The sequence below is a fragment of the Calypte anna genome, chromosome 21 (assembly GCF_003957555.1).
Source record: "Calypte anna isolate BGI_N300 chromosome 21, bCalAnn1_v1.p, whole genome shotgun sequence".
Taxonomy (NCBI): Eukaryota; Metazoa; Chordata; class Aves; order Apodiformes; family Trochilidae; genus Calypte; species Calypte anna.
The window spans coordinates 4,428,417-4,986,024 of record NC_044266.1 but is presented as its reverse complement, the minus strand read 5'-3'; the positions used below and the strand labels follow the sequence as shown (position 1 = coordinate 4,986,024).

The following is a 557,608-nucleotide window of genomic DNA, read 5'->3' as shown; positions in this document are numbered from 1 at the left end:
AAAAAAAAAAAAAAGCAGATATTGCCTTTATTGTAAAGTTTGGGGTTTGGTTTGGATTTCCCCAGAAATAGATGCAGGTACTGCCTTTATTGCTAAATATTTTCCCCTAAGAGAAAATCAATGCAGATATTGCCTTCCTTGCAAAGTTTTTCCCAATAAGTGCAGATATTATCCTTATTGCTAAATATTTCCCCCACCTTAAAAAGAGAAAAAAAAAAACCCAAACCAACCCCAAGCTGCCTTAACTGCAAATTGGTATTTTAATAGGGTTTTTAATTGAATTTATTGATTTATTTTCCCACAAGAAATAAAGGCAGAAGAGGATTATTCCCACGAAATGGACACAATTCCTTTATTTTGTTCTCCAAGACAAGAAAAAAAAAGCAGGAATCTCCAGAGCAAAGGATTTTTTCCCCCCACACCTAAGGGCAGACACTGCCTTTACTGCTGAGAGGTTTTGCCCAGGGAACCTGCATCCCCCCCTTCATGCAAAGAGATTTTTGTGGGAGCAAAGAAAGCTCCTTGCAAAGCAAGTTTTGGAGAAAAGGGAAGACACTCCCTGTCCCGAGATGTTCTCTGCAGAAGAGAAGATGTGCTTGCTGGGGTACAGAGTGCAGGGTCCTGCACTTTGGACACAACAACCCCAAGCAGCACTACAGGCTGGGGACAGAGTGGCAGAAAGGGAGCTGGGAGTCTGGATTGCCAGGAAGGTGACCATGAGCCAGCAGTGTGCCCAGGTGGCCAAGAAGGCCAATGGCATCCTGGGCTGGCTCAGGAACAGCGTGGCCAGCAGGTCCAGGGAAGGGATTCTGCCCCTGTGCTCAGCCCTGGTGAGGCCACAGCTTGAGTCCTGTGTCCAGTTCTGGGCCCCTCAGCCCCTCAGGAAGGAGCTTGAGGTGCTGGAGCAGGTCCAGAGAAGAGCAAGGAGGCTGTGAAGGGATCCAGCAGAATTGCTGTGAGGAGAGGCTGAGGGAGCTGGGGGTGTTGAGGCTGGAGAAGAGGAGGCTCAGGGGAGACCTCATCACTCTCTACAACTCCCTGAAAGGAGGTTGGAGCCAGGGGGGGGTTGGGCTCTTTTCCCAGGCAACTCTCAGCAAGACAAGAGGGCAGGGTCTCAAGTTGTGCCAGGGGAGGTTTAGGTTGGAGATGAGAAAGAATTTCTTTCTGGAGAGGGTGATCAGGCATTGGAATGGGCTGCCCAGGGAAGTAGTGGATTCTCCGTGTCTGGAGAGATTTCCAAAGAGCCTGGATGTGGCACTGAGTGCCATGGGCTGGGAACCACGGGGGGGAGTGGATCAAGGGTTGGACTTGATGATCTCTGAGGTCCCTTCCAACCCAGCCAATTCTATGATTCTATTTTGGTTTGCCAGGTGCAGATTTATTACGAAGTGAAATCTGCAGGAGGGGAAGGGATTTGCAGCTGCCTGAACCTTCCCAGCAGCTGCAGTGCTGGCACCCTGGGACAGGATGTATCTGTAGTACCTGATGCATTTGTGGTACTTAAACAATCATTTTCAATACCTGGTGCATCTGTAGCACTTAAATAATTTTCAGAACTTGATGCATTTCTAGTACTTTAATAGTTTTCAATACCTGATGCATTTGCAGAACCTGGTGCATTTGTAGTACTTGATGCATTTGCAATACCTGGTGCATTTGCAGGGTTTTGATGCCATTGCAATGTTTGCACCTGCAGCTCATGGTGCCATTGCATTTGCTGCTGCAGGGGTGACACAGGGTTGCAGCAGTGATGGCTTTGCCTCTGCTGATGCATCTGCAGCAGGGGGTACCCTGCAGTGCGTTCTGCACCTGCAGCTTCCAATGCACCCGCAGTTTGCTGCCTCTTCTGTTTGCAGCAGGAGCTGGGGGGGAAACTGGGGAGGAAACTGGGGAGGAAACTGGGGAGGCTCCTGCACTGGGAATTTGTGCTGCAGGAACAGCCAGGGACAGTTCCCTGGGTTGCAATTCCCCTCCTCGAGCCGATTTTCCCCTCCAAATTCCGGGTATTTTAGGGTTTTGCACCTTTTCATCCCAATTCAAAGCAGGAGGAAGGGGGTTGATTGGTTTCATTGGATGTTTTCCACCTTAGGGTAGGAAAGAGAAGGATTGAAAAATGCTGGAACCCCAGTGGTTGTCCCTAAAACTGTTGTGGGGGTTGTTTTTTTCCCTAAAAAAGAGGGGTTTGTCCCTAAAACTGTAAAATTTTTCACCCCACAAGGCCAGCTGGCTTCTGCTGGGTGGCTGGGAAGGTTTGGAGGTGGTTGCTTCAGGCCGTGGGTTCAACTGGTTTTTCCTGGGTGAAGGGAAAAACTGGTTTGAGCTGTTGGTTCCCAAGAACCTCACCTGGGATAACCCAAGCAGATCCCAACCCGAGCAGATCCCAGCCCTGGGCTTTGCAACCCCCCCTCTCCCTTTGTGCTATTTGGGAAATTCTCAGGAACAATTAAAAAAAAAAAAAGGGAGGAGGAGGAGGGAATTTGCAGCAAAAGGCTCTGCAAAGGAGAGGGTGGCTCTGGGTGCAGGGTGCCTTGCACCTAATGCATGCAATACCTGGTGCATTTGTAGTATTTAACATTTAATTTTCAGTACTTGGTACATTTGCAGTACTTAAATGTAAAAAACTTAAATGTAAGAAACTTAAATGTAAAAAACCCAACCCAGGTGGTGCATGGCCAGGGGGGGTTGCTGCAAGAAATGCAAAGTCCCTTTTTGTGCCCCTCTTGCAGCAGGAATTTTGCAGCGAGTTGCTGCTCTTCCAGGAGGGGATTTATCCTGATGGGTTAAAAAAAAAAAAATAAATATATATATATATATATATCGATTTTTTTCTGAGTGTTCAGTGGGAGTGCAGGGTGCATGCCTTGCAGGTTGCATCCCTGCTGCATGTGTGGTTTTGGCCCTCTGCAGGAGCTAAAAACCAGGGTGCATGCCTTGCAACCTCACATCTTCATGTGTTGCAAGGTTGCACCCTTGATGCAGGCAACTTTGTGGCCCTCAGAAGGAGCTAAAAAACTGCATGCATGCCTTGCAACCTTGGTTCTGCATGCATCTGCAGGCTGGGATCTGTGCTTGGTGTGGGATTGTGCACTTCTGGATGAGATAAAGATGTGGATGGGTGGATGGATGGATGGATGGATGGATGGGTGGATGGGTGGATGGATGGCTTGCAAGGTGGCATCCTTGCTGCAGGTGGGATTGGGGCCCTCTGAAGGAGCTCTAAAACCAGGGCTGCATGACTTGCAGCCCTGCATCTGCATGTGGTTCAACCACATCTAAAAAAAAAGAAAAGAATGCATGTAGTGCAACCTGACACCTGCAGGTGTTGCAACTTGCATCCTCTTTGCATGCAGCTTTGGGCACCTCTGAAGAAGGTAAAAATGGGTCTGTGCCTTCCCAGCTGCATCCTGCTGCCTGTGGGTTTGGGGCCTTCTGAAGGAGCTAAAACCAGGGATGGCAGCCCTGAAGCTGCAGCTTTGGGCAGCTCTGAAAGAGAGAAAAACGTGATGGAAGGGCCCCCCCTTTTTGGGGGAAGCTGTGCATCTCCGAGGGGGTTTGGGTTCATAGAATCATAGAATTAGCCGGGTTGGAAGGGACCTCAGAGATCATCTAGTCCAACCCTTGACCCACCGGAGCAGTTGCTAGACCATGGCACTGAGTGCCACATCCAGTCTTTTTTAAAATGTCTCCAGGGATGGAGAATCTACCACCTCACCGGGCAGTCCATTCCATAGCCTGATCACCCTCTCCGTGAAGAAATTCTTTCTAATATCTAACCTAAACCTCCCCTGGCACAACTTAAGACTGTGTCCTCTTGTCTTGTTGAAGGTCGTCTGTGAAAAGAGTCCAGTTCCCACCTCGCTACAGCCTCCTTTCAGGGAGTTGTAGACAGCAATGAGGTCTCCCCTGAGCCTCCTCTTCTTCAGGCTGAACAGCCCCAGCTCTCTCAGCCTCTCCTCATAGGGCCTGTGCTCGAGTCCCTTCACCAGCCTGGTTGCCCTCCTTTGGACCTGTTCCAGGACCTCTACATCCTTCTTAAACTGAGGGGCCCAGAACTGGACACAGTACTCGAGGTGTGGCCTCACCAGCGCTGAGTACAGGGGAAGAATCACTTCCCTGGACCTGCTGGTGACGCTGTTTCTGATACCAGGCCAGGATGCCATTGGCCTTCTTGGCCACCTGGGCACACTGCTGGCTCATGTTCAGCTTCCTGTCAATCCAGACTCCCAGGTCCCTTTCTGCCTGGCTGCTCTCCAGCCACTCTGTGCCCAGCCTGTAGCGCTGCATGGGGTTGTTGTGGCCAAAGTGCAGGACCCGGCACTTGGGGAGCAAAATCCCAACCCAGCTGCTCCCACTCTTTCCCGGGGAGGGGTGTGAGGTGTGGGGGGTGTCCTACAATTCCCTGACCCCATCTGGGGACATCCCCCCAAATCCCCTCACACCTCCGGAGGAAATTAGGCCACCTCAGGGGGTCCCCAAGGTGCCCCGCACCTCTCTGCCCCTCCCCAAACCCGGGAAGGAGCTGGGAATTGCCCGAAAATGAGGAAATCGCCATCAAAAGCCGGCCCCGGCCCCTCCCCAGCTCAGCACCGCGGGCCCGGGGGCGGCTTCGGGCTTTGGGTGAGGATTGAAATGCCAAATATTTGACATTCTTTAAAAAAAACTTCGGTGCCCGCCCCCCAAAAGAGGTTCCCGGGGTTCCGCGGGGCGCGGAAAATTCCATGGGGGGTGCGGAAGGGTGCGGGGGGGCCCGGGCTTGGGGTTTGGAGGTTCCCCCTTTTCCCCCGCAAGGCTGGGGCAGGATGAGGCCAGAGGGACCCGGGGCTCATTGCCTGGGGGGAGAGGTGCTGGGTGCCCCCTTCTCCCCGGGATACTTGTGGGTGCCCCCCAGGCTTTTTGGGGGCCACCCCCCGGCACGAAGCACCCCGGGTGTCTTTATGTAGGTGCCCCCCAGGCAGCACCCTGGGGGCTTTTAGGGGAGTCCCCGACCCTGCACCCCCACCTCGGACTTATTTGTCCCCCACCCCGGAGGTTTTTGGGGTTCCCCCGCCCTACACCCTGATTTTTGGGGTGCCCCCTCCTTTGCACCCCGGAATATTTTGGGTTATTTTTTGTTAATATTTCAGGTATTTTGCCCTCTCCACTGCTGCACCCTGGAGGTTTTGGGGTGCTCCCCACGCACCCTCATTTTTGGGGGTCCCCCTATATAGCACCACAGCGGTTTGGGGGTGAATAAACCCCTTGGCTGGAGTGTCTGGGGTGGTTTTATTTTATTTTATTTTATTTTATTTTATTTTATTTTTTATTTTTATTTTATTTATTTTATTTTTATTTTATTTTATTTTATTTTATTTTATTTTATTTTATTTTATATTTTATTTTATTTTATTTATATTTTATTTATATTTTATTTTATTTTTGTTTTATTTTATATTTTATTTTATTTTATTTTATTTTATTTTATTTTATTTTATTTTATATTTTATTTTTATTTATTTTATTTATTTTATTTTATTTTATTTTATTTTATTTTATTTTATTTTATTTTATTCTGTTGGAGGAGCTGGAAAAGGGAATTTAACCCTTGAGGGTTTCCCAGCCAGGCAGCTGGAGGCAGCCAGACCCCCCAAAATTTATATTTAATTTATTATTTTATAAGTTAAAACTCTATTTTCAGTTATTTCCAGTTCTAATTCATATCTATTTTTCTCTCAGTTCTATTTTTACACCATATTATAATTCATGGATTACTTTTTATTCAGCAGAATTTTTGCCTCATTTTTATCTCACCTGATTTTTCCTCATTGTTCTTTTTCACTGATTTCTCTTTTTAACTTGCCTCTATTTTTAACTTCATTCTAACTCGGTTTTATTTTTAATATATTTATTTTTGAGACCTTATTTCAGCTCCCAGCACCCAAGGGTGGCCCAGCCCTGCCTGACACCAGCACCCAACCCCCTGAGTCACCAAATCTCCCTCCTATTTTTTGCTGGGTGCAGCCTGATTTTTTTTTTTTATTTTCCCAAAATGTGATTTATTTTTTTTTTTCCCCCAAATGTGGTTTTTCTTCCCCCCATCACCTGGTGGGTTTTCTTTTTTTCCCTTCCAAAATGCAATTTACTACCCCTCCAAATGGGGTTTTTTGTCCCCAAATGTTATTAAAAAAAAAAAGAAATTATTCTCTTCCTCAAATCTGACACTTTTCCCCTCAAATATGCTTCTTTTCCAAAGAAAGTTTTGTTTTTTTTTTCCCCATTTGTTTTTCCCCAAATCTGATTTCTTTACTCCAAAATATATTGGGGGTTTTTTTGTTGGTTTTTTTGGTTTGTTTTGGGGTTTTTTTCTATGTTTATCTTGTTTTTTTGTTGTTTTTTTTTCCCCCAAATACCATTTCCCCCCTAAATTTTCCTTATTTCAATTAATAACTGACATCAGGGGGGGCTCTTTGCTCCCTCCTCTCTTTGCCAAGTTGCTTTTTGGGGCTGCAACACCTTTTTTCCCCTCCTCCAAGCCCAGATCTGGGACCTCCTCCCCAGGACATGGTGGCAAAGGCTTGAAATTCAACCTTAAAAAAAAAAAAAACCCACTTTAATTTCCAAAATCCATTTCATTTCAACCCTTACCCCTGGGATACTTCTCCATCCCCCCCAATCCCAAGGCTCCAACCCTCTTCCCATTTGCTCAGTGGATTTTTAATTTTATTTTTTTTTTTTTTTTGCTGTTACCCCTGGGAAAAAAAGTGATTTTTTTGGGGGGTGTTTTGGACTGATTTTTTTTTTTTTTCCCAGCTGCCTGGGAGTCACCCGAAAGCCACAGTCATAATTTAATTTTAATTATTTATATTTTTTCAGTTGTTTTGCCAGGCTTGTTGGGCTGGTTTTCAGGTGGAATCAACTCAGCAGGTGTTGGATTTGTTTGCCAGGGGTGGTTTCCAGCAGGGCTGGGCAGCAAGAACCGGGGTGTGCCGGCAGGTAACGTCCTGACAGCAGCCAAAAAACTCCTTCCCAGCAAGAAAAACAACCCCAAAACTCCCATGGAATAGGTAAGAGGGGGGCAGGAGGTTTCATTTAAATCATTTCACCAAATGATCCTCGCCCTGACTGAAATCCCTGTTGTTTTTTAGGCTGTATTTGGTGTTTTTAAGTTGTTTTTTTTTTTTTTTTAAGGAGCTGTGAAGGAAACATAAGAGGGGAATAAGGTTAAATGGGGATGTAGAGATGTGTTTTGGTGGCTTGGGTGTAAGATATCCTGGAAAAAAAAACCCTTTTTGCTTGGGAATTTGGGTTTGTACTCTGGTTTTTGGGGGGGGATTTGGGGTTTGAAAAGCTGGAATGGGGAAGTGGGACACCTTGAAGTGGGGATGAAGAAATGCCTTTTGGTGGCTTAGGTATAAAATATCCTGGAGAAAATCCTTTTTTCTGGGAATTTGGAAAGTTCCCTCCTGTTTTGTTTTTTTTTTTCCATGGCTTCTGGGCTGTTGGGTTTTAATCCTGAGTTGCCGGTGGGGAGAGGGTTAAGTGGTGGCTTTGGCAGACAGGGGGTTAAAAAAAAAAAAAAAAAAAAAAAAGAAAATGAGGAGGAGGCTAAACCCTGCTGGGAGTTGGTGGGTTTATTTCTTTGGACTGGGAATATCAGGGATGTAAATCAATTTGGGAAGAAGAAGAAGAGGAGGGGGGGGAGATGCTGCCCCAACTCCCGGCATCCCTCGCTGCAGGCGCTGGACCGCGGCTCCATCCGGCTGCCAGCCCTTGGCTCCCGGGATCTTAGGCTGGTTGGGTGACAACTGGGACACCCCCGTGGCCACCTCGTTTATCTGAGGGACATTGATTGGGATTTTTTCCCCTTGGCTTGGCCTTGGGATTGGTTTTGTTTGGCCCCCCCCCCCCCCTCCTCGCCGGGGGCCTGGGCGGCCGATGAGGACACAAAGCCGGAGGAGACGCGGCCTTCCCAGGTCAGCAAAACCCCATCTCCCCTCCCTCCCTGGGCCAGAAAGCCTTTAAAACAATAGAGAAATCCCTTAAAACAATAGAGAGATCCTTAAAACAATAGAGAGATCCCTAGGAAAATATAGATTTCATGTATATCTGTAGCATATCCCAACCTCTCCAAGGGGAGCAGCTCGCCCTTCTCCCTGGTGCCGTCAGCTCTCGGGGCTTTCCATGTGGACAGAAATTTATTTATTCTTTCTTTATTTCATGGCTTGGAACTCCAGAAGCAGCAGCAGCGAGGGGGAGGAGGTGGGTTTTGGGGGCATCAAGCTGAACCCCCACCTTTTTCTAGCCTTTTTCACCCCGTTTTTCACACAAAGTCTCAGCCGCTTGCAAATCCCTCCCGGCTTTTCCCAGCTGGGGGCTGCAGCACCTGCAAGAAATTGGGATTTTAGGGAGGGGTGGGAGCTTCCTCTGGGGTAATTTTAGCAAAGGAAGGGAATTTTCCCCAGTTTTAGGGATTTTTTATTATTTTTTTTTTGGAATAGAGGGTGTGGGGTTGCATTGCTGCCAAGGGTTGCAAAGGGGCTGAGGTTGCTGCAATATTATTCCCTCTCCCCCCTTTTCATTTGCATCAGTTTATTTAATTAAAAAAAAACACCCAACAAACTATTAAATGTCTTTTATCCAGGTGCTGGGTTGCAAGGATCAGGTTTTGCCCTAAGCTAGCAGCAAACCCCAGTGATTTATTGTGTTTGCAGAGTGGAAAAACTCTGTATTTTCTGGGATGCTTGGAAAAAGGGGGGGGAAATTAAGAATATTGGGAGGGGGAGCTCAGGTTCAGCTGTGTCACCACCTGAGGCTGAATTTGGGATGGTTTTCAGCCCACATAAAGAGACTGCAGAGCATAAGCAGGAGGAAAAATCACTTGCTAAGGGGGGGAGAGGTTTTAATGTGGAGTTTGGCAAAAAGCAAAACCCCAAATGGTTGGGAGTTTTGAGCTGGGAATATTAATAGAGGGGGAAAAAAACCTCATTTTTTTATTTTTGTTTTTTTTTCTTGTTGTTTCTGATTAAAATTCTCCTTTCTAACTCCTGGCTGGGGTAGTTCTGCAGTGGGGGAACTTTGCAAAGATGGAGATTGGGATAAGTATTGAAACAGGAGGTTTTTTGACCAAAAAAAGGGTTTTTTTCCTTGCTTTTTGGGTCTGTTTGCAAGAAATCTTTGCAACCCAGGCTCTAGTTTTAATGAAAGTGCTGGAATTCTGATCTTTTCCCCTATTTTTTCCCTTCCCCCCCTGCATTTCCACTTCTGGCCTCACAAGCTGGACAAGGGATGGATTTTTTTCCAGTTCGTCAGTGATGTTGAAAAGGAAAATAAAAAGGAAAACAAAGGCACTTTTCCAGTTTTTAGCAGGAAGATTTGCAGGATAGTTTTCCAGAAAAACCATTTCAAGGTGCAAGATGGAAACAGCATCTTCAGGAAGAGCTTTTCCCATCAGATGATGCCATTTGGCAAGAATTTTCTTAAAATATAATCACTAAATTGTCATAAATCTTGAGTTTTCATGGGATTTTGGGGGCTTCTTTTGGCTTTTTTTCCTGGGGAAATAACTTTAAATTTTTTTCTATTTTTTGGGGGGAAAAAAAAAATCCATCTTTTGGCTTTTTATTAGAGGGAACTCTCCCTCTTTTTCCTATAATTTCATTCCCATTCCTCACCAAACCTCCTCTTCTTGCCACCTCCTGACCTCCAAATCCCCAATTTGGGGGAATTTAGGAGCCATGGGTATGTTTTTCACCTCCAAAGCCCTTCCTCCAACACTAACACCTTCAAACTACCCCAATTAATTCCTTGGAAAACTTGGAAATAAAGCACTCAGCCCTGAAAGCACCAATAACACCATGCCCAGGCCCAATTAGAGCTGAAAAAAACACCTTTTTTTTATTTATTTTTATTTTTTACTTTAAAAATTACTATTATAAAGTGGGAACTGGGGGAGGAAATAGCCCATTTTTGCTTTGGGAATTGCATCCATCTCGTGTGCTGGAAATAATTCAAATTAATATTTCTGGGGGAGTTTTGCTTTGTTTAAATTCTATTTTTATGGCTTTTTTTAAATTCTTTTTTTTTTTGGCTGAAGTGTTGGTGGAAAGTTCTCCAGGTGGTAGAATAATCCTTGAAAACCTGGTTGGGAAATATGGAGGAATTCATGAGGGATCAGAGGGGCTTCTTGGGAAGCAAAAGCTGATTTTTTATTTCTTATTTCTCCCCTGATAAAAAGCCCCAGGTTATTTATAGGGAGGGATGAAGGTGCTGGCTGCACCCCTGCTGTGATGTTATGTTGTAGGGTTGCTTTTTTGGGGTTTTTTTTGAATGGAAAAAGCTGATATTTAAGCAAAAAGCAGGGGTTGGTGGGATGGGAGGTGTGGGATGTTGTCCCCACCACTTGGGCCCCCTCGCTGCCTGCTGGGGGCTAAAAATAAATAAACCCAAATAGTTGCCAGCTCGCCAGGGCTGGTGGAGCAGCTGGTCCTGCTCTTCTTCTGCCTTTATTTAGCTCCAGTTTGTCCTCCCCACCCCGGGCTGGGAGGGAGGAGAAGCTGAGATGCTGCTGGGTGTGGGGTGAGGACGTGGGTGCAGATCCTGGTGTCCGGGGGTGCTGTGGGATCATCCCCGGAGCTGGGATCTGGGGAGGCTGCACCCCAAATCCTGGGGTCAGTTCTGAGACCCTCAGGAGCAGAAGGAGATGGAGGGGCTGGAGAGTGTCCAGAGAAGGGAATGGAGCTGGGGAAGGGGATGCAGAGCATGGAAAAGGGTCTGGAGAAGATGGAGAAAGGGCTGGAGAAGTTGAGCAACCTTGTGGCTTGAGGCTGAGAAGTGTCCCTGGCCATGGTGGGGAGGTTGGAATGAATGATCCCTGAGGTCCCTTCCAACCTCAGGCATTCTGTGACAAAGTCTGGAGAGCACGGAGAAGGGGCTGGAGAACCTCAAATCCTGGGGTCAGTTCTGGGCCACAAGGAGACTGAGGGGATGGAGAGTGTCCAGAGAAGGGAATGGAGCTGGGGAAGGGGCTGGGGAGCATGGAGAAGGGGCTAGAGAACATGGAGAAGGTTTGGAGAACATGGAGAAAGTTCTGGAGCACAAGGAGAAGGTCTGGGGAGGAAGGAGGAGGGGCTGGAGACCATGGGGAAGGTTCTGGAGAGCATGGAGAAGGGTCTGGAGAACCTCAAATCCTGGGGTCAGTTCTGGGCCCCTCAGGAGCAGAAGGAGATTGAGGGGCTGGAGAGTGTCCAGAGAAGGGAATGGAGCTGGGGAAAGGGCTGGGGAGCAAGGAGAAGGGTCTGGAGAAGTTGTGAGGAGCATCTGAGGGCCCTGTGGGTGCTGATCCTGGAGCAGAGGAGGCTGAGGGGAGACCTTGTGGCTCTCTGCAACCCCCTGAGAGGAGGTTGGAGCCAGGGGGGGTCGGGCTCTGCTCCCCAGGAACAAGGGATGGGACAAGAGGAACTTTTGGCACAACTCAAGTTGTGCCAGGGGAGGTTTAGGTTGGAGCTGGGGAAGAATTTCTGCCTGGAAAGGGTTGTCAGGGCCTGGCCCAGGCTGCCCAGGGCAGGGCTGGAGTCCCCATCATCCCTGGAGGGGTTTCAGAGCCCCAGAGATGTGGGGATGAGGGACATGTGGGGTTTTTTTGGACTTGGTCTTTGAGGTCATGTTCAACCTTAACAATTCAGTGGTTCCCTGATCCCCTGCTCCTGGTTGTTGGTGCTGGGGATCCACACTTCAGTTCCTATTTCCCAGGATGCCATTTGCATCCCAAGAACCTTCCTGGATGGTTTTACATCCCCAGCCCCTCCCTGGATTTCACTCCCTATCTGCTCCAGCTGCCTCTGGCACCTCATTCCCACCACCTTTGCCTCCATCCCATGGGATGCATTTTCCCACCTGGCTGCTCCTTCCCTCCCCAACCTCCCAGACATCAGTTTAGCTGTGATAAATTCTGCAAAACAATTGGATTTATCTGAATTTGGCAAGACTCAGTTTAAGGTCAGGGGGGGTTGTTCTGGGGAGCTGGGAGTATTCCTGGGCTGTCGACGTGCTCCAAGCTGGGAAAATAACAACCCCTGGGATAAATGGGGCTGGTGGGAGCTTATGTCAACTGTCAAAATGGGAAGTGACCTTCTCCTGCACCCTGCATGGGATGAAATCAGCCTCCTCCCACTCCCCTCTCCCAGTGCAGAAGCTGTTGTGGTACTGGGACAGTGAAGCAAACCAGTAAGCAAACTGGTTTCTGGATTAAACCCATCAGCAGCTTTGCTGAGCTTTGTGTTCTTTTGGTTTTTTTTTTTTAACTTGCTTTGATTTTATTATTCTTTTTTTTTTTTAAATAATTTTTATTTTTGGAAACTTTTTTTTTTTAAGGGTGAATTCATTGGGGATCTATGGGGGGTTTTTTGGGGGTTTTTTTTTTGTGTTTTTTTGGAGGCTTCCAGGGATTTCTGGCTGGGTTGGCATCACCTCCATAGGGAGCAAACCTGGAGCTGTAAAAAAGATAAGGGAGAGAGGAGGGAATCAGCTCCTCCCGTGCTGATGGGAAGCAGATAAATGACATCTGAGAGCAGCCTGGGACAGCAAAAGTGTCCAAGGAGGGAAAAAAAAAAATAAATCAGTGTCTCTGAGTCCTTCTTCCCATTCAGTCCCTGCTCCTGTGCTTCTGAGGCAAGGGGCACATCACAGAAGGGGCTGGAAGAGGATCTGAGGAGGGGAAAAAGTGTTGAGTTTTCTTTTTTTCAGTCTGGGAAAGGGTTTAGCTATGGGTGCTTTGGTGAGCTGGGGGTGCTGAGCCCTTTGCAGCTTGTGCAGGTGGGTTGCAAGGGGCTGGTTGCTCTTTTTCCAGGGGTAAAGGGAAACCTGGGAGGTGATCCCAAGCCTCAGCTTCCTCCTGCTGTGCTCTGGACCTTTATGTCTTTTTATCTGCATATAGTTATATAATTCATGTGTGTATTTCTATATTAATATGTTTATATCCTTATTTACTTCTATTCTTAGATGCTTATTTTTATCTTTCAATGTTATTCTTTTTCTTTTTATTTTTATATACATAGTCATTATTTTTCTATTTATTTCTATTTATTTATTTCTATTTATTTATTTCTATTTATTTCTATTTATTTATTTCTATTTATTTCTAGTTATTTATTTCTATTTATTTATATTTATTTCTGTTTATTTCTATTTATTTATTTCTATTTATTTCTATTTATTTATTTCTATTTATTTCTATTTATTTATTTCTATTTATTTATTTCTATTTACTTATATTTATTTCTGTTTATTTCTATTTATTTATTTCTATTTATTTCTATTTATTTCTGTTTATTTCTATTTATTTCTATTTATTTATTTCTATTTATTTATTTCTATTTATTTCTATTTATTTCTATTTATTTGTTTCTATTTATTTCTATTTATTTCTATTTATTTATTTCTATTTATTTCTATTTATTTCTATTTATTTCTATTTATTTCTATTTATATATCTGGCCCTGGACCTCTCTGCCTTGATGCAAACCCCCACGAAGCAATTGGCACTGCAGCTCTGAGGGGTTTTTGGGGGGAATAAACAGATCCTTTATTTTTGGGATCATTCTCTGCATTTCAGAGCATCATCCCAACTTTGGACATCCCACTCTCCTCCTCCCAGGAGGAACTAAAGGTCCAGGTGAGGGAAAACCAGTTGCAGGGGGGGCTTTGGAGCAGGGTGGTGGCACCCACGATGCTTCCAGTGGGACCAAATCCGTGGCTTTTGGCCCCCATTTTACTCTTTGAAGCCTTTCAGGTGTCATTTTTCCCCATCCCTCAGCATTTAGGGGGGGTCCCTGCTCCATCCTTGTCCTTTTTTTGCTCCTGGTGACCTTTCAGGGCATCATCTTGGGGTGGCTCTGGTTACCAGAGCAGAGGAGCCATCGATCTGCAGGAGGATGTTGGGATGCTCAGAGTTGGATTTGTTCTGCAAGATTTCTCCTGAATGGGAGGAATTTGCCCTACACAGAATCCAACCTCTCCTGCAGGGAATCATTTTTTTACCCTACATGGAATGAAGCAGCCCAGCACAGGATAAATTTGCCCTGCATGGGATGAATTTTTGCCCTGAACAGGGGAAATTTTGACCTTCCAGGGAATGAATTTACCCAGCACGAGTTAAATCCTGGCCCTGCATGAGATAACTTTGCCCAGCATGGGATTTTGGCCCTGAACAGGATAAATTCTGGCCCTGAACAGGATAAATTTGCCCTGAACAGGATAAACTTGCCCTGAACAGGATAAACTTGCCCTGAACAGGATACATTTTTGCCCTGCATGGGAGATATTTGCCCTTTATGGAAGGAATTTTCCCAGCACGGGGTAAATCTTTGCCCTGCATGGGGTCACTTTTTGCCCAGCATGGGATAAATTTGCCCTGCCTGGGGTGATTTAACCATTCCTGAGCTGGTTTGCCTTTCCCCAAGTGGATTTGTGGGGCAAACTGGGACCTGGGAGCAGCTTCTGCTTCTTCCCAAGGTTTTGCAGCAGCTGGAGCTGGATCCAGCAGGATGGGGGTGGGGGGGGAGTTGGGGGTCTCCTCCCTGGTGCCTCCTCTCCAAGGGATGGATCAGGGGGGGATCTCTTAACCCATTTCTCCTTCTCTCCTGCAGGAAAGCCTCAGGGAAGGGCCCGGGTGAAGCCTCTGCCCCCCCTGTGCCATGGCTTCCTCTGAGCTGCCCCCCCAGCCTGCAGTAGGTACTGTCAGCCTGATGGAGCTGGGGGGGTGGGAAGGTTTTTTTTTGGAGGGGGGAGATGGGCAGGGACACCCAGGCTTGGGCAGAAAGGGGGGTGCAAGACTTGGGGGTGTCCTGCAAGTCACCACTGGTCAGAAAAATATGAACCCCCCCTGCATTCCCCCCTCCTGCATTTCCCCTCCCTGCATTCCCCCCCCCCTGCGTCTCCCCCCCCTTTGCATCTCCTCCCCCCTTGCATCTCCCCCCCCTTTTGCATCTCCCCCCCCCCCTTTGCATCTCCCCCCCCTTGCATCTCCCCCTCCCTTTGCATCTCCCCCCCCTTGCATCTCCCCCCCTTGCATCTCCCCCTCCTTTGCATCTCCCCCCCCTTTGCATCTCCCCCCCTTGCATCTCCCCCCCCTTTTGCATCTCCCCCCCCCTTTTGCATCTCCCCCCCCTTTTGCATCTCCCCCCCTTTTGCATCTCCCCCCCCTTTGCATCCCCTGCCCCCCTTTGCATCCCCTGCCCCCCTTTGCATCCCTCCCTCCCCTTTGCATCCCCCCCCTTTGTATCTCCCCCCCTCGCATCTCCCCCCCCCCCAAATCCCCCCTGGATCCCCCCACCTCTGGATTCCCAATCCCCTGGATCCCCTCCCTACATCTCCCCCTCTGCATCCTCCCCCCCCATTTTTGCATTCCCCCCTCTCTGCCCAGGGTGGGGGTGTTGGGGGGTGACCCCCAGTGAGCTCCTTCCTCTGCCAGGTGCCCCGGAGCCCCCCAGCCCCCTGCCCCGGGGAGTGCAGGACTTGGCTGAAGCCTTCGCCTTCCCAGACAGCGAAGAGGAGGATGAGGAGGAAGAGGAAGAAGATTCTGTGGCTGAGACCCTGCTGCAGGCCCCCCCTCGCAGGAGACGTGCTGCCAGCTCTGCCCTGGGTGAGGGGGTCCCCAGTGTCCCCACCCTGTCCCCAGTGTCCCCACCCTGTCCCTTTGGTGCCATCACCTTTCTCTTATCTCTCCCCCGCAACAGATGGGATGGTGCCAGACACCCAGGAAGGGTATGTGGGGATTTTTTTTTGGGGGGGGGATGGTTTGATTTTTTTTTTTTGGGGGGGAGGGTGAGTGCCTCGAAGTGTTTTGTGTCCCTGTGTCCCCGTGTCCCCTCCCCAGCCTGCTGCCCTGCCTCAGTTTCCCCAAATTCTCCCCATCGCTTGTAAAAGGGAGCTGCGAGTAGGGGGCTTGGGGGGCACCCTGGGGATCTGGGGGGGCTTTGGGGTGTCATGGGGAGGGGGGATGTGGGTAGCAAGATGCTGAGGGCTTCCTCCAGCCCCCCCTCACTCTGAGACAGGAGTTTCAGGGGGGTTGGGGTTCATCTCAGACACAGATTTTGGGTATTTGCACCCAATCTGGGGGGGATTTGCACCCAATCTGGGGGGGGGGGGGTTTGCACCCAATCCCAGGGGAGGGGATTGTCACCCCAGTCCAGGGGGATTTTCACCCCAATCCTGGGGGATTTTCACCCCCTTTCCCACAGGCTGCCAGTGGGGGTCAGCAATGGGGTCCCTGATGGAGCCCCCCCAGGTGGTGCTCAGACCTGGAAGAGGAAAAGCAGCCGCCGAGGTGGGTTCAGATGTTGGGGAAAAAAACCCCAAATTCCAAAGCTTTGGGAAGGATTTCCTCATCTTCAGGTGCAGAACTGAGTCCCCAGAAATGTTTTTTTTTTGTGCCTCCCCCCCATAGGTGAACGCTTTGAGTTCCCAGCTGTGGAGGATGATGTGATCTATGATGATGTCCCCTGTGAAGCCCTGGATGCTGAGCAGGATGGTAGGGACAGACCCTTGCCCCCACCTTCAAAAAATTAATTATTCATTCCCCAGGGACCCTGAGCCCATTTTCCAGCCAGGGAAACTGAGGCACATGCCAGGTCCTTGGAGAACCTTTGGGATTTGGGAGGGTTGAAGGGGGAGATGTTCCCAGAAGGGCTGAAGGATGCTGTAGGAGCTCCTCTGGGGCCTTGGGGAAGGGAAATTTCCTTTCTGGAAGGGGTAATTTCCTTTTTAGAAAGGGGAAATCTCCTTTCTGGAAGGACAGGGAGATGCTTTGTGCTCGGCAGGCCCAGGGCAGGAGCAGAACCTGATCTATGAGGAGGTGCAGCCCGGGCAGGGGCCCCGGGGCAGTGAGGATTTGGGTTGGAGCTCCAGTGAGTTTGAGAGCTACAGTGAGGATTCTGGTGAGGAAACCAAGGCAGAAGCTGAGCCAGCCAAGCTCCGGGCATCCTTCCAGCCCAAGGTAACCTCGACATTGATTTATATGAAATTATTATTATTATTTTCCTTTTTTTTTTTCCCCCCTGGGTTTGCTTGGATAAAGGCACCAGAGCCTCAAGCTCCTGCAGACAGCGAAGCAGAGGACACCACACTTCCTGGGGTCACCCCAAACTTTGGGGATTTAATTTCTTTCTTTTTTTTTTTTCATTCCTTCCCCTTTTTAAAATATTTTTCCCCTTTTCCTTTTGCCATCAGCACTGCTGGAGCATGGCTGCTGCTTTTCCTTGTGCTTCCTCCCATCCCTACTCGAGCTAAAGCAGATTTTGGGAAGATCCTGCTTGGACCCTGCTGCTTTTGGGATGGTTTCTCCTCTTTATTTTTTTTTTATTTTATTTTTTTTTTGGAGGGGGTTGTGGGGGTGTGCTGCTTATGTGGATCTCACTTCTCTGCCTTCTCTGCCTTCCTCTGCCTTCTCCTCCTGCCTGGTTTGCTTGGGGCTCAGCTTTCTCCAGACCTGAATAGACTAAAGGAGAGATATGCCAGGACCAAGAGGGACATCCTGGCTTTAAGAGTTGGGGGGAGAGACATGCAGGAGCTGAAGCAGAAGTACGATTGGAAGGTACTGTCCCTCCTTTGTCCCTTGTCCCTTAAAATTCCCAAGGGAGGGCAAACAAAACAAAACAAACCTGAAAAACACCACCAACAAAAAAACCACACAAGAAACCCAACCCTCTTGAGGTTTTTCCAGCCTGAATTCATCCCATTTCATCCCCCAGAAGAGAAAAGTGGAGTTAAGCACCTCATGCCCAGCGTGTCTTGCAGCTCCCAGTCCTCCAGCTGCCCAAACCAGTTGCTTTTGGGTGGTGGTTTGTTGGTTTGGGTTTTTTATTTGGATGAAGCCAGGTCACCCGTGGGATAGCTGGATCTGAGAAGGTTTTTTTCCACCCCGAGGTGGAGATCAATCAGGTGGGGAAGGAGATTTTTTTTGTTTTTAATTATTTTTATTCTTTCTGGGGGGTGTGGGAAGTGTAGAAACTTAAAGCAAAGCTTTTCCCAGCCCTGACCCATCCAGCCTGGGGGCTTCTGCCTGGGTTGTGTTGAGAAGGTGACACTGGTGTCACTTCAGGGTGTGGAAATGCCACCACCCTCCATCTTTTGCTCTCTGGCACATCAAATCCTGGCCAGGAGGAGGGGACAGATGTGCTGGCACCTCTTGTCCCCCCTTCCTCCTCTTTGCTTTTGCTGCATGTCCCTGCTTTGCCTGTGCCTGCTTCCCCCTCTGTGTCCCTACAGAGCAGCAGTGACCCTGGAGCATCCTCCTGCCTCGGCCACCTTCCTTCTTGTCCCCATCGGGGCTGGGGGGGGACATGGGGACACTGCTGGGAAGGGATGTCCCCAAGGGGAAGGGCCCACTGCATCTGGATCCCAAATGTGTGTGCTGGGGGGATGTCCTCAAGAGGGTGGCAGTGTTGTGAATGGACCCAAAATGAGGGGTGGTACCCAAAAGATGTCCCCAGGGAGGTGGCACTGCTGTAGATGGACCCAAAACGGGAGATGCTGCTCAGGGAGATGTCCCCAAGGGGGTGGCACTGTTGCAGATGGACCCAAAATGAGGGGTAGCACCCAAAAGATGACCCCAAGGGGGTGGCACTGCTGTAGATGGACCCAAAATGGGAGATGATGCTCAGGGAGATGTCCCCAAGGGGGTGGCATCGTGGCATCTGGACCCAAAATGAGGGATGGTGCTCAGATGGGTGTTCCCAAGGGGGTGGCACAGTTTTATATGGGCTTAAAATGGGGGATGGTGCTCAGGGGGGATGTCCCCAGAGCAGTGGCAGTGTTGTATATGAAGCCAAACTGTAGGATGATGCCCTGAGGGGATGTCCCCAAGGGAGTGGCATTGTTGTAGGTGGACCCAAAATGAGGGATAAGGCTCAGAGCTGTCCCCAAGGGGGTGGCAATGCTGTAGATGAAATCATAATGGGGATGATGCTCCAAGGGGATGTCCCCAAAGGGATGGCACTGCTGTATGTGGACCCAAAATGGGGGGCTCAGAGGGGACATCCCCAAGGGGAGGTATCGTTGCATTCAGAGCCCAAATGGGGGGCCATGGCTGGAGATGTCCCCAAGGGGTTGGCACTGTTGTATCTGGATGTGAAATGGGGACTGATGCTCAGAGGTGTCCCCAGGGGGTGCCATCACTGGGGTCACTCACTGGGGTCCTGGTGCTACCTCGAGCCTCCTGGTCCCTCTCACCCCCCTGCCCAGATGACCCAACTGATGAAAGCTGCCAAAAGTGGCACCAAGGATGGTTTGGAGAAGACCAAGATTGCTGTGATGAGGAAGGTGACCTTCCTGCACCGGAAAGAGGCACCAGGTAAGTGAGGAAACCTTCTCTGCTTTAGAGAGCTGGAAAAAAAAGCCTTTTTGAGGGTATTTTGAAGAAAAAAATAGCTAAGAATCCTTCTGGCTTCCAGCTTTTCCTTTTTGCTGCCTTATTTGCTGCATTTTAAACTCTTACTTGATTTCTTTTCCCCCTCCCCTCCTCTTTACAAGCTCATTGCTTTAGCACCCACCTCCTTGGGGGAGCCAGGACATTGCCCCCACCCCACGCCAGCACCCGTGGGTGCTTCCCTGCCTTGGATCTGCCCTGAAAAATGGCTTAGTTTGCTTTTTTTTTTTTTTTTTTTTTTATTTGGTGGGGGAGGGGTGTGTGTATATGTTTTTCCCTAACCCTCTGGCTGTCACCCAGGGGATGGGGAGCAGAGGAGGAGGAGGAGGGAGGTGGAAAAGCAGCCGCCCGCCCGGCGGAGCTCAAGGGTCTCCCTGGAGCAGCACGGGGGAGGTAGGATCCCAATGGGGGCTCCCAGGGGGGCTTCCCGGGGGGATCCAGCTGTGTGTGTCCCAACCTTGCTGCATGGCCTTCAGGTGCCTTCACCTAAGTGTGTCTGGGGGGGTTTAAATGCTTCTGGGGTGCCTGAGGGCAATGAGGGGGGGGGGAGCTGGAGGACATCCTTAGGGTGCTGGAGGGCATCTCAGAGGTGCTGGAGGACATCCAAGGGTGCTCCAGGGCATGCCTTGGGTGACTGGGAACAGCCAAGAGTCTTGGAGGGCATCCCCTGGTTGCTGGAGGGTGTCTTGGGTGCTTGAAAACATCCAGGAGTGCTGCAGGGCATCCCTTGGTTGCTGCAGAGCAGCCCTGGAGTATGGAGAGGTCACCCCTAGGGTGCTGGAGGGGATCCCCAAAGTGATGGAGAGCATCCCCCAAGTGCTTGAGGACATCCCTTGGGTGCTGGGGGGCATCCCTGGGGTGCTGCAGAGGACTTCAGGGTGCTGGAGGTCATCCCCAAGGTGCTGCAGAGAATCCTCAGGGTGCTTCAGGGGGTCCTCAGTGTGCTGGAGGACATCCTTGGGGTGCTGCAGAGCATCCCATCCCCAGGCTATGGGGTTGGGGAGAGGAAATCATCAGAGCTGAGAGTCGAGGGCACCCATCCATCCCTCTGTCCCTCTGTCCCTCCATCCCTCCATCCCTCCCTCCACCCACCCCTCCACCCACCCCTCCACCCACCCCTCCACCCACCCCCCACCCACCTCTCCACCCACCCCTCCATCCATCCCTCCATCCTCCCTGCCAAAATTAGGGAAGGAAAAGGTCACCCTGGCCACCAGTGCCCTCCCCTCCAGTCCTCCCCGTCCTGAGCTATTTATAGGTGGCAGGGATGGGGTTGGGGTGGCTGTGGCAGGGCCATGTGGAAGAAGCAGCCACCCCTGCTTGGGGACATTGCTTTCTCTCCTTCACCCTCCTCCTCCTCAGCTGCTTCAGCCTCGGGTAAGGGCTGCTGGGGAGGGGTGGTGGCCTCTCTCTTGCTGCCTTCGTTTTCTTCTGCCTGCTGCTTTTGGCTTCTTCCACTCCCCCTTCGCTTTCCCTGGGGGTGACAATGAGGGCTGTTTCCTGGCTTGTTGGGGACAAGGGGTTTGGGTCCCCACTTGCAGCTTGACTCATACTGGTGGCCGGTGACGGTGCCCAGAGCTTGGGGACAGAGATGAGGTGCTGGAATCCAGCTCCAGACCCAACCACATCCCAAGCCCAGCAGCTTGGGGGAGAGAGGGGGGGCTGCAGGATCTTCTCGAGACCCCGGAAAACTCTAAAATTGGGGTTTTTTGGCATTTGGGTGTGGTTTTATCTGTTTCCCCCTGCAGGGGACTCGGAGGAGGAGGACACGGGGTTCCTGGAGGTCACAGTCTCTGATATGAAGCACCCACCACCAGAGCTGGGCCCCATGCCTGAGGGGCTGAGCCCACAGCAGGTGGGTTTGGGGGGTTCTGAGGGGAGGCTTGGGGGGGCTCAGGGGGGGTTTGGAGGGGTCGGTGGTGCAGGGCTTCCCCTTGGTCCCATGGCTGAGCAAAGGAGGAAGAGAGGAGTCAGCAGGAGCTGTGCCTGCCATGTCAGCACTTCTGCTGCCTGCCTCCCCCCTCCCTCCCCCCCCTCATAATCACATTTTTTGGGGTGTGGGGGGCTCGAGGCCCCTGGCTGAGCCCGGGTGTGGTTGCAGGTGGTCCGACGGCACATCCTGGGGTCCATCGTGCAGAGCGAGCGGAGCTACGTGGAGTCCTTGAAACGCATCCTGCAGGTGGGGGCTGGGGGTGCCCCAGGGGGGTTGTGTTGTTTGTGTCCCAGTCTGGATGATAAGAAGGACATAATAGGTCCAGAGGAAGCCACAAAGATGGGGCTTGGATCCAGGGGCTGGAGCAGCTCCGCAAGGAGAGGCTGAGGAGCTGGGAGTGTTCAGCCTGGAGAAGGAAAAGCTCCATGGGAACCTTAGAGCTGCCCCCCAATCCCTGAAGGGAACCCCCAGGAAGGCTGCAGAGGGACTTTTCATGAGTGTCCAGTGATAGGAGAAGGGGAAATGGTTTGAAACTGAGGGAGAAGAGGCTCAGACTGGATCTTAGGAAGAAGTTCTCCAGTAGGAGGGTGCTGAGACTCTGGCACAGATTGCCCAGAGAAGCTGTGGCTGCCCCCTCCCTGGAGGTGTTCAGGGCCAGGTTGGATGAGGCTTGGAGCAGGTGGATGAGAGGTGGGAGTGGGTGATCTTTTAAGGTCTCTTCCAACCTAATCCATTCTGTGATCCATCTCCTGTAGGATTACAGGAACCCACTGCTGGAGATGGAGCCCAAGGTGCTGAGTGCTCGGAAGTGCCAGGTGGTGTTTTTCCGCCTGAAGGAGATCCTGCAGTGCCACTCCATGTTCCAGATCGCCCTCGCCTCCCGCGTGGCCGAGTGGGACACAGCTGAGAAGATTGGGGACCTCTTTGTGGCTTCAGTAAGGAGACAAAGTCATTGGTGGCTACCAACCTTCCCCTTGGGACCCATCACAGCAAGGGAGGTGCTGCAGCCCTACCTTGGGGGGTACCACCACCATCCTCAAGCCTGACTCCATAAACACCCCATCCATGAGCAGCATCCCCAGGGCTTTGTGAACCCCATTTGTGGCTCCTCTGCTCTCTTCCCAGTTCTCCAAGTCAATGGTGCTGGATGTCTACAGTGACTATGTCAACAACTTCACCACTGCCATGTCCCTCATCAAGAAGGCTTGTCTCACCAAACCTGCCTTCCTCGACTTCCTCAAGGTCAGCAGGACGCAGAGGTTGGTGCCTAGTGCTGCAGGTCACCATTATGGCTGAAAACTGATTTGTTTCCCCCCCACCCCCACCCTGCAGAAGAGGCAGATGGCCAGCGCCGACCGGGTGACGCTCTACGGGCTGATGGTGAAGCCCATCCAGAGGTTCCCCCAGTTCATCCTCCTCCTGCAGGTATGGGTGAGGGGTGCCTGGGGCAGCTTTTTGGTTGCAGCTTTGAGGACCATCTCAATGTGTATCTGCCAGGCTTCTGGTTTTGGAGGTGCTGAAAGCAGATGGTGTCCCCCATTCTCTCCTTGCTCCAGGACATGTTGAAAAACACCCCCAAGGGCCATGCTGACCGCCTGTCCCTCCAGTTGGCCCTCACTGAGCTGGAGACCTTGGCAGAGAAGCTCAACGAGCAGAAGCGTTTGGCCGACCAAGTGGCTGAAATCCAACAGCTCTGCAAGAGCATCAGTGACCGCAGCAGCCTCAACAAAGTGGGTCCTGCAGCCTCACCTCCTCCTCCTCCTCCTGGTGGTTGAGTTTTTGGAGCTGGTGGTTGGGTTTTTGGAGCTGGTGGTTGGGTTTTTGGAGCTGGTGATGGAATGTTTTGGAGCTGGTGGTTGGGTTTAGGAGCTGGTGGTTGGGTTTAGGAGCTGGTGGTTGGGTTTTTGGAGCTGGTGGTTGAGTTTTTGGAGCTGATGATTTGGTGTAGGAGCTGGTGGTTGGGTTTTTGGAGCTGGTGATTGAATTTTTTGGAGCTGGTGGTTGAAGTTTTGGAGCTCATGGTTGAGTTTAGGAGCTGGTGGTTGAATGTTTTGGAGCTGGTGGTTGAGTTTTTGGAGCTGGTGATTTGGTGTAGGAGCTGGTGGTTGGGTTTAGGAGCTGGTGGATAAATTTTTTGGAGCTGGTGGTTGAGTTTTTGGAGCTGGTGGTTGAGCTTCCCATCTTCAACCTACCTCTCCACACTGGGGCTTTTAGGATGCCAAGGTCCCTGTTTTGTTCTGCAAAGATATTGAGCAAAAACAAATCTTGAGGCTGCCTTGAGGAAATTCCCCTCCAAGGGAGAAGCAGCTGTTTTGTCTCATCTGCCTGATTTTGCAACCACTGGTAGATAAAAAAAAAACCCAACCAAACCCTAAGTGCAGCTCTTGCGACACATCCTGGGCTGGGGACAGCTGTGGTGGCAAAAACCACAGCAGGACACTCACCAGCTCAGCCCTGGGCTCAGGATTTAGGATGAGGGGATGAAGAAAGACCCAAAAAGGAGTCACAAAAAAGCCCACATTGGTTTTTTAGGCCTCTGCTGCCTTGGTGGTGGGACCTAGAGGGTGCAAAGGGGTTTGTATGGAGCACGTTGCACGTTGAGCATCCCTGGGGCCGTGCATGGTCCACAGAGGTCTGTCCTTCATGGAGGATGGAGGACAACCCTTGCAATAAGGGAAAATCAACCCAAATTTTGGGGCCAGGAGGGTTGCAAGAGCCCCAGGCTGAGCCCCTCCTCCTGCTCCATCACCTCCTCAGCTGCTGAGCTCGGGGCAGCGGCAGCTCCTGCTCTGCGAGACGCTGACAGAGACAGTGTATGGTGACAGGGGACAACTCATCAAGTCCAAGGAACGGAAGGTTTTCCTGCTCAACGACATGCTGGTCTGTGCCAACATCAACTTCAAGTACGTGCGATGGCTCCCACACCCCAAAAATCCCTTTGCAAAGCCCTGGTGTAGTGACCTTCCCCCTTCCCCACCTCCATCTGGGATTTGGTGAGGTTTGGTAGCTTGACTCCGAGAGCTTTTGAACCAACAGAACCTGGGTTGGGAGGGGGAACCCACCTGGTTTGAGTTTGCTTTGCCCCCCCCCTGGGTGGGTGGCTGGCTCTGTGCAAAGCCTCCATGCCCTGGTGCTGTGAGGTCCTGGAGCTGGTGTGGGGTCCAGGAACCTGTTGAGACCTCAGGGCTTGGTGGAGGTTGATGCTAGAAAGGCAGAAATCCTCCTCGAGCTCCCCATAATACCTCTTCATTCATCCTTCTTCCCCCTCTTCCAGGCCAGTGGACTTAGGGTAGGTGCTGGGTGTGGTCTGCTGTGGTTGGGTGCCCCATGTTTGGGGGTGCAAGCATGCAGGGGTGCATGGTGTGGAATTGCCAGATGTGGTTTCCAGGGGCTGGCAGAGCGAGCCACGGCTCCTGCTGATTCCTTTACAGCAATTTTTATTTCTTTTCTTGCATTCCCCCCATCCCCCTGGCAGAGGCCAGCTGGAAATTAGCAGCCTGGTGCCCCTTGGTCCCAAATACGTCGTGAAGTGGAGCACGGCCCTCCCACAGGTGCAGGTGGTGGAAGTGGGGCAGGAGAGTGGTGCCTATGACAAGGACAACATCATCATCCACAACGCCGGGGCCAAGAAGCACCCGCCAGCTGGGCAGGCTTCACACAGTGAGCAGCCATCTCCTGAGAAGGGGCTGGGGGCTGGGGACTGGTTTCCATGGGCTGGGGACTGGTTTCCATAGGCTGGGATGCAACATCCTCCATGGCCCTTGTTTCTCTTTATTCCCCCCAAGATAAAGTCTACCTGGGGCCACCGCGGCTCTTCCAGGAGCTGCAGGACCTGCAGAAGGACCTGGCAGTGGTGGAGCAGATCACCCTACTCATCAGCACCTTGCATGGCACTTACCAGGTACCCACATCTCAAAGCATGGTCAGACTCAGGGTTTGGGTAGAACCAAGCTTGAGTGCTTTGCCATAACTGTGGGGTTCTCTGCCATCCCCTCATCCTCCTTCTCCTGAGCCCTAGGGATGAAATTTGGGGATGATTCAGACATCTTTTGGAGGCACTTTGCCCATTTCTGACTTTTCTCCCAGAACCTGAACATGACAGTGGCCCAGGACTGGTGCTTGGCCCTGCAGAGGATGATGAAGGTGAAGGAGGAGGAGATCCACTCCGCCAACAAGTGCCGCCTCCGTCTCCTGCTGCCCGGGAAGCCGGATAAGTGAGTTTGCAGAACATGGCTGGGCTCTTCCCACCTTGGGTAGGAGAAAGGAGGAGGCTGAAATTGGACCTGGGGATGCTTTCCTTCCCTAGATCTGGCCGCCCCATCAGTGTCATGGTAGTTTTCATCACCCCAAACCCCCTGAGCAAGATCTCCTGGGTCAACCGCCTGCACTTGGCCAAGATAGGGCTACGTGAGTACCTCTGGTGCCTTGCTTGGCATCCCCTTTGCTTTTGGGAAGTCAGATTTGGGAGCAGGGGTGGGGAGCTGAATTGTCCAACGTGAAGTGGAGTGAGAGAAAAAATGTGGAGGAAGGAGATGGAGAACATTTAGGGGGATTGCATGGTGGGAATTGGGAATTCTGCCTCCAAATGCTTTGTGTTTTGCTGCTCTTGGGTGGCATCTCCAGGTCAGGATGGGTTTTTGTTGGCTTTCATGCCAGTGGTGTTGGGGCTGACCTGTTTTCCATGAAAAAAGCAAGAGAGGAGCCACTCCTCTGTCCCTGTTCCTAAATAACTCCAGAAAAAACCCAACAAAAAAAGAAATTTAATGGAAGAAAACCAAAATGAAAAATTATTTGGAATCCTGTTTGACTCTTTGGATCCCCCCAGGCTGGAACTCTGATTCTCTTGGTTTTAACAGTTTATGTGTTTATTTAATCTGGGTTGCCTGGGGAATAATTCTGGCTCCACAAGGTAGAAATGGAGACACATGAAAGCCTCACCTGAAGAAGCACAGGAGGCTCTGTTTTTTCCTTGCTTTATCTATACATTGTTTGGGTTTGGGTTTTTTTTGGCTGCTGCTGGAGGTGGTTTCTTGGCTGTGCAAAAGTTGGGAGGCAAGAGATGTACCCCTGATCCACAGATCATGGTGGTTTGGGGTTAAAGATGAGGGCCCTGCATCTCAACAGTCCAAATTTGGGGGTCCTATCAGGGAAGGGGGGGTCCTGACCACCCTTGATCTCTGCTTGCTACAGGGGAAGAGAACCAGCCAGGCTGGCTCTGTCCTGATGAGGACAAGAAGAGCAAAGCTCCTTTCTGGTGCCCCATCCTCTCCTGCCACATGCCTGCCTTCTCCTCCAAAGCCCTGGATCTGCAGGTAAGAAGGATGGCCAACCTCTTCTCCAACCCCTTCCCCTTTACATCCATGTTTTGGGGGGAATAAAGGCAGAAACCCCACCAGGCTTGGGCTGGCTGGGTCGGCCAAGTTGCAAAGGCAGCAATTGGTGTAGTCCCACCTGGAAAACTGAAAATACGAGCTGGGCTTTGGCTGGATCCCAAGCTTTGGGGCACGCAGGGATAACCTGCACCCACTGGAGTCATCTGGGGGTGTTATGGCCTCCTCACCTCCTGCTCTCTCCTGCAGCTGGGTGCTGCTGTGCACAACCCCGTGCAGTCCTCACTCTTGGGCTTCTCCGCCGTCAGCACCTCCCTGCCGCAAGGCTACCTCTGGGTGAGTGAGACAGCCCCAAAACAGGGTGAAAAACCCCGGCTTTGGGTCATGGTGGTTGCAAAACCTTTCTTTAGCATTCAGGGCTGATGGTGAGACCCGTTTTTGGCTCTCTGCAGGTTGGGGGAGGCCAGGAAGGCGCAGGGGGGCAAGTAGAGATTTTCTCCCTCAACCGCGCCGTGCCGCGGACGGTCAAATCCTTCCCGGTGGCTTCCCCGGTGCTGTGCATGGAATATATCCCTGAGGGAGAACCACCTGAGTCCCAGCTGAGCACGGAGCAGCCCCCAGCATCCCCACATCCCACCGTGTGCTTGGGATTGCAGGATGGCAGGTGAGTCCACATCTTCTGATGCAGGGTTTGGGCCACATCACCTCCTGGACAATTGGTTGCCCTCAGGGAGCTGCTGGATCTGCTCCCAGGGATCTGATTTCTCCAGGGAAAGTTTATTTGTAGGGGGGTTGGAGGGTGTGGGTCACCCACTGTTGGCAACATGAGAAATGGATGAGATCAAGGTGACTCAATCAAGCAGGAGGTGGTTTCCAAAAGTGATGTTAGACAAGGTGTGATTTAAGAAAAAAAAAGACATCAGGACACAGGTTTTAAAAGTGATAAAGAAATGGGCTTATAAAATGTCAAAAAAAATTCAGAAGTCATATTAAGTGAATGCATAGAGTCACTAAGGTTGGAGAAGACCTCTAAGATCAAGTCCAACCATCAACCCAACCCGACCATGCCCCCTAAACCAAGTCCCTAAGTGCCACATCTGTGTGGGTTTTGGATCCCTGCAGGGATGGCAACTCCACCACCACCACCCTGGGCAGCTTGGTCCAGCTCTTGACCAGTCTTTCCATGAATGATTTGTTGCTGATATTCAATCTAAGCCTCTCTTAGTGCAACTTGAGGCCATGACAAACATAAACCACCCAAAACCATCTTCTAAAAGCAATGCTAAACAAATGCATTTCCAACCCACCCAAACCCCAGTTTTTAGAGGTGATGTTCAGGACTGCAGCGAGCTGCTCAGGATACATTCGATGGAGCCACCTTTATCTCCTTGTTAATTTTTCATCTCATTTGAGAACATTTGGTTGGTGGCCACCATCACTGAGTGGTGGCCACTTCTCCCTTTCCCCTCCCTGCAATCCCTGGCACTGAACTCTCAGGATCTGGTGTCATCTCCTGCATCTCTCCCTCCTTCCCCAGCATCTTGGTCTATGGCAGTGTGGACACAGGGACCCAGTGTTTGCTGACCTGCAAAAGCCCAGCCCTGCAGCCTGTCCTCTGCCTGAAGCACACCTCTGAGTTCCTCTTTGCAGGGCTGCAGGATGGGACCGTGGCTGCCTACCCCAGGAGCAATGGTGAGGACACTACTTGGGGTTGGTTTCTATTTCTTTTTCTGCTGGGTCACCCTAAAAACCACAGAGCAGGAGGTTCTTCTCACCAGCAGGATGTGCTTGCTGCTGAAATGGTGATAAAGCTCCATTTTTTTCCCCCAGTATTTCCTCCTCCTCTTTGCATCTTGGAGGGAAAATGAAATTTTATGTTCCCAGGATGAATGCAAGAGGCTGGGAGGGGGAAAAAAGAGATGGAAAATCATTCTGGGAAGGCAAAGGGCTTGTTTGAGGGTTGTTGCTCTCAAGGGGATGCAGGAAGACTCTGAGATTCCAACAATTCCATCTTTTTGGAGCAGATTCCCCTCCCAAGCCCATCCAAGCAAGAGTTCTCTCCTTTTGAAGCTGAATTTTGGATTGATTTTCCCTGCCTCCAGCTCAGGCTGTTAAATACCTTTGCTTCATCACTAGAGGGTAGGAAAGAGCCTCAGATCAGATGTTGCAGTGGCCTAATTTTGGACAAACCCCTTCTTTTTGCTCTGAGAGAACTTGAGCAGCACCCAATTCACCCCAGAGCCAATAAACCCAATTAAATTGCATTTTTGGAGGATGCTGGAGGTCCCCTGTTCCACCTCGTAGTGACCATGGAAATCAAGAAGGGGCTTGAAATGAAATGGGGTTGGATAAAAGCTGGTGGAAGGCAGCAGGGGGAGGGTTTTAATCTTCTCCCCATCTCTTTTAGTATGTTTTGGTCATGAAAATCTTGAGAGCTTGATTTTTAATGGGAAAAATAAGGAATTGTTGAAAGGCAAAAAACCTGCTGATGGGAACAGAGGTCCCAGGGTCTGAAAGGTTCTTTTATCCCTTGGATTTTTGGGTTTTATTTATTTAAAAAAAAAAAAAAAATCTTAAAAATAAGATAAGGGCAGCAATTACCTCTTGAAGCTGCTCCTGGTAGGGAATTCATCCCCATCCAGATTGGATGCTGCTCCTGGAGATGCTCCAGGTTGGTACCGGATGAGTCTGCTCTGGAGTGTTGCTTCAAGAGCAAATAAATGTGAAACAACCCAAGAAAAAAAAAAAGGAATATTTGGCTTTTGCAGTGAGGAACCTGCCCGGGTGCTGCAGCTGGGTGGTTGGTTGCTGCTCAAAAGCTTTTTGCAGGGGACAAAAGGGCTTTTTTTGGGGGGAATGGGGGTGTCACAGTTGTTTGGGTGACCTCTCCCCCCCACCCCCCCCAAGTTCTCGTGGCACGGAGATGGAAGCATCAGAGGGGACCTGAGGAGTTTGCAGCTGAGCTCTGCAGTCACTGGGGGTGGGTTCAGCTGCATCAAAAGATGCTTTTTTCTTTTTGCTGAGTATCTTGGGTGAAAGTTTCCCCCCAGGGCAAAGCTGGAACCCGTTCTGGGGTCCCCAGCAGCAGAGGGACATGGAGCTGTTGGAACCAGTCCAGAGGAGGCCCTGGAGCTGCTGGGAGGGCTGGAGCAGCTCTGCTCTGGAGCCAGGCTGAGAGAGTTGGGGGTGTTGAGGCTGGAGAAGAGAAGGCTGCAATGGGGAGACCTTAGAGCACCTTCCAGTGCCTGAAGGGGCTCCAGGAAAGCTGGGGAGGGACTGGGGACAAGGGCAGGGAGGGATGGGATGAGGGGGAATGGCTTGGAACTGGGAGAGAGAGGGGAGATTGAGGTTGGAGATGGGGCAGAAATTGTTTGGGGTGAGGGTGCTGAGCCCCTGGCCCAGGTTTCCCAGAGAAGCTGTGGCTGCCCCATCCCTGGCAGTGCTGAAGGTTGGATGGGGCTTGGAGCACCCTGGGCTGGTGGGAGGTGTCCCTGAGCATGGCAGGGGTGGCACTGGGGGGCTTTAAGGTCCCTTCACCCCCAAACCTCTTTTTGATTCCATGATTCTCACCCTCTTTCTCCCTCCTCCAGGGGGGCTGTGGGACCCCCAGGTCCATCCCACCCGCCTGGCCGTGGGCACCAGCCCCATCCGAGCCCTCCTGACCCTGGATGAGACCCTCTGGGCCAGCTGTGCCAACCAGGTCACTGTCCTGGATGCCACCACCCTCCGCACCCAGGTAGGGATCAGCCCCAGGGACCCTGCACCCACCCAGGGTTGGGACACACACACACGATGGTGGCTCTGGTTGGGTTAAGGTGACACCAATTTTTAAGCCCCACAGGATGTCTGCAGGCCCAACCCAGGGTTGTTTTTTTTTTTTCTGCTGCTTTTCCATCACTTTTGGGGTCCCTTTTTGCATTGGGTCACCAGGAGGGAGGGCGCTGAGCCATCTCCTGCAGCTGCATAAAACAAGAAATGCTGAATAGTCCTTTTTTTAATGAAAAAAAAAATAATAAATAATAAAAAAACCCTTTCTCCCACCTTTAATTTTCACATTTAGAGCCCAAACTTAGTTTGCATGTATTAAGTGTTGTAAATCCAGGCTGGCAGCAGCAGGGATGAATAATGCATTGGGGACTGGGTTCCTTTGCTGCCTCTGATTTTATTTATGACAGGAGCAGGGTGGGAATAATTTTTTTTCACAGGAGGCAAAAGTGATGGGGAGGGCAAAAAAAAAAAAAAAAAAATCAGAAGGAGGATGCTGGAGATGGGCAGAAATGGGTTTGGCTTAGATGGGTGATCTGGAATAAACCAATTGGGGATAAATCCAGCATGGGAGTAAATCCCATGGGAGGATGGCTGGAACAAGGGAGGAGTGATAAAAAATGGGTGTTTGTCCCCATTTTGTGCATTGTTTTTCTGAGGGGGGTGCTGTGTGCTGTGCTCACTGTTAAGAGAGATAAATACCTGCTTGTTTTATGGATATATATACACAAATATATTAAAAAATATAGATATATTAAAAATGTATGTAGAGAGAAAAATATAAATCACAGAATCACAGAATCACAGAATCCTTGGGGTTGGAAGGGACCTCGAAAGATCATCTAGTCCAACCCCCCCTGCCCAGAGCAGGGCACCTAGAGCACTTCGCATAGGAACAGTGTCCAGGGGGGTTTGAATGTCTCCAGTGAAGGAGACTCCACGACCCCCCTGGGCAGCTCTGTTCCAGGGCTCTGTCACCCTTACAGGAAAAAATGTTTCCAGATATTCAACTTGAACCTCCTGTGCTCCAATTTACACCCATTACCCCTTGTCCTATCACTGGTCACCACTGAGAAGAGCCTAACTCCATCTCCCTGACACTCACCCCTACATATTTGAACACATTGATGAGGTCACCCCTCAGTCTCCTTTTCTCCAAACTAAAGAGACCCAGCTCCCTCAGCCTTTCCTCATAAGGGAGATGTTCCACTCCCTTCATCATCTTAGTAGCTCTGCGCTGGACTCTTTCAAGCACTTCCCTGTCCTTCTTGAACTGAGGGGCCCAGAACTGGACACAATACTCCAGGTGTGGCCTCACCAATGCAGAATAGAGGGGGAGGAGAACCTCTCTTGACCTACTAACCACACCCTTTCTAATGCACCCCAGGATGCCATTGGCCTTCTTGGCCACAAGGGCACATTGCTGGCTCGTGGTCATCCTCTTGTCTACCAGGACCCCAATAAAATACCTGCTCATCTTTTTTACCTATATGTAAAAATATATAAAATACTTGCTCATCTTTTTAATATATCTGTATAAATATGTATAAACTATTTATATATAAAATATATGTCTAAATATATAATAAAAGTATATAATACATAAAATATATTTTATAAATATATATATTTCTATATAGAAATACCTACTCACTTTATATATATAAAAAAATATATCTTTTTTATATATAAAAGCAAATTTTGAAAGCTTTTTTAGTTTTAAAGCTGCAAGAGCTGAAGGTGAAGGGGCTGCAGGCAGGTTTCTTCCCCAGGGATTTAACCCTTTGGAGCTAATCCAGGTTTTCCTTTTGGGATCTCTGCAGCAGGGGGAGGTTTTTTGATGGCAAAAAAAAGGTTTTTTACTTGAAATTTGCATTCAGGACCAAATGGGGAAATGCTCTGCTGGGGAACTGGGGGGACAGAAGGAAACTTTTGATGCCCAAAGAGCTCTTGCAGGGAGGGGGAGTTTTTGCTGCTGGGTTTCGGGGTAGGGGAGGTGCTGAAAAGTCTCCCCCCCCTTCTTGGGATGGGTTTGCAGCTGCATCTGGTCTGGGGAATGAGGTTTTTTTAAAAAAAGCTCTGAAATGTTGCATTATCATCCAAAAAACCCCAAGGAGGTGTTGCTGAGGGGTTTGTTTCACCAAGCCAGAAGAGGAAAGAGCCCTTGAGGTCCCTCTAGGCTTTGCAGCTCCTGGAGAAGCCCCGGAGCCAGCAGCAGTTTTGGGGAGCAATCCTTTGATTTCCTTTGATTGTTTTTTTGTGTTTTTTTTTTTCCCCTCCTCAAACAGCAAACCTTTGAGGCCCACCCAGAGGTGGGAGCCAGTGTCACCCACATGATCAAGGCAGGCAGTGGGGTCTGGATGGCCTTTGCCTCGGGCTCCTCCATCCGCCTCTTCCACACGGAGACCCTGGAGCACCTGCAGGAGATCAACATTGCCACCAAGACCACCTTTGTCCTGCCAGGTCAGCTCCCCTCCTCCCCCCCTGCCTCTTACATTGCCAGAAGAGGGTGCTGGGGCATCACCCCCCCACCCAGGGGTGCTGCTTGGCTTTGTGGCTGTGCTGATGTGCAGAGTTGGGCTGGTTCAGGGGGCCAGGGTTGGGGTCTGGTGGCATTTTGCACCTCTCTGTGCATCTTTGCACCCACGTGAGCATCCCTGCACCTGATCTCTGCATCCATCTTTGCACCTCTGCTCTGGTGCATGCCCCTTATCTCTGCACTGCACCCCTGTGCATGCACCTGCTGCATCCCTGCATCCATCTTTGCACCCGTGCATGCACCCACATCCCATCCCTGCACCTCTGTGCCCCCTGTGCTCCCACAGCTGCATGCATTCAAGCACCTCATCCTTGCAGCCTTCTCTGCACCTATGTGCATCCCCAGCCTGTCCTCCAGCTTTGGTCTGGCCTGCAGCCTTGCAGCCTTGCAGCCCACCCTTGTGTGCAATCCCTGCAGCCCACCCTTGCATCAGTGCATGCATCAGGAGGACAGAGGAACAATGGCACAGGGTGCCTGGGGGGGGGGGGCTGAGGCCTCATCCCTGGAGATGTTCAAGGTTGAGGCTTGAGGAGGCTCTGAGCACCCTGATCTGGGTGAGGGTGTCCCTGGGGTTGGGCTGGGTGACCTTTGGAGGTCACTTCCAACCCAAATCATTCTATGATTCTGATTCTAAGTTACTGAGGGGACGAGGTTTAGATGGGAGCTGGGGAACAATTTCTCCCTGGAAAGGGCTGCTCAAGGCAGGGCTGGAGTCCCCATCATCCCTGGAGGGGTTTCAGAGCCCCAGAGATGTGGGGATGAGGGACATGGGGGTGTTGGGTTCATGCTTGGACTTGGTGATCACAGAATCATGGAATGGGTTGGGTTGGAAGGGACCTTAAAGCCCATCCAGTTCCAACCCCCATCCAGGGGCAGGGACACCTCCCACTACATCAGGTTGCTCGAGGCCCCTGATCTGTTGATCTTGGAGGTCTTTTCTAACCTTAAGGATTCCATGATCCATGCATTCCATGATCTTCCCACATGTATGTGCAGCCCTGCACTCATCCTTCCACCCCTGCCCCTTGCACCCTTTTCCTTCCCCTCCAGCCCCCTCTCCCCTCCACCCCCACCCATCCAGCTCTCCTCCAAGATTGTCTCCCCGCTCGTTCCAGCTCATGACATAATTATCTAATTAGCTACAAGCACCATCCTCATGTAAGTGACTTTTTTTAGGTTTGTTTTTTTTTTTATTATTTTTTTTAGGGCACATTAAAATATTTATCGCTTCCTTTGCTTCCTGGGTGAGTGAGCTCTGGGCATTAATGTGGTTTGGAACTGGCTCTTCCTCATCCCTTTTAACTTGACAGCTCATTAATAAAGTCCTCTCACAGATACCAGAGCTGCAGCTCCACGGATGGAGCCCCTGAGCTGTCCCGACCAGAAGATGTTCATTTGCTGTTAGAGACCTCACTTTTCCTTGCTTTTCTTCTTCACCACCCCCACCTCTTCTATTTATTGATTTATATTGTTTGCTCCTGGTTTTATTGATTTATTTATTTATATTGTTGTCCCCTTCTCATCTCTCTTCCCTTTCCTTTTCCCTTTCCTTCACCCCCTTTTTCCCTCCCCCTTTTCCCCTCCCCCCTTTTCCCCTCCCTTTCCCTTCCCTTTCCCCCTCTCCTCTCCCCCTTCCTTTCCCCCTCTCCTCTCCCTCCTTCCTTTCCCCCCTTCCTTTCCCCCCTTCCTTTCCCCCCCTGCTTCCCCCCCTTCTTTCCCCCCCTCCTTTCCCCTCCTCCTCTCCCCCTCTCCTTTCCCCTCTCCTTTCCCCCCCCCCTTTCCCCCCCCCTTTCCCCCCCCCCTTTCCCCCCCCCCCTTTTCCCCCCCCCCTTTCCCCCTTCCTTTTCCCCCCCTTCTTTCCCCCCCTTCCTTTTCCCCCCCTTCTTTCCCCCCCTTCTTTCCCCCTCCTTTGCCCCCCCCTTCTTTCCCCCCCTGCTCTCCCACCTCTCCTTTTCCCCCCTCTCCTTTTCCCCCCTCTCCTTTCCCCCCTCTCCTTTTCCCTCCTCCTTTTCCCCCCGCCTTTTCCCCCCCCGCCTTTTCCCCCCCCGCCTTTCCCCCCTCCTTTTCCCCCCTCCCTTTTCTCCTCCCCCCTTTTCCCCCCTTCCTTCTCCCCCCTTCCCTTTCTCTTATTTATTTATACAATTTTTCCTCCCCCTATTTCCTGATGTTTGTTTTTTCCCCCAGCTCCAGTTCTCTCTCTGCCATCACCACCTTTCTGCAGAGCTGCTGCTTGGACCTCCGGGGTGCCCTCCCCATGCAACCCCCCTGGCTTGTGCCCGTGTTAATTACCTCCCAAACTGCTGCTAAATCATCTTTTTACCCTTTCTTCTCCCCACCTTTTTATTTACAGGTCAGAAACACGTGCGGGTCACCAGCCTCCTCATCTGCCAGGGCTCCCTCTGGGTGGGCACCGACCTGGGCATCATCGTTCTGCTGCCTGTGCCACGCCTGGAGGGCATCCCCAAAATCACCGGTGAGCCTCCCTAAAAAAATGGGGGTACAATCTTCTAGTTGGGCTCATTTTCAGCCTAAAAACCTCTTTTTATTATTCCTCCCCCTTTTGTTTTCTTATTTTGGCAGGAAAAGGCATGGTGTCCCTCAACGGGCACGGTGGCCCCGTGGAGTTTTTAGCGGTGGCGCTGAGCACCCTGGCACCCGATGTCCTAAAGGGCGACCAGGATGAGGAAGAGGAGGGTGAAGAAGAGAAACCCCCCGACCTGGTGGAAAACCCCCCACCTCGAGAAATGAGAAAAAAAGGGATTTTATTGCAATACCGACTCCGTTCCACCTCTCACCTCCCTGGGCAGCTGCTGTCGGTGCGCGAAGCGCCGGCGGGCGCGGTGCCGGCCCACACCGAAGAAGATGGCTCCATCTACGAGATGGCCGACGACCCCGACGTGTGGGTCCGGAGTCGTCCTTGCAGCCGGGACACGCCCCGCAAGGAGATCTCCTCGGTGGCCATCGTTTCAGGGGGACGGGGCTACCGAAACTTCAACTCGGAGTCGCCGCGCCGGGGCGATGCCGACAGCACCCTCCTCATCTGGCAGGTCCCACTGATGCTATAGCACCTACCTCAACACAAAGCCACCCAAAAGCTACCAGGGGTGGTCCTGCCCGGGGTGCATCACCCTTTATTATTCTTTTTAAGGTGGATAAAACTGAAAAACGGGCTTTTTTTTTTTTTTTTTCCCCCTCCCGCCGCTGTGGGGACAGGGGGTTTTGTTTTTATCTGCAACCTCCCTGCTGGCTTTGGAGGTGCTGAAGGTGTCGTGTGTGTCTGCGTGTGAATATCTATATATATATATAAATAGAAATATATATATATATAAATATGATGTATATTATTACCTGTATAAAGGAATCTGTATATATTGGGGCACTTGGAGGGGCAGAATCAGCGGCTCAGCGGGCGCCAGCTGCGCCAAAATGGGTTTTTTGTTGTTGTTGTTGTTGTTGCAATAGCCAATTTATTTTATTTTATTTTTTTCGACTGTGAATTTGAGGATATTTGGTACACAAAAAAAAAAAAAAAAAAAGAAAAAGAAAAAAAAAAAATCCCCTGGTTTGGGGAGCTGAGTATGAGGAAAGGAAATTTGGGGAGCATGGAAATAAATCCTAGAGGAATCGCTGTGTTTCCTTGCAGTGGTTTGTCAGCTGGTTTAGTTTTGGGTGGAGATGGTTTCTTGGCTTCAGTGGTGGCATCCCAAAGGGTTAATGAGCCCCCTTGGAGCCTCAGAAATCAATAGGAAGCCTTGAAATGTCTGTATTTTCCCCAGAAAGCTGGTTGGGAAGGAGGGGCAGGAGGTTGTACCCCTTCCCCTGCATCCCTGGTACCTTGAGCTCTCTCCAGCCACGGTGAAAAAAACCCAGGATCACAGGAGGTGGAAACTTGTCTGAAGACTAAATCAATTTCTAACGTGCTCCTCTAACTGCCAGCAATTTGAGTCACTTTTGGAGCATTACAGGGATCAGATTGATGTTCCTGACCACTCGACCTCAAAATGGGACGGCGTGGAGCTGCCAGGGAGCAGAGCTGATTCACCTCCTACCCTTGCTGGATATTTTTCTAATTAGCCTTCAAATGTGCTTGGAGTTTTTCTTTTCTTTGGCCTGAAAAATACATTTTTCTGATTGAATTTTTCTCCCTGTGGCACAGCAGGGAGGAGGGTGGTGAAGCCACTGATCCAGCTGTGGGGCACACCAAAGGACCAGCACCATTCCCAGCATGGATGGGAAGGGGTCAAGGAGCTTCTGGTTTTTTCCACCCATTTTTTTTCCTCTTTTCCTTTGCAGTTTCTCCAAGGACATCACCCTGTGATGGGGCAAGGGCAGGGAGTTCCCACTCTCTGTGATTGCTAAAAAATATGTATATAATTTCTTGCAAAATGGCAAAAATAATGCCAACCATGGAGTCTGCCCTTTATTTAGTCAAGGGGATGTTAAACCCCATTTTGGGGACTCCCAGCTATGTCCTGGTGGGCTTGCTGTCCACCTGAGCTACAATTTTAACTGAAATACCCCCAAAAAAGGATGCTGCACCCAGGTGTGCTGCTGCTTTTGAAGCCTGGAGATGTTTGACCCTGCTGGGGTCCCACCTTGGATGTTTTTCTCCTTGTCCTAAAGGAGTGGCCTTCAGCTAATGAGGAGGATTGTGCCCCCCAAAGGAGAAGAGAACCCTTAGAGCTCATTGCTGCCACCTTAATGAGCTTCATTATTAACCCAAGCACGTTCTGACCCCAATCCCACCTCATCTGGGGCCACCTTCTCCCCAACTTGGGTAACAAATCTTCTCCGTGAGGCATTTAATGACATTTACTGCCACTATTTCTATGCTGATATCCTTTGGAAGATGCTTTTTGCAAGATTTGAGCCTTGAGCCTGCTCCCCCTCATCCAAGCAGGGCCTGGGTGCCCTCCACCAAGACTCATCTTCCCAAGGTGATGATCATTATATTATGATGATCAGTATTATTTTATTTTTTCCCTTTTTTCTTCTTGATATTCCCTGTATCCATCCCTTCCTCCAGCCTCATCCAAAATGAAGCTGTGTCCTTCACCAAGACTCATCTTCTCAAGCTTCTTTTCTTCTTCTTTCTGCATATTCCTTTTTCCTTCTTCCTTCTTTATTCTTTCTCCTTCCTCCTCCCTCCTTCCTTCTTCTTCTCATTATAACTCTTACACCTTTATTTATTATTTCCCTTTTTAATTCTTGATATCCCCTGTACCCATCCCCTCCTCATTCTCTCCTTGGTGGCTCTGTGCCAGGGCAGCAGGGACCTCATTGCTGGCAGTGTTTTCCCTGACCTGAAGCAGAAGGTTCCCCTCAACCTCTGCACTAACATAAATTAATTTATAAAACCAATTTTTTTTCTGGTTTGGGAAAGGTTTTGGGTTTGGTTTTTTTTTTTTTCTCTGAAAGATGTTGCCTGGGGGAGGCTGTAAGGGGCTGGGGGCCTCCCCCCTGGCTTTGGGAAGCTTGTGGGGGGAGGGGTTTAGGCTTCAAATGGAGAATTTTGATCCCTTGAAGGGTTAGAAATGGGTGGGAAGGATGTTTTCATTCTTTCAGATGTCTTCAAAGGAGGAACTGGCTCATGAGCCTTGTCCCAGGGGCTTGCATCATGCCAGGAGCAGCTCACATGGTTACATCCTTGCAGATGCTTCAGCAACTTTCTGGTCCACAGAAGATGGGAAGAGACATTTGCTGAGCCAGCATGGCCCAAACCAGGTGTGGCCAATGGGGATCTCCATCCATGATGCTTTGAATCCCTGAGGATTTAGGAGCCTCTCCCCCATCAGTCTCCTTGCCCATCCATAGGCAGTTGGAGTTCTCTTTCCCCACCTTCCTCCTCCATTCCTTCAGTTGATCCAAGCCCTATCAGGACCCTGGTGGTCAAAAGCCTTCAGTTCCACCCACGTTGCAAAGAAGATGGAAGGTGATGGCTTCAGGAGGGACTGTCCAGGAAAAGCTCCTCCTGGCCAGGGCATTAAGGCTGAAGGTCAAAGGATGGATTAGGGATGCCCATTCCTGGAGCATGACATGGTGTGTGAGTGGGCTGAGGGTCATGGATGTGCTGTGGTCCAGATCTTGTGGTGGGATTGGGGCTGAACCAGCATGGCTGGAGGCCCTTGGGATCAGCCTGGGCTGGGGGAGGAGGTGGGAAGACCTCAGTGGGGTCTCCTGGATCCTCTGATGTGAGGAGGGCAGGGCCCCAGGGTGGGTTGTGTTGGTATGTCTCAAAAGTGCCACCATGGCATCTCCCAGGGATGCTGCAGGGCTGTGGCTCAGTGGTGGCATCTCCCAGGGATGCTGTGTTGCTGTGTCCCACAGGGGATGGAGATGCTGGGCTGGAACTGATGGGATCTCTGTGGCTTTTTCCTTCATCCTAAAGTTCATGTCCCCCAGCAGGGCAGCAGCATGGCCAGGGCAGCTCTGGCCTTCTAGCAGAGGGTGCCTGGGTCCCCACCTGGCTGGGTGATGGGATGACTGAGCTGCTCACAGCCACGGGGGGAGAAATTTCCTTTCTCCCCAAAATATTTTGGTGTGGAAAGGAAATCTGAGAGGTTTCTAGGGGGAGGGGGTGGTTTGTGGTCCAAATGTGGGGGTTGCAGAACTGCAGAGAAGCTCCTGCTCCTTCCCCAGGAGATGCACTCAAAGCTTTCCTCCTTGTCCATCATTCTCCTGTGTCACCTTTAAGGCAGCTGGTCTGATTCCTCCTGGATTCCCCCTCCCTTTTCTCCTTGCAAGCTGCAAGAAGAAAAAAATAGAAATAAATGAATAATAATCATCATCATCACCATCATCATCATAACAAGCAGCGTGGGGAGCCCGGTGGAAAGGAGCAAAGAAATTGCTTTGAGCTGCAGAGGCAGGAGCACTCTGAAGATGGGCTTGCTGGAGGTTTGGGATGAGAGCTCTGCCTTGAAAGGAGCAATTAAAAGAGGGAAGCAATTAAATTGCCCGGAGGAAAGGGGAGGGAGGGTTGGGGGGGACCCACTGGGTGCTGCCAGGCTTCTTGCTCTTGCATTGAAGAACACTCAGCTGATGTTTGTGTTTGCACTGGGGGGTTGCTGTGTACATCCAGAGATGGAAAAATAGACATATTTCTAGGTATTTCTGTATAGATGCACAAAATAGATGCCTGTAAGAGATATCCACATAGAAAAAAGATGTTTCTATTTTTTTATACATATATATCCAGGTGGGAAGGGGAACAACACCTTTCCAGGGTGATGTTAAAGTCTTTCTGGAGGTGTTTGGGTATCAGGACCCATGGAAGTGTGGCAGCCAGAGGGCTTTCAGCCTGGAAATTTTTCCAAGTGGCTGCCAGGAAGGATGAAATCAAAGCTTGGCTTCAAAAGAAATTCCTGATGAAACACAACCAGCTTCCACCCCTCTCTGAAAATGTTTTTCTTGCAGTGGGAAATGGCCCTCAGGTCCTGTTTCTCCTTGAGCACCCATTGGAGGGGGGGAAATTCCCCCTTGCTGGGCACAGGAGGAATTTTGGGGTTCAAATCCTTGCTTGAAATGAAAATATTTTCTCCTTACATCTATATTCTTCTTCTTATTCTTCCATGCCCCCTCCCCAGGCTATTGAGCAGGAGAGGCTCCACTGTTCCCCATCCCTTTGTTTCCAGGGGGTTGCAGCCCCATCTCTTGATTTCCAAGAGTCTCTTTGCACTAATTAGACCTTAATTACAGGAGGGGGCTTTCATTCAATCCCTCACCCTGCTTGGGGCAGGGAGCCTTGAGCTGGTATCTACCCATCTATAATTCTAGATATGAAAAACCCCTTCCATTTGGGATATATTCCTCCAAAACTCCCCAACTTTAGTGCAAATCCTGCAGGATCCATCCCTTAAACCCTCTCCTTGGGCCAAGCTCTGTGGTGATGGAAGCTCCAACCTGGTTTTTGGGTAAGGATGTGGTCACATCCTTACTCCCTGCAGGGAAGGAGGGGGATTTGGAGGGCTTGACATGGGGATTAAAAAAAAAAAACCAACAAACCCAACATATTTGAGGAGTGGTTCCATGTGTAAAGCAGTGCTAGGAAGGCTTATGCAGCACTACCTCCTTCTTTGTAGAGAAAATTAAATTTCTCTTGTGGCCATAATGCAGAAATAAATGGGTTGCTGGCTGTCACTGCCTGGCAGAAATGCTCAGAGATGAGTTGAAATGGGGAAAAAAAAGAAAAAAAAAGAAAAATCCCCTTTTTATTTCTTCTTTTTCATGGAACAGGAGCTCTGCTGAGCGGGAAGAAATTGTCTTTTCCCTCCCCTCTCCCTCCTCCTCAATCTCCTAACAGCAGGAAAGTTCCAGCCTCCTTCATTTCCACCCTTGCCCAGCTCCTTTGGGGGTCACAGCCCTGAGCCCCCCCCTTCACCCTGTGCTGCTCTTCACCCCCTTTGGTGCCTTCCCCATAACTCAAATGGCAACGATTCTCCCAATAAAATTTCCATCTGTTGAGGACTTTCTGGGAGTTATTACCAGCAATAAAGCTCCTACAAGGTGAGTGATGTTTCTGAGGGGTAAGTACCTCCATTACAAGCTAAAAAAAAAAAAAAAAAAAAGACTTTTAAATAAGGTTACAGGCTTCTGGATCAGCCAGAAAAATCTGATTTTTGGACCGTCTGGAAGGGACATCCTTTGAATTCTAGGAAATAATCTCACTAGGAATAACTTTTCCTGCCAAGGAATTAATTCCTGAGGAGGTTTTAGAGAAGGTTTACGTGCTGGGATGCTGCCACCAGCATCCCTTCATCCTTGAATTCTGGTTTCCCTTCTCCACCCTGCAGGAGATCAGGAGATGGTGTCATCCCTTTCCTTCCCTCAACAGGTTGGAACCTTCCAGGGTTGGATGTGCAAATCCTCATCCTTCTTTTTAATGGAAGCAGAAGGTGAAGGGCTGGGACATAACCTCCTGCTTCATAAAACCTGGGATGGGAAGCTTGTTTTTTTTTTTTCCCCCAACTTCTTCTTGCTCCAAACCAACTGGTAGCAAAATATGAGAGTTTGGGAGACCTTAGAGCACCTTCCAGTGCCTGAAGGGGCTCCAGGAAAGCTGGGGAGGGACTTGGGACAAGGGCCTGGAGGGATGGGATGAGGGGGAATGGCTTGGAACTGGGAGAGAGAGGGGAGATTGAGGTTGGAGATGGGGCAGAAATTGTTTGGGGTGAGGGTGCTGAGCCCCTGGCCCAGGTTTCCCAGAGAAGCTGTGGCTGCCCCATCCCTGGCAGTGCTGAAGGTTGGATGGGGCTTGGAGCACCCTGGGCTGGTGGGAGGTGTCCCTGAGCATGGCAGTGGGATTGGAACTGGGTGATATTTAAGGTTTCATCCAACCCAAACCATCCTTTGGTGTGAGGGTGCTGAGCAATTTTGGAGAGTAAGGAGGAATTAAAGGGGGAGCAAGGAATAACTTCTGGGGGTAAGGAGCAATTTAGGGGGTAAAGATATTTGTTGGGGGATAAAGAATTTAGGGAGGGTAAGGAGCAGTTTAGGAGGCAAAGGAATTTTGGGGGTGAGAAGTCTGGGGGGGGGCAGAAGGTGTTTGTGGGGGTAGGGAGAAATTTGGGGGGGGACAGGAGGAATTTAGGGGGACAAGGAGCAATTTAGGGAGGCAAGGAACAAAAGCAGTGTCTGGTTTGTAGGGAGCCAGGAGCTGGGGAGGGAAGGGGAAGGGATTTTGCTCCAATGGCTGGGTGTCACCTGTCCCCGTGTCCCCTGAGCACCAACCCCCCCTTTGCAAAGGGTCAGCCAGGAGCTTTGCTCCCTGGTTTTGTAGCTCTGGTTGTATTTTGTGCCCAGGGGGAGGTGTAAAGCAAGGCCAAGTGCAGCTTGCCCGGGTGCCCGTGTTCCCCTCCATCCCTGAGCAGCCGCCGGCATCGCCCGGAGCCACCGCACGGAATTTCTGATGTGAAACATCCCTGGTGGCATCTTTGTCTGCAACAAGCAGGGGAGTTACTGACCTGCTGGGCTTAGCTTGAAGTATCAAAGCCCAGCGACGGAGAGAAACCATCTCCATCCTGGGAGGGAGGATGAAAAAACCCTCTAGAAAGTGATGTTCATCAAGGTTTCCTCCGGGCTCTGCCCTTGAGGAGCTGATGAGGGAGAAATTTCAAATTGAGGAGCAGAGCAGAGGAAAGAACCTCTTGTGAAGCTCAAAACACAGCTCGGGTTCAGGCTTTGCAAAGCTGCTGTGTGGTTCCACTGCAAGAGCATCAAGGATGGGAGGCACGGACACTAAATCCTGATTTTTTTTTGCCCTATTTTTTCCATCCTTGCAGCACAGAGGATAAGTACCAAGTGCTAATGGCCCCTGCAGGGTAATACAAAGTGAGTGCTGCTGGAGCAGGGGCCCAGACCTGACCTCTGCACCCAGCTGTCTCCTGGCCATGAAAGAACAACCTCAGCACAACCTCAGCTGGAGCCTCTGGTTTCATCATTCCCCATTAACTGCTTTTTAAGAGCTACCTGACCACCAATAATAACCCCTCTCCAGCTGTTGTGCCTTCAGTTTGTCTTCATTTAATTAAATGTAGGAATGGGTGCAGAGCAGAGGGGGAAATGAGTGCCCATCCTCCTCCTTGCTTGGTTTGCTCCTCTGGTTCTCATGCCCAAGGTAAGGTGGGGTTTAAGAAGTGGCTCCAAGGGAGGGATGGAGATGGTGGTGGAAAGGATGAGGCTTTTATTGGGGTGCTTTGACCCCCTCAAGCATTTTTATTGGGGTACTGCTCCTCAAAGCCAGGGGAAGCCAAGCTCCAAGGCTCTGCTTTTGCTCTTGGCTGGGTGCTGGAGCTTGGAACCACTCACCTTGAGTTGGGTGGAAGGGAAGCAAAACACTTGAGAGATGTCAAAACATGGGCTGTTCAAAAGTAATTTGCTAAACTAACAATTTGGGCTGTAAGAAGAGCTGTGATTGCCCTCTTCAGAGAGCTTGGATGGGTTTGTTTTTCCTCCTGGCTCAGCACCCTCTGGGCAGGATTTTGGTTTCCATCTCCTTCTCCTCTTCTGCAACTGGGAAGGGATTGGGGGGAAGGGACCCCAATTTCTTCCCTTTTTATCCAGGAGATAAATCTGCCCCAACCTCCAGGATGCTGGGGGGGTATTTTTCACCCTGCTTTTAGGGATGCTGCACTGCTGGCTGATGCCTCTCACAGCACTGAGCAGCTGCTCATTGCATCACTGGTGACCCCAACCCCTAAATTATCCTAAAAAAAGATTTTCCTTCTCCTGGGCTTGCTTCTAACCCTCTGGCTGGCTGAGTGAGAGACTTGTAGCTGAGTATTTAACTCCTGGGCAGCTCTGCCTTTCCTTTCCAGGGTCTAAGTTCGGGTGGGTGGGTTAATTTCAGGGCACCCTTTGCTCCCAGCTGGAGCTAGATTCCGGGGGCTGGTTGTTGAGGATGCCATTGAAGAAGGACCCATCTTCTGAGGGGCCCAGCCTGCTGCTCTCAGGTGCCATTAAATGGCACTTAAAAGCTTTTAAGGTTTCACCTGAGCAGGGCTCAGCTGCTCCTTTGCCTGCTGGAGCTGAGGGGGAGAGCTGTATCCCTCCAGGCAACGTCACGGGGGGGTTCCTGAGGACCAGAGGAGGTCCCAGCTAAAAATACTGCAGCCTAAGTTGGATGAAAAGGTTGATTTCTCCTGAGCAGTTGTTCTGACCCCTCCTGTGTGAGGAGGGGGCTGGAGGATGCTGTGGGCACCTCCCGTGGTCTCATCCCAGGCTCTTTGTAGTGGAGATTCAGGGGTGCTGAGCAGAGACAAGTCCTGTCCTGCTCCTGGTTGCATTTTTGGGGGATGTCCTTTGCTGTGCAAACCCCTTTCTGCTTCCCCCCCCCCACCTTTTCTGGGGGGCACATGGGAAAGGGCAAGTTGGACCTGAGCAGCTTCGTGTCCTGTATCAGCAGGAGCTGGAGCTGCTGGGAAGAGTTTCCCCTTCCTGGGGTGGGATGTTGGGCAGCTGCCTTCATCAGGAATCATTGTCTGCAGGAGTTGGACCTCCTGGTGCTATTTCTGGTGGTTGGGCTCTGCCAGCAGAGGCTGCCAAGAGAAGTTGGGTGAGCTGAGAAGTGGCTGCTGCCTCTGGGGAGCTTTGCTACAGGCAGAGCTTTTCCCTTCTGCTCTGGGGAGACCCCCCCTGGGGTTATGAGTCCAGTTCTGGGGTTCCCATCAGCAGAGGAGGCCCTGGAGCTGCTGTGAGGGATGGAGCAGCTCTGGAGCCAGGCTGAGAGAGTTGGGGGTGTTGAGGCTGGAGAAGAGAAGGCTGCAATGGGGAGACCTTAGAGCACCTTTCGGTGCCTGAAGGGGCTCCAGGAAAGCTGGGGAGGGACTTGGGACTGGGTGAGGTCCTCTGATGAGGACATAAGATAGAAACTCAAGAACTGATTAAGCCTAATCACATTTTCTTAATGTGCTAGGCTCCAGGTGTGCAGCTGAGTGCTTACCAAAGCTTCTCCAGGACATTACTGGGCTCTTAACAAGAGTCAATCAGTGGCTATTGCTCCTCGGGTTGGGCTCAGCTGTCCCCAGGGAATGGGGTGGCAGTGGTGGTGGCTTTGCCCTTGCCCGGTGGCACCAATGGAAGGGGCTGCAGAGCTCTGGGGGAGGCAGGGGGAATGGTCCTTATGTGAGAGGCTGGGCTGGGGGAGGTTCAGCATGAGAGGCTGAGCCCTTTGGGTGGGGATTTGGGGGTCCTGGTCTGGGTGTCTGTAAAACCTCCTTGTGGGCTTGGTGAGCAAGGGGGAAAAAAGTACTCTGGCAGAAGGAAGGCTTAAACACTCTTCATGTCAGAGCTTTTCTTTCTGAAGTTCTTGTCAGAAATGACAATTTTCAGGTTGTTAACAACCCCCCCCCCCCTCTTCTTTCCCCTGACAAACCCCAATCTGTCACTGGCTGAGTCCTTCCCGGTGACAGAGCTGCCTGGAGCAGAGATGCTGCTGGGGAATTTTACTGGGGGATAAGAGGGTGAGGGAGGGACAAAAAACCCAAACCCCAGGAAAGGATGGAGAGCGGGGGGTGAGGACACATCCAGGATGAGTTTGGGTGGAGCTGAAGCCTCGGGAAGGTCAAATCCTGCTCGAGGTGGGGGAGAGGAGGAACAGCACCAGGAGGAGGAATTTTCCCCCTTTTCCAAGCACCAGGAGGAGGAATTTTCCCCCTTTTCCTCCCAAAATATGTGTATGCTGAAGGGTCTCACTGCACACAAAAGCCTGGGAAGAGTGGATGCATCCAGTCCCCCTGTTTAACTGGTGTATAATGGTTTTGGGGGCTATGGGTGGGTAGAAGCCACCTCCAAACCTGGCTATGGGTTTTGGGATCCAACCTCAGCACAACTGGCTTGCTAGGAAAGGCTCTCCTGCCCCAAAATACCTCTCTGAAAAGGGACTCCAGATGGGGTCTTGGTGCAGCTCTGTGGGGCAGGACACAGCCCCATGGGCTGCAGAAGTGTGGATAGTGCTGTCCCAGCCCTTGGCCTTTGAGGGGGACCATGATGGTGTGGTGCCAAATGGCTGCTTTGGTCTTTGGGGGCCTATTTTTATCTCACTTCTTAAGCTCAAGGGCTGTGGAATAAGATATTATTGAATTTACTCCCCCCCAGGGCTGGTTTCTTTCCATCTTTATTTCCCTGTTGCTCTGATCTCCCTTGAAACCAGCTTTAAGGCTGGTGCCTGTCCCAGCTTAGCCCCTCACAAAGGCTTCTCCCTCCCCTAGTCCCCTTTTTGACAAGCCTTTCAAGCCACGAAGCAGCTCTTCTCCTCTCCTTTCCATAAATAATGAGATTAGTTCCAGCCAGTTTCATGTTCTCCACACTGGTTTTGGAGGGACTGGTTCTCTCTGATGACAGCTTGGTGTTCCTCCTCCTCCTCTCCCTGGTTTTGGGCTCCTTCATAGCTTTGGGAGTTAATCAGGGAGCAGGAGAGTGGGAGATGATGGTGGGGAAGCACAGGGCTGGGATTTGAGGGAGTTTGGGGGTTGTTTGTGCAAAAAGCTCTGGCAGCACTGGTGGGGAATGCTGGAGTGACAGCCATGCCATGGGGCAAAGCCAACCCATAATGATGGTGACCCCATGGCAAGCCCATAATGATGCTGAGGTCAACCCCCTGCTGCAGCAAAACCTCACTCCAGGTCTCGGAGATGTTGGGTCAATGACCCAATGCCCATAATGATGCTCATCTCCTCCCAATCCTATAATGCCCCCAGCCACCCCATCCTGGTTCAGGACCATGCACTGCAGCCACCCAACAGCCAGGATGACGTCTCACCCCCCCTTGACCTTCAGGATGCCCAAGTCCCCCTTCAGCCTCCTCCTTCCCTTGTGCACTGATTCTGACCTCCAAGCTCTCACTCATCATAGAATCATAGAATAATTTGGGTTGGAAGGGGCCTCTAGAGGTCATTAAGGCTTGAGCCTGGGCTAGTTCTCAGCACCCAGCACCCAAGATGTGGCCACTGACAATGCTGGGGCCAAAGCCCACATGAGCATCAAGCCATTAGCCTCATTTGACTAACAAGGAGCTGTGATGTTTTATGCATGGTACCTAATTTTACCCTCGCAATCTCCTGCTATATTTAACATCATTAATCATTGATTCCCATGGGGCTGGAACCCTGATTAGTGTCAGATGGATTATGGGAGGAAAGGGATTGAAAAGGAAAAAAAAACCCCAAAAAACTCTTTTCCCCTGGAGGAGCTGGTTCATCAGAGTTGAGCTGCTTGGTCTTGGCTTGGTTGAGTCTATGGGGCTGGAAGAGATTGGTCCTTTGCTGGGGTTTTTTGTTGCTATTTTAGGGCAAGGATGGAGACTTACAAGGGCTGTGAGACCCTTTCCTCCTCTCCAGTCCCCACTCTGCTCTCATGAGCTGTGCTGACGTGGTAGGGCTGTCAAGTGCTTCATTTTTCAGGGCTCATTTTATTGGGGCTGGGAAGGGTTTGTTGAGTCCTTCCCAGACTGGAATGATTCATTCCCCAGGGCTGAGAGGCCCTGCTTGGCTTGACATCCATCAAATCATCATCTGGATGCCAAGGGAGGGATGATCCATCAGTCCCCACCACCACCAGTGTCAAAACACTCCCGGGTGCAATGGGGTTAAGGGAAGGTGTAATTAAGGCTCAAGTCCTCCTTGCAAAGCTGGGGCCAGGCCAGCTGCTGTCTCAGAATCCCAGAATGGTTGAAAAGGACCTTAAAGCTCATCCAGTTCCAACCCCCTGCATGGCCAGGGATACCTCCTTGCTGCCAGGCTGCTCCAAGCCCCATCCAACCTGACCTTGAAGGCTTCCAGGTATGGGGCTTCCACAACTTCCCTGGACAACCTGTGCCAGTGTCACCACCTCAAGAATTTCCTCCTAATCTCTAAATCTCCCCTTTTCCAGTTTAAAGGAAAACTTTCCAGTTTAAAGTTTCCAGTTTACCCCTTTCACTGCAAGCCCTTGTAAAGAGCTCAATTCCCAGCTTTCCTGCATGTCCTCTTCAGTTACTGGGAAGCCCCTGCTATGTCCCCATGGACTCTTTTTCAGGCTGAACAACCCCAACTCCTTTAGCCTCTCTTCAGAAGGGAGCAGCCCCTGAAGCCCCAGCTTCCTGCAGCCCTCCCCAAGCCCCCAGACCCTTCCCTCATTCACTGGGAGCCCCAACACTTGGAGCCACAAGTTTTTGTAGGGTTGGTGGGGTGCCCAAGGGGGTGCCATGCAGATGTTGCTCCAACACCTGAGCTGAAGTGGATGGAAAAGCTCCTCAGGGTCCAGTGGTTTCAGTAAATGACACTAATTATGGTGAGCCTCTTTCTCCTGGTGTTAATTGCCAAGATGGGGGGGGATGCTGGGCAGGTTTTGGGGGGCAGCCAGCTACTGCAGGCTGGTCTCTAACCTGCTGCCATCTCCTCCAGGAGAGCTCTGCCAAAACTGTCCTTGAGATCAAGAAACAGTTTGCCAAGTGGGATATTGGGTTGTTGGGAAGCAGGTCCAGTCCACCAAATCTCATTTTTTCTCCCCCTGCTCACAGAGATGGAGACTTGGCTGGTGTCCCCCAGCCTCTCCCAGCTTGCAGGGACACCAAACTTCTGCTTTTCCACCTTCCCACTTGGTTTGAGAGGTTTTTTCCCCTTGCTCAGCTCCATCCCCTGCTCTTTCCATGGAGGCAGCTCTCCCCTCTCCCACTCACCCTTTTGTTTTATTTCCCTGAGCTCTCCAAAACCCACCTGCAGGGGAGGTGAAGAAGCAGCAGTCAGGTGCTTTACATCTCCCATTGCTCCAGGGCTGGCAAGTGAAACAAATGACAGAGGTTTCTAGATTTTATTTATTTATTTTTAATTTTTTTTAACACCTCCACTTTGCACAGGAGCCTCTCAGCTGCCAGCCAGGCAGATGCCAGCAGCTACTGATGGCTGCCAAAGGCACAGGGAGCTGCTGGCTCCTGCCTCATCAAAGCAGGAACAGGTATTTTTAGCAAAGACATCGTCAGGAGAGCAGGAGACGTGCCTGTCTCCTCCCTCCCCAGGCTCTTTTTTGCCAGGGATGGTCAGGAATCAAACCTTTAACAGTTAAAAAAGAAAAAAAAAAATCAACTTTTTTTTTTTTCTTGAGGTTTTACCAGCACCAGCCAGGAAAATGCAACTTTGCAGCTATGGGTGAGGGAGGATGAAGATGCTTTTGGAACCTCCAACAAGGATTTTGTGGAGCACTGACTCTTCTGGGGGTAGCAAAGCCCCCCCCTCCTTTGCTCACAATGTGTGTCCAGCGGTGGGCGTCACCTCCTCACCCCAAAATTACAGCTTCTGTCCCCATTTTGTTCACCCCATGGTGGTATTGCTTTTTGGGGTTCATCCCTATGGGTTTGTGGATCTGGGCTGCTGTGCCATGGAGGGGATCATCACCCAGGGCTCTGCAGGAGAAGGGGGAGATGGTGCAGCAAGGTCCTATCCCCCCCTGGGGGCTGCTTTGGGTATTTCTCACTAACCTGCCCCAAATGGGAGTCTTGTAGGTCTGAGAATCCTCCTCCTGGGCTGGGAGGACATTGGGACCTTGGGTGACATTAGGACCTGAGGGGACACTCGGACCTGGGGGGGTCTGAGCATCCAAGTCCTGGGCTGAAGGGACATTGGGACCTGAGGGGACACTGGGATCTGGGGGGTCTGAGCATCCATGTCCTGGGCTGAGGGGACACTGGGGGGATGTTGGGACCTGAAGCTGCAGAGCTTTTCTCCAAGACAGGAAACAAAACCAGAAGAAAAGACAGAGAGGTAAAAAACCCCTTGCCAAGCAGCACGCTGCAGCCGTGTCCTCCCAATGCACAGATGGTGCAATTAGAGGGCAAATCCTTTGCTGCAGATGATGCCACTCCAAGCAAGCAAACAATTCCACGGGGGGTCCTTCCCCTGGTTTCAAAAGCTGCCAGCAGTGTGTTCTTGGGATATTGAAGTATTTCAGAGGGGTCTGAGAACGGAGGGGAACACGGGGACCAGCTCCCCCCACCCCCAGGAGGCTCAGCAGAGCATCACTCCCTGGAGAACAGAGCTGAACCCCAGGGAGATCATTTCAGGAGGCCAAAAATCCCAGGGAAAAAAGGAATATCCAGGAATATCCAGGTTTGTCAGACCCAGCCCAACGGGGATTTGGGCTTTAGGGGTTGGGTGGTGCAGCCCAAACTCCCTCCTCATCATCCTTCATCTCCTTGGGTCGCTAGTTCAGGCTCTGGAGACCAAAAAACCCAATTTCCCAATGCTATAAATGAAGTGCTTCCTATATGAGAGTTTAATTAGGATGTTATAGGGCAGTTACTGGGCATTAGGATTTTTTTTTTCTTTCTTTCTTAAGATAATTATTAATATCTCATTAAACAATGAGTTAACGCCAACAATTAAAATTAATTACATTTCTCCAAGTTAATTAAATTATTCTTCTAACAGGGAGACAACTGAGTTCCACCATAAAATCTAATATCTCTCATGGGAGGCACAAATAATGTGTCCTCAGCAGGAGGAGGGGCAGAGCTCCCAAGTTTTGTGTCACTTGGTTCCCTTCCCTGCTCATCCCTGTCCCTCCTTCCAGCATCTTGCTTGGATATAGTGATATTTTTTATTTCTTTCATGACAAGGTTAAAACCTGGTGCCTTGGCTGGCTTCCTCTCCAGAAAAAGAGCTTTTATTTAAAATAAATGATGGGGTTTATTGGCTGGAGGCAGGTCTTGAAGCAGAGGACAGGGGACATACCCAAGGTCACCTGGGACAGAACCTCAAGCCCTGGGAGCACATTTCCAGCTCTGCAAACCCCCAACCAGATTTCCAAAGGCTCCAAATCCCCCTTTCCCTGTGCAAACAGCTGCCTGGCAGCCTCATGCCAGGATCAGGCCATTTGACCTTCCTTGTTCTCTCCTGTAATAACTGTTATCCTCCATAATCGCTCGGAAATAACTCGGGGGCATTATGCACCTTCTTGCAATCTTCCCCCCATTTATCCCAGGCTGCCATAGCCAGGCCAGGCAGGGATGGGCTGTAATGGCTTTATATGATTTTTATGTATTTATTTGATTCTTTTGTATCTTTTTTTTTCTGTTCTTTTCTCTCTTTTTTTATTGGTTTTTTTTTTTAAAGAGGGATTAACCCTTCGGGGTTTTCAAAAGTAAAATTGAGACTTTGCCCCTCATGAGCTGGCAGGTCCTTTGCAAAGCAAAATAAAATAACCTTTTGTTACTATGCCTTTCCCACTCTCCCTCCTCTTCTGAGGAAATTGGTAACCAAGAACTTAGCAGGGAAAGAGAAAAGCTGCAAGTAACAGGGAAAACCAATTTTTTTCCCCTCTTGAAGTCTGTAATCTGGAGCAATGCAAAGTCCAGCTGGGTGGGTGGCAGCAGTGGGATGAAATAAGCCAATTTTGGGGGGTGTGTTTAGCATCTAGGGGATATCCCAGCCTCCAAACAACCTGGTTTTACCTCCTCTGAGCTTCTCCCATTGCCAGCTTGATCCCCCTGCCCTGGATTTATTTCCTCTGAGGACTTTTCTGCCCAACAACCTCTTTTAAATTATATTTACACCATTCTTCCCACTACTCAGACAAGGATAGAAAAATCCCCCCCCCCCTGTGTCAGTGCCCAAAAGATAATAAATCCCCCCAAATCCCACTCCAAGCACCCGAGCAGCGATACTGCTGTGATTAGCAAGGACTAAAGGCTGGAATTTGGGCAGGATCCAACCTTTCTGCAGCTGCTGAGAGATGAAATAAAGGTTGTGGGTGGCAGATCCCGTGTCCAGGTGACAGCCTGGCTCTTGTTTTACAGCCTGACCTCCCTTTTCCCAAGGCAGCGGTGTCACCCAGGCAGTGACACGAGTCGGAGGCAGCCTGGAGAAATGAAAATCAGGTTAAAAAAAAAAAAAAAAAGTAATTAGAAAAAAAAATTAATTAAAATTCTCTATTAATAAAGCTCTGGGGGTGGCCTGGGCTCTGCTAAAACCTTGTCTTTATTTCAGCCAAATGGTGCAATAGGTGTGTGAGTGTATATATATATATATATGTATATGGTATATTTTGCTTTACAAAAGGCTTAAAGCACAAGGAGCAGAACGTATTTATTGCAACAAAATTCTCTAGTTTTGCTTCTCCTCTTTATAACACAGATTTTTCTAACACTGGGACATTTCTAACACTGAGGTGTTGATAATACTGATATGAAATGATTTATATCGTACGTATGACATAAAAAACATGTATAATATCATTTAGCCCTTGCAGAGCTGCACCTCCCACCCGGAATATCCTTCTCCCCCCTCCAGCTTTTTAAAAGTAACCAACTTCAGCTTTTTAAAAACGCAGTAAGGGAGAAGTTTTGCAGCAGGGAAGGAGCAGGAGGGGCCCAGGGACCATCTTGGGTTGGATCTGAAGGGATCCCCGGCTCCCAGCCCCTGCCCAAGGCTCGGCAGCTGTGGGAAGTTGGATGCGTATTCAGAAAGGGGAAATGAAACCGCAAAATAGATGAAAAAGGGACCCGCAGAGCAGAGGATGAAATGAGATAGAAATGCCAGAGGAAAGACGCGAGGTCAGTGAGGAAGGAAGGGGGAAAGCCCGAGCAGAGGTTTCCCTCCCTCAGCCCCCGGTGAGATGGCGGCTGTGCCCCTGCAGCCATGGAGGAGCGCGGGGGAGCAGTCCCTGAAGGGAGAATGTGGATTTGTAGCCCCTGAAGTGTCTCGGATGAGCAGAGGTGAAGCTGCAGCCATTGCAGGATCACCGAGAGGGGCAGAGGTGGCTCTGCAGCCATGGAGGAGCCCGTGGCTGCTCTGAAGGTTCCTGAGGGACTGCACCCCATGGGAGGGACTCATGGCGGTTCCTGAAGGATTCCCCCATCAGAGGGACTTCCCCCGGGGGAAGGAGGTGAGGAGTCCTTCCTGAGGAGGAAGAGAGGGGGAAGGAGGTGAGGAGTTCCCCCCTTGGGGCTGGAGGAGAGGAAAAAACTCCATGTGGGGAAGCGGCCCTGAACCCCCCTTGTGTCCCCTGTGCCCTGAGGGAGGCGGCAGGGAAGCAATCCAGGAGCGGGTAGAGGGGGAGGTGTTAAGATCTGGCCATGGTTCCTCTTTTCTCCTTATAGGTTAAATTAGTTGCTTTTTCTTCCTAAAATGAACCTTGGGTTTTGGGTGGATTTCCCTGTCCCACAGTGGGGTGGGTGAGCTGGTACCATCCTGACTGGGTTCAGCTGCTGGGTTTAACCTCGGCAGGAGCTGGAAATCCTCCCCCAAGGGACATTGACAAAAGGAAGGGGTTGCTTCTGCTAAGGTGCAGTGGCTTTTTGCAGGTTTTTTTCTTTATTTTTTTTGCACTGTCCCCTTAATTTTTTGCAGCCAGTTCTGTGGAGGCAGGAGGTGATGTGCTGCAGGTGGGGTCATCACCTCCAGGCTTATAAGGAACAGGGGGAGTTCTGGGCTGCATGGCTGGGTTGGGCTTGCTGTTGTTGGCCCTTTTTCTTTTTCCCTTAAAATTAAGGAAAAATAGTTTAACCCAAATCTAATTCTCAGCAGTTTGCTTCGCCTGGTTGTGGGCTGGTGGCTGGAGGAGCTGGAGATGGTTTGGAGAAGAAAAGCTGGGACTTCTCTTGGAGCTCTTCATCTCCTGCATGGATAGCTGAAGGATGCAAGGTGTGTTCCTCATCTGATTTAAATGCAGGCTTTTTTTAGAAGTGGTGATTTTTTGGAAGGAGTTTTTCTATGATGTCTGTTGGTTTGCACTTTGTAGGGTTGTTTTTGCAGGAGGTGGCCTTCAGAAAGAGCTTTTTTTTTTTTAGACCTTATCTTCTGGGCTTTCATTGCTGTGATGGGGTTTGTACTGGTGGTGTATCCCACCAAGGAGGATTTGCTTCATCTGCTGGAGCTGCTTCCTAAATCCCAGCCTGGTCCAGAGCTTTTCCCAGCTTCTGGAATCTACCTTCTGTGGTGCCCAGGATGGGAGGGGACATGTCCCTCAAGGCCTGCTTTATGTCCAAACCTGCTTTTTGAGGTCCTCTTTATGACACCCATGTCCTGGTTTTTGGTCTGTGCTCTACTTTACCCTTCCTCTGGCCCAGGAAGCAGTTCAATTAGCAGGCCCTATAATTAGGGCATTTATCTGGAGGGGTGGGAAATGCTTCTTGGTGTCTGTTCTAAGGATGAATCATGTCCCAGAACTGTGTGTTCCTTTGATTTCACCCTCCCATACACCTATTGTGCTGTGTTGCACCACACAGACATATGCAAAAAAAACAATTTTGGGGGAAGAAAATTAAAACTGACCCTTCTTGCCTCATTTCCATCACTTTGAACATGCATGAAACTGGCTCTGGGTGGAGGCCAGTGAAACAAAAATTATTTTTTCTTAATGCTCCCCCCAGGGTGAGGAAATAGATTCCCTTCAACCTCCAATTTTTAAAGATAAAAACCTGACTCAGGCTGCAGAGGAAGGGAAAAAATGCTGCATTTTCTGCAAATAGAGATCCTTCCTAAATGCAAAACATCCCTGGGAAGGGAGGGGTGGGGAGCAGTCAAGCCACTTAGAGCTGTGGCTAAAAGCTTAATTTGTTTTGCTAATGGAGGTTGCAGGGAAATGGAAAACAAAGTGATGGTGTGGGTTTGCTGAGGGAAAGTCACAGGGCTTTGATAAATGGGGAAAAAAAAGTAATTAATGGGCTGGTTTGGAGGGATTTGTAAGGTGGCTGTCAGGTGTGATGGGCTTGGTAAGGATTTGAGTGAAATCAAGCTGGGTTTGGGTCTAAAATGGCTGCAAAGTGGTCTGTTGACTGGCACAATGCTGGTGGGGAGCTGGGTATACTGGGGACCTGCCCCCAGAGGTGTCTAAATTCCAGAGCCTGGCTTTGGGGTGGTATCTTGAGAGAACATCTTGGGTTTTTCTGAAAGAATAACCACCCTTTTTTGATGTTGTCCATGCATCCTTCATTGACCTCCCACTCCAGCTTCTCCCAGTTTGGCTTCTTGGTGCAATTCGCCTCCTTCCAAGCCTCGAGAGCAGATGAGATGGGGTTTTCCACATCTTTTTTCCACTTTTCCCACACTCAGGTTTCCCAGCTCCTAGGCAGGATATTTGCCTCCCCCTGGGGTGCTGCAGACCCCAAATTTGAGCTGAGCAGAGAGGGGGGTGATTTGATTGCTTTGTGCCCAAAGCATCTCCCAACCTATTCCACATTGTCAAGCTGCTTTTTCAAATCTTTTTTTTTTTTTTCCTCACTTTTATTTCCTTGCACCAACCCACAGGGCTGGGAGATGCTGGGAACTGATGACAAAATTACTCCCCGACCCATTTCCATCCCATTTATACCCTCAGAGCTTTGCTTTTCTTCTCTTCTCTTTCATTTTCCCTGAACACTGTGTACTTTGCTGGCTGCTGGATCAGCACAGGTATATATAGACCCAGGTAGAGTTAATTTATAGACAACCTTTCCCATCTCCCCCTTGACCATGAACGTTTCTATTGGTGCTCCCTTCCTCATGCCACAGAACTCACAATCCTCTATTATTGTCTGTTTTGTGGTTTTTTTTTCCACCCCCTACCTTTAATTTAAATATTTGATCCTAATGTCCTCAGTTTCTGGGTTGTTTCACTCCAAGTGTTCCTGGGCGATGGCAGGAAATAAATGCAAGGACCAAGCTTTTAAAAGGGAGGGGAAGGAAAAAGAAGCATAAATTCATTAAATTAAATTTCCAACTGATAATGAAAATGTATTTACATGGGTAGAAAGTGCAGACAAGGAAAAGGAGACTTTTAAATATGGAAATGGCTTTATCTAGCATTTTTTGTGTGTGATGGGGATTGCTGTAGACCAAGCCTTTGCTGGTCTTGCTTTTGTCTTCAGGATTTGGGACAAGCTGGAGATTTCCATGCAGCTCCACCTCACCCCAAAGCCCATGGGATTCCCCTGGTGCTCTGCAGAAGGAATAAAGAAATAAAGGGGCTTTGAGAGGACTTGAACCAAGAGGTGGACACCATGGCTTGGTCCATCTGGCTGGAGAAGTTGGGGTGAGGAGCTCAGGAAGGGTTTTTCTTGGCTTTGGCTCTGAGAGCTGGGGATACCTTTGTTTTGTTTTGTTTTGGTTTTGGTTTTTTTGTCCTACACCTCCAATATCTCTTTGGGAAACCAGAGTGAATCCTAAGCCAGGGGTCACCAGCTCGGACACAGGCAGTGCTGGCCCTGGCAAACTCCAGCCAGGATTCTGGGCATGCTGAAGAGCTGCTTTACCTAATCTGGTTAGAGGGGAAAGAGCTAAATGGTCCCTTTGGCCGCCCCGTTTCACGCTGTAAAGGGTTTAGCAGCTTGGTGGGAATTAGCTGGGCTGGGAGATAAGGAGGAGGAATCCTGGTGTGTGGAGGGTCTCCCCATTTATCTCTGGGCTCGGGCACGTTTGGGTTGAATTCCCCAGAGTTTTCTGTGCACTCACAAGAGGGAGAACTTGGCGTTTCTCTTCCCAAAGAGCTGTTCATGGGTTGATGAGACGCCGGGAGCCTTAAACCCACAGTAATCAGGAGACCTGTCAAACAGCACATTAAAATAAGTAATTACAAGCGTGGAGGGTTCCCAATTCTGCTCAAATTTTAGCTTAACACAGTTTTTCATACCAAAAAAAAAAAAAAAAAAAAAAAAAAAGATTAAGTAGATTGTGACTGGCTTCAGTTGTAGCCTGGCTTATACCTGGGTGCTACAAGAACTGATGTTTTCCATCCCTGTCCCTCCATCCTCAGGGGTGAGAAGCCCGGGGACATGGTCAGGAAAAGAAAAATAGTTTTGGGGGATGTTTTTTTCATCCATAGTTTCTTTTTTTTCAGGAGGAAAATAAGTTGGTTTGGGGGTGTTTTTTTCATCCATAGGTTATTTTTCCAGTCTCTGTGGTCACAAGAAGTTTGACTGTGGAGCCCAGTGAGCCCACGATACAAAAGAAAATAATAATAATCCTCAAATATAATCTCACAAGTGGCTTATATTTTTATAAAGACCTTTTTGATCTGGAAGACCGAAGAACAGCTTAAATTTTGTCAGTGGTTTTGGATGAACCTTTTCTATTTACTTTTTTTCTTTCCTGCCTTTGTGGAGGTAGGGGAAGGTGATTGAGTGACGGCAGCGTCGCTTTGAAGACGTTCCGGAGTGATTGCAGGAGGGTTTTTTATGTTCTGAAATTGTCAAAATGGAGCAGCTTTGTAGTTGCAAATGATTTGCTTTGGAAAACGAAGCCAGTGATGGAAGGAAATTGAAATGGGGAGTGAGGAGAAACAAGGCAGCGAGCTGGCGTGCCTTGAAGCAATGAAGATCCATCACCCACTGTGGGCCTTTCATGTGAGTCTGGGTTTACCTGCTGGCTCAGGAGCAACCTCCTGGACTCTTCTTGGGGTGCTTCAGGTACCAATAGAGTTTTCATGACCCCTCCCAAAACCTGATGTGGCTTGTCTGTGACCTTTTGGTGGTCAATGTCCTGGTGAGGCTGCAGGGAGCTGCTGGTTGTGCACCCAACCCAGTTATGTCTCAGTTTGGAGGCATTTCTGCTCATGTTAAGGAGTAGCCATGCATGTGCCTCCTCCACAAAAATTTTGCTCTCAAAACTTTTTCACCCTCCTTTTCTTTTTCCCCCCCAGCAGAAAGTGGTTTGCTATTGCTGAGAGAGCAGAAATTTGGTTTATGGTAACAGAGGCACCAAAAAAGGTGCAGTTGGGCAACGCAGTGATCCACCAGCTCCTGGTTGGCCCCACAAACCAAAAAAGCTTTGTGCAACCAAGCTCAAGAGCACTGATTTAGCAATAAACCTTGCAAAGGCTCCTGGGTGACCTTGCTTGTCTCCTCCTCCTGTTCAGCCTCTTATTTGGCACCTGGGAAAGAAAATCCTTTGTAATTTTGGGATAAACCCAGCAATGAGGTTGGGAGGCTTCGGAGGGACCCGACTCCCACCTTGGATGTTTGGGGGATGTGCTGCAGACCCCACCTCTGGCGTGGAGGTCACTGATAGCACTTTATATGCAACCTTCCTCATTGCATATGCTGAAGAAATTGGGGAAAATAAATTAAAATGAACCTGGGAGGCTCTCCACAGGAGCAGTATGAGGTGAAGCCCTGTTCCAGGATGTTTTTCTCCTTTCCCAAGTGTGTGGGATTTGCATGGCTGTTTGCTTTACCTGCTCTGCAGCATGTGGGTGGAAATGGCTTTGGGGAGAGGGAATATTTGGGGTAAAATGTTGTGTTTTGGGGGAATAATTACACAGCATGGGGCTTGTGCTGGCTGGGGTTCTGCCCCATCGTGCTGCTCTCCTCTCTGCTGGATCGCTTGTGTCTGGTTTGTTGGTTGTTGGTGTTTTTTGGTTTGTTTTTTTTCTCAAACTACCCCATGCTGCATCTTAAACTCATAATCCTACAAAAAACACGAGTGATTTCCTTGAGGGAAGGGAAATCTTCACTCATCACGGAGCATTGCAGCCAGGCACAAACATACACCTCTGGGGATCAGTGTGCCTGTTTCCCCCAGCCAAAAGCTGCTTAATTATATAAACATATTTATTTATCATGATTTATTTTTTTCCTTTTTTTCCCCCCCTCTTTTTTTGGCAACCAAGTTACTTTCCAAACATTTTACCAACCTGCTGCCGGATCCTGTGGGATCCCCTCCACATCTGTGCTGGCGACGTGGCGGCGCTCACCGCCTCGGTTCTTCCTGCCACTTGCAGGCTGCCTTCTGCATGTCCCCGAGTTGTCCCCAAGCTGATTTTAAGGTGTTGTGACAGGTCAAGGACTGGATCCAGGCGCGTTCATACGGGGGCAGCAGATGCTGGGGAAGTCACAGCGTGTTAAGGCTGCGATGGGGGCATCGTGGTGACGCAGCGAAGATGCCACCCCGGAGAGTCACCGGGGAGTAGAGGTGATTAAGGGTGTTCTACACCATGAGCATCCCTGATGGCCACGTGCCAGGAAATCCCTGGAAGGAACGGATCCTTGGAGCTCTGGGAGATAGGATGCTGTGGGAGGAGGATGAGCTTTGCCTGTGTCTAGGTACCTGTGGTTAAGGTCACAGCACAAGAGCAAGTTTTGCACCTTCTTGTAAGGACCAGGAGGAAGAAATAAGTCTCTAAAGACTGTTATCTTGGGGGGGCTGTTATCTTGGACTCACTTTTTTTTCCTTTCCTTTCTTGTCACTGTTTTTCCCTCTTGGCTATTATGAGTGTGAGGCAAGACAAGAATATCAAAAAGACATTTGGGGTGGGGAAGGTGAGGTCCACCTTGGCTTTCTCTTTCACTTGGATGCCAGGCTGGTCAAAAAAGTCAATGTAGGAAAGGCTCACTCCCTTTACTGCTTCCCAAGTGCCTGGATCCTGCTGGCATCTTTATGAGGAACAACTCAACTGAAAGGAAGCAAAATCTTGAACTTGGATTCAAAGCAGCAACCAAGCTCTGCTGGTGGCAGGCTTGGAACTGCTCACTTCTGTTGCAGCATCGGGGTTTGTCTTGGAAGCTTTCCTTGCCAAAAAAATCCCAGGATTACTAGAAACCTCAAGCAGGATGGCTCATGTTCTTTCCAGCTCCTTCACATGACGATGGGATCTCATCCAGGGTCCTGTTGTGAGCTTTGCTGGTTGGGTTTGGGGCTCTTGTGGAGCCAGGTGAGCTCCATAGCTGGCAGAGAGAAGGATCTGAGAAGGAGATGGCACACGGCTGTGCTCCAGCTCAACCAACGTGCCAAAACCCTCATTAAAATTGCATGAGCTTGGCATATAAAAATAAAATGTGTATAAATATGGAAGTTGGACAAAGATGTGGGTTCTACCCCCCTGAAATATAATCAAGTCCTTCCTTCTAAGGAAGAGCATCTATATCTATGGGAAGATGCTTAGCCATGGCAAAAGGCTCCGTTCAGGGGGGTGGTGAGGGAAGAAAAAAAGCCTCCAGAACCTGGAAAATTGGGACTGAACCCCACCTTTTTTTTTTTTGGCTCTGCATGCTGCCTTTGCTAGATGAGGTTAAAGCAGCCCAGCAGCTCCCAGCTTGGAGGATCTGAGGGTTTGGGGTTGAAAAGACAAAGGCTTTTCATTTCGCAGAGGTGTGCAGGGGAAGCAGGAGTCCATAATGGGGTTAATGACTCCGCTGCTGCTTCCCCTGGAGCTGGCAATAACCTGATAAATTGCTGAGTACACTCAAGCTCTTCAGCCCACTCCCTGCTCAGGTTATTTCCTGCCGGGTGGAGACCTCCAAGTAGGTCATTACTGCCTAATTACTGCCTAAATGCTCTCATTTGTCCTCTCCTTGTCAGCCCAGCACTGCCCGTGCCACCAGCGCTGGTGGAGATCCCTCCTGGCCTCATCCTTTCCTGGCCAACAGGAACCAGGGAAAGGAAAATAAAAGCAAATTGTTTTGTTAGATTTTTTTTTCCTAGTTTACAAACAGAATTAATTCCTTCCCAGCACACTGGAGGTTTTTCTTTCTGGCACAAGGCAGGAAGGAGCACGACACCTCCTGTGCACTTGCAGCGAGCCTTGTCCCATCTTCTTGCTCCTCTTGCTTGGGTGCTCTCCCAGCCAGAACTGCTGCTAGCTCTAGGAATATTTTTCCCAAGTTTCATGTTATTGGGGTGGATCATCAAGCCTTGGGGTAATTTAGATAATTTTACTATTTTTTTTCCACTCTTTTTACTGATGTTTTTCTTCACATAACACTCACAGCCCAGCTTGTTGTCACTGGGTGACAAGTTGCTGAAAGCTGCTCTGAGAAGAGGGCGAGGAGATGGAATTGTGCAGGAAAAAAAAAAAGCAAAAAGGGGAGAGGCAGGAAGGGAGAGGAGGTCATGGAAGGAATAACAAGACGTTGAGATGCCACTTTGCTGCCAGCACTCTCCCTGATTATCAGATTGCAGCTCTGTGGAGCTGGAGTGAGCATCATCTCCCTCCTCCTCCTTCAGCCATGTGATTCATCCCCTCCTCCATTTCTGGCAGCTTTTCCTGGTTTTTTTTAAATACATATTTATATTTTTAATATATATTTTCATACAGCTTAAGTATATATTTACATGGAAATTTGTGGGTTTTATATAACCAGCCACACTTCTATTTCTTTTTCTCTATAAAAGCAAGAGCCATCTCGGTGCCAGCTGCATCTGTGCAAGATGGGGATGAGGAACAAGGGACGTGGGGCTGGGTTGGGCTTTCCCCCACATCAAACCTCTAGCACAAAGATCTCCAGGAAGGCTGCTGGTGGCAAAATAGTAGACAAGACAGATCTTTTCCTCCAAATAATACTTTTTTTTTCCCAATGGAGAGGGTAAGGGCTTTGCAGGCTGAGTTAATGAGGTTTTTTTTAATTAATAATACAATTTTAAGCTGAAGCTTGGCTGTGATAAATGGTTTTCAGGGCTCAGATTTCCATCCGTGGAGCAAAGTGTGTGGAGTGTCACAGTTGGATCCAGGGGCTTATTTTTTGTGTCTTTCCCTTGGGAATCAGGCTGTGTCCATGCCCTGGGTCTAACCCTTCTCAGGCTCCTTTGGCTGGGACTGGGGAGCTCTTGGCTCCCCAGAACCCAAGCACTGGTACCCCTCAGTTTGCCAGCAAGAAGCCAAATCCAGAAATTCCACCCTCCAGTTCTGTGGCTCAGTGCATGGGGGTTTCTCAGCACAGATGAGAAATGACCCAGAGAGATGCAAACATCTTTTTAAAGTTTGTTTTGGCTGGGAATCTTTTTTTTTTTATTATTTTCTTGTCATTTTTTTTCACCTTTTCCTTCTTACCTTGCACTTCCCCCAAGCTGGTGCTGCAGCAGCACCTGTCTCTGGGATTATTTTTACCTCTTTTTGGCATCACTGTCTCCTCCCGCACAAACCCAGCTCCTATAAATAACTCCAACCCACACTGGTGCTGCCTCCCCCTCCTTCCCATCACTCCATCTTCCTTTCTCCTTGCCTTGCCTCTCCCTTTGCCTGTGGGGAGGAGACACTTTAAGAGCCTGGAGTGGGGGCTTTTATTGAAACCTCTCCATAGGGCATCTAAGGCATTTGGGGGCTATTGTGGAATTGGATTAAATTCAGAATAACCCCCCTGATTTTCTACCAACCCTCCCAAAATGACCCCATATCTGGGTTTGACTTCACTTCCTGTCTCCCCTTAAGATTTCCACCCCTCCATCCATGTCATTTCCTGGGGTTTTTTTACCCCCAGACCCTCTAAAAGTGAGTTTTTTCCTAGGGGAATGTTTGTAATCCTGTTTTTAATGTATGGTAGAGATTTGGGGGAGGGGGGAGCAGTAATAATTGCACCTGGATTATGACAGAGTCCCTTGGGAATTATCCATTTGTATAAATAATTGCTGGGTCTGGATGAGCACAGAAAGCTTGAAGAAGTCAAAACTACCCTGGTGGAAAGGGTGTTAATTTTTGGACCCCTTGGGAAAAGCCTAAAATGAATCTGGGGCTGGGGCAGAGGAAACTTTGCACCCTCTGCAAGGAAAAATCCATCTGAGAAGGCACCTGAACCCCAGGGGGGTTGCCTGGATGGCTGATTGGGCTTTTAGTTTGGCTTTTTCCAAAGGGAAATTTGCTGGGGATGGGGGTGGGGGTAATGAAATGCTGCTCACGTGCCCTAATGAAGTGCAGAAAAGACTCCAGCACTGGGCTGGAGGCAAATTAGATCTGGATTATTGGAGCAATGAGAATTGAATGATCTGAGATGGTATCGGAGGGGGAGAGAACTTCTTGCAGCACTGTGGATTTAATTACCTGAAAGAAAAGAAAAAGGTTTAAATGACCCCCCCATAACCCAGATTTGAGGAGGATGGCAGGGGAGGCACTGATGTCCATGGAGGTGATGCTGGGAGAGCAGGAATGCAGCAGCTGAGACATGTAGAAGGGGCTCCTGGGGTATCTCCATCTCTTCCTGGGGTGGATCACCCCAAATTTGTTGGTTGAGGAACTTTTTTTTTTTTTTTCTCTCCAATTCCTGTCTGGCTTTGGCTCCTTGGTCCTTTCCAAGAGTTCTTTGGGCATCTTTGCATCCCATTGAGTGGCCCAGAAGCCAGGTGGTTGGGAAACCCACTGCAGAGAGGTGCTCCTTGAGTTTTGAAATTAAAAAAAAATTTAAAATTTTAAAATAAAATAAAATAAAAAATCCTCTTCCATCAAATGTGCACCCACGGTGGCTCCTGGCACACAGGGGTGCTTGGGGCAAGCAGGACCCTGGTGGCTTCCTCCCCATTTTCCCTTGCATGAGAATCCTCAGGGCAGGTGGGCACATGGGAACATCCTCCCCCTGCCTGAGAGGGGAGGTCGTGGGGGCTCATTTCAGAGCAGAGAACAAACAGATTTAATTAAACATAACCTTCCCTCTAGCAAGAAAAGGAACCACCCTCTCCTCACGGAACAATTAGTATTTACAGCCCCCCCCCATCCTTTGCTCTGCTTGTCTTTTAATACCTTTCCTTTATTATCCCTGTCTGAGAGCAGGCACTGTTTGATTTCCATAAATTAGCATACGAAACCTGGCTGGAGAGGGGGGGGGGGAAGGAGGAGAAGAAGGTAAAAAAGGTGGAAAAAATGATATTTTTTTAGCAATGAACTCACTACAGAGGAAGACACAACAACACTCCCTGGATGGAGGAGGGAGGTGGAAGGAGGAGGTGGGAAATGATGTGTTGGTTTGTTTCTTGTTTTCTTTTTTCTTTTTTTATTTTTATTTTTTTTTATTTATTTTTTGTATTATTTTTTAAAGTTCACCCTGTCTCTGGTGTTTCTCAGCAGATAAAAGCTTCCACTGGGCTGGGCAGGGAGCCAAAATCCCTGTTTATCTGCACACAAATACAAAATATGATCTGCACGACAGCTGCTAATTCATTTAGTTTAGTTTTTCTGTTTGGGTTGGTTCTTTTTTGGGGTTTTCTTCCCCCCCCCCATCCCTCATGGGGAGGATCCACCACTCTCCAGCTTTTCCACCCAATGTCATCTCAATGCTCCTGGGTGTGAGGAAAACTCTGGTTATCCCCAAGGATGGGATGCAACCTAACCTGGGGCTCTGGAGGCTTGTTTGGCTTCCAGACTGGTTTGTACTGGGGTTTTAGTGAAATCCCATCATGGGAGCATCTCCCAGCTGGAGAGGAGGATGAGGACCACAATGGCCCCATCTCCAATGTGCCTTTGGGTGGTGTGAGCTGGGTGTGCAGTGAACAAAAAGAACTCAGTGTCCAAGTTTGGATGGGTGGGGAAGGCTGAATACTCAACCTGCTCAGTTCAGACCCTAAAAAAATGGCATTTAGGAGGGGTGGGAAGGTCACCTGGGAGACCTCCTGGTGAATTGCTGGTGCAGCCACCAAGAGCTGAATGGCTGAGGGTTTTTTTGGGTACTTTTCCTCCTGATGCTGGTTCCTAGGGGCTAAGAGCTGGGAGAGAGGACTTGGTGTTAGGGAGCTGTGGGGATGAAGCTTCTCCCCATCCCTTGGGGCTTCTCTTTTGGTGGGGTGACCCAGAGAGCTCCTCTGAAACCCCAGCCCCATGGAGAGGTTTCCCCAAACACCTCCTGTTTGGCCTGGCAGAAAGAAGAGCAGCTTGGAGGCTTTTCCATCCATGAGGAGAAGATTGTCCCTCCGGCCAACTCATTGCCAAAACCCAGATGGATTTGGGGCAGAGATGGACAGGGAGCACTTTTTGGGGGGGTTTGCCCTGAAGGAGCCATTTCCCTGCTGACCCAGCCTCAGAGTGGGGTTATTAGTTCCCTTTATCAAAAATAACCACTTTGCAGGTGGGAAGTATTATCTGCAGCTGTTCAATCAACTGTCCTGATTCTGTAGGTCTGACTGATGGCTGTGTGGAGGTGACATCCCATCTGCTCCCAGTATTTTTGGGGAAAAAGAAAGGTAAAGAGGATATTTTTATATTTTTGCAGCAGATTCTGACGACTCCAGTCACAAAACTCCCGGGGCTGTTGCTCAGCTCCTGTCCCTACAGTGCCAAAATGAAATCTGGCAGGTGATTTCTGGGAAGTCCTGGTTTTTTAGTGTATTTCAGACTATTTGGAGGATGGGGAATGGGCTGAAACGTGGAATGGGGTTTGAGGAGTTGTTAGAGGAGCACCAGGACTCCAACTGCTCTCCCCAAAGAGGAAGAAATTCCCAGGAATCCAATTTCCCCACCATATCTAAAAGAGGTTTTTAGTTCAAATCTCATGGAGAATTTTTTTTTCCCCTTTTTTAAAGCTGAGTTTAAGTTAAGCTTAAGTTTCTTTTTCCCTCTGGGAATGCAGTCCTCAGAGAGAAAGGAAGAAAGAAAACAAGATTTTTAGAGAGGCCTCCACCAGGGTCCCCTGAGCACACACCACCCTAATACAAAGAAGAGCAACCCATGGGGAGAAAAAAAAAAGAGAAAATCATCATTTGCAGCCAGGAGAGAGAAAAACAAGGGGTGAGGAGCTGGAAGCTGGAAAATGCCTTCTTTATTTTTTTTTTTTTTGCATATCACTGTACTCAGCAACCCTAAAACTACCCCATTGCCCCCTCCCCAGTTTGTGGGATGCTGGGTTATCCCTGGCCTTGCCCTCTCTGTTTTGCTTTTGGCCCCTGTCTTTTGATTTCTGAATGAATAAATATGTGTAGATATTAAAGGTAAGTACAGAAATATATTTAAAAAAAGGACTATGCAAAAAAGAAATAAAATGCATGTAGAAAATAAATACATAAACAGAAATAAACATAGAAAAAATCTATAAAGGTATAAAATATCTGTAGGTAAAGGTGTAAAATATGTGACTAGTGGAGTCCCTCAGGGGTCGGTACTGGGACCGGTGTTGTTCAATATCTTCATCAACGACTTGGATGAGGGTATAGAATGTACCCTCAGCAAGTTTGCTGATGACACTAAGCTGGGAGGAGTGGCTGACACACCAGAAGGCTGTGCTGCCATTCAGAGAGACTTAGACAGGCTGGAGAGTTGGGCAGGGAGAAACATGATGAAATTCAACAAGGGGAAGTGTAGAGTTTTGCATTTGGGGAAGAACAACACGATGGCCCAGTATAGGTTGGGGGCTGACCTGCTGGAGAGCAGTGGAGGTGAAAGAGACCTGGGGGTCCTGGTAGACAAGAGGATGACCATGAGCCAGCAATGTGCCTTGTGGCCAAGAAGGCCAATGGCATCCTGGGGTGCATTAGAAAGGGGGTGGTTAGTAGGTCAAGAGAGGTTCTCCTCCCCCTCTATTCTGCATTGGTGAGGCCGCACCTGGAGTATTGTGTCCAGTTCTGGGCCCCTCAGTTCAAGAAGGACAGGGAAGTGCTTGAAAGAGTCCAGCGCAGAGCTACTAAGATGATGAAGGGAGTGGAACATCTCCCTTATGAGGAAAGGCTGAGGGAGCTGGGTCTCTTTAGTCTGGAGAAAAGGAGACTGAGGGGTGACCTCATCAATGTGTTCAAATATGTAAGGGGTGAGTGTCAGGGAGATGGAGTTAGGCTCTTCTCAGTGGTGACCAGTGATAGGACAAGGGGTAATGGGTGTAAATTGGAGCACAGGAGGTTCAAGTTGAATATCTGGAAACATTTTTTTCCTGTAAGGGTGACAGAGCCCTGGAACAGGCTGCCCAGAGGGGTCGTGGAGTCTCCTTCACTGGAGACATTCAAAACCCCCCTGGACACGTTCCTATGCGAAGTGCTCTAGGTGACCCTGCTCTGGCAGGGGGGGTTGGACAAGATGATCTTTTGAGGTCCCTTCCAACCCCTAGGATTCTGTGATTCTATGATAAGATACATAAAAATTAAAATATATAGAAATGAATATAAAAATGAGTATACATCAACCAAAATTCATAAAAATAAACCTATCTACATATATATCCCCACCCCACCCCACATGTACCTCCAGTTCTCCATCCCTCTCCTTTTTTTTTTTTTTATTTTTCTTAAAGCAAGTTGATTTTTTTCACTTGCTAATCCTTTGACTGTCTCCTCTCTTCCCCTCACAAATCCCTGCAGCTGTTAGGACTTCAAATCCTTCAGCCATCAAGAGAAGCAAGAAAAAAAAAAAAGGGGGGGAGAAAAAAAGCAGAAAGGGTGGGGGAATAAAAGAGCACAAAAGCACCAGAGCCTGGAGAAAGGCCCTGATGATGCAGTTGATGCATAAACCAGGGAAAATATCTGGCACTCATCGTATCATTAATCTGTCTAAAGTGGCTTTGATCTCTTCTGCTTTAATTAACTTATAATTATAATGTGATTATGTTGTTTTTTGGTGGGGATGAAGTGGTTTTTGCAGCAGGGGTGGGCTCTGTGCTTTGCTGGCCCCATGGGATGGCCCTCAGTGCTCAGGTCCCTTAGGCCCGGGGTGTGGGGGGGGATAAAATTAATTTATTTTGAGCATCCCTTGGGGCCCTGAGCTCCAAAATACCCTTCTGAAAAAGTCATTTAGCAGGAAAAAATTAATAAACCCACTGGTGGCAATTTGAGTTTTGGGGTCATCCAGTTCAGCACCTGGCAGCAGGAAGGGTCTCTCTGGTGTCTCCCATCCCCAGTTTGAATTTGGGATTTTTGGCTTGATTTTGGCAGTGATGAAGCAATTTGGGAATTGACCAGATTCCTAAAACAAGAAGAGGGGGAAGAAATTGGGGTGAGGTGCATTGGGCTGACCCCAAATCTCTGCTCCATGCTTTTGGGGACTTCTGCCATGAGTACCCCTTGAGAGGAAGGACAGGCATGGGGATGGGGATGGGGATAGGGACCTGGTGGTGCTCATCACTGCTTTGGTAGAGGTTTTCAACTTTATTTTGGGGTCTTTTTTGTCTCCTTTCACATTTCTCCAACGTTTGATTGCTTTATAAGCCCGAGGCTGGATATTTGGCTTTTCCAAGTGGGTCACCTGTGCTCTGCAAATTGGTTTCCTTCTGGAAGAATTGCTGGGGATTGTAGGGTCAGAAGTGCAAAAATAACCCCAAACCTTCCTTTGGGCAGGTGCTGAGAGGTGTGTTTGCCTGGGAAGGGGAGGGAAGTGGGATAAAAGTGGGATAATGCCAGCTGAGACCCCCTTGGATAATACATACCCCTTCCCCCCCTCCCCAATTGCTGTCGAGTGGCTGCTTTGCACCAAAAAAAAAAAAAAAAGGGATTTGTGCAATGTGGAGGACAAAAAAATCCAATTTAAGTTGGGTTTGGGTCTTGCTCATCTTCCACAAGGGCTCTGCACGTCTCTCCAGCCACCCCCAAATCCTTGAAGCACTGGGGGCTGCTCCTCTGCCTCCTTTCTGCTTCTTGGTTGCTGTTTTTTTTATTTTTTTTCTGCTGTGTGAGTGGTTTCTGCAGCCAAATTACAAATGAAGGTGGGGAGGTTGGGGTAGCTGCTATCAGAGCACTGTGTGCATCTGCAGTTCCTGGTGCTGGTCCCTGGGCAGGAAAATCAGGGGCTTTAGTGGACACTGATGAGTTTTGGGTGGTTTTGTGGGTGGAGCTGTAAGGGGAAAGGACAAATGCATCCCTCCAAAACCCAATGGAATAACCAAGAATTAAAAGCAGGATGATTTCCTTGGAAGCTTTTGGAGCCAAGAGCTGGGGAGGATGGTTACTGAAGGGCTACACCACTGGCAGGCTCCTCCTGGGTCACCTGAATCCATCACTTTGTGTAATCCTTATTCTTCTCTTAAGAAAAAAATAAATGGTAACTCGTGGGTTGCTCCAGGTGCCCCTTTTGGATGTGCCTGAGGGTGGTGGTGGCAGCGAGAGGAGGCAGTTGGGATGGGGTAGGAGAGGAAAAGTGGGATCTGGGTGATGGTCTGGATGTGCAAGAGAAATAAAATGAGATCTGGGTGATGGTTTGTATAGATTAGGAGAGGAAAAGTGAGATTTGGGTGATGGTTTGGATGAGCAGAGGAAGAAAAGTTTGGGCTGTTTGAAGCTGTTTTCATTGATTAAAGCATCATGGCCTGAGACTGGGCTGACCCAAGCCCTTGGCTTCTCTGACCCCCCTGGGATGGGCCATTTGTCTGTCTGCAGCACAGCAGCCTCTGGAGAAGGAGAGAGGTGGAAGTGGCTCCAACTTTCCTGCCCAGCTCAGAAATTCAATTAAAATGAAACGTTTATTGATTTTGCAATCAAGGTTTCAGGACTCTTCTGCTGAGATAATCAGCCCCGTGGGAAAGCTGGGGTTATGTGGCTGCTGCAAAAGGCAGCTGAGCATTTCCACTGGGTTCCTGGAATTCTTCAAGGGGAGGAACGTGGCCAAGAATCATAGAATCATAGAATTGGCTGGGTTGGAAGGGAGCTCGGAGCTCATCAAGTCCAACCCTTGCTCCACTCCCCCCGTGGTTCCCAGCCCATGGCACTCAGTGCCACATCCAGGCTCTTTGGAAATCTCTCCAGACACGGAGAATCCACTACTTCCCTGGGCAGCCCATTCCAATGCCTGATCACCCTCTCCAGAAAGAAATTCTTTCTCATCTCCAACCTAAACCTCCCCTGGCACAACTTGAGACCCTGCCCTCTTGTCTTGCTGAGAGTTGCCTGGGAAAAGAGCCCAACCCTCCCCTGGCTCCAACCTCCTTTCAGGGAGTTGCAGAGAGTGATGAGGTCTCCCCTGAGCCTCCTCTTCTCCAGCCTCAACACCCCCAGCTCCCTCAGCCCTTCCTCACAGCAATTCTGCTGGATCCCTTCACAGCTTCCTTGCTCTTCTCTGGACCTGCTCCAGCACCTCAAGCTCCTTCCTGAGCTGAGGGGCCCAGAACTGGACACACCTCTTGGCATCTCCTGGGGATGTTTGGTGGTGGTGATGCTTTGGGGCCATAGAAAATGGAGAGGGTCCCCTCCCACAAGGGTCTCTGGGGTGTGCCAGTGTCCTGTCCCCAAACTCCAGGTCATGGAGCAGCCCAAGTTCAAAGCTTGGGGAGCTGGAGGTTGTCTGGGGGGCTCCATGGACCTGCTCCAATTTTGCTCACTGGAGCTGGGGAGGTGCTGGGGTTGTCCCCCAGCAGAGATGTCCAAGGCTGTGACATAGTGGGGACCATGTCCAGGGCTGTGACATCCTGCCAGAAGATGCTCATGGAGAAGGTTGTGATGAAGATCTGACAGGCTGGGAAACAGACACCTGCCAGGAGGAGAAATACCACATTTCACCCCAAAATTGCATTGCTTGGTGGCAGCTGTAGAGTGACACAGGTGAGACCAAAACTGAAGGGACCGAGGTTGTCCCCATCCCTGGGGCCACCTACAGGTGCTGTGGGAGTGTCCTTTTTATCCAAAACATCACTTGGGTGCTGGGATAGGTTAGGAATATCACTTGCAAAATTCAAGAGCTGGTTCCTAAAGATGGATTTGGGTCCCCAGGCAACTGCTGTGGAACTCAGGCTTGGTGAGAGGGCCAGGTGGAGGTGGCAGAGGGTTGGTGCATCCCACAGGAGATACCCTGATTGAGTTACAATCCATCAAACAAAATCCCAACACCTGGCAGAAATCCTGCTGGATTCTCCAGGATCCTGTTTGGGAGCAGAGAGGTCCAGAGAGAACAGAAATGTTTTGTGTCATCTCTTTTTTTAAACTTTTTTTTTTTTTAATTAAAACTGAAAGACTTGTTTCCTCCACTTTGAAGTATTTGGCTTTCCATCTGGGTTTGAAATACAGGAGCTGATGTTTCAGAAGAGCCTTAGTTGAGGAGTTTTCCTCTGGAGAGATGGGGAAATCTGGATTTTTTTTTTTTAAATTTGCTTTCATTTTCCTTGGAGAACAGTAGAAAAAAATCTAAATTTCATCTTCTGTTTCTCAGCTTGGAGGTTATCTGCTCAGAGGTGTAGCTGATAATAAACCAGGGTTTCTTCATGCAGGACATTTCTACCAAGATCACCCTGCAAGGGCAAAGTGGAAAAAAATCCTCCCTGGAAAAAAAAATCAACCAGCTCTTGAGCTCTTTTCCCATCAGCCCTAATATGAGAGGAATTCCCTTTTTTTTTTGCTTGTTTTCTTTTGCCTTTATTCAGGGAGCAGCTCCCAAGAGGGTCTGCAACATCAGGACCAACTTCAGCTCCCCTGTTGGCATCCCAAATCCTGAGGAAATCCACACAGAAAATTCTGGTCTGAGGTTTCCCTCCAGGGAAATAGTAACAAATCTCATTTTTATCCCATCAAATAGTGACAAATATAATTTTTATCCCATCAAATTGTGCCATATTTCATTTTTATCCCATCAAATTGTGCCATATTTCATTTTTTCCCATCAAACTCACCCCAAAAAGCCAAAATATCTCAATGAGGGTTGGGGCACGTTGGGATTTTGGGTCAAACCAAAGAAGGAAGGTGTTGCCATATCCTGCCTGGCTGCTCCCTCCTGGCTGCTCCTGAATCCCAGCTCATTCCTTGGTGTCTTATTCATCATGATTAAGCCTTAAAATTGGCCCAAGACAGGGAAAAAGGCACCGATTAGCAGCTTTATTCCAGCAATCTGTCTTCCTTTCAAGGCCTGGGCTCACCAGAGAGGGACCAGCAGCAAATGAAAAAAAAAAAAAAGAAAGACTTAAACGTCCCCAAATGACTTCCCAAATGTTTAACTAAGAATTCCATCAGTCTTTTCCCTTTTTGACCAGGCTGGAAAAGAGATGATTTACAGCTCTTTGCTGCCTCAGTCTCACCCTGGTGAGTTCAGGGAGGGAGGAAGAGGAGCACAAGAGGGGTGGTGAAGGCTGAGGCTTGAGAGTTCAAATTAAAAAAAAAAAATAAAATCAGAATATTATTTTTTTTAACCCTTGGTATTTAAAAGTTCAGGTTGAAAAATAGGAAGTGGGGAAGGGGAAAGATGGGGAGGGGGGTGTGAAATGCTTTGAGTGAAGCCATCATTTTTATAAAGCTTTCAGTATTCAGCCTTTGTACAGATTATATATATATATTTATATTTATATATTTCCTCCCTGCTCTGGGGTGGAAGCATTTATCTGGGCCCCTCAGTTTAAGAAGGATGTAGAGGTCCTGGAACAGGTCCAAAGGAGGGCAACCAGGCTGGTGAAGGGACTCGAGCACAGGCCCTATGAGGAGAGGCTGAGAGAGCTGGGGCTGTTCAGCCTGAAGAAGAGGAGGCTCAGGGGAGACCTCATTGCTGTCTACAACTACCTGAAAGGAGGCTGTAGCGAGGTGGGAACTGGACTCTTTTCACAGATGACCTTCAACAAGACAAGAGGACACAGTCTTAAGTTGTGCCAGGGGAGGTTTAGGTTAGATATTAGAAAGAATTTCTTCACGGAGAGGGTGATCAGGCTATGGAATGGACTGCCCGGTGAGGTGGTAGATTCTCCGTCCCTGGAGACATTTAAAAAAAGACTGGATGTGGCACTCAGTGCCATGGTCTAGCAACTGCTCCGGTGGGTCAAGGGTTGGACTAGATGATCTCTGAGGTCCCTTCCAACCCGGCTAATTCTATGATTCTATGATTCTATGATTCTATGATCAATATGCTGAGGAAAATTTGTTCCATCAGATCCCAACCTCCCAGGGCTGGGCTTTAGGATCATAGAATCATAGAATTGGCTGGGTTGGAAGGGAGCTCAGAGCTCATCAAGTCCAACCCTTGCTCCACTCCCCCCGTGGTTCCCAGCCCATGGCACTCAGTGCCACATCCAGGCTCTTTGGAAATCTCTCCAGACACGGAGAATCCACTACTTCCCTGGGCAGCCCATTCCAATGTCTGATCACCCTCTCCAGAAAGAAATTCTTTCTCATCTCCAACCTAAACCTCCCCTGGCACAACTTGAGACCCTGCCCTCTTGTCTTGCTGAGAGTTGCCTGGGAAAAGAGCCCAACCCCCCCCTGGCTCCAACCTCCTTTCAGGGAGTTGCAGAGAGTGATGAGGTCTCCCCTGAGCCTCCTCTTCTCCAGCCTCAACACCCCCAGCTCCCTCAGCCTCTCTGAAGCCAGCAGGATTCTGTGACATGGGGATGCATTTATCCCCAAATTTGGCTTAAATGTAACATTAACACCACCCAGTTAGTTTCTCTCTGTCACTAAATGGTTTGTAACCCCCACTCCCCTGTTTTTTTTGTTTTACATTATCCCATTAAAGACAAGGTTGAATCTCTATTACCTGGGCTGGCTGTCCTTGAGCCCCTTCCTTGCCTTTATAGAATCATAGAATCATAGAATTAGCCGGGTTGGAAGGGACCTCAGAGATCATCTAGTCCAACCCTTGACCCACCGGAGCAGTTGCTAGACCATGGCACTGAGTGCCACATCCAGTCTTTTTTTAAATGTCTCCAGGGACGGAGAATCTACCACCTCACCGGGCAGTCCATTCCATAGCCTGATCACCCTCTCCGTGAAGAAATTCTTTCTAATATCTAACCTAAACCTCCCCTGGCACAACTTAAGACTGTGTCCTCTTGTCTTGTTGAAGGTCGTCTGTGAAAAGAGTCCAGTTCCCACCTCGCTACAGCCTCCTTTCAGGGAGTTGTAGACAGCAATGAGGTCTCCCCTGAGCCTCCTCTTCTCCAGGCTGAACAGCCCCAGCTCTCTCAGCCTCTCCTCATAGGGCCTGTGCTCGAGTCCCTTCACCAGCCTGGTTGCCCTCCTTTGGACCTGTTCCAGGACCTCTACATCCTTCTTAAACTGAGGGGCCCAGAACTGGACACAGGACTCGAGGTGTGGCCTCACCAGCGCTGAGTACAGGGGAAGAATCACCTCCCTGGACCTGCTGGTGACGCTGTTTCTGATACAGGCCAGGATGCCATTGGCCTTCTTGGCCACCTGGGCACACTGCTGGCTCATGTTCAGTTTCTTGTCAATACAGACTCCCAACTAATTTGAGTGGGGGGGAGGGGGATGGGCTGTGTGCTACTGTTAATTTGAGGCCACCTTTGCTAGGAGCTTCTCCCTCTTTTGATGAACCTGAGCAAAGCTGTGAGAGGTGTTCTGCTGACTCCACATCCTCAGCACCTCTGCTTTGGGCTCTCAGGGTTTCCAGGGTTCTTTTTTTTTTATTTTTTATTTTATTTCTTGGTGTCACCCCCTTGGGCAGTGGTGATGCTCTGCCAGGGGTGAAGGGCAGGGATGAAGAGCCAGAGGGGAGAGAGCTGCAGGGAACAGGATGGTTCTGAAGCATGGAGAAATTGTAGGACTCCCCTGGGAGGCTGAGTTGGTGATGGGGAGGTGAGGGATGGAGGGGCCCTGATCCCAAATTGATCCCAAATGGAGCCTGCTGCCTGTCCTGTACCCCAACACTGCCTGTCCTGTCCTGTACCCCAACACTGCTGCCTGTCCTGTACCCCAACACTGCCTGTCCTGTCCTGTCCTGTACCCCAACACTGCTGCCTGTCCTGCCTGTTGTGGGTACCCAACCCCAATTCCCTCTACCTCCGTGCTCTCATGCCATTTAAAAGGCATTTCTTCTTATTTCAGAGGTTTCCTGCACCCAGATGGGTCTTTTCTTTTTTTCTTCTCCTTTGTGTTGGAACACCTGAACCCCACATTTATTTCAATATTTTCCCTCCTGATGGATCCCACTGGTGTGTCCTCAGCTGAGGGGAGCCCTGGAGATGTGGTGCTGGCACAACAGTTGGATTTGATGACCTTAAAGGTCTTTTCCCACTAAAATGAATCCTGATTCCTGGTGCAGGAAAGCCCAGCTGGGAGCAGGGCTGTGAAGGATGGAGCTGGAGAAAGGATGGAGTTGAAGGAGCACAGAGGAGGAGGAATTGGGGTAAGAAAAGGTCAAACCCATCAGTGTGAAAACCCTTCTGGGTGGGTCCCTCTGCAGGGGCTGCAGGTTGGAGGGGTCACCCTTGAGGGGTCACCTTGGGAGGTCACCCTTGGGGGGTCACCCTTGCAAACCCCATTTTTCTCAGGAACAACCCCACCCCCCCCAGCTTTCCCCTTGCCCCCTGCACAGCTTCTGCTGCCAGCGTGAGGCTGAGGAGCAGAGCGAGGGGCTGAAGGTGGAGGGAGTTTGAGTCCCAGGGGAATGGGGGGAGGTGGTGGTGGGGTGTGTGTGGGGGGAGAGCAGCTAAATCTGGCTGCTGGGTGAGTCATGGCACCAGGGATTTGCTCAGGCACCCTGGAGGAGTTTGCTGGCTCCTGGTGAGCAAAGCTTCAGAGGAGAAGAAAGGAGCTGCTGAGCTCTGAATCCAAACTGATTTGCAGAAGGATGGATTTGCCCTGGCCCCACATCCAACCTGCCTGGCTTGGGGGAGGGGGAGTTTATTTCCTTTTAAAAAAATATTATTTATTTAATTATTTAAAGTAATTTTTTTAGATCATTTTTACTTTATTGTGAAGTTTCTCAGAGCTGGAAACAAGACCTGAAATAAGCTGTGATCCATTGTTTGCAGAGGTAACAGAGGAGATGTAACCCACAGGAAAGCTGGGGAGGGACTTGGGACAAGGGCCTGGAGGGATAAGATGAGGAGGAATGGCTTGGAACTGGGAGAGAGAGGGGAGATTGAGGTTGGAGATGGGGAAGAAATTGTTTGGGGTGAGGGTGCTGAGCCCCTGGCCCAGGTTTCCCAGAGAAGCTGTGGCTGCCCCATCCCTGGCAGTGTTGAAGGTTGGATGGGGCTTGGAGCACCCTGGGCTGGTGGGAGGTGTCCCTGAGCATGGCAGGGGTGGCTTTAAGGTCCCTGCAACCCATTCCCTGATCCTATGATGCAACCACAACCTCCAGCATCAGCCCAGAGCACCCAAGCAGCAGCTGAGGTCCCATCTGGTGGCTCTGGGCCCTCTCTTGTTCCAACGTGAAGCATCTCAGCCGGGCAAGAGGGAGAACTGCCAGGTTTGCTGCCTCACTCCCAGGGGGAATAGGATTGAAGGGAGATGCAGGGAGTTTTTGCCAGATCTTTGCTTGTTCTTGGCAATGCCATCATCCAGCTCTGCCCTCTCCCTGGGGAGGAAAGGAGAAGTTCAACAAGAAGGGAAACTGGCGGCTTTTGTACCCGGCCCTTTCTTTTCTTGGCTGCCGGAGGATTTACCAATTAAGTGGTTGTTTAGGACTCTAAACCTCCTAATCAGATCTGCCAGAGGCCTTGATGAGAGCTTTTCAATTCCCTTCCTCTTTGCTTTATTTATTTTTATTCTTTTAAATTTTTTTGGCATGTTTTAAAGGTTCATTAAAGCTCCACAAAGGAAGGCAGAGATTTTCTCAAGCCACGTTCCTCTCCCCAGAATAATTGCCCTGGTGGCTCTTGCCCAGTGTTTGCCACCACCACTTGCTCTTCTGCCCACTGCCATGCTGGTAGGAGCTGGGAATGGGATGCTTTTCCCTGGGAAGTGTTTTACTCTTCCCTTCCTCATTTCCCCCTTTTGTATTTTGTGTCTTTTTCCTCCTTTTCTTTCTACAAAGGCCGTGGCAAGCCCTGAGGAAAAGGGAGCATGTTGGGTCAGCTCCATGCTTGGCCTCCATATTCCTTCTGGGCTTTTTGCTGTTCTCATTCCAGCTCTTGCTGTTTCCAGCCTTGGAAACTAAACCTCTCCCCGAAGAGCATGAGTCCTTCAAGGGGAGCAGATGGCTGATGAGGAGGAAAGTCGTGGGCAGGAGGATGCAGATGACATTTGGATGTCTTTGCAAGATTCCTCTTGTCAGGGCCATGCTGGGGGAGAAATGCATCACCCAGCTTGGCTTCTTGCAGGTTCTGTCCCTCAGTCCCTCAGGTTTGGGGTATTTCAGGAAGATTTTCTGCTTTTGCAACACTTTTAATATCTCCCCACAAACATAATATTAAAGCTCCTCCCAGAGCATTTTGGAACATCCCCCAGACTTTTCAGGAGATGCTGCTCCAAACCAGACCTCTTCCATATCCCCTCCATGGGCACCTTTGAGATGAGATCTTCTCCATTGACAAACCTGCAGATTTTCAGGCTGTCAGAATTTCTCCTGGGACTGAAATTCCATGTTTTGCTCAGCTGCAATTACTGGGATCACCACACGCCACTTGTGCCACCCGAGCGTGTGGGAGATTTCAGGAAAACCACAATTTCCAGTGGGGGTTTTATCTTTCAGAAGTGGGGGCTTTATCTTTCAGAAGTTGGGGTTTATTTGCAGCAGAACAGGAGCTGCCTAAAAGAAACTCTTGCTTCCCAGCCCACTGCCCAGCACATTTGATGTTTAATGTTGAAGAAAAAAGGGGGAGAGAGAAAAATCCCGATCATAATTTATGCAAAAAAATAAAATACTGGGGAGTTTCTCAAAGCTACTTATCAGCTGCCAAACTTCAGCAGCTCTCTTCAACACTGCAAAACTCTGCTCTCAGCTGAGCCTACTGCACATTTAATTCTCTGTGCAGCCATCTCCTTCACGTTGCCAGGCGGCTTAAGATGCTTTAATGTGCGCGGGGAAGCTGGGGGGGACACGTGGAATTAAGTCTTGCAGAACACCCTTCAACAGCAGAGATCAAAGCAATTTGCAGCAGAAATGTGCATCATTATCTCGACTTTACAGGGAAACTGAGGCTTAAAGAGGGGAAATCTCCCAGCAGACAAAGGCTTGGAGGCAGGGAGGGGTGGAAAGAGGATTCCCAAATCCTCCTCCTGCTGACGAGGCGAAAGCGCGGAGCGCTGACACTGCCGGGGAAGGTGGTTGGGAGCCTGCAAAGGATGAAGGCTCCAAAAAGGGAATAACAGGGTTTGAAAGAAGAAATGCATTGAGATGCAAACAGATTCTCCCCCCAAAAATGACAGCTTGAAAGATTTGCTGTGTGGGAAGCTATCTGAAGGAGAAAACTCAGTATTTGAATGCGCTGATCCTGTCCTGTGTGACCAAACCCTGTCCTTGCTTTTCATGCTGTGAGTTGGGGTGACCCAACCTGTTTGCTGTCCATAGCTTCTACCTCACCCCCAAACTCCTTGCTCCCTTGATATAGCACTCCATAGACCATGTCTCTGAGATGACATGGGAATTCAGGATGCACCCACATGTTGGCTTCATGCCTCTCCATGACCATGTTGGCCGTGTAAGTGTCCCCCAGAATCCCATTTCTTGTCCTTCTGTGATGGTGATTTCTTCCAGAAAATATTTCTTGTTCTCAGTCCTTGTTTAGCAGAGCTGGAGGATGCTCCACACACCCGCCCAAGGCTCTTTGTTTCCAAAAGCCCTCAAGATAGTACCCAGGCTTTCTTTGCCATAATTAAATTTTGCTTCGCAACCACCAAAGAAAAAAAAAACCTCTCCTGACAACTGGTGAAAAATAATTAGCAGCACATTGTGTCATTAAACACCAGACTTTAATTAAATTGCATAGAGATAACTTTCTTTAACAACTGGAAGTCTGGAGCCTCCAGACAGCCAAGGACTTGGCAAAATGGAGTAAAAGGGCCCATAAAATAGACTTGAGTCAAGGCCTTTCCTCTGGCTGCTGAAGCACCTGCCTAAGTGGGGCATCACATTGAATCTGCCACCTGAAAAGACCCTATTAGCTTTTTTTTCTTCTCTGTTTTTCATCTTTTTGGAGCTCATGGGTGTCTGTTGGGGTTGGGTTTCATCCTGGGAGAAGCTGCTGCTCTTCTGTTGATCTCCTCGTGTTTGGCAAATTCTTTTTTCACCTTTGTGCCTTGGGAAAAGAGGTTTCCCTCTGGAATTTGGTGTGACAGCAACTCCATGGAGGTCACCCAAGCAATTTGTCAGTGTCCCATACTCATCCAAATGGTGCCTTTAGTGGGCTGACTCCAGAGAGAGCTTCTAGGCCACCCTGTCCTGTTGTTTGCCCCTGTCCTGGAGCTTCTCTGGAGGGGTGGGGAACCTTGAACCATTTTCAAGGTTGCTTTGGGTCTCCAAGCTGATTGCAAGGTGTGCATTTGCTTTCCTACAGCTCTCTGCTTGGTGTCTGCAAGCTGTTTGCACTGCTCGTGGACTTCTTGAGGTGTTGGTGCAAGTTTAGTGGGTAAAAAGGCAGCAGTTGCACCAGTAGTGAGGGAGAGAAGGTGCTCCTGGGTTTGCACTCACTTTTTGAGCTGAAATGTGTTTCTGTTTTCCTACTCTCATTCCTTGCCCTAAATACCACTGCAGTCCCTCCCCAGCCCAGCCAGTGGTTTTCTGCTGACTTCTCCCACCACGGGTGCAGAAGCAGAAAGCTCCTCCTATGAAAATTCCCTGACTGCTTTCTCACACCTCTCTGCCAGCCCTGGAAAAAGAGTTTTGTCCAGAGGAGAAACCCCCCCAGCTGCACCCTCACTCCAACATGGAGCCCAAACACAAAGGGGCAGCTCCTTCCCTGGCCTTTACCCACCCGTCTTCCCCTGGCAGTGTTACACCAGGCACTTTCATGCAAATACCAAAGGTTTTGGGTTTGATTTGATTTTTTTTTTTCCCTCCTTTAAAATAAAGTAAAATCATTAAAATTCAACTGCTGCTCTCTCACTCTTTGCTCTGTCTTTCATCCTCACCTCTTCCAGCTGGAGTAACATTCTTCCCCCCTTACATCCTTAGCTGGAATTCCTCCTGGGAGAAGATTTATGCTGAAAGGATCTTGTTGCTGATTTACAGGAGCAGAAAGGAGCCAGGTCAGACGTTACAGGTGACTCTTTGCTCACCATCATGTTGCAGCATCCCTGAAAGCTGCTCCTCTGTGAGCAGATGTCGTGCCAAATCTCCAAAGAGCTCATAAAGAGAGGAAGCAAAAGGCAAGCGAGATGTCTCCTCACTGAAAGGGACATTTCTACAAATTCCTCCAGGTGTTTTTCCTCCTTGTAAAACTCCCCAGTACAGACCAAGGTTGGGTCTCTAAAGGAAACAGTCACATGTTGGGCAGGATTGTGGATGTGCCCAGAATTGAGCATGATGCTCGTAGAGGAGGGCAAGGTCTCCTCTAAAAAGCTGGTTAAAAAAAACCCTGAAAAAGCAAAATTCTCTCTCCCAGCTCAAGGCAAAGGTTTGCAAAGTGAGGGGCTCTCATCCCCTCCTGGCTTTTTTCCCCCTCCCTGTGTGAGCTGGGTCATGATCTTTCCCTTTTACCTCCTCAATGCTTTGATTTATTATTGCTGGGTTTGCTCAAAAGCACCAAGGAACCTGGGGCTCTGGCTCCCATTTCCCCAGGGCCAGCAGAGAAGTGAAAGCTCCACACAGCACAAAAAATTATTTTTCATATGTTTTTAAACCATTTTTGTGAAACATAACTTTCTTTGCTTTTTTTGTTTGTGGGTTTTCTTTTTTTTCCTTTTGCTCTGCAAAATAACTTCTTGTTCCTCTGGTTGGTGGGGCAGGAGATGTACAGGACCTGGCTGCTCCTCTGAATCATAGAATCACAGAATTAGCCGGGTTGGAAGGGACCTCAGAGATCATCTAGTCCAACCCTTGACCCACCGGAGCAGTTGCTAGACCATGGCACTGAGTGCCACATCCAGTCTTTTTTTAAATGTCTCCAGGGACGGAGAATCTACCACCTCACCGGGCAGTCCATTCCATAGCCTAATCACCCTCTCCGTGAAGAAATTCTTTCTAATATCTAACCTAAACCTCCCCTGGCACAACTTAAGACTGTGTCCTCTTGTCTTGTTGAAGGTCGTCTGTGAAAAGAGTCCAGTTCCCACCTGGCTACAGCCTCCTTTCAGGGAGTTGTAGGCAGCAATGAGGTCTCCCCTGAGCCTCCTCTTCTCCAGGCTGAACAGCCCCAGCTCTCTCAGCCTCTCCTCATAGGGCCTGTGCTCGAGTCCCTTCACCAGCCTGGTTGCCCTCCTTTGGACCTGTTCCAGGACCTCTACATCCTTCTTAAACTGAGGGGCCCAGAACTGGACACAGGACTCGAGGTGTGGCCTCACCAGCGCTGAGTACAGGGGCAGAATCACCTCCCTGGACCTGCTGGCCACGCTATTTCTGATACAGGCCAGGATGCCATTGGCCTTCTTGGCCACCTGGGCACACTGCTGGCTCATGTTCAGTTTCTTGTCGATGCAGACACCCAGGTCCCTTTCTGCCTGGCTGCTCCTCTGCATCATTTCAGTTCAGCTCCAGACATTTTTACTTACAATATTTGGCTGCCAGCACCACAGCTTGTTCTGATGCTGAGCTGTGCATCCAATCGACCAGACATTTGTCTTGCCAGTGCCAGTGTTTCTCTCTTCAAAGGTCCAGCTCATTTTTTAAGGTCATTTTTAGGCTACTCACCCCATGGGATGCAAAATTCTCCCAAATTGCTTCTGGCTTCCATGCACGGATGTGTTTCCAGCCCCATGGAAAGTGTTGCTGCCTTCTTGATTTTCTAGATTTTGGGGTTGTTTGGTTTTTTATTGTGTGCTCCCAAGGCTGGGTGAAAGGATTTTCTCCCACCCTTTGCCCAAACCTAATGATTCAGAGGGCAGAAATACTGAGTGTGGTAACTGGCTTCAGCATCCTAGGGGATAACCCTGGAAATTGAGGGTCTGGCTTCAAATCTCTGTTCTTATCCCTACCCTTGGTGACAAATTCCCTTGGCTTTGGGAGTTTTGGGGGGGAAATTAGGGGGAAAACCCACAAAAATAAGGGAAAACTCCAGCATACTCAGGAGTGTGGAATGATAAGGCACCTATGTGCATTTGCAGGCCTGTGTTTGGAGGTTTGCTCAGTGTTGTATTTATCTTTGGGGAAAATAAGAATTTATTCCTTGGGGGAAGCATTTCTAGAGTCTGCCTGGCTTGGAAAATACTGTCTCTGAAGAGTGATTGTGGAGACTGGACTTCTCCAAGAGGAGAGCCTGGTGGGAAGGGTATTACAGGCTGGGGAAATGCAGGAGAAAGATGAGAAATGAGGTGGTCTGGGAAGAGCAGTCAGGGCCTGAAAAATGCTGCAAAAAAACCCAAGGGGGAAAATTTTTCTTGATAAGAGGGAAATCTCAGGAGTCTGATCCATAATAAGACTGTGCTGTGGCTGCAGCTGCTTTTTTATCCAGTTCTGCTGGGTGAGTGCTGAATTGGGATTGGGTTTGCAATGAGGAAGTCTCCACAATTCCCTTCCTCTTTCTGGGTTGTTTGGGGTTTTTTTTTCTGTGTGTGTGTGTTGCTTTTTTGCTTTTTGCATGTTTATGATCATGTCAGCTGCATCTTTTCCCCCTCTCCCCATCCCAACTTCAGCTCTGGTTTGTTCTGCCCATCTCCAGGTCCTTGGTGGTGGAGGGATTTAATGCTTAAGCACAGCCTATCGGAGCTCCTCACCTGCCCGAGGAGATGTGGGGAGTGATTTGCATATTTATTAAATATCTTTTTGGAGGATACACAAACCACATTGCTGCAGCTCACTCCTGATGCTGGGAGGTGAAGGGGGTGGGGAGGGGGGGGGGAGGAAACCTGCTGCAGAAGAGCAGGTTAAAAAAAAAAAAAAATTCAAGGTAAAATCAGCAGGGGTGATTCCAGGAGTCAGGATCTTGTTTGGGGTTTTTTTCCCCTCTTATTTCCCCCCTTTTTGCTAAACCTCCAGCAGCAAAACCATCCTGATGCTTCCAAAGGGTGGTCTGGAATTGGTGTTGGTGGTGAAGAAAGCACTCAGGGGGGTTAAAGCTCAAAGGGCTCTTGTTGGGCTAGAAATATCTTGTTTAATGTGAGCTTCATGGAGGAGGAGAGCATGGGTGGGGATGGGTGCTCTCAGAGCTGGAGCTCCATGGATTCTTGATGCCCACCACTTGGATGCTTTGCAGGATGCAGACAGAGGTGATGGGCAGTCCCTGGGCTGTTGTTTTGGGTTTTTTTCCTATATTGGTCAGCAATTCCTATATTCTGTACAGCACTGAGTCCTCTTGGGCTCGCCCCAAAAGAACTTTATTCTTATTTTAATTTTTGCTTCAATCCCAGTGAGCAACCAACTCTCCTGGTGCAGACCCAAAGCAGGGCTGTTGGGCAGCTTGTTTTAACCCATTTTCCCTAAGAGAACCCATCCTGTGCAACTGCTTCTGCTCCCTCCTTGTGCCAAAACCCTGAAATTTGGGACTGATTTGGTCAGTCATCCCAAAACCTCCATTCTGAGGCTTTTGAGCCAAAAAGCATCTTCTGCACTGGGAGGGCTGTGCACTGAAGTGATGCTGCAAGCCCTATCCTGGGCTTATCTTGCTTGCCTGGCTGTGGAGGAATTGACCTAAATGTCTTCAATTTGGGTCAAAATCAAGTTCTTTATGCTCGCAGTAGCATTCTGACCCAGCTGCTGGGAGATCTTGCATAATTCACCTTTCTTCCAAGGCAGAAAGCAACCAAGTTGCTGCTGAGGGGGGATGAAGGGAAAAAAAGCAAATCCCATTTACACCTTTGGGAAGGAGCCTTGAACATGGGAAAATAAATGGAAAACTTGGTTGAAAAGTTCCCAAATTTCACCTGTTTGCATTGATGTGTGCTGCCTGGTGCCTGCATTTTGTGGTGGGTGTTGGCAGTGCTCAGAGCTGGCATCCAGAGCAGAAAACATGTGCTTTTTTTAGGGATGGATGGATGTTCCCTGCTCCACGAAACATCTTACGTGCCCAAGGTGATACAGAGACTGTAAAAGCTCCCCTGACAATAAGTAAAAAATTTATTGTGGCTTCAAAGCCAGGGATTTATGGGCTGGGGAGGTAAAGCTGTGTGAAAGCAAAGTGGATGCTGGAAGTGAGGGAGGAGGAGGAGGAGGAGGAAGGTCTTGGGGATGCAGCTGGTGTTGGTCTGTTGGTAGAGAGGGTGGCTTGGAGCAAAGGTTAAAGAACCCAAGAGTGGTTTGGGTGTGAAGGGACCTTAATGTGAAGGGACCTACCTGATGTGTAGGATTTTCAATGTTTTATTGGGGAAAAAAAGCAGTTCTTTCCCCCGGCACAGCTCAGGCTGGGTGTGAGAGGGGCAATCCCTCTGGGCTCTGGATGCCGGGAGAGAAACAAACTTCATTTTAGGGGACATGGAGTGAATTTGGGAGGCAGAGATGAGATGTGAGAGGAGCTGACAGCTGTGAGAGGCCGGGGTGATGCAGGAGTGTCAGCAGTTGGGTGCTGCACCCCACGGCACCTCTCTTTAAGCAGATGTCAGCTCCTGTTTGCTCCCGTGGAGCCGGGTGATGAGGAGCATCAAAAAAAGCCTCTCACCCCTGTGCCAGCAGGGATTGCCCCCAGCTGAGCTCCTCTGCTCTTGGAAACCCCTCTGCCAAGGGTGTGGAGCTGGATTTTCCAGGCTAAAAGGAGAGGAGGGAGGTGGGAGGCAGCCCCCCCCCCCTGCTCCTAGACGGGTGAGGGCTGGGGGGAAGTGTCTGATCACGTTTGGCTGCATCCTGCTCAGCCCAACCTTGGCTTTCCCCAAGGTTTAGGGCATTTGTGGAGGAGCTGGGGTCGGGTGGGGATACAGGCAGGGTGGGAAGGGCTCCCACATGCCTCCTCCATCCCCGTTTGGGGAGCAACCACCTGGGATATGACCCCCTTATAGGGTCTGACAACCCCCTGGGGTATGGCCATCACGCAGCCCAGCTACTGGGTGACTTTTCCACGCAAAAATAGATATATTGTCAACATCCTAGAAATGCCCAGTCTGTGTAGGATACACCCTGGCTCAGCCCCTGAAATACCCATGAGGTTGAGGATGGTGGAGGAAGGCAAAAAAGGTGAAAAAAAGACCCCACAGCCTTTTGCAAGCGAGCGATACCGATGGGCATGGGCAAACAGAGCAGAGCTCCCCATGAGCAGGATGGCAGAGGGGCTGGGACATGCTGGCAACAGCACGGGGAGAAAGGGTCTATAAAATGTTTGAAAGAATTCCTAGGAAAGTGGAGGGTGTAATGGGAACTCAGTCTGTGCTCCCCAAGTCACCGGGCGAGCGGCCCCATGTGCAGCAAAGCCACCAGGGCAGAGCTGCTCCCAAAATAGGTTGTAGCAAAATAGATTGAAATCCTGATGGTTTATGGCCATGTGCAGCAGCTCAGAGCTGCTCTGGGGCTTCCCTCTGCTTTTAAAGGGTGGTTGTCCCTCTGTCCATGGGTCTGTCTGGCTGCTGGGGTTGGCACTGCATTGCACAGGTTGGGTTTGAGGCACCAGAGATGCTGCTGCAGATTCTGCCCCGCTGTGTGGAGCAGCTCCTGGTTCTGCCTTTGCACTGAAGATTTCACCCCCTCCAAGTGGCCCTGACTCTTAAGCCAAGGAGATTCCTGGGTTTTTAACAGCTGCCAAGTGCCAGCTCTGCAGAACCAGGCAGGGGCTTTGCAGATGTTTGGGACCAACCACCCCTTCTCCTTGTGATCCCAAAGGATGCTGAATCCATCCACTGGTCCCCAGCCTCCCCAGCCCAGCACTTCAGTCCCTTCTCTCCAAGCAGAGATCAAGCCCATGGGGTCTATCCGAGGGCAGCTTGCTCTCCTGGAGCCCTCAGGGCACACTGAGGAGAAATTTGGTATTATTCCCAGCCTCCAAATTAGAGATCTCCATTTACATCCCAAATCCACCTTCCTCAGCAGTGTGGGAACTTCGAGGCTCAGCTGCTTGGCTCCACTTTCTCAATGATCTCTCATCGTGCCTTGTCACAACTGGGAAATATTATTTACCCTTTCCCCCTTTTTTTCTGGGTTCTTCCATGCCAAAGCCACCATCAGACTCAAACAGGATGTCCCCAGGCACTCCTAACTCAGCCAACCCCCCCCGAGAGGCCGTAGGTAGCTCCGACTCAGTGCCAGCTCCATCCTTTACCCTCTCAATTACATGGTAATGCATGTTAAAAATTACAAATTTATTTATAGCCTCTATTTTTTTATTTTTTTTTTTTCAGCCTCCCTCCCCAACTCCACAATTTTTTACAGCTCATCCACCATAACAAATCCAACTTCATAAAGCCCTGGCGAGGGTTATTATCGCCGTATGAAAATACCAGGAGCAGCAGATCTGTATTCCCAGGCCTGGCATTTGTCTCCCTGAATGCTTAACATGGTCTCGGTCGACACTTCAGATTTGTTCCAGTTGCTAAAGACAGTGACAAGCCCAGCTCGGGGGGGGGTGGGAAGTTATTCCCTCCCTCTCCTCACTCCTGGCTCGGACATTGCTGCTGAGCCCCCGTTATTTGTTCACCAGGGGAGTTCTGATGCATCCCCCCCTCTTATATTTGTTGTTAAGGGGATGCTTCTTGCAAACTCCCCATTATTTCATCATCTTTTTGCAGGGGGGATGCTCCTTGCTCCCCCATATTATTTGCTGGGAGGGGGTGCTCTTTGCAACCCCCCCCATTATCTGTTCACCAAAGTGATGCTCCACTGCAGACTCCCCATGATTTGTTTGCTGGAGGGATGCTCCTTGCAACCTTCCTATTATTTGTTTCCTGGGAGGGGGTGCTCTTTGCAACCCCCCTATTATTTGTTTGCTGAGGGGGTGTTCCTTGCAACCCTCTTATTATTTGTTTGTTGGGAGGGGGTGCTCCTTGCTCCCCCATATTATTTGGTTCCTGGGGGGGTGCTCCTTGCAAACTCCTCATTATTTGTCCACCAAAGTGAACACTGCAGACTCCCCATGATATGTTTGCTGGGAGGGGGTCCTTCCTTGTGACCCCCCCCTGTTATTTGCACCCCCAAGATGCTGCTGCATTGAAGACCCCTCATTATTTGTTCAAGGTTTGCTCTGCTGCAAACCCTTGGTTATTTGTTTGCTGGGGGGGGTGTTTCAGAGCAACCCCCCCAGTGTTTGTTCACCAGGGGATGCTCCATTGCAGACCCCCCTTTATTTGCTCACCAAGGTGATGCAACTTTGCAAGCCCCACGGAATTTGTTCCATGGGGGGATGCTCTGGTTCAAAGCCCCCTTTATTCTGTCCAAGGAAGGGTGCTGTGCTGCAATCCCCTTAGGATTTGTTTGCTGGGAAGGTTCTCAGTTGCAACCCTCCTGTTATTTGCTCACCAGGGTGATGCTCCTTTGCAACCCCCTCAGTATTTACCCAAGGAGGGCTGCTCCACTGCAAACTGTGTGTTTGTTCAGTGAAGGATGCTCTGTTGCAAACCCTCCAGTGTCTGTTTGCTGTGGGGGGTTCTCCACTGCACCCTCCCTATTGTTGGTTCATACAGGAGGTGCTTCCTTCCAATCCCATGATTTGTTCAAGGGGAGATGCTCTGCTCAGACTCCATGTTATTTGGTCAAGGATTGTTGTGAACTCCCCCAGTATTTATTTTTTTTTCTGGGGTGTTCTCCATTGCAACCCTCCAGTTATTTGCTCACCAAGGTGATGTTGCTTTGCAAACTCACCTGCACTTGTTCAAGGAAAGATGCTCCAGTGCAGACTCCTCATTTTTTTGCTGGGGGGATGTTTCTCCGTGCAACCCCCCATTATTTGGTTGCTGGGAGGCACTTCACTGCTATTTGCTCACTGAGGTGATGCACTTTTACAACCCCCCAGGTTTTATTTCAGCAGAGGAGGCTCTGTTGCAGCCCCCCTGTTATGGGAACAAGGGGAGGGATGCTCCTTGCAAACCCTTTTGTTTGTTTGCTCCTTTGCAAACCCCCATTATCCATAATTTGCTGAAGGAAGGCAGCAGGGATTGGCAGAAAAAGATCCCAGAATTGTTGCTTTATTATTTTTTAACCCATTTTCCCAGACTGAGTGACTCTCATTGTACATCAGGAGGTTTGCTGGTGGTGAGGTTTTGGTTTGTTTTTTTTTTTGAACTGGGATTACTGGGGGAGGAAAAGGAGTGGTTTTGTCACCCCATCTTGTTTGGGGTGGCAACAAGTTTGGTGGAGATGAATATAATCCCCACCTAAGCAAACTAAACCAAGTTGTGAGGCTGCTCCTGGGCAGGTTTTGGGGCTGTTTCACCCACCTCAGCATTGAGTTAGTGTAAAAACGGGGTTGGGGGGCAGGCTGGAGGATGGTGTTTTCCATCCCCTCTGCAAGATGTGGGGATGGAGGTGGGAAAAAAGCCTCAGTGAGGGTGCCTGTGACTTTTAATCTTATTTATATCCACCCCGTGGCTGGCATCAGCCTATTTATACAGCTGCAAAGACGTCCTCTCCAACGTCTTAAATGTATATATATCTGTGCATCTGCACTTTTATATTTATATAGCTCCTGGGAGGATTCATTTAGCCAAGGGTGATGCTTCCTGGAGGTGTTTGGAGAGGATTTAGGGTTGGGGGTTGATCGAGGTGCTTTGGGGATGAGCATCCTGTTAAAAAAAGCCAAATATTTCCAATGGTCTTCAAGCATTTTTCTTACTCTCTGCCCAGCCTGGAGGTGCTACAAGAGCATGGGGAACACTGGGTAAATAAAACCAGTAAATAACTGGGGGGCTTGATTTGGGGGAAAAAAAAAAAATTGGGGGTTATTCTGGGGTGAGAAGAAAATATTGAGGTTTCTGGCAAATCATGGGGTTGGGGGGGGAAGGGGAGCAGATGAGATGTTTCCATTTTTTGGTGTGTTTTGGTGTTGCTTTGTGCTGTTTGGGGTTTTTTAAGCAGCAGCAAAGGGATTTCTGGAACAAAATGTTCTTTTCAGCTGAAAAACTGAAACCCTCCATTTGCAAGGAAGGGAGCAAGAGGCCACACTAATCCTTTCCAAAGACTCCCAATTTTCCCCAAACATGACATTCGAGGCCAAAAACCTTCCCTGGGTGACTTCCACCATAAAATACTGCAATGTTTAAAAGAAAATAATAACAGACCCGGGGTTTTTTGCCTCCTCTGGACCTTAATTTTGGTGGAAAACAGCAAATCCAGCCTGAATATTGACTCTCAGGCTGGGGGGAAGGACAGGGCTGAATATTTGGGGAGTTATACACTGAATTTGGGTCATCTAGAAGGGATTTATTTAGCTGTAGGACCCCATGTGCTGCACAGATGACTGCAAGGACTTTTCAGATGCATTCGGCACCGGCGTGGATTTATAATTATTATTATCAATAATCACAGAATAATTCTGGCCCCAAGCACCAGCCCGGGGGATTAAGCAGTGATGGTAAAGCAGAAGCAAGAGGCTGACTTGAATAATATCTTAATTTGGAGAGATTTGGGGGGGGTAAAAGCACATTTCTGCACACTGGGGCTGGGGGTCATAGAATCATAGAATTAGCCGGGTTGGAAGGGACCTCAGAGATCATCTAGTCCAACCCTTGACCCACCGGAGCAGTTGCTAGACCATGGCACTGAGTGCCACATCCAGTCTTTTTTTAAATGTCTCCAGGGACAGAGAATCTACCACCTCACCGGGCAGTCCATTCCATAGCCTGATCACCCTCTCCGTGAAGAAATTCTTTCTAATATCTAACCTAGACCTCCCCTGGCACAACTTAAGACTGTGTCCTCTTGTCTTGTTGAAGGTCGTCTGTGAAAAGAGTCCAGTTCCCACCTCGCTACAGCCTCCTTTCAGGGAGTTGTAGACAGCAATGAGGTCTCCCCTGAGCCTCCTCTTCTTCAGGCTGAACACCCCCAGCTCCCTCAGCCTCTCCTCATAGGGCCTGTGCTCGAGTCCCTTCACCAGCCTGGTTGCCCTCCTTTGGACCTGTTCCAGGACCTCTACATCCTTCTTAAACTGAGGGGCCCAGAACTGGACACAGGACTCGAGGTGTGGCCTCACCAGCGCTGAGTACAGGGGCAGAATCACCTCCCTGGACCTGCTGGCCACGCTGTTTCTGATCCAGGCCAGGATGCCATTGGCCTTCTTGGCCACCTGGGCACACTGCTGGCTCATGTTCAGTTTCTTGTCAATGTAGACTCCCAGGTCCCTTTCTGCCTGGCTGGGGTCTGAGCTTTGCTCCTGTACTTTGGTGTCGATGTCGGGGAAAATTCATTCTGGTTCCTGAATCGTGGTGTGCCAAGGAAAAGCCCTTTGCTAAGGGGGCTTTTTTAGCTCCTTGTGGTTTTCTGGGCTTGTCAAGGGAGGTGAAAAGCAGAGGGGAAGGGGAAAAAAAAGTCATTTTAATTCCCTCCTGCATCAGATTCTTCCCGTTACCTGGCTGGAGCGAGGGCGTTCAGCTCTCAATGAGATGCTAAAAATAAATGCAATGAGATTTATTTTTTGTTTGTTTTTCAAGCAAGGAAAAGGCGTTTTAGCTCCAGCTGCTTTGCTAAGAAAAACTTTTGGCAAAAATACCCGGAAAAAAAAAATTAAAAAGCTGCATGTTTTTGGCAAGGCTGTGGTTTCGTTTTAGAAAGGGGCTTTTTAGGGTTGAAAAGTGGATTTTGTGGGTGGGAAAAAGGGTGGCTTGGGGACTAGGAAAATGATTTGGGTTAAATGTGGCATGTTGGGTCAGGATGAGGATGGATTTGAGCTTCTTGACTGATGATATTTCTATTTTGGATGGAAAACTGCTTGTGAGGAGCAAAAGGGATTATTCCAAGGCACCTGTGACTTGGTTTAATTTTGCTCCAGGGCTCAAGCCATGGAGGGATGAGCTGGGATTTGGGAGCCCCATGGTTGGGTGTGGTTTTCCGTGGGGTAATTAGCACTAATGGGGACAATATGGAGATAATTACCCCTTCCCTGGGGCTTTGATAAAGGGAAAAAAGATGGGGAAAGGAAAGGTTTTGCCTTCCAGGTAACAGGAGGGAAATTCCTCCCCTCCTTCCTTCCCAGGAAGGGCAGTGGGATGCAGCCCAGCCCGGTGCTGGGATGAGGATGCTTTTGGGGTGAATTCATGGCATTTTAGCTCAGAAGCAAAGAGGATTTTGCAGAAGAAGGAGCAGAGCTGAGCACTCTCCATATCCCCATCAATTCAGATTTCAGCTCCAGGCATTTTCCCAGCACCAGGAACCAGGGAGTTTTCCCACCTAGGGGGGAAGCTGGGATTATTCCAGGTTTGCCAGGGAGACTTTTTCCATCCCAGTTTGAGATTCTCTCCATTTTGGGAGGCTCTCAGCTCCCAGTGAAGGGCAGGGGGGAGCCACGTGCTGCTTTTTTGCCTGGTTCCTCGTTAATCTTGATTAGGGAGCCCTGGTGCCCCGGTTAATTTTCTTGTAGATGCTTATCAGTCATGTAGCTGGGACACTCTCAAAAGCTAATGAGGAATCGTGGCCTCCCCACGTTATTACTCAGCTAATTAGTACAGGAGCTGCTTCTGGAAAGGTCGGGAGAAAAGAGCTGAAAGATTTTGCCTTTTTGGAGCCTTTTTTGGTGCCCAATCGGGGTCACCCAGGACAGACAGAGGAGATTTGCCCACAATACCTTGCCCTGGATTTAAGCTGTTCCCAAAGGATGTCATGGGTGAGGTTTTGGGACCTAGTTTTCCACACTGGATCATGAAGATGGGAAGGACGGGGCTGGAGGACAACGGCTCCATCCCAGAATAGTGATTTCTTGATTTATTTTTAGGGTGTGATGCCTGGAGGAAGCGATTTGGCTTTTTGCAGTGGATGAGGGCTGCAGGAAAACTTTTATACATTAAAAAAAAAAATAAAAAAAAAAGGAATAACCCTCATCACAGTCCAGAGGGTTGTGTTTGGCCAGGGCAGGAGCATCATTCCTTGTTGGCTCAGCTCCTCTCATGCCTTTCCAGGGGACCAAAGCCTCTGGGGTTGTCAGCTGAGTAGTTTTAACCAGCTGCTGTATTCACACAAAATTAAAACCCAAGCGAAAGGCAGCCCAGGCAGACACCCAGAGCAAAGTGCAACACTTTTATCCACCAATTTACAGCACTTACTGTCGCCTCCGATGTCCTGGGATCCAGCTGATGGCCCCTGTGCTTCTCTCTGGGTTTCCCTCAGCTCCCAGATGAAATCATAGAGGCTGCCAAAGATGCTTTGCCGTGGGGAAACAAGTCCTGCTCTAAATGTTTTGGGATATTTAGTTTATGCTTCTCTCCCTGGGTCAGTGCTTTTTGCTCTGAGGGAAGGTTCCTGCAGCCAAAAGGCAGAGCTGGGGTTGCCAGGGACTAAATTTCAGCTTGAAAAGAGGGGTGGTTGTGGTGTTTTTTGAGGTTGGCTCTTTTTAAGTATTATTTTAATTTTGGTTTTTGCAAGGGGATGTCTGGGAGTGCAGCTCTGAAACCTCCCCTTCCTCTGCCTTTCTCACTGCTCAGCTTAAAGTCTTTGTCTCCTGACACCTCTCCCTGACAGGTTATTGAATCCAAGGTGGGAAAAATTGCTCCATGCACCTTGGGGGGAAAATTTCCTTGGGATTGGAGTGAAAAGAGGGAATGGGGAGGGATGGAGCCAGGGGGTGAGGGCTCAGCACAGCAAGAAGAGGGAAAAAAACCATCTTGGGTTTGGGTTGAGCTCAGGAGTTTAAACCCAGATTTAAAACAAGAGCAGGACTTGGCCTGGCTGAGCTTGGGTTTATCTTTTAGGGTTTGCTGGGCTCTGGGAGCAGTGTTTTTCCTGCCAAGGGGAGGGAAGGAAAGGTGATGTCTCCCCAGGGGGGTTGTTCTATCAAACCCAGGAGCAAATAACCCAAGATTTGATTTCCAGACATTTCTGTGCATGAACCAACTGGGGCTGAGAGGCAGAGGGAGGAAGGGAGAGGAAATCCAGCTCACTCCAAGGAATTTCAGCAACTAATTGATTTTATTTTGGGTTTTTTGGTGCTGATCTCTGCCGAGCCTGCTTGCTTTCAGGGTGGTTGTTTCAGAAATGAGCCCTAACCCACCAGTTTGCATCCAACTGGTGTCACTGGTGGTGCTGCTTAGCACTGGGGCTGCTCCCCATGCCAGGGAAACCTTTTGCCTTGGCTATAAACCCCAAAGGTGGATGCTGAGGGCCTTTCTTTTCCATGAGCTGGCTTTGTGCTGCTGGGAATGGGAGATGTTGGTGGGGTTTGGGGGCTGATCTGGGCTTGAGGGTTGGAAAAAAAAGTGTTGAGGAGACAGGGTGGTCAGCCAGGACTGGGAAAAAAAACCCAAAAGCAAGAGAAAAAAAAAAAAAGATTTTGCAAAGAAAAGAGGTGTGGTTGTGGGAAATGCTTCTAATGAGGAACAGGGATGGGAAGAGGCCTCCAGCCCTGAGGAAAAACTTCTTCCAGCCCTCTAATCTCTCTCTGTCAGCCCCTGGGCACCCCATCCCCACCTGGGCACTCTGGAAAGAATTCTGGCCTCTTCCCCTCTGGCTGGGAATGAATTAAATGCAGGCAGATGGAGGAGAACAAAATCCTCTCTAAGCAGAGCCAGGGAGAGAAGGGTATCCCTGGACAGTGGGGGTTTGGGGAGTCCCTCAGGCTGTGCCTGTGCCTGCCCCCCACATCCCTGCCTGCCCCCCACATCCCTGCCTGCATCCCTTCCCTTTCTGCACCCCATATCCCTTCCTGCCCCCCACATCCCTTACTGAATCCTGCACCCCCACATCCCTGCCTACCCCCTACATCCCTGCCTGCATCCCACATCCCTGCCTGCATCCCTCCCCTTCCTGCCCCCCACATCCCTGCCTGCCCCCCACATCCCTGCCTGCACCCCGCATCCCTGCCTGCCTCCCACATCCCTTCCTGCATCCCACATCCTTGCCTGCATCCTGCCCCCTTGCCTGCCCCCCGCATCCCTTCCCGCATCCCTGCCAGCCTCCTGCCCCCTCTATACCGCTTCACCCCCATACACCTCACTACCCCCTCTCCCCGGCCCCTGCCCCCCGTTCTCCACCCCCCATCCTCCCTCCCCTTCCTCCCGCAGCCCCCCCCTTCCCCTCCAGCACCTCCCCGGGGCCGGGCCGGGGCGGGCTCAGCTGCCGGGGGGGGGTGAGGGGTGGGCGGCCGCCAGCTCCGCTCCCTTCCCGCTGCAATAAATCGGCTTAGGGCGGCAGCTCGGGCAGGAGCTGGGGCGGGGGGGGGACACACGGAGCCGGGCTGAGCCCCTCACCGTGATGCCCCCCCCGGGTAGGGGGCTGGGGGGGCGGTGAGACCACCCCCCCATGGGGCTGTGTCCCCCCCCCGCCGGCATCATGCGGACCATGAACCCCCTGCCCCTCTGGGTGCTGCTCTGGGACCTCCTCCATCTGGCGCTGGGTGAGTGGCACAAAGCCCCCCCGGGGACAAGGGACACACACCCCCAGGGGGACAAGGGACCGTCCCCCAGAACAGAGGACATACCCCCCCCCCAATGGGCGCTGAAATAACGGGGTGCTCATCTGCACCCCGGGGAACACGCAGAGGTTTTGGGTTTTGAAACCCCCCCGGACCTCCCCGGGGCTCGGGGAGGTGATGGGGGGGGGGCAGGCACCCTGTTTGGGGCACCCACGGACGGGACCCTGGGCTTGGAGCCCGGTGTTTGGTACTGGAGTTCCCCCCGCGCCCCTGCTTCAGACCCGTTCGTGGCGTGGGGTCCCCCCTCATCCTCACCAACGAACTGGGTTTGGACTCGTTAATGGGGGGGGACGGGCTGGTAAAGGATCTGTTAATTGGGGAGTAATTAATTGGGGAGCAGTTAGTAGGGTGGACCTAATGGGGCATCTGCTGTGGGGATGGGAATTGGGGGACAGGGTGAGAAGATGGGGGGGGGGGTGTGTGCTCATCTGCCCCCCCTGAGCCAGCATCACCTGGGGGGGGACACTCGTGTCCCCCTTCCCTGCCAGTCTGTACCCAGGTTTTGCCTGTGTGTGTCCCCCCCCGGCTCCGCTCGCTCCATTTGGGGGGGGGGGGGCTCTGTGCTCTGGGGACCCTCCTGAGTGTTTTTGGGGGGGTCACAGCCCCCAGGGGCACCCCAGCCCACTCTCCTTCTTTTGGGTGCCTCAAACCCTCCAGATGGGAAAAGGGAAGCCCCCCCAAATCCCCACCATAATTACGGGGGGGTTGCAGCCCCCCAGCTCTCCTATGACCACCTTGCCTCCCTGCAAGGTTTTGGGGTCCCCCCCCCACAGAGGGGACTCCCAGGAGATGGAAAGGAACGGGGCAGGAAACTTTCCCCTTCCCTGCATCCCGGTGGCTGAGGGGGGAGCCACACAATTTCATTTCCTCTGCATTTGGATGCAATCTCCCCCCTTTTTTTTTTTTTTTAATTAATTTTATTTTTCCCCTTTCCTTCCCCCCCAAACCCCCCCCCAAATCTCAAGTGGTCGCTTTTTGACTCTCCCCAGCCAGACCTTGGCTGCTCCTTGCTTTGCTGAGCGACGTCTGATGGAGCTTGTTCAGTACCTCCTTTTTTTTTTTTTTTTCATAAATCATTATTTATTTAACTATTATTATTATTATTATTATTTATCATGTAGTTCCCCCCCCCCAGCCCACCCTCGGGGGAGCCTCCATCAGCTGCTGCAGGGTGCAGGGAGGGGGAGCAGCGGCCGCCGCGCTCTGCGGGGTTTGAGCTCCTGACACAAAGGAACTGATTCTTCCTTTTAGCATCATCTCAAAAAAAAAAAAAAAAAAATAAAATCACCCCTCCCAGGAGCAGGGATGGGATGAGGTGTAATGCAGAGCCTGCTTTCCTTTTGGCTTCTCCAAAGAGGAGCCCTGGAGCAGCTCCCTCATCCCTCTCTGCCATCCCCTCCGTGGGATTCAGCTCCTGCCGGGCTGCGGCTGCTCCGAGCATCCCACTGCTCCAGAACCAAACCACATCCCAGCCTGCTTCCCCCCTGGATCTCCTCCCCACTGCAATTTTCAGGTCATGGGTGGATAATTTTCAAGGACTGACACATTCCCTCAGCAGAAACTGGCACGCAGATTATGTTTTCCTCTCTTTTTTCCTGATTTTTATCCTCACGATTGCTCTCCTGCTGCTGATTTAGGAGAGTGGGCGAACTGCTACGGGCAAACCTGGGTTTGAAATATGTATTTTTGGGGAGGGGGGAAGAGGTAAAAGTTATTTTACGATTGGTCTCAAGGAAGCTGTGGTCCTGGGGAGGTTTGTAGGGAGGAGGATCCCGGTGCTTTGGGGGCAGATCGGGTGGGTTTGGACACCCACGAGTCAGGTTTTGGCTCTTAACACCGTGCTGGGACTTTGCTGCTCTCCCATCTCTTGCTTTAAGCACCTCTCAGCCCTTGGCAGAGAAACCCTGTCCCAAAAAGCCACTTTGCTCTCTCCTTTTTTCAGCAAACAGCTAAAAAATAATTGCAAAAAAAACCCCCAAAACTTCTGGCTTTGGGGGTGGAATTGCCCCTCTGTGTGCTCAGGAGGCTGCAGAGGCTGAGTCCTGCTCCCGGAACGTGGTGGGCAGATGGCTTTTCCGTGGCTGATGGCACTTTGGCTGGAGCTGCCAAGGGGGTGGTGGTGAGGGGGGGATCTGTCTGTCCTCCCCCATCCCAGACTCAGCAGGATCCAGACACATTTCTTGGGAAGATGTCGAGAAAGAGGGCTTGTTCCCACCACACCAACTCCTCTTTATGTGCCCTTGGAGTTGGCTCTATGTCCTCAAAGCTGTTTTAGGATTGGGTTTTTTTCTGGGGGGGGGGGGTGGAATCTTCCTTATTTTTATTGTCACCTCACACGGTGCTGGCTCAGTGGGCAGCTGCCCCGGCCAGGAGGAGCAACAAGGTCCTGATTTCCTGATTCCAGCACTGGAGGAGAATGTGGGGGGATCCATCAGAAGCCCTTTCCATCCCACAAAGCATCTTCACCTTTCTGGGAGCTTTTTTGGGGCTTTCCATCCACCTCTTCCCAATGAACCCCTCTTTTATTTCCCTCCTCGCTGTGCCGTAGGTCAGGTGGATCCTTCCCGCTGCCTCCTGCATCCTTTTGGGAAGTGTCACCCCTTGTAATCCAGCTTTTTCCTTCTAACGAGCTTCATCATCTCATTTCTTGGCCAGAAAAAGCTGCCTGGGGCAAGGCTAAGTGGGTTATGGAACCATCAAGATGAAAAAACAAAAACCCAAAACAGGGCACGGGGAGGAGGCGAGCGGCTGGAGGATGGAGCAGGGTTTGGAGCATGGATAAGGATGGAGATGGAGCCCCAGGGTCCCCCCTTCTTTCTCCCCTCTGGTTTTGGGAAGCTGGGAAGCCTCAGCTGGGAGCCAGGTGATGGTTTTTTTTTCTTGGCACAGCCAAAATCTGGGGCAGGCTGGCACTCAGATTGGTGCTTGGAATGGGTTCCTGTCCAAGCTTTGGGGGGGGTTGTTTCTCTGGCCGTGTAAAATGAGAGCTGAGCTGTGCAGACACACAAGGGGGGGGTTCAAGATGTTGAGTTTGGATCCCGGTGAGGTGCTTATCCACTCCTTATCTCAGCAGTTTGCCTCCAGTGCTGGGGGAAAAAGGGAAAAATCCAAGTGTAAGTTGTGATTTGAAGCCACTCACGGGGTTTCTGGGCTTTGCCTCAAAAAATATCAGGATATCCTCTTCTCCAAGCCATCAAACAGCTTGGAAAAAAAAAAAAATCCCTTGACACTTTCTTATCAGCAAGCTGAATTTCTTCCCACTCTTCATTCTCAGGGACTTCCCCAAGGCTTTTCCTTTCTTTTTTTGCCCCCCTTGCACGCAACTCTCCTCCTTGCAAGCCTGGATAAAGCTGGTTTTTCTCCTTCTCGGAGGAAAATAAGGACGTGTGGCTTTATCCAGCGTGATGGGAGCCACCTGCTTGTGTCTCTGCTGAGCTCTCCTAAAAAAGAGAGGTGGTTTTTCTTTTTTTTTGGTGGGAGTTTGCATTCTGGGGAGGGACAAGGGGAAAGGAGGAGCATCCTCTGTGCCACGTGGGAGCAAAACCTGCTCTAATTCACCTGGAAAACCAGCCCACGCTCCCTCCATCCTTTTCTACTCCTGCTTTTTCCCTGACAAATCTTGCATTCAGCTCAGGGTAGTCTCTCTCTCTCTCTCTCTCTTTTTTTTTTTTAATAATCCTTTCCTACTATTTCTGTGAATTCTGCCTATCCCCAAAGCCTGCCCTCTGCTCCCCGGGTAAATCCAGGCCACGAAGCCCCTTCTGAAAATCCTCCCTCCCTGGTGTTAATTGTCCTTCTCCAATTAGCCCAATTTTTCCCTCTTCCCACCAGCTGTGGGTTTTGCAGTGGTTTAGAGCTGACACTTTGAATCCAGAGCTCTTCAAAGGAGCCTGAAGGCACTCGAGGATCTTTCCCTCGCCTTGAACCTTTCCCAACAAATCAGCAGCTTTTGGGATGTGAAGATACTTCAGGCTTCCTCTCCCCCAGGGAAACTCCTTCTGAGTTAAATCCTGCTGGTTCCTGAGCATTCCTGAAGCTCCCCTCAACTGTCAAAGCTCAGTTTTAGGGCATTTCCCCCCCAAAAAAAGAAATACCCTTGTTGCAACAGGTATCCCTTGGGATGGATAGCGACTCCCCCCCTCAAAAAAACCCCAGGCCTTTGTGGTGGGGTTGGGGATGTGGCTCCTCTCTGCTCCTGGGGTTGCTTTTGGGAGCCTTGAGCTGCACTCAGAGGGCCACGTGCTGTGTGGGAAGTGCCACATGCTGGGTGCTGGGTGCTGCATGCAGGGTGCTGCGTGCTGCATGCCACATGCAGGTGTGTGCTGACTGCAAGGTGCTACTGCTGGGCAGTCACAGCATGGGGTGGGTTGGAAGGGACCTTCATACATGGGTGCTGCATTCAGTGACCCAGGTGCTGGGTGCCATGTGCTAAATGCAGGGTGCTCCATGCTATGTCATGAGTTGGGTTGGGAGGGACAAAATGCATGTAAAATGCAGACTGCTCCATGCAGCAAGCTGTGTGCTCAGTGCAAGGTGCCAGATGCAGGGTGCTGCATGCCAGATGCAGGGTGCTGCATGCTGTAGCACAGAACCACAGCATGATTTGGGTTGGAAGGGACCTTAATCCACACTGAATGCCACTCTGGGCTGCAGGCAAGGGGCTGCCCCATGCACCCAGTCTGCCCCATGCTAAATGCAAAGTGCCTGCTCTGCATGCTCTGTGTTAAATGCAAGGTGCTGCAGGCTCTCTGCTGCATGCTGGGTGCAGTGTGCTGCATGCCAGGGGCTAAATCCCAGATGCCACATGCTGGGTGCTGTAGGATGGGTGCTAACTGCAGGGTGCTGCATGCTGGGTGCTGTCCCCATCCCAGCCCTCCTCCTACCTGTCCTGGGGCAAGGGCTGCCCTGGTGTTGCTTCCAGGTTCCAGCACCAGCAAAAAGCAGCTCAGCTCCTGCTCCCAAGGGGTTTTGTTTTCTGGAGCATCCAGATGTGACCTTCCTCATGTTCTCACCAGCCTCCTCTTCTCCTGGAGATGTTTCCAGGCTTCACGTGCCCCGCCTGTCTTTTTGTCCATGGTTGTCAGTGCAGAAATGGGTGTTTCTGTCAGGAAATCCTTGTCTGGGAACGCTTGACTGGCTCTTGCCTTGCTCCTTTCACCGAGTGCTTGATGATCTGTGGATGAAAAGCTCTCCCTGCTTTGGTAAGAGCAGGTTTCACCTAATCCAGATCTGCTGGGGAATGAGGGGGGCAGGGATCCTGCTAAGGGTCCTGCAGGAGGGAGGAGAGGAAAAACCTTCCAGGGAGGTGGGGTGGAGCTGGAACATCACCCTGGGCAAGTGCAGGTGGCCAGGATGGGGATGGAGCTGAGTCCTCCCCCTGGCAGGGATGGAGGTGACCAGGACCTGCCTGGGACCATGCTCAGGGAGAAGGAAGAATCCCATCCCTGGCACCCACTGGTGCTGGGATTTCCTTGGTGCTCGGGGTTATTTTTAAGAGCAAACCTTGCTGCTAAGCCAGGCTCTGCTCAGCCATCCCCAAAGAGCATCAGCACCCCCCAGGTCCCTCTTTTTGGAGAGAGGAGGTGCAAACTCTCCCTTTGCAAACTTCCTGGCTGGTGGATGCTGCAGGGAGGAGCAGAGCAGGGATGCAGCAGCTGAGGGGCTGCTTTGTCCCCGTGCCAAGCTGCTCTCTTTGCCCTTTTGTTTGCTTTCTGCTGCACTCAGAGTACTGATGGGTTTGGTTTTAACTGCTGCCTGGTGCTCCCATTATCTCTCCCCCAGCATTATCTCCATCCCACTTTTTCCCTTTTGCCTTCTGAAAATAAACCCTCAATCACCGGGCTTGTTTTCCAGCCTTTGGGGACTGGGTTTTCTGGCCAGTGCCAAGGGGAGGTGGGCTTAGAGCAAAGTATGGGAACAACAACCCACTGCTGGGTTCTCCCCATGGAGTTTATAGGTAAAATTCAATTTGTTGGGTTCTCTAGAACCATTTGGACCAAGGGAAGGTCCTGAGCATCCTGACAGCCCCAGCAGTTTGGAACAGGGAAGAAGAGGTTTCCATGGCTGAATTGAAAGCAGGTTGCACATGGTGGCTGCCCCATCCCTGGCAGTGCTGAAGGTTGGATGGGGCTTGGAGCACCCTGGGCTGTGGGAGGTGTCCCTGACCATGGCAAGGGGGTTGGAACTGGGTGGGCTTCAGGGTCCTTTCCATCCCAATACCATTCTATGATGAATCCACAGCAGAACTTTGCCTGGTGGAGACCACCCAGGGTGGAATTTGGGCTGCTGGCTTCTTGACTCCAAGAAGATTTGGGGAACATCAGGAAAGAACACGTTTCCCAGCAGAGGGATGTCCCAGCCTGATGGAAGGGGGCTGTGGAGGTGGAAATGAAGCATCTTTGAGTTCTTCCCAACTTCCAGACCACAAACTTTGTCTTTTCTGGTGCTGGGAGCAGTGTCTCCATCCAGAAAACCCTTCTTGGCTGGACCACTGGGTGTCTCAAAGGCATTGCAAAAGGGAGCAGGGGTGGCAGGGATTTAGTTCCTCTCCTGCCCAAACCTGGGGATAATTTCCAATTTATATAATGCCTTCAACAATTTCCTTTGGAGAGAAGGGCAAAGGGGATTAGCAGTGGTTGTTGAAGCCCTGCTCCACCTCCTGTGCTCACAGATAAATCTTTGATGCTGCATCCTAGCTGACCAGGAGAGGGAAAACAGGAGCTGGAGACCCCTCTGCTGGGATTCTTCTGCTTTGCAAATGTATTTACCCCCATTTATTTCCATGCAGGGGGATCTGTAGTGATGAGAATGGGCTGGAGCAAGGCAGAGGTGCTCTGTGATGGGGGTTTGGTTCTCCTGTGGTGGAGCAAAGTGTTGGGTGGGATGCAGGGTGATGGTGAAGGACACTTGGATTCATTCCTAGGTGGAATACCATCCATGGAAAGGCCTTTTTGGAGATGGGTTTCACAGAGAAGCCTGGACTTGTTGGTAGCAATGATGCTTTTGATGTGGCTGGGGTGGAGAAGGAGGTTTGGATGGCCAAGTGTTTCAGGTTTCCATCCCAGCTTTGCATCTTTGGAGAACAGGATTCAAAGTGGCTTTAAGTCAGTCTTAGGAAGATTTTCAGCCTGAATTCAGGTAATCCTGTGAAGTACCATGATACCTCTTCTGCTCCATCAAGCATCTTCCTGCCATTTTGAAGCCCAGAAAAGCCCAGTTCTCTCCAGATTTACCTTCTGAGAAAAGCTGGGAGAAGATGGGCACCACGTGCACAGGCTTTGCCATCCCACCCCCGTGCTTCACTTGCAGCTCTGAGAGCCTCCCACGAGCCAGGGGTTGAATTTGGCTGGGTTTCTTCCTTCTTTTCTCCTCAAGATATAGCTGCCAAGTTGTACTGCAGAAGAATGTGGTGAGTCACAGTGGGGTGGGAGGATTTGGACAGTTTTGCCTTGCCTGGTACCCCAGAATATATCCACAGAGTTCTGGGGAGAGGGGGTTTCTCCAGGAGGGATGAGTAACAAACCAGATCTGCTGATGGAGCAGCACCATATGATGGGGAGATGTTGTTCCAGAAATACTTAAAAGATGCATCACCAGGAGGAGCAGGGTTTGGGTGATGACCCTGCTCCAGGTAGAGGAGAAAAAACCTCCAGTGCTTCATCCCCACTCCAGCCAGCTTCCCCTGTGCACCCATGAGTTGGTTCTTTTTAGGTTAAACTCGTGTCTGATTGGGTTATTACATCTGTTCTGTTTGTTTGCTTGTTGTTTTTTTGCTTCTCTGCTTTGTGAGCAGTTGATGTGTGCAGAGTTGGAGGTCGTTGGGTGCCCTCCTGATGGGGAGGGAATTTCTGCCTCCATCCTTGCAGCAGCACAGAGCCCTGTGCCCAGATAAACCCTTCTGCTCCTCAAAATATCTCTGTTTTTTTCGAGCAGGGAGCCACATCTGGGCGACTTCCTGGTGGGCAATGAGTTGGAAAGGGGGAAGAATTGGATGTCAGGGCTGCTGGAGCCTCTGGGCTTGTTTGTAGGGACCATTCTCCTCCTCCTCCTTCTCCTGACCTGCTAAGAGCTTCCCACTGCCAGGAACCAACCCGGTTCTTTCCAACTGAAAGGGCTTTATTTAAACAATGTTATCTCGCTGGCAAAGGGAGAGAGAGCATCTTGAATGGTTATATTTAGTGCTGGGTGGAGGACAAAGCAGATGCAGAGAGATTTTGAACGTGGGAATGTTAATCATTTATGCCACACTGCCTCCGAGATGGGGAGATGTTTCTGTATTTCTATACGTGTGTATAGATATATATATGCAACACACATGTGCTCAGACACCCCTGTACTCACTGAGGATGAGGATGGGAGCTGGAAAATCCCTCCTTGCTTTGCATTTTGACTTTTTTTGCCCATCCTGGCTCTGGGGATCCCCTCCCCAACACCAGCAGCAGGAGGGATGTGCTGTGGGGGGGTGCACAGCCCCCTCCTCTGCTGCCTCTTTCTCCTCTCCCCCCCACCAAAAGGAACAAAATAATTAAAAAATGGGATGAGAATGGGAAGGAGAGGACTTCGGGCTTGCAGAAGGGGTTTTTCACAAGCCCAGCAGTGCTCTCCCTGCCAGTGAGCAGGGAGAGAAACCTCCCCCATTACCCAGCTTCTCCAGCCCAGCCTCACGGGAGCACTGAATTAAAGGAAATATTTTATGATCCTACGCTTCGTTATGTTTTATTAAAAGCAGAGCATCAGCTTCCCCTGCCACATTCATCAGATCAGAGGCTCTGCTGGGTTGTGGGTTTTGGTTTGGGTTTTTTTTTTGCCTTTTCCCCACTCCCTCCCTGCCTCCCGAGCTCTCGCTGCTGTTGTGCCCAAAGCATCCCTCTCCTTGGGTTGGCTGGTCCAGGGTCTCTTGGCAGAGGAGGAAAATAGGAAATGGGGTAAAAAAAAAAAAAAATACAGCTTGGTGGTTTGTTTCAGGGTGCTCCAGGTCCAAATGGGTCTGGGAGGTGTGAAGCTGTGCTGTGGAAATAGGTGATGGAGGCAGGGAAGTGGAGTCCTGGGGAGATATCACCCCATGGGGGCATTTGAGTCCTGGATGGAGCTGAGCCCAACCCTGTGAAAAGTCTCCCCTCATTTTCCACCTTTGCTCCAGCCCAGGGTGATAAAACCCAGGGTGGGAGGACCTCCAAGGTGTCATCATTTTGGGGGAAACCCCCCAAAAATGCCAGCATCCCCCCTGAAGAGGTGAAGTAAGCAGAAGGGTTGGGAATTTGCTCTATCGGCTTTCAGGATCAGCAGTGAAAACCAGCCAGATATGGATAGCCAGGCAGATCTGGAAGCACTTGGGAGATAAAAAGGTATTAATTAGCAGTTATTTCTCAATGGTGCAGAGATGGGCAGGGATTAAGGTACCAGCCATGTGCATCCTCTTGGTGAGAGCTTTGAGGGGATGGTAAATCAGCCTTATGAATCAGTGCTGGAAGAGGGAGATATGTTTTAATCTTATTAACAGGGCAGCATTACCCAGGGAGCAAAGGGATTATTAAACACGGAGCGTAAATGAGGAAGAGGAGGGGAGCTCTGAATTAGCCGTTCTGCTTGGGAGAGCAGGTGGAGAAAAGGTAACCTGTCCCACCAGCCCCTCCAGCCCTCTGTGCTTCCATCTATTCCTTCCTTTATCCCTCTATCCCTCCTTCTCTTCCATCATCCCTCCATCCCTTCCACCACCCTCTGTTCTTCCATCTATGTCTTCACCCCTCTCTTTATCCCTTGCTCACTTCCATCCATCTCATCATCCCTCTGTTCTTCCATCTATGCCTTCACCCCTCTCTTTCTGCCTTCCTCACTTCCATCATCCCTCCATCCATTCCATCATCCCTCTGTTCTTCCATCTATGCCTTCCTCCATCCCTCCATCTCTCTCTCTATCCTCTATGTCTCTTTTATCTGTTCTTCCATCCACCCCCTCCTTCTGTTCTCCATCCTCCCCTCTATTTCCTCAGCCATCCCTTCCTCCATCCCTCCCTCTCTCACTCCTTCTATCCCTCTCCCCATCCCTCTGGCCCTCCCTCTATCCCATACCCCACCAGTAGAAGCCCTCAGCTGCCTCCAGAGCAGTCCTGGGGAGGGTTCCCAGCCTTGGAGGACAGGACCAGGGGGGCTTTGGTTTCCTCTTAGCACTCAGCTCAGCAAAGGATGGTGCTGAGTGGCTGCCCCAGGCTCCCTTGAAGTCATTTTTGGGCTAAAAAGCTGATTTGTTTAATTGAGGAAAGGAAAATCTGGGGCAGAGGGGGGGGGTGGCGTTCTCAAAGCTGGTGCAGGATGGGGTTGGGGGGAGCATCTCCCACCAGCTGCACCCCAAGCTCCCCAAATCCATTGGCTTTTGCCCATGGGATGGGAACAATGTTGGGGTGTGATGGGTTTAGAGAAATCTGCCTTAAAGATCTTGGGGGGGGGTGTGCTCCAACAGCTGTGCTGCAGGCACTCAGCCCCTATTTGCATATTTGCATACATGCAAATGAAGAGCATGATCTCCATTTTTAAAAATGGGGCATCTGAGACCTTGGTTGACCCGGGCACATTTTGGGCTTTATTTTTGGGCTTTATTTTGGCCCTGGCAGCTGCTTGCACAGCTGGGGTGAGGCCAAGAGGTGTCATGCAAACCACTGCTCCAAGGCAGGGATTCCACTGGGATTTGGGGGAAATTCAGCTCTGCCTGACTCAGTTTCCCTCCTCTCCTGGGCTTGGACATCATTTAGGACTCTGAAAACCCCAAAAAAGCACCGAGGATGGTCAAATCCTTAAACAACTTCTAAAGGGGGATAAGGGAAGAAGTCTGATGAGCCATGTAATGATGACAAACCTCCTCCCCTTCCAAAAGAAAACAAAACCCCAAACCCAGTGACCCACAGCAGGTCACGGCCACCAATCTGGGCAGCTCTAACCAGCACCGGATGCTTCAGTGCTGCTCTTCAAGCATTAAATTTAAAGGCAGTATCAGGAGGGTGAAGAGATGCAGTCATAAAATATACTTCCCTCCCCCCCAACATCATTAGGAGGTGGAGGCTTGGGGCTTTACAGCAGTGTAGGGGGAAGAGAAATTATAAATAAAACTTTAGTGTGCTGGAATAAATGCTGCTAAAGATACTTCACGTCGGCGGGAGAGGAATATTCCATCTGTGATTTATGGATGTGGCTTCCCAGGCTGTGCAGGTTAGGGAGGGGGTGCTGGGAGCAGCTAATAAAACACAATATATCCAAAAAGATTCATCAGTACAGGCAGCACATCCCTGCTGGGGTAGTGGGATGGTGAAACCCCTCCTCTGCTTCTTGGTTTGCTCTTTTTTATTATTTATTCTGGGGGGTGTTGTGTGGGATTTGGGATTGGGTGGGTGTTTCCCAAGGGTCTTTCTTCATGGGTGTAGGGAAATGGTCATCTAGGGATAACCTCAGACTTCAGCCATGGCAGGGGGTGTGTAAAATCACCCAAATGGAAGATATTTCCCAGTCATCCCAGAAAGGTACCCTCCAAAATCCTACTGCTCCCAGTTGTCCGGTTCCTGTTGCTTCCCCCTAAACCTCCTTTTTCTCACATTTTCCCCTGAATTTTCCACCACCTTTTTTTTTTGCAGTTGTTTGGTTTGGCTTCAGCTATGCCTTGTGTCTCTTGGGGTGGGCAGGATGAGGCCCTTGGCTTCATGACTTCAGGATTTACACCTCCCACCTTGGGTCTCTGAGTTTCTCCTCTGGGAAATCACCTGATTTTTAAGCTGATGGATCCATCAGGCATCTAAATAACGCTTCCAAGGTCATCCTGGGTGTTTGTAGCAGGCCACGGGCTGGCTCCAGCTGAAAGCCCTGCTTGATTGGCCTCACAGCCTCCTTCTTTTTACTGGAATGAATGATTTCCTGAGGATTTTGGTCAAACGCCTCGACGGAGCTGTAGTACAAGCACTGAGTTAGTGCTGCGAGTCAGAGGAGCTGAGTTAGGCAGAGGCTCCCTCATCTTGTGCTCCAGTGAGCTGGAAAAGCCATCCCGAGGAGCCCGGGCTTCAGAAAAGGCACAAGAAGGATGTGCAGGTGGGGTTTGTTTCAGTCCCAGCCCTGGAGCTGATGGGGATGGCTCCATCCCCTGGGATCTGTTTGTTGGGACACGGCGGAGCTGTGATGCTCCCAGCTCTGAGCTGCAACCTGGAGAGGGGCAGAGCTGGGGCTGGAGGAGCTGCTAAAGGGGAAGGTGGGAATGTGGGAATTGTTGTATTGATCTGGTTGGAAAAGCCCTCTAAGGTCATTGAGTTCCCCCAGCACCTCCCAGCCCACCCCTGCTCCATGTCCCTCATCCCCAGATCTCTGGGGCTCTGAAACCCCTCCAGGGATGATGGGGACTCCAGCCCTGCCCTGGGCAGCCTGGGCCAGGCCCTGACAACCCTTTCCAGGGAGAAATTCTTCCCCAGCTCCAACCTAAACCTCCCCTGGCACAACTTGAGTTGTGCCAAAAGTTCCTCTTGTCCCATCCCTTGTTCCTTGGGAGCAGAGCCCGACCCCCCCTGGCTCCAACCTCCTCTCAGGGGGTTGCAGAGAGCCAGAAGGTCTCCCCTCAGCCTCCTCTGCTCCAGGATCAGCACCCACAGGGCCCTCAGATGCTCCTCACAGCTTCTCCAGACCCTTCTCCATGTTCTCCAGCCCCTTCCCCAGCTCCATTCCCTTCTCTGGACACTCTCCATCCCCTCAATCTCCTTCTGGCCCAGAACTGACCCCAGGATTTGAGGTTCTCCAGCCCCTTCTCCGTGCTCTCCAGACTTTGTCACAGAATGCCTGAGGTTGGAAGGGACCTCAGGGATCATTCATTCCAACCTCCCCACCATGGCCAGGGACACTTCTCATCCCCAAAAGGTTGCTCAACTTCTCCAGCCCTTTCTCCATCTTCTCCAGACCCTTTTCCATGCTCTGCATCCCCTTCCCCAGCTCCATTCCCTTCTCTGGACACTCTCCATCCCCTCAATCTCCTTCTGCTCCTGAGGGGCCCAGAACTGACCCCAGGATTTGAGGTGCAGCCTCCCCAGTGCCCAGCACAGGGACCATCCCTGCCCTGCTCCTGCTGCCCACAGCCAGGATGGTGGTGGGAGGAGGTGGAGAAGGGGCAGGAAAAGGGCCTTGGAGAGGTGGAAGGAGACACTGCAGCATCCTGAGGCTCCCTTGACCTAAATCACGTTTTGCGTTTTCCTACCCAAATTGGCCCCAAATCTGCCTTTTTGTGTCTGAGACCATTTACTGAGCTGAGCTTCTGCTGATGTGCATGGGAACCCCGTCGAGCCCCAGCATTTGGAACAGGTTTTTAGCCCAGCATGATCCATTTTGAGCCTCGCTTCCTCGTTTCTCTCCAGCCTCTGGTGTGGCTGCACCACGCCAGGCCTGCTAGAGAAGAGCCAATCTCTACCCTTAAGAATATAAAAAGAACTCTTGTGTTTGTAATGAGGACAAAACCAGCCTAAAAATGGATTTTTTTCTTCCTAAAATACACTGACACAACTCTCTGGGAAGCCCTTACGTGATTGCTCGGTGTCGATGATGCTCCCTGGGATGCTGAGATGGCTACAAACAAGGAGTGCTGGCTACCATGGCACAAGATTAGACACTATTTAATATTTTTAAATCAGTAGAATAGTTTGGTTTGGGGTTTTTTTATGAGAAACATAGGATTTAAGAAAAGCAAAGCTGTGGGCAGTGCTCAAATGTCCCCTCTTGACTGGGGTTTGGCAGCAGCATTTGAGCCACCAAATCCCAGAATGTCAGGGGTTGGAAGGAACCTCTGAGGATGGAGTCCAACCCCCTGCCAGAACAGGACCAAAACTGGGGCAGGTCACCCACAGATGCACCCAGAATTGTTTGGGTTTAGGGTTTTTTTGCATTCTGCACCTCCAGAAACGAAACAAAACAAACGTGGGTTGGAGACATAGGGCTAAAACCTGACCAGGAAAGCTTTGTCCTTTTGTACTTCTGACACATTTTGATCACAAAATCCTAACTGAAGCAGCCCCCTGAGGACCTGCCTGTCCCCAGCAGCCTCCATGAAGTGGTTTTCTCAGTTAATCTTGATTTAAAAGAGGTCAGAAGGCCAAAGCAGCCGGGCTGGATCGATGTATTGATTAAAATCCTGCATTTCCATTACAAAGAGCTAACAAGCCAGGAGGCTCTGGCAGGTTTTATGCTCCTGTTTCATCCTGTTTAGGTAGGAAAAAAAAAAAAAAAAAAAGATGCAAATCCTGTTCTATCCATCCTCCCTATCTACCCTGTGCATCTCCTCCGTAGTTTTGCAATATGTGAGGATTCCAAGGGCTGTTGGGTCCTGCAACCCCCAGCAAGAATAATCAGAGGTACAGCTGCAGAGTTCTTCCTCCCACTTATGCAAATGGAGGGAGGTAAGAGGTGCCTAATGAAATGTTTGTCCTTTCCTACAACCGTGGTGTAAAGGAAAATGAATTTTAATTACCGGCTCCTAATTGTTTGGTTGGCCTCTTAATATCCTATTTACAGAGTTTATTAATACAGTTTTGCTCCCTGCCAGCAGGGCTCTTCCTCGCAGCAGGGGATGCTTCTTTCTTGGTTTTAGTTGGTGAAACATTCATGGGTTTGCAGAAAAAAAAAAAAAAAAAAAAAATCCAGCCCAATTTTTGAGTGGGTAGAGGTGGGGTATGGGATGCTCAGCCCTGCTGTTGGTTTTCTCTAAAGATGAGCTGGAGATTGAAGGAAAACTCCAGCAGTTCATACCTTTTAAACCACAAGTGGATTCCCCCCCACCCTGTTTGTTTGGGGTTTATTCCCCTTTGCAGAAGGATCTTTTGCTTTGGAAGGGGGATGCTGACTCCATCTGTCACATCCCATCCTACTCCCTGGCTTCAGACCTGTGTTAAGATACTTATTCCTCAATTAATTTCTTTCTTTATTTAAAAATAAATAGTGCAGCAGCTTTCCAAGAGGAGAAGCTCAAGATTCAGCAGAATTTAGCTGAATTGGGACAGCTGTGAATCCTTTGCCAGTTCATGCCCCTTGCAGCCCTCCTGGGTTCCAGCAAGGAGAGGCAGCAGCACATTATAATTGGAAATGGTCCTGGAATATCATAAATAAAGCATTGGTGGAGCTGTGGAAGTATTTGCTCTGCTCACAGGACCGGGAGCAACTGCTGGTGTTTAATCTTTAATGAACAAGATGTTGCAAAGTGCTTGGAGTCAAAGTGAGTTTGCTGGATGCTCCTCAGCCCCAGTGGGTGACATTCCTGTCCCCAGGGCTTCACACAGGGCCTGGAATCCTTCCCACCCTGGGGATGCCCTCTCTGTCATCTTCTTGAGTTGGGGATGGGGAGCAGGATCCCTCCTTGGGGGTTTTTTTGGGGTTGGAGTAGGGGGTGATTTGCAATCCTTTAGCATCCTCACAAGGCTCTTGCAAGGGGCAAAGTGCCTCTTCCAGCAGGCTTAAATCCTGGGAAATGCTGCAAATCAGCCCTGCAGTGATGAAGGGGGAGTCCTGGTCCCTTTTTTGCCCCCCTCCTCCCTCCTTGTATTTGCACCCCAAAAAAACCTCCCTGGCTTGGAGCAGCGTCAGGAGGCGGTGGAGGAATCGCTGTGAATTATTCATGAGCCCCTCTAATCATGGGCTGATTAAAATGATGATGTGTTAATATTATCTCTCCCCGTCGCCTCTGCTGCAGGGGACGTGCCAGCACCTGAAGGATGGGGGGGGACACACGGCAGGGACAGATGGGACAGCTGTGTCCCCACATGTCCTCTCTCCTTTGGTTCCATCCCACTGCATCCCTGGAAACGCAGGGTGGGGAGAAGCTGAATCCTGGGGATGTGTCCCAGAGCCCAACAGGTCTGAGTCTAGCATTTCTGGGAAGTGTTGGTGGGTATTAATAAAGTAACAATTAATTTAGATGTAGCTTTAAAAATAATATCTATCTATCTATCTATCTATATCAGACAGCTAGGGAAGCTGTGGAGGAGTTACCTGGTGGTGCTGGGACAGACCAAAAGGTTCCATCACCCCAAGGTGTTCAGGGGCACCCAGGGGTGCTGTGGTGGGTTCCTGGCCACCCAGCTGGCTGCTCTCCTGCTCCCCATCAAGAGGACAGGGGGGACCTCAGCCTTTTTTAGGAGGTTCAGCTACACATGCCACATTCCACAAGATTTCCAGAGTCTACAGGAAAGGCTGGAGCAGCTCTGCTCTGGAGCCAGGGGGAGAGAGTTGGGGGTGTTGAGGCTGGAGAAGAGAAGGCTGCAATGGGGAGATGTAGTGAGACAGGACCAGGTGCCCTGAGTTATTGATGAGTGGGTGTGGGTTCACCTGTGTCTGGCCTCCCTCCTGAGCATGTGCAGGAGCTGGGGGCCAATAAGAGAGCAGCTGACACCCATGGAGAGAGCTCTCACTCTTCAGTGAGGATGGAGAAGCCCACAGCTCGAGGAGCCCCAGGAGCAGGCAAGAAGGGGTAGATCCCGGAGCCCCAGGAACAGCCCTAGGACATCGTCCAGGAATGGGCTAAGCCCCGAGGCCTCAGGATCAGCCCTAGGAGCAAGAAGGGCTCCTCCTGCTACAACTGGGGCTGTGGGCTTCTCCATCCTCACTGAAGAGTGAGAGCTCCCTCCGCGGGTGTCAGCTGCTCTCTTATTGGCCCCCAGCTCCTGCACATGCTCAGGAGGGAGGCCAGACACAGGTGAACCCACACCCACTCATCAATAACTCAGGGCACCTGGTCCTGTCTCACTACAGGGAGACCTTAGAGCACCTTCCAGTGCCTGAAGGGGCTCCAGGAAAGCTGGGGAGGGACTTGGGACAAGGGCCTGGAGGGATGGGATGAGGGGGAATGGCTTGAACTGGGAGAGAGAGGGGAGATTGAGGTTGGAGATGGGGAAGAAATTGTTTGGGGTGAGGGTGCTGAGCCCCTGGCCCAGGTTTCCCAGAGAAGCTGTGGCTGCCCCATCCCTGGCAGTGCTGAAGGTTGGATGGAGCTTGGAGCACCCTGGGCTGGTGGGAGGTGTCCCTGAGCATGGCAGGGGTGGCACTGGGGGGGCTTTAAGGTCCCATCCTCAACCTAACCAGTTCCCCAGTTTCCTGATTCCATGGGCTGACTGGCTGCTCTCAGGTGCAAAAATCCCTGAGGGATTCCTCCTGCTCAAGGAGGGCAGGAAGGAGGCTGAGGAGAAGCCTCCAGCCCCATCCTCTGCTTGCAGGGCCGGGGTGAATTCTTCCTCCTCCCTCACAGCTCTTTTGTAATTGAAAGCACTGTGCATGTTACAATGTGCTCCTTTTATTAATGTGTCACTCCTGATTTAAAAGGACATTTCATTTATCTCTCCCTTCCCCCTCCCTCCTTTTTTTTTTTTTTTCCCCTTCCTTAAACTGGATGGCGCATGAATTCCCACTGCTTGCCAGCAAAAATACTCTCTTCTCCCCAGGGATGCCATCTAATCAGAGAGCTGAATTTCCATAGGTCAGAATCTAATCAGAGGGTGGCCTGGCACAGCTTTCACCACGAAATATATCTTATTTAAAAAGAGCAAAAGGGAAGGAGGAGAACTTTGGGGTTCAGAGCTGCCTTTAGGATGGTTTTGGTGCTGCTGATGGGGAGGATGAGGGAGGGTTTGGGGTGGGCTCCTCCTTTGGAGGGACAAAGTTGGTGCTCGGCCCTCTGTAAATACCTTAAAATTCAGCCATATTTGTCACCGCTGGTTTCTTCTCCTCCCTGAATCCAAAGAGGGGACCAAAGCAGGGACTTTGAGGAGCAGTGACACATCCCCACTGTCAGAAAGCAAAGGGAAAGGGTGGGGAATGAGGGAACATTCACACATCAACGTAACAACCCAGCAGGTTTTAGACGGCTCCATCTGGATCCTTGCTTTGGTTTTTGGCATCTGGCTTTATTTTCTCTGCTTTTCCCCTTCCCTTACACACATCCTTGGCATTTTGGGGACTTGCTCCTCTGGGAATCGTGCATCTGTTTCTCTCTGCTCTTCCTTCCACTCTTTCCCTTTCTTTTGCTCATCTTCTGGGGTGGTTTTCCTCTGAATTTGGGCAGCTGATGCTCTCCAGGTGGGTGGGTTTTCACCTTCCCTTCCAGGCATCCCTGGGGCTCCAGAATCAGCCCACGGTGTGGTCCCACCCCCTGACACTGGTCTAATAAATGATGGAGATCCAGAGCCTCAGCTTTTCCATGCAGGACCTGGTTTCCTGATCTCCTTCTCCTGAAGAAGTGTAGGTGCATCCCATGGTGATGGGATATTTTTAAGGACCATTACTCCCATTCAGGACCATTACTGGGCATAGAGGTGGGAGGTGGTGGTGGGCTCCTATCTCAAAGGGAGTTTGCAGCAAATGTGTCCCCAGGTGATTTGCTTGGAGAAAACTTGTCCCAAGGCATCTGCTGCATGGGGGCAGAGGTTGCTGGAGACACCCCAAAGGTGGCTGGTTTGGAATTGACCGTCAGGAGATGATCTAAACACAACCAAAAGGCTGGACTGGGGATGTTCAGGGGCTGAAATGCAGTTCCATGGGAAGAGGGATGGAAAACCACCTGGAGATGCTGTGGTTATGAGCTGGAAACTCCTGTACCTCAATAACTCGTGGGCATGGGAGAAAAATGCAACATTAACCCTGACACTGTCACCTGCTGGATTATTTAAGTGCCTGGGGAGAGGAGGGAGGTGGAATCCCACCCAGCAGCTCCCAGAGGTGGATGATGTGACACCTGTGGTGGCTCTGTCCCTGCTGTGAATCCATCCCTGGGCAGATGCCACCAAGCTGCCAAACACCTGCTTATCCCTTTGCTTTCCTGCCTGTTGCTCAGCTCATTTTCAGAAGGGTCAAAAGCAAAGTGTGAGTGGGGGGGTAACAGGGGCAGAGACCTCACCTGACCTTCCTCTCATCCCTCTTCCTCCTCCTCCTTCCTCTCCCATCCTTTGCTTCTCAAGATCCCAGAGTCATTAAGGCTGGAAAAGACCTTCAGCATCATCGAGTTCAAGCGTTAGATCTGCAGGCTACAAATTGGAGGGGACCAGGTGCTGTCTCAGCAGCCACTGGGAATTAATCCCAGCTTTAACATGCTAAAATAAACCTTGTCCAGGCCAGGAGGGAAGCTGGAAAGAAGCCAGCCCTGAATGAGCATGGTTGGACCCACCAGCAAAGAGAAGAGCATCAAATTGGGGTTGCAGTATTCAACCCCTTACATTAATGCAGCAGCTTGGGCATTAAAAGCAGCCTTCAGTTTAGCCCCCACCTCATTCCCCCTTTATGCAAAGCCCCCAAGATACCCCCCCCCCTTTTTTTTTTTTTTTGCAGTTTCCATGCAAAAAAAGGAAGATTTTTTTTCTATGTTTGCAGCCCCCCATGGAAAAAAAAAAAAAGCAGCACAAAGAGGGTTTCTTCAATCTTACAGCCCCATGCTCAGTATGCTGGACCACACTGCCTGGCTGTGGCAGCAGCACGTGTGTGTGTGTGTGTGTGTGTGTGTGTGCTCTCCCACAGGTCAGGCCTGAGATTGGTAGCAAAAAAAAAAACCCTGGCAACTTGTTTTACAAGGGGTGGGAGCCTTGACTCAGTGCCTGGATAAAATCCCCCTGCTCCTCTTGCAGGGAAGTTTCTGCAGCCCTCCTTTCAATCCTGTTCCCATTCTCTGGGGGTTGGAGAGGTTTTCTGTGTTGCTTTCCCACCAGATGCAAGCAATGATTTAAAAATATATATATATATCATCCAATAAATCAAAATCAGGATTTTTGCAGTGCCTTCAGGGTTGTTTTGGGGTGGGCTGGCTGGAGACAGGGTCAAATGGGTGCAGTCAGAGCACGAATGCTATAGGGAGGCTCAGCTTTGCCCAGCTGTCAGTCTGGTATCCTCCAGGAGCCAGAGGAAAGAGAGGAAAATAAAATAGCAATACAGCCACCCTGACCCTGGCTGCTCCCTGCTCCCACAAGAGTTTTGCAGCAAACTGAGGGGAAACGGGGAGGAAAAATGGTCAAATAGAGCCACCCGTGCTCTGGGTTTCTCTCTGTTCCAAGGACAAATCCCACATCCAGTTATGGAGGAGATGGAGGAGACACAGGGCAAGGCTGGGCTGTAGAAGCACAGGTTGGGTGTTGCACATCCTCCCAGGGAGCTTCTGGACCCCTTCCTGTGAGAAATGAGTAATTTAAAGGGATTTAAAACAAGCCCAGAGTGGAGGAACTGGGTCTGCAGTGGGGAGACAAGTGACATGGGGCAGATGGTGGTGCTGGCAAAGTCACAGCCAAGATCTTGGTAGAAAGGCTGAGCTTCAGTCTGCCTTTCCAAGCACAACCTGGGAGGAGAAGAGATGGAGAAGAGCCCTGAGGTGGAGGACTTGGGGGGTGCTGGGTGAGGAGAAGCTCAGCATGAGCTTCAAGGTGTGCTGGCAGCCCAGAAACCCCCCCTGTCCTGGGCTGTGTCACCAGCAGTGAGCAGCAGGGACAGGGAGGGGACTGTCCCCCTCTGCTCTGCTCTGGGGAGACCCAACTGCAGTGCTGGGTCCAGTTCTGGGGTCCCCTCCAGCAGAAGGACACAAAGCTGGAGAGAGTCCAGAGGAGGTCCTGGAGCTGCTGGGAGGGCTGGAGCAGCTCTGCTCTGGAGCCAGGGGGAGAGAGTTGGGGGTGTTGAGGCTGGAGAAGAGAAGGCTGCAATGGGGAGACCTTAGAGCACCTTCCAGTGCCTGAAGGGGCTCCAGGAAAGCTGGGGAGGGACTTGGGACAAGGGCCTGGAGGGATGGGATGAGGGGGAATGGCTTGGAAGTGGGAGAGAGAGGGGAGATTGAGGTTGGAGATGGGGCAGAAATTGCTTGGGGTGAGGGTGCTGAGCCCCTGGCCCAGGTTTCCCAGAGAAGCTGTGGCTGCCCCATCCCTGGCAGTGCTGAAGGTTGGATGGGGCTTGGAGCAATGGGGTCATTTGGGTGAACATGGGGAGTTCTGCAAAGTGGGGAAGAAAAGCAGCAGAATGGTCAGTCCTTGCCTTTTGGTGCCAGAAGCTGGTAACTAAAGTCAGGCAGGATTTTCCCCAGCTGATGTTTGTTTAGTTTGGTTTTGGAACATTGAGTGCAGCCAAAATTCATCCCTCCTAGGGGGCAAGATGCCACGGTGATGAATTTGCCTGTGCTTTACCCTTCTGTGGGGTGGAGCTGGTGTTTGCTGCTCATGGCAGAGCTATCAACCCCATCAAACCATTTCAGAATAATCTTTTAACCCCCTGCTCCATCTCTCTGGCAACTCACATCTTTTTTTTTTCCTTTCTTTCCTCCACTTCTCAACTTTTCCAGCCTACCTGACAGTCAGCATCGAGCCACTGCCACCCGTGGTGGTGGGAGACGCCGTCACCTTGAAATGCAACTTCAAGACTGATGGGAAGATGAGAGAAATTGTCTGGTACAAGGTGAGCACCACCCATGGCTCTTCCTACCCCTGGGGGATGGGACATGAAGTCACCAGGTGGCTTTGCTCCTGGAGGACAGAAGGTGGAGGCTGAATGATGGAGGGAAAGGCAGAGGTGGCTCTGACTGAGGGGGATATGGAGGGGGTGAAGCAGACAGGCAGGCTGGCCCTGGACAAACTGGCAGGGGGAGAGCTGTCAAATGGCTTTGAGTTCATCCTGTGGGCTCTGTGAGGCTTTTTCCAGGAGTTTTGTTTGGTTTTCCAGGTGGGTCTGGGGTTGGCAGGATGGGTTTAGTGCTGGAGGCTGTGTCCCAAGGGTGCCAGGTCCTAGAATCCTACAAAAAAGATTTTCATGTTCATAGAGTCACAGAGTGGGTTGGGTTGGAAGGTTCCTTAAAGCTCATCCAGTTCCAACCCCCTGCCCTGCCAGAGGACAGGGACACCTCCCACGAGATCAGGTCCCACATTGGGTGGGGCCAATCCAGTGTTGGTCCTCCCCACCCATGTTGGGTGTGAAATGCTGCAAACAAACAAACAAACAAACAAACAAAAAATAGTGGGTTTTGAGTTGTGAGGGAAATTCTGCAAAACTGTGTGTGCTTGGGGCTTGGGGAGCAGTGGTGGGCTTTTCAGGAGAGGAGCCTCTCCCAAAACCTTTCCCCTTCCCATCCCTCTCCCCCAGATTCCCAGGGCTGTGGGATGCTGGTGCAAAGCAGCACTCAGAGCATCTGGTTTGCTTTGGGGAGGGGGGGTTTGGAGGCTGAAGCTGTCCCCCCCCAGACACCAGCATCATTCCCATCTGCCCTGAGCCTGGACCCAGTCTCTGTGTTACCAGTCCAGAGTGAGATTTTTGTTTTCCTCCAGGGAATTTGTGCCAAACACAAATAACACACACACACACACACACACACACAGGTGGTTCGATCAGAGGAAACTCCATAGTTTTACATGACAGGGGAAAAAGAAAAAAATCTCAGCTCTTTGCTTGCAGAGGAGGCAAAGAAAAAGCTAATTTGGGGCTGGTGGCCTCTGATGAAGCAGCCACCCTTTGCTATGTGATTTGTTTTTCTTGGGTTTACCATCTTGTTTCTGCTCCCTGAACAAGGAGCATCTCTGCCTTAGAGCTCTCTATAAAGGTTTATAAACAAGAGAAGGTGCTCTCTGGGCTGATGGATACTCAGTCACTGGAGCGTGGTGCATGCACAGGAGTATTCCTATCAAGTCCTGGCTATAAATATGTGTGTTTAGGCATGGGGAGGATTCCAACAGAGAAATGCCAGAATCCAACCCCAAATTTACCCCAAATCGTAACTTGCAGCTTGCAGTTGGCTCTGTCTCCCCTTTAGTTTTGGAAGAGGCTTTCTGCACCCTGCTCCTTCTGCTGGTTCTGCCATCCCCAACGGGTTTTTTCCCTTCCCTTTTCCACTCAGTAATATTGGATTAACCCACTTTCTCCTGAGCTGGGGCTGGATTTGCATAATCCCCCCAGCATGGAGGGATGCTGGGGGCAGCCGAGCAAATTCTGCTTGGAGAAACCAGGGAGGGGGGGAAAGAAAATTAACCCAGCTTTTATTTTTATCACCACAGATCTCCTTTTCTTCTAGGTTTATACCCCCTTCCCTTTTTCTCCTTTCCCAGGGATTTTCCCTCATTCAGAAAGCGGGGGGATTTGGAGAGGATGCAGAGGAGCCTGTGGGTAAGGGACAGTGAGCAAGGTGACAGCAAGGGACAATGTTTTCCTTGGAGAAGGAAGCCCTTCCACCCATTCTGGGGCACTAGGAATCATTGAATTGTTTTGGTTGGTAAAGACCTTTGAGCTCATCACATCCAACCACTAATGGTCCAACTCAGAGCCTCGAGGAGACCTGGGATGAGCAAAAGTGCTTTTTGATGGCAGAAACAAGACCATGCACCATCTGTGGAGGTGTTAATTAATATCGTTCATCTCCAGAAGGTGTGATCTGCCTGAGAACATGTGCAAACACAGGCTCCAACCCCTTTGCACGTTGGGTGAGAGCCCAAGAAAACCTTTCCAGGAGCAGAGGAAGCTTGTGGCATCCTTGCAAATGAGTTCGTAAGGAGTCTGGGCAGACACGGAGCTGTCACAGCGTTTGCTGGCTCCATCCCAGGGGCTGTGCAGGTGACTTGATGAGTCTGGGCAGTGCCACATTGCACTGGGAGGGAGAAAATTACTTTTTGCAGCAGTGCAGAGCGGGGGAAAAATAATATATATATAAAGTAATAATAATAATAAGACAGAAGTGGGAGAGGGAGGGCAAATCCTCCGGGTGTCTGTTGTGGCTCCGTGCAGACAGCTGGCAGGAGAAGCAGGCAGCAGGCACACACAGCCAGCAGCATGGATGAGATGAGGAGAACTGCTAAAAAGGGGGGGTTGCAGGTTTCTGGGAGCAGGTGAGGCTGGGCAGGGCTCCCCACAGAGAGTGGGGATTCTACCCACACCATCCTACTGCCTGCCAGGGGCTGGAGGGGAGCCCATGGGGCTGGGGGGTCACTCAGCCCCCCTTAGGTGGGGTTTGGTGCTCAGGGTAATGAGCTACAAAGGGAAGAACACAGAGCTGGGCTTGTGTGTCTGCACCCATGGAGTGGGGACACTGCCCCCCATAGCACCCACAGTGTGGGGACACTGCTCCCCTTAACACCCATGGTGTGTGGACATTGCCCCCTGAAGCACCCATCAGACATCAGCATTTCCCATGGTAGCACCCATACATGAGCCCTTCTCTCCACAGCACCCATCACCATGGCTTTTGAGGACATGGGGCTGTACACCATGACCCTGTGGGTCCCTCCCCAGCCTCCCCCCAGCACCAACTCCTGGCTTGGATTACAAAGCTCCATCCAGGGGCTCGTGGGATTGTTCCCCACCCTCCAGAAAATCCCCAGAGCTCCCAAGCCATCAGCATGGCAGGCAGGGAGTGATGGGGCACAGATGTTGGCAGCTCCACTTGAAGCCACTTGGTGGATGGTGACAAAGCACCATCCCCACAGGAACTGCCACTGCCACCACTTATTAGGAGCAAGAGATGCTGTGGCCCCAGTGGTGTCCCCTGAGGTGGCTCCAGGGCTGGTGACAGCGATAAAGTCATTCACAGCTCCAGGGCAGGAGAGGGGGTGAAGAGGACCTGATGGGCTGGGGCTGTCACAAAGCCAGCACTGGGAGAGCCCAGAGCCAGTAGGAATTTTGGGAATGCTTCTTTGGGAATGCTGGGGAGGAGCAGGGTGGGAGGCACCAGGATGGTTTCACCTCTGGTTCCTGGAAAGCATCTCCCAGAACTTCAGAACCCAAATTTCCAAGCCACCCCCATTCGTGGTGAGTTGTGCTTTGGATTTAGAAACCTTTAGGAAAAAAAAAATCTTTTGAGAGTTTTATGACTGCAAGAAATTATCTAAAATATTGCAGCTCCCAACCCCAAAGCTGCTGATGGAGAGATCTTGGGTTGGGAGCTGCAGGAGCTGGTGCCATTTATCTCCCCACTGGCTGGGTCAGCTCTGTGCATGGGTGATGATAATATAAATGTCAGAGTGGGGAATGAGAGGAATTCCTCATGCTCTGGAGGACAGAAGATGACAAGTGGCAGCAGAATTCACTGAGCTCTCTATTACTTCTGGGTGAGGGCATCATCAGGGAGGCTGCAAGAAACCCAGCAGCTCCTCCCCAAATCCTCAAATCTCAGAGTGTTTGGGTTACAGGGACCTTAAAGCCCCCCCAGTGCCACCCCTGCCATGCTCAGGGACACCTCCCACCAGCCCAGGGTGCTCCAAGCCCCATCCAACCTTCAGCACTGCCAGGGATGGGGCAGCCACAGCTTCCCTGGGAAACCTGGGCCAGGGGCTCAGCACCCTCACCCCAAACAATTTCTGCCCCATCTCCAACCTCAATCTCCCCTCTCTCTCCCAGTTCCAAGCCATTCCCCCTCATCCCATCCCTCCAGGCCCTTGTCCCAAGTCCCTCCCCAGCTTTCCTGGAGCCCCTTCAGGCACTGGAAGGTGCTCTAAGGTCTCCCCATTGCAGCCTTCTCTTCTCCAGCCTGAACACCCCCATCTCTCTCAGCCTGGCTCCAGAGCTGCTCCAGCCTTTCCTGTAGACTCTGTAGACTCTGCTCCTGTAGAATCTGGAAATCCCATCCCTCCAGCCCTTGTCCAAAGGAGAAATTGGATGTGTCCTTGGAAACTTCTCCTTGTTCCCAAGGCTGGATATTTACAGCTCCCATTTCTTCATCCTGTGTCTGTCCCAGCGTGGGTTTTCTTTGCCATGAAAAGCCTCAGTGAATCGATTTGAGGAGGTGGTTTGATTTTCCTTTTCTTTTTTTTTTTTTTTTTCCATTAAAATAGAAAAAAAATTTAAAAAATAGAAAATTCTTGGAAGCCAAGTTGAGTTTTGCCCAGGGGGGAGAGACGTTGGTTGGGGAGTGGGGTCTCCTCTCAGGAAATGCAGGTTTGGGGGGATTAATCCCCCAAAATTCACTTCTTCTAGGCCTGGCTTGTTTTTAAAAAAGACTATTTTATCCCTCTGGTGGATCAATATGAGCTATTCTAGCCTGAGAATGTGCCTCTACCACCTGCATCACTTTTATTTGCCTTTTTCTCCTTAATTTTCTACTAAATCTTGTTCCTCACAAGAGAGAAGGGAAAGCTGAAGATCTGGGGGGGCATGGGGAAGAAATGAGTCCTGCCAGGGCCTGAAAAGAGCCTTTTTCCACTTAAAAAATGCAACTTGGACTTTCAAGCTGGAGATGGGAGTTGGTGAGGCTGTAACAGGGTGGAAATGGCCAGGTTGGGCTTTTCATCCCAGCTGATTCGTAATAAAGAAACAGAGTTTGCTGAGCTGTTGATAGAAATGGGGCAAATCAAAGTAATAAAGGTATTAATGTGTTAAAAATAAAAATGTCATTTAAGTGAAAACGTGTTTGCAAAGCTAACGAATGGGTTAAAATCCCCCCAGGTTTAGAATTCTAAGGCTATGAGACATTTAAAAGAGGTTTACAATAAAAATAGATTGCAAAATCTTTCAAACATTTCCCAACTGGGTGCAGAGCACCCCAAAAAAAAAGTGTCAGTTTCCATAGATGAGTTGTTTTGGGGTTTTTTTTTTTGCAGGTGACAGATGGTGGCACCATCAAGCAGAAGATCTTCACCTTTGATGCCATGTTCAACACCAATTTCTCCCACATGGAGAATTACAGGAAGAGGGAGGACCTGGTCTACCAGTCCACCGTGCGGTAAGTCACCCCCAGGGTGTCTCCTTTGACAAGGCAGCTGCTTTTTGGGGGATTTCCCCCCCATTTTGGAGCAGTTTAGGGCAATCCTGGGTGTGTCCTTCTTGGCTGTTTGGAGGGATTTGTTGGGTTGCAAAGAAATGAATTGGTTTTTAATGTGCTGTCAGCAAGGAGCTGAGGTTTGGCACTATGCTTGGCCCATGGGAGAGGGGGAGAGCAGGGGAGATTTCCCAGGGGAAGAATGGGAAGAGAAAAAGGAGGTTTGGGAAAAATAACAAATGAAATGAAGTGAAATAAATAAAATGAAATAACATAAGTCACAGCTTGATGGGGTGCTGAGACATCTCACATAAAAAATAATATTAGAAGGGCTGGACCAGATGATCCTTGAGGTCCCTTCCAGGCTGGCATTCTAGGATTCTGATTCTAGGAAAATGAAATGAAATGAAATAAAATAAAATTAAATCAATAAAATAAAATTCAGGAAAATAAAATACAGCAAAATAAAATTATTGTACATATATATCTAAATATAGCTATATATAATAACCAGGCATCTTGCAAGCTTGTCTTTACTTTTTCTCCAAGTGCCAAATCACTCGTGGGTTCCACAGCTTTATTACTAATTACACCCTTGCTTTATTACCAGTGTTAGAAAAACAAAACTGGAGCCTGCAGAAAATACCTAGGGAGGACATAATTCATGGCAAAAAGGCTGGGTGATGGATTTATTCTTTGGTGTAATTTTTTTTTTTTTTGCCTTTGTTTCCTTTTTAAATTAGAATTTGCTGATGGGATTTCAAAGCTTGGGTTTGGGGTTTTTTTCCCAGATTGGAGTAATAAAACATTTTAGGGGAGGGAGGGAAAGTCAGACATCTCCACCAGGTGGGTTGGACAGGGTTCAGTGTGGGTCAGCAGTGTGTAGGGGTTGAGATTCCTCCTAATCCTTTGGAACTGGGATTTTTAAAATTTTTTGCTGGTTTATTCTGTGGTTTGTCCTAAGAGCAGGTGTGTTTGATGGCTGTGGGGGAAGGAATGGGGGTAGAAGGGAAGAAAGTAGGAAAATGGGGATGGGAGATGATTGGGATGCTCAGGAGATGCTTAGCAGATGCTCAAGGCTTGCTCAGGGAATGCTCAGGAGGAGGAGGAGATACTCAGGAGTTTAGGGGTTGCACAGGAGCTGGAGACATTCAGGGATTGCTCAGGGGATGCTCAGGAGAATCTGGAGGTTCTCAGAGGTTGCTTAGGGGATACTCCAGCTGGTGGTGCTCAGAAGAAGAGACAGGGATTGCTTGGGGAACGTTCGGGAGATGCTCAGGGGGTACTGAGAGGATGGTCAGGTGCTGGTCAGGAGGCTGCTAAGGAGATGTTTATGAAATGCTTGGAAGATGTTTGGGATGCTCAGGAGAGTGAGGAGATGCTCAGGGGATGCTGGGGAGGATGCATATATGAAGGTCTGGGAAGTCAGGACACTACTCAGGGGCTGCTCGGGACATGTTCAGAGGCTGCTCTGGGGGATGCTTACGAGATGCTCAGGGTTGCTTAGAGGAGAGTCAGGGGATGCTCAGAAGATGCTCAGGAGGAAGAAGGGATGCTCAGAGGCTGCTTGGAGGCTGCTCAGGAAGGTTAGGAGCTGCTCCGAGGCTTTTCCACTCCTTGGGTTTTGTTTCCCCCTGTAGCCCAGGCTCCGCTCCGCTGCGCGCTGGGATGTTGTACAAATTCCTGACACGGCTGATTATTGTTTGGAGGATGTTTCTGGCAGCTTCCTGAAGGGATTACACATTCCCTAACTCAACAACCTCACTCTCCTGCCATCAATCCAGCTCTTTTCCTCCCCGCTGGCTTTCACCAGCGCTCCTCTAACTGGGAGCACTGGAAAAATGAGGAATTAAACCGGAATAAAACACCGGACAACCATGAGCATCCCCTGGCAAGGCAAAGCAGCTGCTTTTTTGGGGCTCAAGATCCTTTTTTTCTTGTTTGTTTGGAGTTGTTTTCTCCCCTCCCTTTCCCTGCTTATTGTAGAACTAATAGAATTTGGGAGCAGAAAATTTCACAGCCCCAGGACCCAGCACTTAAAAGCCTCAGGAACGGTGGGCGCGGTGCCGGCAAATCCTCCGTGGAGCCGAGGGTGCTGGTGGTAAAAACTCTTTTCATGCTCTTGTTCCACGGAGGAATACAACACCACGCCTGAGGAGGTGATTCTCAGAGGGTATGAAAACAGGGCTTTTCTGAATCGTTGCCTTGATGTTAGGTTTTTTTGAGGGTTTTGCTTTATTTTTTAGGGGGGTTCCTGCCTTATTTCAGGCTGCGGGGCAGCGCGACACCGTTGGGAAGCTTTTCACCGTGGGTCAATCCCTCCTCAACTATTTCCCCTCAAGCTTTTCTCTGCTTTTCATTTTACCCTTCTGGATTTCCAGGCACTGGTTACATCTTTTTTTTTTTTCTTCCTTCCCCTTTTTTTTTTCTTCCCCTTTTTTTTTGAAATCTTTTCCACGGCTCCAGCACGTCGGTGCCGTCCCGGGGAGCGGCTCTTATCTGCACGGCACAGAGGGCTCTGCCGCCTCTTTTCAGACCGCCTTTGAACACTGCCCGCTCAGATGTGAAGAGCAAAGCTGGGAGATATCCAACCCTCACTTTTTTTTTTTCCTTTTCCTGATTAAAAACCTACCCTCGTCAAGGAAGATGCTGCTGTATGAATATCTATAGGGTTGGGGGTTTTTCTTTGCTTCATTTCCAACATGCTTAGAGGACGCAAAGGACACGACAGGCGGTGGTTGGGCTTTGTAGAGCTGGGAAGCCCCTTCTCTCCTCTCCTCTCCTCTCCTCTCCTCTCCTCTCCTCTCCTCTCCTCTCCTCTCCTCTCCTCTCCTCTCCTCTCCTCTCCTCTCCTCTCCTCTCCTCTCCTCTCCTCTCCTCTCCTCTCCTCTCCTCTCCTCTCCTCTCCTCTCCTCTCCTCTCCTCTCCTCTCCTCTCCTCTCCTCTCCTCTCCTCTCCTCTCCTCTCCTCTCCTCTCCTCTCCTCTCCTCTCCTCTCCTCTCCTCTCCTCTCCTCTCCTCTCTTCTCTTCTCTTCTCTTCTCTTCTCTTCTCTTCCCTCCCTGGAGCTGTCAGGACCAGTAAACTCCATCCCCCAGCTCCCAGCTCCCACCTTGGCAGTTATGAAGAGTTTATTGATCCCTATCACAGGTGAAGAGCATCCCCGTGGGATGTCTTGATGTCCCACAGGACACCTGGGGTGGGATGGAGGGGGGAGGAAGTTGTGAGCCCTGTTTCTTCCTCCCTCTCCCAGCCTCCCCGAGGTTCGGATTTCAGACAACGGTCCCTACGAGTGTCACGTGGGGATTTATGACAGAGCCACGCGGGAGAAAGTGGTCTTGGCTTCTGGGAGTGTGTTCCTCAACGTGATGGGTGAGTGCAGCCCCTTGCTGGAGGGGGGTGGAGGGGAAGGGGCTGTGGGGTCTCAGGGCAGGGGACAACAGGGATTTGGCTGATTTTGTATCCCCTGGGGTAGGGATGAGGATGGAGATGCAGTGGGATGGAGGTGGTGATGGAAATGGGGATGAGATGGTCATGGAGATGGGAATGGAGAAAGGGTGAGATGGAGATTGTGAGGGAGATGGGGATGAGGATGGGGACGTGGTGGGGATGGGGATAGAGATGGAGATGGAGGTGAGGATGGAGATGGGAACAGAGATGAGGATGTGGACAGGGATGGAGATGGAGGCAGAGATGACAATGAGGATGGAGACAAGGATAATCCTGGGGACAGGAAGGGGGTTGAGGATAGGGATGGCAGTGGGTGGGTGTTGAGGACAATGTGCTCATGGCTCTGCTCCCTGGCAGCTCCTCCAACATCCATCTCGGTGCTCGCCGCTGACACGCCGGCGCCCTTCAGCCGCTACCAGGCACAGAACTTCACCCTGGTGTGTGTGGTCTCTGGTGGCAAACCCGCCCCACTGGTGAGCCCCTGGCCTCTTCAGCTCGCAGCTCTCAAATACGTGAAGCCAGCATTAAAAACTCTTGTTTAGTAAAAAAATGTATAATATACATATTCTGCTTTCGGAGACAAAAACAAGCCAAAGAGCTGCCTGCCACCCAAACCTCGCCTTGTGGCATCTTCCCACTGAGACCTCGGGAAGAAGCTCTCTGCAGAGGGTGGTGGCCATCCCCACAGACCTCACTGTCCCTTTTGTCCCCACCCAGGTGTACTTCAAGCGGGACGGAGAACCCATTGAGGCCACTCCACTCCCGGAGCCGCCGGCCGGCGCCGGGAACTGGGCCCCCCGGAACCTCCTTCACCGTGACCTGGATGACACCAAGGTGCCAAAATCCCTGGCGGGCGAGGGGGAAGCAGGAGGAGGACGACAACCTTGGGCCACAGCAGAGCCTCCACGGGGACTGGCAGCTGAGCGGGATCCCGTCACCGAGATCATCCCCGAGACAGTGGTGAGCCAGGAATTCCCACGCTGGGTCCACATGGCTGAGCCCATCTACTACTTCCGGCACACCCATGCACCCGTCAGCGATGGGACAGTGGAGGCCAGGGCCACCCTCACCTGGACCCTCAACCCCCAAATTGACAACGAGGCCCTCTTCAGCTGTGAGGTCAAGCACCCAGCACTCTCCATGCCCATGCAGTCCGAGGTGACGCTTGGTAAGAGCCACCACAGCCCGGGGGTTGTTTTTGGGATTGGTTTGGGGGTTTTTTGGCTTTTTATTTTGCATTTTTGGGGAGATTTTGCTGGGTGGGGAGGTGGGTGTTAAAGCTGGGGGTTAGGGCTCTGCTGGGGGATGTGGTGTTTGGTAGGACTTTGCTGGGGTGGTCTGCAGGACAGGTGAGGAAGTTGGTAGCCCAGTAATGGTGCCTCCTGTGGGGTGTCACTCTGGAACCTCCTCTGGACAGAGGTGATGTTGGGAGGGAGACACACACTTTTGTCCTATGCTGATGTCACCTCTGACCATCTATACCCAGACCTGAGGAACATGCCAGGACCCTTGTTGACCAGGACCCTTGTTGGCCATCCCCACTCAACTCATCCTCATGCCTCTGCACAGAGGCACCTGGGGGGCTGATGAGGCCCCAGCTGTGATAGGGTCATGGGATTGAGGCCAGGGCTGCTCCCCTTGGATCCCAGCATGCCCAGGACCCTAGAAGAGCAGAAGCTACCCTAATCACTTTGGGAGCTGGTCAACAGAGTAGTTAATGAGGCCCCTCATTTCTGCCCCACTTTGGTAGGTCAGCTTGACCCCAGATAATGCTGGGGCTCCCTGTCAGAGGAGGCTGAGCTCTCCACTGGGTTGCCCCAGCTTCGGAGCACCCTCCTGGGTTGGCTGCTCCATCCTTCCTCCCCTCCAGCTGGGTGGAGAGGACTGGGGGCTGTGTTTCTGCCAAGTGAGGCACTTTGCTCACTGCATCAACAGGGATGGACCATCTCCTGGAGAGCATCACCTCCCTGGCTTCCCACCCCTTTTTGGCACAGATTTCAGTGTGCACAAGCCTCTCCCTGCTGCTGCTCCATCTCTTTTCATTCAGCTCATCAACCACCTCAATTAGTGGGAGGTTGGGGGCAATGAGGAGGTCAACTGGAGACTGGCAGTCAACAAGGAGGGCAGCAGCTCTCCAGCTAATAGCTGCTCCTCCATTATTTGCTCCTCCCCACTGAGCAATTGAGCTCTTTCCCAGCATACAACTGGCCAAAAAACAGCCTCAGTCCCACATTCTCCCACCTTCATTAGGAGATGTGTCCTTCACCACTGATGCCTCCCATTACAGTCATCTATCAATCTTGCAGTCTTCTTGTTCTTCTGCCTGCTGGCTCCTTGCTGACCTGTCTATCAATCATTTAGACATCTGTCAGCCTGTCCATCAATCACCCAACCACCAGCTCCCCCCTGGCTGGCACAAGTCATGCCAATCCCTCCCCACCATCATTAGGAACCATAATTAAGCTCAGCCAAAGGCACCCACCAGCAGCAGGAGGCCCTCATTCACCTGATGTCCCTTCTTGTACCCTTGCAGTTGCTCCCAAGGGCCCAAAGATCACCATGACCCCAACGAGAGCTCGCGTTGGAGACACCGTGCGGATCTTGGTGCAGGGCTTCCAGGTCAGTGTCCCTGTCTATCCCCATCACCGTGGGGCAGTGCCACACCAAGGGGCAGCTCTGCATCCACCCCAGCACTTGGTGTTGGTTGGGTTGGTGGCCTTGGGTTGCATCTCAGGCCCTACATCCCTGCAGCCCTGGGCACGGTGGCTGTAGCCTGTCCTCACTCCGAGGGGACGTCTCACCTCTCCCCATCTCCTGGCAGAACGAAGTCTTCCCTGAGCCCCTCTTCACCTGGACACGGGTGGGGAGCCGGCTCCTCGATGGCAGTGCTGAGCATGATGGCAAAGAGCTGGTTCTGGAGAGGGTACCAGCTGAGCTCAATGGGTCCATGTACCGCTGCACCGCCCAGAACCCGCTGGGCTCCACCGACACCCACACCCGGCTCATCGTTTTTGGTATGGTGGCACCATCAGGGTCACCCCACCCTCCAGAAAACCTCACTTATCTTCCACTTCCTCCCCACTGAAACCATCTCACTGGTATTTCTTTCCCTTTAGAAAACCCAAATATTCCCAGAGGAACAGAGGACTCCAATGGTGAGTAGTGGTGCCACTGGTATTTCCACTCAAAACCCCCAGGGAGAGAAGGACCATACAGAGAACACCTCTCCTTGGATGGCCCAAGCCCTTCCACACCTCTCCTGGCATGGTGGCCCCAGGCACTTGGCAGCAGGGATGTCCCTGCACAAAAAGAGGCCCCGTGGATGGTCCCTGCAGCATCCCTGACCTGCAAGTTTAGGTTCTGCCACTTCCATAGTTTAGGAGGGGGATCCCACCACAAAAAAAAAACAGGTGGTGACCCCATCCTGCTTTGAATCCAAGCATTGAAATGCATTTCCTGACCTCCCCATCCCCTTTCTCCTCCTGCCTAGGTTCACTTTCCAGCCACCTCAGCTTCAGATTAGTTTTGGCACTCACCCTAACAGTGATCCTGGAGCTAACGTGAAGCTTCGCCTGCCTCTTCCTCCTCCTCCTCTTCCTCTATACAGCCCCACCTGGCATCCCCACCTCTGTCAATTGGTTCTCCTGCTCTCTCTTATTTTTATTTTTTTTTCTATACTATTTACAGTCTCAGTCTCTTTCTGTCTGTGTCTTGGCTTCCTCAGACAATTTAATTAAAAGGAAAAAAAGGAAAAATCTCTCCCCTGTAGAAGGTGTTGCTTAATTTTTTGCCTTGTGCTGGGGCACCCCAGAATGATTTTTGGGGTACCCAGAGGCTTTGTGAAAGACTCTGGGCTGGTGACCCTTCTGGATTTCCCCTGGAAAAAATCCACTGGCACCCACTGCACCGAGCTGCCCCGGGTCTCAGCTCCCAAGGCAGGGACATACACACACATCCCCAGCACCAGGGGTACACTGGGGACAAGTCCTACAGGTGGATGGTGGCACTGGGAGTCTGAAAGCCACGGATGAGTGGCCTGACACCCCAGGACTTTGAGTGGGATAAATCAGCTTTGCTGGAAGATGGGAGCCCTCACAGCACTTGTCCCAGCCCGGATGGTCGATCTCTAGTGACAAGCAGCTCCCAACCCAAAATGTCAGCACTCACACATGAGCAGGCAGCACACGTGTCCCGTCCGTGCCCTCCTCCCCATCCCTCTTGGCTAATTGTTGCCATGGAAACGGATAATGATGTGGCCAGGTCAGATTCTGGCTGTTCCTATGGTATCCCGGGACCACCAGGCACATCCTGCTACGCTGTGAATCCTCCTCTGTACAAAAAAACCCCAATCCTGCCCGGTGCTGGGGGATCTCTCCAGCTGCTTTCCCTCCCTGTGGTGCCCCAAGAGCATCCTGCTCTGGATCCCTGGGGAGCAGATGCAGATAGAGAGGAGCCTAAGGATGGAGCATTCCCCCCTCCTTTTCCTCCAGGAGCTTTTAATCCTAGAGGATTAACCAGCAGCTTCAGCTTTCCAAAGCCCTGGACGAGTGCTAAGCATTATTATTACTATTATGATTAATTAATATTAAGCAGATTCAGTCCCTACCATGCTGGGCTGCCAACCTCCCTGCCAGCCATTTCCCAGCCTCCCAGGAGCCCAAGGAATAAGCTGTGGCTCAGGACTTGCTTCCCAGACACAGTAATATGGAAGGATAGACAGGTGCTGGCTGGGATGGAGCAGGAACATCCCAAAGCAGAAGCATCCAAGCACCCATACCCCTTTGAACCTGCTCCCTCCCTCCTCAGCTGCTTTCACACCTCCATGGGTGAGAAGGGAATCTTCAGTTTTTAGGAGAACCCCTTCATTTTAGAAGAACCTTTATTTTTTTTAGAAGAACTTCTGTTTTTTAGCAGAGTCTTTATTTTTTAGACACTTCCCAATGACTCAGTTTACCCCCATGCTACTGAGCAGGCAGGAGAGCTCCCAGCACCAATGCTTCTGATCCTCCTGGATTGGAGATGCTCCAGGGGACTCATCCCAATGTGATTAAAGAACCATTAGACCTTCTGCTTGGAAAATGGGGATTCACAGAGGCCCAAACCTCCATTTAAATGCAAATGTGGTGATTTTAGCCCAGGGCCATAGAAATGAAGAGCATTAGAGAGGCAGCACCATCATCCACCAGCTCTGCTTGGTGCCCTCTCCAGAGTCACCTCCCCATCCAGCTGCTGGGAGAAGAGCAGTGGGCTCGGAGGTTCTGCACATCCCAAATCCACCCCTCTATAGGATGCTCAGATCTTTCCCTAGTGATGGATCAAGCAATAGGATGGGACCTTCTCAACACCACCACCACCAAAATGGATGCTCAGGGGGACGCTGGAATCACTCCTCATTTTGGGCAGAAATGCTGCCTACTTCCCTAACATCCCCCCCAAGGTGAGGACCATGGAGAGATGTCACCCCAAATCAGAGACCCAAAGCAAACCTCCCACACCAGCCTAGACCTTGCTTTCACCTCCTGCCCTTCTCCTCTCCTTCACCAGCTTCCCCTTTCCTGCAAGTAAATAATTCCAGAGGACACCAATTAAACCTCTGCCTCCCCCCCTTGGTTGAGGCCCTGGCAGTGAATAATGTAGGAGGCTGGAGGTGGAAAAAAACTGCTTGGGGTGTTTTATTATTGATGAGAGACGACAGATCGGGTGCTGACAACCTGCAGAAGCGATCTGATTAGCTGGTAAAAAATTAATCAGGCTTCTGAGGGCTGACACCAGCTGAAACCCCCCCAGGAGCGGCGTTATCGATGGTCCCTAATTTCAGGGGACTTTGAAAAAGGTTTTAGGAAAATTGGGACAAGGCAATTACATTCAATTAGAGTCACAAGTGCTGAGACGTCACTGCTGCTGGGAGACGCCGGGGCCGCTCTCGTCCTCCTTCCCGTGGATAAAGTGACAGTTTTGTGCTGTAGCTGCAGTTTGGCTCCTGGAATTCTCCTTCCCAACATCATCCCTCGCACCTCCAGCTTGGCTGCTGGGTTCTGGGGTCCCCATCCTGCCAGTTGAGAAGGGAAAGGCATCCGGAGCATGGTAGCCCCCAAAAAATGTCCTCACCTTCCCCTGTGCTCCACGTGTGGCCATCCCAAGGTCCACAAAATCCCACTGGTGATGTGGAGAACTGCAGCCCAACCCCCTGTCTCTCAAGGGTGGGACTTCTCTGACCCCCACACCAGCCCTTTGGGGTGTTAGGGTGGGGAGGAACAAACCCAGGGTGGGGGGAACAAACCATCTGGTTTGATGGCACTGGGAATGCTGGTGGAAGAACCAGTGGGGTTTTTTCTTCCCTTGCCTCCCCCACCTCATCACCAGACACCATGGTCGGGTTCACAAGGCCACCAAACACGTGCATAATTCATCCTTCCCAGCTCACAACCACGAGGATCCCTGCAGATACACCTGAGGATTTAAAAAAAAAACAAACAAAAAACCAACAAACAGAGCAGGGAGAGATGGAGAGCCCCAGGGCCGTGGCCTCCTGTGGGTGGTCAGACCCTCAGCTCACAACGTGCCCAACCTCGACACACATCCCCGTTACCCCAGCTCCAACCTTGGCTTTGGGACCCTCCACATCTGCAGGTAGGGGGGATACACTTTTCCCCATGCTTTGGCCAAACCAAGCCCTCCTCCACTGCTGGATTTTGAATGCCCATGTCCAAGAGGATGGAGAGGAGCGACTGCCTGGGGTTTGCTTCATGTTTTGGCCCAAGCTTGAGATGCAACTGGGCAGGATGCAGCAGCCCAGCTCTGAATCTAAGTGACCTCATTCCCACATTGCTCCCAGACAAGGTGACAACTTCCCAAACACCCCCCTGTAGCTGCTGGTGGGCTCTGCCTGTTGACATGAGGGTTGTGCACAGCTGGTGTGGGGCAGGCACCCTGAGGAGGTTCAGCTGCTCAGCCCCATCCCAAAAGGCAGCACCAAAGATCACGGGGTGGCTGCTGGAGATCAGCTGCAGCACGGGGGGTGGTTTGGGAGACACTGGGAATGACCTCAGGAGCACCCATCACCCCTTGAAGAGCCACAGCAAGACCTCATCCCACCACAGACCCATCAGGTCAGGCCCCATCACACCCACACCTCCTACAAGGAGCAGTTTGAGCTTCTCCTGGACTCATTTCTCTAGCAAATCCCACCGGATCGAGCCCAGAGTAGTGGGGATTGAGTCCCTGCACACAAACAGGAGCAGCCACCACCCCCATCCACTTTTTGGTTCCTTCTGTGCCTCCTCATGGGGCCTCTGTTCTTTATGAGTCTCTCAGCACACAAGACATTCCCCTGGGGGGAACAGGAAATTAATTTTCTCCCTTTGAATTCAGCTGGGGCTGTGGGGGGATGCCAGGCTCCAGACCCCCTCCTCTCCCCCCACCATCATCCAGATGTGGGGTCCTGGCTGCCTTGGAGACAACAGGGACAACAAACCCTCTAAATCTTTGAAATTCAGAGCAGAACCAGAGGCATCACCGGAGTCCTACCAGGGGGAGAAAGAAGCAAGTGCAACACTCCTCCGTGCCTCAGTTTCCCCACAATCAGCAGCACGTGGCTTTCAACAGTTGCCTTCCACCTCTCCCATCCCAAATTCCTTTCCTTTCTCCAACCTGGTCTCAAAGCCACCCAGGCAGCTTTCAGCCTCTTTCCCCTTCATTAGACAGCGTGCTGCAAACGAAGGCCACCCAATTAGTCACCCATTGCTGCTGCCCAGCAGCTGCTCAGTGCCAAAGGTCTGCCCGGCACTGGGTGGCTTCTCCCTCCCTTCCCCAGTACCCAAGGATGAAGAACCTTTCCCTGCTGGGAAAAAAAAAATTACTTTCCCTTTTAATCTTTTTCAAACACTTAAAAAACCCCAAACAAACCCAAAACGCGGCCAGCACAGTTGGAGATACTTTTCCTTCCTTTGTGCTTCTTTTTCTTCCTCGTAAAATTGCTTCTAGGATGGTTCTGGCTGAGGAAAAAAAAGAAAAAAAAAAAAAGAAAAAAAAAAAGCCCTTTAAAACTCCTCGTGGCCAACTCTTTTTCTCCCAGCTTCTCTGTTTACCAGGGGCATGAAGCCAGCTCGGGGCTGCACCTTTTCCCTCCGCCCGGCCCAACCCAAACATGCAAAACTCATCCGGAAACCTCCTGCCAAGCTCAAAGTCACCTTGCCCCAAACCTTCAGCTTCAGGCTCCGGTTTGGCTGGGACAATCATTAATCGGCTTCTCCTGGATTCCTTGGGATGGAAAAATGCCCCAGCGGGTAACCCTGCCCTGGCAGCCCGACATGCAGCTGGCCGGCAAGCTCGTCCTCTCCGCAGCCGCGCTGCTCCTCCTGACCTGGGCTTACAGGTTCTACAGATCCCGCTCCTTGACCGGGGGGAAAAGCACCCAGGGAGAGGCGAGGGGGGAAAAGAAGGAAAAACTTCCCCAGGATGCGGATGGAGTGGTGGGAGCACGGCGGAGGAGGGGCTGGGGTGGGGAGAGGAGGAGGGAGGATGGGGATGGAGGAGCCGATGGACCCAGGACACGGAGGGGACTTGGGCGGCGGGAGCCGAGAGCAGAGGAAGAGGAGGAGAGGGAGGAAGGGGAGGTGGGTGCGGGGCTGAGGCTGACTGACAGGAGAGATGGGGTGGCTGGGAGGGGAAGTGAGAGGGGGACAGAGCTGGAAGGGAAGCTGGGAAGCGAGTTAGGAAGTGATGTGGGAAGTGAGCTAGGAAACAGGCTGGGAAGTAAGCCGGGAAGTGAGCTGGGAAGCAAGCAAGCAAGCACGGCAGAAAACAAACTGGGAAGTAAAGTAGCAAGCAAGGAAGGAAGTGAGCCAGGAAATGAGCTGGGAAGCAAGCTGGGAAGTGAGCCAGGCAACAAGCTGGTGAGTGAGCTACAAAGTAAGGTAGGAAGCAAGCCAGGAAGCAAGCTGGGAAGTGAACTGGGAAGCGAGCTGGGAAGCAGGTCAGGAAGGGAGCTGAGCTCCTCTGCCCCTGGGGCCATGGCTGAAGCACAGAGCAGCAGTGGAGAAGGGGAAGTGTTTGCCCCAAGGAACAGGCTCCCTCTTGGGACTGCTGGTGCCCAGGTGGCAGGGGAGGGACGTACCCAGAGCACAGAGCAGGATTTGGCCATCGGTGTCATGAGGCAGAAGACTGAGGGGCACTGGGGGACAATCCAGACCCTGAGTGTTACCTCGGACCTGGGGCTAACGATGACGGCGAGTGACGTGGGGTCAGATGCCTCCTACTCCTTCTCCTCGGTGGCAAAGATCCAGGTGGAGGAGAGCTACATCGGGGAGCAGCGGGGGAGGGATGGGGCTGGACAGCCCCTCCCCGGCCTCAAAGGTAAAGTCTACGACTACTATGTCCAGTCCATCTCCCAGTCGGTGTTGAAGAAGAGATCTGTCCCCTACATCCCTCCAGGAACATCTCGGAGCAGCAGCTTGGGGTGGGTCAATGAAAAGCTGCAGGGCCTTGCAACCCAGGGGATGGAACCAGCTCTGGTGACACGGGACACTGCAGTCCCACCACCAACAGAGAACCCGGAGACCTCCCCAGAGCCACCATCTCCTGGCCGCAAGGACAGCATCCTCCGGATTGCTGACAGTCCCCACCTCCAGCTGCCCTTGGAAGGCTTTGGGGTCTTGTCACCACCAGAAAGTCCTCAACCAGGGCTGGTGGCCGATGCCAACTTCTTCCAAACACCAACACCCACCCATCTGGACCTGGGGAACTGCTATGAGGTCCTCTGCATGGCCAAGGCACAGAAGCTGGGCCACCTCCAGGAGGCTGCCTACAAGGTCATGAGTGACAACTATCTCCAGGTGCTCAGGACACCCTCCATCTACGGCCGTCTCAACGCCGCCGAGCGGGAGCTCATCCTGCGTCGGAGGATGAAGGGGAAGATGTACATGGCCACGGCAGACATCAACGTGCAAGAGTCCAACCTCCACCCCAGCCACCTCTGCTACTATGATGAGGCAGGGGACTCCTGGCACCACCTCTGCCCCGTGCCCCCGGAGGTGGTCTCCCAGGGCTGCGCCATGTGCAGCATGTTCAACTACCTCTTTGTGGTCAGCGGCTGCAAGGGTGCGGGCCGGACACAGACGCCTTCCAACCGCGCCTTCTGCTATGACCCCCTCACCAACATCTGGAGGGAGATCTGTCCCCTGAACCAGGCAAGGCCCCGCTGCAAGCTGGTGGCCTTGGACGGCCACCTCTACGCCATCGGGGGTGAGTGCCTCTACACAGTGGAGCGCTACGACCCCCGGCGAGACCGCTGGGCCTTCACTGCCCCCCTGCCCCACGACACCTTCGCCGTGGCCCACACGGCCACCGTGTGCGACGGGGAGATCTACGTGACGGGGGGCACCCTGCGCCGCGTCCTGCTGCGCTACAGCGCCCGCTCCGACAGCTGGAGGGTGAGCCCGGCGGGAGGGGGCGAGGAGAGGACGGTGGAGATGGTGAGCACCGACGGCTTCATCTACCGCTTCCACCTCCGCCGTGGCACCGGCATCGGCGTCTACCGCTGCGGGGCCAAGGCCAAGCTGTGGTACCCCTGTGCCACCTACGCCACGTCCAACCCCTCCAGCTTCCGCTGCGCCGTGCTGGGCAGCCTCGTCCATTGCGTCGGCCGAGACCTCCACCTGCGCTTCTTGGCCGACCACGTCTCCCCTCGCTTCGGGACCAAGGAGCTGCAGCCCTTCCCCTCACCCCGTGGCAGCCTCCTCCTGGCTGTCCTGGTGCTGCCGGAGGCAGGGATGGCTCAAACACGGGTCTGAGGGATCCGTGCAACACTGGTGGTGGCTTAGATACGACTCGATGGTGAAAGCTGATAGAAGAAGCCACCAGGACCACATGGCACAGCACCAGTGCTACCAGGACAATGTTACCCATCAAGCAGGCATCACATCTACTCCCACAAGTAGGGCAGGACACAAGTTACCTTCAGATCCTGCCAATAAACCCAACCTTGAAGTCACAAGGAAGAGCAAAGCAGGAGCTGGGTGGACTTATTTGCTTAGAGGTATTTAAATATAGGCGTGCTTGCTCGGATGCAAATAAACACTGGCTCCCCACGGGCTCCCAGCTGTGCACTGCCCCACAGGTAGCTGATTTGCAATATTTGGGTATTAAATATTGACCTGGACACACCACACGTGGGGGATTGGAAGGGGAAGGAATGCAGCAGCAGGGTTTCAGCCCTAAGGAGGCATCACCCAAAGGTCATCCCCATCGGCATCACGCCAGCACTGAGCCTTCAGCCTTGACCTCACACGTCCCTAGGGCTGGAGGTTGGGGGCAGAGGGTGCCCGGCTTCAACCCGTGCCTTGCTATCTATTAACTTATCCTCAGCACAGAGTAATATATATATATATATATAGGGAGAGAGAGATTTGCACACCCGGGATGTAAATGAGCTGGCTGGATTTATAGACAGCTGGTCTTCAATGAAATTAAAGTGAACAGTTGGTAAAATTAACCACGGGCTACTGTTGTGCATCATTTCAAGCCGTAGCCAAGCCTAATGGGAACAAAGAGGCTGAGGTATGTTTTACATCACTAATTGCTGCACAAATGTTTCCAAGGAGGCAACCAAAAGCAAAGCAGGGCCTTGGATGTGGTTGTTTATCCCCTTCCTCCTCGGGTTTCACCCACCTGGCTCTGCTGCCTCCCTGTCCTGCCAAAAGGTTACTTTGGGTAATTGTATTTGCTTCCCCTCCAACTGTTAGGGAAACAGCTCCTCACCTGTCACCTCTCAGCCCCAGATGGACAAAACCCTCCTGGAACCATCTCCTTGGTCATGGCCACAGGGTTATGGATGTACACTTGGAGGTAAGCTGGTGCTGGAGAAGCCTGTGGTCATTTGACAATGGACTCAGTACTCTTGAAGGTCCCTTCCAACCAGGATGATTCTGTGATTCTGTCACCATTAGGCCTTGCTGGTCATGGTGGTTTAGGTGAGCCTGGGTTAATGTTCTCTCAAATCACTTCCAGAAGTATTTATGACTTCTCTTGGTCACTGCCTGGAGACCTCGTGTTTCTGCCTCAAGGGTTCCCTACAAAGCTCAGTGGCATCCAGGGGCTCTTGGAGGCTGAGGAAATGTCACCCCCCCTCTGAAGGTTGCTTGCACCTTCTGCTCTTGGAGGGTGGGCACTGCACCGTGTGCTGCTCTGGTCCAGCCTTTCACCCACTCTGGGGCTACTCCTTCCTACCTCAGGAGGACCCCCCCACCCATGATGTGCTGGGGCTGCAGCCTCCTTCATCCCAGCATCTCTCTCTGCCAGGATGCTTGGGCTGGTAAACCTTGTGAGTCAGAACCCCCCTCTTGATTATCCTCATTATTATTTAACTCTTCTCTGTAGCCACCTCCACAGCCCCTGCTGGGCGCAGCAAACTCCATGAGATAGGCTCAGATGTGCCTCTACACATCTCTGCTTCTCCCCCAGCAAAACCCAGCAGGTACCTGCTGCTTCCCCAGAGCAAATCAGCCCCTTTGCAACCTGCAAAATCCTCTTGGCCCCACCAGCATCCCGGCTCCGTGTCCCCCAGGACATCCCCTCCGTGTCCCCCAGCACCCCCAGGGCTGGTTGGGTGACAGTCTGGGACCTGGAGTCCTTCCAGGGGATGGCTGTTTATTTTTTCTCCACAGCAAATATTTTTTTTCCTCCCAGGATCCTGCCCTGCTCCCAGTGCCTCTTTGCTTCCACTTTAATATTTCCCTTTCTCTTTAACTCCTGGCTGCCACCTTCCAGCCCAGCAGCTTTTCCTCATTCCCCAACCCCGGGGTTGAGCCATGAAAAACGACACCGTGGGGGTGGGGGGTGGGCATCTCCCTCCCCTCCTCCTCTCCTCCACTCTCCAATATTAACGTGGTTCAGCCGGGGAGGCATTTTAGAGATTAAAAACTCCAAGGACAAGCAGGGCTGGAACACTGCTTGTTCTGCAGGGAAGGACATCCAGGTTTGGAGCTAAAAGCACGCAGCAGGTTGATGGTGAAATGGGTTTTAGAGGTGGGGAAGCAAAGGGTAAAGGACAAATGCAAGAGGATACTCAGACCTGAATGATTTTTTTTTTTTTTTTTTTTTTCCTACCCACTCAGGGAGCAGTCTCTGGAGAGCTGACAGGAGTGGTGGCAACAGCACCCTCACTGCCCAGCTCCTGCCACCACCCCTGGATGCTGGGCAGTGATTTCCCCCTGTGCTGGGTGCCCCCCCTGTGGTTCTGCTGCTGGGGCAGAGGCTTCAAGTCCTGCACTTGGGTCCTAACAACCCCCAGCAGTGCTCCAGGCTGGGAGAAGAAGAGATGGAGAGCTTCCCAACAGAAAAGGACCTGGGGAGGAGTTGGCTGACAGGGGTCAAACATGAGCCAGGGTGTGCCCAGGTGGCCAAGAAGGCCACCAGCATCCTGGCTTGTGTCAGCATTGGTGTGGCCAGCAGGAGCAGGGCAGGGATGGTCCCTGTGCTGGGCACTGGGGTGGCTGCATCTTCTCTTGCTTCAAGCCAGGACTTGGTGCTGGAAGAGGAACCACAACCACCACCAAGCTCAGGAGAGCTGGGAAACCAATTTCCACCATCCAGGAGCAATTCTTCCCTCCCTCTCATCCCCTCAGCAGAGATGCTCTCAGCTCCTCCATCCTTCCACCAGCACCTGGGCCCACTGAGGCCCATTGCCTGGTTTAATCCCCCCCCAGGAGAGGGGTGCAATGGCCATACCACGTTACTCTGAACCCAAATATAACCCAGGCACTAAATTCAACATTTTCTTCTCATCAGAAAGATGCATTATCTACCCCCACCACGTTTATTTAGGCAATTACATCGTTTAATGCACATTGATTCCGATTCTTAATTTTTACATTTTTGATTAGGGTTTAAAAAAAAGCCAGTGACTCGGCTCTTGTTTGCTTGGTTCTTATTTTCTCTCTCTCTTCTTTTTTTTTTTTTTTTTCCCCTGCCTTTGCAACACGAATAGAAATTGGAAGTCAATTAAAGAAGTGCAAAACCAGCATTTTAAAATCTCTCTTTATTAGTTGAACGTGGCTACCTTCAGCACTTTGACTACAAAACAAAAACCCAAAAAGCAAAAAAACTAAATAAATAAAGAAACAAAAGAGCTTATCCAGACATGTTTTGCATTTAAAGCTGACAAGATACATGAAAGAAATATTAAGCGTAGCAAGCTGACAAATTAAGTGTCTTGTTTCTAACAAGCTGGGAGCAAACTCATGTCAGTGCTTGAGGAGCTCAATGGGAATTTAAAGGCAGGGGAAGGGGAAGACCCACACAGCATCTCCAGGGATGGAGCTGGGACCTCTCAGCCTCCTGTGGTTTCTCCCAGACCCTCCTGTGCTGCCCTGGGAGGTGTTGACCCCAGCAGAGCCTTCAGGAGATTCTTAAAGCCAAGGGGAGATGTCCTGACCTCACCTGCTCATTTCTTCACCTTGTCCAAGCTGAGCACCCACAACCAACAACCCTTTGGTGGAACAGACCCTGGAGGCACCAACCTCAGCCCCCCTCACTCCTCACCAGCACCCACAGACACCACAGCAAGAACACAGCCTGAAGCCCCCAGCCTCCACCTTCCTCAGCTTTTGCTTTTGCCTCCAGGGACAGCCCAGCTGCACAGATTTATTTGCAATTAGGCACAAACTAACCAGGGCTCAGCAAAACCCATCACTGAGCCCCAGACCTGCTCGTACAGTGCCAGAAGGACATTTCTTGGCAGCATCCAGCAGCCAACTCCTTCTGGGAGCAAGTTCCTGGCCTCTTTCATCCATTTCTTCACCCAATCCAAGCTGACCAGCCATAGGCACCAATACATCCTTGGTAGGACACATCCTGAAGCCCCCAGCCCAGTTGTGCAGACAGGGAACAAGACCCAAGCTTCATGAACTCGTTTGCCACCAGGGCTCAACAAAACCCATTTTTTGAGTCCCAGACCTGCTCGTACAGAGCCAGGGGGACATTTCTTGGCAACATCCAGCAGGCACTGCTCAGGGACCAGCAGCCAGCTCCTTGTGAGCACGGGGAGGTCAGTGCTAATGAAAGATGCTATCGCGCTGCTGGGCAGACAAATGTAATTAGGGGGATTTGCAGCAGAGGAAACTCGTTGAGGACAGAGGGGAGGATGGGGAGCACATCCCCTGGTGAGCGTTTTGGAAAGGGGGGGGGATGAAACAACAAAAAAAACCCCCACGTCCTTTTGGAGGCTTTCCAAGGGAGAATAACAGCCTCGCTGATGAGTGTTTAATTAAAACCCGGGCAGGGTTGGGAGGGAGTGAATTAGCGCAGTGATAAAATATGCATCGGCTTGGGCAGAAGTTCTCCTTCCCTGGCACAGGCTTTTTACTTAAACCGTTGATGGTTTTTGATTCACAAGCTCCAGCAAGGCAGGAACATTTGCCAACCACTATTTTCAGTCCCGCCGGGAGTTTTTCCGGAGGTTGGAGCCACGCTGTATTTAGGATGTGTCAGCGCTGGCATCATAAACACAGATCAGGAATGCTATAAAGGGGAAAGGGGGAAAAAAAATGTAAAAAGCAAACTCCAACCCACACTCCTGGATAGAGTTTAGCAGCCTGTGAGGTCAGGCCAATAGCAAATTATTTCTCCGTTACTGAAATCAAATCAATAAAGCTCATTTTTTATTTATAGAAGCGGCAAAGAGAGGGAGAAAGGGGTGCAGAAGGGGTGTTCATGGGTTCTCAGTTGATCTTTTTAAGCAAACTCTCCAGGCACTGGGCAGTGATTTCAAGGTGAAAAGCAGTCATTTGGTTCTCCTCACTTGCCTGGAGTGAACTTTATTGAAAAGATCCCAAGGTGCCTTAGAGGTGCCATCCCTGGGGTGAAACCCTTCACCCTGAGGTGACTTGAGGAGATGAAAACACCACCTGATGAAAAGCAAAGCACTGCCTAAAACCAGAAAAACACCACCCAAACCCAGAAAAGCATCACCTAAAACCAGCAAAGCATTGCCTAAAACCAGTGTAACATCAAGAAACCCAGTAAAACACCACCCGAAACCAGCAAACCACCAATAAAACCAGGAAAGCACCACCTAAACTACTTGGAGGAGCAAACCTCAGCCCCTGCAAGGGAGGATGCTGAGCCCCTGGCCCAGGTTTCCCAGAGAAGCTGTGGCTGCCCCATCCCTGGCAGTGTTGAAGGTTGGATGGGGCTTGGAGCACCCTGGGCTGGTGGGAGGTGTCCCTGCGCATGGCAGGGGTGGCACTGAGTTAAGGACCCTCCCAACCCAAACCATTCTGTGATTCTCTGATTCCCAGCCTGAAATCCAGCCAAGGATATGGCCACTCCAGCACCAGATGTGATGGCAGGAGAGCACCCAGGTCACTCAGCAGCTGCTCTCCCTCCTTTTGCTTTACAACCAACCAGAGATGAAGCCCTAACACCCATTTGCACAAAGAAAAGCATCTGCACTAAGCCAAGCATCTGAAATGTTGTATTTCTGCATGATAGGCCTTATTTGGAGAGCTTTTTATTTGGAATTCAAATGCAGCCATCACAAGGATTTCGCTTCCAGCTAATTTTTGAGTGAGTTTTTTTGGTTTCTGGCTTTTTCCCCCCCACCTTTCCTCACTGGGGATAATAAACAGGAGCTGAAACAGCAGCTTGGGACGTCTGGGAAAAGCATCCATCAGAAACCCAGGCCTTAGTAACAAAATAATCATGTCCCCTTGCTGCCTGGTTGTACTTTCTGAGTTTTTCCTGTCTTTTTAAATTTTTTTTCTCCCTTTCCCCAGCCTGTAAACATGAGCTGGACAGGGTGGCTCATTAGCCAGGGCCTGTCTGCCTTGATGTTTCCATCAGCCAGCCAAGGGCACGGGACTGTTTCAGTCTCTCCTCAGCAGGCACTGCAAATACCTTAATCCACATCACTTGGCAAGAAACAGAACTCCCTGGAGCATGAGCTTGAAAAATAATCATAAACAGGAGTAACCTGGGACCCCCCATCCACAAGCTGAGAGGTTTGCAGTCATCCCAAGCTCTCCAACCTACCAGCTCTCCAGTTCCCTACAGGGAAAGGGTTTCCCCCACCCTATGTCTGGAGCAGAAAAGGGGTCAGAAAGCTAAAAACAAAAAATATGGTGCATTGCAGCTGCTTGCAAGGGTAGTTTGGGATGGGTAAATCACCAGGAGGGTGATTCCCTGCCAGGGTGGGCAGGGAGAAGCCTGCAGCCAGGAGCTGCTTCAACACACTGAGATTTGGGGCCAAGATTTGGGGGTGAGCATATGCAGGGAGATGAGAAGTGGGTGGGTCAGGGTGGATGGGAGGGAGCAATGGGCCCTGATTTGCTTCCAGCATCCTTGGGAAGTTGTGGCATCTCACCAGGGGTTAGCAGCAAAGCCCAGATGAAGTCCAGGAGAACAGAACCATGAGGTCTCTGCCTGTTTAGCACCAACGTGTGGCTGCAGGTTATTGCTTCAGACTGCTGGTGACTCTGGGAGTGAATGGGTGAACCAGCTGTGTCCATGCATCAGCTGGGAAAATATTGCTTGGGTTTCCTGGCTCCAGAACAAGGCAACAGCTACAAGGGATGCAAAAACCAAGGCCTGGCACTTCTGTGGCCTGCTGCTGGCCCTTGAGAAAACCCAGCCAAATTCAGGCCACTGAATCCCAAAGGAAAAGGCAAGGACCAGACAATGGGACAGTGGAGAGGGATTGGTACCAAGATGGGCACCAAAAGAACCCCAAAAGATGGAGACTCCCTGAGCTGTAAATGGGAAACCTCAACTCATGCCTAGAGGGCTCATGGGCTGCTCCCTAACCCCTCACCTACCAGGCTTGGGGGCTGATAAGAATTCCCAAATCTGGGAACTTTCCAGCTCATGGGTAAAACCACTGCCAGTCCCGGAGAAGTTAATTTTGGCCAGGGCAGAGCTGTAGGAGGGAGCAGGAGCATCCAGCTCCGTCTGACTGCATTAGGCACTTGTGTCCCTTAAATGGCAGCAAGATGAGCTCAGAGCCACCTCAGCACTCCAGTCACTTCTGCTTTACAGCCTTTTTTCTTAATTTTGCTTTCTCGGCACCAACCCTTCCGCTGTATTTTTCATTGCCCTGCAGTGGGGAAGGTGCAAAGTTGCCTCTTGGGGGATGTCAGCAGAACCGAAAGCTGAGGAGCGGAAGAAAAGCTGAGCTGGCTCCAGGTTTTTGCAGAGGGAAAGGATGAGGCTCTGCATCCCCATCACTGCTGGAAAAGGGCTGGGAGGATGCTCAGGGGGTGGCTGTCCTCTGCTCCATCCCTGAAGGCTCAAACCTTGCAGAGCAAAGGGCAGCCCTGGGGGATCATTCTGCTTCTTTGCAAACAAGCTGCTGGAATCAGAGGGGGGAAATGGAGAGGGCATGATAAAGCTGAAGGCTTTACACCAGGAGATGGGGAAGACATTTCCACCTCCACCCTGACAGGCCAACACATCTCAGGGATACCCAAGTGTTAAAGGGGCTGAACAGGAGGCAAAGCCACCTCTGACGCTTTCTTCCACCACCAAGGCACTGGGCAATGGCTCTGCCTCCACCTGAAGGGCCAACCCTGGAGATATTTACTCCTTTTCTAGTCCAAGATGTGGCCTTCAGGGTTTTGCTCCACAGAAAAAAAGAAGGAAAACTTTCCCTGTGATTCTGACCACACATCACCCAAGGGGCTGCTGCCACCTCCTGCCTGCAGGAAGCTTCACTGATTAATTCCTAATTAGCAACTGGTTTGTGTCACTTCCCTGCCCTCGCCAAGCAGTGTGAAGGGCTGGCAGGGGCTGAACCATCTGTTCATGCCCTGAACTCTGCACCATCCCATCCCCTTCCTGCAGGAGAGGAGAAGAACAAACCCACCTGGGTGTTTGATCCCTCAGCAGGACAAACTGGCTGCAGACATCCATCTCCCCACCCTCTCCACCTCTTGGATGCTTTGGGGTTGAAGTTTTGCATCCCAAAGCTCAGATGAAGTGTGGGGCAGGGGGAGAGGCAGCACCCCGAGAGGATTCATCCAGGGCACCTAAAGGTTCCCCAGCAATTAGTAATTAACAGCATCGGGGCTAGAAGGTGATGGCACTTTGCAAGCCCTTGTCCTATCAGCCAAGCACCAACCCGTGCTGCTCCTGGGGTTAATAATTACCAACCTTGCTCCATCCCAGTCCCAAAGGGATATAAAAGCTGCTCTGGGAATGCAGTCAGTCCTCACCATCACCATCCTCACAGGTCCTGACGGGATCCCCAAGGGCAATGACCCTTGCTTGGCACCCTTGAGGTTGGTGTGAGCGATGTCCCCGTGATGCTGTGGGCTCTCTGGTCCCCCCACTCCTTTCCCACTCCCAATCCTTGGGCTGTGCTGACCCCTTCTGGGCTGGAGCCTGCACAAGCAGCCTCCTCTCCTTCCTTACCACTCGTAGAAAGCGGAGAATGGGTCTCAAACTTCTCCCAAAAGTGCTGCCCCTCTCCCCAGGGAGCAGCCCGGGATTGCCTTCAGGCACCGCTCAGCCTCCACGCTCCCAGCTTGGTGGCTGCATCCCAAGGATGGCTGGAAAGCTCTGTTCCCATCAAAAGACAGCAGGAAGACCACAGGGGAGGTGAGATGTTCCTCAGGATTTCTAACTCCTCACCAAAAAAAATAAAAAGAAATTAAAAGAAGAACAAAGCATCCCCTGCTAACAGCCCTGGGCCCCATCCTGCAGGAACCCCCACCAGCCCCTGGGCAGTCCTGGCTTGAGCATCGATTCGGGGAGGGTTGTGGCCTCCCCAAGGGGAAGCAGAGGGAAGAGGCTGTAGAAGAGGCAATTCCCACCTCCCCAGACCTCCCAGCGCTGCCTCGCCCTCGGGTCAGGTAACGAAGTCCCCAGCGCAGCGCTAAGGAGCAGCCACCGAGTGAGGGCTTTGACAGAAATCATTGAAACTCCAAGTGCCGGGCTTGAGAGGAGCTTTAGAAGAAGTCTCAGTCTCTCACCTGCAGCTTCCCCATGCTCTCCAGTGACCTGCAGCTTGCAGAGCAGATTTAGCATCAGAAGATGCTCAGCAGCCACTTGCAGCCTCCCTAGTGCCAGTGAAGGGCAGAGCTGCCACACAGGGCACCAGGAAACACAAACCCTCAGGTCACCCCCCAAATCCTCCTCTCTGCCCTGGAGGCCCCCAAAACCACAGCTGCTTTGTTTCCTTCCTCCCAACCCTGCTGCCCCAAGAGTTCTGCAGCCCCCTCATCTCCCCCTCCTGCAGCCAACACATGATGGACAAAAAGTTTTTTATCACCTCCATGCAGAGCAACCCCATTTCCTTCTCCACACCCCCCAGTTCAAGCCCAAGTCCTTGGAGGGGACTCCTGGTTGCCATTTATGAGCATTTGGCCTAAGAACCTTGAAGCCAACACCTGCAGCTCCATTCCTTGGAGGTGTATGAAGGGATGGTGACCAAAAGCTGGTGAGAAATGGATGTTTTAAGGCTTGTAAAAAGGGGCTGCTTGTGGTGCCATAAAGTATGGCAGTGGGGGGGCATAGGGGTGGAATTTATTATACCAATAAAAAGCCCTGGAGCACTGATGGGAGACAGTGTCAGTGGTTTAGAACATAAACCCACCCCAACCCCTCCCAGGCATCAGCATTTGCCCTCGGTGGAAAATTCATGTGCCTGAAGAGGAGATGCTGAAATCCCAATTCCTCTCACCAGGCCTGGAAGAAAAGAGCAAAATCCAAACCCCCCCTCCCTGGGGTTCCTGAGAATATATAATAAATATATAATAACTAAATAATAAATATATAGTAAATATTTAGTGTGTGATGTAGAGAGACATTGTCAACCAGGTACCTTGAGTTGCCAAAGAGAGAATTCTTATCTTGGCTTCACTTTGCTCAGGGGTTCCTCCTGGGTTTCTGGTTCCTCCGTGGGATTCCATACTGTGGGATTCCATCCTCCTCCTTTCTTGCTCCAGAGGCTCGACGAGCTGCTGGCCTCTCCATACCTTGCACCAGAGTGAGCTGACGTCTCTGTGGGTGTGTGTCCCACCTTTATTGGCCCCCTGGTCTTGCTCATGCCCAATAGGGGCCTGTCCTAATCAGGCACAGGTGGACTCACACCCACTCTTTGGCAACTCAAGGCACCTGGTTGACAATGTCTCTCTACAGTGTGATATATATTATTATGTGTCAAATTATATATTACTAGATGTTATTATAATATATATAAATCATATTCCTGGGACAGTGACTTTATTATTTATAATTCTATATAAATAATATTCCTTGGTGCAGGCTCCACAGCACCTTCTTGCAAGGGGTGTTGAGGAAAATGAAGTTACAAATTCTTCTCCCATTGAGAAGAAGCTGCCAGCTGGGTGCTTGAAGCCCTGGTCCTCAGAGTAACACAGGATCTGGATTAAAAAAAACAAAACAAAACAACCCTGCCAAGGTCAAGCTATCTTTTAACCAAACTCAGGTACTTTTGGAACACCCAGCCTGAGGTTGAAGCACTTTGGTCACAGCTTTTGGAGCCAGACGAGGCTGGAGGACCTGGGCTGATGCTCTTCCCACCCTTGGGGTTAATCCACTTTATTTTTGGCCCCAGCCCCCCCATGCTCACCTTACAGATGCCAAAAGTGCAACAGCTCGAAGCTGAATGTCACAAAGATGTGATGGATGCACTCAGAGATGGTACTGGAGGGGAAGAGCCGTCCAGACATCAAATATGGCTTAGAATGTCCCCAAAATTCACCATTCTGAGCATCCTGGCTGGGCAGCCCAGCTGCCAACCTCTGGCAGGCTGCTCTTGCCATCTAGTGGCTCCTCGCTTGAGTGCAAACATTAAAAAGGGATTTTTTTTTTTTTCCCCTTCCTCTCTTCCACTATTTCCATCTTTAAGCAGCAAAACACCAGAGGACACGTGGTATTTTTTTCTCTTCCACTCGCTTAAATCCTTTGGAAGTTTTCCACCTTCCTATCTTGCTCTGGTTAATTTTCTTGTAAGGTTTTCTTGCTGCTGTGGCAAAGGGTTGTGTGTTCCTGCAGGAAAAGTTTGTTGAAGCTCCAAAAGGACACCCTGAAGGCTCAGGTTGGGCCATAAAATGATATAGTAAAAAAAAAAAACAACAAACCAACCAAACAAACAAAAAAACAAAACCCAAACAAAACAAAAAACCAAAAAAAACCAAACAAAAAACCCAGAAAAAAACCAAAAAACAAAACCAAAACAAAAAACCCAACCCAAAACCCCAACCTTTTGAACCACACTACTTTTGGGGTCCCATCACAGGTCCCAAACCCTTGGTGACACCAAGGTCATTGCTCCTTCTTCCACTCCCCAGTGGAAAAGGACATTAACTTCCTAACAGCATTCACCCTGAATACAAAGGAAAGGGCAGAGCACGGCTGGAAAACCCCTAGAATTTCAGATTTTGAGCAATTTATGATCAGACCCTTGGGCCTTGCAGCTCTGGAGTGATTTAGAGGAGCAGGAGATGCCATGCACAGTGTGTGATGTGATTTCATTCCTCCCCAGAGCCCTGTTCAGCCCAGAGGTTGTCAGAAAAAGCCCTCGGTGGCATAGGAAAATAATACTCAGTAAATCTTTTCACAGGCAAGAGCCGTGCCTTGTAGCTGGTGTTGGAAATCATTATTATTTGCTCAGTGCTTACTCAGTTCCTCCTAACAACCCACTCCAACCCAGCTTGAGGAGCAAGAGAGTGCTTGCTGCTCTTAAGGGAGAGTACAGGAACATTCCTCCTCTTCTTCCTCCTCTTCCTCCTCCCTGCCATCTCCCTCACTTCACCTCTCTCTGCTTTTGCATTTTTAAGCAGCCAGAAGACACTTTACCACTTGGGCTCCTCTAAGGGAGGCAGGGGGGAAGGACCCAGGAAGGGGCAAGGGGAAGGGACCCAGACATGCCCTTGCTGCAGATGTTCTCTAGCAGGAGAACAGGAATGAAAATGAAATGCAATTTAAAAAGAAAAGAAAAAAGAAAAAGGAAAAAAGGAAAAAAGGAAAAAAAAAAAAAAAAAAAGAAAAAAGAAAAAAGAAAGAAAAAAGGAAAAAGGAAAAAAAAAGGAAAAAAGAAAAGAAAAAAGAAAAAGAAAAGAAAGAGAAAAAGAAGAAGGAACAGGGAAGGAAGGGAAGGGATAGGGAAGGGAAGGAAGGGAAGGGAAAGGGAGGGAAGGGAAGGGGAAGGGAAGGGAAGGGAAGGGAAAGGGACGGAGGAAGGGAAGGGAAAGGGAAGGGAAGGGAGGGAAGGGAAGGAAGGGAAAGGAAAAGAAAGAAGAAAAGAAAAGAAAAGAAAAGAAAGAAAAGAAAAAGAAAAGAAAAGAAAAGAAAAGAAAAGAAAAGAAAAGAAAAGAAAAGAAAAAGAAAAGAAAAGAAAAGAAAAGAAAAGAAAAGAAAAGAGAAAGAAATAAAGAAAAGTAAAAAAAAAAAAAAAAAAAAAAGGTGGGGGGCCTGGGGGGAGACCTGACTTGGGATCCATCAGGGCTTGAGGCCAAGAGTAGCATCAACTCCAAGTTGATGGGCTAGATGTGGAGGTACTGTTGGAGCATCATTTCTGTCCATGATTTATTTCCGAAGGAGCCCAAACATCTATTTATAGGCTGCTAACCCTGGAAATAGCTCAGAGAACTTCCCCTCCTCCCCCAGGGTGCATTTGTGTCTCCTGGTGTGCCTTTCATGTGAGCTTCTTTGAAGAGCTGCAGAAACATCTTCCAGGCTGGGACAGTGATTCCAACAGAATTATATTTAACTCAGCTCTGTGTTCCAAAGTTTAGTTTTATGCACATGGAACATTTTCCTCCAAGCACTGAGGTGTTTCCACAGGAGCTGCAGCAGCAGAATGCTCATTTTAAAAAAAAAAAATCTATATGAATGCATCATTTTTCCCCACTATTTTCTCTGTAAAACAAGGCAGCTCTGGTCACAACCAAAGGAACAGGATGACTCCAAGGATGACTCCACCCTACACCCAGAGCACCAAGGGGAAGGGTTTTCCCAAGCTGGATGAAGGTTTCCTGCCCAGAGGCACAGCTGGCAGCTCCTTCACTTCCCATTTATCCCCAACCACCCAAGTGAAAGCCAATTTGAAGCCCAGATAACAGTTCATGGTTGACCCTGAAGATTTAAGGCCAGGGGCCACCCCATCATGTGCATCCCCTGCACGTGTCAGGCTCATAACCTACCTCATCATCTTGGTTGGTTTTTTATGGCCACACTGTTTTATCTAATGACCAGAAAGCTTTCCAATTTATCTTGCCCATTTACAGCTTCCCCTCTGCTGCCCCAAATTCAGTCTGTCTCAGCCCAAAGGGCTCCAGGCAGACAAGGGCTCCCTGTGAAGCAGCTCTGATGGTTCCTCCCCATCTTCCCATCCCCTGTCACAGCAGTCACCATGACCAAGGCACTGCAACCAGCCTGACCAGTACAGACACTGGTCACATGCATGGCTGGAGGGAGAGGAGATGAAGAGCCAAGTCATTATAAATATCCTCAGCTCACTAATTACTCCTCTGCCTCATCCTTCCCTAAGTGCAAGCTCCATTCATCCAAGCCAGACACCAGACCAGAGGTTACCCTGCAGGAAAAATGGAGGTCAGGGCAACTTTTTATAGCAACCTTCCCCTGGGGAGATGTTTCTCCTCATCACATGGAGAAACATCCCATCCCCACCCAATCACTGTCCCAAAGCCTTGCTCCCTGTCCCATGCAAGTCTGGCTCCAAGGATCATCCTTCCTCCATCCTGCTAAAACACTCACACAGCAGAGTTGGCACCAGGCACCCAACCTCCAGTGCTGCTGCTTCCTCCTGCCTCCAGGTCACCCTTATCCTTCTAAATCATGAGAAATAAAAAACCAAAGAGCAGTCCAGCACCATAACCATAACCATCCAGTCCAGCTCTGGAGCCCGTGCTACAGGAAAGCCATGGAGGTGCTGGGATGTGGCCAGGGAAGGGCCAGGAGGAGGCTCAGAGGGCTGGAGCTGCTGTGGAGACACTGAGGGAGTTGGGGTTGTTCAGTCTGGAGAGGAGAAGGCTCTGAGGAGACCTTAGTGTGGCCTTCAGGACCTTAAAGGGTCTCCAGGAAAGCTGGGGAGGGACCCTTTAGGTTGTCAGTAGTGATAGGACATGGGGGGATGGATTCAAAGTAAAGGGGAGGGGAGATTTAGATTGAGAGTTAGAAAGAAGTTCTTCCCCATGACGGTGGTGACACTGGCACAGGTTGCTCAGAGAGGTGGTGGAAGCCCCATCCAGCCCTGGAAGTCTCCAAGGCCAGGCTGGGTGGGGCTCTGAGCAACCTGAGCTGGTGGGAGGGGTCCCTGCCTCTGATTTTTTTCCTATGAACTTAGATTAGGCAGCAATTGACTGACACATCTGTATCCTGCCAGTGCTCTCTGAAAAGAGCAGTCCTAGAAAAAAAAAAATTTCACTAGTGTAGCAGAAGGAGCCCTTCTTGCTCCTAGGGCTGATCCTGAGGCCTTGGGGTTTAGCCCATTCCTGGACGATGTCCTAGGGCTGTTCCTGGGGCTCCGGGATCTACCCCTTCTTGCCTGCTCCTGGGGCTCCTCGAGCTGTGGGCTTCTCCATCCTCACTGAAGAGTGAGAGCTCTCTCCATGGGTGTCAGCTGCTCTCTTATTGGCCCCCTGCTCCTGCACATGCTCAGGAGGGAGGCCAGACACAGGTGAACCCACACCCACTCATCAATAACTCAGGGCACCTGGTCCTGTCTCACTACACACTAGCACAAAACTTGGTTTATCCCAGGTTACCTGCTCATCTACTTACTGAGAACTAACAGGGGGGGTGGAACAGGGTGAGCTGAAAGCTCCCTTCCAGCCCTGACAATTCTGATTCCATAACCTGCTGCTGAGCTGCTCCCAGTGTTCCACATCAAAGCAGCAGGCAGGGTGCCAGCACTGGGTTCTTCTGTGTTCTTCTGTCTGCACCTTCTTTTTCTCCCCCCCCCTCCATGTGTTTCCCAGCTAATCTCTGTTCACACTCATCTCTGGGCCTTGACACTGACATGACAGAGCAGGTGAGGCATCTGCCTGCCAAATTCTCCTGCTCCCCTACCTCCCTCCTGACATAATCCTGACATGGGAGACCTACCAAAAAAAAAAAAAAAAAAGAAAAAAGAAAAAAGAAAAAAAAATCTCCCTGTTGGAGAAACAAATGACCCTGGCCAGGAACAGGAGCTGGAAGGAGGAATGAAGTAGGAATAAAGGACATTTCTCATGGCAGCTGACACCCCCCCAGCTCCTCTTCCCAGGGCTGGAGGTGTTGCAGGCACTGAGCAGAGGGGAGAAATGAGCCAGGGTGAGGGGGGCTGTGGCTTGGGTGGGATTTCACTTGTCACCCCTGTCATTCACCCCCGAGCAGGGCTGGCAGCTGCAGCACCCATCACCCATCTCCCACTCCCCCACACCCCGACAGTGATGGATGGGACAGGAGAGTTGGGACCTTCACACCTCTAACCCAATCCACATGAACCTCCTGCCTCACCCAGAGGAGTGTCAGGACCCCTCTGCCACCACTTCTGGTGACTCCTGCACCTTGGTGGCTTCGTGGCAGCACTAAAGAGCTCTGCTGGGCCAGAGGAACAAAACTCCCCAGCAAGGTCCATCCCACTCAGTAAAAAAATTCAGAAAACCAAGATGGAACATCCAAAAAAGCCAAGGGATAAAAACCCAAAATTAAAATTAAGTAGAAATTTTAAAAATAATTAGAAAAGTAGAAAATGAAAAACAAAACAAAAGAAACACAACCAACCACACAAAAAAACCTCCGGGGGCTCCCAGGAGAAGGAGGAGGATGGACAGGAAGAAGGCAGGAGGAGCAAAACTCCCCAGCAAGCTCCATCCCACTCAGTAAAAAATTCAGAAAACCAAGATGGAACATCCAAAAAAGCCAAGGGATAAAAACCCAAAATTAAAATTAAGTAGAATTTCTTTTTTTTAAATTAGAAAAGTAGAAAAATAAAACAAAAGCAAAACCAAACCTCCAGGGGCTCCCAGGAGGAGGAGGATGTCTGGGAGGAAGGCAGGAGGACATCGCTCCCTGAACCTTCCCAGCCGGAGCCACGGGGTGGCAGCAGGAATCTGCTGATGGAGAGCCGGGATCCAGAGGCTCCGCTCCCCATCCCTGACACAACTGCGAAGGTGAGAAACAGGGGAGCAGTTTGCTCCTAGGAGCAAATCCCGAGGGAAGATGATCCCTGGGAAGCGGGGCAGGTGAGCATCACCCTCCAGCTGAGCTTCAGGCACTCTGCAGGGTGAGGGGGACACATTGGGGACCTCCATGTGACAACCCCTCAAGGGCTCCCAAGCCCCTTCCTCCCTGCAGATGGACAAGGGACAAAAGCACCGTGGCCAGGAGGGCAACCAAGCCCCCTCTGAGCCCTTCCTGATCCTCCTGGGGTCAGTTTGCTGCCAGGCTCCTGATGTACCCAGCTCCTGATGTTCCCAGCTACTTCCCCAAGTGATGGACACAGATGGATCCTTAATGCTACAGAGGGACAGGAACTTGGGACCCATCTTCAAGCCTCCAGTGCCCAGCAGCAAGAACCTGGCAGCCTGGTTACAGCTGTCCCAAGGAAGCTTTCAGCCCCTGGAAAGGGAAAGCTGTCAGAACCATGTGTTGGTCCTGCAGCTCCAGGTACCTGCCAGGGTTGTGTCCCTCTGGGACAGGGCAAGGACATCATGCTGGGGATGGTGTCTGCAGCCAGATGAAACCAGGAGGATCTGCAAACCTGCTTTGGGAAGTTCCCTGTGTGAACCTGAAGGCCCCAGTCATTGAGTTGGCACAGGAGATGGAGGGCTGGAAGCCCCAGCAATTTTCACCCCATTGTTCATCCCATTCCTCTTCTTCTGGAGCCCTCGGTTGGGTTGGGACCCCAGGAGTGACAATCCTGGGCTTCCAGAGGGGACCTGGCAATCCTCCCCCTCCATGGGATTCCCAGCAGGACCACAGGGGCCCTGCCTGCCCACCCTGCTGCTCCCAACAATGCCCTGGTGGCTGCACACCAGGGACCTTTAAACATCAAGGCAAGATGCCATTTGGGCAAGGAGAGGTCTTAATAAGAGATCTGAGCTTAATCATCCCCCCCCCCAGGCAGGACCAGGCTGTGATTTATCATTAAGTGTGAGGACAATGTGGTGCCTCTGCCACTGAAGTCAACAAAAAAGAGATTCCGGGCTCCATTCCCATTCCCATGGCATCCCCTCCAGGGTTTTTTTAGCAATTGATTTTCTATCCTACTCTAAACTCATCCAGCAACTTCCTTTGGCTACCCTGGAGCTGGGAGGAGAAAGGAGCAGGGCAGCAGCTCCTGGGGTGAAACCAGCTCCACCCTGGGACCTCTTTGGGATTGCAGTACAGGGGGTCTACTTCCAAATTTGTCCTTTTTTTTCCACTAGACCTTGTAGCTTGGCCTAACAACTCTTGTCCCATTCAGGAAAGCCTTTTTCCAGAGAGATGGGGGAAGTTAAGCTTTTCAGGGTGGTTTTTTTGAAGCCTGACCTGGGGAAAAGAGCAGAAAAAAATCTTGGCTTGAGCCAGCTTCTGCCTGGAAAAGGAGCCAGGACAAGTGGTAACAGAGGCACGCTGCTTCCTACATTTGAAAACTTGGGGAGAAAGCACAGGGAGAGGATGAGAGGAGACAAGAAGAGTCTTGAGAGCCCACACAGGGTTTCCATGGCCCAGAACCAGTCTGAGGAGGTTCAGCTCAAAGCTGTCTGATGGTTTTGGCTCACGCTGACAGCACAGAGGAAGCCAGCAAGGTGCTGGCTGCTTTTTGCATTGGCCTAGCCCAGCAAGGTCAGCCCAAAGACACACTCCCAAGCAGGCAGGGGTTGTGTTAGAGCTCATCACCTTCCTCCCCTGCACTAGGAGAATGTTTCCAGGCTCTGATCCATCACAAAATCTTGTGCACTTCTTTAGGAGGAGGTGGGGAGAGGGGGAGGGAGGAAAAGTCTTGGCCAGCCTGAAGCTTTCAACTCCCCAAGAACAGAGCACGACCAAGCAGAAGCCTGATTTTCATTCCAGCCAGATCCCAAAGCCTTTCTCCTCCAAGGATTTCCACCCTTTAGAAGTTAATTCCCCAGCAACTTTATTTTAGAGCAATTTTCAGTTCCCATTACCCCTGCTGCGCCGGGCGATAAGTCTGAACCTCGCCTCCTATCTGGCTCCCTCCAGCCTGGGAGATTGCTCTTACCTCTCCCCAGAAGAGCTGAGGTGATGGTCAGAAAGTGGGTCTCTGGATTATGATAAGGGAAAAGGTGGTTTTATATGCTGAGCAGCCTCGTTACCTTCCCTCCCTTTCCCTGGGCCCTGCACAGGTTATTTGCCATGCTGCTCTATCTCCTATCAATAGGAAACAGTCGAGAGCAGTCGGTGTGTGTTAGAGCAAAAGACCCTTTTGCAGATACTGCATCATCCAAGGCTAATGGAAGCATGGGCTTAAAAAATTAGACAGGTAATGGCTTTAAAATAAAATAAAATAAAATATTCCCCTCCCACCCCCTCAAAAAAAAAGTGGCTTGAAGATGGAAATATTTGAGTTTTAAGACACAAAGAAACAAAAAAACCCAAACCAAACCAAACCTATTTTACTGTTCCAGGAGAATTAATCTGTTTGGAGGGTTGTTAATTTGCTTTTGCTAATGCTAAGGAGTAATTTGTGAGTGTTCAATATCTGCTTTTCAGGAGAGGGCCCCCCGACCCTGCTTTCCATTACCCTGGGCATCCATCCAGCCCCAGGAGCTGTGCTGAAGTCAATGGGTTACCTTGGACTTGGGCCAAAAGAATTCAGATCCAAATCTCCTCCCATGTTTGTGTTACAAGGACCTGATCCTGCATTGCTGCCACCCCAGGCACTGGGTATTGTCCCTTGTCCCTCTTCAATGGGCATCACCCTCCTCCCAGTTCAGGACTGGCCAGCACTGGAGGCTTTCCTGGTGCCAGGAGCAAGCAGCCAACTCTTCAAAGACTGTGAGCAGATTGAAAGCAAAACAATTAAATTACCTGCTTTCAACAGTTTGTCACCTACATCAAATATGAAAGCAAAACAATTGATTATGGAGAGGAATTAAGAGGATAGAATCAACCTCTCCCCTCCTGTCGAAGGAAAATTCAGGAAATTAGAATTGACTCATGGAAAAAAAGAAAATACCCTCCTGCCTTATTTACTGGCAGTTTTCAGTGGTTTGGGTTTGTTGGGGTTTTTTTCTTTTCCCCCAACTTTATGGTGCATTAGTAACTGGATTGTCTTTCATCTCAGGCCCCTGAGCTGGTCTCAGCTACAAGAAATTATGTTGAAAAGTCAGCACTGAATTAAAGGAAGCCCCCCCAAGCTGCCCACCAAGGGGCTCTTCTGAGCCAACATCCATCCTCTGCTCCCTTACTGTTAAACAGAAGAGAATGTTCATTTTCTTGACGTTTCCAAGCACTTTTTCCACCTTAAAACCAGCCTGCAGAGGCTCCCGTGGGCTTCGTTGGACTCAATAATCTTGAGGACCCTTTCCAACCAGGATGATTTTATGATTCAGGACCCCAGCACATCCCCAGTCACTGAGCAGAGACCTTGTGGCCAGGCTGGGCTACCCACAGGCACATCCCTGGAGATTAATTCAGGGGCTTGATCCTGCCCAGTTTGCACCAACCCAAACCCCATCACCCCCCTCCAAATCCACATCCAGGGTGGGGGAAATAGCCAGAAAAAAAAAAAGGACCCCTTGACTTCTACACCCCTAGGCCAGCAGTTCAGATGCTGTCACCCAGGGTTCCTCTTAGGTGGCAGTGACAGCTGATTGCAATTTTAATATCTATTTAATTATTCTTCTGGCAGCAGTGATTATTGCATGAGATGAGATGAAATTTGCACCTGCAAATTTCTGGGTTTCTGGGGATTTCTCTCCTTCAGACAAAAAAAAATGATGCATTTCTTAGACTGATTCTGCCCAGCCCCCTTTAATGGTCTCCCTTTGAATTGGTGTAATTACTGCTACAGAGTGAGAAAAAAAATGGCTGGAAAGATATATTGTAAAAAAAAAGAAGAAGAGAAACACCACCCAGCCTTGCATGAAGCTTCATTCCCAATTTAGCAAGGTCTGAAGATCTAAAGAAGGTCCCAACACCTAGACAAGGTCCCAACACCTAAACAAGGTCCCAACACCTAAACAAGAGGGATATCCACCTCCTGCATGTGTGGGAAGCAAACAATCCCTCCTCCCAAACACTTCTGGGCAGAGATGGAGACAGAACCATCACTTCTGGGCACCACTTGCCCCATCAACACAACCCCAAGTGGAGAGAGCTGCTCCTCTCCCTGCACTGTTCCCCCAGTTTGCTGGCATCCAAATTCAGATGGAAACCATTCCCTGGCATTTGAGTGGTAGAAACCCAACCAATAGAAGGACTTTTTCTTCATCTTCTAAAAATACCTGGTCATCAAAGGCAGCACCTCCAAGGAACAGCTCAGCATTGCTGAGAGTCTTAAGGCTCCAGGGGTGAGGGGGCTGCCTGGGCAGGGGGTGGCAGCCCTTAACTTAGGAGCTAATAAACCATTTTCCTCCCTATTGTGGCAGCCTCCTCCCACCTCCTGACCTTTTTCTTCTTGGAGTAATTAGAAGCTACCTGGTGGGAATAAAAGAGGGGGAATTGGAGGCTTGCTCAGAGGGATTTAACCTTTTCTCCCCCCTGGGCTTGTATTTTTTTGGCTCTTCCTCAGAGCTGGAACCACCTAAAATTCCAAGTGGATTTCTGGAGGTGCTGCACAGCCTCTTTGCTCCTGGAAACCAGCAGGATTACAGCTCTTTGGAAACTCAGGAGCAGCTCCAAGGAGGATCTGCAAAATCTCCTTGTCCTCTAGAGCTGATCATGCACAGGGTAGTGAGGAGCTAACAGAAATATTACCCTGCTTTTACTAAGAGATCCCATCAAAGTTAAATGATGAAGTCTACAGGAAAAAGAATTAAATCAGTTGTTTGGAGGAGAAAGGCAAATCCAGAAGGACCTTTTCTCCCACCACCACAAGGGAAGTTTGCAAACCAGCTTTCTGAGAAGTAAAACATGTCCAGCAGCTCCTGTTGGTTTAGAACCAGCTTGCTTCAGGCTCACACTACTCAGTGATTTTTTTGCTGCTTATTAAAAACATAGAGATGATCTCAGAAATATCCCTGGGTTCCTGCATCCACATCTTTACCTGCATTGCTGCTACCCAGGAACATCCTCGTTGGCTGTTCTGAATCACTGTCTGTGTATTAATTCCTTTTTATCTGTGTATTTATTCTGGGTTGTTTTTTTTTTTTTTTGAGTAAAGTCTTTTTCCAGCAGAAAGAGAAGCATTGGATGCAGTCAGAGGAGCCTTGCTTGGTTTCTCCTCACCACCAGTCTGAGCTGCTTGGAGATGCTCTGTTTAACCAGGAGGTCTGGTGCTGTTAAAATCCCCCTGTTTGGCAAAGTTTTGCCTTGAATATCAATAATTAACTCCATTAACACCAGTTTGGCTGAACTCCCCCAGATGTGAGCTGGAAGGGTGTTAAAAAGAGCTTCTGTCCATCTCTTTCTTCTCTGTAGGGAGAGGAACTGGGGGGGGGAGGATGCCCTGGCTCCAGATCCAAGTCTTTTCAGGACACAGGTGAGCTGGGAACTGGAAGGGAGAAGGGGGAGAAAGCTTTGCAAATGCACTTTTTGATCTACCTTAACAACTGCTATAGAGAATTAAATGGAATTCATTTCTATGATGAAGGAATTAATGGCAATATGGAGAATCAGGCTCAGGTAGGAGACTTGAATCCAAAGAAGGGAATAAAGCCTTGAAATTCAAATGAAAAAATTATTATATAAGCATAAAGGGAAGCTATTTTACACCTGTAAGACTAAATGTATAAATATGAAGCAACTGCTCCCTCTGGGAAGAGAGGATTGTGCTTTTAATTCACCCAGACAAATATGCACCTTGGCTCCATCTGACTCCTTCCACTTCAGGAAAGACCAAACCCAAACCCTTTGTGGTTTTTCCCCTCCATGCTCATGATTTCTTCTTGCTTTTGCCATGGTCTCCACATTGCTGGCAGCCTCCTGGGCTCAGAGTGGGCTGTGAGACCCCAGCTTTGGGCTTTGCTTTACCTGGGTCTCCAAGGGCTTGGGGTCCCCCTTGCCTTCAGGGAGGACTTGTAGCTGCTCCCAGAAAATCCAGGAAGCTGTGGAAGCCTGGAGAGTAGCTGGGCTGTTAGATCCAAGCATCTGGGTGGACTTTCTCCACCCCACCCCCCAGTGGAAGGAAGAAAGAAAGAGTGATGTCTTTATGGGGGTGAGAAATGTTCTGGGCCTTAGCACTGGAGTGGGACTAATCTGGGAGCAGGTGAGTTATGAGCCAGATAAAGATGGATTTGGATGCAGATCCACTGTGGAGGCAGCTTGAGTTATTTGAGGCCAGGTGCTTTTCTCCCTTTTGTAAATCCAGCTCTAACATGCCTGAAGCTGAGCTTCCCAAAAAAAAAAAAAAAGCACCCTGAGACCCCTCCCCCTTGTTCCCAGCCTCATCTCAGAGCCCCGAGCTTCAGCCCCCTGGGAGCAGCCATATCCCTGCCACCTTTTCCAGCAGCCTGGTCCCTTGAAACACACAATTTGCTGAACTCCAAGAAGGTGCAAGTTAGGAAAACCCCCTCTTCTTTTCACCCCTCTTCTGCTCCAGCACCATCTCCTTGCTCTCAGTTCCTCTCTCAGTGTCATTTCTAACCCTGAGCAAGTCAGACAGAGGGAGAAAAGTGTTCTCCTGGTCTGGAAAAGCCACATGAAATAGGAAGCCAGACCAAACCCAATTAGTCTGTGCACCCTGACAAAAGTAGAACTGAGCCTTTTAGCATGGAGGAGTTAATCTGCTTTAGAAAAACTAAGCAGGGAGACTACCAGTGGAATGGAAGTTGGTGCAGGGCTGTTGAATATCTCTAAAGCCACTTAGAGGTTCAAAGAATGAGCAAGGCCATTGCCAGCCTTATTATTTTGATTTGTTTAATGAAAATACTTTGCTCATTCCATAGATGTTATGCTTTGATAAGGTAATTGTGCAAGGGCACAGCTTACATCTGATTAATGCTGCACCCTGGGCAAGTTAAACCTTGGAGAGGCAGAGATCCTGGTGGAGCTGGGACCCTCTGCCTTTTGTTTGGCATCCTGATGGAGTTGGAGGAGTTCTGTTGAGTTTGGGTCTTGCCTTCCAAGGGGAAAAAAGAAAAAAAGACAATTAGTTCCTCTGACACACACAAATTACCAATTGCACAAACCCTGTAAAGCTGTAGGAGTTGTGTTGGCATTTAAAAAAAAAATAAAAAATAGGTGTGTGTGTGTGTAAACTTTTTCTTCAGTCATAGTCCTGGAAGTGAAAATTCTTTTCCCCCAGCTTTAAGGATTCAAAACCTCCTGGCTTGATTGCCTGGGACTTTTTTTCCTCCTTCAGCAATGAAGAGCATCTCTCAAAGCAGCAGAGCTTCTTTCCCCCAAGAAAGAGGAGGAATGAAGAGAACTGGAGCTCCATGTGCACCCTGAGGGACATGCTTTGGGGTGACCAACCCAAGACCTTTTATTTCCCTTCCCCACCCTCTCTTTGCTTTTTCTAACTTCCCCTGCACCCACCAGCAGCTTTTAGCAGTAAATACAGTTCCTTTTTTGCCTGGAGCCCCTTTAAGGAGCTGCCTCTCCCAAGGACCTAAATACCTGGGGACAGCTGAGGGCTTCTGAGACCTGGAACAGTGCAGGGCTGGCACCAAATATCTGCACCCCAATCCCATCTCCTTCCTTTAGCAGCTTCTGGGCTTTAAGGCAAATAAGAAAAACTTCTTGGTGGTGTTGAGGAGGGGTGGACTTGGCTTCCCTGGGCCTGGAGCTGCTTTTCCAGCTCTCAGGCACTTTTTTATCCAGCAGCCTGGTGGTTTGGTTTTGTTTCCCTCTGCTGCAAAGATTTCTTCTCTCCTTTCTGAGTGTTCTGAGAAAAAAAAAAAAAAAAAAAGAAACCCCAAACACTTCAGACTGACTATGTTACTCTTCCATTCCCGATTTTTTCAGTGGTCATTTTAAAAAAATGCGGAAGTCCCTCAGAAATATTTTTTTTGAAATCCCCGGTTTTCAAGGTGGATTTATCGCCCTTTAAAGAGAGATTTATTGGATAATCGCTTAAAAAAATAATGCTTATTACTCCGGGATCTCAAGTGGAAAACCTTCCCACATAAGTAATCTTCTTGTAATTGCAGAAGGTAGCAACTTTTCATTAAATAATTCATCCCCGGGCGCTTTGTTGGTTTTTTGGGGTTTTTTGGGTTTTTTTTTTAACTTGGGGAGGGGAAGGGAAAATCGGGATAAAATTCTTCAGGTTTTAGTTGACTAGAGGAGATGCATCGAATTATCTGCTGAGCGGATTTCTGGCTTCTAGAACTGCAGCGCTCTAGAAACGGGATGGCATCCCGAAAATAATAATAATAAGAGGAATTTATTTTGGGGGAGGATGATAATTAATAATAATAATTGAAGATTGGGACTGTTTGCCTCCGGCACAGTGATTTATCTGGGCAGGTTGAGATAACCTGTGTGCATCTTGCTGAAGTCGAGCGTTGGATGGATACAGAGCCCTTTCCCCCCCCAACCTGGTGGTGTCACCCCCACCCAGGGGACAGCCAACACTTCGCCTTTGGAAAAGCCCCTTCCTCTCCTGGAGGATGCAGGGGATGGATGCAGGGGGTTAAATGCTCCTTAAAAAATAATTTTTATCATTTTTTTTAAAAAACCAAAACACCTCATTCCCTTCTGCTTCTGTTTTCTTCAGCGCTGATTTCCAAGCCGGTTCTCCAAAGGGAATAGTGATATATACGGCATTTATCAACCAGAAACATACCTTAGGAAACCATGGAGATGCGCAGGGAAAAAAGGGGGAAGCGGGGAGGAATTCTGCCCCGGCTCCTTTAAGCATCTACTTGCTCCTTTTCCTGATTGATGCTTGTTTTAATCTATTGCTCGCCGCTCCCAGGAGAGAAAAGAAGGGGTCTCCCTTTTGTGAACATGGGTAATGAAGCAGAGCACTGGGCCAAAAAAAAAAAAAAAAAAAAAGAAAAAAAAGTGGAAAAATTTAAAAAGAACCCATTTTAAAGAGGGCTCCCGGTTTCTCGGTTGGCTCCTTGGGTGTGCAGGTAACATCACCACCTCCTCCCCGGGCCCCAGATCTGCATGTGAAATCGCCATTTCACCCCTGCACACTCCTTAATTGTTAGAAAAATGATTTGTGAAATTGCTTTCCAGCAGGAGTGTGTGTGTCCACACACACAACCCCTCCCCCGGGGGGGACAGTCCCCTGTGTCCCCCCTGAGCCCCGAAACAAACCCAGGAGATGCTGCTACATGCCACTGAATCGCGATATGAATAATAATAATAATAATAATAATAATAATAATAATAATAATAATAATATCATCTCTTTGCTTAGAAGCTGTTCGGAGCCGGCAGCAAGTGCTGAAGGAGAAAGTAAAGTTTTTGGGGCTGTCGGGTTGGTTGGTGTGGGGTTTTTTCCGTTGCTTTGGGGAGTTGTTTTGCTTGGTGGTAGTTGATTTGTTGTTTGTTTTTTTTTTTTTCTTGAAAGTGTCAAATCTTACCCCAATTCGAGAGGATGGGAGGGGGGAAAGCAAATGCTGTGTTTGATGTGTGATTTATTTTTTTTTTTCGCCCGGCGAGGTAACCCTAGAGCAGCGGGGAAGGCAGGGACGCCGGGCTCGGGTTCTGTAGTTTCATCTTCCCCCGGTGCTGGGAGAGCAGAAACATTTAATTTTCAACTTTATTCCCAGGCTCTTTCCCCCATCTAAGCAAATGAAAAGCAAATAATTGAATTACTGCCGCGCTGGAGGAATGCGCTGGAAAAAGGGGCTGCGAGGGGCTCCGAGCTGGTTCCGCTCAGCTCTGCCCCTTATTTTTTCCGCGGAAAACTTCGGGAATTTGGTGGGGTTTTGGGGGCAGAGGGATGGAAAGAGTCTTTCTTTTCGTTTGCTGGAGCCCTGAAGTCGGGACTGCGCCGAAATGAGGAGACTTTGGGAGCAACTTGACACCTTGGAAAGAATCTTAATGTTGCTTTTTGCCCTTTTTTTCCCCCTTCCTTTCTTTTTCCCCATCCCGTGGTGTGGGGTTTTGTTTGTTGTTAGGTTTTTTGGCTAGGTTTTTTTTTGGGGGGGGGTTGCTTGTTGGTTGTTTTTAGGTAGTGTTTTTTTTGCGTAGGTTTTGTTTGTTTGTTGGGGGGGGGGGTTCAGGGTGAATTTTAGGCGTGGAAACCTGAGAAACAATCTCAGTCGGGGTCGCGCAGCGAGGTGGGTGCGAGTTGTGCAGCTGCGGAGGGGGGGGGGGCGGGAAATGAAGAGGAAGAAGAGGGTAAGGGATGAAGATGTGGCCGGACTGGGAGGGGTCCAGCCAGGGCTTTAATTTCAAAGCAAAAAGCAGCACCAGGAGAGGTGGATTAGGGGTGATGATGCCCTCGGGGGTAGACCGGGGAGGAAGGGAGGGGGGACGGGGACAGGGAGGAGATTTAGGGACCACATTTGAGGTCCAGACGGGTCGATGGCTGCTTTGTGTGTGTCTGTGTCCCCCCTCCTCTCCCTTTTAAGGGAGGGGGAAGAGAAGTTTCCAGCGGTTTGCAGGGCAAAGTCCTTTTACAGCTGCAAACAAAAGGGTTGGTGAGCCCTGGCGTCATGCCCCGCTGCGAGGAGGATTCCTACCCCGCTCCTGGTTTTTTTTGGGGGGGAAACATTGACTATTTGTTCAGCCCGTCCCGGGTCAACGAGCGAACCAGCGGGCAGTTGGCGGGAGAAGGGCGGGGAGCATCACCGGAACCCCCCCACCTCTCCCTCCCCCCCCCCCAAAAATAGTGCCAGCTGGGCAGCTCGCAGCTTGGTTTTTAATAAAGATTGGTAATGAGGGAGGAGGGCCGGGAGCTACCTGGGGAGGGGGGAAAGGTGGGGGGGGGGTTGCTCAGTTACCCCTAAGTGGGGATCGGGTTTGGGGGGGATGCTGCGAGTTTAGCGCAGGTAGGAGTGGGGTAGGACCAGCCGCTTCCCATCAGCTGCTGGGGAGGGGGTGAAGGTGGGTCCGAATCCACAAATAGGCAAGGCTGGACTCGGGGGGCTCTGTGTCTGTGTTATTTGTTTTATTTTGAATTCAATGCTGCAGCCCCTGGCTCAAGATCAGAACCCCCCCAAACTCCGGGCCGGCCTTATTGGCCGAGGATGCTGTAAAAGGACCAACTTTCTTAGGCAAAATAATAATAATAATTAATGCCACCCCCCAAAAAAACACCTTTCTTAAACTTTAGCTTCATTCCTTTCTCCCCAGATTTTCACACCGGGGGAGGGGGGACCCCAGCCTTCCATCAAAAGGAAGCCAAGCCTAGTAATGAATAATAATATATTTTTAAAAAATAAAATTAAAAAAAAAAAAAAAAAGCGAGCCCGTAGCTTTGCCTGCGTGCTGGGAATCTTCTGCTTCTTATTGGTCCCTGGGCCCCGCCGTGGTACCCCCTTCTCCGGCCGGGAATAAAAGAAAGGAGCCGGAGCCTATCACAGCTCGCTCGTCCTCCCCACGGCCCCAACTTCAGCGCTTTAACAACTTCCAAACCCTCCATATCTGACATTCCCCCCCTCTCCTCGCTCCCGCCCTCCGCCTCCCACCTCCCTCCCCCCCATCCCCAGCATCCCTTAAGCCACAGGCACCGACCGCTTAAAAAAAAAAAAAATAAAAAAAAAATAAAAAAAGCAACAACAAAATAAGGGGGGGAATTCTGCTCCCCATACGCCTCTTCCATCCCCCCCACGCCCCTCACCCCCCCCTCAGCCCTAAGCCCAGCCCAGCACCGAGGCAACTTTGGCTGTGGCTGCTTCTCCCGGGTTACATTCCTCCGGAGCGCCCGCTCAGGCCGGTTGTGACATAGCCCTAAAACTTTAAGAGGAATTTCTGGTGGGTGATTTTTAACCCCCTTCCCCTCTCCGCTCTTTTTCCCACCCACCTCCTTTTTATTAATAGTATTGTGGGTTGTTTTTTGTTTTTTTTTTTTATTGCTATTGTTTTTATTATTTGGGCTTGGAGCACAGATTTCTCCCTTGTTTTGCAGCCGCGGGCTGGAAGACAGAAGAGCTTCGGCTCCGAGGAGACTCAACCCCGCAGCCCCCCACCCCCAAGGCTCTCTCGGGGCCAAGGGGTGCTCTCCCCCCCCCCCTTTCCCCGCCCCAGTTTGGACCAGACTCACTCCGCAACCCCAAATCCCCTTCCCCTTACCATGGCAGCTCTGCCCGGGACGGTGCCTCGGATGATGCGCCCGGCTCCGGGGCAAAACTACCCTCGCACAGGATTCCCTTTGGAAGGTAGGTTTGGGAAAAGCACCTCTCTATACCGCTCCTTCCACCCCCTGCCCCCCATTTGGTGTAACGGGGAGGGGGGTGGGCAGGGCTGCAGCTGAACTTTGCAGCTGGGCTTGGGGGATCCCGACCTGAGCATCCAACTTCAGTTCCGTCCCCTTCCCTCTGCAGCTGCTCCGGCCCCGCGAAATTACCGGGTTTGAGCTTTTTTGTTTGTTTGTTTGGGGGTTTTTGTTTGTTTGTTTTCTTAATTATTATTTTCCCTCGTTTTCCCCTGTTTAAAGTAGTATCAGATTTTGTGGGGACAAGTTCTCATGGTTTGGATGTTGTCGTTTTGGTGTTATTTTTTTAAACCCGCAAATATGGTTTAATCCCCCCGAAAAAAAAAAAAAATGCGGGAAAAACCAACCAAATCGATTGTTTTCAACTTCTCTAAAAGAAAAGAATAATTTTAAAAAAATAATAATCGCAACAGCCCGGAGGTGGGAGCATCCACTGAGCTGTCCTTGGGCTGGCGAGGGGAAAAGGGGAGGTGGGGGACACAGACTTTGTAGCTGTCACCTCTCCAAGTGTCATCCTCACCTCGCAGCACATCAACTTTCCCCATTATCTCCTTTTTCTTTGTGTTCCGGGGTTGTTGTTTCGGGATGGGGAGGGGGAATGAAGGAGAGGGGGAGAAGGAAAGAGAAAATGAGAGCGGGACCCTTCTCCCCGCATTTATTAACCAGGAAAATTTCATCCAGCCCGTGATCAAGTGGCGAAACTCAAACCTGTGGAAAACCACGCAGGCTGCAAAACACACAAGCTGGGGGGATTTGTTAAAGTGCTTTTCTGTAGCAAATGAAGTAAAACAGACGGCAAGGGAAAGGATCAAAGGATTACAACAATATTTGCACAACATGACTGGGAATAATGAAAAGAGAGAGCGGCCGGCGGTTTTAGTACCTCTTGAATGTAAAATTGGCCACTCGAGTGTTATCTGTCGATAATGATATATCCAGGGAGCGCTGGCCAAGTGACTCGGAATTAGTGGTGCATGATTCTTGTTAAATCGCGAGGCAATTTCTGGAATCGACTTTTCTTTGTATAAAGAAGGAAAAAGAAAAAAAAATCACACACATTTCCCCCCCTCTCCCCCCCTGCCTTCCCCTGGCCCTCGCCCCCTCCAGCCTTTCTGCAAATTACCCAGCTGAGTTCTCCCCTCTCCCTTTTTTCAACCTTTATTTTTTTATTTTTTTTATGTTTTTTAACTTTTTTTTTCCCCCCAGCCTGTGAAATCGTATTAATCTGCAAGATCTACATTGCGAGATATTAAACAAATTGGGGAGGGGGGAGGATTAAGAAGCCGCTGGTTCCCCCCACCCTTCTTCTCCCCGCTTCAGGCAGGGATGCTCCGCTCAAGGTGGCGGGGGATCCGCGCTTACTCCGCACGTCCTCAAACCGCTCAACAAAACTACACACACACACAGATCTAAAAAGGGCTCTGTAGGGTATTTAAAGGTTTTTTTTTTAAAGTTTGTTTGAAAGCGGATGGCCCTGTAATTTGAAGCAAGAAGTGCAGGGCGGTTTTTTTATAGTAGGGGGAGAAAAAGGGGAACTTTTTGGGGAGGTTTTGCGATGTGGTTTTAAATCCTTTCCCGTCGGCTGCGGTTTAAAACATAGGTGGGAAATGTCAGAAAAAAAAAAAAATACAGCTACGAGTACAAACGGCGTGGGTACCTCGGAGCGATGGGAGGGTGGGTCAGGGTTTATTTTTATTTTCCCTCTGTCAGGGTAAAATCTCGTTGATGGAGAAAAAGACCGAGGCCAGGGGATGGGCGGGAGGCTTTTCCGTTCTTTTAAAAATTCAAATACCTGTGCGGGGCGGTCTGCGTCCCGTTTTGCTGGATTTTTCCCTCTTTTAACTTTTTTCCCCCCTTCTTGTTCTGTGTTTTGTTGTTGTTGGTTTTTTTTTCCCTTCAGTTTCCACCCCGCTAGGCCAGGGCAGGGTGAACCAGCTCGGAGGGGTGTTCATCAATGGTCGTCCACTTCCCAACCATATTCGACATAAAATCGTGGAGATGGCTCACCACGGGATCCGGCCCTGCGTGATTTCCCGGCAGCTGCGGGTCTCCCACGGTTGTGTCTCCAAAATCCTCTGCAGGTACCAGGAGACGGGTTCCATCCGTCCCGGAGCCATCGGAGGCAGCAAACCCAGGGTGAGTGCAATGCTGGAGCCGAGTTAAACTCATGTTCCTGTTAAAAAAAAAAAAAATTAAAATAAATGAAGTAAATGAGGATGTTTTAGGGGGTGAGAAGTTGGTTTACTGTTGTTGTTGGGGTTTTTTTTGAGACGGATACGCGGGGAAAAGGGAGAGAAGGGGAAGGGGGATGTAATAAAGCTGCAATTTGTAGGCTCGGAATGGGTAAAACGATGGGTGAAGAGTTGAAGGCTATGAATAAATTTGAAGTGATTTCCCCCCCACCCCCGTGTGCAACAAGTGGTGGGCGTTCAAACATTTGCTTCGGCCCCGCTGCGTGGGGAGAAGGCGACCTGGGGTGTTTCGGGGAATAGGAAATCCCTGAGTGTTCTTAGGTCCTCCAGAAAAGCGTCCCCTGTGTCTCCTCCGGAGCCCTGGGTCTCATCCTTGTCCTCACAGGGTCATTATTTTTAGGATGGCCAATATCTGGGAGAGAAGAGACTTTGCCCAGCTTCATTTTCCTCTTTTTGCCCCCCTCAAATCCCTGTTTTTAGCCTCCGAACCAGCAGGCAGGGAGAGGAGGTTTGACCTGAGCTGAACACCTTCTCTTTTCAATTAAAAGTGTTTTTTTTCTCTCTCTCTCTCTCTCTCTCATTTTTTTTTCCTTTCTTTCTTTTTATTTCTTTCTCCCTCCCCTTCCCTCGGCTATGCACCGGTGTCCCTTGATCACAAAAGCAGGTTGCGACTCCCGACGTGGAGAAGAAAATCGAGGAATACAAAAGGGAAAATCCCGGGATGTTTAGTTGGGAGATCCGAGACAGGCTCCTGAAGGATGGACACTGCGACCGCAGCACCGTGCCCTCAGGTGAGAAGACAACTTGGCAAGAAGGACACCCCCCTCCTGAAACCTTCAGCAAGATGGAGGGAAATTATTCTTGCCATCAGGAAAAAAGGGAAAAAAAAAAAAAGTTTATATCTATGCATTTGCAGGGGTTACAAACACCCTTTTGGCCTTTGCTATCATAACGAAAAAAAAAAAATAATTAAAAATCACAAACCCACAGCAGCAAATAAACAGCAGGCAAGAGGGGGGAGGGTTGTGCCCTGGCCAGGCTGTGGTCTGGTGGAAAAACAAACACAAACAAACCAATTTTCCCGACTTCTTCCAATTGCCTTGGAAGCAGAGGGGCTCCCAGGGTGGAAGGAGCCTGCAGGGGTGCAGACCCCAAAGCCAGGGCTAAAGGGGCCTCCAGGTGCCCTGGTGGGACTTGTTGTGGGGGTAGCAGAGCAGTGTTTCCAGCAGCCAGGGCCCCTTGTTGCTCCTTAAAAATGACCCCATACCCCATGATCTGACCCACAGGAACATGTGAGTCCTTTAGGTCCTGGCTGAGAGTTCTCTTTCTGTTTTTTTTCTGGGGGCTGAGCAATTTCTACAGGGCACATCTTCCCCAGAATGTGGTGTCCAGGGCAGGGCCCAGGTCTGAATTGAGGCTCTGGGTCCCATTTGAGTTTGAGGGAAGTGAATTGGGGTGCTGGGGGGACAATAGAGCAAGGGTAAACCTAGGGGTGCACACCCGGGGTGTCAATATTCCATGGGGTGTTGCACACAATTGAGTGCTTCTTGTGTTGGGTGTCTCAGGGGGATGGTGATGAGCAAGCCCAACTATAGGTGTCCATCTCAGCAGCTTGGTGAGCCCAAGGGTGTTCTGGAGGGTGCAGAGGACCAGGCAGGTGCATCCCCACGGGAAAAGTGAGTGCAGATGCCCTTGGTGGGGGTGCGAGGCCTCCTGCCCACGTCATGCAGCTCCAGCTTGGGTTTTCCTGGATGTTTTCCACCTTGCCTTCCCAGGCAGCTTATACTTGCCTTTTTGTCTTTGACTGTCTGAGGTTTAGTGAGTTCGATTAGCCGTGTGCTACGCATCAAATTCGGGAAGAAAGAGGAAGAGGAGGACTGTGACAAGAAGGAGGAAGATGGGGAGAAGAAGGCCAAGCACAGCATAGACGGCATCCTGGGCGACAAAGGTAAAAAGTGACAGCGTGGGCACCCAGGGCTGGACTGGAAGGGACATTTGAGAGAGGAGGGGACACATCCCTCCTTGCGAGAGTAAGGCGAGGGGTGGCTTCAAAGCCTCTGGTGTTGATGCTTTCCAAAAGTGAGTGGTGGCAGAGCTGAGGGTGTGATGCAAAGCCCTGGGAGCAGAAGGTGGTACCCAACCCCTCCGACTCCGGGTGCCTGGGAAGGCTTCCTCTTCCCAGGAGGAAGAGTTGTTGGTGTTTTGCTCCAGATCCATGATTTGTCAGGAGGGAAAAGAGATGGCTTGAGGGGTGTGTATGTATGTGTGTGTGTGTGGAGTGGCATCCCTGATTCTTAAATGAATTTGTTAAACAGATTTCTCTCCTGCTCTCTAAGTGGTCCCCTGAAACTCTGCCTGACAGTTGACCGATTTGGCCAATCAATATTAATTACAGCAGCCGGGATCGGTGCTTGCCGCGGGGCCACCGGTCCCAGGGATGCACTGAGGGGGAGTTGGGGGGGGTCCTGGGGTCAGAGGAAAGCGGGGGGGATCTGAACCCCTAAATCAAATCAGGCAAACTCAACCTGGCGTTTCTGATGATAATTGTGAGGCCAGGGCAGTGCTCCCCCCGTCAGCGCTTTCCTCTCGTGGGAAGAGAAATATTAAGAGGAGGAAAAAGGAAAAAGACAAAAAATTAAAAGGAGGAAAAAGGAAAGTTTTGAAAGCTCCTGTGCTGTGAATGTGGGGTGAGGGATGAGGCGAGGTTGGAGCCAGCCATGGTGGTGTTTGTGATTTTCTTTTTGGCAGTCTCAGTGGGAGTGATGATTCCCCTTCCTCACCCCCCCCCCCCCCAAAAAAAAAAAGAAAAAAGTGGGAAAGATGGAACTTTTACTGGACATAAATGAGGTTTATCAGTGAAGGTGTTTGAAAAGATGAGGAAGTTTTGAGCAAAGGGAGGGAGGAGCTGCTGTCTCAGTTTGGGCAGAAAATCATTTCCTTGTGGCATGGAGCTCGGTGCTTTTTTCTGAGGGGGGGAACCCTGCAGTTACACAAGTCTAGAGGAAGAGCTGCAGGGAATTTGGGTTTGCTTGGGTTTTTTCTCTGCAATTAACGGGGAAAATAATGATGATCCAGGCCTGCCAGGGTTGAGTCAGTTGGAAATTTGGGGAAAATTGTCGAGATCGTCGGTGTCGGGTGAAGGAGCTGGGGGGAGGAAGGGGAGAATTATTTTCCATGTGGAGAGGGTTCCTGCTCCGGGTGTGGGAAGGAACAGGGGGTGATTTACAAAGTTTCTCGCTAACTAACAAGTTTTCCCTATTTTGGGACAATGCGGGTGAAGTGGGGGAACTGGGGGCAGGAAAAAAAAAAAAGCTTATCCGTGTCACCATCAAATGTTACCGAGAGTTTCAAATTTAGGTACAGAAAAGGGGGTTCTTTAAGGATACGATCCTTTTTTTTTTTTTTATCCTCCCTTTCCCCCCCTTTTTTCCTCTCCCTTCATCACCCTTTTTCTGCCCCCCCCTTTTTCTGTCCCCCCTTTTTCTCCCCACTTTTTTTCTCCTCCCTTTTTTTCCCCTCTTTTCCCCCCTTTCTCCCCTCCCTTTTTTTTCCAACCTTGAAGATGAACTTCACTTACAAAGACCTTCAAGTCTATTGAAGCTTTATAAGCAAAAGATTCCTGACCACAAAAGCAAACAGTAGAAGGAAAAAAAAAAAAAAAAAAAAAAAAAAAAAAAAAAAAAAAAAAAAAGGAAAAAAAAAAAGGGGGGGGGGGGGGGGAAAACCCTAGGCTGCCTTAAAAATGGAGTAAAGGGATGGGGGAGGGAGGGCTTGTCTATTCTCATTCAAAATTCTGCAAGGAGGAGAAAAAGTTGGGACAAAGGGCCAAGGAAGGGAAGAAAGGGAGATAAATTATTCAAAACTCCCTGCTGTTAGATAGTTTTGTAATATTATAGGACCGTCTGTTGGCAAAAGGATGGCCGTTGGACGTTGCAAAATGTTGCTTGTGATTTGGAAACAGGCGATGCTCATTTGCAAATCGGGCCTATTGTGTCCGCGGAAAGCTCCCCCCCCTCCATCACTTTGGGGTGTTTTTAATTTTATTGGGGCGGGGGAAGGAGATTTTTGAGTTCGAGATTTATTTTATTCGAGCCTCACCGCTTGGGGGAAAAAAAAAATATTAATCTGCTGATTGATTTTTTTTTTTTTTTTTCCTCTTGTCCGGGAATGTTTTCCTCATCACCACCCCCAAAATAAAGAAGGGGAAAAAAAAAAAAAAAAAAAAAAAAAAAAGAGAGAGAGAGAGGGAAGGAGATGGAGGCTTTTTATTCCTTAATAACATGCAGAAGTGTGTGTCAATAAGGAAAACAAAACGCTCCCTTCTTCCTTCATGGGTAATATCGCGGACAAATAAAACGCGAGCCCCCATTTCTTTATGAAACCAGCTCGGGTTGAATCGAGGGCTAATTTGGGCAAATTCCTGATGCCGGAGCCCGCGGAGCGCCGCGTTACCTCCGAGCGCGCAGGCTCCGCGCCCTTTCCCATCACTTGAGATAAATCGCTGTGTATCAGTATGGTTTTATTGCTGGAGGTTTTTTTGGTGAGTTTTTTTTCTTTTATCTCCGCCGCAATTGCGCTCTGACTCCGTAGATTTGCGGACAAATCACCTCCCTCCCCCAAAAACCCCAAAAAACATTAATTTGGGGTTTGGGGAGGGGGAGCATCAACTGCAGCCGCGGAGGGTCGGACCCGGCTCCATCCCAGCGCTGCCACGATCTGCCCAAAGTCGAGCGCAATTTTAAAAGAAAAAAAAAAATAAATTTACCGCCCTCAATGTATATTTTTCACGTCTGGAAAAAGTTTTAATGGCCCCAGTTGAGGTCATTGATGTTTCAACTTGCAAAACACTCCGTGTGCGCTGGGTATTTTTCATTTTATTTTATTTTTTCTCGGAAATTATAGGACTCTAAAGATTTCCCCCTCCCCACCCTGCTAATTTTCTCGGGCGCTTCGCAATAAAATAAAAATACTAACGCGCTCCTGACACTTGTTCACCACCTCTACGTGGGTTTGGCGTTTGCTTTTTAATATGTTTGGGGTTTTTGGTTTTGTTTTTTTTTTTTTTTAATCGCGTTTTTATTATTATTGAGGATGGCGTGGGGAGAGGAGGTAGGAGGGGGGGGATAAAAACTTTGTTTTGGCCTTTTTCTTCTTGACAAACGCCTTTGCTCCATTTGCGGGTTCTCCTTGCGGGGAGCCGGAGGAAGACAGCCCTAAATGCTCTCTCTTTTTAAGTGTTAAAGAAAGCTTCCACCCTGCGCCTGTTTCTTTCTATCGTCTGCTTGGCATTTAATAATGTTAAGACTTATTAGAGCTGGTAATGAAAACTGTGGCTGTTGAATAGGGAGCTGTGTTGGAGAAGGGTGTAATAGCTCCAAGGCATGCTAAGAAATGTATTTATCCCCAATCAGTACTCACTCTCTGAGTTCCCAGCACAAACGTTAAGTTGAAGGGTTTTAAGGCAGATTAAATTGAGCCTTTATTTCTTTGCACTTTCATCTTTAAACGGCTCACTCCAGCTAGCCCTGGGCATATATTCATGAGGCTTCACTTTATTTTATTTTATATATATATATATATATGTATAATTTTTCCCCTCCCCTTGTTAAGCCCGAGTTATTATTATTTTGAGGGGGGGGATTGTTGTTATTTATTTTGGGGTTCCTTCGAGAGGGTCACGCGTGGGTGATGCGCTGCTCTCCAGCACACCCGAGGTGCTCGGTGGGGATGGATGGAGGGGGGGGTGTTGTGGTTATTTGACAACCCCCAAATCTAAGGGGGTGCTGAGGGTTCAAGGAGGGAAGAGCAGGGGGGGGAAACCTCATCCTGGCGGGGTATTAATTGCAACCAGACGCGGGGGAAGGCGCGGAGGGGGCAGTGGGGTTATGAGGAAGGCGATCTGCTTGGACTGGAGGGAGAGAGAAGTGCGGGGGCTCCCCCGCACATCTCCTCCCCCCACGCGTGTCACCCCGGTCCTCCCTCCCCCCTGCACTGCTGCGGGATGCAGGATGCCTGCGGGAGGATGCTGAGGGCTGGGGCGGTGCTCAAGCGGGTCACAAATGGGGGGGGAAAATATATGGAGGAGGGAGGGGGGGTTTAAATTATTTTTTCTGCTTGGTTTTATTTCTCTCGACTCCACTTTATTGTAGGGAGTTTCTCGCCCCGATCACGGCGTGGCAATTGTTGCTTGGGCTGGGGAAAGGAGGGGATGGCGGGGGGGTGGTGGTGGGGATTTTTCTTGGAATAATCCAGGTGAGAAATGTGGTTTGGGGCGGGGGGGGGGAGGATATTTGGACACTCGGAGGTGATAACGATTTAATTTAGTAGAGGTCACTGTCGCTTATGTGGGGGGCAGTGGGGGGCTGGAGCCAGGAGGGAGCTCTTTGGGCTGGGTGTACCAGGTCCTGCCAAATTTAATTAGTCTCGGAGGAGGGAAAGGATAGGGAGAAAGAGGGGGGACACATACACAGCACCCCCCCAACACACATACACCTGGAAAGGGGCTTTGTTTCTCAAACAGGGAAGGGGGGGGGAAGTGTAGGAGAGGGGATAAGGAGTCAATTTATCAGCAAACAATCTGCATCGATTTAAAACCAACAAGCGCTTTCTCTGTAAATGTATGTTTAGAAGGGAGATGGGGGGGGCTGAGGAGGGGGGAGAGAGGGAATAGACACTTCATCAAATCAAGGGATTACGAAAGGTTGGCAATCTAATCAAACAGAGACCAGGCGGGATTTGTGAGTGTTGCGAGTGGGATCAGCTCTAATAATGGGGGGCAGGAAAGAGATAGGATAGTGTCAAGCAATTCATTGGCTTTAGGCTGAGTTATTCTGTGCATATTTCAGGGAGCGAAGAGGAAAAAGGAGGGGAAAGAAAGGGAAAAAAAAAAAAAAAAAGGGAGAGGGAGAAGGAAGAGGGGGGGCTGGATGTGAGCACACACGGAGCTTACATGTCACAAAAAAAGCTGAGACAAATGAGGTACAACAATAAACACAGATAACAATTACAAAGGCAAACAGTGGCTTTTGGGAACAAGTAGCTGCAGAACCTGGTCTACATAAACAAAGTAGGCAAATGTTTGCAAGATAAACTCCTTCCTAAATCAAGTGTGACGGGAAGGAGAGAAGAGAGGAGGAGAGATAAGGTTGGAAGGGGGAATAAACGAGTATAATCTAATACAAGACGTTTTTAAAAACAAACTTAAGACAAGGATGCGGGGAGAGAGGTTCAATTATACAGTAGGAAGTGAAATAATATAAGGGAGATGTTTGTGATCCAGGGTTTGTTTGATTGGGTTTTGTTTTGTGGTTTGCTTTTTTTTTTTTTTTTCCCTTCTTTTTCTACATCATTCCACCTCCCTTCTTTGGGGGAGAAGAATAGGTTCAACTATAGACCGGGGGAGGGGAAAAAAAAGCAAATATTGCTATGAGGAGCACTGCCTGGATGGTTGGGTGCCAGGGGTTCAGCTCGGAAGGAAAAGGAAATACATTCTAGACGTTTTAATGCATGATTTGAAGGTGGATGGTAGATTACATTCTACTGAGAGGGGTAGGAAGTAGATATTTGGCCATGCGGGGGAGATGGTTGACGTGATAGAGAGGAGAAGAGGAAGGAAACTGTAAGGACTATTTCTAATCCGAGGTTTCGCCCATAATTGGGGTAGGAGAAAGAAGGCAGAGATTGAATTAAGCGGCAGGAAAGGCTGAGAGCAAAATGTGTTATCCAGGTGTGTGCAGGGGTTGTTCAGAAACAAACAGATCCCTTCTTCCCCATCACCAAAAAAAAAAAAAAAAAAAAGCCTCTCAACCCCCAAATAATTTAAAGAAGTAGTTTAAGGCTATGTTGAGGCTTATTCTCTTTTATAGAGACATGTATATGTGGATCTCTCCAAATGAGAATTGTACATAAGAGGGGAGAGACGTGTCTGCAGTGTGGTTAAAGGAATTAGATATTTACCAGTTTGAAATAAGCCTGGTTATAAAAAAAAAAAAGGAGAGAGAGAGAGACACTGAAAAGATGAGACGGGGAGAACACTTCAAACGAATTCATCATCTGGAGTGGTGAAGGGGAGATTTAGAGACAGTATTGGGAAGTTATTTAGATATTAATAACATATTTTCCTGAGGCGTCAGGAGTGCCTCCATACGCACTTTTTTCTCGCAGCTATTTGGCTGGGTGAAATATGGGAGACCCAAATGTTGGGAAGAGATAACACAATCAGCCTAGCCCTGGTCCTGTGACTGCATCATAGCATTAAACCCGGATTAACCTCCCCTTTCTCCCCCTCTCCCAGTCCACCCCCCCCCCCTCCCGCCTTCTAGCCCTCCCCCCCCCTCCCAAGAAGCTTTCCAAATTTTTCAGAGGAATTTACATGGCAGGATTTTAAAGCACATATAACACTGGCCTTAAAGCTGTAAGGTACTTACTCGAGCATTAGGGTAAGGCAGAGGGGGGGAAGTATCTTTCTGAAAATTACGTTTGCTACAAAAGAAATAAGCAAATAAGGGACCCTCTTAAGACCTGAGCTTTGGAGATATTATATATTTATAGAGACTATTCTTAAAAAAATATTAAAAAGAGGGGGGGGAAAGCTCATTTCAATCAGCTGCCACATTACTCTTTTCTCCACCACTGGGGTTTGCTGCTTTTTTTTTTTTTTTTTTTTTTTCTTACTTTAATCTGAAGTTCAGTCTGATTTGGGCTCTGGGATTTGTTTTTGGAGGGCGAGAAGATGCTGAGGAAGGGAGTCCCAGGATGGGAACTGTCTCACTGTCTCCGAGGGACGGGGAGGAGGAACCCCGGGTGGGAGCTGCTCCTGCCTGACCCTGCCCCGCTTCCCCCTCCGCGCAGGGTTGGAGACGCAGGTGGAGCCACCTCGAGGGCTGGATTTTGGGGGGGCTCTTTATCCCCTTCTCCCCAATAAGCTCAGAAAATCCAAGGACTGAAGGAGCTGGGAAGCGCAGGTGCAGCTCAGGGAGGGAGGAGAGATTGGGATGAGGATGCGGCTTTGCCGGAGTGCCCGGGGGTGGGAGTTTTGGTGCATCCCTCTGATGTCTCCCGGCATCTCCTCCTTCCCAAAAATCTTCCTCCTTCCCGGTTCATCCCCACCCGGGGATGGCAGTCGCTCGGGAGGGCTCGGCTCTGCGCTCGCAGTTTGCATGATCTTAGCACAAAAGAAATTAGATGTCAGCTAATGCCTGGTTATAAAGACATTTGTCACCCGGAGTTGGGGAGAAGTGAGGAAGGGATGCGGAGGTGCGGGGTGTGGGAGAGAACCTGAACCAGAGGTGTGGTTTTTTGGGTTGTTTTTTCTTTGTTTGTTTGGGGTTTTTTGTTTTGTTTTGTTTTGTGTTTAGGCCAGAATATGAAGGTGATGTTTTGGGGGAGACGGTTTGGGACCAAGCCCTGCACTTGAGCTGTTGGATGGTTGAGGGAGGTTTGCATCTCCTTGGAGGGGCTGGGAAAGGAAGAAAAAAAAAAAAAAAAAGAGAGAGAGAAAAAAAAAAAAAAAGAAAAAGTAGGTGAGGAAAAGTAGAGGCAGCTTGAGGAAATTGAGAAGCTTATAGTCTTTGATCCTTGGATGCTTTTCCTTATCAGAAACATTTGTGGTGACACCGGTACAAAGGAAGTTCATCATATTACAGACTGCTCGGGCTGCTTGCAGGAATCACTGTCTATTAATTAGCAGGCGCTCTGTCTTGTGGGACATACTAGATCTGAGGCTACATATTACTTGCTTGGATGGCTCTGGGTTCTGTGATGAATTGTTGTAAAAAGGCCGCTGCTGTTTATAGGCTCTGCAGGGATAGCCAAGGCAGGGGGGGAGGCGGGGAGGACCCTCGGCTCATTCATGAAATATATCTATATCTATCAATCTATAGCTGGAGATGGGGAGGGAGGGGGGAAGGAAGGGGGTCGCTCATTCATGAAGTCTGGAGCTGGGGAGACATCTTTGCTCATCCATTTTGTGTGAGGCTGCGGCCCCGGCCGGGCTGCATAGCTTGGGGGTTCCTGGAGCGTTTGGGAGTTGAAATGTGGGAAAGCACTCGTTTAAAAAAAGAAAAATATAAAAATAATAATAATTAAAAAAAAAAAGTCGAAAAGGTTAGCCAACTCTTCCTAAAGAGAGGGCGAAGGTGGTCGCGCTGAAAACGGAAGGTTTCCCTTCCCCACCGAGGGTTGTTCCCCTGGCACCTCCACCTGTTAGCGTAAAAAAAAATCTTCTTTTAAAAAATTATTTCTTTTTTCGGGGGGGCGAGGGCATTAAAAAATGAGGTTCAAGGAGCGGGCTGCCCTTCCTATGTCTGGTCAGCTCCGGCTGCCCTGCCGGAGGGCGATGGATGTGGGGAGGGATGCCCCAGGGAAGGAGGAATGGATGCTCCAGAGCCCCGCGGGAGGTTTCGAGGGGGTGCTCAGCGGAGGCAGAGGAAGGGCAAAACTATTTTTACACCCGCTCTCCCCTTCAAGTCAGCTGTCCCCTGCCCCCGGGCTCGCTTTCTTTAGAAGAAGGAGGAAAAAAAACCTTCTTGGTTTTCACTTTTCTTGTGTCTTGTTTTTCCTTTTTTTTTTTTTTTTTCTTCTTTTTTTTTTTTTTCCTGGTGCTAAAATTGGAAGGCAGCACTCTGCCTGACCCTGGGGAGAGGGGCTGAGGGCAGGGCGGCCGGCGGGGCTCCCTCCCGCCTGAGGTGCGGGCAGCTGGGGGACACAAACCCCCGGCAGCCTTCAGCCTTCACTGCCTTCTTTGTCCCGAGCCCCTAAAGACCGCGGATCAAAGTGACCTGGTGGCATCTTTAAAGGAAGGAGGAGGGAGGGAGGTGGTTGTGGTGGGGGCAAAGCCAGTTATGAAACTGCGGTCCCCAAACCTAAAGTAGGGAAAGGGTTTGGGGGGGGAAGGAATGTCTTAAAAAAAAAAAAAAAAAAATAAAATTACGCTATTTTTCGAAGGGAATTTCCACTCCTGCCATTTCCATTTGCGTCCAAATGTGGAATAGAAAGCAAAGTCCGGAGCGACCGCAATTCTGGAATTTATTTATTTATTTTCTCGTTCCCATTATGGAGACGAATTGATTTGCATTTTTATTGGGAATTAAAGGATAGGGAGGAAAGTTGACTCGACAAGATTGCTCAACGAGAAGCTGCGTTTGAGCAACTCCCCTCCAAGTGGAGTTAAAAATACTCGGGTGTGATTTTTTTCGCCTTGCCTAAAGTTAGAAGAAAGGTCCTTTAAATCGTCCGTGAAACTTCCCACTTTTAAACAACTTCATAAAAATTATTATAGGTTTAAAAAAAACCAGTATTTCCGAAAAACCAGTCCAAGCAGAGCCTCATCTTGCGCTTTAATGCAGAACCCCCGGCTGCATTATTTTGCGTTTTGAAATATATATCGCGTCTTGAAACGGAGGGGGTGAAGGTACAAAGGACACTTCGATGTCGAGGGATATTCAGGGGACAGTCATGTTTAAATTCGCTGCATTTGTCTCCGGCACATTTGATTGCTGATAAAAAGAAAGAAACACTGACATGAATAGGAATGGGGGTTGGGGGGGACGGGATAAATAGCCCCCAACCTTTGTATGGTGTAAATTATCCAAGAGGGCAGATAGTGGAGCTGCTGGTCATTTTAAAAGGACCGTATATATATATGTACAGCCACGTATAGACGCGCGTATTTAGTAAAAAGGTGGAGTTCTCCAGAGGATTGGTTATTATTTTCCCGTGCAGTAACTTAATTCTGTTTAAATTCTTTACTCACTTCTCGAGATGAATGTCTGTTTGATGCTAAACAGCAACAAACTGAGCTATTTTAAGGTTGGTGGGGGTTTTGTTTTATTGGGGGGGGGGTGTTGGGTGTTGGTGTTTTGTTTTGGGAGGGGGGAGGTTCAATATTTAGTTTGTACCTTGTTGATTTGATTCTTTTTTCCTGGAGTTTTCCCCTTAATCTCCTTGCAGCCACAAACCCTCCCTTGTGCGTGTGGCTGAGTGTGCTCGCAGCGGGTAAGCTGCAATTTCCATTCCTGAAACTCCAGCAAAAGGAGGTGGAAAAGTTTTTACAAATGTTGGGGTTTTTTTAAGCAAACACACAAAATAACCACCTTCTTGCCACCCCCTGCTGACTGGGGGGGGGGGATATGTAAAGAGGGAGACACGGCACGGCCTCAGATTAAGACGCATCTAAGGGACGAGGGGATCCAAGTCACATCCAAGTGATTTTGGGGAGTGGAAATTCAATATATATAATATTAAAATCTCCATGCTTCCCAAGGAGAAATGCTCAGCGGTTAACAGTGCAGAGAGGGACAATCTTGCCCGTTTCTGCTTGGCAAGAGCATCTCGGCAAACCTCTGTCAAAGGAGAAAAATAGGGTGGTGGTTGTGATCAATCGCTAAAGAATAAAACTTCAGAGCAGAGAGTTGGTGGGGTTTAGAGTTCAGTTGCAAAGAGTCAAGTGTCCCCCGCGGAGAAAAAAAATATCCCCGACCCCACTCCGCCCCCTCCCCCCCCGTTGTCAGCACGGAAGCTTAAATACTGTAATTATTTTTTTTCCTTACGAAACGGGGAAGGGGGAAAAGCGGAGCCGAAACGCCTTGTGCCCTCGCTCCTCTCCCGGCTGCTGTGACTTCGTGACTTTTCTCTCCGATTTTAAACTTTGCCCAGGCTGAATTTGATCTTTTTAACTCTTCTTCCACCTTCCCTCCTCTTCCCGCCCCCCCCCCCTCTTTTTCTGATGGTATTTTTTTCTCACTCTGTTTTCTCCCCTTAACCTCCTCTCTTTTTTTGTCCTCCTTTCATTTGAAGCGAGGCTTTACAGCTTGCTACACTTTCTAAGTGCATCAATAGCCACTTTAGAAATACAAACAACTTTTAAAGATAAAATAACCAAACCAGAATGGGACTTTCAATGGGGGAATAGTTGTTGTCCTTTACCATGGAGTGTGCAGCCGCCTCTGCCTAATCCAGCTTTCATTTTCACCGACAAATGCCAAGAATCTATATCTGTCTCCCAACCCCTCGGGAGCTTGATTACACGACAAAAGGCTGCCATTATCCGCAGGAGAAAACAGGGAGGGGACACGGGGGCTCGGGCCTCTGAGGATGAGGGCATCTCCAAACTATTGACTTAGTGGATGAAGTCAAGAGCAAACACGCTGAGATCTAAAGGGGGGGAAGGCTCTTGAAGGAGAGGCGGGGGTAGGGGGGATGCTCAGGGAAGGAGCGGAGGAAAAGCAGCAGCAGAAAGTACTTGGAAGTAGTACGGAATGGGAAGGAGAGAGCTTGTGGGGGGAATGAATCCAGCTGTGGAAAGGTTTTCCTCCCTCCCCATTTGAGAGCAGGTTATTCGATGAAAGCTCCTCCTCATTCTCCCAACCCCGGTTATATTTTTTCCTCCCAGTGTGTCTTCCTCTGTAGTGAGATTTATTTTTTTTAAAGATCTTCTCTATTTTTTTTTTAAGGGGAATTTTGGTCTTTCCTCCCGCTGAAATGAGGAAAAAATGAGTTAAACCCCCCAAACCACCCTTCTCGGGGACACACCGGCACAGTGCGGGGTCCCCACCCCGCCGGCCTGTGCATCCTCTCCGGGCTGGGCACATCCTCTCTCCGTCAGCTGCTGCTATCCCCAGGATAGTCTCCCCACAAACTTTTGGGGGGCACAGGGAACTCTCCAGCTCCCTTAGCTTCAGCAGCACGGAGACGGGACAAAAAGCCCGGCGGCAGGACCCCAGTTTTGTCCCTAAACTGGGAATAAATCTGGGTCAAGGTCTCGGCTGCGTGTTTGGAGAAGGAGTCAACACTTGCTCCCCGGGCTCAGCCCCGCTGAGAATTAGGGGTGGCGAGGGATGGAAAGGCAAAAAACCCAAACCAAAACAAAAAACAACCCACAAAACAAAACCCAAACCGACCCGCAGGGTCTGGCAGGGAGAAGTCACCCCACGCCGCTGCTTTTCAGGTTTAACTGGCTGCGTTTTGCATGACTGCCTCATTAGCCACTGCTGAGCAGGGATTTACGGTCCAGGCTCATCCCGGCCCGTCGTGGACAAAAGTTATTTCAACCCTATCTGTAATTTATCTGGGTCACCTAGGGAGAAATCCTCCGGGTACGGCGAGTCCTAGAAGCAATACCAAAGGAGTCCCACCGCCCTTAATTACTCTTTAATCAACCTAACGCAGTGGTCCCTTTAAAGAGCTGCTTTTGGTGCGAGAGCTGCGTTTAAGCATCTGCTTCCCGGCCGAGGCTGAGGAGCCAAAAACCTGCTCCAGCTTAAGGGATTTAAAGGTGTGGAGCGTGTGTTTCGGTCTGGGCCCTGCAAGCATCCCTTTTGCTGTAATCACCAAAGTATTAAACAAAGGCAGAGGGTGGCGGGGAGGTGGGAAGAACCTGGAGGATCCGATTTAAACTACAAAGGCACTAAAGGAGCCGAAATTCATCTCTTAAGCGAAATTCATCTCCGCAGAGAGCGATGGGGAGAGCAGGCTGGGGTTGCAGCTCTCCCGTCTCCGGGCTGGGCTATTTCTCCTTGTAATAAGCCCAGCCAGATAGTTTATTTTAAGTTATTATAATTTACACACACCCCTCCACCCGCCCTTTTCACGATATTAAGAAAAAGGCGGTGAACCTGACAGTTCGCAGCGGGATGCTGACCCAGGTTTTCCTCACCGAAATTTTGCTTTGCTTTGGGAAAAGTGCACAGCATACCCCGGCTCTGCGGTCCTCCGGACAGTTCAGTGTCTGGCAGGGACAGAGCAGCTGTTGCGAGAGAGAATAAGTATTAGAAGAAAGAAAGAAGGGGAAAAAAAAAAACCTAAAATCCTTGTAATCTTGGGACGTATATAATCTACGTCTCCCTGAATCCCAAAAGGCAGCGGACCCGTCTCTCTGATTTATTTTTACGCTAGCCTAGTTTGCATCCCAAAGAAGTAAACTGCTATTTTTAACCACTGGTTTAAAGCTTAATTAAAAGCCCCTAAACTGATTGTTTTGAAAATTGATTTAGAGGAATTGCCCCAGGGCTGAGACGCTATCTAAGCCAAGTTGCAGTCCCAGAGCTCGCAGTGGTGTCTGAATCGTTAACCCCGAAGAGGCAGGAGTCGCCGGCTATAGATGACACATGGGCCAGCGGGGTCCCTACACCCTCTGGAAAGAAAGGTCCTTTGTTAGCCCTGGTTACTGGCTTGCTTGGGTGGATCTCCGCTGGCTTCCTGGAGTTACGAGGTTTAATTGAATTAAGGGAAGCTCTAAGATGCTTGTGACAGCCGGATGAGAGAACTCTTCCTTCCCTCTGCAGATCTTGGGGAGCGGAGCTCCTCCGGGGTGTGTGTGTGTGTTTTTGGATTAGAGAAAGGTGGATGCAGGAGAGGAGGGTCACTCCATCTCCAAAGGTGGGCTGTGTAGGGGAAGGGACAGGTTTTTTGGTGCTCAGACCCCTTTTTCTCAGCCATCTGCGCTCGGCACAGCAGCAGAGGTGCCGCCGAGCCACCGCTGCTGTAATTATCTTCAATTGCTTCCCCGGGAGAAGGGGCTTTACCTGCTTAAAAGGGGTGAAATGAAAGTTGGTTTGAAGGCTTGAAGGAGGGGGGGGGGGGGAAGGCGGAGGCGGTGGAGAGGGTGGGGGTGGAAAGTTGGGAAGGGAAGTGGTATTTCAGCCCCGTAATTAGATGTAAACAAGAATAGAGACGGGGCTCCATGGTCAGACAACTTGATTGTTAAGGGATTAACACCTAAGTAAACCAATAAAGGCTTCGCGTTGCTGGTGAGAGGGCTGCGGGCCAGGCAGGGGCTGTGTAAGACTATCAAGGCCTTAATGGGCTCCCCCCCGGCAGAGCCAGGGCAGCATATTAATAAACCCCCGAGAAAACGGCAATTTATTCTCGGCCTGGACACGTGTGGGGCCACCCTAGCAATTTTTGGAGCTTGGTTTTTCAGGATCTTGGCAAAGGTTTTGAATTGTTAGCGTTGTTTTGGTGCCTAGGAAGTGAGGGGACATTCCCTTCTCTCCTTCGGGATGCTTCAAAGTAGGAACCCAGCATTACTCGGCATTAATACACACCCATCATTAATGAACACCCACCGCCCTATTTATTAGGGAAATAAATGAGTTAGAAGGGGGTCTCCTATACGGGAGCACTCCCGTGTTTCACCACCTCCACACATGTGAGCAGGACGGTTTTTTAAGTACAAGGGGAACTGCAGGTTCCTTCAATCCTTTAGTTGCTCCATCCCTTTAAACAGTAGCTTAAAAAAAGAAGAAAAAAATTAAAAAAAAAACTTCAGAGTCAGCTTGAGCAAAACCCTCTTGGGCGTAGCTCTCCAGGTTTGCCTCCAACTGGGCTTTTGTGGTCGCTTCTTTTCCTCCCATCTCGCCCTCAGATGGTATTTTCCCCTCCCCTCCCGCCTTGGCCAGACTTTGGGTGGATGGAGGAGTTTAACCTTTGGAAAGAGAAATAAAAAGAAAGAAAATCAGGCTCGACTTAAGTGATGTGGTGGTACCTGTAAGCCTGATTTCCATGGCTTTCTGCCGGCGCGGATTTGGGATTGAGAGGTACCTGAAAGGCTCAGAGTCAAACTGAGTTCAATAACTTGGGTCTGTTTTGTTTTCCTCCATCTCCCCAGCTTCCAGTGGTCTCTTTACTCCGCTGGCAAGGCTAATATCGGAGCACTCTAGGGTGTGGGTATTTCTTCCTCCTGATTGCAAATAACCGAAAGATTAGCACCAGCAGCTGTTTGGAATTGGAACAATGGAGAGACCTAGGAAGTGGAGAAATTGAAAAAGGAGAACCCCCCTCCTAATCACCCAGCTCAAAGTTCACCAAGTCAGACTGCATGACTTAACGTGACCTCCACCTCGGCTTCACAGGGCTGTTTGCTTATATGAAGGTTAAGGGGGAGGCAGAAAGAGAGAGGGAAAAGGGGGTGGGATAGCGGGGCGTTTAATGAAATTTCCTATAGAAACTGGAGGTAATTGCGTGGCTGGACGGTCCCCTTCGGCCGTCGCGTGTTCTCGTTCCTTGTTCTATAGGGCTGGTTTAGGGGGTTTCCAACTCTTACCCTCCTCTCTGTCATCTTCAAGGGATACCTTCGAGATTCCCCGGGGTGCGGGGTTAACCTCCATCCCAGGTGAACCGGGGACGAGCTGCTCTCCTCGGGCAGCGCTAACCCCGGCTCGCCGCATCCCGGGCGTGAGGATCGGCGGTGGGGCTGGGGTCCCCGTTGCGGGGCAGGAGAGGGGATCCCCGCTGTGGGACAGGAGAGGGGGTCCCCGCTGTGGGGCAGGGGGCTCGGGTTCACACAGCAGCCCGGCCCTGCGCTGGCTGCTGAAGTGTGAGAGCGGCTGAGCTGTCAGGAGGGGTTTGAATGGGATCTCCTAATGGATTTGACTCGGAAATCTCGACTTGACCAGTTTTTTCCTCTTTAAAACAAACTCATTAAACTTGTCAACACTCATTAGGACTTTAAAACGCTGAACTGGAGTCACTGGGGAGAGCGGTTGGTGGGGGGCTGCCTCGGGAAGGAGAGGTGGGGAGGGGGGCAGCCGAGCATCGCCTCAGCGCTGGGCTACAGCCGGGCTCCCCTCGGCTTTGCGGGGCGGGAGAAAGGGGCTGCCAGGAAAATAAACGCCTTAAAAGAGAAATCAAGGGAGGAGAGAGGGAACCGGCACGGGGAGAGGGCTGTGCCTTTAGAAATAGGGGCATCTCCGCACCCCCCCGCCTCCGGGCTATGGTACAAAGGAGGCGCCGGGGAAGGGGAGGGCACGGCGAGCTGCCGGAGGGGCAGGGCCGGGCCAGCGACTTCGTTTTGGGGATATTCCCTTTGATTTGAGAGCTTGAGAGGGTGGTGTGTATGTATATATATCTACTGGGTTATGATTTCTGCAATTGTCGGGGGAAGAGGGAATGGGGGGAAATGGAGGGGGAAAGGTTAGAGCCAGCTTTCAGCCCTAAATCCCCTGGAAATGAACCTGGTCTCCGAAATTCCTTCCCAATCCCCCTACCCAAAATATTTTGAGAGCTGTAAAATTAGTCGGAGATCGTCTTAATTCTGTCGTCAGGACGAAAATTGCTCGGGGTGGGAGCGCAATTAAATGTTGCTCATTTCTCCGTTTCTTTTGAATGGAGGTTTTGTTTAGGGTTGATTCAGATTTTTTTTTTTTTCCCCAGCTTTTTCTGATGCTTTTCAAGCCTCGGTTTCCCTTTTAGGGCGAAAAAAAAAAAAGGAAGGGAAAAAAAAAACAACCCACCCCCACCCCTATTAAAAAAAAAAAAAAAAACCTTCGAGACCTTCTGTTATTCCTCTCTCTGAGAATGAGAACATCAGCTATTCAAGCGTATTGATGAACTCCCCCAAAAAGTTTATTAAGAGAAGCGAAAACAAAAGGACTAAAGGCCGCAGGCAACTGGACAGACAGTTTATAAACTAAGGTCCCATTGTCCCCCCGAGGCAGATGCATGAATACCTCTGAATGGGTCCCTTTGGAGTGACAAGATCAAGCCAGACAACAGCATGTTAAAAGGAAGGAGCGCTGTTTCTCTTTCTCCAGCCCAAAGATCTGCTCCCCCTACTCCTCCTGCATTAATGTACATCTGCAGGGGGAAGAATAAATAGCTCCTTAGGATCTGCGGCCTTCGGGGTTTTTATTCTTCCACCCCCAGCACTGGCTCTTTGCACCATATGCTGCAGATCAGCCCTTTTCTCCGCAGCCTCCAGCCAGCCAGTCGCCTAAAATGATCCCCAGCAATCGCAAACTTTCTTCTCCCCCCCTCTCTTTCTCCCCCTCTCCTCCTCTTTCCCCCTGCTGCTGTTAAAATCGCGATTTACAGCCTGCTTGTCTAGGAGTTCCCTCGTGGTCAATTAGGTTTGCACAGAGCAATTTAACTAATAGGCTTTGATGGATTTATTTTATTCTATGTATTTTTTTTTTCCCCCCGTTTTCCCCGGGATATCATCAGCCTTGCACTGTCAGGATGCAGTGGCAGGAAGAAACATCCTGAGGAGAGGGGCAGGGGATGCTGAGCCTGGCAATGAGTGCTTGGAAAAGTCCCCAAATTAATGCCCAAACTTGCTGCTGCGGGTCACCTCACTGCCAGCACCTGCTCCCAGGTCCAGACTCTGTCATGGCTGGAGGGAAACAGGGCCGAGCAGCATTTGGGTAATAATTTGGGTAATAATTTGGGAGCATTAGTTTCTCCCATAAAATCACAGCGTACTGTACCAGTGCTCTGTTTCCCCACCCCCCCCCTTCCCTTCCAGACGTTTTCCACCTTCTGTACAGTTAATTCAGAAAAGTTTTAAAAAGCTTTGGAAGGGGGGAGGAGATATTAATGTGTGTTTGCAGTTGATAGTGTTTTAGTTTTATGATCTCAAGGTATTTTGTTGCCTGGACAGTGGGGAAAAAATAGGGAAATAGTGAGTTTCTCATCTCTTTGACCCTTAAAAATAACTTCCAGAGGCACAGAGTGTAACAAATAGCCCAGGCAGGGTGTAAACCTGTACAGAGAGATTTTCCAGCCCCCCCCAAATGTTTTGGGTTTTGCCTTTATATCCCAACCCTGGGTGTTTGCAGGTCCCCTGCATCCTCGCTGTCGCATTGAGGGGATCCTTCTGAAGAGGGAACATCTCAGCCCAGCTGCTGCAGCAGCTGCAAGGGCGTTTTGGGGGCTGCTAAGTTGCATGATGGATCGGTGTAAAGAGTCCCTGGTGCTTGCAAAGACTGTTTGCACTCTGCTTAACAAGAGACAGCTCCGAGCGCTGGGTTGGGAGGTCAAGCGATGATAATAATAATAAAATTATCCCCCTTTCCCCAGCCTCACCTTCCCCTTTGCAGCGGAAGAGTTGCTATTTCATGGCTGGCTAAAGCCAAACTTCCCTCAAGGGGGTTATGTGACTTATGACCCTCCTAACCTGTACTTGGTGCTTTCCAAAGGAGAAGTGTTCCTGGAGAGGTGACCTGAATGGAGATGGAGCCATAAGGGCAAAACCAATCATTAAAAAAAAAAAAAAGAAATAATAATATTAATAATACTACAAAAAAAGCAACAGGGAGGATAAGAAACATTGAACAAAAGAAAAAAACAATCATCCAACCAAAGTAGAAGTGTTTCCCAGTTAGGGAAGTATCTGCTTAATTAGCTAGGGCAATGGTTTGCAGGAGCCTGGTGTGTGGGTTTGGTGACAGTCTTGCCTTTTAACTCTTCACAAACCCCAGGAGGACTTCAGCATCCCCATTTTCAGCCATGGCACAGTGGGAGTGATGCTTTCCTCCAAGGGATGCAATGAGAGCATCCTACTGCCCCAGACCAGCTCCTTCTCTCCAGGATATATCTCTGTGTGTGCTGGATCCCAAGCCCTGTTTGCAGGGATTGCTTTCAGGGAATCATAGCAATTTGGTCAATTAATTAGGCTTCTGAGCCTTCAAGCAAATACATCCACATTTGATTTTATTTATGGACTGATAGAGGGGCCCGTTTTTTTTCAGGACAGGGGACCCTTTGCAGCCCCTCAAGTGCTGGGATATTTTTTATTATTTCCTTTCGGGGTTTCCATAAGGTACATTTGCCTGAAAGCATCACAAGTGGGTCCAGGGAAAGGAAAAAAAGAAACAGATGAGGACCTGATGTAAAGAAAGACCAACAGATTTTTGGGTCATTCCTGTTCCCATAGTGGCTCCCTGAGGCATTCCGTGGGCAAAAAAAAGGAACGGGAAAACACAACCTCATAATCAAAGCAAGGAGCCAGTTAACCAGGCCAATACCCACAGTGCCCAAGTCCCATTTAGCTGTTCACAGGATTATCACTTGTTGCCAGTTCAAACCCAGCAGGTGTTGTCAGCTATTTATGATCACTGTCATTTATACAGTGCCACTGGTGTGCCTGGTGCTCGGTAGCCACACAGAGATGAGAGCCAACCTCTTCCCTTGAGAAGACACCAAACTAAATCAGACTTCACACAGCAGCAGATGTCCAGGCACAGCATATGGGCACGAGGGGAAAAAGAGAGGTTCAAATCCACAAAGATTGTGCAATCTCCTGGCATTAAATCCTGCACCCTTTGGCTTGGTGGTTCCTGTTTCATAGAAAAAGCTAGAGAAATAGATGTGTGTGTCTGCACAGGGAGGGACTGGGGTAGGGCATCACGCCTTGTTTTGAGGTTGGGATGGATGAATATTGTTTGCTTTGTAGGCTGGGACTGAGATTTGCAGCTGTTGTGTTTGGGGGTTTAGGGATGCACAGCCAGAGCCAGCTTGTGGCACAGAAAAGAGCTGGGGGATAAAGGAAGTGAAGCAGCTTGCTCAGGTTCACAGGGTGTATCAGCAGCAAAGCCCAGACTGGAACCTTGTGTAAAAATGACTAAAGCAGAGTCCCTGCCACAGGCTTTTTTCCTTCAAAACCTGGTGGTTTTAGGCAGGAAAATTCCCATGGTACCTATATGACTTCTACCCAAAGATTGAATATGGGGCTTTTTTCCTTTTTTTTTTTTTTTTTTTAAAAAAAATTATTTCGAGGCAAATCAGCTCACAGAGCAAACAAGTAGATGTTCCTTGGAAATAAAACACATTTCCAGCTTTGGCCTGCAAAGGCTTAGGTTTGTGGGCGACTTGATCCAAATGAATCATCCCATCCCATGTCTGTGAGAGGATTCCCTGTGTAAGCAAAATTGACCAATAAGACATTTATAAGGATTGGGGCAGGCACCAGTAAGAAGCATTTCCCAGCCGAAGGAGGCTGCATGGGGAAAGAAACCAGCTCTGCAAAACTTCAACAGCCTCCTCCTGTCTTAGGCTTGGCAAACAAGTCATGAACTGAGGAACTGGTCGCTACTTAGCTGGCAATGGTATAAAATGCAAAGTGACCCCCCATGGTTGTTTGAAGAAGGCTGGACCCTGCTGTAAAGCTCCATAAACTGGGCTCCCCCCTGCCAGCTCTTTTCCCCCGTTGCCTCCTCTCTGGCATGTTTTAAATGATTTTGGATTTTAATGCAGGGCCCGGAGCTCATTCCTAAGTATTTATAGCATCAAACAAGAGGCTGCTGCCCCAGCTGGGTTCCTTGAACTTAGAAGCAAAGCTCTGCTCAGTATTACCTTAATTAATTAACTAAAGAGACAATGGCTTTTGAGGTCTCACCTCTGTTTCCAAGGAGGGGGTCTTTTGACACAGCCCTGCCATAAACTAATTCCAAGTTCCAGCAAGAAGTCATAGGGGGAAGAGTTAAGTGACTCTATTTACTTGTTTACCAAGACAATTTATGTCGTATTTGTTTTTCCCCACCTTCTGTCTGCAGCACTGAAAACTCTGTTGGGGGTGCAGGGGGAAAGAGGAGGAGGAGAGAGTATTATTTGCTTTAACCACCAAAATCAAAGCATATTCCCATCTGAAAAATACCACTTCATAGCTTTTGGTATCTTCTTTTTTAATTTTAATTTACAAAAACTTTTTGAAGCTTTCCAGGTTCAATATAACAAATCTGAGCTTTGATGCTTTAAAAGTGCCATAAAGAGCTACAGGCAATATCACAGTTAACCAAAAATATATATTTCAAGGCTCCTTTGAGCACTTGTATCTCTTCTGAATGTTGTGGGTGGTTTTTGTTGGGTTTTTTTTTTTTTTCATTTGCAAGCAAGCAAGCTCTGAGGTTTATTCCACTCAGTAACAGGCATTTTGTATTTTCTAGAAGCAAGAAAAATGTTGTAAAAGGTCACAATGAAATGTGACCAACTGAGAACTCTATATGGGAGCACATATGTCATTGTTATGGGTTTTGGGTCACCATACCCAGCAGAAGGGCAATATGATGGGTATTTTTATAGGTAAGGAAATGAAAGCACAGGCTGGATAGCTATGGCACTTTGTGTCCCATCAGGAGCTCAGGATTAAAGAAGGAACTGAACGTTTGTCTCGTGGGATTCCTCTTTCCATCACAGCCTCCTCCATCCCCACACATCAGCTCTGTGCTGAGGCTCAACACATTGGGTTGGGTTCTCAAATAATACAAAAAAGCTTCACCTCATGGAGTTTTGTAAATGGAGTAGATCACCCACTGTGGATTTGAGGAGGGGCTTTTGGTATTCAGGGTCTGTGATCCACAAGCATCTCCTGTTTATTAATACTCTTCTAGAAGCAGCATTTTGATTATCTGGCAAATGATTCTCTTCTCAGCCCAGTTGTGTTGCTAAGAATTGTCCATGCTGATACCACTGAGAAATCTCCTGAGGAGCAATCTAGAAAAATGTTCCTGACGTGCCAGGAAAACGGGATGTTTCACAGGAGATTCCTCATTCGGATCAGAGAAGGGATCAGTTACCCCTCCTCCCCCCTGTATCCATACATTTTTGGTCTGGGTTTCATTGCTCAGAACTTAGGTTGGTGCATGCAAAATACGTTTGTGTGTAGTTCAGAGCTCTGGGGCACAGGAAAACGTGATCACTCATAACCGCATCTCCCAATTTAAGGCATGCAGTTTTGGAGGCCTCGGCTGAGCCACTGAAAATTTGCTCCTTATTGTCTCACGTCCCAAATCTGCAATTACTTATGTCTGTATTTAACTTTATACACATGAGTAGCCTCACGGTATGAAACACAGACAGGACTCTGCCACCTCCTATAAAAGTGAATGGCTGAAAAAGGGATTGTTAGCTCTGGGAGCAGTGAGCATACCCCGGGGTGCAGGATCTCCTGGTAACTCATGGTAGCAGAGTTACACTGATTGTAGCTCCATAGCACTGTAGCTCACACACAAGGTTTAAGGGAGTGAATTTGATGGACCTACTTTAGCTTGCATCAAATCAGGAACTTCACATGTTAACTCTAGATATTGATTTTTTTAACAAATCTGATTTTTATTCCAACACCACCAGGTTAGTCAGCCTGCAGCATGCAACCTGGCCTTGTATGTGCTGTGCCTCTTGTCTAAAGCATTTGGAATAGAACCATAGCTCTGAAGACTTAAAATCTGGCTCTGCCACTGGATTGCTTTGCTTTTCACTGAGCAGTTTTATGTCTCTGTGGTTTCTGTCTCCACCTCTGCCTCATCCAGCCCTGGGGAGTCTCTCACTGTACAGCTGCTTAGTGCCCAGAGTAATGGGGAATCAAAGCGACCAAGGTGGTCTCATTCTTGCAGTAATAACACACATCACTGCTCCTCTGGTTTAACTAAACCTCTCCTGAAACTGGAGGATGCCTAAGAAACACCCAAGTGCTGCAAGAGCTGCTGTTAATAATTCAGGAGGTGAATGTGAACCAGCTCAGGCCTAGCACTTCACAGTGTCTCAGAAAGAGTGAAGATGCTGTACCTGCCAAGGTTCTCACAATTATCACTACTTGGCAGACTGAAGGCTGTTGTCATTTCAGAGTTTGTCTCATGGACAGCTGCCCTGTTGTGGTCAGACTCCTTTTGCTCACTGTACTAGCTACACCCTCAAATGATCTCTTGCTACTACTGGCATGAATTGTGAAGTGGCATTGGTCCTGTTTCATGATCAAGGGTACACACCGTGGTGAGAAGTGCTGCATTTCTGCTAATGCCAAAGGGTGATACCAAGGGACAAACTTGGGCTGTCAGTGATGTGGGGGGCTTGGCTGGCTTTGATTCCAGCCTTCCCTCCAGTTGCCTGCACGTTCTTGTTGTTCTAGCCTCTGATCTTTGGCAGGGGGTTTGGAGGGTTGGGCAAGACTGTCTACTTGAAACACATTAGAATAAAAAGTGACACTGGTGGCAATGGTGTCACTTTGTCCCTCCTCTCTCCAGGAACCATAAGCCTCGATTAGAGTTGTGTGACTTTACAGTTTCCATTTCCTCACTTCTCAGTCACAAGTATGACAAGCCAGTGACAGCAATTTCTTTCCTGTGTCTTTGACTCCTTCTCATGGTTCTGAGCAGGGCTGACCTGCTCCATGACAACAGGCAGCTTAGAGCTCATGCTCCACATTACAAGGGCTACAAAGTTATAATTGCTCAGCCCTCTGTGTTTGGGAGTCTGATTTCCTCGGGGCTCACCTGAGACTGACCTGCTTGGTGCACATAGGATTTCAGTCTGGACTCGAGCCAGGGACCTGAGGGATCGAGCAGCCCACTGCTAGAAGAGGGTAGAAAGGATGTCTTGTTTATTGGTGAAGCCACCTGGCTCCCTTTACCCAGGCGGCACTGCTTCTGATGTGCCCTTCAGAGGGGCGAGAGGGTGAGGGGGACTGGAAACACTTCAGAAATGTAAATGCCGTCCATTTGTTTATAATTTTATACCCCAACATGTAACCTGAACCTGATGGAGTCAATAAAGAATTAAACCTCTGCATGTTTCCTACCTCAAAAATACTGGAGCTAATCCAGGGCTCTTGAAGGCACATTATTCCAAAGAGCTGAAAGGAAAAGAAAAAGAAAAAAAAAGAAGCTTGACTTTTTTGTATTCTTTTTTTTTTTTTTTTTTTTTCTCTTCTGAAAGTTTTGAAAGAGTGCCCCTACTTGTTCTCCAACATCAATGGGCAAGCAGTGCATTTCAGGGAGCATGGCCAGCTAGCTGCGAAGCCATCCCCACGATGTACAAATAATTACATTTGTTCAGAGGAGTTTTGAAAATAATTCCAAGGGAATACAATTTCTCAGTCTTAGAAGAAGTCCCAGTGAGGACTTTACCTTTTCCATTTTTTTTTTTTCAGGCAGAAGCATTTTCTGCTCCCAAAATAAGTTTAACACCTTGGGATGAGTTTAGTTGCTGCAGTTGGGTTATTAAACAAGCTGTGAATGTATTTTGCCATTAGCACTTCTGCACAGTTGAATTTAGTTTAGTTTGTTTTATTTCTTTTTTCTTTTTTCTTATTTTATTTTTAATGTCAGGTATAATCAGCTTTCATAGGTTAAAACTGACCTAGCTGTAAATTTAGTATCTAGATTTTGCATGCCACAACTAGAAGGGTCATGTGGAGATAGAGGTGGTGATTTGGCTGATGAAATAAAAACCAGAGATCATCTTGGACTGTGATGCTGCTCTGTCCATCTCTCCAATATTCTCTAGTGTTTGTTCATAAGCAGCTCAAGCCAGTGGCAAGTGGTTGTTTCAAGGGATTGCAAATGTGTAATTTCTCTTTCCTCTTCTGGAGGAGTTTACACTGGGAAGAAAATGCACCAACAAAACCCTATGCTCAGGCTATGAGATTTTAGTGCAGAGATTGTGCTTTTTTTTAGGATTTGTATACCTCCTGGTGCATGGGGCAAAGTGTGAGGGAAAGGACACTATCTGGGATATAAAATATATATTTATTTTGTAAAGTAGCAGAACTGCAGCTGTGGGACTGTAAGCCTATTGCATATATAAGGAACTGTAAATCTGAGCTACCTCCAAGTGAGATTTTTCCATATGGGCTATACATGATCAAAGCATGTGTATAATGTAATTGATGATGGCTAATGAGATATATCTGGGAGCAGGGAATTAACAGCTTGATTTCTCCTGCCCCACATTACCCACCATGGGACAGTGGGGCAAAGCCATCAAAAGAGAAGTGGTTGCCAGAGACTTTTTTGGGGACACTGCAGCAAAAAGGTGGCCCCAGGGAAACCAAATTCAAGTATCTGGTCCTAGCAGGGCCCTGGAGAGCTTTGAGCAGAAGCTGAGTCAGCTCTGTGGCCACTAGAAACCAGAGGAACTCTAATAAGACAGGGACAACACACTGCTCCATGTGTGTCCCTCCTTGGCACTGGATTATGCTTCTGGTTGGAGATCCAGAGGCTCCATGTGGAACTGAGTAAATCTGTCTCTGAATGGCTGGACAGCAGGGAATGTCCCCTTCCCCTGTCCCAGTGCCACTGGTCCTCATGGCTCCTTCCAGTCCCCTGCTCTGCCCAGCCAGCTAAAAGGCTGCCAGCTTCCCAGAGATGTTTATCCACTCATGCCCTATCCTATGGATCTAGAGTTAGGGAGAGAGTGAGCCCACTGCACCCATTTTTGAGGGGCCAGCCCTGCCCCCCTAGTAACATGCCTCTCAGAGCAGTAAGGGTGTTTTGGTTGTGGGGTTGGTTTGGGGTTTTTTTTTTTTGGCTAACTTTATCAGTGCCTGAGCACGCCTTGAAGTGTCAGCTTGACATAATATGTAACAGTAATTAAGAAATAAGCCTCTTGCCCGGTTTCACAGCAATCATTTAGCTAAGTAACTACCATGGTCCAGTGCCTCAAAAATCACCATTAGCCCACGCCACTTATGGCCATAAAATTTCTTGTTTTCTGCTTTTCATCGGACTCACCCTGGAATCTTCGTTTTGCTTTATTTATACATTTGCACTCAAACAATGGCAATAAACCCATTCCCAGAGTGTTGCAAATCAGAAATTTGTCCACATTTTTTCCACCACCTTCCTGGGTGAAGCTGCCTTTTGCTTGGGAACGGCGGTGGCTGGAGGCAGCTGGGAGCAGGGAGGGGGGGAGCAGGGTGTCGCTTGGAGATTGATCGGTGCTGTTGGAAGTCGCTGGGATGGGGCAGAGAGGGGGAGCAGGAGGAATTTGGCATGAAAAGGCAGTTTGTGGTGACAGGAGTTTCTTTTGAAAGACCTGATTGAATCAGACCTGAGGCGGGAAGAAACGGCTGTTGCCTTCATTGAGTTTTTGCTAACTTTTCCCCCCCTCCTACCATCGAGGTTTTTGGTTGGGGCTTTTTGGCTTTGTTCTGTTTTAACGTGTCCTGTACTGTTTAAGCTGGAAGAAATAACCACGAGGTCCTGCCTCCAGAGTGAAAAAAAAAAAAAAAAAGAAAAAGAAAAAGATCAAGGACATCTCACTCAGTTTCTAGCAGCCTGAGAGCCATATTTTTAACCATTCTAAACCAGTGGACCGCTAATTTCAACAGAGCCTGCGATTTTTAAACCCGTTCTCTGGTAGGCACTTACCCTCCGTAAATTACAATTAAAGCTCTTTGCAGACAACTCAACGAACCAGATCGGGATGCTGTGACATGAACTGAGTTGTCTTAGCTGGTACAATTTATTGGGAAAGCTGCCTGTCTGGTCTTATTACCAGGATGTCAGCAAACGGCCTTCCCCTGGGGACTGTGCTATGATCCAATCTTGCAAGCACAGACACTAAACAGTTTGTCTTTAATTAAATCAAAGCCTATGATGCTCTGAACCCCATTTTTCTCTGTATCAGGCTTGTCCCTTCACCACCACACCTCCTGCGGGCCCTGGGCAGGTTTTGCTGGGTGGCTGACTTAGAGAGTAATGACTGCTCACTCAAGCAAGCGCCAGCTGGCATTATGGAGATTTACCCCCAGTGACATCTGAATTGAGCTTTGAGTAAATGCCCTCGTATTCGGTCCACTCAACTTCAGAGGGAGTTTTGTCTGAATCAAAAGAAATAGGGACAGTGGAAAAAAAAAAAAAAAAAAAAAAAAAAAGAAAGATTTTTAGGACTTAGCAGTTAGTGAAGTCGGGCTGCCCGGATTTCCCTCTCTTGTGGCATTTGGACACTACAGAAAGCACTGGGACTTAAACTGAACTATCGAGTTTTGAAGGAAAAATTCCTTCTGGCAAGAACAGCCTTGTGCTGAGTGACACGTGCAGGAGATGACCTACTAAGTATTTTTTTTTCCCCCTTGCTATTGAGTTTCTTCCTCCCTGGCTTCTTGGTTATTTAAAGTTATTCAGCTAAAATCCATCTTCTCCTCAAGACCTCATGCAAGCGTCTTCAGGGAGACATCAAAATCCTGCTCTTTCTGCATAAGGACCTGTGTAATCTACCCCGATTATAGCTGCCTGTCCTCACTGCCTGCACCCCCCACCCTCTCCCTCCTTTCTTTCACACTTTGCCAACCATTTCCCTAATTTCAGAGATCCGTCCCTGAAAGTACCTTTCCCCAGAACTTCTTCCCACCTTGTTCCTCTACCCAGAGTGCCCCCCTCAAGTTGCTATCAACTCATGGCTGCCCACACTGCTCCAGTCCCACCCTGAGCTGTGTGCCCGCTCATTTTGTACACCAAACTTCCCTCTCACAGGCACAGCACGAGTATAATGTTAAAAGATGGGCATAATGTTAAAAGATGCCTATAATCCACATGCCCCTTCACCATCACCCTTTAGGCCAGGTACCCCGAGGCACCTGCCTGCAGAGCTGCCCTCCTCTCCCTCACAGTAAATGGCAGCCTCAGGAGCTCCCAATCCCCTTTCTGCCTTCAGGCTGGAGCGAAGCTAAGGCAGGGCCCTGCCTGCTGTCAGCAGAGGGAAAACAGAGCTTGTTCTACCCCCTCAGCCCTTCTCCAGACCACCATGGGCACCACCTCCCTCAGGGAGCCACCATCGAGCCCCATAATGGCTGCCTGAGGGACCTTCTGGAACCTTCCACCGCACCCTGCTCGGTGCTGATTGGCTGGGCTGCCCGCGGGGGGTGGGCATACCGGGCAGGTAGCCAATAGGAGCACAGCCCCTCAGCTGAGGGGAGCAGGCGCCTCAGGCAGCGAGGAACAGTGCGGAGGGGCTGAGACAGGAAGAGCTCTGAGCAGGGCTGTCCCTCACCCCGTCCCTCACCCCGTCCCTCGCCCTGTCACTCACTCTGTCCTGCAGAGTGGCCATGGCAGCCCCAGTCAGCCCTGACTTGGGCGATGAATCAGTCAGGGCAGCCCTGTTGGGCAGGTATGGAGCTGGGGCAGTGTGGGCAGTCTGTCAGTCAGTTCGTCAGTCCATCAGTCAGTCAGTCAGATAGCCAGTCAGTCAGTCAGTCGCAGTGGCTGTGACTGCTCTGTCAGGGTGGTTGCGGTGCTGGGAGTTGCAGGAGCAGCTTCGGTGCGGTCAGCCCATGCAAGGCATCCCGGTTCATCCGTCAGGACAGCCAGACAGAGGCAGTGAGGAGCTGCTCCAGCAGTCTGGGGGGACCTTGTTACAGCCTCGGCAAGGTCAGAGCCCTTCTTGTGGTTTGTGTTTAAATCACTGTCTGCCTCAGGCTGTGCTCCCTGAGGTGTCTGAATGTCCTGGAGTGTTGGTTTCACCCTCTCAGGGCTTTCCTTCCCTTCATGTGCTGCTGTGCTCGTGTGTCTGTACAGCCCTGGGCACTGCTGCAGCCCAGCTCTCTGTGCTTTGCACCAAAAGCAGTGCACAGTAAATAACTGCATTAGGTTCAGCCTCTGCTTTCTCTCCCCAAAGCTCATCATAGGCTGGGTTTGCTTTTCAATACTCTCCAAGGGCATTCCCGGCTGTGTGCTGATGTTCATATGCTCTTCCATCCTTCTCCATCCCTGTTATTCCCACTCCCTCTCCCACCAGGGATGTGGAGTGCAGGGCAGTTTCTGATGTTTTTCAGCCCTGGCATTCAGGTGCTGCCACACTCCCTTGCAGTCTGTCTCATCCAGGAAAAACAACAACCACGCGAGCCGGCTCCTGGTCCCATCTGAAAATTTGGCAGGTGTACAACAAACTTACATGACTCTTATTAGCAGCAGATCCATAGGGAAGGAGGGGCTGAGAGAGTCTCTCCAACAAAAATAATAGAGGAAGACCAGCTGAGTTGTTGTTGGGTTTGTTTCAGAGGAAGCTGAAGGGGGGGAAAAAAAAAAACCAAAACCTCCTTGCCTTTTTAGTGAGCTCTGTAACTTCATTATCTCTGACTCAGGGAAAGGAGAGAGGAATGATGGGCAGAAGGAGCCAAATGAGGAACTTTTCACCCAGTGAAGGGCCTGCCCACAAACAAGTTTTCATCCAGATGGACATGTGGATCAATGTCATTGACTTGTAGTCACTCTTGCAGACAATCCAGACCATTTATTTATTTCACGACAGCTCTGCTGGCCTGTGGTGACAGATGATCTCATCCCCAAGGACTTCCAGACTTTTTTTTTTTTTTCCTTTTTCTTTCTCCTCCTGTTCTATTCCAACTCCTGACAATGATTCTGTGTGATTCTGTGATTTTAAGGTACTAGCATAATGCTGACAGTACACTTCTTGTCTTCACTCTTTCCCACTTTCTCTTTTCTCCATCTAGTGATAATTTTTAGGTTAAGAAGCAAATTCGCCCATCATTTGTCAACCCACCAGGCATGCAGTCCTCTGTATCTCTCTTTCTGCCTGCATTCACTGCACACCTGATAAGTGACAGATACCTTGGAGGAAGGCTTGCTGACTCCTAGCTCAGGAACATTTATTAGGATAAATCCTACTTCTCTGTTATGAGCATCAGCACAGAGCCTTCTGGCTCAACACTACAGCAGGCTACAGATGAGTGCTATAAATGCCTCTTCCAATGGCACTTGGGAACCACAAATAACTTCAGAGGTACAATTTATTTCACATACTTGTAATTTATATTTATCCCTTTTGTTACTTACCACCGTGGTGTTTCTGTTCTATGTGCCTGCCTAAATCTTTAGCTATCATGTAGAGAATATATAAACATATAAGAATGTCCATACTTTATTTATATACAGTTTGTTAGCATTTACCATGCTTTTCAACATCTTTATTTAGGTGTGTACCTTTGCTCTATTCACATTTCCCTGGCCATTTCCCAGTAAGTACCAGATGAAAAGATTTGAGTATAATTCCCATCTCAAATTAAAGCTAGTGGTGGTCTTATAAAGTACTAAGAGACAGGTGCTAAAGCAGTGCTTTTTAAACACAAACTGTAAGAACAATTAAGTGAGCACCTCTGCACAGTGAGCTGAGGAAGGACGAAGATCAGAAAGGGGACTCAGGCTTTGCCTCGTGAGTATAAAACTTTTCTAATCAGAAATAGTTACTTATGCCCTTAGCTGGATAGCATCTAACTCCTCACAGACTTTTAGGTTATGTAGCAGAAGGTTGCTGGCAAGCAATGTAGTGTTTGTGGTTTCTTTTTTCTTCACTTATGTAGCTACTTTTCAAATGCTGATTTCTCTGTGGCTCTTGCTAGCCACACCTTTTCCCAGCCCAGGCGTTCAGGCTCAAGATGTCCTGGAGAGCAGCATTTTGGTTCTTGCTGCAGTTTGATCCTATGTAACCAAGATTTTTAAATAAAAAAAAAAGCAGCCAGGTTTTTGCACATGTCAGCCACGAGTTAATTGGCCCTGGGATTACCCTTCACTCAAGAGAAGTAATGGTGCAGGAGATAATTACAGAGTGGCTGATGGGGAAGTATCCAGCCCTGGGAGGTGTAAGGGGCAGGGCACCTGGTTACATTGACCATTTATCTCTTTTGTTATAAAAACTTCTATTTGAATGCGTCAGCAGAGGGTGACATTGTGCAGGTTTGGGAAATATCTTGAGTATCATCAACAAAAACTTTGAAGCCCGAGTGCTTACAAATGATTAAAATTCAAAGACAGTGAGTTAGGTTTTGTGGAAACGGATAACAAATCACAGAGAATTATTTTAATGTCACATTAAAATCTAAATATTACTTACGTGCCTAAAAATTATTATTTTCATAAATACTGTACTTTTTAATATAAAAATATGCACCTCAAAGTTTGGGTTTTGAGGGAAAATTCAGATTTTGGGAGAGAAACTCATCTGTCCTCTGGGAGTGAAACTGATCCCAGTTCTGCAAGAATCTAAAAGAGCAGAAATGTTAACTTGTGCACTTCTAGTGAGGAAAAATCTGGGCTGCTCCTGCAGGTTTTCTGAAGCTGGCTAGGGAGGGCTGGTTTGAACTTGACTGAAACAGAGTGGGAGTGTTTGTGACCCAGCAGCTGGAAGGGACATGTGGTGGATTTTGTTGGTGTTCAGGTGCTTCCCTGGTGCTTTCACAGCTCTGCACAACACCCACGGCCACAAAGCTCCCAGGGAGCCAGAGGCAGGCAGGAATATTGGATCATCAGTCAGAGGGAAGGTTGTTTGTAGGTACAAAGGTAGTTCTCAGTCTCTGCTGGTTCGGGATGGGTGCCTCCACCCAACACAGAAGTAGGTGTGGGGCATGTGCCCTGCTTGCCAAGTTTTTTTCCCAGCAACATCAGCATCTCGAGCAGATCGCAGAGACACAGTGTGCAAAGTGCGCCTTGAAAAGCCCCGCTCGTGGTTCAGGGCTTGCTGGAACTTCTTGAGTTGTGTCTCTGTGTGTGTCAGCTGTCCCCGAGCCCAATACCAAACAGGGGACAATACAGACAGATAAGATAATGGATGAGAAGGGAGTGGAAAATCTCTCCTGTATTCTGGTGGCATTTCTAATAGTGATAGCGCTGGCAGCCTCGGACCGCCAAGCGTATCCAGCACAAAGGGCTGTAAGTCCTCTGCAGCTCCCACTGTGACACTAAAGCTTGTTGCAAATATCCAGGGCTGGGGCCCCTCGCAGTGGGGAGTGGAACGGTGGCTACGTGACCCAGGGCAGCCCTGCCATTCCCAGAGCAGGGCTCAGCTCCCACTCCTGCCAGTCTGAGTCCAAGGTTTCCATACCCCGGGGGACCAGGTTCTCCCCACCTAAATCACAGCACACCTGGGGTTCAAATTCATATCCAAGGAGCACAGTCCAGCTCTTCAGCTTGTGTGCTGCTCAGGCTTCAAGTCGAGTCTGTTGTTTGTTCTTCTGAGTGTCTCAGTTTATCTTGTGTTGTGTAGGAAGTTGCTAGGCTGTTGACTTTTCTGTTCTGCTGTTTAGAGAACATCCACTAAACCAAAAAACCACTCGGGTTTTCAAACCTTTCTGTTTCAAACCTTTGCTGACCCCTTGGCTTTGCTTGGATGGCATCTGAGTGCTCTGCTTGCTGGCTGGGAGAGGGGCTCCACCTCGTTACTGTTGCTAATGGCTCCAGGATTGTCCAGCAAACTCATGCAACTCAAGAGCTTGTTCTCTCTGGGATTTTTGAAGCATGAAATGGGAATCTTTAAGCATGGAGGATAGTGTTGAAGTAAGAAGGGCAGGCTAATCAATTACTTCAATAATGTGTTAGAGCTGCAGGTGATATTCAGCAGAGTGTGTCTTGCAGAAAGGTATGTTTTATCTAACCACAAGTTTGAGACTTGGTGGAGGTTACACAGCACATCTGGCAAGGTGCATGGGATCAGACCAAGTCATTAATTATTTTTTTGGCATGTTAATCTAAAGAGGGACAGCCAGTGGACCCAGCAGCCACCTGGGAGTCAGGGCATCCAAATTTATTTCCATTATTGACTCAGACTAGTAAAAGTGTTGGTGGCTTTTTTACCATCTAGGTCCCTCATCTTATCTCTCCTGCCATTGTTTGCCCATGAATCATAGAATCATAGAATCCTAGGGGTTGGAAGGGACCTCGAAAGATCATCTAGTCCAACCCCCCCTGCCAGAGCAGGGCCACCTAGAGTACCTCATGTTTACTTCACTACTGTTCAAAATCCCCACCTAACTCTACTTTTGCCCTGTAGGAACTACAGAAATCCAAATAACAGTTAATACTGTTTCACACTCTGAAACACAGAGAATCTGGACAATTCAGACAAGTGCATTTCTGAAGTGTTTCGAATTTCAGGGGGAGGTAAATTTCTTAATTTAGCTAAGCCAACTTACCCTATCCCAAGAGGAAAATCTCCATGCTTGCACCCTGAATGTCCTCAGCGTGCAGAATGAAATTATTTACCAGCTGAAGAAGTATGAGTATCAAAAGGTTCATTAAACATTCCAGCTAATTTTCTCTGGTCTGTAAAATTTGGTTGGGAAGAAGGGGTGGATGAAAGGAGTGAGGCTTTTGCATGGTCAGTGCTCAGCTTTCAAAACTGTACATGGTGTGGAACTAACTTAGATATTACCCAGCCCCTTGAAGGGTGAGTGAGTCTCATGTGGGCTCATCAGTGACTGGAAAAATATTTTTCCTGTGACACTGTGCACTTGCTCTGGCCATTCAAGCTGAGGGTGGGAATTTTCTTCCTTGTAACACTTCACTGTTTGGTTTTCAAGATTTCTCAGGGGTTCTGACATTTTTTTAATATTTTTTTTTTCCAAGTGAGAGTTGTTAGTGCCTATTTTATTTGCTGTTTTTGCTCAGAATCTGTTTTTGTTAGCTGCTCATGCCAGTCCTACAGGTAGCTCATGAGATGTATTTGACATTCCCACCACCTTGCACGTGTCCTTGCAGGTCCCAGAGAGCCAGGCACACAAATCCTCTCCCTTTTGTACAGCAGTAGTCACAGAGGAACTAAAAGTTTGATGTCTTTTGTCATCAAACAAAAGTTTGATGTTTGATCACATCCCTAAGAAACACAATGCCAACTCTTGGCTCTCTTGATTTCTGTGGCTGACAAGAGGCATGTAGACAAAACTGAGCTACAGCAGCCTCTGCAAGGATCCCAGGGCCATTGGCTGCTTGTGGGAGAGGAATAAAGAAAATACAGAGGGGTTTCAGTGTATTCTTAAGTAACAATTCATGTTGAAATGAATTACTAATGGAAAAAAAAATCTAACCAAATCATTTAAAAACAGAGCAAGCTCTTTTCATTTCAGCTGAGCTGAAGTGTTTTTACCACTAAAATAGTAAAATATTTAGTTCTTTCTTAAAAAAACAACAACCAAACAAAAAAAACCAAATCCCACAAACAGTCCAGTCAAACAGAAATGAGTTAAGATTATCCTGAAACACTCTCACTTCTCTGCACTTGGAGAAATCTGACTGTGAAAATGGAAAACTTAAGATCTTCACAGTTCTAACCAGAAGAGATCTAGGAGCAGAAATACCTAAATACCTGTTCCCACCTGCCAGAATGTCATTCTGCACAGACTCAGTCTCTCCATCTGGTAAGAGCAGATCTGCCCTGCACACACCCTCCTGATTTAATGATGGGGGGGGGGGAAATGTTTTTCACTTTGCTCCTCATCTTGAATTTCTCAGCAAAAGTGGTTGTGACAGGTTTCAGCTTCTGCTGTGTGTCTGCCGGGGCACAGTTACCTCCTGGGGTCACAGTCCAAGAGGAAGAGAGATCATCACAAGCTCCTGAAAGATCCCTTGTTACATTTTAAAATACCTAAAGAATGAAGTCATGTATCCTGAGAAATAATTGGCAGATAAACCTCACACAGTATCATGTGTGCTCTCTGCTCCCTGAAAAAACTCTGGGGCTGGAGCCTTTGAAACTTCTTCTGTCTTGCTTTTGGCCTCATGTGACAGTTGTGTCTTGCCTTCCCCAAGGCTTTATAGAGGGGATGTTCCGCACAGCTCTGCTCTGGTGGTGGCACTGGCCTTCCCTCACTCCTTTAGAGGAACTGGCACCTCAGAATTCAAGTATATCTGGGCAACATATGTTATAACCTTTGCTGCAAAAGTAAAACTTCAGACTTGTGATCCGAGTGGGAATGGAGGCCGTGGATGTTCTGGAGTGTTCAGAGAGCTCGGGCTGGCTCTGAGCTCAGCACAGGTCAGTTCTCATGGAGTGAGCTGCCTCATTGCAGCTGGGCATGTTCACTCTGGAACCCAGGGATGGAAAGTGCCAGCAGGGGAAAATGTTTTGTAGCCAGTGCTAAAAAGCATGAAAGTTCACCAGTACTTCTGTCACCATGCTGTGCCTGCTCTTCTGGGAAAGCATCTTGTTACAGTATCAGAAGTGGCATAAAAAATTGCTACTGGTCTTCAGTGTTCAAAACAGACACTCCTGTGGCCTGGCTTGTCACTCTGGGCTGGAAGTTTTGTGGCTGTCTGGAAACCTTTGAGCACCATCATATCAGAAACAGCAGTGCCTGGAGTGGCATTTTCTCACTGCCTACCTGCAGCACATGTCCAGGGGGTAGGATGTGGTGTGGAGCAGGTGAGCACAGGGTTGATTGTTGGACTCCTGTCCAGTTTGGTTCTCAGAGATATTCCCTGTCCCGGGAGCTGTAGTGGGAGCCATCCTACAAGCCCGTGTGCCTCCTGTCCTCAGTGGTGGCCAAGAATAAAAGCAAAAAGCCCCTGACCAGCTAGTTAGTGAGACAGCAGGTAGCAGATCTCTGAGGCTGCCTCTTTTCTTGGCTGCCTTGGCCCTGGCTGGTGCTAGCACAGCCCCGGCTCACCGACCTCATCTTGCTCTGAGCCACCTCCTCCCCCTCCAGCCCAGGCTTCTCCCCGGGCCGCTGGAGGTTTTAATATTCAGGCCGTACCTTCCACATGAGCTGTGCTGAAGAGCTGACGTGTCGGAGTTTATTGATATCACAGGGGCTGTGCGGGGCTGTCAGCTGCACATTCAGCCTCCCCAGACCCCCTAAGGTGCGGGCTCTGGCAGCTCTAAAGGAATCCGCACAAAAAACGCCTTTTTGTTTTGTCCAAGGTGAGACAATGCAAACAGGGCCCTGCACCAGATGACAGGGCTGATAAAGGACCAAAGCGGCGCAGGGATATCTTTCTTTCTTTTCGCTCCTTCATTCAATCCTTCTTTCTGTCACTTGCATTCTCTCCTCCCTATACTTTTCTTTCTTCTCTTTCTTCTCCCGGCTCGGCTCGCAGAGAGCAGCAGGGACAAGCAGAGGGGTTCAATTGCAGGGGAATGTCACAGCCCAGCTTCTCAACACATTTTCAGCAGCAGCCGGAGCTGCTGTTGGGCAGCTTGAGGAGGGGCACGCTCTGTTTGTGGCTCCTTTTCTCCTAGAGTTCTTCATGGTCACGTACTTGGGTGGTTTTTCTGTGGGCTGAAATGAATATAAATCTGTGAGTGTTTGTTGGGAGAAAAGTAGGCAGAGGAGGAGCATAAATGCAGAGAGAAAGAGAGAGAAACCTGTGGTAGTGCAGTAGAGAGAACAATTGGGAGCAGCAAGACAGGGTGTATGTGTATTTACTTGTAGGTATGTGTATGTATTGTGTGTGTATATAAGTAAAAAAGCATAAGGACACAGGAAAGGGAAAGAAACAGGAAAGGAGCTAAAGAATCAGTCATTCTCCAAGGACAACAGCCTAATGACTCTTGCTGCATCCCTCTGTTGTCACAGACACGGTAGAGGACAAAGTGAAAGAAGCAAAGTGGTTGCTCGTGCCCGCTCTCACACCTCTTGGCTTCAGGCAGTCGGGCTGACATTCAGATAAATGAAGCAGGGCTTGCAAACAGCAGGAGGAATGTGTTTCTCATGTGTGGTTAAGTGGTCTCTGGTGCCTCATTCTCACAGGCTGGTTTTTCAGGATTGGGAAAGGTTTATGAGGTTAAATTTGTTTCTCTTTCCTGAAAGAGTCTTATATTGAAAGGTCTTTAACTTGATGTATCCAGCCAGGGAGGCCCAGGGCTGGAACAGCAGAGGAACTACAGGACAAGATTAAGGGCTGTTGGCAGAGGTGTATAGGGGGTTAGGATGAAAATAAAAGAGGGTGTTGCAAATTGGGATGGAGGAGCAATGATAGAGCTGTGCAGGGACCCCAGGGTAAGAATAGTGAGGCATCTATCAGCCAAGATTGAGATGTGCTGGCAGAGTGTGTGCGGCCCAGAACTGGAACAGAAGGGGTGGCAGTACTTCAAGTACATGAGCAGAGCTGTGCTGGGACAAAGCCAGGAGGAGCAGAGGTTTTCACAGGCGAGAAACTGTGAAACCTGGATCTGTGAGCTCTGCTAGGATGCTGGACATGAAATCACAGAGTCACAGAATGTCAGGTGGGAAGGGAGCTCAGGGATCAAGGACACAGGAGATGGTGCAGCTGTGTACATGTCCCATGCTGATCAACATGTTACACAAAGGGGATTCCAGCCCAAAGCTGGAGAAAAGTGACTTTTCCTTAGGTGTAACCCTATGGTGCTTCTTGCTCATTCATCTTTGAGAAAATTACTAAGCTCTGAAGTTAAAAGCTCTGAAATTAGGTTAAGGATGGGCAACTGGGACTGGCATAGAAGAATACAGGTTTCTCGAGGTGAGAAGGGTGAAACTGCCCAGAGCTCTCTGTCCTCTGGCTGGGGTCAGTCCCGAGTCTCTCTCCTGTGGATCTGAGTGTTGTTTTCACAAAGGTGTTTGAATAGTACAGTGTCTTTTCTGTGACGGTATTTGTACCTCCAGGCACCCTCAGAGGGTGGTCGTAACGCACGTGGGGAGCAGTTAGATGCAGTATTGTGCTCAGAATGAGGAGGCAAAGTGGTGTAACGGGCTGCTGGAGGCTCACCCCTGGCTCCAGTGCCTCTCATGTTGTGTGCAATGGCTGCTGGGGGAAACGGGCACAGCTGGAGCACAAAGAGCAGGATTTCAGCAAGCTGGGCATCACCAGGGGTTCCTTGCACCTCCTTGGCCCCCAGCTGGAGGTTCAGCTCTGCTGTGAACTAAGTGGGTGGGAGTCATGGGTGTAGGCTGAGCACCAGGGGCTTGGGGCTGCCCCAAGCAGGCACTAAGCACCTCTTCCAGGCAGAGTCCTGAAATGGAACACAGAGCACCAAGCTAAACGTGTGCACTTCATCTTACCCCTTGCTCAGTCACCTCTTGTTTTTTCACCTGATGTTTTTTCAGCCCCAGGTCCCACATACACACCACTGCTTCTTGCCTGGAGGAAGGGTCTGGCTTCCTACACTGCAGGCCAGGTAACCTGCCATGGCTCTGCCTGGGGTGTTGAGTCAAGGTAGTTATCAAAGGAGCAGGTCTCCCATCTTTAAGGCCACCCAGCACCCTGGGTGCCTTTGCCCACTTCTTCTGTGCCCCTTGAAGTGGGACCTGTTTGTGCTGCTCCACCAACTTCCCTTCCTCTATGAGGAGTTCTTTTAAGGAAACCAGAGAGGTGGAAAGGGAAGAAAGCAAAAGACACAGAAAAAATCTAAAGAAAACGAGCAGATCTTTCCTCCTCTCTGCCTGTATCCCAGCTCATCTCCCTTTGCTTCCCAATTTTGAGAGGGCCACTGCTGCCTCTCTGGCTGACTGCAAGGTCTCAGTTGGAGCAGAGGAGCCCGTGGGCCCCTGCAGCCCTCAGTGGGTCCTGTGCCTGCCACAAGCACGGGGCTATGAATATTGAAGTGAAAAAGGGGCCTTTTATGGACTTCACAGATGTGCTGGGGAGTTGGGGCAGGCCTCATTACCTCGGGGTTCTTTAAAAGGCCAAACAAAAGCCAGAAGAAAGAGTGTTAGGGGTGGAGGGGGCAGGGAGGCGAGAACTAGAAAAAAGTTGAAAGAAAAGAAAAGAGGACTGGAGTTGATGGATATTCCATCTGTTTATGTTCAGGCCAGTGCTGGGAATTAACAAAGGCTGTTGGAGACATAAGCACTCTTTTGCCCTCCCTCCCTCCCTCCCTTCTTCCCTACCTTCCTCCAAATGTTCTGGATGATTTGGTTTTGTTCACTGCTCGCAAGGAGCAGAATATGTTGTGGGTTTTGTGACTGTGTGTCTTTGCATGGGGCACTGCAGCTGATAGTTCTGCTGCCAGCCCCTGCTTTGCAGGAGGATTTGGGGCCCTGATGCCTCTCACTACTTTCACATGCAGAGGAGATGGAGCCTGTGGGGCCAGATCCCTCCACCCAGATAAATGAGTACAGCTCTTGGCTTTGACCACAACTGCCCTGGTGAGCATCAGCAAAGGAGTTTGCTCAGTCTGTATGTGGGGTGAGGATTATGGGAATGCATCTGGCTGGGGATGCAATTCCTTCTGCTTTGTGGGCGTGGAACAAACCTCATCTAGTTTGGCTTCCAGCTTCAAGGCACAGGTGTGTTCCCCACCTGAACAGAGTTACCTGGAGCTGCTGCAACTAAATACAGAGAGGAGAGCACAGAGCTGCTGGCTCTCTTCACTCAGTGCAAATCCTCATGTTGGCAAGAGGCTTTGGGTGATGGATGACTGTCCCAAGGAAAACAGGGTCTTTCTGGCTTTTTCTTTCCAAAATCTTTCAGTGAACCACTTGTAGTTGTGCCTGTGAACCCAGGAGAACTGAGCTCAGAAGGCCGAGGTACTCACTGGAGGAGATGTAGGGAATGTATCGTGCAAAATGGAGGTGAATTTTGTACCTTTGTGCGTTCCAAACTGGTACCCAAAGAGAAGTTTATGTTCTTTTGTTTAGAAGCATACATGTATTTCATGGCCAAGTGCCAGGTGAGGTACCCGTGCATGAGGGTTTTCTTAAAACCCCAAAAGCAATCTTTGAGTTAGGAGGCAAATTCTGGCAGAGATGGGAGGAAGATTAGTTTTGGGTGAGTGCTCATGGAAGTAGAGCAGCCAGAACCAAGTAAAATTTAACATTCACCTTTCATCACCTTTCATCACCTTTGAGCCTTCAAGCCTTGTGAATGTGGGGTGAATCTGGGGGATTCAAACATGGAAAAATCATTGGATGCCCTATTCCAAGCAAGAACAAGTTGTGTGGTTATCCACCAGTGAGGAGCTGTGCATGCTCAGACACCTTTTCCATATGCTCCCTTTTCATCCATTAAACCTCCAGCTTTCCTTTTTTCCCTTCCTTCCTATAGCTTCTCATTCCATGTATGAATTTGGTCATTCAGTAAAGATTTTGACACAATGAGGGAATCATCTAGCTGTGAACCCCCTCTCTATGTGACCTCCCCCCTTTTTGATATTCCCCCCAGACAGACAGACACACACGCGCTGTCTCAGCCACCTTGTTCCAGAGCATCAGCTCCACTCTGAGTATTATTTCCAGGTTGTAAAGCCTATAATGGACATTACCTCATCCTGGGGTTTGGTTTGAGCTGGCCACTTCAGTGCCTGAATTAAAAAAAAAAAAAGAAATAGAAAAAAAAAATAAAGAAAAAATACCCAAACCTTTATCTCCGAAGGCCCTCTCACTAATGCTTTGCTGAACACTGCAGTCCCCAGCTGAGCTGTAAATGACTTTTTCATTTTCCTAGGCCTGCTACCCAGTCTGTTTGGTATTCAAGGGCACCCCACCAACAGGCACTATCATTCTGCTCGGGTCGAATTACTTGATTAAAACGCATATCAACTATTATGTGATTCACTTGCTGCTGCTGCTCCACACCACAGCCCTCTAAACTATGTTAAACTGTAATACAGCTGCACAGGCACCAGCAAATGTTGGAGAATGAGGAGTTTGCAGGTTGGAAAGGGGAGGGAGGGGGAAACCCAGGCTTTATGGAATGTTCTGTGCCAATGATTGGGGTTTTTTTTGTGTCTGGAAATGTGCTTGGATAGGGGAAGGGGGCAAGAGATGAACTTGAAACACCTCTGCCCCCCTTTGCAGGCCTACCTGATGTGGAATAGGTTTGGAGGGGGAAGAGGGTGATTGTGTGCACAGACGTGCACCTCTCTCACTGTGAGCTCAGGACTTCAGCATTTGCTGAGGAGAGAGAGAAAAGGGGGTTCTGGTTTCCATGCTGGAAAGAAGAATGGAGGCAACGCAGCTCTGCGCTTGCGACGCTGCCGCGGGGTCAACTTCTCAAGCTTTTCATGGTCTTGTTTGCATTTTGATGGGTTTTGTTTGCTTTCTGCCAGAGGGAAAGGCAGATGCTAAGAAGTCAGAGTTTCAGCTCATGCTTCTGAAGCTGTTGACTGCGGCGTCCATCAGAGGGGATGTGCTCTGTGAATACATTCCTGCATCTTGGTGACCCTTGCTCATCCCACATCCTTGTGGGGGAGCAGACAGTGTGAGATGTGCAGTCCCACCCTTCCTGCTCCACAGAGCTGAGGTCCACAGAAGGCATTCCCGTAGAATATAATCTAATGCTTTCTTTTGTGCACCTGAAGTTCAGGTACACGTGGAAACATGTTTATGCAGCTGGAGCTGTTGGAGCCACGAAGAACAACAGCTCTGGTGAATGGAGAATGTTGTGTAGAGAGGGAGAACTGGTGTGGGACTGTGCACACATCTTGCTGGTACCTTCAACCTGAGACTCTTCTTCTCTCAGGCCGTTAAATCCATGTTTCCCCTGTGGCTGCATTGGCTTCCCAGCCATTCACCTCCAGGTCTGGTGTAGTGGACATTGCTCCAGCAGTGTCTGGCTGGGTTTGTAAAGCACAAACAGTGCAGTTACAGCTAAGCTGTTCACAAAACCATTCCCTTCCCCCTCTTCATCTCTCCCCTCCAACATACATTTAATTTTTAGGATGGTGCAGCTGGAATCAAGAGAGAAAGAGAGAGAGAGAGAGAGAGAGGAAATGAGATGAGGAATACTGACAGAGGGAACGTGCAGCTCCCCTTCACCCTCCAGCCAAATCCAATCCCCACTTTAATGAATGCGTTTCCATGTCTGGCCCTGCCTTCCAACCCTTCCAGACGGCACTGAGGTGCTTCAGGACAAGGCAGAAGGTCCTTGTGGAGCATCAAGGGCTCAGGCTGAGCCTGGAGGGTCTCCTTGTGGCCGATACCACCTAATCCTGTTGATTAATTTAACTCCAGGGCTAAGAGGCACCCAGCAGTGAATGGAGGTGGAGAGCAGAAGAAGGGAGGATGGGAAATAGAAGAGTGAAAGGAATGGGGAGAGGGAGGACACATCCCATCCATAATTATGAAGGGTTTTTCTTGCTCCTTTCCTCAAAGTCCAGTCTACTTCTGTTCCTTTTAAACCTCTCCAGAGAGCTCTGCCCAGCTCTTGCTAATTGTACCCCAACTTGAATCAGCAGCATTATTCAAGAATGTGATTTTGGAGGCTGTAATTTACACATTTCCTCATGAATGGGTCCCAGGACAAGCCCAGGCTCCTATCTGTCACCTTTCCTGTGCCACCCTGCACACATGTTCTAGCTGCACTCATTTCTATGGGAAGAAGGAACCATCTTGGTTTATTCAGTTCTCTCCAGTTCATCCTCCCTGAAGGTGTGGGTCTTGACAATGATCCATGCAAACCTTCAGCAGGTGCCTTCATACAGCTTTCTCTACCCCCTGTGCCCAAGCTGTGTTGTGTCTCTGCTCTTGCCCTGTACATCCGAACAGCCCCCTCTGAGCAGAGGGGAGAGCTCATGAATTTTCACCCTGGAAATCTTCCTTTCATTCCCATACCCAAGCCTGTATCTCTTTATGTCTGAGAGCACTGCAAAGCAAAGAGGTTTGGGCAATTTGATTTTCTTCCTGCCATACGGTGCAGTTATGCCAATTAGTAAAAATGGAATAGCTCTTAGAAAAAGAAATATTTATAGTGGGATTAGCCTGTGTGTGTGTGTCCTGCAACATGCATGCTTTTCTCTTAGTTTTCCCTTTTCTCTGACTTGGCCTCCCATGAGACTTTCCCCTCCTTTCACCTCTCCATTCTGTTCTTTTCTGTCAGTCTGTAGCTGGTATGATACCCTAGGGGAGCCACGTATTGGACAGCTAGCTGTTTCCCATCCTTCATCACAACTAGTGGTTGGTAAGCCACCCAAGAAGCTGCTGCTAGATATTTCTCCACCTTCGCATTTTCAGGGTGTTCGGTGCTGTCCGTGCTGAGTAAGTGTAAAATGCTACCAGTGCATGCTACTGATTATTTCTACAGCAAGAGCCCTGTTGTGCTGGAGGCTGCAAACTAGGATTCTCCCCCTGCTCATGCTGCTGGCAGTGCCACACATTCATTTTTCACACAGGGATGTGTTGAAAAAAAAAAAAAAAATTAAAAAAAATGAAATGTTCAAAATTTGGATGAATCCCCCTGGACTTGCCTAGCAAGGGAGTTCCCTTGAGTTACTCTCAAAGCTTTGGAAAACTTCTCATCGCACAGAAACTTTGCAGAGATTATGGCAGTGGTTTGTCCAGCAGTTTTCAGCTGTTTAGGAATGGCAAAGACCTGTTAGATCCTCAGGGCAGGTAAGGGAACTGTCCCCTGGTAATAGGGGATGTGTTAGATAATGGGCTCACACTGCAGCCTGTCTCAGCTGAAAGACTTTCTCTATTATTTAATGAATCTGTGTCTGACAGCAGCAGCTGCATCAGACTAAGGCCAGCTGGTTCCAGACATACCCTGGGATTTTCCTTGCTCTCTTGGTTTCATCTTTGTAGTTGAGTTGTTGGAGCTTTGGACTTGGCATGAGGAGCCAGGGCTTTTTTTCCCAGCTTTGCTCCTGACTCACAGGGCACTGTAGGTGGGTGACTTCCGCCATCCCTGCCACGGTTGTAAAATGGAAATAATGCCCCTCAGGAGCTGTTTGGAGCCCCAGGGATAGAAAGTGTTACATCAGCTTATGTGGCAAGGTTTGGCTCTCCACATGTTAACCCTGTAGCCAGGCTGTGGCCAGCAGAGTCACCAGTGCTGCTGTGAATGGGACAGACTGGCACTCCTGACAGTCTTTTCCTCTCCTAATACTTTATGTCCAGAGCAGTGATTCTTAATTAGGAGCATAAACCTATTGAAGAAAGTGTGGCTGGTTTTACCCCTCCAGACTTTTGCAGCAAAAAGGAAAAAAAAAAAAAAGTGAGGAAATTGAAGTGTGGGAGATGAAGCATATTATAGATCCTTTTTGAGACTTTGTCCCCCTCACCTGGGAGATCTTGGGTTCCAGGTTTGTTGGACACTAAGAAAGAAGTTGGACCAAGCAAGTGGATGAGCTCGAGTTAGATTTCACAGCATTGCTATCAAGTGTCCAACAGAAGAGTTAGACCTTAAAGTCTCTTTGACACCACTGTCTCTGTAGTACTTGCCATGCAGGTTGGGGCTTTGTTGCATGAGGTGTGAAACATGCTGCAAATGAGAATTCCTCTTCTGAAGAACTCACAGGCTGAAAGTTGCTGCTGAGCATGCATACTAACTGTACTGAAGTGCATATGTACTGTAAAGAAATGTATTCAGCTCCAGAGTTAAATGACATTAAACTCTGGATATTTCCCTTCCCCTTCCTGGCACTGGCCTGCTCACATCCTGGAGCAAAACACACCTCCAGCCTTACATTTTTTTCATATTAAGTATTTCCAGAAAAGATACTAAGCAATTAAACCAATAATAGATGGTGACTTAAGCAATTAACTTAAATAAATTTACTGTATACTGTAGGTTTCCAGATGTGTTTTTGCACAGCATGGTGCTCCAAGGTCCAGATGTGCTTCTACTTGCCCTGAATCACCTGGGACCCAGATGTGGAGGGCTGTTACTTTCAAGTGCAGATGTTCCTTCTACACTATTTGAACCTCTAGAGCTTCCCTGAAAACCAACAGAACAAAAAACCCTACTTTAGTAACCAGTTTTGGTGAAACTGGTTTTGAAACGTGGGGCAGACATTGTCAACAGTGAATTTGAAGTCAGTGAGAAAGGAAGGGCTCATGATTTCAAGAGATGGATGTGTGTAAAGACTGGGTATTGATCAGCCAGAGCTAGATGATGGGAAAACCTCTTAAAGTGCTGTTTTTCCCCTCAAAACAAACCCCCGACTCCTCTGACTCCAGCACAACTGCAGTTAGCTGAGTTCCAGCTCTGCATCCTCCCTGTGAAGCCCCAGGACATAAAAGCATTTTTGTGTTGCAGCAAGCTGAATGCCAGGGCATTTTGTGATGATCTCAGTATAAACAAGGGAGCTCCGATGGGATATTTGCCTCTTACTCCCCAAACTGCCACCACTCTCGAGCAGCTGTTGGGGAAGTCACAGCTGCTGTTCCCAGCTCTAGAAAAAAAAAAAAAATCAAAAAAAAAAAAAAAAAAAAAGGCAGATTTTTGGGTGATGATAGTATAGGAGCTGAACGGAAAATGAGACTGAAAAACACTCAGAATCACTTTAGGGAACTTTATCATCCTGATTTAAGCCTAAATTAACAAAGGCTTAGGCAAAAGAAAAAAACCCCAAACTGATGTGAGCACAATGTTTAAGCAGACTCTGGCTCTTGGTCTGTGCAGTTATCCCGAGGGGCAGCAGTCAAGCTTGGTAGGGGAAAAAAAGAAGCTCACATTTAATGAGTCTCCTGTTTTCATGAGACTGAAGGAAAAGGTGGCAGAGGCCAGATCTCTCACCTAGCTGGAAGATTTCATATATCATATACTTTATTCTCTGCTGCTCTGAACTGGTGGCACATTTTTCACTGTCCTGAAGGCAGATGTCACGTTTTGGTCTGGCTGAGCTCCTCCATACATCACCATCCTCACCACAGGGAGCAGATAACTGCACATTGCTCAGGGTTCCCTCCAAGAGAGGCCTTGGAGTCACAGCCAAAGCTCTTCCTAGGGCACCTTCTCTAAAATCCACTGGGTGTAGTGAGACAGGACCAGGTGCCCTGAGTTATTGATGAGTGGGTGTGGGTTCACCTGTGTCTGGCCTCCCTCCTGAGCATGTGCAGGAGCTGGGGGCTAATAAGAGAGCAGCTGACACCCATGGAGAGAGCTCTCACTCTTCAGTGAGGATGGAGAAGCCCACAGCTCGAGGAACCCCAGGAGCAGGCAAGAAGGGGTAGATCCTGGAGCCCCAGGAACAGCCCTAGGACATCGTCCAGGAATGGGCTAAACCCCGAGGCCTCAGGATCAGCCCTAGGAGCAAGAAGGGGTCCTCCCGCTACAACTGGGTCTGACTGTAGACTTGGTGAACACCAACATGGTGCCTTCTGCTCTATCTCCAAACACAAACAAGAGCAAAATTGGGCTTTTTTGTTCTATCTATGCTTACTGGGCTTAGATGAGTGCCTCAGGAGGCAATAGGTTCAAGGTTCAAGGCAGGGAGAAGGCAAAGGCAGAGGTCCAGGGCAAGTGAAGGTGGAGGAAGTAGGTGACCCAGTTAGACATTGGTTAAAGACTTTCATGTCATCTTAATGCAAAACTCCTGCTGAAATTTGGGGAGTTAGGAGAAGAGGAGCTGTATCCCGTGGGCAGCTCAAGCCAGAGGTGAAGCAAAGTTGCAAAGTCTTTTCCCACCTGTAAAAATTCCTAATATATATATTTTTTCTCCCCTTCCTGAGGAGGTGGTTAAAAAAATTGGAATCTCAAGTTCTCATACTTGACAGAACACAAGAGGAAATTAGGCTGCACAACTCAAGTCACCACATATTGACTAAATCCCCAGCATGTATTTATGTGCTCATTTTACTTTCTACATTTCCTCAGTGTAAAATGTGCAACTATGAAAAATTTCAAATAAAAAAACCCGAAAATTTCTTGAAACAATTTAAGCCAACAACTGGAAGCTTTTTCTCTGTAACAATCTGAATAGGGAGCTTTGAGCCCTCTCTTTCCTGCAAACCCTTCTGATTTTTACAGTGTGTGAAAAAAATCATAGTGGGGAACAACAGAAAGAGCAGAAAAGTGTTAGAGATGGACAGGGACAGTGTCTGTACTGACAGACACCATCGCAGCAGAACTGAGCTGAGGTTGCTGGGCTGCTCAGCAATTCCAGCAGCTTTCCCTTCTCTCCCACCCCAGGTAACAGACTGGAAGAAGGCTCCGACGTGGAATCAGAACCAGATCTGCCCCTGAAGCGCAAGCAGCGCCGCAGCAGAACCACCTTCACTGCTGAGCAGCTGGAGGAGCTGGAGAAGGCATTTGAGAGAACCCACTACCCAGACATCTACACACGGGAGGAGCTGGCCCAGAGAACCAAGCTCACCGAGGCCAGGGTGCAGGTGAGGAGCAGAGCCAGAGCCTGGCACCTCAGCCTGGTGGCACTGCTGCTTGGGCAGCTGGGGGACGGGATGGGACGGGACGGGATGGGATGGGATGGGATGGGATGGGAGGGGGGAAAGGTGGGGACTTTTCCCTGGAGACATGGCCACAAGGATCCCAGGCCTAAAGCCACTGCTGCAGATTTCCACCTTCCCATGAATTTGCAGAGATGGTGTTGGCGTTTGGGCTGTTGCAGAGGTACCAGCTGAAGGGGTGCCACCCAGGTTGGGAGCAGGAGCCAAATTTTCCCTACCTTGGCAAAACATTTAGCTCTGTTTTCTGCTGAAGGAAATTCCTCCATTTGCCTAGAAGGAATCAAGTGTGTGTGTGTGTGTGTGTTTGTATTTGGTGTTTTGGGAGAAATCACCCCATTTACCAACCTTGCCCAGGGGAGCAGATCAGATTTTGCAAAGTTTGCAACTTCTCTGTGTGAATTTTCATAAAACTTTTTTTTTTCTTTTTTTTTTTCTTTTTTTTTTCCCCCTCGATCTCAGGAGAGCACAAACAAGGCGGGAGGAGGGAAGAAGAGGGGAGGAGCAGGAAGGGAGGGTTTGGAGCCGGGGGATTCTGACATCTACACGATTAATAGCCCTTGTGGGAACTCCACACAGAGACCCTTATGTCTTCCAGATAAAGGCTGGGTCAGCAGTGTGTGCAAACACGCAGGAGGATCAGGAGTGTGAACAGATCGGGGGGTATAATGGAGTCCCTTGGGGAAAGGCAAGGAAAGGGGGAGGGATTGGGGATTGTGCGGGGTTAAAGGAGTGAAATGGAGACCCCAGCAGTGTCCCCGTGTGGTCAGTGCGATTGGGTTTCAGGGGAAGACCGGAGGGCTCTGTGCCCCCAGCCAGGAGTTGAATTGCAGGCACTGTGAGAGAGGGAAAGTGTGCTCCAGTCAGTGAACCAGCTCCTCCAGAACAAAACAGGCTTTTTTTTTTTCTTTTTGTCTTTTGTTCTGTGGTTCTCAGGTTAATGAGCTTGATGTACTTGCTCAGAAGCCAGATGTTTTTGCTGTTTTCCCCCAGCTGTCTGGAAATAAACATTTCCCCCCACCCCTGGGATACTGACTAGTTAAGGATTCTCTCATCAGCCTTCTTTCCCAGACAAGTGCAAAGCCAGGCACAGCACTGTAGCAAATGCCCTCTCACCTCTCTCCAACCTTCTCTTGAGAGGTACTGGATTTTCCTGAATCCATCATCCCTCAGGATGTGGCTGTGGAGACCACAAAAAGGAAATCTAGAAAGCTTGAAACTCAGACTAGTTTTGATCTTAGCCAAAAGGCCCTGCTAGTGTCCAACAGTAATAGTGTTTATTTGCTAGCCATATAGGTTCAGAGGTAGAGGCTGGGAAAGTGGCTAATGGAGGTGACTAAGCTACCAAACGCTGGAAAGTGTAAATTTTCCCATTTTTGTTCTGCATGTTCTGTTTCTGGTTGGTTTTGCTTGTTGTACGTGGAGATGTTAAAGAGAAAATGAAAAAGAGATGTTTCTGTAGCAAACAGATGAAGGAAAATTGAGTTTCAGGAGAGAACAAAGTTTAGGTAACAGCTTTTTTCTGGGGTGAGAGAAACCTTCATTGCATGAGCAGAGAAGTGGGCATGCTGGGGAGGAAGGGAGAAGCCTGGAAGTGACAAGAGGTGCAAAAACCAGAGCAGGTTTTCTCTTTTCCAAGGTGCTCCCAAGACAAGGAGAAAGGAGGGAGGTGAAAGCAGAGAAAGGGGAAGCTAAATAAATAAATAAAGGGAACCTTTCCCTCATCTCAAGCTGTGATCTCTGAATCCCCCTACTTGCTCCCAGGCAGCTTGTGTGGAGGTTCCTGCCAGGGCTGTAGTAGCAGCTGTTCTCCGAGGCACATTCCTGATGGCTTTCTCATTCCAACATCCTGGCAGAGTCAGCTTCTTCCCACCACTTTTAAGCCTGCCGCCCCTTGTAAAATTTTCTGGATATCAGAGCAGATCTTTTACTGGCTCTCGGGACCTACAAACATTAGTCAATCAAGTTCTTGTGGAAAAAAAAACAAAAACCCCCCTCTACCCCCCATCCACACATGTACCCATCCAGCAGGGAATCTTCTAGCACCTTATTCCTGTCTCAACAGAGTTTTTAAGGCCAGGAGACGTGCTTTGGATTAAGGATGGCTGTAATAACAGCAGGGCCAGCTGAGATCAGGGTTGCTGTGTGTTAAGGGCCATGCCAACATCTGCCCATCTCTCTCGGCCCCAAAAGCTTGTCATGTGCATATGTAAAACAGGAGGCAGATGTATGAAAAGTGTGTTATGACCCATGGGCCACAGAAGAGGTTTGAGAGCAGCCTTCTCTGCTCCTCAGTGTTTGGTCATTGCTTCATCTCCTACAGCTCTGTGCCACTTTGCTGCATGGCTGTGGCTGGAAATCCCTGGATCCCCCCTGAGGATCACAGCTCAGATGTTGCTCTCAGGCTTTCTTTCTGTCTCACATATGCACAACATTGCTGCACTAGAACCTCATTTTACCAATCACTGAAGAAAAAGGAGTGAGCCTGGCACTCTCCCTGCTTTTCTCCTCTTCACCTCTTTGCTTTTCCATATGGAAGGAGAAGTCTCATTTGATGTTTCTGATACCTGAGTATTCAGGTACCATAATCTCTTCCACATGAGAAGCTGATAGCTCTGTTAAACTTTATTGGCAGCCTCAGAGGCTGGCTGCTCACACAGCTGTCCAGCTAAGTGGAAGTTTGACACGTTGACAGCTAATAAAATTCACAAGCTGAAAAACAAGAGGAGGTGGTGGTGGGGAGCACCAAGCTCCCATTTCTCATCTGCTAGGAAGATCACAGGAGGGTGAGCAATATTTTTGCAAGGTCACTGCAGTGCCTCTGTAGTTGAGATGCAGGATTCTAGCATCCAACACACCTCAAAATTCAAGCCCTTAAAAGGTTAATCCCAAAGTGAGCATAGCCATGGACAAGACTTCCATGGATTTCTGGAAGGATCAGGATTACAGATTACAGGTCAAATCCGTGCCCAGCAAGGCCACCAGTGGAAAATCCCACTGCCTTGTTTGTGTGCAGGGCAATGTCTTGACTCATGGGTCCAGCACTGAAAAAAATTCTTGCCCATCTGCAGGCTCCTGTTTCCACCCTTCCAGAAAACAAACTGCTGAATGCCAAGCATTCATGGATTTCAAAATTAAGTCTAACAGCTAAGAAATTCATTTAGTTAATGAAATGGAAGCTTTGATTTTGATCTTGAATGTGTTTTGGGTTTTTACACCAGCCTTTGCTATTATCTAATTATGATGTCAAAAAAATAAACCCTAAACTCATTCTGTGATAATTTTGTAACTTTTCTCCCTGGCATTTCTAGAGAGGGGACCTTTTTCAGAAGAACCTTTTTCTCATAAACAGCTTAGCTTTGTCACTACCATGTTTTTCAACAGAAAAATGGTTTTGTCAGGAGCTTCTTGTCTAGGTGTAGAAATGGCTTCTCAAAGCAATGCTGATGTCAAAAGGAGATGCTAGGTACATCAGTCATGGGTCTAAGGAACTGAAATTAATCCTTCTCCTAGGTGATCCCATTTGTGGATGTGCTTGCTCATATGTGTTGCATTTTTAAGGCTCATTCCCAACAAACCCCAGTGCTTATTTATGTTTTTTGTTGAACAGTCCCAACAGAAAGAACCATAAGGTAAACCAGACCAGTGCAAAATTATCTCCAGGTCAGTACTGCAATCCCAAGTCACTTAGAAATTTGTGCACTGAAAATACTTGTCACAAATAGACTTTGGAGCATAGGTTCCCACCCAAGCAGCTTGTCTCCATTTTTCCTGGTGCTGTAATGACTCAAATGTGGCAGGCTCCAAAGTATTATCTTTAAAACTCACCCAGAAATCAACCAAAATTTTTTCCTAAAAAAAAAAACCCCAAACCAAACAGATGGAAACTTTTGCTCCTCAGCATCACCTGCAGATGACTCCAGATGGTTACACCCTACACAGCTGGGCACAAGAATGTTCCTCTGAGTTCATCTGGTTTGGGCAGTGGGTGCTTTCTGGAAATCAAGAAGTGTGAAGGGGTGGGTGTGTTATGATGCTGATTCTGTTATTAATGGCCAGGAAATTCCATGCACTGAGAAACCATTATTTCAATACCAAAATTAAACTAGAGAGCAGGAGTCGCAAGCCAGTGCTTTATTGATCATTTTTATGATGGATACCATTGTGATTTCTGCCTGGGAGAAAATGGGTGTTTCATTTAATAAAAAGGCTCAGAGCAATTCTGTCTCTGAAATCTCAGGGCATTTCTAGGCTACTCACATAGTATATATTTTATGACACAGTTTCAAACTGTAGTAAACCAACAGCCATGTTCTAGATGGGGCTGCAGCAGCTCAGACATGCCAAATGGAGTGCCAGAGAAGAAATTCTACTCAGTTTTGCTTGACATTTTTCACAAAGCAATTCTGTTGGGTGCAAAGCAGCTGAAAACCACTCTTTACTGCAGAAAATACATACATGGCCTTCTCAGGAACTTCTCAAATATCTCTGTTGTGTGCTGGTGGGGACCCCAGCCTTTCACCAGCTGTCACCCTGGTCAAAGGTCTATCCCGTGCCCTCAGATGCTGCTTTTTGAAGGCTTTTTGAGGGCATTGGAGGGGGTTGTGGTGGTCAGCAGGTCCCCCTCAGCATTAACAGGAGTCCTGCAAAGCTGCTGCAGCCTTTGCCTGGTGTTTTGCTTCCCATCCTCTTTGAGATGTGGCCAAACTGGCTCTTCGGAGGCAATCCTCCCCCTCCCTCCCTCCCTTAAAGGTCAGCTGAGAATGTTTTCTTTCTTCCTGAGGGTCCAAGTAGTTTACATTTCTTGTGAAGGGAGCTGGGATGAGGTTATGACACAACAGCTGCCCCGTGTTTTTGGCAGCAGCCGGGGCAGCGGGGCCGTGCGGAGGAGCCGGCACTCGGGGCTCTCTCTGCTTGGCAGAGCTCAGCCTTGGCACTCTCCTTTCCCAGGGCTCCGGGCCAGCCCGGCTCTCTCCGCCGGGAACAGCCCCTGGCACCGCGGCTGCCGGGCCCTGGGAACCGCGGAATCCCGGTACCAAACGGCATTCCGGTACCGGGAGAGGTCCGGGCGAGGGGACAGCGCTGCTGTCCCGGCCAGGACAAACCAGCGAGGGGCTGAATGCAGCCGGGATGGTGAGGAGGGTCCAAAGCTTCCTCCTCATGGATCCTGCAGATGGATGTTGGTGATGAGAGGGAGAGGTCGGATCCACTTTGCTGCTGTTTCCTTGGTGAAGCCTGTGCTTGATGCCTCACGACATTGCTGCTGCTCCTTCCCATCTCTCTGAGCTAAATTAAAATGCAGCTGGATTAAAGAGTAACTCATTGCATACTTGCCTCAGCTAATATCCTCCAGATAAGCCCTTAGTCCACCTCAGTCGTGTAAAAAATAAACAAAAGCAGACTGTAAATTACATTTCCAGGTATCCAAGCTGCAGCAGCAAGTCTTTTTCCACCTGGCCTCTGGAAAAAAAACAGAGGTGATCTCTTAAAATTGCAAGCTCATCCTGCACCTAAAGGTTCATTTAGAAAAACTTCAGCACTTTTGGTATTCATAGAATTACAGCCACCAGCTCCCTGGGAAATACAGATGTCCCACTGACAGGGGACGTGGTCTCAGCTCTGTAAGCTTGAGGGTATCTTGCTGGAGAGAGTCAGCACTATTTTGTTAAATATATTACACTTTACTGAAGATGAAAAAAAATCAGCCTAATCCTGTAGTCCTTCTGGCAAATCAGTGGTTGGAATCAACAGGAATGAATACAAATTTCAGGACCTGCCACAGAATTTGGCCAGACCACCTCATTTTGTTTGGATGGGGCAGGGAATCTGTATGAAACAAATGGAGACACTGCTGTCAGAAAATGCTCCTTTGAACTTGGTGGCTTCTGCAGATGAAGGAATTCCTTCAATTCAGTAAGATGTGATTTTTAGCTAAAATTTTGGATTTCTGTGTTATGCAAAACCTGGAACTGACTTTTTTTGATTGTTTGTCCTATTCTGCTTTTCATGGTCTGCTTTGGACCAAGAAGCAGGACTGCCAACCTCATGGTCACAAGTTGCAGAAGGGCTCTCCTAAACAGTATGGTGATGATTTGACTTTCTTACAAGAGGAAGAGGCCAAAGCAATGACCAAAAGCCTCATTCTTTGGGCAAGGAGGGTGTGTGCAACCCTGCCCACTCAGCTGCTCCAAAGAGAAGGCAGGGATTTTGCACTGATCTGTAGCAGCAGAGTGTCTGTCCTGTTGTATTCCAAACAAATGGGGCCTTCTAGAGGCTTTCTGAGAAGAACCTTTATCACAAAATTTCCAGTTCAGTGGGGGTGTGGACCAAAATGTTTCTCATAAACCATGTGCTGAAGCTCTGATTCCAGAGGAGCCACCACCCAGCAAAGGAAGCAACTGTGCTGTTGCTGTGAGCAGCCTGCACACGTGGTTCTCCTGTTCTCCCCAGCTAAGGAGGCTTTCTGTTTACTGGAATACCCAATTAAATAGATTCTCTTTGGTCAAGAGAAAATGTTTATAATAACCAGGAGGAGGGTTTGCCAGGGTGTTTTCAGCTTGGAGCCACTTCACTTGGTGTTGCAGCTGTTTTTTAAAAGCTCAGAGTTTTTGTTTTTTTCTTTCCCACTGTCTCAGTAGTGGGAATCAATGTGCTGCTGGTTTGCTGTTCAAGCCCATCTTACCTCTAGCCAAACAATCCCAGCAGGAAATCTGCCCCCAAACATCTCATTCACCTCCATGAGGTGTGAACATCAAAGCCTGTTCTGAAATGTTTAAATGCAGCTCTAACACCATTAAGACCTGGCTGTCTAAGGAGCAAGTGTTCAAGTGGAGAGAAAAGATTTCATACAAATACACTACCTGGCAGCTGCTTTCTGACAGCAGTGAACTCATCCTAATGGCTTCAGCTTCCACAAGTGCCATTCATCCTCAGACACAGGTTTTATAGGAAGGTAAATAGATAAGTGAAACAGGTTTTAATTTTTACTTTAACAGAATTTCCTCTGACCACTGCAATAATCAATCACTGAGAAGCAGAGTTCGTAAAATGTAGTGCTGGAAAACACAATTGCAAGCAATCATTCAGTATCCAAGAGTTCATTCAGTGGTAGTATCTAAAAAAATACTTGTAAATCTTACTAACTTTTATTACAATAAAGGGTAAAGCTCTATCACTGGGCAGGGCTGGGTTTGGACCTGTGAAGCCACAAGTTCAGAGCTGGATTTAGGATATCACAGTGTGAAAGTGATCTGCCCCATTTCTCCTGCTTCTCTGAATGGAGTATAAAACCCACTGGCAGTCCTGAGGTGTTCCTACTGTCATCATCACTTAAAGGCAGAGCTGGCCTTTTGGTTGAGGAAGTGTTTGTGACATGATTAGATTATTCAGAGATTAGCAAGGACTGTGCAAGAGCAAGGTAATCAATGTCACAATAAGATTTTCACTGCTAAAACTGGTTGGTTTGTTTTATTTTTTTTTAAAGAACAACCAAGTGATTTGCAAAAAAAAAAATCCATGTACCACAAACTATTTGTTGAAATTCTTCAGTAGGTTGTTATAAATAGCTAACACCTTCAGGAACAGGGAAATGCCAGGAGATATGCAGGCTAAATTCATTGGATAATCTCATTTGTGCAGAGTCATTTGTTCTGCTCCACTAACCTTGTTTAATATTAATCTTAACCATATCACCCACAAGTGACAGAACCTCGGTGTTTTAGGCACTGAACCAGAGTGTCACTGGATACAGCCTCATCCCTGCATGCACAGAAAGTCCCCGTGCCTAAAACCTGGGCATTCTCATGGGCTTTTTCCCTTGCTCTGTAAAGAATTCTCTCAGTAGCACCAATATTGCTTGGGTGGCTCTGATGTGTTTGTCACAATCCTCAGCCCCTGGCAGAGGAAGCAGAATTGTCACAGGATCCCAAATCACCATCTCAGCTTGTGCCTGTCTGGTGGGGCTGAGGCAGCACTAGAAGGCATGGATGGAGCAAAAACTACCCCAGTCTCTTTGCTGTGCCTGCCCGAGTTCCTCTCTAAAAGCCTTTTGCAGCAGCCTCCTGGGGAGCCCAGGATTTGCATCCTTTATCATGGTGTGGACAAGGCAAGGCACAGCAGGGACCCTGCCCTGCTTCAAAGGAGAACCTGTGGAAGAGCTGACCTTGCCTCTATGCAACCTGAGGAGGGACCTGGGGGGAATGTCATTGGTGTGCTTGGGCAATAAATGGCCACATGAATCTGTCTCACCTGGTTCCTGCAACCTCTTGTGCCTCTGAAAGCAAAACACACCTTGAATCTTCCCTTCTGCTGGAAAGCAAAGGCACAGCTTGGCTTTTCCATCCCTGTTTCCATTTATGGGCTCGTTTCTCCCATCTATCTTCCTCCAACGTCAAGTCCTGATTAGGCTGAGCAGAAACACAACAGCTTTCTTTCCCACAGGAGGCTCTTTTTGACCTTCCTTTCCTCTCCTTGTCTGACAAATTGTGGGAGCTGACCCACATCTCGGTGGCTGAGGGGATAATTCAGTCCAGCCCCATCCTGGCAGGCAGCTGCCTCTGCAGCCCTTCTGCACCTCTCTGCTGGGTGAGAACAAGTGGCTGGGACACCTGGGGCTGGGACACCTCAGACTGGGACACCTGGGGCTAGGACACCTGGTCCTTGGCAGGGTTGGGTGCAGGTGCTGAGGTTAAATCAGAACCAGTGCTAACCTTTGCCCCAAGCCCAATCCAGCCCAGGGACTGGGTTTTTCTGAGATCAGCTGGTTCTGAGCAGCAGGCAGTGATTGACCAGAGGTTTTTTATTCTCACTGTGCCTCCTTTTCCCATCTGGGCAGGAGATGGGGAAGGTGGTGGTTGGGGTGATGTCCTGTGGTGAGGATTTAGCATTCAGGATCCTTGTAGCAGCAGACTTACTCACTTAGCAAGGTGCAAGTGGCACAGTGAGGTTCTCTGGTCTTATCCAGACCATGGCTGTGACAAGAAGATGAAGAACCTGCTTGGATATCTGCAGTTACTTTCCAGGAGGGCATTCCTGTATCCATCTGCTTCCCCTGAGCTGAGCAGTTTCTATAATGCATCTCCTGTCTATTAAAGAACATTTTTGGAAGGCAGTTCACAGAGACAAAAGCCCCAGATGCCTTTAGCAGGTACAAACTGTTGCCTTCAGTGGCCTCTGCTATAGCTCCATCCCTTGAAAAGCAGCACATTTACAGAGCTCAAGATCTCTTTGCACAGACAAATGACCATGAAGAATGGTTCATTTTCAAAAAAAGCAGGTTTCTAACTTGCTGGGTTTTCTGCTCTTGGGTTCTCACAGCCCAACTTCTGGCTACGTTTGTCCCAGCATAAAACTCAGCCCCCTAGAACAACATCTCCGTAGGTAAAGCAGCAGCTGCAAAACTTCCTCCTCTTCCTCCTCTTCCTCCCACCAGTCTGCTTTTAGCAACCAGAGCCTCCACCCCAGGCTTAACATGGTGTAACAGGATCCTCTGGCAGGGGGAATCTTTAGTGGCTGATAAAACCTTAACTGTTGTGAAATGAAAGCAGGTTCCCTTTGAAGTGTGCCTCGCATTACAGTTCGATGCTCCAGCCTCTATATTTCAACTACCAATAAAATGATTTATAAGCATAAAGGCTTGAGCCACCTTTGAGGAGGGGGAAGGGAAAGAATTGCTAACATCATTAGCTGGGATGTATCTTCTTTTTTTTTTTAATGTGGGTTAGAAATAAGGGGCAGCATCAACCTTTTTGGGCCATGAAATGTCCCTTCCTCTGCACGGCAAGATAAATCCTATCCAGTTCTTTGTGGCAGGTTTCAGTGTATTTGTGGCTGGATTCTGCAGCCTGGCTGTCAGGAAACACTGCATTTAAGTGTGTAGTTGTGAATTTCACTCCATGCACGTGTATTTACTATTATTATCATTTATTATTTGTTTTGCTGTGATACTATAGCCAAGAAGGAGATCCTGCTGTGCTGGGTATGGTGCCTACTGGCAGTTACAGACAGCTCCTATCTCTAGTTGGAACAAACTAAAATGTAAGAAAATGGACTTTATACTCAATGTAGAGGTTGTGTAAGGACCAAAACTTGTTGAATGCAGTGATGTTTCCCTTGACTTCAAATCAGAGAAGCAATTTCTCTCCCAAAATCACAGAGGGAGACTGTAGCATAATTAAAAGCTGGATTTCTTTCTCTGGTTATTCTCCACTGTCTTTCCTTTCTTCATGGAATAATGGAATGGTTTGGGTCAGATGGGACCTTAAATCTCATTCACTTCCAAGCCCTCTGCATGGCCAGGGACACCTCCTGCTACACCAGGCTGCTCCAAGCCCCATCCAACCCCACCATGCACATTGCATGACACCCCAAGAATGGCCCAGGCACAGACCTTTTGGTCCACTCTGCTTGTAAAATGATCCAGAGAATCCTTGTATCTCCCTTAAAAAATAAAGGGCAACAGGTACAAATGTTTGTGTTGGCAATCTTGGGAAGGTGTGGAGTGCTGTTTACTTTTTTGGAGTTAAATTTCTCTTTCCTTTTCAATGCCTAGATTCATCACTGCTTGGTTATGTTTTTTCTTCAGGCATCTGAATGTCATTTGCTATTTTTAGCATTGAGATTTTATTTTTTTTTTTTAGTGAAAACTCTTCCAGTCTGGGACTAGGCCTTTTTCTCTGAAAAGAGAAGGTTTGTTTATCTCCTTATGTTCAGCTAACATAAATATTTAGACAGTTTTAATGTCCTTAACTGTGAAAGTGGAAGCAAATTATATGAGAGGAGGAGCCAAGTTCCATATCCCTAATTCAAAGCCTGAATTACACATACATGCATGCATGAGAAAAAGACAGGACTGTCCTCTTTGCATGACCAGGGCAAACAAAAGGTTATTTATTAATTTGTGTTATTCACTGCTCCTAGAAACCAGGCCCTGACTTGGACTGTATAAAAGAGTTGTAAAGTGCTACAGATCTTAATATGCATTCATTTCTTTCTCCTTAAGTCTGTCCTAGATTTTGCTAGAGACATCTGGTGCCAAAAATGGACACAGGGATTCTGACCTGCATGGACTTTGTTGATCAATGCAGATCGGATGTGAGCTGACCTATTTCTGTCACACTTTTGGAAGGTGCTCAGGGGTGATGCTGCTCCAGCCAGTAGAGCAGTGCAATAGGAACAGGTCTGGAAAAAAAGGTGTTTGGTGCCAAGGGACTGACATCAGCTTGTACTGGTACCAAAAATTTAGCTTGGTCCACTCAGACCATAAAAAGGGGGTTTAATTTAGACCAGTTCTTGCAAAGAAAACTGGTGGTTTTTTTAGTGTTTTCACCATACAAGGATGTAAATAACAGCACGAAGTGAAGGGCTGGACCAGGTCCTTCCTACCCATCCTCAGGAGGTCAGACACAGCAATCATCAGTGTGTTTTAATCAAACACAGCACACTGGTAGATGGGTAACATGTAGAGAGAGCAATCCCTCCACATCACAAGACTGTGATCTAGAGAACCTCAAAGGAATTTGTGTGTGAAGCTCAGTGGGTGCTTGGGTTTGCAGCAAGAGCCACTGCAGTGTGTGTGGACTGAGAGACCATCAAATAAGCAGCTCTCAGGGAAAACACTGCCTTGTGCTGAGTGACTTTGGCATTCCCATGGGTGCCCGTAAGAAAAAGACAAACTAACAAGTTTACAGGGGAGCTTGATCTAAAGACCAGAGAAAGACTCCTGCTCTGAGATTTGGATCATCTCTGAAGTGCAAGGACCAAGGTTCTGCTGTATTTAGAGAAGTGTTGCTGTGGTTCACAAGATATGGGGACAGTTTGGACTGCAGGGCCTCAAACCCCTGTAACCCCAGTTTCTGATCTGACACTGAGCAGCTTGGAAGCCTGATGGAAGATTTTTTTTTTTTCCTCCCTGAATGCTTTACACTCTTGATTTTTGCTCCATTTTTTCTTGTTGCTGTGAAATTTAATCGTGTTTTCTAGCCCTTTAGGCCTCACAAAGTCCAGCAGCTGCATTCTCATCTGGTTTGAAAGCTTATCCACATATTTCTGAACCCCAAACAGGGATGGGGCCTGAGAGCCTCTCTGCTGAAATGAAGTAAACCAAGCCCAAGAGGCAGCTTGAGAAGCCCCTTCCACCTCGCAGAAGGGAGATTGTCCATGATAAAACCCACCAGGGCAAACAAATGCATTGAGAAAAAATCTCCCCTTGAGCCTTGCAGGTAAGCTGGCACTGTAGGAAACAGGAGCCCAGCTTTGCACGTGCTTTAATACCAGGTTTGTTTTTATGCACAGACATGTAAATTGGCTGCAGTACAATTCTGGTGCAGGCTGCAGTGCCTCTTGCAAGGAGAGCATGTCTGAGCATACAGACAGCAGTGATTTGCTGCAGTCCAGAGGAGCTAAGAAAACCCTATATTCCCTCAGGTCTGGTTCTATCTATTTAGCTTGTCTAACACAGAAACCATGATGCTAATCTGTCTATTTATCCCTCCTAACAGTGCAGCCGTGTTGCTATTATGGTGCTTAATCCTTCAGCATAATTCACAGAGTTGTCAGATAACGAGGCAGAATGGCCAGGTGGTAGCAATACATCTCTTTGGCATGGACTCTCTCGGAATACACAAGCTCAATTATTCCTCTTCCTCTCCCCCGACTGCTGATAGCTCCCTCCCATGCTCTGAAGTAGAGTCTTTCACAATTTAAAATGCATATATCTGCACCCAGGAGACAGGGCAGTAGTAATATTGTCATTTGGGAGAAAGTAAACTGAAGAACGGAGAACATTCCTCCTGAAGTCTGTGGCAGGTGGCAACTTGCACCCTTTTATTCTTTTTTTTTTTTTTTTGGCTGGTGCTGTAATTCAGGATTCGTTTCCCTCCGATGTTTCAGGCACCCATCAGAGAGGGGGCACAGCTCAGCTCAGCCCCCCGGGCTCTTTTCTCTCCCCTCTCCAGGTCTGGTTCAGCAACCGACGAGCGAGATGGCGCAAGCAGGCGGGAGCGAACCAACTGGCAGCTTTCAATCACCTCTTGCCGGGGGGCTTCCCGTCCACAGGAATGCCGACCCTGCCCCCGTACCAGCTGCCAGACTCCACCTACCCAACCACCACCATCTCCCAAGGTGAGCGCCCTTTCTCCTCTTTCCTTGCTGCTCCCCTTCTCTTGCCCTACAGCATCCCTCCTCTGTCTGATTCATGACATCCCGCTAGAGATCGTGTAACACAGGAGTGGTTTTTCTTTAGCTAGGAGACCAGGTTTTTCCTCAGGTCGATGGAAACTCAGCACTTTTCTCCTTTGTCTCGTGGTCCTTTCTGTCTTGGGACTGTGGTTCTTTTGCTTTGAAATAGGGACCACATCAGCCCAAAGTGAGTGTCACACAGGCCATCCCTCCATGCTAGGGCTCAGTGGAAGGGGTATTGCTAATTCCAGATGGCTTTGGCCTTTATAGAGGAATGAACAGCTTCTGTCTGGGGAAAAAAAATAAGAGAAAACTGAGATATCTCATCCCAGGTTTGCAGATTTTATGCCACACCTTAAACTGCCAAATCCAACGCTGCAGCCACGTGGCACCCAGGAGCTGACATCATGGTAGCCAAACCATCAAGCTCTGCCCTCTCAGCTGGAACATCCCACAACTGCTCACCCCTGACTTCTGTCCCCACAGATGGAGGAAGCACTGTCCACAGACCCCAGCCCCTGCCACCCTCCACCATGCACCAGGGAGGTCTCGCTGCCGCCGCCGCCGCTGATACCGGTTCTGCCTACGGGGCCCGACACAGCTTCTCCAGCTACTCAGACAGTTTCATGAATGCAGCAGCTCCTGCCAACCACATGAATCCTGTTAGCAATGGCCTCTCTCCACAGGTATGTGTCCTGCTTCCATTCTTTCTTTGGCTGAGAGTATTTGGCTGGTCCAGATCCTCTGAGAGCAGGGCAAGCTTCAGGCTATGACAGTGTATTATGGTTAACAAGGGAGTTGCTGTTATTGTCAGGAATTCTTGGAGGCAGCTTATTTAAATCAATTAGTTGATTTGTTTATCTGCACTATTTCTGCCCTCAGCTCAGCACTGTACTGCCAGAGCATTTGTATCCTGTTAGTTCCCAAATTCAGGTTAGCACACTCTAACTGCAAACACCAGGACCTTGAGCATCGATGTTGCCCTTCTCAGCCCTCCAATAAAAATTCCAGTGCAGATGTGAGCCCTTCAGTTTTGGATTTTAGCCTAAAGACAGCACACTTGATATTCTTTTTTTAAGTTACTTTTTGCAGGCTCATTTTAGAAGTAGCCCATGATTTGTGGTTGACTGGTTTATATATTAGCCAAAGCCAGCTTCTCCAAGCATGGTTGGAACAAGGAAAGCCCTTACGTGTGAAAATGTCATGGATCTGAGCTTCTGCAAAATACAGAGATGCAGATCTGGGATTTGGTTTTGAGAAACTAATTGTCATGTAAACAATTCTTCTGATGCTTTCTGCAAGGTCAGAATAAGAGGAAAGATACATTTCACACACATCTCTTTGTGTAGAAGACTGGAGCTCATGCGTTCTAAGTTACCAGGCAACAGGCACAGCCTCCCCATCACCCTTGGTTGTAAGATCCTTGCCTGAGCTCAGAACAGAGTGCCCAGGACCTGCCCCTGAGCTCTGGGCTCTGGGCTCAGCCCAGCTGCCTTCCAAAGGGCCCCATCCCAGCTTTGATCAGGTTTCTGCCCATTGTGTGCCTGTCTTTGCTGTGTGTGGTGGAGAAACAAGCCTCAACAGCATGGAGAGGTTAAAACCTTCATCAGCAGTGGGTCTGGAGAGAGCAGAGCTTGTGCTGTGTGTGTTGTGGGAGCAGAATGATGTTCTCAGCTGCTGAGCTCCACTGAAGTCCATGGAGATGCCAGGGTGTGCACCACCCCAGAATACAGCCCACTCCATCACTGTCCTGGGATAAGGATTCTAATTTTTTGTCACCTCATTAGAGCCTCTAACCTTCTTTTTGGTTTATTTGGTGTAATCTGGTTTCCAAATGCATGTTTGTTGTTAAGTGGAACAAGGCACAGAGTATACACTGACAATTAACAGCAAGGGCTTGGGTTGGTGTGGTGCCTGCCACTACCAAATATCTTCTGCTTTTACACCCAGTCACTTGTGAAATGTGGAGCTACATGAAGTGCACCATGGCAGTTGTTTCAGAGGAACACTAAGACAGGAAGTACGAAATAATTTGAAACTACAGGGAGAAATTAGGTAGGCATCTGAAATGAAAAAGCTACAACTGTTTTGAGAGGAGTGCAATAAATGGGGACATCAGAGAGGTAGATAGATTTTAAGGTCCAATAGCTTGTGATCTCTCGAGTGTGAAAACAAACATTGAGTGTCAATGGAAAGAGGGAAATTTTGCAGCTTCTCTGAAATGGTATTAAAAAAAAACCTCACCTCTAGCTTTGAATGATGATAAGATAGAAAAATGTAGAAGTGTGACTGGCATGAGGCTGAATGTTGCCTCAAACAATGTAATTTGTGGGGCAAATAAGGAGACATCTTTCTGACAAGGGATTTCTAATAGCACTGGGCTTGGGAGATGAGCACACAGCATGGAATTCAAAGGCAGGGCAGTTGGTCCAGGGCACCTGAATAATTCAGATTATCACAAGTGCAATTTAGCCCCACAGAATAAGTGAGGGATGAGATCCAAGGGGGTAAAGCTGCAGAGCACTACACAGATACAAGTCCATGATGCAATTTCCATTTCTGTAACTTCATCATCTACTTACTAGTCCTGCTCACTAAATCAGAGGCTCATTGAAATGACCAGACCAATGCTTTTTCTATGCTTATCCCTATCCCAAATTAACCTGCCCCCAGGCTCAGGCTAGGGAAAGATAGAGTCCTGAGCCAATAAGCCCTTTGTATGGGGAAGAGAGGATACATTATCTGACAGTCCTGAAGAAAAGAGAGCTTTGCACCCCCAAGTAGAAGAGATTCCCATTTTCCTAAGGCTTTTAATCATGTGAGGGCCAAGATATCAGCATAGAGGTTCTTCTATTTCTTTTGTGCATAGAAAGGCTAACACAGGTTATTTTATGACTGCATTATATTTATTTATCTTGCTGCCTTCCTGCCTTTCTAAGCCCTCTGCTGTTCCTAGTGGAAGGATGTGAGAAGTACTCTGAGCAGCATGAATGGGAGCTCCTAGAAGTGACCTCTTTTTATGTAACAGGGTGGGTAAAAGTTTTGTGAGATCTCAGTGTAGGATGCTGTGTGTAATTTCTCTGTGCATAATTCAGCTGTTCCAGGGCATTACAGGTAAAACCCATAGCATCTCAGCCCTCTCATCCTCCTGTCCAGCTATCTGTGGGATTTGGTTTCTCTCTGCAGGGGTAAATATCAACTACCAGGGACAGAGGGAGTTCAGGAGATAGGAAAAAAAAAAAAAGAATTGGAACTTAAAACGATGGCAGTTTTTCTGAGATGCAAACAGACAGTTCTCCAGTTTCGTTCCTCAGCAGCAGCAGGAGGGAGATTTCTTTGCAGTTTAGACAAGGAGGTGGGGGCCAGCCTGGCCCAGAGCTCCCAGCATTTGCTCCCTGCTCAGCACACTATCCAGTTACCCCAGGATTGGGTGTCCCAGCCAGGATCCAGCAGACAGGCTTGGTGCTGGCAGCTGAAATTCTAGAGGGGAAGCATGGCATTTCCATTCTCACAACAGAGGAAAGGGGATTACATTTGGCCTCTGTGGGCTGGGTCCCCTCCCCCCACACACACTTGAGTCCTGACAGAAGGAGCAGGCACGGCTGAAAGTCACCCCAGCTTCATGTGGGAAACAGCCCCATCTCCTCCTTGCTCTGCAGCACACAGTGCTCCTGCAGCTCTGCTCTGCTGCTGGAAACCCAGAGCATTCCCCCTGCACTTCCCCTCTTTAGAGCCTGTTCTGTCTCCACTCCAGTCCTGAGGCTGCCAAGGGGGGAGAAGTCAGGTGGGACTTTTTATCTTCAGCTACTTCATCCCATGATGGTGTTTTTTGGGTCACTTCATACCAGAACAGTGACTTGGTTGTGCTCAGGGCATGACAAACCCACTGCTCAGTGTCAGCTCTCATGTTCTGCTCCTTCCTGCACCTCAGTGAGAGACCTCAGGGTAACCCCAGCAGTGATTTGTGATGGTTCTGTGCTGGGACAGCCTTTGGAAGAGAGAGATCTTGCTCTGAGGATTGCCTGGCTGAGAAAGCCAACCTCACAGGGTGGGCAACTGCAGCCACATGAGTCACCTGGCATCTCTCAGGGTGCCCTGGGTGGCTCCAGCAGTCAAGGATTATCAAAGAGGAGCTCAGCACCAGGGAGCAGCCAGGTCCCCATTGGTCCCCAAAGGCTGTGTGGGTTAGCAGCAGCTGTCACTAATTCAGCTGGGCTGACTCAGGGCTTGGAACTGTTTCTGGGCTGGCATTCATGGCTGTGATAAGAGAGAGACCAAACTTAAACATGAAGAGTGAGTAACTAGTTAGTAGTCACAGAGAGTGTGATATCCGGCCCTGGAGCTTCTGTTTCATAATCTCTCACAGGAGTGGGTTGTAAACATGTTCATGGATGGTGGGGTTTCCTAAATACATTCTAAATTTCCACTTCATTTTCATCCAGCAGAGAAATCATTTCCCATTTGAGAATACCTATGAATACCAACCAGAACAAGGCCAGGGCACCAAAATATCCTTAGCCAGGTCACACTTCAGCCTGGCAGGGAGAACAAACTTTACATCCATCTATTTCAAAGTTCAGACCTGTGCTAGCTGAGTCGTGCCCCTCACTGTGGCTGGGGTAAGGCTGGTGACAAGTAGCTAACTACAATGGTAAACTCAGTATTAAGTTCAGTTTTGTCCTGAACAGCATCTGACAGCCCTTCAAGAAATGTTTGCAGTGATGGGACATCCCCTGCCTGCTTTTCAAACAGTAAAGAAGTAGGGTCACACTGGATTCTGGGCTTCTTTCATCTCTACCACATCTCTTCTGCCTTTTAAAATGTCTTGATGAATTTTAGGTGGATTTTGTCCACTCCTTCACTCCTTAAAATTTCTGCTGCCCTTCTAGATCCAGGCCCGTACCTTAAATGTGTTCTGGCTGTTCACTATGAACATGTTGGGGTCTTGCAAGGAGTTATTCAAAAGCAAAAGACCATTAGTTTGTTGCAGATGGCCCTTCTCTTGCTGGAGAATGTACTAAGGTATAGTGAAGAGTCACACATTTCCTATCCTTTCATAACATCTTATTTCTGAGGCTTCTGAATTTTTTAACAAACCCACAGGATCACCCAGAGATTAAGACAATTCCAGAAATACAAAGAGCCAAGAGAAACTTCTTCACCATCTTATATTTGTTGCTTTCATTTTCTCAAGGCTTTTGGTGGTGGTTTTTTGTGTTGGTTTTTTTTTTTACTCCATGAGCAAATTCACTTCCAGCATCTGAAGGCTGGAGGCAGATTTTACAGTTCCTGGTTTATCACTCTTTCTCCATGCTGTTCCTAGAGGGTCCCAAGGTCTCAGGTCAGACTCTGCCCACAAATTCACACTCTAAACTCAGGGACTTTCTTATTCTGCACAACCATAGCACAATTTTGTTTTTCCTGACATCGTCCCAGGGCTCCAATCTCTTCCACCATCCAGGGTAAGGCTTTCTTCAGCCTCACTGGGGTGGGATTAGAGATCATCTGAATCCCTGTCAGGAGCACACTGATCCTGGCAGAAGTGTAAGAAGAGCCAGCTGAGCCTTTTTTTTTTTTTTTTTTTTGAGGGGGGGAAACCTGGCAATTGGGAAGGGCACAATGTTAGCTGGCATCATGATGTCTGGCTCCAGAGAGTCAGCACTCCTTCCTTCAGTGACATGGATCCTTTTTGTCTGGTTTCTGTGGTTTTTTTTTTTTTTTTCTTTTTTTTTTTTTTTTTCCTCCTTTTTATTTTTTTTTTTTTTTGTCAGAGACACTGTGCCTATAATAAGCATTCAAAATGAGTCTAGCTGGGCCAGAAGAAGGGGAGGGGAAGCAAAAGGGGGAGGAGAGGGTGAGATTTGGGGGGGAGGGGGAAAGGGAGGAGGGGGTTTAAATAGCAAAGAATTAGAAAAAAAAAAATCTGATGCAAATCACTAGTAGAGAGAAAATTATGTGCAATTACCCAAGCGATACTGGGCAGCCGTGCCCACCCCAACCAACAAGATCTCATTAACAAGCAGAAAATAAGATTGAAATGGTGTGTAAAAGAGCTGAAAAATGAATTTGAATGCTGCATTTGTCCACAATTACCCCCTCGTTCACACATATTTTATTGCAATTTTTTTATTATTCTTAATCTTTCCATCCCTCAAAGCAGATTGGGAACATCCTGGCATTACAGTTGCTGAGGGAGGAAGCATTAAGGATTCCCCTTTTCCCTGAAAGGAGACCCTTCTCTCACTCGAATTTTAAAGGGTTGGGTTTGGAAGGATAAGGCTTCATTTCCCCGGCTTATCTTAGTGTAGGAACATGTTCTTCTCATATTCTTTCACCTCTGATGCTCTTGGGTGCCACCCCACACAAGGGTTTTTTCTTTAACCTTCCCTCCTGGGCTCTTCCCCATTCCCTTTTCCACCTCTCCATCTCCTTTCTCCTTCTTTCCTTTTCCACTCTTGGGTTTGGTTTTTTCCCCATGTGGTCTGCGCTCTGTCCCCCCCCTTGCTGCCTCCTCCTCCTCCTCCCCCCTGCAGCCCCATCCCTCTGGAGGACCCAGATTCCCCTAAACCAAGTGCCTGCCCCTCACAAAGTGGCTGCTGTTCCTTTTCCAAGTCACAATTATTCCTCACACCCTCTTTCTTTCACACTGAACCCGCTCCAGCCTCCCCATGACCTTCTGGCAGATTGCACACAGGATTTTTGGAGAAGGAGGCAAACACGTTCTAAATTCTGTTTCCTTTTTATGCCAGGGGAAGGAGAGAAGGGAGCATGGGACCTCCAGATCTCTCCTGGGGAGGAGAAGCTGGCTCTGAGCCTGTGCTGGCTTTTTCCCTCCCTTGGTGTCAAATGCAGCTCCATCTCTCTAAACTTTTAACCTATGTGTCCCAGGGAAGCTGGTAGTTTTTCCACTAAAATTTCTTGCTTTTTTTTTTTTTTTATTTAACCAAACAAAGCCCATCTGCTCTTGTCAGTTAGACGCCTCTGCTCCCAGCAACAGGAAAAAGGGGAGAATGGAACATTTTTCTCGTGTGAAAATAGATAGGTATTTATTTGCCTAATTCCTCATGACTCTGGCTCTGTGAGTGAAGGAGTAGGGTAGGGAGGGGGAAACTCATGTCTGAGTGGCCAGAATGCACTCTGTCAATCTTGGTTTCATGACTTTCCTCCTGATTTGGGTACTTTGGTCCCACTGAGAACTTACTTAGAAACCAATAAGTCAGCACCTTCTTTCCTTAACCCTAACTCCAGTGCTCTGGGTGGCATTGGTTGCATGGATTCCTGTGTGATTTCCACTCCATCCATTGTTCCGTGTGTGTATTCCTAAAATATGAGAAACACTGAAGGATTTCAGAGCAAACTTCTGGTTCCTGAGCCTTGAATTTGATAGGAACTTTGCCACTATCTTCAGTGGGTCCAGGATCAGCCCCTGTGATACTGCACTACTTGTCAGCTCAGGTATCAGAGCAGACACACTGGGGAGAAAGGGGAGTAAGGAGAAAAGAGAAGAAATACAGGGAAAAGAACCTGAGGAGAATGACCAGTCCAGTGAGAGCAAGAAGAATGAATGCAGGGAGGTCTGAAAGTGTCCTGTGACCCCCAAGATGCCAAAGGAGCACATATTTAAGGCACTCAGGGCTAAGAAACTAAAATCTGTACCCCAAAATCTTTAAATATGGCCCAGACTCCCCTACTCACTCCTGAGGTGGTAGGAGCAAGGCTGAAGCCAGGTGGGTGGAACAGACGTAGCTGGGCTGGGATTCCTACTGAAATCCAGAAGGGACTGGTGGGGCTTTCAGCTCTGCCAAAACACCTCTCCTCTGGGGCCTTTTTTTTCCACACCAGGAAGGGTAAGAGGGACTTGGCTGGGAGACACAGGCTTGGAGAATTCAAATGCAGGATTTGCCCTGCTTTATGATTAATAAGGGAACTCGAGACAAGGCAGGCAGGGCAGATAGAGAAAATGAGAGCTTAGCAATTAATACAGCAGCCAGCCTGGTGACAGGGGCTGCTGAGTGACCTCTGGCATTCAGAGGGAAGAGTTGTGCTGCATGGCTCCAGGGGCTGCCATAACCAGGGACTGCAGTGGGAAAGGCAGCCCTGGGAGGGGGGGGAATGTGAGATAGAGGGGAAGTTTAAAAGGGAGGAATGCAAGAAAAGGAATAATTAGGATTCAGAGGCAGGGGCATGCCTGCCTGCTCAAGGGCACCCATGTCCTGCTGCAGGCTGTGTGTGTGCACAGTGCTGTGTGTGCCTGGGTGTTGTGCTTGCCTGTTAAAGTCTTGCAGCAGCCTAACAGCTGTGCTCCAGCTGTGCAGAAGTCAGCTCTGCTGGGAAAAGCCATCGAGGAGAGAAAAACTCTTTGCAGGCACTTACCCCAACCTGCCCCTCACTTTCCTTCCCAAACAGGGGTTTACAGAAGGTCTGTTAAGTCCAGGGGGGTGACAGAAGAGCAGCAGTGCTGGGCTGTGCTGGGTGAGGAGGTGGGACATGGGCTGCAAGTGTTTGCTGCTCTGCTGCTCTCCTTCTGAGCCTCCAGCCTATCCCAGAGCACTGAAGACAGGCAGAGGGTTGTGTGTTGCTCACATAGTGCCATGCTGGGGGGATATGCCATGACCTTCAGCTTCCCCAAAGCTTCTGGAGGCATTTTGAAAGGGGTCATTATTCATTAAGGTTTATTTTCTGTTTGCTTCACCATCCATATGTGCTGCTGATGAAGGAAACCCACATTCATTCCCACCCCAAAGCCAGGCAGCTGCTGGGATCACTGACAGATGGGTTGCAGCATCTTGGAACATTCAGGACTGAGAGGACAGGGAGGACTTTGGGGGCTGCATCCATCTCAGGAGCATCCTGGATGGCTCATTCAGAGGTGCTGTTAGATCCTGAAGCATCAGGAGAGGCTTAGAGGGCAGAGATACCCTAAAAAGCTGGAAGGGAGCTGAGGTATTGCACCAGCTTGCAGATCATTCATCACACTGGTTCTCTTGCTGCCCCGTGGGAGGAATGGGGTGCAGGACACAGCTGTGCAATGAGTATTTTTATCAGTTTGGGGGTTGCTGGGCTGTGCAAGGGCTTCTGTAGTGTACAGGGAGCTTGGGAAGTGCAAAGGAGAGGAGGCAGAGCTGCAGCCAATAATTACTGGGGATCTGTCAGGTTGTGGAGTGCATGCCATGGGGTGGTTCCACCTTCCACAGTGCTGGATACGAGAGATGTGCTCAGGTGCAGGGGGGTCTCCTGCTGCAAGGTGCTGCCTCTTGCCTCCATCAGACAGGGGAGGCCCAGACTGATTTACAGCAGGGGCTGAAGATCAGAAATCCTGGCAGGGTCTGGGGTGGGTGAGTGGGAAATTGATCAAAGGTGCAGAGGGTCTTAGCTCTCCACAGAAAGCTGGAGTCAGCCCTTAAGCCTTTCCAGTTTGGAGATGAGGGGGATCTTATTTCAGGGAATAAGTACCTGAAAGGGAATCATGAGCCACATAAGGGAAAGGCTGGAGAGCTGTTTGCTGAGCAGATACAGGGAAATCACAGGGCCTGGGAGAGTGAAGAGAAAGAGGCAAGGCTGACACCAAGGGGGTTGTTGTGGGGTAGGAATTTACCCACCAAGCTTTAATGAAGCTGATCCAGGGATTTCTGAGTGGCCCACGGGAGCTCTCAACAAGACTTTCGCTTCAGTGATGAGCTGGGTCTGGGATCCAGTGATGCATGGGGCCAAAGCTGGGTTGGGTCAGGCCCTGTGGGTAGCTCACCTGTTAGTCTGGGGGAAATATCTGGGCTGCTTTGTGCTCCCCATCTCCCTTCAGCTCCCTTTTGGAGGGACACTGGCAGGGGGATGCTACCCGTGGGGAAGAGGGAAAGCAGAGGCTGCTGCTGCCTGGCGTTCCCCTGAGATCCAGAGTGACAGAGAGCCTGTCACATCCTCCTCTCTCTCCCAGCTTTTCTTCTCCCTCTCCCTTTGCTTCTTCCTCCCTCTCCTCTCTGCTTCCATTTGATGTGGAGCAGAGCTGTCTGCCTCTCCTGCCTCTGTACCGAGAAGGGATCAGAAGTTTCAGCGAGCGCTCGGCGCCTCTCCTTTGATCCATGTCCTGAGGCCTGCTTGACAGTGAAAAAAAGCATGGAGACAAAACGACTCAGTCAAAGTGATTCCTGACAACTGTCTCCATGAGATAAGGAAGCTCTCTGTGTCTTGTTTTTTTTTTTTTTTTTAATACCGCCTCTCCGTTTCCATAAGAAGCGGAGTCACTTTAAACCAGAAGAGCCAGCCAGCAGCAAGCTGCACAGAGAACAGCCAAGCAGAGAGTGCCTGCCTGAGTTTTATCATGTTCCCTGTCTCCCTTTCCTTTCCTCCTCATTTTTTTTAAAAATTTTTTTAGAAAACCCTCTTTTTCCCATTTTCCTTTCTCTCCTTTCTACGTGCTGCATTATCCTCCTGCCTTACCCCAGTGCTGCCTCTAATTGTGCAGCTGCAGAGAAAACCCAGCATATCTGCGGGTGGCTGGGACATTATTCCACTCAACCCCAAGCACAGAGAACTGCCTTACCCCCCCACGAGGGACTGGGGGGAGAGAGAAAGCCCTGTACATTACCTGACATGAATCAGTCCTGTTAGGGACTGGCAGCAGACCTCATTACTAGCCAGGCATTGAGCACCACTGGCCACTTCAGTGGCCCTTAGAGCTCTTCCCCTGCTGCTGAGCCAGGGAAAACAATATTTTTTATTGTTGCTTTGTTTTTCTTACCTAGCTCATGTCACTTACACAGGGAAGTGTGTTCTTCTTTCCCTTTTCACTTCTGTGTTCCCTACAGGAGTGAGTTTGCAAGGGCTCAGCACCATTATTTCTCACTGGAAGATGCAGGATGTGGGGGAGCAGGATACACAGCTTGGAAGGGAACTGTGCCTGCTGCCAGGGGGTTCCCAGACTCAGGGGGACAAACATGATGTGAAAAGGGCCAGGGGGGTGGCCTCTTAGCCCATGATGCTGAGTGCAGCCTGGCCTGGACACACAAGGAAGAATCTCTTCATCCTGGTGAGGAGTTAGGGGAGAGGAGAAGAGCTGTGGCTCACTGTGCTCCTGAGCTTCCCCATCCTCACCTGGAGGGGACCTGGGGTCCTCCTAAGGTGACAAAGCTTGGCTTAAGTGGTGAGCCTAGAGAAAGGCAGCTGGCTTTGGGATACCCAGCAGGATGAAAGTGGGCTCAGGTGATGGGCACAGGGACCAGAGTTGGTCCCAGCACCGTGGAGCCTCTTGGCCAGGGAGTTCCTCTTCCCCTCCACTGGCTGTAATGAAGCTTTTGTTGGAGCTGCTGCTCCCAAGCCAAACTCCCCATTAGCATGCAGGATAGGGGATGGAGGGGAGAGAGGGGGGACACATGGAGAGAGAGATTCCCTTCCCCCCAGAACTGTGCTGTGCTGATAAACAGTAAATATCGGGGAACAGGATTTCCACATTATCTGAGCTCAGCAGAAAATCAAAATTTCAGTCTAAATCCGAGGAGACGAGGCTCATAAGCTCCTCCAGCTGATACAGATGCTGAGCCCAGCCAGCAAGGCTCAGGAGGCACAAAATAACATTTTTGTCGTTTGGGGAAAAATAAAAAAAAAAAGGGGGGGGGGAAAGAAAAGAAAGGGAAAAAAAAAAAAAAAAAGGAATTAACAAGAGGGGTACAACAGTATTTGGGGCCTGAAGAAGAGGTGGTGCAAAGCAGAGCATTGTCTGATGTTGCAGCCCTTTCCTGGTCAGGAAATAAACAGTCAGGAGTATCAGGGAGAGGTTGGACACTGCCCATCCAATGAACTTTCCCATCCGTGGCCCTGGCTCATCCGTGTTGTTTGGGGATGGACCTGTAGGACACAAACAGCTGCTGGGGACTGATGGAAACCCTTTAAGGAGTGATTCCAGTGAGCAGCTGAGCACAAATCCAGCCCACAAATCCAGGAGCCACCTGATTTTAGGGGCTTGCAGACCCTAAAAGCTCTGTCGGGAGTGTGTGTCCCCAGCTCTAATGCAGCCCTGGGCTCTGTGTGCTGCTCATGGAACCTCCATGCCCTGCAAAGGGGGCAGCAGCCACCCTGGGTGGGCACCACCTCCTGCTGTGGGACTGGTGTGCTGCAGGGATGCTGAGGGTGCCTGGAACTGCTGCTTGAGGGAGCACAGGGCTCCCCAAAAGTGTTGGGAGGTCAGAGATAGAGGGAAGCTGGGCTGGAGGTGAGCACTGGGAATGCAGTGAAAAAGGGATGTGGTTCTGCCTGCTTCTGAAGGACACTCCTCCCTTTTTGTGGCCTCCTTTCAGAGATCAGAGTGGTTTCAGGGCTGGTATTCCTAGGGCACTCAGTTTAGGTTCTTGCTGTGTCCCAAGCATTTTTGCATCCGTGGCTGGATCTGTGCTCTGTTTCCTGATTGTGCCTACATGTGAGACTCCATAAAAATCTGTAGCTCCAGGCTTTTACCCAAGGGAATGCACATTTATGTACAGCAGCAGAGGCTCTGAGATCTCTCTTGAGGATTTTAGTCCTTGCTGCTTGGAGCAATGAAGAAGCAAAAGCAGGGATCAGTTGCAGAAAGTGTTGTCTTGGTTTCTGCAGCAGCCATTGCTGTCCTCCTGCCCCTTTCACTGGGCCACAGGTTCATCAGGACACAGAAAGCAAATTCCTCACTGAGCTGCTTCCCTAGCTCTCAGTCTCTGCCCAGCACCCATTTTCCTCATCTACTTCATTTTTATGCCCAGCTATGAAGTGGCATCTTTCATGCAAAGAACTGTAGGGTCCATGTTCCAGTTCCAGCACTATAAACTCTGTCCATACCCTACAGATCCAGGAGCTGTCAGTCAGCTCAACTCCCAGCATTTCATTTTCTCACAGGCAAGACTTAAAACTCTCTGTAACCTCAATGCCTGAGTGACCTCTGCTACCAAGGAAAGGAGGTTTTTTTGTTTTCAGGTGAGGAGGAAGCAGGTGTCACAGATGCCTGCTGGCAACACGAGTGGCTTTTGTACTGGCAAACTGACTTGTGCTTGTTAAAGTACAGGACTGTGGAGGATGCTGGCATAGGATGTCCCAACACCTTTGCACTCCTGACCCAGATCTTGTTCTGTCTTCTCTTCAGTATTGGGGCAGGTGGAGAGAGATGGTTTTCCTGCAGTATTTCTCCTTTCCCTACTCAGAGGTGTTTACACAGACACCCCAAAAGTCCTAAAACTGAAGACCTGAAAGTCTGAACTAGGGTCACATCTTTTGGATCTGGGGTCAATGCTACCCCAGAGTGGCTGAGCCATTTTGCATCCATTTATAATCTCTTCATGCACTTTAAAAAGCAGGTGCCCACCACATCTCTTTCAAAATTAAGATCTTAATCCCATACCTCAAGACTGGTATTTCAAAAGGCCTTGGAATGCCTGCAGGGCTTTCTCCTGCTGTTCAGCAGAGTTAGCATTGCCTTAGGTTTCCCTGAGTGGCCATCAGAACAGAGTTTGGGCCTCTATTAACTACAAGAAAAGATGATTTAACACTGAATAAGGTGCAGGACTGCTAATCAGCACACACTGATGTATCAAATATATCCCACCCAGCCCCAGCCCCATCCAGGGGATGTACAGAAAGTCACAGGGATATTTGACTCTAACTATCTTCAGTGTTTTTACTCTCCAGCCTCTTTTACCTACAGCATTGACCCTCAGGCAGCTCTTGGCTTGTTGGCCAACCCATTCTGTGCTCTGCTATGTCCTATCACATCCACATCATTTCTCCAGCTACATTCTTCGAGCTTTGCCAGAAGACTGCCACTCCTCCCACCAACTACAACAGCTACAGCCTCTTCCTCCTTCCCCCACTGCTCATAACCCAGCTCCTGTGTCTCTCCTTGCTGGCTCCCCTTGCTTTATTTCACCCTGGGGCTCAAAGCTGAGGTCCCTGCAAGAGGTTTCTCAATCCACCCAAGAGCTGCAGGCTTGTCTGGAGGGCGAGAGGTCAAGCACAGCAAGTGTTTCTGTTTAGTTCCAGATACCAGCCTGACAGGTGGGTGCCTCTTGATTAATTCCCAGCTCCCCTAAATGCTCCTGTGTTCATGTGCTGTGGTCCTGCTCAAGCCTGGGCAAAGTTAAAGGGGGAAAATACTGGAATGTGTTGGGTTCTCTCTAGTCAGGCTCTTCCAGTGTGACCATAGCTTGGAGGAGCTGCAGATCCTCACCTCCAGCACTCTTGGTGCAGACAGTACTTTCAAGTAAAGATGCAGAGAAAGCACAGGCAGAAACCTCCAAAATTCCCAGTTCTTCCAGTTTGGCTGCTATGGTGCAGTTCTGAACTAACTACATCCTCTTGCTCATCTAGAGTGGGGGAGATGTCCAGCTGAGGTTGATACAGTCCAGAAAAATAAGGATTTGGGATCAAGGGAAGCATCCTCATCATCTGAGCTGACCTGAGCCTTTGGAGGTGGGGTCTAATGGGGGGTTGTGGGGTCTGCTTATTGCTAAGTGTGTCAGTCAGTTCGTGGTGCTCCTCAGCAAACAGCCAGGGCAGTGTGATTTTGGTGGTCTTGAGGGCAGCAGAATCACACTGTGGGGATTCTCCCTTTCAGCTTCTTGTCATTTAAAGGTAACAAAGACAAAATCCCACCCAAATTCATTCCCCTTAGCTGGCACACTTCCACTAGGGGCTCAGTCATCTCACATGCTCTGTGTGATGAGTACAGACAAATGATTTCAGAAAATGGGTCAGACCTCAGAAAAACAGAATGCTTTGCTGGTGCTGTGAACATTTATTTTGTCTTTCTTGGAACAAGTCTCTTGCTCCAAGAGTCCAGGTCTAAGGAGTTCTCTTTCCCTCTTTTTTTTTCATTCCCTCTTTCACACACATGGGTTTGTAACTCTCCAGAAATGCTGGAAATCTCCCCAGAACATCCCTGCACACATCCATGCTGATGAAATTCCCAAGGTTTATGTAGCTGAGTGAATGTGAGCAGAGAACTGCAAGTCCTGGTGTTCCTGTGCCCTGCTGCTGACTTAGTTGCCCAACTTCCTCTGGTCTGCAGTGATTTCTCATCCATGGAGCAGGGAGAGTTGGTGCAGGAATGTGGAGAGGCTGAAATCACAAGGACTACAAAACACACTGAGGAGCAGGGAAGAACAAATTCAGCATCCTATAGGTGTTCCAGACTGACAAAGAGGAAAACATCCAGCACTGCTGAGGTCCTAGGGAAGCAGCCAATGCCTGAGCACTAATTTTTTATTTATTTCCTTTTTTAAAAAACACACCCAACTTATTAAAATTTTGCCTGGCTGCATCTCTTGCTTATTCAAATACTGCCAATTTCCATGGCTTTCATATCAGCTCTTGGCATCTCCCAGCCTCCCAGTGCCTGGGTTATGTGGAGAGAGAGAGAGAGGGGAAAAAAATTGCAAGCAAAATAAAAGCTGCTATCTGACAGAATCTCTCCTGGGGATCTCAGTTATTTAAAAAAAAAAAAAAAAAAAAAAGGAATCATTTTTCTCTTAGCTGGTGTTTGTTAAATGTGCAGGAGCCATAGGCAAATTTTTGCTAATTTTGTGCATGCTTTTATCATACTGGTGATTCACTGGCAGCTTTATCCTCTGATAAGTGGATTAGTTGTTGAGCTAAACAAAAAGGTGTTTGACAACCAGGAAGCTCTAAAGAACATATTTGTTTTCCAAATAATGGAGCTGTGTTTGTTGCTCAGTGCAGTGTGGGGTGTTGTTGTGCATTTCATTAGCCAAAAGGAAAGGCCTCAAAGCTTTTCTCCCTTGCACAAGACAGGGGTTCAATGGGATCCTTTCCCTCCTATCAGTGGCAGGTTATATTTTTATTTTTTTTAATTTGCTTTGGTCTTATACTGTGGCCCTGGAGTGATGCTGATTAGGAAGTAGGTAATGAGCTGTGTCAGCATGAGGGCAGGGCATCTTTGGGTGATGGGGCCAGGCACACACCAGCTTCACTGGGGGCTAAGCATCCCGGGGCTGCTGGATGGTTAGCAGAGCCCTGTGGCTCAGAATTAGACCCTGACTTGTAGGGCTGGGAGCTAAGCAGAGGGCACAGACAGATAAATTGACTGTGTGGAAGAGAATAGGGCTAAAATAATGAGCTTACCTTTATCTAAGGCTTTCATCGTTAATATCTGAGCACCTCATCATCCTGGGATGTGTTTCTCCTCATGGTACCAGGGGTAGGTTGTTATCTCCAAGGATGAGAATGGAGGCAGAGAGATTTAATCCTGCTTAAATGTAAGGTAGGACCCCGAGACCTTGTCAAGGCCCTTTGCTACCTCAAAAGGTCTTCTCTGTCCAAGTGCTCCATATTTAGTAATTCTGTATTTCTCTGCAATTGGATGTTTATTTTCAGTCCTTTGGAGCCTTTCCTTTCTCTCTCTCCACCCAGACACTCACAGTCCTTTGGCCATATTAGCCACATGCCTGGGAGATGAGTGGAATTTTTCCCTGAAGGCTGCCAAGGACTTGGTGACAATCCCAGTGCTTGGGGCCCAGCAGGTCCTCTCCAATCACAACCATAAACAGGATCCTCCTCGTGAGGATCAAGAGCAGGGCTGCTCTCCTGGCCTCTCACTATTTTTAGGTCAGAGGATTTCCATAAGAAAGGTGGGTTTTGGCTGTCAGGTAATCCTTGCTGGGCCCTTCTTCCAAGTATTTACCTGGCCTGCTCCTCAATCCATGCAGCTTGGCACCCATTGTCTCTTGTGGCAAGGAGGCCCCAAACTGATGCTCTGCTGAGAGAAGAAAAGCTTCATTTGCTTCCTCCTTCCTCTCTCCCACCTTCATCTGAGGGCTCGTTCTGGGAGTGATGGTGAATCCTGGATTCATATTCACCCTCTCCATGGCATTCATCAGTTCTCAGGCTGCCACTGAATCCCCAGGGCCCGGGGAGCCAGGAGAGGTGCTGCCTGATCCCAGCCCCTTGCCTCAGGGGGGCTGAGGGTGCTTCCCCCCATTCCTCACTTTGCCTCGGTTCTGCAGTGAGGCCCTGGGCAGGACCGAGGTGGATTTGTAGAAGTGATTTAGTGCTTGGGCAAGGGCTGGAGGAGGCATCAGCTCAGGCTTATAAATCCTGTGGATGCTGCTGATAGCAGTGGGAGATGTGTCTCCTCTGGAAATGAAGCATCTTTTTGCATCCTGATGCCAGATCATGCCTTCTCCAGTGTCCTTTTGAAATAGAAACAGCCTTGGTGATAAGAAGAACACAACTTCAGTGCTAGGAACAGATAGCTTCATCCCTCCTGACATTTTTTTGGAGCCCACAGAGATGGAAGGACAGTCAGCCACCACCATTCCCAGCCCCTCAGTTTCACTCATGCAGTGGCTGGATGTGACTCCAGTGTTTTCCCTGGCAAGGGGCTAAAAGCAAAGTGCTCCCTGAGAGCAGCCCCTGGCAGGGAGGGGGAGATGAAGAGGGAGCCATGAGCAAGGGGGGGGAGGGCTGTGGCAGATCTGCAGTGCCCAGCAATTGCTCTCTCAGCTCTGTCAGAGATGAAACAGGAGGAGGGAGGGAGGGAGGGAGGGAAGAAAGGGGGGAAGGAGGCAGTGGAAGAGCGAGAAAGGTCCCCAGCTGGCTGTTAGTGGCATCTGCACTCAGAGTACAGACTCCAGCTGAGAGCTATTTCACTATTTATTTACATGTAATTATTGCTATGAGGTGCAGATATTAACACTGTCAAGAGCAATTTGCCCTGACATTTTTCACTTGCTCTGTTCCCTGACGTTTTGGGTTTGCTGGGATTTTTTTTCCTCTCTCTCTCTCTCTCTCCTCATAGCACTGCTCCAGTTCGGGCAGCACAGGGACCGGGTTTTTAATCCAGAGCCCTTCGCAACTCATTAAACTTTGAAATTTAATTTTGTCCAGAGAGGAGCCGGGGCTCAGGGAGCAGCTCCCACCCCCCCTCCCTCCCCTGGCTCTCCCACCCACCACCCATCTACACCAGTTGAAGCATTTCCACTCTAAACAAACCAAATTTACCGGTTGCCGCCTTTTCAATTGGAATGCAATCTCCGGCATTAACCTTTGCTTTCGACGCCGCATTTCAAACACGGAGAAAGGTGCCCAAGCGTTTATTAGGGAGAGACCTGGAAAGTGCACCGAGAGCAAGCAAATGCACAACAAATATTTTTTAAACCCGGACCAGCACAGAAATTGCCATCACTTTCAAGAGGTGAGGCAGGACCAGGGACTCTTTCTACTTCTTTAGGTCCCACCCTCTCTTTTTTTTTTTTTTTTTTTTTAAATCCCCTTTCACTCCTGTCTAAACCATCTGACTTCAGTAGCTGCTGACACTTGAAACTAAGACTTCGGCCTGATGCTCAAGGCCTGATTTAATGAGACAGTTGTTGTGTGTCATCTAATAAATACCAATTGTGCATTAGAACCTATTTGCCAAGCAGGAGCAGGGATGTGACAGGCACAACTCGCCACAGCCTGCCTGGTTTTTTCTCTGCCAATATGATGCTTGTAACCACTAAGCATTTGTTTAATCCACCCCAGGCTGTGGTCCTGCCCAGCAGAGCCCAGAGATCCCTTGGCACATCTTATAAACCAGAGGGGAAAAGCTGGGGGGGTGTGAGAGGATGGACTGAGGTGAGAGTACGTTGTATTTATGGATGGAGTAAATGCTGAGTACTTCTTCACTGCCTGTGTGCAGTCAGTTTTTGGAAGGGATTAATTAATAATTCCCATTCCTCCATTTTACCTGCAGCACCTGCAGCCCTGCTTTTTATTTTTAAAGCCTGATTTGGCTCCTACTCTCTTGACTTTGCAGGGGAGCAGATACAGGAATCCAGCACCTTTCCCTTCTTGCTCTTCCTCTGGCTTTGCATCCCTGGGATGGGAAGAGAAGGGAAGAGAGGACCAGTTCCTTGATTTGAAATGTCTGGTGTTCGGGGGCTTTTGGATTTAGTTTTTGGTTTGTGCAGGATTTCTTACAGTGAGATGTGCTCTTTGACTGCAGCACTCCTGTGTCATTGGAACACAAATAAAGAGCAGCAGGAATAGCACCAGATCCTGCTGTGGATCCCTAAGCTGGTCGCCCTGCAGCAGGCAGGATGAGGGAGATCTCTGTGGATAAAGGGACAGGTTGCTGGGACATTTTGAAAAGAGCAAAATGGTTTCATTTCATTCAATACCCTCTGGAGTGTTTCTTTTTTATTGGTCGTTTTGGATAAAAATGTTGCACCCAGCTATTTATATTCATTTTCCTTTGTTACAAATTTCAACATTTTACTTCATTTTGACCTTTCCATCAAAGTTTGCATTTCCGCTTCCATCCCTCACCCTTTCCATTTTAATTTATGCTATCTGAAAGGCTTTCTTTCATGTAAATGAAAATGCTGTTTATCTTTTTCATAATGTTTATTCATCTCCTGCAATCCTTTGTAAACCTTTTAGAGAGGGATCTGTAATATAATGCAGAAGCTCTGGAGTATTTTCATTATTGCAAACCTGATCAGAGCCCAGCATGGGAACTCAACATTTTCTGGTCTTAGCTCTTTCTGCCCATGCCTCTACCCACCTCCTTTTTTGTTTGTGGCTCTGAAACAGAACTGATAAACTGCTCCCACCTTTCTAAAGATTCCTCTGCCAGGGAAGGGCCAATAGATAACACTGAACAATTAGCACCAATGTTTTGAAGTCCCCCTCGTTTCTGGGGTTAACTTATTAGGAGAGGAAAGTCTGGCTAGAATGAGGACATCAAATCAACCTTGGCTTTGGGATGCTTAAATTCCTGCTCCCCCATAAACTTCTGCACCATCTCAGGTTTTAGCCTTTATTTGGCTCGTAAAGTGAGAGGTGGCAGCCCTGCTTTGCCCAGTGCTGGTTATAAATACCTTAAAGCAGGCACAGGAATCTCTGAAGAAAGAAGAACGTCGCAGAAACAAGACACATTTCTGCTTTTTTTCCTTAGGTATGACTTTGGCTACCACATGTTCTGCCCTGCTGCTTCTTAGGGGTGTCTGAAGGGTTGGGGTGCTCAGCTCTGACTGGAGTTCAGGGGCTTCAGCTCCCTGATACAGAGAGCTCCAGGCTCCTGGCTCTTTTTGTGTGGACAGGAGGTTTTCCTCTCCACATAATGACCAGGGGAGAGTTAATCAGATGGGTGCTTTATTACCAGTGACCCAAATGCACCCACAAAGCTCAGGCACCAGCTGGTACATACATTAACTCCAGTTTTGCTTCATCTTGCAGTTTTTAAGATGGTCTTGTAGCAGGGTAGGGATGAGAGGAGACAAAGTGTGGATTTTCTGGGGCTCTTTTAGGTGCTACTGCTGACACAGTGGTCTGAACCCAAGGCAAGACTTGGGGTGACTAAGTCCCAGGCTTTTTTGGGGGGCCTTCAGTCTTTCTGCTGTGCCCATGGCCTCAGCCCTGCATCCTCTGTGTGCAGCACCTTTCCCTTGGCCTCAAACTGGCTGCCAAGGTCCCAGCTCCTCTCTAGGTTGGAGGGTGCAGAGCAAAGAGAGGAGAGTCCTGGCTGGGTTGCTGGTGTGTGCCCCGAGCTGTTTCCCAAGCAGGGAACCTGGGGTGCAGCAGGACTGGGGGCCACTGGAGATAAAACCCTGAGGTTGTCACCGCTGCCAGGACTTAACGTCTTGTGAGCTATGGCAGCTTGTTTGCACGGGTGTTAACCAGCCTCTCCTGTCCCCTTCTTGTCACTGCCCAGTCCCTGCCACAGCCAATCTGTGTCCTAATCTCCATCAATTAACAAGGAACACTTTCGCCCCCTCTCTCCCCCCCCCCTCCTTTCCACACAACCCCCCACCCTGAAGCCTGGGATACAGAGGAAAGAACTCCCCCAGCCTCGACCCTCTCCCCCTTTACTTTCCACTAACTCAGCACAACCAATTAGGCATCTGACACCCGTACTGGCTGACAAATTGTTTCTGTCATCTGCTTTCTGTCTTTCATTAAACGAGGCAGAGGGGGGGAATTGAGAAGGGGAGGGGGGGGCTGGGAGATGTGATCTCCCATGCTTAGCGAGGCCAGATACATTAATTACAAAACGGCCATTTGCAGCATGAAAATGCATTAATTAAATTTATGCAATCATTATCTTTAAATAGTCATATCTTTAAAATAATCAGCCCTTCCTGAGTCTTCCCTCTCCTCTGCTAAGTAGCTCTAATCCCTTTTCCACCATTTATCTCGGGATCAGCAGTGGCTTGTATGCTTTTAAACTTCTGCATGCAGGAGGTGCATTAAAAACTCTGCTGGAGTAAGAAAAGGGGGTGATACCTTTACCATTCCCTTGGCCCTGCAGCCAGGAGGAGAGGTGAGGGGCACAGCTTTGTGCCTCTTTTTTGGAAGCATTAGATCAAGGAATTGTCAGAAAGCTTGTGGCACAGCCAGGTGCTGTGGGGTTTGTATGTAAAGTTCTTTTCTTGCATTTGGCCAGGCCAGGAAGCTGTGTGCTGGTTTATGTAGCTACTTAGTGCCTTTCTGGTTTCAGTGGGAAGAAGTTTCATTTTAATGAGGAATCAACTTTTCCCTTTGGTGCAGGCACAGCTTTGCCAGCAGACAACTACCTTCCCAGGTAGCTACCTTCTTTTTCTTCTTAAAAATCCCTTAGTTCAAGGCAGTAAATGATCTGCATAAGAAAAGCAAGCTTTTAAAAAAGAAGTGTTTTGCCACTCTGTTGCTCAAGATCATTTCTTGGTGGTTTCATATTATAATCTGTAAAAAACATTTCATATTGGAACACCTTCAGATGTAGCCAAAATCAAATTGTGCTAGACAAAAAAAAACAAAACAAAAAAAAAACAAAACAAACAAAAAAACAAAACAAAAAAAAAAAAAAAAAAAAAAAAAAAAAAAAAAAAGAAGAAGAAGAAGAAGAAGAAGAAGAAGAAGAAGAAGAAGAGCAGGTAGTGATGTGTTAGCCCAGGAGCTTCTACTTTTTTACTTCGGTGTTCAAAGACTTCACCTGTTTGTGATGGCTACTCAAAGAATTACTGCAAACTTATCAAGGTTTGTGCTGCTCCTCAGCAGACCCCAGGTGCAGGAGTGCCAAAATACCCAGGGAAGAATTAATCTCATCCCCTGCTTAAGTAAGCACCTATAACACCACAGGAAAACTCCAGCCCAAATAGCTTTCAAAGAGCTGGAGGACTCGAAGAGGGATACTTATCTAAACTCAAATCCTTTAGGGCTTTCTTATCGCTTCTGGTGAAAGATTTTGTTCTGCTCTTTGTGTGTCTGCATCATTTTTAATAAATCCTACATGTTTTTCTCCCCTATCTGTAATGCCTAATGGGCCAACGTCCAATTAGGCAGGAGCCGATGCAGTGGTATTAGATCCAAACCTCACGTTGTGTTCAGCCAGGGTCATGAGTTGGAGATTAAGGCAGAATTTGGGGGAGGATTTAATGGTGACTGAATCCTGCCAGATTTCTCACGTCTGAGGGGGGACAAAAATGAGCTTTGGGATTTCAGAAATGGACACAAACAGCTTGTACTGCACAGGAAAGTCCCCTCGACAGTCCAGGTGTCCCCAGCCTCCTTCAATACTTGTTTTATGAAGCCACAAACCCTTTGGATCAAGCATGAACTGGTTAGTGTAAAGGTGTTTACAAATAATGAATATTGAGGGCTTGTTTTTCCTTGGCCCATCTCTCAGAATGGATGTTTCTGGAGGGAAGGGAAAAGCCTTACCATGGAACAAACCAGGGAAAGAGACAGAACATCTTAGCTGGAAGGCTGATCTTACAGCCAGTGTTTCCTGTGAGGATTCCCACTTTCTTTTCCTTTCTCCAGTTTGTTTACACTAATGCCTCCACACCAGTGGCTTCTGCACCTTGGTGGATACAGCTTCATTACCCCCGAGTTCAGATCCTGTGAGGGTCTTGGGGGTTCCTGTTTGTCAACAGCAAACAACCCAGTGCTTCCCAGCAGCAGGGAGAAGTCCAAAGGACGAGCACTATGTAGGGCTGTAAAAGGCATTTCCTTGGGTTCAAGAGCTGTGATTTTCCTACAGGTGAAAGAAAAAGAGATCCTGACTTTAAAAATTCATCCCTGGGGTAGCATCAGGAGATCCAAACCAAACTGAGGCACACCCAGACAAGAGCAGGGGTCTGGGATGTTTATTCAGTAGGGTGAGCTGAAAAGTGAAACCCTCACCTTAAAAAATGCACCAAGCTCCCCCTGGGAAAGCAGGGAACCAAGAGAGAACAAGCAACATGGAGCTGGCAGGAGGAAGAGCTGCTGGTTTTTCCTTTCTTCCATTCTTTTGCCAGCCTGATTCAGGCAGTGTTCGGTGTGAGCCCAGCCAGCCCTGCACTTGCTGAACTTATCAGGGTTATTTCATCTCCCCATGACCTCCCCGCATTTACGATGGGAACCCTGGAGGCATTGGCTTGGCTTAACTGGTGTATCTTACACTGCAGTTAAGCTGGACCTTAACTGATTACAGCCCTTGATTGATCAGAGAAAGAAGGAGGGGAAGAGAAAGAGGAGTTCTGGAGCAGATACGGGGGGACTATCAGTCCACTGAGCAGCTTCGCCTGCGGCTGGGATATGGCACTCGGGGGATGCTTTGTAGTGCAGCTCTTTTCACATTTACAGAGGCTCCCCTCCACTCTCCAAAAAGAGAGACACAGAGAGAGAGAAAAGCAGGCGAGGGGAGGGGGGCATGGAGGGGACTCAAAGGATCTCAGGAAATCTTGTTTGGAAGCAGTAAGTCAGCACCCGCACTCCATTACCAGTGTCCGCGGGGGGTGTGATAGTGAGCGAGCAGCTTAGCTGGGAAGTGGGGGGGGGGAAAAGAAAAGAAAATGAAGGAGAGAAATGGAAAGGGAGAGGAGGGGAAGAGGAGACATTTCTGTGAATTTTGGTTTGTCTTTGTGTAGCCTCTGCCGGCGCAGAGGAGAGGAAAGAGAGAAGTTTGGAAAACAGTTGGAATTTGCTGGGGTGTTGCTGTGCTGGGTGATCTCCCCACCCTGCCTTTATCCACACGGATTATTGCATGTGCCTCTGCACAGCAATAGATTTAAGGCTGACTTGTAGAAAACCTTTTTGTTTGTTTGTTTATTTCTTGGTATTTTGAATCTCTCCCTAAAGCCCTTTTTGTTCCCTGCCTGCCATCAGCAGGTCTGAGCTCACCCAAGAATGGATGAGGAGGTGCAGAATGAAAAAACACAAGCAGTCACCAATCCGGCTTTGTTCCAAACCCAAACCTAACCTGAGTCCTTCTGCCTGATGGGAAATGTTTAGGAATTGCAGTTTTCCATAGTTGTGCCTTTCTGTTTTCTCTTCCTAGATGATTTTGTGAGTTACAAATTGCCACAAGCAAGATTCTTCTCCCTGCAGTTAATACCCTGTAGAAAGTTGCCCAGAGATGCTCTGTATCTCTGCAGAGGGAATTTTTTTTTTCCAGGGGAACTTTTCTTTCCAATATATTCACTTGTCTTTCACAGAGAAATGTATTCATGGGAAAAACCAGCACCAGAGTGGAGTTTGCCTGTGGTGGCTTCTTTTAATGCAGTCCACTGCCTGGAAGTAAGGAGAATGAGGTGGCTCCATTTGCCAACCAGAACATCTGGGAAGCATTGGCCTTCTCTTGTTTTTTTCTATATAAAATGTCTTAGCAATTCCAATTTAATCAGGAAAAAACACCTTGCACTTGGGTGACACAAGGTGAATAATGATGGTGATGGTCAGTTGGTAAAGCACAAAGTGCCCATTTTCAGAGGGGAGACACTCAGCAGTGCATGAAAATCAGACCCCTTTGACACTTGGAGGATGGCAAAGCATTGCTCAGCCTTTTGGCTCCAGTCTGTCCCATTTCTGGAAGGGTTGAGCTCATGTCATTTGATTTTGCATATTTGACAGTGATACCTGGAGAACTGGGACACCCCCTTTACTTAAAACAGCCCCCACAGGCATCTCTTTTTTTTTTTCTGCTCTCTACTAACCCAGACTACCAAAACCTTTGCCATCTGCTGTTTTCTAAGTGCCAGTAGAGTTTGGTGCCCCAACACCAGGGATAGTGGCTTCATGGGTTTAGAGCAAGCACTTTTTGATGTAATTCCCATTCCCAGTGATGCCTCCCCCCATTCCCCTCCAAATTCCCCTTCTGCCACAGGATTTCTCAGAGCCCTTACTGGATGTATAACCCTGTGCTGCTTCCAATTTCTTTAGGGTGTTCCCACTGCAGGAATAGCCACTTCTCCTTCCCGAGACATCCAGATTTAAGCAATTTTTCTTACCCTTACAGCTAAGACCTTCCCCTTCTTATGTGTAGCTTAGAAACTTTTCTTTAGACCTTCTCCATAATTTGTACATCTCTACAGAAGCAGGGTGCCCAAAACAAGATGCAGTGCTCCAGGTGGAACCTCACCATAGCCTTGAACAATCAGGTAATAACTTCCCGTCGCCTTTTTTTTTCCTAATCCTCCCCTCGTGCAGCCTGCATTGGTCTGCTTTGCTGCGGCTCACCATTGTATCCCCAGCTCCATCTCATGCCCAGCATCTCCCCAAGCCCTCTCCATCATCAGTGTGTGGCAGTTTTTCATCTGTCAAGTGCCCAGGGTCATTTTAGGACACAAAACACTCATTTCCATTTCACCCGCTGTGTCCCAGACCACTCCTCGATGGTGCTGAAACATCCTTCAGCTGTCTTAAGTCACTGAAAGGCACTGATGAGATTTCTGGGTTTATTGCTCACTGCCAAACTGTACCACTGTTCAAGCACAGGCCCACAGTAACCATTTCTGACCACTTCAGAGGGATCTGGTATGATCTGTCCCATCCAGAGCAGGAAGGATTGAGGCACACGGCGTTCTCTGCCCAGCTCTGCTTCTGACACACTTCAGGTGGCCTTGGGAAAGGAATTCCACTGCCCTCCACGAGTTTTCCATGGGGTGGGGAAGGTTATGAGAATGAGACATTACTGCTGTACAGCAGCAGCAGCCCTGGAGTCTTTCTGTAGCAGGAAGGCTATGTGAGATCATGTCAGGTTGTATTCCTAGCACTGCAGCACCAGGGAGGGGCTGAGGGATGGGTTAGAGATACCTGGCTTGATGAGGCACTGGAGCACCAGGTTCCTTACACTTGAACTCAATAGAAGTAGAAAGTTAAGTCACCTGCTCATTTATGCTGGTGTGAATCCAGACCTTGCTGGAAGTCAGTGAAGTTATCCCTAAGGAAGATTAATGACAAGTTTGCTCCCCAGGCTCTAAAATTTAGTTGGAAATCCCACTAGGTGGATGGGACTGAAATTTCCTGGATCAGACATTTTCAAGGTGAAAGAAATGTGAAGCACTCTCTGGATCCTTGGCTTGATCACAAAATCAGATTTAATGGGTGTACTTACTTTGGCATATTGGGCTGCAGCTCAGCAGGGCTGAGTGATTTAGTAAACATTCAAAATTAATTGCTTGGTTTTGTGAGAGCAATGTTAGTGATTACTACGTAAGTCATTTTAGTCCTACCTAGGGGCATATTTGCATATATTTATCCTCCTTTCAAATGAAGATCTTTGGGGAAACTGTATTTATCTCCTCCCAACTCTTTCTTTGGCTTTCAGTAGTCCTACAGTCACCTCTTCATTATGTTTCCACTCAATGTATATGTAGAATAATCAAGTTTTCCCACCAAGTGAAAATGAATCCAGAGAGATCAAAAAGCATTAGTATGAGAAGGAGTTGCCTTCTGCAAGAGAGAAGGAAAAGATTAGCTGAACAAGCTGCAAAATAAAGATGGAAAAGATTAAGCTGGATCTCCTCTGAGTAGCTAAGGACAGTCTTGAAGGACAGAGTGTGACCTACCCAGAGCAGAAGCTGAATCAACCACAAATGGCAGAGACCAAGCCCTCCTGGATGAACTCAGAGTCAGTCCTGAGCTTGGTCCATGTCATCAGTAGATCCATAAGTAGATCCCAGCACGTTTCCTTCCCACCACGATCATCAGCCCCTGCCAGGCTTTCCATTCCCAAGGAGGAGCTGTAAATGCTGAAACCCAGAAGCTGAAACCAAGAGATTTCAGCCTAGAAACAGATTCTTCACAAGAGAGAATTTCCTAGTGCTCTTTGCCTGATTTACTATCAGATATCCCAACCAATCACATTTCCAGCCTCTCCCAGAGAGAAAGGATTTCTACCCATCAGCCACAGCCTCAGCAATGCTACCCACTGCCAGGAGACCCTTCCTCTGGTTTTCCCTTTCCCACTGCTGCCTGCTCTTCAGTTTGCATTCCTTTGGGACTTCCTGGCAGCTGTTTTGGAGTTAACACTCTTCAGATAGTTACAGATCATTACATCTTCCCTTTAGTCACAACTCAGCCAGGCTCAGCACTTTCTAGATGCAGCATTTTCCAAAGGCAGCCTCTGATTTTGGATGCTTTGCTCTGTGTCAAATCAGGTGCCCAGAAATGGAGCACCTGAGAAGCTCTGGGAAGCTCTGATGGCAGACTCCTGCCTCCTTGTCCTTTTGTTTCCTTGGGTTTCATCTCCTTCCACCACTTGCTCATCATCCTGTTCACAGGGCAGGGTAGCATCACCAGAGCAGATCTAAAGCCTGCTGTGTCCCAGGCCTGATGGCTCCATCTGAACAAGCCTAAAGCAGGTTGCTAACACAGGGCAGGAGGGATGGGGACTCTGGGGCTGTGTGGTCTCTCTGGTATTTCCCTTTAGAGCTCCTGAACACAGGGACCAATGAGGTCCAGCAGCCCCTCTGTAGGGGAAAGGATTTGTTAGGAAACTTACCTACTGCCCTCCCTTTCCTCCCCAGGAATCACAGAATCATTCTGGTTGGAAAAGATCATCAAGTCCAACCATAACCTAACTCTATGAACCATCAACCCAACTCTGCCAAGTCCAGTGCTTAAACCAGATCCCTCAGCACCACATCTACCCAGCTTTTCAGCACCTCCAGGGATGAGGATTCAGCTGTCTCCATCACATGCTCACACACTTCTCTATCAAATCCCTATCTCTCCCTATGGCTTGTCTGCCCCTCAAGCCTCTTTTGCCCCCCCCAGCACACCCAACTGTCCCCCCCAACCCTAAAATCTGAAGTCCTGATTGCACAGATTGAAGGTCCTAATTGCACTTCCCCTTCCAAAGCTGCATTCGTTTATCATAAAGGGTGCACATTTCCCCTGCTACAGTTTCCACGGCCAGAGGCCCTGAGGGCCAGCTCAGAAATGGAGGGAATTAATTACATTTTTTTAACTCCCCTTCTTTTAAAGTATGGGAGAGAGTGATGAAACGTCCCGGGGGGGGTGAGGGGTGGGGGAAACGGGGGGAAAGCTGCAGAGATGAGGGTGGGGAGGAAGGCAGCAGCAGGAGACACGGCTGGGAGGGGACTACAACTGGCTCTTTCATCCAGGAGGGTCTTTATGCATCAACCTGGGTCTCCCCAACACATCAAGACCCTCTACCCTCTCTCCCCCATGAGAGATGACCTCAGGCAAGGGTATAAACAGGGCTGAAGGCTCTTAGCACCGTGGCTGTTACTGACTTACCCCAAAGTGTGAGCCCACACCATGCCTGTGACTGACCTGGGACAGCAGGAAAGGGAAAGGAGAGGGGCAAAAAGGAGACAAGTGATGAGAGGAGGGGAAAGGGAAGGCTGTCAGTCACTGTGATGGACAGGGAGCAGATTTCCCTCCAGATAAAACTTTGCAGATGTGAAGTGGGTATTGATTTTTAGTTAGGGATGATAATGCACCAAGAAGTAATAAATTATAAGAAAGCAAGGTCAGAAAGAAAAGGGAAAAGGACTTTGCATTCTTGAGGAGGAGACTTCTCCAAATGCCCCAGACTTTCCTAAGTTCAAAAGTTGCCTGAAAAATTAATTTATCCAGCTGAAACAAGAAGCCAAATAATGCCAGCCTGCCAAAGCTAGAGGGCTTGTGTAGGGTTATCCGTGCTGGGTGGCTGCAGAGTGAGGAGGGAATAGAAATCTGCAGCTCACTTTTGTTGTTTCTAACATCTTTGTGTCCTAGGGTGAGGCAGATCGGATGCTGTCCTCTGATAAGCCTGTGCAAGCCAAGTCTCAGGGGATCTCAGCCCCAAATTGCTCTCAGCATGCTTGGAAAAGTCAGACACTTCCCAGAGTCAGTGGTGCTGAAGAGGAAGCAGAGATTTTTGGGGCTTCTGGCCCAGCTGAACCCCACAGCCTCTGTCAGGGTTCATCTGCAGCACCCACGGGAGCACACAGCAGGGATGTGGATCTCAAAGCTGCCTTCCAGCATCTCCCCTCTCCAACCTCCAGACCGTTACATATCCCTGCACTGACCTGGTATCCTGTTGGAATATTGGCCTCCTTATTTTCCACCATGATTTTCCAGGGGGAAATTCATCCTGTCTTCCTTCTGAAAGGGGTCTTAGGATGGGATGAATTGCCCTTCAGCAGTGTCAGTCTCTTTGTGGAGGGATTCTAGAGGATTAGCAAAGACTGGAGACGTAACTTCCCATGGCTAAGGTTAGCTGAGCCCAGTCCTGGCTTCAGTGACTTGCACGAGCCCTTGTGAGTCGGTAGCAGGGCTGGGATTAGAAATCACATATTGAGACTGACTGATTAAAGCCAATAACTGTCTTTAGCAGGACTTGTGCAAGTGTCTTCTGAAGAGTGTGAATCTGGGTTTCATTTACCAATACTGCTTTACATCCCCCTTCCTTTTTAAAAGGGCCTTAGCGGAAGTGTTAATATGACTTCTGCTTGCTTGAAGAGCCTTTTATTTTCTCTGAGTAATATAAAGCAGCTGACTCTTTGGGGGAGATGGCCAGGAGGGAGAGCACTAGCAAACCCTCTGCTCTGGGAGTAGTTGCAGTTGCCCTTCATTTTACAGCCCACAATTTCTTTTCTGCACCTGCAGAGCTCAGCTGAGCAGGCAGCACGGCTGCAGTCAGGCAAAAGAACCCAGCTCTGGGCTGCCTGAGCTGGAGCTTTCCCAAAGGAACTCATAATTCAGGTGTCTGTTTTTTCACACATACAGGAAGGATGTTTATTGTTTTAAACATCTGATTCTGTTTGCAAATTAAATCCAATAATGCCTCGTGGCTGCTGTGTACACAAGTGCCCTGGCTATCCATGGGGGTGCTGACACTTATAGCTGAGGTGATGCTGGAGCTGCAGCCAGAGGGATCGAGGGGCAGGGATGGAGGATTTGTGTTTGAGCCAGATCAAAGTTCATGGCCTGGCTTCAGTGGAAGGTTACAAATAACTTTACAGCTGGAAAACCTACCTTCAGGCTGGACTTCTGTGATTTCCCCCCCCATAAGCCTTGAGGTAGAGGGGTTACATCCCCACAGAAAAGCATGGCAGCCCTCTCCTCACATTAATCCACTCTGTCTTGCATACTTAAATGCAATTTCCTTTCTTCATCCCCCTGTCTTTCAGTCTTTGGGCTGTCATGGGCAAGGAGCTCCGTGGGCACATACTGCACAGTATTATGGCTGAACAACTTCATCTAGGTACCTCCAGGCTTAATCACTGTGATTAAGCAGCTCTGCCTGGAGGGTCTGGAGAACTGGAGGTAATTTAGGCTCTGTCTGCAGTTTTGTCTGCCCTGTGGTGTAGAGACAGATAATCTAGGTTTAACTTTTGGGGACCAGGAGCAAACTAGAAGCTCAGTGCAAGCTAAAAACCCCGAAGGAGGAGAGGGTAAATAAACCCTGTCTAAGGCCTGTGCTGCTTGCTGTCACTGCTCTGCTTTTGCTTATCTTGCTCAAAGCTCCTTCCTCACCGCAGACAAACGCAGTGGTCGGGGTTAGATTGATTTTCCAGGCTTTTTAACTATCCCCCTCCTCGGTACCTCCCTTCTGCAGGGGTCCCTGCTCCCAAATTCCCCATCCAGACAAATGCCTGAGAAGGATCTCAGGCCGGCTGAGAGCACATCGGGAGAAAACATCTTTGCAAGGCTCCTGAATCCTTCCGGGGGGAGGAGAAGCTTTAGAAAGCACAGAGCAGCACAGAGTCGGTCATTCAGGCGGAGCTCGGGCAGGAAGGTGAAGGAGGAGGGGACAGGGAAGGTGTCGGGGTGAGCAGGAAGGGGACACACCGCTCAATACAACCCCTCTTGTGTCCTTCCAGTCAATGTAACCTCCGCACAATAGCTCACCAGGCCGCTGCTAGGGGATAAAGGGCTCATTTTACCACTTGCCAGGCTCCAAATATTTCCAATTTGCCACTTTAATTGATGTCAATAAGGTTATGCTAAATTCGGAGATTTTCAAGCGCTCGGCATCTGAGCGCCGGGCTGGCCCCCCGGGGTGATGCTTGGCCCCTTCCCCCCTGCTCCTCCCCACCACAAATAGAGCCAGGGACAGCCTGGGGGCGGGGGCTGAGATCAACCGAGAGGCTTCAGGAGCTCCCGACCTTCCCTCCCCACCGCCCTGCTTCTGCAAACTCTTTTCACTCTTCTCTCGGCAGCCCTGGGGGTTATTTTGCTGATTGCAGAAGGCAATTGCATTAAAGGCTGAGCGGGATCAGAGGCCTTGGGTGATGGCCTGTAGGCAGCAGCTTACCTCAAACTCACCCACAGGAACAAATCTGGCATTTTTTTCTGCAACAGAATTAAAAATAAATAAATAATAATAATAAAAATATCCTAAGTTCATCTGTTCACACAGGTCTCAAAACAGGATGATAGCTCATGTGCAAATTTAATTACATTTTCAAACCAAGCAATGTTGCTGAAATGATCCAAATCAGGACCTGTTGCCCTTTAGCATTGCAGGGTAAAGAAAACTTCAATGTTTCAGTCCCCAAAGCTGAATCTGCATCACAGCCAGGAAGGGTCAGTGTCTGGTTTGGCTGGGGACCTTTGTGAACCAAGTTCCACTGAGGCTTCTGAAGCAGAGGGCTGTCTCCTCTCCTTTTTGAAAAGATGGATTTTTACTCCCTGTCTCACGTGTCTCCTCTTCTGTGAGGGCTGTGTGTAGGAAGGGAGTGGGTGCTTACTCATGGCAGTGTGCATGGAGCAGCTCTCTCCCAGGTTTATTCTTCTCTCTGGTGTTCACTCTGAGCAGCACAGCTGATGCTCTTGGCAGGTCAGCCAAAAAAGATCAAGTGTGTGGTGAAGGAACTTTTCAATTATCCCCATAAAGGTCTTTCAAATGAACCTTTAGACACAAAGGAACCAACAGGGGGGGTCTGTCTGTTCTTATTTGGTGGAAGAAGAACTTAATTCTCCAGCCTGGCCCAACCTCTATTGATATTATCTATTATACTGACAGACCACTCTGTGTGTAGGTTGTTCTTCCCTGATTTGCATGGGGGCAGCTGTACACACACCCTTTCTCCTCTGGACGTGTTGTCTCCTGTCTTTCTCCAGGTGATGAGCATCCTGAGTAACCCCAGTGGGGTTCCTCCTCAACCCCAGGCTGACTTCTCCATCTCTCCTCTTCATGGTGGTTTGGACACCACCAACTCCATCTCTGCCAGCTGCAGCCAGCGGAGTGACTCCATCAAATCCGTGGACAGCCTCCCAACTTCCCAGTCCTACTGTCCTCCCACCTACAGCACCACCAGTTACAGTGTGGACCCAGTGGCTGGCTACCAGTATGGACAGTATGGACAAAGTAAGTGCACTGATATTATTCTCCCTGCACAGGGGATGGGAGGAGAGAGGGAGTGAATGTAAGAAGGTATGGATATTGTATTAGAAGGCATTCCCATGGAAGTCTGCCCATCCAGAGAGAAAAAGGGAATCTACTCACCAGAGCTAGCTGCAGGTTGCTCCACACAGGCTCCCCAATGCCTTTGCAGTCCAGTTCAAAAGTCCCAATTGAAATATTTTAGGTAAATGGGTTCTATCAGAAAAGGACAACTTCCAGGCCTCTTTCCTTCCCCCCCTCCAATTATTGCTCCTCCAAAACCCCTACAGCATGGTCACCCTGCTCAGCCAAAGGAAAGCTTTGAGGATTTTGGGGGGGTTTCATGCCATCCCTTCATGATACAGAACTATGTGTCACTTCATCTCCCCCACCCTCCCTAAAGTGAGGACTGGGTCCATACTCAGAGGTTTTGCTACAAAATAAGTTAAGCCAATGCCTGTCAACTGGGCTCTGGTTCTGCAAAAGCTGCAGTGAGGCTGGAATTAGAATCCTGAACCTAAACCTCAGAGCCAAAAGGCAAAAGGACTTGGGGAGTGTCTGTTTCTCCTTCAGAATGCTTGGGTCACAGAACACCAGCCAGCCTGGCAAAGGGCTCACCTGCTGGTGTTAAACTAATAATAAGTGTGGGGTTGTGTGAGAGAGAGCCACGAGGGTTAAAGGTGCATCCTCTTCCTCCGGGAGCACTCCTGCTTGCCCACAGCTTGTCCTCAGTGACCTTTCCTTCCATTTGGCTGTGGCTTTTTATTCCCCTCTCCGTCACAGCTCTTTAATGTCTTTAACTTCTCCAGCTAAATGAGAACCGGCTGTGGCAGCAGACGGGATCAATAGCAGCTTCCCCCCACCCCTCCTTTTTTTGTTTTTCGGGAGTTTGATCTGTGACCCCTTGACCTTCCCCTTGCTTCTGGATGTGAGGCTGGACACACGTGCTATTGATAAAAATCTTAAACAAATTCCAATACCATGTATTTCCAATAAAGATTCCCTTGGGCAAGACGTTAGTCACACCAATGTGTGTAAAAAATAAAATGAGGACGAGCTATGTTTTCTGAGTGAGAGAGACCAGCAAAGGTGGAGGAAAGAGAAAGAAGGGTTTGTCTTGGTTTGCTGCAGGAATTTTTATTTGGGCCTCTTCTTATGTTGATGAAAAACTGTTCCTGCAGCCTGAGTGATGTTTTATTTGCTCTCCTTTGCTGATTTCTGTCACATGGCTCTTTATGCTAGTACAGAACCCACTGGACTTGGGGCACTTTAGAGCCCACTACTTGTTTGGAGCAGGAATGTTTTCCTGGGAACAGTCATGAGAGTCCAGGCTGCCAATGGGCCTGTGCCCTGCATGGTCAGCAGAGTGAGTCCAGGTGTGTCCCAGGACAAGAGACACATAGGGAGCTCCTCATGATCCAAGGGCTGGAGCAGCTCTGGAGCCAGGCTGAGAGAGTTCGGGGTGTTCAGGCTGGAGAAGAGAAGGCTGCAATGTGGAGACCTTAGAGCACCTTCCAGTGCCTGAAGGGGCTCCAGGAAAGCTGGGGAGGAACTTGGGACAAGAGCCTGGAGGGATGGGATGAGGGGGAATGGCTTGGAACTGGGAGAGAGAGGGGAGATTGAGGTTGGAGATGGGGCAGAAATTGTTTGGTGTGAGGGTGCTGAGCCCCTGGCCCAGGTTTCCCAGAGAAGCTGTGGCTGCCCCATCCCTGGCAGTGCTGAAGGTTGGATGGGGCTTGGAGCACCCTGGGCTGGTGGGAGGTGTCCCTGAGCATGGCAGGGGGATGGAATTGGATGAGTTTTAATTTTCTTCCAACCCAAACCATTCTGTGATTTGATGATTCTCTCCACTGGGGTGAAGAAGGTAGGTGAGAAACCATCACACCCCATGCACCACTCCTTCCCAGGGCTGGGGACTGGAGTGACACTCAGTGTGATACCAAGCCTTACAGCCAGAGTCAGTGCCCTGCATGGCAGATGCAGCTCAAACCACCTGGACCTGTTCTAAGGTGGCATCTACATCAGGCAGCAAATTCTGGCTGTCTGCAGATGTGTGCAGCTTTTTGTAAGTCACTTCACTGCAAACCTTTCCTAAAATGAATCCCATTTATAATCATCTCTGTGCAAGGGACCAGTTTTCATTGGTAATTAGTCCTCTTACAGAGCAATCACCTACATGAAGTTGACCTTGATATAACAACATTTTTTCTTGTCTCTCTCAGTGCATGTTCTAGTTAGCAGTAACTCCTTATTCCTTGTACTCTTTAATTCTCCACTTCTTTTCAAATACTGTCTAAATGCTAGTCAGGGTGGGGTAACCTCCACAAGATCTTTATTTATTGAGCTTCAGTTCAAATCATGCATTTCTTCCTTCTCTGATGCAGCAAAAGAAGTCTCAAACCCCTTTTTTCCATATTTCTATTACAGTAAAAATGGGAGTTTGTTGTGGTTGGAGCAGGTGATGTGTAACAGGGGAAGTAACCAGGGCTTGTAAATAAGAGCATGGCAGCTTTGACAGACTTTGGACCTGCCCTGCAGAGAATCTCCTGGCTTCTCTCTTTCTTCTTTGTTATAGAAACACAAAACCAGACACAAAACACTTGCTCTCTCACAAAAGCAAATAAACACCCAGACTAAGTTTCTGGTAGGTTTCTCTGCATTAAGCCAACAAACCCTATCTTGACCTGGGGCTTGGAACTCTTCTCACTGGCACAAAAGAAACAATGGTAATTCTCTGTGGGGTTTTGGTTTGTGTTTGGTTTTTTTTTTCAGAAGGTTGGGATTGCCATCAAATTTCCCTTTTGCTGGGTGCTGTCCAGAGTGGGGTGACCATCTCTGACTGTTCCTCCTTTCCCATCTGAATCCACCCAGAGCACAGGTGACAGCAGGCACAGCCCCAGCCACACACACCTAGAGGAGTGTGTCAGAGGAGTGAATTCCTCTTTACCTCCAGCGTTACCTGAAACACCAGATAACCAACCTGCTGAAGTCTGGATGAGAGCCCCAGCTTGCAGTCCCACCCTTTGTGCACCCCACAAGCCCAGTGCTGGCCTCGAGCTCCCCCAGCACCCACCAACATGCCAGCTCCAGACCTCCTTTGGGACTCTGGCACCCAGCAGACCCCACTCCAGCCCCAGATACCTCACTCCATGCCCAACCTGCTTCCTTCCAGCCTGCTGTAGCTTGCAGAGCCCGTGCTGGCCCAGCTGGTGAGGAGCAGGGATGCCAGATTCATGTGGTCCTTGCAGTTCCCAAAGGCCAGAGCTGTGTTAATGATGCTGGTGATGGAACGCAGAAGCGTGAAAGGAATTCTAATAGATATGACAAGTCTAATCAGAATTTGTGGCTGGAAGGGACCTCCTCTGGGGCAGGCAGCTGACAAGACGTTGATGGCTGAAATTTGTTTACTCATTGGCACCGATTGTACATCTCCTGCCAGCTCCTTATTAATCTAATTTGAGACATTAAAGCCAGGGAAAGGGAGAGACTTTGACTGAAGCTCAGGTAATGAGCAGTGTCACCATCCTGCCCCAGTCCTCTTCCCCCTCAGACCATGGGATACAGGTTCACACATGGAATTGCAGCTTCAGTTTCTCACCCAGATGGAGACAAGCAAAGTGGTTTCCTCAGGAAAAGTGAATGAAGGCAGCACCAGAACTCCCAGAGATGAGACAGCACCCAGCAGATGAGTCAGACTTTGAGCCCTATCCAGACTTAGTGAACTTCAGCTGAAATCTCTGGAATCATTTACACCAGCACCACTAAGGGCAGGAGTTGGCTTTGCCACCATGAAATGACAGAGGAAGGTGAAGCTCGAAGGTTTATCCCACTGGCTTCCTGCTCAGGCTCAGCTTCAGGCAGCTCCCTTGGCAACACCATTTTCCATGGCAGAAGTAGAATTTTGGCTCTTTTCAGCAGGTTCACAGGGAGATTCAAGGAGTTGCAGCAGAACACTCTGAACATCAGCAGCATCTGTCCTGCCAGGTGTTTCTGGCAGGACCATCATCTCTTTGCAGCCTTTCCTAGGAGTGCAGCAGGACCCTTGTTTCTGTGACAACCACCCCACTGGGTGTAAGATTCTGTGGGGTGTGATGGTTACACCCCCTCCCCCAACCCTGCATGTTGCTGAATGTTAATGCTGAATTGCCACTGAATGTTAATGTTGTGCTGTTTGCTCACCCTCCTGTGTTTTTTGGTTTTTTGCCCTCTTCTTCAGCTGCTGTTGATTATTTGGCCAAGAACGTGAGTCTGTCCACACAACGCAGGATGAAGCTGGGAGAACATTCAGCTGTCCTGGGGCTCCTACCGGTAGAGACAGGCCAAGCTTACTGAAGAGTCCAACTGTGCCAACAGTCCACTCCAGCAGCTTGGTACCACTGGAGAAAACACCACCAGCCTTCCAGGGATCTGCCTGTACCCGGACCCTACTCCTTCCCAGTTCCCTTCCACCTGGCACCAACTTGAGCTGTGAAGGAGATGGGAAAGAGGAGGGGGCTCTCCAAGTGTTCAGCTTCTCCCAGAGCATTCTTCTCAGAGGCAAGCTTGCCCTCTGGGACCTGACTCCTCCTGTGGCCAGAGACAATGGGTTGGGTACATTTATTAACCCCAAGTTCATGCCCTCCCTCTGACCTACCTGGCCATGGCATTTTGCCCACGCTGAAGGACTTTCTGTTGATCTAGGTAGCTGGCATAGTCAAAGCCAAATTGATCTTTTTTTTTTTCTTCGTAAAAAAAAAAAGAAAAAAAAAAAAAAAAAAAAAGCAAAAGAAATGTTTCATTTTTGTTTCCTTTCCTTTCCATTGCTGTAAATTTGGTGAATGTTGTATAGGAAGAAATAACCAAGCTGATGTTTAAGGGTGATTCTAAGTCGGGACCACAGAAGACCAATGGACCAAATATAAGAACTTGTTTGAAAAAAAAAAAAACCAAGACAACAACAAACAAACAAACCACAAGCCACAAGGACAAACAAAAAAACCATATACTAAGGTGACAGCAAATTTTCTCTCCCCACTCCACCTTTCTTTTCCCACCAATGGCTTCCCAAAGCAGGGCCAAAGCAGCCCAGATTGCTGCTAAGCAGAGGCAGGATGAAAGTTCTTCCAGCCTGGGACTTCTGGAAAGTGTAAATGTAAATTACTGCATGAGGACTGGAGATGATGGGCACAGGCACAAGCAACATTTACTTTTCCTCCTCGGGACCAATTTAGACCTGAGTAGCACTGAAAAGACAAGGACATCAGATAGCAGCAGATGAGACAGCAAACGTTGGCCTTGCATGCACTGAGGAAGGGATCAGATACACCTGATGGCATCAGAGCTTTTGCCCATCCAGTCGAGAAGGGTGAGGACTGTCAGTGGCCCTTCTGTCACTCAGTGGGAGAGAAACTGCCCATGAGAGCAGAGATAAGAGAGGGAAGAGTAAGAGGTGTTCATTAGCTGCCTGCTTGGAGGGGTCAGGATGCAAGGTCAGGTTCTTCTGTAAGTAAAGAAAAAGGTGCTTGTTCTGAAGCTGCCTCTTGCTGAGGGATGGATGTGCCAGTGGAGTCAGAGAGGAGGTGACCTGAAGAGACTTTGCTAACAGCAGCTAGGAAGGAAGTTGCAACACAGCACCTGCAGGAAAAGATTTACCTTTCCCACAGCATCCTTTGTCCTCTGGCTGCCAGGGGAAACACTGGCTCCTGCCCATCCTCCTGGCTCTTCCCCCACCTCTCTCATTTCATGTCCTATTCTATACAAGTCCATCCCTCAGTCCCTTCTCTCTGCTTTTCATTGTGGTGGTGGCAGAGCCTCTCTCTCTGTAAGCCAGATCTTGTTCTCTGGATTTATCACCCCATTTTTCTGTAGCAGACAGTGCTCTTGCTTTTGTATCAGCTCAGGAGTCTGCTCATCACACTGCTCAGAGAAAAGCAGCCAACAATAAGAGTTATCACTAAGTCGTGACCCACATGGGATTTAAAATACTTTCCCTTTTGCATGTGGTGATGATCCTTGATGATTCTTAAGCAGATTTCTAATATTAGAGACTTTTTTCACCTCACCTTCCTGTGCTGAGAGGGCTTACTTCAAGAATATGCTGAAATTTGACCTGGAGAGGACAAGGAGAGCTGCTCCTGAGATAACCATTCTGATGCTCAGAGTCTGTGCCAGCCATTGGCTGATGGGTAAAACCCAAGGACATCAGACAGTGCTTAAGGTCATCCAGAGTCTGTTAGGGTTTTAGGATACACTTTCTGGTTTAGGTGTCTCCTTCAGGATAATGAGTGTCTGCTTTTGTTGCTGGTAGTAACTGGGAACCACGTGGCTGGATGAGTTCTGGTCTAGAATATGCTTTTAGGTTGTTAAAGGAGACACTTGTGCTCTCTTGGGTCGCTGCTGCTTCTTCCCTTCTTAAGTGATCTGATTTTGTTTTTACAGCTGAAACAACATTTTTCTGGGGAACTATCTCCTGCCTTGCCCCAACACCATTTATCATGAACCACCAAGCTGCTTTCTCTTGAGCCATGTGGACAAGTACCTGTTCTACCCAAAGCAGAGCTGTGCTCCCTACTTTCCTCAGCATCCCATCAGAGCCACATTTAACTTTCCCCAGCTTTGCTTGATGGCTGTGCCAGAACCTGTTCTACATTCCTAAAAGCAGATTGATCCAGCAGCTTGGCTGCTCTGCCTCCCACACCTTCACATGCATCTTTCTGGGCAGATCTCTGCTGGGTGACATCTGCTTGGCCAGCTCTGTCATCTGTCATGCATAAAGCTTCCATCTAGTTGTGAAAGATTTCCCTTGGATCACAAAGCTTTTGGAGCACTTGAATCTTTGCATCCTTTCTCAGGGCAATAAAAAGCATCTTCAGCTGGGTGGGTAGGTGAGGCCAAAGGTCCTGATCTCCTTGAGATGGCTGAGCAGCCAAAATTCCTGGGACCAGCCACATCATCTGAAGCACTCTCCCTGCTTTTGCTCCAGTCTGAGACCTCAGAAAGCAACAGAAGTTGCTGATTTATGTTGTTTGTGCTGTACAGCTGATCTAAGGAAGAAATCCCTCTTGAATTCCAACCGTGGCTTAAAAGTAATTGCCAGTAAGGTTCAGCCACACCTGGCCTGGGGGATGGAGGGTGAGTGAGGGTGTCTGTGTCACAGCTTAGGGATGAATGTCTGGGGCAACCCTTTGCATTTACTTTCTCAGTGTCATTCTGAGCTGGCTGCTAAAACACCAGAGCACACTATTAAATAATATTTAAGAGGCCAAATGCTGATGATCACCCATTCTGGGAGCACCTTCCCATCCACATCCCCTTTGCCACTTCACGGTTGGGTTTGCAGGTGGAGATCCTTGACCTCACATCTGCCCCAGACAGTCCCAACCTCTTGGTCTCTATACTGAAATTTCTGGCCAAATGTACTCCCAGCTGCCTGCTCAATTAGAAGGAAAGTCTCAGCTGACTGGGAGAGTTGTTCCTGCTCACAAAGCCCTGCCAACTCTCTGCTCCCCATGTTACCTCTTCCCCTGTACGTGCACCCACCTCTACCAAGCCTCCCCTTGAGAACCTCAGCTGAGCTCAGCACAGAGTGCAGGACCTAGAAAATAAAAAAAGGATGAAAAAGAGGGAGCACCATAGAAACCTGTTTGCCAATTACCTTCACCAGAAAGTCCATGAACACCCGGGCACTGCTGTAAATAGAGTTCTTAGAGAAATATGACAAAAAAACCACCCCATGCTAGTGCAAATAGCTATTCTCTGACCTTTCCCTCGTGGTCGCACTTTGTACATTAGTTGGAAACTTGGTCATGTGCTGTATGTTTATAGAAAGTTGACATTTTTTTATACTAAAAACACAGTGAGTGCCGTGCTAGTTAAAAATAAATAAATAAATAAATAAGGGGGGGGAGGGGGAGGGAGGGAAAGGGAGGATGAACTGTAGGAATTTGCCTATCATGTGTTTTCAAAATACATTCCAGAATCCATGGGGTGGGTTGGGTTTGGTTTGGGGATTTTTTAAAAATTTTGGTTTGTTTTGTTTTCTTTGTTTTGTTCTAAGGTACGTTCATGTATGAAAGTCAAAGTGATTTTTTTGGTTTGGTTTGGTTTGGTTTATGGATTGCCAACCTCAGTCCTGCTGAAGAGAGAAACTCAGGGGGTGGGGTGGGATGGGAAGGAGAGGACAGAAGAGAGGGAGGTGCCTTGAAGGTGAAATAAAATCAAGCATGGAAGAGTAGCAATCAAAAGCAGACAAGGGTTGGACAGCAGGACCCTGAAGAATGTGTGGTTGTGCTTGCTCAAAGCAGACTGATGAGGACTGAGCACCTCCTGGGGACTCTGAGGCTGCTTGGGAATCCAGAAATCATTCTGCACCTCATCCTAACAAACCACCAAGCCAAGGGACCCACTCCAGAGATGTTCTCTCAGGCTGAGATTTCTTCCATGCCTGTAGACAAGAACTGACATCCTTGGGGGAAAGGAAGAACCCCAAGTGGCTTTCTTTTACCTCCCCAGGCCCCCTCCACTCCCCTTCACCTTTCAGCACCCTCCTGAGACCACAAAATGGACCTTTCCTCCCTGTGTCCAGTAACTCAGCAGATTGGCTCCTGTCACTCAGAGACTTTGTGTATTTAATGCTTCTAACCCGTCACCCCTAACACCTCCATATAACCCCCCCCTCCTTGGGGAATATCTACATAGCACTATAGGACATTCCTTATCCCTAGTAACTGCAGAGATGTTGCTTCTGTGTTTGCCTCATAGCCATTTTGCTCCACGTGTGTGCCTGGGGTGAGGATGCGTGTGTGCGTGCCTGTGTATATATATAATCACACCATAATTTATTCAGCTATATGGAGTAGTATAGTAGGAAGAGAAAACTGGTATTTGCTTTAACTACCTGCTGCCTGTAGGTGTCTCTCTGTAACTCAGGCATAACTGTTATACATTAAAAGAAAAAAAAAAGAAAAAAAAAAGAAAAAAAAACGGATTAAAAGTGTCTTTGGGTGGCTTGTTTGCTTTACTCACTCCCCAGCCAGCCAAGTGTGAGGGGAGAAGCTGGTAAATGAAAAACCTTCATATGCAGGGTTTCTGGGGCAAATGTTCTTGCTAAAAAAAAAAAAAAAAAAAAAAAAGCAAAAACCCTGGGCTTGGATCCTTAATGAAAACGTGGAGACAAGCGAGGTAAATAAATAAAACATTTATTTTCCCTGTGACTTTTCACAAGGGAAGAACAATCACCTGGCCTGTTGGAAATACAACTGGCTCTTTATGCATTCATTTGCCTTCCTTGGAAGGCAATGGGGTGGGACCAGGCTGCTGTGTCAGCCGCTCCCTCTGCAGGCACCTGGAGTTTGTTAGAGGCCAAAGCATGGCATCCACAAGTGGAAAAATGTTTTGAAACTCTACAGAGGAATAGATGGCTCGGGGCTTCAGCAATGGGTAATAAAGTCCTTGCCCTGAAACAAAGCACTGGATTCAAAAGCTGTTCCCATCTGAAGATGTTTTGGCTCCCTGCAAAATAAGTTGATCACCATCCAAGTCGTGCTGGGTGGATATCTGCATGCAGAAACTAACGGCCCTGCTTAGCTGCTGGCTTTGGTGTTGGGTTTTTTTTTCTGATTGCCTCTCAGCAGAGGGACCATTCCCTGGGAGCTCAGTGGCTTCCCAAACCCAGATGTGGTCACTGATGGACCAACTGCACCAGGAGATGCTGCTCCTGTGCTGGGCTTTTGTGAGCACATGAGGCAGCAACCTGCCAGCCTGGAGCCTCCCAGCAGCATCAGAAGGCTCAGCAGAGGGAAAAGGGCTTCAGCATTTGCAAACTCTGCTCACAGGGGTGTTCCTCACACCCCTGCACACCCCTGCTCACAGCTAGCTCCAGAGTTAGCTCTTATCAAGCACCCACTGACATCCTCTTTTAGCCACCATCCCTCCCACCTGAGTACTCTGTCTTTGAAGAAATAACTGAGCCAATGCCCAGAGCCCTGGGCTTAGACAGAGATCTTCATTGGAACTTGCCCAGATAATTCACTTTTGTAAGGAAAATGAGGGACACAGGAGCCAGGACCTGACCAGCCCAGCAGATGGGTTTGCAGGGGCCATGGGGCTCACGGCTGGGGCATGGAGGAGCTGCACAGACTAAAGCTTTGGTGGGCTCCAAGGGCCTTGAATAGGGAAAATACTACAGGTCTCCAAACAGGGAAAAGGCTGGAAACCACTGTTCTTGCATGATGCCCTGAGCATCTCCCTCTGGGAGAAAAAACCCTTTTTTTTTTTTTTTTTTTTTTTTTGTGGTGGTGACTGTGAAACAGAGAGGTTTGCCTTTGCAAAAGAGCCATAAACTGACCTCAGCCCTCAGAGCAGGGCTGGTAGCCTCAGCTTCCTTGCTGCATGCCAGAGGAATTATATTTTATGCCTTCAGTTTTTCCCCACACCAGACCCACCTTAAAATAAAGTCTGCACTTGATTCTCCCCCCAGAGCTGATCTGGTTTGGTGGTGGCCAAGCCCGCTGTGCATTTGACCACACTGCCATTTGTAAGAGTAAAAACTGCCATTTTCCAGGAGCCCTAACCCGGGACAACATTATTTCTAGCCACATCTCTGCTTTTCAAACCTGTGCTGGCCTCCTGCTGCACAGGAACAGCTTTGTGCTTCCTCTGCATCCCTCCCAGTCCTGACTTTCCTCCAGCGATGCTCCCGTTCAGGCTGGGTTCCCGCTGGCGTTTCAACACTGCCCTCAGCCGTTCCCTCGGCTCCTCGGCCTCTCCCCGAACCGCTCGAACCTTATCTGAGAGGCGCAGGAGATTTCCCAGGCCTTGCCAGAGCCGATCCATTGCCCTCTGCGAGACATCAAGGGCGTGAGGAATCCCACGGGGGAGCTGCTGGGGCTGATGCAGCTCCCGCTACAAGTATCACCGGTCAATTATGGCTCTAAGCTGTCGTCAACTTTAATCTGCCGATAAGTCGCTGATAAATCAAATTCGAGTCCATTTGACACCAGCTGCTGCCTTTTTGCCAAGGCCTTGGGTCCTGCTGCGTGGTTCCGGCGGTCCCGGCTCTTTGGACGCGTCCCGAGGTGCTGACCCCCTGCTCCCGATGGGATCCGACTCCATGTGCCTTGCCTTGCTTTTTTATCACGGGGCTGATATTTTTTTTTCCCTTCATTATTTGGCTTTCACACGTACCCCCTGCAGGTCCCAGTAACCACCTCCAGCTCCCAGTAACCCCCTGCAGGTCCCAGTAACACTCCGGGCCATCGCCCCGGTGCTGGCTGCAGCCTCCCCGTATCCCCCCTGCAGATTCCCTGGAGATCTGGGGTTGGCATCGGGAGAAAGCAGAGGACAGAAAGGCTCCGAGGGAGCAGAGACACAGAGCACGGATAGATCCCTATCTGCCCCAATCCTATAGATCTGTATCTGTAGTTTTGGAGGGCAGGAACACTTGGCAGCCAAACTAGCTCATTTCTTTTCAATTCTTTAATTGAACACGGTTACATGATTTCCTTGGACGTTCCCAGAAAGGTTTTTCTTGGTGGAGATCCGAGGGATTGATAAAAATATTTAAAATACTGAGGTTGTTTCTACTTTCTTTCTCTCTTTCTCCTATTAGAAAGCATGCAAGAAAAGAGATGAAAGACCTTGTAAGGAAGAAAACCATTTATGTCATTCTAATCTGAGATTTGGAACCTTTCTATTCCTTGCAAAACCAAAAATAAACTGGAATTTTTTCTTTATTAAAAAAAAAGAATAATTAAAATAATCTGGGAAAAGTGCTTTATAAGAACAAACTGGTTTGGGAAAAGTTGTTTAAACCAGCTTTATTCTTCCCCCTTTCCAATGATGTTACCTTTTCCAGCATTGCTGTAACATTGTGGTTTCAGAAGCTGTTTTACAAACAGATGAAGGTCGAGTGATTTATGCAGAATCACAGTGGTTTAAGTCTTTGAATAGAGTCTGAGTCTCAACTGATCAGGCCCCAGATCTCAGCTGTGGGTGATCAAGATTAGAGAAAAGGGAGGCAAAAAGCCCAGCCCTGCCTGCTGTGAATGCCCTGAGAAGTTCTGGTGAGGTTTAGTATTCTCTTTGGTATTTTTTTTTAATATACTTATGCCAAAAATAAGTTCTGAAAGTATGATCCAGGGACCAGGACAGTGTGGAGGTGATGCCTAATTTAGGAAAGTCCCAGGGGTAATGGCAAGGATGTGCCCAGCACTTTGCTCTCTGTCTCACTCTGACACCATCCCCTCTTTAAAGCCCCACACCAAGACTTTTAGAGCTCCCTGGGCGTTTTCACTCAGTTCCAAATGGCATCACTGGTTTGTGGGTTGTTTTTTTTTTTTTTTGGTGGGTGAGGGGGGAGTGAATTGCAGAGCACTCACCCTGCACACACTAGGTCCTACTTACAACAGGAACTCCCTGTAAAATATCAGCCTTTCCTCTCTGAATTCAGATGTCAGTCAGGTACCAAGCAGAGGGGCCCTGGCACAGTTCTTTTGGGAGGGCATTTCCTCTACGCTGCCTCTCTCTGTCCAGCACCATCCATGAGCAGTGCCTTCTGCCCTCCCACATCCCCTTGGGCACAGAACCCACCTTGTACTTTTAGCTCTGGGTGTTTTGTTGTTCAGTTTCACAGATGAGGTGGGGACATTATGGATGAAGCTGCAACAGGAATGATTGCTGCAATCTTACCCCCCCCACACCCCCCGTGCAGGTCAGTCATTCCTAACCAAATGCATCCCTGCACAAACCATCATGCCAGCAGCGTTTCAGTAAACTCCCCCAGCCCTGTCCAAGACTTAATCCTGGGGGGATATTTGCCTGGCTCAGGGGTCAGCCCCATCTCCTGCCCTGTGTTGGGATCCGTGTTGCTCAGCTCCGTGGTTGCAGCTCCTGGCAGGCAAATTCGGCTCAGCAGCCTTCAGCTTTGCAGCATTTCATGAGCAATTTCGTCTCAGAATAGGTGTAGAGAAGTTTATTATAATAGGCTGTGGGCCTGCATAAAATCAGGCTATTCTGAGCAGGGAGAGGTGTATGAAAGGGAATTAAATGACTGAAAAAGGATTTCCTTGTGAGGCCGATTTCTTTCTTTTTTTAAGGATTAATATAATTAATATCCTGTCCCAGGCAGGCCACATTCTCACCTGGTGCAAACCAGCCCAGAATTTAACTGGTTTTGCTGATTTACAGTAGCCAGTGAGCTCATCCTGCATTCCTGTAGCATTCCTCTAAGTTCACCCCTTAATGCTGTGCATCCTCAGAACAGTATTTCCAGTGGTTCTGCTTCAAACTGACTTTTTTTTTTTTTTTTCTGGTGTTTTTCCAGAGAAGCTGGGAAATTTGGTGTCCTTGGCTCTTGGGCTCCAGCAGGGGTGGGAGGGAAGGAGGCTGAGATGCAGGTGACCCCATCCCAGGGAAGGGCAAAGAGGTGGGGAAGAAGGATTCCTTTCCTTGGGGGACTGGATGGGTGCCCTGAAAGGTGGCTGTGATTCTTTCCATCCAGGTTTCCTCTTACAAAACAGCAAAGGAGTTTGGATATGGAGTAAGCACTGCAGAAGAGAGGAGGTGAGAAGATTTGGCCTTTTACCAGTGCTTCAGGGAATCTTGGTTAACTCCTTAGACTCTATTTCTCCTCCAGCAGACTCTGGGTACCCCTAAATCACTCCAGGCTCAAACTGGGAGAGATGAGGCTGCAGTTCATTGTAGAATGGGATGTATCACCAGATAAAATATTCAAGTTTTCTCAAAACCAAAAGGCTGGAAGCAAAGTGACCTTCTACCTCCCTCCCATCACTATCCCAAATCTCCAAAGCACCAAAGTGACTTTAATCTTTCTCTTAGGTTCAGTGCCTGTCCCTCTGTGCCCCTGCCTGCCTGGGCCATCCTTAGGGGCTGAGTTTTATTTCCAGGAGACACCTTCCTTGATCTTGTCCTTTTTCTCCTTCCATCCCTCACTCCCCAGCAATATAGAACCTGGAGGAGGCACATAAATAAATATATAAGCAGTAATCCTGAATGCCTCCTGCACATCCCTCACCCTATTATACACTAATTGCCTTTTGTATATGGCCAGGCTAATTATTATTAATAGTAGATATGGGTTTATTTCAACTGGGAAAAGGGAAAAAAAGAGAGAGAGACCGAGGGGAAAGGGGAGGGAGGATGAGAATGGGAGGGAAGAGGGGGGAAAAAAGAAAGAGAGAAGAAACCCACAAGAAACTGTTCACATTTCCCGAGACATTGACAAAGCTTTTATGAATATAACTGGATTTGTAACAAGCATTGCAGCTGCATATAAGGCATTCAGACATGGAGACAATTTTACTAGATAATAGACTATCACGCAGGATACAATTTAAATTAAAAAATGCAATTTTCACCTTGAAATGAACAAATGATTACAATTTCTATACAAATTAAGGCATTCAGGCTCTCTTTCAGTAGTGGCATCAGTCCATGAAATATGACATAATTACCATGAAATACATTTTCAAATATTTTGATTTTTGTCCGCTGCTTTTAAAAAACACAACCCCAGCTTCTGGGTGCCTGTGCCTCTGTGTGGATGTGCAGGGGGGGGGGGGGAAAGAGCAGCTTGCATTATCCCACCTTCTGGGGAAAAACACATTAAAAAGAAAAGAAAAACTACCCAAAGATTAAACTTCCCCCCCCCTCCCTTCCCCTCTCCCTCCTTCTCACTCCCCCTCCTTTTGACTTGCGAGATAAAATTGAAAAAAAAAAATCAGACAGAAAGAAAAGGAACGCAAGCGAAAGGCTCTAAAGCCTCCAGATTTATCTAAATTACTACGCTTATCTGCAAAAATCACATCTGCTGGTTATCTACCAGCTCTGCAGATCTCCTGGCCCCCCCGCCCCCCTCCCCTTTCTCCCTTAAAATGATGGGGTTTTATTCCTCTCTTTTCTTTTTTAATTATTTTTCCATTCTGTTCTCTTTTCATAACCAGGGATACAAGGGGAATCAGAGAAGCTGTGACCCCCACGGTTGCCTGGGGTGGGGGAGGGAGAAGAAAAGGAAAAAACAGGGGGAAGTTTCCAGGGAGTGAGTGGACTTTGGGGCAGAGCAGTCCCAGCTCTGCTGACATCTGCCCAGGTGCAAAGGAGCAGTGCCAGGTGCTCTGCTGGTTTCCTTCCACCAGGTTTACCCACGTTTGGTGCCCAAAATTGTTTGGTTTTTTTTCTCCTTTAGTCAAGGAGAATATTCTGGTCCCAGTGCAGGAGCTGGACACCCAGCTCTGGAACATCAGGACAATTATTTTGGGTCACTTTTCACCTTTGTTGAGATTTCACCCACCCATCCTGATTTATAGGGATGGTGACTCCTGGGGGCTCCTGGGACCTCAGGTGGGTGTGGAGCTGGGATTGGTGTCAACCTCTGTCCCTTTGTCCTTCTGCTAACCCCCCCTCTTAGTGTGTACTCAAAATAAAGGTTATCAGTGAAGCAGGGGAATGAGCTGTGCCTGGAAATCAGTGACATTCTCCTGTGGTTTGGGAGATCTGGAGCATCCTGGTCCTTTTTTATTTCCTCTCTAAAAGATTTCCCCTGGTGGGTGTGTGCTGGGGGTAAATCATCACCCAAGTATCTTCAGATGATCGATGTCTGATACATTCAGGGGTGTTGTGCAGCTGAGAAGGAAATCAGAAATGTCTCTGCTGATGGGAACACCTGCAGGAGCCAGCTGAAAGTCACTGTCACTAAACCAAAGCTTTGGCTTCATTGTTCTTTAGCCCTTGGCAGAGGAAGGAGCAAAAAAACAGTCCTGGGGTAGGAGATCTCTCCTCAGGTCTGAGGCCTTCACTAAAGGTGAATTTAGCTGCTGGAGCCTTTCCTACAGCACCCAATTCATGGAGATGTGGGTTTGGGTTTTTTTTCTGAGGTGACAACCTGGAAGGTGCCTGGTTGCTGTCTTGGGGGTTCTGAATGTAAAATCTGTCTCTGTTTCAAGCTGTGGAAAGACTTCCTGGGAGGTGGGACCAGGCTGAATATTGGCCTCATGGTGGGCACAAGCAGCTCTTTAATTGAAAATGTTTGTGGTTTTTGCTGTGGAGAGAATTTCTGAGGAACTTCATGGAGGGAGTTTGTCCTCTGCTGGTGCAGGCAAGTGTGTCCCTAAACACCTCTGCAGGGTGGAACCATCACTTTGGGGGGAATGGAATAACTTTTATTTGTCATTTCCATCCCTTCCTCTCTCCAGAACTGTCTCTGGCTGCAGTGTCCCTCCTGGGTCTGGGGAACTTGCTTTTTCCAGCCTTGGTTGTTTCATGATTTGGTGACCTTGATTCATTTTCCTGAGCTTTTACCCCCCAAATCAGAGTTTTTTTACTGTGAACTGTGTTCAGTGCAAAAACATATCAGGAAGAGGGGGAAAACAATTTCCTATCAGTTGGCAAATTCAGATGAGCTTGAGGCAAATATTATTGCAGTTATGAGAGGTGAGGATCTGTAGAGAGACATTGTCAACCAGGTGCCTCGAATTGCCAGTGAGTGGGTGTGAGTCCACCTGTGCCTGATTAGGACAGGCCCCTATTGGGCATGAGCAAGACCAGGGGGCCAATAAGGGTGGGACACACACCCACAGAGGGCACCTCAGCTCACTCTGGTGTGAGGCATGGAGAGGCCAGCAGCTCGTCGAGCTTCAGGAGCAAGAAAGGCTCTTCCTGCTACACTTCTACCCTGGAAGCGCTGTGTGGTGGCTGGAGTCCTGGGAGAGACCAGCAGCTCGTTGAGCTTCAGGAGCAAGAATGGCTCCTCCCGCTACAAGGATCCCCTGGGGGGGCTCCCATCCCATCACAGAGGCCTGGGCAGTCCTTGTGGCTTTTTAGTTATCTAAGTGGGGTAGTTAGCAAAACTTTGGAAGTCTTGTAAGTTGTCCAGGAGTTAGGCTTTTCTCAGTGGTGACCAGTGATAGGACAAGGGGTAATGGGTGTAAATTGGAGCACAGGAGGTTCAAGTTGAATATCTGGAAACATTTTTTTCCTGTAAGGGTGACAGAGCCCTGGAACAGGCTGCCCAGGGGGGTCGTGGAGTCTCCTTCACTGGAGACATTCAAAACCCGCTTGGACACGTTCCTGCACGATGTACTCTAGGTGGCCCTGCTCTGGCAGGGGGGGTTGGACTAGATGATCTTTCGAGGTCCCTTCTAACCCCTAGGATTCTATGATTCTATGAAACTATGTTATTCAGTGCTTTGGGTGCTGTTGAATAAGGAAGAGCTGAGGCTTGTCTGCTGCGAGGTCTGAAAACCCAGTTATGTGTGGGAGGAGCCCACATCAATGTTTTTGGGTTATATTAACATTTTTTTAACTATCCATCTTAATCAAGAAATTCAATCAAGAATCAAGTCTTAATCAAGAAAACCTAGCAACTCTTTATATTTAATAGCAAATATTTATTTTAGTTTAGAAAAATGCATAAGCAGAAAAAAAATGCAGAGTATTGTTTTTAGGATGCCACCAATGCTTTCAGATGAGAAGTTGTTATGAATTTGGTAAGGAAAGACCTCTTAACAGAGGTTCAATCTGCTTGGTTTACACTCCAGCAATGAAATGTGATGTGCCAAGTGCTCTGGGAACATCACTTGCAGAAGCTCCTGTGAGCTCTGGGGGGATGGACTGGGGCTGAGGTTCAGGCTGGGCTCCCAGCTGAGCTGAGTTTGCATGGCCTCAGCTTTACCTCTAGCCAGTTCTAGCTCTGGAAATCTCTGTGGTATCCCAGCCACAATGTCACCTGACATATGAAGAAGAGGCAGGTCCTGATCTCTTATTAAAGTTAAAACAAAAGCACTGAGTGTGGTGACCTGGATTTACATCTCTGCTCCACAAGCTGGAAGGGAGCAGTTTGATACCAATCCCCCAGCCAGACTTTCACACACCCACCATACACCTCAGCCCTTGACACCTCCACAGAGCTCAGCTTTCAGCTTAAAAGAGACTTTCCCAAATTTGCAGGAGCATTGCCCCTCCTGGCAGGAGTCTGGTCCTGTTGAGCCCATGAGGTCTGAGAACATCAGGAGGTGATGGGTCCCAGTTCATTTGTTCTGCAGGACCATGCCTGGCCTGGAACCACCTAATGCTGTCCAGAGCCATCTTCTTCTCAACCTCAAGATGTCCCCTGGACACCTGAGTGTCTAATACCTCCCCAGCATCTTATTTTCTAGCTTATTTGGGAGCTTACCCACACTGCAGCTGGTTCCTCATCAGAGAAACAGCCAACAGCCTGGAAGGAAAGCTCTTGACTTCCAGCTGTGCCCTAGCCATAGAAGGCAGGAGGTCAACAAGGGTCTCAGTGTGTAAGAAAGAGGTCTTGCATGCAGGTCTGCCCTTGGCTGAGTTTTCTGGGTGCTTCAGAAGGTTTGGGCTTAATTTGTTCTCCAGCCACACTCCCCAGGTTCTGCTGCTTGGCTGGGGAATCCTCCTTCCCTTGCAGCCACCTCCTTCCCTTGCAGCCACCTCCTGCTTGGCAGCTCCTGCAGCACTGCTTTGCAGCCAGAGCCCTGAAGAGTGGTTGTAGGGATGGAAAAGCATTTGTTTTATTATTATTATTATTAAAATTGTGAAAGAATTAATGGTAATTACAAAAGATAAAACTTCAGAAGGGGAAGCAGAGCGATGATGCCAGCAGAGCATTGGCAGTGGTTTCTTGCCTGCAGAACAAGGGTGGTAACAGAGCCATAAATCCTGGCTGCAAGTTTTTCATTTCAGGAAAGACCCAGCTCTACTCCCAGGCAAAGAAAGGGGGAATTTTTAAAACCCAAAAGTGTGAGGCATCTGTTGCAGGCAGGTGTACCCACTGCTGCCCAAACCAGGCAAACTTTTGCCCCAACTCAAGCTCATCCCCTCCAGTGTGTTAAAACAAAGGATGCTCCATCCCAGTGAAGACCACCACGGACTGGAGCGGGCTCCAAGGCATCCTCAAGCAAATCCTCACCTTCCAGCCTGGATTTTACTTAGGTTTGTTTGTTTGTTTTATTGTGTTTTGGTTTTTTTGTTGGTTTTTTGTGTTTTTTTTTAAAACCTCCCTGTGCCTTTAAGGCTGGCCCCAGCTGGGTTTGCTACCCTACTGAAGAGGCTGCAAAATTAAGTTATGTGAAGCTCCTGCAGCTGAACCAGATGCGACTAAAAGCAGCCTCTTTATGTATTCATGAGCTGTGTGGAGGAGAAATAAAAGGATTCATTACCACGCAAACTGTTACTAATGACATGTACCTGGTGCCGAGCACCTCTGGAAATCTAATGTGACACACTGGAGGAGAAAATGTATTTGCTTCTCAGAGGCTGGTGCTGAATGGAAAATTTCCCCTCTTTGGCCCTTCCTCATTCTGCATTCACTAAAAGCAACATTTACAATTCTTCTGCCATTATGTCCTACCAGGGCCTCTGTGCTTTTTGTCACGACCTTGATTTTAGCTGAAAATTGGAAATTCGCTGGCATAGCTGAGGTGGGGAAGGGTGGGAATCAACTTGCTCGGCCTCCTGGTTTGCCACGCACTGAAGAAAGAAAGAGAGAAAGAAAGAGAGAAAGAAAGAGAGAAAGAAAGAGAGAGAGAAAGAGAGAAAGAGAGAAAGAGAGAAAGAGAGAAAGAGAGAAAGAGAGAAAGAGAGAAAGAGAGAAAGAGAGAAAGAGAGAAAGAGAGAAAGAGAGAAAGAGAGAAAGAGAGAAAGAGAGAAAGAGAGAAAGAGAGAAAGAGAGAAAGAGAGAAAGAGAGAAAGAGAGAAAGAGAGAAGGGAAGGAAGGAAGGAAGGAAGGAAGGAAGGAAGGAAGGAAGGAAGGAAGAAAGAAAGAAAGAAAGAAAGAAAGAAAGAAGAAAGAAAGAAAGAAAGAAAGAAAGAAAGAAAGAAAGAAAGAAAGAAAGAAAGAAAGAAAGAAAGAAAGAAAGAAAGAAAGAAAGAAAGAAAGAAAGAAAGAAAGAAAGAAAGAAAGAAAGAAAGATTAAAAAAAATAAAACCCAAAACAACCCTCAACTCTTTTTAACTAGCCAGCAGGAAAAGGTGGAGGATATGTGAGCAAGAAGGGATGGAAGAGAGAGATGAACGTGGGCAGATGCAGCTCAGCATCATTTCCCAGCCCATTGCCACTCTGCACCTGCTCACCAAGGTGTTAGGAAAGAAACTCCTTTATTTGTTCTTACCCCAAAATCCCTTTCCCAGCCTCTGGAAAACGCAGCAAGCTCTGTGCCTCCCTTTCCTCCTCTCTAAATCTCTGCCTCTCTCCCTCCCCAGCCCCATCACTTGTCAAGTTGCTTCTTATCCACTTCATTAGCCCCCTGTTCCCTTGTTTACTGAGGGGTGTTTGTATTAGTTGGAGAGCTTTCTAATTTAATCAAGGTTAGAGATGCAATTCCAGGTCTTGTTTGCCCAGCATGCTGGCCCTGCTCTCTGATTAATTCACAGGGTGTCAGATGTGCTGTTCTGCTTTGTTTGTCATTTTTCCCATCGTGTCCTACTCCATCCCTCTGTACTCCAGGTGCACAGGGCTGGGAAAATCCACTGCTTGGGATGGGAAGACCAAGGTGCCCCCAAATACTCAGGAGCAAGGCTGAGGGCTGTTTCATGGCCTGATTTCTTCTGCCTTCTATTTGGTTAAATGCAATTTCACTTTAGGGAGACTCTAAGTAGGGAATATTGGCCCCTGAGGTCTTGCAATTAGGAGGAAACTTGCCCAAAGTTGATGGTGTCTTCATGGCAGAGAAACCTTCTTTCTGTTCCTGTCTCTCCATATCAGGGAGCTGAATCCAAAATGGGTAACTGGGGGGGTTTTAAAGCTCAGCTGGGGAAAGCCATGGCTGAGCTGAGGGGGTGCTGGCCACAGCTGTCCCTTGGGTCAGAGGTTGGGCTTGAAATCCTCTCCAAAAACTGTGAGAAACAGCAACATTTGCTTTGATCCTGTTTGAAAGTCACAAATGCAGCCCTTTGGTTCTATCTCCCCAAACTGGCAATTTCCCTTTTTCAACCCAGTTTCTCTCCCTTGTCCACAGGGAGAAGTGCTGGCTGCAGGAGGGGAGGATCATCTCCATCCCTGAGGATCCCTGTGGGAAAACCATCCCTGCTCCCTATGCCTGGTGTGAAGACTTCTCTGCCAAGAGAATGGACTGCAGGGCACCACCAGCTTCTTCCATTTCTGCTGCTGCAATGAAGAGGAATTCTCCAAACCCACTCTGCCAAGGTGAGCTCAGCCTGCTGCCCTTCACAGCATCCTCCTGCCTTCCTCATGCCTCCTTGGAGAGCAAGCTGGGGAAGGGAAAAGAGGGATCAGCTGGGGTTTTGTGTACTGAACGTGCTAAAATTGCAAGCAAATTCCTCCTTTCTGGGATGGTTTGATGGCATCAAGCCCCCTTGGTCCTGTCCCATTTCTGCCTCTCCCCAGCATCAGACAGACAGAAGGAAGGTGAGGGCAGAAATTAATAAATCAATGACTTGTGTCAGGGGTGGATGAAAGGAGCTGGCGAGACCATCACTGCTCCCATCCCTGCAGCATTTCACAGCTGTTGAAAGCTGCCTCCTCCTATTGCAGTGATCAGGCAGAACCACAGCATGCCAGCAGCATGCCAGCAGCATGCCACCACTGCCTCCACTGCCACCTTGACCTTGGGGACCCTGCCAGGACGTGGGGGAGGGAAGCACCCAGCCCAGCCTGGCTGGTTTGGAAGTGCTGAGGTCTTTTCTTTTGGAAAAAAAGGTACAAAATCACATTTTTCCCCAAACCCTTAAAACTCATCTGGCTGCAGGCAGGCGAGAGAACTGAAATCAGCCTCACTGTCACACCTGTGAGCCTCTCAAGGGTGTATTTTTGGGCCAGACACAATGTGGATTTGGTTTGAGTGATGGTTGGCAAATGGAGGCGGAGTCCAGTGCTCTGAGGAGCTCAGGCTTTGCCTTGAAGTTTGGATTTCCTGGTCTGAAAATCTTCCTGCCCATTTCTGTCCCCACCACCCAATTTATTGATGGCATTGGGTCACAATTCTGAGGTAACAGCTCTCAGCTGGGGCTGTGCCTGAATCAAACCCCAGGCTCCCTACTGCTGTCAATCCAACCTCAAATCAAAGCCATTGGGGTGAGGTTTTACATCTGTGTCTCTCTCTCATGGTTGAAACCTGAGGAGCTGAGGAGGTTGTGACAAATCCCCATGGGACTGAGATCCACATCCAAAGCTGGCATGAGCAGCCCCTGCTGGGAGAGCAGGTTCAGCCCCCTGGCCCCTCCAGCAGCCACCTCCTTCCTGTAGAAGAAAAAAGGAGAAAATAGGAGGAAGAGGTTCCTTATCTTAGGAAAACTTGGGTTGGTACTATTCATTTCCTTCCCAAACTGCTCTGTTCTGGCCTCTGTCCACCTGGTGGTGAGGAGCCACTCTTCTTTCTTGATGCTTAGTGCACCCTGGGCAGGAATTAATGTTGTGTCCACCAGAAGTGTTACTTCTGTGCACTGCCTATCAATCATATTAAAAAAAAATAAATAAGAAAACCAAAGCATTGCTACCCCGTGGTGGCATTTTGCAGCTGTATCTGGGGAGAGATGTGGGTCTGTGTTTGCCAAGAAGCATGAATGTGTTTTGTACAAAGCTGAGCACAGCAATGTGGCTCCTGGAGGTGCTGATGGGTGTTTCAGAGGTCCATTTGCATGGTCTTTTCTTGCACACAAACAGCCATCACCTGGGTGTAAGGCCAAATATTTGCAAAAGGGGGGGGGATCCAGTTGGAAAGCAGCAGTCCTGGCTGTCCCTTCCCTCCCTGATGGGGACATAGGTTCTGAGCTATGTTTTGAGCTTTGTTTTCATGCCTAAACTAGAGAAATCACTCTCCATTTTGTGTTGGGATTTCCTTAGTGGCAAACCAGGGATAAGTTTACTGAAACAGTGCTCCTGGGTAGCTGTAGGAATTAGGTTTATGTCCTTTGCCCCTACTCTATTGTACTGGGAAGCTACAAAATCCCTTTGCACCTCGATTCCTCATCTTTAAAAAGGAGCTAAATAATGTTTTCTTCTGTCCTTGGGGAACAGCACGATGCTAAAGACTGAGATGCATTGATAGATTTAATGATTCATTTGGGAGGTCATGGAGGTTTGTTGATATGGGAATTGCAACCCTACAGAGCTGTAGGGACATCTGCCCAGCAGCAGTAATGCCCTCAGTCTTCACCTTCAGGTAAGGCTGCAGTGAAATGGAAAATTGTTTTTAAGAACTGTCTTGGAATGGTTGGAATTACTGTGCCCAAAATAATGGGATGGAGGAGGAAGGGGTTATGGTTTCTAGGAAAAAGAGGTGTGGGATGTGCTGGGCACTGAGGCTCCTTGTAGGGTACGGGCTGGGTGCCCTGATCTCACCCCTAATGGGGGGAGGAAAAGAGCTTAATTTGAAACAAGGGCTGTGGAGGTTGGGGGGAGAAAAGGGGAGGGAAAACCAAGGGGAGAAGGATGGTGAAGGGAGGCTGGGGGGGCCAGAGTCCTGGCCACTCAAATTTCAGGGCTCTCAGGGAAAAGCAGAGCCCTGAACTATTTTCCCAGGCTGTGAGAAGGCATCCCAGCTGGCTTCCCCCAGCCTGGGACAGGAGGGGAAGTCTGAAGCGGTGCCAAAGTCTTAGTGGTAGTAATGAAAATGGGAGGCAAAGAGGTTCTGGTCAGGCTCTCCCTGCCTGGAGCAGAAAGATGAGACTTTCCCTGCCTGCAGCTGCTCACCACATTGCCCAGCCTGGGGAAAAAAAACAATGTCAAGAGCCTCTGACAAGTTATCAGCTGTGCTTAAAAGGAGCTGACAAGTGGGGGAGGCAGCTTGGCCAAGCAGACTGTAAATGCAGGTGTTACTGGGGAATTATCACCTTCCCCACAGCCTGGGCAGCAGGAAATCAGCCCTGCTACCAAAGGGGTTGGGACTGAGGATGCTTGGAGCCAGTAGGGAGTTTTGGTCCAGAAATGGGCTTAGGGAGAAGAGCCCAGAATGTTGTTTAACATAGATCCTAGTCAGGATCCAGGGGCTTGGAGGGCACCTCTGTCCTCTGAGGGGTTCAAATCACACTAACTGTGGTAGAACCCCAGGCAGTTCCCATTTTATTACCAAAGCAGAAGGAAAAGACTATAATTTCAACTCTTTCTTCCCACTTTTTCCATCTTGAGTCAGTCTCTGCCTCCCAACAGGGAATAAGAAACGCTCTTTATCTACTAGGTGTTAAACCACTCTCTTCAGTGCTAGGTGGAGAGCAGGATGGCACCCAAGGGGTGTGAGGGCAGGCAGTTTGGCCCTAGCCAACAGTATTTTATTCTTGGTGTAGGCTGAACCCTTTGGTTCTTGGTTCTGAGTCACCAGTAGCTCAGTAGATACCAGGTTTTTAGTTGATTTCCCCCCCCCCCTCCATCACTTCACCCCTCACCTCTCCAAGTCACAAACTTGTGACTTTGCACGTCCCTGGCACGTTTGGCCACAAGACTGCACAGCAAGGCTGGAGTCAGCTTCTTGGAGATCAGGCCTGATTTAATCAACCAATTCCTATTTTTTGATAGTGTGGAGACAAGCTGGAAGCAGTTTCCTTGGCGTGTGTTCAATTTCCTCCTTTGACAGATTTATCCATTTCTAATCCTCTGTTTGCTATCGAAATCTCCCCCCAAACCCAGCAGCTGCAGGGGGCTGCACAGCTCCAACAACTTCAGCATCTCCAGGATGGGCAAGGCTGTGCCAAGAGACCTTGGTACCCTTGAGTGTCACAGCTAGGGGGGAACCCTTGCTCCAAAGCAGAAGTGGGGCCATGCAGAATGGGTCTCCAGCATGGTTGGCGCACCCCTTAATCCCAGTCACCCCCTCAGTGTAGTGAATGACTGCACCCCCTGTGTGCTTCAGGCTTGGCTGGAGCTGCTCTGTGCTCTTGAGCTGCTCCACAGCCCATGCCTGGTGTGGAAGAGCCAGGCCCTTGGCATCCCTTTGTGTCAGGATGCAGGCTGGATGAAGCCTTGTGCAACTAGTGTGATGGGAGGTGTCCCTGACCATACAAGGGACATCTTGATGATCTTTAAGGTTCTTTCCAACCCAAACCATTCTGTGATTCTGTGCAGGGAACCCACGTGTCCCAGATCATTCCCAGGGACATGTCCCCACCTCAGCAGTGTCCACCCCTTGCATGCAAGGGTTCATTCCCTGGCAGAGCTGTTGTTTCTCCAGTGCTTATGACTGCTTCCAGCTTTGGAAATCTCTTTTCCAGTCAGCAATCCATCAGCCTGGTGTGACTGGGCTGTAAAAACCTCCCTGAAGTCTCTTGAATGCCCCTGTTCTCAGCTCCTCTTCCCTCTGCAGGGAGGATGCTCACCCCTCAGGGAGAGCTGCTGTGTTCCTGGGCAAGTGTAACCAAAGCCACCAGAGAAATTCCCAGAGAACAGCATCCCACAGTGGGACCATGGCCAGGAACAAGCTCCTCAAGGAGAGGGGAAACAAAAGGACCAGGACACCAGGATAAATTTTCTGGAGGTGGAGCTGGGCTGGCTGAGCAGGGTGTTGCTTTGATTGAGCTGAACTGCACTGACATTGCTGATGGATTTCACTCCCTGAAGCATTTCCAGGGTAGAGATGCAAGGAGGGTTGGAACTGGATGATCCTTAAGGTCCTTTCCAACCCAAACCATCCTATGATCTGTCCACATCTGTGTGCAGAGAAGGGGTGACTTGTGCAATTTTAGCTGCAAGTCTGTAAATGCATTGGGAGTATCCAAGCTGGGTAGTGTGGGAGCTGAGGAGAGCAGACTTGGCTGGTTTCTGCAGGGCTAGAAGTGTGGGAAGGAGTGGCCCTGCGTCCCTGCATCCCTCCATCCCTGCATCCCTGCCCTGCTTGTGTTGCAGAACCTCTCAGGAGCATGAGGTTGGGCTGCAGGCTCAGCAATGATGCTCTGCATGGCATCTGCAGCACCAGGGGCTGAGGGCAGATGAGGGAAAACATCACAAACAGGACAGCCAAGGCTGCTGCAGAATTGCAGCTCCAAGGACCCAGCACAAAGGGTTAAAGATGTGTCCAGGCTTCTCTTGTCTCTTCCAGGCAGTGGCTGCCACACCAGGCTCTGGCTGTAAAACACGATCCTGTCTCCACTGATTGATGGTTCCAGAGAAACATCAGGCAGATAAGCCTAGAGGGGATCACATTTTCAAGGGCAAAGCCAGCTGACATCTTAACCACCCCCTCTGCAAACCCAACGGTGAGCTGGGACCAGTTGTGGTTCTCTCACTGGTTTAGCCAGCCAGGGCTGGAGAGAAAGGAGGATGGAGGGGAAACAGCATCACCCTGGAGACTGCACATCGTGGGTCAGTTCTGGTCAGCCTGGAGTCATGAGCAGCAGTTTAAGGGAAGGTTTTGTGGTACCCAGCCCTGAGCCATAGGAAATACTGCAGGAAACCCTCTTCTCCACCATAACCTGCAGCAAACTTGGGCTGCCAGTCAGCCTGCTGTGGAAAACTGCCTTCCCAGTTTTCCCCAGCTGTCCTGTTTCCAGCAGCTGTACTGGTAGCTGAGCCCAGGTGTATAACCTAAGAGAGTCTGGAACACAAGACTCATAAGAAGTAGCTGAGGGAATTATTTTCTCTAAAGAAGGGGAGGCTGAGGGGAGACTTTGTCACTCTGGGGACACATTGACCCAGCAAATCCCTCTGAGAGCCCAAAATACATGAATCCTGTTGCCTACAAGCCCCCAGACTCCACTGTGCACTTTTAAACTGAGATCTCCTTTGCTTGCATTGCTTGACCCTCCCAGGCTGCAGATTGAGGTCCCACAGACCATCCCCACAGCATCCCAGTACACACCATTTGCCCTTGGAGGGGTTACTGGTTTCTCTGCAGACATCCCATAGCTTGGTCTGCTCCAGCCTGACCCCTTCCCTTTCCCACCAACTCGTGCTCTGGGCACCTCCAACCCCTCCTCCTGGCACCCCTAATTTTTGGGGTGTCTCATTTTCATGGGTTTGGGGATAAAAGAAGGGAGCGAGGAGCTGCTGGAAGGGTTGATCTCCCGTTGATTAAATGTTTTGGATGGCACCAGGAGATGATGCGGGGAAAATCGATTGTTTTGCCAGCCTGGCACTAAGAAGCAGGCACTGAAATGTCAGGTTTGTGATCTCAAATCAGCACGATGCTGGGTGAGGGTTAAAAAAAACAAACAAGCCAACCACAAAACAAAAAAAATAAAAACCCCAAGAGTGAGCTGGGAAAGAAAAATTTTAAATAAAAAATAAATAAAATTTAAAAAATACCAAACCAAAAAGAAACAAGGCCAGAGCAGGGCTGCTCTGTGATAATATTTGTAATTGGTATGGGTGGGGGGAAAGAAAAATCTGCAGAAGGAAACTGCTGTTTGTAAAGTAATTTTCTGGGTGCTGTGTACACACAGATGCCTTATCGCTGAAGGATGAAACGTAGCAGCTGAGATGATACTGCAGATACATTTTAAACACCAAACAAGGGGCTGGGGAAGGGGGGGAATGTGCTGCAAAATCGGGAGGGGGAATCGCTGTGCAGGGAGGGTGCTGAGCCCAGGGAGGGTTGGTTTGTAGGGACAGGAGCAGGGTTTTAGGGGATAACCCCCTCTCAGGAGAGGGTTGGTGGGTGCAGGTGGCCTCTGGGTGTGAAGAAATGGTGGTGGCAGGGAAAAGCATCAGTTCATGGGACAGCAGAGTGGGGTTTGTGCTTTGCTTGGGTTTGGAGGCACAGGAGGGGGATGCAGCTGTGATACTGGGGGGTTGGCTGTGGAGATCTCGTTGTCTGCAGGATGGTGCCCATACCCCAGGTGCAAGGGATGGATGCTGAGCTCTTTCTGTCCCCCATAGAGCAGGGTCCGTCCTTGGGATGGGCTGAACCAGCCCGGAGCGGATCGGGAGCGCTGGCACCGCCCTTCCCATCGGCTCCAACCCCATGGGACTGGGGCTGTGCCAACCTCCTGGAAAAATGGGCCTCATCCTTTCCCCGGTTTCTCCCCCATCTCTCAGGGGGTGCTTGGCCCATGCCAAGGGGGGGTTGGAGGCGGGGGAGGCTGCAGCTGGCAGGGGGAAGGCTGCGAGAGAGCCGCTTGGCAGATGGAAACGTTTCCTCCTAATCCCAAACCACCCTGGCCAACTTTGCTGCAGTTCCTGATCCTTGCCAGAACCCCCCCCCCCACCCCTTTATTGGACTTTCCAGCCAACCTCCAGGCCTCAGACAACAGGCAGTAATTTATCTCCTGTTGGGGCTTCCCCGGAGAGCTGGAGGAGGAGAGAGAAGCCGAGCAGGGCTCTGCTGGCTGCCTTCACCTGTTCCTCTTCTCAAGCAGCCTGGCTCCAAAATAATTCAGGCTCCCAGACAAGCCCTCCCAGGGGTAAACTGAGAAACTGAGCTAGGTATGTCCCTCACGCCCCTGCCAAAGCTGCCCCGAGGCCAAGCCGTACCCCAGAGGGTTGGGGAAGAGGCACCCACACCTGGGAGGAAGGGAAAACAGGTGTCCTGGGATGCCCTGGGTGCTCCCTTCCCCGGGGGTGGATCCCACTCTTTGGAATCGTTTGGTGAGCAACATGGTCGTGCAAAGCAGATGGGGGGGGTCTTGGAGGGTCCTACTGCCTCCTGGGCTTTGCTTTCCCCTGGTTTTTCCTGGCCCCAAGGAGGAGGTTTCACATCTTCCTAGCCCGAGGCTCTAAGTCCCGTCTTTATTTGTTTTAGCTGGAAGCTGACATCCCGTGGTATTCTCATGACTCCAGGGGCTTTAGCAAAAATGTTAAATACTAGAAGAGTCTGTAATTTCGCATCATTTTTTCGAAGGGCTGGGGAGTGCAGGCACTCGCTGCAGCTCACAGAACCGCAGTTTGTTTGTTGAACGGGACCGACGTGCCCGAACCCTCTCCCCTTTCTCGCCGGTCCGTGTTTCTTTCCACATTTCCTCCCGTCCCCACTGTGGGAAAATCCAGCTCTGCAGCTGAACCCTGACACTCTCTCCTTTCTCCCCACCAGTCTAAACCCATCCTCTTCTTCCCCCCTACCCAGTTCCTCCCAGTCCCAAGCCCCTCTGGATGCACAATCCCAGTCTGGCAGCGCGGGGGGGGAGCTGGGGGGTTGTTGCTTTTCCCTGTCTGAAGAGAAGGAGCTGAAGACCCCATCTGCCGCCCAGTCCTCGCACTGCAAACATCTCCTCCCCGCACCCCTCGGTTTTTCTCTCCTCTCCCAAAGCTCTAAAGCACCGACGAGGCAAGAGAGGAGAAGCCTGAGGCAGAGATGGCAAGAAGGAAGGAATAATATGAAGCAGCAGAACGAGAGAAAAACCCAGAGAGGGGGTCTCCATCCCCACAGAACCCCATCTCAGGATTTCTTGGTCTCTCCCCCTGCATCTTCATTTTTTTTCTCTTGGCACCTTCCTCATCCCTGAGTCTCCCTTCTCCTCCTTATTATTTTTTTTCAAGGGGTAGAAAAACAGAAATAGGAGCGCTGTGCCCCAGAATTCAGTCCCTGGAAGGGGAGTAGCTGATGCCCCAGGACTCCAAAGCCCTGCCTGGGGAGGGAAGGCAGAATGGTTGGGGAAGGGGGGGTCTGGTTCAGTGGTTGCTGCCTGTGTGCACAGCAGCATCACAGGCAGGGGGGGGGTCGAGAGGGGCTACAGGGAGGGGAGAGGGGAATTCCACACAGACACTCCCTCACCAGCACCATGGGTACCAACAGGCTGAGGAGTTTTCCACCAAGCAGAGCTTAAGGGGGTTTGTAAAGCTGGGGTTTGCCTGTGGTTAAAGCTCAGAATATTTCCTTCAGCCCATAACCATCCCCTTTATAGCTGTGTGGTGAGGTTCTTCTCACTTCTCAGGAAAGAAGGTGAAATACCTCCTCCCCAGATCAGAAGCTCTCCTCCCTCCCCCCCCAACCCCTTTGGCACCAGCAGAAGGTAAAAGGGCTCTTGGGCTGTGTTTGGTGCTTGGTCTCCAGCCTGTAACACTGCCTGGGCAGGACAGCCCTAAGAACACTGTATAGGATTTCTAGGAGAAAATCAGGCAGGCTGGGAAAGGAGGGAGCCCTAAATATTTCTCTCAAACCAGGTCAGTGCAAGGGCTGCAGCCCGTGACCAAGTTTCAGGTGTGGGAAGAGGCACAAGGTACTGGCTGTGCAGGGGGGAAGCAGAGGGAGCTGAGTGTTATCAGAGGGGAAAATCTGCCACTTCCCAGAGTGAACCTGGCTCAGGGTCCCCTCCAGCTCCCAAGATGAGGATCCCAGTTCTTTGGGAGCTGGTGGGGGCTGCCAAGAGCCAGGGCAGCTCCTGCTGTGTGTGGGAATGGGATTGAATCCCTACCTAAGATGCTCAAAACCTGTTTCCTCTATTTACTGGGATTATGCAGAGCCCTTGCTCCCTCCCCAGGCCCTTTTCCTCATCCCTCCCTCCCTACAGATTGTTTTCCCCATCCTGTGTCAGGCAGAGCAGTCCAGGAGCATCCGAGCAGTCAGAGGAGTGCCCAGGGGTCGGCTGAGGGGGGGAGTGGGGGTCCACTACCTCTCCCCAACACCTACTGAAGCGTTTATCAGCTTCAAAAAGCCAACTGTTTCAATTGCATTAGTGGACTGATTTAGAGTCACAAAAGCCATGAAATTCAGAGTTAAGGCTAAAAAAAAAATCCGCTTGACATTCTGGCCTTAAGTCATAAAAGGTGTGAGGAGCAAGCAGCAGCTCAGGGGAGCAGTGTTGGGCTCTTGGGATCATCTGGGGGGGCGGGAGGGGAATGGGACAGATCCCACCCAGGAGACTGAAATGAGTGAGGGACCAGGCTAGAAAGGCTTGGGGGAGGTTCTGGGGGAGGGTGAGGGGCCCTTATCCCAAACTGTGTAGCAGGAGGTGATCTGGCTGAACAGGCCATGGCTCTGGTTCCCCATGGATGATCCTCTGGGTGGTGGTGGGTCAGGTCCTCTCCTTCCTGCTGTGGGACTGGGGGGGTTTTTGAACTGAGCTCCCCTCATGCACAGCACAAGGGTATTTTGTAGCAACATAGTGAATTAGGCACCTGCTCCTTTGTTCCCACCCTCATGCAATGGGAGTGCCTTATTTGCACCAGGAAATACAAAACTGTCCAGTTTATTATGCTTTTTTTGCTTTTTGCTTTTTTTTTTTTTTCTCTTTAGGATGTGTGTGTGGTGCAGAGGCCACCCAAAGGCTGATTTTTGGGGGGGGTGGAGGTGGGGGCTCTGCAGTGTGACCTTGTGTGCAATAGCTGTGGCAGCCTGGGTGCCCTGGTTTGGCTGCTAAAGATGAGCACAGAGAGGGCTTTTTTTAAGAATTAATCAATATACCCAAGGTATACAGCAGGATACAGCAGTAAGAAGGAGAGGACGTTCAGGTGAGACCCCACACTGAAGAGAAACAGAAACATCAGTTTGGGGGAATGTCTTATTGTCCCCATCTTATCACACTGCATGCACTAAAGGTACTGAATGCACACTCAATCCAGCTCTCTATTTGGCAACAATTTTAAGAAATAATTCAGAAAAGAAAGGGGCTGGGTTTTGTTTTGGTGTTGGGTTTTTTTTGGCATTTCTTTTCTTGCAGATTTTCTCCAACCAGGATTCACAGGAGCTCTTTCTTGAGTTGCATGCTGAGCACCAGCTCAGGCACAGACAGGATCAATACTTAATGCTTATTACAACCTGAGCAGGTTCCCTGGTCTATCTGCAAATCCTGATAATTGAACCAGTATTAATTGCAGGTGTTAAAAATGTATAAATTTAGAAATTGGAAATGAGCCTGAAAGGATGCAAGAATTTGTGGCTAAGATCCCTTTTCCTGTTTTGCATTTCAGGACCCACCCAGGGAGAAGCTGCTGATGGAGAGGCAGAGCCCAGGTGGATGACAGCCCCCAGGTACCACCAGGGTCAGAACTGATTCTTGCAGAGCCTCAGAGATGGGACCATGTTGGGAAGCAGCTCCCCAGGACAGGGGCATCCTGGTCAGAGCACAACAAGGTGGGAAATTCATCTTGCTCTAATTACTGCAGAGCTCAGCTCTCCCAGCACCTCCTATTAATACTTAAGTTCCATCTAGGAAGGGCAGGAGATGCTGGAGCCACCTAAAGAGCTTATGCAGGAATTTTCCCATTATTGAAACACCTTCCCTTAAAACCTTTCTGTTTCCTTCCAGTGGACACACAGGGATCATTGGAGCAGTGGAAACAGCTGATAACAGACAGGAAACACCAGACATCACCCAGCTTCACCCCTGGCAGTGGAAGAAAACCCCAAGGAGTTGTGGCTGCTCCACCTGCCCCTGTCTGAGCACCCAGAACACCCTCCACAAGGTACCCCTGGTTTGTGGCTTCAGAGGGGCGAGAGGATTGAACTTCTTTCTAAGCACACCACACCTCCAGCTGCCCTCTCCCAGCACAGCACATCTCCTGCCAAGGTCTCCTCCTACATCAGAAAAGCCTTTGGGGGTGTTGGAGGTTTTCTCTCGCTCTGCAATGGGTAAAATCCAGCTCAGGGCTCTCCCCATGTTGTGATCTCTGGTTTAAACCAAGGCAGATTCCCATAGCTGGGAAGGCTGGCACAGGCAGCCCGTAACTCCCAGTGGCTGCTGCCAGTGCAGCTCATGCTCCATGGGGTACAGAGGGCCTTGGGGACAGAGCAGGGGAGGAGGTGGCTTTTTACAGGGGACTGGGACAGCCCCTTAATGCTCCTCTCCCCTTTTAATTCCCAGACTCTCAGCCCCATCGCTGGACCAGTTGGGATGGACACAAAAGGAGGAAAAGGGAAAAACACCAGGTTTTTCTGCAACCACCCCTTGATTCAAGCCCTCAGCATGCTTCCAAGATGAAGAAAACCACAGAGGAATCTCTTTTCAGAGTTAACAATTTAATAATCAATTAATTTTTTTTTTTTTTTCCTTTTTAAAAATAAAAACTAAGCCCGTGAGGCTGGAGAGATCAGTAGCTTGAAGTGCTTTAGGAGGCTGCAGCTGTGGGGCCACTCTGTGCCTGGAGGATGAGGAGGTGTGGGGAGGGACTCACTGCATGTAGGGGTAGCGCCAGTCCCGCAGCGGCGCGTGGGTCTCCTTGATCACCTGGGGGGACGTCCAGCGCAGGAGGTAGTGAGGGCCCCCGGGTTTGTCATTGGTACCTGGGACAGCAGGGAAGGAAAGCATGGAATGGAGGACATGCCTGGAGGGGGGAAGGTGGCAGGGAGGAGGGTTTGTTGGGGCTCACCAGAGACACGGGAGCCCCCGAAGGGCTGCTGAGCCACCACGGCACCCGTGGATTTGTCGTTGATGTAGAAATTGCCGGCAGCGTGGCGGAGCAGCGTCTGTGCCTCCTCGATGATTCCCCTAAGGAGGGACAGAAATGGCTGCAGCTTCTGAGGAGGACTCTGCACCCTTCTGCAGTCATTAGAACTCTGCAAAAAAAAAAACCCCGCAAAAAACCCCAAAAACCAAAGCACCCCGTGTCTGTGTTTCCTTGCATACATTGCGGTTACCGCACAAGGCCGTCAGTTCCCTGTTTGTATTTCAAAATAATTAAATTATTCAGATTTCTGTTTCCACAGAATCACAGAGCATCAGGTTGGAAGGGACCTCAAGGATCACCAGGTCCAACCCTTCAAATATTGATGCTGTTGTCTCAGCACCCCTCGAGCTGAAACTTCAAACTTTCCAAAGTGGAGGAATCCACCCCTTCCCCTGGGAGACCATTCCAATTTTCCTCCTGTGTCCCATGGGAATCTCCCCACGAGCAACTTGTGCCCATGCCCTTGTCCTGTCCATGGGACTCCTTTTAAGTAGGGAGTCTCCATCTGCTTTGTAGCCTTTATACCTTCTTTGTAGTTTTTAGTTGGTTTTATTGTATTTAAGTTTTATTGTTAGAAAATGAACATGACTTAATTGAAGGATGGTCCCTCTTAGGGTCACACAGCTCTTAGCCCTTCTCCTCTTAAGAGGGTTGGAGGTATATCCTCCTGGATGCTGCAAATGTCACCCTTGAGATAGTTTCTCACCCAAAAAAGCATTTTTGGTCTTAGAAATTTTATTAGGTGCCTCCCCTTCCCTCTTCAGTGGGAGGAGGGTGGGAAACTGTTTCTCTCCTCCTGCCCCAGCGCAGGGCTCTGGACAGAAGCCAAGGGATGTCTCACCCCAGGAGGGGAAAAGCATCCTGGCTGCCTGGGGATGGATTTTTTGGCACTTACTTCTCCTGGGCGAAGATCGCCCCCGTGAGGCCGTAGGGAGTGGTGGTGTCGATGAGCTCCAGCACCTCCTTATACCGCTTCTCCGGGTAGACATACACTGTGAGGATGGGCCCAAAAATTTCCTGTACAGAAAAAAAAAAAAACCCCGAATAAAACCCCAAAAACACCAAACAAAAAAAAACAACACAAAAAAAACCCAAAAAAACAAACCAAACAAACAAAAAAAAAACAATTAAAGCACTGGGGCAGAGAGAGCCTCCAAAAAAAAGAGGTGAGCGCTTCATCACCTGAGCTGTTAGAACTGTGACAAAAAGGAACATCCCTGCACACTCCTTATCTCCACGGGTCCCATGACAGGGATTTACATCCCATTTTCCCACCTTTCCTGCCCCTTCCCCACCAGCTGCTCTCTCACCTCCTTCATGATGGGGTCCTGGGGGTCTTTGCTCTCCACAATGCAGGGCTCAACGAAGTAGCCAACACTGTCATCACAGCCACCTCCTGCCAGGATGGTGAGGTTGGGAGACTGCTTGGCATGCTGGAGCCATTTCTTTATCCGTGCAAAAGACTGAGAAAAGGAAACCATAATTAAAAAGAGAGTGGGTTCAGAGCAGGTGGTGTCTAAAAGGAGGCCTGAGAATGTCCTTTCAGGGTTACATTGCTCAGGGTGCTCTGGTGGGAGCTGGAAATAAAGTTCTGAGTGCTGAACTTAAGTCTGAGATAATTTCTCAGCAAAATAACCCACTTTTCAGGAGGGACAATGACTGAGGCATGCAATCCGCCAGGAGGGAGCAAAGGAGAGCTGAGAGAATCAGCTCTGACTGATCACTGATGTTCATAATTAAAAAAAAACCCAAAAAACACTTAACCAACACTTCATTGTGGTGTTACCTTCTCACAAGAGTAGAACCAGGAGAGGGGACCTCACCTTGTCATCAATCACTGCAGAGAAAAACGTTCCAAAGTCCTGGACAGGCTGTGAGAGTGTAGAAAAGAGCCAAAGTAAGTAGAGTGGGTGCTAAAAAGCTAGCTCCGAGATGAGGAGGAGCTGAAATTCCCGGAACCACACTTCCCCCCTGCTCCAAACACACCGAGGTTTCAATTAGTCTGCAGTATTCAGCCCCTTCCACAATCCTTCCTGCAGACACTGGCTACAAGTTAATTTCTAATCACTAAAAAAAGATGAAGGGGGGAGGGGGTTGGAATGGAGGGACGGAGGGGCGGTGGTGGGGAGAAGCAGTGGATGAAAAGCTGGGTTCAATAGGAATTAGTAGCCAGTTACCGCAGTCTCTAATCCCATCAACCACCCGCTGAGCTGCAAAGCCCTTCAGCAGCCCGGCAGCTCCGCTCACGTCTCCCACTTTGATCTTCCCGTGCTCCTCCAGCAGCTTCGCTTTGATCTGGGGCCACAGCGAGTCCGGGGTGTAGAGCCGGGAGCAGGCTGAGCATTTTTGGCCGCCGTACTCGAAGGCTGCGCGCAAGGTCCCGTTCACGGCGCTGACCACGTCGGCAGAGCTGTGCACCAGGTGGAAGTTCTTCCCACCACACTCTGGTGCGGGAGAAAGGAGGGAAAGGGACGAGGGAGAAGGAGTTGTCAGGGCTGTGCTGGCTCCAAACGACCCTGGTGAGGGGCTCAGCCAAGCACTTCCCCTGCCTGGTCCGTGGTTCTGTGGGGGGTGGGGATAGTGCCCCAATCCCTGGAGCTGGAGCATGTTTACAAAAGTAATGGAAAAGGGACTGAGCTCAGTTCCCATACTCAATGTGGAGGCTCTGCAACCCCAGAAGATCACCACCTCCCACCCAAGTACCCCCTCCTCACCACCAAAGCCCCCCCTGTGCAGGTGGAAGCTGCTGCCACAGGCTCCTCCAAGTACGCAACACAGAGGATGGACAGCACACAATGTGTTGTGTCACCACAACGGGAATCCTGGCCACCACTTGAGTTGCTCCCCAAGCAGGGGAAACACTAAACCCCCCACTCCTGTATGGTGTGTGTCCCGTTCCCCCCCAAAAAAAGGTGTTGGAAGGGGCAGTCACCTCCAGCCAGGCGTGGGAAGTTGCGGTAGCGATCCAGGTTTTGGGACACCTGCTTCCAGAGCAGCCTGAAAGTCCTGGAAGAGAGAGGAGGAGCTGGTTAGTGTTCTCTGGCCTTGGTACAGGGGTGAAAATGCTTGGAAAACTACACATGTGGGTGATGTACCCCAGCAAATCCCTGTGGCCATCCCTGACAGAACAGATGTCCTGCAAGTGGGAAAGGAGATGCCAGTTTGAGACCCTCCCTGGTCTCAAAGCCACTGCACTTCATCACCTCAGAGTTTTAAAAACAAGGAACTGATGCAGTGCCACAGGGAAGAAACAGGAGTGAGCACCCAGCAGAATCTTCTGTTCTTTCCCTCTCCCTCCTTCCTCTCAGCCCTTACAGTGACAAAACCATTGGCTGTAAAACAATCAAAATGCTAATGACCTCTCCCGGGGAGCTCAGCCACTGAGCTGCCCACCTCTAAAGCAGGATGCTCAGCAGACCATGTCCTTACATGGTAGAGCAGGGTCCCCAGGTTTAACAGCCTGTTGGGGGCTGCTGGGCCCTAAGTGTGGCCAACACACCCCCAAGTGTGGCCAGCAAACCCGCAAGTGTGGCCAGCAAAGCCCCACATGCTGGCAGAGCACAAGTCTGCAAACTGCCAGCACAGTGCAGCTCATCAAGCCACACACAGCACCCCTGGGTTGGGAAGGACCTTAAAGCCCCCCCAGTGCCACCCCTGCCATGCTCAGGGACACCTCCCACCAGCCCAGGGTGCTCCAAGCCCCATCCAACCTTCAGCACTGCCAGGGATGGGGCAGCCACAGCTTCTCTGGGAAACCTGGGCCAGGGGCTCAGCATCCTCACCCCAAGCAATTTCTTCCCCATCTCCAACCTCAATCTCCCCTTTCTCTCCCAGTTCCAAGCCATTCCCCCTCATCCCATCCCTCCAGGCCCTTGTCCCATGTCCCTCCCCAGGTTTCCTGGATCCCCTTCAGGCACTGGAAGGTGCTCTAAGGTCTCCATTGCAGCCTTCTCTTCCCCAGGCTGACCACCACCCAGGAGCTCCTTTCCCCTCTCCCAACATACTGCACACTGCCGGTGAAGTTCAGCCCACAGAAGTGCTCAGAGCTTGTCACAGTGTCACCAAACACGGGCCCATCAGCTGGCACAAACTGCACAATGTTGGGAGGGAGCCCAGCTTCAAGGAGGATCCTGTAGACAGCATAGCTGGAGAGCAGGGCAGTGTCACTGGGCTTCCACAAGACCACGTTTCCCTGGAGGAGAGAAGAAAGCTCACAGGGGAAGGCTCCAGCCCAAAGATGGGGATGCAATGCAGCATTGCTGGGTCCTGCTTCATTGCTAAAGAAGCTCAGGAGAGTACAGGGACATTTATCCTTGCTGTCTGTAATTAATATTTTGGGTGTGGAAGAAGCTCCCTGCCCGAGTGGGTCTGGCTGTGGAGGGAGGGAGGAAGGAGGAGATGGAGGGAGGGAGGAATGGAGGAAGGGAGGGAGGGAGAGAGGAAGGGAGGGAGGGAGAGAAGAGGGAGGGAGCTCACTGCCCTCCCAGCCCAAAAGGCTGTCCCACAGCAGATGGGACAGGAGCAATGGCACCTCTAGGTGATTCACACCCACCTTTTACCCCAAGCAAAGGTCTGTGACTGCCTTGCTCAGCTGAGGGCACAAAGATCCTTCCCTCTCACCCCCCACAGTGGCTGTACCAGTCCTTTGCCCTCTCCCTTTTTCCCCAGGAGGACACTCAGACATTGGAATGGTCTCACAGGGGAAGTGGTGGATTCCCCCACTTTGGAAAGTTTTAAATCTCAGCTGGATGGGGTGCTGAGCCATCTCACATCAGTGATATCAGAAGGACTGGCCCAGCTGATCCTTGGGGTCCCTTCCAACTTGAGAGTCTGGGATTCTGATTGCCTTGCTGGGGACACAGAGTTTTTGCCTTCCCTTAAGAAGAGCTGTGAAACCCAAACCTGTTTTAAAACTCAGACCTGTTTTATGTCTCAGGAGTCACTGGGGTCTGCACGTGCCCCACGGGTGCATGTGCCAGCCACAGCTGTGAACCTAAACCCCACACTTGGATGAACCAGGCACAGGCAAAGAGCACAAGTGCTGGAAACCCCACAGAGTGCTCACAGGCTGCAGGGACACCCCACCCCTTTGGCTCTGTGCCACGGGGGCCCAGGGACCTCTCCTGGGTCACTGTCACACTGCTTGGCCACACTGCACATGACCCTGCAACAGGGTCACAGCCCTGGGGGGAGCAGGAAGGGGACTTATGGACTCTGTCTCAACCAGGCACCTGCATTCCTGGGACTTGCAGTGCAGCCAAAGCTCCTTCCTGGCCTCCTTTAATCCTCTCACTCCAAACAGAGAAAATAAAACCACACTCTGGAGAAAAAAAAAAGAAATCTCCAAGCAATTGGGAAATAAAAAGTGGGGCCAGAGGGGGAGGCAGCCCAGACACTGGGGCTCTGGTCCTGAGGAAATCCCACTCCCCACCCTGCCATGGCATTTACCACCTTCATCTCTCCAGCTATTTAGGCAAGAACAATGTTTAACCCCCTGAGCAGAGCACTGTGGTGACTAAAACACTGGGGCTCTAATTAATATCCATCTAATTTCTACCATTTGCTCCTAAATTGAACTCTAGGTATCACCTGCTGCTGAGGTTTTCATGTCCCCTGCTGCCATCCTGCTCATCTTTCCCCAGGGTGAGCAGGGGGACTTCACTGCCTGAAGCAGCCTGGTGGGAATTTAATGTTGGAAGGAGAGGGGGACACACTGCAGGATGCCTAAAACAGCTCAGAGCTGACAGCATGGTCTTGTCCCATCCCTGCAAGGTTCAACCACTCTGGGATGCCCCAACCACCATATTCCCCAAAGCCAAGGACTTTCCTTGGATTCTGGATCCCTCCCCCAAAAAACTTCCCAGCTCCACCTGAGCTTCACCCTCTTTTTTCCTTCTCCCCAGTGAAAAGGGAGAGGTTCAGATGCTTCACATTAAATACAGCTTCAAATTGTGATGTCACTAAACTAAAGCCTTGGTGTTCTCCTTTATTGCAGCCCCCCCCTCTAGCATAGGACACTGCTGCTGGAGGGACCATCCTTGGTGCTAGGATAAAATCCAAGAGAATTAGTAAAGACCTGAGACCAATTTTGTAATTTGTTGGGTTTTTTTTTCTAGTTCAATAATAAATCAATTCATCCCGACCCAAATTCATCCCCAAAAACCCACCCTGCAAAGACAGATTCTCTATGGAGATGTTGGGGTGGACACATAAAAATGCTATCGGCCAAAACTTTGACTTTTTGCACCATTTTCCAAGTCTGCCAGGATCTCTGGCCACCCAATTCTGTGCTAAATCCCAGGGCCATGACCTGCTCATGTACAGCCTAGCACACCCACTGTACCCAAAAAGTGTCCTCCAAGAGGAACCTCAGAGGAACCTCAAGAGGAACCTCAACTACAAACTGATCTCCCCACTGTCCCACAGCATTACTGACCTTATCTCCAGCTCAAACCCCATCCAGAAGTGATGAGACACCTTGCATCAGCATAAAAACCCCAGAAGAGCAGGTTTGGACAGTTTTACCTCTTCCAACACTTTCCCCATCACACCTGACCACCAGTGGACAGGTCTAAGCCACCAGAATACTTAATTGTAATCAAAGACATCCAAGTCTAATTGCAAGGCAGCTGACTGAACTCAAGGGGACCAGAAGCAGAGCACCAGGTGTGTCCTATTGAACCAGAGGACCAGGGAGGCTGAATTTTCTCCTTGTGGATCCTAAACCAGGCAAATAGCAGCCTCAGAGAGAGTGGGCTCCCTTCCCAGCCTTCTCCCACCCCACCACACCACTCACCATCAATGCTGGAGCACCTGCCAGGTTGCCACCAATTGCTGTGAAGTTGAAAGGAGACACAGCTGCCACGAAACCCTATAAAGGGGGAGGGGGTGGGTGCTGTTAAAGCATAGAATCGTGGAAGAGGTTGGGTTGCAGGGACCTTAAATCCCATGCAGGGACACCTCCCACCAGCCCAGGGTGCTCCAAGCCCCATCCAACCTTCAGCACTGCCAGGGATGGGGCAGCCACAGCTTCTCTGGGAAACCTGGGCCAGGGGCTCAGCACCCTCACCCCAAGCAATTTCTTCCCCATCTCCAACCTCAATCTCCCCTTTCTCTCCCAGTTCAAGCCATTCCCCCTCATCCCATCCCTCCAGGCCCTTGTCCCAAGTCCCTCCCCAGCTTTCCTGGAGCCCCTTCAGGCACTGGAAGGTGCTCTAAGGTCTCCCCATTGCAGCCTTCTCTTCTCCATCTTCTCCCACCCACCAGGACACCACAGCTCAGGGGTAAAACCAAAAAGGGAGCAAGGGGACAGCCTCAGGCCTTCTCCTCACCTCCAGCCCCCGGTAGACCATGCTGTTGGTGCTGATGTCCAGGCTGAGGGGCTGGCTCTGCTCCAGCTCCAGGGCATACTTGGCATTGAATCTGAAGAAGTCGATCAGCTCCGCAGCAGCATCAATCTCTGCCTGGATGACAGTTTTGCCCTGTGTTGGGAGAAGTCACCTCAAATAAAAGCTGTGTGTGGAGTGGGGAATGCAGCAGCCCTGAGGTGAGGAGCATCTCTCTCACAGAGCCCATGTGCTCGTTTCCCCAAGGTGTGGCCTCCTGCAAGCCCCCATCCCACCACCTCTCCTCTCAGCCTGTACCTGTGCCAAGGGATGTCACATCCACCCCAGCTGTCCTCACAGCCCCCCAGTGCCTCCCCTGGGACAGCCAGGGCAATTCCTTGATAACTGCACCCATCAAATCAGTTGATCCTGTTCCCAGAAAGTATGAGGGCTGCCAGGTTTGCCTCCCTTCTTTCTCAGCAAACAGGCAAGGACTGGATTTAGGATCAGCCTGTGTCCCCTCAAAGCCCACCTACAAGCACTTCTAACATCACAGCCATTCCCCATGCCAAGAAATACCCTGGCAGCTCTTCCTGCTCTGGCTCCTGGCTCCCTAAATTGCCTCCCGTTCACCCCAGCTATCTGCTGGGTCAATCCTGCACCTCTCTTACCTGCCCAATCATGGTTTTGGCCAGCACTTCTGCTCGCCTCGGGCCACTCAGCATGTCAGCTGCCTTCAGGAAGATCTGAGCTCTGTCCTGGACAGGTTTCAGGTCCCATTCCTTCCTGGCTGCCAAGGCAGCATTAATGGCTTTGTTAATGAGCTCCTACAGAAGGGAAAAGAGTGTTAAGGAGGAAGCCACCACCTCTCCAGAACCAGGCTGGAAGAAAAGGCTCCCAGGCACAAACCACAGCACTCACCTTCCCATTACAACCCCACATTTGCAGCTCCTGGTGCCAATTTGCTGCAGGACACCTGGGAATTGGAAAGCCACCACCACCCACCCCCAGAACCTCCCTGCTCAGAACCTGAGCATCAATTTGTGTTTCATGCAGATTTCTCACCAGCAGTCATACAACAAACTTTACAACCCTGCTGGCTAAACCCAGGCAAAATGCTGCTGCTTCCTCCCCCAAAATAAGGAAAGGAAGAGGGAGGGCAGTGAGGTGTGCTCACCTTGTCAGCATAGCAGAACTTGGCCACCTGGTGTGCATGATTAAATGGCTGAAAAGAGAAGAGAAACCTCACAGTTATCAGCTGGGCAAACCTGTCCCCTGTCTGGGACATCCCCCTGCTCTGTTTTCACTAAAAAAGAAGGCTTTTCCCCCAAACTCACCGACAGCTGGTACCTCACTGTGGATGTCCACACCTCCTCTCCCCCAACCACACATGGGATGGCTTCAGTCTTGCCCTTCAAGTCTGCGAGTGCCTAAAGGAGAGGAGAGCACCGTGGTGGGCACACCCAGACCTCCCCCAGACACCCCCCCCTCCATCCTTCCTCCCACCTGTCCCACCAGCAAAAGAATCCCGGGATCAGGCTTCTTTGGGTCCCCTGGGCTGGAGGGATGGGGACAGGAGCCACAACTCCAACTGTCCCCAGCGGGAAGGAGCTGAGCTGGGCAGGACAGGCTGTCCCCCCCCACCCTAGGTGTTGTTGTAGGACCTTAAAGCTCCCCAAGAGCCCCATGCCCTGGGTGATACCTTCTGAAGTGCTGCTCGCTCGGGGCTCCCCGGCTTAAACTCGAGGATGGGTTCGTTGGTGACCTGGAGGGCTGAGCGGTGCTGCCACCTCCTCCTGGGAGCGGAGCAGAAGGGACACTGAAACCCCCGCACCCCAAACTTCACGCGTTGTATCCCGGCACCGCGACATCGTACCCCGGCTCCAAACCCCTGGATAACCGGGACGGAGCCAGGAGCCGAGGTGGCTCCCACCTCTTCACTCTCACCGAGGTGTTGTTAGAAAAGGGAATTTCTGAAGCAGGGAAAGCTCCGAATCGATCGGGTTTGTCCCCACGCCTCCGGCAAAGTCCACGGGGGGGGAGCTCTGCCCGCTGCACCCCGGCAGATCCGGGATACACATTTTCTAATTAAACTGCCCAGGCGCGATATTCCCTCAAAAAATGGGGAGAAAAAAACCCAAAAAAACCAAGGGACAAACACAGACAAAGAAAGGGAAGGAGAGACGGCGCTTGGCAGCGGGGAAGGTGCGGAGGGAGGACGGGGAGGGCTGGGCCAGCGGAAGCGAAAAAAGGCGAGGGACAGCAAGGGGGGCCGGGGACCCGCAAGAAGAGAGGGGTGCGGGGTGTCTGGGAGTTCGGTGGAGTCTGGGGTGCGGGGTTTTGGGTGAGGTTTGGGGTGCGGGGTGTTGGCAAAGTTGGGCCGTATCTCCCCAGGGCTCAGGGAGGGGCTGTGATCCCCACAAATGTCCCTGGGAAGGGTCTGGACACCCCCTCTCCCTCTCCCCTCCCCGCACTCACCCGCCGCCCCGCAACGCCCGCCACATCCCGGCCCCGCCGCACTGCGCGGCCGCGTCCAACCCGCGACGGGGGTGGGGAAGGGTTGGACGGGGAGGGGGGGGCGTGTGGAGGGGCGGGGGCTGAGACAAAACCATCACTTTCCCGAATTTCAGAAAATAAAACAAAAGGGGAAGAGCGCGAGGAGAGCTCCCAAGGGGGGATCCCCACCCGCACGCCCTCCCTGTAAGGAAGGTTGCGGGGTGTGTGTGTGTGTGTCCCCACTCCCCGTGGGTGGCACTGGGGTGTCCCCTCCTTACCTCCCCCCGCGCTGTGGCGATGGTTCAGCCCGGAGGCGGCATGCGGGAAGGGGCGGGGCTGCTCCAGACAATTAAACATTGAGTGATGCGAATTAATGAATTAATGAATTAATGAATTAATGAATGACCGAGCTCGTAACAACAGCAACCCCAGGGCGGCCCCGGGAGCGGGAGAAGAAAAGCTGAGGGAGGAGGGTGGGAGGGGGTGTCCTGCCCTTTGAGGAGAGAAGAATTGAAAGTCAAGAAGGTTTGAACCCAAAATGGAACCCAGGGAGAAAGAGACTACAGTAGAGCAGGGAGTCTGCCCAACAGCTTGCTGGTGTTTTTAATGAGAAATATTAAAACTGCAAAATACGGACTTTTGAGAAGATTTTCTAAGCCTCAGAATGAGATTTCGTTTGATGGCCACAAAAGAGGCTCAATTTCCAAAGTTTTATGATTCGCCTCCCTTAGGAAATGGTTTTAAGTCTGTATTGAACAATAAATCCATGGGGAGAGAAGGAATCTGGGTTTTACAGGGGTTAATTTTATTTTTTTTATTTCTTTAAAAGTGACACCTGCTATCCTCATTTTTTTAAGGGCACCTGGAGGGTTTTGAGACCCCCAACTCACTTGGTCCGGAGGAAACTCTCCCCTTCCCCTTCCCCTCCAGCTCCCCATTACGAAGCAGCTTTAAAAGTGTTTTCCACTTCCCAAAAAAATGAACACAAAGAGGAACCAGGAGTTTGGTATTTATTTTATAGTGGTTTTTTGTTTTTTTGTTTTTTTTTTCCCTCATCACCAGAGAAGGACTTTAACCCATTTTCATCACCAAGCCCCTGCTCACCCTGGAGATGGGATCCAGGACTAAGTGTGAAGGATGAACCAGCCCAGAGGAGCTGAGGACGGATGGAAGCAGAGCTGGAAGTGAAGTTGGTTTTGGCACTAAAAAAAAAAAAAAAAAAAAAGGAAAATGGAGCCAAATCTGCTGGGACTTGGGGTGTGAGTGCTTCTGGCTCTCACTGTGGGTGTTTCTGGGTGCTCTTGCTGAAGTGGATTAAATTTCTAAAGCCTCTGATGGTCCCAAATCCAACACTGCTGAGAGCATTTCCTTCCCCTTGCAAATAGGACACAGGAAAATCAATTTGCATCCCGACTCCAGAGCAAGCTTGGGAGCTGGTTCATCCTTTGTCCTTTCCTCACCAGAGCTCAAATAGCATCATCAGTTCAGTCTTTTTCTTGAAAAGAAGCTAATATACAGAATATAAAGCACAATATTTACAACAGGACAGTAAACAGGTTGATTTCCACACTGATCAGTAGTCTGTTTCCATGTGTATAAAAAAAATTCTTAATGTGACCTAAAGAGGAACTGACAAGAAGTGACACAGCATGGGGAAAGTCATCAGTATCTTCCACTTAAAACACATTAAATAATAAATTATCACTTTAGGCAGAACTTAAGCTACATACACTTTAGCCACAGGTGTTTGTAGGACTGAATTGTGTGCCTCTTGGTGAAACCACATTACACAAGAAGTGTGTTGAGTGACAAAGCTTCTAATAATCCTTATCCCTCTCTAATTAAAAAAAAAATAATAATAATTAGGATTTCAGATGAAATCTGAGTAGTTTGGGCAGGTCCCAGGCATTGGCTTTGTGGCAGCAGGGTGCCATGGCCAGGGCACAGGTTTGAAGCCACCCCAGGGGTTTTTAAGCATTAACATCATTATTTCCTCCAAAGATGGAGCCAGCCAGAGGTACAAGCAGCACCTTTGTGCTTCACAGTTGGAGTGCCTCAAATTAGGAGGGAATTAGGATTTCTGGAAGCATCAAATACCACTTCTGAAACACAACTTGTTGCTTCTTCAAAAGAGAAGCTTAGGAAGGCTCCCACCAGCATGGAAGGGTCTTAAGACACTGAATTACACACAAAACCAGACAAAAACAATCAAGTGTTTCTTCACTACTCTGCCAAAGACTTGGGTCCAAGTTTTCAGTGTCCCCTACTCTAGAAATTGGCTGAGCAAGGGACTGAATTAAGATTTTGGCAGGTAATGTTTCTAATTCAACTTTAAACCCAGGGTTATTAACCCCAGGACACCATGCCTTGCCTTGACTGGCAATTTCTCACTTAAAACTCCAACTGGCACCAATTAAGTACTATTAAAAGCTTAAAAAAATGAAAATAGCCAAGCATTTGGGTGACAAGACTGAAGGCAAAGCTTTTTAAAACCCATGTGTTACCAAGTCCTGGACCAGTGCAAAAGAATTTTAAAAATCAGAAGTCCTGAAGCAACATGTGGGAAACCCTCAGGGTGTTGTTACACCACAGCAGCACAACCACTTCTGGATTTTGCTGTGATAAATCATGCTTTAAACACACAAGCTCTAAAATGAAGCACTCTCAAACGTGAAACAAAATCAGAGACTTCCCAGGATTGCAATTCCCCTCCTCTCAAGCCCCAACACAAACATTCTTCCACCTTTTTTCCAGAGCCAAGGGAAACACCAGGAAATTGCTGCTTTGCAGACAGCAGTGCTGGGGTGAAGCTGTGAGCATCCACCCATCACCAGGGCTTTTCCATCAGCCAGTGCTGGATCCATCACCCAACTTGGATTTTTGCTGGCAGGAATGGTTAGGGGGGAAAAAAAAAAAAAAGTAATAAATCTCAGCAGCTTTAGTTTTATATTCAGGCACAATTCTGATCTATTATTTTGTTTCATCAAATTAATTCCAATTTATACTGATCTAGACAGGCACAATTTACCTTTCAACCATTCTGAGGCTGATTTTAACAGCTCTGGGCTGCAGTCCCCCTGGTATTTAGGGGAGCAAACAGAGATCCTTACCCCCTCCAGCAGAATTCTTTGCAAAGAGGGGGAAGGAAAAAAAAAAAAATCAAACCACAAACAAAAGGGGAAACAGCAATAATTCTGCAGTGGCAGAAAAGCTGTTAACCTATTTTTCTTTCCCTCTTGCTCCAAGGAAGTGATGGGTGAGTGCTTCACAGCCAGACCTGTTATTATTTCTGTGTTGTCTCTTGAAACCATTTGGAAATTTGGAATCCCAGAAGATGCTTCACAAAGGAGTAAATGCATTTGTTAACAGAGTTCTGTTTGCACTTTAAAAACCTCTAATAAAAATATAATATATACCATGTTTTTATAAATAGATTACACAGTTAGCTTAGATGAGTTTCATTACATTCCCCCCCAGACACATTTTTAAATAATTTTTTTTTTTCCATTGTGTGAACTAATACAATAATTACTAAGTCTTTGAAAAAAGTGTTCGTACCACATTATTCTTTGGACATTTTTAAACATGCATCCACAAAAGCAACTGCCATTTGTTCACTGAAAACATTTTTTTGTTTTGTTTTGTACAAACCCACTTTAGGAATTGGATCTACAATTACACCACGAGCAAGCAAAAAAATTTGCTTCCTTGAAATCCCCTTTTAAAAAAATGAGAAACAATGAGGAGGATTTTCTGATTGTAGGTCTAAAAAAGTGTCAATATGACACCCCATTAACAATAGAAAACAAAAATAAAGTATATACAGCTTTACAAAGGAAAAAGAGGTCATTAAAATCATTTCCAGCATTTTCACCTTTTTTTTTTTTTTTTTTTTTTTTTTCTGGCAAGCTTTTGATCTGGTTTCTACAGAGTGGTTGGAGGGAACTGAGCAGGACCACTGTCAGCTACATCAGCAGCATGGCTTGAAAGGAAACCAAAGACCTCCTGGGGAAACTACCAAGGACCAACCCCTGTAACTCCTGAGAGGCTGATCCCCCAACTCCTCTACAGCCTTAAATGAAAATTAAACCCCAATCCCAAGTATGAAAACACCTTTTCATCTTTAAAAATGGATTACATATGGATATAAGAAAGAGACACCAACAACCATGGTAATTTACTGTCATACACATCACCACCATACACATTATTTCACTACCCTCTACTACAGGCCCACATCCCTTACACTTAGCAACAAATGCAACCCTGTTAGAGATGCTCCTCAGAATTATGGCTATGAGATAAACTGGAGGTTTCAGCCAGCTCATCCTGACAGCTGAATTTCTGCTTCCTCACTTGGTTCTCTCCAGCTGAAAATTATTCTTCCCTACCTTCAAGCATGCCAGCTACTAGTTTCAACAACACTCAGCCTTTTTCCTACCAGGACACTGAGTTTTAAAGAAAAAAGAACCCAGCAGCTATGCTGGAAGGCTGTTAAAACTGCTCATTTTCTCCAGTACCAAAGAGCTTTTTCCAAGTGAGGAGAGCTGACTGCCAGCCTCCTAGGGGGCTGATTCACTGTACAAGTCCATGGCTTGACAATGCCTCCCCCAAAGTCCCTACAGCATTACAGACACTCAGCTTTGGCAGATGGTTTCTCAACCCTGTGAGAAACTACATTTTAGCAGCTGAAGTTCAAACAGGCTTGAAAACCTTAAGAGTATTTTATTGAAAACATGCAGTCCCAGCCCTACCCTACACATCTCTTGCCCTACCCACCCCACCTTGCCCTAGTGAACATGCCATTCTACCACTTTGGCCACCCAAGAAATAAGAGAAATGAGCACTTTGGAATAAGGTTTCTTTTCCAGAAAAAAAGTTATCTACATTTACAGGATGCAACAGGCTTTGAAAAAGCCCCCAGCCCACACCACAGGGACCGAGGAGTTACTGCACTGAGTATTTCAATTGGTAAGGAAACCACAAGAATATCCTTGGATCTATTTTCTTGGATGGAAACCATCAACTGTGGACTTTGACCTCCAGCCTGGGAATCCTGAGTACTGCTGCCCACTCTGAAGAACACAGGGAGCCCATTTGATTCACTTGGCCAAAAAGCATCAACGTGTCCCAGCAGGGGATGGAGCTGAACGGCAATGAACTCCAGGCAGACTCAGCTGGAGAAGACATTATTGTACCCACAGTTACTGTGAGCAGAAACCCACTCAGGTCCTACCCATCCCTCTGCAGAGCTGCACAAGGTGGAGAGGAATTCCTGCCCACACTGAGACACTTGTGCTCTTTTTGGAAGAAAGCAACACTCATCTCTTCTGGCTGCCTGCTTACACTGCAACCCCACTGATTTCTGATCAATACAGAAGAAAGGCTTGGAAACAATACTCAGGAAACTAAAAAAAAAAATTGTCCACCTTACCTTTACATAACACTGAGAGGGTGCTTAAATCAGGTATTTACCTGTCCAGTCCTAGCCCTGCTCCCACATAACTAGTCCTAAGCTTCCTGGCAGGAATAAAGAAATACATTTGGTATTTACTCCAAGTCTTGCAACTGCTCATTAACTACACAGTTACCTGGAGGCAGTATAAACTACACTTTCAATCTTAAAAAAAACAACAAAACAAAAAAACCAAACAAAATATTATTGGCTGAGGTTTATACCCTGTTTTTATCTGGCTGAGGTGCTGTAACTCCCACTAATAACCATGACCAGCTAGATGATGACAGAGTTTCCTCAAAGACCACCATGGGATCTGACTGTTGATGCTGCCTCCTTCTGTGTAAAAATACAGAAAAAGCCTGACACAGCCCAGGTCTTCCTTGGTCTTTCTCACAGAGAAAGCACCTGGCTGTTCATCCCTAATGCTAGGGCAGCAGGAGGGTGAGGTTCATTTTACTGTGCCCTCAAAAGGATTACAGTATTTTTCAGTGCTCATCTTGTCTGTTTTACAGTGGTCTGGAACTCTCCCAAGTGCCATGTCTCAAGCCCACATCTACACAGCTATGTCAGTTTATCCTGATGCTTCAGCTAGCCCACTATAAACATCATGAAAGCAGCATAAAATGGAGTTATCTCCTTGTTAGCAAAGTAAAATCTGCAAACACTAGGGTTTAAAAACAAGAAATCCTGAAAACCAAGAGAACACAAAACAGCATGGGAACTGAAGAGCTGATTCCCCTCTTAATCCCATCACTGGAAACAAAGGCATTGTAATACAACATTCCTCCTCAAAAGCAGCTCTACAGATAACTAACTGTGCAAATGTGTTTGTAGCTTTCCTTTCCCCCCCAAGAGATAACTGTAGCCCAGTAGGGACCAAACATTCCACATAAATAAGGCTAGCTTTTTTTTTTTTTTTCTTTTTTTCTTTTTTTTTTTGCATAGTAGTTTATCAGTGATAGTCCCACCCCATGAGCCCTCCTTTGTCCACCTGCTTTGCCACCCAGCTGAGACTTCTGAGGCTCTTTCTGATTCTGGAATCCAGCAGAAAGCTTCTACAAATCTCAAAGGATCCTTCAGCCAGAAAGATGGAATGAAGAAATTCCTTTTAATATTGTATAACTGATTAATCCTAAAAGCTGTCTCTAAACCTGCTATTTTAATATGTTTACAGTTCAATTTGGAGGCTTTTTTTTTTTTGTGCCAGACATTGGTAATTGTACCATAATTATTTTGGGTTCATTTCTCATTTTGCCAGCATTCCTTTTGTAAATCAGTGCAGCAATTCAATAAAACCATGAGTTTATTGAAATACCCACAGCCTTTGCAGCACCATTCTCTGCTGCTACCAGAATTATTTTTTAAAATAACTTTTTTTTTTTTTATAAAAACACCTGCTATTAATATTCCACTGGAGCTCAAAGTGGCTCAGCTTGGGGCAAAGGCACAATTAAAATACCAAGTTTTCTCTACAGGACTCTGCATTTATGATCTGTAAAACAATAGAAATTTACAGCACCAATCCTTGGGTGGGGTGGGGATGCATGTAGGAATGAGTCCTTAGGTACCCTGTGCAAGGGCTTACAAGTCTTTTTTTTTTTTTTTTTCCCCTCCATCAGGGTATTGATTTTCTAATCTTGAATCTTCTTCCCTTTTCACTGGAATGCTTCAAATGTATCAGCTGACCATGGGCTCCACATCCGTCTCTCTGTCCAACTCATCCTGAATTTCATCTGTGTTTCCTGAGTCACTGCTGGCTACAGAGCTGGGAGATGGAGAATTTCTGTAAAAAAAAAATGCAGAGAAACGTTCAGACAAGAAATTAAATATCACTGAGAAAAGGAACCTTTAAAGACAATGGTTGCTTTAACTACACGAAACATTTTAAAATATCCTTTATTAATGTTGAGGTTTGGGTTTACAGTGAATATCTGTAGTGCAGTTAAGCATCATGTGTGCTGCCACCCCACTCCTGCCATCTCCTACACAAATGTAAATGCTGCCCCAGCTTTATGGATGAGAAAAAAAAAAGAAAGAAAGAAAGGAGAGAGAAGAGAGGAGAGAGAAGAGAGGAGAGAGGAGAGAGGAGAGAGGAGAGAGGAGAGAGGAGAGAGGAGAGAGGAGAGAGGAGAGAGGAGAGAGGAGAGAGGAGAGAGGAGAGAGGAGAGAGGAGAGAGGAGAGAGGAGAGAGGAGAGAGGAGAGAGGAGAGAGGAGAGGGGAGAGAGAGGAGAGAGGAGAGAGGAGAGAGGAGAGAGGAGAGAGGAGAGAGGAGAGAGGAGAGAGGAGAGAGGAGAGAGGAGAGAGGAGAGAGGAGAGAGGAGAGAGGAGAGAGGAGAGAGGGGAGAGGAGAGAGGAGAGAGGAGAGAGGAGAGAGGAGAGAGGAGAGAGGAGAGAGGAGAGAGGAGAGAGGAGAGAGGAGAGAGGAGAGAGGAGAGAGGAGAGAGGAGAGAGAAGAGAGAGAGAGAAGAGAAGAAGAAGAGAGAAGAGAGAAGAGAGAAGAGAGAAGAGAGAAGAGAGGAGAGAGGAGAGAGGAGAGAGGAGAGAGAAGAGAGGAGAGAGAAGAGAGGAGAGAGAAGAGAGGAGAGAGAAGAGAGGAGAGAGAAGAGAGGAGAGAAGAAAAGGAGAGAAGAAAAGGAGAGAAGAAAAGGACAGAAAGAAAAGGACAGAAAGAAAAAAAAGAAAGAAAAAAAGAAAGAAAAAAAAGAAAGAAAAAAAGAAAGAAAAAAAAAGAAAAAAAAAAGAAAGAAAAGAAAAGAAAGAAAAAAAAAGAAAGAAAAAAAAAGAAAGAAAAAAAATCAAACTAAGTCCAGTGAACATCCTACAGAAATATCATCCATAGTATAGTACAGTCTTGAAAACTCAAAGGAAAGTTTCTCTTCTTTTAAGACAGGATGTGTAGTGGGGGTGAGCCAGAGACAAGAAAAATCCCCCACTGTATAAAAATGGGTTCTGAACACATAAGAAGCTTGAAAAACCCAAGTTTTCCTACAAGCCTACAGAAAGGTTTGGTTTTGGGGATTTTTTTGCTTTAAGAGTTGTGGGTCTGAGACACTAAGTATCCAATCAATTCAGAAAAAAGATGAAGGTACTGCCAGCCCTATGTGTAACATTCCTCTTTTTACCACCAGGTGCTGCATCCTCAGAAGTGTAACTGCAGAGGAGCCCCTGCCCTGTTAACAGTGTTCCTCTGAGGGAAGGAAACAAGATGACCTAAAGGACAAAGCTTCAGGACAAAATGATACTTTTGCCTTTAAATCAGTCTGGCAGGAAACAAGAGCAAAATAAATCCTTGAGGCCCCCCCAGGCAGAATGTTGGGATCTTATTTACCTGTCAGCTGAGCCTTTGATGAGCCTACGACAGGTTTCCATCTGTACATCCAGCCCCCTTTTCATACTGCACATTTCCATATACTCGTGGAGATGGCGATTCATGTCACTCTTGGCTGTGGCCAATTCCAGCTGCAAGAAATGGGAGAAAATAACAAGCCTAAAGTGAGCTACTAGCAGCTTCTCCTTGCTTTATCCAATTGTCCATACTGGTGGGGGTGCTAAAGGTGCCCAGACCCAGCCAAAACACTAACACAGCATCTTAACCTTAATACTGCCAATGGATTCAACAGCTTAGGAAGTATTTTAAGCAGAGCTCAGCACTGGTTTTACTTTTTTATCAGAATTAAATATAATATATTATCATATTCCCCTCAAGCTTGTTATTCTGCTGGTTGGCATCTTGTTTGTCAATAAGCAGTAATTAGTGAAAGCATCTTATAGGCAAGGCAGAGACTTGGAGAAGCTGCAGCTGGTGTCTGGCAACCTCTGAGGCCACATCTTGTGAAGCACTTCCCAGTGTGATGGTGGAAACACAAGACAAGTATGGGAAAAATAATAACAATAGTGAGTTTTTATTCCCTTTGTTCTGAAGGTTCTCACTCCACCAGTTACAGATTTACTCTTAGTTAATAACAGGGTTGACAAAGAATGGTATTTAGAAAAAAATCCCAAGAGGACGTGAAAGGAAAATGCTTTTGCATTGTTAGATACAGAGCATTCCCCCTTTCCTCTGTGGGTACACTGGACCAGAACACCACACAGGCTTTCTTCCATGAGAAACAATTCATATTGTCATGAACAACTTCCTTACCTCTATCTGCCCTATTGTTTCTTGGTATTCCTTATCTCTCGTTTTAAAGAAAGACTCAGTTTCATGGATCAAGTTTCCCAGGTTTTCCTCCTGCATAGGAAAGATGTAAATAATTAGCCAGAAACTAACAAGGAATTCAGTAGCAGCAGACTGCAGATTTTCATATTTAACCTCACTCAGAAATGGTCTTTCATTCTGAGGGGGTTTTTTTAATTATTTTTTAATATACATTTTACACAGATCAGAATAGCATACCAGGAAACATATCTTTGTACCTTGACCATGGCTTTTTACACACAAGATGAAATCTCTGATCAAGGAACCTCTAGACCAAGGCTCCAGCAACTAAACACAAACACCTGATGAAGGTATTAGGTACCAAAGAACCAAACCCAGGGATTTTCCTGAACCTTTCACGGTCTCCTTATGCTTAGAAAGCTTCTAATTGCTTTCCAGACAATTTTTTCTTCCATTGACCACACCACTACTTGGAGCTTTGCATTGAAATGCTCATTTTCCAATTACATATTATTCTCCAGTCCTTTCAGTCTCCATTACCTCACACATATGCTCTGCATGCACTATTTCCTACTGCAATTCTTCCCCTACCTGCTAGATCAAGTCAGCTTGCTCCAGCCCACTCCCAGTGACAATATCACACATAACAACACTTGCTGTCCCAAAGGACACATCCACCACCTCCTGTATCATCATTGCTTTGGACTGGGCTACCAAACATCCAGCAATACTTCCTGCTGTCACAAAGAGACTAAACCAATGTCATTGTTCTCTCTGTTGTGTTATTACCTACCTCTTTTTTCCAGAAAAAAAACCAAAAAAAAACCAACATTTAATGCAAATGCACTGATGAGCACTAATTATGTTGCCCCCCTCTTTGTCACATCTGTGGCAGCTTTACCAGGATCATAGCTACATAACCAGCCTGTAGCTACAAGAATCATTCTCCTGATCCTTTTATATGCAGAAGAAAGAGCTTTAAGGAGGAAGGTCATAAAAGAAGGTGGCTAGGGCACGGCATAAGAACTTGAAAGGAATAAAGCCACTGGAAGGAAGATTCAGGCATGTAAAGCACTATGTTAAAGACCAGGCACAGACAGAGCAGTCTTTATTCTGAATCTCCATCTACAAGACAAATCTACCCTTTCCTTGTATAATTTTCATTTAGAAGGATTTAAGCTTCTTAAAACCTTCAGAGTTTTCGCAGGGAAGGGGCTGAGTTCGGCACCATTCCTCTGATAGCTGTGCTCAGACATGCACACATGGGTAAATGCAAATAAATCTGTCACTAATTCCAGCACAGGGCTGCACATTATCACTCTGCCACTCTCCCTGCTCAGAAGACAGATGTAGCTAAGCACGCTGCTTTCTGCACTCCCAGCACTTCTGAGTAATCTCTGCAGTTTCAGGGTATGCCAGATGATCCACAAATGGGAAGATGTAAATTAACACACCCCTGGCAGTCAACACAAGACAATATTCAGGAGACTGCTGTCTCAGCATCTTTTCACTCCAGTGGTGATGGAATGAGGCAGGATTATTTCTTACCTACTGCTATCATGCTACTCAGGAAGGAAATAATAGTGACAAGTTTAAGGCTACCTACACAAAGCCAGCCCTTGCCATTTCAATCCCTTCAGGCCTGTTGAAAAAGGCTCAGGAGTCCCTGAATGAGGCAGCATGCAGCCATTTGCTTGCTTTGCATGGGATCTGAAGGATTAAAGGCAAGCTGTTTACTATCCACCAACCACAGGAGAGTCCTATTGACTGGGAAGATGGAAGCACAAAGATTCACATGTTCAGAAGATCCCTGGGGTGTTTCACAGCCCTGCAACTACAGCTTCTGTCTTTGTGATGGGCTGGATGTGCATTAACATCTTCCACAGAACATACAGAGTTTGTTTTCCTCCCACTAGAATAAACATGTAATACTGTCTACTATTTTGACAACTGAAGGGTGAATGATAATCTAGGGAGAAAGTGAGATGCTGAGTAGAAGATCCAGGGCTTGAGATAATTGACTGCTTAGGGTGACAGATTGATGCTCCTTTAACAACTGGATGCACTGGATCTTCTGCCACTTGCTTGGTTCTTTTAAATACTCAGTTTGAAGGAGCAGAAGAAATGAAGTCTGGCAAATAAAGTGATTGCACAGACTGAAAAGCAGCAATGGAGAGAAAAGACTAAGAGGATTTTAAAATCAAAGCAAGTTTGGGTGGCAAACTAGATCACCAGTTAAGTATCCAAAGGCTCAAGTGGCTAAAAGAGCAGCTGGGGGATACAGTTTCTGCAGAGCATAGTTTGAAAAAACGACCAAAATAAACTCACCTCTCCTTGGAGGTCAATTGAAGGGTTACAGTTTGTGAAGTCTTCCCAAAGAAGCAAAGTTTCCTCATTCTCCTCCCACGTTAAACTATCACAGTCATCATCAAAATCAAATGTCTCACGACTGTTAAGATAACAGAAAAAGCATTAATGAAAACCACTCCAGCCCCACTTTCTCAGTTCAATTAATCTTCTAGAAAAAAAAAAAAGACTAGAGAACTGAATGAAGGAGACAATGCAGCTGTTGAAAATCCTCAGTTTTTACAAACAGCCTTTACCACTGCCCAAGTCTCTCACTCCCGGGCTCTTTGCCACCCCAAAGCAGAATAAAAGCTCCTTGTTAGCATTCCTGGTTCAATGCACAGTCCTAGCTCTGTCCTCCAGATGGTGCTGCACATTAGTTTCCCTTGTCTGCAAAACCACAAACATGTTATGAACCATTTTCTCCTCAGACATGGGAAAATTTGCCCAAAGTTTGAGGAATTTTATAAGCAGCAGCCACTAGAAGACTCCCTACTGGGTTTCATGGGGAAGCTCAGCCAGCTTTTTCCCTGCAGCACTTAAAATTATTTTCTTAAGTAACAACTTGGAAAAAACTGAACCCCAAAAGGATGTGCAGATCAACACAAACACTTACTGTTGACTTAACCAACAAACATTCTGCTACAGCCACTTCAGACTGAGAACAAACAGAGGCAAGAAGTGGCCTTTAACCCTGTGATTTGGTCAAGCCCTTTAGTACAGTAATTGTGCAATAAGGGAAAGTTTCAGAAGACTCCTGAGTCCCTTTTGGTTTGAACAGCAGCAGGGTGGAACACAAGTAGCTGTTTCTTGTCCTTTCTGCTCATTTCAGCCATTTTTGTTACTTCACTTCCTTTCTAGCAGATAACATCTTATCAGGAAGCAGAGGCCAGTGCTGTCCTTAGGAGGCTGAAGAGCTTGGCAAAAAAGACAGGCTATTTCCTAGACTCAGCATGACTTAAAAATTAAAAAAAAAAACCCAAACAATAAACTTGGACATGCCTGGTTGTGCCTCTTGCAATTCAACTTCTTCAATCAGTTTCTTTTTGCAAGAACAATCCTTGCCAGGGAGCAGAAAGGCTCCCACGTCCTGACTGCTGCTTACTTCAGACACACACTGTTCAAAGTCGACTGCATTTTGAATTTCTACTGCTAGATGCTTAAAGATTAAGCTCATTACAGATAAAATGGAAATTACTTTCAGTTTCTGCTAATAAGGCAAACTCTTCAGCTACTATATTTACTTCAGGAATCCTCCTAACCCTGACATCCTTAGCAATCCATCTCCAGTAAGCCACAAGCACTGCTCTAGATCAACCCAATTTAAACATACACACAAGATTCCCATATGTACCATGTGTAATAGAACCAAGAGATAAGAACTTTATGAGCAGCACTAGTAAGAACTGGGTATCACAGGACAGGGTTAAGAACAAAACTAAAAACTAAAATATAACTACTAGATTGGCTTGTCTAGAAAAAAATCCACACACTATCTGCTGCCACGCTGAATTCTATTAGCAGAGAAATAAAACATTGGTATTTATTACCCTGAATCCTAATAAGTGCCTGAATAATATAAAAAGTTCCCATGAAAAATTACCCACAACACTTGCAAAAAACCCATGCTCTCCTCCGCATGGAATTCAGGAGGAAACAAAGACACATACCCTGAAAACAACATTTGGCAACAGCTGACAACAGAAGAGGAGCTAATGCTCCTCAGAGAGTTTCTGGTGTGCTCCTACATCCTAACTGCTGTGCTGCTCTGTGGGAAAGCACTGGGGAATTTTCCCCCTGCAGTCACTGCAGAAGTTGGCAGAAGACACCCATATTCAAATGCTAGGAAAGTCAGAAGACCAACAGCTTCCTGGGGCTTTTCTCTGGCTAAAAAAAACCCACCAGGCTGTGGCCACCTCCATCCTTCCTAGAACTGGAGGAAAAAACAGGAAAGCACATTGCCAACTGGCTTCCTGAGATGCTTTGTATAGCACCAAGGTGCAGAAAGGCTTTTCTCAGATTCCACAGCTTCCTAACCAACAATCCAAATTAGGGTAAAGCTTGAGGCAAAATAAATTGCAATTCTTCCACTCTGGGAGATGAGAGCTTGCAGCAAGGCTTTCAATATCCTTGAAACCCATAAACTGTCATCCACTGCCTCATCTGAACTTCCAGACACATCCACCACTACCATTTGCCTAAAGAGAAACTGAAAAATGATGCAAAATACTACAAAAGTGTCCTGGTTTCAGCTGGGATTGAGCTAATTTTTCTTCTTGGTAGCTTGGTAGAATAGTTTGTATCCATTTTGTACTGAGTTTTAAGTGATGTTGCCAAATTCCATCCACCCCAAGCAGCAGCAAAGTTCTTTCCAAAATTCTAAAAACCAAATAATATTCAGCAAAAACATAGATCAGAGAGCTGAGTTTTGTACTTTTTTTTGAAGCATGTTTCTTCTTTTGTGACTGTTACAACAGCATATAAACATCTATTTTTATATTCTCTACTAGTCCTCCTTATTCAAGGGAGAATCAAAAAGCAGTTTCTGTCAATTTTATTTAAACTTTCAGAAAACTTTTGACTATGTGCCACCCTGGGAGCTCAGGTTCAACTCCTAGGGAATGGAAAAAAAAAATAATAGTTCTGAAAGCACAGAGGAATAACTCAATACTTGAATTCTGGAACCAAATCTGCATTTTTGGAGTAAGTTTTTCCCCACGTTGTCCAGAATACTCACAGCTGATTGAACATCCTCTTCATTTCATCTGTGATATTCAAAGAACAGCTGACCTCATCATCTGAGAACCTGCCATTGTCCCCATCCTGCTCAGAGAGGTCATCATCAGACGTCAGCTTGCGTTCCTTCTTCTTGGAAGCCACCTTAATTGGAGAGAAGAGCAGTAACTAGAAGGTTCAGCTGAGGTTCCAGGAGAGGGGGAAATAAAGGAGAACCATTAGGTTGGAACTGTTCATCAGCTCCCAGGCAATTCAGGGGCTGCTGGTACTCAAGATAGGAATTGCAGCTATTAAAGAGTGGTGAACACAGAGCACAAGGAAGCAGTTCAGGAGGCAAAGAGCAAAGCAAGCTGCAGGCTGCCAGAGCTCTACAGGTGTTCATCTGTTCACTCACACCAGCCCAGGAGCTCCCAGAGAACATGCAGAGGTCAGAATGATACAGGGTAGAAGCAGAAGCTGGCAGGAGGGTCCAGGCAGCAGGCTTGAGAGCAATGACAGAACTCTCCCTCTCCTGCCACCTCCCAGCATTGAGCCCCCATGGAAGAGCAGACAGGAAGGTGTTTCAGGTGGCACTGAGTCAGGGTCAGGCTGCTAGTCTTCAGGCTGACAGAAGAAGGGTTAACTGAACCATGAAAATGCTTGGAAAACCTCAAAGGAATGAAGTTTACAGATGTGCAGAGAACTCAAGGGATACCCTGCAAAGGGAGCAGAGCATTGCTTCTTCATCTGAGGACTGTGAACAGAAAAGATATTCACAGAGGGTGCCACAGAGTCACAGACACACAGTCCACTCCCAGTCTACTGTCATTTCTCCTCTACTTGGCATGTAAGCCATCCCTTATTGGTCTTGTTCTCTGTGCTGATCATTTTAACCACTGCATGCTCAGCCAAAAGTGCACTTGGCAGTTACCTTTGAGAAGAAAGACAATTCTACTCAAAACCATTAAGGAACCACCAGCACAATGCAATAGCTCAGTGTGCTAGAAAAACAGTGTTCACTAAGGGAATCTGAATATCTCAGGATATCTAAAAAAAAAAAACAACCAAATAATCTATCAAATATTTAGGTAACTTCACCAGAGAGCAACACCAGCAGAGACCACAAGGATCTTTTATGGTGTTTTTGTTAAGTGTATACCATGAGATATGGCATCACCATAAAGAGAAAAGCATCAGACTTATTCAGAGACTGAACATTCAGATCAAAGTAGAAGGAAGCTGAGTTAATCATAACTGAAACTGCAGTTCTGATAGAAGACCAACTGCACAGGGACTTGCAGGTTTGCTCCACACAGAGCCATAGCTGCTTACTTTTGGAGCAAATTAAATGACTTTCCTACTAGGACCAAGGAGCCACAATAGCTCGAGGAAAGTACCTGGAGTTTCTAGTTGACAAAGCAGTCACAGGTCAGCACCACAGAGCATTATTTCTGACCACAGAGCTCCAGCCAGAAATAAGAACATTCAGATGACAGTTCTACAAGCTTAAAAACTCTCACTTGCAAAGGGAAAAAAAGTGAGGATGCCATTTATACAAACCTAGACCCTGTCATGTTTTTTTGCCCCTGCATTCATTGCAGCCCAGCATCAGACTGGCACCAGGATTGAAAGCTCATCCTGAGGTTTTAGAAATCCAGAAATTTTCTGCTCTTGTCCTACAGGCAGAAGAGAGCTGGGCTTCAAGACTGAGAGAGAAGAAATTAAGGCTCCATAGAGAAATCTCAAGAAATGTCAAGACTCCTCCACACTGCTCCCTCTTGTCCCCTCACCTCTTGTCCTACCCTAAGGAAAATTCATGGCCTAATCACCTGGAATATCTTGGAAACGTCTTCAGAGTTGCGCTGCTGCGCGACATCGCACAGCTTGGCTGTGATATCGATTCGCCGGCAGATGTCCATGTCCACCTTCATGGCCTTTTCTTGAATCTTTGTGTCCAGGTCTGTCATGGGCTGCAGGAAGGACAGTAGTGATTATCTTCTATTATTATACAGTTCAGGAAAGAAGAGATACCCCACAGTATCTCTCTAACCCCAGGGCATACCATTCTTAACACATTATTACGCCTTGTTCTCCAGGAAAGGCAGTACTGGCACAATTGAAACAGACTTGGCAGCTAATAGTTAACATTCACATCCAACTCTAATAAAATTTGGACTTTCAGTAATTTGCCACCAAGGAAAAAAAAAAAAAAGTCTATACCCACCCCAAAACCACTGCCAGGTCTGGCAACTCTATACTTTCATGGGTCAGGTTTAAAAAAGGAGAATAACCCCGTTGAGCACGTACAGAACAGAATGAAATGTAAAACCTGGTGAGTGTGCAACACTTCCCACCTTTCAGACAGAAAAACTATGTCTGCAAGGAGAAGTTGCTCTTAAAACAGAATGCAGGCCACTCAGCAACTCCACACATACCATAAAAACCTAAAATCTAGACTGGATCTAAAGAGATCCATGAAACCTTGTGACACAGAAAATACTCCTCAGTAGCATTAACCTGGCTTCCAGCCTAACAGAATTTCTACAGGAAAAATATTTTGTCTTGCTTCACCCTGGGCAGTAATTATAAGGGTAATTTCTAAGAGATACTCCTACTCAGACAGTACAGCTGGCTCCTTACAAAGGAATACTGTTCCACAAAAAGCCTATTTTCCAGTCCAAATGACACTCTGTTGGAAAGTACCACTCCAAGGGCTAAGCAATGCTTCCACTTTGACCAGAAAAGCAGAAAAACTCTTTGCAGAGCTTCCTTAAATACCAAATCCCCTTTCCAAGATGAAAGTCTTGGCTTTGGTTTTTCCTTTTTAATTTTTTTTTAAATTATAAGACAGTTCTTCTCCAACCTTTGTCAACTACTTTGGACAAGTTAGAATTTTTTCTGTTTGTTTTCCAAGCACACTGAGAAAAAGAAAGCTCTAAACACTGACACACTCTAAATACATCCTTGTCAACTGAATAGATACCAGTGATTCTTATCTGCAGGAAGGCAAGAGTCAACAAGACATGTCAACATTTGGTATTTCTCTGGTCTAAATATTTACCTTGGGATTCAAACCAAGCATCCTCACTGCTGTTCTTAGCCTCTCTTCTCCCCTGTCGAGTTAGCAAAACCCAAAGCACATTCTCTCTCCAGTTGAGGAAGATGTTTGCACTCACCACCACCCATTTTGTACACTTTGAGGAATATTTCTTCTCAACAAAAAAGTCCTCATGGTGCTGGATCCCTAACAGGTTTCTCCCTTTCCCACTGCTGCTAACCAACCATGCCTACTCTCAATTAAACACTAAAAGAAGACACAGCTAATTGCTGAATTTCACATGAACAGATCTCGTGGCCCTGAGAGGATGTATTTGACAGTGGGGAGCAGGTTCTGCAAGCTTATATAAAGCCAGAAGGAAGGAGTTCTACACAAACTTACAGAATAAATAAGTGTAATAGGACACATTCATTAGACAACTGGCATCAGCACTACTTCAATCTTAGAGGGAAAGGCACTTGACTTAATGTTCACTTGGCTTATTTTTCTAGATCCCTGCATGTGTTCATGCTCTCAGTATGCCTGAATGTAGGAAAAATTTTCCAGTCATAGTCTTAAAGATCCTCCAGCTTTGAAGGAAAGTCAGTATCTAACTAGACATGAGGAAACAGGTATTTTTATTTTATTAAATTAGGTTGAAGCAGCACTGGATACAAAGCCAGATACCTGAACTAGTGATACTGGTTCATCTTTTCAGAGTTTTCCCAAAGGGAGTTGGGAAACACATACAGAGTGTTCCTTTAGGAACATGGTTTTTGTGGGTGATACAGAGCAGAAGGCCTCTTGTCAGCAGGACGTGGTGCTGCATGGTCATGACCCCTTCACCCTAACCTCCAAGTTCTCCAACTTTTTATTTCCCCCCCTGGCTGCAGATCTGAATGCCACCACTGGCAGCTGTGGGGAAGGGGAAGGGAGGGAAGAGTCTGGGTTATGGGCTAAGCAGCAAGTTAATGCATCTCTACACAGACCAGACAGGAAGCAGGGGGAAGGGTGATCTGTCTGATGCATTAGATCATAAAGGCAGCCATAATGCTAACTACAAAGCAGCACTCACTAAGATCATAACCTTTTCATGAATTAAGCCATTTGCATGACACACACAATCCACAAAGATAGTGGGTGCTGGCCACTCTGCTCTCCAGTGTACTTACATCACTCATCAGACCCTTAAAGACCACAAGTTCTGCTTTCAGTCTTTCAATCTTTTCATTTAACTCCTCCTGGAGAGCCTCTGCTTCCTGTGCCTCCTGCAAGAGAAAGCACACCAAGGATTAAGAGGTGGAAGGGCAACACACACTTCCTCACTTAACCTGAGCTGGTATGGAACGTCACCACCCCCACAGCCACTTGCCCAGAAACTTCAGCACCTTCCTGCTTCAGCTTTCCAACATCAACACTGTTCTCTAGCACACAGCAACACAGTCAGCTGCTCTAGCTGCAAGTGAGGTTTATAATGAAACAAATTCAATTTCTGGCATAATAAAGTGTGCAGAGAAAACCTTTCAACACATATTATTCAAAACTTACCTCCCGCAAGGTCTCCACCATGGACTCCAGGCTCATTCTTCTTGTCAGCTCCTCTTCCCACCTGAAAGACAAGATTTGCAGGCAAAGTGTTAACTATGGAGAAAAGGATTTTTTTCTTTTTCCCCAAATCACACAAGTCTTCTGGTAGCTGTAGGTTGATGACAGTTGAAATGTAGAGCAGATGGTCCCCCTCACTTGTACATCCCCAAACCAGGAACATTAGGTCTGGAAGAGAACCACTAAAACCACTTTGACTGAGATCAGTACTCTTCTGACTCTCCAGTGCAATACATTTGTGGTTGCAAATAAGGTGGTAAATTATCAATGTGAAAAGAATCAGTTGAAGGTGAGTTATCCAAATCAGCAGCCTTACTAGCTACCTGTTCAGTTCAATCAATTCATATGTTTATGTGCCTTTTATATCAAAATCTTCAATAATCTACATGCCTCATCATTTCCCAGCACTACACTTGCAAGCAGAGCACTCAACAAGCATCCTTGAATGTAGGATATACACACTGCTGCAGTACTGAAAGGGTAGAAGAAAGGTAATTCCAGTTACAAACTGTATAATTAAACCACATACTACAAGCATCATTATGTCTGTTTTTATTATTGGACTAAGTAAAAATATCTGGTGGTTCCTCTTTTTAAACACTGAAACCTTTTAAAGAGCAAAAAACCAGTATTTGACAAGACTGACTCAAAAACCAAGATTCTTGTCATTCATATGCATGGCTTGAATTTGGGGAGGGAGAAAGTGAAATGTGTGCTGCTCTTCTGGGATGGGCAGTAGTATCACATGAGATTGCCCAGTCTATTATATCAACAGGAATTACACTCCTGGAAAATCTGGATACCACATGATTAAAAGCAGTCCTGTGAACACAATCTCCATGTGCCATCAAGTTGACTTCTGTTGCCCCTTAAAGACTTTTTAATGCTTTCGACTGAAAATGGCAAACCAAAGCATCTTGGGAAATGCAAGGTTAATTCTGCCAAATTATCCTATTTTCAAACCCACCAAGAAACCTGATGTTGGCCAGATAAGGAGCTATTCCCACAGAGGCAGCCACTTTTCAGACTGCAAACATCATCACTGAGCTACTCAATACCTCTCTCTGCATCCCAAGTGCAAATCCCATCTGACACAGAAGCCAGGGTGGCTGTTTCAGCAGGAAGGGACATGGCAGGTGTGGTGCTGGTGCAGTTCCCTGTCTTCAGGCTCCATCGGAGGCACCTGAAGGGGTGACACCTGAATGCAGCAGCTCCAAGGAGTGCAGTGCCAAGAGGACACTGGCTGCATCCACTCATCCCTGCTATTGGGGTGCAGGAACACCAGACACAACAGTGTGTGAATTCCCTGTTGTACAGCTGAAGTGTGACTGTTGTGCATCTTTTTTACCAGCAAGGATTCCCTGCCAAGCAGAGTAAAATATTTAGGCTGCAATTTGCATTTGTCATCAAATGTTTTAACTCATGTTTCCACATTGCATTTGTGTTTCCACTGCTAACTACATCCACGTCTCTGTAAAAATCCCAACTTAGGCTTCAGATTTTAATATTCAAGTCAAGAAGGTGAAATTAAAGCAGTTGGTTCTATTCACAATCTGTAAGATGGTCTCTTTCTGTTACAGACAGAGCTTTGCATGCCTTTAATCATTCCTTCTGGTCTTTCTGCCAGCAGGCTGTCATTTATGGATGGAAGTCAAGCAGACACTGCAAAAATTGATATGCTGCTCCTCAAGGTTTTAACTGTTGAAATGTTCCTCCTTTCAACAGTGGCTGCATTCAGGTTATCCTCCTGTATTATTTGGATCCCCACAGTACACTGTGCATTCTGTAAAAAAAAGGGATGTATTTTTGGAAAACATTATCTGCATATTTTTACTGACAATGCCAGAAGCTGGCAGAAAGGATTAGCATTCCTCCCCAGTAGTTCAGCCAAAATGACACATCTCCAAGTCTGCTCCAAACAGCTTTCCTCATACTGCAGAAATTCCAGTAGTTCCATTTCTTCTCTTTCTGCCAGCGAAAGTGCATTTTGCAGAGCAGTGATTTACAGCCCTGTTTCCCTCCTGTCAAATTCAGGACTGTGTCTTAAAGAGAAGAGGAAAAGGATGCCTTCTTTTACACAGATACCCACCCTCCCCATGATTTCTGTGTTTCTCTTAATTACAGAAAAAATAAAATGATAAGGAATTACTTTTTTTTTTAACCAAAAAGTGGATGCTGACAGATAGAAATTTAAACTGGACTGATAATAAGGGTCCTCCTAAACATTAATATCACATTCTTAACCTTAGAGCACATTTCTTCCACCCACTACCAAGCTGATTAACCTCATTTAACAGCTAAAAATGCCAATCTTCCTTTCTCCTCACACTTAAACCTCAGGAGACTATTTGTAGCAAAGAGAGGAAGGAGATGAACAGGAAGGTAGAGGTAGACAATGGAACAGAGGATTAATTCTCCATTTAAACTTCTAAGGAAGTGAAACAATAGGAAGATTGCTCATTCATGTGATCATCCAGTATTTGCTGTAACAAGCCTTTAAAACTCCCAGAAAAAGCAGCAGCCAGGAGCCAGCATGCCACAAGATGCTAAACCATGGCTCTGACACTTTTAGTACTCAGATTCTCATTATTCTCCCAATCTAGTCCTCCTAATAAATACATTTCAGTTGCCATATTTTCCACAAGCCTTCATCCCAGCAGGCTGTGGATGCCCTCTGCTCCTTAGCAAACAGAACCAGTGACACCACTTGCATGTGCAGCCTAAAATGTGGGGGGGAAGGGCCCAAAGGCTGGTGCAGAGGGAACACCACCAGATCCATCACCTCCAAAGCACCCAGGGAGCAGACAGGTAACTGGAGAACCACAAAGAGAAGCAGCAGCAGGAATTATCAGGACTTCAACACTCGAAAGGGAAATGGTTTTACAGACCACAGGCTAAAAATCCAGCAGTCTTCACACATTTGCTACAGGATATTAACAAGCCAGCTGCTCCTCTGCTCTCAAATACTCTGATTTCTTGGCTCAGGTGCATCAATTGCTGTGATTTCCAGCTGTATACAAAACTCTTTTTTCAGACCCAGAAAAGGCAAATGTTGCCAGCTAAATCTACTAGACATCAGGATTCATTATAATAATTTTAGTTACTTCTTAAAAGAAATAAATGAGCAATATGAACTTCAAATTTTTCTTCTTTCCCACCTTCCAAGGATATTTTAGGTCCAACCAGCACCCACCCATCCCCCAAATAAAGGGCTAGGCTGCACTTTAGAAGGGATGGATCTATTTCCCTTTCACCAGATGTGACACATCACATTCCAGTGGCATTCAGTCACTGCAGCTTCAGGCCCCAAACTACTTCTGCAGTCATGTCTTACGTAGTTCAGAGGAGAACAAAGGATGCTGACTTTCTTTAAGGGGAATAGCTACATTACAAGGATATTAGACAAACAAAACACATTAACAGTCAGCTAGGATTAACATTGCTTAAAGCAGTGGTTTTGTAAAGCTGAGTCACTCCATAAACTTGTGCCTTTCCTTTGAAATTGGAAATGTTGCTGCCAGTTTCATGCTAACATCTTCTCCTATGTCTGAGGAAGCTGGTGGAGAATCATAGAATTGGCTGGGTTGGAAGGGACCTCTGAGATCATCAAGAAGAACTGGATAATGTCCTCTAGAAACCATCTCTGAGTTTTCAAGGCTTAATCTTAATGAAATCAAACTGACAAGTCTATGTTGACACAACAAACTTCAAACCACTTTCCTGCCACCTGAGCATCTACAACAAGCAGCCTCCTCCCTTCTGTCCCAGTGTCATCAAGTCAAGCTTAGAAATAGTGACCCATGAGGAGAACTGCCCAGTGAGCAGACTCACAAAGCCTCATTGGAACAGAAAGTTAGTTTTAGAGAAGTCTGCCTTTCCAAAAGCTGTTCAGTAATTTTCTTTTAAAAACCCAGCATTTTTAGGTGCAAGGATTGCATTACTCAGACAACAACCTGCTTACAAAACACACCAGATATAAACATACTGTTTTAAATATGTTTTTGCTCAAGGCAGAAAAGCACAAATAGACCAGCTGGTAGTTAATGATGCCTGATGGTATCAACTACCCTATTTCTTTCATTAAATATATGCTCTCCATCTAGGAAGTAAATATTTTTCCAATGATATTTAATGAAAAAATGTTTTTTTCTGTAAGAAAAAGCCTTTAGAAAGACAGGATTCTTCTTTCTGGTAGTTTTATATCAAGTCATGCAGTGAATAAAACCACCAAAGAGAAACAGAAAACACTTGCAGTAGTGTAAGTTTTTCCCCTGCCATTCTCCCAGGTACAGACTCTGAAGCTTTTCACTTCATTTCCTTGCTGTTGCAGTGTATTCCCATCACTTTATGGGAAGAAGAGAAGTAAAAGGAAAGAAAACCTAGCAGCTGGACTGCTCGAGTCCACAACAGGAAAAGGAAGCAACAGTTTGAACAATGACTAAAAAAGGCTCAGAAAAACATTAGCTAACAAGTCCTGAAAACAAACACCCAAACGAACAGCCTCATTTGTTTTTCCTGCATGCTAAGACACCACTCTCCCATTTTTGGCACGAGATGTACCCAGCCTTGTTCATCTGCTGGATACACAGCACCTGAGCTGCATTCTCTGATGTACCCCACCTGCAGGGACATGGCAGGGAACACCCATACTCTGGCAGGAGTCAGCAATCATCACACCTCCAGCACTGCCCCAGGCTCTCTGCTTTCCCATCCCAGCTTGGAGATGTCTCTCTGCTGCCTTCTTTTCTGTGTTGGGATCTTTTTGATGCCCAGCTGCTGTTTACAGGAACCCCAGGAGGGCAAGGCCAGGCTTCCTGCCCTGGTGCTGGCAGGAGATGGGATGGAATTAATCCCTGCAGGAACACGCCTGCTAATCCCTCTTCCAACACCTCCATAATAACCAGCACCAGCAGAGTGGGGAATTCTGGTTCTTACCCACAGGGATCTAACTGCCCAGCAGATGGACAAACTTCTGCTCCCACACAAAAGCATCCACAGCTTCATCCCTGGGAGAAGACAGAAATCTGGGCAGAGCATTTTGTTTGGGAGAAAGGGATTGTGGTGGTTTGGGATGGGAAAGGAACACGTTCAAGACTTTCAAACCTTCCTGACACTGAAGTTTTGCTGCAGCATCAGTCCCTATTGAACCACTGGCAATGGTGTTTCTGAGGGAACCTACATCTGCAGTCTCACTAAACCATTCCTGACATAAAGAGGCAGTTTGGGACTCAAAATACAGTCAGCTGTGTCTTTTAATCAGCTCAAAAGAGCTGGACCATGCAAGATAGATTTTATTAAAAAAAACCAAAACAAACCCAAAACAAAACTCTATGAAGATAAACAAAACAAAACACAAAAAAGAAACAAAACTCAAACCCAAACAAACAACTCTCTATTCTGTCTGCTTTTAGAATCCTTGCCTGAAAGATCATTTTCCTACCCAGTCTTACCTTTGCACTAAATTAGATCTAAGGCTGCATTAAGCAATTAGTTTATTATTCACCAATGCTACCCCATGTTTAAGTGAGTACTTTTAAGATGCTGTCATACAGGGATTCTCCCAGGTTATCCCAATCACAGACCATTATGAACCCACATGCCCAGACTTCTCAATGAAGCAAATTAAATGTTAGTTGATGGGCTCCAAGTAAAATGTATTAATTTAATGTGAACATCTGATTCCATTAAAGCCTGGCTGTAACACAACAGCAGCAGCACTCTTGAATGAACTCATCTGTTGCTTACAACAGGCAAGAAACCTTCCCTCCACAGAATCCCTCTGCTAGAAGTCAGTCATTGCAGCATCACATTTCCCAAACATTGGAGTGAGGAGGAGCCAGGATCCTGCACCCCAGAGGAATGGTCCAGATGACAGAGGTCAATTCACTGCATAGCACAACTTGGACCCTTTGCACTGTTAATACTTGGGGGGTTCATTATAAAGGTCAGGTTAGTATTAAAGCTTTATTCTAGACTTCTGCTCTACATAAAGCAGCACACAGGCCTTTGAACAAACAGGAATTGTTTGCAAAGAGAATTACTAAAAGCACTTACTATACAGAAAAACACTGCATAATTATGCCTCCCATTACACTCACCTGAGAAGATGCTCCAGCCTGCTCCTGGAACCACAATAAAAATCATCTGCAACTTCATTTGTGTTTTGTTCCTGACCACAGGAGGTGTTTAAATAAAAGCCTTGCCTAATGTCACAAGAGTTCAACAACTTCAAATAGAAGCAAGAGCCATGCCTGCATTCCTTTATAAAGAAAATTATGGTGCTTTTAAAGCAGGAGAAGAATCCACATATAATTGGGAATATTCACAGCAATATTAAACACATTTTATGCTACACAGCTACAAGTCATACGTTCCTGCATGACTTACCCTTGCAAACAACACTTCACTAAATAAAGGCCAGCCTTAAATCTGAGATGTCTTTGGCTATTTGGATAAGCTTTGGAACTCTCCTTTTGTACTTGTACCCAGCCCCAAACAAAGAAGCCCATTAACAAAGACTCGAGATACTTTATTCAAAATATGTCTAACAGCAGGGTGAGGCTGCTATTGGGGTTTTTTTCACAATAATTTATATAACCATCTGACAGAAAAAGCACCTAAGAGATCTCCTATCCCTGCAAAGGACTTTGTAGGATGCAACAGAATTATTAACTTCAGTAATTTTCAAGCTCATAACTAAACAAATGAAGAAAAAACTAATCCTTGAAAGTCTTCCACAAATGAAGAAAAAAATAATCCTTGAAAGTCTTCCACTTATCAGTGCATCCAAGGCTGTTACTGTTGGCAGTCTAGTTCCACATCACACTGTAGCAAAGTCACTTGAAATCCTGCTGCCTTAAAAGAAATAATGACTTCTTTTTTCCCTGAAGGCACACTGAGAAATAGGGTAAAACAGATAAAAGCCATTCAGCTCACTGCTGCTTGGCTTTCACTTTAAGTAGTGCCCAGTTTAGAGATCCATCTTCCCTAATTGTCTGCCTGCTCTTGGCTGAAGAACTTCAGTTCAGCTTTGCTCTGAGAACATGGAGGTGTCAGAGCCCTGAACACAAGTGCCACACAAAGAACTCTTTTATTTTCCCTTGTGTTTATAATCTGATCAGCACCCTGGTTGCTAAGCCATTCTGCAGGACAGAGTTCAGAACCTCCTTCAAGCAGATAAGCAGACTTCCACTGGAAAGGTTTCCTCTTTCCCCATGTACTGCTTGCTCTTTGCTTCTCTAAACCAATTTCAGAATCTCCTAAAAAGAAATACAAGGCTCACAACAACAGAACCCAAACCTGCAGATCCCTGACCTGCCTATTCTGCAGCTGCAAATGATTTTAAATATGGTTAGATCCGTTAGAAGTGTTCAGAACTGCCCAGCAGTACCTGGGAGTCTCTCTGTACTATACCCTCTAGTATACCCTCCTGAAATGAACCTGATTTGCTAAAGTCCAGCGCAGAGCTACTAAGATGATTAAGGGAGTGGAACATCTCCCTTATGAGGAAAGGCTGAGGGAGCTGGGTCTCTTTAGTCTGGAGAAAAGGAGACTGAGGGGTGACCTCATCAATGTCTTCAAATATGTAAGGGGTGAGTGTCAGGGAGATGGAGTTAGGCTCTTCTCAGTGGTGACCAGTGATAGGACAAGGGGTAATGGGTGTAAATTGGAGCACAGGAGGTTCAAGTTGAATATCTGGAAACATTTTTTTCCTGTAAGGGTGACAGAGCCCTGGAACAGGCTGCCCAGGGGGGTCGTGGAGTCTCCTTCACTGGAGACATTCAAAACCCACCTGGACACGTTCCTATGCGAAGTGCTCTGGGTGGCCCTGCTCTGGCAGGGGGGGTTGGACTAGATGATCTTTCGAGGTCCCTTCCAACCCCTAGGATTCTGTGATTCTGTGATTCTGTGAAAGTCATCATTTTTAGTGTTTCATGCAAGCTCACAGCACATGAACATCTCTGCATAGCTCCTCTGCTACTCCCGTTCGTCTCTGGCACAGAGAAATCACAGCTGCTTTGGAGGAATGGAGCTTTTACAGTTTAAGGAGCAAAACCTCAAAAGACCCCTGGCTCCTACAGCATTATTTACAAAGCACCCATACTCTGGAAGAAGAGAAGAATTTTTTTTTTAAAAATAACATTTTATCACTAGTGTCCTCAGCACCTTGCAATCCCAGTGCTGTTCACAGGAACAAAGTGTTTCCTGCAGCCTGCAGTGATTACTGGTTACTCAGAAACTGTGCTGACTGATAAGATCCCACAGATTGCCAGCCCTGGCAGCAAGGCTGTGATGTAACTGGCAATATGATAACCAATTCTTCAGATAAACTGAACATTACTTTCTGTATCCTCCTGTTTGCCAGTGTGTCAAGACAGATTTACAAATTTGTGCCCATTTGTGCAGCAGAATTAACACCAGCAACTTAAATTAATTTTTCACTCCTGTCAAAATCTCCCTGGCAGTCTTTACAACAAATATACATCTCTTAAGTCTGGTCAAATAATTCTGCAGTCTGGGTCTACTGCAGTGTTTGCTGAAATACAGATTGTTTGGGGTTTTTTTCACTAGGTATAGCAGATCCTGGGGAAGGGGAGAGGGATTTGCTTCCATGAGGAAGCAGGGATTGCCCCCCTTCCATTTTCCAGGAAGCTTAGCAAGGCCTGAAGCTAGCACAGAACTGCTTCTAACAAAAGAGCAAAGAAAAAAATGGTGAAAAAAGGCAACTCAGGCAAATGCAAAGCCCATACGTTCAGCCCATGGGCTTTGATTTGGGGAGGGATGAAGATTCACTCTGCAATAAAAGCAAAGCAGCCAAGACAACCAGAAAATTACACCCAGCCATTACAACCAGAAAAACACCAAGAGCTCAAGACTAGGCAAAGACAACAAGTGGAAAGGGGGGAAATGTGCAACACAAAGAAGAGGAACAGCTCAAAAGCCTCCCCCTGGGCAGTCCCCTGCTTCTAAGGGAAATGTTCTGATGAGCTTTTAAGTTCCAGTTACTGAAATAAGCCCTTGGCTTTACTGAGGCAGCCTTGAGGCTATCTGAAGCACATCACAGATATGGGAGCTGGAAAAGAATTGAATTAGCTAAAATATCAACTTTGAGCAAGCTGCCAGTCTTAATGACAAAGAGCAACCACTGCTCCCTGTGCCAACAGGATACTCACTTTCTACAGTCTGAATTTAGCAGACTGCTGGAGAGCAGGACCTTCCAGAGCCATAGCTCTGCCTCCAAGATACCTGCAGCAACATTTTATTCTGAAAGGAGATGTCAGACAGTTTGCTTGACAAGCCAGCTCTGATTCCAGGAATATGATCCAGCCCACACATGGCATGGTAAATATGATTAGGTCTGACTATGAAACATCTGATAAGACTTAGACCCAAACACCCGTTTGACACAGATCAATTAGCATGACACTTTTGGCATGGGGAGGATCAGCAAACTCCATTCTGGACTTTTTTTAGCTCAACTGTGCAGAACTGTCATCTTTGTAAATATTTATTGGAACATAGGTAACTACTACCTCAGTCTTCCCAGGACAATGCTCAAATTCTTGGTTTTCTTCCTCTTAAGCCCGAGGCATTTCCCCCTTTTTTTAGGTTCATCTGCTTTTTTTTGTGATCTTTTTTGGAAGCTGCTTTATGTTTACCTCCTCACCCATGGTATGGCAGGGGGGTTAAATTTCATTACATGGCTCCAACAAACACATCCCAGCTTCTCTGAACAAATGAGAAGCAGAAGGTGGACATCTTGAAGTAGTTTTTTTGCTAACCCCGCATGAGCAGGGCAGGAAGCAGCAGCCTACCCAGTGCTTTTAAAATCACATTGTAATTATTGCACAGACTATTCATCATCTCAAATTCTTTTGGTCAACAGACAGAAATAGCCTGGTACAAGTGCTAATGTGAGAAACTTGTAGAATTGCTGTCTCCTGCACTAAAAAGGTCAGAACAAGGTTTCTAGAGACCCTGCACAGACAAAGGGGGGGTCTGCTGGAGGAGCCCGGGCTGTGGAACACAGAATGCCATTATCCTGGTGTCCCAGTAAAGCCATGTGATTCCCTGGGACAGCTCATCTCCCACATCCACATCATTACTGAAATAAATACAGGCTAGAACAGAAGAGAACCGAGAGAGTAGAAATAGCTGCTCAAAGTTGGGCTGTTCAGAAGGGAGTTACCAGCTCAGCACACAGTTTCAGCAACAAAACTGCACAATGAAATGGGATTATTAAAACTGATTCATGTAATAACCACAGAAAAACCCATCCACTGTTTTGGGAAGTTTAAAAATTACTTAATGCTCTTAATTTTATCAAATGTATTTAAATGGCAGAAGATAGGCACCAGCATGCCTGTGCCAGATTGTGAAGCTTCAGTGGCTTAAAAGAAAAAAATAAAAACTTAAAATTCATCTTATTCTCGGCCTTCAACAGTGTCTTAATAGTTAGCCAAGATGCAAAACTACTAACATGAGTACACGAGTACACATGCCACTGTCAACTGCACATTAGGTAGTGTTAAGCAAATATTTGCAATATATAAAAGAAGTTTTCTGCAGCCTGCCAGCAAGTCTGAGCCTCAGCTTCTATCCTCTGTGCTGAAAATTTAAGTAGTGATCTGACCTGGACATATTGTGGTTTCTAAAGCTCCCCAACAAACTCTTAGTCCTTCACCTCCACTGCAGCACACTGATCTTAGAAGAGGAATATAAAATATCCACTGATAAATGCAGCAGGTTAGTATAAAAGTACTCCCAGCACTCCCAGTTCCTGAAGAAAAACACCCCAAGAGCTTCTACCTAAAATCCAGTACACAAGAACTGAGATGATTTTCAAGGTTCTCCCTCTAGCAGCACAAGAAGAATCTGTATTTTTCTACAGATAATTGTATTCCTCTTTCCCTCACCTTTCCTTTTTTTTTTCTTTACCCTAATTCTCAATTTTCTTTCCTGTTTTGTATCCCCAGAATGCAGCAAACACCTCAAGAACCAAAAATATTAGTGTGGAGGAGGACTTTTGGGTGGGAGGACAAGGAATAATACAAAGCAGACAATAAAACATTTGAAATCTACTTATAGTCAAGAATGCTCGTGTAACAAAGGAGTATAATTCTGTATAGTTCTAGCCTTGCATCAGCTTCCAAAAGACATCACAGAAGCATGCTCTAACATACACCATCACCATTTTAAAAATACATTTGTATTTTTATGGGGCTTAGAACATTTCACTTGTCATTTCTCACCTCCTACTGCTGCTAAGGACTCTCAGCAAAATGCAGACACCTTGCCAAAAGGCTGGCAGCTGAGGAGGAAAGGAGTTGCAGAAGAGATTTAAAGCCATAATAAGATCTAACACTAAGCTGTCGGAAAGTACAGGCAAACTTCTGAGGTATGAATTTCCTTTCTGTTTTCTATAAACACCTAATGAAAGCTTTCATGAATGTCCCCTTGGAGGCTGCCAAGTTAAAATAGTGCATTATCTCAGCTGTTGCACATGACTACATTGAAGATTCTTACATCACAGCTTGAAGAGAAGCAAACTAGCAGGCTTTTTACAGGAAATTTTTCCCATCTAGGGTAAGGATTATTTCTTTTCAGATCTGCCTTATGACTTCATAGTAATCTGTTATGAAAAGGAAAACCTGGATGTTTTGAGCATTACCATCACACTGTGGGTCTCCAAACAGAGCAGGGATTTTCTGGCAGTTGAACATTTACATCCATGTTGAGACTGGGGTCTTCAAGTTGAGTTCCACCAAACGGGTCCCCCCAGGAAGAGAGCTTTGCACAGTAAGCAAACATGAAGCCCACTATTATCAAGAATGTCTGATAAATTTTCAAAGTTGAAAAAAAAAATTTTAAATCCCTGTTAAACTGATAGTTTTTGTAGAAATGTAGCAGAGTAAATATTATGTCTTGCATTTGGGCTACGTGGTGACCTTACAAGAAAAACATCACTGGCACAGCACAAAGTGACCAGAGACTACAGCATTTTCAATACTTGCTGCCATCTACTAACACATGAACCCCAGCTCCTTTTCAACAGATAATCCCATCTTTTCTCATTTAAGTATTCAGGCAAATCACCCATTCTGGGGAAAAATCTGCTCCATTTCTATGAAGACATACTGAACTAATTCAATGTACAAGTGGCTGATCTGAGCTGTTAGAATGGAACCTGCATTACCTTCACTGGCATTTTAACATCCTCTCTCATAAAAAGTCTTAATTGGAGCAATTTCCTGAGTAAAAGCTTTCTCTCTATAGCCCTCCCTTTTGCTAGCCCTGTTGTAGCCACACTGCTGTTATCATCTCAAAGTAATTCTGAAAGGCTCTGATAAGAGCAAGTGATAAGAGATCAGGATTACCCTTCTGTGGAAAGGAACCAGAGAACCTGCTGGAATTTATTACAATCTTTTCATTCACTTCTGCAGTTCTTCAACCTGAAATGCCAAGAATAATTACAAGCTGAAGCCAATGTGCTCATGGCTTTCCTTTATCTCCACCTGCACTCCCTTCTCCACATCCTTTAAGAAGCAGCCTCCAAACAGAAAGCTAGAAGTACCTTAATCTCTGCCCCAAAACTAAATACTTTTACTGAACCTATTCAAGATAAAGCAAACTGTTTATTCAAATGAGATAAAGCTTATGTGGTGTCAGGAGTTGGGAATTCAGGTGGGATACATACCCAGTACACAGCAAAGTCCCCAAATGGTGCTCCTCTACTTCAGTTATCGACATTTGAAGAGTTTTATAACCTTTGTAAAGATAAATATATTTAACTGTGCCTTTTATGTGAGGTATCAGGATTCTAAGAACACAAGTATTAGCAAAATAAACTGCTCTTCAAAGGCTGCTCTGACACATGAGGAAACACAGAGTACTTCTCACACAGTCCTTAAGAAATATAAGAATGCTCACTCTGTTTAAGCTGCTTTAATCACTTCTGGCACAATGGGCAGATTAATATAGTTTAGGGCTTCTAGTTAATTATGGTGACTACCCTTTACAGAATTACCACTCTTCTATGCAACTTAGATGGCAGCAAATTAATAAAGATGACAGCTAGGAGGAAATAAAATTAAAGATTAATATTTCTAACAAAGACAGATGAGTCTTAAATTCACACAAACATAATAGTTGTTGTTGTTGTTGTTGTCTTGGTTGCATACATTTCCAAGAAAGTAATTTAGTACTTGAATTCCCAGGCAAACAATGAGAAAAAAACCCCAAAATTTTGGGAATACTCTCAAAGATACCAGTCCCACAGTCCCAGAGTTACTGGGATGGAGTAAGCCCAGTTTGCCTCCTGCTGCAAACACTGCTGATGTTCAAGTTTTCACAAATGAAATCCAACTGTAGGACAGTCTGAAACACTGAGGATTGTTATTAGTGAGGGGATACAAACTCCCTGCTGTTTACAGGGAGAGATGGACAGCAAGAGTTCCAGTACAAACTTGGTTTTTAGTGCAAAACACCAGTGAAAAGGGACAGAGTGACTGAGACAGTGACCTCATTCCCCTACCTCTGACTGCCCTGCAATTACAGGAGAATTAGGCTGAGTCATGGACCCAAACACCACCTAAATTAAAGCCCCCTCAGCAGGAGCCATGCCAGCTCACCATGGCATTGGAATAAATCCCTGCTTGTGGCACTGGAGCTCTATCTCAGTGTGAATTTGATAGCAGAAAGATCAAAATGCTTCACTGAATGCTGGAGAAAAGGCAAGGCTGGACACTTGAAAACAGGATGTCACCTCTGCCAGGGCTGCAAGAAAATGACACTAGTTACACTGCATCACCATGACCTACCTTACACAGCACCTGGAAGGCTCCTAGGTTCTCCCACATAAAATAATAAGTAGAGAAGACAGTCAATTCCACTGAAATAGGAGTCTGACAGCATTACATATAAATTGACAGAAGTATCTAATGCCCAAAAGGGGAAGAGAAGCTATGAAGGAAAATGGGTTTATTTGCAGATTCATCACAAGCTGCCACCAGGAGCTTGCTGTCCTTCAGGGACACTTATCACAAAATGAGCTTACTTACATCCCGTGGTCGTTCTTGAAAGGATAAAATTCTCTACAGCATCTCTGCAAGTGACTTCACTCCCTGGGTCACTTTGTCCCTTTTAACACAAAAAGCTGGTCTCCCACTGACAACTGCACTCTAGTTAAGAATACAGATTAGTGGAAAAACATTTTCCAGGGCATTAGAGAGTTCTTAAGTGCTCTGTGCTCCCTCTTTCTCCTTTTTTTTAAAAGAAAAAAGGAGAGGTTTCAAAACTTCACAGATGACAAAAACAGTCAGTCAAAGGTGAGAAGATTCTGGTATAGTCATTTGGGGAAAAAAATGAGTAGAAGAGTTAGGAACAGAAGCCAGAATGCTCAGTGCTTCATCGTATGGTCAATGTTTTACTGAAAAGGTTAGAAGGAGAAATAAAAAATTTCTTTCTGTACTCAAAAGAGGGAAAGTTTCTTACCACAGTTTTAGTGACAATAGCTTTATGAACCCTAAAAATAATAAAGCCTAAAAATAGAGAACCCTAAAACACTCAGTCTGATTCAATATTAATGCTCTCATGCCATTCCACAGAATGGTATAAAATTACAGCAATATCTGGTATTTTTGTTAACCAGGTGTGACTTGACAGCACTTGACTGCTATGATTGAACAGCCACGAGCCTGCTAAATATAAATTCTATTCTCTGTATCAGAGAAAGCTTAATGAAAAAAAAAAACAAACCCTCAGAGACATGCAGACAAATTTTACCTGTAATATATTCCACTGGAACCACTGATTTGGAATAAATCCTGAGCCAGGTTCCCTTTGATCTTCAATCCCAACGAGTCACTGTATGGACTGAACATATTTACTGTATTTAAACAGTAAATCACTTCCCTCAACATCTGTTAATGAGCCATTGTCAAATTAGTTAAGTTTTCTTGCCCACAAGAGAGAGAACAAAGTTAATTCTCCCCTAGGATTGCTCTTTTTAGTACAGGGTCTGTGAGCTGCCATGCCTTCCAATTGATGTTCTCTGCTCACCCTACACATTTTGAGGGTTTGGGATGCAAACCCTGGGTACTGATAACTGCACAATAAGCAACTTTTATCTGAACTCTACCTGCTTGCAAAGGCTCTGCCATTTATATTCAGCTTTGTGGAACCATTTAAGATTGGGAAATCAAAACATTTGGCTTGAGATTTATGAAGTTACATGGAACTGAATCTCAGGCTTTAATGTGAAGTTTTGCTTTTGACTCTCTTCCGGTGCAAATTCAGAATAAATCCAATGAAACTAGCATCAGACTGAAGATTAAACTGGAGCCCCACTACAAAGAGCATCAACGCAAGGCATCAGATCCCAGCTAAAACCCTTCACAACACATGCTGGCAATTTCCAGACAGAAAAAGCCAAAAAAGGGGAGAACTGAACATTCCCCCAGTGAGAACAAGCTGGGGAATCCAAAACACAGCACTGGGCTAATTTCTGAAGCCAGGACAGAGAAAGCAGACGTGACCAGTTTCAGTCCCAAAATCTACTTGGAAGTGGATTCAAATTAACAACTTTTTTTGGGGAAGCAGGAGCCATCAACTCCAGCAGAATGCTTCCAAATTGAGCCCAGTAACCATCATCCCATGGGGATGAGCTGGAGGGTGGGAAGCCTGAACAAAAGGCTGAAAAAAGGCATCATCTATGATTCACTTTCACCTAGTAACAATGCAGCCAGCCCATGTCCTGTGTCATTAACAGGACTCATCATTAATGGCCACAGAGCACCATTCTCTCCAAGCTCTCTTGGTGCTCTTGTTATTGAAGCAGATCCAGAGGCAGAGCCCATGTCATTTTTTGTACATGGATCAACATCACTCCCAGCAAACAGAGCAGAGGAGAAAGATTCCCACACATTAAGTATTTTAAGCAAACACTAATAATTTCCTTTTTAAAAGTCTTCTGAAACTAAGAACCTTGTTAATCCAATCATGGTAAAAATACATGCCTCCCAGTTGCTATTTTCTGCAATAGTACTAGGAGGAAAAAAACCAAATTAAAATTAAAAAAAAGCACCCAGTCTGACGTTTTCACCAGCATCTGTGCAATCCAGGTAACACAGTGGCAGGCACTGTTCTATCACCTCAGCTTTTTTCAAGCCTACTTGGAAGCAGAAAGATCTGATAAGAACTGTTTCTAGACCAGGCAACAGCCAGAGATTATGAAACATCACATACATTACTTACTTCTTTGGCATTAAAAACAAATCCCACCCTCCTTCCTTAATGACTTCTTCTTAATCAGCAGGCACAAGCATCTCTAAGTCACTACCTATGCTCATTCACCTCTAGCCCCAAAACAAGGCATTTTAACCCTATATTTGAAACTTAGTAATCTATCAGTGTGTCCAAGCTATTGCCATACCACCATGACCTATTTTTCCCCCTACTTTAAATACAGATACATGCTCCTCCACTTCAGATGCAAGGGTGGGAGGTCCATGCATAGGGTTTCCTATGACAGATACATACTGTAAAGTTTTTTACTATTTTTTAAGACTAAGCTGGAAGAAAACTCTTTCCTTCATGGAAAAACAAAAAGGCTGGTCTTAAAAATTCAGATGAAGCCTTGAAGTGTAAAGAACAACATCCTGTGAATATTTCTAGCAAAGTAGGAAAAAAAATAATTAATAAACTTACTCACTGAAAAGAATATGCAGGAAGCCAACAAGAGACCTGGCAAAGCATCACCACAAAACCTTCACCACAAAAAAGCAGCTGTTGAGCTGTACGTGGGTTTAGTTCTTTCTTTAGCTATAAGCCCAGCATGCAAACTGCAGGACTGCAATGAAAACCTATGATTAAAGATGATGAAGAGCTAGAAATAACTTGTTTCTGTGTTTGTTTTCACCTCATCCCCAAATGGCAAGGGTCTTCTGAGATTATTTGGGTGGAAAATCAGAGGTAGCTGGGGGGGATTTGCTCCCAGATCTACTCAACACTCAAGCTGTCCTCTGAAAAATCTGGGTTTTTTTCCTTCAGAAAAGTCCCAAGATTCCCATCATGAGTCACAGAGGAATCAAAAGGTAAATTCAAAATATACACAGAAAGTCTTGTGGTGCTTTTGCAACAGGGGAAGCTGTTCTTTGAAGAATACAGCACAGATCCTGGCCCAAGTTTCTCTGAAACTCTTAACCACAACATGAGGTGGTGATTTTTCTCTCCACCACAGCTAATCCAGTTCATCTGTGAATTCATCACTTTAATTAGAATTCAAAGTTAAGAGTTAGCCAGAGATAAAGTTCAGAATAAATACTTTGTTTGCACAGCTAGGACAACTATTTCAAAGCAGTCATAACATATCCAAGCCCAGTTGCTCCCATACAAGCATGTTTAAGTAAGGCACATGCACTGATTTACCTACTCATATATTTAAGAAAATACAACCCCACTGTGTACCACTGCTGGAAAGTGGGATCAAAGAGAAACATTCTCCTGTCCTTCCAAAACTCCTCCAACATTATTACAACCCAGAAGTCCCAGTTTCCAAGCTACACCATGGAAAAAAAAAATTAATTAATTAGAGATTGTGGCACTGAGTGCCATGGGCTGGGAACCACGGGGGGAGTGGATCAAGGGTTGGACTTGATGATCTCTGAGGTCCCTTCCAACCCAGACAATTCTATGATTCTATGATTTTTTAGAATGCACCAGATATTCCTGTAAATCATAAATCCATGTCTCTGCAGCAGCTTTTTAGAAGCAAAGATGGCATCATTTGAAGACAAATGTCTGACACCCAAACAAGCATAATTCTCACAGTCCTTAATTTGCACAGCTCCAAGCATTGCAGCTTTCCACCCCATTCCATAATTTCCAACCAATTATAAGGGATGTAAAGTTTTTGTTGTACAGCCAAGTTTTTTTCACACTGGACAATTTTCTACCTTCTTCACAAAGAAAATTTATATCCTCTCATTGCAAGTAAAAAAGTCTTCAAGACTGAGTCTGAGGTTTCACCAGAGCAAGCATTTCACATCCAACTTCACATTTTATAAGGGATATCAAAAAATCTCTAATACTGGGTTGTGTGGCTGTTTTGGAAGGAGTAAGGAACACTGAATTTTAGTGAAAAGCCACCGTGAAACATAACTACCCCTTGAAAACATAAAAAGAAAAGCAGAAATGCCAGAATTAAATGTATACACATATATTTGGCTTTACACAGAGACTGCATTATTACCAGCTCTGTAACCAATTGAAACAGGGACAGAAGTCTCACACATTCTTCTACAGGGATAAAAAATTATTTGTTTTTTATTGGGTCTACCTGTAACATTTGCATCTTGTTATCACTGATATTTTAGCTTTAAAAGTTTGCAGACATTCCTCCAGGGCTTATCTTAAGCACATTTTTATTAAGTTCCCTTCTTTAAAAAAAAGGAGATCCAGTGCGTTTTGACGCGCGCTGCCTTCGACAATGATAATCTTTGTCCTTCCCAGCTGCAGCAAATTTAAGATAATCTCTTGTTCAAGTGGACTTTATTAATCTTCCAAATGAAATACCATCCTGAGGTAAAACAATTATTTCCACTTCAGCTCTTAGTAACAGTTAAGTCTCTGCTGGAGAAGCCGACTAACATCTGGCAGACTCAACATTTGCACCAATTAAGAACGATTTTGAACCCATACAAATCTGTGCAAGCATGCAGGCTCCAGCACACAGGCTGCTCAGCAGCCTTCTTGCAGCTAAGAGCTAGTGAAAAAAAGGAAAAAAGAAAAAAAAAAAAGGAAAGCAGGAGGGAATGACTGCAGAAGGTTTTCACCAAGTCAGCAGACTCCGGCTGGCCACACGCAGCAGTATTTTGCCTGTCATAACACACAGAGACGTTCAGAGATCTTCAGGGGAGATCTCAGGGCAAGGCTAGAAGACGGAAGGTGAGAATCCTCTGGCCAGGTCTGTGTGCTGGGCTCAGCATCCTGCCTGACAGGGGCTCCAGGGGCTGGAAAACACCCTCAGCCCTTGAGCTTCAGCCAGCGATGCAAGCAGACTAATGGGGGGGAGACAAAAAAGCACATTTCCTTTCCCCCTTCCATACCCAGGAAGATTTGAAGACCTGGCTGCATGCTTACAGACACAAACAGAGAGCATCAGCCTGCAATCCAGATGCTGAGCCCCACACCTATGCCAGGGACCAGCACTTCCAGAAGGACAGAGCAGGCTGGCTTCAAAAATCTCTTCAGGTTTTTGTTCCAAATAACCCAAACAGATCATGGTAACTCAAAAGTCCCTCACATGGTCATATGGCTGAAATTAAACCTACTTACCCTCTCCTAAAGCTGGTTTCCTTCAGTTGGAGTCATCTAAAAACCAAAAACTGTTCAATCTTGCCTTAAAAGAGGTGATGCAGTAGGAATATTTTTTTTTCTGTCTAGAAAATAACACTTCACTTACACAATCTGACACTTGCCTGTATTTTCAGATGTCCCTGGAAGTACCTTTTATTGATAAAGTTTGACAATTGATAGAGGACAATTTTGCCTTTTCTTGGTAAAAGAGTAGTAACAGATAAAAAGGCACAAGGGATTTGGAATCAGATCTACAGGCAAGAGCTCTTCTAAATGCTAGCACAGTTTGAAAAAAAATATTAAATTTTAAGTTCCTTTCTCCTGTAAATCTTCTCCAGTTACTGACTCCCACAGCTGAAGTTATAAGCCACAGTGTAAAATCATAATCATTACTAGAAAAAATACTATAAGATTAAGACAACATGTTAAGTAGAAAAAGATTCATATTAAGTACCACAGTGTAAGATAACATGACCTAGGGGGAAAAAAAGCAGCAATTCTGGGCCTGGAATATCTGCTGGGGTCCTTAGGGGAACATTTTCCCATTTGTACTACAGAGACAAACAACAATGTGGGTAAAATATGATCTAGCTGCTCCACTGACTATGTAATAATTTCTAAGCCTCAGAACTCCAGTTTTTTTTGTGTTAGGATGTCCAAGGAAAATGGTTTTGGGGGCTGAAACAAAGGAGCTGAATATATTTTTCTAAAATGAAGCAACTGGTAATCCCAAAAATTACACAGGCAGAATCTCATTGCAAAGAGCATCTTAAGATGATCTTTCACTATTGTTTTCAAGAGCAGGAGTAAAGCTACCTTTAAAAGTAAGGAAAAAAAAAAAAGGGGGGGGAGGGGGGTATTATTTCAATTCTGAATTCCACTACTACATTTCTTAATTCATGAGATCAATAAGTTTAGGTCTTTAACACCAACACACACATTAGGTATGAGCAATGTATTCCCTGGCTGAGCAATGCAATCTACCTCAGGTTTTGCTGGTGCCCAAATACTTGAAACAAGAAGCATTTACAAGCTATGCTCTCCTTAACCAAGTGGTCATGCTGAAAAGGAAAAAAAGCCTCCATTATTTTAGGAAAGAAATGTAACGTATCACTATCTTTTTACCCATTCTTGGATGGTGAGTTGGTGCTGTACTGGTCAGAGCACAAGGGCAAATTGCTTCAAAAAGGCTGTGGTGTTCATCAAAATGATTATTTTGTTGGTTGTGAAACAACACTGTACAAACCCACTCAACTGCATCCAGCAAACATTGTGTTTCCAGAACAAAGATCTATGCAACCTGGAGCAGTGCTGTTCCAAAGGCCAAGGGGCTGCCCATCCCTTGGTTTACAAATAACACCCCCATCTTCTCAGGATCTCAAGTTTAAGAAACTTGTGCACACGCCTCACTTTCTGCAGGCCCTAACAGCACCATCAGGAGATGGGCACAAAGCTTATTTTCCACTTGGAGCTCATTTCCCTAAATAAAATTGGATCATCAAAGGGTTGACAGCAAGATAAGGTAAACCCAAAATGTGTGTTTAGACAAGCAAACATGCCATGACAGAGAAGCCTTTCCCTGCAAAAAGAAAAAAGAAAAGAAGAAAACATTGGTACCAATGTTCAGGGGATTGCTGACAAACACTGCAACACCTCATTAGCTCATGCTAATCAAACTGAATTGACTAATCTACTCTGACTGCAAGAATTAAATTTAAACCAGCACAACTGCTCCATAAGTGTTCAAAAGTGTGCTCCAGGCCAGAAAAGAAACAGCCAACCTGCCCCAAAGGATCTTACTGTGGCATGTCCATCTGAACAGCGAAGGTCACAGAGAGAGGGATAATCATTGCAATCATCTAGTAATGAACACACAGAGATATGATACTAATGAGATACATCTTGATATGCATTAATCAAATATTATTTTTAAGCACCAAAAGAAAAACCTGCTTTAAGAGTGGGGAGGTTGGTGAAAATGAGATTTGTGGTTACCTACAATGAGGTCCCCTTCACTCCATTGGCTTTATTTGGTGTATGCGACTCCCATGGGTGTGCAAGCACCCACACCTGAACACAGACTGGGTTCAAAATTTGGTGCACACAAGTAAGTGAAAGCAGAATCAGCTATGTATTAACAGAAAAACCAGCCCACAAGTCTCTTCTTCCCCAAGGAAAAAAAGTATATAGAGACATAGGGTTTCAAAAAGAAGAAGTATCCCCAGCTTTTGGTGACATAACCCACACCTCACACACAACTTCCCCTGAAGCACCACTACTCCCATCTCCTTGGTACCAACCATCCAAACAAACACAACCCCGTGGCTTGGTGGCATCTCCTATTCTGGAATGAAATGAGAGCTCAACTTCTTTTTCCACCCCAAGTCAGTAGGTGCTCCAGCCACAAATTACAGAGCAATCCAGGCACCCAAGCTGGAAGGACAAGGCACTGAGAGCAGACAGTGCATTAGCTAACAAATAGGCTAAAAATTACTTCTTGAACAGCAAATGCCTGCCCATAAAACCTCTCTAAACAGAGTTAATTGACAAGAACAGGTCAGTTATAAAAGCTGATGGCTAAAGGCATGCAAAGAGCACACTGCAGTCCTGTTACCCTGGACTGAAGAAATTCAGCTGCGCTTCACAGGCCACAGAGGCCAGAGATGCTGCCTGCCTGAGATCCAGTAAGAAGGGATTACATAGGTTTTGCAGGGGAAAAACATAAAAACACAGGGCTGGGAAAAGAGGAAACACATTTTAAGCTAAAAATGCCAAAACTCCAATTAGGAATGCCCAAGCCAGCCCCAAAGGACAGGCAGCTCTCAGACAATGCAGGAATCTCCCTGCAGAATCCCAACTACCTCTTTTTTTTTTTTTTCCCCCTCTGGCCTCCATCTCTGGCACAGATGGGTTGATACAGCAAAGCAAAGGGAAGCCTATCCATCAGCTCCCATCCAACTGGGAGAACACCAGTTAAAAACCCGGGGTTTACCAACAGGCTGAGAGAACCCTCCAGATTACCAGGGTTTACATGGCTGTCATTAAGGCTTTTGTTTTGAGTAATTCAGAGGAACATCCGTGAGTGCAAACCTTCCCCTGCAGTACTTGCAACCCAAATATTGCAGCACTGAGCTAATTTCAAAGAGCTGGCACACGAAATTCACCAGTGGAGTGGTAAGACCAGAAAATGAAGGCAAGCTAAATTTAGGAGCAATACTAAGAACGGATTATTTCCTTTCTCCAAAGAGGAGTTATTTTTTAAATTTTTTTTCTTGTTGTTGTAAATCAAGCTGATAATGGTCCTTTTCAGATCATGGCCCTCCGGCCTCCCAGGAAAAGATACTACCATTTTCTGGACACCAAGCTGAGCTGCAACCACCCCCTCCCCCCCACTCCCCCGAGGCAGAGCTTTCCCAAAACCATAGGAGCATCCCGGGAGCATCCTCCCAAGCGGAGGAGCCCCGGGACAGGAGAAGGCCTGTCCCCATGTCCCCAAGGGTCTCCCCACGATCCCCAGATGCTTTCCCCGCCTGAAGGAGGGACTCGCCCGTTTCCCCGCACTGCAGGAGCAGGCAGCCCGCAGCCCCGCATCCCCCCCTCCCTTCCCCGCATCCTCACGCCTCCACCCCACCCCCCCAAGCCGCTCACTTTCTCTTGTACTCATCCCGTTCCCGCTTGACTTTGGCCAGCACGTTGTAGAGGGCGCGGATCTCGGGGGTGATGGTGTCGATCTGCACCCCGACCCCGTCCGGATGGATCCAGGAGACCCCGGGCCCCTGCACCGTCTCCAGCCCGCCGCCTCCGGTCCGCCGCACCTGGGTGTAGCTCCAGATGGTCCCAGGCAATCGGCTGTAGTGAGGCGGCGAGGAGAGGGGCCCGGCGGCCAGCCCGTGGCCGGGACCCGGTGGCGGCAGCATCGGGGAGGTACCGGAGTCGGTCTGCACGGCCTGGTCTCGGGAGAAGGTTTTGTAGCGCAGGCGGCGATCGCGTTCGCTCTGCTGGGCCGCTAGCTGCTTCTCCAGCAGACGGTTCCGCCGCTCCAGCTCGTGGACCTTGGCCAGGAAGCAGCGGAACCGCACGTTCAGCCCCTTCAGCAGGTGGATGTTGGAGCCCAGGTCGTTCCGAAGCGCTGCCGTTACCGGAGGGGCCCCCCCCGCCGCCGCCGGGCTACCGGGACCGCCAGCACCGCCGGGGCCCAGCGGGCAGGAGGAAGCCGCCACGCCAGGAGAGAAGGCGCGGGCCATCTCCCCGAAAAGCAGCGAGTTCATCGCCCGGCGGCCGCCCCGCAAACCCTGAGGTGAGGAGTGGGACGGGAGGAGGAGGGTGGGGGGGCGGGAGAGGATGCGGCCGGAAGCGGCGGCTCGGCGGTGGCTGAGGAGAAGTGACCGCGGAGGGAGGGCGCGGGCCGCTTGACGACCGCTGGGGCGGGCGCTGAGGGTGAAAGGGAGAAGGAGGGAACCGGTGGTGACGGTACCACCGCCGCCGCCTCCTCCTCCTCCTCCCGCTCCTGCGGCCGCCGCTACCCGGGCACTCAGCGGCCGCCGGCGCGGGGCGGTCCCGGCTCCGCCTCACCGCGGGTTCGGTGCGGCCAGCGCGCCCCGCAGGCCCCGCCCCCTCCCCTTAGCCCCACCCCTCGCTGCACATAGCCCCGCCCATTACCTCATAGCCCCTCCCACCGCCCCATAGCCCCGCCCCCAGGGTCCCCAGGAACTGCGGGGGGTTTGGGGGGTATCTGGGGGTCCCCAGATCAATCGGTTCAATGTCAAATTACTGCCCTGGGAAACCCGCCCCACCCCGGCCTCGGCTCGGCTGCTGCTGGAGAACTCGCCTCCTGGATCAGATTAAATTATAAGGGGGGAATTTTGTTATCTGGACGCAGAGTTCTGCCCAGTCGCTACCAAACGTTGATATTGTAATAATTAAGTTATTAAACAAGCGTTTCCCAACCGGACCTCTGAGCCACTCGGCAATCAAAGGATCTTGTTTAATTGAATGCTGTGATTACTCCCTCGCAGCGCCGCAGAGAGCAGTGATGCCTGGTGAGCAAGCGAAGCAGAAAACCCTCGGTAATGCTGGGGTAAAGCTGAAGCTGCTCACTCAGGGTCTGTAATAAAAACCTGGTGCTTCCCTGGTAATATTTACATCAACCTCCATCGGCAGCAGCTCTGACTTCGAGCAAACAGCACCAGCACCTGCGAGCTGGCCTCAGCACCCTGACCCAAGGCTCTGGTGATGTGTTTGTTTCCCCAGCACCTCCTGAAAAAAAAACAATAAAATAAATGTGTTGGGTGGAGGTGCTTTCTTGGAGGGGTGACTCAAAGAACACCTGCAAAGATTATCTCTGCCCGGAAAAACACTTCAGCCTCAATTGTGTTCATGGATGAGGTGCAGGGAAAATACCTTTAAAGTATATATTAAATACCTGTAAGACCTTGGTCACCAGGGCAGGGCTGTGACTGCTGATGTTGGGTACCCTCAATTGATCAGCCAGGTGTGTCTTTCATTTGCATTCTTCTGCATTTTTCTCGTTTAAAGGAAATAATTGCAGCTCACTGGGAAGCATTTCCATGGTTTGTATCCCCCTGCAGATTCACAGCAATACTTGCCAAGTGCAAGAATAGACTAAACCCGCCGATAATAAGGTTTTTATTATGGGTAGAAGCCAACCAAGAGCAGGTTTCTCCCAGATGTGGGTGATTTCCCATTTTTTAGGCGCAGAGCAGGCAGGGATGCTGGAAGGAGCTGGGCGATTTCAGACGCCGGCAAAACCTCGTGGTCCTGTTGAACGTGAGATTTATTTATTTTTCCCCTTAAGGAAGCAGGAAAACATCAGAGGCAGTGATAAACCAGCCAGTTAATTAATGCTTTTGTACCTGCCTGATGAGGCAGTGCTTATCGTGATCACCCATTTAGCAGCACCCATCACCACGGGGTGAGGATGGATCCACCAGGGCTGATCCAAAGGTCATTAAATCAATGAGTCTGTTTCCTAATGAGCTTTGGCTCATCCCAGGGATCAGGACGCTCACCACCAGCATCCCGTTCCACCGCCAGGTTACGGTTTCATCCCAGCCCCTGCAAGTGAATCATCCTGAATTAATCGCAACAATTAATTAATTAACGAGGCTTAGGCTGGGAGAAATGGGAATCCCTCTCTCTCCACGGGGCTGACCCGGTGCTGCTGGCCCTGAGCAGCCAGGGTCCAGCACATGGGATACCCCGCAGAGGCTGGGGACATTCCTGGAGGGATTCCTCCGATTCCTGACGTGGAAAGCTCTTTGCTGCCTGCCAGTTGCAGATATAAATAATGAAGCAGTGATTAAGCCCTTTTCCTATTTGGACAGGAAAGAAAAGAGATGGGAAATGGTGCTATTTCTGAACACAGAAACTATCTGGCAATTAAATAACAGTGCCCACCCCTAGTGATGCTAAGAATAATGTGCTGGATTTATTTTTGCTTTCAGTTGCTTCACCCAAGAAGGGCTGGAGAGAGGTCTGAGGAATCTGGACCCTTGGATTTGACTTTTACATCCACTTTCAACTGCTTCATAAGCATCCTTCATTTGTAAACCTCAATGACTCTTTCAGGACTATTCTCAGCAACTGCTTAGGTTTTTTTTAATATTAGGGGGTTTTAGTATTCTTTTTTTTCCTGGGTTTCTTTTCTTCATCGGCATTTTGTTAATCTGACATTCATAGAAAGTTGTTTCCTTGGGTCTACCTTCCTTCAAAACAACCAAAACCAAACCAAAGTAAATGCAACTGGTGAATTGCTGCAGTGACCCCCACCACATCCCAACCGTGTATTCAGACAGCAAAGCATTTCTGACCCCAGCCAACCCTTTTCCTCTGCATGTGCCCACAGATGCCTCCACATCAAGGCTGTTTTTTAAGAAATGGGAGCAAGAAACCATCCCTGCCTGCCCATGCCCTGCAAGAAGCATGTGGGGAAACAGGCAAGAACGGGACAGCTGTCCTGGTGACTCCTCCAGTGACTCAGATCCCACCAAAAGAGGTTGAGGCTCTTTACACATGGCCAAGGTGTCCCCTCTGTGGAGAAAGGGCTGGGTTAGTCACCAGGGTTGTCATTTCCAGCCGTATAAGGGAAGCCTTTGAATCAAGTCAGGAATTGCATCAGTCATCACGTCAGGCTGCAGAAACTGAAAGTATTTGGCAGGTTGGTTGCTATTGATAATGGGGGAGGAATGAGTTACATCAGCATTTACAAGCCCAGAAATCTTTCCTCTCTTGCAGGTTCTTTATTGCCTTTAAAGGAGGTTTCTCCTCTTCAAACTACGGTTTGTTCCCACCTATATTTTATACCTGTTCTGTCAGCTCAGGTGAAATAGAAACTGCTGCTTAAATCCAGCACCTCCTCCCTTCGCAGGGCTATTCCTTTGATCCTGTTGGGTTGTTTTTTTTTTTTTTTTTTGAGGTAAAAATCTCATTTTGTCACATTTGGGGATTTTATATACATCAGCACAGCAAAACAGAGTTGTGCCACAAAGAGGGATGCTGAGGATCTGCTCATGCCTGGCTGAAGAGCTGCATTTGTCCCCAGCCAGTCACCAGAGCTGGGGATGCAAAGGCCATGCCCATTTCCTCTCACCTGGGCTGGGTATGATCTTCTCTATGGAGACCATGTTAATATTTTGGCAACAAAACCTTCTGCAGCAGGTTCAACCCCCAAAAATGTGGATGAACTCAGGAGATAAGGATGCAGCAGGAGCTAAAGATGCTGAGAGTGAGTGCGAAGCATCCACCAGCTTGGAGTGGTTCAGACATGCTGTCCTATTTCCTTGGAGGCTGTGGCAATATTAATTACTTCCTTAGTAACCAAATATTTGCATCTGTATTGAGTAGAAAAGCAAATATGCATCGATAAGCCTGCACAGGCTGCCCCAGGTGTGGTTCAGAGCAGCAGTGGTTGCAGGATAATTGCAGGATGCTGCATCATTAATCTCTGCTTGCCCAGTTGCAGTTTCAGCCCTGCCAGTGCTGAGCTTTTCACTCTCCAGGTAGCAGGTAGAGCCCAACCTCCTTAACTTTCAAAGAATTTTTGTCTTTTGGGAAAAAATATGTTAGGTTATGATTTTTTTTTTTTTTTTTGCCAATCCCACACACTTTGTAACCTGTGCTGAGCTCAGCAACAGGTTGAGCAGCAACCAAAACTGCACAGAAGGTGGTTTGTGGGGTGCATTTTTAGCTCCTTCCCTAAATCTCCCTTTCAGAAGCCATTAGCTGAGTGTTTTCTGTGGGGTGTTTAGCCTGGCATCTCTTTGCCAGACACAGGATGGAGAAAATGCTTCCTGGTGGGAGCCCTTAAGCCCCCTGCCTCCCATCCTGTACCCAAAGGGATGCTGGTGGCAAGGAAACTTGGTGTCAGCAGAGTGAGTCAATGAGCCAAAGCTTTCCGAGCAGCTCCTCTCTTAGATTTCCCAATGTCCTGGGGTGTTTCTAAGGGAGAGGTCCTTGGGTGGAGCACCTTGACAGCTAGACACCCAGTTTGCAATGATTCCCAGCCTGTAACAAAGCCTGGTGGCCTCTAGCTGGTAAATACCTTTCCCCTGTGCCAGCTCACACAGTCACCGAGCTGGTTACAGCAAAACTGCTTACAGCAGGCAAAAATAAACACCAAGGGAAGAGAAATATATCTGAGCTGGCACTCAGGAGATGGGTCTTTAATGTCTGACCTCACCATATGGGAATTAGTTTGTTGTCATCAAATATTAGGAATAATAATTAGGAATAATTAAAGGATAGTGCTGGGTTTAGAATGCGCTCACATTTGTTCATTAAATAAGGTTAAAAAAAAAAAATGGCCTAGGAGAAGCTGCAGGGATTAAACATCCAAAGAAGAGCTTGTGGGGTGTCTTGACATGCAGCTGTCTGGACAATGGGGCAAGCACCAACAGAGCAGATAACAGAGAGCCCAGCAGGACAGATAACCAGAGGCATGAACACAACAAGCACCACAAACACCCATTTGGGGCTGAAAATGAGATTTTATCAGCCAGCACACGTGCTGTCCCAGAGTGCTGCTTTGGCCTTCCATTGCTCCCCAGGGCTGTAATTTGTGTTCAAGCCTCAGGGGACTTCAGTTTGCAGGAGCATCCCGAGCCCTTTCCACCTCCATTTTCCTGTCTTGGGGGTGAGGACAGCACTTGCCTACACCAGAGGCACACACCAAAGGTTACTGAGGTCTTTTTGCCACAAAGAACAGGAGCTCAGTGGGATTATTAACAGCAATAATCATTTGGGTTATCACCATTCTGGTGAATATCTCTACATCTTAATGGCTGGAGCCTGACAGGCCATTAATCAGCAGGAACTCCTGCCTGCCCTTCCCTCCTGCCCCAAATCACAGCATCTCCTTTACTCCTCTCACACCACTTCCTCACAGCAAGGGAAGATGCAGAAGATGCTGGACCCAACATCTAAGCCAACACTAAAAGCCAGCCAAGACTAAACGTGATGTGCTCAGCGTTTGTTTGTTTGTTTTTAAGCCCAGCCTCTCTTCATCTACCAAAGCTGAACTTAAACCAAAGCCAGCTTACTTTTTGCAGTTTCTGCTTGCTCTATGTGCCCTTTCAATGTCATACACATTCCCCACTGGAGAAAAGCTGTAGGGATGGAAAAGCTTCCCCAGTGGCAGAAAACAAATGCAGAAAGTCCCAAATCCATGTGTAAACCCTCCCTGGGCCCTTGACACCTAAAACCCTTCCTCCCAGAGCTCTGGGCCCCCTGGGACACTTGCAGGTACATGAGGACTTGCTGGAGGGTTGCTTTGGGTTTGGCTGCAAATCACCCACAGCTCAGGCTTGGTTCTGATTCACCTCCAAGAGGTTTGAGTGTTTTACAAGGGAAGGGATGGGTCTGAGTCAGGCAGAGGAGTGTCAGGGTGGTGGCACATTTCCAAAAAGAAGCTCCTGCTTTTTTTAGAGTGGGAAATCCATCCCAAGGTGCCTGATGCTTCCAGGGTGATGTAGGAAGGGTTAGGAGACTGTTAGCACCTGACTGTGTGAACCCTCCTGGGTCTGTGGGATGAAGGGAAAAATCATTGCAGGGCAGGAGGGGAGGTTTAGAGAAGGATTTTAATTCCTTGCTTCAAAGCTGGGACCTGCAGGAACAGAGCCTGGATGCAGGGAACAGCACAGAGCAGGGGATTATCCTGCTCTAAGAAAAGTTTAATAAGCACTGTGCAAATAAATAAAATCTTTCATGAGGCAGTGGCCAGATCTTTTCAGACACCTTGGGGCTGAAAGCTGTGTTCCCCATCCCAGTCTCTGGGAATGCTGCCTTTTGGGAGGGTGATGCCTGGGGGCCCCACACCTGCCTGAGGTCTCAGGGTTAAAAGCCACGACTTTCCCTCAGTATGGCATTTGTGCCATTTTATTTTTAATTTTAGCTAAAAAGCATCTTTCCTACCAGCACCTTCTCCTTGAGAAGGCAGAGAGGGTTCCTCTGCCAAGCTCTGAGTTTCTGATCAGATGGATGGAGCCAGCAGCTCCTCTCTGAGCGAAGTAGTTGTTGTGAACAAGTGGGATCAGTTCTGCCAAATAAACTGCAAATAGGAGTTTAATCATTTTTTTTTTCCCCCCTTTTGGAGACCAGCAAGGAGTAACTGCTCCTGAAGGTTCAGGCAGTTGTGCTGCCTTCTCCTAACAGCTTCATGTACTGGGTGGGGGAGACATCCCTGAAGTGATTTTGCACTTAATTCATCCAAGAATATTTTCCAGTGGTCCCTGTAAGTTGTGTGCCTTGCTTTTTCCATGCCCTTGATTCTCTAGACAAGTTTTGAACCATCCCCTGCTGGGGTGAGAACGTGCCCAGGCTGCACCCCAGTGATGTTCAGTGAACAAGTCAAGGCCAATCTTCATTTTCTTATCTGGAGCCAGGCAGGGAGCAGAAATGGGACCCAAGGGCTGGCTTCTGAATAAGCTCCCACAGACCACAGGAGGTCTCTGCTGGCAAAGCAGCTCCTCAGGCTGGCAGGGTGGCCCTTCAGAGCACAAAAAAACCTGCCTGGCTTCACTTGTGAATTTAAATTTGGGAGCCTGAACCCAGTGCTTTTTGTATTCACTTATGCCACTGACTTCCTTGGAAGATGGTCAGTCCAGTTCTTGAGCTTGATGGCCACAGATCAGTAAGGTATAAGCCCTGAACTTTCAACAAGGCTGAGGGAGAGGCTTTTTTTTTTTTTTTCCTGGCTTCTTTTGAAGAAAGATTCTTTTGGGCCTTGCAGAAAATCTCCTTTTGCAGAAGATTTGCTTTATTGTCACATGCAGATGGCAAAGTCAGCGTGACAGAGCCCTGCAAGGTGTGGGCACAGCATGGTGAGAGAGGTAATTCCTGCAATGGTGGAGCCTGGGGTGATCCTCCTGTCCTGGAGGAAAAAGTGCTCAGCAACCCAAATCAGTGCCTGGGATGGTGTTGGGGCAGTGTTCCCAGGGAATCAGCTGCTCAGCATGGCAAAAGGTCTCAGTGCTACCCAGGCTGGGCACCTTAGGAGAAATTTTGATAAAATGAAAAAACATTGAACCCCACTTCACATGATGCAAACTTTGCAGCCAGTGTAAGCACCAGCCAGGCTGCAGGAGCTGTTTTCATGTGGTTCAGCAGTCACTGCTGCATGGCTGGTGTCTCATTTCTTTGCTGGAGGCTCCTTGAACAATGTTTCAGCCTCATCTTGAGAGAAACTGGCACTGGTTTTGTATGAAAGGGATTTTTGCTATTTAATACCAACTTAGCCTTTAGTACAATGTGTGCTCATGCACACTAAGGCTCCCCAAAAGTTTTGGACCTAGAGAAAAGAGGTTTTTCCTCCATATTTCTGCATCAGAAACTGCAACCTTGAGACATACCCATGTAAGGGTTGAGGCTCCACCAGTCATGCTGAATACACGTATGTCCTTCCCTGAAAAACAAGTCATGCAGACACATGTCCAGGGAGATAAATCATTTTTCCTGCGTCAGAAAAAGTTGAGGGAATCTTTTATGGTGTTGAAACACTGCAGCTCACAGTGTGTTTATGCTCCACAGCTCTAATTCCCATCTTCTTTGAAAATACTTCCAGGAAATTGCAGTGAGCAGAGAAACTTGGATGGAGAGAGCTGGTTGGAAGCAGGGCAGAGAGGAGTGGGATGAAGGCTTCCCATCCCAGCAAGACAGATGTTGGGAAGAGCACCCAGCTGGGCAAAACTTCCAGAAGGACATTTGTCCTGCCTTGAAAAAGGGAAGTCCAAAGGGAGAAGGCAGCAGGACAAAGGAAACCATCAAGAAATCCGAAGGGGAAGGTTAGGGGCTTCTCATATCTAAAGAAAGAGCCCCAGCCACCAGATGGTTTTCTTTGGGTACCACCTGCCTGGGGGTTGTGGGGTTGGTGTAGTGAATTCAGGCTCAGAAGGGCCATTTCACCCACAGCAGGAACCACTGGCAAAGCCAGTACCCAGAACAGGGCTGGGGACTTTGTTCCCCCTGGGAGTTATCATTCCCAAGATTAATTAATACACAATTACCAGAGTTTGATCCATCACAAGGAAACCAGCTCATCTTGAGGAAGTTCTTGCCCATGAAGTCAGGTTCAGTACAATCACAGAAGCCACATAAACTCTTATGCATCACAAACCATTTCTTCCCCCAAGAAATTGCAAAGAAACTATTTTTTCTTGGAGAGGGAGTTGACTCTCTACTTCTCACCTACTGGTTTGGTTCATCAGTTTGAATCATTTTACCTGTTTTGAGGCATTTTCCTTCAGGCTTGCTCCTCTCTTGCTTTCCATTTAAGAAACACACTGCCCCCAGTGTGAAAGGACAGTAAGGAGGTAGCAAGGTAGCCTAATATTCCTCCACAGTCATTAAAACCTGGTTTCTTGTTACCTGCTCACTGCTGCTTTCAGGAATCATCCTGATTTGAAAGGCCATTTACTTGAAAAGGGTTTTTAGTGTTGCCCAAGCTCCTGCACACTGAATTGGTAAGCAACACTTGTGCATCCACCCCTAGGTGTTCCCACAGCTGCTTCTTTGGAGAACACTGTTAGGTTTGACTTCACAGGGCTTTTAAAACAAGGTGTGTTTTTCACTTTTATGTGGCTAAGAAGCAGGTGCAAAAGAACAAAGCCCACACGTTTGCCCCCCTCCTGTCCCTCCATAAGCCAGATTTACCCAACCAATAAGGCAGCCCACAGACTTGTCCTCGAGTCCCCTGCAAGACACTAAACCCCAACTCCTCCCCAGAACCAAATTCAACTGCCAGGAGTGACATAAGCACCCACAGAGGTGAGAAGAAAAACACTGTTCCTTCCCCCCTTTGCTAATTGCCAAATTATGATGCGTGTTTGACACTAAGAAAAGGCATCAAATAAGTCACAGAGTTATTTAGCTTCTAAAATAATTATTACTTATGAGATGGGACTGTGTTAGGATTGCGGAAATTCAAGATCAAACAGAGACAAGAAACACAGGGAAAGCTTTATTAGATTCCAGCTTAACCAGGGGTCAGCTGGGTTACAGGGGAGCAGAACTGGTGGTAAAGGTTAAGTTACCAGCATGCACAACTGGGTGAGAAAGGGCAAGGCTGTGTTCAAGGCAGGTACTTGGCTTCAGGTCAGGGCATGCACACTGTGACACAAGGTCTCAAAGGACAAGTGGTGGGCTCCAGAGGTGTTCAGTGTCTGTATTTCCATGCATTTATAGCTGAAGCTGAAAATTTGGAAGGAATTCCAGGTGAGCAGCATCCCTCTGAGAGGTGATGCTGCCAGCAGTGCCAGGAGAGCAGAGGTACAACATGCACACTTGCTTTGAACACAGCCTTGGGAGAGTAAAGTCAGGGAAAGACACTGGGATATGCAACATGCCCAGGAGAGGAGAAATACAGAGCACCGGGGGAGGTGACTGAAGCTGGGACAGCTGCCCTCCCCCAGGTGACGAAGGGGTGGAAGGAAATGCTGTCCTTGCAGTCCATGAGTCTCTAAGGCTCATGTCCCACAATGGGAAAACCTGCTCTGCATGTACAATCATTAGTGTTAGTTTGCTTCCTTGCTCACTATGAGTCTTTTGTTTCCTGGGTCTCCTTGTCCAGACTATGGGCTGGAATGAGCAGGAGCTCTGAGACCTAAGAGATGGTGCTCTGAAAGAAAAGATGAGAAAGAACTTGGCATTTAGGCTACTGCATGGTTAAAGTATTAGTCAAACCCATCTTACCCATTTGTTTGATTTATTTAACTTCAAAGAGGTGCACACTAAAGCATTAAGATTTACTGGTTTGGATTCCTCTCTGTACAAGTTCTTTCAACCAGCTCAAATACACAAGGCTTTACAGATAGAAGCACTGAAATACAGGATAAAACAAATCTAAATTCCAAATCACTCCAAGAGAAGAAAAATTGCAGAAAATAAAAAAACAAAACAAAACAACAACAACAAAAAAAAACCCCACAACAGAAAACGGCAGCACTCCTCAGGGAAAAGACAGACTGCACAAGGAGGAACACAAAGGGATGGAAGGCAAGCTAGTGTAGTCTCTGCCCAATGCTTCTCTGTGCTGGAGGCTCAGGGGATGGAGTTCAAAAGGTCCTTGAGGAAGCTGTCAGGATCACTGATTTCTGATAACAGTCCTTTAAACAAAAGAAGACAATACATAATAAGTAGGTCCACAAAGCAGTTTCTCCTGCATGCATTAGGGATTTGGGCTAGGGCCTGTGCAAGTTAAAATAACATTGCAGCTGTCATCATTAAGTATGGGTAAGATGAAGAGAAATCCTTGGATGCATATGCTGAAGGGACCTAAGTGTGTACATTAAATCCATATGTCTCTTGCTCTCCTGCAGCAGAGCTGCTGTAGGGACCCTGCTTGGCAGTTCCATAGGTTGGACAGTGAGGGACCAGCATGGGACACAACCAAGTTGTGACAGAAGTATGTGCAGCCTTTCTGCAGGTGAATTTCCAGCATCTCCTGGCATTACCAAAATCCCCCTGGCAGGAACTCTGGCTGCACTGAACTTCTGCCTCTGCTACTCAGCCACATCTGTTTATCAGGCTTCAAACCACACACACCCAAAACATTCCCAGGCCATGCTGTTTAACAGAGCAGGAGGAGGACCTGCAGGATGAGAAGAAAGAAATTTTCCTGTCTGGGGATGCTCAGGCCTGTGCCTCAGCTGTTTTTAGAACAATTTAGGTAATAGCTGGAGTGCTGAGGTCTCCCCCTCTCACTGCCTGGTACAAACAAGCTGCTGCAGCAGTGTCAGGAATCCTTGCTGTCTGAAGCAAGCAGCAGCTACGAGTTGCAGGAGACAGCCTATAATAGGGAAGGTGCACACTTACCAGCCACATCCAAAAACTCAGAAAACGTTTCAACTGGCATGAACTCCTCCTGGAAGGTTTTCAGGGCCTTGTCTGCAGCTTCGTGTATTGGCATGTCATTGTGTCTGATGAATTCAGCAAGAGAGTAGGACCAGCCTCCCTCTGTGTTACTGGTAGGCACCTTCTAACAAGAGGGGAAAATGGGACCAAATCAGTTCAAAAAATAACTATTTAGAAGAACAACTGCAAACCCTGACACCTTCTTGTGCTGATCTTGGACTTGCAACCCCTTCCTCTTGTAAACAAACCACCTAAGAAAAGTTACTCTATGTGACTCTACAGAATGCAAACAAGGTTGCAGGCATTTTCTCCCCCTAATTATTTAAACCTCTTTGAATGCTGCAAGTTTCTTGCTGGTAGATGCCCCTACTTCCTTCTCCATCTGTTTCCCTGGTGCAGCTCTGAATGTCCTTGCTTAAGTGAACAATGGGCAGAAAAAATAGGCAAATAAATAATACAGGGGAAGTGTTGCAACGTGGAAAAGTTTCTCAATCATTTAGACCTCAAACTGCAAGTGGTATAATAAGGAGAGGCAGCTGCTTATGGCTTTCTGCTCATCCAAGGTGAAGTTCTATATTTACAAGGATCTTGGAAAAAGGGGCTTCAAACTCTGCTTTCTATTTCAAATACACCTGGTGGCTCAGGTTAGAAAGCTGATGCATGTGAAAACTTCAATCCTTACCTTGAACATGTTGTAAATGAGATCTACCAGGGCCCAGAAGAGAAGGCCAGAGCGGTACGTTGAGTATTCCTTCACTGCCTTATCTGCCAGTCTAGGAAGAGAATGAAATCAATCCTGGAGTTAATCACTTTACTGTGCCTTGCTAACTGATGTGATGAATAGCACAAAAGCTGAAACAGCCAAAAAGTCTCTCAACAACACACATGGGAAATGGCTCTGAGGGAGCTTTGCCACAAGCCTGAAGGGGCTCCAGGAAAGCTAGGGAGGGACTTGGGACAAGGGCCTGGAGGGATGGGATGAGGGGGGAATAGTTTCAAACTGAAAGAGAGGAGATTTAGGTTGGACATGAGGAAGAAATTGTTTGGGGTGAGGGTGCTGAGCCCCTGGCCCAGGTTTCCCAGAGAAGCTGTGGCTGCCCCATCCCTGGCAGTGCTGAAGGTTGGATGGGGCTTGGAGCACCCTGGGCTGGTGGGAGGTGTCCCTGAGCATGGCAGGGGTGGCACTGGGGGGGCTTTAAGGTCCCTCCAACCCAAACCAGGCTTGGATTGCATGATTCTCTTTGACATGAAGCAAACACTGAGCATCCATAATTTCTGTGTACTGATTCCCATGGCTAGGAAGTTACTTTACCAGCTGTGCCTGGTGTAACAAAAGCAGCCAATAAAACCTTCTTTGACAGAAGAAAACGAGCAGAGAGGAAAACAGACTTCTGAGACTATGAAGGAAGCCAACAGCAAAGTCAGAAGAAACAATACACAGCTCCCACTTGTACTCCACTGCTTGGAGTACAGCAGATTGCTGATGAAATAAATAAACATAAATTTAAGGTACAGTCTGTAGCACTGACAGAGAACGTGTTTTTGCTTCTAACTCACAAAAGTGTTCCTGAAAAATTCTGAGGGAAATATTTTGCCCTTGAAGAAACAGAAGAATTTCCATTTAGTATCTTTTTGGTTATTCTATTGCCATGAAAGGATTTATTTTGGAAATTCAACATCTGGCTGAAGAAATACTATAAAAGGTGCAGTGCTGCCTTAGGATAACAGCTCCCAAAGTTTACAGGATTAATCACAAACAGGTTCTGGCAAGGTGGAACCTCCTGCCAGCAATTCTAATGGGTTTGGAATTTTCTTGCATGTGTTTCCCAGGTATATCTGTCTCCATCACACGCTGCTTCCTGCTCACCACTTGAAAGCTTTGGGGGAAAAAAAAAGCAAAGCCCTTTTTTTATGTATCTAGAAGTAGTTCAGCTGCCACTGAGACAAGGCAGCATGAGCAAAGGGCATTGTCTGACCACCAGCACAACTGCAATCTGTCACAACTTGGGGGTTTTTTTGTGGTAAAATGAATGTTCTGCTGCTCTTCCAGGAGGCTCCATTTGTGTGTCTGGCCTTAAAACAGATGGCTTGGTAGGTGGCAGTCTGCTTGGGCAGCTCAGCTTAATTATTTAAAGGAAAACCAATTAGTAAAGGTGACTAAATTTCCATGGGAAGAAGAGCAACTTAGAGCGAGGCTAATTCTAGACTCCCAAATACTGCAAGACAGAGTTTCTTTTTATGTGAATGGTTTTGATCTAATTGGAGTCTGCTCTTTTAATTGAAAACTAAAAGGCCCTCGTGGGTTAAATCTGGTAGCTACCTTCTGGAACAGCTACTTCATATAATAACTGCTGCATTTTCATTAATGTAAGCTGGTTCAGGCTCATCAGCTATGCATGGATTGCCAGCAGAAAGTTAGACATTAACACTTTGGGAGCCTTGCATCTCTCATGAATATTTTAGAAAGGTCACAGTCAGGACCAAAGGGAAAAAACCCAAATGGCTATTTTCCTCTTCAACTCCAGATGAAAGCTATACTGCAGTGGCTATAGGATTTTTCTAACCAGCATTCCTGGCTCAGGAACAATGGGCAGGTAATTGGTCACCTGATTCAGTTCTTTGGAATCTGTAAACTGCATTTACAAAACCCAGAACTCCTATCCATCTTTGTAATTTCATTTCTGGGTTTAAATACAAAGGGTTTCTAAAACCCAGGTGGTATTGAGTGTCCCTCACTTTGGTCTTGCAGACAAACTGCAATAGCTGTAACTCCTGGTAGAGAGAGCAGACTTTTTTGGCTAAATTTTCCTCAAATCTGTCTTACAGTGACTAATCCAGCTGAGCAGGACCACAGAGTACAGGCTGTACTTGTTGCCCTCATTTAAGCAGGAGGGGCTGCAGAGTATTGCCTGCACCTTCATTAATAACATTTACAGACCCTTTTTAGGGTCTCAAGTTGATCCTCAATTACTTTTAGAAGCACTGTTGGTTCCTGGAGCAACTTCTCTCCATCTGCCCCAGGAAAGGCAGTAGAGTCCTTGCATCTCTCCAGCTTTTAGTCTCCAGCACCCTGATGTTCTCTGACACTCCTGGAGAACACCCTCATCCTGTATCTAACATTTGGTTGGACTGAATGATCTTTAGAGGTCCCTTCCAACCCCTAACATTCTATGATTCTATGACTCCATGAATGCTTATTTTCACTGTCTGTATGCAGACATATTGCTGTGATGCTACAGATGCTTTGCCTCAGCCTACAAATTGAGACTATGTGCACTTCTCTGCAGATCATTTTGCCATCCATTGCCCTTTTCCTGATTTTCCTCAAGAATAAATAAGCTCAGACCTCGGAAATAAGAATTGCCATATTTCTATTTCTCAGAGGTATTATGAGTGGAAGGCTTTGTGCTCTCTTAGTCTGCAGGGATTAAAGAAAGCCCTTGGATAAACCTTGACATGATTCCAGAGAATTATTTCTGCGTGTTTTCCCTCTGAAATTCCAGAGATCGGATGGTTTAGCTGCAAGTTTCTTGTTTCCTCCATTTCAATATGCTTTTATTGCATATATGCCTCAAGGTAAGTTGGGAAAGAAACAGAATAATTTACTGAGGGGTTTAAAAAACATCAAACATCCACAGCAAACCAACACAGGGGCTTTGCTTCACCAGTCTCTTGTGTGGGCTACATGAAAGGCTGCTGGCTCTTATGGCCAAGAAAAAAGACCTCCCCAATAACATCTCCTGTATTTGTTAAATTCCCTTTCCCAGAAGGAAAGAGGGTGGTGGGAACAGGAGACACAAACACAGAGCAGGCTGAGCCTGAACAGCAGAAACTAGCACAGAAATCAATACATGAGCCCCTTGAAGGGCTCTTTCACTTTTGATGCTTCTAATAGCATTGATGCATGCTGTGTGTTACTACAGTGTAATGACTTTATCAAACACACAATTAATGTCATCAGAGTAAGAATGCCCTTTAAGGCGACTTAGAATAATAATGAATTTATTCCTAATTATGACAGCTATTCTAAATCATCTTTTCAGAAACTGGAATTCACCCTTTCTTCTCTGAAAATATGTGCTTTTGTTAGGCAGGCACAGCCACTTATTCTTGTACTTCAAGTGCCTGACAGCTGCTATTGATTTTTTTTTCTTTTTTTAAAAAGCAATGGCATTTGATTTCTATTTCTATTTTTCTATTTAAGGAAGCTGGTGCCTGGATCAAAAGAGCACAGAAACAGCTCCTTTAGTGAGACAAGCTGAGAGCACTCTGGCAGCTCTGAAACAGCACACAAGAGAAGTTCCTACAGCCTTTCACTCGAGGTGAGGGGAAAACAAGCAGCTTACTCTTTATCTCCTTTTAGCTATATTCCTAGAAGCATCATTCCCACTGATCAGCAGACTGATACACCCCACAACCCACCCAGAACTAACAAAGCTACTCAGAAGGGTTAATCTCTGCTGTTCCAAAGCATGCCAGCTCCTCTCTCATCTCCACAGAAGCTGCCGGGTGGCTCTGGCCCCCGAGCCAGCAACATGAGCAAGGTGGCACCTGGGGAGCAGCTCTGGGTGGTGTCTGACCTGCTGGCTCCCCCTGGTGACACCACACGGGTCTGGGAGGTGACGAGGAGCCTCTTGAGGATCTCCACTCGCATGGCTTTCCACTTCTCAGGGGGTGAGACATGCAGAGCCAGCACGGTGTAATAATGGGGCCCATCCACCTCGTAGGCACTCTCCACCCACTTCTCTTTGGGGTGCTCCATAAAGCTCTGTAGGTTTTTCTCCTCTCTGGAAGTTGCTCGAGTTCTGAAAGACAAAAAAAAGCTTCAGCAGCTGTTCTGGATCCTACATGTTAAATTGATACATATCAGGAGTATTTTATCAAGAAAAAGACAGGAAAAAACACTGCTGGCTTTGCACCATCATCTTCTTCCCAAATTTATCCACTGGTTGAATACCTACTCCCATGCTTGGCAAGTTCACTTCTCCTTGGAGCTCTGTATGGTACAAGAGAGGTTTGCAAGGCAGTCAGCATTGCATTAATAGAGGGCAATACTACTGCAGAACTATTTTTCCTTTGTTTTATGGAGAAAAAATAGATTCAAGCCAGTCAGTCCATATGTTCAGGTTGCACTGTCTCCCATCTGACACTAAAAGTGTGACAGCAGCTCCTACAGCCAGACCTCAGAATTATGTATGTCATTTCTCTACTATGAAACCAATCACTGAGAAGATACAATTAAAAAAACCCAAAAAGACAGTGTATTTACTGTAAGCTTATATATTTTTTTCCTTTGCCCCTATCTCCAGTCTCTCTAGGAGTCCTGAAGCTGACTGTGCAAGCAGACTTTGAGAAGATGTATGACACTTCACCCCAGTATATTGCTCTGCTTCAGTAGGAAGAGGCTGCCAGCTAAGTAGGTCCCTAAATTTCCAATAAACTCTCCCTATTAGAAAGGTGCAAAGCAGCATCCTAGCAGATAAAGCTGTGTCTAGTATCAGCATTTTGTCACCTTGATCACACATGGCAACATGACCACACAGGTTGCCCACTAGTAGCTCTATATTTTCTCCATTTAATATCAACAAGTCTTTAGAAAAAAAAAGAAATAATGCCTGGAAACTACATTGTGCATTTGTATCCAACAGCCACAGAGCAGGTTCTGCACTCTCTGGTGCCAGGAAGCAGACTAAGGAGATGAAAAGAATAGTTTCATTTGTCTCCCAAAGGATTCAGAAAACAACAGCACAGGGATCTGGGTATAGATATTAAATACAAGAGACAAACTGTATTTGAGCCAAAACGTTGATTAGTTCCAGACAGAAAAGTGAGATTTCATTGCATTTCATTTGGAGTGACTTTGGTGGAAACGGTGTATATTTTATCATTTATACCCTCACCTAATTAGTGTTATTTTCTAGTAACAAATACAAGATATATAGGCATTACATTTTCACATGGAATAATGCATTAGCAGAACCAGCACCAACAGATTTGTACTCTTAGATGTAGTGTTAAGCCAAAGCATGCCCTTCTCTTACCATGCTTTGCATAAATAAGAACTTACTGATACACTTCAGCAGAAATCTTCCTATATTGCTGTTTACTGGTAAGAAAAAATAATGATAATTTAAAAAAAATAATCTTAAAATTGTCAGAAAAATCTGATGGACTTGAACACTACCAGAGAACTCCAATAGGTACAAACTGGAAGCAAACCTGATTGTGTTATTTTAATATTGGATAAAATGACACCAGGGTTAAGTTTTCAACTAACAACAATTATTTCATTATAGCCTCTCTCTCCTGTGTGTTCCAGAGAAAATTAAGCTGGCAGTGCTGCTTTAATCTAATAACCTTGTTGCTCACCCTAGAGGTAATAATTACCTCTAGAATGGAAAGAGAAGCTAATTCTCAATTGCTTTTGCTCAATAGGTTCCCTGTTATCCTGCATGTTCAGGCGGTAACGCTTTACTTCAAACAATATAAACCTTTAACAGTCTGTTTAAAATCTGCAATTTGCTTCCTCCTAAAACTTTTTTTCTGTGCTTTTCCACCATTCTTACCACAAACACACACACAAAGCCCAGCTTGCAGCCCTTAAGGGGACTAGGAGGGGAAGGCAGAAGTTGTTGCTAAGAGAAAGGTACTGACGTGTTGAGGACGTAGAGCACCGTGTGGATTATGTAGGGGATGAGGTGAATGTTGCTCTCCCTTCCTCCTCCTCCAGTGTCTACGCTGAATGATTGCTCCATTGCAAAACGGAGAAAGAGCAGTTTAATGTCATGGACATTGAGCTGGTAGGTGGGTTCCCTCTGCCCTGTGCATTCCTGGAGGTACGTGTTGTGTCTGTAAAACAGCAGGAAGTGTTACTTTATTAAAAACCTTGTCAAAACTTCAATACAGCTTCTTCTTCCCCACCATAACTCAGAAGGTGAGCAACTATGTCTCATAAATGACCAGGATACAAAAATTAAAGCACTGCCACCTTCAATTAGCCTCCCCAAAGGGAGGTTCTTAGCTTCCTCTGGCAGATCCAATTCCATCTGCAACTCACCAATAGTATTTTCCCATGTCCAGGGCTTGGGACACAGCTCCCTGGCTGAAATGCATTCATGTTACCACTCTTGATTCTAGCATGGCTGTGCAAACACAGCCCAAGGTGGACCAGAATACTGACAACAGGATGAACCATCTTCATCTACTCTAGGTATCATGCTGCTGCAATTCACCACCATCCAACAGAGGTTTGGAAAAATACACAGGGGAATCAGGTGGTGTCAGACAGGATTAATTTTTAAAGCAGAGGGGTCACTGGGCTACAAATGAATCAGAACTGCAAACTGCATCCTTAGAAGTGACTGGGGGCTAAGGAGTTAATTAATTTATTTATACAAAGCTAAGAAGCAAACAGACATCTGCACTTTTTCAGGAGATGCACTCTTGGTGGCAGAACCTGAAAGGCTCAGGTGTAGGAAGATTTAGCTGTCATAATCTGAATCCACGGTTTGGAACTGGCATGTTTCTGTGGTAATGAGCTGACTCACCTATCCAAATGCAAAACACCTTTAGAAGTAACTTTTTGTACTCACCGTGCTAAGCAAGTAGCAAAAGCTGACTCTGGCACATGAGGTCCCCAGACTGGCAGGAGCCCATTACACTTGGTGTTGGCATTCTGCAGGGCTGCACTCTCCCATTCTTCACGTCCACGAGCAAGTCTGCATTGAGAAAGCAAGCCACACCCAGACAAGTTAGAAGCATGCAAGATTTTGTCTAAGAAACCATTTAAAAATGACAAATCCATAGCTTCTTTACACCAAGAACTTTACTCCTCAGGCCTGACCTCTGCTTGGCCCATGGAAGCAAACCAACAAGAGGGACCCACTGTTGTCCGCAGGCTGCAAAGTGACCAACTCAAAAGAAAGCCCATCCTGAGTTACAGGCCAAGAGCCCTGCCCATAAACCACCTAGGAAAAAAGCAGCAATCCCCCCTGCCCAGAACATACCTCACAGCTGCTAAGTGACAATCATAGTGGACAATGTTGAAGTGAGAGACTGTGCTGTACCCCTGCTGCTTGCGGGGTTTGTTCTCAAACTCCTCTAGTGCAACACGTTTGGTGAAAGTATAAATCCCCAGGACTTTTGTAGGCTGCAAGAACACAAGAGCTGTGTTAGAGATCATTCCCTTCTCTACCAGTTTAACATTTGCTACTATTTTGACTCTGCACTGAAATTCATCTCTCCCAGTCCTGAGGTCAAACTGACACCAAGCAAATCTTTTTCCAGCTTCCACTGGAAAGCACTTCCCAAATGCTTCTGGAATTACTGACTTCAAGAACCAAACCTGAAGTTTCCTGATTTCCCAGAGTCAACATACCAACCCCTGCATGGCTGGAAAGTCCCTGCAACTGGTGAGAGGGTTTTGCAAATCAATCTCACTACCTGAAACTTGTATCCTTCCCGGCAGATGCAGCAGGTCAGACCTGGCTCTTCTATGAGTTCCTCCATCTGTTTAAGCAGTGCAGTCTTGGTCACCACCTGACCCTTCTCATTGGTCTGAAAGAGGGAACAGCAATTTACAGTGATGAACACCACCATTCCCACCACTGTTCCAGCAATGCCCAACCTATTTCCCAGCCTGCTGTTAGCAACCAACATTCACTCTCCCAGCAGCACCAGGCAAACCAGGCACTTGAATTCTATGGCATTTGTCAGTAAGGAGTTTTACACAATTCCTTGTGTTTTGGCAAGACAGAAATTAATGAAAAGATCAGGAGCCCCCTGATCAGCTGTCAGTGCAAATGGACCTTACCGTCATGCCCAGAGTGCCCAAGGCTTTCTGCCTCATGGCCATGGCCATGCGCTTCTTCTCTGCCCGTGTTTCCTTCCGGGCGGCGTCAATTTTCTTGTTCACCTCTGGGTGTTCCCTCAGTGCCTCCAGAAGATTCTCTGCCAATGTCCCAATCCCTTCATCACTTGACACCTGCTCCAGCTTGTGCAGGTTGGTAATGGAGTCTGTGCCTATGAGCACCTACCAGGGATTGAAACACAGCCCTTCCTTCAGCAAAAGGGGGTACGACAGCAACTGTTCCCTCTGATCCCACCCACAGCAGCTGAGCAGAAGCACTCAACTCCAACAATTTTTGCAACTGCAAATTTTTGCAAATTGCAACTGCAATTTTTGCAGTTGTCTTACTGTCTCCTTTGATGCTCCTACATGAGCAGCCCTGTGACTGCACAGGAGATCGGGGCAGTTTGTGTCTACGTTGGCCCTTACCAAGAGCTCAGGTGTAGACGCTGGATACACAACATTCTTAAAACCAGCCATCAGACCCTGAGAAGCCTATCACAATCCTAAATCACCTTCTGTCCACATTGGTTTGTAAACCTCACACCACTCAGCACAAGAATACATAAAAGTCACAATCTCTGCCCTCCAGACTAGCAGATGACACCTGGAGCCGGCATGTTCCTTCAAGCCAATAAAACAGAATTAACCAGTAGAGAAGTGCAACTGCTTATGTCCAGCCACAAAAAGCAGTGCCCCAAGCCAGCCACGTCCTGCTTGGCTTCCAGAGCAGCCTCCTTACCTGTGTGGCAGGGTGCTGTGTGGCAAGGCCCCGGAGCAGGCGCAGGATAAAAGGAAGTGCAGGTCGAGATAAGAACTTCTTCCATATGTCTGCATCCAAACTGCACAGAAAACAAGAGTCAGCAGCTGAAGGACAGTCACCTGTTCTCAAAAAGGCACCTGGCAGTCAGCCAGCAGCACAGCTTGCAGAGCACAGGCTGCAGGCAAGACAAGCATCCTCCCCCCCCTGTGTCTCTCCTCTGTTAATTAATGAAGTGATATTCCCACTCCCACTGCCATGTCCTGCATGCTAATAGGCAACATTGTCAACTCTGAGCCTTGGGATCTCATTTATGTCCATAAGATGGCCCTCAACAGCATAAGCTCTAAGGGTAGGGAACAGGCAAAAACCACAAGCATCAGAAAAATCAGAAATCAGCTCAGGTGGCTATCAGATGGGAGGATTACCAGACCTTCAACCCATCTTTATAGCAGCACTGTCTCACCAGACTCTCTTCATCACAGCAGTACCAAGCCTAAACACTTCTGAAGATGGACTTTTTAATGGCTTTCTTGGTAGATTGTTGATGAAAGGAGGGAAGGGTGTTCAGGATTATCACACACTTTAAGCACTGACTCTTACTTTTTTGCACTGGGAATGTGTTTTTTCATGTAGTCAAGTGCATTCTGTGTAATTCCCTTCTGAAGGATGAGATCTTTCAGCTGATGGCCATTGCTGTTGTTCTTTATTCCTGCTGCTATCTTACAGAAGCAATCCAGGAAAACTTTATCATCTCCGCTGTGCTCCTCATCATACCTGAATGAAGTAAAGGAACTGGTGACTTGGAGGACCTCCAAAAATCTCTGCCTGTAATTCTTATCACATTATTGCTGGATGCACATACCTACTCCAGCTCAGGGACTCAGAAAAGCTACTCAGACCCTTGTTATCTCAGAATATAGCATTTTTCCAACTTCACACTTGCATACTTCTTTTAAAAACGGTTTAGAAGTGAAACAGTAAATTAAGCTTATGCCCCAGGAATCTCTGAAAATCTGAATTACACTGAAGTAAGCATCAGTGAGGGGAAAAAAAAGGTACAGGCTTGTCAGTACAACTGATTTAATGTGCTTTTAGTTGAAATATGACAACATACTTATCAAAATTACAGTAGGGCTTGAATCGATCAACCAGGATCTGCATTTTCTCCATCTCCCCAAAGGAGAGGTAAGGGATGATGCGCAGCAGACCTTGAAGGACACTGAGATTGGAACGAACAAAGGTGCTGTTAATCTGATCCAGCAACATGACCAGCTGATCTTTGTCACCTGTTAGGAGGAGGTTACCCTGTGAAGGAAGAAGATCTGGATTTATGTTCAGAAATAAATCTACAACGTTCAAGAAAACCCTCACTCTAGAAGCTGGTAGACTACTCCAGTCTTGAGGGACTAGAGCTTCAGAACCTGATAAAAGAGTCTGGTGAACAAAACCCTGCCTCAGTCCCAGAGATCGCATGGAATGGCTGTCACAACTCCTCTAACTAACAAATTACTTCTCTCACTTACTATTAAAGAATTTTCAAGTAAAAAAAAAAAAAAGTCAAATATTAAATTCTAGCCCAAAGGATGTCAGATTCCTTCACACCAATAGTTTCAAAAGATGACCAAGAAACTCTTCTCATATCTGATAGCTGAGGTACTGCTTTTAAATTCCCAGAAAATCAATCATGTTTTCAACATGTACAAAAACACTGACAAAAACAGGACAAAGCTGTGTCTTTTCTTGTCTCTAACTGGCCTGTAGCCCAAAGCAGCAAGGAAAAGATCCAAGCAGTGCCTAATAACCCCCACCCCGACTGTGCAAGCATAATCCAAATGAAGCCTTGCAGAGCTTTTGGTTCAGGGCACTCCTCCTGCCCTACCTCCAAGGCCTGCCAAGACATGCCAGCAAGCATAACAAGGGTTAGACTCCCATTTAGGACACCTCTACAGCTCCAGCATCACTGTAATGAGGTATCTGCAAGCCTTGAATCCCAGTCAACATTTCCATTTATGTACTGAGCCCCAGGCACTCACCTTGTCCTCACTCAGAGGTTCTGCATTGGATTCATCCAATATGATCTCCATTATACTGAGGACTTGTTCGGCCACAGCTGCTCCTCCACTGTCCTTACTTTCCTGCTCAGCCACCAGAGCCTGGAGAAGATGACAGCAGTTACTCTAACTCTAGCAGTAACTGCTTCATGAATTCCCCTCACTAACAGATAGAGAACGGCAAACATAATTTGCAGTGCCAGTCCAGCAGCCTTTCAGATCTGCTGTAGTTTTCATAAAGCAGCATGCTAGTTTAAATTCACTGGAGTACACAGGAAAAAGTCCAGCTTGCCCTTACCAAGTTCAGAGTTCCCAGCATGACATTCAAAGTGTTCATCTCTGGTTTGACCAACTGCTGACGATTTATTTTCACCTTCACACAGTAACTAAACAGTTTTAACAGCACCTACAAAATACAGAGAGTGCATTGTCTTAAGTTACCTTCAGAGTGAGCAGGAGTATTTTGCTGAAATGAAAAGCACCTGTTAACATAGCCAGTTTCCAGACTTCTGGGGTAAACTACAAGCCAGACTTTGACATCAATATTAACCTTATGACAGCTTTGGCTTTTAAGTAAGGCCAAGGCAGAAAATAACCACTCTAGCAAGACAGAATTTAGTCTTACCAATTCCTCAGTTTCTAAACACTTCAGAATCTTTGTAAAGAATTGTTAACCAAGAGGAACAGGAGACGGAAAGAAGGAATTTCTCAGGTATTCATGACTTAGTAATCATGACTTGAAACATTTGCTTCAACACCTAAACTGCAACACAACCAAACTTGACCATCATTTGTACTTTTTTTTCAGCATGTAGCTCCTGACCATAAAGAACAGAAGCTGAGACTCACAGTTAGGAGATGCCGGCCTTGTTTGAAGTCCTTGATTCCAGTCAGTCTGTTGAGCATGCACTCCAAGCCTCCACACTGTGCCATGACACCTGCCATCTTATAAACTTCTTCCTCATCTTCCTCTTCATCTATAGGACAGACACAGATTATGAAGAGAGGAAGCAGATACAACATGGCAAGGCTCAGGCAGCCCACAGTGGACCAAACAGCAAAGTAAAAATGGAGAGTACAGTTGGACACCATTACCAGCAGCTCAATACACTTCAGCTGCATCGAATTTGAGAAGATTTATAAGCAGGAATATGAAGAAGCACCAGGCTGAATGGTCCTGTGCAAGAGTTCACATTTAAATTACAGACTTGAAGCGTTGTTAAAATCCTCCTTGACTCTACCTGAAGCCGGTAAATGTAGCAAAAGCAATGTCAATCAACTTTAAGCTTACTGCTGTAAGAATAAACCCAGATTTCAAACCTAATCCCAGCTTTCAGGAGACAAGGGCATTACCAGTAGTGGAGTCAAGAGACTCGATGAATTCCTCAGTTGCATCTCCCAGTAACCCTCGCATGCGGTAAATGATCCTCATGGGCTCCCCCTGCAAGAGAGGAGAGCATCATCTTGACTCTGCCTCTGTGGACTCTTGTACACAAGTCTGGTTCTCATTACAGTGGGGAACAGACACTCCTGTGGGTTCTCCTTTGGGCTCTTTTGACAGTGGAGGGTGACACAGAGAAATCTTGCACTCCCTCATTCTTCTTTTGCTGAGATAAATTAAAAAAAAAACAACAGTAAAGTCACCACCTACAAAAACATCAAGAACTCATTTATTGATCTGTCCAGCTTTTCTTGGCATTGCCAGCTAGAAGAACAGTGTAATTAACAGTCTTTTCTTCCATACATCTCGTCTGACAGTTTCCTTTAGCACAAGTGGAAGACCTAGCCAAGAAAAATGTGTTCACCTACAGAGGAACTCCTGCTTTCCATGGCAAGCCTTCCCTCTCAGGGTGCTGTAAAACGTACCTGGGAAATACAGGGATCAGGCACTGCCCCACAAATGAAGCAGGAGAGGCTAACTGGATGAGTGCTTTCAAACTGATAAAATCTGCCAGGATGGAAAATGGAAGAGGAGGAGTAAAAGGCAATTTCATGAGCTTTCAGTAAGATTATTATTAAAATGACACAGCCAAACCCACTGAAGCACAAGCTGTCCCTTTACCCTGGGAATGGGCTAGTTTTCCAGATGCTTTTCCAGCTGGAAATACTGACAACATATCGCTACATTTTCCATTTTAATCCATAGGTTTGAATAAAAAGCAGAAAAGAAAAATCCCAGATTTGGGAGCAGGAGACCTTGCAAGAGAAAACCTGTCAGAGAGCACGCTAAGCCTAATGTGGAATAAGCAGTGCTTAATGTCACAGCAAATACATAAGCACAGGGAAAGCCCCGGGGGAAAGATCTGCTCAAAGGCCACACTAGAGACCAGCAATTAACACCACAGGGGCCCTGGTAAAATGGCAGATGAACAAAAAAAAAATGCCAGTGAGAGACAAGGGAAACAAAAAGAGGCCTAAGGTTGCGTTCTTGTGCGCCTGTCTATTTCCTAGGGAACAGGAGCTGCGGCTCCAGAAGGGCTTTGCTGAGGTGCAGACAAAGGAAGGCAGATGAAAGCTGCTCAGCCACAGGAAAGCTGAGCAAACTCTGCCTTTCACCATCAGCTCTGTATCCGAGGAGCATCCACGTTGCTTGCAGCTCAGCACCTGGAAGGAACAGCACCTGGAAGGAACAGCACTTTGCTGCTGCAATCCAAGCTGGCACTTTAGTAAAAAAATCATCACAGTCACCTCACTTTGGGTTTGATTTTGCAGTACAGAACGTGCTTCTACTTCAAAAAAGCTTGATGAGAACCTTTCCCTGTATGGTAACTCACTGAAAACAAGGTTTTTGCTTGAATTCTTCCCCACAAGAATAGGAAATAAAAAAAACCTGGGGTAGGGCTTTTGACATGGGTGCATCCGGAGAGGACAAGGGGCAATGGTTTAAACCTTGGAGAGGAGAGATTTAGGTTGGACATTAGGAAGAAATTCTTTAATTTGAGGGTGGTGAGACACTGGAACAGGCTGCCTGAGGAAGCTGTGGCTGCCCCTCCCTGGAAGGGTTCAAGGGCAGCCTGGATGGGGCTTGGAGCAACTTAGGCTGGTGGAAGGCATCCTAGCCCATGCAGGAGGGTTGGAACTGGATGAGCTTTAAGGTCCCTTCCAACCCAAACTATTCTCATTTCAGGAAACCAAGGATTCAGTCCAAGGTGAATGTAACCCAAGATTAAATGAACAAGGAATGCTGGGCAAACCAGGCATCTTTTAGGATCAAGTGCTACTAGCAGTGTCTCTGAAGAACATAGAACCTAATGGGCAAATTTAGTCTGATGGATTAACTCAGTGGGAGTTTATTTAGTGGCTACAAGAAAAGAAAGGGAAGAACTTGTTCCAGACCACATACACCTACAAGCTTACATGGTGGACTGGTGCATCCATTTCCTCATAGCAATACTCAACAGTTAAGAGCAAAGTGGGAGGATGAAACCTGTCAAGTTTTTAAGATCCCCACAGGAAAAGCACAAAGGCAGAAGTGCAAAGTAATATGGAGCAATGTTGGGTGCTTTCTCTGCAAAAATAACTTGGGTTCATCTTGAAGCACTGACAGATCGACCAGTCTGGTGTCCATGACTGTTCACACACGCTAAACTGCCACACGCAGATGGAGTGTGAAACCTGCTCTGAAAGGCAGGGACACAAAGTTTAGCTGTTTCCCCACAGGAAAATAATGAAGTTTGTTATTCAGGAAGACAGTTATATGATATGCTACACACCTAAGTTCAATACACCCAATTGAATCAGTATTATGTGCTTTTAAATGTTCAGAACTGATTAACTTTCTATCCTAAGAGAAAACAGAAAGGTGCTGACCAACTATAACCCCAAGAAATTATATGCCAGAAAATAAATCTTGACTTGAATGATTTTTACTTTTTCCCTTCATTTTTTGTTACTCTCAAGGATAGGTGCTTTGTGCTGTTACCATATATTAGCTAACACATACCTCATTAGTGGGACACCACACCTTCTTGTAAACCTCAGCCACAGGCAGATCCAAACTGATGATCTTATTGTTCACCAAAAGCTGAAAGGGATAAAATATAAAGTCAAGAACAAGCTCATGTTGCATCACCATTCCAGCAATCATCAGCTGCCTAGAAATTTCTTCCATGCAAGAACAACACTTGTACATTCTCACCTCCATTCCACTGTCATCCTCCAGCAGAGCTACCAGGTCACAGTCCTGACAGATTTTGTTCTTGATGTCCCTCATGAGTGGCCCAATGCCAGGCTCGTTACTGCTGTAGGGATTTCCTGGCATTCTGCCCTGTAAGAAGTCTTCCTGCTGGGGATCTTTCTCCAGAGTTACAAAGAATTCAGTCACTTCATTCTCTTCCTAAAGAACATCAGCAGAGACAGAGTGAGTAAATTTTCCCCTCACTATGCTCCCATTCCAGCATTTTTGTGATAGCAAGGGACAAAATGTCCCTAAACCTTTGATGCTTTCATCACTGGTGCACCCTGTATGCTGCCACACACATGGCATTTAGAGGACATCTACTATAATTTAGTAAGCATATTCCTCAGCATGAAGCAATACTACTGGTTCTGCTTTTGGGAACAGAGCATGCCATACCAGGGCACCTGAATGGTAATACCCCAAAATGGGATACCACATCACTACACTTCTACAATGTCTAGTCACAGAATCATTACTGTAGACACTATTTTTTGGTTGCCAAAATGCAAGTAACTGTTTAAGAAGTCTGCAAGTCCTCCTACAGCCATCTCTATACTTACAGGATAGATAATACTGCATAATCTCTCAAAGATGAAGACTGGAGTCCTGTAGTCATCCAGGCTGTAGCGTTTTGCAGTCTCTATACACACTGCCATAAATGCTTTGGTTTCAGATTCTGTGCCTGCCATGAAACAGAATTGTTAAAAAAAGACTCAGGTGTAAGTTTTATACATTCCATTTTAACTTGGGATACACAACAAATCCTTCTACAATAAGCACCATACTTTGGTGCCTCTTTTTTTGTATATCCACTACTCAAAGGAGGAAAGACTATATATTGGTATGTTTAGTAGGAAAACTCTTATCATGCCTGGGCTGCAGCAAGACAATCCCATGAAAAGCAGGAGTTTTAAATTCATGGCAAATAAGAGACAACTCCAGGACAGTTATTTAACTTTTCTGGGCTGAAAGGAAATACCAGAAGGCTCAAGGCATTAAAAATTCCTCACTCTAGCAGCCCTTCAGAAAGAAGCTCTTTGTGGAGCTCTAACTGCTTTTTCACCTTGGTTGATCCAAACTCTGGATTTAGAGAACTGTGGTGGTTTTACCTGTTGTCATATCCTCCAGCATCTCCAGCAGCATGTCCTGAGTCTCATCAATGAGTTTTGTTCTCTGTACCACTAACTTCCTCAGACACAGGTAACCATTCAGGACCGTACCCACCAGGCGGCTTTTGAAGTGCCGTTTGATGGACTCCACCTCCACAAAGGAAGAGAGAAGACCTAAAAAAAAAAAAAAAAAAAAAGAGATCTTCAGGAAATGGAAGGGAGAGTTTGATTTGTCAGTTCTGCATTTCATGGGCAAACAGGGCACAAAATTCTAACAGCAGTCCAACAAAATGGCTTTTTACAACTCTCATTGTAAATTACACCACATGGTACCAGGAAAGAGGAAAGGGTATGAGTTTTCTAAGCACTTGATACAAAATTCTGCACTTCTTAACATTGTTCTGTTGCAAGGTATTTCAAAAGCAGATGAACACTCCCCTTCTACTACTTAAGCTACCTCTGATGATGTGACAGCAAGTGTGGCATGTGACTTAGCAGCTGTATGACCACACTGACCTATAACGAAGTAAAGAGTCAGTGAACACTTGGATTCTTTCCCATGACATTTATCAACATGCTTTTTTCTTGCAAGAAGCTAGGATTTACAAATTAGTCCACTAAGTTTTGAAGAACATGGAAGGGGAAGCAGAAGTAAATGACCTAGCTAATGGTGTACCTCCATTTCCACCAAATTTTTAAAAAATATGTACCCTACAAGATTCCAAAAATAGAATTTACCATAGAATAAATATGTAGGAAACAACAGGTAGGAATAAATCAGCAGTGCTTGCAATGGTCCTGGGAATTGTACTGCACAATACATGTAACTAAGAAATGGAGAAGAAAAGTGATGCCACAGTTTGCTTACAACAGATTACAACAGTTCAAGTAACTAAAAGCTCAAACTGACCACAAAAAATATAGAAAAATCCATTTAGGGATTAAGGGTTGAACTGATGGCAAAAATCCAGTGCTCACAATTGCAAAATATTGAATCACATCTCTTTGAAATTCTGCTACACACTGTTACAGAACAACCATCACCCCATCTCTAATCCTACTGCAAGACTTGTTTGATGCCACCAAATACCTGTGAGACTCTTCAAGGCATATCCCTGCTGCAAATCAGTGCTGAGTGTTGCTTCCTCCAAGGCAAGTAAACGAGCTATTTCCTGAAAATAATTAACAAGTCCATTAGGACAAAAGAAACTACAATGCCAATAATGACTAACTGGTCAGTGTCTAACACAGGGTGCAAAGGGACACAGCAAAGAAACAACCAGCCAGAGAAACCAGCAGCAGGGAAGAGGGAAAGGAGAGGAAAAGCTACCCCACACATCCTTATTTTCTCCCTGTGCCTGCCTATTACCACTACTTTGTTCTAATGGCCCTCCATGAAGGTCTCAAGACCACCATTAATAAGGAGAGTACCACCTGCCTTTTTGGACCACAAACAAGCAGTGATCACCACAGCAAGCTCCAAAGACCTAACACTCTGAAAACTCCAACTTAAACATGGTGCTTCTCCAACAGGCTGTAATTCACACTCAAGGAATGGCAGCACATTTAATCCTCCCCTACCATTTGGAGTCCAGTCTGGTAGCTAAGACAGCTTCCAACTTTGAGCTGGTGCCAAGAAAGTGTAGCAATATTTATATCCTTAGCATAGCTGCCCTCAGAGCAGTTAATTAATTTATACCAGCCAGTTTGCACTGAGAAATGCTACAGCTGGGGCTAAAACCACTGTAGCTCTTCCTGTTCAGAGATGAGAGTGTAGAACTATGAATTTCATACACTTGGCAAGGGTTAGCAACAGGATACTGAGTGAAGAGCTGAATATTTTAAAGCCCAAAAGCCAAGCTGAGAGGTCAGGGTTTCTGTTGCTACCTCTAGTTTCTTGATACAAGTCCATACCTTAGTGATGAGGCTGCCAATATAGGGCAGAACCCCCCTAGCTGCCAGGTAGACCTTCCAGTGGGCAGGTTTGATGAGCTTCTGATACAAGGCCAGGTACTCAGCAGCACACTCACCAGCAATGCTCAGCTCATCCAGGTAGCTAGCAAAGAGAAACACAAGCTGACAACCACTTCACAGTAACAAGAGGTATATTCACAGCTTATTCACCCCACGGAAAGACAGAAAAAGGCTCCAGAAATCTATCCTCCCTTCTGTCCTCCTAGCTAACAGCACAACTATTGCTCAGTGGTTGAAGTGGTATTTTGTCCCAAAAAGGAGTTCCTCAATTGTACTACTACCACCAATTGAGGTAAGTTATGTCACATGAGTTGGAAGAGGGTTCATCATATTATTTTGCTGTCTAAGAAACAAGGGAAATGTCCAGACAGCTGAACACCACCTGAAAAAGTACAGCCCTGCAATAGCTTATTGCCAAACAACAAAAAAAGAATTCCTAAAACTATATCATCCCAGCTAGTTAAGTATTAAAATGCAGCCCCAAAAGACCTGTGAAGCAGAGGTATACAAGGGAGAGGTGTGAGAGAAGTTCAGAGAAGGGAAAGATTCTCATGGGAATGAAAAAAAATAATCCTGGAGCTGCTTAGTGTGGCAACAATGGAAATACCTTGTCAGGAGATCAAGGACCTGCTGTTTGCGGCTGGGGATGGTAGCCAGAGCTTCCACAATAGTACAGGCAGCTTGTCGTGCAGCTTGAGTGGCAGGAGTAAACAGCACCTAAGGCAAGAACATTAAAAAGGTGATTTCATTTGATGTGCACAGATAAACCAGTGATACATAACACTAGATAAGTTTGGGGTGACAGCATTCTCTTGTTCTTCCAAACACTTGGCTCTGTGAGAATGCCTGCTTTGCTGGTCAGCAAAATATTTCAATAATACACCATACAGGAGAAGCCAAACTTGTGAAAATGTAGCTTTGTAGACAAGTAAGAGTACCATGGCAATGAAAAGTTCAGAGTTTAGGACCATGCAGATTACTGGGTAAATGTTTAGATGCAGCATTTTGAATGGAACAAAGCTGCAAACCCAACTTGGAATTAGATGCAGTCAGTACAGTGTCATGAAATACCCCTGCTCACATCATCTGTAAAGTTCATAAAATGCCACAAATCACCAGCAATCTCAGCTAGCTCTGACCAGTGTGTCCCACTGGGAGGTTTCACCCACATTCACCTGTCGCAGCCAATTGTTGTGTCCCAGCTTGAGATCCAGAGGGCAAGTTCTCTTCCCACGGCGACTCATGAACTGTTTCCATTTCCAGACATATTTTTCCAACAAGTAGAGCTGGTGAAGCTCAGCTTTGCTGGGAGATTTCCCGCTGGCATCCATACCTGCAATATTGAACCCAGCTCAGGAGAACTGCCAGCAGCTATTAACTGCAAATTGCTGTTGTATTTTTTTTTTTTTTGTCATACTGGAACTCTCCAAACTCCAGCTGAGAAGCTGCTGCCACTTTCACTTTTGTGTGGAGCTATGTTCACTTCCAAGCCAGACACAAATCCCATGGCCTCTTAGGAAATTCAATCAGCTCTTCAGCTGGATGGTATAATTTTAAAGAAGCAACAAGTTTCATTTTTTACATTCCTCTGATTACCTTCAGGCACGGTGTATTTTCTACTAATACCATCTACTCTAAGATGGTATTAGATGCCACAGGACAGAAGATGACACAACTCTACAGCACAAAGTTATAAGCACAGGACTACCTCTGGCAGGGAGGCACTTTTTCCAAGATTCATACGATGCTTTGGGGTCCCTCTTGAGCCACAGCTGAGCTTGTGCATGGATTTCATTGCAGTAAGGCTTCACAGTGGTGAGAGATTCCACAGGCACATCCTAATAAACAGAAAAGTTCTATGACTTGAGAAAGCCACAGCCTGTCCCCTTGAGAGCAACTCCTGTTGGTGAACCACTGGTTGAACTCTGCTCCGTGAAAAGGTAAATTCAGTTCTTGGATAAGAGCAGGATATACAGTTTCTGTTAACAATGAACTAAGAGAGATTGGTTATTCCAGTTACTGCTGAAGTAAACCCATCTTTGTCATCCATCTGTGATCATCAGACAGCTAGAGCAAAACAGAAACACCCATCTCCCTTGCAAATGTTATCTTAAATTACAAACAAGGAGCAGCCCAACAATGTAATCTTTATCAGAATTGTAGCTCTGTATTTAAAAATCTGAGTCAAGGCACTTGATTCTACCATGTTTAGATACTTGATTCTACAAAACTGTTCAAAGCACCAAAAGCTTGCCCAAAATAACCAAGCCATAGCTTTAAAATACCTCTTCCCCCATGCCTCAAAATCTAAGGGGGAAAAGACAACGCCTGGTTTTGAATAACAGTGCTCAAAGACATAAAGGAACATTAAAAAATGGAATGGAATTCTCTTTAATATGCAGTCTGCAAAGACAGGAGTCACAGGATCTGTGCTTCTCCAATCTCTGTGACAAGGTAAAGCAAGCCCTGGCTTCATCACCAAGTTACTTAATCACAGGGATCAGTGTGCCAGACTTTAATCAGCGTATTTTCAGCTGCTTTGCTCAGCACCTACGAAAGGCAGTACCTTGTTTTTCTTGCTGGTTGGAGCAGGTGGCTTGATCAGCTTTTGAAGAATGCGCAGGCACATGAGGGTGATGTTTTCAACAACCACCGGAGTCTTAATGTTCACTGCCATCAGAAAGAGGCTGAGAGCTGAAAGACAGACATAAATGTCCATACTACAGTGAGATCTGCAGACAGTACACCTCTACAACTCCACACAGCACATTAGAAGTGTTTGGAGTTAGGTAAGACCTCATATCCTCAAGCAAAACTATCACATTCTCACGCAGCCATGGATGGAAAACAATTATTTTCTCTTACATCAGGAGAATCTTGCCTGTACACCTCCAGCTTTTTATTTCTCAGTGCTCTTCTTTCAAGAAACGCACTACCCCAGGACAAAGCTGCCTGGTGATAACTCCATCCCTAACCCAATCCAGGAGCTGAGTAAGCATCAGTTCCCTTGCTTAAAATCTTACCATCTTACTATAGTTCATGGACCTTTTTGAAGTATTTTAAAATAAAGCTTTCACACCATCCATCTAAACTCACCGCAGCGCAGACGGAGCTCCCAGCAGCTGTCTTCTTTGGAGATGGAATCTGTCAGCAGCAACATCTCATACTGCAGGCTGCTAGCCTGTAACACAGACACAATTTCAAAGGTTTAAGAAGTCTTGATGATGGAGCAGTGCTTTTTGCCTTCTGATATTTAAAAAACACAGGTTCATTACACACTGAACTAAGTAAATTCAATCCCATGCCCATTTGGGATGACTGGCAACCTATTAGAGATGCAAGCAAGAGTCAAGAGAGGCAGAAGTGCCTGGGGAAATTTAGGCATATACCCAGTCACATAATTTTGTGCTTTACTGTTTATCTTGATTCCTATCAAGACACAGGCACCTTCAGCATTACAATAGAGCCTGATAAGAGAGAAGATGAAACTATTAGAATACACCAGCAGTGTCAGAAAAGACATAAGAAAACACAGAAGGCTCTCACCAAGTCTGGATTTGCCCAGTGTCCCTTCAGAGCTGCAGAAACCTTCCCAATGATTAAATCATTCATTTGTTGTGTGGCCTCTGGATTGTCTCTAGTTCCAGAAGAGAAAAGAGAACACTGTTATCCTGTGCTCCAGAAGAGCACTGTTATCCTGTGCTCTTGCTAAAGGCCAAAAGCTTCTGGGATTCTATCTTAGTTGATAACAAATGGACAAGAAGTTACAGTCTACCATTTGCTGATATGAAGCTTATGAAGCTACTCATAGAATCACTACGGTTGGAAAAGACCTTTAAGATCATCAACTCCTCATCTACATTTGATTTTTTTTAACACCTCCAGGGATGGTGACTCCACAGCCTGTTCCAGCGCTTGACCACTCTTTCCGTGAAGAAATTGCTCTCAGTATCTAGTCTGCTATCTACTCCTTTCTGATCATGTGTTTACAAGCAAACAGCTTTCCAGAGCTCCCTGGATGTCAGAGAGCTGCCAGCAGTGGATCAGCTCTAACCTGGTCAGAAGGCACATGAGCTGACGGACCTCCTCCCGCATGCTGGCTGCACCCCGCCGCAAGTTGTAGTCAAAGAGCTCTCGGATGAGGCCCTGGGACACCAGGATATGCCTGATGGCAGAGTTGGTGGCCAAAGCCCGGAGTAAGGTTATGCAGTGCTCAGTGACAGCTGAGGCACAGCCATAGCATTTAGTTGATGATGTGTGGCCACAGCCCAAGACAGACAAGGCACGATACTGGCTGGCAGTAAACGTGGGTTGGACAGTGGTTCGTGAGGACTTTGTTGCTGCCTCTCTCTGTTGAAGGTCATATTCCAGGAGCTCCTTTCGAGAAGCAAACACTCTCTGGAAACACAGGAAAAGGAGGAATGACAGTTGTGGACTTGTGAGGCAGCACATAATTGTTAATCCCATTCACAAGGTTATTTTCACTGTGTATTTTGTGGCAAAACATTTCTAACCAAGTATCTCAAAACTTGAAAACCTTCATTTCAATGCCAGACTTGGGAAACCCACTAGAAATATCAGCCTAACTCCCAGTTACCTGCCCTGTTAAAAGGCTTTTTGTCTACACTTCATGCAATGTAACACTGGAAATGTGACAAAATCACAGTATTAATAGTAAGCATTGCTTTTTGAAATTATTATTCTGTTATTTCCCTGAAAATATGCAGCTGATCACCCACTGTTAACAATATCAGTAAAAGCAGAATGGCAACACTTCTTTCTACTTCTGACCTGCACTGCATCTGACAACAGAAGAAAACACACGACCCAACTCCAAATCAGAGCACATCATACCTGGATAATTTTGGAAAGTTCATCAAAAGAGTTCTTGCAGTCACCACAATACTCCTGGGCCAACTGGAGTATGTACCTATTCACACTAGCTGAGGTAGAACTTATCCCTCCACTGCTACCAGATTCATCCTGAAACAGAGGGGAAAACAAAAAGGAATTATATATGGAGGTTACACCCAAAAATAACTATTGCAGAGCAGCATCTGAGACAAAGATCGTTCAGTTGCTCTTGGGAGTACAAAGGCCAGAGTCTCACCAGCCTGGGGTTCTGTGCAAAATCCATCTGTCCCTTGTTACCTGTGGCTTTTCAGGAGCTGCCTCATTCACTTTACACAAAAGGTTTTCCAGCTGTGGTCTGTGTCCCATCAGCTGGTGGTACACTCTGTCAGCCTTGTCCAGGAGAGTGTTGATATTTGTTACTGCCTAAAAATACAAAAAAAAAAAAAAAAAAAGAAAAAAAAAAAAGGAGAAGAAACATATTTTAATTCCAGACACAATTTTTAACTCTACAGAGCTACTACCACCAATCCCCCAAGTAGTCTCTTTTGCCCTTCTCTGGAAAAAAAAAAAAAAGAAACAAAGTGGTCCTGCTTCTGCCAGAGCACCACTCTGCTGATACTTTACTCAGCATACTTGTCCTTTGGGACTGGCCACATTCTGCAATGGGTTCTTCCTTCATTAGCAGTGCTCCTCAAATGGTAATACACACAGTACAGCCCAAATTCACCCTCTTGTGCAGCAAGGAAAAGAGATGCAGTGCTAGATAGCTAGTTTGTAAGTAAAGCACTGAATTATGTGTTTTGAAGAATTATTTATTTGATGGAGCAAGAAAGTAAGCAAAGAGTGGATTTGTCAGTAAGAAGCCTTGAGGAAGCATGACTTTTCATGTTACTCCCAAGAGAGGTGGACCTCTGATGTCCCCACACTGTTGACCTGGCCAAGAATTACAGCATTTCCTTAATAAACCTGCTATTAGTCTCACCTTCTTCCTGTCCTCTTCATTTTCTATGGGATCCACTGCACAGCAGGGCTTGGCATACAACATGAAGTCAAAGCGAGCATATTTACAGAACCCACAGGCATTGCAGAGGAAGGGATCTTTCTCGTCATAGTTAATGGATCTGAAAGGCAAGCCCAAAAGGTCAGGGAATGCTGCTGAGCTTCATCAAGGTAACTGAGGCAATGAAGTAAGCACTGGACTCGGTGGGTAAAACCTACCAAAGTGCCCTGGGCAAAGGCACAAGTGAAATACATGAGGAAAAAAACCCTACAAGTTAGGCAACAAGATCCTTACTGAGGCAGTGCCACATTCTGGCTGGGAAAAGAAGAAACAGATGTGAATTTATTCCAAACAATTCTACTTTATCTACAGTCACTCCCAGTAGAACATCAGACTAGGGCACTGTGCCCTTTACAAGAACACAGATAAAAAGAAACCATTTGTTCTGTGAGGGCTTGGCTTTCAATAGCTCTCACTCTTCCCCCAGTTGCAGTGGGACTAGTTACAGCATACTTATTATCCTGTTGCAGACTAGAGTAGTGTGAGACCAGCTGATTTCTAGCTGCCCTAATTCAGGAAGGGCTATGGAACCCTTTCACTACACCAGGAACCAGCTATCTGTGGAAAGAATCTGCACAACACCACGAATCCATGAGGATTAGAGAGGAATAGGGGAGAACAACAAGAGAAGAGATCTTGGATAAGAAGACAAAACTCCCAACAGAGAAGGATTTATAATACTGTAGTGAAAGCTTGAATAGCACACAGTAAATTATGCCCAGAGCCCTTCTCTGAATGGAGAACAACAAAAGCTCTGAAAAGACAAACAAGCACTGTCCATCCAGCACACTGAGGAAGGGATCCTGTGAGGAAACCACCCTGCAATCATCTAATTGAACTCCAGCCTCCTGCCCTTGGCATAAGCAGGCCAAATATAACCTCCTCCTGAGAATTTTTCTTTTTAAATTTCTGAGGGCTTGATCTGAAACTTCTGCTTTCTTTCAGTACTGTTGTGTCAGGTTTCCTTTGTTAGCCTGCATTACCAGTAAATCCCTGTAAGCCTGTTTTATACTTCTTGACTAATTTGATTGTGTGGCTGTATTAACCAGAATGGTGTGTTGAAATAGCAGGGTATTTTGTTGAACATTCAGCATGGGCACAAGGGCTCTGAAACCCCCCGGCTCTGGCTTCAGGGGGAGGGAGGAGGGTGACATACCTGCACTTGTGGCACTGGTACACGTTTTCCCCACAGTTCCCACACACTCCTGGGTTGGCTGGGACAGAGGCACTGCAGCGAGGACACTGCAGGGTCTCAGTGGAAGCCTGGTAATTCTCATAGAAATCTGCAAATTCAATCATCAGGTTGGAAGCCACAATAGGTAGAGGCAAATCAATCTTCACCTCTGTCTGGCCTGGGGTCAGCTGGACTTTTTTAGCTTTGTGCCAACGAGCAGGCCTGGAAAAAAAAAAAAAAAAAAAAGGCACAAAACCAGTGTTTTTTTTCAGCAGAGAAGTATCCTCCCCTCCATCCTGCCCACGGAGGAAGAGAAGCCAAACGCCACCGTCTCGGCTCCAAATCTACTTTAAATGGGATGAATGGAGAGCAGTTCCAGGCTTCGTTTCCTTAGCTTCTGTATTGACATGATATGTAGCCAGAAATACATTTTAAGCCTTTATCCTCTTCATAGAGAGAGACTGTTTAGGATTAAAGAGCTGTTGATGCCTCATGGAAAAACTTTAATTCTACAGACATTTTCTAGGGATTTTCACCTCCATTTTTTTATTAGTAAGGACATTTGCATGAAAACAGGATATTTATTTCTAAAGATCTCATCTGCTCCCACTGCTTCTTCTCAACCTGAAGTCAGAATCCTCTCTTTGTGACATCATAATCCTCTCCACAGCAGCCACTTGTGATGTCACAGAGGATTGAGACTTCAAATAAGCAATAAGCAGCAGTAGGCACAGATTAATCCCTAAGCCAGAGAGATCTGATTCTGGTGAGAACATCTCAGGAAGTAAGGAGGGAAAGCATATAAAGCAGAACTGGCTCCAGACTCAGTAATGTATTGAAAAGGAGCCATTTTTGTGGGTAAAGAAGCAGCCAGGAGTTAGGCCATCCAACTTCTAATTTTAATTCTACTATATGGCTTCAAACAACTAATGTTAATGCTTTCTGCATTTCTGGACACGCTGCAAGGTCCAAATCCTTTTCCAAGTCACAATCTCCAGGAGGTGTCCTTGATATTAATAGTGGTTAAGTTAGGCACTAAGTTAGGTGTTTAGCTTAATAAAGCTTCTACAAAGCTTCTACACAAATTTTAGACATCTTTTGAGTTCTAGGTGAAACATGGATTTTTTCTTTGACAATTTACTGTAGGAGATTCAGAACAATCCCACCCAAAGTGGGCTGACAATGATGAGTAACAGTCTAAGAGGGAATGTGAGCTAAAACAAGACACTGTGATGTCACAATCAGAGTGGCACACAAAAACTATGGACAAACATACTTATTTTTCAGCTCCACTATAGCTTGCACTGTCCTGTTGTTGTAGTAGAGGTTGATGGTTCGGACCATTTTGGTTCGTTTCAGGTCTCCTATCTTCACTGTCACCTTGCTGATGGTGTGGCTGCCAATCAGTTTCACCACTTGCTGGGTGGTGGTGTAGCGTGTGTCCACTTTGATGGAGGAAAGCTTGATGTACTGAGAAGACAAAAGCAAAGGCCATGCTGCCTATGTGATTACATCCCCCAAAAGTCAGAAACACAACAAATCACACTGCTGTAAATGATTGGGAAGCCTAGAATAAGGGAGGGTATAAGAACAGCAGTCACTTACACAGAAAGGCACCTCTGGATTGTTGCAGACAAGGCAAGGATCACTCTCCAGGTAATAGCCATCAAATTCCACCAGCCCAGACAGTGTGCTGGAATGAGAAGACAACACTGACGTTTGTAATATGGTGTTCACTGTGTTTCAAAACACATAGCAATTCAGATAGAATCATTTTAGTTTACCTGTAGTCCTCACAGTCCCACAATTTAGTAACAGAGGCATTAAGTAAGGCACATTGAAAATCAATGCTATTCATCTAGCAGCACTTTACTTTAGTGTAACTACTCACTGCCAAGGTGTGACTGAGAACACAAGGCTCAGTTCTGCAAGTCTGTTCTCCAATAGTTCTTAATATTTTTAAACATTTACAGAAAATGAAAGCAAAAAAACTAAAGCCAAATTGCTGGTGACAGAGCATGGAATGTCACGTTTTTCAGATGGCAAAAAGGAATCTGCTCTGCTCCCAAGACAGCACACAGGCAGTCTCAGGAGGGTTCCTTCCTCCACCACAATGTTATTTGCAGAGTTGTGCCTTCCCCTGTGGATTGCAGCTCGCCTGCTGAAAAGCTCTTCAGTGAAATGGATCAAAGTCAGAAGTAACTCACTTGTAAATGTTGGAGTTGGGGTGGTTGGTAAGGATGTGGTTTTGAGTCCGGAGGATCTCCACAGCCTTCTGGGAGTATTCCTTCAACTGAAATACAATTAGAAAAATATTGTCTTCTCAACAGTTTTTTTTAATTGCTCAAAGAAAAAGATTTCTCATCTTGTGGTGTTCCAGGTTCCCCAGAAGATGCATGTGCTATGCCCCCAGGAATTTATGTGATTAAATCACTGACCAGGAATGTAATAGATCCTAAAATTAGACCTTCACCACAATAACAGTGCCATTTGTCAGCCAACCACTGGAAACACCTGCCAAGATTTGTAAGGCATTCCCAGCTCTTTAAACATATACATGAAAGCATCAGTGTTCTAAATTATTTCTTCTCAAGTCCACTGGTCCCCTAAGAAATCCTACCACTTCCTGTGTTCAAAAGTTGTGGTTACAGAAGATTTCTAGGAGTTGGAATATAAAAATTGCATAAATCAGAGCTAGCAGATAAATTTATTTTCTCCATAAAAGCTTCCTGTGGGAAAGAAGTTTTATTCTAAATAAAAAAACCCAAACCTAAAACAGTAGAACAAAAAATCCATACTACTCCATTTTTAAAGAAGCCTGCCTTTTTCATGCTCAGATGTTGGGAATAAAACCAATTTCCACCAGGATATCTTTTTTGCCAAAATGTGTCCCAAGTGTATCATAAATGAGAACTAAAATAATTCATAGTAAGCAGCAGGACCCAGGATGCTGAACCTCCTTTTCAGAATGTCCCCCTACCTTTTTCTCAGTCTGCTGTGTTTTGAGAGAGAAGTATCCCAGGAGATCTACAAACTGTGCAGCCTTTCTTCCATAGGCTGGTAGTTCTGGCCAGATTGACCACATGAGATCCAACTGTAATTCCTGCTGAGACTTATTTGAGTTCCTGTGGAATGGATTACATATCATTCATATATCAAGACTCAACTATATAGAGTGCATGGCACACTGTCTTATTCCAAAGGAAAAGACATGCTACAGTTCACCAAAGCTTATAACTATTATCTTGTATACAGCAGTTCAACAAGTAAAATCTCTACTCTTGTTGACACCAGAAGCTGTCCAGAACTCTCTGAAATGAAAGCAGCTGTTCTACAACAGCTGAGTAGAGTCCTGAGGGAGTTAAGCACCCTGAAGTGTGCCTATCCCTACAAAAGTTCCACTGTTTAAACTGTGTGAGTCTGCATCTGCTTCAGAAATGAACTCTCCCACAAGTACCTACTCCCACTGATGTCAGGAGCCAGATTCTGCAGACAGAAATAGAACACTTCTTGCAGGTGATAACTCAGTTAACAAGTTAAGTCACAACTTCTACCTTCAGTCCAAGTAACTGCAAAATAGTGAGCAATTCCACAGGGTGCAACCACCTGCAAGCTTCAGCATCCTTCAGAGGCTCAAGCTTTCACTCTTCCACAAGGACAGAGCTCTCCACAACTGAGCTGAGCCTGGCTAAGAGCCAGGTCAGAGGCTTGCTCCCAGCTCACCTGTAGATGTGCAGTGCCAGGCAGTGTGCCTGCCATCTCACAGAGGAGGAGTTGGACTCCAGCAAGAAGCAACGCAGGAACTGGATGAGGGTCTCCTTGTCAGCAAACTTGTTGAGCTGGTTCACCAGAGCTGTACAAAGCTGATCTTCCTGACTGCCTGAGCTCTCACCTAGAGGGGACACAGTGGCAGAGAAAGACTTAGAAGAAAGCAGCTGAATGGAATATCTCACAGGCAGGGCAGTTTCCTATTTTATAGAGGACGGAGTGAAGATATCAGGGACAAATTGATTATTTTCTTTTTCCAAATATATAATCTAGTACTCCTAACACAGAAGAAAACTGCTGGAAGACGTGCCAGTAAGGATGTACTACACAAGCTGATAAAAACAAAATTATCAACCATGAGGCAGTGAAAAGACTCTCAAGAGTATCATCTCCTAGGGTAGGCCAAAATGGTTCCTTGAAGCAAAGCCAAGAGAGAATTTAGACCCATGACTTTTATAGGAAAGCTTAATTACTTTCCCAGGACTTTGGAAATCCATTAAGCAGCAGCCCTGGCTCCCACATAGCTTACAAGTCAGAAATAGAAAACAAGTCTGAACATAATCATTGAAGAGCAGGGCTAGCTGAGTGTGCATCTCCAGTATTGTTTTAATCCCCAAAGACATGTCAACCACCTACAGCTCAGGGCAGGCAAGTTTGGGGGATGCTACTTGGTCACTGGAATAGGCAATTTCCATTGCTTATTAGCTATTAGCTATTAAAGATAGCTTAAAGCCCTCTTTAGGTAACAATGGACTCACAATGGGATTGGGATATACTCAGCACTTAATCTCAGTCCCAACTCTTAGCTCATACTGCTTCATCTTTGCTCCTTTCTGACCAACATATGGCAAAATTTCTCTTCTCTTTTAATTACTGCTCAAGTCTGTGAGTGTCCTTGCTGCAATTCACGACCCTTTCAAAAGAGTGGCATTTATCACAATGAGAAGCAATCAGTTCTCTCTAAATAGAAACAAGAAAGACTAAGAGGAGCAGATTTCAGCCCTAAAACCACGACAGAACAGGACACAACTCCAGCTCACCCTCTCGCTCCTTTTCTTTTTCTTCTTTCTTGCTCTTTTTAGTGGAGGATTTGCTCTGTGCTGCTGGCTGCCCAGAGCCTGATGCTGCAGGGGCAGAGGTAGAAGAACTGCTTGATGATCCCGAGGATGAAGCCACAGACAGCACTTTGCTGCCACACAGAGCACAAGACAGCAGCTGCAGGAGAACTGGTGAGACTCCTTCATCCACCAGGAAGCTGACTTGAAGGAGGAAATACAGAACCGCTGCAGAGAAAGAAGAAAATCTTTGAAGTCTGCATTACCAAAAAGCAAGCAAAAAAAGAAAATCCCAGCCCCAAACAAAAACCCCTTTGAACATGACAAGAACCATCCCACAAACTTATAGAATCTTCCTGTCCCTTTATTAGAGAAGAATAACATTTGGGTACACCAAGGTGAAGTGTTTTATCCCAAATTACACACTTGAACATCAGTGCAAGCAAGAGAACCCAGATATCCCATTCCTGCTCTTGGAAGTTACTCATTAAACCATGTTGTGTTCTTCAGTTAAGGAACAGATGCAATCAGAGCACTGCAGTAATTAGTACTGGAAACAGTTCAGACTTGCTCAAAACTCTCAGCTGTCCCCCCCCCCTTCTTCTCTTCTGAGCTTGCCCATCTCAGGGGTCTTGATTCAAACCACAACACAAAACACATCCCCTCTGCTCCTCAAATACTCCCAGAGACCAAACTCACAGTCATCTTTAATGCAGAATTTCTGCCAGTTTACTGTTCTCTGTGTGGCGATCTCTGCACAAGCCTTTAAATGTTCCATCTGAAAGGCAGAATGGGACAGGATGAAACAGGATGAAACACCATGTTCAGTATTTCTGTTACTGGCATCTCACACAAAAGCAGCAGACACTTTTCCTAGGAGAGTGCCACACTTTTCCTTACCAAGCTGATCAACGTATCGTACTGTAGGGCAGAGCCTGAACTTGCTGTGACCACACTGGCACGAAGGAAAATGCCTTGCTCTTCCAGGAGCTTTTTGATGCCACGAACATGAGAGTCCAAGGTGTGCAGGTCTCTGAGCTGACGATATTTATCCTTTGATCCACAGATAAAGAGCAAAAGCTTGCGGACTTGCCGGCGCACAAATGGAGTCTGCTGGATCATCAGGTACTAGGCAAAGAAAAGCCTTAACATCAGCACTGGGAACTCACCAGTAGGCAACCTATGGTGACTAAAATATGTGTTTTCTTACCAAAAGAAAAGATATGGGAGATGCATTCATGATTCTGTCAGCCTTAAGGTAAAGTCACCCATAAAAGCAAGGCACAGGCAGAGAAAACACAGCACAGCAACACTGAAGCATCCTGAGCTGTTCAATTATGAAACTGCTTCTGAAAACTATTCTTTGCCATCTATGACCTCAAATGAAAAGCCTAATAAATCCTTTCCCAAAGTTGTGCAATTGGAAGGTAACTTGTTATCTCTGAGTAGGAAGCTATAGAAGCAAAGGAACAGGAAAAATAAACACCAAGTATCTTACCAATTTTTTTCAAGAATTAATTTAAAGTGCCAACAGCTGAGCACAGTGTAGCAATGTACCACCTCACACAAAGCTTTCTGCTTGAGATTTCTAGCAGCAAACATTACGTTACAGAAAATAACAGTAATCTTATTTTTCACATATGCTTTCCAATAGATTCCTGTTCAACAGGAATAAAACAAGCTGAGATTTCATTTTCTTTCAAGAGGAAAAATAAAACCATCAGAGATGGATCAGAGGTCAGTCCTAGAAAAGCTCATCTCTCCCAGGAGAGGTAACATTACTAAGCAGTCTTTGTGGAAACCTGTAGGAGTATCACATTCTCACTTACCTCAGACAAGAAGTAAAACCAGGAGTGATCAAAGACAGGAGGTGGGATGCGGGAGTTTGTGTCTGCAATCTTCTTGATCTGATATGGCAGCCGCAGCACCATCTCTGTCAGGAGCTGAGTGTAGGCCTCAAAAACATCAGCAGCATGACCCTGAAAGCAAGAGCAATCCATCAGCCTCTGGCACAGAACACTCCTTGTGTGGTGTCATGACAAGGGTGGATTGATTTATTTTCTAAAAACAAAACTTTTCTGAACCTCAAAGCTAAAGCAGCAGCTCCCAACTGATAAATAAGCCAAGAAACCTGCATGAGGACTTGCACTAGATGGCAACTATTAGGATGCAATAAGCTAAAAGGCATTTTAATAAATGAGATTTCAACTTGGGAGACATTCTCACGTTTAACTAGGCTTTTTCACTGCACCTGTACATATCCCAAAGCCCTCCTCCCCAGCCAGCAGCATCTTAGCATAAAACACCCTGGTGGCTAAATGAGCCTTGGATTTAGTGTGGAAATCCCCATCAACTACTAGTCTTCCTTGCCACAATAAGTAGCAGTGGTTCAGAAATTCTGCCTGCCAAGCAAAAAGAGTCACACCATGGTGTAGCTTCTCTTCAGGAAGATTAACATGTCAACCAGAAACAGTGACAGCAGCTCCACAGAAATGCCTAGTTTAGGAGTGCATTGATGGTTACAACGAGCTGGGCTGCTCTGAGAGAACTCAGAGTAGTCCTAGTTGTAACCAGGCACCACAGGAATGGATTTTAATTGCACTACTACAGAAAAACCAGTTTTGCAAAGATGCTTTTTCTCTGCAGCAGCCTTGGTGGAACTCTAGCAGTGTGGGGTAGGACTCACCTTCACATACTGGCGGAGGAAAAAAGGGCTCATGTCGGGTGGAGAAGAAGTAGTGTGAGGTTTCAGGAGCTGGCTGGTGGCTACAGGCTCCTCATCATTCTGCTGGCTTTTCCAGTACTCCAGCAAAGACTTCAGCACATGCAGGCAGTAGTCAACAGCACCAGAACTCAACAATGCAGCAGCAGTGGCACTGGAGATGAGGGAGGAAGACTGGAACAAAGAGGAGATGAGTTACAAGGGTACCTGAAAAGCATCGTGTTGGAGGAAGAGGGGAAACTGTGAGAATCAGAGAGCAGTTACTGATAGCATGGAGAGGAGAGAAGGTTTTTACAAAACTTTACAGGGAGCTTTGTAAGTTTGGGGTTTGTTTGAGGTTGGGGTTTTTAGCTTTTTTGTGTTTATGAAAAGCAACTCAAAATATTTACAGAGACTCTTTTGAACAAGCGCTTAGTAAAGGAAAACAAATAAAATCTCCTCTTAAGTCTAATCTCCCCTCGACACATGTGCCAGAGGCCACTCTGCTATGGATTAGACAACTAGGGCTTTTTTTTTTTTCCTTCTTCTTCCCCCCCGATTCCCCTTTTTAATTTTTTTTTTAAAGTTGGGATTTCTATTTGTTTATCTGGGATTTGGCCAGCTGGGGGTGAATTCTGGTAGAGAAAGAGTCCCTGTTGCAGATGCTGCTCAGAGGCTCTGCTCCACCCAGGTACTGCTCCACCTGCATTCTGCAAGACGATGAGCTTTGATTTCTGTGGGAAGCTCAAGTGAATAACAAAGGCTGGAGAAAAAGCTACTGTAAATAAAACTATTAAAGCAGCCCTGTAAATCCAAACAAACCCCACAGCTCATAAGCTCATTAAAATTTGATGCAGTTCAGACTAAATTTTTTAACCTCTATGCTTTTTTATTAATCTCCTTCCCACCACACATACTGCTTTTTATGCCTTATTACTGTACCTTTTAGCAACAAATATCTAAGGAATCCTCTTAGCGACTTTTACGTTGACACAGCAGCATATTGCTTTCCAATAATCACATTACAAATCCTCTTTAACCTCTTCAGCACCAACAAGAAGAAAGGAAAAAAAATCTGGCAGACCATTTTAAATAACATCATTAATGTGCTGCCCTTAGCTGTCAGAAACCCCACACAGAACAAGTGAATCCAGTTGTCTTTACATGTCAGTTTCCTCCATTCTGAGTTTCAGCAACAATCCTTTCTCTTAAAAGCAAAATATTCCAGATTCCCTGTGAATTTTTCCAAAGTACTTTCAAATTGATTTTCAGTTTTAACCAGCTGTTTCAGTTAGCAGCTTTTACACCATCTTTGATGAACAAAAGCCCCACCACCACCACATCATCCCCCTGACAAAGTAATTTGAAGAAGGTACCTCACAAATGGATGACTTGGATCCTGACTTTGTTCTGGACATGAAGACACTGAGCAGCCTCATTACCACCAAGTGCACTTCATTCATCGGGGAGCGTTCATTTTTCTTAGACACATCCTGCAAGAAGAGAGCTTGCTTGCTTACACCATGAGCTGAGCATATTGTCTTAAGCATCTCAATTTCAGTGCTCTGATCCTCATCAAGCAATTCTAATTTAGCTCAAGCAGTAACATTAAAAAAGCAGCACAAATTTCTCAGTATAGGGGTAGACAGTGGCCTGGGTGACAGAGAATTGTATTATCCGAATGAAAAGGTATATATGTCAATTCTGCATCACTGATCATGCCTGTTTTAAGAGTTTAATTCAAGCAAAACAAATTTTCAGGCTCACCTGTGGTTGCTGGAAACAGGAAGAGTTGCACTCTTGTCTCTTTCTACCTTAAATGAATGAATCAAGAAAAATAAAAACTTACCTTTTTGTCCATGCACAGTTCTGCAATCAGCTGGGACAGAAGGTTATCTAAAGCTCCCTTGTCTTTCTCATCATCTCCATCCAGGTCTGTTGTGAGCATCAATATAACCTGGGAATAAAAATCAGAGAATTAATGGAAGGCAGGTTCCATGTTTTAAAGACCAATATAGATTATCTTTAATAAAACCCCTGCAGATTTTACTTTGATTAATTTACATTCTGTCCCAAATTTTGCCTGTGTCATCACACCCTAATATAAACATTCAGAACAAACAAACCCCCCCAAATAGATCAGGGTTCAAGGATTTCAGCCCTTAGATTTCAGCCAGCTAACGCCACACTGAGAAAAAGGGTAAGAAATGCTGTGCAATACTTCAGAGCTGGACTCACACACTGACTGGGCAGGAAAGTGAAAGGTAAAAGCAGGTGGAAACAGAAACTTGATAGTAGTAGTAGCAGTAATAGTAATAGTGATTAGCTTTTATTAAAGCTTAACTCTTGAGCTCTCCTCAGTTACCTGCATATAAGGAATGGCCCGGACTCCTCCAACATTCCTCAGCTGAGGTAAGTTTTGCAGCAGCCTCTCCAGCAACATCAGTCGGACCATGTGCAGCCTGGGAAGTCAGAAGCCAGGAATCAGAAACATCACAGGACATATTAGACCCAGCAGATCACCAACAGAGCACTGCAATTTACCACGAACTCAGAGCATGAAAAAATCCTAAGGTCATCAAATCAGCACACACAGGACTGGTTCCCCTCAGATTTAACAGTCTATGTCAAAGATTCAGAGAAACTCTGACAATGGGTGTCATTCTTCAAAACTACAACTGCCTAGCATGGCTACCTGCAGGATTGAACTGCCCAGGAACAGAATCTATAACTCAGTTCCAAACTGCACTGTAAAAATGACTCAGCATGTTCCAACAGCATAAAAAACTGCAGTTCTTCCCCAAAGTGCACAGCTCTCCTCCACATAATTTTTCCAGACAATGAACTTCACAAGTTTCCCAAGCTGTATATTTTAGTGATTCCTCTGTTTATAGACTCATGCAGGATTTCCATCACTTTCTACAGGCAGCAGTTTTGTGTATGTGTAACATGTTACATGGTGACTGCATTGCAGGAGGCATTTTCCAGTGGCTTGTCTAACCTATCTTTTTCACTTCTGATTTTTACAATTAACAGAGCCACAAACAATATTCTGTGAATCTCAGCACGTATAAACAATGCCACTGCAGAGCAGATAAGCTCTTCTTGAAAAGGAAAACAAAGATCCTTGCCTGTTGCTGGTGTGGACATCTCCCTCTGTCTCCCCTTCCCCTTCAGAACCATCTCCCTCTTGTTGGCCTGTGGTAGTGCTGATGGCACCAGTGCTTGAGCTGACACTGCCTGGTCCAGCAGGGTGACCCTCAGCTGTTGTGTCCCCATAGGCACTACTACGGCCAGACACTGAAACAGAAAACAAGAGAAAAACAATGTCAGCACAACTGAACACACATCTTGGCAGATTCATAGCAATGAATGCAGCTGAACTATCCTTTAAAATGAATAGTTCTAAGGAGACAGTGTCTTTGTCTATCTTCATGAAGCCAAAAGAGTAATTTACACAGATGCAGTTCAACACCTCCAGCACTCTTTTGTTTGCCATCCCCATTTTTGTGTCCCCCGTTGAACACGTTCCACAGCAGTGATTTAAACCGAGTCAGAAGAGGTATGGCAAACAGGATGGGCAATGCTGACTATTTTTTTTATAAAAGTCTAATTATTTTCACTGGGTATCAGTCCCAAGCAAAAATGACAGAAATTAATTCTATCCTGTCCAAACTTATCCAGCAATACAGTGAACTCTTTCAGTTTTGCTCTCGGCTACTGCATTGTTATTACAGACCAGCAAAAACTACTGCAGATTCCACACTTCCAAAATAGTCCAGAAAGTGAGCAAACATTCAGTCTGTAGGGCACTTAGGCAGTCAACACGAAGTGGAACTGAGGTTTCTTCTTTGCCAGGGCTTACCTACCTCTCAGTAAAGTCCTTTTATTACAATAAACAGGAGCTGTAGAGATGACACTCACCACTGTGCTCACCAGCCACGGAGTCCACGGCGCTGCCGCCGCTCTCAGAGCCCACGCTCCCCCCGTGGTCTGCAGGTGAAGTTCGAAGGGTTGAGCCATCTGTTGCAGCTGTGCTGCCCTCATCATCAGACGCTGGAGCTAAGAGAATAAAGAGAGCTGTTACAAGTAAAAACACTGTCTCAATAAAATTTCAAAAGAAGCAAATGCTACAAAAGAAAAGCCACTGATATTTGTCTCTGGGTTTTGTGTCAGTTGTCACATACAAATCAAAAGGGAACTTAGAAGTGTCCATCAGTACATTTAAGCCTGTTAAAAGCAGTGGAAGGGACACCCTGAGAAGGAAAACTTCTCATCAAATAGACAATTATACAAGTTACTTGAACAACAATGTCTGGTTGTTTACAAATGCAAGGGGGATCACATATAGCTTTTATTTTTGCCTGCTTTATTTTAAGAAAAGGAAAAAACTTCCTCAGAAGCCTATAACTAAAGTCTATCAAAGCCCATAAACAGATTATCAAAAATACATTCAGGCTTCTTTAAAACTGTATTTACAAACAAATTTTAAGTCATTATTCAGGTTAAAATCAGAAAAACTTAATTCCTTGCAGTGAACAGTTACCTGATGCTGTAGTATCCGAGAGTGTTCCAGCATCAAGAGAAGAAGAGCTGGGTGCTTGGCCAGACAGTCCTAAGCTCTGAAGTCCAAGAGCACTGCTGCTGCTTCCTGCAAGAAGAAAACAAATTATGAGTATCTTTCTATTACAGAATTATGTTAACTCTTTCTCCCTATATATAGTTCTATTATTTTTGTTAGTGTTAACATCAACAGCTTCTGCTTTGTTTCATTCCCAATTTACTCGTATTCTGATTACCTTTTCAGCTACCAGTAACATCTACATCTTACCTTGCTGATCTTGTTGCAGGCTCAGGGCAATAGCCAATTCCACCATTGTTTCATCATCTGCATCCGGAGGAATATCCAGCATAGGAGGGAATCCCTCTGCTCCAGCCAGAAGAGCCTCCAGAGGAGAAGGGTTCCCATTATTCACATTTTCCGAAGTCTCCAGAACCATAGATTCAGACTAGGGAGAGGAAACACGGAGAGAACTTTCACCGAACCACCACCAGCTAATGGAGCACTACAAGCTGATTCACCAGAACTAAATTCAACTCAAGTATCTAATATACTTCAAAAGGCTCCAAAGAGAAGCACTCTGGACTTACCACCATCTCAAAGTCCCCATGATCAACTTCACTTTGCTCCTGGCTTTCTTGACGGATATGCTCACCATTTGCTATCCCAGAACTCTGCAGCTTGTCTTCTGCATCCTCATCATCATCATCATCTTTATCTCCTGAGTTACAAAGCATTGACTGACAAATGTGCTCTTTCCTCATCTCATCATGAGCAAGGCAACTAATGCTGAAGAAACTAACCTGCCCTCAGTTTACCCCCAGCCACTGACCAATTCCATGACAACTACCACTAAAAAAGTATCTCCTGGCTGGAGAGTCAATACCCTCATTCTAGCAATTCTGCACTAATCTTTATGACTGGTTTACAAGGACTTTAAAATGTGCAGAGAAATGCAAGGACAATCTGGAAGTCTGGATTACTAACCCTTAGCTAAAATAGTCAGCTTTTCCTAACAGATTAGGGAAAAAAATTCCCTTCTCTTTGAGACTGAGGACATCAAAGAAGAGGTGAATGTCTAAAAAAGAAAAGGTTTTTAGGGGGCAAAGGAGAGAAAAGAAAAGAAAAAGGATGTCCCATTTAAAAGACAACTTTGTTTTCTTGTCTTTTCTGGCAAATAAAGGAGGTCATGCTAATTTAAAGGCAAAGATGGATGGATCTTGCATACCCATAGGAGTATTGCTGCGAGGGGAGGATGGCAAGGTGACATGTCTCCTCTTGTTCCTTGGTCTCAGCACTCTGATCAAAGCTTGTTTACAAGAAAAGCTCACTGCAGGATCCTAAAGGGTTAACAGTTAATCATTAAACTTCTTAAGCATAAAATGCTTATTCACAGGATTTGGAAAGGTAGTTAAGAATACACTTCTGACTTTCTGTTGGTCATGAATCACATAAGACACATGTTACTGTCCAGCCTCTATCCCCCAGCAGTAGAACAATAACAACAGTTACTGTTGCACATACAACATGTAATAACATTACTAAAACAAACAAGGACAGAAATTTCTCCTTTGTTCACTTCTGACTCTGTTTTGTAGCTGCATGTCTATCTTGTGTCCCTACTACACATTATCATTCTACCTCTATTACTTCTCTCCACATTACCAGTGTCACAGGCTGGGGCAGAGCAAGATCACATACCGGGCAAAGTAACATCTGCATGTAGATCTTGGACGCTGTGTGGATACAATCCAGTTCACACGTGCAGTATCCGTGGATAATATCCACCAAAGCATTGACTGTGGCTTCAACATGAGTGAGACCTACACAGGAATAAAATTTGGACTGTAATCAACTGTCTTTCCATTTCAGCAGAGAGCGAGATGCTGCATGAAGCAACTTCTGTCTGCAGACTTCAAGCACAATGCTAGCATCATGAATATGTTGCAGTTTCACTCCAAAATGAGCTCACACAAGTCCTGTCTGTCAAAGGGAATACTGTGCATGCCCTAACAGCACCACTCCAGCACCATCCATGAAGTCAAATATAAATGAATCAATCATTAGACCCTTTTTACTAGTACAATATACATACTTTTGAACAAACATTAGGAGTAGATACACCTTAGACAGCATTCACTGCTTCATTAACACCTTAAGCCTAGTCTGGAACACATTTTCTCTGTTTACAAGCTCACAATAAGCTCCTTCAAAATACACAAGCTTTACAACAGCAAAAGAAAAGCTAGCACACCTGGCAAGCAGGCAGGGGCAAGGAAGGCGTTTTTGGGTTTTGATGCATGCAGCTTCCAGAAGTGGTTGACCAGCTGAGTAATAAAGGTGCACCCATCTCCTTCTGATTGTTTCTGGACCTCTTGCCCTTCTTCATTCTCTGTACAGATTGAAAAACATTTGTCAGATACCTGCAGGGGAAAACCTTAACACCAAGTTTACTTGAAATGGCTTTTGTTAGAGGCTCATGACAAGGACTTTGGCATCCTAACAAATGTACCCAATACAATCCTTGTTACACCAAACCAGATACCCTAAGACATGTTCATTTATCACAAGAGAGGAAAAATTCAGATTTCTCTACCTGTTTCTAGCTGTGGCAGCTTTGATTCTGTATAATGGACCAGATTGTTTGGTCTCATAATAGCAATGGATCGAGCAGTGATGACCAGCCTCTGAAACACTTCAGGATCAAGGTCCTTTCCTTCTTTAGTTGAGGAACTCAAATACTGAATGGCTTTACTCAACAATGCTTGATCCTGTAAAGTCAAAGATAACATAGACAAAGAAAAACCAACAGACAAAAGCACAAGGCAACTGAAATACAACTGCAGGACAGATCCCAGGGAAATCTAGCACTTGCTGCTTTAACTCTTGGCCATAGCCATCTAAGAAGGACAAATAATACTAAAAAGTCATCCTGTAATAGAAGAAATCTAACACGTTTTCTTCCCCTCAGGCTTAAATGTGGATGGAAAGACCAGTCTATAAATATAACCATCCAAGTGGTTAGTAAAGGCATCTGGGCATTTACTGCAATTATGTTAGCACATAATCTAACCACTACTTACTCTAGTGTTTTCCTATCACCCTAAGCCAGATGCCTGTGGAAATGGAAACCAGAGCTACACAGTTTGCAAACAAACTTCATGTGTTTGAACTGCCTGATTTCACTAGATTAACTGACATTATCTCTCACCAAAATCTTCAAAAAGCATTTTAAATGCTGAAGTTCTGGTGAAACATAAAGCTAGAACAAGGCAAGCAGCAGCAGCTAAAAGAAAATAAGGACCTTCTGGGGGTGTTGCTGCATGGCAACCATAACTTGGTAAGTTATAGGAGACACTGAAACCCTTGCACAACATTACCTTGTGGTTATGGTACGCTGAGCGGCTGGTGTGCAAGCTAGCCAAGAGGCTCTTGGTTTGCTGCTGGACACTGGAAGGAGCTGGCATGGACAGCAGCATAGTAGCCAGTTCCTGAGCTGCCACCTTATTCTTCTCCTGCTCCCAACAACAGACAAAAAACCTTCTTCAGTACATTTACTGTTGAGGTGATGCATGAGGCTGATCTCTCAGTGTACCTGCAGCTCCCTCCCCTCCTCGCCCTGTGCACAGATGTTTCTGCCTTCCTTCAACACAGTTTTGACAGCCTCCTCAAATTATCATCTGACATTTAAGGACCATTTCACATGCCTATACAAGAAAAGTCCTTTAGAGATTTATGGGCTTCTACTCTGCTGTTTTTGTAAACGAGGTCACTTTACAGCACAAAAAAAATCCCACCAGCCATAAATGCAAATGCTGATTGTCATTCTAAATGAGTTTCAAACGCTTCTCACTAAGTCAACTTTCAGATCAGAGCTCTGTGCAAAACGGATGTGGCTCTCTTCTGTATCAGGCCCCCAGGGCTGCAGGAGGTGCTGCCGATCTTGCCCCTCCTTCCCCCAGCTCTGAAAGCTCAAGAATGTATTCAGAAAGTTACTTGCCTTCTCGTTGACTGGTCCCACAGCAAAGCAGCTTTCCAGTGCTTCTAAAGAACTCACTACTAGCCTGAAGGGAGAAAGGAAAGCAGGCTTGAGTACAGCAACCCTTCTCTCTCCTTAGCACTTTGCTTTATGCAGGCTACAGCCATGAGTAGCTCAGAGACAGCTAACGAATGCCAAGTACAAAATCAAAGCATGATAAAACCTGCCACAGGCACCATGCATATCATTTCATTGTGTTACAGACCAGAGTTAAACCTGGCTCACGCTCACAGACAAACTTAGGACTGCTTTAATAATCCACAGCTGAAAGACAGGGGCTTTTCTCTCCCAAAGAGGATAAAACACTTCCTTACGCAGCCTGCAGCAGGGATAACTTGGATTGTCTTGACAGTACCAATTCACCATGGCCCACAGACGTACAGATGACTGCAGATCAAGGGGTGGAATGACACATGGGAAAAAGCGGAACCGACTTTTCGGAGGGAGCAAGATTCTACTTGCTTGTTATTTTGACACAGGTTGCTCTTCCCAATTTGGAGTTGCAGCCCAAAAGATCCCAGAAGGAAATTAAACTCGGAGCACTGAGTACGTCTCAAGTGAGAGAGATGCTGAAGTCCAAACTTTGGACAGCAGCAAGGCAGGCTAGTAAAGTGCTTGCCCTGAAGGAAAACCTCATTTGCAACTTGAGGGAAAGTTCTGAGTCTCTTCCCTGCAGCACCACCTCATGCCTCACAGTAGAACTACCTGAAATGCCATCTGACACACCAGGAGCAGTGCAAGAATACAGGAGAAAGGAGGGAAGAGACAGCATGAAAGGGAGAAACAACAGCATAGGACTGAATGTGAGGGAAAAGTAAAGACTGTCTGGTGGTGATAAATTAATATGATACTCCCCTACCCGCAGCCACCCTCCATAAAGCTAGTAGGGAAATAAAAGTGGGATAAAAAGAGGAAAGGAGGGAACAAAGAGGAGAGGAGTCTGTCAAACAAGCAACAGTTATGCTGTACACAGCAAAATCTGCAAATTACCTCATCTTTACATTTTGCTAAACCATCTGCCATGCAATGACCAGAATGTAAAGAAGCAAATGTCACTTGAAAAACAAAACAAAACAGAGCAAAAAAAACCCAAAACAGTCAACAAAAGCCACACCATGTGTTCTGTCTCTCTGACACACACCCATTCGTGCAGAGAAAAGGATGGCATACTAACCGGTCCAGGGTGGTTAGGGACTCAGTTTCAGAACTTTGGGGAAGCAAAGAAAAAGGAAAAAAAAAATAAAATAAAAATAAATGTGTAAAGCTCACATAAAAACACCCTAGAACACATTCTAAGCAAAAGGCAAATTAAATGGGGAAATCAGGAAGCTGAGAGAGCGCTCTATACAGTAATTCTTAGCATGGTTCTTTCCCTCTGGGCACCAGACACTTGCCTAACAGCAAAGCAAATAAAGGAGATGCAGGTGACCTAGCACAGAGAAGCCAAGCAGACTGCTTAGAGCACCACTGAAGGTTAGATTTGAAGTGCAGACACCAAAGCTCCCTCTTGCCCATCACTAGTTGTTCCTACTCAAGAGGCACTTTGTAAGGTAACCACACTGCATTCTGCAACATGGGACTATAAATAAAGAGGAAATTTTTTTGTTCCAACTTTTTAAGAATATAATCCCACTGCTTTGGGAAACCAGAAAGCACGTCTGTGCCAAGAGGGACATCTTGTGGAGATGTCACAGAATGAGGGAAGAGAAATTAAAGAGAGGCAAAAAAACCCATGAGCTACCAGACAAAATACTAAAGGATGGCAAAATGGGTCCTTCAGCTGGGATATAACCACCACTACAAGCCCTGAATCTTTATCTGAAAATTTCACTGAGACAAAATGAACCACCATTTCCTCACAGTCAAGCAGTGCATCCCTTAAAATGTTCATTTTCCAGCATTTTCCTCCCTAATCTGTTGCCCTCCTGTCCTTGCTAGCTTGCCAGGCATTCTACAACCCTTGTGGCACAGACTGTATGAGCTCAGGAAAACAACATAGTGTGGATATTTAAAGGAAAGTTCGTTCTAAGTATGTACCCAGCTCACCCTTGTGGTCTGACTCTCAATAGCCATTCTGGGGGACAGATCTAACATTTTCACCACCACAGCAGTTAAACCTGAGACAAACAGGCTACAAGTTGGTAGGAACCACACACCTAAAGCTAGGTCACACACAAAGTTATCCTCAAAACTGAACTTCAGAGAGGCCCAAACTTTGTGAGCTCTAGAGAATGGGAAAGGGGTAGCTTGAAATGAAAAAGTATACCAAGGCAGCAGAAGTATCTTAGCTCTTCAAGACCGCTGTAACAAATGAACTTAGCAACATGAAGCATGCACACAGATCTATCCATCTACTCCACCACATAAAGCAAGTGTAAGCACAAAGCTCTCCTTAGAAGATAATAAGTGAGTTTTAAGCTGCTGTTTTGTATGGCCTTGAGGACAATTCACTAACTCCCTTAAGTTCTCCCAGTTAAGAAAGGCACACAAGTGTATCTAGGTCCCTTCTAGAGCAGCTACTCATTTTCAAGGACTAAAAAGGAGAAAGATTGCAGAAATACCTCTCCAGGACAGTCCCACTGGCAGCAGCAGGGGTAGCTGACTCTGTGTCTCCAGTGCCATTCCCTTGATTCAGGTTTGGGGGACAAACGTTGCTGACTGAAGCAGATGGGAAATCCTCAGGGGGCTCATCAGGCCATCCAAACTGTTCTTTGGTTTTGCCATAAATTTTTATGGAGTCCATCATTGTAACTCCAGCAGGATCCACAGAAGCCCCAACTGCAGTGATGAGAGAAATTTCTTAAAAACTAACAAAACAGTTTCTTGTTAATACAAGCAAGGACAGCCTAATGTGTCATTAATTTACAGCCACTCTGACAATTTGGTCTCCTCCTCAAGAGCACTTTCCTTCTCAATTAAATCAACACAGAATTATTGAGCCAAATTTAGCTTATTGCACATTCAGCCACTACAGCAAGAAACTGGGCCATAAAAGAAGTTATTAAATGTTTACATACACCCTTAAAACTGTTTCTGTGGTAATTTCAAACAAAGACCCTCCCTGCTACAAGGTGAACCAGAAATAGCTTCAATCCTCCCAACCAAAACCAACGGGCAGGCCATAGCCAACGATCAACACAGACTTACTGAAAATGGTGAGTTTTTTGTCAGCCTGCAAGGCTTCCTCACGAGTGAAGGGGAAGTCAAACCAACGAGCCCTGGTCATGTTGAGCTGCATGGTGCGGCCAAAGATCTCCAGGTAGGAGGGTGCCCGCTCTATCGCTTGTGTGCCGATCTGGATCCGCATGCCTGTCATCACCATGGTGCTGTTGTTGTTGGTCACTTCGATGGTGAAACCCCCAGGCTGGAGAAGACAAATTACAGCTCAAAAAAGGTGAAGTCAGAAAGTCCAAAGGTAAGAATCACAAGACTTCACACAGGTGCCTCCGTTGTTTATTGAACAGTATCATGGGATTTGTGCAGGGTCAGTTGAACAATGCAGACTCGTAAGAAAAGCCAGACATCAATTAAGACAAAAATGTCACCTACAGAAGCCCAACAGAGTCCCCAGATTGCTCCATTTACCTTTGTGTTGGCCACATACATGCCAGTGGAATTGAGCCGGTGCTTTATCTGCTGAGCATTGTAAACCTGCAGCAGGTCATTGCCTCCAAACTCAATATCTGAGAGCTGCTGGTTGTGTTCAAAGAAGTCAATAGGGAAGTTCACTTGGCTGGATGTCCGAGTTGCTAAAAGGGAAGAGAGATGTCTTCAATAAAATAAGTTCTAAATAGGCAAAGCTGTGGTTAAAAAAAGCTGCAGAATGAGATTGCTTCCTTTGGAAATGCCTGCGTGAGCCGGAGAACTGTGTGGTTTTATGTGCACCTACAGAAACATTTTACCCACACATAGGCTGTGGGTTAACTGGTGATTGTCAGATGTGCCTCAATAACTATAGAGCTGATCTATCCCTGCCACCTGCATTTGCTACTGCAACCTCACACAAGGCATGCAGAAGTCTCTTACTGATAGCAGCTGCCTTGCGCTTGCGAACTGGCTTCATGATGCTGATGACACTGCTGGGCTGGAGAGAGGGCTGGAGCCAGTAGGATGTGTTCTCTACGTTGGCCATGTAGATCCTCAGGCTGCCATCTTCACACAGAAGGATCATAGTGGTCCTCTGCTGCTCGTTGCAGGCTGTGTGACGGATGGCCACCATGTCCTGAATCTGCAAAGGCAAGCAATGGAAGTCAAGGAAAGGACCTGCCAAACACTGCTTGAAGGAGCAAACTCCTTGTATTAGAACATCTGTGAAGACGTGAGATCTTGTTGATGGAACAAGAAGAAACCACAACTGAAGGGGCAAAAATACAAACAAACTGACTGACCTTTGCTTTAGCTGGCAAGGTTTTAATCTCCTGGATAAGAAAGGTGTCTGGCTTCACCATCACCACCAGTGGGACCCCTGTGGTTTGTTGAACACAGCACACCAAGCCAGGATGGTTCATCACCTCAGACCACTGGCACAGTGCTGGCGAAGTTTTACTCCCACCATTTGAACTGCAGGAGATGAAGGGCAAAATAACATTAACATAAGAAGCACTACAAGTGAAAACACAAAATTCATCACTGCTCAAATCAGTCAAAGCTTTGTCCTCAGCAGGAATTCACAGCACTGCATTAATGAAGAGCCAGGAACGTCTATGCCCTGCTCGGAAGTGAGAGTCACTTTAGTGGACAGAAGGCACAAGCATCCCAATTCACAGCCCGGATTTCTGCCCTGAAAACTAAGGGCAAGACGCTTACTTAGTAACATTTATGCCCAAAACCTAGGCTTTCAATTATTTTTTATCTGAACAGATGCACAGTTCCATGTTTCAACACACCCAGCAGCACTAAGCAACGATTAATACAGTGAAATCTGCATGACTCTGCTCACTGGAAAGAAAAAAAGCTGCAAGAAGACTTAAACTTCACTGAGACCGGGGGGCTCTTGGAACCTGACCCTTCTACAGACCCTCCTCACAACAGTGGCCTTGTGTCAGGCTAGTGAAGAGTCCGGGGCCTAAATGCCCAGCTCTGGCTGTCACAACAGATGACAGAATAGCTTTTTTTTTTGCCAGATTGATAAAATAAGAGATTGGTTTGTCCCAAGGGAGTCTGCAAATAAGCCTTAATATGCACAATACACAAGGTCCACTGGTGCCGAAAGGAAACAAAAGCTTCCTGCTCTGCAGCCTCTGTGCGGGTAGGTAATCCCATCAGTTCCAGCTGCTGCACCAGTAGCAGCTCCACACTGATCAGCAAGGCTGCTCTGAAACCACCTTTCTGCTGTGAAATCCTAGTGGGACATAAAATAAAAAAAGAAAGCATATGTGCCCCAACTGCTGAAGCAGTCAACTTTGGTTTCAAACCATTCTGCAATTAGGGCAGAACAACAGGAAATGTAGCAAGAAATCTTCATTCAAAAAGAGGATCTTCACCACAAGCTCTTACCATTCAGAGCTGAGATGTTAAGAATTATTGGTAAGATTTATTCATAATAAATAAAATTAAACCTTCAAGAGAGCCTTCCACCAGTCTCACCTCTTGATGTTAATTGGGAACAGGCGCTGCACTTCCAGATTGGCCCTGCTGATGGTGGCTGCAAAGGATTTGCCTTGACAGTAACTGAAGAACAACATCTGCAGCACATGGGAGTAATACACTGACACACCACCCCCTGCTACCTGGCCATTGCTGTCCTGCAGGGTCAGAAAGAAACAACAGTCTTTAAGATGAACACACATTCTCCAAAATGCTCTGTCAGGCTTATAAATTTCTCATGACAGAATTCTTCCAAACGCCTGTTCCCTGCTCCCTCCCCACCAGTGAGACAACACAGCCCTAAATGACAATTTTCTAAGCTCAGCTCCTTGGTGAACTCATCCATCAGCTACTTCAAAGGCTTTGGAAGGGGATACTGTGACTGCACATCCATAGGCAGGGCCCTCAGCTACCACATCTACGTGCTTGAATGTTGTATGGCAATCTCCTGTGGAGCATTCCTCATGTTTCCAGCTCACAAAAAAAGCTTTCCTGAGGGCCACCTTCTCATCCATTCCCCTGCTTTGGAGCAGGCTGGGGTAAGATACTGAGTGAAATGTGGATTGATTTTAAAAGTCACCCCCCCAAACTACAGAGTTGATTACTGACCAAAAACCAAATCTCACTCCACCTCTGGAGCCCCAAGCAATGGTCAGGAAACTTTACCCACTCTGGTTCCTGCACCTTTGGAATGCCTCCCTCTGAGAACAGCACTGCTCTGAAGCTATCTCCCTGCTGAGAAATCCTGTATGGGCATGACTTCAGAGCCAGCCATGGAAAACAAGTTCCATTTTCTAGATGAAAGGATCAAGGGGTTTAATTTTCACCCCCACCCTTTTTCACTGCAAGGATATTTCTCTCTTCAGAGGAATGGCAAGCTCATTGATCTAGATCAGTGGGCTTAAAAGAGAGGAAACAAGAAAAAAGAAACCTCTGGTTTCAACTGTAAGACAAACAAAAGAGAGAAAGCCACTGCAGCTGCAAGAAAGTCACCAGTACCTTTAGGTCCTCATGGTTGACTTCAAGCACATTGGTGACATAGAATGGTCCATGCTGGGCACTGCTGGCCTCCTCCATGAGCTGAGTATAGATGTATCCAGCAGAGGACATGATCACAATTATGTTCTTCCCCTCCTCATTGAAGAGGAAAGTGACATCCCTGATTTTGGAACTTGGTAGAAGGAAGTAGAAAGTTGGGCTCAAGGCATCAACTGAGAGGTCGTAAATCTGTGGGAAGAATCAAGAAAATAGTTTACTACTATGAAACAATATAGTGCAAATGGACAAAAGTTGAGACAAGGGAATGCCTACTAGATATTATAGTTAATTTTTTTCTCTTTGGGTTCTTTGGTTTTGTTTTTTCTTACAGCAACAGTGGGAGACCACCACAAATTTATATGTCCAATTTAGTTCTAAGAATAGTATCAGATTCTTCTGCATGCAACTCTACCAAGATGCAGATTCTTAAAGATGACCACTTATCATGAACAGCTGATGATCAAACATACCTTCACAAAGTCTGCAGTCACAATAGCAAGCTCTGTTTGAGATCCTGGCAGCCACACAGCTTTAATGATGAAGTTTCCAGTGGCTAGTTGGGGATGAAGTACCAAATGATCAGAGACTGATCCAGAGCTGCTAAACGTTAACACATGGCAGTCCTGGAGTGATGAAACAAAATTGGGCTAAGATTAGAACAAAATGTTTATAAACCTTTCAAGTCAAGAATGGAGTTAAAAGCCAGCATTCCTCTTCATTCCAAAAATGGTTCATGAAGTAAGAATCTACAATTTCTGCATTTAAGAGGAATGACAGTTTAAAATCTGTAAAGAAACAAACAAAACCCCACAGTGTTTCTTAGCTCAGTTTGGATTATCCACTGTGAAAGCTGAAGCAAGAGGAGTCATTGCTACACAACATTAGTTCTAACACACCAAGTTTCATGTGACTAAACCTTACCTCCTTCGTCTTAAAAGTTAAATTGGCTTAAATACAGTAAGTTTTACTTTATTTGTAAGTAAAACTTATATGCCCCCCTTTTTTTTTTACTTTATATATCTCTTAGGAAAGTCATCCATGAGCTAAAATTAGTGACAAACCTTTGGAGCTGGCTCTCTGCTAGCTCCTCAGAGGAAAGAAATACAGCTGATTTGAGCTGATATTTGCAGCTGCCCAGAAGAGGGTTTGTCAGGCACTTACTTTCAGCCCACACACAGCTAGGTAGTCCTCCTTACAGGGATTCCCAGTCAGGCTCAGGACAGTGAATGGAACGGGTGCAGACGCAAGGCGAGTCAGGGTCAATTTTCTTTTGCTGGAATCTGCTTGTTTGAGCAGTGCTGAGAGCTGAAGGACTGTGATCTGCAGAATAAAATGAATTTAGTTACCCAACCTGGCAATTGAGGGGAAAAAGGAATTTCAGTTTCAGGTCTATCATTCTGTTCCTACAGTTTTCCCTATTTCTGCTTCAAGAACTCCTTTCTCTGAAGCACAGAACTGGAGAATGATTTGGGTTTGAAGGGACCTCCAAAAGTCACCCAGTCCAACCCCCTGCAGTCAGCAGGGACACCCTCACCCAGATCAGGTTGCTCAGAGCCTCCTCAAGCCACAGCTTGAACATCTCCAGGGATGAGGCCTCAACCACCTCCCTGGGCAGCCTGTGCCATTGTTCCACTGCCCTCACAGTAAAGATCTTTTCCTAACATCCAGTCTAAATCTAAACTCTTCTCTTATTTAAAACCATTGCCCTCATCCTATCACTCCAGGCCCTTGCAAACAGTCCATCTCCACCCTTCCTTCTTCAGATACTTCAGGTCACTCCCTGGAGCCTGAACAACCTCAGCTCCTTGTTAAGAGATGTTCCAGCCCCCTGATCATTTTCATGGCCCTCCTCTGGACTCAAAGCAGGTTCTTCTAAGCTGTGCAACACCTCCCAGAAGATCCAAGCCTGGGAACGGATCATATTTTGCTTGCCTATTGAGCCTCCTAAGGCTGTTTCCCTTGATGACCCAACACCCTCTGAGGAGTCAGAGAACTCACCTTGCCCTTTTCATGACTGACAGCCAGGTGCTGCCGCCGTCCATGTGGGGATGAGAGCACACACATGGCCACCCTCCTGAGGACATGAGCACTGATCAGCTGCCGGATCGTCTGGCCCTGGTCCCCGCTGTAGTTCATGCGGACGTTCTCAAAAGCACCTTCTTGAGAGCCAAGAGTTGGGACCTGAGCCATCAGGAGAAGCATACAGAAGTGTATTACTGCAATTTTTCTGTTGAAAAGTGATCCCACCTCCCCGTAACACATCATTCCTTGAGCTTCATACCATCAGCTGATCTGTCATTTCTACTGACTTGTCCAAAGTGTGTAGCTCATTGAGAGCCTGCTGGGCACGGCTGCTGCTCCCCATGGCTGAAGCTTGCTGGAAGTTTATCTGGATCGAGTCCATCAGGAAATTCAGCATCTCCAGCACCAAAGGTGCAAAGGAGAAGTTGGCCTACAAAAAACAGAGAAGGCGAGTGAGGCACAAGAGGCTGCTGTTGGGATTCTTCTCAAGAGCTGCACAAATAAAGTGGTTTTTAAAGCCTGATGACACTTTCATGATCATAAAGAACAGCATAAAAATCAGGCAACTTGGCTGAAATCCAACACAGTTTGCCTCACATTCTCATCATAAACCACTTTCCTCCTAACAGTTAGCTGATAATTATACCTGGGACTGCAATTCCTCTCGACAGCCTTCAACATTTCTACACAGGCTGCTCTTCTTGGGTTTTTCTTCATCAGGGCCTTTCCCCTCACTGACGGTGACCTTGGCTTTCTCTGCAGAGGAGGTGCTTGCATGTCGAATGACACTCTCAGGTACTCTGGGCTCACTCTGGAAGGCAGATTCTTTCATGCTAGAGCTCATGCCACTGCTGGGAGTTCTCTTCACCAATGCCTGGGAATGACAGAGCAGTGCTAAAAGCTCAAACCAGACTCAATTTTACCACTGACAAAACAAATACAGATTGTAACAGTAGCAAGACTAATATAATTTTAAAGAAATGGAATGCAATTCTCTTAGATCTCCATTTTAAATAAAATACACAACAGCATCCTGCATGCCACTCTACACCCAAATGTTAGAAAAACTTTCATATTTAAGAAAAAATTACTTTGTTTGCTGGTAGTGGAAAACATGAGAAATGGTGGTGTGTAGGTTTAGCCAACTTGGAAATTCTGTACAAGTATGTGGAATCCAAGTAGTAGGTAGGACAGAGATTTGCCAATGCACTGATTACGTGCAAAAAATAAATCTCCAGGCAAGCTTAATTTCAGAGGGTTCATCATAAAGCAAGGCCTGCAAGGTTTAGTACTCTTACGCACTTGTATCATGATGCAGTTCACTGAAGAACAGAAACCTCTGCTAAAGACTTTTAAAAACTCAAGAAACCACAGCTTATATGACATGAAGACACTTTACCAGGCAACTGCCATCTTCCTTGGCTCCACAGTCACAGAAGAATGATCCATACTTGGCATAAGAAATCTCATGATCCTTGTGACAAACTTTAGCACAAACTGTGCAAACACCAACCCCATCAACCATCTTGCAAGTGTGGCAGTGATACCTGCACAAAAGATGCCAGATAAGTTATAAATTATAACTTATTAATTATAAAATATAAATTTATTATATATTTATTTACTCATATATTAATTATAAATTATGATGCCTCAGGAAGGCCCACAGGCTGCATTTGCTTCCTTCTCAATGGCCAGAAATACCATGATGAAATTCTGAACATAAGTTTTGAGAGGTTCTTACCAGTGCTGATTCATGAATTCTTTCTGTGTGATGGTGAAGGTACAGAGTTTATTACAAAGAGAATCTTCATCCTGTCAAGAAGAAAGTTGTTTTAGGAAGGTGTTATAGCTACAGCTACAGTAAAGGCATGTGGTACAGCATGTGGTACAGCATGCAATCCTCAGGCACATTTTAAAGCCATCAAGCTTTAGCATCAACTAGCTAAAAGAAGGCAGCTGGTACTAAAGCACATAAGGAGAGGTTTTGCTATTTTATAGCAACTCAGGAGTAAATCAAAGAAAAGAAAACAGTAACAAAAATAATACACAGGGACAACAAATTCCTAAGAATGCATTAATAATAGCTTTTTTCCCCCACTCAAGAGCACTTAAAAGCCTAATAGTTGCTTGTTGATATAAAAAATAGGTACTGACAAAGAAGCAAGTCAGAACGAACTGATCTTACTCCATTTCTTCCTTTCTGTTTAAAAAAAACAAAAAAACCCCCAAAACCTTCTGATGTCAACAAAAGTTAAAAAGACACCAGGTTATGAGATATTCTCTACCAGATCTGACAACTAGGGGTTCTTAACCCAGTCTCACATTAGAAAAAACAACAAAATCTTTATTTACAACCTGAGCAATTTTGATTTGGAAGCTACAAAATAAATCTTCATCTCATCTGCTGCATTAACTGAACACTGCCTACCGAATCTTCAGCTTGAGAGTCCTCCTCCTCCACTGCCAACTCTTCCACCCAGTCTGAATCCACCTCAATTGCCCGTTCCTCTCCATCAACAGAAAGATGACTTGGTCCTTGGCCACTGGTCTGGCTCAGTGCATTAGTGACATCAGCCAGGTAAGAGACAATATGACATGTACACTCCAGGATAGTCACGTGCTATAAAGTAGAGAAGAATGGAAATTGAGAGGCAATACTTCAATCCCCTTGCAGTTGCTCTAAGGCAAGGATATATAACCCTGACCAAAGAGCTTTAAAATTCCCACTATCCAACCAAAACAGGACAGCAGATACAGCACATGCTTGAGATTTATGCCTGCAAGTTAAGCAATAGTCATGTCTTACCTTTCCTTGCATGACATTTGCATTCATTTTCTCTACCACATTCTTCTGAGACAGGTATTTCTTGCTGTAAGACAAAACAGTGGAGAAGACCATTACAGCTAACAGTCTTTGGGAAGTATAAACTCAGTTCTCACCAATGGCTTCAAGCATTCAGTTGGCTTTAACAACAGGAAACATATACATACAGTAATTAAACCACTGAGAGTGGAAAAGACAAGGAAAATAGTGTTAATGAGGGGGGACACAGATCAGCCTCTCTCAGGCACTTTATATTCCAATTAACAAACTAAAAAATAAGCCTGTGTCAGTAACCATGAACTTCTGTTCCCAAATTATTAAAAAAAAAAATCAATCTAAGTCATGCAAATGAACGAAGAGCAGTACACAGTTCACTCTTACCATCTGCCCAGCCAATCAACAGCAGCACCATGAAGCTGGAGGTGTCCAGCACCTTGTCCTGCACTAGCCAAGGTTGCCATCACGACCATCAGTTCAGGAAAGCCTGTGCCATCACCATTGGCCAACATTTCTGTTGCCATTGGAATTAGAGTACTCAGCAGAACAGTGCACACTCCTTCTCCCACTTGGCTAATTAGAAAGAAGAAAAGTTTCAGACATGGCACATCACCTCCTGAGGTACAGCTAAGCCCCACAGCCCAAGGGCACTGACACAGAAGTGACTTCAGGGCAAACTCCATTGGAAAGATGACAAGAAGCCATCAGCAATTCACGAGTAATTTGCACATCTACAGAATAAACCAACAGCACACAAAAGAGATGACAAAAGCTGTAAAATTCACCTGTTTTCCCGAACAATGTAAGTTGTTAAGAGTTGCAGCAGCTGCCTGTTCTCTTGCACAACTTCCAGTTGATCTGAATCTTTGGGTGGGGACATGGTCATCCTGGTCAGCCAGGCCTGGAGACGTGCAGACTCCACACAAGCCAGCTGAGCCAAAGAGCCGCAAAGTCGCAACAGGCTGGGGTTGGGACTCTTCTCAGCTGGTGGAGAAAATAACTACTGAGTGACAGATGCTACAACAAAAGTGTTTGAAGGTGGCTTTCCACTAAAACTGTGAAGCTGTCACCCCCTTTCACAGCTTTTCCTTCCAAGCACCTTCATAATCCTGTCTAATATGAGAACAAGGGCAGAGGCAGGACAGAGGAGATTCAGCAATCACTTACTCAGCTGGAAGAGCTTGGTGAAGAATTTCAGCACTCTGTTGCAGAACTTTGCTGAGAGGTTTTCATTGGCTGTTGCCATCATGATCTGGACCAGTTCTCCACTATATTGAGGGGGAAAAATAAGTCAGCTCTGTAAAAGATCACCCATTTTTTTTTGTTTCTTTTTCTCTTTCACTTGCACTCAGCTGTGTCTGCCCTCAGTTCAAAGGCAAACCAAAGTTCAGGATTTTCTTGCCTATTTTCCCTTTCATTTTTAGAAAGTACAGCCACCAGAGTGCTGCAGTTTGCACTGTTGAACAAGTAGAGAGCAAAACCCAATTGTTGTCACAACTCTAAGTCAGGCTAACACTCCACCTCCACCCTTAAAATTATCAACTTATTGCCTCAAGAAAGGTCTGAGTGAATCTGGGACTTTGCAACTGCTTTATAGACCAACATCTGTCAAAACCTCCCTATAATGTATTTGACAAAACTATCACTATCAGAGAACACTGAATATTTTATTTGGAGTGACTAAGATGTAGGTCCCCTCCCACACAGAAAATCTTTCACACTCTGAAGTGCTGTTTGAAGGGTGGCTCACCCTAACAGATTTTTTACCTTTTTTTTATTTATTTTCCAGTTCCTGTGCAATGGTATTACCATTACTTAGGTGTTGACAGTGACAAGCTTAGATAAAAAAGAAGGGAAATGAAGTCTTTGGGCTACAACTTTCAAGATCACTTCACCTTTCTGAAAAGAACTCCTCCATGGCTTTTCGGGCCTGGCTGCTCTCAAGCTGCTTCTCCAGATGCTGCAAACATTCTTCCAAGATGGACTCATCCAAGCCACTGAGGATCAAAAGACACATATTAACAATAATATCAACAATTCTGAGAGCCAAGAAGTCATTGGTTTTGCAAATATAATTCTACTAAACTTCCCACTAACTGAAAGCAGCTCTCCTTCCAAGTGACAGAAGAAAAATAACTGATGAATCAACATAAACACCAACAAATCCACCAAAAGACCAGAAAAAAAGTCAAGCATGATGCTGTAAGCATGTTGAACAGTCAGAAACATATTAAAATCTAGACTACTCAGCCTCCTCACATTATAAATTCCTCTAAATGGCTCCTCTTTTTACACTTGAAGTCTCTTTTAGTGTTACTCCTCCCTGTTCTCTCCTGTGCTAACCCCCATTCCACAGCATACCCTGCAAGTAAAATCCAATCACATTTACATTCTCTACCAGGTGCAGAACCTCTCCCTCTGAATTACCTTCCATCCACAGAGGATCAGTGTTTAAAAGATGCAGCTATCATTACACCTAATGTTCTGTTTCAGATGGGCAGACTCAACATCTGCACATCAAGCTGATTCCTTCCATACACACAGAGAGTAAGGGGTGAGAAGCACAAATCTGCATAGTTTGCTATGATAAAGCAGGGATCAGCCATCCTTGCAAACAGCAAGAAATGAGACAAAGGAATATAAAGCAATTTAGATTGGCATCTTCAGCTTTGACTTTGTGCTTATATTTACATCATTTTCTATTTGATTAAATGAAAAGTTATCAAAATATATACAGAGCTCGAAGAGATTATTAAAATCCACACTGCCTGCAGGACAGTGCTGAAAATCCTGGTAATGTGCATAAAGTATCTTGTATATTCAGTGTGCAAGTACAGAGGTCTTCCAATAGATAAAAATTAGCTGATTGTTTTGCCTTTCTGTTGTGTTGTTCAAGAAATGACAATGATACTTAGATATATATATTGTAGTTAATTCTCTGTATCCAGCTTCGCCCAAAGAGCACTACAAGCCCCCCACCCAGCCTGTTACCTGTTTGGATCAGAGTGGTGGGCCAGGATGTTATAGCATCCTGTGATCAGCTTCTCATAAACACGTGCCAGGAATTCATCTGATTCTGCAGGGCCCAAGATCCTCTCTAGGGAGTTGCTGCTTATTTCTGCTACACTCTCTGTACTGGCTTCCAACAGGAGTGGCAAGAGGGAATGAATCACTTGTGGTGGGTTCAAATCATCTGACCAGCTTGAAAAGAAAAATAAACAAGTTAATTCTCTATATCAGAGAATCTCCTTATTGGACAAACCAGAAAGCACACAGGCAAAGCACAAGTCTGGATAGGAGTCAGTGATAAAACCTTTTTTAGAAAGCTAAGATAAATGCACTGTCCTAGCCACTTTTCTCTTCAGAAAAATGGTTCTCATTTGGAAAACTCTACATGTTACTTTTGCACACAGAGTTACAATATTCCTGGACAATCACATTACCACATAGTATGGATTTTGGACTTATCTGCAATGTCAGTAACTATTTTTTTGTTTCAGAATATCTTTGACTAAGTCCCTGGCAAAAAAATTCTTTCATTTAACTTCTTCCTCATGCTTTGAAAACATCACATAAGTGAATGATTACAAAACCCCAAATGAATTAAATAGATCTACATTGTCCCACTTTGTAGCTCAGTTTCTTCAAGTCCCTATTTGACAAAATGGACCAAAGGCTTCTCTCAGAGTCTGACTTTCAGAGATACCAGATCAAGACTACCATTCATTTTGAATTTAGAACTGTAAACTGAAAGGAACTCTATTAAAGGATTAGTTCAAAAGCCAGTGCCTGTTCACAAAATGTTCCCCCCAAACAGTCTGATAAAGAGCAGAAAGATCTGTAAGAATAATATAAAAAGCAAGAATACAACATAAAACCATCACTTACACAATGAGATCCCCTGTCAGTCTGACCAGGGAGAGCAGGGTGTGCTTTAAGGAAGCTGCAAGAGGCAGACTTTGGCTGCAGAGAGTACCAAGGTGGGCAGCCTGGACTGCACTGATGTAGCTTTCTGCTGGGATGGTGTCGTTAGCAAAGGCATTGCGCTGAGGGGTGAGAAATGAGCACAAAAATCAGAACCTGTTACCTCAAACAGAAAGACAAACTGCCCACCATTCCCAGCTATCCAAGGAGTTGAGATCACACCAAATCAATTCACGAGGATGGACTCACCCATGAGCCAATGTTTGGAAACTCATTTGTATGGATGTTGTTCCATGACTCACATAACGTCTGCACAGCTGAGGGCAAGTTCTGAACAAGTGTTGGACCTGTGATTAATACAGAATCATAAGTAATTGAGTCATGGGTCCCACTGAATACCAGAATTCTTCTACAAAACTTTAAAAGTACATCATTTGATAAAAACACAGCTCAGTTGAGCTGTAATTCCACTGTGAATTGCCAGTTTCATGCTTTTCTACAGGTCAAAATTATCCCCAAAGTTTGCAAAAGCTTACAGGCTCCTTTTACTTTATTAAAACAGGAAACATGGCCAAATACACTAATTAGCAGCAGTCTTCAACATATCAACATTCCATAATTCCCTTTACTCTACCATGACACCCAGCCCACCAACATGATTACAAGAGTGTTTCAGTAAGCCAGGTAAGCCCCCAGAATAGTTACTCTTTCAAGGTTTGCCCAGCTTCTTCTGCCAGTTGGTAGGAAACTCCAGGGGAAAGAACTCCCAGTTTGCCACTGACAGGATAAAGCACCCATTTGAACAAAATGGTCAAGAGCACATGAGCCATGAAAATGGATGTTGGCAGCACTGTAGAAAGCTTTACCTATAGAAAGAAGGAAATGTGAACCATCCAGTGACCTCACCTAGAGTATTTGACTTGGAGCGGCTGGATCCAATGGCCAGGACTGCAGCATAGCCCTGCAGCTTCTCCTCAGAGGGTTTGTGCTCAGTGGAGCCTTCCTCGGAGAGGCTCCTTAGCAAGTAAGATCTGTGATCAAAATGGAAAGGATTCATCTGAGGGCACAGCTCTGCATTTCAGAACTAAGTGTATCAATATACTGACAGATGAGAAAGTAAATTTCTGAAGTTCTGCCCCATTTTTTGTGTTGTAACACTATGGGAGTTCTGGGGTTTTATTTCCTATAACTACCTACCAGGAAAAGCACTGACTCAAAAGAAAAAAGCTGATTTAGTTTCACTTTCTTCTACACAGGTTATAATGAGAGTTCAAAAGACTTCAGACTCTTAACATAGGAATTAAACCCCCTTTTTCCTGATAGTCTGAGAGTCTCAATATTATCTCAGTGAAATAACCTGAACAAAAACTCCCAAGGAGTGGTAAGAAGAGGTTTCATCCTTGGAGGAAAAGCTGGTTTTGCAAGTCTTTAAAGATCAGACAAGAAGGCTACTGAGAAACAACTTCACATACTTGAGTAACTTGAGAAGTTACTTTTCATTTTTCTTTTAAAACCATGGATACTCTAGAGGACCCATGTTAGAGTAATTATATTGGACTATTAGAAAAACAAAAAAAGAAACATACCTCTAAGAAAATAACACAAAATGCAAAGAAAGCTCTGTGCACAGAAGAAAATTACATTCCTACTGGTGATCTTAAGGACTGTACCTGATAAATGTAGCATAAGTGTCAATAAGCTGCAGCGTGGCAGGCAGGAGGTTCTTGGTTATCTCTGAAGACTTATGTGGATCAGTTTCTGCAGCTAGCTTGGAAAAGTGCTCATCCAGAGAAACCTGAATCTTGGAAATTGCAGCATCAAGGGTGTAAATGGATTGTAAGCTGGGAACTTCATGAAGTTGGAGGATGGTTGAGCAATCAACACCACAGAAAGAAGAGATCTTAAAATACAAAGGGATGGAACAGTAAGTGCAAATCATTCCCTAAAAACAGAAGCCTTGTAAGCACAATTGTATTCACACCACCCTACCTGTCGAGCAAAATATTCCTCTGCTATTTCCACATCATACTTCACCGAGCTGCACTTGCTGGAGGCCAATTCAATGAGAGAAGCAGCATGGTCAGCTTTCATGCCCTGCTCTGTTAGGTGATCCTACAGATCCAAAAAAACCAAAAAAAAAAAACCCTGTCACACTTTTAAAGTGCTCTATAATTAACCACTCTGCCAATTACAGAGCTAGAACACCTTACAAAACACAGACACAAGCTGCCATTCTCACCACCACGCCCACACAACAAATACCACGTGCAGTTGGCATGGGAGAACAAGAGACTGCCATTACAGAACAGCCCTACAAGATGAGGCTGTACCTTAATCCAGGTGACATAAGATGTGATTCGCAGGCGGGATGACCAGCGCAAGGTGTGTAAAATATCACATTCACTCATCTCTGGTGTGTTTGTAGCCAGCTGGTTCATGTAGGTTTTGGATGGAGGCAAAATCCCAAGGATCCGCCACAGGATCAAGAAGTAGTACTGAAGGGCACAAGCTTCCTAAATGGAAGTAAGAGGTGGAAAAATTATTAAAGACAGATTGCAGTTTCAATCATTACAGCTACTGAAATGATCTCATTGGAGACTCCAGACTCCTCTAGATGTGTCACATCAGATTAACACATACTGGACTGGGTTTCTCAAATTATGCAAGAAAGAGAAGTGAGAAAAGAAAAAGGAACAATTATACAAAATTCTTCTGCTTCATCATATTCCACCAGTCCTCCTAGAATTACCAAGGAAGCCTAAAACATGTTATGAATTAAAACCTCATCTGAGTTGCACTACCACTATGACACTACCATTACGTACAGGGATTTTAAGTTCCCCATTATTGTCTTTGGTTAAATACTTTGTTTGAAAATATTAAGTTTGAAAAGCTTGTTATTCCTCAACACAAACATTACAGCAGTCTTACCAAAGCAGTGACATTTTTGTTCTCTTTCCTCCTGAGTGTATCAAACTGTGACCCAGCTGCAAGTAGTGACGTCAGGGCTGTGTAAAGCTCATCATACTTCATAGTCCTAGAGAAGAGGACTTCACAAACCTGCAAGAGATGACAAGGCAGGATCATTGGTTTGCAGACTGCTCAGCTCTGTGTTCACACATGGCCAAGCTCTTCTCTGAACTCTTCAGAATACCCACAGACCAAACAATGTCAAATAAAATCTGAGGAAGTTAGTTCTGTCAGGTGTTTCTCTCCCCAGTCACAGTATCAATGAAATGGTTATAAGGAAGCATGCAAGAAGCAAGCCCTTAAGCTAGATGACAATAAATTTAGTGAGGAAAAAACCCAGCAAGAACATTCAGTAGAATTATGAAAAAGCAACTTCTAATACCACATGTCTTTGGCAGCACAAAAAGAAATCCCTTATTATCTTATTCAGCCACTGTCCTTATTGCCCCTGGGTGCAAGAGTGCTCCAGCTGCTTCATCAAGCTTTTCTTTCTTGTCCAGTTTCCCTGGCACCTGACAAATCAACACAGCCCTCAAGGCTTACAGAAAGGTCTTTATACACCAGAATTTCCCATACCATGCTATCCAGACGGTTCAGATCATCCTCAGAAGCTTCTGGAGACAGGATGCAGTAGAATCTGGGCTGCAGAACTGAGTCTGGAATGAGGACAGAAAATATGTTCAAAGTGACAGTTTTAATTAGCTAGTACTGTGTTATCCCCTCTCCTCCATCCCCAAATCTCACATTTTAAGGTTAGTATCAGATTCCACTAAGCTCACTCCATGACACATTATACATGCTTTTTACCTGTAGTATATGCAGCCAAGATTTTCCTACTCATACATAACAGATACACACTATTTTGAATCACTTGTAGCATATTCACAGATGACAATGTTTTTACCTACTAAAACTTTTCTTGAATGCATTTTTATCTGTCTGTTTTATGCCTATTACAAGTAGGAACACTACTACACACAGAGGGCACAGGAAGGGCTCTCATCTGCTTAGGAAAATATATTTTGGAATTAAAAATTCTTTAAATTTTCTTTCTTACCTGATGAACAGTGTTTGGTCCAGTTTTCTTCCACTTCTTTAAACCCATGATAAAGTGGGACAGATGTTTGCCTGCTACTGTCCTGGGATCTACTCACCCAGCCAATGGGTGGTGTCAGCAAATTATATTGCACCTAAATAAAAAAACACACAATAACTCACCCTTGAGTTACTTGTCACTAAGAGGTAAGGGGTGTAATACCACTAAGAATTAAAAAAGAGCTTTCTGATGGAAGGCATGAATTCTATCTGATTATTTTTATTCTAAAGTGAGCATTTTAAATCAATCGTCAAGCTTCAATCAGATAAAAAAAGCCACACACAAAAAACTGGCATTCCATTAATGAGAACAGTGCCAAAAATCTCAACAAGCAAATATGAAGCAAGGAGAAAGTGGGCAAGGTATTTGTGAAACAGTGCCTAAATACCCAAATACTCAATATTCTGAAAGATAAATCCTGTCCTTAGCTGGATTTATTAGGATAGTAGTTACACCAGGAATTTCCTCTCAAACTGTACCTGCTGCTAGGAACCAGCAATTGGTTTTAATCATGCAAATGCAAATTTGGTGACAACACCAAAACCCAACAGTTTCGGTAATAACACCAAAACACAAAAGTCAGGAAGGGAACAGAGCACACCAACTGATTCCCTGCTACAGATCCCTTGCTGGGTGACCAAGTAAGTATCCAGAACATGATCCAAAAATCTCACCTGTTCAAATAAGTAGACAGGAGCCCTGGAATACTGATGGAGCAGGTAGTCAAACACCAAGAGCAGACGTGCCACAATAAGTGGCACAGAAGACTGCTGGGTATCCATGTTCACTGTCAGCTCCACAATTGTCTGGATACACAGCATCATGATAGATCTGCGGCCCCTCTCAGAGAAATTGTGAAAAATAAGCAGCAGAAGCTGCAGATGTTCAACATTCAGATCTTCTGTGTCACTGGGAAGAGTCCCCTGCAAAGCATTTTGCTTCAGTGTGCCCACAAACCTGAAAATAAGAGACTAAAGTTATCAAGTTAACTTTTCTCCTTGCTTAGATCTCTCTTTAAAATCTCTAACTACAGGCTAGAGAAACATTTTCATAATTGTATTTTTCTGCTTATTCTTCTCTTTCTGGCAATTTCACACATTATTCACTGTATTATAAATTGGAATGAAACTATGCAAACACTAAAAAACGAGAAATACAATTAGCAAATAGATGTGATGGGAGACATGAATGATCATCCAAAGGGAGAAAGGAAAGGCTCTCTACTACAGCTAAGGACTGAGACTGTGACTCCAGGTAACAGCATAGACAGAAAATCTTGGCACCATCCTAACAGAATCTACCTGAAACCTGCTGAAGTTAGACATTCACCTTCCTTTTTTTAAAAGCAGTGTTACTGTAAGTAATTCAGCCTTCATCCACTCAAATCCTGATTCTAGTTTTCATTTACTATCCTATTCCTCCAGCAACACACAGGACTGACTGCTCCTCTAAGCGTCACATGCCATCACCCCTCAAAGAACACAGAAAATTTTAAATCCAAATTTGACTGAAAAAAAATCTGAGAGGTAAAAGATGACTTGCAGTTTAAGATCTCACCTTTCCCAAACTTTAAGGCATTCTGGAACATCAGGATCTCCCTGGGAATTGGCTTTATGCTGCCAAATCAGGAGAAGTCGAGAGAGCACCGACAAACTCTGAGGATGGATGTAGAGAGGCCATGGACCTTCAGAAAAAGGGGCAACTCCCAGCTGCTGAAGAAGTGTGTTCTGGAACAAAACAGAGACTTGTTGAAAAGAGGCAAATCCTGTCTGATGCTTTAATTAAAAAACATGATTTGAACAAACAGATGACAATAAACAGCAGGGTGCTCAGCTTGTAAGGGTTCACACAGCAATCTCTCTCCTGTCTCAAATACATGGCATAGCTACTGAGGGACACACTGTCACTTTGCCACCTAATCCAAAGCAAACTTTCAACTTCCCTGCCAATGCAGAAAAAATGGCATTAATGAGCTGCACTCACTCTCTGCAGTATCACAGCAGGGGAGATTATGCTACTATATTCAGTATCTAAGAATCTGGAAGAAGATCTGTTTGACTGATCACAATAATGCTTGTTTCTTTTCAAATATAGTGAAAAGGCAGATTTCTGGAAAGTCCAATTGCTTAAAAAGGAGAACAATTGAGTATTTTAAATACAGTAGAAAACAGTCAACAAAAAGTATAAGGATTGAATTCCCTGATTGGTAAGCAGATTTATAACCTCTACTTACAGTGTTGGGTCAGCTCATGACCTAGCAAAAAAAAAACCAAGAAGCTACAAAGTTAATACTTTGAAGGTATGAAAGCAAAAGGATTAATCTGATTCCCTCCTGAGAGAATTCGGAGGCCTTTTGGCATGAGTCCTGAGAGCAAAGCAAATCTGTGGGATTATCAGGAGACATCTCTTGATAAATGCATGGATAGAGGCAACTCTCAGAGACAGAATATACAAACTCATTTGCTTTTCAGCTTTCATCACCTTCAGAGTTCAGGGGAGTAATCTGAACTTCCAAGGTTACACTTGGCAAGAAGTTTTGTACTGGATGACTGCAAAGGTCATCTCAATCAATGATTCCAACATATTCCAAACTCTTTTTGCAAAAGAATATATTGCAGAGCCAAACAAAATCATCAATATCCGACCCTTGGTGTGCAGAGTCCATGTAGAGACACTAAAAGATACCAACACTCCTTTGTTTTATTTTTACATTCAATCATAGACTTACCTGCAAGGCAGGGGACTGAAGATCTGAGGTCACCAAGGAATGGTTGAAGTGATAGAGTGCAGCAGCAAACTCCTCATCTGATGTGCCTATAAAGACAGGGATCAAACCACTGCTACCACAGATTTATAATTTCCACATAAAACTAAAACACAGAGCTCTAAATCCTACAGTCTGTGTTCTCTAACACAGAGGTTCTGTTCACTCACCCTTAAGCCCATCCTTATCCACTTCTTTGATGATGCTGGCCAAGGTGGCCATGTGCTGCTCTGAGAGAGAGACACTCAGGTAGTTGCGAATGAAATTATTCCTGGAGTTCAGCATTGAAGAAGTGAGAAAGTTCAGAATGTTGGAAGCTAGGCTCAAAAACTGGAAAGGAGAAAGGAACACACTTAGGAGCCACAAGAGCAGAGGGAGTATTATAAGACAACATGAAACAAAAATTGAGCTTGTTTAAAATTAAATTCAAATTCAAATTCAAAGTTTAAGTGGAATTAAAATTTAATTTCAAGTTACCACAGTGCCCCCCTGGTAGTGGGGTACAGATTTACTGCTGGCAATGCAGCTCACTACACTCTGTGTTCTGTATCAGAACTGATTTTATGATTCTCTGATAAGGTTGCCAGTATCTCTAACTTCTTGACTACAGTATTTATTTTTGTCTTTACCCAACAGAGCTGGAGGTAAAAGTATTATATCAGGAAGTCATTTCATTTGTAGTTCTGCCCTCATTTTCCCTCTGTAACCCAAACAGATATCCTCAGTCTTTGCTCCCCCATCAGAAACAAATACTGTGATATTCCACTTGACAGAAGAGCAGAGCAAACATCTTTCTTCAGCACCATGACAGTCACTAGTTCTCCATCAGCAATGTGCTTAAAACACCTGACATTTATCAAGCTGTCTGTCCAGGCAGCTACTCACTGCCAAGTAAACCACACTATAATAAATCAGTTATTTGACCAAGCCTGAAGCCCCTCCCATACCAGCTCTGGATCTTTGCGGCTGGCCAGGATGTTCCCATTCTCCCCAGCAGTCTGTTTGTTAGGGCTTTTCACTCGAGGTGAGCTCTCCAAAGGTGGTGGAGGAGGAGGTGGTGGTGGGGCCACTTTCTCTTTGCTTGGAGAGATTGTCTCTTCAAACCATTGCCCGAGGATTGGTTCGCTGTCATCATCTTACACAGAAGGCAGGAAAACCAAAAGCAGAACATTATCAAGCAAACACCTTATGCAAACTACTCAGCTTTGAAAAGGCCTGAAAAAGTTTCAGGGAGCAGAGTTAAGGTGGCTGGTATCTTAATTTTCCCTTTTCCAAATCATAAGGCTGTGTTTTCACAGCAGTCCAGTAGGAATTTACAAGAAGAAATTATTTCCACTCTCCTTTTACACAAATGCTACCAAACCCCAGCCACTCTGCCTTCAGTTTACATAACAGTACATTCAGTATTACTTCTGCCAAAGCCATCTTACAACCTCTTTCATATTTTCAGCATTACAGCCCAAGAAGGCAAAAGCTCAATAGCCAGGTTGCCACTGAATCTGAAAGACAGCCTAAAATCCTGACTTAAGTTACAAGCTCTCTTACCTTGGCTGCTGTCCTCCTCAGTGCTGCTAAAATCATCCTCATAGTAAGTATTAGAATCAGTGGAGGCACTTGCATCACTGCTCATGGAGCCTTTCCTCTGACGCTGTAAGACACAAGCCTTAGAAAAGCAGCAGAACAAGTTAGATTTTAGGATTGTGAAGGATAAGAATTTGTAAACCTGAGTATCTAACACATTTGAATTTTCTTCTAGCAAATTCAACTCAATTTATGAATGTTTTTTCAAGGCTTCTCACCCTTAATTTCTATTAAAATTTACACAAGATGGCTGGAAATAAATAATCTAGGCTAAGCTTTAAACAGTGCTTCAATTAACAGCTCTAACATACAAGCAACTCTTCTGAAAACAGCCTTTCCACTTCCTCACTGAACTCACAGATATCATTGGGCTTAGAGAAAAATTTCATCACAAGTTTGTCAAGTGTACATCTCTGAAAGCAGGAGAGAGGCCCCAGCTGACAGCCTCTGAAAAAAGAATTTAAAATTCTTCTTAGCATAGCCCCAGTCTGTAAAGTCAGAATTTCCCATTGGTAGGAGTGGCTCCTACACTTGGTAGGAGTGGTTCACCCAGTTCCTACCTTTCTGTAGGAAGTAGATAGCAAAGTCAGCAGCAAATTAGTAAGTGGCACAGAATCTATCAGCCGCTGAATTCTCTGGATGGATGTGCTCTGAGCCATGATATCCAGCACTGCTGGTGGACCATCACTCTCCCAGCCCTGGGGGATGGCATTGAAAAGAGGATTTAAAATGTGTTTCAGGAGAGAAGGCAAAATGTTTCACAAGAATGTAGATGCTACCTACACACCTTGTGCAATGCTTCCACTTGCAGATCTTGAAAGAGCGAAGACAACAATTTGATAGCATGATTTGCTAGCACCACTGACAGAACACCAAACCCTTGGTGCCTACAGAAAAAAGAAAGGATACAGTAGAACTTCAAGTGGGCAAATAAAAACACATATATTAAATAGTGTGAAGTGACTGCTTTGTTAAAGTGAAAGACAACTTCAGCAATTAAAACTTGAATTACAAATGGAGATGAAGTCTCAAGAGATCATAGAATCATAGAATCATAGAATTAGCCGGGTTGGAAGGGACCTCAGAGATCATCTAGTCCAACCCTTGACCCACCGGAGCAGTTGCTAGACCATGGCACTGAGTGCCACATCCAGTCTGTTTTTAAATGTCTCCAGGGATGGAGAATCTCCCACCTCACCGGGCAGTCCATTCCATAGCCTGATCACCCTCTCCGTGAAGAAATTCTTTCTAATATCTAACCTAAACCTCCCCTGGCACAACTTAAGACTGTGTCCTCTTGTCTTGTTGAAGGTCGTCTGTGAAAAGAGTCCAGTTCCCACCTCGCTACAGCCTCCTTTCAGGTAGTTGTAGACAGCAATGAGGTCTCCCCTGAGCCTCCTCTTCTTTAGGCTGAACACCCCCAGCTCTCTCAGCCTCTCCTCATAGGGCCTGTGCTCGAGTCCCTTCACCAGCCTGGTTGCCCTCCTTTGGACCTGTTCCAGGACCTCTACATCCTTCTTAAACTGAGGGGCCCAGAACTGGACACAGGACTCGAGGTGTGGCCTAACCAGCGCTGAGTACAGGGGAAGAACAAGCCTTCACAGTAATTGTTTGCTGGGCATGGTTAGAAACATAGACAGTGAGTACTTCAGTGGGGTATCTACATACCCTTTCCCAGGTCCTAGTTTGGGAGACCCAACGCCCTCCTTCGTACGAGCAATAATGTCTCTGACACGGAGAGCAGCCAATGGATCTTTCTCCTTTCCCTTATCAGCCAAGGCCGTGGGGCTGAGGTTCAAGATGAGGAAGAGGCTGTTTAGCAAACACCAAGCCCCGAGCAGCTGGAAGTTCTGATAATGCTATCATACCAAAAGTAAAGGAAGGGGGGGGGAAAGGTATCAAAAAGACAAAATAGTGTCAATCCAAATGCCAAAATGTAACAGTATAAAAACAGTGAAAAATGCTTCCTGAGACACAGCTCTTACCTCACCCCCCGCACGGCGTGAATTGCTGATGGCTTGTCCAATCATTTCATAGATTTCGAGCTGAAATCCAAAACCATGACAATGTTTAAGAAATCCACTGGAAAACAGTAAACCAGCACACACGCTTTTGAAACTACAAATACCATTGCATTTTGTCCTCTACAGTTAGCCACCCCACTGCTTCTTTTATCAGTAAGTCTAATGCCCAGAAATCAAAGATGTGTACTGCAACACAACAAAATACAAACTCTACACACTTCACTCACCAAGAATGTAAACAACAAACACTCTGTCATCTACTTACACATTTCTGTACAATAGTAGCAGCATCATTTTCATAATCTTCTTCTTTGGAACTTGTTGACCCAGATCGTACCTGCTGAGTGCTACCCACATGGAGGATGGCCATGCAAGTTGCCACACTCACACCTGATTGGAAAAAAAAGGAGGTGACAGTTGTGTTAAGAGCCAGTCCTGGGAATCCATTAGCACATGAAGACAAGTGGTATCAAACATGCCCATAATCTTGATGGAGCTGGGAATACATCTGACAGATAAAGAAGTCGTTCTGAAACACCCCCAAGAGAGTCAAGTTTTGTCCTACAGAAACATGTGAGAACAATTAAAGGAGGAAATGTTTTGCCATCTAATTCAATCTCATTTTTAAGGCAATCTTCATTCTTGTCTGTAACATCTCTTTAAAATTTTACCCATACCAATTAAATACTTGGAATACTGGTGTACTTACACCATTCCTGGGAAACCAGGCCAATTTGGGAGTCTAACCAATTAAGCTGAAGCCATAAGAATTGCAAAAATATATTATCCTCTGAACAGAAATAAAAAGGAGAGCAGAAATTACAGGCTATTAAGATGATGTTCTCACTCAAATCTTTCTCTCTGATACTGACAAGTGATTTGCTGCATATATCACTATTTCCACGTCACTGTAACAATTTCCATACTAACACAGCCACCAGACTATGCAGAATGCTGCACAGCTTTCAGATTCCCAAGAAATCAAGGTTACTTGTGGGCTTACCTCAAACGTGCAGGTAACAGAGCTAAAGTGAGAGCAACTTAAAGTTCCAAAGAAAATATAGGAAGTCAACTCACCTGCATAGAGACAGCTGAGAGCAAGAACAGTCACATCTTGGAGACGTGTGGGCGTCAGGGGCTCCAGTACGGGCAGAGAAAGAGTATCCAGTGCCATGGTCACATCAATCACCAGCGAATGAAACCTACAGTAATGACACATACGAAGGTGCACATCAGACAGTAACTGAAAACTACAGTGATTTTCTTTCAGAATTTTTACCCAGCATCTACCAAAGAAGAGTGAGGACAGGCCCTTACCCGTTGCGAACAGCGGTGGCATCTGCCACTGTGGCTGGCATAATAAAAAATGAGTTGGCTGAGACAGCGTCCTGGAAGCGATTTATGTATCGCAAAAAGTAGGGGAGGTTGAGGCACACCCTCAGCAGTTTTTCAGAGCCACCTACAAAAAAAAAAGTAAACAATAATAGCAGTGTTATTTTTACTGTCCCATGGGAAAGCTTCTAAGCAGCGGAGATCTAACGGTCGTCAATAATTGACTTAATTATTCTTTGTGGTGAGAAAATGTCATTGTGGCTGAGGTCACAGGATAAAGATTAGTTTCCAACACATAAACCAGACAGTGAAGTTTCCTGCCAGTACTCATAAAGGGTGTCACAAAGCTCTGAGTGAACATTATGTGGCACACCAGGTTCAATCCACACCTGCTCAGTAATCATTCCCACAGGCTATTTTATATCCTCCACCTTTCTCTCCTTTTTTGTTTCAAAAAACAAACCTACTGCATACAAACACTTCTCATTAAAGAGAACTACATTACAGCCACAACCTCCCCCAGTAACATCAGCATGCAACCAAGCAAGTCCTAGAGAGCAAATATCTTAGGTCAGAAAGCTTCTTTCCACTCAGAGCTGTGAGGAATAACACTGGAGAGTCATTTGTTCTCATATTTTTTTCCCCAGTCCTAAAAGGCTGATTCTCACCAAGTTCTTGCAGACTGGCTACATTCTGAGCAATGAATATGCTTTTTGTCTTTGCTGCAGAGGTTTGATCTGTGGCAGCTTGATCCTCATTCTCTCCTTCCACCTAAAAAGCAAGTACAGCCTAAATATATCACGGAAACATTAAAAATACAAGGTACTGCAGTACATCCCCACACAGGAGCACTCAAAAGAGCTGTGAGCATCCCTCAACATCAGCTTCCACGAGGCAATAAAATTACCATTGCCAATGCAATGCAAGCATTATTTTTTTCACTTGCCATTCATCAGCACGCAAGGAGGATTTAAACACTTGAGAAGTTTTCTTTATGCATGTGTATTTAAAAACCCTACCACTTACAGCCCTCTGTTCTTGCCTGCACCAATATTAATTATGCTAAAATTCAGACTGCTTCTCTTCTAGGGCTGCTTGTTTACCTGTGCCTCTGCCATGATAGATGTTGATGAGGAGACTCTAGGGTTAAAGACTGATGTCAACTGATTGAGGAAGTTCATCTGCACTTCTTTCTGTCTTAGTTCTGGGCTCACCGGGGAGGCCAGCTCCTTCTGGTCCTCTACTGCAGGAGAAGGAGGAAACCATCATTTCATACATCAAAAATATAATAAGATTTTCTGTGCCTAATTTCAACTCTGCAGTGACATAACTATAAATCACCTACCATCAGAGAGGGTTTTGACAGTCTGAGGCAGCTTGGCTGATTTCATCATTGCTGTGAAGGTAATAATTTCAGTTCGATCCAGGCGGCTGCAGCCAGTGCACAGCCCCTTTATCAAGAGAATAAGGTGTTTCTACAAAAAAAAAAAAAAAAAAAGACAGACATCAAGTACAGTTTCAACTCTGTTGGTTCCAATTATCCCTCAGTCATCATTTATTCTGAGCAGCTGCATTTAAAAACTCAACAAACAGGCAACAACAGTTTTGATGGAGGCTGTTACACAAAACTAAATCAGACTGCAACAGATTTACTGGAGATCTCCTTAAGCAAGGCTTCAGTTCACCTTTGTTTTGCCTTGCTCACAAGCTGAAATTCCATGACAAGAATGCAGAAGGAAGATCCAGATCAGCCTCTACTGAAGCCCAGATCTTAAATATTTCAAGAACTCCAGTATTTTTATGTAACATTAGAGCAACTATTTTGGAATCAGAGGCCAAAGTCCACTTCCCCACAGCAGCAGCCTTACCTGTGACACAGCACAGGCCTCATCTGGGTTCTCCAGGCGCAGCAGTGAGAATTCAATCAGGACTTTACAAGCAGCTGCCACTGATTGCAGTTGGTTTCTTGGTACTGGAAAAAACAAATGCTTCCATTATTCACTTTTCCAGTAATTCAGTGTGAGATGTTCTTAATGCTTTCAATATAAGACAGGGCTATGCAACATACACACAGTCTATCATGCCTAACACCAGGATGCAATATCCTTTCAGTCTCATTAAAACGTAACCCAAGAAATGCAGTAAAGCAAGGATAATAGCTTCTACCCAGACAAGCTCATTTAGATGGATACCTTGGCTTCCCCAGCAACATTATTTAATACTGACAGAACGTGAAACAAGTTTATCAGTCACTTTTGCAGAGTTCTTTCAGCCAAAACAATATAAAATACTTCTGAGTCACAATGTTTTGATCTTTAACTCCAACTTAGTCATATAACTGCTAGAGAATAATCTAAACATCCTGAAAATTTATTTAAACACTTCGTTTGACCAAAAATTCTTTTCTCTAAATGAAGTCAGACCAATGAATAAGCAAGCAAAATGTCAATGCCACCCACTAATTGGTGGCCCAACACTCCTATCAGCAAGTCTCCCTTTCCATCTTTATTGATAATTTGGCAATATCAAACCTAGCTACACCAGCCTGGTGTGCTCTGCCTTCTTGTCTGACTTAAAGAGCTCAGACAAATACCAAAAGGGACAGTTCCAGTTTACTTTTGCTATGTCCCAGTCATAACACAAGAGTAAGAGAAGGAGGTGGAACACTTACTTGAACCACACACAGTAGTGATGTAATGTGTAGAAAGTGCAACGAAGGAAGAGTAAAAAGGCTCATACTGTTTCTCATGGTGCAAGATTTCAGATTCACTGCAAGAGGAGAACAAGATATCTGTCAGTTGTAGGCAGCGTGACAGGGGCACTACACAATGCTCAGAATAGGTTATATCTGGTAAGAGATGTAAGACAAGACCATTACAATCACACAGGCCTTCCAAATGAAGGTTTTGAGAACGGAATCATCTCCCTTGTGTCCTCAGGACAGATTACTCCAGCAGCAGACAGTCCATGGCATCAGCATTGCTAGCCACATAGGAAATTTATGGAAATAATTCCAATCCTGCAAATGTTTGTCCCTCATAAAACCTAAAGGTTAAACTCTTTAATAATTGCTCTCCCAGCTGGAGGTTCTTTAAGTTATTCTAAACTCATCTGTCCATAAAATTTGGACTGTTTGTTCTGCTAATGCCAGGCAGGCTTTGCTAGCACTGGCATTTCCTTTCTGTCAAGGTACCAGAGCTTATGCAATTCTGTAAAACAGAAGAATCTAAACAGGTAATTGCATAATAACAAAAAATACAGTGTCTGTAACAAGCTGGGGAGTAAAGAGTTTTGCATCCACTGTAACCAGACTAACGGGCAGAGCTTTGCCATTCCAGAGGTCTGCACCATTCTGCCCTGCACACAAATCAATGCAAAGCTCAGGGTGAGGGAAAACTTCACAGCAACTCAAACCTAAAATAAAAATTGTAATGCAAAGTCTGGAACAACACACTAAAAGTCAAGGCTCTGGGGTTTCTCAGTGAGGCTCACCAGCCACGGAGAACATCTACTTATCACAGAAAGGATAGGTAGAAGGCAGCTGCACTGAAGTGTCACATCTCATCCCGTTTGCACAGAAGCCCGAAGGTAACCACCTGGAGAACAGAATCAGAGCTCTGCCCCCTCTGCTAGCTCTGCCCTTCATTCCTCCTGCAACATCACTAGGGGTGGGGAACAGCCTACTAAACACTTCCATAACTTCCTTTCCCATTTTCATTCAGTGATGTGAATGAGACAACTAGAAGCACAGACTCTAAGACTCAGGTTCCCTTTACCTCTCCAAACAGCCTCCTCCACCTCCAGCAGCAATGTTTAATCCTGGAGGGAAGGGAGGGAGAGAGGGAGCTATCCCCAGCAAAAGCCCCTGATGATTTCCCGAGCTGAGCTGCTGCAGAGGATGGCAAAACAAACCAAGGGATCCCTCTTGCGTGTCATGACAGCAGTGTTGGCAGGGCAGGAGGAGGAAGAGGACACCCTGAGCCCTGCTGACCTGAGCAGGGCTCAATTTATGCCCAGTCACCTTCCCTTTTTCTATCTTAAATCACTGCTTCCAGCCAAACTGCAATGTGGTAGAAACAGAACACACTCTAGAATATAACACTTCTCCAGAAAAACTTAACAGAAATAAATACTCATCAGCTTTATAGCTTTGATTTCCTAGTTTTGAGATTCTTTTTTTAATTTAGCCTACCTAAGAAGCTGACTTAGCAAAGTAGCTGTTATTAGGAGCATATGCTCCACTAGTAGGTCAAGAGAGGTTCTCCTCCCCCTCTATTCTGCATTGGTGAGGCCACACCTGGAGTATTGTGTCCAGTTCTGGGCCCCTCAGTTCAAGAAGGACAGGGAAGTGCTTGAAAGAGTCCAGCGCAGAGCTACTAAGATGATTAAGGGAGTGGAACATCTCCCTTATGAGGAAAGGCTGAGGGAGCTGGGTCTCTTTAGTTTGGAGAAAAGGAGACTGAGGGGTGACCTCATCAATGTGTTCAAATATGTAAGGAGTGAGTGTCAGGGAGATGGAGTTAGGCTCTTCTCAGTGGTGACCAGTGATAGGACAAGGGGTAATGGGTGTAAATTGGAGCACAGGAGGTTCAAGTTGAATATTCAAAAAAATTTTTTTCCTGTAAGGGTGACAGAGCCCTGGAACAGGCTGCCCAGGGGGGTCGTGGAGTCTCCTTCACTGGAGACATTCAAAACCCCCCTGGACACGTTCCTGTGTGATGTACTCTAGGTGGCCCTGCTCTGGCAGGGGGGGGTTGGACTAGATGATCTTTCGAGGTCCCTTCCAACCCCAAGGATTCTATGATTCTATGATTCTCCAAGGCACTCAGCAGCATAGCATGGCAGTCTCAACATCTCCCTCACCAGACTTCACCTCACCATCCCCTACCAGAAGAGCACTGATGGGTAACAAGCCCAGAGACTGAACATGCAAAAAAAATGTGTGCTCTCTTATGCTCACACACGGATTTTGTCTACCTACCTCTTTATGCCCAACTCTAAATCAGCAGCAGTAGGCGTATGAAGTGTATTTTAAAGAGAACAAATGAGAACAATTTGGGAATAATACAGCACAAGAGAAATTGGCAGCTTCTCAACTATCATTCTGCTGTATAGGTCAAGCTGTGCAAGACAATAGCCACAAGGTGTAAGAACACAAAGGTTTAGAAATCAGAACAAGATAAGAAATTTCATCCGGAATGGGCAACAAGAGGCTTGAGTTTTATTAAAACAAGTAGTGAGAAGTAGAAGGCATCTGTCAACTAATCAAGTCCTTGCAAATAAATATAAATAACAGGTAAAAGCTTCACCTGTGCTGTGCTGGTGTTATGCATATAAAGTGAGATTTCATAAAAATGCTGGGTGATGGTGTTGTGATTTATTGCTTTAATAACTTTTGCTTCTCAGACAAAAACGATTACTCATGCTAAGCAAGAAGCCTCCGTGTCAGTACCAAATCTAGCATGTTGGCAACAAATACCTTCTCTTTTCTTAGTTCTGCTTCTAAATCTTAAACAGGCTTGAAACAGTAAGGCAGCAGCACACAAGCAGCCTCTGCCTTGGAAAGGCTCAGCAGCAGGTGCAGGACTTCTCCCCTCAGTGAAAACTTTGCCTGACAACCAGGCTGCTTCGGCTGTCAGAGGCTGAAGACTGTTTCACTTCAGTTGCAAAAGATGTCATTTCCATAATTTATATCAAAGAAGAAGCCAAAGCCTATCAGTTCTTGAATAATGTAATGATAATATAAGAATAATTCCCCTGCTAACAGGGGAATGCTAGTAACATGATATTTAACATTAAAAATGAATTATAGGAGATGTCAAGAAGTTTATTAATTTATTTTGAAAAGAAAATGCTAGTGATTTCCTTGCCATTGCACCACGTTTATTTAAGGGGAAATCCAGCCCCTTTGTGGATGGTACCAACCAAAACTCTCACTGGAAGAGCTAACAATCATCTTCTAAAAATAAGCTGAACAGATAAAATATTTTAGATTAGAAATCTAAAGATAGATTATTTGACCAGAGCAGAAGAAGAGCATGGCTGCAAACATGAACAGGCCATGGGTTTTTTTTTCCCCCCTGTGATTTGCCACATGTTAAAGAGCAAGGCATGAAATCACAGACAAACCTCCTGCAAGACTTCACAGGCCTTGCTCCAGCAATCTGAAACACTCTCAGCATCAGGCACACAACTCAACCTCGGGGCAACAAACTGCTTTCTCCAGTGGAAAATGGAACAGTCATTCTCACTAAACAGACCTCCCCCCAAAAAAAAAGTGTCCACTGAAGTGATTTTGTCATGTTCTTCTGCTAAAACATTCTGATAAGGAACTTCAGAGACAGTGAGAGCCAAGCTGAAATGATCCCTGAAAAAAAGCTTATCCCAAGAACTGCTCAGATCCCATAAATACGGAGCACATGCACATTTCCAGATGAACCACTACTACATGTAAGTAGGCACAGAATGCTAATTTGAAGCATCCACTCTTTGTAAGCTCAGCCATTCTATATTAAGCAAAATACCACAAGGCTTTAACTCATTATCTCTCTTAGTGCAGTGTTTATTTTTTGTTTCCTAACAACTTATTGTGGTCAGGGTTATATCTCTGTAACTAAGCATAATGATGTGGCATTCACACCTCGTGTTTTAGATCATAAAATAAGCTGTTAGTTAAATTAAATATCTCTAATGAGTACTCCCATATTCTGAGTCTAATCTCTCTGGTCAGGTACAGGCAGACTTGATTTGCTGCAGTTTCCTTTCTCCTTAAAACGCATTTCACTGGTAGACACACCTAAGAGGAGAGCAATGCCACCCAGTGACCCCCACCAGGAGGCTGTGCCCTGAGGAGATGGGCTGGGTGACACAACAGTTTTCACCACACAGCTTGCAAAAGCCTAACGCGGTCCAACAGCAGCAAAACACACAATAACCGTCCCGAAACCTCTCGGTGGGAGAGCTGTCAAAGGAGCTTCAGCTGTGGCCGAGCAGCAGCCACCGCCAGCAGCAGGGCGTGCAGCCTCACCGCCGATTATTAGGTCCCAAGGGCACCACCCCGAGAGCCTCCCAGTCCCCAGGACAGCGGGAAGAGGCCGGGCGTGAGGAACTCCCGGACGCTGCTCGGGGCTCCCTTTTTCCCCAGCAGGCGCTGGACACCGCTTCCCGGCCACCGCTTCCCGGCCACCGGCCCTGCCCCGAGCAGGGACGCTCCTCAGACGTTCCCCGCACCGCCCCAGCCTTAACGGGGATCCCGAGCAGCCGGGAGAGGCAACGACACTGAGGGGAAGGCACGGCCCAAGCCTTCTCCCCTTCCTTCCTCCCCCCCCCCCCCCCTCCGTTACTTCTCCTCCCCTCCTCCCGGTCAGGTGAGCCGCTCACCTCTCGATAACCGAGGCGAGCAGCTGCGGGAGTTCCTTCATCTCGAAGGCCGAGTAGGAAGCGGAGAGCAGCGGCCTTACGGCCACCTCCCAGCCCGGCTCCGCCGCGGCCCCCGCGCCGCCGCTCGCCGCCATCTTGCCGCTTGGTGAGGGGAGGGGGGTGCGGCGGAGAAGGGAAGGGGGAGGGGGGGGGGAGGGCGGGAGAGGGAGATGAGGGGGGGGGCGGGAGCGGAGCAGACGGCGGCCCGGAAGTGCCGGAAGTAGCGGGGAGCCCACGCGCACGCCTCGCCTCCCGATTGGCCGAGGGAGGCCCGGCCCAGGCGCGTGCGCAGTACATGAGTCAGCAACTTTGCGGGGTCGGGGGCGGGGCGAGGAGGGGGCGCGTGCGCGGTGCGCGCGCAGGGGCGGGGGCTGCGGCTGCTCCTCCCCCCCCCCCCCTCCCCCCCCCCCTCCTTCTCCCCCTCCCTCAGGTTCTCCTTGCGAAAATGCCAATAAATAACCCCAAAAATGACCCCAAAACGCGATTCCTGCGCCTCAGCACCCGGGTTTTATTGAAGCGATCTGGAGACTGGGGAGGCGGGGGGCGTGGGGGTTACACCTCGCTGCGAAACTCCTGAGGGGCTGAACGGCCGTAGCCAGTGAACTGCTGCTACCCCTGAGGGAACTTGGGGGGGGGGGGGGGGAAGTTCTGAGCTGCGGAACCGCCCCCGTCCTGGTCCTGTACACCACATACGATACTTTTTAATAAAACAATAGGAAAGGACTGACAGTCTTGTCATAATAAATAAAGAGCGTGGTGAGGGTTTGCATTCAAATTCCTCCCCCAGCCCCGTGACCCAACAAAAGCATTTCCCACCCAAATCCACCCAATTTTAACCTTCCCAAAGCAGCAGCCAACAGCCCCCTCACCAGCACATCAGTCACAGCCCGAGCCCAGGAGGAAGAGGAGGCCAGGATCCAGGGGACACCCACCCCCTGTGCTATCTTTAACATTGAGGAGATGAGGTGATTTCACAGAGGTTTGGGAGTGTTTTTTTTAGCCCTGACAGACCAAAGTCTCTTTTCCATCTCTCTTCTGTGTCTTCTCACTGGGACACATGTAGGCAGCATGTGCTAGCAGCACAAATATCTTCCAGCAAAAAGATTTTTTTTTTTTTTTTTTTTTTGGCACCCATCAGTCACACAAGGTGGAATTTCTGAGTGCAGGCAGCAGCAAAGGTGGAGTGACAGACCTTCAGCAGATCCAGATCTCAGGTACCTTCTCCAGGCTTAGCCTCACCGCCAGGCACGGTTCAGCAGCTTCACCTGAGCAAGTCTTTTGGTGATCATTGTGGCAAAAACCAGCCCAAAGAGCACGCTGCTTATCAGCACGTAGTCATAGTCATCTTTCAAGACATCAAACTGCTTCGATGGGTACACTCGGGTCTGGTAGATGTCCAGGCCATATGCAACAACCTAAAAAAGGAGAGATCATGAGCTGGGAGCACAGCTTCCAGCAGAAAACCAAATATATAAAAACCAATTAACATGAGTCTATAGTTTTGATTAAAATAAGGAATGCTTAAGAAGTCAGCAGCCAGATGATGGAAGGCACAGACCTTCCTGCCACGGACTATGGTATCACACTGCTCTGCCCACAAACTCCATGGCTCTACATTGAATCCTGCAGCCTGTACTCACCAAACAAGTGGACTCCAGACCAGAGGGAGCTGTATAAATCCCTCTCATCCGGGAGATGGTTTGATTATAGTTGATAAACCTCTCAGCATGGATCTGGACATCAGGGGAGTATGGGATCAGGTTCTCTTCTCTGCAAGGCATACAAGGAGAAATCAAAACCCAGTCAACCAGCACACAGGACACTGCATTTTGGAGTCTGATGATCACAAGCTGACCTGAAACAGCAACTTTAGCAGCTTTTCCCAGTGCAGATTCACTTTTTTGCTACAGCTGGGTCAAGACTATACCGTAACAGCCTCCTTTCAGGCTTCAGAAGTTTGAAATTTAAGTGTCACCCTAACAACTTCAGACTGTTACTTCTTAGAGAGCAGGTAACAGGCTCATTTTGCCAGTAAGACATGCTGCATTACAGACAATTCTATTCCCTCATCACAGACTGCGAAAAAAGCACCCTCACTTCATTTCATGCAAGAATTGCCCTCTATCTGTCTAGACCAAGTTGTTCTACTTCAAACTAACGTGCTGTACACAAAATCCACCCCTCCTTCAGGCTGCCCAGGAGCTGCAGTCATTGCTCCTTCCTCACCTGCTTTGTTCTGTTGGGATCTCTGGGCGACGAGGATCCAGCAGAGCCTTAGGAAGGGAGAGGATGGCCCCAGAAGGAAGCCCAACTGCACATTAAAAGAAACACAGCTTAAAAACGCCCATTTCTGACAGCATTTTCTAACAGTTACTTTCAACTCTCTCCTGGCACACACCAGTAGTCCAGGGCAGGAGAAAAATATGATTTTTGGTCATAAACTGCACGTTTCTTGGTTTTCAGTGCAAAACTGAAATGCACCCAGAGGAGAGCAGCATGAACTTACTGAGCAGGTGCCTGCTGGTGATGCCCCGCTCGGTGATGGTGGCTTCCATGGCACTGATGGCAGAGGGGAAGATGTATGATTGCTGCAGCACCTGAGGTAAAATCGGGCGGTCCAGGGAGCTGAAGGCTGTGGCATTGTACTGCTCTGTCCCCTCATACAGCTCCAGCACTGTGAACTCGTTCCGACGTGCCTTCGTGTTCCAGTACTGGTACTGGAATGAGAAAGGATTTTGAGGAATACTGAGCCCATCACAGGGAGGCAGCAGGAAACCAGAGAATGGTCAGGAAGACTGCTCTGTACAGGGTCAGCTACTGCCCCTACCTCCCAAGCATAAAAAACAAGGAGAAATAACTCCTTACCACCACCCAGTTCTCTGAATGGACAATGTGGACAGGTCCCTTTGCTTTCTTCTGTACTGAGGAGTGGATGATCCTGCCTGTGACTCCATCAATCAGATATATCCCAATAAAAGTGCGCTCGTGATGGGTGTCTGTGCTCTCTGTCACTACAGCAAGCAGGTTTGGATTCAAGGACTAGAGAAAAAGACAAAAAAACTCCAACAACTAAGACTCCACTTCAGTGCCACAGGCACTTTGTTTATCTGCAGGTCATCTGGGAATAAACATGGAATAAAGTATGCATCTTATCAGCACAAATCGCCTGAAGTAATCATGTGGTTATTCCCTCACCATCAGCTCTCTGGCTGGCCTAATTGCTGCTTGAAAATATTTTATGAAAACCCACCAAAATTAGCATCTTCCACAGAGGGTTATGGACACTGATGTATAGAAAAAAAAAATATGGCAGCACAGGGTAAATCTCAACATAGTGCCTAGAGAGGGTGCTGAGATCTTCCCATGAGATAACATATCAGCAAAAAGTCAACAAAAAGTTCCAAGAGCACCTTATAGAGGACACTGCGGTCACCCATCACACGGCCCTGGGAGTGCACATGCTCACTGGACCTCTTCCCTTTCACAGTCACTATCCTCTGCACTTCAGTGGGAATGACCACTTCCCAACTCTTCTCTGTTGTCAGGTCCTGCAGGGAAAAAAAACACATTACGTGGGGGTGTTTAATCTTGTCCCCAAAAGATGCCACCTCCACTGAGTAAGAGGCAGGGAGCTCTCTCTGCTTTTGAATTTGAAAAATTTCTTGGGCACATTATGAGGCTGAGCTGTTTCTGTTCTGAGCATAATTCTGTAAATCATAGAATCATAGAATGGGCTGGGTTGGAAGGGACCTCAGAGATCATCAAGTCCAACCCTTGATCCACTCCCACTGCAGTTCCCAGCCCATGGCACTCAGTGCCACATCCAGGCTCTTTGGAAATCTCTCCAGACACGGAGAATCCACTACTTCCCTGGGCAGCCCATTCCAATGCCTGATCACCCTCTCCAGAAAGAAATTCTTTCTCATCTCCAACCTAAACCTCCCCTGGCACAACTTGAGACCCTGCCCTCTTGTCTTGCTGAGAGTTGCCTGGGAAAAGAGCCCAACCCCCCCCTGGCTCCAACCTCCTTTCAGGGAGTTGCAGAGAGTGATGAGGTCTCCCCTGAGCCTCCTCTTCTCCAGCCTCAACACCCCCAGCTCCCTCAGCCTCACCTCATAGGACTTGTGCTGGATCCCTTCACCAGCCCAGTTGCCTCCTTTGGACATTTTAAAATCTTACAGAGAGACACACAGATCTTGTCATATGACAAGATCTACCATTACTCAGAGGACATTTAGGAAAATGATGTCACTTCAACTGCAATGAGTCTTCCTTACCTTTTTCAGCCTGAATCCAGAGAGTATTCCCTGCTCAGCATCCACTAGATAAAAAAAGACAGAATGGGCTATTTCTTCTAACTGACGAAGGACATTTTTAGTTGCTGGGAAAGCTGTAACCTGGAATAGAATTGAAACACAGCTTAAAAAAACAACTGACACAAGAAAACAACCCAGAACAACCCAACACAGAAAGATGATTTCAAACATGCTTACCCAAATGAGGTCTGTCTTACCAGAAAAACCTCATAATTTATGTGAAATGGAGATCAATGGCATTTTTTCTTTCAATTTGCTCCAAAAGAGGAGTAAATTAACCAGAGCATGAAAAAATTGCCTCCAGGCAAAGCAATTTACCTTGTACTCATCATCAATCAGCAGCAGTACTTTGGCATAGTCTTGATCCATAATAGGCAGAAGCAAAGTCTGAAGAATGGGATGCTTCAAAACAGGGGGAGCTACTTGGCTTCTCTTCCCAAAGATGGGGTTAAAGACATATAGAAAGCTCATTTTGGTTTCCTGAAAAACAAAGCAAGATGCAAAACACTTCCTAAGGCTGACAAAAGAGCTGGTTTTCTACCTATTACCTGCTGGTGTTGACTATTCATATCCTGGATTCAGCTATTCCATTGCCAAAATACTCTTTTTGGACATGCATATCCACTATCACACATTTATCTATCATAACCATACCAGGGCATAACAAGGTTTTCATGGCTTTAACTAAATCCTATCTGCCACCAGCAGTCTCTACACATATTAATATCTCCTCCTCCCTCATGTATGGAATAAAACCATCCTGCAGTCAGCTAAAGAACTCCACACATCCTTGTCACCTTGCTAATGGAGACCTTGTATGACTTACATCACATGGCCAAACAAACAGATTGAAAAAATCAATTTTGTTTCAATAAAAGGTTTCACAACAAGCAACCTTAATTCTTTTCAGGATCTTGTGTCTGCTTTCCTCCAGCTCTCACATTCCTCTTGTCCCCACATCATTTGTTACCCAGCTGATACACAAAAAGACATTTTCCTCTGCCCTCTCAAAGGGCAGATTTCCACATTGAGCATGTTCAGATAGAGGGAAGGTACTCACCCTGTCCTTCACAAGCAAGGTGCACTGTGGAGGGTGTGGGAAATGAGCTGTTGTTCTTTGGACCATCAGCTTAAAGGAGGAGCCTGGTCTCACATTCCTGAGATATTGCTTCCACAGGATGGTGCCAGAACTGCTTTCAATACCAAAAAGCTGAGCAGAGACACAGTAAAGCCAAAGTTTAGAGCAAGACATCTCTCACATTCAAACACAGAAGAGCCTTAGTCCCTCTGTAAAGCTACCACGATGTTCTGCCCAAAGCCTGCCTAAAAATAGGGGCAAGAATTCAGAGCTAAGACTCTTTGCTATAGTCCAGAAACAGATCCCTACCCTGGCTTCCTCACCTTTCCTGATGCAGTGACCATCACCATCATTTTCTGGAGGTTGAATTCATCTCTGGCCAAATTGTCAATGTTAATCTCATTTTTAATCTGGCTCCGGGGTTTCCTGGCATCATAGAACATCTTCCAAAGATGGGCAGTCCAGGCTTGCAGCAGGATGAGCTGGGAGGACAGCCTCTTGAGAAACATCCCCAGCAAACCATCTGCAAGGAGAACAACAGTGAGAGAGGGGAAAACCATGGACAATGTCTCACTCCAGAGCTGGAATGATGGTCTCAGCCAGCAGAGGAAACGCTGCCATGCATGGACTTATAATTCTCAGCGTTCCACTCCAGAACAGCAGAGTTATTGTTTCTGTGACAGACCCTGGGATTTACAAACCTTTCCCCACTTCACACTGCTACAGCTCATTCCAAAAGTCACTCTCATCAGCTGAAAGCAAACCTTCCTGCAGAGCACATCAGCTCTTCCTCTGTATTCCTTCTTCCTCACTCACAGCAGGTGCCCACCTAAAGCCTACCCACCCCTCAGGTCTGTAGCAACCTCCATGCTCATTCCTCAGAGCTACAGAAGCACTTGAAGTAAAAGAATATTTAATTCTGTGCAGTCAGGGTTTAGCTTCTCAAAATAAGCAAACCACCAGACTTTAAGTATAATTCACCACTGTGGAAAGCAAGCAGAGGGGAGATCAAGCTCCACAAGGAAGGATTAGTCAGAAGTATTAGCAAACAGTGCATGCAGTCGGAGGTTACCTTGAATGGCTGCATCCAGGACAGCAAGAAAACAAAAGAAAAAAAAAAGAAGCAAAAATAACAGCTATTGTAAATGAGTCTTCCAGAAAAGAGCCAAAGGGAAATGTTTAGGAGAGATGGCCAACATTCCTCCTACTGCTGCTGCTGTTTTTTAAATAGAACAGTTAATAAGGCCATCTGCATTTGGCATTGGGTTTCAAAAGCTTAGGCAGAAATGGCCTTTATTTCTGCTCATTTTTATTGCCACCAGTAGAAATTTGAACCCTATCTCTCAGCTCAGAGGAAAACGATAAAAATATTTGTTCAGGGAGAAAAACAAGCCCCCAAAAGTATTTCTGTTAAATCTGTGTCTTTACCTGCTTTCTTTCCAAATTCTCCCTCCAACTCAGCCTGTGCACCTGTCAGAGGTAAATCCACCATCTCCAAGCTCACCACTTCTGCCAGTGACTCCTCTCTACTCCACACAACTTTTCCTGGAAGTAAGAATAAATAGAATATTAAAAAATTGATGTAATCAAGATGGACTTTCAGCCCTTTCCACAAATCATCATTTTTGCCATGACAATCTTTTCTGAAGAAACTTTGAGGAAGATCTACTACAGGAATTATGACTCTGTTCCTACAAAGAACTTTGAAATCTGCAGAAAACCCATGAAATTCAAAGGCTCTGTGTTTGCACAAAGAACACTGCAGAACTCTTTTATCAGAAGCCCCATGAGACTGAAAAAAGTCTGTAATATCTTTCAGGGAACTTTGTTAAAAATCCTTCTGAAGGTTTCCAAAGAAAGTAATGATAAAATATAACAACTTGTGACTTGGAATTTTCTTCTTGTGCTAAAGTGACAGGGGGTAAAAAGGAGGAAGTTCACTGTTTGCCAGTTACCTGGCTGCTGGAGGAACATCAGCATGTGGTCTTCTGTTTGCACCAAGGCTCGATAGCCCACAGAGTCATCCTTCTTCAGGAAAACCTGGATGTACAGCTAGGATGAAGAGTGAGCAAAACCATGAGGTTACCAATCACATTATCTCCTTGGAGCAAACAAGAGCAAAGAATGTGATTGCATGCAGTAATATCTGTGTCTGCAGGATGCTTTTCACCTTGTCTGAAGTGCTCTACCAAACCTGAAAGATGAGGGTAGGGAGGGCACAGGACTGAAGTGACCTCTCCCTGCTCACCTGCTGGGGCTTGGTCCCACTCTGCTCCAGGGTAAAGGTAATTGTGGTATCCAACAATCGTTGTCCAGTTTCAACAAGGTAGAGATTAATATTGTAGGTTTGATTGGAACAGGTTAAGGAGTCCTAGACCAACAGGCAGAAGGTATCTGAGTTAAACATACAAACCACACCAAATTTTGCAGAGGGATTTCATGTTCAGCAAGAACTGTAGCTTCAAGACAGCTTCAGACTGTGTATTTGAAACCCCTACAAAACATCAGCCTCTAAAAAGATTTTGTAACATCTCTTTCATTCTGTTCCAGCATGCAAAGGACTGTCAAGAATTTCTCCTGCTCTTGGGAACAAACACACTTCATACCTGCCTTCGGGAATCCCCCAGGGTACTGCCAGCATGAAGACCTTCAGAAATTCCAGGTTTCTGAAATGAGGAAAAGAGGTAACGTGGCTTCACACCTCAGTAACAGTATTAAAAAGTAAGGATTTTGAGTGCCTGAAAAATCTCAGCTTGACTCAAGATGGGCAGGAAAAAGTTCTGTTCTATTCTATTCTAATCCTGATAAAAACAAAGCCTTGAAAATGCAAAAAAATGAAACATAGCACAGGAATATTGTGCTCACCAGTTCATTCCTGCAGGTCAGGACAGCAGATACAGTTTTCTCCCCAGTTGTTGCAAAACTCACCAGAGCTGCCTGAAAAGAAAAATTAGCAGGAAATCATTAGGAAAAAACAAAACAAAACAAAACAGAAGGAAAATCCCCAAACTCAGCCAAAAATTAAAGCATACCAAAATGAAAACCAGATGATCTTTCATAGCCAATTTTAAATTCCATTGCATCATCAAATTACAAAAACCCCACATCTTTTAGAAGACTAAAAATACTTTCCAAAGATCACAATCACTTAGGTTGGAAAAGACCAGTGAGATCGTCAAGTCCAACCATTCCCCCAGCATTGCCCAGGACACCCCCAGCCCATGTCCCTCATCCCCACATCTCTGGGGCTCTGAAACCCCTCCAGGGATGATGGGGACTCCAGCCCTGCCCTGGGCAGCCTGGGCCAGGCCCTGACAACCCTTTCCAGGGAGAAATTCTTCCCCAGCTCCAACCTAAACCTCCCCTGGCACAACTTGAGGCCATGGAGATGGAAACAGTTGACCCACCATGGGCTTTTGGACCACGGTGTCCAGTGTTACTGAGCTTTTTAAAGCTTGTTTACTTTCCAAAAGAATTTAAAGCTATAGTTGGCCCTCTTGGTTGGCACCTTGGTTTTGTTACCTGCTGGAAGTCCCGAAGGTGGCTGAGCAGCCCATGTTTGTACTGCAGCAGAGAGAAGTGGCTTGGAGAGAGCTGCAGGAAGAACTGAGCCCGGGAAGCACTGATCACACTGGGTTGAGTGGCCAATATCCTGGGCTGGAAGCCATCAGCAAACTCCAGGTCAAGTGACTGTGGAAGGGACACAAGCACATATGTTCATTTCTCCACTGAAACTGTGAGAGTGTGCAACTCTATGAAGAGGTTCCCCAGGTCAGGAGGAACATACAGCAGAAACAAGGAGAATGAGGCTCCCATTGGAGCAAACTCTGGGGACATCAACCCAGAAGGAATGACCAGACAGCTAAATATATACTTCTCTCTCCTTTCCCTCAATTTATGGCTCATATTCCTCTCCACACCTCTTCTGTCATTCTGCAGTGAGGAGATCCCCTGCACTGCAGGGCTCAGCCAGGCACCAAACCAGCTGGATTATGTCCAAGGCTCCTTCAGCCCCTCTCACCTGCAGTGGGATCTGCTTCATCTCCTGCTCTGTCTCCAAGGAGCAGACGTAGAGTGAGTGTGTGCCCATGTCCACACACACCAGCACTGCCTCCCCCACCATGCTGCAGGCCCTGATTAAGCTCTTCAGCCACGGGGCTGCCACTTGAGTCTGTCAAGTGAGACATAAACAAAAAAAAGATGAAGTTGCCAACAGCACATCTTCAAAGAACCAACCTGGACACATCAAAGAACTTGTGTCAAAACTGCTGTTACCCACAACCATGGGAGAAACAATCTCTCAGCCTGAGATTTCCAGGATGGGCTTGACCAACAGCTGCCAACCCAACAGCTGCTGACCAACAGCTTGACCCAGTTTTGCTTTCAGAGCACTCTGCAGTGAAATCCTCTCACTGGCCCTCAGACAGTGCCACAGTCTAAGGGAGTTTCTCTGTACTGAAGTTAATGACTACAGCCAATTACACTGCACACCACAGCCCATCTAGCTGGAACTCCATTTGTTAACATCACATTTGGTATTTTGGATCCAGGCACTACCTGTTTTGTCATCTCTCCATCTTCTATGTTGAAGGATAAAACATTCAAGTGGCTCTGGGGAACGATTCCAAGCACGTGGATCACTCCAGTCCCATGGGAATACAGCATCTGGTACTGAGTGCTCTCACTGTAAGAGAAGCAGCAACCATGAAGCATCACCCCCTCCTCACATTACTGTTTTCTGATGTTTTCAAAGGCACAAGGCAAGCACAGCATCCTTTCTTCCCCTAGGCACCAGGCTCACTGTCACAAGTTTCTGATTCTACTTCCAACATGTTTTTACCTTTCTGGTAAGTGTTCCACCCATTTCTGGTGCCCATTAGAAAGGTAGTGCAGTGAGATGGCTGCCTTCTTCAGAACTGCCACATATTTCACTGTCTCCTGCAGCCCCACCAAACCAGCAGCCTGGAAACTAAGGAAGCAAGTTAGAAAGGTGTTTTCTCCTAGGACAAAAAAATCCCAAACCATTCAAAAAACCTTCAAACACTTAACATCTGTCTTGAGGTACAATTTACAGCCCACTACGAATCCTTGCTGATCTCAGAAAGCATTAGACTGGAATCTAAACACCTCAAAGCAGATGTATTTGACATGTATATATGGAGAAATTCTGTTTGTGAAAACATTTTATATCTCTTTGGATTACTGGCTTGCTGAGAAATAAATTCAATATTAAATTTAATTGCAAAATTCAGGCATTTTTTAGGAATCCAACCAATTATTCTTCCAAAAACCTTACATCTAACTAATTTTTCCCTATAATGCCAGTCCCAATATGGCCAACAACCCCTTTTCTCCTTCCTAGCCAAGGATTACAAATGCAAAAAGTGCAATCATTGGCTACCTGCCAGTGTCCAGGGAGGTTTCCCAGTTCAAGCCTCCAATGTTGGTCTCCCAGGAACGCAGAATTCGCCCAGCACTGGACACAGTGATAGCATCTGCCCAGGAAACGAAGAGAAGGAGGTGACCAAACAACCCCTGTCCACCTTGGATCACCCAGGTGATGGGTTCTGGCAAGTTGGGCCAAAGACTAAGATCCCACCCCCAAGGACAACCTGAGCACCAGCTGCGGGCTCTGCTTACCCTGCCCATGGATCAGCATTGCATCAACTGCTCCTTCAGGGGTTCCCTTGTCCACGTGGCGCCAGACTGAGGGAAACAGAGCTGGGAATGAGATATGTTTTCCCCCCAAAACCTTGTTTATTACTACTTCCAAACCGAGGCTCTTTAGGGTAACAAGCTTACACAGAAAATGGTCTGCCTGCCCCAAGCAACATCTTTGGCCACAACAACCCTATGCAGCGCTACAGGCTGGGGACAGAGTGGCTGGAGAGCAGCCAGGCAGAAAGGGACCTGGGAGTCTGGATTGACAGGAAGCTGAACATGAGCCAGCAGTGTGCTCAGGTGGCCAAGAAGGCCAATGGCATCCTGGCCTGTATCAGAAACAGCGTGGCCAGCAGGTCCAGGGAGGTGATTCTGCCCCTGTACTCAGCGCTGGTTAGGCCACACCTTGAGTACTGTGTTCAGTTTTGGGCCCCTCAGTTCAAGAAGGATATTGAGGTCCTGGAACAGGTCCAAAGGAGGGCAACCAGGCTGGTGAAGGGACTCGAGCACAGGCCCTATGAGGAGAGACTGAGGGAGCTGGGGCTGTTCAGCCTGAGGAAGAGGAGGCTCAGGGGAGACCTCATTGCTGTCTACAACTACCTGAAAGGAGGATGGAGCCAGGCAGGGGTTGGTCTCTTTTCCCAGGCAACTCTCAATAAGACAAGAGGGCATGGTCTTAAATTGTGCCGGGGGAAGTTCAGATTGGATATTAGAAAGAATTTTTTCACGGAAAGGGTGATCAGACATTGGAACGGGCTGCCTGGGGAGGTGGTGGACTCTTCGTCCCTGGAGACATTTAAAAAGCGACTCGATATGGCACTCAGTGCCATGGTCTAGTGACTGTGGCCGTAGCTGATCAAGGGTTGGACTCGATAATCTCTGAGGTCCCTTCCAACCCAGCCTATTCTATGATTCTATGATCTTTTGAACTGGCAGCTGAGTCCTCTCAGCCCAAAGAACCATCACCAATGTTAATTTGTGAGGAGGAAAACATAATGCAACTGCATTGATACATTAGCTCCAAAACAACAGGTGTAACCCCCACCAAAACCCCAACTTCACTCACGGATTTCACCGCTCCTGGAGTTCAGAGCGGCCACGACATTCTTCTCGGTGGCCACAAGGAGCTTCTTTGAACCTTGGGAGGCCTCCAAGGAGGCGAACTTGAGCTTCCCCACGTACTGCTGCCTCCTGGGAGGGGAAACACGGGGGAGGATAGGAGAGGAGGGGGGTGAGAGGGATCAGCGGGGGCGAGAAGGGATACGGGGGCTCCTCAGAGAGGGCAGGAGCAGAAGGCCAGAGGGACGGCTGCAGGAGTTGGCAGCACAGAGGGCCCAGGACCTGCTAGCAGGAGGCATCTCTCGACGCGGTGTGATGCCCCCAAGACTCACCAGTCGAACTTGCCCACTTGGTCCTCATAGACGGCGGCCGCCAGCGGCAGGAGCAGAAGCAGCAGCGGTGCCAGCAGCCCCGCCGCCATGGCAGCGCCCAGCACCGACCCTGGGGGCCTTGAGGCTGAGGGGGTGCCCGTCACGCCGCCTGCGCGGAAACCCCGTGTCGACACGGCTGCGTGGGCACAGGCAGTGCGCGGGGCAGCCCGCAGGCCGCCCCCCAGCAGCCCGCGCGGTACCCAGGGGTCCTCGAAGCACGGCGGCAGCAGCAGCAGCACCATGCCCAAGTCCAAACGGGACCGCAAGGGTGAGCGGAACCCGAACCGCTGCCACCCCAACTCCTCCCTCGGCCCCATCGTCGCACTAATGTCCTCTCTTTGCTCCCCGCAGTCTCCCTGACGCGGACGCCCAGGAAGGGGTTGGAGGCCAAGCAGGCGCTGATCGCTGAGGTGAGTGCGGCCCCGCTCCCCCTTCTCCCCCCGGTGCCCCGGGCTCGGCTGACGCTGCCTTCCAGCTCCGGAGGTGTGTGGATACCTACAAGTACATCTTCGTTTTCTCCGTTGCCAACATGAGGAACAACAAGCTGAAGGACGTGAGGAACGCCTGGAAGCACAGCAGGTGAGGCGGGACGGCGGGGGATAGAGTGGGGCGGGCTGCAGCCTCCTCCTCCTCCTTTTCTCCTCCTCCTCCTTCTTCTTCTTCTTCCCAGGATCTTCTTCGGGAAGAACAAGGTGATGATGGTGGCACTGGGCCGTGAGCCAAGCAGCGAGTACAAGGAGAACCTGCACAAGGTGGGGACCTGGGGTCCTGACCAAAAGCTTCCCCCGGTGGATGAGGTTCCTCAGGTCACCTGTCTGTAGGTGTGACCCATCCCACACAGGCTGTGACACTGCCCCAGCCCCACAGACACTTCGTCATAGAATCACCAAACCATTTGCATTGGAAAAGACCTTTGAGATCAAGTCCAACCCTTAACCCAGCACTACCCAGGCCACCACCCTGTGTCCCTCAGCACCACAGCTCCAGGGCTTTGAAACTCCTGCAGGGATGAGGACTCCACCCCTGCCCCAAGCAGCCCCAGCCCCTTCATGTGTCTTTTCTGACCCCAGGATTTGAGGTGCAGCCTCTCCAGTGCACAGGGACCATCTCTGCCCTGCTCCTGCTGGCCACACCAGTGCTGACACAAGCCAGGATGCTGGTGGCCTTCTTGGCCACCTGGGCACACCCTGGCTCATGTTTGACCCCTGTCAGCCACCCCCCAAAGTCCTTCCCCTCGCGGCACTTTCCAGCTGCTCTGACCTCTCTTTCAGGTCAGCAAACACCTGAGGGGTGAAGTTGGTCTCCTCTTCACCAACCGCACCAGGGAGGAGGTGGATGAGTAAGTACAGGAGTGTCACATCCACAGCTCTGAAATGCTCAGCAGCCTCTTTCCCCAACTCAAGAAAGCGAGTGGGGAAAGCAGCCACTTGCTGCTGTTTCTGTGATGGTCTCATGAGGCTTTCTGCAGCTCCAGCTCTCCTCCCCCCTTTCTCAGGTGGTTCTCCAAGTTCAAACAGGTGGATTTTGCCCGTGCAGGGAACAAAGCAACATACACAGTGAGCCTGGACACGGGGCCCTTGGAGCAGTTTCCCCACTCCATGGAGCCACAGCTGCGGCAGCTGGGATTGCCAACAGCACTAAAGAAAGGTGTGTGAGGCAGCAAGGGGGTGAGCTGTGATTCCACCTGCACAGCTGAGAGGGGAGTGAATGGAGAAGCTCCAGTGGGCAGCTTTCTCCTTGTTCCCTGACATCTGGGCCTTATCCAAACCAATCTCAAGAGCTTTTGTTCCTGCAGGAGTGGTGACGCTGCTCTCAGACTATGAAGTTTGCAAAGAAGGGGATGTTCTCACCCCAGAACAAGCCCGTGTCCTGGTGAGTCAGGCAGTGTCTGCCCCAGCCTCTCTTTCCCCTCAGACAAAACTGTTCAGCTTAATTCTGCTGGAGGGTGGGAGTTGTCAGGCTAATCTCAGTCAGTGGGGCACAGCAAACATCCTTACATGTTCCTGACGTGAGCACTGACCCTCTGCAGGAATTATTTTGTTTCCTGCTTTGCTGCTGATCCCCTTGGGAAGTGATTTTTGCTGGCAGTGTGTATGCCAGGCTGGCCATGTGGACAGTGGATCAGGAATGACAGATTTGTGTCCTTTCCCAGAAACTCTTTGGCTATGAGATGGTGGAGTTCAAAGTCACCATCAAATTTCTGTGGAATTCTGAGACAGGAGAATTCCAGAAGCTTATGGAAGACTCCATGGAACAGGAGGAAGAGGAGGAAGAGGAGGAAGAGGATGATGATGGTGACAGCAATGAGGACTAGCAGCAGTCCTTGAGCTTGGCCACCAGGCAGTTCTACTCTATTTTAGAGACAAAACAAGAAGGGTGTTTCTCCTCCCTGTTTGCACCCAGAGGACAAAATATGCTTTTATGTTCTTCATAAGAGATGACCTAACTATAATTTTTTTTTTTTATAATATGAATCTATATATAAAACTTGTTACTCCTGCCTGTTACTGCTTGAATCTCAGGATATGAGGAAATACTGACAATGGTGTCATGCAGCTTAGACACAGCACAGCTGACACTGGGGAAGATGCTGAGGGTTTTTTCTTCTGATAAAAGCTTTAGAAGGTCAAAGTCACTGAGCACTGATAAGAAAGTGCCAGCCAGGCTACAGCTCAAAGACAGGCTCTGCATTAAAAAAAGATTTTATTCTTGTATTTACTGATTTACCATATTAAAGTGGAAGGGAGGCTTTCATCCCCTTAGGTGTCCCTTTTCCCCAATCAGACATTTCAGTCAGGGTGTGCACTGTGCAGAGCTGAAGAAGGTCCATGAGGGGAAGGAGAACAAGGCATGGCCCAACACATCTGGGCTGGCAGCAGGTCCTACAAAGCTTCATTAAAATCACAAACCCATTTGCACATTGATCAAAGGAACAGCACTGCTCCTCTGCTTTGGGAGGCTCCTGGCTCCATTATCCACCCCCACCACCTCCCCATCTTCCCTTCCCTCCCCAATTCCCTAACGGAAATAGTTGGGGCAGTCATGTGCACTCAGGTTCCAGGCTTTGTCAAATGCCTCCACCACAGCTGGGAGCAGGGGTCCCTCTTCACTGTAGTTGAGGTTCTGCTCCAGCTGCTCCAGGTTGGACATCCCAATGATCACTGCATCACCAAGAGAACCCTGGGAAGCAATAAGAGGAGTTGCTGATCCCAAATGAAACTTACCAGCTCATCTCCCATGCCACTACAGGGCAAACTTTAAATGTTTCTTTCCAGGCATAGAGCATCCAGTTAACTCCTGGATGTTTAGGAAACTGACACCACAGAGTTCTTTTCACAGGCCAGGACACCTCAGAGTCATGCCAGCTCCTGAAAAGCTGCCAAATCCTGCTTTACAGGGAACTAGGGACTTTGGGGAGGTGGGGAATATAACCATTGATTTCCTAGTCCAATGAAAAGTCATCTCAAAGGGAATTTTTTAGGTGGAAAGCCAGTAATTGGCACTTAAAACCTTCCATTTCTGCCAATCCTATCAGGATCGGGTGGGGAACCACAGAGCTGACTCGCTGCCACAGACAGATGTTCCCTGGAGGGCACCACAAGCCCACAGGATATTAAGGGACAAAACCAGAACTGGGCTGACATCTCCCTGTCCTTGTGTGGCAGCAGGTGACAGCCCCACCAATCTCACCTGCAGTTTGGAGTGATGGTACAGCCACCGCAAGGCTGCTGAGGCCGGGCTGGGGGCGTTGGAGCCGTACGCTTCCTTCAGAGCTCTCTCTACGAGGGCAATTCCATCAAAATTGTGCTTTTTCCAGTACCTGCAAGAAAAGAAACCACTCAACTGCCCTTGGGAAGTGAACTGTACATCTAGATTCCAGTCGAGTGTGAAAGGCTTTTAGAAAGCTCATACAAATCCTTCCAGCCTCTGAGGACTTCTGCAATCCCCCTGCAAGCTGGGAGGAAACTGAGCCTAAAATTCACTCTGCAGAGCTGTCACAAGCCACAGCCTCAACCACACATGCAAACATAATCACAGCACAAGCTTTGGTCAATTCTGCTTCCTCTCAGCTGACAATTAGTGTGGGTTTTTTTATCTAGCCACTCCAGCTGCATTTCCTGGCTCATCCATCAGCTCAAAACATACCTGTCCCTGTAGGCTTGAGCCCAGTCATTCCCAAAAAACCTCCCGGTGGGCTGGCGGGTGTCTTTGTCCTCATATTTGTACTTCCCGGTCAGCAGCCCTCCTACAAAGGGTCAGGAGAACGTTTAGGGACAGGATGGCTCTTCTACTTTGCATGTTTTTGTCTCCAAGTCTTGCCCTTTCCCCCAAGTACCTGCCAGTGGGTTGTAGGCATAGAAGCGGAGCCCAAAGTGCCTCAGGCAAGGGAAGAGCTCAGCTTCCACCTGCCGAGTTGTAGCGTTGTACATTCCCTGCAGGAAGACAGGGAGATAAAAGGGAGACAAAGGGAAACAAAACTTTGGAACAGCCTTTTCCCCACCCTTCCCTGGCAATACTCACAAAAGCAGCTTCAGGCTACACAAAGTTATTATCTGCTTCCCAACAGACTTGCTAAAGGATTGCAAGTAATGTAAAAACTTCCCCATCACGGGAGCCACTGCTTGAAGCAATAAATGCCCACTCAGCTGCATCTGAGGAGCCATCTCACTCAGCTTCCTAGTCACATGCATCCTGAAGTGACTTCCCAGAGAACTGCAGCAGTCTCCTCTTGTGTTAACAACATCTGGGGGCTGGGCTGAGATCTGGGGCTCCCAGCTCCTTCCCCACAGAGACTGACAAGGACACAGAGAGCCACCTGTGTGCTGCTCTGATCTGAAGCCACAGGTTCTTTCTGCTTGATTCACCAGAGCCTCCAACAAAGCTCTGCTGGACCACAGCAATCCCCCATCCCTCACCTGGTACACAGTGGGCATCACCCAGTTGTTGTATTTGCAGATGGTGCAGATTTCAGCGACCTCCCATGCTGCGTAGTTTGAGAGACCAAGTTCTTTAAACTTCCCCTGCAGAGGAATAAAAGATGATTCAGTTCCAGATTCTAGAAGTGCATTTCTTTCTAGATGGTGCAAGATGCACACAGGGAAAAGGACAGTTGCTGAATTTTATTCCAGAGTTCTTTCCTCAACCCTGTTCACCTCTTCTAGATGACTGTGAATTAGAAGACCTGACCAAAAAATACTTCCCACTGTCTGTTCAGTTTGAATTCACACCTTCTAATATAAACAGCACAATTTGATTAATGCAGTCCAGGAATTCTTCAGCCATTATCAGCACCAAACTCTACCCAGTCAAGGCTAAAAGCAAAGTTCAGGTGTCCTAATGTTTCTGGGAGCTTTCAAGAACAAAGTGCAGCACATGAATAAGCAGTAGAGTGTCAGCTGTTTGGCTTTGCCCTTGTTCCCTCTTCCTACTGTTGTGCGCAGGGCACAACAAGCAGCTCTAGTTTAAAAAAGGTAATGAGAGGGAATCAAGAGATGGTCCAGGCTGGGACTTCCCACTTTACTTCTTTGTGCAGCTCATTGCAGGCACGCAGTGTCTCCTCCACCGGGGTTCCGTGGTCAGGAGCATGAAGGTAAAAGAGCTCCACACTCGTCCTCTTCAGCCTCTCCAGGGAGGTGTCCAACTGTGACCGTACACTCTCAGGCTTCAGTGTCTTCCCATCCCAGGGGTTGGCTTTGGTGGCAACTTCCACTGGCAGAGAGAAAGGATGAGCAGGGATGTTTACACCTTCAGGAAGGGAATGTGGATAAGGGACACAACACAAGCATTGCTTGAGGTATCTCAGGAACCATGCCAACCTGGCAGGGGAGACCCTTGTCCTTAGGCAGTGGGCCCAGCCAGAGTCCTTTCTTCTCAGGGACACACTCAGCCTGGCAGAGAAAGCTCCATCTCTGCAGGAAACTGACCTGGGAGAAGTCTCTTCTCCACACTGCCAGAGTCAACCTGGCAAAGGAGACTCTGCTCCTCAGGGAACAGGCCCACAGAATTTCTTCTCCTCAGAGAAGGCATCAGCCTGGGAAAGGGGACTTTGCTCCTCAGGGAACAGGCCCAGGGAACCTCTTCTCCTCAGAGGAGGCATCAAACCTGTCAGGGGAGACCCCACTCCTCAAGGTCTGGGCCTGGTCGAAGGCCTTTCCCCTCTCAGGGATAGCGTCAGCCTGGCAGGAGACACCCTTCTCCTCAGGGAAGGGGCCTTGGGGGGGGAGCGTTCCTTCACCTGAGGGCAGACACCCTTCCTCTGACCTCTCCCCCCCCCCCTTTACCCTGTCCCTACCAGGCTCCGTGCCGCCAGCCAACAGTCCGCCCAAGATACGCTCCGACTCTCCGCCCGCATACATGTACGCGGTGTCCAGGAGCCGATACCCCCGCTTCAGGAAAGCGCGGAGCAGCGCGGCGCTGGCCTCAGGTCCCGCTCTCCGCCCCATCTCCATGGCGCCCATCACCACCCCTGGACGCGCTCCTCCCGCCGCCATCGCGCTAACCCCGACCGCGCATGCGCCTCCCCCCATCCCCCGCCTCCTCTCCCCGCGCATGCGCAGTGAGGGCAGCGCCGCGTACTCCCCGCAGCCCCTGGCAGCGGCTCCGGGGGAACGCGGGGCTGGGCAGAAAACAGCAGTTTCCCTGAAAATCCTGTCAGAGAAAAGGCAGGGAGGGGACTAAAAGAGCAGCGGGTTTGGGGGGGGAGGGAAAAAACCCAGAAAAAAAAAGAAAATCGTCAGTAATTTCCCCGCCAAGCAGCGTATTTGGGAAGAAGCTAGGAATTGCGGGTTTGTGAGGGGGAAATCCCCAAAACCAGCGAGTTTCTGAAAAAGCGGGAGGTTTCTGAGGGACCCGGCAAGTTTCTGTGAAGAGTCAGTGGATTTGCGAAAAATAAGAACAACCGACAAACCAACTTCACGTTTTTGGAAAAGAATTCCCAAGAAAAGGAAAGCTGCGGCCGAGGGGAGGTGAGTCCTGCTCGGTGAGGAGGCACCGGCTGGGTTTGGTTTCTCCTTTGAGGCCAAGTCCTGACAGTCCTCTGGCCGGGATCATCCCACCAGACACAGAATTCAGGCCAGGACGTGAACCTTAGGCAGAAATTAGTTTCTTGTTAACCATCAGCCTGCGGGAGATGGAGCCGTGAGCATATTTCTAAGGCAGAGACATTTTTCCTTGGTGTTACTTAAATATTTTTCTCATATTATTGGGTTTTTCCCAGTGTTACTTAATTTTTCCTCTCATATTATTTTCCACAGCATTATCCCCAGAGGTTGGCTGCTGGAGGCTAACACACACCCTTCCCTTGGTGACCATGGGTGATCTCCCAACTGGGAACCTTTCTGACTGTCCCAATGGGTCCCGCTGGGTGCTGGATGTGTTCAGTGAATGTGCCCAGGACAGCAGGGACATAGCCAGCATTGTCCTGGGTCTGGTTTCCATCCTCTGCTTTGCAGCTGCCTCTTTTCCGTAAGTCTCACTCCCAAAAAAACCCCAGCTGAGCCCTTCCCTTGGTACAAAACCCCTCTCTGAAAGTCAGACTTTTGGGTGCAAGTTGCTTTAGTTAAATCTACCCAGCAAAAGCAATCTGAGCTTGAGAGATTTGGGTTTAACAGGAGGCAAGGAAACAGGCAGCACAGCCCCAAAGCCTTGTTATTATATTGTTATTATTGTGCTTGGCAGCTCTAATAACCCACGTAAGCCAAGTGCTATGCTGTCACTACGGGTCATACGTGTGGAAGAAACCTTTCCAGCCTTGGAAGTGCTGGGACAGCAGTGGCAGAGGGGCACTTGGGGGGGGGGTCATGCTCTGTCTCACTGGACCATGAGATTATTTCATAACCAGAGGCAATTTCACCAACTGGTGCCTCTCCTGGCTGATTTCTGTCCCTGTTCAGGGGTGGATCACAAGGGCTTGAGCCCAGCAGGTTGCTGTGAGCACCCAGTGTGTTTCCGGACCTCTCTCCAGAGCCAGTTTGCAGGGGGACATGGATAGAGTCTCCTTTCCTTTGCTAAAGGAAAGCTTTGCTTTTCCTCTCCCCCATCCCCAAAGGTGGGTGGTGATTGGGAAATGATCCAGGTGGGACCAACAGGAAAACCTGTCAATGGTTCCCAGGTAGTGCTGAACTGGCCAGGGGTGATGGTTCCTATCTCTGCCTGATTGTCTCTCTCTGCAGGCAGTTTTACCAAGCCTGCAAAACAGGCATCATGGACCAGGCTCTCTCCATATATTTCCTGCTGGGATGGCTGGGTGGAGACCTCCTAAACCTCATTGGTTCTTTCCTGGCTGATCAGTTGCCACTGCAGGTACTGACTGACTTGTGGGGGCTGGGTCAGCTCTCAAACACCCCAAGCTCCGGGGAGGAGAGGATGGGATGGCTTAGGCACAGCTTAAGTTGGGAACCAGAGACCCAAACTGCCTGGAATGCCCCCTTCTCCCCATGGGATAGAATCATAGAATGGTTTGGGTTGGAGGGGACCTTAGAGCTCACCCAGTTCCAACCTCCCTGCATGGGCAGGAACCCCTCCCACCAGACCAGATTGTTCAAGGCCCCATCCAACCTGACCTTGAACATTTCCAAGGAGGGGGCAGCCACAGCTCCCTTGGGCAACCTGGGCCAGGAGCTCACCACCCTTGCAGGAAAGATTTTTTTCTTAATGTCCAACTAAATCTTCCCTGGGATGCCCCCTTCTCCCTCCCAGGGATGCTATGGCCCAGGATGCTGGCTCCTCCCAGCTATGGGCTGGAAGCCTTTCTGCAGGTAGGACCAACCCAGCCTTCTCCCCACAGGTTTACACAGCTGTGTACTATGTGCTTGCAGACCTGGTGATGCTGTCTCTCTACTGCTACTACAAAGCAAAGAACCAGGGCAGAGGATGTGAGTTGGGGTACAACATCCTTTGGGCTGGCATTTTCCTGAGCTGTGGATCCAGGAGGGGAAGCAGTCCCTGGGGAAGATGCATCAGGGCAGAGATGCTTGGTGCAGCTTTTAGATGTCTCTAATTGCTGTTTTGTTTGGGGTTTTTTTCTGGGATAACTTGAGCACTCATGAAAATCACAGCTAGTAAATAGCTACCAGATGGGGCTTCTACAAACCCCCCCTTACAGTGCCTGAATTGAAAATAACCCCCCTGTGAGCTGCATAAGTAGAGAAAGAAATTACTTACCCCAGTTAGGTGGTAACTTCACCTTGGAACTGGAAACCACAGCCAAGTCTCTTGGCTCTCAGGCCAGCACTTGAGGGGAGAGGTTTTCTGCCCGTTTCTGGCTCTGTGCTCCTCTTGCAGTTAGTGGCAGCCTTGACATGATGGAGAAGTTCCTTCTTGTTCAAATGGAAGAAAAATGGAACCTAAAACAGTTCTTAAAAGGCTTGGACAGACAGAGAAAATGCACTTTTTAGCACTGCAGCTTTCTGCAATGTACAAACGGGCATCCCTTTGGATGTGAAAAACTCTTTAACTTATTAAAGCCATTTGAATTTATTAAGCCAAGGGATATTTGGCCTGTCAGCTGGGCATATCTGTTAATGCTGGAGAGCTTCTTCACAGACTAATCCTGAAGTCTTGCTGCCAAAGCAGGGCTTGGTCTGGCAGGGATTTGAACATGTGATGTTGGGAGTCAAGACAGTGGAAAGCTTTCAGACAGAGGGGATGATTTTGAGTAGTCTTAAAACCCAAAGAAACTTGAGTGCTCTCCAGTGCTGAGATAGGAGCAGTTTGATAACTCACAAATTGCCTTTATCACTGTGAGATAAAACACACACAGCAGCTCTTGCCCTGCTTATTGGTGCTGGCGGTGCCGCCGCAGAGATAAGGGAGAGTTTCAAGGTTTCTTTACCCACAGGGGGGTCCCGGCCCCCACCAAGGGCTGTCGGAGGAGCCCTCACTCAGTCAGCCTCTCCCTGATTCCCTGCAGTCACTGCCGTCATCAACGCAGCTTTCACCTTCCTTTCCCTGGGGGCGGTGTCGACCCTCTCCTTCCTGGGCAGAGACGCAGCGGCAGCGCCGGGCCCGGTGATGTTTAAAGGGAGGGCTCTGCTTTCTGCAAGTGTGGATGAGTTTGGGTCGAAGGTGAGCGGTTCTGAAATCCGGGTGGCGATGGGGAGAGAAGGAAGAGAAATTCTTCAGTGGGGTGGGCGTGACCTGCAGGAGCAGTGCGATCCTACTTGATGCTCAGCAGGGCAAGGGATGGGTGGGAAAACCAAGGTCTGGGTTGGGGTGTGCTGCTGGGTGTGTGGTGAGCACATCTCTGAAAACATGGGGGGCTGCTGGTGGGCCCCTCCCTTGCCTTGCAGCCTTTCAGCAGGAAGGAGATCATCGGGTTCACCATTGGCTCCATTTCCTCCGTGCTGTACCTGTGCTCCCGAGTCCCCCAGATCTACACTAACGTGAGGACAGCAGCCCAGCCCTGGGGAACCCTTGGGCTCCTGAGATTTCAAACTAAAGAGGGGTGGTGGGGTCATCTGCCTCTCTTGGCTCAGAAGTCCCTGTGTCTGATCGTTTCATAAGGGACTGATTCCTGCAATTCCTCTGCAAATATGATTCATTTTTCTCCCCTCCCTTCAACATAAGGTTTTGAGGGTGGGTCTTTTATTTTGGCCTTATTTACAAGCAAAATGGGAACTAAAAGGCTCTTGGCATTGAGTCACCACCTTTTTCCTTCTCTCTTTTTTTTTTTTTTTTTTTTTTGTGGCACGGTTGGGGCATTAATAAATACTTTCTAGTGAGATTACAGAGAACTGCACACAAGCTCCTCTCTCTGGTCCCTCTTCTTCCAGTACAAGAGGAAATCCACCACTGGGATCTCCTATTCCCTCTTTGCCCTGGTGATGCTGGGAAACTCCCTCTATGGCCTCAGTGTCCTGCTGAAGAACCCTGAGCCAGGGCAAGGTGAAGGTGACTATGTCCTGCACCACCTCCCCTGGCTGGTGGGCAGCCTGGGGGTCCTTTCCCTCGACGTGGTTGTATCCTTTCCCCACCAACATTTCCCTCCAGGATCTCATCCTTGAGATCCCATCTTGGGGTTAGGCGGGTGGGTTGTTGCTACTCACAGGTTGCTTTTGAGCTGTGCTTACTCACCCCATGCTGGGGAGTAATTTGTAGCATTCCACCAGCTCCAGATGCTTATTTCTGTTCAGCTCACTGGCTGGTTTCCACCTCTTCTGACACAAAAATACTTTTTTTGGGTGGTGAGGCCCAGCGTGACGCCTCAGTCCACCCCTTGCTTGTGTGAAGAGCCTTAACCCCTGCTCAGATCTCCTTCCAGTTCCTTGCTTATCGGGGAGGAAAACCCAGCAGTCACGAGGAGAGGGATGCTCTCCTTGGTGATCAGGATGACAGCCTGGAGAGCTAACAGAGAGAGCTGCCCTGCTCTGAGAACAAGAGGATCCAGACAAGCATCTGACCTTTACATTGGACACACTGGCCCCTCCACTAGGGGGGCTCTTGGGAGAAGACGACCTGAGCCAGCAAGTGACATGTTTTGCTGATGAGACACTAAACCCAGCCAGGTTTAGACTCTGCTGAGACCTCGTGCCTCTTTGATGCCAGTGATGTTATTGGGATAAACAGGGAATTTCTTTGATACCTCACAAGGCTGCTCTCACTCCCCACAGCTGAGCCCGGTGACTTCTGCTTTACCTCCTGTCTCTCACGGGTGAACTGGAGCTTCCCTGGTACATGGGGAGAGCCTGAGGGGCTGTGGGGAGGGGACAGAGAGGACCAACCTGCCATGAACCCAAGCAACACTCACGTCTGTGGGTTTCACATCTCCATCCCTGAGCTCCTTCTGGAAGATGCAGCAGTGACTGGAACCAGTTCAGAAGGAAGGAGCAGCGTAACCATAGTCTTGCAGTCCACAAATGCCAATTTCAATCAGCACAGCTCATAGGTCTATAAAACAACTCCTTGCCTCATGCAGCTTCTGCCTCTTTCTTGCAGTCCTCATTTTTCCACCTCATTTTCTGCATCACCCACATTTTCATTGCATGGGCTTCCCAGGGAAGCTGCTCCATCACTTTCTGGTCAGTGGAGCAGGCTGATTCCCAGGCAGAAGATGCAGCTTCTCACTCTTTTTATATCCTGTCTCGCTGATTAATTTATCCCCAGGTTGATGACTTTATCCCTGCACCCCAGCACGGTGACTCCTTGATTGCAGAAGGAGAAGCAGCAGTGGTGGTTTGGGAAAAGCCATATCCTGGGCAGCTGAGAGATGCTTTTGGGCAGGCCCAGTTTCACCTGGCAAGGAAAAGGAAAATCAAGCAAAGCTGTAGCCTTTCAAGAAAAAAACATTATCTGCCCTTTAAAAACAAGAACTTTCTTTTTCCTGCAGTCACTCGGCTCTTTTAGTTCCCCTTTTCTCCCTCTCCAGATGCTTTCCTTATACTCAGCCATTCTCTGCTGCCCACCTTCCCACCACTATTTCCATCCCAATTCTGCCTTTCACTCAGTTATCATCAATTTTTGATTCCTTAGCCACTCCTGTGACGTTTTTCCTTCCTGAGGAAGTCACCCTCCTCCTGGCTTCATCCTGGCACTGAGGAAGAGAAGCCTCAGCTCCATGATTCCACAGCTCAGCCTAGATGGTGTGTGGAATGGGATCCAGACTACCCAGTCTCCAGCAAACTGCAGCAGCACATGAATTAAAACACAAGCTGTGCCAGTATTTCCAACTGTCCCATTTGGTTTTGGGAAGAAAAAAAGAAAATTTTTCAGGCTTTTTGAGCTCCATGAACAAAACTTTTTGGTTTTTCACTCCATTAATTCACAGCCTCTCCCCTCCAGGCTCCCAGGGCAATGGTGCTGCTCACCTCCTCCCTGTCCTGAAGCCTGCAGGATTTCCTCTGCTGCCTTTCCCTAGGAATTGGAGAAAAACAATTTAAATCCAGTAATAATTCCATCTGTGAGCAGGTTCCTAGGCAAGGTGTAGGAAGTCCAGCTCCATTAAATCTCAATACCTGTTCATTCCAGGTAAAGCCCCCAGGGCTGGGTTTTATTAACAGAACGTGTTTTAACCTCAGGTTCAGTTTGCAGGCTCAGCCCTGGAGAGCTGGGGAAGCCCCCCCCCATGTTTAGCAGGAGCTGCAGGAAGACGGGCTGGGGCTTGGCACACACCTCTTGAAAACAAAGCTCTGTGGCAACCACAGGCCTTAGTTTGTCCCAGAGAACATGACACTGGTAGGCTGGGGCTGGAGAAGCCTTGAGGTTGTTACTCCAACCCCAAAGCTGGAGGGTTTTACCCCAACCATAGGGTTACACCACTCAGAGGAGAAAAAGAGGAGTAAAATAACACTGCAGGAGCTGCATGGATCCCATGCGACTGCTCTGTGGAAAGGGTGGATCCCTGCACACATTAATTATGGCATCTCTGCCTATGCATTAAACTTATCTGGAATGAGACCCCTTCCATTTGTGGCTTGTGTGCAGAGCTGGCTTTGGAGAAGGAAAACAACCCCCCTGGAAACTTCAGCACACAACTGGAAACAGGCGAGAGGGACCACAAGCCTTCCCCCTCCCAGGCTAATACACTTCTCTCCCAGGTTCAGGAGTTCACACAAACTTCTCTCCAACTTCAAGAAAGGTTCTTCCTCAGAGAGAACCAAGAGACAAGGAAAGCTCAACACATCCCCCAGGGGAATCACAGCTCTGAGGCATACACGTGCTGCCCTTCCCCAGCCTGTGTCCCAGATGAGCTGCCTCACAGACCAAACATCCCCAGGAGAACTCTGGCATGGGATGATAACCACCTGCAGATGCCTGGGTGTGAAATAGGTCACATTAAAATAGCAAAATTAGAGTGTGTTAATATTAATGCCAACAGTCTCAATTTGCATAGGTTCACACAAAGGCTGATCCCAAGGGCTATGTGGAGGCAGAGCCCAGCAGGTTTTGTTTTCCCTTTTCACCAGGGTTCAGTTTGCTGTAACCAAAGTACATGAAGGCAGCGGACCTGAAGCTGGGTGCTGGGCAAGGTCTCTCCAACCAAGGCGGCCTTTTAAAGAACCTGGATGGGGTTCACAAATCCCACAGGGAGCAAGCAGAGGAGCTTTTGGATGAGATGGTTGGAACCATCACCTCAAACTGACAAGTAAACCAAAATTATTCTCCTCTGCCCACCCAAGTGTTTCAACACACAAGCTTCCCCCTTAGACTCTTTTTAACACACCCAGAAAAGCTGGACTAATCCTTCTCCTCCAGATCCGTTTGCTCCATGTGTGCTGGGTGCCTGAAGTACCAATCCCAGCAGCAGGATGCCAACATCCTGGTGCCAGCATCTTGGAAGCTGAGCAGGTTAGTAACACAGCTGCATGATGTCCACACGTGAAGAGCAGCTGCATCTCACCCCTCCTGACAAGCAGCAAGTTGCAACTGATCTGGACTTGAGAAAAATAAACAAAAAACCAAAACTTTCCTTAGAGAAAATCCAGGAGCTCTTTGGATTCCAGACATGTTCAGGGATTGCTTTTCTTATCTATTCATCTACCCACTTACAGCCAGAGCAACTGCTATGAAGGAAAGAGTTTATAGCACAAACCCAAGGAAAGAAAGAAATAAGGAGGACACCAACTGCACGTTTCTTCCTGGGATTATTTTTTAATTTTTATTATTTTTTTCCATTTTTTTTTCTTTTTCCTTTTTTTTTTTTTTTTTTTTTTTTTTAGTATGGAGGCTCAAGTATCAGATGTAGATTCAATTTAAGCTTTACAAAAAACAAAAACAAAACAAACAAAAAAAAACCCTTTTTGCATTCCATAAAAATTGACAGAAAAGCACCCTGGAACCAGGCTATAGAAGAGCAGAACTTTCAGCAGGTCTCCTAATCAATGTCTCCTTGCAAATCTGGTTTAGTCAGTATAGTACAACACTGAGGAACAACCTCTCTTCCCTCCCTCCCACCAGCCATCCCCTGTGCCCAGCCCCCATACATACGTGGAATAGATTTATTTTTTTTTCCAGTTCTTCCTCTTTCACACACCACAGTATTTAATAAAATTTTTGTTTTACATTTTTACACCAATGTAACAAAAGGCAGGAGGTGGGGGGAGGGGGGGGAAGGAAAAGACAAAACAATGATCTGTGGTTTATGCATATAAATGGAGGAGGGTGGAAGAGGGGATGGGGAAGGAAGAAAAAAAAATACATGGACTTCTACAGAAACGTAGCTTAAGGTCTCAATAGTAAAATGTGGTGCAAAGTAGGCCTCAGAGACTGAAAAAGTTTGTACAGCTTTATTCATGGGGAGGAGATGGCGTTGCATGGGCAGTACTGAATGCAAATCGTGACGTGACCTAACAGAAAAGGGCAAGGGGGGGGGATGAGTTTTCTAAGAAAGGAATCTAACGAGTGCATGGCATGTCTTGTTAGCATGAAGAGTATTTTAACTTTGCTGCTTTCTCTTCAAAGCCTCCACCAGGTCATTTTTAAGAGCTTCTTGTTTTGATTTGTCTGCAAAAGTCTGCACAGACCTGTGGGGAAGAAGGAAATGCAAAGTCAGAGCTTGGGGGAAAGTGTTTGTAACGGGGCTGCTGTGGGGGTCAGGAGGAAGGAGAAGCACCTCAACCCCAGCTTAGAGGAACCAAAACTCAGCTTGCCTGGTTTACCACGGAAAGCAGAAGGCAAAGTGAACACTTCAGTGAGTACATCAAAGCAAAATTCACTCTAGCAAGGATGGCACCAGAAGACACACTTCCCCAGCAGTTCCACTCAGCCTTCAGCTGAGATTCCCAGGTTTATGTTACAGATTGGAAAAACCCCAATGTCCCACCAGCAAAGGATGTTAGAACAACCACGATGGGAAGGAAAAGAAAATCCAGCCTCTACCCAGGAACATGAAAAGGGCCAGGATGGGGGAGCTTCTGAACCATTTTTTGCAGACTGTTCACCCAGGGTCGAGCAGCCACCTCAAAACTTTCCTCCAACGTATTCACCAGTGGGAAGAGCAGCCACAGTTTCTGTTCTCCAATTTATTTCTCCAGTTTGTATCTTACTCAGAGGAATCAGTGAATCAAGGCAGCCCAAGAAGAACATAGATCCTGTCAGCAAGATTACTGCAGGGGTTCCCTTTTTCTAAGTTTGGTTACAGAAGAAAAGCTGCAGCTCTTGTCTCACTGCCCTTTGAGACAGCTGTGGGGGAACAAACCTCCATTTCCAATGGTACAAGAAGAGAGAGCCAATTTTTAAAAAAAGCCCTTTAAAATATGACCATTGGTAGAACAATACTACTAAAGTTTGCAGGAACTGCTAAGACAGAGAAGTGATTTGGATGAGGTTTGATAGGATTTTTCCCCACAAGCTGTTTTTCACATCCTTTTCAGTCCTTAAAGCTACCTTATTTTGCCTGAGTGCCGTGTCCTGTAAACAAGGCTGCTTCTTATGTCAGTTCCCTTCCTAATATTTTAGTAACAGAATTTCAATTCTTCTGTCTCTGGAGGCTTCTGCTGCTTTAATAAACACAAATACCTTTTATATTTGTATTTGTCACAGGCTAAAAAAGTGGTTCTCTGCCATTATCAACAAACAAATCCCCCTTCACCAGTTTAAGACATCATCTGTATCTCATTATGAATGGACTGGAAGGTTAAACTGGCTCAGGGTTGATGCCTGCCGTGTGTCCCAGACATTCAGAGCTCCAGAGCAAACGAGAGCAAAAGAACAAATCCCTTCAGAGGCTGTGGAGGCTTGAAATGTTTCAGTAGAGCTTAAGCAGGGCTGCCTTTCAAGCTCCAAGGAAATTCAAGATCCAGCAGGCAAACAGGGGAAGTGTATGTGGGGTGAGCTCACGTTTACTCAGAAGTCATGGGAAGTTTTGGGTTTTTTTCAGAACTGCAAAATTTCCAGGATTTCAATTCTTTCTGCAGGGAGGGCACTAAGAATACAGGGAGTTCCTTCACTGAAGCTTTGTACCACAGCTGTGAAAAACTGATGGTGCACACAGGAGAGTGTCCCAGGGCTTCTGGATCAAATCAGTCCAGGCTAAAACCTCTCTGAGTACGTGAGCACGTGCTCCTTTCTTGCTCCCAAGCTAGAGTGCAAAAGGGTGAAAGTCCTGCACTGTTTCAGAGCATGGAATTTCAAAGGAGGGGGAGAAAGGGTAGAGCAACATTCAAAATAAAAATCAGCGTGTTTAGTTGGCTGGATTAAGAAATAACCCTTGGGTGAAACACGGCTTGAATGTCGCTGATCAGTCTGCAGGAGTTAGGGGTTAGTTCTGGTCCCAGTTATCATGCAGAGGTCTCGGCTGGGTGAGTCCTGGTTTAGTGCTCACTGTCACACCTCACAGGCAGGGGTACCTGGATTGGTTTAGTTATCAGGCTGGATGTAGATCTGGCGCTGGGTCAACACTTGAGAAAGTTCCCTCTGCAACTGCTTATACTTTTGGTTGTCGGGGATAGCATCAATAGATCTACAGAGAGCAGTTTGGAAACGAGGGAAGTAAACAGGGAAAAGAACAGTCAGAAGAACTGAGTAACACAGAGCTGGTAGTCTGGAAACCACCAGGAGGAGCACGCTCAGGAGGAAAAAGTGTAAATACAAAGGTTAAAAGAAACAGAAGGAGGCTGGAGGGAAAGCTGAAGCCAGATGCTCGGTGTGTTACCAGTGCTGAGCAGATCATCTCACGGATGTGCAAAGTACCATGACTCAAACTGAGCACAGGGGAGACAGAGGAAATACATTCAATTACAAAAGCTTCAGGCAATGTTCACAAGGAAAAAAAGACTCCATTACACATTTCCTTTTCATGTTAATAAATGCTTCCTGTCTAAAGCTCTGCACACCACAAATGAAAATAGAGGCCTGCTATGAAAGCTGCCGTTTGGGGAAAAAAACCTACAACAGCTGCTTCCTCAGACACTGCTGACTCCCTCTGCCCATGCTGCTAAGAAGGCAGCACAAATATTTAATTAGCACCATTATTCCATCTTCTGCTGCATTTCAGTATGCCAGAGAACAGCAGTTTACCTGTTTGCACCCTTTGTTTATTCTACATTACCACACAGTGACAGGAGGTCTAGCTGAAGTTTAAAATTAAATGATCTGGCATCACAGTTCTGGGTTTTGCAAGCAAGAGCACTATCAGCTTGGGATTTCAATGTAAAATTTCTGACCAGAAATGAGCAGAGGTTAAAAAATACAGTACAGTTTCCCTACAGAAAGGCACAGGGGGTTTATTCAGTACAACCGTTCTAGTACACTATATTTTGACCAGCAGTGTTGACAGACACAATTTTAAACAAAGTCTAAATACCCCAAACCATTCATGTCATGACTTAATTCTGGGACCACCTGATTGCTTTTAAGAAAAGTAGAAAGAGAAGTCAGAATTTAAGTACGACTTGCAGGACTGTGAAAAATAAAACTCCTAATTCAAAGTAACTCTGAAATACAAGCTTTGCTAATTGGGTGATTTTCTTCCTGGTGAGAGAAGATTAAAACACTGCTTCCAAATTCTATCATTAAAAGGTGGAAGTGTTCCCTGAGCTCCACACAACAAATAACATTGCCAAAGCACAGTGAGGTGAACAATTAGGGACATGAAAAGATTTTGTGTAGGAAAGAGGAGGTCCAGCACACAAAAGCCAGGAACAGTACCACAAGCACTGCAGGGGGTCCAAAAGTCAGCTGGAAAGTCTCTTACCTCAGGCCATTAACGATGTCCTTTGTTTTGCCAAAATAAATCTCATTCAGTGTACTTCTGATTTTGTTTTCCATGTCCTAGAAAAAAGAAAGAAGCCAGATCTTTAGTCATGTTGGCAGCTTCCAGGAATGGGGCACTCTTCCCTGCTTTGTAGCTGCTCAGCCTGACATTCCACACAGTGTATTCCTAATTTTTAAATTCTCACAGCTGGCAGTGTGACCCAATCTTTCTGTTCTTATCAAAGATCAGGCTTAGCACTATTCCTGTTCTCTCCTCCCAGTTCATTCCTCAGGGTCATGACATGGCTTTCTGCACCACAAGAGGGCAGTTTCTGTCCAGCTGTCAAGTTTTCTGCATTCGACTGCAGAATTCACTCCACAAACTTCACTTTGTCATTTCCTGGTACTGACAGGACTACAAGTGGCAGGTCAGTCATTCAGCATGACCCACAGGCCCATAGTTTTGAGCTTATTAGGATCTTTGAATTTTTGAGCTGGCAACTCATCCATTAAAACTGCCTGGCAAACAGCTTTGAGAAAAATCTCTTAAATAAGGACCACTTTTTTTCTTCAGGTTGCTTTCACTTGAGTCAAAAACTTACAAAAGGGATCAAAAAAGAAGTACCTGCCCTCCTGCCATTTGCCATTTCCTTTAAAGAAAGCATTATAGTCTCTTTTAGTTGAGAATTTTCTCCTCTCTTGCCCAGGTGGCTAGGAAGATCAAGGAAACCAAGAACACTTTTGTACAGGGCGGAGCAATGAAACAGCAAATTAATGTTGCACCAAAGCCCTTCTGAGCAGTTAACACAACCACATCCTTTGCTCATTGTGCTGAGTGACAGCTACCAGAAAAACCAAACACTACAAACAATTCCAGTGCATTTCATAAGACCTTGAGCCACACTGAACTTCCAGTTACAGGGACAGTTTCTATATAACACAACCTGGCTTAAAATAATTCCACCCAAAAGTGCCTGCAGAAGCAAGCAGAGGGTAAGAAATTGTTAAGTAGTTTTCTCAGGGAAGGAACACATCTTACAGGCAGGTTATTGCTGCCAGCAGCATAAAGTGCAGAGTCTGTGCACCTGCAAATGGTTTGGAGTGGTGCTGGGAGGAGTATTGAGCCATCAAACACTGCGCAACATTCACATGATTAGACTTGCTACACTGTGAGTAACCAACTTGTTCATGAAGACAAATGCAACAGAACTCTTATGCACGGGACCAAATACGGGCTAGAGAACCTCCAGCAGGCTCAGGCTGGGGGGGCTTCACAGCACTCACCTCTACCAAGCGTCCAATATTGGCTATGTGTGGAGAGGAGTCACTCACAGTCTCATCTTTCTCCATCTAGAAAGGAAGGACACAGATTCCTTGGTAACATGGAAATTGGCTGGCAGACATGACAGCCTCCTAAGCAAAAGAAGGGATGGAAGAAATGGATCTCAAAATCCTGGAGTAACTTCTTTTTTTCCAACTTACCAACAGGCTGGTAATGTCCTGAGAAGCTCCCAGAGCTACACAAAGGCTCATATGTTGCTAACAGAAACAAACTGTAATAAAAGTCATGAATCAAAATCAACCCCTGCTGTAGACAGGCACTACAAAACTGTCACTCCCTACCTACTACCAAGGGGCAGCAAGTAGATCTATGGCAGCCAACAGGTAAGACGCTCAGAAGCCAAGAAGCACAGGATGTGGATAGAAAAGCAAGGTCCTTGTTGATGAGATGCACACAAGGATGCTGCTGTCAGCTTCACAGCTGTGAACTACGCCTGCAAAATCAGCTGTTTCTTTCAGTCTTTGCCTCAAACACTGCTCCCAACCATACGTGGGCACATTCTCAGGATCTTCTGGCAAAAGATCCCTTGGACATTATTTAGCTTTCAGTAAAGGGGGAATGAGCACAGAATTAAAAAAAAAAAAAAGGTACCTGCAAGACTGGTGATGATTTAAACTCCTGCAATACCAGGCAAAGAGAAATTTGATAGTTTGTAGAGAACCAACAGTTGCCTAACTATTAAAGAGAAGAAAGTACAAAGTGGTAAGTATGGGAAAGAAGGGACTGCCCTTTTGCAGTGGAACTTCAAAGTTGGAGCAACTTAAGTGTATAATGATCTATACTTGTAGTGTGGTATCTAAACAGGAGACACCTGAACCATGTGAGATTTTTCATCACAAAAATAAAAAAATCAGGAGCTATTACTGCAGAATTCAACACTTGTTTTATTTTATCTGATTTTGCCCCATATAATGTCCACCCAGAAGCCATGGTTGGCCATCCATGATCTTTGCCAGGAAAAAGACCATCTTCCCCAGTTCTTGAGATGAAAATTCTGGCTAGATTCTGTCAACATCAGTTCCAGGAACTTCAACTGATCCAACATGTGCTGAGATGGCAAAACAGAACAGGGAGAAAAATGTAGTGGGAAGAAGAATCTTCAAAGGGTTTTACTAATCCCACTGAATTCTCTTATCCATCTCCTCATATCCCCCCTCAGGGCAGAGTTTAAAATTCTGGGCCAGCTACAGGTTTCCTCAAATAAGCCAAGTCTCTAACAGGCTTGGGGAAGCATGTAATTTAGTTGGAACCCTGAAGGCAAAAGATAACCTAGAAGTGGGGGAGAAAGCAAACAAGGACATTTTAATTTTCCCCTTAGATTGCAGTCAGATTGTTTACATGTAAGGGAGAACAGATCCAGCTGCAGAGGGGGAACAGAAATCCCAACTATGGCAAAACACAAATACATGTTATGGAGAGTTTGGGAACTATCAGGAAATTGGCCAAATCTGGGGTAGCCAGGGAGCTGGCAGTGGGTACTTGCCATTCACAGGCTCCCCACTGTGTATCCCTCACACCTGGACAGGCAGAGCTCAAGGAGAGAATCTGAAAATAGAATATTTTCTTTTTTTATATATATTTTTTTTTCCAAAATGTATATTATTACATCTCCATAAAAAGTGCTGCCAGAAGGAAAACATTTTGATATGCTCTAGAAGCCCAGATGTTCAGAGAGGCTGTTTTAATGGAGTCCAGAGTCAGTAAGCAGCTACATTATACAAACAGAGTCAGGATCTTTAAAGGTTCCTTCAGGTGGCTCTCACAGGATAGAACTCAGCATAAAATCATAGAATGGTTTGGGTTGGAAGGGACATTAAAGCCCATCCAGTGCCACCCCTGCCATGCTCGGGGACACCTCCCACCAGCCCAGGGTGCTCCAAGCCCCATCCAACCTTCAACACTGCCAGGGATGGGGCAGCCACAGCTTCTCTGGGAAACCTGGGCCAGGGGCTCAGAACCCTTTAAAGTAAAGAATTCCTTCCTAATGTCCAGCCTCAATCTCCCCTCTTCAAGTTTGAAAGCATTTCCCCTTGTCCTGTCCCCCCACACCTGTGTCAAAACCCCTACCCCGAAAGCAGAAAGCCTCAGCCTGCTTAAATCAAGGGGTTAATGTGCTTTGGGGGGGACAGGAGGGGACATTCTGTTCTGGAAGTTGATGTCAATGTGCAGTTAACTTCCCACCCTCACTCCCCATCTGCCCTTCAGCTCAGCCAAAAAGCAAAGGCTCCAAGAAGGAGCAGAGTCCAATCCACACGGCTCAGTCACTCCTCTCCTGGTGGAGTGATCTGCTTGGCAGCCCTGCCTCATCTCCCCAGCCATCTGCTGCACCTCTGACTCAGAGGGAAACTCACTCTCTGGGGTAAATGAAGCTCTCGATGGCTGGCTCCTCACTTGAGATGTTTCCTGCCTGGAATACAGCAGCTCTTTGGGCTTTCTCTCCATGTTAGTTGGAGGAAGAGTTAATAGGAAGAGAGAAATTTTAGTTGGGTAAGAACTTTCATCATGAAAGTGTCTAAAAATATGAAGGAAACTCACCCACCATTGTGCTCTGAAAAACTGATGACAGCATCCACAGCTGCTCTGGCCACAGATCAACATGAAAATCTCTTTAATGAAAGGCAAACAGACCACTGCAAGCCAAATGCTCCAAGCCACAGGCAGTGAAGTCTCCAGGTGGAAAATGTGTGATTATTTGGGTATCAGAGGCACAACTTGGCCTCTCTCTCCAACACTTATTTCAAACTGTAACTAGGTAAATGAGGGTCGGGAGCTTGCAGCTTTGTAGAAATCACCTGAGAACTTACCTCATGCCTTCACATATGCTCATCCTAACCAGTGCAACCCCAGATATCCCATAACCCTTACCAAAATGTACATTCAAACCCAAGAACAAATCTGGGGATGCTCCATCAGTTCTCTGTGCCACTTTTCCACAAGTGCCCAACTCTTTTAGGATCTTTCAGGATGGAAAAGGCCCTTGGGATAGAGTCCAACCATCATCCCTACTCTAGAAAGTTCTCCTCTAAACCATATGTTCCAATACCACATCTAAATGACTCAAAAGATATCCAGGCCTGGTGACTCTCCCTTTTTCTAAACTATTATGCAACTGAACCACTGTACAACCATATGTTTGTGCCAAGCTGAAATCATTTCCCAAACAAACATTGTCCAGGACATCTCTGTTGTCCTCCACAGCCCAAAACACTACTTGGTTAGCAGTTAAAGAGACAGTGCCTCCAGGAAACTGGAAAATTGCTGAGGGGGAGCTTAAGGATTATGGCAACTACAACCTGGAAGATCCCCCTGGTGGGGAAACACCCCCCAACACCCTGCTACAACATCTGGAAATCAGTGGGATAAGACTTTACACCAGAGCTCAACTTGATGAAAATATATGGCTCTCCTCATGGCAGAGCACAAGCCTCAGAGGATTTCCCTGCCATGATAAATTGCAGAATGTCTCTGATGGTGTTTTATTGAGCAGCAATATATCACAGGACACATCTTCCTGGACAAAGGGAGAGCTCAGTTTGCAACATCCCAGCCTTCATCCAGCTCTGCAAAACGTTCCACCTTTGCCAGAGAGTATTTCAAGTACAAAAATCACACACATCTGTGCTGCTTTAATCTGAAATTCCAGGCTTTGCTTTCCCTACCACTTTATATCCTCCCCTGCCCACACCTCCCTGTGTAAATAAACTATAGGTTTGGAGCCAAATTCTCTCAGCAATCTCGCTTTCCCTTGCAATGTTCACCCTGGCTTAGGAAACACACATAGGTTTCCTTGTGCAATCTCAGAAAGGCACCTGTTAGCCTTGCTTCTAAAGGAGGAATCTGTCCAACAAAGTGCAGGTTTGAGTCCTGACCAGAAACAGGGAAGGCTCCATCTCCTTTGCATAAAATGAAACCAGATCATCCAGCTGCTCTTACCTTAAATAAAAGTGCAGCCTAAGAAAACCAGGCAAAAGCCAAACAAAACCCAGCCAAAGCACCTGAAAGCTGTGGCACCCAACACAAGTAATGCCACTGTACACAAAAGATGGGTCCCTCATGATTGTCAGAGAAATCATCTGCCAAGCACCTGGCCTGAATCAGGAGGAGGGTGTGAGAGCTCCCTGCACCCCCTGGAGAAACATGCCAGGGAATTGAAAAGCTGATGGCATTTGTCATTTCCCTGCAAGCACTGCTCCCTTTGTTGTCAGCTGGGAGGTAACATGTCCTGTCCTTCACTCTCAGATGTTCAGCACTTCCACCTCTCCTCAGGGCAGATGGAGTAGAACAAGCAGATCATTCCTTCCCCATCCAAACTCCAGCCTGGGTCCCTGTCTTGACTGAAGCCTCAGATGTGAGCTGGGAGTCACCTGTAGTGGGAGGAGCCATTCTTGCTCCTGAAGCTCGATGAGCTGCTGGTCTCTTCCAGGACTCCAGCCACCACACAGCGCTTCCAGGGTAGAAGTGTAGCAGGAAGAGCCTTTCTTGCTCCAGAGGCTCAATGAGCTGCTGGCCTCTCCATACCTTGCACCAGAGTGAGCTGAGGTGCCCTCTGTGGGTGTGTGTCCCACCTTTATTGGTCCCCTGGTCTTGCTCATGCCCAATAGGGGCCTGTCCTAATCAGGCACAGGTGGACTCACACCCACTCACTGGCAATTCAAGGCACCTGGTTGACAATGTCTCTCTACAGTCACCTCCTCCAGCCTGGCCTCTTGAGCTGCATCCAGGCGCCTCTCCAGAACAGGCTGTCTGGAAGAGCACCCTTGTTTAGGGGATAGTAAAAATAGAAGTGCTCTAAAAATAGAGGCACTGCATGCCTCTTGAGGGAGGACCATTGCAAGGGAAAAAATGATAAGAAAATAAATAAAATCAGCTTTCTCCTTCCAAGTCCACCAAAAAGTTCTTCTTTTATGTCCTTTGGAGTCCAAATAGAGGTGGCTACATACACAGTGCCAGTATTTAAACATAACAAGAACAAATATTGGAGAAGATTAGAACAACATCTTCACTAGGCAGAAATACAACCATTACTTCTGCCATGCAAAAGGACTGATATGGATTTATGAATCCTAGATGCATAGAGCTGGCTAAGAATTACTCTCATCCTCTCAAGATAGAAGTTTCTACAGGCACATTTATGAACTGATAATGCATATTATGAAAAAAAACAGATATCACTGTACATTTTCAGGTTGTATACTCATGTGTGTAAATACACATTGCTCTTGGATCAGAACAGAACAGGAAATCCTACATTTTAAAGAAAGCCAAAATCAAAAATGTGTTCAGAACACATCACGTGCCATTTTATTTCAATTAACTCTATACTCCAATTCTTCAAGGAAAACTTCCACAACTGAAGTGGTTAAGAAAAAGCCTGAATGAGGTTTGAGTTTGAAAACCACCAGGTAAAGTAAATTAAAGCAACATGAAGGAGGTTTTCAGCTGTCCTTAAACAGGCTGAGTCTCTCCGTGTCTCTTTTTCCTTATTCTGTCCACTTACAAATGTAAAATGCTTGTACAGCTACTTCCCTCTTATAAAAAGAGACATCACGTGGCCCCAAGCCAGGTGTAAGAATACTGAAATACAGGGTGCCTTGGAGAGACAACTGTTAGAAACTCAGTGCAACATTTAGGAATAGCCTGAACAGGACCCTTGTAGTAACAAGAGTTTGAGGATATTCAAGAAACACAGACAAGTTTTGGCAAGTAGTCTTGATAAAGGCAACAACAAAAAAACCTTCCATGTTTGTGTGATTTCCCCAATGGGAAATGAGAACAGAGAACTTTTTCTAGGCTATTCCTTCCAGAGAGCTCCATCAGGCTGCCAGAAGAACAAACATGATTGCTTGATTCCTTGCAGAATAATCTGCAGACACTAGGAGGTGGAATGACTGAGCAAGTGTTTCCACATGAAGTTGCAAATGCTCCCAAAGCATTTCTGTGCCCACTTCTTCCTCCCAGCCAGAGGTGGTGAATTAGGAGGCATTCCATGAGCTTTTCCTTTGCGCCCACTCCTGGCCACCAAGTTAATCATTTAGTTGTCACTCAGAAAATACCTGATTTGCAGCTAGGAGGCAAAACTGCTTTCAAAGTAATGGCTCTCAACAGACTTCCCTTTCAAAGCATTGAAAGGTTATCCCTGCCATCAGTTTATAAGCCAGGATATGACCAAGCTTGTGAACACTTTGGAAGCTTCCACTGAAACACAAGGACATCTGCAATTCACATCTTAGGATCAAAGGTGGTCAAGTAGCTTAAATACTGAGTTGACCAAAACCATGCAGAATTTATCACTGACAAAAAAAATCCTTTCATAGAATCATAGAGTCATAGAATTAGCTGGGTTGGAAGGGACCTCAGAGATCATCTAGTCCAACCCTTGACCCACCGGAGCAGTTGCTAGACCATGGCACTGAGTGCCACATCCAGTCTTTTTTTAAATGTCTCCAGGGACGGAGAATCTACCACCTCACCGGGCAGTCCATTCCATAGCCTGATCACCCTCTCCGTGAAGAAATTCTTTCTAATATCTAACCTAAACCTCCCCTGGCACAACTTAAGACTGTGTCCTCTTGTCTTGTTGAAGGTCGTCTGTGAAAAGAGTCCAGTTCCCACCTCGCTACAGCCTCCTTTCAGGGAGTTGTAGACAGCAATGAGGTCTCCCCTGAGCCTCCTCTTCTCCAGGCTGAACAGCCCCAGCTCTCTCAGCCTCTCCTCATAGGGCCTGTGCTCGAGTCCCTTCACCAGCCTGGTTGCCCTCCTTTGGACCTGTTCCAGGACCTCTACATCCTTCTTAAACTGAGGGGCCCAGAACTGGACACAGTACTCAAGCTGTGGCCTCACCAGCGCTGAGTACAGGGGCAGAATCACCTCCCTGGACCTGCTGGTGACGCTGTTTTTGATACAGGCCAGGATGCCATTGGCCTTCTTGGCCACCTGGGCACACTGCTGGCTCATGTTCAGTTTCTTGTCAATGCAGACTCCCAGGTCCCTTTCTGCCTGGCTGCTCTCCAGCCACTCTGTCCCCAGCCTGGAGCTCCCCATGGGGTTGTTGTGGCCAAAGTGCAGGACCCGGCACTTGGCTGTTGAACCTCATCCCGTTGGGATCGGCCCAGCTCTCCAGTCTGTCCAGGTCCCTCTTTCAAAATTATGGTTAGGACATCAGATTACTGCTAGTGTCAAGGTAAAACCATAACATACCATGTGAGAGAATACACTCAGTGCCTAATTTTGCTGCTGACTAACATAAAAAACCTACCCAAAAGTAAAAATAAAACCTCAGGTGATGTGGCAAAGTGGATTTGCAGCCAAGCAAAAGCCTTGCATTCAGGAGTTTAGTCCAGCAAGAGATTAATGAATGGCTCAGGACAGACAGCCCCTCCTCACACTGCATACCTCAAGGCAGCATCAAGATCTGAGTTTTCTGCTGCAGAGTCTGACAAAGCCTTTCCCATTAAGCCCTACTATGGCATCTGCAAACAGAAAAATCTCCAGCCCAAAGCTAAATTCTGAACCTCAAGTTTCCATTGTTTGTGCAGAAGCAGTGCATCATTACCCCAGTGGCTTTTTTATGGTTATTTACATTGGAAGCAGGCCCCTGCTTTAATGCATCACATCTGAATCAAATGATCTGCTGTAAAAATGATGACAGAAGCATGAATATCCCCACCAGAGCTTAGAGAGTGAAAGTCAAACTAAACAAGGCCCAGCAGTTCAGGCCAAGGTGTACTGAGGACACCCATTCTCAACAGGCTCTTGTTTTCCTTGGCAAAGCACTCACACACCAGAAGGCCACAGCCAGAGTCAAGCCCTTGGCCTCCACCTCACAGCTCTGATTTAAAGTATTAGGAAGGTCTGTGATTAAATATTTGTCCAGGTCACCATAACTCAAGTGTAATTACTGCTAACAGTTTAAAACAGTATGCAATGCTCAATACTGTCTCCAGATGCCTTCCCCCCACACACACCCCCAACTGCTTTTCCATTAGCTTCTTCTGAAAATCAACAACGTGGAAAGAAAAACCACCTAAGTCTAGGGCAAGCTTCTTGCAATGCTAACAGAGTTTCAGTTCCTCTCTGCAATCACAGATCCTTCTTTCCCCTTCCTGGCTCAAACCTGTACAGAAACATGAAGTGTGGAACAGAGTCTGCATTGTCCTTTGTATTGACAGCACCAGTCTGCCCTGGGAAGTCTCATAAATGAGTTTTAGCTCCTGCCAATCTCTCTAGTCACTCCTGACCATACAATATGCCTCCTGTCCTCCAGAGTTTATTACTCTCCTCGAGTCACTGATTTCCACAGTCCAGATCTTAAGCAACCACAATTCATCAACATGAAGCAGGGTGTCTGCAACCTCTGGCAGGTGGCTGGGGCAGAAGCACCTTCAGCCAGGGAAATCAAGTCCAGCAGATCCTGCCTGTCAGAGACTGAAACAGCAGCATCAGGCTGGCACCTTCTTTGTGAACAGAGGCTCTGGAGAGGAAGTCAAAGTAATTAACACTGGCACAAAAACCCCAAATGCTTAAAAGAGATCTTTTTAAAGAGATTTGTTAGCATCAGTCTCCTGACACTGCAAGAGGAAATACTAGAGAAGGATACTAAAAGACAACTGATGTCTTTAAGAACAGAAGAACCTCACAGGCAATGCAAAATAGGTTTTGTTCACTGTGTTCTCACTGACTTTTAAGAGAGAGACATAACAAAAGAGGCCACCTTGTGTTTTTATAGTTCTATTGGAATCTTCCAGTAAGAAAGCAGAAAAATCTTACGTATAAAAATATCTGTCTGGGTAACACACATGGAAGTCAAAAAATTCAGCAATACCAAAAGAAAAACTAAGACTTAGAATCAATCCTAAACTCCTACTGAATGTTTTAGATTTTTAATTGAAATCTATACTGCCATGAAACAAAGTTAAAGAGGCTTCCTGGTAATTACACACTTAGGCTGCATACCCAGCAGGAGAATAGATGTTTATACAACACCTCACAAAATCAACTTTTTGTTCCTGACTGGGGTTACTGGGTATATAAACATGCCATGGGGCTGCAGGGTGTGCTCGGGCCAGTATACAGACATACCTGTCTGGTAAGGCTCCCTCCAAGGTTCATGGTACCAGAACCAGTTTTATTAGTCTGCAGCCACAGCATCACTGTGGAGGTCAGCTTGTAATGAGCAGTACGACCACTGGATTTCTCCTAGAAGTGGGAAGATAACAAAAAGAATAGAGACAAAAGGTTAAAATCCCTCTAAAATAAATGGTCTCTGGCTCTGAAGACCCCATGAGCCACATACAGGACATGGGTAACTCCAGTCACTTTCTTAAAACAACTCTAAGCATGCACATTCCCCTAATTTTCTAAAACAAATCTAGTTAAAGACATTTAACCTCCTATTACCTTGGTTTTATTACCTAATTAGTGATATTTATCTGTAGACCTTTTTTATGTTAAAAAAAATTAATAATCTCAGGATCACATGCACAGTAAGTAACATACTTTCAATTCTTCTGGGATTCTTTTTGATTACAGCTCTGACTTATCTCTATCCAAACTGCTTCAGGGAATTTTCAGAAATTAACAGGGGAACAAAGTTTACAGCCCCTAACACAATATTGCATTGTTCAGAGGAACACCTGTGCTCGTTAATTGTCTGGAATTAACTGGGTTTTGTTTTCACTTAGGAATATCAGCTGCCCCAGAGGCTGTACCTGAACCTCCACCACGTGGATGGAATCCCAGCATCCCTTAATCTTCTTTGATCCATCTCCAGCTTTCTTAATGAGGATCACCCCAGCAAAGCCATGATCCAGATCCCAGAGGTAGACAGAGGAGACTCCACCTTCAAAATACCTGCAGAACGTAATACAAGAGGCATGTTAAAAGTAATCAAGATCCAAGCTAGAGTCAGCTATCAATGCTAATCTTACATAAGCAGAATCTCTCTTTTTTTTTTTTTTTTCAGACAGCCAGTTGTATACCTAGAAAAACACAGGGTTTCATAATTTTGTAAGACAGAAACTTTAAATGCAAAAAAACTGTACATTTCTCCAAAGGGGAATAAAAGTCTAGTGAGAAACAGAACTAGCTAGATTTCTACAGTACTTGAGCAAACAGTTCCTCTGATTCCAATTAACTGGAACAGCTGGCAAAAGCACAGCTACAAAGCAGGCTGAGAGTAAGGCTTTATTTTACAGCTTGGGTTTTTTTACTCTTCTCTTGCTATTGAGGAAGTCTGGAAGTTCTTTACCAAGTTGACTAATTAAGACAAAAGGGAGCAAGTAAGTAGCTTCATGCTGCTGTCTCAAGAGTTTGTGTGAAGCTCCCTTACTGATTCATTACTAATAGACTTGAACTGAATCAGGGTTCTTAGAAATGAAGGGTACTGCTGAGGTTTATGTATTATTCCAGCTTCAGATACAGTATACCACAGAAAGTGAGATTACCTGAACCTCAGGTTTCTGGTAGCAGAAAGCACCATCTCAGTAAACTAAAGAAGCAATGACACCTGCAGACCCTCACTCCTTTATAACACTAATGCCAGGCTCCTGAGGTGCCAATGAAAGCAACACTTCACAATAAGGTAAGCAACCCCACACTGGAGGACAAAAGATACATGAGAAGCAGTTTTGGCTCCTAGAAAACAAACTGTAACCCACAGCCTTTTCCCAACTCTTTCATTTTTCAAGCTGCCAAACAGCCATAAGAAGTATCACGCAAAAGGGAATATTCTTTCTCGGTGCACAACTCTCAGGTCCTGGTGATGGATTTGTGCCATGGAGAAGCACCATCCCCTGTGAAGAGCTCAGGAAAGGAGGAGAGGTCACCAGCTAAGCCAGAAGATTAAAGAGAAGACATTTTAGTAGTCAGACATTTCTGCTCTCTTCATATATTGCTGCTCTGCAAGCAGTCAAAACCTAAGAATTCATTGTCTGGAGAAGAGCAACAGCTCAGCATCCAGAGACTCGAGGAGCTGCTGTGACTACCATTCCCAGCAGCAGAGCTGGGATTGGGAGACAGCGTCAGGGAAATGAAACTGTTCTACCTTTCTGCCTCTTACTGCCATGAATTAGATGATCACAGAGACCTGCAAGTGACTGCATGCTTCTCCTGCAAGAGAGGAAAATACCACTCATCGTCAGCATGAAAAACCCTCCCACTTTCATGCTCCTCTCCTTCTAAAAATGAACCTGACAGTTATTAATGGCACTTAAGATAGGATTTACTGTGTATTCTGGACTTAATATATTAACTTGAAGTATTATAGATTCAACAACACTAACCCATCCTTTTCTACAAGTCAATAGAAAAGATACTGAGAAGTGAATGCAGATAACATAGTAACATTTCCTCTGCACTTCAAGATCAGATCAGTATGTTGGTTCAGAAAGGCAGAGGCCCCAAAAGAACCCGAAATTCTTTTTAATTGCATGCATTTGTGTCTGTACCAAAACAATCCTGACCCTAGGAGAGGCATACAACTTCATATCAATGCACCACATAGTTTTCTTTTTAATGGGTGACTACTACTCCTCAGCTCAGTCTATGCATTTAAATAACCAGCACACACAACACTGTCCTCCTATGACATTTGTCAAGCCACTGATAATATGCCATTAAAAAAAGAAAGCCTTTGCTCCACAGGCACACCCAAGCCAGACTTACAGCAGGCAATTTAAACCTAAAAAAACAACACCCTTTTTATGTCTCCCAGGGAATTCACAAATGGATTTGGGTTTAACGCAGTCAATGGGAATTTCAGTTCTGCAGCGAACTTCAGTTCCAGTTCAAGTGACCCTTCCTTTGACAAAAGGGCAGTGTGAATCAAAGGCCAGAGAGCATAAGCTGCTGTCCATTTCCAGAGAAACTTTGTTAAAAAAAAATAAAAAAATCATAAAGACAACTCACTCAGAAAAACTGGCAGCCAGTGAGAATATTACAGTGTGTACAGAGAGTTTCCCCATTACCTATTTTATAAGCTTGCTACCAGCATGAAATATTAATTAAGAGAGGGACTAAAACAAGGGGTTTGGAAATTTATTCTTACCTACTGTACTTTGATCCTAATGATATGGAAAAGGAAAAAATAATTTTTATGTGGTTCACCTTTATGAGATTTTACATAAAGGCTTTTGTGGGTATTTTAAGAATGTGCTAAAATGTTGTCTGAAACCACATAAAACCATCTGAAGAACCACCCCGCCAGAACTAACAGAGCACACATGGAAACATTTTAACTTGCCTTTATATATTTAATGAATCAAATATAGTATTAATATTGTTTTAAATACCAACATACTATTTCAATAAAGTTGCTCTGCCATAGCCAGATCCAGTATCTTGAGACTTCAACAACAATGCCAGTGACTGAGCTGTTATGAATCCAAGGCACACTGGGATACAGATTAACCACAGCCTCCTCAGTGCTTCAGCAATATATGACTTAAAAATTCACTCCTCCTTCATGGGGAGAAAATACACCTCATTGATCACTACATTAGTTTTCACCTTCCTCACACAGCAACTGAAATGTACTGAAGTGGGGTTTCTGAAGAGTACCTAAAAGCCAGGAAAAGACACATTTGAAGAGGGGCACACTCCTTGAAACCTGTTTTCTTCAAGAAAAATGTAAAGAAGTGCTATGGGTTAATTGGCTGCTACATAGTAGAAAACTGGATGACAGACAGATTGGTAGGAATTTAAATCTATATTCATCAACTTGGATTTGTTGCAAGGCTGGAATAATTCCAAGAAACCCCTTCACCACATATTAAAAACCAGCACTTATTAAAATCCAAGGAGGAGAGGTAATCTGCTTGGAAAAGGTTCCTGGAAAGCATGAGCTGGTATCTTCTCTGTTTAAGAAATGGGTGGGTAAACCAGAGGACAGGCTCAAAGTTGAGTCAGCAGTAGCAGTGAAACACTTTAAAAGCAATAGGTAGCTCCTGGCTGAATATCATTTTCTTTGTCACCTGTTCTTGCTACCCCCTGCTTGTGGCAGATCTTTGTCCCACACAACAGTGGCCATAAAAGTCAACCTGTCTTCAGAACCTGGAGTCCTCTCCCAAAGTGAGGAGAGGATCTTGTCCAAGCCACACCCCTGTCCTTTCCAAGGTCAGCCAGTGTTCTTCCATATCTGGTAAAATCACTTCTCATAAAGCTGCCCAGGAAAATGACAAAAAGCATAAGGCTCAACAGAACCATTCATCCTTTCTATAAAATTCAGAATAGCATTTCATTCAGAATCAATTCTCATTTTAATCTCCTGATCAAACACTGCAGTTTTATGTCCATTACTCATCAACCGCAGGACTCCTGGAAAAATCTGTTTTCTACAAAAAAAATGTCACACTTAAGAATGACCTACTTTGCAAATGCAAGAATAGAAGAAAATATTTAAGCTAAAAGTGATTCAAAGCTTTATGAAGTGTTTGAAGTTTAAGCGGGTGGAGACACAGGATGGAAACTTGTTTAAGGAACTCGAGCTGTACCCATGAAATGGAAAGACTGTGGCCAGAACAAAGCCTGAACTTCAAGAGGGATAGGATAGGGGAGGAAATCCCCCAGTTTCCAGCATAGACCCTAAGAGAGGAGGGCAGAATAACCACTCTGTTTTATCACTAAAGGACAGATCAGAAAAGGCACCATAACTTTCCTGATAGCATTCTGCTCCTCACAAGCCTTGCAAATGAATGCTGGACCCTATGCTAAGAAAAGGAGTTTACCACACAGCAATAAAAACACGTATGACTTCCAGTTACATTTCAGAACCAAATCACTCAACCATAAAAACACTCCAGTATTTTCCAGAGCGTAACTGAGAGACAGAGACAAAACCCCACCCCATGTCTCTGGCTTATGGCTCTCACAGCACTCAGCCACAAAACCCTGACACCAAAGCACCAGTACCTGGTACCTCAGACTGGCGATAGAAACCTTCAAAAAAAGAGTTGCACAGTGTTTCAAATTGGCTCATTTAAAGCAGCAAAATATATTTTCTTTTCCCTAAAGGTTGCATAGCTATTTCTTCAGCTATAGGAATCCAGCATAGAAAAGGAAACATCTCCATATGTTTAGATCCACAGACTTCCAAGAAACCTGTCCTTTAGAAAAATCTACCCCAAAGGAAAATATCGAGCATTCAGCTACAAGTGTTTTTACAAGAGTAACAATGACTAAAATGGCAACCTGAGAAGCTGTGTCTAACAGCAACGCAAAAACATTGCCTAAAGATTAGGTGAGGAGGCAAACTCTTCAACTAGAACTTAAACAGATGACTGTAGTGGCAAGTGACTTGGCACAATTTTCACCGAGTCCTTCCCTGCTGCTTGCACCCTGTCATTTCAAACCAGCACATAAATGGCAAGAGAAATATGAAGGAAGTGGCAATTTTCAGTAATCCACCCTCCACCACACTCAAAACACTGCTAGGATGTTCATGCAAACTCTCTGCAATCTCACAGCTCAAGTGAGGGGGGGAAAAAAAAAACCAACAAAAGTCTTCAGGACAACATCAAGATATCAGAGTTGTCACTAAATAATTTTCTTGCCTGTGTTCTCCCTCCCACTTTCTAGTAATGAGGCACATGAGCCTCTTCCTTAATAAAAGGGACAGGTTGGTCAGGAACTAACCAGGATATAACACTTCTCCCCCTGCCATAAGTTCAGATCATTTATAATTCCCCTCTCCCACCTTCTGTGGTCCTAGGAGGGCAACTGCATAACACTTACAGAATGTTACATAAATACTTACAATGAAGGTGGTAAAATATTGTGTATACAGACCAGCTGTTTTCCACCACAGTTTATGAACACAGCCCAAAGTATTCTTGTGGACTCTGCACAGGTATTTTACAGACATTCTTTCCAGCATACACAGGTGCAAAAATCCCTGGAGCAAACATACCAATTGAGCTAGGTATGTGTAACTTCAGTGCCAGTTGTACTTAAAAGCACGCATCTGGAGCATGGTGGGGTGACTCAAACTGGGAAGCAGAGTTGTGAAGTGCAAGAACTTTGTGAGAAAGGAAAATGGTATCCAAACAATGGGATCCTGAAGGCTAAAAAATCTCCCAGAGCCTCCCATTTTGTGCTTGTAGTACCTTTCATTATTAAAAAAAACCAAAAAACCAATAAAAAACAACAAAAAAAGCCAAAACCCCAAAACAAACAAAAACCCAAACAAAAAACCCACAAAACAAAAAACACACCCCCCCCCAAAAAAAAAAACACCAAAAAAACACCAAAAACCCAAACCTCCAAAAAACCCACAAAAAACCCAACAAAAACAAACCCAAAACCACACTGCTCACATTTTCCTTACCATCCAATTGCTCTTGGCAGATGGGAACCAATGACCAAATCCCTTTTAAGAGGTCACCTGGAAACAGTTTCATTAGCCACCTAATAAGCAAGACAATGGGTCACTTTGTAACACTTTAAAGCCTCACCGGTTCATTAATAACCAGGAAGCATCCAGTGCTTAGAAACCTTACAAATCTTACATCTCTACCCATCCCTTGGACCAGAAACAGCCCAATGCTTCATCCACCCACAGTCTGACACATTTCAGACTCTGCCAGCTATAACTCAAATATGGGTAGGAGGGGAAAAGACAGCAGAAGTCTTCCATGGTGTGTATTCATCTTGCCAAAGACTACATATTTTGTGTGTGATTTACTTCTTTCTTCAACTAGGCATAGATCAGATAGGCTAGAGGATGATTATTGTTTGTGAAGCTACTCTGTCTTCAGTTTTCCATCATTAAAACACCATGTTTTTGTGAGAGCACAAGGTAGATTTCTTTAAGAGCAAGCACAGCTATCAGTTATTCATCAATTCAAAAAACCTGTACCAGAATAAAGTAATATTTTAAAATTTAGCCTTGGTCAAGTTTTGAAAGCATGTGATTTTGTCCTAGGGATTTAAAACCTTCAGAGACAGTGCTGCATCATCAGTGCTGACCTCCTAATACAAGCTGTCCCTCTCCAGTGTTCAGATTTTATGTAATCACAGAGAACCGTGGGAACCCAGGGGAACACCTCCTCGTCTGCTGAGTATTTCAGATTCAGAAGACAAGAATGCAGTCTGCCCAGAGCTGGTCCAAAATTAAGCACTCAAAGAAAAAAGAATCGGATGAAAAGCAACTGATTTAGTTTGCACAGCACAACTGTATGCTTAATTTTTTCCTTGCTTCTCTTAAAGTTTGCTCTGATCTGTGTAATATATATGAACAACTTCAGTGTTTGTTCTGTTTTGAGTTCTGAGCTAGCTGCCTGTGGGCAAGTTAAAGAAGGGACCCCAACACTGCACTATTTACTCTTACAGCTAAACAATTTCCTTGGGTAAACATCATGGTTTTAATTTGAAAAGCACATGAACATTAAAGCAGTGAGCATCTTGGCAGTTTAGGTCTGTCTTGGGAGACTTCATCTTGTACTTATCAGTCTAACCCGGAGGCAAGAATCTCATAGATGACATAATCCTGATGTCACACCCTATTGTGCAAAACCCTAGCCAGCAGTGAGATGGAAAGTCAGGTTTCCTTAGTGCTGGGATGCATAACAAATGCATCTGGATTTAATCTGCAAGGCTCTTGCTGTGAAAACCACAGTAACTATCATGCCCAAGAGAAAGCCATCACAAAGGGCTAGTAACCATTAATGAGGAACAGTGAGCTAATGGCAAAGTCACTTCAAAGGTTCCCAGACTTTTTCTTTTAAGTTTAGGCAAACTAGGTTTACATCTAAACACAGACAGAACGCTTATATAAAAGAGCTCACAGCTGCCTAAACCACTTTGTGAGTTGAAAGTTGCACTGCAGGCAGAGAAGCTCAGCAACTGCTCCCCCAGTGCACACCTACTGGCATGAGCACTGCCAGGCTGTGGAAAACCAAAAACACTAATAAACACTGCTTACATCAGCTGCCCTCCTTTTATTTACTTAGAGGAATCGACGCCATTCCAAGCAGAAAATCCATCAAATTCCAAGAGATAAATACAGCACTTTGCTACAAAGCTTACAGAGTATTTTGAAAGTTGGAGAGGAAAACTTTCCTAAGAGGACCTCCTATACAGGGAACAGTATATTCAAAGGCAGGGAAGGAAAAATTAGATGACAACTACAGCAGCACTCTGAAAGAGTTTAAGTCTACAGGCAGCACTAACAGAAGTCTGCTATTTTTTTGTATTGAGTGGATAAAAGCTGTTAACAGAGGTGGTTCCAGTATGCAATCCATAATTCGTTATGAAAAAAGGTAAAAACAGCTAGAAAAGCAGAAAGCTATCCATCAGCTTACAGGACATTTGAACATCCTTGGTAGCAGAGACAATGACACAAGAGCCCAGTGACAAAGAACCCCAAAGTCAAAACGAGACATCTCAGAAACTGAGAGAAGTGATGCTGTTCAATGGGATTAAACACACTGAGGGGAAAAATGTCAGCTTTGAGCACTCTAAAAATCAAAGGGTAAGCTTGTCTGATACTGGAACCTCACTCCTGTACCTGACCAGCAGCCTCTTCAAGCTCTCTAGTACATGCACACCAGAAGTTTCTGCAGCCTTTTCTCCTCAAGCGGGAAAGAGAACGGTGATGGATTCTGCACTAAGGCTGCAAAGAGCACTGCAAATGCTTGGTGGTCAGGGGTACCATCCCCAGCACTGCTAGCACAAAATGTGAGTGGCTAATTCCATTTCAGAATAGGCTCCAATGCAAAATTCAATAATAAGAGGATTACACACAATGAAGACGTTTTAGAGGTCAATCCTCTCCCAGACCTCCTTCCGCTCCTACCGAATTCCTTGTCCAGAGCGTTCATGTAACAGATTGAAAATGGAACAGTATGAAAACACAGAGAGAAGCAGAAGTTCAAAAGGTTTCATGGCTTACTCTGCTGAGAGAATTGGAAACCTTAATCAATAAAAATATTTTTCAAGAGGAGAAAGATGAAAATAAACATATACAATTTTTTTTATAGCTGCTAAAACCCAGAAGTACCAAGAAATCTAAGTAAACCCAAGGAGAAAAAGAGGTAAAGGAAAAGGATAGCTTTCTGAATGTATGTCAGCTTACTAAACCAGTCCAAAGTTGCCAAATCTCATCCTATTTGTAGAAATATTCAGATGAGCAGCATCCTTCCTCAGGGAGGTCTATTTAATCACTTCAGAAACTGTTTCTTCCAGACAACAAAGGGTGATTAGATTACTTAATTAAAGGACTGATTATCTCCAAGCCAAAGCACCAGAGCACAGAATCTAAAATAGATTTATCCAGATGCCCTGGTCCTCATTATGCTTTGATTTCAATCAATCACACACACACATCAAGCAAAGGGCAATAAATTACAACCATGTGTTTGGAGAAATTATCTGCATGATATTGGAAGTGGAGAGAAGGCTCTAACTGAATGGTGTAAGATATTAGAGCTCCATCTGGGAATAATAACCCTCTGAACACAAACATACCAGGGCATTAGCTTCAGGCAGTGTCTGAGCTGAACCTGGCAGCAGGAGATCAAAATTAAACAGTTGTTTTTTGGGCAAGTGACATGCATTTTGGTAAAACAGATAACCAAGAAATCTGCTGCTTGTTTAACATATACAGAGAGGGAATGAAAACCTACAATGATTCGTCTTAAACCCAAAGAGACACAAACACACCTCCAGAAATAAAAGGTGGGCAACCCTAGAGATACTTAGAGGTGGCTTGCATTGAAACAGACACCTAGAGGGAACAACTCAGCACTGGTTAGGACGCACTGAAGATTCAGTAAAATTTTTCTTCAAACTTTCACAACTTGAAACAACTTCATGAAATTCAACAAGACTTCTCTAAACTTCTTCAGAGTCTATTGCAGTCACTTAGTGTGCCAGCCAAGAAACTTTTTGGGACAGAACTCAAGTTTAAGATTAGTCACCAGCAAGCAAATCTGAGTGGATTATTTCACTCTGATTGTTAACAAAGGCTGCACAGGCTGTTTTCTTCAGAACACCCACGTCAGCAGGTGCCAACCCCACTTGGGAAAGGGTGAATGACTCACTAACTGTAGGTGGATACTTACTACACCTGATTAGAACACAAATCTAAAGGGGAGCGGTATGTGGGCCAAATGGGACTGACCCAAGGAAAAAATGAAACCATCTGAAGTCTTCGGAGACGCCTGAGATGAACTCTGAGCTATCATCAACTTGATGTGCGTAAAAGTACAATGGGACATAATCCAGAAGAAACTTGGACTGCACACTGAGAGCAGGATGGGAATCACAAATCCTCTCACAGGTACTTATTTTTCTATGGTAAGGATACATCTTCCTCTTCCACTACCCACTGAAAGCACCATTATAAACTATCTTAAAGGTGGGCAGTGAGGTGAGCACCATGCAGAGCACCATCTCAGCAACAAGCACTGACAAGGTATTAAGACACATCTTTCCTGGCAGTCCATACTAACTAGATGACTCCCAGCACAAGATCTAGCAGTTTAGCCCAGCAAGGCTGGAAACAGCCACAAACTGCTTTGAAAAACCTACCAGAAACCCTCACTATAGGAATAAAATGTCTAACAGCCCAGGAAAGCCAAGCACACTGGAGCTTGGTGTTCTCTGTGAATGACTGCTTACACAAGATTATTTCTGTATTAACTGTTACTCCTCTACTATAAAAACACAGCATAGCTGTGGTAAGAGTTGGAGGTTCAAAAACATTCTCTACCCTGCAGAGAAGGGGACAGAACAGCTTCTTCAGGGACTCTGTGTGTGTCAGAGGCTTCTCTCAGCATCATTTCCATCCTCTCTATCTGCAGGGAAAGCTGAAAGCAACAGCCACTGTCTTTCAGCTTGCATTTTTAAAGGAAGACTTTGTAATGTGGAGTAACAATTAGATTTCTGCCACCTATGAACTGTCTGTTTGTTCACACAACCCCATCAGAGAAAACAGAGATAATGGAAGCCTCTGCAGGTTAAGTATAGCAACTTTTTTCTACACTTGCCTAAAAAATGAACAGCATTACTGGAAGGGGACCTGGAATAAATCTTCCCATGTAAGGGAAGCCATAATTTCCACAAAAGATACAGTACTGAAAGACTGCCAGCATGCTACTTAATTTTGATTAATACAACACCTCTTTCAAACAAACCTTGTGAAGTATTGTGAAAAAAATTGTGAAGTATTTCACAATGCTGGAAAACTGCTGTTTTCCCTGGCTCTAGAAATGGTACTGATAACTTTGTCCTGGAATCGATGCACTGAGTGCTCCTTTTTCAGTGCTCCAGGCACCTTTAATCAACATCACAGGACTCAGACTTACTTCTAGGTATGCAATATTAGTTTCCACCTCTAGCAGACCACGGAAATTACACCACTGCAATTGCCATCTTGTTCCTGCTACAACCTTCCCCATGCTTCAGACTCCCACATGGCTTCAGCAGCTGCTCTGCTGGTAATTGTTCCAGTTATTCCCAACCTAATACACTGGCAACACCAGCAAGCACAGCAGTGAGAAAAGCTGGCACTTGTTATACTCCTCCCCCCCCTCATTTTCTTATCCCATCCAATCTCCAAGTAAAAATTAAGCTTCTCCTGTCAAAATACCAAATCCAATTGTCCTGTTAAAGAAATTCTAGAGTCCAACTACTAGAACAAAAGTATGTTTTTATCCAAATCTCTTTTAAGTACAAGTCATTTCCCATTTCAAGCACGAGGAACTCTTCAAATGATTTTTTTCCCCCTAACTTTGTAAATTCTTTCCAAAAAATGCCACTGTTTTTACAGCCCTCAGCCAAATGTAAGTCTCTCTTCTCTTTTTTTGTTTTCTGACACATTTTTCAGATCGTAACGTGCTTCAAAGCATCTTGTGCTGACAGATGCACTTATCTAGTCTGACTACACTGCGAGTCATAATGCCTGTCATTTCTGGCTGATGACATGAGAATGAAGGCTTTGTCAGAAATCCCTCCTGCATCCCCTCTAACAATGTATTGCCTATAAAACTGGGGTTGACAAACAAAGATGAAATTTGATACAATCTCACCTTTTACTTCCATACAATATATTAAGGCCACTTTTGTACCACATGCTGAACAGGGTTCTGCAGATTCACCCCATCCCACGCTTTCTTTCCTGCAAATAAAACCTTCTTAAAGGAGTTATTGTCCCCAGCTGTGACTTCATGGTCATCCCATCAGAGAGGGATTTAAAAGGACAAGCTTGGTGCCACAAACCTACTCATTTTCATCTTAGTGTATATAAAAAAAAACAACCTTATTGCTTCTGGTCTGTCCTGCACCTGGGGAGCAATTGCAGACCTTGTGTTGCTGCATATGCAAAATTCCTCTCTTCTAATAAGTTCAGATACCAATAAAAACTCTTACTGCCAAGAGACGTTGGATATTTGTGCAAATAACACATGAGTAAGTAAAAATTGTATACCTGTAGCAATTGTGTGAAGATTACATGTTTGGACAAGCTACACTTACATCATCTTAAAACAAATAAAAAAATCTAGCAAGAAAAGTGACTTTTAGTAGCTTTGGTTCCCATTATACAGTGACACATGATCAACCAAAGCAAAGGATGTGCTTTATCTCCATTTTCAGGCAACATGAAAAAGCAAATAGGCTTGTTCACTTTTTCCATGGCCATCAGGCATCTCCAATAAGAAAGCATCTGGTTACAGGACAAAGCTCTAAGTCCACTTTGCTCTGCAACACGCACTTACTTTGTAGATTTAGCATTACTATTTCCATCCCATCACTGCTTAGAAGGCCACAATCTATAAAGAAGACAGCTAAACCTGATCACACCTTGAGACCCTGGACATCCAAGGACCCTGGACACCAAAATTGAAGACCAGTGCAGTCCCACCTTTAAAACTGTTCAACTGACAAGTCACACAGACAGTTTCCCATTGCTGCTTTAAAAAAACACTGCCTAGTCTACATTTACCTTACATGTGCTGCATTAATGGCTTTGCTTTACATCTCCTTAAGAAGGCAGAGCCTACAATAAGCACCAGAGGAGGAGCCTTGCAGCAGCAGTACATCAATCTCCACACAACTGCTGCATTTCAGCATACTAGAGCCTGTATTTTGCTGGAAGACATGGAAGTTGCTGCTCTCTATATATATATTGTTTGAGAGAGTAGTCTTGAGGGAATGGAAAAAGCAGATGGTTTAAGAACTTAGTCAAGATCAAAGAGAACACAGGTCATTTCAGGATAAAGACCATTTATCTGTTAAAGGGGGGAGGGAGGCTGGAAAGCACCTCAAAATCTGCCTTTAGCTTCAGCTGACAAATCTGATCATTTTTTTTGTGCTGTGAAATCACAGTAGTTGGACTTCCCAACAGCAGGGCAACAGCTTGTTCCTCTACTACACATGGTATGACACACCGAGGCAGCTAGTGAGCACATTTTAGACCCACGGTGTGTACTGCCTGCCTGCTGAAGGAAACAAAGAGAGTGGAGGGCTCTGTAGGGTAGAACTGACATACAAGTCTCTGTACTGGTCAAAGGCATTGTTGGCTTCCACCTCCAGCTTGCGCAGGCGAGCAGATGGCATGGCACCGTCTTCCAGGGGAGGATCATATTTGTTACTCCATGGTGATCTGCCAAAGAGACAAGGAAAACAGTTAAGACAGACCCTGAGAGGTTTGGGATTGGTGGGGCTGACCACAGATGTTGAATTTCCAAAACCAAGAGGTCCTGGGAACTTCACCCTCAGCAGCCATTTCAAACACTGACACTGACTCCTCAAAGGTTACAACTTGCCTAGGGAACATGTCCCATCCTCAGGTTGCTGCTACTGACATAACCATGCTCGGGTTTAAAATCTCTTCCTTCTTAAATATTGAAAATTGAGGCCCCAGCTGCTGCACATTAGATACTGAAAAATAGTATTTTCATGCAGGTAAGAAATAAGATCGTGCAGCTTTACTTGGTATCTGATCAGTGTTTAAGTCAAACGCTGCTGTCTGCCATTAAAGTCCAAATTCTACTCCACAATTTTGCTTTGAAATAAACTCCACTTCTAGCTTAACATTAGGAAACCATCTGAATGGTTTGAAGGATTTAATGGGGGCTTGTAAAGCTGCAGGTTTTTCTATGATTTCTGCAGGTGTGAAAAATTTTGTGTTCTTAACGAAAGACCTGATATTAAAAGATTAATAGAAGCCCTTGCCCATCTGCTTCAGATTTTTATAATTCCTACTCTGTAAACCTGCATTCTCCTCATTTCCCCTGTGAATAGCCAACCTACATATATCACTGCTAGTTTAAGGAAAGGTGCCTCAGCCCTTTGCCTACTCACTTCTTTAAATGCTCCAGCCTACTAACACCAGGTCTTAATGCAGTCCATACATAAGGGCTTTTTCCTCAGTAGCCATTTGTTACTCATTTCTCAGGAAGACAGCTAGCTTGGACATCTGTTTAATGCAAAGCACAAAGATCAGGCTCTGCTTCACTCCAGCTTTGAGCTTTCACAACACTTCACTCCTTCTCTACCACATCTGACTCAAAAGGTGAGACACCAGGAAAAGCTAAATCATTATGTCCCATCCACCCGGAGCAATGTTTTTCAGGTGGTTGCTCTCATTTTAAAATAAAACCAAAAACCAAAGGACACCAAGGAAATTCAGGCAGAGAGAACACTTACCTTGCTATCATGCAGTCTGCAAAAGCAAAGTCAGGGTTTGTCTGCTAGGCAGTGCACAAGTGTATTGCTACCTAAGCAGCATTTTTCATTAGGATGCACCTACTTTTTCTTTCTCTACTAAATTTTAAAAGGCTGATGAAAAAAAAAAATTAACCTGTTTTCTGTAAATTTGGAACACTGTGTATGAGGAACTCCGTGAGCAGAGAACTCATGCAGAGTCCAGGGTGAAGATACTTTAATATTAAACTTTAGAACCCTTTTGCAGGCTAGAGAAATGGGATTTAAGGGAAGCAGAGTAACACAGAGCCTTTAGCTTAGGAGACTGTGACATTTTTAACCCATTTCAGTCAGAGCCAGCAGTGACCTGCCTAAAAAGAATACCTCTTTTAACACAACCCTGTATTTTTTTTTTGTAGAAGTGCACTCACTCCACATTTAAAAACTTAAATGGAGGCTATTTGAAGAAACACAGACTGAGAAGCACTTAGATTTTGAAAGTCAGACCTCTAATGTCCCTAAAAGAGAATGTTTTCTGTTTCAGCTAATAGGTTTCAGTGTCATTGGCACTAAATACTCCATAAGGATTCCATTTAATAGTGATCAAACATATTTAGAGTGGAAATGTATGGACAAAGTCAGGACCTTGAGGTCCTTTATAAAAAAGAAAGAAAAAAATAATAAAAGCTCTGCCTTCACAATGTGGATTCGATGGCTGTTTGATATCCTCCACAAACCTTTGCTATTACAGGAGCACTCACATGACTGCCTGCAAGAACACAGGCACAAAAAGCTGCTCCCACAAGCAGCAGTGGAGTAATATGACTAAACTGAAAGTTACCTATATATGAAGATCCAAAAGAGACTCCAAAAATCTACCTTCTGGTCTGTTTGACACAGAGAAAATGAAATCTGCCTTAATATGACAAAGAAGGCAACTGTGATGGGCTAAGCATTAGGATCTTCATAAAAAATTAGGATCTTCTCCACAAAACTGGTGGAGTTATCACCTGAATGGCCAAACATTCCCCAGCAGCTTTTTTTCAAAGCTAATTTCCAGTCAAAAAGCAAAGCCACTCAAAAAACCACCCCAATAAAGTTGATTCCTAGTGAGAAAGACTGAGAACCCAGCCCCATCTTTCCTCTCGAAGTAGTACAAGGCTCAGCTGTCTGTAGAATGCTTTGAAATCTTTGGATTAGTATTATAAGAAATGCAATTAGCAACCTCTCCAAGCAGCAGAAAACTTGTGTAGTTTGAAGTGTGCAGTAACTGGGGTGCAGCATGTTGCAGGCAGGGACAGTGTTGCTTGGGACTCCCTAAATCAAGCCTGCTGTTCTGAAAAATCTTGGTGGAAATATCAAAAGCTTTTAAAAGCACAGGAAACTCTTCCTAGATTTTGGCCTAATTGATTAAATTAGTGTAAGAACCACTTCCCAGTAACAACTTGAGACTTTATGAGGTATGAATAACGGTGTCTGAACACAAGCACAGAATGGGATTAACACATGCACATGTTAGTGTCGCTTGGTTTTCAAAGGCTTCTGCTTTGTGCTCAAGGAAAGAATTTACTTCACTGAACAGGGCTGAGACCAATCAATTCCAGAAGGAACAATCACTTCAGTCCAGAAGGCTGGAATCAAAAGCCTTAAAGAACAGCATTCTTTAATGCCAGCAATTAATACATTATGCCTATTCCACACAAGCAAATGAAATATCTTTCCTGAAACCCCATTACTTAAGTCCTGAAAATTTCCAAGTGATTAAAAAACCTTAAGTCCTCCTCCTTCCTTGGAACTATTTAAGTATCTTTTCAGAAAAAGACTGAGCTCATTTCATGGGCAAGCCTGAAACTAACCTTAAAGAAAGGACTGTCACATGCATTAAACACAGAGGGGGTGCAGGTGCTATTAGTTACTGCAGCATGTCACCATAGTGTTTAACAAGTGCCTGTTCAAGTTTCCTGTGCCCCTGCTGATAGATGCTCACATCAACAGCCTCAACCAGGTGCAAGAGGACTGCAAGAAACGCATCACAACTTCAGTAACTCTTGAAAAACCCACAAGTGGATCTAATCCTTTCTCTTGCATCTGCCAGAGGGGTTGCAGCAGCACGAACACATCTTGCAGAGGGCAGAATCTATAAAGTTCTATTCTAGATACTATTTTAGAACAATTTAAAGGCATACAGCTGCTAACATAGATATGACCAACTTGGACCACAAGTTTAAGGCACAAATGTTTTTAAGAGACACCAGGCTCATTTGTAGAAGGTTGAACAAAATTTTTTCAAGTTAGACTAGCAGCCTGAAGAATGTAAATGAACACTTCATCCTAGAAACCTTCTTATTTCTTGGCCCACTGCAGCAGGTAATAATAATTTATAAAAAAACCCAAACAAAACCCAACTCATTAAGATTTACACTCAGCCACAATCCAGATGCACTGGCAAACTTTGCATCCTTTATCAGTCTCCTCCTCCTGTTTCTAGGAGAAAATGAATCTCAGCATGTTCTCCATGTAAATCATCTCCAGACAGTGTAGGTAGGTTGCTTTCCTGCAGCTCAAAGCAATTGAAACCAATTAATCTCAAATCCTTATAAGCTTACTTGCTCCTGCAATGATGGCCTGAGCCAAAGAAAAAAATTAATAAAATATTTTATGGAATTCTACTTTAAAATAGAATTAATGAAATAGTCTGGCCAGATGAATGTAAAACACTCCTTTGAATCTGCACAAAGCAAAGCTAGATTCCAACTATAGGTAATTTTGAATTGTTAGCACTAAAAGTGCAAGCTATTACACTGAAGCTGCAAGGAGAACCAGAGATGTGACCCTCAACATCCTAACCAGAAAAAGAGTGGCTGAGCTGTTATCCCAGGACAGAAGATGAATAGTGGTCATTACTTAACAGCCTAGCACCCTTCATTAAGAGAAAAGAATAAAATCTAGGTGATACAATATTTACTAAGGTTTCTGGACTATAAGCTTTGTGATTCTGAAAAAAATATTTGGAACTATGCCACTGTCACCAGACATTAAGAAAAGGCAGGCAATGCCAAAAGCAGGGGAGGGGGAGAATCTCAAAAAGTAATCATCCTAAGGTATAAAATAAAAACATTAGAAGACAGACAACTTTCAAAGGGGCAGCCAAAACACTGAAAACTCCTCATCTCATTCCAGTATCACAGCCCTTTCCTCTTCAACACATTATATTTACATACAGCTTGTATCATTCCAGTATTTTCATCAGTTTTGTTTACAGCCCTCAGAATAAACGAGCTATTTTGGTAGAGGAGTATTAATTTTCTTTGGGCCAGGATGTTCATAGAGAACTAATGACACAGAATGTCCAAAGTCAGACTCAATCCCTTCCAAAACATGAGTGAAAGAGCCTTCCCCAGCTGGCAAGTCCACCCTGTTTTGGAGAAGCAGATCATTTTGTTTCAATTGACTGCTTGCATCATCTCTGTTCTGTTATTATCCACTCCAAAGATTTTACAACTTTGCAACAATAGATGGTTTAAGCACATGCCAAAGCCATCACAGTGCTTTCTTCTAGAGATCTGGCTGGCTTTAATTTGCTATGATATAACTATACTACAGAAAAGAGAAATGTGTTAGGCAATCCTTTAACAAGAGAACAACATCTCATTTTAGGCTTTAATGAATGACTGCAAATCACAGGAAAGCAAAGAGGCAAAAACACTGAGGTTTCTAGGATAAAACTCGGCTTGCTCTGGAGACAGAGAGGGGAGCCCTGCCTTGCAAATGCCATCAGATCAGCAGCCATACAACCACGTTATTTGGCACTGAAGCACTCCACACTGGTCTGGAGATGAAGATGTTTGTCCTCTCACAATAAGGAAATACTAAGAACAACTTCCACAGCCAACGTCTTACTCAAGAGTATTTGAAACAGTCCCAGCTTCATTTCCAAGTTTAACGTTGCTACATTTCTTTTTTTTTGGCTAAGAATAAGAGGGAAAAAGGACAGCAACACTTGTATGTTGTTTTCATTTGCAAAGTAAACCAGTAAGTTCCTTGCTTTGGAGCTGAACTCACCTGTATGAGTCTCCATCTCTGTTGTAGTCACACAATAGATAGTCCTTTCCTACCACCTTATCTCGTGCAATCTTCAATGGCTGATCAACAGAGGAGAGGAGATCTTCACAGAGGCTTGGGACCTGATGGTTTGGAAAAAAAACAACAGGGAGGGGAGAGAGGGTAAAACATTAAGGTTTAAAAAAGAGACTGGCATCCCTAAGAACTTTAGGGTTTAGCTTTATTATTATTAAGAGCCCACATCTGTCCTAAAGCCAGAAAGCCTTTAAAAATAAAAATTACAAAAGCAAGCTGCACTTAAGTTACAACACAGTGTTACACTCCCACCTTCAATAATTTCAGATTTAATTACCTAACCACCAGTGTGGTCCAAAACACTTAAATATATACATTCTCAATGTTAGCTTCTTGCCAAAGACAGCCATTAAAGTGATTGTTGAGGACCAATGAATAAAGATAAATATTTATAATGGAGTGGAAATGAGGGAGCTGCTAAAAGAATATGCCATCCATATGCTAGAGTGTATTTTTCACAAGCTCCCACTCTGGGTAGAGTTTAGAATAGTTTCCAGGCAGCTGGCCAAACATGAACATGTTGGCTAATAAAGCCACGCATGTGTCTGTGTGCATGCACGGATCAAATCCACTTCCTCCACAGGTAGCTTTGAGTGGATCCATAATCCCAGCTGCCTCCCTGCACTGAATGTGGAGAAAGCCTAGGAGATCTGCTTTGAACACAGCAGAGAGACTTTGATGTCCTGCAAGGAGACAAGATGACATTTTGCAGCCTGAAGCTAGTACAAGCACAAGCAAATCAAGCCATTTCCATCCCATTTCCTCTTGTTCTGGAGCTGAGGGCAGCCCTGTTATCAGTATTGATATTCCCATAGTGCAGGCTTTGGCCATCCAAGCAGCTTTCTTCAGGAACTCTATCTCTCCTGTAGACACCTGCAGGCATGAGTAGCAATGTGCTCTGATCCAACTGAGAGACCATCAACACATCACTCCTCGAGCTCTTATTAATCAATTACAGTATTGCACATTTCCCTTGGGAAAAGCCTTCCAGATTGTGCTGCAAGGGACTCAAATAAAACACCCTTTTACAACAAAAAGTTGGGAACTGAACAATATAAGACAATTAGGAAGTTCTTGAATATATTGGTGACAACATGCTAATACAAAAGATAAAATACAAGCAATGTGAAATCTCTGCATTTCATTCTGCACTGAAGAGATCAAAAGCCTGGCTCAGCACATGAAGACAAATTGCAATTAAGGGGGAAAAAGAAAACAATCATGAAGCAATGAATTCACAACTCAGAAGAAATGAAATAAGGACGGAGTGAGGACTAAAGAAAATACAGATATGTGCTTTCTTCAAGCCACTGATTTAATCAACTGGTTGGTGTGATTTCAAAAGAAAGAAGCCTACAGGAGAAAAGATAAATTAGGAGGGCAGCTGCTCTTGAAAGCATAAGCACAAACTATTTTAATGCACTAGATGTGACATAAGAGATCAAACTCCATGAAACAAAAACATTCCTAATCCCACGTACAAGCCAATTAAAACCAGAGGCTATGAAGTCAAAGTAAGCAGGGACAAATATAAAGCAACATGACTGCAAAAGACTAAAACACCAAGAAAGGCCAAAGTACAAAATAAGATGTGGTTAGCAAGAGACCCAACACCTATCCCACACCATGTAAACATCCAATAAATAAGAGGAATATCAAGAAATGGTTTGTTAAGTTACTGACAGTGCTGAAATAGCTGAAATGTTTATTTTCTTTGGTCTGTACACACTGTAATGTGGTAACAAGTGATAACTGAAGAGTCCAGATCAAAGAGAAGGGCAAGAAAGTGGATGCTTCGCATTGGTGTTCATCATTTGATGCTTGGAGACGCGGTTGAAGCATCATCCAAACCACTTCCTATTCACTGAGTAAATAAAAGTGGACTGGAATCAAGCAGCTTTTAAGAAAATCTTTACTTCTTTTGAAAAAAGAGAACCTCATACTCCACAGAGTTGATACCCATCAGCAGTGTCATGGCCCAAGTGAAGTGAAGTGATGTATCTGTGTCCATGAGCCCATCTGGTTCCACTTTGTCTCTTCCTCTGCTTCTCCATTAGCTATTCATTTTAGGCTGACTCTTTGGGCAGAGAGCAACTTGAGAGGATTGCTTCCATTTCGGATGCACTCCCAACAGGACCCAAAGCACCTCATCATTAGGAGCTCTGCTCCATGTTGCTCCTAAGAGATCAGATGAATATATTCCTTCCTCCCAGCTGCTCCATGGCCAGCTGCCCAGCAGCAGAGAGATAAGCACTTAGGAACAGACTTCTCACTCTGACATGTGTTTAGAGTGAGGAATAGTGATGAACACACCACTGGGAGAAAAGCAGTGTTTTTCCCAGACTCTGTTTTTGTTGAATTTGTTTGGGAAAAGCCCTATGGTAGACGTGGTGAGGGAGCACCAGAGCTCTTGCTGGACAAGCCTTCAAACTCAAATATACATACAGTGCATTTCCTAAAGAAGACCCAAACTCAAGACAGAGTCAATCCCCCTGCAGAAATGCTCCTACTCATCATCTGAATTTAAGAACCTCATAAAAATCCCTACAAACAACTTTAAATTCAACTTTATTTTAAAAACAACACATGCCCAGTGTGCTGCCACCATATTGCTCTGTGGGAACGCATGATCTCACATTGACTGGAAGGAACCCTTAACACCTTCTGACTCCAAAAGAAAGAGTTTTTCTAGCATTTATTACAGCAGCTTTCAACAGCTACTGCACTTCCTTTCTAAGAATGAATTTATACATACTGGTCTTCCTCTTTATGTTACAAAGCTGCTTACAAGGCAAATGTAGTCATCTGAAGAAGGTAAGCTGCAGCTTTAAGCATGTTGGCTGCAGGTTCGTAAGAAAAGTTGATTCCTTCTGAATTTAGATTCATCTGCATTTTCAGATGTGCTATTATCAGCCTTGGCACAGGCAGGCTCAGAGAACTGCTACAGTGCAAGCACTGAGCAAATACTTTTCACTGTGCAAGTCTCTTTCCTTAAATTCTTCCCCATGTCAAATATTGAACCTTCCCAAAGCACTAAAGTGACTTTTGGGCACATTCCAACTCCTGAAGAGTACAGTTTATATTTAGCAAGAAAACATTCAAATCTTATGATACCAAAGACAGGGAACCAACTGATCCTCTGAGTTTTTAGTCTGAAACTGGATTTCCACTGTTAACTTTTCTTTCCAGCTTGTTTCTTGCTAACTAGAAAGCCAAAATGCACATAGGTGCCTCCAATAGTTACTAGATATGGAACTTAAGCTTAAATTTAGATATGCAAGAATTAACCCATCCCCAGGCCAGATACTGAAATGCCAAAAGAGTGATTTTGTTCCATTCATCACTGCACTATAATTGTCACTGTGATGAAAACATCAGTGTTCTGAGGATTATTTTATAAGCAAAGACTGTGTTCCCATCTTTATTTTGACACAAGTTTTTTCCCACTCTAAGCAGTGGAAGGTTAAATGTAGAATACTATCTTAATCTTGTATCTTTAGCTAAAGACCATTATTAATTTAATCTGATCCAGAGTACTCTGGATCATAATGAACCCATGTTTCCACAAATAAGCACTCAATCACCTACTATGGTGGCTGTCTGTATGGTCATAGAGGGAGACCACCCTTAAAGTAAACTAGAAAAGAAAAAAAAAAGACAAATCTCTGGGGGTCCAGACTCAGCTGTTCAGCCTGGAACTGAACAGCAGCATCATTCAGAGGCACATACCATGCAACAAGGCACTGTGTTTCTGGGTTTTTTTTTTTTTTCCAAGGAGATATACAATGAATGTGTAGTACAGAGAAAAGAAAAACCGAGTGAAATGAGAGTTCAGCATACTCTCCTGTGTGTTGAACAAGGATTCTGTTGTCTTATGTAACAGTATTCTCCATCAGAGAAAGCCAGGTATGTGAACAGTGTTTTAATTAAGTGAACTGCTCTGCTATCAAGACAAATAATCACTTGTGACAAGGTCAAAACCGTGCACTTTTTGGAGTAGCTAATCTAATCACCATTTCTTCTCAGATCAGTTTTTGGTTAAAGGGACTTATCAACAACTGAACAATTGCTTCTGAATTATGTTTTAAAAATATGATTAAACAAGCATCTCGAAATTTAGAAGAAACAAGAACAGTACCTCACCTCTTATTGTCTTACATGCACTCCCCACACCCTTGCTTTGATCCTGCTGGCTGAATTGCATCAAATTCTGCACCTTACACATTCAAGACAGTTAATATTTTAGCTTATTGGCCACTCCAGTACACTAAGGTAGTTTTTTTCTAAAGCCTTGACTGAAATGAATCATGTTTACAACTGAAACAGCAATATTATTTGAGGCAGGATGCTTGGGAACAGTGCTTTTCCATGTTTATTCAGAGGTCAGCATGTACTGACCTCCACAGGAACCTTACACATTGGAAAACTATGCTAAATGCTGTGAAATTCAGGATGAAATGCATTTTTCCTTAAAGAATCAGAGGGAAGATGAAGCAAGCTTCAAAAGATTAGCAAAGGAGGCATCCAGATCCATTTGTCTTTTGAATTCGTGCCTATAACGTGCAGGTATCTGAATACACATGTGACTGGAGCAGTTTTTAATTAAAAGCCACATCCAAACAGGAAATAAATTATTTTAATTGCACATAAGCTCTTAAGACTTAAGATTTTTCTGTTTTAAGGCCACTTTACATCATTACAGAAGGAACAAAACTAATGCCTGCCATCACACAAGTGCAAAGAAGAGCCCACACAAGTTACCAGCACTCTTGCAAAATAACCATTTTGGCACACGACCCCCCCACTTAGCCTGGATTCCTCCACTCTGAGCTAGCATCTAATAAAATATTATTATAATTTTTCTGAGTCATTCCACAGCCTCAGAATTTCCTGTTCCTGCAGAACACAGACACTGCACAACGGATGTTGTGGAAACTCAAGAAGGAAGCCTGGCTCCACTCATCTTGGGCCTTAAACCACTAGTAAAGCCACTCCCACAAATCCACACATTGCTAAACCTTAATTTGATCCATCAGATGTCCACGAGCCACACATTTGTCAAGCTTTGTTTATGAAATGACACTTAGATGGACTTCTGTGCTCAAAACCAGATGTAATTAATACTGGAAACAGATTTGCAGTATCTGCACTGAAATTCCAGCACTGCAAAAATTAGCAGAAATAAAATGAAACCAAATCAGCTTTTCTGGAGAAAAACAAATGTTAATAGCTAGCAATTATGTTAATTACAGATTTTTTTCAATTCAGCTGGAGGGACTTCATTTAAAATACTCTGCAAGGTGACTATCATCCTTAAAACAGGCTCCTTGGCATTTTTCCTCTGATCTACTGGATAAAATGGGGCTTTTTCTCCATTCAGCAGTCTGTAGCTTCCAGAGAAACAAAAGCTAGCCATCTGGCAGGCACAACAGAGGCCCTAGACTTTGACTAGTGACCTGTAGGTGAAGGCTTCTGTATCTCATTACCAGTCACAAGTCCCATGAGCCAGCACAGAATATCAATATCTTGGGAAGTCTCCACCATTTGTGTCAAAAATCCAGCTGGTGTTGGAGATACCTAGCAACAGTTAAGGCATATGCAGAGGCATGGTGTCTCCAGCCATGTTTCTATATCCTAACTTCTTTCCATCATCTTGAAAAGAGGTTTAAAATCTATGCCTAATCAGGATTCAAACTCACTGAGTGATTGACACACATACACTCCTTTAAAAAGATATTTACACATGCATTTTAATGGTCTCTAATACAAGTAGAGCGGTGGCAGGAACCTGGAAGGAAGAAAATTAAAAGGCAGACTTCAGCCAGAACTGAAATTCACTTCTACAGTCTCATGCAAGTAAGTGGAGTTGCTAGCTCTATGCCAAGCATCACATTAACAATTTACATTTATTACTTGCTATCTCCAATTACCATCAAGATATCCAAAGGTAATCTTTTCTAACTGGAAAAGCTCCTGCTTACATTCCCTCACCAAATGGAAAACTGGCTCTAAACAGTCATAAATTTATTCAGAGAGCCAGCACCCCTTTCTGTAGCCAATAATCCTTGCATTAGAAACCTGGCTGGCTGCTGGTGGCTTAGAGCCTATCACACAGGTCAACAAATCCAGGAAGAACAGCAGGTCAAAAACTCAGCTTTGAGACCATGAGGCTGGCAATGCACTTCTGCTTCCACTCTTTTCTTTGTAAATTTTCACTTGGTCCAATTTTTTTTAATTTTTTTTTTTTAAAAAAAAACATCTTCCAACTTCACTAGATGTTCAGCTGGTCATCTGCATTCAATTATTTTATCTTTCTCCTTGACACAGCATACTACTCAGGCTCTTGGACTCCAGACACAAAAAGCTCCAGTCACATTCTCATGTTTTTTATGGTCTGTGCAGCCTGAGCAATGCAGTTTTCCTGGGGAAAAATTCTCTAGCTTCATATATCTTCAGTTACTAAAAGCATGAAAGCAAATCTGAGACTTGTTTGGAGGCTCAATAGCTACATGAAGCAAGGTCCAGAATACTGTTCAAGTATTTCCAAATCATTTATTTTATAAATGATAATATATTTATACATTTTTTAATTCATCACTCTGGGACTTTAAAAAGTAACGTTTTCTACCAAAAAGGTTTAAGCATTCTCCTGTGATGAGAAAGTAAAGATGATCACTTCCCATATCTTTAATTGCAAACAGAGCCTTGAAAAAACATCAGTAAAGTTACTGACTGCTGTATCTCTAAAGAACTCTAGCTTTAATTCTTCCATGGCAACATAACTTGATTCAAGGTTTCACTTTTGGGAATAAATTGAATATTAGATGAGTATCAATCTCACTGGGAAAAGAATGGAAGAAAGCTGTGGCTGTGAGCACCCCTCCCCGGTGAGTCTGTGTGCCCATTTTGTGAGCCAGTTTTGCAAGGATGATTCTCTGTCCCCACTTTATGGCAGCCATCTGAATTTCTGAGTCAGCTAGATTTTACATCTAATATATTATATATGCTCAGGCAAACATCCAAATTAAATACTCAGCAGGCAACTTATACTTGCAAAAGGAATCTGCTTTAACTTCTACTAAGGTTGAGGCAACTTCTACCAACAACTTCAATACTCAAGTCAAAGGCAGAGATACCATCTGGTCACAGGACTTCAATTTGCTTCACATGGCCCAATAAACCCAACTTCCATCTTCCACTCTTCCCAGAGATGTGTCTCTAAGACACAGCAGTGAAACTGCCTTGCAAAAAAACCCCAGAAGGTTTCTGGAGGCTACACCTACACCCTGTGTCGCTGCCAAGAAAAGCTCTTCCAAGCAGCACTACCTGAAAGCTGCTGCCTTCTTTGAGGTTTCTCTGGGGAAGAACACAGCTAAAATTACTGGTGGACTGATTTACTGTACAACTTATCTCAAGAGAAAGGAAACAAGAGGACAACCCTCTCAGATTGTTCTGATCTTTCAATACTCTACCAGCTTCCTCACTTCATGTCACTCAGTGTGATTTCCAGCAGCCAAAACAAAATCTCTCTCTTAACTAATACTCAGAAACACTTCCATCCAGAAAATACCCCAAATATTCTCCTTTCAGCAAGTGATGAAAACAGATGCCACTCACACCTGACTTCTATCAGAAGCACAGTACACATCAACAGCAGCAACTTCTGCCAGGGTCAGGCAACAAGGTGATGCAGTATTTATTCTACACAAATCAAATCTGTATTAATGCTACAAGTCCCATCACCTGGCACATCCTCATTACAAATCCATTCAGGAGCAGTGCAATCACCTTTACCACTCCTCTTATGGAAGTTGCTACAGACTTGGCTAGCAGGTAGATAAGGCTTCAGCTTCCATAGAAACCTATTCTCATTTAAATCAGTTGTCCTAAAAAAGGCAGGTTGTCTACACTAAACTTCTTTTTTCTTTTTGCAAAAATGTAGAAGTCTTGTACATTTTGACAGCCTCTGGAGCAATCTACTTGCAAACAATGACTAACTGGATTCCAACCAGAGTTTTCCATGCCAAGGCACATTACCAGCACCACGCACAGCTTTTTTCAGGCAGGACTCCTGGAGTCCTGTGATTGACAAGGTCTCTAATGAAATCTAATTGAAGACTCAGCAGTCTGAAAAATGCAGCAACAGATGTGGGAAAAGGGCAAACCACAATCTGGTTTACTAATGAATGAAAAGTGTCTGGCCTGATAAGGGCCAGTGACCCAAAAGTTCTCTTCTTCCACCAATCCTTTCACTTCATGTTCAAGTTTGGACCCTTTCCCTTGTCAGCCCAACACTTGGGGGCAGTAACGTACAGTTCTGAATACATTCTACCTACTCCTATTGACACCAATATGCTCTTTTTATTAAAAAGTACCACCAGAGCATGGCTTTGAGGGACCTCATGGAAGGAACATAGTGCAGTTATCTTTCACAGAAGGAATAAAGCCCAAGAAGGAGATGTCAGTTTCTCCCTGTATTAGTTTTGCAAAGCTTTTTACCTACAAAACCACTTCTAAGTCATTCTCACCTCCTTTTGATGGATCTTGAGCAAGCATCAAAACAGTAGCTACACTAATCAGTCTGGAGATCAATTTCTACTGAAAAGCTATGGCAAGCTGAGCTGCAAGCAGACTTCAATAATAACCTACACTTGACATCAAAAGAAAAATTACAGGGGCCTCTGCCTCCAGTCTACTCCAGGATGGTGGAGTAGCAAAGCAAGGAAACCAAGCATAAAGAAAGAAGTCAGAGTGCCCATTTTTTTATCATTCTGTCCCAAATTCAATGAACCTACTCATGCTCATCATGCGTCTGAGTCTAACCTTTTTACTTCAAGGAGGTTATTGTCTGGTAACTGTACAGGAAACAGAATAAAAACGTCAGCTGTAAAGGTTTGGATGAAACTTGCCAAAAAAGTACTTGCTTGGGTCTGGCTTATGATGTTTTTGGAACTGCTAAAGGTGGCAGTTCATACACTACTCTTGTCTTACTACAGCACAGACTGCAGTCTTGTGAAGCTCAGTCTGAGAGTGACTTCAGAGGAGGTCTACAGATGTCTCAACAACAGAAATCCTACGAGATTTAACAAATTCTTTCACCTCTACTCCAGTGCAGGAACTGCAGTGACTGGTGTGGGAATCACACAGACCCTCCCTTCTGACAAGCATCACTCAAACTGGCCTGTTTCATGTTATACTTTCAATATGAAAAGAAGACCAGTGAGTGTGTAGCTGATGAAAAGCATGTAGAGCACTAATGAGCACCATCCAAAAGTAATTCCAACATCCAGAGGTAACCAGCAATTTTCTGAGTCGTTAAAAAACAACTCATTCCAATTATACAGTCAAGCTCACCATAGCTCCCCTTGTTTTGAATGGTCCTTGATGCTGCTCAAACCCTGACGTGTTCAGTCCTCCAAATTTCATCAGAAAGCCAACCATGTCACACCAGAACATACCAATGACTCAGTTATTCTGCATCCTACCTCCAGCAACAGCCACAAAAATGATGCTTTATGTTGCCAAAAGTTTTGGTGGCACAAATGTAGCCAATTACTACATGATTTCAAGAAAGAGAAATAATGCCTTCCTGCAGGGAACAATTTCTTTCCTGGCCCACAGAGCTCTACCTGTACCTTGGCTTGTGTAACTGGAAGCAACATTTAAATAGTTTGTTAAATTTAAGTTATCCACAGCTTTTTAGCCAGGTACTAACACTAGCTTCAATACCACCTACAAACAGGCCTTCTCAACTACATTTTTACCTATTCAGCAGCTCCTTTTCTGCACACAAACACCTTGAACACAATATAAATGATTTAGTAAAGGGGCACTGGTTCAAATAGCTGATTTTTAGGGTCTCCCAGAAAATGTTTGTCAGCATCACTCAAAATTCAGACCTGCCACAGAAATGGGGTACAGCTCACCCTGCAAATAAGAGGAAAGATTTAGTCCAAAGATCTGACAGCCCTGTTCCAGCCTCAGTGTCCTGTGTCTGCAAAATTTAGCAGCTTAGATTACAAATAAGCCATTTTATTTATACTGGGCAGTAGAAATAAGTTTTCCCAACCACCCATATTGTAGGTTCTACATATATTAAATCCATACTTCAGTAATACTTTAACTTACTCCAGAGGAAACTGCTGCATGCTTTTTCCAGGGACAGTTGACCTAAGCTAGCCTGCTACAGCCCAACTGTGTACCTGTGGATGTGCAACTAAATGCTGTGCAACTAGAAACGAGCACACACATCCTTCAGAAGTTAGTTTTCTTCACTAGCAATTTGCAGAAAGAAAAATATTTCAGGGGCAAGTAGAAAACAAGTTTTGGGCACAAGGTGGTCGGCCAAGGCTTTTTTGGCTAGTTACTGGACTGCAGAATACCTGATATTGCATAACTTCAATAGATTTGGGTGTTCTCCAAAATCTTAGTGTTCTGTCTTTGAATCATGAGCCATAGCACATTTACTGTTTATTAGAAGATACACCTACAAGGGGAAGCACCAACCTAGTAGAAGTAATTTGTAACACTTTATACAAAACAGCAGCCTCCAAACTGGTGATAGTTTCATCAAGAAAGCTACTAGTGACCCTTATGTGCATACACAGCAGTACCTGTTGGCTTGCTGAAAACAGACGTAAACTCCTGACATTGCTTGGGCAATTGCTGTATTCTTCAACCTTGCCAAATCACCACACCTCTGAGATGCTTCAGAAAACATTCTCAGTACCAGATCTTTGTCCCACCCAGGACTCATCCATTACTTAGTTAGAGAAGCCCATACTCACCAAGTCAATGAGGTCACTGAGATTCTTCTCTATCTGCTGTGGAGGCAGACGCCTCATCAAATCCAAGGCACAATCCAGCTGCTGGTCACTCTGCAGGAACAAGAGCATCCTTCTGTCACAGTATGTACAGGAAATATATGACATGGACACACACAACAATACCAGTGCTTGCTGACACCTCTGATATGAGAGATGCAGTTTCTAATCCTAAGCAGCAGCATATTTTGTATTAATACAAATCAAGATTTCAAGAAAGTTCAGTACCACTGGATGGTGGATTATTGGACATCCATAGTCTTGAGCAGGTTTTAAGAGCACAGTTTCAACTGGTGTCACTTGCCAATCAACACCATGCTGGTGATGGAAAGGACTCCAGTAATTACCTCTCCAAAATCCATTCTCTATGCTTCTACAAATGTTTAATGCAGTCTTTCCATGCAGCCTCATTCATCTGGGTTAGGGAACTGAAAATTCCTTCTCCTGAAGCAGTTTTAACACTTCCTCTATTGTATTGTGACACAATTCAGCTTGAGATAACCAGCACTCAGAGCTCTCTCCCTCCTTCAGCTTTATTTAAAAAAAAAAACAGAATGAAACATGCACACAAAGTAAGAGCCATCATTTCCTTGCTACAAAACACACACCAAAAGCTGCCTGTATCTGAGAAACCAGGGACTGCAGGTAGTTTGAGAAATCACAGCAACAAACTCCAACAGGATTTAGTGCAGCTGGTTTCACTTCTGACACAAAACCACCTTTAAACTTCATTTTGCACAAAATGCAACAGAGATTACCAGACACACCGATGAGCTGAACCATGTTCCTGATACAACCTTCTGCTCTCCTTCTTGCAAACAGGTACCAACACTTTCCTGTAAGCCTAACAGCATCCCAGATCTGCTCAAGTTACTTTGGTCAGGAGGCAGCTGAAGCACAGCCTGTTTGTTTCCAGTGCTCTTTCCCCTCCCTTTTTAATTTGCCACCCATATACAACAAGCTTAGCTTTAATGTCTCCCTCCTGTGTTCTGCCAAGCTGCAGAAGTTTTATTTAAGAAAGGCTTTAGAACTAAAGCAGTTACATGATCATATTATTCAAGCAGCAGCCCCCAGGTCAGGGGGAAACAGGAAGCAAAGTTTCCTGCAATTAAGCTATACCCAGGCTATGAGAAAGGCAGGGAGCTCTCACTACACATCCATTATGAAAGCTGTTCTTAAAGGGCACTACCCACTCCTTATCAAAAGATAAATATTTTAAAGCCAGCAAGTCAGACAGCCTGGTCTGGGGAGATGATATATTTATTTATTTGGCACCCAGTTCAGGTTATAGGACAATCTTTGCAAAATATTCCAGCTCCACAGACAACTAGGCATCAGCTCCCACAGACCTGCAATAACCTCCTGAAGCTCTGAGCCTTCAGTCTGACAAGAAGGATGCACTGACGTCAAAAGCAGAGCTTCATGACAGTCACCTGTTGTCACCAAAGGAGGCATTCAAGTCATGTACAGAAACCTCCCCATACTCTCTGAATAACATGACAAGCAAATCCTTGGCTGAAACAAATCTGGAGTGAAGTTATTTCTCTTGGAAAACCACCCCAAATTGATCCCTCAGCTATCACCACATTAAAGCACAGAAGTGACAGCCAACATTTTCACAACTTTTAATTATCTTCACTAGAAGTTCAGGAGAAGGGAAAATTGTTCACTTTTTGCTACTAGCTGTTCAGTCCCCAGAGAAAGATACTATTTAGATGGCCTATGCCTGTTCAGCTCCAGCAGCCAGGCTCAGGCAGGGGATCCTTTCTTACCAACTATTGTCTTTACCTCCTGCTATCTCTTAGGTCAAGGAACGAGAGCTGGCACATGGTCACAAGGTCATGCTCCTCACTTTGGGATCGTGGGAACACTTATGGAAGTGCTCCATCCTCCTCTGCCAGCTGGAATTGTTTAATAGCCAAAAAAGCCTAAGGGAAGATGATGTTAAAAACCACCACTAAAGCTCCAACCCCAGAATAATTGTTTTACAGTGCAACAATTTTGAAATAAACTCCACTGAATGAAGGAGCATCCACATTTGCAGTGTTTTATGGATTAACCACAAGGACTCAGACTGACCATTTTTGTGACAACATCTTCAATACCAGCTGTAAAAAGACATAGGTGAGACTGCTCAAGGCAGAGGATTTTTAAAGGAGTTCAGTCACAGCTGACATACACATTTGTGTGCAATGGAAAAACAAAAATATCCAGGCACATACAAACAGTTAAAGCAAGGCTGAGCAGCACGACTCTTGTTTTCTTGCAGAACATTTAAATTGAATAGTTTGCCAGCATATCTCTTAAAGCTCTGAAACACAGGCAGGTTCTGCTTTGTTTCTCACCCTAACTCTATGGTCATATGGTCACAGTAATCTAGCATCAATCCATGTCAAAAAGGCAACACAAAGCATACAGATCACAGAGTAAAGTGGTACCTGGTGGGAGTGGATACCTCTGGTATGTTCAGTCTCAGAACTGAGTGAGTATTCTAGCAAGACCTTTTGTTTCTGGTTCTTTCACTGCAAGTGAAGTGAGGTTTTAAAAACCAGGTCTGTGGTCAAACACATCCTTTGGTTCCAGCCCTCTGCCCCAGTTGGAGTACCAAGAGGTGCTAGAGGTACAATGAGGTAGGAACCACATAGAAGGTGCCAAAACAAGCAGCACACAAGTCCCTGCTTTTCCAGAAGAGTGAGCACTCCCAGGGATATACCACTACTGCAATTTTGTGTGGCACCATGTGAGTGGTACTTAAAAATCCCACAAAGCTTTCACACAGCCTGGGTAAGAGGAAGGTGTTCTCGAGGAGCTTTGGATATATTTCGCCCATACCACCACAGCTGACCCAACCTACTCCTCTTAATTTCACTTGTTCTGGATTTCCACTTAATTCTCTCTTGTGAAACTGCATACTCAAGTCACTATTTCTTACAGACCTCCAGTCAAAACATTTCTACAGAATTGTTGCCTTTGGACATGGAGAGGCTTATAAACCCCTGCTCAGTGAGAAGGTGATTAGACAGGCTGTCTCCCAGCCTGGGCTGCTCTTGAAGCCAAGCTCTTTGAGGCTGAAGGACTTAATGAGCTTAGTGTTTACTTGATATGAGGTCTTTTTCCACCATTCCCCTGTTTCATCCAGCACAGAGCTCCTGTGGAGGAGTAGGGAGTTCAGACAGAAATTCTAAATGAAGTTTTATTACAGCTCAAGTCACCGAAGGATTTAGAGATCATAGGAATCTCTAAGACTGAACATATAAGCTCAGATGAAAGCTCCTTAGTAAGTTTCCTCTTAAATTGTTTGGCTATCTAGAATCTCCACTTAAGTATCTGCTGTACTACCACAGGGAAAAATTTTATGGATCTGTCTATAGGAGTAGTTATATTTGTTTAACTTCCTTTGCCTGCATCTGCCCTTCTCTTCAGTCTCGGTGCTGTACTCAGCTTATTTCCAAGAGAAATACTTTCAGAACAGCCACAGGTCTCTGGTCATCTAGACTCTCTGTTGAGGTTCAAATAAAAACAAGTATTTCTGGAAAGAAAAAAAAAAAAAAAAAGCAGTTGTACAAGTGTATAGCTGCACAGAGGCACAGTTGTATACTTTAATTCCATTCACACTGTAAGCAATATTGTTCAAAGGCTGAGTATAGGCAGATGCTGTTCAATGTAGAATACACAAACAAAAAAACCCCAGAAGTTACCAGAGGGTTTTGATCAGGAGAAGGAGTGTTTGTAAACTGTGAAATAAAACAATGTGTTTTCATTTTCAGTACTTGAAACAAGGGTGTGCTGTGGTCCTTGCTACTCATTTTAAGTGCAAGGGTCTCCTCTCAACTTACATCTCTACGCAGCTACCATGACAAGAGGATGGAAACTGCAAAAATTAAAACAAGCAGAATCATAGAATAATAGAATGATTTGGGTTGGAAGGGACCTTAAAGCCCAACCAGTGCCACTCCTGCCATGGGCAGGGACACCTCCCACCAGCCCAGGTAGCTCCAGCCCCTATCCAACCTTCAACACTGCCAGGGATGGGGCAGCCACAACTTCTCTGGGCCGCCTGGGACTGGCTCAGCACCCTCAAATTAAAGAATTCCGTCCTAATGTCCAACCTCTATCTTCCTTCTTCTTTTAACCCATTTCCCCTTGTCCTCTCCATACACCCCTGTGTCCAAAGCCCTCCCCCAGCTTTCTTGGGGCCCCTTCAGATACTGGAAGGTTGCTCTGAGCTCACCTGGGAGCCTCCTCTTCTCCAGGCTGAACAACCCCAATCCCTCAGCCTGGCTTCACAGGGAGCTGCTCAGCCCTATGAGCATTTGCTCATTCCCAACTTCCTTTTGACTCCCACTTGTCATGTTCTTTAAAAATCACACAGCTCCTTAGGATGGGGAGGACAGGGCTCAGAATGAGCTGGCATGGGTTAATGGTTCCCTGCCAGGATGCTGTATGTAACACCACAGGAGCTGACCTGAGCTCATGCAAACCCACAAGCAAATAAACTCCTTCTCATGCAGCTGTTACAGCTCATGGCACCCAAATCAGCTCTGCCAGACTCGGGTAATAAACAAACCACACCACATTTGCATTATATTTTGCACAGAGCTATCACCTGATGAGCAAGGTTATTACAAGGCACAAAGTGTACCCAGAGCCTTTAAGAGATGAGGGGCAGAGCTGGGAACACCCCACTGAAGCTGTGCTTGTTTTCTCTCTCCAACACAAACTACCTACCAGATGAATTGCTACCATCAGATCCCTTCTCTTTTTAAGTATCTTTACACGTGCATTTCACTACGTACACTTACAGAAAGTCACAGCCTTCACTCACAAATTCTGGCTTGATTCATCACGAGTACCCAGACTCCAGGCTTCAGGAGGGTTTATACAAACCTGCAGCTCTATCCTTTCCAAAGCCTAAGTCATTCCACTTAAAAGGAGACAAAAGATTTGATTTCAAGCTCCCAGCCTTGTAGTCAGCAGGAACTTGCTTCTGTTTATCACAAAGATCTGTGGATTTAATTCCCTGGTCTTCACAGCTTTGTCCTGATAGCTCCTGCTTATTTAACTGTATTATTGCTGAGCACAAACAGGGTAAGGCAGCTTCTTCCAAAAGTAACCCAGGCTTGTTTCACTTCTGTATTGTGTTTCTGTATTAACACTACTTTGAGCTGATTCCTGAAACCGGAGCAACCAGCTGAGGTAATTCTAGTGCTCCTGCAGTGATAGCTTCTCACAGTTTTAGCCTTTCCTAGGAAATAAAATCTTTCCTACAAATATAAGGCTTCTACTTGAGGCACGATTGTGCTACCTACCCCCTGTCCCACCACCTCAGAAGAACCTGATGACCTAAAAATTACTTCAGCAGCTCTGATTAAGGTAAAAAAGCCACACACACGTAGTAAGAGCATTCATTGTTTGGTTCACACTGCCCATATTCAGCCCAAAAATACCACAATTGTTTGGATCTTGCAGCTGGGTACCACTGGTGAGAGGTCTTCAAGCTGCATCACACAAGTTTTGCTCAAGTCTCACATCTGAGAAGTTATCCTCATTCAAAGGAAAAGCTGGCATCCAACTACTCTGTGCTTCTATCCTGATTTTCAGTGAGCAGAAATGCAAGCTAAAAACCTAAAAGCACACAAAAAATAGAACATTTGCTCAGCTTCTGAAGTTTGAAGCATTCACACATCAAATCACTTTGGTGGCTGGACAGTTTACACGGAAAATATCTTCATAAATTAATCCAGGGCCAGAAGTACACAACAAGCAAATGACTTTTTTCCTTCCTTTTGTATTGCAGACAGACCCCAGATTGTAAATCACATTATTTCCTGTCAGTTCTCCCCAAAGGAATCTACCTAATGTTTCAGCTTTGTGCTACTAAAACACTGATTTTTTTCCAACTAGAACAGATACACAGCTTCCCCTCTTGCTTGTCATTTCCATCCTTAGCAACTTCCACAGCTCAAAAGGCAGAAGATTCCCTGTTCAAAGCACACAATAGGATAGCATTACCACTAGAATTTTCAGCAAAGGAGTTGAATTATTGTTACCCCTTTGTAATAAAAAGCAAAGTAGTATGTTAAGTTGCAAGATTCCCTTCTCAGCTGTCAGCATTCACTTTTGAGGATGTTAGGTGGGAAGAGGAATAACTCCATGATCTATGAAGCCCAGACAAGCTCTGTACTCATGACATTTTCATCAGCTGCACATATTCCTTGCAATCTGTTTTTCTACATTTTCCCTTGGCTATTAACCCTCTTCTGGCAGATCCTATCTACACCCATTTGTAACGTACTCATAAATCACAGCTTCCTGATACGAAGGTGTGTTAGTGAGGGAAAGGGAGGTAGTAGGCTTAAGAAATAATCCAACAGAACAAAAGCTGAAGATATGCTACGCTGTGTGTTATAAAAGAAGGGGTCAAAGATGACTAAAAAACCATGACACTAATGGAGACTACATTCTCCTTATTTTAACTCTTTCTAGCTTTGTCTTCTCTGTTGAGGATGTAATCCAGTGGCTTTTATTATCTCAGACACTTGGGAGAACCATGTCACAGGGTTTGCTGTGGTCACTTTACCACTGGGGTCAAGACCAACCAATTATGAGAGTGCTCATTTCATGAATTACAGCTGAGGAGGATTAAAGGTGAAAATAAAAGCAAGAAGTGACAGATTGGGAGATTTTAGTAGAAGCTGCTGTACTTGCTCTCCACAGCTCCCTTGGAAGCAGTATTTACTGACAGAGCAATTGTGCAAGTCATGTATATGTCACAGCTTTTGAGCCAGTGAATCTGCTCAGACATGTTCTGCAGAACACTGCTTCTTAAGTCTACTCTGCTCTGTTGAGCATGCTCTGGAAAAGCAGTACTATCCCGAGTTAATGACAGAGAACACCTTCCTGCCCTCTTTTCTAAATTCAAGTCTAGGTTTTGCACACACTGACAAACACACCTGAATGCATGTCAAAAAATGAGCAGTGTCCTCTCAACCTCCAAACCAGCTTCTGTTCTATGCTGGAGCAGCAGCTGAATACATACAAATTTCAGGATCATGAGGATCTCTTCTTTAAAGAGGTTCTGCAGGAAAAGAGCAACTTAATTGTCTGCTCCAAGGACTCAAGCAGAGGAACTGAAATCAGCTACGGAAAGGAGAGCAAAGGAGGCAGCTTAAGTTTCACTGCCACCACATGCTGATGACATCTGATACTTCTCACCATCTCTGGCTGATAGCACAACTATGACAAGTCCTAGACAGATGAAAGGAGTGGCAAAAGTCTTCCAGGAGCACTTACCAGAGCAATCTATCTCTTCCTCAATCAGCATTTGGCCAAATCCTTGGTTGTTGCTTTACCTCTGGAGGGATGATCTCAAGCATCCTTCCTATCATACATTGCATTTGACTTCATCAGTCCTCCAAATTGGGTTAGCAGTGTTCACTGTTTGTGGGACATTACCCAACATCCTAACCCAATTCTCAAAAAAAATTATCAAGTGAATTATAATACACTGAAGGTTTTCCCAACTGTTAGTTCCTAGATAAACCAGAGCTGCTTGCACTGCTTTTATTAAGCAAGCTTTTATTGAGAACTCTGTCTCAATGAACAACTATTTGTCAAGGTGTTTTACATCTATGGAGAAAAACTAACAACCCCTGACAGTCTGGAGCAGACCATTTAACTGTAATTCACTCTTTGCTATAGAAGAATTCAGCAGTTCCCAGAGAACGTCCCTGCATCTGCTTTCAAAACTAATTCACTGTCTATCACATCAGTTTATAAAAAGTCTGGTGCAAGTCTCCATCACCTGGCCAACAAGAAGAGCTGTACAAACAGAACAGCAGAATGGACCAGCACCAAACCCTTCTGGGACCAGGCTATTCATCTTTACCTTTTGCCACCATCACTAATTATTTCTGCGCCAGCGTTTGTCTTCTGGGTAACAGAAACAATGTTTTATTTATTAAACTTGTCACTGAACATGACAATGTAATTTACCAGCTTTTTATCTGGTGCCAAGAATTCCTATGAAGCACAGAAGTTTGCAAAAAGTCTTTTCCCAATAAATCATGGCATCAAGTGAATAAAAAACCCACATGAAAGAGTAATAAAGGCACAGTGGTAAAGCAGCTGCACAGAAAAATCGCACAGATTGAAAAAAAAAATATCACTTACTTGTAATGAACAGGATTAAAGACACTGAAGTTGATTGTGGAGCTGACCACCTTTGCCAATTAACATTAACAGACTTAGATAGAGTAATGTTACTGCACAACAGTGTTTTCCACATTCTAAGTCTGGATTTAACACATTTTCTTTGCTAGATATAACTACAGATAGGAAATCTTTGCTAAACAATAGGAAGCAAACCTGTTACAAGACAGCTGTGAGATACAAAACCTTGTCCTGAGTTTGCAAATGCTTCCTAAGGAGGCCCTTAACCTCTGCCTAATGGTTTCACTACCAGAAGAGACCTTGCCCTGGCCACAAGGACACACACCCCCTCCTAAAAGACAGACATCCCACTACAGAGGGCTTAATTAAGAGTGGAACCATTCAGTGGGATTAATGCATCAAGGAACTCCAGGTGCCTCTTGGTATTTCCTTCTGACTCCAGTCAGCACCACCCTTTCATCATTTTCTGGAGCTCCACAAATCCTTTGGCACACAGGGAGGTGGTGGGCAGTCAAGCAAATCTTGCTTTCTAAAAACTATGAAGCTCCCTCCTACCCACCCTCTTTCCCCATTCTCCTCACACTGACCCACACCAAAGAGCAGATTATTGTTGGTAATTAAATAAGTGAGGGGTCTGCAACCCATGCAACAGGAACTGGCTCACAGGCTCTTCTTCCTGACCTCACTCACCCTTTGGTAAAAATTTCTGTCACCTCTGCAAGATCCTTTTCATCCTGCACTTCACTTTGAGTGGATGTACCTCAAATTACTGATTAATACCCTCATCCCCATCCTCCCACTTGGCTATTTCATTCCTCCTCTGTAACTGACTGGGTTAGTTGAGCCTTTGAAATAAGCTAACAGCAGGTCTGTGTTGGTTCAGAAGGCTGATGATATGTTTTTCACAGTCCCATTTGCCTTCTTGCCTTCCGTTCAGATGTGCACAGGATGTGCACAGATCAGCCTCCAGAGGAGGGCTACTGAATTTTTACAGGGGTCAATTACTCTTTTTTAAAAACTGAAACCATAATTATTACAAATATAACAGCTCTTGAGATTCAACAGTGCCATTAGTCATCCTGAACACCTGCAAATGCATTGTTTGTGATGTGTTCTTTTAATCCCTGTTGCTGCTGGGTAAGCTTTTCAAAATGCTTTTTTATTCTACATGCTGTGTGTTTCATGTTTGCATCACTTGACTTCATGGAAGTCATGGAAGTACCAGAAGAGGAAGTGCCCAGTTCAAATAGAGCATTTTTTACATTCAGAAACAGCCAGGTTTGGCAAGTTGGTCCTGGCCTGACAGATCCAACGTCTCCTTCCAATCAACTGACACCTAGATTTAACTTTTTTTTTTCATGGGAGAAGTTACTTGCAGCAAAAATATGTGAGAAAACCACACATTGTTTCAGTAGCAGGAGGAGGCACATACTCTGTCACCAACTAGACAACAAACACTGACGTGATTAATGAAAATATAGCTAACCCAAACATTCAACAGCATAAATTCACTCTATAAATGCTTTATAAAGGCCTCTGCAGAGCCTCCATCACCCCTGGTAAGCTGCCACCACGTTCCCAGCTGCCTGATTCCATCTACAAACTCAGCACTTTCCAACCTCCTGAAGTCTAGCTGCCAGGTTGTAAATTCATGAGATAACTCTGGCAAGCAATGGGATGCCTGGTAAGGCAGAAAAGACAAGACAGAGAGGTTATCTAATTAGCCCTCATCCCTGAATGCTCTCCCATTGCCTAAAAGGTCAGAAAAAGTAGGTTAATATGCCTTTTGCTTGCCTAGCAAGGAGTAACTTGCTGACTAGACTGCAAACTTTGCACAACAGGTCAGTTCTACCCAAGGAATTCAATGAGAAGGATTCCAAGTTTTAAACTAGGAAGCTAATGGTTTGCCTATATTTAGGCAGTGAAAATATCACAGATCTCCAAACAAGATATTAATTCTCCCTGGAATTCCTTTCCACGCTGTAATTCCCAGGCTTGTCCTTTCTTTCAGTCTTTTTCTGCTTTCCTTGTTGCTTCTGAACATGTCTGACCTAGCCTCAAGTCAGAACTGCACAGCAAAGTGCAAGAGCAAACAATACATCTGAGTTCTGCAAAACCTTTCATGAATTGAAGTTGAAGAGGCAGTTTATGCAGGAACAGTGCTGCAGGCAACACGCAGGTGCCACTTCCAATCCATGTCAGATTTCTCCTTCCATTTAACATGAAGTTAATACTTACTCCATTTGGTCAGTTTTTACCTTAGCGAGCTCTGAAAGAGCTCTGTCTGGACTAATAGCTACGTGAAAGTCACATCTGACCATCCAGCAGAGCACTGAGCCAAGATCATGCCTGTTTGTAGTTTTACATCCCCAACTCTCCATGATTACCCCTAAATTTGCACAGCAACAGGACTCCCACGATAAATACAGCTATCAACTGCTGGAGTCAGCATAATGCAGGTGATACTTTACCTCATTCCTCCATTTCATGACTCTCTTCTCCTTTGAATTAACTCGCCAGAAGTCCCATCTCTTGTTTCTTGAGCCCGTCTCAAATTGCAGGCACGCTATTGCAACCAATCACCTCTGCTAGCAGCAAGGTTTTTTTAAATCCTGATATTTACACCAAAGCAAAAAATAACTGGGGAAGGCAGGTAACAGGACATCACTTTCAAACTCAGCAGTTTGCCTACTGGAAAAAATAGAAAATATCACCTGAAGAAATGCAAACTAAATTCCCTCAGAGAATAAAGATTTTTATTTATAATGGCTTTGATTGGTGGCTTAAGGCAACCACTGAGCTTATGTCTCCAATGCAGACTCAACTTTTTCCTTCCACACAAAATCCTCTTACTTAAGCGCTGATTTCTGCCTTATTTCAGCTGAAGTTGCTAAAATTGTTAAATTCTGGGTTCTGCTTTCACCCAGGCTAGTAACCCTCCCACTTTGCACCAAGGACGTGATTGAAATTCCAAGTCAATGCACCAGGAAAAAAACCTCAGCTCCCTTTTCTGTAACAAAGGGACAGGGAGGGCATCCTCAGACTCAGGGAAACAGCACCAGCAAGGACAAGGACTGCAAATACTTGGAGTGATGTTTCCTGGGTTTAAACAGTCAGGACTCCTAAACCAGCCCTGCACTGAAAAAATCCCACAGTCTAGGAGGATTAAATATCAACTAATAAGGTTTAATTTGCAGATGGCAGGAAAAAAGGAGGTAATTTCTAAAAAGGGCATCCAGATAAGTCAAGTGTGTGCAAATACATTCTGTAATTCTTTAGCCCAACCTGGAAGTGGTGGCACAAAGAGCTCACAGCATGCTGTGCATTTTTCTCCTAAACCCTAGAAGAGAGGGCACAACACCAGCAGCAGATAATACAAGAAAATTAATCTTACTTTGTAGATTATAATTAATCTTACTTTATAACCTTACACACAGATGCCAAGGCTCTGGCCACCACTCTAGGAAACACAGCACAGGATATTATCTAATGCAACTGAACTAATTCTTAATAGAAGCCTACTTTGGGCTCAAGTAAGAAATGGATCCTGTTTTCAAATCCTCACTCAACATTTCATTGTATCTAAAAACCCAGCAAAAAGGACAGGATTGCCACTGCATTTGGCACCCTCCAGACAGCACCTATTCTGGAAAATTACAACATATAATTGAGAAACATGCAAAGCAGCTTCCCCAAGTAAACTGCATTTTCTTCCTGTAATAAATCCTCTCAGCTCAACTAACAGGGAAATGTCTTCAAAACTTGCTCAACCAGCACTTACCCTCATGCCCCATAAAGGAAGTTTCAAAAGCAAACAACTCATTTACCACTCAGGTTCAAACTTCCCAAGACAACCCATTTGCAAGCATCTCCTCCACCCTGCTTTAGGGCACAGGGACACTTAAGTGAATTTTGGTCACCTGATCAGGTCCAGGTGATGGGAACCCAATGTAATTCAGCTCAAGTGATCCACAACAGTTTAATGTTCTCCAAATGCATTGTGAGTGCTGTTCCTAGGCATTCACTCCTACTATTTGATCAATTCCCACATCAGTGTCAACAGGAACACCTCATTCATGGACTACTAAGGATTAAAGAAGGCATTACACAAAAGATGAAGAAAAAAATCAGTTAATATTCCAGTTTAAAGTGGCCCCACTTCTGCTGCAGCAGCCTGAATTCTTCATCTTTGTGATCTTTAAGGTCCCTCCCAACCCTAGCCATTTTATATGCTCAAGTTAGAGAAGCTTTTTCATTAACACAACCTTTCAGCAAACAAACCTTGGGCTAGAGCCCAGCTAGAGAGAGTAGGAAATTTGAGAAAGGCTTCTGTCACTTGGATCCATTTACTGCTTCTTCACATCACACACATTTCGTCCATAAAGGAAACTCAAATTTGATGTCCCTTGTTTTCAACCATTTTTTTTTTCCTGCCCTTCTTCCTGGAAATGGAAGAATGGAAACATTCACATGCTTTGGACCTTGTGTGTTAAGGCGAGACAAAAATTTTGTTGAATTTGGAGGGGACACAACACATGCAGTCATGTAGACACCAGCACAAGGGGAAAACCACCCCATCAGAACAAAGCACCTCTCTACAGCTCTCCTTAAGCACAGCCACTTGGACTTGACCAAACATCTCTCCAAAGGGCAGGCAAGAAATAAACACTGGCCTTGCCCATCCAACTCTGTAGGATTATCCACCTGCCCAAAGCCAAGCTGATGGGTACAGGGCACCAGGGAGTGTTCCATCCCCATGGATCATCACCTCAGATATCTTCCAGACATGGAAGTCAACTGATGGAAAGCATAGCTTTCTGTAGAAATTGAGAAGCAGAAGTAAAGCAGCAATGTCTCTTTCCCAAGGAGAGTCAATTCTCTACTCAGATAGTAAGGAACAAAAATTGTAAATTCAGAAGAGTTGAACTGCACCCTCATTTTGTTTTACTCCCAGATGTCAACTAGTTAGAGATCAATATATATATATACACACACTCATACATATATATATATACATACACACACACACCATATGAGGAAATCCTGTTTGAACAACTTCAACTTGAGAAAGTTTTTTGCTTCCCAAGATTAAGCATCGTTGCAATGGCAGCATTCCCTCTCCCAGTGATATCCTCCAACTTGATTATCTTGGGAACATGCCTTTTAAGAGAACATTTAACTAAGCTCATATGCTTGGCTAATAAAGCAGGGGCCTTACAAAAGAGCTGAAGCTAGTACTCCTCAGAAGGCAACAGGGTGCAAAGGATTTGTTGTGGACACTGAAAACCTTCCCAATCTCTCATACCAGACGGTGGAGTTTTAAAAGTGCCAGGGTGTGTTAGGGAGAGAGCTGGGCCTGGTGCTCAAGCAGCTGGAAAATCATAGAATTAATTGTCAGGGTTGGAAGGGACCTCAAAGACCATCTAGTTCCAACCCTCCTGCCATGAGCAGGGACACCTCCCACTGCAAGGTGAGAAGAAGCACTCCCTTTAGCTGTTCAACAAATCATTTAATATGGTTTGGGGAGCAGTTGAACAAAATCCAGTTACTTATCAAGCAGCAGCAGGCTTCCCCAAGACAAACAGCCCCTACCTTGAAAATATCTCCTCCTATCCTCTACTCTGCCCTGGTGAGGCCACATCTGGAGTACTGTGTCCAGTTCTGGGCCCCTCAGCTTAAGAAGGACAGGGAACTGCTTAGAGAGTCCAGGGCAGAGCCACAGAGATGCTGAAGGGAGTGGAACATCTGGTGAGGAAAGGCTGAGGGAGCTGAGGGGCTCTGCAGCTTAGAGGAAACTGAGGGGTGACCTCATCAGTGTTTACAAATATCTGGAGGGTGAGTGTCAGGAGGATGGAGCCAGGTTCTGCTCAGTGCTGAGCAGGGTACTGGCTGGAAGCTGGAGCACAGGAGCTTCCATGTGAACATCAGGAAAAGCTTTTTCCCTGTGAGGCTGAGGGAGCCCTGGCCCAGGCTGCCCAGAGAGGTTGTGGTGTCTCCTTCTCTGGAGCCTTTCCAACCCCCCTGGATGTGTTCTGTGTGCCCTGCCCTGGGGGATCCTGCTGGGGCAGGGGGGTTGGACTGAGGGATCTCCAGAGCTCCCTTCCACCCCATAACACTGTGATTTCTGATCAGTTCCTCCGAAGAGCAGAAGAGATTTATGGATGGAGTGTCAGCACAGCACCATACACTCTTGGTTGTGCCTCAGCACTTTTTAGCTGCCTCACAAATCCTAAAGGGGTGATGAGCAGCCAGCACCACACCAGGCTGCCTGAATTGATGGCTGAATAAATCATGAATTTTGCTAAAATTGTCTGCCTTCACCTGAAGACTGGCATAGCAGAAGAAATATTTGCTAAAATGAACAGGATAGTTTATATAAGCTGCAAATAAATATTTTTATTTTTCCATCCATAGCCAACCCACAAACCTCTACAGATTCACTCACCCAAGCCCTGCTTTGCCCTGAGCAGTGCATTCAGTTTATTTTTAGCACAAGAGGCAGCATCCATCCAGGCAGTTTCCAAGCTCCATGTGCTGCCCTGCCCTGTTTCACCAAGCATCTGACTGAAATGCAGACACACTTCTCCATCCACACTTCAACTCACCAGGAATAATTCCAACTCAGAGATGCAAAGAGGAGATAAGGGCTCCCATCTCTCTGCCCTAGACAGATACTTGCAACACCATGGTGTTCGACTTAAACTCCTGCACCATAGCAGACTCCCAGCTGTGGTGAAACCTGCTGTTGTCTTCACTGAAAGGGCCATTTCAGCCTTTCACTGTTCCATTTCAGCATTGTTCTTTCCTACCACTGAAATGCAAGATCCTGGAAAGACTCTGAACGCTGGATTGGGACCTAAACTGAAACTGGATTGCAACTGCACTATCTGCATGACACTAAGTTAAGTCTAAGAGTCAGCAAAGTGTTAAAATACCTCCATAGATACAAGCAGGATCACTGATTCGTCTTGCCCCCCTCCCACTGGACACAGAGAAACCACCCTTAAGTTGCTATGTTCTCTGAATGAGCATTCAGGTGTGCACACAGCAACCACAGCACAAACATCAGAGTGACTGCTGCACGCTCACCCCTGAGGCCCCCTCACAGAGCAGCACATCTCCTCGGGAGTTCTGGTCAAGTTTCTCCTACGCCCAGCAGTCTCCATGAATAAACACACACAAAAAAAAATATCAGAAGACAGCATAAGCTCACAGCAACCAAGAAAGTCCCAAAAAATGTGTTCTACCTCCTCCAAAAACTTGCTAGTTACATTTAAGCTCTAACTGGATTCTTCTTACGGCATGCTTTTGTATCCCCTTAAAGGCAGTTGGCATCACCAGCATTCCTTTTCATGGAGCCTACTTGTTTTCCTTGAATTCTCTAGCTTTGAGGATTTCTGAGATGACAGAAGGTAGGATGGTTTGTTGGAAGCCTGATTTCAAATTCTACAGCAAGGTCTCACACATACAGACTTCAACTATGATACTTCACCCTGTCACACCTCTCACTCAGAACTCAGGTACAGCACCTCTCTTGTTCAAACAAGGAGCAGAACCTTGACTGTAACCATTCTTCACCTTTCACCAGACACTAAAGATCTATAAAGATCTGCACAAACAAGTGGCAGGATCACCATGATCTTCAGCTCTAAAGGAAAAGAACAAAAATAAGGTATTGCTTCTGAAATTCTTATGCTTGAAGATAAGGGTTACACCTGCTTGCTTAATCATTATAGTGCTATACAGCCAGGCACTGGGATGTTCTTTTTTTTTTTTTTTAAATCTGAACACATTTCAATATTTTTAAGTTGTTGGGTTGGAAAACCCAAACCTCAAATTCCCAAAGAGTGTTAAGTATCTAACTGATATCTGCTCATCCCCCTGGGGGTTACTCTGCCTCAGACAGGGAAACCTGAGTTCATCCAGACGTTCCTGGGAGCAGCCCCGGGCCTGAGCCAGCTCCTGCCCTTACTGCTGGAGCTGTGCAGAGCTGATGAAATCTATCCCCTTTATACATGGTGCCAAAATTAAATTGAAAGGTTTTGTGACCTGGGCTAACGCACTCAGCAAACACATTGCAAGATGAAGGTTATTTTACAGGGCTGAAGACTCTAGAGGTTCTCCTCTGACAAACCCAAAGGTTTTTTATTCCTGCAGAAGAGCAGCACCCACTGCAGCACCACTGCCTGCTCTGCCTGCACCTGGTTCGCCAGTATTTTACAAATTCCATTAGGTATTAGTACAGCTGAAGGAGCAGCTTCCAGAGGAAATGCCCAAGCACGGATAATAATTCGGGGTTTACGGACACCAGCAGGCTGGGCCCCACCACCTCTCAGCCGCCGCTTCTGCATCCGTTCCCTCGCTCCCCACACACCTCTATCCAGCGGTTAACACCCCCCGTATGAGGCGGAAACAGTCCCTCTGCAAACACCATCCCAGCTACGGGGCCCTGGACACAACGGGACAGCAGAGCACCCAGACGGCTCTGCCCGCTCCCGCTACCCGCGCCCTGCGGAGCCCCGGCCACAGCCCACCCCCCACCACCACTGGGCACGGCCACCCCTCCCCTTCCCCTGGCAGCACCGGCTCGAACCCTCCCTCACCGCCGCCCCGGGAAGGCCGTGAAGCGATCGTGGCGGGGAGGTGAGTGGGAATGGTGAAGGAGCCACCGGGGCGCGGCACCGGGGGGAGGGGGAGGGGGGAGGAGAAATAGGAAGGGACAGCAGCGCCAGGAGGCAGAAGGAAGCGAGTATCGGTGAGGGGCCGCCCTCCTCAGCCTTACCATGGCGGCTCGGCGGGGCTGCGCTGGGCGGTAGGAACGGCGGCGCCTCCCGGTCCCCTCCGGTCTCCCTCCGAGGAAGGCCGCGGCGCTTCCACTTCCGCCGTTGCCTAGGAGTGAACATCCGGGTCAGCACCGCCTGGCCCCTCCCCCTCACCGCCTCCCCGCCAATCAGCGCGCGGCTCGACGGCCATCGCCAAGTATGGAGCGCGGCGCGCGAACGGGGCGGGGAGGGCGGGGAGGGAAGAACCATTCCTCGCGGGGAGAAGGGGGGGGGGGACGGCGGCAGCGACGCGGGCGAGACCAACTCTAGTGCGGGAGGGGAGGAGTGAGCGCGGTCGGACAGCCAATCAGAGGCGGGGAAAGGGGCGGGGCCTCCGGGAGGGCGCGCCAAGCGCTCGGCACTGGTAGCGCCCGGCAGTCGGCTCCGGCCTGCCTGGGGGGAGCGGTTTGGTGTTGCCAACGCCTTTTTAACACTTCAATGGGCCTTAGAGCTAACGGAAGCCAGCTGGAGGGACGGGAAACATCAGCCCCAGTAAGTATAAGCTCATCAACGCTGAAAACTGCGCTTTCTGGGTGTCCCTTTAACACTGGTGCTGCCTGTCACACACCTACTGCAGCTCCCAAGTGACAAGGAAAAGTCATCAGCCTCTGGCTGCTGTGGGCCGAGGTTAATTAATTGCCAAGCAAGTGTTCTGCCTGCTCTGGAAGCCCAGCCTTTGATTCAGCAAAGCGTGTAGGTACCTGCTAGGAGCTGAGCAGGTGCTCGCTTATTTAATGACTTCAGGGCTCAGGTAGCTGTGATACAGATCTGCAGCCTGAGACAGAAATGAGCAAATCGGGGTCTATGCACAAATAAAACATTTCTGCCTTTCTCAAGCTGCATCCGAAAAAAAACGTTTTCCCCCCCTAACCTACTGATTCACATTCGAGGGATCTCGGGTAAAACCAGTCCCAATTCCCGATTCTCAGCTTGTGCTTCTCAAGAGCTGTACTGTACCCCCCTACCCAGCAAAACACCTGATTCACGATGTGACACTTTGCAGCTTTTTTGTAACCATTACTTGGCCTGTATGTCACCAGAGTTTGGAGGCAGTATGCCAAGAACTCTCCACTGGTGCTCCTGTCCTGAGTCCAAAGCCCTGGTGCTGTTGTTCCTCTCCTGCCCTCACTTTAGAGACCAGGAATGCTGACAAGGGCAGCCACACACCTTGGGTTTTCCTTGGATGTCATGTGTGGCACCTCCTTCCTGCAGGACTTTACCAAGGCCAAGCTCTGTCTTTTCACTCAAACATTATCTCAGATGTTTGTGGCTCAACTTTAAATTATCCCGGCTCTCAGATACCAGATAGGACCTTCCAAGAGATAACAGCTCTGTTTAACTCAACAGGGCAAACCAGCTGCAGCTTCCCCATTTGAGAAGAACCAGCTGGATTTCCAGGGAAGTGAACTGCCCTGACATCCATCCAGGTGACCCTTCCACGGTAATTTGCACAACCACTGCTCACACTAGAAAATCAAAGCTATCCTGTGTGACTCCTGACAACCTGCTGTCTCCCATTCTGCCACATTAACCTTAACCTGCTTTTTTCCATTCCCCTGTTGCTGTTTTTAAACCTTTGGTTGTTTTCCGTGCAGGAACAAAAGGAACCTTGGAAGCCAAGGATGATCACTCTCAACAAGAAAAACAGGATCTATATTCCTTCACAGAGAAGCCAGAGTGCATGAAACTCCATCAATAACCCATCACCAAACAAAACTTAAGGAAAATAATCTTGCTGTGCTTAGAGCAGCCAGATGATTTCAGAAGGCATTTCCTGCCCTAAAATCTCCAAATTTAGGGTTTTTTTGCCAAGACTACTCAGTCTGACCTCCCTAAACCCAGTTTGTAAGACGCAGCATCTCAAGTGGCTTCTCTCCTGCAGTCCTCAGATCCTTCAGTCTTTCTGTTTCCTCAGAGGTGCCCATCAGCATTAATTAAGAAAAACGAGCCCATTGATTACACTGGGCTAATTATTTATCCATTTTACAAGGCTCCACACATCTCATGCACATGTTTTTCTTGGGGCAAAGTCTGGAAGGACATAATTGATAAATTTGAAAATGCATGCTCTAAACATCATCACTTTGGTCACAAAATTCAAGCAGAGTCTTCTGTGACCACTCAATGTTTGGTGGTTTTTTATAGCTATGAACAGAAAAGGCTTTCTAGCTGCAGAAGCAGAGCAACAGCAGATGTAGGCAGCCCAGGGTATTTTAAACAATTTGAGATCCAAATGAACACTAAGGCCAAGAGGATGTTTTTCTTAGCGGAAGAAATAGAAGCATCCTGGATTTTGTTTTCCTGCTAGTAGGTATAAAGAATAAACAGCTGCTTTTTGTTTCCCCCCAAAATATTTGCATTAAGAAGATTCCTTTTGCAATGGCCGCAGCTTCTTTGCAAATGAGGACCAGCTGCTTGCTTTGCTTGTTTATAGCAGGACATGCTTAAGGGAATATTTTTTGTTGGTTGTTTATGAAGATGCAGGAGCAGACTGTCCCTGGTAGGCTCCAGTTTGCAGCATGGAGTGGAAGACTCCATGTGTCTTACTACAGTTGTAGCTGTGAGTTGTGAAGGGGTAAATGCCTAATCCAGCTAATTCAGGGACACTGGATAAACTTAACATCTGGAGCCCCCAGCATCAGGACACAGAGCTCCTGGAAGGTATCCAGAGCAGAGCCACTCAAATGCTCATAGGGCTGAGCAGCTCCCTGTGAAGCCAGGCTGAGGGATTGGGGTTGTTCAGCCTGGAGAAGAGGAGGCTCCCAGGGGAGCTCAGAGCAACCTTCCAATATCTGAAGGGGCTGCAAGAAAGCTGGAGGAGGGCTTTGGACATGGGGGGGTAGGGAGAGGACAAGGGAAATGGGTTAAAACCTGGAGAGGGGAGATTTAGATTAAACATTAGGGAGAAAGTCTTTAATTTGAGGGTGGTGACACCCTTCCAGGTTGCCCAAGGAAGCTGTGGCTGCCCCATCCCTGGCAGTGTAGAAGGCCAGGCTGGACAGGGCTCTGAGCACCCTGGGCTGGTGGGAGGTGTCCCTGCCCATGCAGGGGGGTTGGAACTGGATGGGCTTTAAGGTTCCTTCCAACCCTGACAATTCCATGATTCTAAACCTGAGTCTTACCAGGTGTTTCCCACACCTCCTGCCATGGGATTACCCATCCCACCAGAAAAGAGTGTGTCAGGCATTAAACAAGGGGCTGTAAACAAAGGAAGCAAACAGTGATGTCAGTTGACAACTCAATGGCCCTACAGCCTCAAATTCATGTGCAATTAATAACAGAGCTTTTGATCTTCCAATCAGCAACTAAAAAACCACATGTGCTTTCCCTGGATGTTTGATTATAGCCAAGGAAGCCAAAGGATAAATACTTATTAGCATTACAAAGTGCTCTTCACATTTAGCCAGAACTTCATCAAGCATCTGTGGTCCAATGTGATGTGGTTTTTATTTTATCCTCCTGCACGCATGGTGAAATGCTATTTATTTTGTTTATTCCAGTGTTTAGCCAAGACCAAGGGTGACTGTGAAAACATGCTTAGAAACAAGATCCTAGAGAAAACTTTCGTGCTTCACCAAATATTCTTTTTTCTATTAAAGGAAAAGACATCTCGAGTGGGGTTTTTTTTGGTCAGATTGCTCATTCTCTTTCATGTCAAGCTTGTGGCTCTTGAAAGATATGTAAACTTTTACTAGGGGTTCTCATAAACTGAATTTATTGCTGCAAGAGTCTTCCAGCAATGGTAATGTTTAGCTTGCTGGGTTTTATTAGTCAGAGTCAGTAAACCATCAGCATCCGTTGATTTGAGGCAGAAAACTCAGTGTTTCCTGGAAACTATTATAGGAAAAAGGTACCTATAACACTACCCAATGTCTTGGAATTCCATATTCAAGCCACAGATAGTTCTCACTATGGAGATCTTTGTACACACTGTCAAAATAACACAATAAAAAGAAACAAACCCTCCCCCCCTCCCATTCTGATTCCAAGGCAATTCTGCTGAGTGCTCTTGGAATATAAAGGTTTGAAGAATTTCTCCATTCACTGCAGGAACTGAGGGGTACATCAAGATATCATGGTTAATGAAAAACAACATACTGCCCATTTAGAATCATAGAATCCTAGGGGTTGGAAGGGACCTCGAAAGATCATCTAGTCCAACCCCCCCTGCCAGAGCAGGGCCACCTAGAGCACTTCGCATAGGAACGTGTCCAGGCGGGTTTTGAATGTCTCCAGTGAAGGAGACTCCACGACCCCCCTGGGCAGCCTGTTCCAGGGCTCTGTCACCCTTACAGGAAAAACATTTTTTCGAATATTCAACTTGAACCTCCTGTGCTCCAATTTACACCCATTACCCCTTGTCCTATCACTGGTCACCACTGAGAAAAGCCTAACTCCATCTCCCTGACACTCACCCCTTACATATTTGAACACATTGATGAGGTCACCCCTCAGTCTCCTTTTCTCCAAACTAAAGAGACCCAGCTCCCTCAGCCTTTCCTCATAAGGGAGATGTTCCACTCCCTTAATCATCTTAGTAGCTCTGCGCTGGACTCTTTCAAGCACTTCCCTGTCCTTCTTGAACTGAGGGGCCCAGAACTGGACACAATACTCCAGGTGTGGCCTCACCAATGCAGAATAGAGGGGGAGGAGAACCTCTCTTGACCTACTAACCACACCCTTTCTAATGCACCCCAGGATGCCATTGGCCTTCTTGGCCACAAGGGCACATTGCTGGCTCATGGTCATCCTCTTGTCTACCAGGACCCCCAGGTCTCTTTCACCTTTTAGTGAGAGGTTTGAGGCATCCCCCCCATTTCTTTGAAAAGAATGCTAAAACCAAACTTTTTTTCCAATTTTTCCAAGCATTTCATTTATATAAAAGACAATAAAACTGGCAACCCAAGATGTCCATATAGTGGCCCAAAATGAGACATTCTACTACCAGCTCAGCACTGTCACAGTAACAGCAGAGAAATTCAAGGGTACACATCTCTCAAACATGCATATTGCTGGTGGCACAAGGTTTTTCTGCCTTTGATCATTTTCTTACATTTGTTTTGCCTAAATGGGTAACCCCAGTCATGTTTCACATCCCTGTCACAGACTGAGAGCAGACAGCTGCTCAGCTGAAGCCCCATCCAGAGAGGGTATTTATTTAGCAGAGTTGTTTTAAAGAGAAGTCACATCTCTGCAACCTGGGTCCAGATCTTGGACAGAGAAGAATCATTTAATTTTTTTTTTTCACTTATAAAGTAAAATACTCATCCACTAGTAACAACCATTTAATTTCAGCATTTTGAGAACATTGTATCTGGACATGCCTTGGAGATATTTGCAGCCACATGTTTCACATGTTCCAAAGATTTCAATCCAACTGGATTCCACAAAATGTTTAAAAGAAGATGGAGAAATGTGGCTGAGATATATTTGAAATCTCACCTGCAGAAATCCAGCAATGCTTGTTGAGAAAAGGACTACGAGGCCTTTTAAAAAAGTATCAGTCCAGAATAATGAACTGTAAAACTTCTGGGATTGCTGGTTTTCCAGTGTATCCCACTTAGCTGCATATCCTAGGATGCTGTTTATTTCTGTGCTTGCAATTGCTCTTTCAGTTATATATTTTCAGCCCAGCAAGCTTGATTGACAGGGGCTTTCAGAAATGTTTTTAGCCTGAGCAAAGGGAGTATTGAGAACATTCCTGTCAAACTTGGTCATTAACTGTAGTAATCATGCCTGCAGCTTGTCATTAAAAAAGCATCAAGGAGAAGCTGATTAAATGCACCAGAAAGAAACAAAACTTTCCGTTCCTTTCCTTTTTCCTTGGCACGTTGCAGTCCACTTAAAGCTTGCTAATATACCAGCCAAAAGAATTAGAAGGGCCTGGATTCTTTCTGAATACAATAGTCAACAGTTCACTGGTTAGAATCTGTATAGAATTAGCCAGTGACATGGACAAATGGAAAAACATACTGCAAGGGCTAAAAAACACTCTTCTGCAAGCTTGTTCATTACAACCCCCCTATCAATACACTGTGGGAGACCTTCTACTCTTTCTACCCAGGAAACTACAGGCCCGTCAGCCTGACCTCAGTGCCTGGCAGGGTCATGGAACAGATCATCCTCAGTGCAATCACACAGCACCTGCAGGATGGACAAGGGATCAGACCCAGCCAGCACGGGTTTAGAAAGAGCAGGTCATGCCTGACCAACCTGATCTCCTTTTATGATCAGATGACCCGTCTGGTGGATGAGGGGAAGGCTGTGGATGTGGTCTACCTGGACTTCAGCAAGGCCTTTGACACTGTCTCCCACAGCATCCTCCTGAAAAAGCTGTCAGCCCACAGCTTGGACAGGAGCACCCTGTGCTGGGTTAGGAACTGGCTGGAGGGCCGGGCCCAGAGAGTGGTGCTGAACGGGGCTGCATCAAAATGGCAGCTGTGGTGTCCCCCAGGGATCAGTGTTGGGCCCAGTTCTGTTCAATATCTTTATTGATGATTTAGATGAGGGGATTGAGTCCATCATCAGCAAGTTCACAGACGACACTAAGCTGGCGGAGAGTGTCGATCAGCTGGAAGGCAGGAGGGCTCTGCAGAGGGACCTGGACAGACTGGAGAGTTGGGACGATCCCAACGGGATGAGGTTCAACAGCCAAGCGCTGGGTCCTGCACTTTGGCCACAACATGCACTTTGGCCCATGCAGCGCTACAGGCTGGGCACAGAGTGGCTGAGAGCAGCCAGGCAGAAAGGGACCTGGGAGTCTGCATTGACAGGAAGGTGACCATGAGCCAGCAGTGTGCCCAGGTGGCCAAGAAGGCCAATGGCATCCTGGCCTGTATAAGGAACAGCGTGGCCAGCAGGTCCAGGGAAGGGATTCTGCCCCTGTACTCAGCACTTGTGAGGCCACAGCTTGAGTCCTGTGTCCAGTTCTGGGCCCCTCAGCTCAGGAAGGAGATTGAGGTGCTGGAGCAGGTCCACAGGAGGGCAACTAGGCTGGTGAAGGGACTCGAGCACAGACCCTATGAGGAGAGGCTGAGGGAGCTGGGGCTGTTCAGCCTAAAGAAGAGGCGGCTCAGGGGAGACCTCATTGCTGTCTACAACTCCCTGAAAGGAGGCTGTAGCCGGGTGGGCGTTGGTCTCTTTTGCCTGACGACTTTCAACAAGACAAGAGGGCAGGGTCTTAGATTGTGCCAGGGGAAGTTTAGGTTGGATATTAGAAAGAATTTTTTTCTGGAGAGGGTGATCAGGCATTGGAATGGGCTGCCCAGGGAAGTAGTGGATTCTCCATCCCTGGAGATATTTAAAAAGAGCCTGGATGTGGCACTCAGTGCCATGGTCTAGCAACTGCAACGGTGGTTCAAGGGTTGGACTTGATGATCTCTGAGGTCCCTTCCAACCCAGCCAATTCTATGATTCTGTGATTCTATGATTCTGCTGCTAAACTGAAAAATGATCACCAAGTAGCACACATCAAATCAAGAGGAGAAATGCCACAGGGGTGCCTGTAGGATCAGAGGCAGAAAACCCCACCCATTGTTTCAATGTCAGTGCTTTCCTCTTTGGGACAAACTTCCTCTTCACAGCAAGAACAGCTGAGAGCAGAATAAGCACAAGGAGCTGGGCCACATCTTATCCAAAGTTGCATTTCAACCAGCCCCACCTGACCCCTGGGACCAGCCATACCACCCTCCTGACTCCAACATTACATCAGCTTTGCCAAACTAGCATGAAAACATCTCAGCACAGACACAAAATGGATTTGCTGATCAACCTAAGCATATTGATCATGAAAAACCAGCATATTCTTTCACTCTGTTCCATGAGCTGTCTCTTCTCATGCAAGTCTACCTCAGACTTCAGAATACTGTTCATCCCCATGGGATCTGCCTGCCTGCCCCATGAAATCAATAAGGATAGGAAAGGAGACTTAATGGAGCCTCTGGCACCTTCCCCATTTTAGGGAAGAGCCCTGCTCAGGAGGGGGTTCTTTGCTCTCAGACTTCAGATTTAGGTTTTTATTGCTTGTTGCTTAGCTAGCAGCAAGGCCTCAAAGACAAAAAAAAAGCATCAGTATCTGAACATGCCTTGTATCCATGAGTGGAGACACCCAACAAACTGGAGTGGAGGTAGAGTTGAAGTTTCCTACCCAGCTCTGACTCTCTCGGTGACACAAAAGCATTCTGGAAGGACAGACAGCAACGTGGGGGTCATCACAAAGGATGTGTCAACCATTTCAAGCAGAGAACTCCTACACTGCTCTCCTCCTATGCAGATCATTGCTACTCTTGGCAGGAAAAGAAAAAAATGTGCATGTGGGAGGTGATGAATGTTATTTCAAACCATGGGAGAACTTCCATGTGTGTTCTTTGGAAAGGAGGAGATCAAGAGCATGTTAGTATCCAGTGGGGAACTGACAGGAGGGATGTGATGGGATCCTGTGAAAAAACAGTGGAAGAGGTAATCGTGGGGAAGGATCAAGATTGAAAAGAAGCTTGCTTGGATGTTTTAAAACAAAAACTATTGGGGTGAGGGTGAACCATCCTATCCTGTTAGCTTGGGCTAACAGCTAAAATAAAGTCTGTTACGATGAAAAAGGGCTTCAAATTCTGGCTGGTGCAGCCCCAGAGAAGCTCCTCACCTCCACAGGTGTGTACAGATGTGCCCTCTGCATGGCATCTTCCACCTGGTACCAGGGAAATATCAGTTTTGAAGAATAATAGTGGTGCTTAATCATCTTGGATCCCTGATTCTGCCTCCAGCTTGTCTGATGGCTGGCTGGTGGAAAAGTAACCAGTGGTATGTTGATGTGAACAGCTGATCTTTAGTATGAGAGTAGTAGTAGAGAGACTAATTTAACACACAGCTCAAATTAGGTATATAGTTTAGAAAGCTGTTGATGAAACTACTACAATTTGACTTTCATCAGACCAAGGCATTCTTGAAGCTTTCTGACTCCATTTCAGCCCCACTTTTTCCAGATATTGATTTAGTGGAAAGAAAGAAGAGAGTCTGTAGGGAGAAGGAAGGGAAGGAACCCTGGGACAGCACATGCTGGGGTGTAAAATGCAAAAAAAAAAGGCTTTTCAAAAGTGCATGTTCTGAACATCACCTTGGCATCAGACAATAAGAAATATTCAGTATTACACTGAGAGGGTCTAATTTCCAAGTAACTATAGCAATGGAGAGAAAAGGCTGCCTTTGGACACATTCCCTCCTGCCTTAATTTTTCCCTGGTGTGGGGAAGGGGTACAGAGAATGTGTTCTAGATCTTTAATGCCTAAGCTTTTCCAGAGCCTCCTCTGATCACTCAGTGAGGCTGGGATTTAAGAGAAGCAGAGACTGGTACCTCAGAAGGAAGCCAGACATTTCAAAAACAATCCCACTGAACTGTTCCAGAGGGTTAAATGCACCAGGTTCCTGACACAAGGCTGTCAAAATCATGTGTTAGATGGCAAAACAACCCTGTATGAAGTGTCTTAAAGTCCAACAGCTCACCACTGCTTCCCTCTTTCCCAAAGAAACAGCCTTTTCCAGAAAGCCCAACAGTCTTAAATGAGTGTCAAGTGAGAATACACATTGGACCCAGCCAGGTATTTTTTGCCAGAGGAGATCATGTTTCTGGGTTGGTTTAGACACCATTTTCTAGAATTTACTTTGGGAGTTGGGGGGTAATAATAATTCTAGAGGCTTCCTTCTCTTGATATTTTCCAGAGCTGTTTGAGAATGGGAGGGTGGAGCTGGCACATTGAGTCAGTGGCTTCAGAAAATACTGCTTTATGTAGTCAGGGAAAAAACTGCTTGATCCTGTTGGTGTTTTTGTAGGTAACTTGATGCATGGTTCTATTTTTGATACCAATTCTGCAGCAATACAAACTGATTGGAGAAAATTGCAGGGGGAGGAAGAGAAAAGGAAGCTCACTTTACAAAAGAACAAGAACTGCCTTCTCCAAGGAAACCTCTTGAACCTACAAGGGTTTAACCATGTGCCTTCCAAAAAAACAAGTTAAAAATGAGAAGTTAGATTTTTGAACTGCATAAACATAATAGGCAATTGTGATTGTTCAGTGATATGTGAAGGAGTTGAACCAAACCAAATACAGGAAAAATCTTTCATCATTGCTCTAGATCAAAACCAGTTACACTTCTAAGGAAAATGTAAGACCACAAACAAGAATAACTATAGAAAAAAACTGCCAGCTTCAGAGAGCCCTGAGTTCATAGAATCATAGAATCATAGAATTAGCCGGGTTGGAAGGGACCTCAGAGATCATCTAGTCCAACCCTTGACCCACCGGAGCAGTTGCTAGACCATGGCACTGAGTGCCACATCCAGTCTTTTTTTAAATGTCTCCAGGGACGGAGAATCTCCCACCTCACCGGGCAGTCCATTCCATAGCCTGATCACCCTCTCCGTGAAGAAATTCTTTCTAATATCTAACCTAAACCTCCCCTGGCACAACTTAAGACTGTGTCCTCTTGTCTTGTTGAAGGTCGTCTGTGAAAAGAGTCCAGTTCCCACATCGCTACAGCCTCCTTTCAGGGAGTTGTAGACAGCAATGAGGTCTCCCCTGAGCCTCCTCTTCTCCAGGCTGAACACCCCCAGCTCTCTCAGCCTCTCCTCAAAGGGCCTGTGCTCGAGTCCCTTCACCAGCCTGGTTGCCCTCCTTTGGACTTGTTCCAGGACCTCTACATCCTTCTTAAACTGAGGGGCCCAGAACTGGACACAGTACTCGAGGTGTGGCCTAACCAGCGCTGAGTACAGGGGAAGAATCACTTCCCTGGACCTGCTGGTGACGCTGTTTCTGATACAGGCCAGGATGCCAGTGGCCTTCTTGGCCACCTGGGCACACTGCTGGCTCATGTTCAGCTTCCTGGCAATCCAGACTCCCAGGTCCCTTTCTGCCTGGCTGCTCTCAGCCACTCTGTCCCCAGCCTGGAGCTCCCCATGGGGTTGTTGTGGCCAAAGTGCAGGACCCGGCACTTGGCCTTGTTGAACCTCATCCCGTTGGGATCGGCCCAGCTCTCCAGTCTGTCCAGGTCCCTCTGCAGAGCCCTCCTGCCTTCGAGTTGGTCCACACTTCCTCCCAGCTTGGTGTCATCTGCGAATTTGCTGATGATGGACTCAATCCCTTCGTCTAAGTCGTCGATAAAGATACTAAACAGAACCAGGCCCAACACTGATCCCTGGGGGACACCACTAGTGACCGGCCGCCATTTTGATGCAGCCCCGTTCAGCACCACTCTCTGGGCCCGGCCCTCCAGCCAGTTCCTAACCCAGCACAGGGTGCTCCTGTCCAAGCTGTGGGCTGACAGCTTTTTCAGGAGAATGCTATGGGGGACGTTATGGGAGTTACATTTGTTGCTTCAATCTTTAACTGACTTTTCAAAGAAAAGCTTTATAAAGCAGCAGAGCCACCTCTTGCCCCTTCCTCTCCAACTTGGTAACTGTCATAACTTGAAGAAATAAACAGAAGTAATCACAGATAAAAATTACCTTAGTAAGTGGGAATGGGAACATTATTACTTGAAAAACACTCTATTTTTTTCACAAAGCTTCTGGAGAATGAATTCCAGCAAGCCTACACAACATTTGCAATGTAAAATTAATTTGAAACTATTCACACTTACATTCCTAGTTCTACATACTTTGGGATGTGCCAAGGACTCATACATCATGGAAAACCCTTCCCACAACTCCTTACTCTTAATTTTAGCATCCTCCTGTATGGAACTAAGTTATTGAACATGACTTTTTTGTTTGTTTCTTCCTTGTTATTATTCAGCTGTTTTTCCCTTGCGCTAGCATGTTCGTAATGAAAAAGTTGATCTCTGGGACGCTGATGGGGATTGGCAACAACTGTTTTTTCACACACCTGTACCTCATTTCAGGCCCTGCAGAGATGTGGAGGCCAGCCAGCAAAGATCCAGGAGCTGTGCAACACGCAGGACCTTGGTGAGGGAAAACCTACACAGGAATGTGTGTCCAGCAGGATATCTTCAACCCTGAGCGAACAAGATGGGATCCAACAGCGAAGAATCGGCTCTCACCATGACTGAGGTGAGAGCCCTGAGGGGATAAGCCCAACGGGGGTGGGCCCAAGCCGCCGGCCACTGAGAGGACGGGGATCCTGTCTTAGGCTGAGGCTTCACAAGGACACAAACGGGAGCCCTGGCTGAGGAGCGGGGTCTAGGAAAGGCTGAGGCTGTGGTCAGCCCAATCCTAGGGGGAAAACCCGGACTTTTGGGCTAGTCCCAAGATCGAGCGCAGCGGCCATCGCGCCCCCCCGCCGGTAACCTTGACAACAGAGGCCGGGACGGGGAGGGAGAGAAATCTCGCGAGATCTGGCGCTCCGCCGATCACCCGTGCTAGCAGATCTCGCGAGATTTACCCGGGGGAGGAGGCGAGGGCACGGCCTAAGGTGGGAGGGGACGGCCAAGATGGCGTCGGAGGGCGAGCTGGGCAGGAAGTGGGACCGGTGTCTGGCGGACTCCGCCGTCAAGCTGGGTAAGGGCGGGGAGGCCAGGGCGGAGGGGGAGGACCGAGGGAGGAGCAGTGGCGGCCGGCCCGGGCGCTCCGGCGTTGGGAGTTCTGCCGTCTCTCGCCTGGCTCCGCGTGGCGGTCGGTGCGGCTGAGGAGAGGCCCTGTGAGGCCCGGTGTCCCCCGCCACTCAGGGCCCGGCCTAGGCCGGCGGCCTCCTTGCCGCACTGTGGAGCCTGGCGGAACGGCGGGGTGTCCCGCCGCTTGGGCCTCAACCGCAGGGCAGCGCTGCCCCCGGGGGTCGGGGCTTGGTGGAGCGGGAGAGAGCCGGGAGGCTCCGGGCCTGGCAAGGTGACCTTGGCCGCGGGCACGGACCCCCGCTTTTCCCGCTCCCATGGTCGCCCCAGGGCTCTTTTCCCTGACTGGGTCTCGTCTTACCCGCGATCCGGTGGCAGAGGGTGGGTTTTGATCTCTGGTTACTCTCTCTGTGGAAAATAGGAAATTTCCGTAGGAAATCTCCCTCTGCGCTGAGCTCCGGGGCCCGCGGGACCCTTCCTGCCCCGAATGAATGGGCGCTGGGCAGGCAGGGTCCTCCAGTGCCACGACCTTGCCCGCCTTTAGTTTCACTGTGACGCCAGCTTGCTTTTGGAAATGTGTGCAGCCTGCAGAGCTGATGGTAGGACTCCGAGTACGAGGTGGGCTGTGTTTATTAAAAGCAGTATGTGTCGTGACACACTGATAGCTTTGGCATGTGTTGCTTAGTAGAGAGTGTGCAGTTTGACATTGAGAAGCTTTCCACCCGGTGCCCCAGCCCTGCAGATCGTTGTACCATTGCTTTTAAGGAGAGTAATTGTTCTGTGGATTTTCTTGTGTGCTTGTTTGTCATTACAGTTAGGGCTATACGCATGCCTGCTGGGCTGCAACAAACCATTCATGACATGTTGCTTACAACCATGAGCTTTAGGAGTGATTGTAAAGGTGTTTGCACAGCCTGTGGCAGGCTAGCAAATCGACTGGATAGAGGTTGTGGCTTTACAAAATGTGTGTACCAGAGCAAATCTTTAAATGCAATTCATAGAGGTAGAAGGGAAGTGTCAGAAACAAAAGGTAAATGTTCCATGTGGGTGCAGAAGTCTCTTTTAGAGCCCTAAATAGTATCTGAAGAACATGAATGTTTATTACGTGTTGCTCTAGTGGCCTGCTTGAAAGCTGATGTGGAACTAGGGGTTTTAGTTGCCTAATACTGTTCCATTAGAATAGATGCTTAATAATTGTAAGCAAACTGAAATTTCCATTGCTTATAAGAGGCCTTTGAAAAGTGTCAAGTGCTCCAGAGCAATATTTTGCCTGATGTAATTCTATTCAGGTTTCTTTGACAAACATATCGAGATATGTTTATGTTTCATAACACTGGTTGCTTTATCATAAAATATTAAGTATGCTGAATTATAAACAAGAGTTTGTTACATGCTGCAGCTGCACATGTAGGAATCCTGGACAGGGAAAGTTACTCCAGGAGGCTGAAAGAAGAGGATGTAGGGTTGATTTTTGATGCAGCAGATCTTTCCAGTAGTCTTTGCATTTTAATTTGGTGTTTGCTTCCATCCTGAGGTGACAACAACAACAACAACAAAGTGTTTGCAGGCTTTCTGCACTAGTATTGTAGACCAAGGCTTCCCAGTTTTAGCTTTGTGAGGGTGTTGAGTAAAGGTCATGGTAAAATTCAAGATTTTCATCAAATTGACCCAGAATGTCATGTGGACTGCAGCTCTTTAATTTTGTCCATAGCACTAAACCCTAGGTGGTGGCCTGAGGCACGTGTTTTTCTTCATGTGTGATAGTATTTTGGTTTTGTGTGCTTTTATGACTGACCCAGTAACTCTGTGCTGGCAAACTCCTCCATGGTAGTAATAAGAAAAGTGTTGGTATGAATGTTGGAAACCAGAACCACCCAACAGTTGCTTGGTACTTGAGTAATTTGTGACTGAAGATGGTTATGGTCTTCAAATGTGAAGTGAGTTGGTGGCCCAGCTGTGCAGACTGCCAGCTGAGTGCTGGTAGCACAGACTTTCCCAGACTGTCTTTGTGAAGTGGTTTTCTCTGCAGGGACTTCAAAAGCCTGATTTTGGTGATCTTTTTTGTAATACTGTGAAGTTTCCTGGAGTGCCCAATAAACTATCAAGGGCAATTGTTATAGTGGAAAGGGAGAAAGAAAATAAATAGGTTTTCACTTGAGAATTTTGTTATTGTTGTATGGGATATCAAAGTTTACTAAATCCTCTCTTCTTTGCCAGATTTCTTTTTTTAGTGGCCACAGTTTCCTTCCTGTACATTCCTTAACATCCTTCCTGAGCACTGTTGCAGGACACATCTTTCCAGCCAGTGGCTGAGGAAGAGCAAACATTGGGATTAGCCCTTTGTTTTCCTATCCCAGCCCCTGTAAATAAAGGAAAGCACTGAATTCCTGAAACCTTGACAGTTTTCCAGTGCCTGTGAGAACTGTAGGGACAGAACTCCTGTGGATTAATTAGAGGGCTGGAGGGACATGGGAAACAGAAGAGAGTGAAAGGGGGAGGTAGCAGCTGTCAGGATGACTTTATTAGGATGGTTTGAAGGAGTTCTTGGGGGCTCTGCAGCCTGTCTGATGTTGTGTTGGTCTCAGGCTTTCCACTCCACTTGTTCAAGCCAGTGTTTGTAGCTGGCTGTGTTGTTTGGACTTGCACTGTTTTAGATGGAGATGAAGCTCTTGGCAGAAACTCCTGCCACTAAAATGTTCAAAATACATATTTATCTGGCACTACACCTTTTGGAATGCTGTGTTATATTTTTGACCTCTTGGTCACTACCTAGTTCAGCTTGTAATTTAGAATTAAAACTCCTTCCTGTTAGTTCAAAACAAACTACGTTGTCAGGCGTTGCTAAGGCAGCACTTAATTTCCAGCCGTTAGGTCCTGTAAAACTGAACCTGCACAAAGGATCCAAACATTGTGAAATGGAGTTTACCTACTCACCTCCTTTTTATTAGGACTGACAAGTATTTGTTTTGCTAATGCTGAGGATGGGTCTGGGTACCTTTGTTCCCCTTTCTGAATCTTGCTGTAGCCACAGTGTTTGTGTGTAGTGGGATGGATTTTTCTTGGCTGGCTGGGCAGCTTCTCTCATGGGTGATTCAGATCTTGCTGGCTTCAGCTCTGCATCCTTCTTAGGACTTTTCACCTGGACAATCATTTAAATAATTTGATTTGCCTTTCCAGCTTTCTTTCTGATACTGATTTCTTTGTTATAAATTCCTGTGTGCTGTCCAACCTTCGCAACTGTTTCTTCCTTTTTATCAGCAGAGGTCCGCAGAGAGAGGACTGGGGAGTAAGTAGTGGTGTGGTCTTCCTCCTTCATGCCAGCTTCATACCCTGCTTAAAGGATTTCTTGTTTGCTTAACTGATTGGTAGTTCATGCCTTTTATTTGGAAAGACAATTACTCATGAAGGACTGGCATAGTTCTTTTTTTCTCCGTGAGGCTATAATTTTGGAGAAATTATTACTAAATGCCAGGGAATAGGGAGGTAATAAAGAGTATGTGTGGGAGGGGAAAGTTGTGTACCTTTGTGTATTGGTTTGTTTTGAAACTGGTGTAGTTTTAAATTAATTGTAATTTACCTGATGTTGAAAGGTAACCCTAGGAAAGCCCTTTACTTGGCTTGTGGGCTAAGTTGCTGTGCTGAACTTAATGTTTTTTTTCAGAAGATAAATATTTTGATGTATGTCTGTGTTTAACCAAAATTCAGCCTGGAAGCTTGTAAATAACCCAGTGTAGTAATGTTCTTTCCACTAATCCTCTGTTTTGACATCTTAAAATAAAATGCCTCTAATTTCCATTTAATAGGAATTTTTCTTAAGAGAAAAGGGCACTTTGAATTCTCCTTCAACTATTACATTATTTCTTCTGGCTTGCATCATCTGACCTGTTAACAGCAGGGGTGAAATTGTGTTGTTTTTGTCATGATACAGATTGAATATTTCAAAAAGAATCACTGCAGGGTTTGCAATGTCAGTATTTTAAAATAATCCTTCACATGGTTATGAGAGGGATAAAGTCAGTCTATCTAATGACAAAATTTGAGCATACTTTTCTGAATACTGGCTTAGACTTTCTGTAAATAAACAGAAATCCTGAAACTCAAGTTTTGAAGTGTGTTTGGGTTTTTTGTTGTTGTTTTGGTTTGGGTTTTCGTGGAGTTTTTTTGTTGTTGTTGTTTTTTGGTGTAACCTGGCCATGCAATCTCAACTACAAGTCAAAAAACTTGTTCTTAGTTTGGGATTTTGTTTCTAATGCTGGGGAACACAAACATTACACAAGCACATGCTGCATTGTTATGTGAGCTTTGTTTGTAACTCCAAGTTATTTTCCTTTGTTGTGCAGAAGATCAGATTCTACCAGTTGCATCTTGTAGCAGACCAAGTAGTGTAAATATTAATTGCTCATGGCTGGTGCAGGGGTAAAATGTCGGGTCTTTTGGAAGACAAGTTACAGCAGTAGGTGGCAACAAGTTTCTGTTCTTTTACATCAGATTTAGTTCACAAAACTCCTTTCAGGGCTGCTGGCTCATCCTTGAGAATAATAAATCGATTGGAAGATATTTGAGAAGGATCAGGCTTCTTTCCTTAGCATTTCTGCTGGTGAGGTGCCACTGGAACAGTTCATGCTCAAAATTGCCTCTTTTTCTTAGCTGGGCCAGTAGACCATCACTGATGGTCAACCTACATTGGATAGGTATGGTGTGACTGCCAACCCTTGTCCTTAGCCTTGCAAAAGCCTCATGTGGATATGTTTACTTTTCTTTTTAGCAATGCAGTTGTTTTCACTAGTGGCATATTTACTGCAGTAAGGGCAGAGTTTTCAGTCGGGTGTTTTCTCTCATTTTCAGTCGGGTATTTTCTCTATCAGTATCTTGCTGATTTTTTTAGCTATCTATTTCTAAAGTGAGTGAGCCCTGATCTTGTCTGGAAGCTTGATGCAGGATTGAGATCTTTTGTGCTGATTCAAAGAGCAGCCTCCACTCTTCTCCCCTTCCCCTTTTAAAAGAGGGGGGAAATGTGTGTGTGTGTGTGTGTGCCCCCTCATCTCACCAGCTCATTCACCAGGGTAAGGATAAAAAGTTTCTGGCCTGGCTTCAAGACTGGCTGTGATTGCTGGGGAGATGGTGGGCTAAGGGCCATCCCTCCTGCTGCTGGGTGCCCATCTGGTGTTTATCTAGGGTTAGCCTTGGGGCAGCAGTTGAGCTGTAGGAGTGCTGAAGGGTGAAAGTGGCCCCTGAAAACATGTCAGGATTTTTGTATTATAATGGTATTTGGATATTTATATCCTGTCATTCCAAGTATTCTGTGTTACTAAAGGCAAATGCTAGAGGAAAACAAAACACTTTTTTTCCACTGCTTCTTCCTCAAGAACTTGGTGTATAGTTTCACTATGTTTTCTTCTTGTGTCCTTGCTCATTTTTCTGTCTGCTATGTAAACAATCCACACAGTGGGGGAGATGAGAATGAAAGCTTCAGAGTTGGTGTTTGAAGAAAATATAATGCCTTGCTAAGAGTCCTCTTAAAATTAATTCTCTCTGTAAATAAGTGATTTCATGGTCTTGGATTTCTCACTGTTGCTAAGTCCTGGTGTCTGAAGAAGAATCTCCTCACCATTTTTGCAGAACAATTGTCTATTTTCTAAAAGGGGGATTGGAGTGGAGCAGGATGGATCACCCTTCAGCTAAAGGAGAACGTAGTTTGGGAGTTCCTTGACTACTTTTTTCTTTTTAGATTTGAAGATCTTGGCTTTTTGTGTGGTTGAGGGTGGGGTGGTATTTATTTACCTAAAGCAAATCTTAGTGCTGAGCTGAGTTGATGCTCATTTGAAACTTCCAGTGCATCAGGTCCATGCTGTTGAACCTTGAAGCTGTTGCTCTCACTGTCCCCAGAGAGAAGCTAGCCAAGCTTGATAGATTTTCTTGGTCCTGATGGAAGTTGTCCTTGTAGCTGGGAAGAAATATTCTCTGTTGGGACAAGTCCCTGACCTATTTAGAGAGTCTTGTCTGTAGAGAGCAGTTGCCATATTCTTGGAAGGAAGAAGCCATCTTCCAGGAGTTCCATCTTCATTTTATTTCAGTCAGTTGTAAATCGATTAATTCATCAGTAAATTGTAATTTAACAGAATCTGAGGGAGAGGAGGCTGAAGCTCTGTATTTGTGTGTAAGGAATGGCAGGGGAAGATAATCTGATGACAAAAAGAAAACTATCTAGTAGTTTAAAAACTTCCAGCTGCTATAGTAACAGCAACACATTTGTCAGATGTTAATGAGCATATTTTAATCTTTCTATTTTAAGTTTCAAGCTATTGAAGAAAAGTATATGTAGATGTGGCAGTCTTAAAACTGCTTCAGCCCGTAGCTACTTGGGTAGCCTAGGACAGAACCAAGCAGTATTGCTGTTGGAGGGACTGTTGATTAAATTTATGAAAAAAGCTCTTCCCAGATGTTCTTATGGGGCCAGAGCCCATCCAGAAGATTTGTGTTTCTCTCCCAGACAGTTTTATTATATCCTATTGGGTATGTGGCACGTGCTCTTCTGTGTGTTAGATTGATTTGAGGTAGTGTGACATTTTTCTTGGAAGGTGGATGAGCCAAAAAAAGGAGAATGAAAAAGTTTTGGAGGCTGGGCTTGCTGCCTTACACCAATTCCTTGTAGCTGTGTTGGTCTGGATGATCTGGATGCTTACTGGGGAGCAGGAATAAGATGTCCACAAAACCATCCTGCCCCTGTTGACACTGTAAAGGAGTTGAAGCTGAAGTGATGGATGTAAGGTGAAAGAGACTGTTTTTCTAGTTAAACATTTTAAACTGTCAAAGGAGGTGAAAAATGCATTGTAGTCTTTCCTGTGGCCTTTTCCTCCAAAGAGCCTGTCATGCAAGAAAGGGAGGGAAAATGTGTTGGGCATGAATCAAGCCCTTAGTGTTTCCATGTTCGTTTGTTTTTATTGTAAGATAAACCTTTCATGTTTTATTGTTATGAAGTTAAAGCCTGGCCTAGAGGTGCTGATCTTTAGTAGAAACAGCTGCAGTGTGAGTGTCCCCTGGTCAGGTGGGAGGCTCTTTGAAACAACATGTTGCCTCTTTAAAAGGAAATTGAGCATGTGAGAACTTAAACCTGTAAAACTCATCAACAGCTTTGTCATTGTTTATCTCTGGTGTAATTTTAGATAGAATTAAAGTGAAACACATTACTTTGCTTCCAAGACAAGATGGTTTAGCTCCCCCTTGGTGCTGGAGGTACAGGAAATGACCACGTAACCACAAAATACTTTCTAGTGGAATGAAGATTAGTGACAAACTATCCACAGAAATAGGTTCTTAACCAGATGGGCTAAGAAATTAAATGTAGCTAAAGCTTCTGGCTTTAAGTTGGAAGCAAGTAATGAAAAGCAAGTGCTTTTTGGCTGATGTGAGAGGGCAGATTGGAACATTTCTTGTTGATAGGGTGTTGGAAACAGTTTTCAGCATAGACTGTAGTTTATTCATCAGTAAGAAAAAGAATGAACCTAACTGCTTTTGGGATTGAGGGAGGCTAATGTATGTTTTTGGCTTTGGTTCACAAATCACTTTCTTGCACAGAAAACAACAAGCCATTAGCTGTCAGATCTCCTTTACATCTCTGTAGCATTTTCATTACTTAAAAGAGAGCCCCAGCTATCTTACCATCATCCTATTAAACTCATCAGCTGCTCTGCTCCCCTTCTTGCTGGAACAGGGAGCAGTGATAGCATAAAATAGCATTAAAATTGCATTTTTATGAAAAAGAGGAATCCTTTCAGCTTTACTGCTTCAGAAAAAAAAGCTTTATTGAGAAAGACACGAGTCAGTCATGCTGGACCACATCTTTTTAACAGTTGTGTTGGGTATTAGTGTGGCAGAAGACCTTGGTTTTGTTTCAGGTTTAGGCTGAATTGAAGTTGGCCAAACTAAGAAATTTTTCACCTTCGAGTGCATACAGTGCCTTCCCCCATGGCCAAGAGGAAACAGCATTGATGGTATCTGTGTGGAGCCCTCCCAAGGGGGGCTGTAATGTGAGAGAGCATCTGAAGGAGGTGAAGAGAATACAAGATAATGAAGATTTCTGGGTGTATCTGGAAAGAAACTTCATTAACCAGAGCTGCTTCCTTAGTTCAGGCTTTTCTTAAGGCAAAACAAAAAGGAGCAGTTTACCATCACACGGCTAAAAAGAATGTGGGTTTGCCTGGTAACTTGGAAAATGTGGTGACATTAGAAACTGCCCAGGCTCTGCATTGAGATGATGCAAAATTTGTCATCCTGTAAACCGTTTCTCATTGATTAGCTAAATTGTTTGCCTTGGCAGAGGGGGATCTTCTCTTGGACAGGAAAGTGCAGAACCAGTATCGCTCACTGCGTCATAGCCCTTCTGAGCTGGACAGTTCAAACAACGCCTAGTGCTGTCTCAACAGAGAGTCATTCCTTCCAAAAGGTCCTTTTCAAACCTACAGTCCCACAGCCCCAAAGGAAAAAAGGCAGCAGAACTCCATAGTGTTGGAAAAGCCTGGCAGAGGCTGTCAGGTCAGCAGGCCAAACCCTTGTCCGTTGGATGAATTCTTTAAGATAGGAATTAGTCCTAATAGCATAAACATTCTGTGAGAGCCAACACCAGCTGTGTTCTAGCAAAGGTGCAAAAGGAAAGCTCTGTGTGGGGAGGGGGAGTGGAGGAATTAGCAGGGATGCTTTGGTGATGCATGATGGTTCTTCCAGTCTGCATATAAATGCTGGGCAGTGACAGAAGAGTAGTGAGCTGTTCATAGGAGATGCTCCAAGCAGTGTAGCTCTTGCTCTCTGAACTGCAGAAAAAGCCTGAAGCCCTGACCAGACAGCTGAGGAACTGAGATTTTCTCTAAGCTGTGCAAATGATCAGGGTGAAAACCTGACCTTCTGCAAAATGTGCAGTTTCCAAAATGTCTGGGAGAATTATGTCAGGACCACTTGGCAGGCAGTCAAAGTTCTTCCCTGCAATTGCGTGTTTTGTAAGCCTACTCCAGCCTTGTAATGACCTGGTAAAGTAGTTACCTCTGTCACAATTGAAAATCTGTAGTAAAGAGAAAAGAGTTTCCAAAAGCAACTCTAGTTTTCAGCTAAATATGGATAGTGAAGTCCTAACAGGGGAGTAAACATAATTTTGTCATCTCTCTTCTAATATTCAAGGTTTTTTGATCTATGGAAAACATGAGGTGCTTAGTTAATTTATTATTTAGTGCAGTGAGTCTTGTTTTAGTAATCTGTACCTCAGTAGGAGCCACCATTAATACGCTTTTTGCAAGAAAAAAGGTTTAAAGAGCAGAAGGAAACTTTAAAAAAGAAACAGACTCCCATAGGCCAAGGCGGTATAGGATTCTTTGGCATTCTTCTGGATCCAACCCACTTCATAATGTGTTCAACAGGAGCTTGAGTAAGGATCACATGCTTTTAGAACTATTTAAAATAAAAGTATTATGTCTTTTAATTAAAGAACGCAGCATACCGAGGTTAGATTTCTTGTATTGAGAGAATTGAAACCCATAATGGGTGTGTTTGCCACAAAATAAACCCAAAACTGTTAATTGTTTTTTGAATGAGCATATGCAGAAGTGTTTTTTTTTTCTTTAAACTCCCGTACTTCTGTGCCTTATCTAAAGTTCTTGTCTGTAGTGAACATAAAGGTAGAATTTACTCACTGAGCTCAAAGTTTTCCCTGTTATATTTATTGAGTCATCAGAGGAGTTTTGCAGACTTGCCTGACTTCTTGCAAAAAATCATAAGCACACCATCCAAGGAAAGCAAAAAAGATTTTTAAATATGCCAGAAGAGTTTTTTTAATGGTGCTGGAAACTTTTTTTTTTTTTTTTTTTTTTCAACTACTGCAGTTACTTCTATATATAGTATAAGGTTGTGAAAAGTCATTCATTCCTAATGTGTTTAAATATGCTTCATAATGAAAGTTGTGGATGTGAAAGATAAGCAGCCTGGAGCTTTCTTTTGCAAGGTATAGGGTAACACAAAGCATCAAAGTTTTGCTGCCCTCAGGACACACATTGAAGTAGTTAAAGTAGTGAGATAAACGAAATATAAAAAGATACTCATCTGCAAAATCTAAAGCTCAAGGACACTAAGTTTTCATTTAAGTGTTTCTCATTTGCTGGCAACGAGCCAAATAAATCTTAATTCTACACTGGAGATGGTGATGGAAATTCAGTAATTTTCCCTGGGATGAGAGTCTCATTTGTTTCCCAAATATTTATGATAATGTACTTGTATATGTTGGGATACTAATCTGAATTAGCTGCTTACAGTTATTTAGGAAAACAATTTTAGTTGGTTTTTTATTTTATTTTTTTTTTCATTGCTATTTAAGGACATTTTTGTTTGGTGTGCTGAATAACATGGAGTCTGATATTCCCGAGTTGGAAGAATTACTGTGAAGAATTAAATTTTCCATTGCTTTGCCTTATCTTAGTCCTCACTTGCTGCATTTCTTCCTACAGGTGCTGGATTTGGGTTAGGAATTGTTTTCTCAGTCATCTTCTTCAAAAGTAAGTATACTGCAGTAATATTCACAGCCAGGTTTCCTTGTTTCTATTGTAGGTACAGTTTAAAAATGAGAAATCTGAGGCATTTAAAACTGAATCAGGGTGTTAATTCTTTTATTATTGGTCACATCTTTTCAGTTGAAATGGAGTTACTTTAACTGTTGTGTAACAAAGCTGTTGTGCATTGCATCTCTCTAAGCTCCTGCTGTGCTCAGCTCAAATTCTGGAATTGCAGGAAACCCTGAGCTAAATTACTGGAGCCATGTGTCTAGACATCAGTTTATGCCAGTCTTGCCAGGGTTTTAAAGCTGATCTAAAGTCTCTTTTTAGTTATGCTTTAGTAACAGCATAATTTTCAGTAATATCTTGATTTCAGAGATTGCTCTCCATTACATTCTAAATACCATGTCTTATTCTTGTTATTCTGAAACAGTCTGGTCTTTAGCTAATTTTAAGACTTGGAAATGCCTAATATGCATCTTCTAGTAATTTATTCTCTTCTGGTCCTTGTTTAACAATACTGTTTCTGTTAAGTAAGGTGAACAGCTTTGCTTGACCTTAACTTTTCTTCTCTCCTTGCCTTCCCCTACAGGAAGGACATGGCCTATTGCTTTTGGGTCAGGGATGGGGTTAGGAATGGCTTACTCCAATTGTCAACATGACTTCCAGTCTCCGTATCTTCTCCATGGTAAATTTGTAAAGGTAAGTATCAATTAGCAGTCACTGTTAATTGGTTTCTAAGTCAGCATTAAGACACCATTTACATGTCCTTACTCTGCCTTAGTAAGGAGAAACTTGTCTTGCTGAAGGAGGTGGTGGGTCCTACTCTTCAGGAATTTTTCAAGTCTGGTGTGGTTAGCAGTAAACTTACTAGACTAAAACACACAGCTTTAATTTAACAGATCCTGCAGGTAGGTTTTCCCACAACCTGAAAACACATGAAAAAATACACTTTAGAAAAGCTGAAAAACTGAATTAATGGTAAGATTCTGTGCTAAAGTTAGAAAGAAATGAACTACAAAGTAACTGAGTTATGTCAGGTAGATTTGCCTGTGGAAGCAGGTCTTTCATCTTCAGTGGAGGAGGGTTTGCAACATGAAAACAGTAAGTACTTCTAAGTTCTGTTGCTTATTTGGCTGGATAGTAATATAATAGTCTGAAAAAATTGTAGACTTTAAATAGTTATGAAGAGGATAATTTATTTCAGTATTATCATTGACCATGCAGAGATAAAGTATTTCAGAATAGATGAATGAGCAGGAGCCATTTGATCACTTGCAAACTGCATACAGTGCACTAAACCCATAAACAGACTCCATGTCAAAGCTGGGGCTGTTCTTATGGTAATCTATCATTGTGGCACCTGGAAAAAGATGGGATTTGCCATGCATGGTTTGCATCCACACAGACACATCCTACTGAAAGCATTTTACTGGTACTAGTGGAGAGGCTCCCACCAGGATGTAATTAGAATTATTTTAGCACTTCAAAAAGTACCGAGGTAAAATATTCTGCCAGGAGCTTTTTATAGCAAGTACACAGAGTGCACAAATTGTTCATGTATTGCTCGTCTGCCTGCTGAAGGAGGCCTGAGGCTGTTGTTGGGCTTTGTCCTGATGCATCTACAGCTATAAATTGAGTCTGGTCCTCTGCAGATTTAGTGGCAGATGAATTTTTGCCAGCATTCTGCAGCCCTGCCAGACAAACCTTTTTATAAATACTGTCTTCAGCTGCCTGTAAAGAAAGGGAAACAATAACAAGACTCTTGAACAACAGCTTCAGATGAAAGTATTTTGGATAGCAACACAGAGAAGCAAACTGTGACTAAGATGCAACTGATACAACATTTCCAGCTACAGCCCAGAATTAAGTCTGTCCATGATTCTTCTGGCCAGCTTTGTTAACATCAAAATGTGTCAGCTTTCCACACCATCCTGAGTGTATTCCTCCAATTTCTGCCTCCAAAAAGAAACTGGAATGCCATGTCTGGCTGCATGTGAATGGTAAATGCCCTGTTCCTCTATTCTGGAAAAGCATTGTTCATTCAAGGATGCTTGTTACTAGGGATGCTGAGCAACAGAAAACTGACTTTCAGGTCAGCCTAGCAAAGGATTTTGTTTGAATTAAGGACTAATCTGTGCTCTGGAGCAAGGGTGGTCCTTCCCAGCATGAGGTAATTGAAAGAACACTTCACAGAAGAAGTACAACTGCCTGCGTGGCACAAGGATAGACAAACAGTTTCCAGTGCACTGTCTCCACTAGCTCTCTCTGTCAGAAAGAGCTGAACATGGTGAGAGAGGGAAGACACAGATGAAGCCATATAATGGTTAATGCCATTAATTCTCTTCAAAGTGTCATGTCATGGATAATAGCTACAGGGTTATTAGAAGAAAATTATTTCATTTCTGTTGGTTAGGAGCATGGAAAATATTGTTGCATTATCACTCATCTGTTTTGTTGGTTCTTTTTTTCCTATAAAATACTGTTGTGTTTTCTTTTCAAAACTGTTTCTGTTCAAATGCTAGCTTGTTGAAATGTGAGATTCTACAAAAAAATCAGCTTTATTAAGAGAGAAATGTAACACAGATTAGCTTGAACTAAATTATTTCTTGTTTTCCAAACCTGTCAAGTTCATAGGATCATGGGATAAACCAAGTTGGAAGGACTTCAAGGAGGTCATCTAGTCTGACCTCAGACTGGGGTCAGCTGTGAGATCAGACCAGGTTACTCGGGGCTTTATCCAGTCTGGATTCTTCAGGATCAAGTTCTTAATTCTGAATCTTAAGTGAGAATGACACTCAGGCCAGAGGACCTTCATGATTTCCAATACTCAGGAGACTGCAAAGCAACTTCACAGCTGTTGTAGCTGTAACTTGGATCATCACACTGCCCATCCTTTGGGTTAGTAAGCTGATCATGAAACGCTGACACCAATACAAGAGTCATTCATCTAAGTCAAGAGACCACTTAAAATGCAGAAAATTTCTCAATTGTGGTCATAAGGTTCTGAGAGCTTTATAAGTAATTTGATCAAGCGAATGTCACTGTGACTTCAGCTGAATTGAAAATCAAGATGTAGCAATTATTTCAAGGCTTAAAATGATATGGCTGAGAATTATATGGCCTAAGGTTTCCTTGCAAAATAAAGTATCATATTTTTCAGGTTATTTAGCCTGTATTATTTATCACCCAAAACTCCACAGCCCTGTGTTTTGATTGCAATATGAATTATATTGATGTGCAACAATACAAGAAGTTTGGCAACTGGAGCCTTTCCTCCTGCCCTTTGTGGCTTTGATATCTATCTGATCTCTATCCAGTCTGTGGAAAGCTTAACTTCAACAATAATGTTGGGTTTGAAGTCCCCATTTTATCAGAATAGAGGCTTAGCTGCATGAAAATGTGGCATGCTTCTGGCATGAATATAGCTGCTTAACCTCACCATACTCTCAGTCTACCCAAGGATGCAGATGTTCTCCTGCCTTCTTGAAATATTTTGAAGCTATGTGGCTTTCTTAATATCCTGCAGCACCTTCCATGTAAGGAACCCAAATGGCTTTTTAATAATATAAGCCTTCTTGCTTTACAGGAACAGTGACTAATGGCTAAGACTATCCCAGTGGGAAGGAAGGAGAAATCAATGATTATTCCTCAGGAATACTGAAGTGCCCCTGGAATAAGCCAACATTCTTCAGTAACGGTCACCAGTAACTCTTTATACTCCAACAAACTGTTTCTGTACATGAAACAAAGTTCTGTTGCTTGTTTTGTATCATGTCTGGAAAGTGCGAGGAAGAGCTCTTCTGGGAAATAAATAAAAGAAAAATGGCCTTCTCTGGTGTGTTGACTTTGTATGTGAGTGAGAGAGAGAATGGAAGGAGAGGACTTCATTTTGAGTATGTAGCAGCTGTGGACACCTGGGTGAAAGCCACTGTGAGAGCTCTTCAGAAAAGACAGAAGTTCTATGTTCCTCTCTCCTCTGGAAAGGCAACCCCCATCTAACATGCAGTTCAAAGAAGCATTCCCACCTCATAAATCACCCACTAGACCCCTGCTGCTTGGGCCGGTGTTTGGAGAGGAATATAAATACTCCTATGTCCTGTTTGTACAGTTGCCCTTTAAAACTGGAATTTTTGTCCTCTGCAAAGAGGCAGAATCCAAAAGTGCAGATCCTGACTGTGTGACTGATGCAGCTAACCAGTGCTGTCTCTTGCAGCTTTGAGTCATGGAGTGACCTGAATTTGAAACTTCCCAGGATAGTGGGTGTATTAAACTGATAAATGTGCCAGCTGTCTCTAAGCTTTCCCTTTAGTTTGATTGTTTTTTCACCCCTCTTTGGTGGCAGAACATACAGGGTGTTCAGTGTCTGGGAATGGGTCACAAATAAGCTCTTTACTACCTTGGAAAGTCACTGGTCCAAGTAGTCCTGTTTATCCCAGTCCTTGTAATTACTTGTTGACATGTCTACTGTTCATCTCCTGACTCAAGAGGTTGTCTTCACCACTTTTTTTATTCAGCACAATTTTCTAGGTATTGACATGGATCTCAAAGACCTAATTTCTTTGTCCCATGCTTGCTGCATACAGTCCATGTAGCATAAAGTATAAATGCATGTCCTGAGACAGAAAAGGAATGGTTTAGGCTGATACGAATTCTCCTTTGTTGAAAGCCTGGTCTGTTACATGCTGACAGATGGAAGAGTGACAAAATATATTCCTCTTCAGAAAGGAAAACGCAATGGAAAATAAGTTGTGCAATGTTTGCTTTTTTAAACCATGCCAAAAGAAGGAAGGGAATGGACTGAGGGGCAATCTTCTGAGTTCAGAGAGCTTGAAAAACTCCTTATCTTTCTGAGCAATGGGACAGAGTTGGTCTGGGTGCTAGAGCAGTCCTGCACTTCCACATCTCCCCACACACTTGTGTGTGGATTTTGTGCACCAAAGAAACATGTTGAGCTGTGCCCAGTGTTGACAGAAACTGAAGAGCTTGCCTAGAGCAATGGACTTATGAAATAAAACAGTTTTAATGCCAGAGCAGCATTAAAGACTGTCAGAGCATGATACCATCCAGGACCATTGATTGAGCATGTCCTTGTTTTTCCACCTCCTCCCTTGCTGGACTGCGTTCGTCAGTCAGGTCGAAACAGCACATTGGAAACAGGATCTCTTTCTTTCTTCCCAATTTTGAATAATTTTATCTGGTCCCAATTTTTAATTTGAACTATGTACTTTTGAGCCATAGCTCTTCTGTGGTTTGGAAAGTGTTTGGGTTTTCTCTGTGTGTGTGTGTGTGTGTGCTGTGATTGATGCTAGCAGTCTGGTAAGCCAGTGGGTTCAGCTGGAGAGAAGAACATCAACCTGGGTAAGAAACAGGAGAACCAAAAGCTGTAGCAACACTCAGAGTATAACAACTGACAACATGCAGAATAAGCTTTAGCTAGTGCTGTGGTATCTGATGATGTTGGGTTCCATTGTTATTTAATGTCCTTGGTAATAAGTTGTCCTGCCCTGTTGTGCTCTGCTTTACTTCAAATATGGATTAATTCTTAATTAATATGATTTACTGTGACCCATGATCAAGTGGTTCTTCTGGCCTTGTGACTCAGAGGGTACCATTGTAGTTGTGGATTCATAATGTGTCCTTTATTGCTCAAGTGAGACTACTTAGAACAAATGTTCTTGGTCATTAATATGAAATCCACTAGCGTGAAAAACTGCACAACTTAAAAAAAGGGAAATGTAAAACTTTGTTTTTTAAATGTGGTAAGAACTTAACTTTATTTTTCACAGCTGCCTTGCTTTTTCTTTGTGGTAAGATATATTTATGCATATATTACTAACACATAATGGGCATGTATTTATTTTGGTTTAATTAAAGTTATATTCTTCAAAACCTGTTTTTGAACCTGTCCATGTGAGCTGTGCAAAGTGTCTCCTTGTGATTTACACATCTCCTGTTTCCCTCTATGGGAATGAGACCATAGTGTTCCCAACTGAGGTTGGAATAGGAACAATTTCCTGCTACTTGATTTCTAATTACATAAATGGAAGGGGGAAAAGTGGAAATTCTAAGTACCAAAAGGCATGTTAAATTTAGTCTAATACACTCATCTGGAAACTATCTCATTTTTCCTTCTTTCCCTGCTGAAATCACTGCCTCCTCTAACTGTAGCGTGATTTGGATCGGTACCAAAGTGCAAACAAGATAGGCCTAAAAAAGTCAGGTGTCCCTACCCAAAGTAATGAGACCTTTTAGTGGAGAAGTTACTGTATCACTCTGGTGCAACCTTGATAGGAAAATGAGTATACAGTGAATAAAGAAACTATACCTATGGAGAAGAAGGAAAAAAAGAAAAAAGAAGCTGAATGAAACTGGTTTTGACCATTTTACAACTCCATAACTGCTTGACTGCCCACAAATCTGACTCTCTAACAGCTTGATTAGATGTCAGCTGAGCCTTTGAGATGAATAAACTAGTCACAGAGAAGCAGAGACTGCAGGGAAAAAAATATCAAGCTGCTTTTCTGTTGTTTGTCCCAGTTCTTCATGTTTGATCAAGATAGTGTCTTTTCTTTGTATTTCAGTTGTGCCTGGGAGCCTTAGCCAAGAGCAGGACCTTGCTGTATGTGGTGCTGTACACACAAATAAAAACCAGTCTCTGCCCTGGAGAATTTACAAACTAAACAGATGGGATTAAGGGGGGTGGAAAGGTTTATAATTCCCATTTTAAAGATGGGAGAAGCCATAGCCAAGGTCAGTGATAAGTCTTGGAGGGAATGTGGCACACTGCTGGGACTTGAACTTGTGCCTGGGCCCTCAGCTCCATCAGCCCTCTGTTCTGAATGTTTTTTCACTTGGCAGGCCATGGAGTCCCAGGGGAAGGCTGCCCACTCTATAGTCTGGGAGACTCCAGAAGGGGGTGTTCTCCTACCACTTGCTATCTTCAAATTACCTCAAATTCTTAATGGCAAATCAAGTTAGAAATTCTGTTTAATTGTCCAGGAGGTGAATGCTTATAGACTCACTAATAGATGTAAAACACTTGAGATCCTCAATATTGACTTTGGTATAAATCTGAATTCGGTAAGGAGAGAAAATATGAATGTTTATTACCAGTTCTGTGCCTCTCAAGGAATAGGACACTGCTGTGTTAGGTAGAACAAGCATAGTACCAAATAGTCACTGCCTTTGTAGAGCTACCTTCAGTATAAACTTAGGTAACAGCTTGAGATAGAGGGAGGATATCAAGAAGACAGTACCATTCCAGCAGTGGTGGCAAAACTCAACTCTGAAGAGGGTTTACATGGGTGCTTCTCCAAAGGAGAAGAATTTGGTTTTCCAGGTACTTTTATTGGGTCCCCTCTGAGTTTTTGGAGCAGTGCAGAAGAAATCACAGAGGTGTTTGTTTGCAAGTGCAAATACTGGGTGCACGGGTGGCCTTTAGGAAACTGTGGTTGTTGTGGCCATGATGGTCATGATCTGCCATGAGTTACAGCTTTTATTCTTCAGCTAGAAGGGAGAGGCTGGTGGCAGAGCTGAGGAATGTATCATCAATGACCCGCTAGGAAAACCACGTTTTTCAGCAGTGTTCTGAATCAGTGAGGCATTGCTGACCTTTCCTTTTGCTCTGAGCTGGCTGGGGTTTGTTGCTTTTCACCCCTGCCACACACATCCTGACAGTAAGAAATAAACTTTTACCTCATCTCCCACCCCACCCCTGCCTCTGTAAATGGGGCTAGTGCAAATTTTGGCACGCCAGCCCCAGTAGGCAGCCGTATGCAATGCAAACTGTCTCTTAACTGCTCTGACAGCCCAGCCCATAGCCCACCCACAGTGAAATGCTTAACTGGGATTGAAACTAAATGGGAACATAGTGTATGGAAATTCAGCTGTGGATCACTGTTTCTCTTGTGACTTCTGGCTGTCAGCACTTAGTTGCACAGCACTGCTTGCTGTTCAGAGCTGGGTGTTCCTTTTGATGGTGGATACCCACCTCCCATAGCTTATGAAGATGCTGAGAAAGTTGTTTGTGACTAATAAATCACTTCTAATCAATTATCTTTAGTGCTTGTACAGACTCCAGCTCTGAGTGAGGAGTGAATACCCCTTCTTAGAAAAGGTCATGCCCTTATCAGTTCAAGTGCAGTTCATCAATCTCTTGTCATATGAAGGAGTGTGTTTCTTCTTAGAAGTTTTAAAGGGTGTTCCTCCTCAGTACTGCACTTGAAGTTGTTGGTAGTAACTAGCAGCTTAACCCAAAATCATTACTAATCCCATGAGCAACGTGTTCCCTGAGGATTTAGGAGTCCAGTTGTGATTAGACAGCACCTCAGCTTTCTCCCCCTAGCAGACAGAAATGGTGGTAACTCTCCACTTGGTCATGGCCTTAAGACCTACTTAATTTCTGGGTAAAATTCAGCTCTGTAGAGTCAAGTGAGACTGACTGACATATTGTCAGGCACCACGGCTCACTACCCATCCACACCAGATTGAAGAGCACTCCACAGTTCACAAAATGCTTTGGCTTCTGCTCTTTGAAAACACTGCAATGAGAAGGTAAAGGTGTGCTATGGAAAGGGGAGTGTTTCTGTACTTTCTTATCCACACTTTCATTTCTTCCAGTCACCTGCAGAACTCCTGCCACTTTCTTTCCAGGCAACAAGGCCTGCACAGAGCAACAAGGGAGAAAGGATTGTAGTTATTAATGGAGGAAGGGGGAAAGAGGCTGAGGCTGAATGTAACTGTCATAATCTCTCTCTTTAGCAGTTTATTTCTAGTTTCAAAGGTTGATGGAGGCAACAGGAGAAGAAAATCATTCTATGTCATTATGGCCATGCATCTGGTTTACAAAACAGTAGTGGTCTGGGCTCTGTGGATGCCATGTCTCCTTCAGGAGTCAGTATAGTACTTCATATTATTTGTAATTTTCATTCATTTTGTGGAAGTAAATATAAGAAGAGCTGCAGATGAATAATTACTGTTTAGTGGGATGCTATGTAAATGAAAAAGCAACAAAACAACCTAGATTTTGATACAGTCAAATGTGAATTTCAAGACCCAGGTGCAACAAATTCTGATCATAACTAGAGATCACAAGGACACAGGAGTTATAAAAACCCAGGACCTGAAGGATTTGCTGCTAACAGGGAGAGGCAGAATGAGAAGCAAGGGCTGGAGGCCAAAACTTGACCCATGCAGACAGGCAGTGGGGTACTAAATTATAAGCAGGGAGACTGGGATAAGCTGGTAGAGGAATGGATGGATTTTTCAGCTCTTGCTGTCTTAAATGCAAGTTGCTGTGCTCCACCTGGGGTCTTCTAAAGCCTGAGAAATAATTCCTTTAAATTTTAGGACCATCCTAGTAGGCAGCATGCTTGTGGGAGGCTCTGGTTTACGATCTGCTGAGTTGTGGATTTTATATCCTTATTAGGTATAAATAGAGGTAGGCTGGCAGATAGAGAGAAGGTCAATGTGACTCCTTTGAGCACAGGATGAGCCTCTGGTTATTTAACTGAAGCTTCAATGTTAACTCTTGTCCTACATTGGAGCAGCCACTAAGGCAGTCCCTGTTACCAAAATTGAAACCAGAATGAAGAAAAGCTGGCCTGGTGCTAGCATGGATGTCTAAGCAAGTTCAAGAAAGCAGTGATAAGCTGGCCCTGAAACCTGACGTTTCAGTTCCTCACCAAGGTTTTCAGCTCCAATGTCTGTTTCACAAGCTCAAACATCCTGATCCTGCTGCAGGGCAGGCAATGAAAGAAGACTTGTCAGGGTCCTGTATTTCTATGATTTTATGAACCACACCCTCTAAAATATGAAAATCATGTTATCACCCTAAGGATTATATTTGGATTTATCTTCTGTTAGGTGAGGGGAGTGGGAGGAGTTTAATCACTTAGCAAACACACCCATACAATCTTTTTTGCTTTGTTGCCCTCACTTTAAAAAATGCTGAAGCTCTCCAGAAACTGACACTTGGGGAGTTCAGCTTTTGGGTGCTTTTCTTAAAGATCAGAGAGTTTGTGCAGGAGCCTCTCACCATGCAGCAGCAGCTGAGTCACCCCCTTTCAGGCGGGTGCTGGTTTCCTTTTGGTAATGTGCAAAATGTTCCCTGTACACACATGTGTTCTAAGTTTGTGCTGCTGGTTGACAGTTTGGAGGTGCTGCTGTGTTGCCAAGAACTTGTCTCTACACACATGTAAGCACCTATTGTGAGCTTGGCCATGGACTTCGGGCAAGCGCTGTAAGAAAAAAAAAATCATGTAAATAATAATTAATGAAATTCTGAGTGATTGCAGCAGGGGGAAGCTGTGCAGCAGGAAAGAAGGTGGTTATCAGAGGGGCTATTGAAGGAAACTGGTGGTTTTGAAGTAGAAAAACTGAACTGGCAGGGAAGAGGGCACCTGCAAATGAAACCAAACAGCTTCTCCGCAGCCCTCCCTGGTAGAAACTGCCCCTGCAGACATGAACTGGAGAAAGAGTTTGCATGACCTGAGTTGCTGAGGAAGCCAGGGAGGGAGGGACAAAGGGGCCTAGAGTGCCTGGGAGCAGGGAACGATTGGGCAAGGTGGAAAATAAAGTGATTAAACACACTTGGACTTGCTCAGAGATGGGAGGGGTGGATTTTTTTTTTTTTTTACTGCTGCCTCAGGGCCCCAAAATGCATTGGCACAACACTAGGGAGAAACCACTAATCCCATTTGCCAAGGGGAGGGAAGGGGGGACTATTCTCTTTCCCTCCTGCTTGAAGAGTGAGTGTTTGGACCCCTGTGGAAGGGCAGGCTGATGGGATTAGAGGAAACAGCTGGCTTGAGTCTGACCCTGCGGGAGCTCACATTCTCGGGAAGGGGAAGAGAGGAGCGCCCTGCTGCCGAGCTGCATTCCAGGTCATTTGCTGAGCCCAGATGTTTTCTAATGAGCTCTATGATAAATCCTTCTCCTTTACTACCCAGCACAGCCCCTGCCAGCCAGGTCTGTCCCCTGGATCTTGCTTTATGCCTGTGGCCAGGCAAATTGGACTTCGCAGTTCAAGCCAGCTCGCCAGATCACCACCAGGACTTGTGCCTTTCCACTTTGCCTATCCAAAGGGATTCAGCACCAAGCTCAGATCTGTTACCCTAAAGCTCTGGCCTGGTGGGGAGGTCACTGGTCCAAATTCCTCCCATGGCTGAACCTTCCCCTCTAGCCTCTCCTTACCTCTGTGGCTGTTATTAAGCCAGACATGATGCTCAGGGGGGTTGACCTGGTGGTCTGACCGAGCAGTGAAGTGCTGTTGTATCCACATGCTTTGGGCGAATCCTAAGAAAGCCAGAATGGAATTTGTAAGGTCGGCTCCGTCCTTGCCTGTGGATGCTGGAGCTGCACAAATGTGAGAGTTGTCTGTTGGCAGAGACAGGATAGTCCTCCTCACCCTCACTACCTGAGGTGGTGATGGGAAGTACCCCCCCATTTTTTCTAGTAGTAGAATCTTTGCCTCCATCTCCTGGCATGAGTACTGCTCCCTTCACCTCGGGCGTGTATGCCCTTACACACAGCAATGTGGGGTTCTGAGCTGCTGTCCTGGCAATGTCTTAGGGCTGATTTAGGAACCAAGAAGTGGGAGTTCAGCTGACAATCCAGCAAGAGAAGGGAGCTGGTAAAGAACAAAACCATCTTTATTCCAGGGGGGCTGCAATACAGTTTTATCATCTTTTGCAAATGAGATGTGGAAAGGTGAAGTTTGGAAAGAGACCTGAGATGGGAGGGACAAAGAAAGTCCATGGCAGACCCAGACATCAATCTCCCAAGTCCCTCATGGGTCATGCCTGGGGGTTTAGCCCTTGAGAGCCTTTGTTTGGACCCTAGGCAGGGTGTGTCAGGGCCAGTGAACAAAACACAAGTCACTGGGGGAGAGACAGAGCGTGGGCCCTGCTGCAGGCACATGTGAAGGACACACATGCTCTTGCTTTCCCTTTTCCCAGCTGCTTTTCCCCATGTGTGTTTTCTAGCATACAGCTATGGGCAAACTGCCTTGGAACCTGTGTTAAGACACAAATAAAAGGCATAGTTTTATTTTTAACTTGCATATCCACCCTTTTTAATTCTCACGCCCACAGTTCCTAGTCCTGTCCTGACAAGTGGGGAGCCCCTGGCATTCTGGGTGTTTGTCAGCAGACCCAAAAACAGCAACAGCAGATGAGGCAGGGAAGCTCCTGAAGATTGGAGAGCAAGTTTCTGCTGTGTCTCAGTGCAGGAAAGCCTTGATCCAACAGCAGGGAAAAAGGGCTGAGGGGGTGCATAGACATTTTGGGCAAGGCTCTTTGCCCCAGATTTCATGTGGTATCTCTTATGGTGGGAAAAAACAGGCTGATGAAATTGGGCTGTAGTCAGGGGGTGAGAACGGAGATGTGTTGCACTAACCTACATGTATTCTATTGTAGAGAAACAAGATAAACCAGGTGCCTCGAGTTGCCAAAGAGTGGGTGTGAGTCCACCTGTGCCTGGTTAGGGCAGGCCCCCTATTACCAGGGGGCCAATAAAGGTGGGACACACACCCACAGAGGAAGCTCACTCTGGTGTGAGGTATGGAGAGGCCAGCAGCTCGTCGAGCCTCTGGAGCAAGAAAGGCTCTTCCTGCTACACTTCTACCCTGGAAGCGCTGTGTGGTGGCTGGAGTCCTGGAAGAGACCAGCAGCTCGTCGAGCTTCAGGAGCAAGAATGGCTCCTCCTGCTACGTTCTATGGCAT

General features: G+C 46.8%; 13 protein-coding genes and 1 long non-coding RNA gene across 35 annotated transcripts; 8 read left to right on the top strand and 6 right to left on the bottom strand.

The window, feature by feature from the left end:
* The first annotated feature begins 7,730 nt into the window (after positions 1–7,730).
* ARHGEF10L (Rho guanine nucleotide exchange factor 10 like) lies at positions 7,731–36,590 on the top strand. 7 transcript variants are annotated; one of them, XM_030463764.1, is made up of 29 exons: positions 7,731–7,949; positions 14,619–14,703; positions 15,443–15,613; positions 15,708–15,735; positions 16,212–16,297; positions 16,418–16,501; positions 16,791–16,966; positions 19,213–19,321; positions 19,697–19,789; positions 21,145–21,251; positions 21,498–21,575; positions 22,085–22,264; positions 22,455–22,571; positions 22,662–22,754; positions 22,886–23,059; positions 24,087–24,232; positions 24,604–24,618; positions 24,805–24,989; positions 25,115–25,230; positions 25,416–25,543; positions 25,636–25,736; positions 26,520–26,641; positions 26,909–26,995; positions 27,112–27,323; positions 28,197–28,351; positions 30,250–30,395; positions 32,713–32,887; positions 35,314–35,436; positions 35,544–36,028. In XM_030463764.1, the coding sequence occupies exons 2-29, from the start codon at positions 14,667–14,669 to the stop codon at positions 36,026–36,028; spliced, it is 3,729 nt and encodes a 1,242-aa protein (XP_030319624.1). In that variant the 5' UTR covers positions 7,731–7,949; positions 14,619–14,666. The 7 variants fall into 7 exon arrangements, with proteins under 7 accessions (XP_030319624.1, XP_030319626.1, XP_030319623.1 ...); XM_030463763.1 differs by having other exon boundaries at positions 7,732–7,949; positions 16,788–16,966; positions 35,544–36,590; XM_030463766.1 differs by lacking the exon at positions 24,604–24,618 and having other exon boundaries at positions 16,788–16,966.
* Positions 36,591–93,848: 57,258 nt separating this feature from the next.
* IGSF21 (immunoglobin superfamily member 21) lies at positions 93,849–128,106 on the top strand. Of its 2 annotated transcripts, none has more exons than XM_030463663.1 (10): positions 93,849–94,140; positions 115,513–115,625; positions 120,743–120,864; positions 124,152–124,270; positions 124,706–124,821; positions 125,066–125,516; positions 126,882–126,967; positions 127,170–127,362; positions 127,465–127,503; positions 127,839–128,106. In XM_030463663.1, the coding sequence occupies exons 1-10, from the start codon at positions 94,047–94,049 to the stop codon at positions 127,910–127,912; spliced, it is 1,407 nt and encodes a 468-aa protein (XP_030319523.1). In that variant the 5' UTR covers positions 93,849–94,046; the 3' UTR covers positions 127,913–128,106. The 2 variants fall into 2 exon arrangements, with proteins under 2 accessions (XP_030319523.1, XP_030319524.1); XM_030463664.1 differs by lacking the exon at positions 93,849–94,140 and adding an exon at positions 101,882–101,913.
* Positions 128,107–132,549: 4,443 nt separating this feature from the next.
* On the top strand, positions 132,550–135,761 carry KLHDC7A (kelch domain containing 7A). Its single transcript, XM_030463421.1, has 2 exons — positions 132,550–132,819; positions 133,264–135,761. Exons 1-2 carry the CDS (start codon positions 132,622–132,624, stop codon positions 135,136–135,138), a joined length of 2,073 nt encoding a protein of 690 aa, XP_030319281.1. The 5' UTR covers positions 132,550–132,621; the 3' UTR covers positions 135,139–135,761.
* A 27,858-nt stretch (positions 135,762–163,619) lies between these two features.
* PAX7 (paired box 7) lies at positions 163,620–264,291 on the top strand. 4 transcript variants are annotated; one of them, XM_008503683.2, is made up of 10 exons: positions 163,620–163,704; positions 165,661–165,896; positions 166,614–166,743; positions 167,772–167,900; positions 213,973–214,172; positions 227,198–227,363; positions 227,907–228,106; positions 252,710–252,775; positions 259,698–259,944; positions 264,176–264,291. In XM_008503683.2, exons 1-10 carry the CDS (start codon positions 163,620–163,622, stop codon positions 264,289–264,291), a joined length of 1,575 nt encoding a protein of 524 aa, XP_008501905.2. The 4 variants fall into 4 exon arrangements, with proteins under 4 accessions (XP_008501905.2, XP_008501907.2, XP_008501908.2 ...); XM_008503685.2 differs by lacking the exon at positions 252,710–252,775 and having other exon boundaries at positions 166,617–166,743; positions 167,766–167,900; XM_008503686.2 differs by lacking the exon at positions 252,710–252,775.
* A 28,443-nt stretch (positions 264,292–292,734) lies between these two features.
* Positions 292,735–303,044, bottom strand: ALDH4A1 (aldehyde dehydrogenase 4 family member A1). 2 transcript variants are annotated; one of them, XM_030463789.1, is made up of 15 exons: positions 302,977–303,044; positions 302,201–302,294; positions 301,836–301,928; positions 301,676–301,723; positions 301,170–301,325; positions 300,505–300,654; positions 299,970–300,044; positions 297,178–297,365; positions 296,106–296,179; positions 295,421–295,617; positions 294,997–295,044; positions 294,484–294,636; positions 294,069–294,190; positions 293,096–293,214; positions 292,735–293,009 (listed from the first exon to the last, which is right to left on the bottom strand). In XM_030463789.1, the coding sequence occupies exons 1-15, from the start codon at positions 303,000–303,002 to the stop codon at positions 292,897–292,899; spliced, it is 1,656 nt and encodes a 551-aa protein (XP_030319649.1). In that variant the 5' UTR covers positions 303,003–303,044; the 3' UTR covers positions 292,735–292,896. The 2 variants fall into 2 exon arrangements, with proteins under 2 accessions (XP_030319649.1, XP_030319648.1); XM_030463788.1 differs by lacking the exon at positions 302,977–303,044 and adding an exon at positions 302,446–302,594.
* Positions 303,045–309,380: 6,336 nt separating this feature from the next.
* Positions 309,381–346,251, bottom strand: IFFO2 (intermediate filament family orphan 2). Its single transcript, XM_030463817.1, has 9 exons — positions 345,320–346,251; positions 322,259–322,319; positions 321,883–321,978; positions 319,503–319,643; positions 317,696–317,838; positions 314,941–315,061; positions 312,595–312,684; positions 311,782–311,912; positions 309,381–310,235 (listed from the first exon to the last, which is right to left on the bottom strand). The coding sequence occupies exons 1-9, from the start codon at positions 345,937–345,939 to the stop codon at positions 310,130–310,132; spliced, it is 1,509 nt and encodes a 502-aa protein (XP_030319677.1). The 5' UTR covers positions 345,940–346,251; the 3' UTR covers positions 309,381–310,129.
* Positions 346,252–355,618: 9,367 nt separating this feature from the next.
* UBR4 (ubiquitin protein ligase E3 component n-recognin 4) lies at positions 355,619–433,906 on the bottom strand. Of its 7 annotated transcripts, none has more exons than XR_003988468.1 (107): positions 433,713–433,906; positions 429,004–429,101; positions 428,201–428,304; positions 427,678–427,807; positions 427,436–427,575; positions 427,001–427,103; positions 426,318–426,459; positions 426,078–426,202; positions 425,266–425,390; positions 424,962–425,021; positions 424,645–424,835; positions 423,764–423,863; positions 423,537–423,674; positions 422,941–423,058; positions 422,343–422,530; positions 421,566–421,725; positions 421,360–421,445; positions 420,189–420,358; positions 419,306–419,588; positions 418,593–418,725; positions 418,112–418,191; positions 417,497–417,625; positions 416,896–417,078; positions 416,555–416,677; positions 416,236–416,465; positions 415,472–415,596; positions 414,815–414,912; positions 414,530–414,687; positions 413,633–413,842; positions 412,537–412,638; positions 411,809–411,909; positions 411,427–411,625; positions 411,026–411,214; positions 410,627–410,690; positions 410,249–410,440; positions 409,562–409,632; positions 409,217–409,364; positions 408,464–408,691; positions 408,077–408,247; positions 407,794–407,976; positions 406,957–407,115; positions 406,266–406,418; positions 405,757–405,984; positions 404,758–404,915; positions 403,560–403,731; positions 403,198–403,399; positions 402,757–402,920; positions 402,319–402,535; positions 401,733–401,949; positions 400,346–400,378; positions 399,133–399,196; positions 398,513–398,647; positions 397,729–397,903; positions 397,387–397,524; positions 396,834–396,955; positions 396,361–396,472; positions 395,723–395,853; positions 395,403–395,580; positions 395,118–395,222; positions 394,496–394,651; positions 393,703–393,871; positions 392,937–393,033; positions 392,421–392,528; positions 391,948–392,064; positions 390,557–390,766; positions 389,700–389,849; positions 388,771–388,998; positions 388,570–388,648; positions 387,856–388,098; positions 386,771–386,939; positions 386,028–386,172; positions 385,255–385,340; positions 384,653–384,740; positions 384,324–384,517; positions 383,030–383,269; positions 381,796–381,934; positions 381,111–381,236; positions 380,814–380,942; positions 380,014–380,357; positions 379,506–379,596; positions 379,056–379,140; positions 378,526–378,653; positions 377,668–377,797; positions 377,135–377,292; positions 376,567–376,676; positions 375,900–376,041; positions 375,076–375,157; positions 373,986–374,159; positions 373,437–373,558; positions 372,835–373,032; positions 372,640–372,720; positions 370,050–370,137; positions 369,546–369,673; positions 368,995–369,102; positions 368,679–368,798; positions 367,760–367,950; positions 367,240–367,419; positions 366,625–366,724; positions 365,847–366,065; positions 365,477–365,590; positions 365,041–365,183; positions 364,627–364,752; positions 363,689–363,883; positions 361,615–361,839; positions 357,717–357,807; positions 356,996–357,158; positions 355,619–356,286 (listed from the first exon to the last, which is right to left on the bottom strand). XR_003988468.1 is itself a non-coding variant. In XM_030463627.1 (107 exons), the coding sequence occupies exons 1-107, from the start codon at positions 433,844–433,846 to the stop codon at positions 356,222–356,224; spliced, it is 15,543 nt and encodes a 5,180-aa protein (XP_030319487.1). In that variant the 5' UTR covers positions 433,847–433,893; the 3' UTR covers positions 355,619–356,221. The 7 variants fall into 7 exon arrangements, 6 of the variants coding, with proteins under 6 accessions (XP_030319487.1, XP_030319488.1, XP_030319489.1 ...); XM_030463627.1 differs by having other exon boundaries at positions 367,246–367,419; positions 433,713–433,893; XM_030463628.1 differs by having other exon boundaries at positions 367,246–367,419; positions 394,496–394,633; positions 433,713–433,893.
* A 329-nt stretch (positions 433,907–434,235) lies between these two features.
* On the bottom strand, positions 434,236–446,318 carry EMC1 (ER membrane protein complex subunit 1). Of its 2 annotated transcripts, XM_030463686.1 has the most exons (24): positions 446,198–446,318; positions 445,873–445,997; positions 444,786–444,851; positions 444,547–444,640; positions 443,986–444,114; positions 443,703–443,829; positions 443,167–443,316; positions 442,668–442,835; positions 442,011–442,082; positions 441,752–441,811; positions 441,394–441,516; positions 441,101–441,197; positions 440,574–440,690; positions 440,218–440,226; positions 439,469–439,668; positions 439,128–439,277; positions 438,386–438,547; positions 438,029–438,148; positions 437,162–437,299; positions 436,617–436,790; positions 436,258–436,468; positions 435,978–436,062; positions 435,392–435,521; positions 434,236–435,166 (listed from the first exon to the last, which is right to left on the bottom strand). In XM_030463686.1, exons 1-24 carry the CDS (start codon positions 446,284–446,286, stop codon positions 434,987–434,989), a joined length of 2,976 nt encoding a protein of 991 aa, XP_030319546.1. In that variant the 5' UTR covers positions 446,287–446,318; the 3' UTR covers positions 434,236–434,986. The 2 variants fall into 2 exon arrangements, with proteins under 2 accessions (XP_030319546.1, XP_030319547.1); XM_030463687.1 differs by lacking the exon at positions 440,218–440,226.
* A 100-nt stretch (positions 446,319–446,418) lies between these two features.
* Positions 446,419–448,730, top strand: MRTO4 (MRT4 homolog, ribosome maturation factor). Its single transcript, XM_008503680.2, has 8 exons — positions 446,419–446,504; positions 446,588–446,646; positions 446,712–446,815; positions 446,907–446,988; positions 447,508–447,575; positions 447,732–447,883; positions 448,032–448,108; positions 448,389–448,730. The coding sequence occupies exons 1-8, from the start codon at positions 446,477–446,479 to the stop codon at positions 448,548–448,550; spliced, it is 732 nt and encodes a 243-aa protein (XP_008501902.2). The 5' UTR covers positions 446,419–446,476; the 3' UTR covers positions 448,551–448,730.
* A 192-nt stretch (positions 448,731–448,922) lies between these two features.
* AKR7A2 (aldo-keto reductase family 7 member A2) lies at positions 448,923–452,739 on the bottom strand. Its single transcript, XM_030463558.1, has 7 exons — positions 452,529–452,739; positions 451,758–451,945; positions 451,153–451,257; positions 450,573–450,669; positions 450,383–450,482; positions 449,927–450,056; positions 448,923–449,416 (listed from the first exon to the last, which is right to left on the bottom strand). The coding sequence occupies exons 1-7, from the start codon at positions 452,725–452,727 to the stop codon at positions 449,255–449,257; spliced, it is 981 nt and encodes a 326-aa protein (XP_030319418.1). The 5' UTR covers positions 452,728–452,739; the 3' UTR covers positions 448,923–449,254.
* Positions 452,740–452,816: 77 nt separating this feature from the next.
* Positions 452,817–458,504, top strand: SLC66A1 (solute carrier family 66 member 1). Of its 2 annotated transcripts, XM_030463844.1 has the most exons (8): positions 452,817–453,201; positions 453,490–453,700; positions 454,408–454,537; positions 455,022–455,109; positions 456,147–456,301; positions 456,526–456,618; positions 457,009–457,194; positions 457,485–458,504. In XM_030463844.1, exons 2-8 carry the CDS (start codon positions 453,546–453,548, stop codon positions 457,581–457,583), a joined length of 906 nt encoding a protein of 301 aa, XP_030319704.1. In that variant the 5' UTR covers positions 452,817–453,201; positions 453,490–453,545; the 3' UTR covers positions 457,584–458,504. The 2 variants fall into 2 exon arrangements, with proteins under 2 accessions (XP_030319704.1, XP_030319705.1); XM_030463845.1 differs by lacking the exon at positions 452,817–453,201 and having other exon boundaries at positions 453,526–453,700; positions 454,412–454,537.
* Positions 458,505–461,437: 2,933 nt separating this feature from the next.
* CAPZB (capping actin protein of muscle Z-line subunit beta) lies at positions 461,438–534,884 on the bottom strand. 3 transcript variants are annotated; one of them, XM_030463436.1, is made up of 11 exons: positions 534,716–534,884; positions 521,760–521,866; positions 504,770–504,859; positions 493,908–494,029; positions 488,689–488,802; positions 475,913–476,054; positions 475,284–475,400; positions 466,148–466,213; positions 464,865–464,941; positions 463,519–463,631; positions 461,439–461,694 (listed from the first exon to the last, which is right to left on the bottom strand). In XM_030463436.1, exons 2-10 carry the CDS (start codon positions 521,760–521,762, stop codon positions 463,529–463,531), a joined length of 834 nt encoding a protein of 277 aa, XP_030319296.1. In that variant the 5' UTR covers positions 521,763–521,866; positions 534,716–534,884; the 3' UTR covers positions 461,439–461,694; positions 463,519–463,528. The 3 variants fall into 3 exon arrangements, with proteins under 3 accessions (XP_030319297.1, XP_030319296.1, XP_008501900.2); XM_030463437.1 differs by lacking the exons at positions 463,519–463,631; positions 534,716–534,884 and having other exon boundaries at positions 461,438–461,694; XM_008503678.2 differs by lacking the exons at positions 521,760–521,866; positions 534,716–534,884 and having other exon boundaries at positions 504,770–504,877.
* On the top strand, positions 522,172–524,464 carry LOC115599484. Its single transcript, XR_003988448.1, has 3 exons — positions 522,172–522,291; positions 523,147–523,240; positions 523,395–524,464. It is a non-coding gene; the product is annotated as an uncharacterized LOC115599484 (long non-coding RNA).
* Positions 534,177–548,717, top strand: MICOS10 (mitochondrial contact site and cristae organizing system subunit 10). The gene is made up of 4 exons (XM_008503677.2): positions 534,177–534,304; positions 544,839–544,886; positions 545,476–545,585; positions 548,473–548,717. The coding sequence occupies exons 1-4, from the start codon at positions 534,238–534,240 to the stop codon at positions 548,479–548,481; spliced, it is 234 nt and encodes a 77-aa protein (XP_008501899.1). The 5' UTR covers positions 534,177–534,237; the 3' UTR covers positions 548,482–548,717.
* The last annotated feature ends 8,891 nt before the right edge of the window (positions 548,718–557,608 follow it).

What these genes read in the sequence shown, in the direction of transcription:
- ALDH4A1 (XM_030463788.1), bottom strand. Translation starts at nt 302,579, where the DNA reads ATGTGTATCCCGGATCTGCCGGGGTGCAGCGGGCAGAGCTCCCCCCCC. An exon ending in CCTTTTCTAACAACACCTCG is followed by an intron (nt 302,295 to 302,445) that starts GTGAGAGTGAAG and finishes CTCCGCTCCCAG; the next exon opens with GAGGAGGTGGCAGCACCGCT. An exon ending in AACTTCACCGGCAGTGTGCA is followed by an intron (nt 296,180 to 297,177) that starts GTATGTTGGGAG and finishes TCTCTCTTCCAG; the next exon opens with GACTTTCAGGCTGCTCTGGA.
- EMC1 (XM_030463686.1), bottom strand. Translation starts at nt 446,286, where the DNA reads ATGGCGGCGGGGCTGCTGGCACCGCTGCTGCTTCTGCTCCTGCCGCTG. An exon ending in CTCCAGGAGCGGTGAAATCC is followed by an intron (nt 444,852 to 445,872) that starts GTGAGTGAAGTT and finishes TGTTTCCCTCAG; the next exon opens with TCTGGCGCCACGTGGACAAG. An exon ending in GATGTTCCTCCAGCAGCCAG is followed by an intron (nt 440,691 to 441,100) that starts GTAACTGGCAAA and finishes TCTTACTTCCAG; the next exon opens with GAAAAGTTGTGTGGAGTAGA.
- SLC66A1 (XM_030463844.1), top strand. Translation starts at nt 453,546, where the DNA reads ATGGGTGATCTCCCAACTGGGAACCTTTCTGACTGTCCCAATGGGTCC. An exon ending in TTTGCAGCTGCCTCTTTTCC is followed by an intron (nt 453,701 to 454,407) that starts GTAAGTCTCACT and finishes CTCTCTCTGCAG; the next exon opens with GCAGTTTTACCAAGCCTGCA. An exon ending in TCCCCCAGATCTACACTAAC is followed by an intron (nt 456,619 to 457,008) that starts GTGAGGACAGCA and finishes CTCTTCTTCCAG; the next exon opens with TACAAGAGGAAATCCACCAC.
- MRTO4 (XM_008503680.2), top strand. Translation starts at nt 446,477, where the DNA reads ATGCCCAAGTCCAAACGGGACCGCAAGG. An exon ending in GTCCAAACGGGACCGCAAGG is followed by an intron (nt 446,505 to 446,587) that starts GTGAGCGGAACC and finishes TGCTCCCCGCAG; the next exon opens with TCTCCCTGACGCGGACGCCC. An exon ending in AGCAGGCGCTGATCGCTGAG is followed by an intron (nt 446,647 to 446,711) that starts GTGAGTGCGGCC and finishes GCTGCCTTCCAG; the next exon opens with CTCCGGAGGTGTGTGGATAC.
- AKR7A2 (XM_030463558.1), bottom strand. Translation starts at nt 452,727, where the DNA reads ATGGCGGCGGGAGGAGCGCGTCCAGGGGTGGTGATGGGCGCCATGGAG. An exon ending in GGCTGGCGGCACGGAGCCTG is followed by an intron (nt 451,946 to 452,528) that starts GTAGGGACAGGG and finishes TCTCTCTGCCAG; the next exon opens with TGGAAGTTGCCACCAAAGCC. An exon ending in GCAATGAGCTGCACAAAGAA is followed by an intron (nt 451,258 to 451,757) that starts GTAAAGTGGGAA and finishes ATTCCTCTGCAG; the next exon opens with GGGAAGTTTAAAGAACTTGG.
- MICOS10 (XM_008503677.2), top strand. Translation starts at nt 534,238, where the DNA reads ATGGCGTCGGAGGGCGAGCTGGGCAGGAAGTGGGACCGGTGTCTGGCG. An exon ending in GGACTCCGCCGTCAAGCTGG is followed by an intron (nt 534,305 to 544,838) that starts GTAAGGGCGGGG and finishes TTCTTCCTACAG; the next exon opens with GTGCTGGATTTGGGTTAGGA. An exon ending in CTCAGTCATCTTCTTCAAAA is followed by an intron (nt 544,887 to 545,475) that starts GTAAGTATACTG and finishes CTTCCCCTACAG; the next exon opens with GAAGGACATGGCCTATTGCT.
- ARHGEF10L (XM_030463763.1), top strand. Translation starts at nt 14,667, where the DNA reads ATGGCTTCCTCTGAGCTGCCCCCCCAGCCTGCAGTAG. An exon ending in CTGCCCGGGAAGCCGGATAA is followed by an intron (nt 25,544 to 25,635) that starts GTGAGTTTGCAG and finishes TTCCTTCCCTAG; the next exon opens with ATCTGGCCGCCCCATCAGTG. An exon ending in TTGGGATTGCAGGATGGCAG is followed by an intron (nt 27,324 to 28,196) that starts GTGAGTCCACAT and finishes CTCCTTCCCCAG; the next exon opens with CATCTTGGTCTATGGCAGTG.
- IGSF21 (XM_030463663.1), top strand. Translation starts at nt 94,047, where the DNA reads ATGGGGCTGTGTCCCCCCCCCGCCGGCATCATGCGGACCATGAACCCC. An exon ending in GAGAAATTGTCTGGTACAAG is followed by an intron (nt 115,626 to 120,742) that starts GTGAGCACCACC and finishes TTTTTTTTGCAG; the next exon opens with GTGACAGATGGTGGCACCAT. An exon ending in GCAGTCCGAGGTGACGCTTG is followed by an intron (nt 125,517 to 126,881) that starts GTAAGAGCCACC and finishes GTACCCTTGCAG; the next exon opens with TTGCTCCCAAGGGCCCAAAG.
- UBR4 (XM_030463627.1), bottom strand. Translation starts at nt 433,846, where the DNA reads ATGGCGGCGAGCGGCGGCGCGGGGGCCGCGGCGGAGCCGGGCTGGGAG. An exon ending in GATGTCCACACCAGCAACAG is followed by an intron (nt 393,034 to 393,702) that starts GCAAGGATCTTT and finishes CTGACTTCCCAG; the next exon opens with GCTGCACATGGTCCGACTGA. An exon ending in TGCCTTGAAGAGTCTCACAG is followed by an intron (nt 374,160 to 375,075) that starts GTATTTGGTGGC and finishes TTTTTTTTTTAG; the next exon opens with GTCTTCTCTCTTCCTTTGTG.
- KLHDC7A (XM_030463421.1), top strand. Translation starts at nt 132,622, where the DNA reads ATGCCCCAGCGGGTAACCCTGCCCTGGCAGCCCGACATGCAGCTGGCC. An exon ending in CCCAGGATGCGGATGGAGTG is followed by an intron (nt 132,820 to 133,263) that starts GTGGGAGCACGG and finishes CTACAAAGTAAG; the next exon opens with GTAGGAAGCAAGCCAGGAAG.
- PAX7 (XM_008503683.2), top strand. Translation starts at nt 163,620, where the DNA reads ATGGCAGCTCTGCCCGGGACGGTGCCTCGGATGATGCGCCCGGCTCCG. An exon ending in CACAGGATTCCCTTTGGAAG is followed by an intron (nt 163,705 to 165,660) that starts GTAGGTTTGGGA and finishes TTTTCCCTTCAG; the next exon opens with TTTCCACCCCGCTAGGCCAG. An exon ending in TCACCGAGGCCAGGGTGCAG is followed by an intron (nt 214,173 to 227,197) that starts GTGAGGAGCAGA and finishes TCCCCTCTCCAG; the next exon opens with GTCTGGTTCAGCAACCGACG.
- IFFO2 (XM_030463817.1), bottom strand. Translation starts at nt 345,939, where the DNA reads ATGAACTCGCTGCTTTTCGGGGAGATGGCCCGCGCCTTCTCTCCTGGC. An exon ending in CGGGATGAGTACAAGAGAAA is followed by an intron (nt 322,320 to 345,319) that starts GTGAGCGGCTTG and finishes CTTGTCTTTCAG; the next exon opens with GTGGGAAGAGGAGCTGACAA. An exon ending in ACGTTTCCAAGATATTCCAG is followed by an intron (nt 317,839 to 319,502) that starts GTGATTAGGCCA and finishes TCTCCAATTAAG; the next exon opens with GTGGCTTCCAAGAAGAAGGA.
- CAPZB (XM_008503678.2), bottom strand. Translation starts at nt 504,877, where the DNA reads ATGCTCTTGTTCCTGCAGAGTGACCAGCAGCTGGATTGTGCCTTGGAT. An exon ending in GAGGGAGCCTTACCAGACAG is followed by an intron (nt 466,214 to 475,283) that starts GTATGTCTGTAT and finishes CTTCCTTTCTAG; the next exon opens with ATGGAGAAAGATGAGACTGT. An exon ending in ATATTGGACGCTTGGTAGAG is followed by an intron (nt 464,942 to 466,147) that starts GTGAGTGCTGTG and finishes TCTTTTTTCTAG; the next exon opens with GACATGGAAAACAAAATCAG.